The 460,262-nt window shown below is 51.7% G+C and overlaps 5 protein-coding genes across 16 annotated transcripts; 2 read left to right on the forward strand and 3 right to left on the reverse strand.

Moving 5' to 3' along the window:
• Window positions 1-36,138: 36,138 nt before the first annotated feature.
• CLEC16A (C-type lectin domain containing 16A) lies at window positions 36,139-234,452 on the reverse strand. 5 transcript variants are annotated; one of them, XM_069486922.1, is made up of 24 exons: window positions 234,222-234,411; window positions 224,776-224,904; window positions 220,827-220,960; window positions 214,348-214,496; window positions 212,955-213,060; window positions 211,114-211,237; window positions 207,854-208,028; window positions 206,738-206,791; window positions 203,086-203,199; window positions 187,834-188,065; window positions 173,934-174,066; window positions 170,066-170,166; window positions 156,071-156,193; window positions 152,538-152,647; window positions 151,741-151,785; window positions 148,592-148,642; window positions 145,044-145,172; window positions 139,939-139,974; window positions 135,763-135,883; window positions 87,206-87,357; window positions 84,396-84,600; window positions 82,500-82,667; window positions 47,055-47,219; window positions 36,139-37,566 (listed from the first exon to the last, which is right to left on the reverse strand). In XM_069486922.1, the coding sequence occupies exons 1-24, from the start codon at window positions 234,299-234,301 to the stop codon at window positions 37,211-37,213; spliced, it is 3,192 nt and encodes a 1,063-aa protein (XP_069343023.1). In that variant the 5' UTR covers window positions 234,302-234,411; the 3' UTR covers window positions 36,139-37,210. The 5 variants fall into 5 exon arrangements, with proteins under 5 accessions (XP_069343023.1, XP_069343025.1, XP_069343026.1 ...); XM_069486924.1 differs by lacking the exon at window positions 139,939-139,974 and adding an exon at window positions 211,599-211,604; XM_069486925.1 differs by lacking the exon at window positions 139,939-139,974 and having other exon boundaries at window positions 187,882-188,065.
• A 2,419-nt stretch (window positions 234,453-236,871) lies between these two features.
• Window positions 236,872-248,910, forward strand: DEXI (Dexi homolog). The gene is made up of 2 exons (XM_069486134.1): window positions 236,872-237,414; window positions 247,224-248,910. Exon 1 carries the CDS (start codon window positions 236,979-236,981, stop codon window positions 237,264-237,266), a length of 288 nt encoding a protein of 95 aa, XP_069342235.1. The 5' UTR covers window positions 236,872-236,978; the 3' UTR covers window positions 237,267-237,414; window positions 247,224-248,910.
• A 2,365-nt stretch (window positions 248,911-251,275) lies between these two features.
• On the reverse strand, window positions 251,276-290,100 carry CIITA (class II major histocompatibility complex transactivator). Its single transcript, XM_069486135.1, has 20 exons — window positions 290,013-290,100; window positions 274,818-274,964; window positions 274,535-274,630; window positions 271,018-271,080; window positions 270,744-270,821; window positions 269,355-269,399; window positions 268,050-268,202; window positions 267,449-267,586; window positions 266,117-266,281; window positions 265,518-265,586; window positions 263,044-264,685; window positions 262,015-262,173; window positions 261,272-261,343; window positions 257,984-258,064; window positions 257,346-257,438; window positions 256,035-256,121; window positions 253,682-253,765; window positions 253,440-253,523; window positions 252,608-252,705; window positions 251,276-252,093 (listed from the first exon to the last, which is right to left on the reverse strand). Exons 1-19 carry the CDS (start codon window positions 290,062-290,064, stop codon window positions 252,630-252,632), a joined length of 3,384 nt encoding a protein of 1,127 aa, XP_069342236.1. The 5' UTR covers window positions 290,065-290,100; the 3' UTR covers window positions 251,276-252,093; window positions 252,608-252,629.
• A 69,845-nt stretch (window positions 290,101-359,945) lies between these two features.
• On the reverse strand, window positions 359,946-376,222 carry NUBP1 (NUBP iron-sulfur cluster assembly factor 1, cytosolic). Of its 8 annotated transcripts, XR_011235313.1 has the most exons (12): window positions 376,155-376,222; window positions 375,974-376,078; window positions 373,719-373,852; window positions 371,530-371,598; window positions 369,021-369,053; window positions 368,329-368,419; window positions 367,511-367,665; window positions 364,920-365,030; window positions 364,329-364,431; window positions 363,246-363,329; window positions 362,386-362,523; window positions 359,946-360,022 (listed from the first exon to the last, which is right to left on the reverse strand). XR_011235313.1 is itself a non-coding variant. In XM_069486927.1 (11 exons), exons 1-11 carry the CDS (start codon window positions 376,171-376,173, stop codon window positions 362,465-362,467), a joined length of 963 nt encoding a protein of 320 aa, XP_069343028.1. In that variant the 5' UTR covers window positions 376,174-376,222; the 3' UTR covers window positions 362,338-362,464. The 8 variants fall into 8 exon arrangements, 7 of the variants coding, with proteins under 7 accessions (XP_069343028.1, XP_069343029.1, XP_069343031.1 ...); XM_069486927.1 differs by lacking the exon at window positions 359,946-360,022 and having other exon boundaries at window positions 362,338-362,523; XM_069486928.1 differs by lacking the exons at window positions 359,946-360,022; window positions 369,021-369,053 and having other exon boundaries at window positions 362,338-362,523.
• Window positions 376,223-388,171: 11,949 nt separating this feature from the next.
• Window positions 388,172-428,240, forward strand: TEKT5 (tektin 5). Its single transcript, XM_069486545.1, has 7 exons — window positions 388,172-388,795; window positions 391,866-391,949; window positions 392,546-392,616; window positions 396,070-396,213; window positions 400,182-400,404; window positions 423,906-424,060; window positions 427,932-428,240. Exons 1-7 carry the CDS (start codon window positions 388,229-388,231, stop codon window positions 428,146-428,148), a joined length of 1,461 nt encoding a protein of 486 aa, XP_069342646.1. The 5' UTR covers window positions 388,172-388,228; the 3' UTR covers window positions 428,149-428,240.
• The last annotated feature ends 32,022 nt before the right edge of the window (window positions 428,241-460,262 follow it).

The raw sequence follows: 460,262 nt of genomic DNA on the forward strand, positions 1-460,262 counted from the left end.
AGATGTGAAGGACACTGTCCTCCCCGGGGCTGGTCCTGCTGCTCAGGGCTCCCTCCTGTCACCTGCTTCCTCTCCAGAAAGGCCTTTGTCCACCTGGGTGTGCCCTGGTCCTGCTCCAAGCCTCTGGGGCTCTCCCAGTGACACGCCTCCAGCAGACGACCCGGGAGACTTTGCAGAGGTGCCAACAGGAAGGGCCCTTGGGGTCTGGCCCTGTGTCAGGCCTCACCTGCCACATCCAGAAAAATTTGTTATTTTAAGACATTAATGTAATGTCCTACATTTGAGTTAAAAAAAAAAAAAAATCAATTGCCCCAATGCAGGCTGACTTCTGACCTTAATGCTGCAGAAGGCTAGAAGCTCAAGATGAAGTGTGAGCGCGGCGCGGCCGCACACGCCAACCCAGGAGCAGGGCCTTCCCAGCAGGCATGCGCAGAGGGAGGAGTGACCCAGAAGGAGGCAGCGCTGGCTGCCGTCCTTTGTGCACGCGAATGCCGAACCCTAGCACCCTGCCTGAGCACGCTGTGCTCGTGGGCGACTGACTATTGATGACCGAGTGAAGAATGCTCGGCCTGTCCTGGGTGTGTGGTGCACACTCAGCAAATGCAGGGCTGGGACGGGGAGGGCGGGTGAAAGAACTAGTGATGCTTAGTGCCATTAGTAGCATTGGTGACATGGTACTAGACAGGAGATATAAAATATGTATTATAATATAACATAAGGGCCACTGTTTATCGAGCACTTATTATATGCAAGCACTGTGCTAAGAACATCACAGGATCTCATTTAATTCTTCAAACAATCTTCCAGGTAGATCATGTCAGGCTGACTCGTATGCAATTGCTGACTTTGTAGGTCAAAAACAAGAAGTAGTCTGAGCAACTCGGGAGGCTGAGGTGGGAAGATCCTTTGAGCCCAGGAGTTCAAGTCCAGCCTGGGCAACATAGTGAGACCCCGTCTCTTAAAAAAACAAACACGCAGACCAAGAGTATTAGCAACTTCATATGGTTCAATCTAATATCATCTTTATTTTCTAGATGAGGAAACGGAGGCCCAGGGAGACCACATGCCTGAGGGCCTTTCCTTCCAAAAAGCAGGCTAAGGAAACCCTACTGTCAGGGCCTGGAGGGATTCAGGTTTTGTCTTTGGTTCCTCCTCACTCACCACCTCACTCTGTCTACGCACGCGCCCACCGCCCCGCCCCGTTGCCGCTGGGTCTATATTTACAACTGGGTTTTCTGTGAACTGGGGAATAGAGGAAGTGACTTATTCCAGAGTCATCACAGCCACCCAGAGATGATGGCATCCAAGAATCTGGGTTTCTGAACCACCCCTCCTCCGCCAAGTGGGATTTTTCCCCCATCTGGATTTCCAGGGCCCAGCTAGACAGAAACAGAAACCATATGCCTGCCCAAGTGGCCCCTGTCTGGCAGGCCAGTTGAATGGGGTGGGAGATTTGTGTCCGTTTCTCTGAGAGTAACACTGAGGCACATCTGTGCCGAGCCTGGTTGCCAATTGCCCTGAATGGCTTGTTCACGGGCAGAGAGGAGAGGGGGTAGGTTTCTGGGAACCCAGGGGACCCAGCCTGGTCCAGTGTGGGCTGAGCATCCCGGAGGCCGGAGGAAGAAACTTCTGGACCAGCCCCTGCCCTGCGCTCCTGGGGATGCTGTTGGACTGGCAGCCGAGCCGCGCTGCGGGGTGCTGGGCTGGAGGGCAGAGCACTTCCAGGTAGTCAGACTGAGATAGCCCAGGCAGCGGGGGAGGACGGGGGCAGCCTGGTCCCCACTGAGCACAGCCTGCCCACCCGCCAGGCACAGCCGGTCTTCGGGGAAGTCGCCGAGTCGGAGTTCCAGGAAGCGATAACGCTTGTTGAAACCTCTTTCTTGTGGCCTGGTCTCGTCACATGGCTCGATGAGGACCAACATCAGGCAGGGCCACAGGTCTCGGCTGGCTCGCACCCCGGCAGCTGCTGCCACCCCCGGCTCCCCTCCGGAGGTTGAAGAGGGAGGCGGGGGTTGGGCAGGAAGGTGGACATTTGCGGCTCCCCCATCCCTGGCGCCCGGCGTGGGCTGAGAGCAGACAGGTCCCTGCCGGCTCTTCTCACCTCTGCGACAGCCCCTGGAAGCTGGCTCAGCCCCAGGTGCCCCATGCGGCCAGGGAGCCCGAGGCCACAGGGTGGCTGTGGAAGCAAAGAGCTTCCTGCTGCCCCAGCACACAGGAGCTGAGGGACTGGAGACCCTCGCTCCTTTCCTGTGAAGTCAGGCCATGTGTCTCGCGCCGTCTAGGGCAGGATTTTCCACCTGGGCATTCCTGACACTCAGGGCTGGGTAATCCTTTACTGGGGGGGCCGTCCTGGGTATTGTAGGACGTAAGCAGCATCCCCGGCCTCCACCCACCAGATGCTGGCAGCGCCCATCCCACTCCCCATCTGTGACTCCAAACACGTGTCCAGACATGGCCAATAGTTCCCTTGGTGGGGGCCGGGGGAGGCAAAACCCTGACTGAGAATCAGTGCCTGGTGCACAGTAGGTGCTCAGTAATTAGCAGGGCTTCAGCGTTCAAGGCCGAGCATGGCCAGTTCATCTTTATGCCCCACGACCTGGCATCACGCCGTCAGCACCATCTAAATAGCAACTGTGGCTGGGGGTGGCGTCTGTTATGCCAGCACTTTGGGAGGTCAAGCTGGGAGGATGGCTTGAGGCCAGGAGTTCAAAACCAGCCCAGGCACTATAGCAAGACCCTGACTCTAAAAAAAAATTTAAAAATTAGCTGGGCTTATGTTGGTGCGTGCCTGTAGTCCCAGCTACTTGGGAGGCTGAGGCAGGGGGATGGCTTGAGCCCAGGAGTGCAGTGAGCTATGATCAGCTACTGTACTATAGCCTGGGTGACAGAGTGAGTCCCCGTCTCTAACAAACAGATAAATAGAAACTGGGCTGGAGGCTTAGAACTTGAGGACAAAGCAGCGCATTGAAGGTGGGTCAGTCCCGAAATAAGGGGTGAAGGGAAAGACCACGTGCTCGTCAGTGAGACACCCCAGCCCGCTGCTTGTTCCCCAGGAAGCTGCCAGCCCGCGGTCCCTGCAGGTGTGAGAGGGCTACTCGGGAAGAGACACTTCAGATGCTGGCCTTGGGATCCGACAACGACAGCCAGATCCTGCCCAGTCATGTGGACGAGGCTCCCCTGTCCTGCCCGCAAGGACCCGCTCTGCAGTGTGAACCCGCAGCACAGAGTCACCGAGCACTCAGGGAAAGCGTGTCGTCTGAAAGCCAGAGACCACAATCAACAGAGGAAAAAAAACTGCCAGGGCAGGGAGCAGGAACAACCTTCAAGAAAACAAAGAATCCTTAGAGAGATACGACATGTTGCATCCATAACACGAGAACACGACGCGATGAAAAGAAACGTTCTGAGAGCAAAAAAGAACTAGACAGACGACAGCAGAAATAAACACGTCAACGTGAGTACTGGAAGAGCAGGTCGAGACTTTCTCGGGCTGGTGCCAGAAGAGGAAGGCAGAGATTTGAAGCAGAGGAAGGACTCGCTGCGCCACGGCTGTACCGAACGTGGAAGGAGTCACATGTCAAGACGTGTAGTGGCCACTAGAACAGACAGACGCTCTCAGCTGACGTCCAGCTGACGTCCAACCCAACCTCGGGCCTACAACCATAGGAACTGAATTTTGCCAAAATCAAGAATGAACTTGGAAATGGATTTCCCCCCAGAGCCACCAGTTGGGAACTGCGGCCCCAGCTGATCTCGTGGCTGCAGCCCGGCGAGACCCTGGGCAGAGAACCCAGCACGTGGTAGCAGACCTCTGACCCACAAAAACCGTGAGAGAATGCGGGTGTTGTTTTAAGCCGCTGAATTTGTGGTCAGTTGTCACACAGCAAGAGAAAACTAATATAGCAGCTTCAAACAATGAACACTGATCATCCCACACGGTTTCCGTGGGTTGGGAATCTGGGAGTGACACGGTTGCAGCCAAGATGTCAGCCGGGGCTGCCGTCATCTGACGGGTCGACTGGGCCTGGGGAACCCGCGTCCACGCCGGCTCACTCACGTGGCTGTTGGCTGGAGGTCTCGGCTCCCCGCCGTGAGGCCTCTCCACACTGCTGCTTGTGTGTCCTCACAACATGGCGGCTGGCTTCCCCAGAGCACCTGAACCGAGAGGGACAGGCAGAAGCCACATGTCTTGTTATGACCTGGTGTTGGGAGTCATGCTATTATCATCATCCTCATCCACCGCGACATATTCCTTCTCAGCCAAGTGACCTTGGGAAGGTCCCTTCACCTCTGAGCCTCCTCTCCATGTGTGAAGTGGGGAGATGCAGTCCACCGGAAGGATCAGAAGAGAGCTGGAAGGAAATAGAAACAGCACTCCTCGGGGGACCCAGCAAGCGTCTAATACGCGGGTCTGAATCTTCCCCGGGATCTTAGACCCGAGCAAGGGTGGCCCAGAGCAGGGGCTCAGGGAGACAGAGTTTGTGGGCTGGATTCAACCTGGAGCTGACGCTGTCCTCCCCGGGGCTGGTCCTGCTGCTCAGGGCTCCCTCCTGTCACCTGCTTCCTCTCCAGAAAGGCCTTTGTCCACCTGGGTGTGCCCTGGTCCTGCTCCAAGCCTCCGGGGCTCTCCCAGTGACACGCCTCCACAGACAACCCGGGACACTGCAGAGGTGCCAACAGGAAGGGCCCTTGGGGTCTGGCCCTGCGCAGGCCGCACCTGGCAGGTCTGGGAGCAGAGACCTTAAAGGAGCTGGAGGCCGATCAGAGGCAGGTGCCACGGAGAGTCCTGGCCCCACAGTGCAAGGCCTGGGACGCGCCAGCTCCACGTCGTCCTACCGTGGCTCTTTCCGGTGTGCAACTAGAACGAGTCCCCTTCCCTGAGCTCACGCGTCCCAGCAGAAACCGGGAATAGCAGCTCATCGGGACATCTGTTTGTCCATTCCCTCAACACCTACTGAGTGCCAGGCACTCTTCCTGGCAGCAAACAAAACAGACCAAGTTCCCTGCCCGCGAGGGGCTTACACACTAGCGGGGAGAGACAGAGACCATAACCAACAAGCGTGTTAAATAGCTCCCCCCGGCTCCCTCTGGCCCAGCCTGTGTCACTCTGCATTGTGACTATCTCATTTCCAATGTGGAAACTGAGGCCCAGAGAGGGGAAGTGACTTGCCCAAGGTCACCCAGCCCAGGGCTGTCTTGGCTGCTCTCTCTGCAGCTTTTGAGTGGGAGTCTGAATGCGGCAGTTCAACTCGGGGATAGGGGACCTGCGTCCCTACTGTGTGCTGAGTCCTGAGCAAGGATGGGATTCCTAGTGGGTCCCCGGGAGCCACCCACTCTCCCTGGCAGCCCAGCAGGGTGGGCACGAGCAGAAGACACGAGACTCGGAGGGAAGAGGCAGCCCAGGTCACGTGGCCAGGAAGGGCAGGGAGATTTGAACCCAGACCCCACCATGGCAGCATCCGGCCTCCTCCCCGGCTTTTGGGGGGAGCCAGGCCGGCCTGGGGAGACAGGCAGGGAGCAGGGAGCTGGGCTGGTGAGGGGAGTCTCAGTCTAGGGGTGAGGGGGTGGCGGGGAACCACCGAGGCAGGAAGAGGCAGAGCAGAAAGTGAAAGGGGACAGAGGCTGAGAATAGCTGCGGGTGACAGAGCTGGGGACTGCAGACGCTGCCAGAAAGAGAAACCTGGTGGCCCCACAGAAGAGCGGCGCCCACCCCCAGGGAGGCGGTCCCTGGCTGGGGAGCTGGCGGGGGCTCTGGCCGGGTCCCGCTCACCCGGCAGCCCCCACCTGGCTTGGCGGCTGGGTGGACGCCCCAAACTGTGGGAATGGAATTGGGGTGAAGGGTGGTCTGGGGGCAGAGGGGGTCTCACTTCTGACTTTACGTGGACCTCGGTAATCACAGGGATCTGCTCTGAGAGCTTAGGGGACCTGGGATCCGGGACCCCCAGACCCGTTAAACAAAGCAGCCTGTGCCACGAAGAGAAGCCCGGTGGTTAACATCTGTCTTCGCTGTCACTGTCGCCAGCGCCAGCTCCTTGCAGTGGTTACACACCCAGGCTCTGGAGCCGGGCGGGTGGCTGGGGTTCAATCCGGGCTCTGCTGCTCGCTGGCTGTGTGACCTTGGGCAAGTCACTTCACCTCTCTGGGCCTCTGTTTGTGAATAATATCTCCTACTTCATGGGGGTGTCCTCAGGAGTAACTGAATGAGTATGGGTGAAGCACACGGAATGACTCAGAGAAAGTGCTCAATAAACAGCTTGGCTTTTATTAATTAGCCACCATCTACACACACTGTATAGTCAGACACACACACACACACACACACACACACACACGGGAAAGTCCCCCTGGGATGTAAGCGGGGACACTTTTTGTTCACTAATGTGTCTCCAGGGCCTAGAGCAGTACCTGGCATCCAGCAGGTGCTCAATCAATGATTGTAGAACGGAGGGAGGAGGGGAGTGAGGAGGGGAGGGAGGAGAGAGGTTGGGAGGGAGGAGGGGAGGGAGGAGGGAGGAGGGGAGGGAGGAGGGAGGAGGGAGGAGGGGAGGGAGGAGGGAGGAGGGGAGGGAGGAGGGAGGAGGGGAGGGAGGAGGGAGGAGGGAGGAGAGGAGGGAGGAGGGGAGGGAGGAGGGAAGAGGGGAGGGAGGAGGGAGGAGGAACAGAGAGGCCTGGAACCCGCAGCTGTTTGCAAGTGTGGGCCGTTTATCCTGCTTCTCTGTATTTTATCCTCTCATGACGTTGCCACGCGCCACTCTGGGTAATCAAAAAAGAGTTGTTTTCAGGGAGACATGAGCAGGGAGGGGGCTTGTAAGCTGTGCGGGCCTTTTCAGCTCAGGGGGACCCCAAGACACCCCCACCCTGCCGCTGGGAGCCCAGGGCCGGGAGTGGCAGCGGCCATGCGGCCTGCGGGCAGCAGCAGCGAGAGAGGCGACAGGAAACTTGACAGGACAGGCTGTTCCCAGCCTACCGAGAACCGAGAGGCCAGAGGACATGCTGTTCAGGGCTGAGACCTGCCTGCCCCAGCCCCTCCCGCCCGGGGGAAGTGTCACCAGCGTCCAGGGCGGGGACCTCTGCCCTGGCCTGGGGATCGCTGGTGGCTTCTCTGATCTCTACGAGGAACTCGGCCTGCGTGCTTTCCAGGAACGCTTCCTGCCACCGGCAGGCAGAGGGTTCGCGCCCCGGTCTGGGTCTGGGGGGGTGAAGGGGCGGCCCAGCCCCGCTCTGCCCAGCGCCACCAGCTGCGCCACCAGCTGCGCCACCTCAGACGCACACTCACCTCTCTGCGCCTCAGCTTCCCTGCCTGCGAAACAGAGAAAACAGGGCGCCACGTGCAGGCGTATCGTGGGGCTTCCGGGCAAAGGCTGAGTTTTGTTTCACCATTAATTACTTCTTAAAACAAAAATTGTGGTAAAATACACAGAACAAGACTCACCACTGTACACGGGCAGTTCGGTGGATTTCGTGCATTCGTCATGTGAACCATCAATCCAGTTTCAGAACATCTTCATCAGCTAAAATAAACCCTGTCCCCACCCAGTCGCTCCCTATTGCCCCGCCCCGCCCCTGCTGAGGCCGCATCTACTCTCTGTGCCCGTGGATTTGTCTGTTGTGGAAGCAAACAACACGTGGCCTTTTGTGTCGGTGTCTCGCGCTCAATGCGACGTTTGCAAGCGTCATCTGTGTTGTGGCACGAGCCAGCACGTCCTTCCTACGATTCCACAGGCATCGGTTACCTTTAGAAAATGACTTCAGAAAGTGTCTATTGAAGTGGAACACAATTGTGCTCACCGGAATGTCCACCTCGATGAGTTCTGACACAGGCGTACAGCCGCGGAACCACCACCCAGAGTGAGATCGAGGGACCCCAGAAAGTTCCCGCAGATCCGCCCCGGCTCCTAGGCAGAGGTAGCCGCCGCTGTGACTTTTGTCACCGTTGACAACTTTGGCCGATTGCTCCAGGTAAGTGTGCTCGGACGCGGGTGATGTTTTACAGCTGACGCCTTTCGCTCAGCGCCACATCTGTGAGCGCCACCCGCGTGGCAGCAGCACGACTTGTCCTTGTCCTTGCTGAGTGGTACTTCGTTGTGTGGCTGTATCGAACCTTATCCATTATCCTGCGGGTGGACATCCGGGTTGTCCCCCACTCGGGGCTACCCTGAGCCGTGCCGCGGTGACCCTCGCTGTGTGTGCCAAGGCAGGGGTCTCTGGGTCACAGGGCAGGTGTATGGGCAGCTCTGGGGGACGCCACCTGTTTTCCAAAGGGGCTGAACGGTTTCCGTTCCCCCCAGTGGTGCCTGTACACTCGGTGTGGCTGGCCTCGCCCATTTTAGTCTTTCTCCTGAGGGGAGCTGCCACTCCGATTAAATAAATATAATAACGAGAGAAAATAAGATAAACACCTGCACACACAGCGAAGCAGACAGGTTAACTGTTTCCAAAGGTGACTTTACAGAGTTGACAATGCCAGCAGCGATGCCTTCCAGCAGTTTCCACGCCCCACACACTGGGCCAAGTACAAGTACTAACCTCTCGAATCCTCACGACCATCCTGTGAGGTCCAGTTATTATCCCCATTTTACAGATGTGGAAACTGAGGCACAGAAGACATCACATGGGCTGCTGAGGTCACAGAGCCAGCAGAAGCAGCCTAGTCACAAGAACCCCAGCCTTCTCCAGGCGTCCACTCTGCCCCAGCCCTGGCAGGCTGGGCTTGGGGAGTTGTCAAAAGGTCCCCTGGAGCTCTAGCGCAGAGGGGTGAATGGAGCCCAACTCTCACCCTGCAGCCGCCCTCACACGCCCACACACCCACGCACACTCATAGGGACACACACGCATCGCAGCCTCACACACTATACACACACCACATGCTCTTTCATCCCACATACTCTCACACACGCTTGCACACTTGCACACTCACGCATCACACACACTGCACACCCTGACACACACACACACACACACACACACGGCCTGGAGAGAGCAGAGACTAGGCTGCAACACTTTCATACAAAGGTGGTGGCAGGCAAGGGGACATTACTGCAAAGCTAATTCCCCATTCCTGCTCCCTCCTGTACTAAAATCTGAGAAGGGTTCTATGGAAAACGTCCCCCTGGGCAGTACTGGCAACTTCTGGAGGGGCCGGGGGGACAGCCCCAAGCTGCCATGCCCACTGCCCTGTGCCATGCTTGGGACCAGCAACCTTCCTTGGAGCATTTCTCTCGACCCTCATAACGGGCCCACGAGGTAGGATGTTATCCCCATCTTGCAGAGGAGGAAACTGAGGCCCAGAGCAGGAAGTCTCTCACTCAAGGCTGTGCCCAGCATTTGCCTGTGTGCTTTCAAATCCATCCTCCTGCTCAACTCTGCATGGTGAGGAACAACATTTCCCAGCTGGGTGTGGCCGGTGGGAGTCATGGCAGGAGGCTGGAGGGTGGGAGGGAGAAACCAGGGTGTTTCTCCCTCTCTCTGTCTCAAGTGGCATCTTTGTAGCAGCAGGGACTTCTCTGTGGCTCCAGGTCCCTGGCAAAGTCCCTCCTTCTGAACACTTCCACTGTCACTTCTGTATTCCAGATGGCCTCAGCTCCTGGGCTCTGGGAACACTGGCTCCTCCCTTGGAGGGGTATTGGCTTTCTGCTGATGCTAATCATGAAACCATTTCCCTCTGTTTGAAATACCTGGTATGGCCGGGTGCGGTGGCTCACGCCTGTAACCCTAGCACTGTGGGAGGCCGAGGCAGGAGGATCGCTCGAGCTCAGGAGTTTGAGACCAGCCTGAGCAAGAGTGAGACCCCATCTCTACCAAAATAGTAAAAATCAGCCAGGTGTGGTGGTGCACACTTGTAGTCCAGTCACTCAGGAGGCTGAGACAAGAGGATCCCTTGAGCCCAGGAGTTTGAGGTTGCTGTGAGCTAGGCTGACGCCACGGCACTGTAGTCCTGGTGACAAACTGTGACTCTGTCTCAAAATAAATAAATAAATAAAAATTTAAAAATTAAAAAAAAAAAAAAGAAATACGTGGTATGGTTTCTGTTTTCTTGACTGGCCTGTGACTAATATGTGGCGGGACAGAGATTTGAACTCAGATCATCTGACTCCTCAGACTGCAGGTTTAACCGTCACGCAACACGGCCTCTTAGCTGAGCCTTCCTTTGAAGTGTGTCTGCAGCGCCAGCGACTGCCCCATGTATAGGCTGCTCTCGCCTCTTTCTGTCTAATAGAGCTGAGTTGCAATACCACCCATCACCAGTAGGGGGAAGCCCCCAGCGGGAAGTGTTTCGACAGAATTCCGCGTTTAGAAAGCTTTCCTCCTACTAAAGGAAGTAATATAATAACTTCATTTGTTTGCTAATCAGCCAGGTAGTTAACTGTAAGACCCTCTGGCCAGTCGAGATTCTCAATGGACAGAATTCCTGGCAAGAGTGGAGAGCTTACACATTCCTCCCTGCCTACAGACCTTGGCAGGGAGAGTAGGTGTATAATTTCCAATTAGTTTTTGCCAAAAATAGCTCCCAGAGGCCCTAGGCATGGAACGTCTGATCCAACCCAGTGTGTTCACTAGGTCTAGAAACTTATGGTTGAGCCTGTAAGTTCAGCACAGCGAGTTGCGTCCCTCCTTTAGCAGACAGCCCAGGAGGAGAGTGGGTCTGCAGGCAGAAAGACCCAGATCTTCCAGTTACCTGCTGTGAGGCCTTGGGCAAGTTGCTGAACCTCTCTGGGCTTTAGTTTCCTTCTCTGTAAAAGGCGGGCCTCTTTGTGTGTCTTGGGCTTCCTCCCAGCATGGCAGCCTCCACAGGCGTCAGACTTCTTGCGTGGCAGGTCAGGGCTCCCAGAGCAAGTGTTCCTAGCAAACAAGGTGGAACCGCATGGCCTTTTATGACCCAGGCTTGGACAGCACACGGCCTCACTTCTGCAGTACTCTCCTGGTTGACTTCATCAAAATGCCACTCAAATTCACAGGGAGGAGATAGTCACAGCGCCGAACACTTTTGGGCTGTGTTTTCAAAGCACCACCCGCTTTGACTTAGCCATTCCACTCCTGAGTAATACTCTGCCCGATATTGGAAACGAACCCACACAAAGACAGTCATTGCAGCTGGGATTGTAGTAGCAATTGATCAGGAGTGACCCAAAGGTCTATCGATAGAGATCTGGGTAAAAAAATCGCGGTGCCCCTGCGCAGTGGAAAACTATGCAGTTAAAATAAATAAGGCCATTCTATGTATATTGATATAGAACTAGTCTGGAGACTGTGGTGCAGAGAAATAAGCAAGGTGTAGGACAGTCAGCGTGGAAAACAGCCTCCAGATGACACGCCATTCTCACCTCCTGGTGCTCGGGCCCTGCTGTGGTCCCCTCCCACGTCACCTGAGGCTGACCCACGCGATTAGGAGATGGTGGAAGTGCGTCTTCTGAGGCTAGATCATAAATGACACTGCGGCTCCCCTCTGCCGCCTCTTGGATCGCTTGCCCTGACGGAAGCCAGCCGCCACGTTGTGAGCACGTGCCAGCAGCCCTGTGGAGACATCCACGCGCCGAGGAACTGAGGCCTCCTGCCACGAGCCACGTGAACGAGCCACCCAGAAAGCGGAGCCTCCAGCCCCAGTCGAGCCTTATGATGGCGGCAGCCCTGGCCGACTACTTGACCGCCACCCAAACTCCTGCCCCTCAGAAACCGTGATAGGGATGTTTCCAGCCGATAGGTTTTGGGATAACTTGTTACGCAGTGATAGGTAGCCAACACAGTATGTTTGAGTAAACGCACTAACTCTCTCTGGAAGGAAACGTAAGGAACTGGTATCAGGGATGGGACTGCATGGCTAAGGGACAAGATAAAGAGAGAGAGAGAGAGAGCCTTTTTTCTCTGTTGCATTTTGAACCATTCTTTTAAAAAGACGAACTTAATGTCAAATAAAGAGATAAAAGTGCTTGCCGCAGCTGAGGCAGCCCTCAGTAAGCAGCAGCGGGATCATTCATTCTACAAACGCTCCTCGAGGTGCCAGGAGCTCCCGTGAGCGCGTGTTGGGGGGTCCACACAGGGGTCTGTGAAGACCAGGGAAGGCCAGGGGCTGAGAGTCACATAGAGCCCCACCGTGTACTGGCTGTGCACTTGGGGCAAGTCGCTTAACCTCTCTGGGCTTCGGTCTCCTCATCTGAAAACCAGGGCTCCTCCGCACAGCGATGGGGGCCAAGTGTTCAGCTGCAGGCCAGGCATGGGGCAGACACTGTAGGATTTGGCTGTCAGTACTAATAAGGGCCACAGAACCTGTCCTGGCCAAGGAGAAGGGAGACACCCAATGAGCGCCTTGTCGCCATCCCTGGAGGCTGGGCGAGGGGGTTATGAAGGCTGGAAGGGGGCACCAAAGAGAGAGACTCGCGCCCCAGGATCACCTGCCCACCCAGCACCCCAGCGCACCCTGCCCCTTGCAGGACACAGGGGGCAGCCCCGATGGCAGGGGGTCCGCGTCTGGCGGACAAGTGCAGAGCAGGGGTGGCTCTCGCTCCAGGAAGAAGAGGCGCGCCCTCTCCCAGCGCCCCGGGTGCCACACACCCCTGTGCTCTAGCCCCGCCCCGGGACCCACTGCTAGGAAGAGGGCAGGGCAGGGCCCCACCGACCGCGAGGCTTCACCTGGAGGAGTGTGAGGTCATGGGGTGCCCGGGGCACTTGGCTTTCTCACCGTGCTGTGCTAGGAAGGGCGCCTGCATGACTGGCACCCTCACACCGAGATGACTCCACAGGGTGCTGGGGCAGGGCGGTGGGGCAGGGCTGCCGGGGAATTCCCACCTAGGAAAGCTGGCATCAGCCCGGTGGGCAGGAGGGGTGTCAGGGAGCCGGGCTGAGGCTTGCTGTTGCTGAGCGACCTTGGCAAGTCGCTTCTCTTTCAGAGACCGGCCCTCCCCATGTGTTGCCTGAGGCATGTCCTCTGGGCCCTGAAGGGTTTACAAGCTGCTGGAGTCGAGGCAGGATGGGAGGAGGGGCTGCCGTGCCCGAGGATGCCTGGAGACTGCTCCCCTCTGGGGCAAGTCCCTGGAGGGGCCACCTCCTGCCTTGGCCAGGGAGGGGGCGCTTTGCTCATGACTCACACTTTCTGGGACCAGCCTTGTCCCCTGGGAGGCACTTGCCAGGAAGGCCCTGATCTGGCCCCTCTGCCCCGTGCAGATGTCTCCGCCTCAGCTGCACCCAGCCAAGGCCAGCCCCGCCGTGCAGCCGGGAGGGGACAGCGCCGGGCCGGGGGCCTTTGTCTGGATAGAGAACTGCATCTGTGCTCGGCCCAGTCGCTGCCCAGGTGCACTTTGGCAACATGAAACCAGGATAACGACCTGTCCCCAAGGAAACTGTCCCCCGCACACCCCCAGCGAGGGCTCCCTGTCTAGTACAGCCCAGACCAGCCATCCCTGCGCAAGCCAAAACCTTGTGCATCTCCTCCCGCCTTAGCCCCCAAATCTGAAGTCACTGTCCTTAGTGAGGGTTCCCTAGAAGGTGACCCTAGACGAGGGTTTGGTGACCGTGACGTGGTGGTGGGTCATCCCTTGTGGGTCCTGATCAGGGGCAAGTGAGCTGGAGGGTCACGGCCCCCACCCCCTTCGTGGCTGCCCCCAGGGTGGGGCAGGGATTCCCCAGCGCTCTGGCCGTCGGGGCGCCGGCGCAGCGGGCCCCAGCAGCGATGGGGGGGGGGCAATGGCAGAGGTGCGGGTGCCGCTGCTGGCAGGGAAGGCGCCCGGGAGGAGGAGGCAGAGGGAGGGGTGGACAGAGCTGCTACAGCTGCCAGATGCTCTCGGTTTGACCTCTGATTGTTTCTGGAAAACGTTTGCTTCCCTCCCTCCCCACGGCTGCCTTAGCTCTCACCGGGACACCCAGCAGCCTCCCAGCTGCACTCTCGATGGCCCCACGAGCCGCTGTCCTCGCAGCAGCAGCGGGGACTTCCCAAGTGCCAACCTGAGCCAGTCACCCCCGGCCCTCAGTGGCTGCAAAGTCAGCTGCCTCCAGGCGCAGGGGGGTGACACGAATGAACGGGTCGAGGGTGGCCGGCGCAAGCCCACAGTCCTCCCCAGATACCTGTTTGACGGAGACAGGGGTTGGCAAGGTGACAGCGTAAGTGTGACGATGGGTCTGTGCAGTGCAGCTCCCGGGGAGGGGAGGGCACAGGCCGGGCCCCAAAGGGGCAGCCCCTGCGCTCGTCCTCCAGCAAGCCCTGGCCAGCGTTGGGACCCGCCTGGGTCTCCCTTTACCCGTGTCCTGCAGGGCTTGGCTCCGGTTGTCAACGTGAATTGCTTCCTCCGTTGCTGATCCGTCTCCCCCGGCAGGCTGGGTGCCGCTGGGTGCCTGGCGCGGCCGCTTCGGGCAGCGAGAGAGGCAGGAACGCCAGGGGCTGCCCCGAGGAGCCACCTGCCGAGGCTGTGCGTGTTCCCCGCTTTGCAGAGAAGGAAACGCGGCACGGTGAGGTTGAGAAGCTGACACACAGAGAGCCCATTTGGGTCCCAGGGCCCCACTTAGCATTTAAATTGTATGATTTGGGGAAAGAAAAAAAAAATCAAGTGTCTTATGCGACTCTGTGTTCTAAGTTCTCATCCCTAGAATGGCCCCAGGATGACCCCAGGATATTCTTCCAAGGGATGGGACTCTCGGGACTCCCAGGGACGAGGCCAGTGCTGTTTGGGGTGAAGGGGTGAGCCCTGGAGTTGGCATCCACCCCACCCCCACTCCCTCTGGACAGCTCCCTGCCGAGGGGACTCTGGCTGGCAGGGGCGGCCAGGTGCCCCGTGCTCTGTGTCCCGTCCCCTCATTTTCCCAGCCTGATTCCCCTTCGTGTGTTCCCAGACCCCAACACCCCCCGCCAAGTCCCTCTTTCTGGACAGAAGTGGCCCTCAGGCTGTGCCCTTCCTCAAGAACCCGTGGCCAAGGGGCCTGGGCAGTGGTGGCATTCGGGGACCTGTTTCCCATTCTTAAATAGCTGCAGGTCTGTGTCAACTTGGCCGGGAGGCACCAGCACAAACTGAGCCCTGGCGCCGAGACCCGAGAAGCAATCAGAGCTGTCCAAGGGTGAGACACCCGGGACCCTCATGCAGGCAGCCAGGCAGGTCCAACCCCACTCTCCTGTGGTCCTGTCAGGCCACCCAAACCTTCGATGGCTCCCCGTGGCCGGCCAGCCACACTGAATCCCAGCTCTGCCGTGGTCCCCTGCCACAGCCTCCAGGACCACCTGCTGGAACGACTGCAGGAGTGGCTCGGCTGGTCTCTGGCTCTCCCAGCCTTGCCCCGCCTGGTCTGGCTTCCGCCAGCACCAGACTGAGCTTCCTGAAATGCAAATCAGATCAAGTCCCACCTCCAGTCAAAATATGTCACTGGGGCCCCACTGCCTGCAGGGTGGCAGCCAAGCTTGCTCCTGGCCTGGCATTCGGGATCTGCCGTCTTGGGTCTGCTCCCTGCCAGCTCCACCCTGAGCCCCACACTCGGACCCCAGTCAGCAGTCACCCCAACATTCCCTGGGCCGTCCCTGGACCCTGGCCTTGACCTGGTCAGCTGCTTCCTGCACCCAGGTGCACGTCCCGGCCTTCTTTCCACATTGATTCCAGTGGTATCCCCAAGAGGAGACTCCAGGGTTCTTAGTGACAAATGATAGAATCCAACTGTGCTCACTTAAACAGAAGAAGAACACAGTAAACAGATATTTGGGTGCTCGCAGAACCCCCAGGAAGGCAGGAGGCCCACAGGAAACAGAAAGCAGGAAGGGGAGGCCAGATCTCACCCCATTCCCACAACAGAGCCAGCCTGGGATGTTTTGCTTCTTCGCATCTGCCCTGGAGCTCCATGTGGCTTGGGCTCCCTCCAGAAGTTCTCTGTCCTCCTCTGCGGGCGGGACCCGCTGCCTGTTTAAACTCCAGAGCAGGAGCTTCTGATTGGCTGAGCCCAGTCACATGTCACACCCTAGCTGCAAGGGAGGCGGCAAAGGGGGTGTGGGCTGTCTGGGCTCCTCCCGTGGGAGGTGGGCTCTGCCTTGCCCGTAGTCCCGCATGGGGGGAGTTTCCTAAAAGTGGGAAGGGGGTTCGGACAGTGGGGGCTCACAGATGACCAAAGTTCTGTGCCTCCCCAGTCCCCAGCACCACCCACCTCTGGCACAGTCGAATGCCTAGTCATTCAGTCCTTGATATGTCCCTCTGCCTGGTCCCACGTCCAGCACTTCGTCAACCCTGTAGGCTGAATGTCCTACAGTGTCCGGCGCCTGTATGCATTTCCGCATCTCCCCTCCTCCTCTGCGCCAGCTCCTCATGGAGCACCCAGTCCTGTGGAGGAGAGAGGCACTGAAGGGATGAGGACAGCCCAGGGTGGTGCATGCTGTGAAGGGGACATGGAGGGGGGCTGGGGAAGCCAAAGGAGGCACCTGGTCCAGCTGGGGGCACCCAGGAAGGCTTCCTGGGGGTGGCAATGCTGAGTCTTGAGGGACAGTAGGAGTTATAGAAACAGGGTGCAGGAAACAGGCTGCACCCCAGGTGCATCCCAGGCTGGGGCCTGCTTGCTGCTGGTTACAGGGCCTGACTTTGAGCAAGGGCCGGGTGCCAGGGCAGTGGTGTGACACGGTCAGACGTGAGCTTGAGAATGCCCCTGCGGACAGCCTGAGGAGGGTCTGGAAGGATCCATCAGCTTCCAGCGGCAAGCGGAAGTTTGCCACTGCTGCTGGGGCACGTCCGGGCAGGAAGGAGAGAGGAGAGACCCGGGCAAGTCCCTGGCCCGGTCTGGTGTCCTCAGTTTCCTTATTTGTAAATAGAGGGGTTTAGGGATCTCTAGGACAAGATCTGAGACCAGCACGGCCACCCACTTCCTGCTCCTGTTGGACCCGCGCCCAGGATGTACCGGGACCGAGACAGAGGTGGGGACAGCCACGGCCCAGCTCTCCCAGGCGGCAGGTCCAGGCGGGATGGACACGGAAGGGTGGCCCAGCCCAGGCTGAAGAGGGCTTTCCCGGCAGCTCCCAGCGGGCTCGCAGGCTCCGCGTGGAGAGTGCGCCAGGGAAGAACGGGATCTTCGTCATTTGCAACAGTGCTCCCGTGTCAGCCCCGCTGGGAGTCACTGCCCTCATTCCGGGAAGGCTGCCCCAGGAAAGGCCCTGGCTTCCCCCATTTGCATGGCCCAGTACCAGGAAGCAGGACTCACGTTATCTCACCGGCACGGGCTGGGCCTGGCCAGGCCAGCTCAGCGCTCTGCTTGGATGTCCCAGCCTGGGCTGCCTCCCGGACAGCTGGCAGAAGCCCCAGCTGGCTGTCATCCGGTGGTGGCTGGACAGGTGGCCGGATACCCCCAAGGCTGTCGCCAGGCCCACCTGGATGTCAGACGTGGAGACTCCAAGCTGCCCAGCTGTGCCCCCGGGGGAGGAAGGGGGGCTGCCAGCAGCGACAGCTGGGCGCTCCGCTGGGGGCAAAGTGCACGGCGTTATTGCTGCGTTACCCCGGTTCCCAGAAGTGACGGGGAGACTTTCCGCCTGCAAGGAGTGTGCCTATCTGCTACCTGGTCCTCGTCCAGCTTCCCACAGCTCCTTCCCAGAAAGCCGGGCTTCCAGCAGGAAGCCTACTTCTCGGATGTCCCTCCCTCTCCAGGTGCTGGGTGGGACGCCACACGCCACGTGCTGAGCTGGGCTCGGAAACCAGGAGTTCAGGGGGCAACCAGCTTCGCCCTGCCAGAGCCAGGTGCCCTGGGAGCCCCGCGCCCCCCGGGCCTCAGTCGTCCCATGTGCACGACGAGGGCACTTGTGCCCACCTCTCGGGGTTGGCAGGAGGAGAAACTAGAAGGGGAGGAGCCGTAGAAATACCAGTGACAGTTGCCTTAGGTCGCGATGCTTCTGATGCTCTATGGCAGCTGTTGAAAGGGAGGCCGGATTTTAACACCACGTGAGGTCAGCCTGGGGGCGGAAGGTTCGCGCCCCCGAGACACCTGCAGACACAGCCCGACCGGCTTTGGGTGCCACCTCTGCCGCTTGCTGGCGTGGGACTAGGGTGGGCTCCTTAGCTTCCCACGTCTCCAGAATGGGAGTAAGGAGCAGCACCCAGCCCTCAGGGTGAGGACTAATGGGATCACAGGTGGAAGGGGCCCAGTAGGAGGAAAGGTGAGCGGGAGGTGACCGTGAGCTTAACCACAAGTTTAGCGCCGTGGCAGCTCCCGTGGGAGAGGCCCGGGGTTACAGAATAAGCCCCACGTGGCTGTAAAATAAACCCCTCAGAGAGGTCAGAGGAGGGGAGGAGGCCGGAAGCACTAAGCCCCAAAGAGGGATGCAGAGAAGGGCTGAGGAAAGTACCGGCCTGGCCCGGACATCTGGAAGGCTTCCTGGAGGAGGGGGTGCCTGAGCTGGTATCAGGGACAGACAGATTTGGCAACGGTATGGCAAGGGACGCATCCCAGGCACGGCAGTCAGCTGGGGCAAAGCAGGGCGAGCAAACGTTTCTCTGCAGCAGGGGAGGGATGTGCCACGCCCTCGACGTGGCACCCACCGCCTCCCCCCCGCCCCGTCCCGCCTCTCAGAGCCTGTGAGTGCCCCAGCCGGGGCGCTGCCATCCTCCCTGTCGCTCGGGTCTGTAGACCCCCATCGATGGGGACAGCCCCTGTCCCTGGACACGCAAACCACCATCAGAGACGGGGCAGGACAGCTCGGTGGTCCCAAGCCTGGTGGGCTGGACCCTGTCCTTCCCGGGGGACCCTGCTCTTCCTCCTCAGGGTCACCATTGCCAGAACTGTAACATGCCACTGTCTTCTGGTCACTTTTCTACACACAAATAATTTTTAAATGAACGAAAATGAGGTTGTGGTTTTCAGATGCTTACAACTCCCTTTTTCCTTTAAGGACCCACCAGGGGCATTTTCCCAGAGGAAGCGATACCTCAAATCACAGCGTCAGTGGCTGGGGGGGGGACGGCCCACAGTGTGAGTGGGCCGTGATGAATTTAACCAGGTGTGTCATTGCAGCAAACATTTCTCGAGGAAGCTGAGGTGTGTGCAGCCGAAAGAATAAGGGCCCAGAGTTCTGATTCTGACTCCACTTCCTAGAGCTGTGCGACTCTGGGCAAGTTACTCAACCTCTCTGTTTTTTCTTGGCTTCCTGAAAAGTGGGGAACAGGCCAGCCCTTGCTTACACCTTGAGGTGGGACTCCCTTGAGGCCTTGTATGTGAAGCCCTTCATCAAGCACAGCACCCGCAGACAGACAGAGATGCCATCCATGGGGTAACGGGCGGTGCTGTTCTTGCTACCTGAGCCAAGGTCACAGTCTGGGACTGAAGGGCGCATGCAAGTTGGCCATGAGCTTCCTGTGTCGGCAGCTTCCGTGTGGCCACGCTGTGTCTCCCCCTCCCAGCCCTGCCCTGCCCCCTTCCTTAGAAAGCATCTGAGTCCCTTCCAGGCTGGTCTCCACATTCCCAGGACCATCCGGGGCTGGTCACCCAGGCCCATCCCATGGGTGCCTCTGCCCCGGGAGTCATAACATTCTAGAAAGACACCCCCTGGGGAAAGACCGAACCCAGGTCTGCCTGAAATACCGCCATCACCCACCCCTTCCTGCGGGTCAGCTTTGCCATCACCCACCCCTTCCTGCGGGTCAGCTTCGCTGGCTCCAGGTTCCCGTTCGCATGTTAAATGAGCACCCCGGGAGGCTCTGCAGACTGCCTCGGGGAGGGTCACCACTGGGGACAGAGGGACTCCCTGATGGATGGACAGATGGATGGAACCACAGCCACCTCCTCCCCCAGGACCCCAGCAGGACGGCGAGAAAGTCCCACCCTCCCCTCCAACCGCTCAAAATCCCCAGCACCGAATTCCCCGGTGGGGATCGCCAGGCGGCAGCCCTGAGGCCATGTGCCTGCCCCACCGCCCTGCCCAGCTGCGCCCAGACCAGCTCCCTCCTGTGGGAGCCCCCAGGCCGTCTCCCCCTGCTGCTCAGCCGCCCTGAGCCTCCCTGTTCTGCCAGATTCCTGCAATGAGACTGTTAGACCGAGCGACACAGGGTATTGTCATTTCTGCAGGTCAAGTTCGGGCAGACGACCAGCAGATCCCGGGATTCCGGCAGACGGCTGCCACTGGTAGAGAGACGAGGCCAAATGAAGAAATGAGTGAGCAGCCCCTGGCCCAGCGAGCGTTTTGTGGTCGTGACTGTTATTCACCGTGGGGGGCAGAGCCACCCCCACCCCACCCCAGGGATCGCCAGGCCTGGCAGCCGTGGGCAAGGGGCCCTTTGAAGCCAGACAGGAGCCAGGGGACCCAGGCTGGACGCTCCTTGCTGAGTGTTTAATTCTCATTTCCCTCCGAAAAGCCCTGAGTCATTGCCTGCCAGGCTGGGGAGGAACCATGAGTGGCAGGGCCTGAAGGCCAGCCTGCAGGAAAGGTGACTCAGGGGACTCCTGCCAGGCTCCTTGGCATGACACAGGGGCATGATTAAGCAGGGTGTCACAGGTGCACGCCGTGCGCGGCGCGGCCAACCGTCACCCGACCTCTGGCCTTTTCCTGAGCTGGCTGCCGCTTCCCCGGGGCCGGGCCCGCTGTGGTGCTGGAGGCCGGCGCTGAGCCTTCACGCATCGACCCACTTCCCTCCCTTGTCCATTCACCGCGTCGGATCGATCCTCGTGGCTCGTCCGGGTGACTCCCCGGCGGTCCAGCCCTTCATTCATTCGTAATGAGCTCAGTGACATTCGCCTGGCCTGTCCTCTGGGCCAGCTGCCCTGCCTGGTGCATTTTCCAGTTCAATCCTCTCAGTGCCCAGGAGGAAGAGAGATTATTACCCCCATGATACGGAGGGGGAAACTGAGGCACGGGAAATCTCAGCACCTCTGTATGGAGGCAGGATTGGAATCCAGGCCTGCTGCACCTCGGGATGAGCAGCTTCCCGACAGGGCCCGCGTTGAGGCTGTTGTGGGTGATGCTCCCGGGGTTCCACCAGCCAGGGACCAGGTTCACACTGAGTCTTGGCGTGAGAGTGCCGCGAGCCAGGGTGGAATAAACCCAGGTCCTGGTGGCCCCTGCCGAGCCCCTGCCCACATGCTCCCAGGCGTGGACATCCAGTTTCTTCCGCTTCTTCCCGGCCAGGCTGGGGCGGTAGCCCCACTGGGAGCAGAGCGAAGTCCCCTTTTGGGGGGACGGCCCTTTGGGGTCCTGCCTTCACGCTGGGGTCTCCGTTCCTGCCCCGCTCCCTGTTGTGGCCCAAGGCCACGTCCCCTGCCAAGGGGGGGTGGAAAGTCGTGACTGAGGTTATGTCCGGTCTGATTCCCTCCCCAGTCCACCCTCCTGCCTCAGGTGGCATTTCCGATACTGACCCCCGCGACTGGCTCTTCTATCTTTTGAGCTTATCTGTGTATCTATCTATAGAGACAGATCTGATATATCATCTGTATCTATCTATATATAGATATGATATATACATTATCTAGTTAGTTCCTTTGTTTCTGTGTTGGCCCCCTAGAAACCTCCCCAGGGCTTGCCCCTGCCCTCAGGATAAACCCCGGGCTCCCTGGGACAGCCCTAAGGCTCCACATGTGACTTCGCTTAATTTGCACAAGTCCAGGAAGGAGCGATTGCTGTGTCCGTGGTGTAGCCGGGTGGTGTTGCCCAGGAGGGGCAGGAGGGGCCCTGTCTGGTGAGGGCGGGGGGTGGCAGGGGGAAAAGAGACCCCGGAGTCCAGGCCTCCTGCTTCGTCCACCCCGCTGGGTGCCAGTCCCCAAGCCTGGTGCTGCAGCCGCAGGGGCCCGGACTCCCAGCAGCCACTGCCCGAGGCTGCACGCCCTTTCCCCCCCCCCCCCCGTTCCCCTAGAAGCAGACACGTGGTGGGACCCATCTGGCCATGGGCACTGAGCCTGGCAAGTCACCAACGGGTGTGACCCTTTTGCTAGGAACAAGCTGCCTGGAGGTTTCCTTCGCAGAAGCGCGCAAGGCCCTGCCTATCAGGACCCAGCCCCAGGCAGGAAAAAGGACCCTGTGCCCTTGGCACTGCTCGAGCCCAAAGGTGACGCTGGTGGAGCCCTCTGCGTGCCAGGGCTGTGCAGGCGGCAGCACTGAGCTTCGTGGTTTTTGCCAGCGAGGACGTAGGGTCGTGGGCAAGAGCCTGGGCTGTGAGGTCTGAGGGACTGAGTCCTGGTCCCCACTCTGCCCTGAGCAGCTCTGGGACCTCAGGCAGGTCGCCTTCCCTCTCTGGCCCTCAGTTTCCCCATCTGTTCAATGGGCTGATGAGATGACAGCACCCACTCCACGGGGCACGGTGGGAGTGACGGATGGAAGTGCGTGCTGGGTGCCTTCTGTGCCAACCTCCCTGGGCCTCGGCGCCCTCCTCTGTGAGGTGGGAGATGGCAGAGCCTCCGCCGAGGGTCGCGAGGGCAGCGTGAAGCAGGACACTCTCTCCAGGTGGGCAGGGGACCTCCTCTCGTTACTTAAACACCTCACGCTTTCCGTGTAGCCTCTTTCACATCAGCTCTTGGATTCAGGACTCCCGTGTTTTGGCATCTCTCCGCCGCATCCCTTTTCCCAGGGGTGACATCCTGGTGGGAGACAGACCCCGGGGTCTTCTGAGCCTCGGGTTGTGCCCTGGGCACTGCCCAGCCTTGGGAGTCCTGGGTGGGATCTGTCCGGGTGTGGCTGGGCCCCCTGTGGCACGTGTTCTGGGCAGCCTCACGGGGTGTGGGGGACATTGCTGGGGCCCCTGAGATGTCCGGCTCTCCTCTCCTCCTGGGCGCGTGTCCCCTTGCAGGGCGGTGTGTTCCGGGCCTCGCTTTGCCGAGTGAGCTGCCAGCAGAAGTGACCGTCTCCTCCAGGCTGTCGCTGCAGAGCCGGGGGCCCCTCCAAGCTCTTTCCCCGCCGTGGAAGCCCCTGAGCCTCGCGCGGTGGTGGCAGCATCGCAAGAGCGTGGCGCCTCCCTCGACCTAGGAACCAGAGTGACTCTGGTGGGTGGAGCCCCTGTCACCCATGCTGGACACGTGGCAGGTCCAGAGCTACACCTGGCTGTGCTAAGCCACCGTCACTGCAGCATGCCCTGGGCCGTCCTGACCCATATGTCTGGACACACGGGGACTTCTGGATTCTTTTGCATGTCCCTCACAGAATGCGGTGCCAGGTGGGCGCAGTCTCAGGCCCACCCTCGGCTTGCGTGTGCACCACGGCCATGTCTCCCTCCAGGCCACCCGGCAGTCCCACCAAGAAGCAGCTGCACCCCCTCCATGCTCTCTGGGCTTCCACCGCCCACACCCACCCTCCCTGCTGGGCCGAGACAGAGCTATACTCTCTCCCTTCTTTCACCTCCTTGGAACGGACACTTCCTCTCACTCCCCGCCTCGTATTAAAGTTACCTGCAGGTCTGATCTCCTTTCTGGACTCAACATTCCTCCAGGGTTGCTGCTTACGCGCTGTGTGACCTTGGACAAGTTAATGAACCTCTCTTTGCCTCATTTTCTTCATCTGGAAAAACATAACCTTATTGGGAGGATTAAATGAGTTAATACACTTAAAACACTTAGTAGAACAGTGCCTTGTACTTGGATTACTTATCTACTGCTGTGTGACAAATGATCCCCAAATTTAGATCCTAAAACAACAAACACTCATTATTTTGCCCTGTTGCTGAGGGTTAAAGTCGGGGGGCGGCTTCTCTGGGTGGCTGTGGCTCAGGACCTCCCATGAGGCTGTGCGCGAGCTGTTGGCACAGGCTGCAGCCATCCAGAGGTTTGACGGGGGCGGAAGGTTGGCTTCCAAGGTGGCACCCTGACGTGGCTCTTGGCCGCAGCCTCCATTCCTTGTCACTCTGAGTGTCTCATGACAGCAGGTGACCTGAGAGAGCGCGCACAGAGGTGGGCAGCACCTTTGATTTCCCAACCTTGGGTGCTGCACATCGTCGCCGCCGCTGCTACTCACTGCAGGTGCGTCGCTAAGCGCCGTGCACACTGAGGGGAAGGAGAATCGGCCGCTACCTTTGCACAGCAGGAATGTCAAAGATTTATCTTATTTATTTTTTAATTAATTAAATTTTTTTTTTTTGAGACAGTCTCACTGTTGCCTGGGCGAGTGCAGTGGCGTCCTCATAGCTCACAGCAGCCTCCAACTCCTGGGCTCAAGCGATCCTCCTGCCTTGGCCTCCCGAGTAGCTGGGACTACAGGCACGTGCCATGACGCCTGGCTAATTTTTCTATTTTTTGTAGATGTTGGATCTTGCTCTTGCTCAGGCTGGTCTCGAACCCCTGAGCTCAAGCAATCCTCCTGCCTTGGCCTCCCAGAGTGCCGGGATTACAGGCATGAGCCACCGCGCCTGGTCGAAATGTCAAAGAATTTTAAACCCACCACAGTGCTCGATAATGTTGGTTGTTGTTTATTACTGCTACTCCTCTTGGTCTTTCAAAGGGGCTTGCACACAGTAGGTGCACAATGAGTGCTTGTTGAAAGTATGAATGTGTGAATAGAAGTGTGAGTGAAAGGAGGAGAGAGAAGAGGAAGGAAGGAGCCAGAAGAGAGGGGATAGTGATGGGGGAGGGGCAACACGCTGTGCCCTCTGTGCTTGAGGCCCTAGGTCCTGTCCATCCCTTGGTCCAGGGGCTGCCTACCCACTGCCCCTCTCCTAGCCTGACTCCCGGGCTCCTGATTCTCTGAGCCTCTGCCTTCCAGCTGAACCTTGACTTTGCTTTGGCATTAGACAGCCCTGATCTTGTGGCTTCTTTGCCTCATGGTCCTAACATAGCTGCCTCAGCACCGTAAATCACATCCTTAGGAGAAGAGGGACAGGGGAAAGATCTCTCTCCTCCAGGGTCTCTACTTTGTCAGGGAGGAAAATCTTTTCAGGAAGCTCTCCCTTCCCCCTCCCCCATTCTCCTTCCCCTTATATGTCATTGGCCAGAATAAGGTCACATGCCCACTGCCTGGACCAATCGCTGGCAGGAAAGCAGGATGGCTATGATTCCTGCCCTAGTGCTGGGCTCAGTGCCTGGTGTGTAGCATGGGGGCTTTGTGGACAGAGATGTGCACATGGTTCCTGGGCAACAAAGAAAATTAAAAATAGGAAAACTTTTTGAGGGTGATTACTGCCAAAAACCATGTACAAAGGACTACAAGGCGCAGCTGAGGTGCTCCCAACAACCCACAGAAGCCTCACCCTGCTGCCCCTAGGAGCTGATGCTTGAGCAGGGCTTTGAAGGATACATAGGAGTTCACCAGGCACAAGGAATGGCATATGCAAGGGCCCAGAAGCATGCAATAGCAAACGTCAGGGCAGAGATGGGAGTCTGGCGGGTAAGATAGTGGAGAAACCTGGAGGAGTAAACGAGTCGTCACGCCATTGGACCGCCAGGCTAAGGGACTGGGTCTAGCTCGTGGGTCACCTATTCTTGGAACTCAAGTCTTTCGCGTACCACCTCTGGGATTCAACTGAGCCCTGTTATGTGATTAACTTATTTTAAACCCAACACTTTATAAAAAGCTCATTTCAAGTTGAAGGGCCATTTCACAATACTGCCACCAGCAGAACACAGGTCTGACTTGCTATAAATAGCAGGTAACCCAACAAATACAACGAAAACAAAACAGTCAGTTACAGCTCCAGAGGTGGCAGGTTAAAGATCGGGGACTCTGTTTGCAGAGCAGAGATCAGTAAATGTTCCGGCGGCCAGTAAACAGAGTGGCAGCCAGCGGAGGCTGCTTCTTCGCCTTCACCCGAAAGGGCTGCAGAGGAGGGGAGAAAGAGAACGGCTTTCTCTCCTGTGACCGGGGGGCTTTGAGGTCACCGAGCAACTCTCTCACTTGGGGGGGCCCAGCTGGGGCGAGGAGAGCCCTGGGCGTGGTTTTGGAAGGTCGCTGGGCACTGGGTGCAGGGGGCCGTGCTCTGTGGATGACACTGTCCCCAAACCTCATGGGCTGCTCCCCTCATGAGCCCTCTGTGGCTGCGGTGTGGGAAGAGGACCTGGGTTCGAATCCTGCCCCTGCTGCCGGAGCAGGTCATGCCCCTTCCTGCCTCGGCTGCCCCTCTGGGAAACAGGGCTGCCCCCCTGGCCCAGGGAAAGGTGGGGTCCTTTGGGAGCGCGCAGAGGACGTGTGAGACCCGCCGCTGCGCTGAGGAGCAACAGTGCGAGGCGAGGCTGTCCCAGCCTGGGCAGGGCCTGCGTGCAGACTGCCCACTGGGCCCCGGCCATCGCCAGGGCCTTCCCGCTGGGCTGGGGCACGGCCCTCCTCTCCTCACAACCCCCTCAGAGGACAGTCCAAGTCCCCTGAGTGGCCTCCCAGGGCCCCCGTGTGCCCCACCCTTGCTCTGACACACATCCTGGCTCCTCTCCAGCTATAGCAGCCTCAGGATTCCTCCGGTTGTACCCCAGGACCTTTGCACTGCCCGGCGCCACACTCGTGCCCCAGACGTCCACGAGGCTCCCTCACCTGCTTCCTGCAATCTCTGCTCCAGGGTCCTTCCCTGCACTCCCAGTTTAAAACCGCGTCCCCTTCCTTCCCTTCACCAGCCTGCACAATCCCCCTGCCTCGCCTCTGTTTCTATTTTCTTGTGCACACATTACCTGGCTCTCCATAGAATTTTCCTATTGTTACTTTGCTCTGTTGCCTGTCTCCCCTGCTGCCAGGTGGGCTCTGTGGCCTGGGGTTTTGTCTGATTCACTCACTGCTGACTTGCTGGGGCCTGGTACACAGTGGGTGCTCAATCATTGTTTGTTGAATAAGTGTTGAAGTCGCGGGGAAGCCAACCCTTCCTTGCCCGCCCAGTGGGGCCTCTGAGGGTGGGACCGACGGCGGGGTCCACAGTCAGACAGACGCCACCAAGACCAAGGCAGATGGTGCCGTCTTTGCCAAGGTGTTTTGGTGGCGGCTGCCCCAAAAGGACTGATCCCGCCCAGCTGGATTGGCAGGGAGTTGATAAGTATGGGAGATAAGCGGGTTTGAAGCAAGACGCTGAGACTGGGCCTGCTCCAAGCAGTTCCTGCGAATTCGCGGGGCGAGCCAAGGGTGGGGGTGGGGCACAGCGTGGGTGGCGGCTCCTGTCCTTTGCCGCCACGGCCCTGCTGTCTGAGGGGCAAAGGATGCCAGGCCCAGGGCCTTGGACTGGCCGCACAGACTCCTGCTCGAGGCGCTACAGACCTTGGGCTTCAGGGCCCACGTCCCGTTGCTCCTGGGCTGGTGACCTGGAGTCAAGGTTCCCCATCTGTGAGATGGGCTAACAGCAGCACCCACATGGTAGGGGTGTGGGGGATGAACTGAGATCAGGCCTGTCAACTGCTTAGCTGAGCCTGGCTCGTGGGAGGGGTGGTTGTTGTTATCTTAGCCTCAGCAACACTACTTAGCAGCTGTGTGACCTGGGAAAAATCACTCAGCCTCTCTGGTCTGCATTTGCTCTTCTGTACAAGAGCATAATACTGGCCTCAAAGGTTGCTGGGGAGGCTCCTCTGTGTCTAGTAGAGGCTGAAAATATCACCTGTTCAGAGGAGGCTCCAGCCCAGGGCACGGCCAACCTGCAGCTGGGATGGACCAGGGGCCAGTGGAGGGAGGGGTGACTGTCCCTAGGAATGTCGAGGATAGAGAAGAGAAATCCGAGGAGGCTTCATGGAGGAGGTGAGCTTTAAGCTGGGCTGTAAATTGGGAAGGATTTAAAAACTGACAACATCTGGTGCGGGGGAGGCTGCGGTGAGATGGGCACGTGCGCGCATTGCCGGCGAGAGTCTCAGTGGCCCAATATTTTCAGAGAGCAATTTGGCGATTTGTATCCAGACCCTTGAAATGGTTTATATTTCTACAATCGGGTAATTCCCGCTCTCAGGACCTTTTCTGTGGAGATGATATAAAATGTGGACAGTTTGAGAGGGCTCGTAGCCAGCCCGAGGGACACCGCCCTGCAACGGAACTCGTAACGCTCTTTAGAAATGGCGTTTCCAGCAACACGGGGCAACGCTGAGCCTGGGAGCCGAGTGTCAAAAGCAGGACATGAAACGACATCCTCTGCATTATTTCAACTGCTAAAATGCAGACAGAAAAGACTGCAAGAAATCTGCTAGGGCGTCAACAAAGGTTGTCCCCGGATGGTGAGATTACAGGAAATACCATTCTGCTATACTTTGCCAAATCACCACCAGGGCTGTGCAGTCCTTTGGCAACAGATGGAAACAACAGAGCAAAAGAGAAAGACTAAACCCGTCAAGGGAAGAGGTGACGGGCCTCTCAGGGGAACACCAGGCACAGGGACGGCCCATCTGAACGCGCGCCAAGCCGTGGCCTGGCCGGAGACCAAGGGCTGTCCTTCACCTGCCCTCTGCCTCGTGCCAGTCCCACCACCCAAACCTGTCGATTTTTTCTCCTGAGTATGTCTCGGGCCACCCACTTTGGTCGTGACCTGTCCCCACTGCAGTGGCCCCTCCTGACCACTCACCCGCAGCTCCAGCCACCTTCTTGCCAGGAGTGTCCAGCTGTGGCATTCCTTTGCTTCAAACCCTTCAGCGCGTGCCATTGCCCCCGGCGTGAGGCCGAGCTCCTGGTGCAGGCCCGAAGGCCTCCAGGTGCTGCTCGGATGGGCCCCCCCGGGTACAGCCCTGTCACGCCGTGCCCTGCCTTTCAGCCCGTTTCCCTCCTTGTCATCATCCAGGCCACGGCCAGCCGGCCCAGGAGCCGGCACTGCCAGGGGCAGCCTGGCACAGGTATGTGCATGGAATGGGAGAGTGCGGGTCTCTACCCTCCCCTGCGGCGTGAGACGGGGAGAGGGAACCAGGGAACACAAGTGCACCCGGCCGCTCTCATCAGACCCATTTTCCAGATGAGGAAGTGGAGGCCTGAGAAGTTACTTGTGCCCCGTGTGCAAGTGGCAGAGCTGGGCAGTAACGTCTGTCTGTCTGTCTGTCGTTAGATCCTGGCCTTTGCGAGGGCAGTGACTGTCCAGATCACAGCTAGGTCCCAGAATGCAGCCCAGGCTGGCACACGCGTGTTCACAGCAGTATTACTCACAAGCACCGAAAGGTGAGCACAACCCGAACGCCCATCAGCGATGAATGGACGAGCAAGGGCGGTCTCCCCTACGGCGCAGCCATAGAAAGGAATGGAATTCCGATACACGCTGCAGCACGGATGAACCTCAAAACCATTCACTAAGAGGGAGAAGCCAGACGCAAAAGGCCACGCATTGTGCGACTCCAGTCTGTCCGGAGGAGGAGCTCACTCTGCAGCTCTTGGCCCCAGGCAGGGCAGCTGGGAGGAGGCAGGACATTCACCCCGGGGACAGCCCTTAACTGCCCGGGCTAAGCGCCTGACCTCCTGCGCTTCCCAGGGCCAGTCCCGAGGCTCATCCTACAGGGCCCTGCACAGGGTCCCCAGCAAGGCTGAGCGCCAGGTGCCCTCAGCATTGCCCAGCGGTGACCAGCCCAGTCGCGCCCTGGTGACCGGCTCCCTGACCTTCTCTCCAGCTCCCACTCCTGTTTCCCGGGGCCATCGCGTGAGTAAACTGGCCACACCCTGTCCTCCTCTCAGGTCCCGCTGTGACGGGTTCCCCAAACGAAAACCATGAGAACTGAATGTGGCAAACAAAGACACAGAAGTCCTTAGAGGTGCGACAAGTGCCAGGGAGGAACCAGGTGGCCGCCGTGACAGAGGAAAGCAGAGCCCGGTGTCAGGACAGCCTCTGGAAGGTGACACTGATGCTGCGGTCGGAGGATGAGGAGCGGCTGCAGGTGCAGAGGTGGGGGAGGGGCTGGAGGGGCAGAAGGGCAGGTGCCAAGGCCCGGGGGTGGGAACGAGCTGGGGGTCTGGGGTCTTCCAGGACAGGGCCAGGGCGTTTGTGCCGCAGCAAGGGTGGGGAGGGGCCAGGCCGGCTTCTCACCTCAGCTGCTGTGTCAGGCAGGATTCTTCAGAGACACGGAACCAACAGGACGTAGACAGATAGAGGGACAGAGGCTTATTATGGGAATTGGCCAAGAAGTCCTACGATCTGCTGTCTGCACCCTGGAACACCAGGAAAGCCGCAGTGTCGCTTCAGTCCCCGCCTGGAGGCCTGAGAAACAGGAGCAGGGATGTCTGAGTGCAGGAGAAGACGCATGTTCCGGATCACACAGAGGGAACAAGTTTGCCCTCCTCCCCCTCCTCCTCCCCCTCCCCCCTCCTCCTCCCCCGTGTTCCATTCAGGCCCTCCGTGGGGTGAGTGGTGGCCGCCCACACTGGGGAGGGTGATGTGCTCTACTCAGGCCCCTGATTCAGATGCCAGAAACACCCTCGCAGTCACACTTGGAAACAATGGTTTACCAGCTACCTGGGCATCCCTTAGCCCAGTCAAGCTGACACATGAAATGAACCATCACAGCTGCCCTTTAGCATCACTTGGGGACTTTAGAAAATTCCAGGGCTCGGCCACACCCCACAGACGCTGGCTCCGTGTATCTGAGGGTGCCTGGGCAGCAGGTGCTTTTTGAAGCCCCTCTGTGATTTCAGCTGGGCTGCCAGTGAGACCCCCACGCCCACCCCCCTGGCTGAGCGCTTGCTTTACCTGCCCCAGTTCATCTACGCAAGCAAGGACGCTGACAGGGAGGTTCCCGTTTTACAGATGAGGAAACGAGGCTGGTGAGGTTTTCACCACGTGCTCAAGGCCACCAGGATTGGGAACGTCAGTGCAGGCACCCGAACCCCATCAGCTGGCTGCGAAGCCTGCTCTGCCATCCACTCTGTCCTGCACGAGGTTTCGTTGGATGCTGAGACACCAGATGCAGCTCAGACACCTGGGGAGGCTCAAGGGACGCAGAATTTCCGGTGGCAAAGGAAAGCCCTCCAACAGTCCTGCCCTTGTGAACAGATATGGCGGGGCTAAAGGTCAGGGCCATGGGCGTGGAGACGCGCGTGGAACCTGCGCTGTGGGAGTTTGGGACCAAATCCAAGGAGTCCACTCACCCATCCGACAGACATGCACGGAGAGCCCCATCCGGCCCTGGGAGACTGGGCCAAATCAGACCCAATCACTGCTGGTGGCTGAGTCTGTTGGAGAAGGAGGACTGAAAAAAAAATCGCACAGTTCACAACACACCATGACCTGTGACCTGCGTGTGCCATGGCAGCATCTCCCCTCTGGCAGTCTCGAGATGACTTTCAGGGGTACAAGGACACAGACCTAACCTTGTCCCAGAGCGAGCTGGCTCATTTCTCTCAGTCCTTCCGACCTTCTGATCCCATTAGACAAAATCTTGGTTAGGTGCTAACGGGTCTTCCTTTAACAGAGAGGGGGCAGGCCTGGGCCCAGAGTCTGTGGCAGGTAACGGGACCTGGGCTAAAACTTAGTTTTATTTAGTGGGGTGTCGTGGCGCACGCCTGTAGCCCCACTTGGGAGGCTGAGGCAGGAGGATGGCTTGAGCTCAGGAGTTTGAGGTTGCAGTGAGCTATGACGATGCCACTGCACTCTAGCTTAGGCGACAGAGCGAGACCCTGTCTCAAAAAAAAAAAAAAAGGAAAAGAAAGGAAGAAAAGTGATATGGATTTGCTTTTAATGCATTTGTTTTTATGGTATCTTTAATTTCTGGCACGCATAATGGGTTGAATGGTGATTTCCCCCTAAAAAGATATGTCCATGTCCTAAGCCCTGGGACCTGGGAATGTGACCTGATTTGGAAATAGGGTCTTTGCAGGTGTAACGAAGGGTCCTGAGATAGGATCCCCCTTGACCAGGGTGGGCCCTAACTCTCGTGGCTGGTGTCCCTACGAGAGAAAGAGAGGCCGGTGTGACACAGAGACAGGAGAAGAGCACGTGGACGGAGGCAGAGGCCGGCGTGGGTGCTCCCAGGTGCGGGAGGCCGGGAGCTGCCAGCACCACCCGCAGCTGGGAGGGGCAGGAGCTGACCCTCCCCAGCCCTAGGGGGACCCGCCCTGCTGGCCCTTGATTTTTGGGATGGATGGATCACGACCCCTTGATTTTGGACTTGCGGCCTCCAGAGCTATGAAAGAGTAAATATCTGTTGTTTTAAGCTGCTCTGGTTTTCTCTCTCCAGAGTAGACTTCCTCTCGAATACACTGAATTTTAACGGGCAGGTCAAGAGTCAGGGAAGTGACAGTCGGGGAGTGAGGCATGTATGTCTGGGCACACACTGCTCTCAGGGGAAGCCAGGCCGGGCTGGGTGGCCGTGGCGTGGGGAAGAGAGACCCACAGCAGGCTGGGTGTGGACCGGGTGAGCATGCGGTGGCCGGTTCCCGGCGGGCGGTGCTGCCGTGGGCCGGGCGGTGGGTGCGCGGGCAGAGAAGGGGCTGCGGCCCCGTGGCCTGCGGAGGACAGAGGAGCTGCCCATTGGCCACCCTCGAGTGCGTGCCCGGAAGCCCGCGTGCCCGGTTTGGTGATTCAGAACAGACTCAGTTTAGAGAAAAGCACTTTAGACGCCGAGGGTTTTTTCCCTCCTCCCTGAAGAGTCGCAGAGAAGCAGGAGAGGAGGGGAAGGGGACTTCCAGCCGCCGCTGGCCGGGAACTGGTCTTCCCCTTGAGTGCCGGCCTAGGTCACCAGCAGGCAGGGAGCCGCCACCTGCCCTCACAGGCCCCTTCCTCCAGGCCTCGGCTCGTGGTTCCCCAGTGGGACCCTCAGTAGGCCCCGCGGAACCACTGACAGTGGTCACTCCTAGCCGCTGCGGGGAGAGGGGACACAAACACGCTCTGGAAGAACAGAGACCTGGTTCCGAGCTGACCTGGGGTGCAGGTGCAGCTGGCCCGGGCCCCCCCCAGCCCCGCCCGCAGGCCCCCTGCCCCGACCCTGTGCTACCCGGTGACCACCTCGGGGACAGGTGCCGGCTGTGCTGTCCTCACGTTACAGAGGAGCAAACCGAGTTCAGCGAGGGGACTCAGCCAAGGTGGCTCTAGACTCTGCCCCTGAAGAAAAGAGGAAAAGCCACTTCCACTGGGCACCTGCCGTGAGCCCGGGGCCATGCAACAGGACCCTCAGCCAGAATGGCCTCAGGTCTGACTGGCTAGGCCTGGGGTGGGGCGTGTTCCAGAGGATTCCAAGACCCCTTCACACCTGTTTTGCTTCCAGCCTCCTGCCAACAGCGCCAGGACGCTCGGGCCAGCAATCCGGGTTTCAGACGAGCACGAGGCAGAGTGCAGGCAGGCCCGGCTTCACGCGGGCTCCACGGGAAGGTGCTGAGCCCCTGGGCCTCAGTGTCCTCATCTGTGCGAAGGAGATGCCGCCCCACCCACCCCTCCTTCCCTGCACCTGTTTCCCCACCCCCAGGCCTGGCCCGTGGACACCTGGGACGGGGAGGGAGGTGGCTGAGCCCACAGCAGCTGCTGTCCCCTGGACCTGTCCACCTGAGGCCATCTTCCACCTCCTCCCTGGGCATCCTTCCAGCAAGTTCCTTCCTTCAGACTGCAGTGGAGATGTGTGAATGCCATGTGCCCACGAAGCAGGGCGGCTGTGGGGATGAGGGGGGCTGCAGGCCAGGCCCTGGTCCAGCGTCCAGCACCCAGTGGACGTGGCCTGCAGTCACCAGGCCACGGTGCACAGCGGGATCCAGCCTGGCCCAAGGGGCCCCAGAGCCTTCGCAGGCCCCGGTCCTCTGGTCAGACGTCCAAGGAACGGATCTGAGATGAACCCGGGCTGGTGGGGAGGTGGCCCTGCGGCCGCCAGTGTGAGGCTGGGGCGGGGGGACGGGGCTCCCCCCGGCCCTGGCATGCAGGGGCGCCCTGTTTGTTCTTTACACTCAACTCGGGTTTGCTTCAAGGCCCAGAAGTTCCCGGCTGTTTCTGGGCTGGGCTGAAGCTGGAGCGTCAGAAGCGTTTGAGAACCTGTGGTCCGGCTTCCAGAGCTTTCCTGGGCTCAGGCTGGCGCATGCTGGCATGTTTCCGAGTTCTGCCTGCCCTCCCACTCCACCTCACTCTGCCCCCCTCTGCCCAGTAACAGCACAGCCACTCCCTGAGCTTGTCCTGAGACGCAGGGCCGCGACTGGCCCATGCCACAGGTGCAGAGCTCGAGGCTTGGATGGGGAGCCACCTGCCCAACAGGTGAGGGGTGTAGAACACGGACAGAGCCTGGCAGGGGCGGGGGGCACCGCCGATGGGACGCGGAGGCCTCACACCCAGCCTTGGAGCCGTACTTGGAACCCGAGGGAGGAGAGGGGGGCAGGGCTGCGGAGGGAGGAGACCTGGGGAGCAGCGAGGGGCTCCAGCCACCATTCCCCACTCCCCGCGGCTGTGACAGGCCGAGGGGTCCGGCTGCTGAGAAGCTTCCCCTTTGCCGGGCCACAGCCTCCGGCCACGGCGCACAAGAGCAGCACGCGGCATTCCCGGTAACGTTTTTCTCTTTTATTGCCAAGTTCAAATTTACAAGGAAGTTCCAGTTTTCATTTCCACCCTTGTGTTCGGTATCCACGCAGCATGAGTCACGCTGGCGAAAGCAGGTACTTCCCTAGCACGGTCCCGAGGCTCAGAAGCATCGACCTCTCCTAACCCCGGCTCCTCCCCCTCCCCGGGACAAAACTTTACATACTTAGCTCAAAGGAACATAAGGAGCCATACGGTTTATGCCCACATCAACATGACTACATTAAATGTTCCATATTTATTGCGTCTAGACAGGATCAAAGTCAGTTCACCCCGTGCCTTTTTTTAAGAACAGTGCATCTCAGAGGGGCCCAGCGCGTGTCTCCTCACTCCGCCCCTGGGTTACTTGTGGACGCCAGTGTTTGGGTTGCGGGAGGCTGCCTGCTGCGCACGCCTCCAAACTGGAAAGGGCGTGCAGGTCTCCACGACAACTTTCAAAGCCAAGGTTTGGGGGTCCATGTGGCCAACCCGACACGCACACCCAGTGGGCCAGTGGTGGCCTTGGGGTGGGGGCAGGGTCCGGGCTGTAAGTGCTCTGCAGGGACTCAGAGGCGGTGGGCCGGAGGGTCTGCGGAGGCTCACCCCAGACATCTGTGGCCACGCCCCTGCTCTAGCGCCGGCCGCCCTGTGCCAGAGACCCAGTGTGCCCTGTCTGAGGGGGCCTGTCTGGGAGCCCCCCGGTTGTTAGGTTTGCGGGGTACTCCTGAAAATAACAGCGGTGCTCACTGCCACCAAGACGACCAAGACCTGGGCGAGGTGGGGCCCTTTAGAGCCAAAAAGGCTGGCTGCCTCCTGTAGGCTCCCAGACCTGCTGGCATAGGGTGTCCCCTCCTCACCAGAGTGTCAGGGAGGCCTGGGAAAGGGAACCCCCAGCCTGCACGTCTGTGGTGTCCCAGGGCAGGTGCCAGCCCCCAGCGGAAGGAGGGTCCTGGGAATGGCCTTGCAAGCCCTTCTGAGGGACAGGCCTGTCTTTGGCCAGGGCACAGTCCTTCCGGGGTGCTGTCCGCCCCCTGCCCGAGACCTCTCTCCTTTCGTGCTCGGAGTAACAAGGCGAGCCGGAGCCCCGGCATTCCCGACGGCAGGCTGCGGTCCACGTGGGCCTGGGCCCCCCGCGTGGTGTGGTCCGTGAGCTGCGGTCGCGCCGCTGGGTGGGGCAGTCACTCGCCTTCTCTCATTTCTGCCCAAAGACAGAGTCAGCTCAAAACCAGAAGTGCGTGGTGGCTCGGGGCGAGCCAGCCCAGAACAGGCTCCGCCCTCCAGCACAACAGTGACAGATCCTGACGCGGTCCTTTCTCCCCAGACCCTCTGTCCTTCTCCGCCCCGTCCTTCCCAGGGGCTCTGCCGATGGCCACGGCTGGTCCTTCCTTGGAATCTCTGCCCGCACGGCTCCTTGCGGAGCTGGGTTTTTTCTCTCTTGAAGCAAAGGTCCCTGTGCCTGTGAGTGTGCCAGCTGGTGGGCACCGATACCCAGAGGGCTTCTGAGGACTGGGCAGACCTGTCCCAGGGGCACCGCTGCTCTCCTTGGTGGCCCACTGTGTTTCCTTCATGAGGCTGAACACTGACCTTGGCAGGCCCTGCCGGGACAGCTGGTTTGGCAGAGGCGGTAAGGGCCGCGTTCCTCTCATAGGTCGATGGTGAGATCTCAGGGTACCTCCTGGGGCCACCCTAACGCCAGGCTCCAGTGGACACTGGCACCCCGGGTACTGACACTCCTCCTGGACACATCTGCGGGCGTGCTGGGAGGACAGCTGTGGAAGGTCTTGCCACTGACTGGAGAGGCAGGGGCCGCTCAGCTGCGTCCGGCGGCCAGGCGGAAAGGAGCACCTTGGGCGTCAGGTACACCTGTGTCCCGGCCCGTCCACACCCAGCCCGAGCGGAGACGGGCACCGCGGGGCAGACGCAGAGCTCTGGGTGGCAGCTGGCTCCGGGTGGCTCAGACGCCCACACGCAGTAGGGCAGAGGGTGGCTTTCTTTAACTTCCATCACGCCACTGGGTCTGGAGTCTTCGCGGCCCCACATGGTCCTTTCTTAGACAAACAGAGACGCCAACACTGAAGACGATGCTGGAGACCATCCGTGTTTGGTTTGAGGACAGAGAGGGGAGCACGCATCCCGAGTGGAGAGCCGGCTGCGTCCTCCCCTTCTGCGGGGACGTCCCCGGCAGGTGACACGGGCCTCTTGGCTGCTACAGGAGAGAAACTTTTGGCCCTCTCAGCTGTGTACCTGAGAATACATGTGTCTCCCTTAGTTTTGTTTAAAAAATAATCTAGACTTTCCAGGAAGGTACTTTATCATTCCACAGGCTCGCAGAGTTGCTGAGTAACAGAGAAATAAGAATCACTTAAATAAATGGAGACAGCCACACTGAGAACCCTAGAAGAAAACATTGGGAAGGTCAAGAGAAAGTGAAAATGAAAATGAACTCTTAACAGTATTATTAAACTTTTAACATGACATCAACACTTAGCGTTGAGGATGTTTTTGGACTCTTTGTTTAAATAGATGCTTTTAAAAGAAATGCTTTACATCTGCTGCCAAAAGCGGAAATAAATAGCCAAAGGAAATGGATCATCTAAGTTCAATTTTCTACAAATTTCTCCCTAAAGTGACCTGGTCCGATTCGTCGGTGCACGCTGGGGATGGTGACAGAGGGGTGGTCTGAAGGGAGAGGCGCCAGTGGGTCCTGCCACCCAGGCTCAGAGACAAGGAGCTCACCGTCCTCCCTGCGGCGGTCACTGCCGTCATCTGCACTCGCTGGGGTGTCTCCACCAGCCCCAGCCTGTTCCCGAAGAGGCGCTCAGTGAAGGAAGATTCAAACGGGGCCCCGTCTCCCTCCAACTCGAGGGGCGCAGGGCCAGGTGGCTGAGATGGCTGCTGGGGGCCGCTCCCGATGTGTCTCGCCAGGCAGCTGCGCTGGGGTCCCTGCCCGCGGGGCCGAACACACAAAGGGAGGCCCCGGCGTCAACTCAGTGCCCGGTGGGGCCTGCAGGCTCTGCACACGCGGTGTCTTCGCCCAGGGGCTCTGTGCACACTGGGGGTGGCGTGGGTGGCGGGGGGATGCTGGTGAGGGTGCGGAGGCTGTGGGGGTCGACGGGGGGGACGAGGGTCAGTGACTCGACGCTTAGTGTGTCGGCAGTGTCCTCGCAGAGCAGGGAGAGGGTGGGCTGCGGGGCGGGGACCAGGCTCGGGGACAGGCTGGCTGTCTCCAGGGCTGCGCCCCTGGCCACAGTCTTGCTGGGCTTGGAGTCTGCTTCTGTTTCGTTGACGATCACCAACTGGTCAGGAAGGTGAGGCTGAGGTTGTTCTGGAATCGTGGGGGCATCTGGGTTGGGGGAGAAAAAACAGAAGTACCTTGAGCCCTGGAGCTACTCTGCTCAAGCCGCACCCGCTGCTCCCTCCTGCCCCAAGGCCCAGGGCAAGCTAGGTGGGAGATGGCTGGCTGGGGGTGGGGGCACAGGGTGGCTCCACTGACTCCTTTTGGGGACACAGAGTTGCTAAATCCAGTCTTAGTAGGCCTGGGAAAAATGTGTCAGGGCCCAAGGTTACCCCGACTTACGACGCCAGGGAAAAATCGGGGCCTGCGCAAAATCACCGTGTGGATTACGAAGCGCAGCTCCTGGGTGCAGAGACCTGGCCCAGGCAGGCTTACGTGTGGGCGGATCTTGGACTATCTGCCTGATGACAAGTCCTTGGGCCTGGGTGTGCCCAAGTACTCAGGTGCTTATAACTTCAGGCCATTTCCACAGTCTACATTCGGTGACTTTTACCCAAGGGGAACTCATTGCAATACTTAAAAACAAAAAACAACAACAAAAAAAAGGAATTTTCAAACCAAAACAAAACCTCAGCTGCGATTCATCCTGATGCATCCCTTGCTGTAAGCACGGAGTTAGGACCCGCCGAGGGGCGTGACCGCTCCGGCCACTGCTACGCTGATCCAGGGGCCAGGGGGAGAAACCAGGTCAGGAGGAAGGCAGGTGAGGTTCCACCCGATGCAGTTATTTTTAGAGTGGCAATTTCTTTTCTTGGTGCTTCTCAAAATCCTACAACCAGATGATGGCCTATTTGCTTTCCAATGACACGTCTGCCTGGACAGAAACACCAGATGCACCTGGAGTTCACTGTGCAAAACGTCCTCCAGGACTTCAGACGCCAGTCATTGAAAAGCACGGGGCGGCGGCATGCGGCACGCTTGGAAAGCCAACTCCTGTCCGTGCCGGTCAGGGCTCCACCAGCCCGGGCAGAAGGCGCCGGCCGCGCTGTGCGGAGCGACCAGTTTTAGGGCGCCCTGCGTCCCAGGGAGGATGGCAGGCTTGTTCTGTTGGGTGTGCTTCCACTTATTTATTTATTTTCCTCTTTTAGATTAGGCCGAAATAAAACAGAACAGCAAACTGAACACAGAGTCAAAGAATGGAAAACTGAAGCGCAAAATAAAAGCAAACAGCACACAGAATGGGATGCAGGGCGGGAGGAGGGCCCCCGCCGGGGAGGGAGGGCACGAGCAACGGACAGACTCTCCCGGAGGACACTCGGCACTTCTCCCCACGGGACTCTGGGTAAAACGAGCTCTAAAGGTCCCAGCTAACTTCTTCCTGGGGCTTTTTTGAAGACAGAGAGAGAGGGAGAGAGAGAAAGTTCCAGAGGCAACCACTGCACGCTGCATGGGCTGCTGGGCTGTCCTCACTGTGGGAGGGGGCGAAGGCGCCCGTAGACACCAGTGGAAAAAGTGATTTGAGGTGTGATCTGAGCCCAGAAGTGCTGAGCAAACATTACATACGAATTCTGGTTTCTCTGAATTTCAACTCATTTGCTCCATTCAATGAGGACGCTTGGTGGCACTGGGCTGGTGTCAGCCCAGGCTTGCGGCCCGAGCTGGTTAGAGCCGTGGTTCTCTGACAGGCTCACCTGCCCAGGCGGGTGGGCGGGAGCGTCCCTGCGGGCTCACACACAGGTGGGTCCACATGTCAGTTTAGCTGCTCGGGAGGGGCTCAGAAATGACTAAGTCCCCAGTGGCACTGTCCGGCCATCTGGGGACAGGGAGGCAAAGCGTTTCCTGCACGTTTTCTCAGCTGTGCTACGGAAGCTTCCCGCCTTGCTCAAGCGTGCATTTGCATGCGGATAGTCAAAGAGGCTGGCACGCCTCACCCTGCTCCCTGACGGGGTTTTTGGGGATGAGGATATTCAAGGGTGTGGAGAAGCCGTAGTCAAATATATTAAAAGGAGCAAACCAACTAACAAACCAACCACACGCGCAAGACTGGTTTCCTCTTTAGGAAGAGAACCGACAATTTGTATTAAAAGGGTTGGCTTTTGCCTTAAAAGTAGCCTATTTTTTTAAAAAGGAAAAAAAGCAACCTCTCCTTAGCCACCACCTACCACATTATCTTGCTGTCACTGTGGCTGTTTCACCAAGAACTGCTTCCCGAATGGGATCTACACATTTATCCAAGCAAGGAAGAGGAAAAAAGGAGAACTGGCCAGGTTTTTACCCCGGGGGAAATTTCCCAGCGAGGAAACATTTTTGGGTCGAGGGCTGAGCGGCAAAGGTCACTGGGGAACCTTTGGCTGGGCCTGCTGGTGGCTTTCAGCTCTAGAGTCACAAGCTGGGACCAGGCCCAGGAAACGAGGGATTCGGAGAAAAGTCTGACTTCCTGGCCATGGGCCGGGGAGACAGACCTGAGGCCAGAGTGGGACACCTGGGACGGCCATGTTTCCGTGAGCGGTGGACGGGCCTCCCCGTGGCCCTGGCCTGCCAGGACACCGAGTCCGGGGCCCCCACGTGCCTGGCCGGCACCTCAGACCCTCATCTGCAGCTTTGGGGCTGGTCCTCCACGGACCCTTGTCAAGTGAGTGAGAGTTTCCAGTAAAAACCTGGGTTTGCTGTGCTGGGCCAGGAAAGGCAGGGCTGGGGGATGGCGGGAAGAAGGGACACCCACACGGCAAGCAGAGGGGACAGCTCAGAGGAAGCAGCTTTTAAACAGAAAAGAAGGCGAAAGGCTCCCAGCTGACAAGCGCAACTGCCGATGCAGGGGGAGCGTCAGAAGCCACAGGAGAGGTGTCACGGGGAGGGGCGGGAGGGGCCCGACAGCGAGCCAGGCTGCCGGGCAGCGGTCCCGGACCAGCCTCGGCCGTGTTTGGCAGCCTGGGCGCTACGGTGTACAAGGGGGATGAGGCGTTTATAAGGGAAATGACTTTTGCCACTTAACTTTGAGTGAAGCTGGGAGAAAAAGGAAAAGAAAAAAAGAAACTGGGTGACTTGGTTGTTTTCACACATTCTCCATTCGCCAGCCAACTGCCGCCCGACCCCCGTGGCCTAAACTGGGGGGTCTCGGCAGGAGGACGGAGCCCCCAGGCCGCGCAGGTCTGGCGTGGAAGGACTGACCCCAGGGTCGGTCGAGGGCCGGGGCGCTGGTCTCGGATGAGATGAGGCCACAAAGGGAGCAGGCAGGGCGGCTGGGGGGAAACTGAGGACACGCCAACTTGGCGCACAGCTCTCTGCGCGCAGGCGCAGCCCGCCTGGCCGGTGCAGACCCTACCGGCTGTGGAAACGCAGCGTGGAGTGGACGTCGCGGCCCAAGCGGCTAACAGAGGAGACCTGCCTGAATGGACTGTGCGTGAGGTGCCGTGGCAGCTGCCGTCGGAGCACTAAACCCAGTGGCCGCCGTGACTGTCGGCCTCCGACAGGCTGAACACTCGCCGGCGTCCTTTCCTGCCACTCCTGACTAGAGGGAAAACACAGCGACAGATCATAGAAAGCCTTTAACAACGGACAGCGCAGGCGACACAGAGCAGCAACGGACGCTGAGCACCGACGACAGGCAGGGGGGCGGCAGTGCCCGGCGTGGGCTCGTGGCCGCTGGTGCGCGGGGCGCCCGTCCCCCGTGCAGATCAAACGTCCCCGCCCCGCCACCAAGACGAGGCAAGGTTGGGACATCTGAGGGTCAGGGACAGAGAGGGTAGGTCCTGTTGGAAAGGAAAGACTTTAGGTCGTCAGCAACAGCTGGTCTCGGTCAGAAACCTCAGGGACAGAACAGAACTGCCTGTCAGTGTAGACGAGGACTCGGAGTTCGGACACGAAATCCCCGTGTCCCCAGGACGGTCTGAGGGGGGCAGGGTGCGGGGTGGCAGGATGGGAGCCAAACCAGCTAAGTGAACCGAGCAGATCTCTCAGGGGTCTCGGTGTCACGCCCTGGAGCCCTGAGTCCTGGAGTTCTCCACGGGCCCCCCCCCAGTCACAGAGCTACCCCTCCGGGTGGTGCCCTGGTGACCTGGTGCAGGTGGCCAAGCGGTGGGCTCTAATTGGCTGAAACAGAAATGTTAGGAGCACCGCACTGCGAAAGGAGGAGCACGATCCCGGAGGCGAAGCTCAGCAGTGACGCCGGGCAGCGCGGCAAGGCGGGTCACGCAAACGCCACGGGCTGCACGCTGGAAAACGGCGAAGGTAAAATTCCATGTTATGGGTATTTTACCACAATAACGAAAATGATGCCACGGAGAAAACCGGGGAGAAAAGACAACATCTCTTGCTCAGGGTTCTGTCCTTACAAGTCCTGTGGGACTGTGGGGACCGGGGCAACGACACGAGGGTGGGTCTCAGGCTGTCTGGGTCTCGGTTGGCCCCAACGGGAGGCGTGCTGGGGCGAGGTGGCCCTTGCAGACAAAGGCGCGGGAGCAACCGAGGACGGGGAGACAGTGGCCACCACCAGCAACCAGACCCTTCTTTCCTTCTGTGAAACCTCGGGGCAGGCGGCCACGGCTCGTAATCCAGCATGCTTTGAACATGGACACTGGAAAGAGCAAGCTGGCCTCCACCCCGAAAGTCTTCTGCCCTCCTCAAAGCAGCTCAGCAGAGCGTGTGAGACCCAGCCAACTCGGAACTTGGTGTAGGTCGCGGAGTTCTTGTCTGAGGAGATGGTTTTCTTACCACAGTCCCACTCAGAGACCGTATGTGAGTGTGATGGTGTGAGCATGTGCGTGTGTACGCGTATGTGTGACTGTGTGCAAGCGTGTGGGAGTACACGCATGTACACTGCGTGGGTGCACAGGGGTATCCCAGAAGATATTTCTAAACTATTCCTACTGGCCCCACTTCTGGCTCTAAAACTGGATCTATTTTCCTTTTTCTGCCATGTGTTCTTTGCAATTCCAGCTTCTCAAAACCATAAAATGTTTAAGGGGAAAAGAATGCTGATTCCAACCCTGCAATTTCCTCACTAGGGAGGGGGCTGAGGCCTTACCGGGCCAGCCGGGCGGGACGTGTGGGCGACAGGACGCCCGGCTCCTGGACACTTGGGCTGCACAGGGGCCCAGCTCTCCCCACAAAGCCCTGGGGACCCCACAGCACGTTAAAGCACAGCAGAAAACAGGCCAGAGCATCTGGGGCTAAAACCCACCATTCCAGTCCCCTCGGGCTCAGCTTTGTCAGGGAAACAACTGCCAGCCACCATGAGACCCCTCTGCTCCCTGGTTGGCTCCTCCGGTCACCAGGGATCCAGTGTGACCCTCCCTTCAGTCTGCAGCCAGCGCTGTGGCCAGCCACTCACGAGCACCCGCAGCTGCCTTGGTGTGCGACGCAGACGCAGACACAGGCGCTGCCGGCACAGGGGAGCCCCTGGGGGCTGGCAAACCAGGACCCCTCAGGGCTGTCCCCTTCCCCCTCCTGGCTGAGGGGCCCTCCCTGGCGCTGGGCCACAGGCCTTGGCTCTGACGGCCGTGGGGACTGTTTCTCAAAGGCAGCCTGTCCCCCGGTCTGTACTCAGAAAGGCAGACGGCACAGGCAGACCCCAGGGAGCGGGGGAAGGAATCCACTGTCTCCCGCAAGATAGTGGGTTTGGGCCTCAGCGGACCCGTGTGAGACCCAGGGGTGCCTTGCTCACGACCCCTGGCCTCACCAAGCCCTCGTTCTTCGGCTTTCAATTCCAGTGACACCTCCTGGGAGCCTCTGGGGCCGCCCAGGGCTGCCCTGCGCTGGCTGTCGGAGCCCCCTGCACGCCTCCTTCCCTGTGGTTTATAACGGCACGTGTCTGCGGGCACCTGACGGCCTCGCCGCCCTGCTCGCCTGTGAGATCCACGCTCTGCCGCCCTGACCCTCATGCCCGTGCGTAGCAGGGACTCGGCACAAACCTGTCTGGAAAACATTAATACAGTCGAGCAGGGCTGGGGTTCCCGAACCCTCAGGAGATGAGAGCTAGACAGAGGGGCCACTAAGAGGACTGAGAGGCCCAGCAGAGGCTGGGCAGGTGGGGACACCTCTCGATCAGGTCCCAAGTCCACAGAACCAAGAGGGACAGCCTGAGCCTAAATCCTGGAGCCAGACTGAAGGCCCAAAGGGAAGCTGAGAACATCTGGATTTGGGATGAACAGGGGCCTCTTTCAAACCCAGGCAGGAAGCCTAAGACTCCGGAGCGGGACAGAGCGTGGAGGCAGAAAACCCAACCGAGCATCAGTTGGTTTCACTCCCTTGTTTGGAGATGAACACACAGGGGCTGGCAGAAGAGACATGGCTGTCTGGGGTCGCCCACTTTGCTGCTGATTTTGGAGGACCACCAGGCCTTTCGGAGGGGGCCTGTGGCTTTTCCTGTGGGCCCTAGAGCAGCCGTGCACATTGGGGGCAGAGATGCAGGCCAGGCCCAGCTCTCTGGGACACCCCTTGGAGTGTCCTGAGACAGGCTTAGGAACCGTGTGGGATGTTCTGCTGGATGTTTCAGAGGGTGGAGCCCGGGCCTTGGAGCTGCCAGGGTTCAAACCTGGGCTCTCCCGCTTGCTGGCGGCATCATCTTGGACAAGTGACACGGCCTTTCTGAGCCCGCGTTTTCAGCTGCACAAGGTGAGGTGTGATGTGGCAGGATTCAATGAGGGGCGGCTGTGAAGTGCTAATGGGCACAGTGCTGGCACACAGCAGGCTCGTTTCAGGAGGAGGGTCGGCTGGAATGCCACTCGGCCGGTGTGCACGGAGAGGGCCGTGCAGTGGCTGTGGCAGGCACCCACGCCGTACCAACTGCCAAAACAGTGTGAAGGTCACCCCTAGCTTTTAACAGTACCGTTGAACAATTCAAGTTTTCAAAACTGTGGAGCAGAACCATGGAAAACAGGGCCTGTCCCGGTCACCTGGTGGATGGCATCTCTCGTGCACTTTCCCAACCTGACACCTGACAGTGCAGAACTCGGCTTCAATGGCAAAGAAGCCACTGGAGTTGGCCAGTTCCCATTTCAAAGGCCTGGCAGCCGCTCTCTGCAACGGGAGCTTCCCGGACCCTGGGAGGCTCAGTAAACCCAGGGACAGGAATGCTTCTGACTTAGCACCGCGCCCTCAAAAACCACTTTGAGGACAAGTGGCTCCCTGGTGGGGCTGAGCTGTCCTCTGCAGTCCAGGCTGAGGGCAGCGGGTGGTCAGGGCAGAGGGGGAGCGGCATCCTGCCGCCTGGCTGGCCCTCCGAGGATGCCGTCTCTGGCAGATTGTGGCCAGGCCCAGCGGATGGAAAAGTCTGGTGAGCAGGCGCAGAGGGCGGGTGTCCCAGATTAGGAGCCTGAACTCTGGGCCACACTCCAAGCTGGTGTCAAACCGGGCAACTGGCAGAAGGGCTCCCGTCCCAACAAGAGCTGCCTTCCTTCTGTCCTTGGCTTTCCTCCGGCGCGGCTTGGTAGGGTGCCAGGCAGATGTTAGAGCCACCCCTACAGGGAACATGGGAATGCCACATGCTTTGCTCTGGATGGACTGGGGCGGGGGGCTGAAGCTGGCCTGGAAGTCTGGCAGCGAGACAGGAGGAGCTCACGGGCCGACGCGCTCTCCTAGGGATCAATAGCTGCGTCCCAAGGCGTCCGTGTGAATGGGGCACGAGCGGCCGCCAGGCAGGTCCTTCATCAGGAGGTGAGTTATCTCGTATCTGCGGAGTCGGACAGGCAGGCTGGGCCTCAGGCTTTTACTGTCACGCGGCATAAAGAATGAGGCCCCGCGCACTCGCCTCCACCAGCCTGCCGGGACGCGCCACACGGGAGCGGGCACCTCGGAGGTCCTGACTATCACTTATCGGCTGCAGCCGCCTGGCCACCTGACAGCCAAGCTAATGGCCCCTGGATTTCCGAGATGAGAAGATACGTCATTGGCACTGTGCAGGGAACGGTGGGGACGGGGACGGAAGGGCTGAGGGAGGCCAGAAAAAAGTGCACCCTGCAGACACCAGCCTGCGGGAAGGCGCAGCGTCCAAGGCCCAGGTGTATTTTGGTGAGCATCTGTGCACAGAGGCCTGATTCTGATAATGTGGGTCCTGGCAGGTTTCGGATTTAGGCAAAGAAGCACACGGCTCATTTGTTCACTGAGCTGTCGGCTGTGGCTTCTTAAAAATCAAAGACAGGCATCCACGGCCACATCAGGAAGGGACCTTTTAGCCCAAATGCGAGGTAACTATGTGCGTGTGGGTGCACACGCAGATACAGAAATGCACACACGCAAGCAGGTGGACGCACACACGAGCACATGAACACACACCCCTGCGTGCCTGCCCCCGAGCGAGCAGGAGGGCAGGATGAAGAGGGACACTGAGGGCCGTTCTGCCTACACTTCCCAGCCACGAGCCTGGGAGCAGTGGTGGCAACTGCTTAGAGGTGCAGCCAACCTTAAATCGGGGTCAGAAACAGCTCAGAAGGGGCGGTCCCCTCCCCCCAGCCTGGGCCAGCCAGAGGGGCAGGTGCTGAGTGGAGGGCGGTCTCCCTGAGGGGGCGAGCGGTGACCTTCCTGCCTGGGCCTCGTGAATGTCAACAGGACATGGAGACAATGGATGCTACACTGTGGGGGAGTGGGCCCCCCAGTCTGGGGTGCCTGAGCCCCGGTCACAGGTGCCAGGAAGCTGAAAATGCTCGAGAGACGTACAGGTGCCCAGGGGGATCCTGGCTCCTGGGGCTGAGGGGACGGTGGCTGAGGGCCCCCAGTCTCCCCGGCGCTGCAGTGGCACAGCCCTGACACGTCTCCTCTGTCACGACCCAGCAATCCATGACCTAACAAGAATCAGGTCAGGTGCCTCTGAAATAGGCCGGCGAGGGCTCTGGACCGGATCTCTCGGGAACCATGAGGTCAGGCCCGAGTTGGGGGCCCCTCCAGGTCCATGCGGTGCGGCTGGGGCACAAGGCCTGCCCGGGTCTGGCTCCTCCAGCTGCATTCTGGGGCCTGTTGCTGAAGACACACGCCTGGTGTCTTCCCTGCCTGAGGTCTCTGGCAGTGCAGCGAGGTGCCCACGTATAAATGGCTCGCGGCAGCCAGGGACAAGGGTGGGGGCACGTTCCAACCTGCTCCAGGCTGACTCATGGTTTCCCTCCTGCCATGTTTGAAGCGGCGTAAGTTAAAGGACGGCAAGACGCAACTCCATCGCATCCTGCCAAACTCTCAAAAGGTGGCGAAGTGCACCTGCTCGGACAAGGGGACCACGCCAAACGTGGAAAGAGGAGACCGGTATGTCACGGAGGGGAAAAAATGAGCAGAGACACGATTCCCTCCCCCGAGTGAAAACCATTGCCTCAGAAAACCTCTCCCCGCGATGCCCAAGACTTCGGAGGTGACAGTGGGGAGGGGGGGTTCAGGCGTGGCCCACCTGCCACCCATCAGCTCTGCAGTCAGCGACGGCCTCGCAGTGGACCAGCCTGAAAAAGGAGCGAGTCCTCCCAGCCCGTGGGCAGCGTCATGCTAGACACGCAGAACACGCCTGGGCGGCAGTGTCCTCCAAACACCGTGACAAGGAGGGCCTGGGGGTCAGTGGCCATGGCGGCGAGGGTTCATGGGGTTCTCCAGTTGTCCCCCCCACCGAGTCACGTGACCCATACCTGCTGGGCTCTGGGCCACGGAGGGGGTGGAGGACGAGCTGGCGCCTCCCGAGTCGCAGTGGCTGGTGCTCCCGCTGTCGCTGGGGCTCCCGCTGGCAGAGGGCGGCGACTGCGAGGACAGGGTCGGGGAGCTGTGCTGATTTATGCACTGGGCCACGGCGAAGCCTGCAAGGCAAGGTGGTAGGTGACCAGGTGGAAGGAGCTGCGGGCCCAGCAGGGGCTGCCACCCCCACACCATGTCCGAGACACTGGGGCGAGCCCCCACCTCACAGGCAGGACTGGCGGCCTCCACGTCAAGGCCCCTTGGAACAACCCAGGCCCAGCTTCTGGCAAGGCGTGCTCTGCCCCGGAACGAGCTGACCTCGCTGGTCATGGGGCTGACTCGGGCACACTCTGAAGCTATTTCAAGGAAAAGGGTGCAACCAGCCACGAAGGCTGTGAGTCATAAAGCGGGCGCCTGGTTCTGGCTCAGCAGTGCGCCAGCTGTGCTCTTGAAGGGGGACACGCAGCCTCGGGATTCCAAGGCTCCTGGCACGTTTGCACAGGGATGCTGGACATCCTCGTGCGGAAGCTCAGGCCTCTGCCGACGCGCCCGTGCTCCGCCAGAGGAGCGGCACCAGGCGCAAGCTCTGAAGTCACGCCCTGGGGGGAGGGGAGCACCCTGGGGGTCTCCCTGACAGAGAACCCGCTCTGCCCTTGTGGTTCCCAGGAGGTCAGGTTCAGGGCAACGGGAGCTCTGGCGTAGAGCTCCTGACGACAGAGCTTCCCACAGCCCTGCGAGCAACACCAGGACCCGGAGGCAGGCGCTACGCGCATGTTTCTGCGGTCTGCAGCCAAGCCCGCATGCGGGTGGGTGAGCCCCACAATCCTGGGGACACTCAGGCCTGGGAGAGGCCCTGCTTCCCACATGGGCACCCCAGACAGGTGAACAGCCGTTGTGTTTCTCTGACTCTGTTTCCCAGCCACGACCTCAGCGTCATTACCTACTCCCATGACCCCAGTGCTGTGGGAATAAAAACGAGAGAACTTTCATCAGGCCCAGCACGGGATGTGCCAGGTGCCGAGAGTGCAGCAAACATGTTCTTTATGGCAAATCTAAGCCCTTCTGCGCAGCCCAGCAGCCCCTCTTCTGGCGGACGTGCGCTTTCCTGCAGACCGGGATCTCGGTGGGGTGGGGAGCCTGTGCCTTAAGGCCACATGTGGTCTTCTAGATCTTTAAATGCAGCCTTTTGACGGAATCCATAGAACATCTGTAAAATTCAGATTCAGTCAAAAGCCACACTTAAGGATCTAGAAGGCCACACGTAGCCTCAAGGCCGCAGGCTCCCCACTCCGGCAGGAACTGGGCCGGAGCCTCGGTGACGGTGCTCTGTGAATCACCCTGCTTTTTGTCCTGCGATTCAGAAGGGGCAAGTCATTCTAGCCGAGAGAGGGGACCGTGGCCCTCCTGGCCATTGCCCCAAGCCTTGCCACTTCCCCGAGTGAGCGGGCACCACAGCCGGCCCCAGACCTCGTTCATGCCGCCTGCGCTGCCTGAATCTCGCAAGGTCCGGCCCCTCTGACGTTTCTTCCAGAAGGTTCTCCGGCCCTGACCTCACCTTTCTCTGAACTCAGGAAGGCAGCGGGGTGTGGAGCAGGGGTCGGCAAACTGCGGCCGGCTGCCTGTTTGGTGAGTGAAGTCTTACTGGAACCCCGCCGTGGCCCTTTGTGTAGACAGACTGTGGCTGCCTTCACTCAGCGGCTGAGCTGAGCAGGTGGCTGCCTAACAGACCACGGGGCTGGCCAAGCGACCTGGCCTGTGCCAAGCGTGGTGGGTCACCTCTTTCTCAGAGGGCACTTCCCACCCTGCCCTGCGCAGAGGGCTGCTTGCGGAGGGAACGGCAGGGTGCACAGCCGTGTAGTTCTCAGGCAGAGGCACCGTGTGATACAGTGTGTGTGTGCGGGGAGGCGGCGGCGAGGGGGCACTCAGATGAACTGTGGCAAACATCCGGCAAATCCAAACACTGGTCAGGAAGATTCCTTGGGGACAATCCGCACAGCCTCACAGAACCAGTTTTATAGCTGCTTACTTCTTAATCACTTAAAGTGGTAAACCCCCAAGTTTACAAGCTATTTACTTGCCTTGAAAATGAATTACCCCATAACAAATCAAAATGTCAAGGTGGCTTTTCCCGAGCTGCCTGTTTATCAGAGCCATGACCAGGGGGCCAGGGAGTGTGGTGCCAGGGCTGGGATTAAGCCTTGTACGCTCTCGACGACGATGACTCCAGCCCGAATGGATGAGTGACCCGGCTCTTGCCAAGGTGGTCACACACACCCCTTTCCTCTGAACACACAGTCTTCTCTCTCGCTCTCTTTAAAGCTCCGGTGTATTATGGAACGGTATCTGGAGTGCGGCCTCTGGGCAGCAGATGAGATGCTGACCCTGAGCTCAGGAGTCCTCACGTTCTTTCATTTGGGGCATGGGGTGGGGTCAAACCACAGACTGGCAATGAAATTTGCAGGCGCTGAGAGTTGAACAGAAAAAACAATCACCAACCTCTGCTACCACCCACTTGTAGAGTCTGGCTGAGCAGAGGAAACCCCACTTCCCTCCTTTGCACTCTCTCCCCCCTCCACAATGGTGCTGGGACACAGAAAGGCACAGTGTTTTTTATTGTTTTTTTGCTGGGTGCCCAGCCCCGCCCCTGAAATTTCAAGGGGCTTTCTCGAAATCCAGGTGGCAACTGCTTTTAGAGTCGGTTTGACACAGCACAGAGTCAGCTGGACAGAATTTAAGACGAGTGCGTGGCCAGGGCGCCCTGTCCTCTGGTTCTTGCTTCATCCCAGCAAGGCTGTCCTTGACGAACTAGCTCCGGCGGAGGCCTCAGAGGCTTTCTGGGCATTAATCAAATGCACACGGGCTGCCAAGTGCTCGCAGACGCACAGACGAGCCAGAGACAGTGGGATGGGGCGCAGGCAGCCCGGCCTCCCCGAAATCCTCTCCAGCAGATAACACTCCCGGCCCTCCCTGTCTCAAGCACAGCCTGTGAAATGGGTGGCAAAGGCCGTTTGAACTTTCCCACCGCCTGACCAATTCCTCCTCCGGAAACTGAGGCTGCAGAAGTCCCTTTGGGACATTCAGAGCACTGGCGTGTAGACCAGGGAACTGAAGACAACCGGTATGTCCAAGAACTAGGGAAAGGCCGCGTGAAATCCAAGATGTCTAGATGTCGGAATCTGCTGGTGCCCACGACGACGCTGGGATGAAAGAAGATTAAGCACCGAAGGAAACACGCAAGATGCAGAAAATGAGAAAAGGTCGGGAAAAGCACGTGCCACGTGCTCCCCTTGTCGCGCCTCCTCCCTCGTCCAGAGCACAGAAAACAGGCGGGAGGGCCTGACGCTGCCGCAGTGAGAGCACGAGGTGGTTTTACCGCCGGGAGTTTTATTTATCGTGCTTGTCCGAATTTTCCAAGACTCCTACTATTAACATGAACGTTATTTTAAACCGGGGAACAAGGGAGGATGAAGGAAGGAACACAAGCTGCTGCGGAGCTGGACGGACTGGAGCTCGGGGGATCTCTCCCCGAGACTCAGCAGCGCCTCCCCGGAGCCGGGCTGGGCAGGCCGCGCCAGCAGCAGGTGGACCGACGCCAGCGGCGAAACACATCCCACACTTTCCACGAGCCCTGGGCTTTGTGGGGGCAGCCTGGGGTCTTCCTGTTGCCCTCTGGCCCTGTTCTGTCAGTTATTTTTGGAAGATGAACTAATGAACGACTCTCTGGCATTTGTCGAGCGCAGAAATACCACACATAGGCCGCCGGTCTTCTATTTCAGGCCCACTGATAGAGGAGCACTGGGCCTGGAATCAGAATACCAGGTTCGATCCAAGCTCTGCCCACACTGGCGTGGAGACCTCCTCCTCCTCCACGGGGGTCTGGGTGTTCGGGCTTTCCCCGCTGAGAACCAGGTCACCGTGTGATTCAGGATCCGGCAGCGGCCCTGGGTTTGCAGCAGGTTTTGCTTTGCTCACATCACGTTTGTGTTTGTCTGTTGTGGTACCACCATTCACATGTTGGGAGATTACAAATCTGGATTTCTGGCTTCTTAAATAATGAGAAGATCTGGCATTACCGAGCCCCATTCCCACGGGACAGCAGCTGGAGGGGGCGGAGCACAGCTGGTTCCCTCCCCTCCCAACTTGCCTGGCCTCGTGGGCATTTCCGACGATAATCTCTGCTTCTTAGCTTTACAGTCTTGGTCAAATCCATAGGACTCAGGGAAGTTCAAACCCCCAGAGACCTTTCAAGTCGAGTCCCTCCTCAAACCCTAGCATCACTGGGTGTCGGGGGCAGGAGCACTGGAAACAGGCCTCCCGTCTCCAGTGGCCTGAGTCCTTCCCCAGACCCATAACCAGAGCCACTCGCGCTCTGCCTTTGCTGGGCTGGTCCCCAGACTGGGATTCCCTGTTGCCTTTTTCTGTCTTCACAAATCCCTCCCCCATCCCTCATGGCTCACGCAGCTCAGGGCCAGCGTGGGCAGGAGTTTTTGCAGCAATTGGCGTTAACTGTTCTCTCCCCTGTGCTCCTGCAGCCTGCCCTGTCCAGCCTCAGGGCCTCATCAGCTGTGGAGGAGTCGCCCGGCCCAAGTAGAGCATAAGAAACTTGACCACAAAGTATTTAGGTATTTTGTGCAAGAACTATCATTACTTTAACCACCAACACCTAGAATCCTCTGGGTCAAGAGGGTTTTGGACAGCATTTCTGATGTTGCTAACTCTCTCTCAGTACCCATTCTCCCCTTCAGCTGCAGCTACAGAATGTGGCAGCTTGGCATGGCCATGACTAAGTTGTGGCCAATGAGATGGATGTGGCATGTGGGATTTCCAAGAAGGCTCTTTAAAAGGAAAGTGGGTGTATCTTCTTCCATTCTGCTTCCTGGAAAATGAATGTGATGGCTGGAACTCCAGCAGCCATTCTGAGCCATGAGGATGAATCACACATTAGAGATGGCAGATCTTTGACCAGGAAGGAGCCTGGGTTCCTGATGCCTTTGTGCAGCTCTTGGCCACCCCCACCCAGGCTTCCTTTAGCTGAGAGGGAAATGAACTCTCCTTTGGGATTATCTTTACTATGTAGGTGAGCTTAATCTTAACTGACACAGTTGGGGAAAAAGCTTTATTAACGCGGGGATGTGAGCTGAGTCCACTAGGGACAAGGGACTGGTCAGTGACCAGCGCTTTCCATATAGGGAAAGCTGCCCCATACCTGCTGGAGGAATCTAGGCGTGGTGGAGAGAAAGGGGAATGGGCCAGTGAGATGGGGATGTGAGTCTGCTCTTGGTCCCCCAAATCTTTAGGAAACACTCTCTCAATTCTTTCCTGTGTGGCACAGGTGGACTTTTTTGGTGAAAACCAGTGAAAGGACTGAGTTTTTGTCTGGGTTCATACCAGGCCACAGAGATTTCGCAAGGGGGCCAAGACCTGGAAACAGCAGAGACCATGAGAGACTAAACGGTGCAAGGGCTTGGATGACCAGAAGCCCCAGTTTCCTCGGGGGTTTGAGCTAAATCTCCAAGTGAGCAGGGAGGCCCCGGCTGACCTCTGCGGCCTGCCCAGAGAGCTGTGCTGTTTTGTACACTGTAATTACTCTGAGGATATTGGCTACGTGACTGAAGTGCAACTATTTCAGGCTAAAAATAAGTAAACAGATAAAAATCTACCCTTTGGAAGATAAGAAAACTAACTGAGAGAGCTGGAGTGGAAGGACCCCAGCCGGCTCAGAATTCGGGGGTTCACCATACTCTACTCAATGGCACTAACTTCACCCCACTGTCCCCTACACTTGTATCCGGGAAGGATCGGAGACGGCTTATATTTTAAAACTCAAACACAAATGCCATAGATTCTAAACGCTGAAAGCCACTAAAACAAAAACTAAACGAGAGTCCAACAATAACAGGTGAATGGGAAGTGAAAAGTTACACCCGAACGACTTCCAGCTACGGGAAGTTAATGTCACCATTCAGCTCTGGGAGCCAAGACCGCAGAGAGAATTGTACCAGGCGACCTGCATGAAACACCAATTCATCCACAAAGTCCCCGTCCCACTAAACCCTCCTGGGACGTGTCCTTGAAAGCAGCTTCACAGGAGACACAGCTGCCCGAAGGGACGGAGCCTCGAGCCGTGAAGATAACACCGTGTGACAGCCCTTTTCAAAGCTTTTTTTCCTAAACAGCGAAACTCCAACTTACACATGAGATGAAAATGGAACGGCTCTGGCTGCCACGGTGCCTTGCCAAGGAGGGGGTTCTCCTCCCCCTTCCGGACACATCTGTGGATCCTGCTTTTGAAAACCACACGCATGGCAAAGCTGGCCGGCTGGCAGGGAGGTGGATGAGGGGCGGGGGGTAAAAAGCTGGTGGTCCTTCCCCTTCATCCGTCTTCCCTTATTTGATAGGGACACGGGCACTGACAACTATGCTGTTACATTAGAAAACAGGAGCACAGGCGTGCCAGTACGCGTACGTGGGACACCGCCCTCCGGTGGGGACCGGTGGGGACCGGTGGGGACCGGGCAGACTAGAAAGGGCGGCTCCGGCTTCTCCCGACTGCTGCCTTGTGAGAACAGGGGCCTCAGCGCGGCTGCCGTTTCTGGTTCTTTAAGAGAAGCTGGATATCTGGATTTTCATGTAAAACTTCCTGATTTTTAAAAATACTGACACCTTAATTCACATTCTTCTTTTTTAAAAATAAGAGGTGGGCAACCGCAGTCAGGCCAAACCAAGCACACTGTCTCCTGTCCTCGTGAGCCATCAGCATGCAGTCTGCTCGGGGCAGAGACAGGGTCTCTAGCGTTTTTAGCTCTGGGGTCCACGTGTTGGGGACACCCTGCCCCAACTCCAGAGATGGGTGGCTTCCAAGCTATGTGATTGAGACATTTAAGTCTCAGATAGAGGTGCTATGAAGAAGTGCAGATGTCGACAGACCTGGTTTACGAAAAAGCTCTAAGATTCGGAGGGGAGAGCTGCCTGCCCTAGCAAAAGCCAACACTTATTTATGGTAGTTTCAGACTGACAAGCAGAATGTGAAACCCGCTGAGGGCTGCTTCAGAAGCAGCCCGTGCGTTTTCCAGTCTCGGAGGTGAATGGAGACCACGGGGCGGGCGGCCTGAGCTCGCCTTTCATTAGCAAATTTGTCCAGAGGCTGCAGCTCAGGTTTCTGGCGATGCAGTAACAGTGTTCATATTTTCTCACCGCCCATCGCGATGCTGGGAAACAGTAGAAAATCAATCGGCCTTGTGACCTCGTGCACAAACCGAAGACAGCAAGCGCGCCGTGGCCGTATTTCTCCCCTGGCTGGCTCTGTCCTCGGCTCTGCCCTTTCACCTCCCAGTGCAGCCTGCCAGGTCCCTGGGGCCAGAGAGGAGGGGCTGGGATGCGACAAAGTCTGGGACTGCAGCTGCCGGTGGCTGTGGACAGCTCACTAGATAGATCCACAGGAGACACCAGGCTTGCTCGTTCACGCGTCTCACTCAAGAGGCAGCTCTGGAACCAACCCTCTGGCAAGATGAGTGCAATACCGAGGGCAGGCAGGGGCTGGGAGCCACTGAGTGGGGGGCCAACCCCGGGAAGCCAACCAGGAAGATAGGGCACAGGGCCCAAGCTACCCACAGAGGTTCTAAGAGCATGTGTTGTGGGGCCGAGGAAGCAGGGTTCAGATCCAAGTTCAACAACGGGTGCGCCCAGGCTCGCCTGGGACTCCTAAGAGAAATGTGCTCAAAAACAAAGGAATCTACTGACACGTGGGTAGGATTCAGATGGCAGTGACCCTGTGGGCCAGCAGGCCCCTTGGTGTCCCCCACAAGTCCCCTCCCTTGCTGCTAGGACCCTGAGGTTTGGGTAAAGGCAGAAGTCTTAGGGACTTGCATAGAGACCCTCCTTTCTGCTTCCCTCTATTGAGCCTCAAATCAGTGACTGTTTCCAGCTATGTGCACAGAACTCTGTGCTTTCGGGGCAATCTAAGGGTATCCCCAACAACGGTGACTTCTGACTTTTTTCCTGTGCATTGGCGCCAAAGAAGCTACTTCCTGTCCAGCCCAGGGGGCAGATCTACAAATCAGGCCCCTGGGGAAGAGGTGTTTCTGTGGCCTTCCTGGGCCAAGCCTGAGCCACCAGCATGGGCTCCTTCCTGAAGCTCCCCATGGGCGGCCCCTACATCACTGACTGGCTGCACCTCAAAATGCTTAAAGACTTTATTTCTGGTTGCTTTTTCAAGGGATAACATGTCCAACATACAAAAATAGCTGGGAACATGCAGAATCTTTTAGCCTACGGCTCTTTATCCATGGATAAATCCTCTTGGATTCTAAGGACTATACTTGAAAACCTGCAGAAAAGAGAAAATGGTCTTTCAGTATCTTGCTTTCTCCTTGTGCCATCTCTGTCCTAACTGTGCCCTTAGAAATTCTCAGTGAAGGCTGGCCTGTGTCGTGTGGGCTGCCACCCGGGGGCGAGATCCAACGTGTAAGTGTCCCTTTTGCTACCGGGGGCATGTGGGCTGCGTGGATGTCAGGAATGCATACGTCTGCGTGTGCAGCTGGGCTGGCATTCCTGCGCTGCCTCGGCATGACATTTCTGCAGGACGTGGCGGGCGGGGACAAGAGGATGAGATCTCTGAGAATCTCTCACAGTGGTACAACCCAGCTTTGGATTTTTAGAACTGAGTGTTGCCAGGACTGGGCTTTGCTCCCAGGGACCGGGCCCCTGCCTCGCCCAGCCCCTGCCCTCTTCCGATGGCATTACCGTCTGTACATTAGTAACCAAAAAGCTCCACAACAGTCTCTCAGCCAAGGCATTAGAAAGCTCACCAGCGTCCATCTCGGCTGCCTCTCTACTGAGGCAGCGAACCGGGCTGAAAGAGCAGCAAGAGGGAGGCGGGTTACACAGTTACCAGGAACGCGTCCAGACACAGGGGCTCACGACCCCCCTGCTCTGGCCCAAGAGCCTAAGGGAGCCGAGCCAGGGACCCGCTGGGGTCGGCAGCCACAGCCCTGTTTGCAACGACGGCCTCTGAGGTTCTGGCGGGCCAGGGAGCGCTCCTGCCCGGCCCTGCTTTGTCCTCCCAGGCCACAAGCGGGGAGGCCGCGTGCTGTGTGTCTCACACTGACACGCAGTCATATGTCCTGCCCCGTGTTTTCAACAGGGTGGCAGTGTACAAAGGGGTCAGGGGTTCGTTTTGATTCTCTGTCAAACGGATGTGCAGGTGACACATACTGAGTGTGCTGCCAAGGCCGAGGGCCGTATGCCTACAGTTCCATTCCATGTGCCCGTGTTTGCCAGGACTCCAAAGTTGCACAGTGGGGTGGGCTGCCCCTGTCACCAAAGCGTCTCCTCCCAAGTGTTTTAACGGATTGGGGTTACGCCAGACTGACGGCTGATGACGTTCTATTACATTGTTCTGCCGTCACAAAAAGAGCTGGAGATACTACCTGGGACGGTGTGGGTCAGAGAGAATCAGGAAGTGTGCGCGAAGCCGCACAAAGACTGCGCCCACAACCGAGGCGGGTACGCGGGCAGGACTCTGTCCACTTCTGTCCTGGCAGACCTGTGGGACACAGACTTCTGTCCTCTGCAGGGGAGAAGCCCTGGGAACAGCAAAGTGTTAGCTCTGGGACTGTAGCTTCCGCTCTGGGTACAGGATGCAGTGGTGAAGACAGTGCCCAGGGCTCTGGCCTCTCCCCACGGGCATGTGACTTCAGGGGACCCACTTACCCCGAGAGCCTGTGTCCTCCCTCACACAAAGCGGGCTGAGAACACCATGGCTCACAGAGCTCGCGAGGACCGAAAGCACTGATGTAGTCTAAGGGCGCGGGTGGCGCTTGCTGTCTTAATCACTGCGCTGGAATTCACGGTGCCCGGGACTTGGGCCCAGTGAAGCGAGAACTGGAAATTTTCATTTTTATAAATGCCTTTAGACAAAGTGGTACGTAGCAAAAGAAATGGTCAGCTCTTTAGAGAAAACGAGAGTCAAAACAAAAATCATCCTCACGGTAGCCTTTACAATGGAATGTTTTAGGGGTTATTAAAGTGAGACATGAGAGAGCTTTTCTAAAGTAACTTCAGATATCTAAGTTTAGGGGATTTACATAAAAACAGCTTATGAGGAAATGGAGTTCTTGCGACTTTCATCTAGATTCTCCAAACTCAGGTGATGCTGCATTCAAGACACACAACTGTTTGTATGTCTCTGATAGACAGATGATGGGTTAGGTTGAAACGGATGAAATTGCCAATATTCAACCAAGTTGACCGACGAGAACAGCCATTTCTTATGGTTCTGCTTCCCACGAATATGTCCCTCTTAAAGATCTCGACTGGGACAAGTCACAGAGGACAGGGAGGGAGGAAGCAGCCGCTGTGTATTCAAACAGGCGGCTCTCCCGAATTCTCCACTTCTCTGCCCCGTCAGCATATCCGTGTGTGTGTGTGTGTGTGTGTGTGTGTGTGTCTGTGTGTGTGTGTGTGTGTGTGTGTAGCATGCACACCTTCACACGCTCTTATCTCCAACTTAGATTCATTCTCTCATTTTCAAAAGCCAGCAGCTTCAACAAAATACTTGGAAATAACCTTGGCACTTAACGAAAGGTGTGTTTTTTTGATAGAAAACCCATAAAAAGGGGGCTTACAAGGAAACAGAGGGGCTTCCCGAATAGGGTATGGTTTGCTCTGTTTTCCCTTTCTGCTTCCTTGCAAATGCTAAAGCCAGTGTCTTCAACATTAAAATCACCCTGGCTATTCTGCATTTGTAGTTTTGACTTATTTTTTTTTAGTATTATTAATATTTTATCATAAAAGTATTGATTTCCTTTAACTAAGAGACTTTAAAGTTTGCTGCATCCTTAAGCATGATTTTATTATGTCTTGGGGCCAAATGTTTTTCCTTCCCCCCACCCCCAAAGGAATGCTTTTCCTTTTATATAATGTGTGTCAAGAAGAAAAAAGAAATTGATTCACAGAATTCTGCATTACAGGCAACTTTTAAGGAACGAGTCTAGTATACACACTTGGATGGACATTTCTTAAACACAACCGTATGTTTTATTTCTAAGCCTTTTTAATCTATTAGAGGTAAGCACCAAAGCACAACACTTATATTAAAATACGGGATCACTCCAGGAGAAGCAGATCTGGGAAAATTAAGACAACTACGCACATGACCCCAAAGCTTAGAAACTCCCTCCAAGGCCCCAAATTCATAAAAACCTTCGTTTCTACATTGTCGTCCTTTTCCTTCTTTTAAGAAAGGCAACAAAAACAAGAACTCAAAAACAAGAAGAACTCCCGCTGGTCTGGGGCTGCCTAGAAAAGGCACTATTTCCTTTTCTGTCCAAACCCCCAGCATCACACGCCAGTTGCAGAGGGAGAGAGAGGACGCTGGCTGTACAGAACCCATCCAGGAAGCCGGCGGAGGGCAGTAACTGGCAAAACAAACTGAGCGCTCTGAAATGTTTAAATATTGAACATCCTTTCTCCTTCCTCCACATTTATTATTAACTTGGACCCGCATCACTGTGTGCACTGACTTCATTTCTTCCCAAGAATCTGAGACACAATGGACAACGCGCAGGGCCGAGGGGGGTGGGGTGGGCGGAGATCCGGGTTTCTTTCTCTCCGACCCTCGCCGGAGCTCCCTTACGGTCAGCCTCACGGTTTTAGAGCCACGAATTCCTGGAAACGTCTCAGCCTTTCAATGACCCCTGGCGCCCAAATGCAGATGGTTAGTGCCCCAAATATTGACAGCCTGGACTTTCTTCCCCTCGCAAACAAGGGAACAGTGTCAGAGGGAGGCCACATGAAAGATGCTGTCACTGCTGGATTAGTCATGAGGACAGGTGCTCTATTGTTTCGCTCTGTGCTGGTTCTCTCCGCTCTGCCCAGGTAGAAACAATGCTCAGGATGCCACGTGAAGGCCAGAAGGGCCCTGGTTTAAACAACAGAAAAATCTATCGACAGCTACCAGTCACCGATGTTCTTTGCGCAGTTTCTAGACAACTGGGAGGGCCGGCAGTGGCCCTGCTCTGACAGGTGAAGCCCATCAGGTGTCAGTGACCCCGGCCGGCAGCCAGGCAAACTCCAGGCCGAGGCCCTGCATCACTCCTTGTGCAGATGAACATGTGGGATGGGAAATATAAACCTAAAATCTTGCCAGAACACAAGGCAGCACCTTCTCTTGGGAACAGAAAAGGGGGGCGGGGGTGGACCATCCATCAGGCCCATGCAGAAACCAGCCGCCCTCCTGCCAAAAAACAAGATCCTGTGGGTTTGCTAGTGGGATGAGCTGGTTGTAAGTGTTCGTTTTTCCTGGGCTTTTATCTGTTCAAGTGAAATTGTCCCAAATGACCGGCCTAAGGCTTCCACTTTCCTTTAAAAGACAGCACTACATTTGAGATCGATGTTTTCCCCTGAAACGCAGGCTAAATTTATCCTTCCCTGCATCCTGCTCTCTGGTCTCTGCTAAGCTGGCCCTTGCCTTGCTGAGTTAGGTGTCTGCTGCCCCGTGCTGGTTCCCAGCCCGCAGCACTCCAGCACCTCGCTCTGCCTTCGCTCACTGCACACACAAGGCCCTCTGGTTCTCCGAGGGGACTCCTCTTCTGCCTCGTTCTCTGAAGTCCTCATTAATTAAGCTCTGGTTTCCCGGTTCTTTACCTATCCCCAGCTCTCAGGATCTACCCTAAGAAACCACCAGGCTGGGTGGCCTTGAGAACCCCTGCTCTGGCCAGCCCCCACGGCCCCCAAAGTGGCTGAGTGCTCATTATCTGATTGCCTTTTGCAGCAGGAGCTGATGCAGGTGGCCGTGGGCTTTCCAGACTGAACTAAATCAGAGAACTCACTTCTCCCTCCTGGTCTGGCTTGGCAAGCTGCCCTGGGAGTGAAATTTCACTGATTGATCTAATGCCTGATGCCCGGAGGGCCCCGTATTTCTGAAATCCCTATTCATCTCTATGGTTGCAAGAGAACATGCCCCAAAGAGACATTTTGAGCTATGGTTTCTAGTTTGCTATTAACCTGTAGACTCTCCCTCTTTTTGGCAGGAATGAGAAATAACGATGTGACTTGGTAGAAAGCACGCCCGTGCCCATGCTGGCAGGCGTGCACACCCACGTGCACAGGACCTTGCCTTGGAGCCCCGAGCAGGCTCCGACTCCGGGGAGCCCCGGGGAATAGGAACACAGGGCCTAGGTGAGGCCAGGGGAAGCCCCCAGTCTGCTTTCTGGAAAGCAACCTGGCGAGGTGCTAGCACGAGCCTTACATAGGACATTCCCTCTGACCCTTAGGAATGGTTTCTAGAGGAATAATTAGAAACATGGACCAAGGCTTCTGCATAAGGGTGTGCGTCATCACGTAAGTAGAAACAACTTAACCAGCCAGTATAAGCAGAATAAGTAAATTTTGGCTAATTCGGACTGTTTGGAGTTGAATTATGTCCCCTCCAAATTCTTATGTTGATGTCCTAACTGCTAATACCTCAGAATGTGACCTGATTTGGAAATAGGGTCATTTTGCAGATGCACTGATAATTAGTTAAGATGAGGTCATTAGAGTTGGGCCCTAATTCAATATTACTGCATCTTCTAAAAAGTTGAAATTTGGACACAGACACGCACACAGGGAGAACACTATGTGAAGATGAAGGCAGAGACTGGGGTGATGTTTCCACAAGCCATGAAGTAGCAAAGGGGGCCAGCAAACCACCGGAAGCCAAGGGAGAGGCCTGGATCAGACTCCTCCTGACACCCTCAGAAGGAACCAACCCTGCCCACACCTTGACTGTGGACTTCTGGCCTCTAGAACTAGGAGACAATAAACTTCTGTTGTTCATGCCACCAAGTTTGTGGCACTTTGTTACAGCTACCTCAGGAAACTAATATCCAGGTGATGGACTATTACGCAGCCATGAAGAATGAAGTTTGGGAAGAGGTATTTTACAGCGCAGGGCAACACTTCTGACATGACTGCAACATTGTTAAAACCAAAACCTTGGGACCCAGCAGTTCTGCTGCTTGTGCTACATGTGTGCACAGAGAGGTGTGTATGTGGGTGCCCACTGGAGCACTGTCTGGGACAGCAAAAGCCTGGAACAACTGAATTGCTCAGCCCAAGAGACACAAGCATCCACACTGCGGAATACTACGCAGCCGTGAAAAGGAACATGTGAGGTCTGTAAGCATAAACATAGATTCCTGATTCACGGTGGTGTCTGAAAAAAGCAAGCTGCAGCAGGGCATAAAGAATTATGATTCAAAAAGAAAAAAAGGATTATGATTCTGTTTAGGTGTTTTTTTTTTTTTTAAAGGCAGCCCAAACCATAAGACAATTACAGATCCATAACTCCTTGCCCTATATCCCTGTGGCCAGATGTGTCCTGGAATTTAGAATCTTTAGGAGTTAAAAGTCCGTGTGGCGCACACATATATATCATGTCACACCTTCAGCTGGGTCTCAAGAAGCTAAAACAAAATACCAAATTTTTGCAGAAAAAAATACATATACTTAAAATAACTGGCATCAGCAACTTGTATAAATGGCCCTTAAATAGTTCAGGGCCAGTCTTGCCACCAAGTGAGTTGGGAAAAATCTCTTTATTTTCAGAGCTGTTTGGACGTTAGAATTTCAGAGAAGGGGTCGTGGCCCTGTCCTGTCCCTCGGCCCTGGGCCCTGGGCACATGTATTTAACGCAACCACACAGAAGGGTCTGGGAAAAGATGAGGCAAACGGTGACTGTGGGGTGTCTGGGGATGGGTGGTAAGTGGGGAGGAAAAGCCAAAAGGGACTTAAGTCTCATTTGCAATGTTTTGATTTTTTTTAAATGAAGAAGCAAACCATGTACTTCTCGGGCAACTAAAAATTGTTTTAAAAAACGGAAGAGAAAAAACAGAGAAAATACAAATGGAAAAGAAACTGAAATATTAAAAATGCTTTCTTCTGGGCTGGTAAGATTGTGAGTGATTTCTTCTTCCTGTAGCTTTACAAAGCGCATTTATATTCTTCTGCGTTCATGTATCAATGCACAAAAATTAATTTGATGTTGCCTGCAATAACATCCAAACAGCTGACTGGTCCCACTCATTCGTGTCATCATCAGCTTGTCCCCAGGGCCTTTGCGACCGCGTGGGGTTGAGTCCTGCTGCCTCTCTGACTTGCCACCACGGGTGGCTCCCGCTCCAGCCACAGCAGCGCAGGCCCTGTGCCTCCACCCCTGCACCTCCACCGCCATGAAGCTCGCCCCTCCCTGGCCTCTGCCAACATGCTCACAGCTTTGATTCAGCATCTCTCTTCATCTTTCTGTCCTTTACTTTTCCGTCCTCTCTGGCCTTTGATTGCTTTTGGGAGTTTATCATATTGAACTTTTATCCCTTTCCAGGAAACCCTATTATTTTTTTCTTCCCTTTCACAATTAATAAGTAATCGTGAGAGCACTTCTTTGGACAGAAGTACATCCTGCCTCCTCAACAGAACTGCTGGAGCCTCTCTTTGGTGGCTCCTCCGGGCTGGTGCTGAAGGGCACGTCACCTGTCACACAGGGGAGAGCATCCCGGTATAGCACTGTGGGCGGGGGAAGGCGCCAACCGATTGCTCCTTCTCTGAGCTGCTCCGGGGCCTGCGAGACGGCTGCGCTTCCCCAGCCATCCTCCAGGCGCCGGCCTGGGAGTCTGAATGCTGGGGTACAGACGGGGAAATAAAGGCACAGCATATGAGTTTGTCTGGGGACAAAGAGATATGGGTTCAAATCCCAGCCTGATGCTGACTGTCTGTGTAACCAGGACTGTAGCCTCGAGCCTCAGTTTCTCATGGTGCGGATTAAGTGAAAAGAATCCATACACCTCGCTTAGCACAGTGGCTGACATATGGTAACTTCTCAGCACACAGCAGCTGTGCTATTAAGTCCTGGTGTCCGGACATCCTTCTCCAGATTCTAACTCGCAAAAAGAAGACAACTAGCCCTAATCACATCTAAGACATAACATATAGCATCTGGGATTATATTTTTTTAAAGTTATTGGCGTGAGCCAAATAAAGTTGCTGGCATATCAGCTACCAGCACCAGGAAGTAACTTCCAGAGCAACGAGCAGGCGCTGTTCACCTGAACTCTGCCTCAAATCCACAACGCAAACTGCTCGCCGCACTTCAGAGATTTCAACAAATGTTCACAGCAGTGATTCTCATACCTACTTTCTTTCCCAGAAATCATGATTCTGAGGTCAGACCACAATCAACTGAGATTTCTGTAAAGGTACGAAATGCAAACTTATCTCATAATTTACAGGAAAGAAAAGGGAACAGGAGGCTGTTTTACCAGTAAGAACACAGTTTTCTTCTTCAAAGTCAAAAGAAATGGGAGAAAGGCACGTTTTAGGGAAGAGGGAGGGTGCCAGGTGAGTCTGGACTGCATCAAGGTTTCCAAATTATTCCGGAATGTGTTGCGGGTTCCAATTTCTTTTTTCACATTTGGACTGCTTTAAGGAAAATGTTACATAAATTGGACAATTTTATGATCAAAATGGGACACAAATGAGATAATCTGGTCTTTATGTGCTGTCTGATGACAGCTCTGTGACAGTCTGAGAGTTTGGAACTGTATTTTTATACGACAGTTTTATTGAGATATAATTCACATATAGTACAGTCTACCCATTTAGAGAGTACAATTCACTGATTTTTAGTGTATTCATGGGGTTGTGCAACCATCGTTACAATCAATTTTAGAACATTTTCATCCTGCACATAACTAGTTTTGAGTACAGCTCGTAGCAGGGGATTGCGAACGCTCTACTCCTCACCTCAACGAGTGAGTCTGGAACCCGGCCTTGCAAACAACCCTCCCTTCTAGGTTCTGCTGTCTGTCCTCTCGCGTGTGGCACAAAACAGTGCATTCCTCAAATCAGGCCCAAGCCCAAGAATATTTCCTTCCATCATGGAAAAATGTCCCAGGTCGAATTTCTCCTTCTGCGCTAACGAGGGCGGAGGCCAGGGCCCAGGGTGCCATGCTGACACCTGCCTGGGAAACAGGACCAGGTCTCAGGCCCCACTTACCGGGCCAGGATGGAAATTGATGACCAAGGGGAATTCTGTGCCCGGCCAAACTGGTGGCGAGTGTCATGTGGGCAGCAGTGTTTTCATTCCTTAGGGATCAGGCAGCCTGTGGGCCAAGGCACCAAGCTCTCCTGTCCGTGGGGACCCCTGTCTGGGACACAATGCCCCCCAGCATCTCTCCTTTGTCTCCTCCTCCCAGGTCAGCATCCTTTCCTCAGAGTAGCCTTCTGGACTCCTTGTCTAGGTCAGACGCTGTTCCTGCACAGCACCCCCGGTGACAGTTCCTTCAGGGCACCGATCATGGTAGACAGTTCTGGACTATCTAGGTATGCACAGTGCCTGGGAACTCCAAAGGGACTGATCTGTTTGGGTCACCCTGAGCCCCCAGTGAACAATGTCCAGCACACAGAAGGGGGTGTTAAAGATTTGTTGGCTCCATCCCTCCATACCTCTAGTACTTACTGAGCAGCACCTATGTGCCCGACACAGCCCGGGAGCCGGGAATTCAGCAGGAAACCAAACACAGTGCCTGCCTTCCCAGCGCTCACAGTTTGGTAACAGGATGGGACAGGGCAGGGGCAGATAAGAAAGAAACAGAAAACATCAGGAGGGCTTGAGTGATATGCAGAGAATTAGCAGGGGAGGGACCCTGGAGCACTAGGAGTCGGGGGCAGGGGTGCTACTCCATTGAGGGCAGAGCCACACAGGTACCTGGGTGAGTGTTCCAAGCAGAGGCCACCAGTGCAGGGCCCACAAGGCAGGGGTGTGCCTGGCATGGCCCAGAGGTCAGTCTCAGGAGGAGCAGAGGGACCAGACTGCACGGGACCTGGGGACAGTGTGAGGGCTCGGCTTTCACTCTGAGCGAGAAGGGGTGATGGATTTGAGCAGAGGAGACACGTGATCTGACTTATACCTGGAAAGGATCTTTCCAGCCATGGAGCTGAGAACAGACGGTAGGGGGCAAGGAGAGAAGTGGTGGGGCTGATTTTTAAGCCACTGAAATAGCCCAGACTTGGCCAAGGCCAGGAGTCAGCAAACAATGTCCTGCAGGTCAAATCCAGCAACTCCCCTGTCCCACCAGTGAAGATTTCCTGGAGCGCGGCCACACCCCCTCGGTTACAGATCGTCTATGGCTGCTGTTGGCTGCAATGGGAGAGTCTAGTGACAGAGACCACATGGCCCTAAAAGCCTAAAATATTTACTCTCTGGTGCTTCAGAAAAGAGTTAGCTGGCCCCTTGCCCAGGAGATGGGTGTGGTGGCGAGAGTCCTGGCTTGTGACTGCATTTCACAGGTAGAGCCGACAGTCTGGGGACGGCATGAGTACAAGAGAGGCCATGGAAGACACCTGCTTTGGCCCTGGGCCGATGAGTAGATTTGGGCTTCAGTCACTCAACATGAGGTCATGTTATCAGCCACCCCTTCTTTCCAGCTAAGTGTGGTCATCAGGTCCCACGGGCAGCCCAGCCTGGGAATGACCCCTATGAGGGACAGTTTTCCTGCTCCTAGGGCTGTGTGGGGTTGATATGGAGTGGGAGTCTCAGCCCCCATCAGTGACCCCCAGAGCCCTCCAACGAAGTCAAACAGGTAACCAGGAGCAGGGCCAGCCCCACGTGGCTTCTCCTGCTGTCCCCCTCACCGCCCCAGGCAGCTTGCAGGAGCCCCCTGCACACAGCCCAGTCATGCCCCTGCCCGGGCACACCATGTGTAACCCGCCTGTCCTTTAAGACTCCTTTCCACGCTTGCCCTGGGCTTCCACATCGTCACGGTGCAGATCAGACTCCTGCTGCGACAGTGAATTGGCCGTCACCTTCCCTGCACACCGTGGGCTCCTTGAGGGCAGGGCCGAGCAGAACCTCCCACTCCTCAGCTCTCGGTACAGAGCAGGGTGCAGAGCCCCCCCATGCTGAAAGCATGACAAGCTTTGAGGAACCAGCCTCGCCTGAAACTGGGCCCAGGGCACCAAACGCATCCCACGGCCAGAACCCCCCACCCCAGACACAGGAGGGAGCAGCTTCGCCTACAGAGGACAGTGCCACCAACAGCCCTCCCCTCGCTCTGACTTAGCTGGGCTGGGCCTGGGCAGCGGGCTTTTCCAAAAGCTCTCGAGGCGATTCTAAGAATGCCCAGCTAGGGCCGAGGACCACAGGGGTAGGGTGGCTCAGGCCAGGGCCTCAAGCTGGGGAAGATCCTGCTGGCGCTGGGACTCCGTGCTTCCAAAAGAGCCAGGGCCCCAGCAGGGCAGGTCCTGTGGGCCTCTCTCAGCTGAGGGAAGGGTGGCTTTTCTTTGCTGCCTTAGGGTTCCAGTCGACGAACTTTCTGATCACCTAGTTGGCCGCCCCACAGAAGTCATGGAGGTACAGGACAGAGAAAGGACAAGTGTGCCTGCCTGGAGAAGCGAGGACCTGACCGGAGGGCTGTGCCGAGCTGAGCAGGCCTCCTCACCCCCGGCAGCAGGAGACGGAGGCCTTCTCCAGCCTGAGGCTGCAAGGACAGCACACGTGGCGCCTCGGCTCCTCTGAGACAGCTCAGCTGTGCTAACTCGCCTGCGGTTTCCGACGGAGTTTCCCAGATTCGCTTACTCTAAGGTGGCTGATGGAGGGTGGGAGTCCATCAACCCAGTGGTTTGCTGAGAAAGGCGGAGGGCCAGGGCCAGGAGACACTTTCAAGGCACGATTTGGGGTCAATCACTTAAAATTGTCCTCCAGTGGGCTTGACAGTTATGGGTTCTGATCCTCTGGCAGGCCTCTGGGCCGTGTCAGTAACAGCACCGGACAGGGAGTAAGAGTGAAAAAGGAGAACACAGAGCGGGAGGCTGGGTGGTGGCCGGAGCGCAGACCAGGGTCGGGCAGAGCTGGGAGAGCACACTGGCTTTGCTGCGCACCAGCTGTGCAGCGCCAGGCATGTCACTGCTCCACCGTGAGCCTTAGGGGCCCTCAGCCGCAACCCGAGCACGTGCCTACCCAGCCCGAGGGAGGGGCTGAAGAAGAGACAACGAAGGCATGGAACACGCCAGGCACGGAGCGTGAAGCCAGGTGAGCCCGCCCCTTCCTTCACTCTGTGCCCAGGTCCTTCCTGCTGCAGGGCCCGGCGCACGCCGTTCCCAGCCCATCTGCTCCAACGAATCCTTCCACAGTCCGCCCACTGGCCCGCTCGGGGAAACCTCCCCACCCCCACTGGACAAGGCCAGGTTCCCTATTATAAATAAATTAGTTGCTGGTGTGATTATTTGAATGCTGCCTGTCACTCTTACAAGACTGCAAGCTCCATGTGGCACACAGGAGATGCTCAAGGAATGTTTACTGACCAAAGCAATGGAGGAAAAGACAAGCCCTGCCGCGTTCCACCAAGCCCACCGCTGTAGACCCATGAAGGCAATGAGCTAAAGATGTTTCCGCACTCACACTGCTGAAGGGCTTAACTGCACTCTTGGCCAGCTCCAGAACCTTCCAGAAAGTCTTTAAATTTGTTCCTGACCAGGAGGCCCTAAATCTCCGCTGCAGAGGCTCCTGTGCCTCAGCCGGGGCGCCAGCATTTACCGCGGCGGGTCAGTGCCTTATTATTATTTTTAGAGAGCTCTGGCTGAGAGCCAGGCTGGGCTGCGAAAGGTAGGAGAGAAAGCTGTTGATACATCACGCCTACCGGGCAAATGTCAATTGGCTCACGAAGCCTAGACAACCACTTAGTGCTGCCGGCCAAGCACAGGCTTCTGGAGGCCTGATTTATCATCGAGCTCTGACAGGTGAGCTCAGGAACGACGTGTGTGGGGTGGCAGGTGAGATCACAGTGCCCTGGCTTCCAACTACACCTCCCCCAAGGCAAGGCCAAGAATTTCTTCTGGTCCCCAGGCCCTGAGGAGGATCCCTGGACACCAGACAGGGCAGACTGTGGGGGTCAGATGACCTACGAGTGGGTTTCAGCAACACCATGCACTACTGTGTGACTTTGGGCAAGCTGCTTCACCTCTCTGGGCCTCAGCCCTCTCACCTGTTAAGTGGGACGAGGAACAGTGCACCTTCCTACTCAGGCTGCTGTGACCCTGGATTGTGTAGACATTTAGCTCAATGCTGGCCACGTGCGGGGTGGTGAGTCTCACGAAATGCTCTTGTCAGGTAGTACCTGGGTCATTCAGATGGTTCAACCTCAGAACGGCTTAGAGGGCAGAGTACAAAGCACACTCCTGCCTCCTGGCAGTGTGAAACAGGTCACCTCACCTGTCGAGCCTCAGTTTCCCACCTCACTACCCTCATGGGGTTACTGAGATCTGAATGGGAAATGCTTTGCCAACCCTGAGGCGCTATATAATGTGTAGGGTCAGTGCCATGCCTTGGAGCAGACCTGCCACAACCAGGCAAGCTGTACCCAAACCCACCACTGACCACATTAGCCAAGGGTGCTCCCCTGCACCCAGGTGCTCTTAGCTGCTGGGGGGACCCCGATGGCCCCACACTGCCGTCTCCAATCCACTGCCCCCTGTATGCACCAGGAGGTCGGACAAACCTGAGCCAGGTTCAGCCACTTCCCCTGCTTAAATCCCCCCAGAGGCTGCCCAGAGCGCTCAGAATGAAATCCACACGCCTCATCATGGCCTTCCAAGCCCCTATGGGCCACCCCCCAATGACTCAGTGACCTTCTGCCCTATTCCCTGCGCTCTGACCACTTGGGTCCTCTGGGTGACTTGCTCGGTCCGTGCCCCTCACCCCCAGTTATCTCAGGCGCCACAGTCATCCATTTCCAGGTCCACCTCCCGCACGTGGGCTGCCATGAGCACGAAGGCCTAGGATGGGCTGCAGGAGGCGCTCAGTGTGCACCTGCTGGAAGAATGGACGCGGCCGGAGATGGCACCTTCTACGGTAGCTCTAACAGGGCAGGTGCTCAGGAGTCTGCCCAGCGCCATCCACATGGCTGGCAGAGCTCAAGGGCACTGGCTAGAACACGGGTGAGTACCCTGTGGAGCAGCCTGGAGGAGCGGGCAAGCTGCCTGCAAGGGGCTCGAGCCAGGCCCACGAGGCTGGGAGTGCTGGCCTGCCAGCCCCGAGCTCGCGACCCTGCGCAGGCTGCTCTACTGCTCTGAGCCTCGGCTCCCTCCTCCTCAACAGCGCTGACAGCTTTGATACTGTGAAGGTGTGACACACGGAGTGCTGGCCCAGCTAAGCTCCTGCCCCTGGGAGGCAGGTCCTCCCATCAGCCCCATTCTACAGAAGGGGACACTGAGGCTTAGGAGCTTCACAGAACTTCCTGACATCACACCGTTGTCTATGCGGAGGTGTGGACTCGAACCTGGATGGCCTAATGCCAGGGCGTCTGGCCCTAACCTCCTGTTGCGACGGCTCGCTCAGCAGGCATGTGCTGTCAGCAGCACGGTGGCACACACCTGGTGCACAGCAGGGATGGTAGCTTTTAAGCTTCCTGCGGGTGCTTTGTGCTGGTTGCATGGGGATGGGGGTGGGGTGGCCACCTGGCTGGACATGGCGGGGATGGGGACACAGGGTGGATCCTGCATTTGCTCTTTGCTGCTGGTGGAGTGTAGAGGTCAGAGAGAGTGCACAACAAGCAGGCCATGGTCCCCGCCAGGCTGGTCATTGCTTCGGGACACTAGAACGCTGCTCTTAGCCAATGGACACTTACTTCCCTTGGGCTTCAGGCTGGAAATCTGGCAAAAAAAGAGCATTTTTCCAAAATGTCCAAGATTGGGTAAATGTCAACTATTCCAGAATATTTTCCAGGTTACTAAGGGTGGTGGGGGGGTAGTTGGGGGAGGCTCGTTCCCTCAACACTGACTCTTCCTGCCACCCGGCCGTCCCTGAGGTTTAAGAGGACATCCTCGAGCCTAGAGGCTGGAGTGTGCCTGGAACCCAGCACCGGAGGCCCAACCGTCGGGCTGTGAGGTAACATGCTCAGAGAGCCACAATAAAAGGGTGCTTTGACCTCAGAAGCTCCGTGGAGGCTTCAAATCAACTTAGCAGGAAAGGGAAGAATGAAGAGGAGGTAACTTTTTTCTCAGGAAGCCGTAGAAGCATCAGAAGCAGCAGGCTCGCTCTGGTCGCTAGCTCTGAGACTCCGGGCAAAGGGCTTTGCTGTCTGAGTCTTGCGTGCCCCGGCTGTAAGAGTGGGACTAAGAACGCTGCAGTTTTTACATATTTATCTCTTTATTGCACGTAAAGCAAGCAGCCCAGCGCCTAGCACATAGTTGGCATTCAATAAATAGGGCTTTTATCCCGGGGCCTCAAACAAGTCTGCGAGGCTAGAAGTAGACCACGTATGCCATGCGCCTGAATTTTTACCAACTGGCAAATATTTTCGGAGGTGTCGCTAGAAATCACAGTTCAAACTTAGTAGTTCACGCAGTCGAAGCATCTGCTCCCCAAATCACACTATGGATTCCTCACACTCAGCACGGAAACTGAGGAAGTGGTTTCCGAGGACTTGAGCTCATGGCAATGGAGACAGTAAAACAATCCGTCAGCGCCAGCGGATGGGCTCGGGAATGTTTTTGCTGTTACTCTGAGGCTTCAGGAAGCAGGCTGTTTAAGTGTGAAAAGATGTCACAAAACAGCCATTCCCATCACACTGGGATAATATTGACTTTCGGCCCTTCGGGAACTCAGATGTTAAAAAAATAATACTGTGTGTGTTCTTGAAGAAAAAGCACATTTATACCAAATGCCATGGTTGGACAGCCACAAATAAAGGAAGCTGTATTTCAGTCAGGGAATTCTGGCTACAGAGAAAAGAAAGTAGAAAGTTGGAACCTCAGTAGAGGTGCCAGGAGGTACGTACAGAACCCGCTGGTGGCCCAACATGCCAAGCTCTGAGACTCTGTCTGGGATGACAAGCGGAGCCACAAATGGGCCACCCCCTGCAGACCCCCTAGTCCCAGAAGACCTTTCCAATCATCACAGTTCCTGAAGGCCTCCTAGACAGAATAATATCCAGAGATAACAAGGATTGTTGGGTCAGAAGTTGGGATCATCAAAGTGCCCTTGTGAGGCCGGACACGGTGGCTCACACCTGTAATCCCAGCACTTTGGAAGGCCAAGATGGGGGCATTGCTTGAGGCCAGGAGTTTGAGACCAGCCTGAGCAAGAGCAAGACCCCATGTCTAGTAAAAATAGAAAAATTAGCCGGGCGTGGTGGGGCGTGCCTGTAGTCCCACCTACTCGGGAGGCTGAGGCAGGAGGATCGCTTGAACCCAGGAGTTTGAGGTTGCAGTGAGCAATGATGATGTCTCTGCTCTCCAGCCCAAGCGACAGAGCGAGAGCCTGTCTCAAAAAAAACCAAACCAACCCCCCCCCAAAAAACAAACAAAAAACCCCCAACCAAACAAAAAAAATGCCCTTGCAAGCTAAATTCGTAGAGAACATTCAGAGGGAGAGAGACACTGAGGCTCTGTAATATTTTGCCTTAAATTAGCCCTGTGGCTTCCCATTTCCCCAGGCAAACTGGTCACCAGATCCTGTCAGTTCCACAGCCTAGCTATTTTAGATTCACTTCACCGTTTCTTAGCCTGGGGAAACCCTTGTGGAAGGGTGCTGGAGGTGCCTCTTAGGTGCTAAAGGACAAAACACTGGCCACCACCTGGACATCCATCAGCAGGGGATCGGCTGTAAAGAGTGGCTGACCAGACGACTGACGGCAGCAAACACACGAGGGTGCTCTTATGAACCAACGTGGGAAAGCCTCCAGCACATACTATTGAGTGAAAACAGCCGTCACCGAGGTTTGCCAAAAAGCGCTATAATCCTATAGCACAAGCACAGTGGCGAATGCTCAGGACAAGGCACGGAAAGATGGAAAGATGCACACCAACCTGAGGAAGGCGGTGGCCTTAAGGAGACTTTTCTCATCCATGAGATGGGCGCGGTGCCACCTGCTACACAGGTGGTGAGCGGGACGCGTGGGGTCTGTGTGTCCCTCCTGGCCACCCTTCCCAACTCCAGCCAATCACATCCTGAGTCCATTCTGCTGCCCATGTCCCCTGGCTCATCACTCCCCTACCTCAGGACCCTCAATGGCTTCCTGCTGTTTCCAGGATAAAATTCTAACCCCTTGGCAAGCCCGTGAAGCCCTTTGTCACCTGGCCCTGCCAGCTTCCAAGCCATCTCTCCTGGCTCCCCTCTCCCGCAGCCGTGCCTTTGCACGTGTGCCTCCCGGGTGCCAGGGAGCCCTGCAGAGCCAGAGCCTCGCCTGCCTGCCTCCTTGCTCTGTCGACCTGCTCCTAAGTCTGTCCAGGCTTCTCTGCACGCACAGCACAGTGTTTATTTGATTCACAAAGGACCTCAGCAACATCTGCCCAAGCAATCCCTTTCCTGCCCCTGACAAGTGTATTTGTCATGCGACTTCCTTGGAATTTTAAAAGTTCCTTTTAAAAATGCCAGCCCTCCCCCCCACTTCCCCACCTCCTTCTCCACCAGGTGGTCCCCTACTCTGGCCCCCAAGAGCTGCCATGCTTTGAAGAGGCCATCCAAGGCATAAAGGAAAGGGACACGCTGAGAACCCAATGACCCTGCACTGTTACTGTCACATCTCTGCCCTGATTTGGTTTCTCTCACTCTTAGGGGTGAGAAAACGAATGAACAAGTTTCTTTCCCACACTTGCTTGGCAGTTCAGTCCCTCAAATCCCAAAGGCACTGTGGCGAGCTCTGGGGAAGTGGGGAAGCAGGAGTTCCTAGAACTAGTCAGAAGCAAACAGTATACTTCAATATAACAAGCCTCGGAAAGTTTTATAATTTTATGGACCTTTCCTTTAGGGGCAAAGACTTGTCCCCATAGATATAAGTCACGCTCTCCACTGGCATCTGTGCTCCTGGCTCACATGACGGAGCACTCAGCCCTTAACTAACAACGAAAATTACAGAGAGCAGCTCACCTTTGTCACGCGCTTTATACGCGCTAGGCATCGTTCTAGGCATCTACATGACATGTGCACAGAGCCTAACGAGGTAGGTGACATTTTCATCCCTATTTTTTGTTTTTTCAATTGTAGTAAAAGACACATAACAAAATTTACTGTCCTAACCATTTTAATTGTGCATTTCAGTAGTGTGAAGTAGACTCATAATGTATCATTCCTGTTTTTTATATGAATAAACTGAGGCCCAGAGAGGTGAACTAAACTGGCCCAAGGCCACGTAACAAGTTTCTGTGGAGATGGGAAGCTGGGACTTGAACCCGCAGCCTCTGGCTCCAGGGCTGTGCTCGGTTACTGCATCCTGCTGACCCTCACCCAGGCAAACACTCTGCTGCCGGGAGCAGAAACCCCACAGTGAATGAACAGAAGACACCAGGGGAAGGAGCACGCGGGATACCGCAGGGCGGAAAGACTTAGTGAATCCTATCTTTTCTCGGTGCTTTTCTGTCTTTTCCAACTTGACAGCGTGCTTGACTTGTACTAAGAAGCCGGGTGATGAGGATGGGCAGGAGCCACACCTAAGTGCAAGGACAGACAGGTCTGCGCTGGTGTGCATGCAGGGCAAGCAGCCGCGCCACCCGCTCTGCCACTGACGCTGGCACGGGCCTGCCCGCGAGGCCGCCCTGCAGGGGGCCCGCCCGAGCCCACAGACATTCTGACTTGTAGCCATGGTCAAATGGCGGACTGCACGTGAGGTTTGTTCTCTTCCCACACCCCCTGCATGGGCTTTCTGCACCCCTCTCCTCAAGCAAGCAGGGAGTGTTCCCTGTTCTCTGACACACTGTCATGACCAGAAGGCTCCTGGGCACACAGTCATTTCGGCAGTCGGAGGTAGGGAATGAGCCTGAGGAGTGAAGCAACACTCAGTTCTTCGGAACTCTCTTCCCCTCCCTCCCTGCGGCTCCTAGGAAAAGCTTCTGGGCGAGACGGCGGCTCTGCCTGCTGTCTGTCCACATTTGGCAAGAGCTGGCTCCTCAGACAACAACTGCTATTGTGTCTAAGGGGAAAGTGTCTTTTGTGGGCATGTTGCAAGCAGGGAAACCTTGTGGGCTCTGATCTGAGAATGCGGTTCCTTCCTGGGCTGGGCTGCCCCGGGGGCCTCCCAAAGAGGCTTCACAAACAGGGGACCCCTTGGACATAGCTCAGAGCTGGTTTCTGAGTGGGATCTGGTCTGCAGACCCCTACCTACCTGACCACTTGGAGTCTGACCTCTTAGGAACAATTGCCAGAAAGCGTTGAAAGGAGCTCAAATCCTGCTGCTTTTGCTCAGGCAGGATTCTGAAGTCTTATTTCCGCTTTTTGCTCACGACAGGCCAGGGAAAAACTTGTATAAGAATGTGTCCTGCATTGCTAGCCTGGTCTGGAAGTGGCAGTCTCAAAAGAGGGTCTCTTTCTGGACAGCTGCTTTGCAGGTGTGTCCTTGACCCACGCGAGGCAGGTCTGGGAGCACGAGGACTTGGGAGTGTGTTAGTGTGGGGGACGGAAGAGGGCGATAGGGAGCATTCCTACTAGACCAGGGCCACTCCCCGAGGCCCCTCTCTAACGAGGGTCTATCCTGCCAACCTCTGAGACAGGTGGCAGAGCTGCCATATGCAGCAGCTCAGTCATTACAGGCTGAACGTTCCAAATCCAAAATGCTCCAAAATCTGAAACTTTTTGCGTGAGGCCATGACATTCAAAGGAAATGCTCATTGGATCACCTTGGATTTGGGATTTTCAGATTAGGGATGCTGAACTGATAAGTATAATGCAATATTCCAAAATCTGAAAAAAAAAAAAAAATCCAAAATCTGAAACACTTCTGGTCCCAAGGGATAAGGGATCTTTACCTGAAATGCCAGCCTTGAAGCAAGCGGGATTTCGAGGCAGGAAGTGGAGGTATGATCCCAGCCTGCCCTGCGTGAGCTCTGTGGTCTTGGTCTGAGCCTCGGTTTCCTATCGGCAAACCAGGGCCAGGGACACCGGCTTCCACAGTGGTCGGGAGGACAGAATTCATGCATAGAAAGTGCCTGACACAGTTAATTCTTCCAAACTATACCCCACACTTCCAGAAATAGATATGACTTTTTCTGCTCAAAACATGCTTAGAGTTGGAGCTGACCATGTGGTTTTGCCTGATACTAGTGAGGCCTCAGGGAGCCACAGTTAGGCTTTTACTTCTAAAATCAGAAAAGGGGAATTCGCTTCAGAATTGGTGAATGGTGGCGGGGGGCGTAGGACCTGCCGGGCAGACTGGGGTTCAAAGCCTCCCTGGGCTGGGGGAGGTGTTTGGTGACCTTGGGCAGGCTGCTCCCTCACAGGCAGAGAGGGAAAATGGTAACACCTTCCTTCTGAGGGTTCTTGGGAAGATCAGATGAGAAAAATACATAAAGTGCTTAGCAACTCAATAAATTTGGCTTAAAAAAAAAAAAAAAAAAAAAAAGCCTCAGGGTGGGAATTGAGTTTCCGAACCTTACTGACCCACTGGCCAGTCTCTGGCCGGAGCTGGAGGCTGGAAGGGTTAACCCGGGCTGGGGCCTGCAGGACGGTGGGTGGCGGGCCCTCCTTCCTGTGGGACTCCAGAAAGGGCATCTGTGCCTTGGGGAGCTGGCTCCAGTTTTATAATCGGAAACAAGAAAAACAACAGGCTTAAAAAATTAGTTTCTGGGAAACACCACCACGAGATGACATTAGCACCTGGTACGTTATCCTCAGGGGAGGAGAAGTCAGAACGATGTCTATGAATTAAACATCGATTTTTTTTTTTCTTTTCTCTTTTGGATGCCAGGCCAAGGCTCCGCGGTCTGCGCGCTGGCTCCCAGCACACTGTAATCTTGCACTCTTCCTTGGTTACTCAGCTGCCAAAGGCAGCTTTTCCGAAGAACTATTAAATGTTCTAGGTCAGACTACTGATAGTGCCGGTTTGTTTGCCTTTGATGACGATAACACCTGTGAAAGCTCAGCGCTCCCTGATATCCAGGGGATGCAGATGTTTGCGCCAAGACAGCCGGCTCCCCAGACTCAATAGGAAGCGGGGACAGGAAGTGAGCAGAGCAGAGCTTGGCCCATGCGGGATGAAGCCCAACTCCCCAGCGGCACCCAGACCACCACCAACTGGCGCCAGGTACCAGAACTGAGCAAGGCAGAGATGTCCCGGCCACAGGAGTTTACAGTCTGCTGGGAAAACGAGACTAAACAACTCATCCAGCCCCATCCTTCTGCCCCCGCCTACCCACTCAGGCGCTGGCATTTCCTGAGCACCTACTAAGTGTCAGCACCGTCGGGGACAAGACAAGCAAGGTCCGTTCCCCTGCCCAACTGCCTTCCATTCAAGTGCAGGACAGTGGTAGCAAACAACAAATCAAGGAGGCAATTTCAGCGAAAGGCACGGGCTATGAAGACATGGAGAACAATCTGGGAGTTCTTACAAGGTTAGATCGTCACATGATCCCACTTCTACTCCCAGGCATATGCCCCAAAGATTGAAAACAGGTGTCCAAACAAAGCCTGTACACACATGCTCACAGTGGCACTATTCACAGCCGCCGGAAGGTGCGACAGCCCAGTGCCCACCAGGGGCTGAACACAATGAGGTCTATGTAATGAACATGCCGGGCACAAAAGAGGATGAAGCACTAACACGTCACAACGTGGATGAACCCTGAAAACATTACGCCAAGTGAAGAAGCCAGGCACAGAAGGCCACGTGTTGCATGACCTACAGGAAACACCCCACGCGGGTAAACCCACAGGGATAGAAAGCGGACCAGAGGCCGCAGGGGCTGGGGCAGCCGGGAACGGAGTGACTGCCAGTGGCTGCAGCCTTTATTCTGGGGGGAGGAGAGCGCCCTGGCACCAGGAGAGGAGACAGTGGCACAACACTGTGGACGGACTACACGTCACTGAGTTGTTCATTTCACATGGTTCGTTTGACTTTATGTGAATTTCAACTCAATTAAAAAAAACACCAAAAACCAGAGAGGAACTGGAGTGGCCCGGGCACTCGGGAAAGGCACCTCTTTGAGGTATCTGAGCAGAGCCCTGAATGCCGAGACGGAGCCGGCCGTGCAGAGGGTTCTGGGCAGAGAGACGCATGAGGACAGAGGCCCTGAAGTGGGACATGTGTGGCTTTCCTGAGGCACAGCGAGAAAGGCAGCATGATGCAAGGGCTGGGCTGTGGCCCACGGACGGGGACTGGTGACAGCAAAGACTGGAGGTCTGAAGCCGGGGAGGCCGCAGCAGAAGCAGCAGCCCCTGTCCCCGTCCCGGAGTTAACAGGCTAGTGGGAGCAAGTGACGATACACAAGGTAGAGAGGGCATCACTCTGTAACATCACTAAGCCCCCATCAGTGGGGCCAGGGGACACCAACCTGCCGGATGCTCTGCTCAAAGCCCCGAACTCCTCTGGGCTGTGTTCTGCCAGCCCTTCCTGCCCCACCACACCTGCCAGGTGCACACCTGTACACAGCCTCTGGGCCAGGAGGAGCCAGGAGTGAGGGACAAGGCTGCCCTGGGAGGCCAGGAGCCTGGCCCTTCCAATGGAGACTGCTGACGGCTGACATCCCAGAGTCCCTTCTGCTGGTACAGTCAGAGTTTATGACAAGTGTGGCCTCGTGGGCTAGTTTTGGACACTCTGTACGCTGGGGCAGGTTCTGGAAACCAGCTGTTGCTGTGGGCCGCTGGGCCGGGCGGGTGAGGGCAGGGACCACGGAAGCCAAGCACCTCAAAGCCGCAGAGAGCTCAGGCCAGAGTCTAGACCCAGTTGAGCCTGCCACCCCCACATACTGGCCACCACTGACCCCTCCCTCCTGGCCAGGAGCGCACACAAGCCTCTGCCCTCGTGGAGCTGAACATTCTGTGGGGGCGACAGCCATAAACATAAAACTGGCCAATAAATAGAATTTGTGATTTTTTTTCCTAAGCCAAATGGAAGAAGAAAAATACACCGAAGTGGCTAGTCACCTATTAGCTCTGATTTATACTCTACTTTAATATCTCCTCCAAGGAAATGAAAGGTATATTTTCATCAAATATAATCGTTTATAGCTTCTAAAGGGGAGACAAACTGCTCTGTGACAATTACCTGGGCCCGCAGATAAAATCGGAAGATGTGTCTTAATAAAACAAACTTGTCTAGCAGCCACCCTCAGGCACGCGGCCAGAGCTGTTTTCTTCCTTGTGAATTATTCCCCAGGCAGAGGCAAGGATCCCACACGGTGTGGCCGACGGCCAGAGACACCACTGCAGAAGGCGGGAAGGGGTCACGCCGCACGGCCCGCGGGCCTGATGGCAGCTGTGGATGCCACAGCACGGGAGGCCCGGCCAGGCCCTGCCTCCTCCGGCAGCCTCCCACCACTGCCCGGCTCCCCTCCCGGCCCGCGCTCCGGCTCCTGCAAACAGCTGAAATCTCTCGTCTGGGTGCATCTCACTTCGCTGACAGAAACTAAGCAGAGGGATGCTGCTTGAGATCTCCTAGGGTCTCAGTCTCTTTGTGTTCCCTTGTCAAAGTGCCACGGACTAAACCACCAAGCGTCCAGGGCTCCAGATGGACCTTCTTTGTGTTTCTGGTGTCCAGAGGAGGGAGAAGGGCTTTGATGGGACCAGCTCCAAGGCTGTGCAGAGAACGAGTGTTGACTCATTCTTCACGCAGCAAACACTGAGTGAAGGCACGGTGCTGGGCACCGAGACACAGAGGTAAACAGGACACCCACGCAGGTGATCTTCTCCGTGGGGCAGAAAGACTACGGCCAGGTACGCAAGTATATCAGCCAGGTCAGGAACTTCCGTGCCACAGGAAAAATAAACAGGCCAATGTGATGGGGGGCAGCGCGGGGAGGACCTAGCCAGGGCAGTGATCAGGAAAGGCCTTTGAGGAGGCAGCACACAGACGAGGCCTGGGCAATGGGGGAGGCAGCCGCACCAGGTCCAGGGAACGCCACGGCCCTGAGGCAGGGAAGGGCTCCGTGGTCTAGAGCAGTGGCTCGCAAAGCACGGTCTGGGAATCCCTGTTTTCATAAAAATAAGACATTTTTCCTTTTATCATTTTCCCAGGGGTGCACAGAGGAGTTTTCCAGTTGTCACATAATGTGTGCTGTCACAACAGACTGAAAGTGGCCGCAAAGAAGAGAATCCAGATGTCTTCTATTAAGCCAGACATTAAAGAGATTTGCAAAAGTGTGAACCATTAATTTTTTTTTTTGTTTTGGAAAACAGTTATTCACAGAAAACCATATTGGTTATGCGTATATGCAATGGATGTATTCAGTAAATCAATAAATATTAAAAGCATTTCTTAGTTTTAATTTCTAATGTCATAAAAGTCTATAGATATAATCCATACAAACTAAAGCTCTTTAGGTTCCTCAATACTTTTAAAACACTTTTTAAGAGCATAAAAGGGTCCTGAGGCCGTAACTTTGAGAAGTGCTGGCTTAGAGGGGCAGCCAGGGCTGGCGTGGCCGGGGTGGGGGCTGGAGTCTGGAGGGACATGGGGGACTTCATCTGAGGGGCCGGGTTGCACAGCCACCACCCAAGATCCGAAGGAGAGATGTGGATTTTATTCCAAGTGCAATGGGAAGCTACCAGGATGTAGGCAGGAGTATGACACACTCTGATTTACATTCTAGAAAGATCCCACAGGCCAAATGGAAGGGAGGGCACGTGACTGGAAGCTGGGGAGCCCGAGGAGGCTGCTGCTCTCAGGTGATCTTGGGCGAGGGCTGCGAGGGGAGCAGAGGTGAGGTGTTTTTGGAGGTGGAGCAGGGTGGTGGGTATGGGAGGGGGAGAATTAAGGACTGCAGACGCTGAGTGGCTGCCTCTGTGGGGGCCCTGACTCCTGAGAAGGGGAAGGGGGCCGTCACTGCCCCTCCTCCCCTAACAGGACCCCCACCCCCCACCGAGGCTCTGGGATTTCAACTTGCTCTTCAGGCCACAGCTGCGGCACCAAGCCAAGGCAGAAGGGCAGTGAGGCCTCTCTCCCTGGGAGGGACATACATGAGAATGTCCCCATCCCACTGCCCACACCTGAGTGGCACTTCTAGGGGTAGTCAGGGGAGAGACACAGCCAAGGGTTGGATGCCGCCTTCAGTAGCTACCTTTGACTTGCTGTCATCCCAACTGTAAGAGCCTCATATTCCCTGACCTTGGGACCCACAACAGGACACTGGGCATCCCAGCTGTGCCAACCACCCCTGGCAGGCAGGCCTAGGCCACCAGAGCTGGGGCCACACCCCCAGCACTTAGTGATCTCACACCCCCCAGAAGCCCTGGCGGGTGCAAGAGATAAGTAGTAAGTCACAGAGAAATGACTGTGCAGACACTGAAGACCATGACACTTGCTCTAATTATTTATTTACACTCCGCCTTCTTCCAAAAAGGACTAGAGCCCAAATAAGGTCTAGACTTTTCTCCTTAACCAGTAAGTTCCTGAACTGAAAGAAGCCCTGATGACCCTAAAGAAATAATTTCTTCTTTTTTTTTTTTTTTTGAGACAGAGTCTCACTTTGTTGCCCGGGCTAGAGTGAGTGCCATGGCGTCAGCCTAGCTCACAGCAACCTCAAACTCCTGGGCTCAAGTGATCCTTCTGCCTCAGCCTCTCGAGTAGCTGGGACTACAGGCATGTGCCACCATGCCTGGCTAATTTTTTATATATATTTTTAGTTGTCCAGCTAATTTCTTTCTATTTTTAGTAGAGACGGGGTCTCGCTCTTGCTCAGGCTGGTCTGGAACTCCTGACCTCGAGCGATCCACCCGCCTCGGCCTCCCAGAGTGCTAGGATTACAGGCGTGAGCCACCGCGCCCGGCCAAGAAATAATTTCTTACCAGGCCCATCTGCGGTTCGTCAACCTGGACTCACAGTCATAGTTTATATTTACTTAGCAGCCATTGCTATAGAACAGGACACAACCTGCAGAGTTTTTTTTAACAAAGACTCCTCCAGAGCCTAGAACAGGCAGCATCATCTCACATGTCATAGCTGAAAAGAGAGGCGGCACGACAATCGATCTCGCAGCCCAAGATTGGTTTTAAGAATGAAAACAGTCACAAGCTACGGGTTGCAGGGTGAACTGGTGCACTCCTTCTAGAGTTCATGTTAGGACTATATGTTAATATACGAAGATTAAAAACCTTCCCCTTTGACTTGGCAGATCCACTGCTGGGAATTTATCCTACAGACAAGCAAGATTTACACAATTACACAAAGACACCCCAAGGATGTTCACTGTGACATTGTAAGAGCAAAACACTGGAAATGACCCAAGTATCCGTCAACACGCAACAGTTATAAAATTGTATTTGTCCATCCATGTGATAAAATACCATACAACAGTTAATGAGAATCAAGTCAATTTACATGTGTTAACATGTAACACTATTAAGTGAAAAGAGGAAGAGGTACAGAATCACATACATGTTATAACCCATGTGTAAAAGCAAACATTCATAAACATGTATATGACACGCAAATTAACATTTCTAGATGACTATACAACAAATTGCTAACATGAAATATAGCTATTTCTAGAGCAAGGTAGACTTATTTTTCATTTTATCATGTCCTGTATGGATTTAAAATCATATGCCTACAGCATATACATTTAAAAAATGAACTAATCAAATCAAAGAATAAAAATAGAATAAATCACTAAGGGGGGGCAGGGGAGCCAGGACCCAGATTTTAGGCGGGTTCTTACAGCTGTATTTTGTTCTTAAATCGATAACTGCTTTTGAATACGTTTTACAACACTTGGATTGTAAGTTTGAAATCCTCAATGTGGAAGGATTAGGCTGCAGGGGAGAGTGTGGCTGGTTTTGTCAAGTTCTGTAATCAGGAGAAAGTCTCTCTTTCGAGGGATCGGGGTACATATGGATTCACTTAAAGCAGCCGCATCAGGACAGGAAGGGGAGAGCTGGTCTTCTGCAGAAGCAGCTCTTGCTGCTCTGCCAAATCGACCTAAACTTTCCATTCGAGTTGCTCCTTTCGGGGAGGGGCGGAGGAGGGTTAGGGACGAGCCCTGGTGGAGTGGGCAGACATGCTACAAGGTGGCAGAAACGGGCAGCTGCCCTGTGGGTGGCAGGGTCTTCTCCCGAAGTCCCACTTCTTCAGGGGACTGTAACAGGAATCAAACACACTATCTCTTTCTAGTCATCTTACATGGAAGAGGAAATTACTCTCCCACAGCTCATTACTAATAATTTAAGTATTTCCAAGAAACTTCTTAAGTCAGTTCTGAGAAGTTCTTCCACATACCCAACAAATCTCTGGAAAACCAAACCATGGCGGTAAAACACCAGCGGGAAAGCCAAGATTTATTTTGGGGGCTTGTGTTTATCTTGTGCTGCGCTCTGACAAATTCTAAAAGCTGGTGCTCCCAGCTCACTGCATTTCTGAGAGAGGAACGGCAGCGCACACAGGCTCAACAGAGAGAAAGCCCTCGAACCCCCACCGCGGGCCGCGGCGCAGGACAAGGGGCTGGCTTACCTGGCACCTTGTCCACAGACGCGAACACAGAGCGCTGCACCGTGGGGTCACTGCTGCCCCGGCGGCCCTGGTCGTAGAAGCGGAAAGGCAGGTGCTGGGTGGAAGAGGAGGAGCCGAGTCCGAAGCCCAGGACTTCGGTCGTTGGCTGGATTGGGAGGTCCAGGAGGGCTGTAGTCAAACGATACCACGGATCATTAGCACGTGGCATGGGGGCAGATGGTGAGACTTTGAGGGGGATTGTAGGGGCTGTGGCCCTGCCAGGCACATCACTTGGGAGGAGCCAAGCAGGTGGCCTTGAGCTGGGGAGACTGGTGGGACACCAAAGAGCCCACCGAGGCTCAAAGCACAACCAGACATCTAGTGAGGGGTTCAGGCCAAGCTTGAGACCAAGGAGCAAGCGGTTTCAGGCCTGCCTCCTCGAATGGAACGGACGCTGGGCCAGTCTCTACCTGGGATTCTCAGCTTCCACGTATCAAGGTCCCTGGTCACAGCTTAGCCTCTGGTGCCCTTTCAGACCCCAAAGCAAGTGGGACCAATTCTGCCTGGAAAGTTGCTCTGTGTGTGTGTGTGTGTGTGTGTGTGTGTAGGTGCGTGGGAGGAGCATGTGAGCAAGAATCCACATGCGCACATACGTGTGTATTTATGAGTGGGTGCTTATCTGTCTCAGCTGCTATCCTTTCTTCCATAAACAAGTCTCATGATATAGCAATTCAGAGGGGCTTTTTAAAATCAATTTAAGAAATACCCAAGGTGTTAGTCCTAACAGCCACTTTACGGCATAATTCTCAATTTCCAAATGAAATATTTGGCCTTCACGCCGGCTGTGAGAAATTGCTTTCCACGGGGGGAAAGAAAACCCCTAGGCGAATAAATCTTAAGAGAAAGGGCTGAATGATTTAAGTCACTTTGCACATTACAAAATGCTTCTATAATGATTTTGTGGGCCAAGTTTCAGCGAAATGAGAAATGAGGCGGGGAGGACGCCGCAGGATGCAGCCCGTGCAAGTCACCAAGGCGCACGCAGCCGCGAACAGCTACATCCGCGGCGTCCAGGGAACCAGCCCTCCAAGGGTTTATTTTTAAGTTATCGCTTGGGAAAGCTCCCCGTCCCCCAGTGAGCGGGAAACCACACCAGCATGACCACGGGGACCTGAAATGAGCAGTGTTGAGTATCTTGAGAAAGACTTTATATTTTTAGGAGCCGACAGAATGCCTTTTCCCCCAAGGAGAACGTCTTGCCTTCCTCCCCGGTAAACAGAACACCCTCGTCTCAGTGCCTTTACTTCTAAGGAAGCCGGGGCCTTCCTGACGCTGGGCAGTGCTGGGCTTCCTCAAGTCACCACCGTCCCTGCGAAACGTAAAACAACTTCCTTCTGAATTCGGTGCCGGGTCCCGGCCCCTCACTAAGCAGGGCTGCCTCTCATGAGAGCTTTCGAGTGGGAAGTTCTGCATTTGGGTTCTGCCAACTTGCTGCCCGTGTGACTTTGGGCAAGCCACCGAGCCTGTTTCCTCCTCTGTGAAATGTGCAGAGCTGGCCCTACAGATCTCAAGGACTGTTTCAAGGATCAAAGGCAGGAGACAAATGTTGGAGCACTTCAGAAACACAAGCTCGAGAATTTCAGCGTGCAGGAGTGAGAACAGTTGTCCCACACTGACGCCGGCCTGCTCGTGGCCTCTTGCCTGCCAGGGAGGGTTCCCTTTCTTTTCCAGGCAGCCCTAGGAATTCTCCGAAACCAAAACTTAGGAAGTGGGGAACTCCGAGCAGATTCTCCTCTCTCGTCAATTAAGCAATCCATTCCTGAACCCTGTGTGTCATCTCCTAGAGAGGCTACGAGGGTTTTCAAGGTCAGAGTGAGAACCATGCCGAAAGCCCGGCCCGAGGGCCCAGCCACTCACCCGCTATCCTCTGCATCTTCATGCGCCTCGCCTGGATGCGGCCCTTGGCTAGGCGCTGCTTGGCGATGATGCAGCGGATGTGGTCTGAGAAGATGAAGGTGGCCTGGAGGATGGGGAAGGGCTTGGAGTGGGGGCTGGACGCAGGCTTGTGGATGGTGATGTTCAGGGCGCGGCTGTCATCATCCACACCGGTCACTTGCATGTCCTGCACAGTGAGGGGCAAAGGAAATGGTGTTTGTCGGGCTCGGGAGGAGGGCAGCTGCTCAGAGGCTGTGGGTCATGTCTCATCTAGACAGAGGCCTCCAAATTCAACTCTGCTTTTGCTCTGAAAGAGACCATCAGCCTCCCACGTCCAACAGTGTCAGTGGGCACAAAGCAGACCAGGCCCAGTGGGAGAGCCAGGCAGGGGGACACAGAGGGCCCCAAAGGAGCTGATACTGGCTGTGGTGGCTGGCCCCCATTTCCATAGGGACTTGAGTCATCTAATGAATAAACAAGTACCCCAGCCTCTTCAAGGGGCCACAGGTAATTCAACAGGCAAGTTCCAACAATTCTTACTTCTGAGAAACAGAGACAATGAGCTAAAATTCCTATCACTATCTGGCATGATCTTAGATATAGTCACTTATCTACTAATCAATTTCTTTCTTATTTCTCTTAAGAAGGAGGCATCATTGGTAACCATTTGTATGTCTTCGGTTCCTAAAGGAAAAAGGCTCACCCTGAGAAAGGGACAGGGAGGGCCACTTAGCAGAGATTTGAAGAAAGCTACATTTAAAGGCGGAGAAGAAAGGCCAGGCGTGGTGGCTCATGCCTGTAATCCTAGCACTCTGGGAGGCTGAGGCAGGAGGATTGCTTGAGGTCAGGAGCTTGAGACCAGCCTGAGCAACAGTGAGACCCCATCTCTACAAAAAATAGAAAAAATTAGCCAGGTGTGGTGGCACCAGCCTACAGTCCCAGCTTCTCAGGAGGCTGAGGCAGGAGGATCGCCTGAGCCCAGGAGTCTGAGGTTGCAGTCAGCTATGATCACACCATTGCACCCTAATCTGGGCCACAGAGCGAGACTCTGCCTCAAAAAAAAAAAAAAAGAAAAAAAGGTGGAGAAGAAACGAACATGTTGCAAGTATAATAAGGACAATTCCAATCTAAGACCTCAGAATGGACTCTTCATAGAAAATCCCATGAAAGTTTGGGGTGATTTGAGACAAAAGCATGAGACAGGAGGTAGACACAAAAGTCAGCAATGCCAGAGGAGGTGGAGAAAAACGTTGAAAAGCACTTGCAAAGTAAGATAGTCGCTGTTCTTAGGCATTGCACTTGGCACGAGCTCTTTGGTAATAATGCCCATATCAAAATGTGGCAGTAAGGATTAGGTGAGGTATTATGCATTTAAAGCAAGGAGCGTGGTATAGTAACGACCTGACAAATAGTAGCCATTGGAAGTCGGCCAAAAAAAAGGTTTATGTGGCTTTTATTGTATGATGGAGGACGTGTATTAATCCTTCAGGGGAGAAAAACACTCTCCTGACACTAAATTCTAAAGGAAATTGATCATAAGCCTAGATAAAGCCTAGATAAATAAGAAGGATAAGTCACCTAATGGACAATGTCTTCCATGGAAGTCTTTTTTTTTAAATGAAAGATTCTTTTCTAGTTGTTTCTCATATCACAGTCTGCAAAAGACATTTTTGGAACAGAAAGACCCTGAGAAAGAGGAGGTTGGGGAAGAGACTGCAATAGTGTCTTCAAACACATGGCTGGTTCTCGTCAAGGGAAGGACGCAGCCAGCAGCTCACGCTTCAGGGAGGAGGAGGCTGCGGGGCAGCCTGGCCAAGGCCCTTCCAGAAGCAGGGACCGCCCAGCTGGGAAACGGACTGCCTTGAAGTAGGGTGACGCTAAGGCCAGAAGCGTCCACTGGACACCCAGGGACTGGTGGCGTGGCAGAGGGGCACGCTGCAAGGCTGCTTTCAACCCTCAGGTTCTTTGTTTCCTTTGCTCAACAAGCTGGCATGAGTCGCCCATCACACTGACAAGCATCAGAAAAACCCCAAGCCCCAACTTGGTGCTTGGCAACTTAGAGCCTAGCTTTGCTGGAGAGAGGGTGAGGAGAAGAGAATTGGTATAAATTGCCAGTGGCAAAAGTCATTTCAGAGAGGAATTTGGCAATATCTATTAATACTTAAAATTGGCACACCCCAGCTTCTTGGTATCTGTCGAGGGAAATCTTGCCCAAGTGCATAAGGAAGTAAGAATGATTCCGGTCACAGCAGCACTGTTTGGAAGGGTAAAAAACTGGCAACAGCCAACAGGGTACTACTGGCTAAACATGCCTTGGTATAGTCCCACAGCAGTTAAAAAGAACACCAGTAGGTCTGCATATCCTAACACGGTTAGTTCTCTAAGACATGCTATTGAGTGAAAAAAGCAAAGGGTAGAATACGTGTGCTGTGACACCATAAAAATTACACACACACATACATACACACTGTCAAGTACATGTACCCAATTTTAAAAAATAGTACATGTCATCATTTTTAAATATGCATTTGGCAGAGAAGCAGATCTGGAAGGATCAGACTGATAACAGGCGTTATCTCCTGCTGGGGAGGGGAGGTGTAAGGATTGAGGGTTTTGGTCAAAGAGGACTCAGCCCTTATCTGTGCATCTGTGCAATGTTTCAGCACTTTTTCTGGTGATAATTTGTTCACATATTCCTTGAATCACTACTAAGTAACTGTAAAGATGGTAATTTTGTGTGTGTGTTTGTACAGCCAACCGAGAAGAGATTCCAGAGTTCCCGGCCACCTTACCTGCAGAAGGCCTGCAAACTTGACCACTCCCCAGCCAAGCCTGGACACATCGGGCTCCACCAAACTCATCTGGTAAATGTCGACAGCCAGGAATCGCTGGACCATGCCGCCATCCTTGGTGATCACCGTGCACGCGATCAAGTCGCTGTTATCTGGGAGAAGGGAGGTGGAGATCAGGATGAGGCCTGGCCTGGCTGCCCGGCCTAGTGGAGATACTCGACTAGCTCTCATTCTGCCAGGCAGCAGAGCCCAGGCCCAGAGTCACACAGACTCGGGTCTGAGTCCCTCCTCTGCCAGTTATGCTGGGCAAGCTTCTTTGCCTCTCAGGCCCTCAGACTTCTCATCTGCGCAAGGAGGATAATGCCCTCTCCTTCCAAGTGCTGTGCGTTAGGACTGATACAAAGTACATAAAGCATCGGTCCAATGTGCACCGTGTATCAGGTGGTCAAACCGTAGCTTAAAAATAACAACGCAAGAATCCCATTAACGTTTCGTGCTTTCTTAGAGACCAATGGCAGCTTACAGTTGTGATGGTTAAACTGGGTTCACCTAAATTAAGTGAAGAAAGGAAAGCAAGAGTCCCCAGCTCTGTTATAGAATCACCAAGCCTTGAACTTGGGGTCTGGCAATTTAGAGCCAAGCTCTGCACTAGATGGCGAATGATCCTGGGCAAGGCACTTGGCCCCTCGGAATCAGTCTTCTCATTTGTAAAATGGGAATAATGTCCCTTATCTCGAGATATTTGGTGTGTTAAATGAGAACAGACAGGAAAAGCGTTTAGCCTGGGGTCTTGTGCACAGGGGTCGTCAGCATATACTAGGGCCCTTCTCTTACTTGAAAGTAATCCCCAAATTCAATGTCTGCTTTAGTGCCTGTCCTTGAGACTCTGAAATCACCTGGGTGATAGAGGACCCTTAAATGTACAGTCTGAGTCCCCACCAGTGGATTCCTCTGCCACCTTTGTTTTAAACAAGACAGCCGAACCAGGAAACAACCTAAACATCCCCAGACAGGAGAACTATTCGAGTAGGCTTTTTTTCCCCACCAGATGGAAAATTGTAAACCCGTTTAAAAGTTATGTGTAACCAAACCGTGAACAGTGGTCACCTGTGGGGACGGAAGTGAGACTTGGGAGGTGGGAGTGTGTTGAGGGAAGTATCAATGGGAGAACTTTCATTTTTGTTCTACGTGCCGGTCTATTGCTTGAAATTATTTTAAAATGAGAAAGTATTCAAGATATATTTTTGAAATACATATAATAAACCCAAGTTTAAAATGTTTGCAAATAATTGCAACGACAGTGGAAAACATTATAATTTTAAATGAAAGGGGACAAAAATGTTATTACTATGAGTTTGATATGTTAAAAAGAAAAAGGTATCTCTACAAAGAACTACAAGTGCCGAGAAAGGTGCCAAAACATTAACAAAAGTCTCTGATTAGAGGAAGAATGGTAGGTGGGTCTTTTGATTTTCCTTAACAGCTTTATTGAGGTATAATTTATATACCATAAAATTCACTTATTTTAAGTGTACAGCTTGAGTTTTAGTAAATTTATAGTAGTGCATTACTACAGTCCGGTTGTGGAACATTTCCATCACCCCAATACGTTCTGTTGGGAGCACTTTAAGCAAATATTTGGCTTAACTTTATTGGGGGAAGAGGGAGATAACACAAGTGATAGTAATCCTGGCCCCAAACACACATGATAAAAAACTTGGGCTCAGGTATTCTCAACGGATCTCCCCCGCCCCTACCATTTTTACTTTTCATTTGGATCTAAAGATGACAGGTACATTTCTTCTCTCTCTCTCTCTTTCTCCCTCCTCAACACACACCTTGGTTCAATCCTCTTATAGTGTAACCTGCCTAGGATCCTGGCTTCGTGTGGACGTCGCCCGGTCTGTCCTCTCGGCTCTTACAGGCCTCGTGTGTCTCTCTATTCCGTCAAGCAGATGACCACTGAGGACAGCCAGATGCCCCCATGGCCAACACCAGCAGGCTGAGGTGCCTGCATTTGTACTTTCTTATCATCTATGGCAAGAGTCCTCTTCCCTTTCCCAACAGTCCAGTCAGGTGTTTGCAAATATTTTTTTAAAAATATATTTTATCCTGAATTTTTAGTTCCACACTGGATGACCCTCTCCAGATTTCTAGGCTTCTGTATTATCAAAAATGTAAGCCATCATATTCATTCTTATCAACATTTTCTTGGTGGTAGGTGGGGTTTATTTTCTTTACTCCATACTTTAAACATTTCCTCAATGGGAATTTTTTTAAAAATACTTTTTAAAAATAGAACAAAGACAATAAACATGTTCTTTCCTTTTTTGTTTCTCTTCTGTCCTCCTTCCTAGCCTCTCTTCTTTCCCTCTCTGAACTGGCCAGCCTCAACTTTCTTCTGTTCTCATGCGCACAGCAGCTGCCCATCTGGGGGCTTGCCTGGGAAGGCACAGTCCTGCCGGTCACGGTGGGGTCTGCCTGGCTGCCTGGGGGACTTCGAGGGGGAGAAAAGACCTGCCCCCTCCACCACAAAGAGCAAAAAAGGAAGGACAAACTCCAAAGCGGAACAGCTTTCAGAAATGTAATTGAGACATCAAAGCCCTGTGAGAACGCAGCGAGAGATTTCACAAGAAAACTAAAACCAACTAAAAACCAGCGAGACAGGAAGGCTCCCGCGGAGGGAGCCTCTTGCTTTTCAGAAGTTGTGGGGCAGTTCAGGAGAAAGGAAGCGGCAGCTACCGATTACAAGAGAATGCCGTCTTCAAGGGACATCAGGGAAATGCTGGTCTGGGATGACTTGTTCATGGGCCTCTCGGGTTCATTTGAGGGGACTCCTGCAGAGCCCCACCCCCAGCAGCTCCACATACTGGTCGTGGGGCCCTGGGGGCAGCGACAGTTCACCTTTGGATTGCCACCGTGTCTTGGGGAAAGGAGGAACCCAGGACAGTTGCTGAATGGAACCTAACTTTGTCCCCACACTAGGGCCTTCACCTGCAGCCTGCGTGCACCTGTGGGTTTTGCTGGGCGTCAGCACAGTCACACTGGCCTGTGGGAAGGACTCGGTGGCAGGGAGCCCTGTCGTGGTGTGTGGCAGCCTCAGGAGCCTCCCTGCCTGACACTCAGGAACAGCAGTGGCTATGAGAGGCCAGGGCAGGTGACAGGTGACATGAGGCTTCCTGGTCATCCATACTCTGTCACTGTCCAGATGTCACCGCCCATCTGAATCCCCTGCACTTCAAAATGGCTGGGGCCTGGGGCACCACTAAAAAATTGATCAGAAGGCAATACAGGAGGATGTCCATGTGGCATCCACGAGGCAACCAGTGAATAAACTAGTGAATGCGATGTAGTCCCTTAGGCCACGCACAGATGAGGGAATGGGGACAGCCAATAAACACACACAAAGGAGCTCATCCTCATGAGACATCAGCAAACAAATCAGAACAAGACACCAGCTTCTACACATAGGACTGTCAAGAATAAAAATGTCTGATAACATCAGGTGCTGTGAGGACACGGAGAAACTGGCATTCTCAAAAGCTGCTAGGAGGAGAATAAATTAACAGAGCCATTTTGAAGGGCAAATTAGCATCATTTATTAAAACTGAAAGTTTCACATCCTATGACCTAGCAACTGGTATGTTCCCAAGAAAAGCACTCACATGCGTGGGCCAAGAGACACACGCAAGGATGGTGAGAGAAGCTTTCAGATGAGGACCCAAGTGGTCCAGCACCAACGAATGCCTGAATGAAATGTGTTCCCTCATTCTGTGCAAAACTGCACGCCAATGACAAGGAATGAATCAACTCTCTAGATATCTCAACAGCGTCTCAAGAACATACTGTTGAGTGGAAAAAGCAAGTTGCAAGGTGATTTTAGTCTATGTGCAATGCTCTGATTTTCCAAAGGGAAAATAGATAGGTCATTTGCATACTTAAAATTGAATAAAGAGAAAAGCAAATCTCTTTCCACACCCTTACACAGGACCTGGGGCCCAGCCGGGGTTGGGGAAGCACCAGAGCCGGCCGGGCTCTGCCTGATGACAGAGACAGTGGACAGTCACCGAGTACTGGCTGATGGAGAGAACCCGAAAGCTCTCGGACAGCGCCCTCAGGGCACAGCTGTGGATGGACGCTTCCCGCTGGCCAGACCTGTGAGCTCAGGAGCTCTGGCGCCCAGCTAACCTTGCGTGTGCGTGTGTAATCTGAGTGAGAGAATACTGGTACTGAGAATGAGGCTTGGCCCCCACCTTGAGGAGCTCAGGGTCCAGCTGGGAGGCCTGGGTGCCCCTTGGCAGGCTGGGCTCGGAACCATACAGGGCCATGCAGACCAAGTCTCCACTCTGAGTAGGAACCAGACCCTGTGGGCAGAGCGCGGGTGGGAAGGCAGAAGTCTGTACGGCGCCCCCAGGACCCTACAGGTGTGGTGTGCCTCCCTGTGGAACCTCGCTCCAGGGAAAGGTGACATGGCCCTCCTGCTCCGAGGTACTGCCTTCTGTTTTATTTTTTAAGGAGGGAGTAAATTTGCCATTTCATTTTATTTGAAAATAATAAGCTTATCAATCTCTTTCACTGGATAACACATTCATATGTTCCCATTTTAAAAGGTATGAAACTTTTTTACAGTGGACAGTCGGTTTTCCCCCATCCCCTCTGCAGAGGCGACCACTGCACGGATTTCTTGGTATCCGCCCACCACGCGTTTCCAAGTGCTCGTGTAGCTATGGGCTCCCTATCTTTGCTTTCACAAATGGTGGCATGCCACACTGTGCTTCTGCCACTGCACTGGGGACAGACATATCAGCACAAAGACCCCCTTTGCACTTTTTCACAGCTGCATTCTCTCCCGTGATAGGGGTGACTCTAATTGATTTAACAGCTCCCCAACTGGTGGACATTCAGCTTGTTTATAAGCTCTTGCCAAGACAGTTGAAGGAATATTCTTACTCATATGCACATGTGAGAGCAAATCTCTAGCAGCAAAATAGAACTGAGGATTAACTTTTCTCTTTAAAGCACGGTGTTTTACTAAAATAAACTTATTTACAAAGAAAACTTTGTATCATTACCGTGAATGGAAAACTAGAATTACTTACAATCAGTAAGGTAAACATGAAACTTGATTAAAAAGGTCATTTTATTAAGTTATAGCATAATGCCTGCTCTTTTGATAAAAACGGAAATTCGAGAATTAGAGAGGTTCTAAGACAAACCAGTCCCAATCCAAGACTTTCTCTGGTGTCACAGAACGGACCAGAGGGGCATTGCTATGGATTTTCTCATGGCCTCTACTTTCCAAAGATGGCCACAGCAACATTTCCCACCCTACCCATTGTCCTTACAGTGCGACAACACCTGACTCTCCTCCCCTCAAGTGTTGGGGTCCTTTCTCCTTGAGCCTGAGTGGGCCTCTGTGATTGCCTAGATCAAAAGGGTACCAGCAGAAGTGATGCTATATAACTTCTGAGGCAAGGTCATAAAAGTTCTTAGAACTTATCCACCATGCTGTGAGGAAGCCCAAGTAGCCATGGAGACACCTGTAAAGAGAAACCAAAGCCCGGGACCCATGGCCAACCCCAATCCCTCCACCCCAGCTGATGCCACATGGGGCAGAGACCAGCTGTTCCCACTGAGTCCTGTGCAGATGACACATTGGCAAGCAAAATGAATGCCTATATTTGTTTTAAGCCACTAAGTTAATTTAAGGAGGTTTGTTATTCAGCAACAGATAATTGCAATGGTGATTTAATTTAGTGCTATATCCAGGCACACTTGGGATTTGAAAATTCTTTCAGCATCACCGAGAGGCTGCATACCACATCTCAGAAGACTAGCCTAGAGAAAGAGCTTGGGCTTGGCTATTTTGGGTGCTCAGAAGGTCCTGCAATTATTAAGCAGAACGAAGGGAAACAAGACAGCCACATCCCAACAGAATTTTAAGATGTTGGGAAAAAGGAGGAGAGAAGGAAAAAAGCATGAAAGAACCACCTTACCATGAAGTGCAAGTTGGCCCAGTAAAAGCAGGTTGGGCTTTGGAGCCAGGGAGACTGGGTTTAAATCCCAGCTCCGCCATTAACAACTGTGACCCTGGGCAGATAAGCTCCTTTCTCTGAGTCTTGGGTTTCTCACTTGTAAAAATAAGACTTAACCCCTTACAGGGCTGTCCAGGGTATCTGAGAGGAGGTTGGGGCCACAGATGCAAGCTGTGGGGTTGTTATTAGAAGTGGTCACAGTGAAACCATGCTTTATAAAATTAATAAAGGGCCACAAGGTGGGAACTGTGGTGGGGAAATAGATATATAGCCAGCCACTGTCCCCTAGCTTGCTTTCCTATAATTGCTCACTACTCAGGAGTCACGTAGCTGATGGTCATAAAGATTCTCAGCATTCTTCATTGCTCCCATGGATCACATCACCCTTGTGAAACCTAACGCTAGGTTTTGAGATACCTTCCAGGCCCTGCATTGACCCACCCAGACCAGTGGCCTATTATCAAGGAACTGACTCCACTGGTCTTGCAACCCCTACCCAAGAACCGATTCAGCAAAGAAGACAATTTCTATATCCCTATGGCTCCGCCCCAAACCCAGCCAATCAGCAGACCCCACTGCCTAGCCCTTTGCCCACCAAACTATCTTTAAAAACCCTTTCTCCCAAATTCTTGGGGAGATGGATTTGAGAACTTCCTCCTGTCTCCTTGCATGGTGCCTATGATATTAAACTCTTTCTCTGCTGTGACACCTGCTATTTCAGTGTGTTGGCTTCCTCTTGAGCAGTGGGCAATGATAAGGCTGTCCCAGTAGGATCCTCCCAGCACAAGCCACTACTGCTCTAGTCGGAACCCTTCTGCTTGAGGTCAAGTCATGCTTTCTGAGTGCAAGCTCTTGACCAAGCGAGTCCCTTCAGAGGGAGAAAATGAATCATGGTTTCTGACCATTTCTCGGAACTCCTGTGGGGTCATGGAGCAAGTAAGACACACAAGCCTGCTGGCCTCCCCAGAGGGGCCTCCCTGGACACCCTTACCCGAGCCTGCCCCACCCCAACGGCCTGCCATGCTTGAATTCTCCTGCATACCCTTCCTTGTTGAGGCTCGCCTCGCTGTCCAGACTGTGAGCCCCAAGGAGGTAGAGCCCCCAGTCTCACTCACTGCTATGCCCCGAGGAAGGCCTGGGCAATGGCTGGCACAGAATTAGTATTTGTGGATGGGACTGAGGGAAGCTGGTGCCTTTTGGGGCCCCCATTTTGAGGCCAAGGACATCTCAACCAAGTGATCTTGTTAGCTCCTGGCCGAAGCCTTCCTCCATAGCTCCCTGACAGGCTGGAGCTCGTTCCTGTGCAATAAATGGGGCTGATTGACTTTTGCTGTATTTAAAGGATTCCTTTATAATAAAATATGGATGCCAATACCATAATTTAATTCTTGGCGTTGGTGGCTCCAACTACATTTAGAATCAAAGTAGTCTTTATCCTTACAGCAGGACCTCTAGGCCAGCTGAATTCCAACGCTTTGAAATCCAATACGCTGGGTTTTAGGCCACAGCTGGAGTTTCGATTAGCAATTTAGTAAACGCCACTAAGTCTTTCAGGCACATGTTGCTAATCAGAGGTCAGGAGGAATGAGGAACAGGAACACGGATTCCAGGCAGGCACACCCTGGGATTCCAGGACAGCAGGGCTGCAGCGGCCTACAGCTGACCGGAGACCAGAAAGGCCCCCGGCTCCATTTGCAAGGGGCCTGCGGTCCTGGCCTCTCTGTGCGCCCGTCCCAGCTGACTTGGTCTCTATGCCGGGGCTTAGCGAGGAACAGTGCAGGGTGGGCAAAGACACGGAGGACCGTGGCATTTCACAGGGGTTGGGGAGGCAGTGCCACCCTGGGCTTTGGTTCTCCAAAGCCACATACTGACAGATTGTTGTGGCTGAGTTGCTGAAGCAAGGACACTTGCCCCGAGTAGTTTCATCATGACAACTGCTGCTGATACCACAGCCAATCTTCTCAAGTGCTTTTGTATGCCAGGCCCTGCGCTCCCACTTGACATGGTCCCGGGCTCCTCTGAGGACAGCGTGCTGACTCCAGAAGACACAAACTGCAGATCAGCCATGTCCCCAAAGACACACTCTGGTAAACAGACCCTCGTCTCCCTCAGAGCAGGCGCAAGCCCACCTGGGCCCGCTGTAGAGGGTGGGGATGCTGCTGGTTCTGGCAAGGGGCCAGTCAAAGGACGCGAGCTCTCAACAGGCAGGCTCTGGAGGTTGGACCCCATGGAGGCCGAGGACCTGAGGCCAACTCTTTGCTCCTGGGCTGCCCTTGGCAAGGTCCTCCCTTCACTGGGAACCTGGTGGCCCCTTCCAGTGACAGACCTAGGTCCTTCTCTGGCTCGGGACATACTGTCTCTCTTCCACCTTGGGAGTTTCTCTTCCTGGCATGCAGGGAGACTGGCGCTGGGTCTCTGCCCCTCGGGCTAGACGCGGGGACAGAGCAGAACAGGCTGCAGCCCTGCCCTCAGGGAGCCTCCAGACCAGCGGGAGGACGGCAGCCCTTCTGAGCTGTTGGGTGCTTGGGGGATTAGCCTCTGTGGGGTGGAGACGGCACTCTGTGGCACAGAATAATGCTGGTGACTTGAGGGACAATCAGCATGGCACGCCTCCCTGAGGACAGAAGGCGCTAGGGCAGAGGCTGTGGCCAGCCAGTACTGCACTGCTGGGGGGCGCCAGGTGAGTCACGGCTTGCGGGGGATGGCGGCACGAGGGGGGCTGTCAGCGGCCCAGCAGGAGAGGGCCATCCGTCTGTTCAGTGTTCCTGCTCCATCCAAGCCCACTACGAGATGAAAATGGTAGCCATTCTGTGCCGTAAAGAATTTGCTCACATCACGTTCCTTCAGGAACTAACTCGAGTGCTCTGCAAAGGAGCCTGTGCGGATTCAAATGCGACCCGCAGAGCTGGAGTGACGAGGAACCGGTAGACTGTAGACCCACCAAAGGAGGGAGAACTGTCTCGCATGGACAAAACCCAGACCTTCCCGAGCCTTGATTAACCCCAAGGGGGATTCCACACTCGGCCTGTGACACTCAGAAGCCAAAAGCAGAGAGAGCGCCGCGGCGGGTGTGAACCAGCACACTCAATTAGCTTGGCTGCTTCTCCTGACAGTCAAATCAATCCTTTGAAGAAAATTAAGTAACCATTTCTCCATCAACCCAGCAACAGCTTATGGGTTATTTGCTGCAAGTAGCAATCAATTACTGTGTCTTCTTTGTAGCTCCCTAAAGTATCCCTTCCCAGCATGGCAAGGGGCAGCCGCGAAGTGCGATATTTCCTGGATGGAGAGTGGGTCTTGGCACCTCTCTACCGCCAGGCCCGTGAGCCCCGTCCCTCTAAGAATAGAAGGCAATAAAACATCCTGGTGTCGAGGTTCACTCGGATTTGCAAAGGAGACCGGCAATTAGGCATGCAGATGCTGGGGAATTTACTGACATCCAAGGAAACTGTGACCTAGTGCTTGGTTCTAAGAGTGGACCGTGATTGCTGGGGCAGCCGTGACAGCTGCCACACTGGTGTCCTCCCCACCTACCTCTGCCCACAGCGCCGAGAGCAACCAGTGGAAGCACTGGCGAGAGAACTCTGCTTCCTAACACATTCCAACTGCTCTCTCCCCAGCCAGGGCACCGCAGCTGCGGGGAAGCCATGCAGAGGACAGCCCCGAGCTGGGCCTGGGGCCGACCACCTGGAGCTGAGTCCTACCTCTGCCACTTTCTAGTTGTGCTGACGCTGGGCACGTGACTTCACTTCAGTTGCCTCATCTGTGGGCCAGGAGCAACAGAATGACTTTAAAGCTCTACTTCAAGATATGTAAGCTGGAGTATTTAGGGAGAAGGGTACTGAGGCCTGCAATTTACTCTGAAAGGCATTAAAAAAAAAAAATAAGCTAGGCACCCTGGTGTGGGCCTGTAGTCCCAGCTACTCGGGAGGCTGAGGCTGGAGGATCACTTGAGCCCAGGAATTTGAGGCTGCAGTGAGCTATGACTGCACACCTGCACTCCTGCCTGGGTGACACAGTGAGACCCTGTCCCCTAAAAAAAAAAAAAAAAAAAAAAAAAGATCCACTGATAGATCGACAAGTCGACATGTGATAAGGCAAGTATGTGAAAGTCAGTGGTTGGGTGTAGGTGGCGGGTAAAAGGCTGTTCCTGTACAAGTCTCTCAACGTGGCTGTGTACTTGAAAGATTTCAAAGGCAAATGTTAGGGGAAAACTGACTTACTAGGGTTCTTGTGAAGTGACTTTCAGACAAGTTTCAACAGGTCTGACACAAGGTGGCTGATCCACACACAGTGCCTGCACTGTAATTATTATGAGTTTTCTGATCTCTGTATCACTTCTGTGTGACTGGTTACTACAGGATCTCCTCACTGGGACAATCCATTTGGTTCCCAAGTTTGAACAGCAGGGATTTGAGTAGGAAGAGATCCAATTAAAGGGGGTACCTGTAGGGCTCTTTCTAGAATCCCTTAACTCTGCAGAATCTTTCCATCTCCCAGGTGGTCCCAGGGCCACCAAGGCCACTCTGTCAATGCTCACTTGGCAGATACACATGGGTACATCTGTCTTTGGCTCAGCCAGCAGCTATTTGAGCAGTTACTAGGCGATGAGTCGGCTGTTTTGGTGACTAGTACATGGCCCAGGAGCAACAGCTACCTGGAGGGAGGGGTGCTGGGGCCAGTTTGAGACAGGAGCCCAAGGCTTGGGGAGACCGGGCACCTTGCCCCAGGTGCCCGCAGGGCGGGGGTGGTGCTCGCTTTGGGCTCAGCTCTCCACCTGCTTCCAAAGGTGGGGCTTTCCACAGCTACCGCCTTTCTCTCAGTTTGAAATGCACACGCCATGCCTGGTAAAATCAGGTGGCTGGTTTTCACAAAGTGGCCAGGAAAACCGGTCACATATCTTCATCTTTTTCCCTCAGAAAATTTCAAGAGACTGTGTTCTTGGGAGGAGAAAGGATGAGCATTTTGCCCTCGTGTTCCCACACGTCCAGAACGTGCGTGGGCAGCCCCTCTGCCTGCTCAGGTGTACGCAAGGACGGGCAGCTTGCAAAAGCTCTATTCCTTGTCCCCCTTCGTCACACTATACGGAGTTCACAGATAGACAGCACTGTGAAAACGTAATTACCAGAAATAGAATCCCAATCAACAGTAATTCCAAGTAGAGCATGGCATATCCCCTTATCGAGTGACACACTGCACGCCAGAGGCACAGATCTGATCTTACAATGCACTGGTGACCACACTTATCTCTACACTGCTCTCAGAAGGCCGCATTTGCATAGCACATTGCATAATTTCCTCTCTGAAAATGGCTCTGTTTAGCATGAGTAAATAAAGTTACCTAACTCGATGAGGCAGCCGAATGGAATACTTGAGATTTCCAAGAAAAGATTTGAATACCTAAGCCCTTCGCTGTGCAGCTCGAGATAGACTAACTCAGAATCGACTCTCCTGCGGCTCCTCCTTCCTGCTTCCCAGCAGCCGAGCAGCGGGGGAACCAGGACATCCAGGTCTTTTGGAGCCCCCCGCGATGTCTCTGCTCTGGGTCCCTCCACAGGATGTGGTCAGGGACTCTCCACCCGTGCTGCCGGGTGGCTCCCATGTGCCAGGCACCGGGCTGCAGGGACGGAGGAGGCAGATGATGTGTCCCTGCTCTGGGTGGCCTTTCAGAGGCTCAGTTTCCTTATCTGAAAAATGGGGACACTGTTACTTTACAGGAATGAAAGCAAATGGGCTAAGGTGCAGAGAGGGCTTGTGATTTCTCTCCATGTGCATGGAGTGGGCCCACCCCTCCTTCCTCCTTCTGGCTAGAAGGTTCTTGAAGACAGGAGCCACATCTTTTCTTCCCTTTGGGTTTCCCCTTTATGATACCTCATCTGAAAAGTGCACACGGATGTTCCAGAGAGCAGATCCTGGCCCAGGGGATTCTCCTTCCTTGGCGGGGGGGTGGTGGGGCCCCCAGGCAGAGAACATAGTCTGGAGAGAGTGTTGGAACCTCTGGGATTTTCATTGCTAATGTCGCCAGAGAAGGCATACGTGGGGGCCACACCTGTATCTGTGGGGGATCCTGGCACCCACAGAGGCTGGCCAGACTTCAGGGAGCTCTTCTGGTCCAATGGCTCTGATCCTGGCATTCTAGGCTCTTCTTGAGTCAGGAGACGTTCTCTCACGCCAACGTCCAACCCATACCCTCTCCTCGAGATCGATCACTAAGGGCAGAAAATGGCTTCACAGATGGAGCCGTGTGCACCCACTTTCCCTCTCACTGTCTCAGACTTTTCACGTTTCTGGGCTGCTTCCCTCCGGCTGGACCCTGGGCTTGTAGATAGGACCACAGAGATGGCAAGATTCACCCTTCAGGAGTTCTGTTTAGTAGGGGAGCCCAGACAAGTGACAGTTATATGCCATGTGACAAGAGTCATGGCAGGGCAAGACCAGGAGGCTGTAGGAGGCTGGAAAAGGGGAACCAACACAGCCCACAGGTCAGAGAAGTCTTCCTGTAGGAGGTGACATTTTAAATTGAATCCCAAAAGTAGCCCAGAAATCGGCCAAGCAGAGGAGGAGGAGGAGGGTGGCGCCACTGGACCTCTCTCATGTGTCCCTGCCTCTGAGCCTTGCTGGCTCGGCACCAGCACCCCCATTTTCCACTGGTCCTTTGGGGTTTCAGGCTCTTTGCCTCATTTCGGTCAGAACATCTGGGGCATCTGCTTGCCCATCCCCTGGGCTCTCCCTCTGCATCTGTCCCTTCTCTGAATCTCAGCCTCCAGGGGCAACTCTGCCTCGTGGGAAAGGGGCTGCTGAGGGCCAGACCGCCCGCAACTTTAGCCTGAGCTCTGCCACTTCCCAGTGTGGGACCTCAGCACGCTGCTGCCTCCCCTCGGGTCTGCAGGGACCTCATCCCGTGCACGAGCGTGATGATAACAGGATTTCCCTATAGGGTTGCTATGGAGACTCAATGATATTCACAAAGTGCCAGAATAGTGCCTGGCACTTAGGAATGACAGAAGCTCTCCGACGTCCATGCAGCAAGAACCAGCAAGGTTTGGTGAGAAGAAGTGAGCTAAGAGCGAGAAGACGCCAGGGTCTGGCTCCTTCTTGGGGCCACTTCCTAGACTGTGTGGCCTCAGTGGAGGCAACTGACCTTTCTGGGTGGGCCTCAGTTTCCTTGTATCTCAAATGAAGAGGCTGGGACTAAACCACATGCCTCTTTTCTGATGGGAAAGAACGTCTAAATTTCATACCAGGGGACACTTTTATAGCCGTTTGGCAGAAATTAGTTCACAGAGTGAATGCTTACCGGCATAGCAGTCTGATTTTTAATTAGCTTGTGGGAATTCAGTATACTTCAAACATTAACAGTAAAATATGGGAGACCTCTGGTGGAGACCAGCCATACCTTTAGACTTAAACAACAGCTGTTCGCTCCACAAACCAAATTCCCTGCTTTGTGTGTTTCGTCTCTGGTGTTCTGACTGATTACCAATAAACTTCTGGCACTAGAGCCACACTTGCAAAAAGCACGTGATTTAAAGTAATACGATTAATGTGAAACTAAATCTTATCAGCGTAACTCTGTACAATACTACACACCCAATCAGATGGCTTTCCTTAAATTATTAAACTATGTTTCAAACATGATAGAAACTGAGAATCTTAACTATTTTTCTGAGCTTTTTCTTCTTTTAAAAATGAACTGGTTTATGAGCTACCCCATTAATTCATGATGAGCAAAATAGGAAAGGGAGCGCCATTCGTTCATTTTACTTTAGTCATTCAAGAAACTTTTATGGAGTATCTTTTAGAATGTTAGTTCCACGAGGGCAAGGATTTTTGTCATTTTTGTTCACTGCTCATGGCCAGGCACATAGTAGGTGCTCATTAAACATTGGGCTACTTTGGGTAAGGTGTTGCTGAGACAGAGAGAAAAGGCTCAGTCCCTGCTCTCAAGGAGCTCAGACCAGGGGAGAAAACAATGAATGGTACACGCAAAGTGTGACAGGCATGAAAGCCAAGGATGTGCATGGGCTGAGGCTCCTAGGCCAGGGAGAAGGGGTAGGGAGGGGACTCTCCCAGACTTGTGTGGCTGGAATACGAGGATCAAGGCAGCAAAGGCTGGCAGGAGATGAGACTGCAGAGGCTGGTGACTTGTCAGTAAGGGAGGCTTTATTAAAGCCACGCCAAGGAGATTCCCAGGAACTGCGGATTACGGGAAGGTCATCATGGTAACTAGAAGTGTTTGCCTATGTTTATTCACTGAAATTTAATTCAGGACTTTAATTGGAAGCTCATAATTAAGACCTAGACTGGAAATTAAAATATACATGAACAAAGGGTTTATATATATACATATATATGTGTACATATATATATACACACATATATGTGTGTACATATATATATACACACACATATATATGCATATATGTGTGTATATATATACATATATATGTATATATATATCTTAAGAAAACCACACAAGACTTCCCATTCATTCCTTTATCAATTCATCAAATATTTACTGTGTATCTGCTATGGACCAAGCACAGTCCCAGGTCCTAGGTGGCAGTGGTGAAAATGAGGGTCTGCCCCTCATGCACAGTTTTCTGGGTGCAGACAGACCATAAACCAGTAAAGGAAATAAATCTGTTAGTATCAATTGTGCCAGCACAACGGGAAGGCAGCATTTACCTTGCTGATAGATTTTTTTATGAAAGTTCATTTGCAAATTCTGCAAACAGACTGTTTTCAAAAGTTCCATCCATTTGCAAATGCATAACTATGCTAATTTCAAATAATAACAGTTACCGTGTATTGAATATTTAAGGCGCACATAGCACTGTGCTAAGCACTCAAAACCATCCACCCTGGCAGGCACCGCTGTCTGTGCATTACACATGAGAGAACTGAGACCATGCCAAGGTCAGTAACTGGCCCGAGGTTGCGTTGCTAACTTTATGACCATCGGCAGGGTCAATTCCCAGGACCCCAGGCAGGAAACACCCACAGTGAGTCAGGTCCAAGTTCCTCTGTATTCTTGAAACCAAACCCCAATCCTGTAAAAAGATTCTACAGGCCACACTAAGTTAGGGGAATCTAGACCAGCCAAACAAAATGACATTTGGCTGCCTGTGCTAAGAGATCAGCTGCCTTCAGAGCAAGAGCAGGAGTGACTTCACTTTGGCCAGGCTGCATGCACATTGTCGCCTTCAGTTGCTCTTGCTAAATTCTTGGCAGAGGAAATCCACCAGCAGGCAGAGAAAGGGAAAGGTTAAAGAGAGACAGGAGATTTTGGCAGCATGGTAGGAGGGCAAAACATTATAGAGGGCGAGAAAGCCCAGACTCCGAGTTGCTGAGTGCCCCACAGACTAGCTCCTTGCTAAAGCATGGCCGGCTCTGAAACCCCTACGCCTCCTTGAACTTGATGCACAGAGGCAGGTTCACAGGGCTAGGAAGCCCTGTGATTCACATTTGTTAGACAAAAGTAGAGAAAAGAGCCAGTGAGGCTGTCCACTAGGAAATAAGCGTAAGTCACAGGCAGAGCTGCTTGGCAGGGTGCGGAGCCAGCGTGCCTCTCACCCCAAGGTGCAGCTCTGGCTAGATAAGAATCACCATCCCCACTGTTTCTGCTCCCTGCCCTGTGCTGGGCGCATAAACACGGTGCAGGCTCTGGGCATCCACTTTCCAATCTGTAGACCGGTGACAACAGCATTTGGCTCCCAGGCAGAGAGGAACTTCCAGAAGCAGAGAGCAAGCGCCTGGCCAACATCACGGTCACTGTTGTCACCCTCGCTTCATCACAACCACTGCCTCCAGGCCACAGATGCAGACAGCTGGGGCCCAGCATGTCGAAAACATGCCGTCACACTCCAGTAAGTGACGGGGCTGGGGTCTGAACCACTCCAAACCTGTGCTTTTCTCGTCTCTTGGTGTTGTCCCCACCTGCTACCCAATAGGACTTCCTGCGTTGACAGAAATGCCCTATAGCTGTGCCGCCTAATACAGAGCCGCCACACATGTGGCTACTTACATTTCAACGAATTAAAATTAAATTAAACAATCTGTTCCTCTGTCAAACCAACCACATTTCAAGTGCTCAGTAGTCACCTGTGACTACCAAGACAGTGGAACAGAATTTTTAGTTTTATTTAACCTTTATTGAATTTTCATTAATTTAAATCCAGATGGCCACCGGTGGCTTGTGGCTACCGTGCTGGGCAGTGAAGGGCTAGAGGAAGCCAGAGAGAAGGAAGAGACCCGGACCACCGTGTGGGGCCGCGGGAATCCGCCCAGCTTCGTTTCTGCCGACACTTGGAGTTCGAAAGACCCGTCCCAGGAAACCAGGGTCACACAAAAGCAGCCTGGCCCAGGGCCTCGGAGCTCCCTGACCTGGAAGGAACGGGAAGCTCCGGCCACACACGCTCTTGGCTCTTGGCTCACTCAGCGTGGGAGCTTTCGTTCTGTAGTCACCTTAGCCAGCACGCCCCCTGCAGAGCCCACAGAAGGCACATTCCCACAAAGCTCTCTTTGTGTCACAGAGCAAGCAGGTCCAAGTGACAGGCGCGGGGAAGCCAGGAGCACAAGAATAGCGAGGCTGACGCGCACTGAGCTGCCGTCTCACGGCTGGGCGGATTCCTCGAGGGCGTCTCCCTCCCTGCACTCCGGCCTCCCAGACAGCAAGGGTCTGCCACGCTCCCTGCCTGCGTCTCTCTCTGTCCTGGCGTCCATGTGGGCTGGCACAGCGGAGGGGCAGGAAGGGCTCCTTGAATGAAGGAGGTGAAAAGGGACTCCCAGCCGGCACTTGGGTGGGAATGTGCAGACGCCTGGGAAGGCTGAGGCTCACACACAGCGACTTGGGAGGGAGCCAGGGTTCCCTGAAGTGAGGGCCCCTGCCAGCCTCGGGCACCCGGCACGGGTTTAAAGCACAGACTTCCGGGCTCCAGCTCCCCCCGTCCCTTAGGGGGCACAGCCCTGGAGAGTCCACGGACATGTGGTTTGGAGACCTGTTAGATCTCAAATACCTTCACGGATGGTCACACTGTGACAGATGGTCTGACAGATGGTCACCAGCGTGCTCTGCTCTTAGTGAGGAAACTGTGGCCAGGACCTGGGCCTCCTTATTGAGGAGCATGACAATGTTTTCAAGAACGAGGGGACTCGGCCGTGACACTACGCAGGCCAGGTCACAGACATGCCTGGTGGCAGTTTAGAACAAAAGGCCAGCCACCATTCGGTCCCCTGTCCCCTCCCGAGTCCTCAGCACACACAGACACGCGTTCTCGGCACACAGGCTCACGTGTCCCTTCCGTGGAGACGGGGCTGAGCGCGCTCTGACTGCTGTCTCTCCGTCGCCTCCCCTAACTTGCTTTTTGCCAAGGCACTGCGCCAGAGGTGCTGCAGAGGCCTCAGCCCAAACTCAGAGCAGCGGTTCTCAATCTCTGTTGGACGTGGCGTGACCTAGGGATCTTTAAAAACACAGACACTGGCTCCTGCCCCCAGGCGGTCTGATTTAATTGCCGTGGGCTTCGCCTGGGCACTGGGAGTGACCCTAGGACACAGCTAGAGTACGCCAGCGCCACCTGGGGAGGCAGACCCTCCTACCCCGTCCCCAATGGGCCAGCGGAGGAGACAGACTTGCCCAAGGTCACACCCTGAGCCAACACTGAACTCAGCTGAGATGATCATAAGGCTTGTGCTCCTGCTGTTACGACACAAGGAACTTGCAGCCCATGGATAATTAAAAACAAAACACAAAATCCATTTTCTCATCTTACTCTGGGACGCTGGGGCAGGATGTCTCAGGCCATTCATAAAACGGAAGTCCAGCGGGGCCAAAAAGCTGCCGAGGTTCTCATGCACAGGGAAAACTCGCTGAAAAAACCCCAGTACAGACAGAGGCTGTAGTGCAGTCCCAGGCTGATGGATCGCTCCGGCATCCTCGGGAGTTAATTAGAACAGCCCCGAGCCCGGTCCTGTGTGTCAGCACTCTTTGCCATTAATGATTCAGGTAAGGAAGGACGCAAAATAATAGGGCAGGGAATGAAATTAATTGAGCTAAGCCTTTTAAAAATATTTCTGATACATCAAATTCTAATGAAAGATTAACACACACAATGGAAATATTAAAAGGCACTTACAGAGGCGCCCCAAACACAGGGAGAAACAGAAACCTGTCATGAGTGAGGGAGCTGATTAATCTCTCAGATAAGGGAATTGGTAAGTGATGCGAGGCCTTTACTCACATCTGTGAACTGAAGTCGGGAGAGCAGCCCCCGGTCACTCCCCCGGCTGCTCACACTGGCGCAGCCTTCCTGGAGGGCACCTTGGCACTAGGTAAAGCCTTCCAGCTGAGCTTGCCCTTGAACTCACAAGTCCACTGCTGGAATTTTAAGCCACAGCCATCTTTACGGATGGGTATAGAGATTCAGCTACAGGGAAGTTCAAGCTCAGGGGTGAAGGGGCTTCAAAAGGGAAAAACTCATGTTCGACCCTCTTGATGAAATGTCATATAGTCACTTTTTTAAAAACGCTGTCAAAATAGTGTTTCCTAAACTTTAATCGTTTCTTTACCACCCTAAGGATTTTACCATAGTTGTGCCATCTGCACCATTTACTTGGTATTTTCTTTAAATTATGTTCCCTCTTTTTGTACTTAATTTTAAAAGGAAACCTTGTATCATGATCATTTACATAGATGCAAAATTAGCATCATCTGTAGACAGAAGACATAACTGTTCACATGGACAAAATATTCCTGCGTGTGCCAGCAAAAAACTGTCTCAGGCACCACCTCCTACAAAGTCTGGCTGAGAAGAGCGACTTGGCTGGTGACGTGGCGAGGCACCCCACGGGCCTGGCGTGAAAAATGCAGGTGACCAAACAGCATGCACAGGGTGACCTCATTTGGTAAAACGAACTCATGTGGTTATCTTTGGGTTAGGGTATGGTTACCAGTTTTAGGAAATGCTTGTCTCTCTTTTCTCAGTTTTCTACAATGAACTGATAATACTTTTATAATCAAAAAATAAATTTAGAAAAATGTCAGTGGTCCTATATTTCTCCTATGGGTCCTCGTGGGCCTCTTGAGAGGCTGGTCTGGAAGGATACATACCCAGCTGTAACCCTGGTTACCTGGGGAAGTGGGAGGAAGGGGTAGGAACTACTTAGTTTTGTTTTCTGACAAAGACAAGGTATTTGCACCGTATTTGTGTAACTGAAAATTAATGGCCAGGCATGGTGATGTGCACCTGTAGTCCCAGCTACTCGGGAGGCTGAGGTGGGAGAAGCTTGAGCCCAGGAGTTCAAGGCCACCCTGGACAATATAGTGAGACCCTTATCTCTAAAAATAAAAAAAAATAAAAAAATTGGCCTCTGCTCCCCAGGGTGGTTCTGCCCAGCAGTTAGCTCAATCATTCTCCCAAGAACAGAGCTGGCCTGTAGACAGAAGGCCAGGACCGATCAGGGAGAGCCCAGGACCCCCGAGTCAGGACATGATGTCCCACGCTGGGACATTCAGCCTTGATCCCTACACGGGCTTTTTTCTCATTCATTCTCCACTCTCCTTTCTCGGGCTTGTTACCCTTCCTACCTTTCTTCTCTCTGGTTCTGGCTCTAAGCATGACCTAGAAAAGGCAGGCTTTCCACGTTCCATAACATTACCGCCCACTTTTTCCTGCTATTTACATCAAAGATCCCAAGCTCACACATTTGAAACAGAGTGTCATTTAAAAGACTACCCACTTAAAAAAAAAAAAAAAAAGATTAGCAACTGTTCAAAGAAGAAACAAGTCATGGAAAATGTGACTTTCATTCTGGTTCTGCTTGATCACACCTCCTAAGAAGACAGCAGAGACTTCAAAGGCATCCCGGGTGGTGAGGGGCCCAGCGCCTCAGAAGGTGAAGTGCTCCACCGCTGCCCGAGCCCTGGCGGACAACTGTTTCCATTATGTGCTTACGGGCCCAGGGCCCCTCTAAACAGCCCCCCCCCCACATCACAACGATAACTTGATTCATTCTACAGACTTTATTGATTTAAGTGTGATTCCTGTAAAATTCACGGCAGCCATGCAAAGCTAATTTTTCACATTTGAGTTCCATTATGAACTACAAGACAGAGGAGGTAGGGAAACGAGAGACGGCGTATTTGGGCAGTGGGGCCAAGGCAGGCACACAGGGCCCCAAAGGAAAGAAGGGAGGGATGTTTTTCTGAAGAACTCAGATGCAAAAGAGACACACAAGGTCAGTTCTTAAGAAGGGAACTGCCTGGGGTGGCCTGGAAAAAGTGATGTTGTGGGGTGGGGGGAGGTGGTGTTTGCAAATGCCTCAAACTTGCTCTCAGCTGTCCCCATCTGAGCAGCTGGAGCCAAGGGGGCCCGTTAAGCCACAGGAGCACTCCTGCCTCCTCCACAAACCGCACACCTGTAGATGAAGCTGGCTCTGGCCCCCAGAAGGTTTACTGGAATCACCGTAGGACTGGAAACTTACCAGGCACAGCCTGCCTAGGACTGGTGTGGGGTTTCTGGGTCAAGCCTCTGGAACCCCTGACTCATGTCACCTTTCAGTTTCCTTTTGAGACCCCAAAGCCTGCATCTTTTGTCACCTAAAAGTGACACAGCAAGATGGTTCCTTAGGACTGGCATGGGCTGGGAAGGGGCCCTGCAGAACTACCAAGTACCCTGGAAAAGACTGAGATCTGGCCTCATTTAGAAGAATAGAGTCAGTCCTGTTTCCCACGCTGCTGTTACAAAGGAGGGGGGAGGCAACCGCCACAACCCCCACAAGGGCACGATGACACCTGCCTGCCATTCAAAGGCCCCCATCACCCCCACCCCAATGGGTCAGGAGGCTGGTGGATCCCCTCTCCTAACCAATGCTGCCTCAGACACACTGCCCCATGCCCGAGGTGGCTTGGGTCAGAGTCCTCTCGCTCTGGGTCCGACGAGAGAAGTGCATTCCACCAGCTGCCACCTCGTCTTACCACCCCCAGCCCCTAACTGTGGCTGTGCAAGCGGCCTTTCTGGAGCTGCTCACAGCTCACCTGCCTTTCCTTCTCCTACTCCTGAGCTCATGCGGTTCTCCCGCCTCGGCCTCCCAGAGTGCTAGGATTCCAGCGTGAGACACCGCGCCCGGCCCCTTGCCTTTCCTTCTGAGGGGCCCTTTCTCTACGTGGCCAGGCCCTCTGTGCCCTGGCCCTCCCTTCCACCTCCACTCCGCTCCGTCCTCTTCGCCCGTGCTGTGCCCTTGGCCTGGCGTGCATCCGCCCACCCTGCGTGCTTGGCTGATGTTTACTTCTTCAAAAATAAGTTTGCTTTGTTTCAAGACATATTTATTTGGTAGCTCCTCAGTGGCAGGCGGCATGGATAGAGAAGGGTGACCTGTCACTTCCTGCCTTCCACCGAGGGAAGAGGGGGAGGAGACCACCCCGTCTGGAAACATCCCTGAGGATCCGGTGGGGGGCCGCAGCTGGCTGCCCTCCGCACTGGAACCTGCCATTCCTGCGCCCAGCACCACAGAAGTGTCGGCTGGTGTTTAGGAGGCCGTGACGCACTCAAAATAGACATTTTTGGGGCCCAGCCTCACACTCGCTGGGAGAGCATGGCCACGGCAAGTGGACGGGCTGCTCCCCCCACATCGGGCCTCTCTTCTCGCGCTGCTGTGCTGAGCAGGTCTGGCTGAACTCACAGGAGACAAAGGTATACTCCACGCAGTGCCCCCAAAAGCCCCAGGAAAGGGGGGCACAGGCTGTGAAAGGGCCGGCGGGGGAGCGGAGGTAGGCGGCGGGGGTGGGGGGAGGCTCCCGGATGGGTCCGCGGGGTCCCCTGCTCCATGGGACCTCAACACTCAGTGCCTGCTCCTGGCTGTCTCTCCCTGGCCTGGGGACTGTCGTGACGATAAGGATGATGATGATGGCCACCTACACTGAGGATACATTATGAGCCGAACACTTTTTGGAACATGTAATTCTCACAGCCACCATTTTACAGATAAGGAAACTGAGGCCCAAAGAGTGCCAGGAATTTGCCCCAGTCCTCAAACCCTGATAGCGTCTGACTGCAGAGCCCCGACTCGCACCACTGTGCCAAGGAAGGGAGGGAGGGAGGGAAAATTCGGGGGGATAAGTGAAATCAATTCTGTTCAAATCTGTATTTGCAAAATAACATTGAAGAAAACACCGGAAATGCCTGCAAGCCAGGGATGGTTCCATGGTGTTTTTAAGGAGCTTATGTCAATGGAGTGGTGGCGGGGGGCTCCTACAGTGACGCCTGGCGAAGCAACGCCCCGCACTGGGGGTGCTGTTGCTCAGAACCACCCAGGCGGTCAGCGCGGCCCTGCTCGGGACCTGCGACTTGCATGCCTTTCCTGCAAGGGAAAGTGGGGTGATCTAGAAGGGGGAGCTTGGGACTCAGTTCAGCTACAGCTGAGTTACCAGAAAGTCGAGCAGCTCACGGGTAGCCTCACTCAGAAGACCCTAGTTCACACCTACTGGAGGCAAAGCTTTCCTGACAACTTTCCTCATCTTCCAGATGAAGGAAACCTTGGCTCAGGTTAAATGATGTGTGGAAGTCACCCGGATGAAGTGGCAGAGTTGGCTTGAGTGCCGGCGCTCGGACTCCAAGGGCACCCACTTACCCGCTGCCTTCCCCATGCCGTGCCAGCCCCCCATGACAACCCTCTGGAGCGGGGGTGGCCCTGAGACTTGGTGGGTGCAGAAAGCTGCCGGGTACACAGCTCCAGCCGCCGGGTGGTGAATCACAGCCTTGGCACTTTCCTCGTCACCCTGCCGCCTCTCTCAGCCGCTGGGACCAGACCTGGAGCGACCACCACATCATGGGGCTCCTTCATCAAGTGGCTGCAAGTAAAAGCCCGTGAGCTTTTACTCAAGGCCACACACAACTTCCCTTTTCCCCTTTGAAAAAAGTGGTATCTTTCTCAACACCAGTTATCAATCTCCTGTTTCTTTTAATAGAAGCAGTTCACCGTGTGAGGTGGGGCAGGTACAAACACGGCAGGGAGAGCTGCTCACATCAGGTCTTTACCGAGAAAGGAGGTAGGAGCTTTAACACAAGATCCACGAGACACCCAAGACACCAGACTGTGGATTCTCTGGAGGTGGGGCAGGGTGGGCAGGTGGGTGGGGAGTTACTGGAAGACATGTCATAAGGAAATGGCTTACTGCGTAGACGGGGAGGCTCCAAGGCGGTATCTCAGATGCCCATCAACATCACACTCTGCTGCCTAAGGACATTGATCACGTAGGAACTGCGGCTGGGGTGCCCACAGTCACTTGTTTGGCCCCCAAAATCAGGCAATGAATCCAAAAATGCAAGAAAGGAATGAACCGTTCTTAAGGGTTTTGTTAAGCAAGAATTTCAAAGTGCAAAGCGAACACCGGTGGGTCACCCACATGACATGTGCAGCTTGGTTACAGGAGGCGGGTCTCCCTTCTGTGGTCCTTCTGAGGAACCGGAATGCAGGGGACGTTCTTTTATGCAATGGAGTGTTTGACAGAGAACTAAATAACTAAGCAAGCATATTTCTGGGACTATTTAAAATAAATAACTACCAAGTAGAGGGTTGGGAACGTCTAAACAGAGATTCCAAGTGTGAAAGATTGGTGGGGGTTCGAGAGAGCGCAGCTGCATGGCCTCCAGATACGCACGAAGAAGGCAGGAATCCCAAACTCAGGAAGTCTTTTCTGGCATCTCTTTGATGAGCAAAGACAGGAATGGAAAAAACGGAGCAGAACACAGGGCTGGTTGGTTTGGAGTGGTGCCTGGTGGCGGCTGGGTGGGCTAGCCTGTGCCGCACGCCGTGCCCAGCGCCACTCGGCCGGCTGCCCTGGTGTGCTTACCAACGCCATTCCCTGAGCCGGGCCCCTCCGTGGCCACCTGGGGTATGGAAGGCGAAATTCCTGCAGCCATCTCCGACCAGGTAACCAGGTGGACAACGCTTAGTCGATGGACGTGCTTTTGCCGACCACACCGACACAAATGACAAAGGCTGGCAGCGATCATCAGTGCAGGAGAGAGGTGAGGGAATGGGCAATTTGAGAAGAGCTGTAATCAATATCAAGAAACCCGACTCTGAACCCAGCCAGCCCACAGCTAGGAATCCCTCCTACCGAAGTCCTGCACTTGGGCACAGAGTTGCTTACGAGGCTGACGCTCCTGGTCCTCTGTGAGTGAACAACTGGACACAGCCCAGTGCCCATCAACAGGGTGGCCACACGAGGGACGGCCTTTCGGGCGCTCCCATGTAGTGCAATATTGTGCAGATAGGCTCCACCCTGATGTCCCGACACAGGGAAACCCCACTTTAAAGTGCCAAAACCAAGTCGCAGAATAAGATGTACGTGGTCCCATTTGTGTAAGAACTACAGCTATACTCATTCATCCAGTAAAGATTTACTGAGTACCTACCAAGTGCCAGGCCTGTGCCTGGGCTGGGGTGACAGTGGTGAACAAGGCAGGCCACTGCTCTCTGTGCGGATGGACGTGTGTGGGTGCAGGTGCAGAGCGTGGTCTGCAAGGACACTGCCGCAGGTGGAAGCTGGCAGGTGGGGAGGAGCTGCCGGGCGGCTGGGGAGAGGCACTTTCACTTGTTACTGTACACACCCTGCTCTGTCTGAGCCTTCACCATGTGAACGTGTTTCTCTATGACTTGGTGGCCTAACAAGTACACGTTTAAACAGCAAAAAGAAAACCTGAAACTACTGACCCAATGGTAGGACCCCAATCTGACTTGGCCCCATATGGCACCTACTCCATGGGGCGAGGAGCAAAGGTGACATCAAGTGTGGGCCAATTTTCTAACCAATGCCAAGGTTTTGCCTTGGCGTCATTTCCAGGCCCAGTGAAAGGAACAGGTTTGCAGAGCGTGGGCTCTAGCAGCCCATCACAGCCTCGGCTGGGGGCACGGCACACTTCAACCCGAGGCTGTGCATCAGAGGGCACAATATCTGACTCTCTGGGAGCACGGAGCTTCCTCAGCCTGCCAGCCCAGGGGTCACCATGGCCTTCTTCTTCAGCAGCTCTCTCTGGGTGAGAACGGCGCCCTCCCCCCCCAGGGTTTTTCCAGGCCCCTCCCCCTCCCCACCAAGCCTTTACCCACTCCCAGCTGAAAGTGGTACTCGGTGAACCCCCGTAAGCACCAGCACCCTGGAGCAGAAACATTGCAGACCCGCTGGCTACCGCAGCCTGACTCCCCCAGGCGAGGCTGAGGACACAGCCCAGGCCCTGCAGAAGAGCAAGGGGCCCCGGGAGCCAGGCAGCCTGGGCTCCGAGGCCGGTTCTGCCACTTCCTAGCTGCGCACCCTCGGGCTGATCATATGACCTCTCAGAGCCTCAGGTCTCAAAGGCATAAAATGAAGTTGCTGCCTGCTTCTAAGTGCAGGAGGATTCCACATTTAATATCTACAGGTGGCCATAAAAAAATAAGAAATAGTTTAGGTCTGTCTCACGCCCCCCTCCCCCTTGCCGAATGATGCAAATCACAGCTTGACCCCTGGGGAGGCAGAGCTTCCTCCGGGACCTCAGAGGGGGCCCTGCCCTCAGGACCAGGTGAGGCTCTGCGGCAGGTAGAGGTCTCAGAGGTACCCTAGCAAGTACACCTTGTGTACAGACTGCGGGGCGACAAGGGGTGGAAGTGGCCTGAGATAGTTTTAGATAGTATCTGAATGATTTTTAATTTCATTTTAGTCATTCTATATTTAGCTTCTCATGTTGTAGGAAAATATATATTTAGTTTATCGGTGCCCTGATTTCCTGGGTTCAGGTTAGGACTAGCTTTACCTACCCCACCTTGACCTGAGGGGGAGAAATTACTAATAGGTTCAAAGAAAAATATTACACAATGGATCATACAGTTGGTTCTCTGACACGGCAAACTTCTCAGAGGTGGTGCTCGCAGGCCTCTGTCTGGGGATTGCTGGTGCCAGGCACAGAACAGCCCCCGCCGAGCTGAGGTGGCGTGAACCGAATGGAAGGACACAGGGTAGCACTGACTTAAAAGAGGACACCAGGCCCTGGAAAGGTATAGACTGGGTCATCTCTTCTGGGCAATGGCATAAAATGTCTCAGCTCTCACCTCGACCATCTGAACTCAGTACATCTTGGCTATCTTAATAGGGAAATTATTTACCAGTAAGTTAACACTCCAAGCCTTCCTGCAGCAAAGCACTGTTAAAACAACATGGACCATCTTACTGAATCCTCGTAATAATCTCACGGTATAGGGACACAGTTAATAGCCGCATTTTACAGATGAGGTTAAGTAACTTGTCCAAGTCACAGAGACAGCAAGTGGGGATCTAGAGCCAGGTGGGGTGGTCTGTGCTGCTAACCACTACGCCCACAGCCTCCACCTACCAGGCCCAGGGACCCCTACCTGAGCTTATCCTTGGCTTTGGTGCTCGTGTGCATACCCCAGAAACCAAGGAAGCCAAGTTCCCTGGAAAGAATCGTCATCAAAAAGTAAGCACAACAACAATGGCAGTAATAGTAAACATTCGCTTTCCACAAATGGCAGCTCGTGCTTTACATACATTACTTTCTTCATCTTCACGGCCTCCCTGTTAAGCAGCCATTACTTATGACTCTGCCTACTTCACAGAGGAGGAACTAAAGACCCGAGAGGTAAATCACTTCCCACGGGCACATGGCCACCCAGTGGCAGAGCTGGGACCCAGGCCAGCCAGCCCCCAAAGTTCATGGACAGACCCACCACCCTCTGCAGCCTCCGCCATCCAAACCAGTTCTGAAGCCCTGCCAGGCAGCCGACCCAAGATGTGGTCACGCTCTCCCAAGCTCCCCTCCCTGCTGGTGTTGGGAGAGTGGGCTCTCAATTCCTGTAACCCAAGGGCCACTCTGGGGTTTTCCCAGTGCCTGATGGTCAGCCGGCAGCAGTGATGGTTTAGGGACATTTGCAAATCAACCACCTTCCCCCTAAAATGGGCCTGCCTCATCTCAGCCCAGCCCAGTATTTGCCTAATGTCTTAAAACTGGTCAAGGCCAAATGCATTGAGTCCCTCTCTTTTCCTTTCAGTTTCGGTCTTTGTTCCTCTGACTTCTTGTTAGTTCCTCAGATTTCCTCCTGCTTTGCGGTGGGTGCTGGGTGCTCTGATCCCCCAAATACCCAAGTGCCAGTTGTTGAACTAAGAGGTTCCCAAGAGACATGCAGGGGATGTGTGTTCAACAGCATAGCCAACACATTCACTGCTCCTCATGTAGTCACCTTGCCCCATTTTCCCACCCCCGACAGTTTGGTGAGGCCACTGGGGCAGTGAGCACCAAGTGCATCCTTTCTGGGCTGAAGCATGAAGCACTGGCGCGTGGCCCTCCGGCCCTTTCCCCTCCCCTGCCGCAGACCCGGGGAAGTGAGTGTGTGCCAGGCAGCAGGCACAGCCACGGGACAGTGGTGCCTCCATCAGCCTTGTCTCTGAGTGGCATGCCGCGCAAGGCTCTGCTGACCCACGTGGGACATTAGAGTGAGCAAGAAATCAATCTCTGTTATGTTAAGCCGTAGAGATTTCCAAGTTAATTTGTTACCGCAGCATGGCCTGGCCTGACCTGACTAATCTGGCACAGGAACACTTGGGACAAGGGTTCCAGACACAGTGAGACCCAAGACCACTGCAGGACAATAGCGCTTGCCAAGTGATTATAACACACGGCCCCACCCTAGACAATTTCACATGCATTTGCTCACCAATCCTTTATGCTACATTGTGGGGCCTCATCATCCCCATTTTACAGCTGAGGACACAGAAACTCGGAACACTGAAGACAGCAGCCGAGGCCTCGTGGCAAGTGACACAGCTGAGACTTGGCTGAGTCTGTGAGCGCCAGGGTGCTGCCCCCAGCACCTCCCCGGGCACTTGACCTGAAGCAAGCCTGCTTCCTCCTTCACTAAACCATCCCTGTTTGTTTCTCATAAGCCACCAATGTGTCCTCTGACCATCCAATTAAGGCCTCTGGGGTGAAGAGGGGCCTGTCACCTTACACTCGGACAGCCAGGCTAAAACCCCTCCCTCCCCATGATCCTACTGGAAACCAGGACGTGGGCTTCACGGCCCTGTCCATAAACAAGTGCAGCGCTCTTCCTGGCCAAGAAGGATGTCAGAGAGGTGTCTTTCGACCCTTCAGACGAGGACGAGGACGACACACTCCAGGGGAGGAGGGGCTTCTGGAGCCGGCGCCCTTCCCCCAGCCCTGACAAAGCCTCCCGTTCTCTCTCTGCAAAGAGGCCCCTGATTTATACCTGGGGCCAAGGAGAGGCTCCCCAAACCTAGGGCCCACACGGGCCGTGAGTTATTCCAGCCGCATGCGGCCATCTGGCTGCGGGCCCTTTCTGCCTGCAGGATTGATGGCACCGTATTAATTTTCCTCGAGGTAATCACCACCCAGCTGGCTGCTTCTCTCTCAGCAGCGTCTTCAGGGGAGCCGAACACGCTTTTCAAGGGATTGGAAGGTGGCACCAGGTGGACGATGTATGATTTACTAGATATTCTGATGTACTGACCGAGCTCTAGAGTTTAGAATTGCCTCCCTCCACGTGAGATGACTCATGTAGCCGGGCCAGTTCAGAAGATGAACGCTGGCCCTCGAATTAAGTCTTGATCTTATTCCAAATTCCCAGGGAAAAAAGAGACCAATCCCAAGTGAGGAACTACATGAGACGTCAGTCAGACGGGAGGTGCGCAGGCAGCGCTTAGGCCCCGGAATCACGGTCCGTTTTTGCAAAACATGGCCATGTCCTCATTTATGGGCTCGGACTCTAACTCGCTCTCCCATTTTCATTCCTTTGTATCTGGCAAATCTTCACTGAACACCTACTTACGCTGTCGGCTCTGGGATTCCACTGTGAACAAGAGTTCCTGCCCCCAAGCAGCTCGTTCCTCCACAAATCAAACAATCACACAAAAAGCGAAAACCACACACAGCGGGAAATGCTGTGAAAAGGGTGTGACCCCGTGGTCAGAAAAGGACTTGCTGGGAAGGGACCTGTCTGCAGAGGGGGAGGTGTCAGAGAGTTAGTCAGGCAAAGGGGACACAGTGGTGGGTACCTGGGTGTGAACCAGGCAGAGGCACCGGCTCGTGCTAAGGTCCAGGGGCAGAAGGGAGCACGTTCAGCACAGTCAGGGAACTGAAAGGGGGTGGCGTGGGTGGGTCTCCGAGTGGGGACACAGGCTGGAGCAGGGCTTGGGGTCAGACTGCATGGGCCCTGGGCTTGGGCCTTGACCCTGTCGGTGAAGAGAGAAAAGCAGCAAAGAAGGCCGAGGCTGGACGTGGCGGCCGACAGAGGCAGTGTCCTGTGTCCCCAGGCCCCCAACCTCCTCGACAAGGTGAAAAAGGCCCCCGCTGGTTTCCACCCCAGGCGGAACACACACAGACAAGGGCAGACCAGAGCCGTCACTTTTCCCTCCATGGGACAGACTCCTTGGCAGGCCCCCCTTGGCGGGCCTCCCTGCCCTCCCAGCTCGCGGGAGCACCACAAACAGGAGGGCATGGGCGGGGCAGGCTTGCCCTAGTTCAGAAGAGAGGGCCGGGGCTGAGGATTAGGGCAGTGTGTTTCTTCTGTGCCCCCAGCCCCAGCTTTAGCTCAAACCAGGGTTGAGGGAGGCTGGGAGATGTTACTATTATAAACATGCTAAGGAAAGATAAGGCTCTAGAGTGGAAAACAGTTGGGCAATGCCAGGATGGAATGAGAGGGGTGGGGTTTGGGGGAAGAGATGGGGGGCTCTGGAGCTAATGGGCCTGGAATCGGGGGCCACCTGGACCCCTCCTGGCTACGGGGCCTCGACATATAAATTCTCAGACAGTGCCTCACGTGATCAGCTGCCAATGAGGGAGGCTCTTATTACCCCACCCACCTGGCCAGCTTTGGGTCTGCAGGACTTCTCAGAGCCTTTGACTGGGCCCTACAGAATTCACTGCAGTTGCAGGGTCTAGGGCCAGGGGTAAACCCAACGATCTGCTGGAACAAGAGCTGCACACTTAGTCCCTGGCGGGGAGCTCCCACTCGCTCCCTAACTGGGTAGAGAAGCCATCGATGCACAGCTGGCTCTCCACCTCCCACGATTTCCAGCGCTAAATATAGCCCCACACCCACACACAACCAAGCAACAAAACCAGGATACAGATCTGCCAAATATGGAAGTTTCAAAACTTCATAACCAGGGCAGGAGGGACCTGCTACTCTGGACCCAGCTGTGCGCCTTAGGCCTCAGGAAGAAAGCGTCCCTTTCCACGAGCCAAGAGAAACCCAAGAGAGCCAGAGAAGGCGCAGGGCACACACAGTGCTGGCCCCAGGCTGGCCCCGCCTGGCACACAGCAGGGCCTCGGTCCGGCTGCTGAACAAAGGCGCAGCACAGCCGCTCTGGCCGCCTTCACACATGAACTTGTTCCAATTCACCAGTAAACCCACTGGGACTTAAGTCTCATCAGGTCTCACTTGCAATCCCTAAATTTTAAACCAAAGGAGTTCCTGTCTTTGGTGTCACCCAATATCACTTTACGGAGTGGGGCTGGCTCTTGTTTTCAAAAGAAACACTTTCTTCACAGCAGGAAGAGAAGTGAAAGACTGGACATGGGTCTTCTGGGGAGGGGCAGCCTTGACAGGGAAGTGATACCCACCCTGCAGCCTCAGTCCCTGGCCCTGCAGGGGAAAGGAACTGTCCAGGAGCAGACACCAAGTTACCGTGATTTCCCCCCTGCGTGCACATACACAGGCACAGTTTCTAAGGGTATGGTGGTTTTTGTTTTTTATGAGAGACAGGGTCTCACTCTGTCACCCAGGCTGGAGTGTAGCGGCACAATCATTGCTCACTGTAACCTTGAACTCCTAGGCTCAATCGATCCTCTTGCCTCGGCCTCCAGAGTAGCTGGGACCACAAGTGTATACCGCCATGCCCAGCTACTTTTTATAAAAAAAAAATTTTTATAGAGATGAGGTCTCACTATGTTGCTGAGGCTGGGTGCAAGCGATCCTCCTGCCTCAGCCTCCCAAAGTGCTGGGATTACAGGCGTGAGCCACTGTATGCAGCCGTGGGTTTGTTTTTTAACCAGAGGCATCAGAATCAAGGGAGGCATTTGTAGAACTTCACAGAACTTCAATTCTCATATATACACTTGAGGCCTGAATCAGAATGCTTTTCCATCATGGTCAACAATGTTCTCATTTCTTGAAAAAAAAAAAAATAATAACACATAACACATTTATTTCATTTTAAAATCCAACCACTTTAGTTGGGGACTCACATTCTGCAGCAGACCATTTAATGACTGGAACTCTCTAATCCTTTCCTGGAGAAAGTTCCCTTTCAAAACAACTTGGGCTTTTGGTTAAAATTGCTCCTGGCCAAAGTCGGCTGGAGAAAAGCCCCTACTCCCCTGGCTCAGAACTGCTGTCCTTCTGGACTAACGTGGATGCAGAGGAACAACAGGGCCCTGTGGCTTGAGGACCTGGGGGAGTGGCTGCCTCGTGATCGTGGCGTCGGAGGGCCGTGGAGAAAGATGACTGAGCCTTTTTGGGTTGAGAGGAAAGGAGAGTTCGGGGAGCCTGACCTGGGCTCCTGGACGAGCCCAGCCCAGGGGAGCCTCAGCAGCAGGGGCACGGGCAGATGGAGACGGGCGAGGATGGCAGGCGGAAGTGAGGTGCCCAGGGCTGGGGGAGGCAACATGGGGAACATCGGGGGCAGAGACCAAGGGCATCCTAGAGGCACAGAGTTGGTGAGAGACGAATTTTAACTTGGGCCAGGCACGGTGGCTCATGCCTGCAATTCTAGCATTTTGGGAGGCCAAAGTGGCCTTGTGACCGGGAGTTGGGGACCCCGTCTCCACTAAAAATAGAAAAATTAGCCACCTCTGGTGGCCCACGCCTGTAGTCGCAGCTATCTGTGAGGCTGAGGCAGGAGGATCACTGGAGCCCAGGAGTTTAAGGTTGCAGTAAGCTATGATCTCGCCATTGCACTCTAGCCTGGGCGACAGAGCGAGACCCTTCCCACCCTGCCCCCGCAAAAGAGCTTTAACTTGTACCAGCAAAGTGGGGCCCCGGTCCAGACAAAAGGAGCTTGCTGTTCCTGAGACCCAGGGGCCTGCTGGGTGCGTCTCAGCTCTGCACCGGGGCTGGAAGGGCAGAGGGATCTGCCAAGGTCAGGGTGGGACTCGGGGCCCAGGCCCCATAACCAAAGAGCTCCCGCAGGGTAGCTATGGAGGGGTAGCTGTCCGTCACCTGTCCACCTATTGCTGGTTCTTGGGGATCCCTCAATCAGAGCCTCCGCCTACCCCTCCAGCCCCATCTGCTGGCAGTTTCCACATCCCACCTGCCGTAGATAGTGTAATGGCCCCAAAGATGCCCACGCCCTAATCCTGGAACCTGTGAACACGTCACCTTACAAAAGGGATTTCACGAGTGTGATTAAATCAAAGACCCTGAGATGGGGGGATTATCTTGGCTTATTGGGGTGGGCCCAATCTAATCAGAAACGGTCCTTAAAAGTAGAAGAATGAGGCAGAAGAAGAGGTCAGAGTGATGCAACATGAGGACCTGGCTTGCAGTTGCATTGCTTGGCTTTGAAGATATGGGTGGGCCGTGAGCCAAAGAACACAGGTGACCTCTAAAATCCAGAAAAGGCAGGAGAACAGATTCTCCCCTAGAGCTTCCAGAAAGGAATAACACCTTGATCTTAGCCCAGTGAGACCCATGTCAGACTTCTGAACTCCAGATAATATAAATGTGCATATTTTAAGTCACTAAGTTTGAAGAAATTTGTCAGAGCAGCCACAGGAAAGTAATACACCATCCAATGTTCTAAACGTGGGCTATTGACCAGGGTTGCCAGAGGCACTTTGTGCGTTCACTTCAGACGCCCTCTCTGCCTGCAACATCCTCACCTGGCTCGTCTGCCTGCTCGACACCCGCTCAGAAAAACACCTGGCTGGACAACTCGGCTCTCTGAAGCAATTCTCACCCCCACGACACCCCACCCCCAGCAAAGGCCAAGTAGTCTCTGTGCTTCCTGTGGTGTCCTGCAGTTTCCAGCACAGCACCTGCCCCGTCTCACTCCAGCAGCACTCGGCCACTGCCTGAAGGAGGAGGGCTGTGCCTTATCCTTTTCTGTCCCTGGCGCCTAGCACAGTGCTCACCACACAGTAAATGATGGAAGGACAGACGCAGCAGTGGGCTAGTGAATGCACGGAGGAGCCCAAGCCTGGAGTCAAGTGCACAAATTCTGTCGTCTGAATCTTGCCTTTGTGTCCTGGCTCCCTCACCTCCCGGCAGGGCTGGACACTAGGCAGGTTACTTTGTCTCCCTGTGCTGCAGCTTCCTTGTCTGCAAAATGGGGATACGAACAGGACCTATGCTGCCAGCTGGTGAGGATAAATGAGTTCAGCTGTGTGAAATGTTTGCACCGGTGCCTGGCCGGGGAAATGGACCGCTAGATGGTATCTACGGTCGTTATGATGCTACACGGCAGAGGATGCCATGATAGGAAGGGAAGCGGCTGAAGCCTGGGGCCCTGGGAGACGTCAGGAAGTGGCGACAAGGGCTGCATACATCTAGCCTGGAACCTTCCGCTAGACACCGCTTGGGACTCAACCTTTCCACCTCCAGCTTCCTCTACAAGAGTCTGCGAGTGGGGCTGATCGAGTGCAGGCAGCAAAGGGAAGGGGCCCAGCAGGGAACAACGAAAGCTGTAGATCTTCATCAGTGTTGCTGCTCCGGAGGATGCAAACCAGAGCCGGGAGAGAGGCGAGTTTTATGAGAAACGAGTTAAAGGCTAAAGGTTAACTGGAGTCATTTAAATGACATGCATATTTCCTGGCTTCGCACAGCTCTGGAAAACCCCAGTTGCATTTAGAAAAATACAAAGCATATTATAAAATTTGGAGGCTTGGGTACAGGTAATAAAAAAAGACAAATGCAAAAGATAATCTGGATGTGTGGAGCTGAAAAACCATGGAGTTGCAAGGGGCTTTTCTGCATGAGAGTGTGGCAGGCAGAGGAAGGAAAGGTCCATCTCACCTTGAATCTTGGATGAAAAATGGTGGCCTGACGGTCCAAGGGGTGGAGGGGAAGATGGGATGAGAACTTTTAGCTCTTCCTTATAAGCAGAGTCATAAGGACTGGGAGAGGCCAGCTCGGCCCGTTGACTTCCGAGCCTCCGTGGTCCGGCTGTCGGACTCCAGCCTAGACAGACTCTGCTCTGGAAGCATTTTTACAACTGTGCCTGAAACAGAGCAGGCCACTTCCAGGCCTGGCACTGGCAATTGATTATAAACAAGGCCAAGCACAGGGCGGCTCATTTGCTGCCTGAGCACACATGGGGGCTGTGGGGCCCTGCAGGGGGCCCAACTTGTCACCCAGGCCCTTCCTCTCTCAGACCAGGAGCCCAAGGCTTGAGAGGTTAAGTAATCTCTCTTTAACCGGGGTAGAGGCACACTGTGTGCAAGGTTAACGTACATAAACTGAATTACACGCATTCAGGACGGGGGGGCAGGAGAGAAGGACAAGTGTAACAGCTGTAATACTGCAGGCCTCTCTGGCTGTCATATCCATCCGGAAGGAGCCACAGGGCAGATGGGAATTGGCCACCCTCAGGGGCCTGGCTCCTCTTGCTTCTCCCCTGACCCCCTCACAGGGCTCAGGTAAAGAAGTTGGCATTTTGATGTGGCCAACCTCTTCCCCAGCAGAATGCTCAAGGCCAGGGGCCACTGCAGCCCTAGAGTTAGGACCCACTGTGCTGGACTCCTCCTTGAGAAATCTCACTGTCCTACAAGGGGACGGGGGACTTGGATGACACCAACTTCAGAACCCGGAGAGAGATTCGACTGCTGTATCATGTCACCAAAGCCAGCCTCCCTGGTGACATCTGGCTGATTAGGAGGTGGGCAAGGAGAGTTCCTGGAGAGAACTAGCATTTGTGGACAGCAGCAAAGCAGAGACTAAATGCTGAGTTCCAGAACATTCCTCACTCTGTCTAACCCCATGGTTCTCAATACTGGCTATGCAATGGAATCGTCTAGGGAGCATTTAAAAATACAGATGCCGGTGCCTCACCCTGGAGCAGGTGCCACAGACCCTTCTGGAGTGTGGCCTGGGGACAGAAAGTTTTCAAAGCCCCTGAAGTGATTTTAAGGCACAACTCAGGTTGAGGTTCTGCACCGACACACTGCACTGTGTTTGCCTGACACAGAGGGCCCCAGGGAGGGGATCTCACGCCCTGCCCTGGCCTGGCCTGGGGACCACCTGGATGATGCTGGGGCAGTTCCTCTGCTGTGCAGCCACACGCAGGGCAGTGTGGCACACTGATTTTCACTTCTATCTTCAGGCAGGTCAAAGTGGAAATGACAATTCAAGCTTTTAGATGTCCCAAGCTCAGTATGCCATACATTTCTTAAAAGCTTAGAAGAGTGAACATTTGACATTCTTTCGAAAAATCAGTCCAGACCGCCTATGGTGCCATACATTGTGCCTGTCGCCAGGAATACGGTGATCCTCACACGGGAATTTTTAAGTCTTAAACCAGGATGTTTGCTCTTTGGTTTTATTTATTTATTTTTTTTAAGAGATAGGGTCTCATTCTGTCACCCAGGCTAGAGTGCAATGGCACAATCACCGCTCACTGCAACCTTGAACTCTGGGCTCATCAAGGGATCCTTCCACATCAGCCTCCTGGGACTATAGGCGCCTGCCACCACACCCAGCTAATTAAAAATTTTTTTTTTGTAGAGAGAGGGTCTTGCCATGTTGCTCGGGCTGGTCTCCAACTGTTGCCCTCAAGTGATCCTCCTGCCTCGGCCTCCCAAAACGCTGGGATTACAGGAGTGAGGCACTGCACATGGCCTGCTCTTTGTTTTTTAATAAAGAGATTCTAACGGTCATTCCAGATTATTGCAAGTGCTTCCTGTGCTTTGACTGTGATGTGTATTTAAGATTCTAGGTGACAACACTTTCCAGCACTTCTGCCTAAATAGAGCCCCTTTCCCTCCTCAGAGAGGGCCAGGAGGAAGGTGTTGGTCTATTCTCTTCCATTCCTGTTCCTCCCAGTGGGGCCTGGGATGGCTGGAGGGTGAGGACTGGCTGGAAGCAGAGCGGGGAGGCCAGGTGCTGGGGAAGCGGCAGGCCTCCCTGGACTGGGAGAGGCGTGCGGGGGCGGGGCAGCCTTCTCCTGACTTAGACCTTCTGTAAAGGTCACACCGTCTGCAGCTGGCTCAGTCTCCCCAGAGATTTGTTTTGGGTGTTCTGTGGTTGATCAGATATCAGGGCCAGAAGGCAACCCTCCCCTCCTGAGGCCTGAGCAGTCACCGGAGCCTGTGTCATCCCTAGAGGCTGGGTTGGGTGGTGGAGGTGGGCGTGTGGGGGGTGGGAAACCCGCAACTCGGTGAGGAGCCCTGCGTAGGCACAGCCCCAGACAGCTGAGTGGGCTCAGCGAGGGATGGCTTGAAACTCACCGTTAATCCTCAACCCCACCGCCCCACGAATTCCTGTTTCCTGTGGCGGCTCTCACTGCCCTCCTCCTCCTCCCCCGCAGCCAGATGTTGTAAAGGAGGCTGGCTTGGCAGCGCCGGGGCGGGGTGGTGGGCACTGTGAAGCCAGGGGCCCAGGGTGGAAATCTCCGGAGCTCCGTGTGACTGGGGTAGTACAATGAGGGACAAGCTGGGAGACGCAGGGCCCTGCAGGCGGCAGGCGGGACTTTGGATTTGACCCTGAGATGGGAAGTCTGGGCTGCCGAAGGGTCTGGTGTCTGTCTGAAAGGATGCTGCCAGCTGCTGGCGCAGTGGAGGCAGCTGGCCCCAGTCAAAGGGCTGTTTCCAGAGTCCTCACCAGGGTGGAGGAGCTGAAGGTGGTGAGAAGGGGCCGGGTTCTCCATCTATCTGATGCTTGAACTGGCAGGACTTGCTGAGAGCCTGGTTATAGGGATTCTAGGAAACGAGGAGGCAAGGACATTCCAAGGTTTGGGGCTTGAGTGACCAGAAACATAGAATTACTATTTCTTGATGGGAGAGGAATGGGGTTTGGAAACCCAAAGCCAGCTTTTCAGCTGCTCCCTTGCCAGCCGTCACTGCCTGGGCTTCACAGAGACGCACCAGGCACCTGCTCAGCCGGGACAGCCCCGTGAAGCACAGCCGGGGAGGTCTGGGGTCAGGGAGGTCAAGCCACGTGCCCCGCTCACAGTGCCCAGAGACTGGCCCCGACTTGACCGCTGGCAGGGCCCCCAACCCCGCCCCTGGCAGCCCTGGGATGCAGCTGCATCCAAAACCCGTCCCCACCCCCATTCCCCGGGCTGTGATGTACCTCAAAAGATGGTGCTCTTGGGGCAAATCTAAGCCACCAGGGCCCCTCCTATCTAAGGAATCAAAACCGTGGCCCCACTTTCAAATGTGCGAGAAGGACTGGGATTTGGAAAAAATATTTAAATTGCAGTGTGTCTTCAGCAGAAACAATAACTTTAACAGGCAAAGAAAGGAAAAGCTCAAAACAGTCTCTACTACTCAAATGCCTCATTTCCCCAATGCATAGAACGGAACCTAGAAATCCTGCTTTGTAGAGGAAAAAATAATAATTTTTCTTTTTGTCCTAGAGCCACTTCAATACATCACCAGCAAAAGAGGGCACAGTCATTAGGTGACCTTGTGATCTCAGCAGAACATGTCTCTCTAATGTAGCTCAATTATGATTGCAAGTTTATAAAACAGGGAAAGATTACAGGAATATACATTAAACCACATCAATGAATGCTACTAAGAAAAAAAGAGTAGGTCCAGCAGACAGGTACCAATCAAATAATCAATACGCAGGAAACAGCTACATCACCCTGCTTTAAAAGAACCAAATAATGCTGCAATTGGATTTACTTAAAAATTTTCCACTTGAACAAAACTGACAGCTGTATTATAATCACATTTCCAGTCAGTTTATAAGATATAAATTTCATTTCTCCGTATTTCTACTTCATTTCTGAAAAGTGGCCAGCAACATTATTCATCAAACACACAGAGAAGAAGTCTAATTCATAGAGAGAGGGGAAATGTTGTTAATTCCATGTTTTCCGTTTCCTTAGAGAATTGGTGTTTTAATTCAAACATGATTTTTTTCTCATCGGTCTAGTTCAGGGTCCCAGTTTCAAAACAGAGTAAGAAAAAAAAAAGGGAAAAACAAGAGAGGCATTTTAGCTGTTAGAGAGGTAAAATGATTTGGGGTAGCTCAAATGTTGAAACCAAGACAATCTACACTTTTTAGAAAATGCCAAGGTAGATTTAAGATTCATGGTATAAGAAGTAAAAAAAGGTCTGCAGTAGGAACCTGACTATTCAAATATATGCTAATGATAAACAAATACCACTCTTCTAACTCACAATCCAACTTCCTCAAATTACTCAAGAGGACATTTAGAAATTCCATTTACATGTTAATGAAAGTCCTTCAGGGTTTATGAATAATTAAAGTGACTGCTAAAACTTTAATCAGTGAAATCCAAGAAGCCTTTTTTGAGTGCCTACTATGTGCCAGGCACTGTGCCAGGCACCAAAGATATGCAAAGTGATAAGAGCATCTGAGATGTGCACGAGGAGAGTGGGGCAAGAGGAAGGGAGCTGGGAGGGCCATCCAGGCAGAGGCGACAGGGCAGGCAGGCTGTGTCCCGGAGCCTGCAAGCAGTGCTAGGCCAGGTGGGTGCAGATGCCACATGACACACAGCAGAGGAGGGGTGCTCGAGGCTGGCCTGGGGCCACTGTGTGGAGGGGCTCTGAAATTTACCAGCAGGGATGTGATGGTGGCTTAGGTGCACCTTTTAATTACTGGGCATTGGGAGGATGGACCAGTGTGGGGCAAGGCCATGGGCTGGGGTACCACGTAGGAGACGCTGGGTGGGGAAGAGGCATGGAGAAGCTGGACTGGGGAGGGGTCAGAGCTGCAGAGACCAGATGGTTGGTGACCCCCCGATCGAGGGGTTGGAGAGGGGTCAGGAATAGTTCCAAGTCTGGAGGTCAGGTGAAGGGTGGGTGAGTATGGCCACCAGGGTGCTCCACCAAGTGTCTGCGTATGGAGAGACGCCAAGTGCACTGTGCTCCTTTTAAAGACAAAATGTGGATTGGAGAGCGCAAGGCAAACAGCCACAAAACCACACTCCTCTCGCAATCTTCAAATGCCATGCGCATTCCTGCCCCTCTGGCTTCACCATAACGCCATCAGTCCACTTCGGAGTCAGCACTAAACAACCCACTTCTTCAGGGCCCCATGCCTGGATGCTTGAACTAAACTGCCCCCAAGGAGCCATCTGGGTTTGATTCAACCCCCAACTCTGTGGTTTCAGTTCTTCTCCAATCAACTGGCACCCACTTTCCTGAAAGTCATCTTTCCAAGAATCTTTTCATCTAAGTAACAAGCCTGTGTGACCTCCTCCACTTTTCAATACGTCCCCTGGACAGAAACAGTCATGAGGCTTTGCTTTTTCAGAACTCCCACAGAAAACCTTCTAGCAAGAAAACAAATATTTCGGTACCCAACGTGCAGTCAAGATGATGAATGCTAATGACTGGTTTTATTATGAAAGGCCTGTGTACACCAAATATGATGCTGAGCATTTCTGATGGATTCTATCTTTTAATTTACAGAATAGTTCCGAAGCAGGCACTACTAGCCCCATATTACAGATGAGGAAGAAAGGCTCAGATAGGTTAACTAATTTGCCCAAGGTCACACAGCTAGAATTCAAACTGAGGCTTTTCTGAATCTGGGCCTCGATTTCCTACATATTATACTCCTCATTTATTAAAAGTTGGATTTTCAAGGACTTGATCTCTCTCTTGACCCATCCTTAAGTTTTTATTTTGAAAAATTTCAAACATCCAGAAAAGTTTAAAGAATAGTAAACACACATAAGCCCTCCACCTCGGATCATCACTTGTTAATGTTTAGCCACATTTGTTTCCTCTCTCATTATACCCACATACTCACACGTTTTTATTTCTGAGTCAGTCCAACGTTGTGGGTGTCAGACACTTTACCCCTAAACACTTCATCCCTTACTTCTTAAGAACAAGGACACACTCCCACAGAACCACAATGCCATTATCACATTCAAAACATGCAGTATTGACCTCAATTATATCAACCAATCACAATCCACATGCAAATTTACCCAATTTGCAGAAAAATGTCCTTTAAAGTTACTTTTTCCCCTCAATCCAAGGCTCAATCTAGATTGACAGCTGTCATGTTTCTTCATTTCTATAATCTAAGAATAATACCCCTGTTCCCCTCCCTGTTTTTTGGTCTTCTAAAAATATTCACATTCTTGAAAAGCTCAGGTCAGCTGTCCCCTAGAATGTTCCACATTCTGAATTTATTCTTCATTGTCTTTACCATTTATGCCATTTTCTAATTTTCACCAGGATGAGGCACATGACAACGACTGGGCCATCAGCAAAATAAGCCACATAGAAAACTTTCCAGAACTGACAGGACCACAAAACGATCACTGGTTGCCAGAGAAACCAATCAATGAGCTCACATTTTCATGGACTTACAATCAAACCACATAACTTGCTAGGGGAGCTTCATAATACTTTTGCTGGAAACGGAATCTCTAGGCAATCAGATGAATACAGCCAGGGACTTCCACTTTGCCTAAAAGCTCTCGGCTGCAAGAGGGCTGGGGCAGAGCATGCAGAGTGCCAGGAATGGGGCGACGGGGAGGAATACTGCAGGGTCTTTCATTGTTGTTCTCATTCATACTCATCAGATAACAAAGGGTGATAAAGGCGGAGACTTGGTCAGGATTTCAAACACAGTCAAGAATTTTGCAAAGGCCCTGGGGTGGCAACATCCCAAGTATGTCTGAAAAGAGCAAGGAAGCAGAGGGAAGGAGGAGGTGCTAGATGACGTTCAGCCTCAGGGGTCACCTTAAAGGCCTCTGCTTTCCATTCAGAGTGGCATGGGAGCCCACTCTGAACAAGAAGATAGGATCTGACTCATACTGTAGGGAGGATACTGCACACTGTTGGGAATAAACTGGAGGGACAAGGCAGAAGCAAGTGACTGGCTAAGAGGCTACTGCAATAATCCAGGTGAAAGATGATGGCAGCTCAAGCAAGGTGCCAGGGTGGAGCTGGGAGAGATGGTCAGATACTGGATGTACAGTCGCCCCTTGGTATCTGAGAGGGACTGGTGCCAGGAGCCCCTGCCGATACCCAAGTCCTCAGATGCTCAAGTCCCTCATGTAATATGATGTATACAGTATTTGCATATGACCTATGCATATCCTCCTCTGTATTTTAAACCATCTCTAGGTTACTTATAATACCCATACAATGTAAATGCTATGTATATAATTGTTATACTGAATTGTTCATTTTTCAATTGTTTTTTTCCCCAAATATTTTCAATCCATGGCTGGCTGAAGGGCTTTGTCATCCAAGGACACGAAACCCACAGAGGTTTGAGGGCCGGTTGTACCTGGGGGGAAGCACTGAACAGGTGTGCTGGCCAACTGGAAGTGGAATTTGAGAGAAAGAGGAGTCAAGCCCAAGCCCAAGGTTTTTGCCACTGGGATGGAACTGCCACCAGCTGAGATGGGAGGGCTGCAGGGAGGCAGGTTTTGTGGGGAAGATCAAGTCCTGTTGTCTTCATGGTAAGCATGAGACGCTGAGCAGGAAGCTGGACACACAGGTCTGGAGTTATGCAGAAGCTCACGGGTGGAGACGGAGCAGGCTGGCGAGGAGGGCTCACCCCCATGACAAGGGGCAGCTGACTCCTGCCTGGGCAATGCAGATCCTACGTGCCAGATCATTTCATGTTCAAAGTGACAGATGACTAGATTTTTATAATAAAATATGTGACTTTAAAATGTTAGCAACTAACATAAAATTTGCTTGCAGATGTCCTACTGGCCATCAAACTCAAATCACACCTGTGGGCCTATCTATCTGAAGACCAGCAGTTGCAACCTCCACGTCCACCCTGCTGTCCTGTCTTACAATAATCCTGCCAAGGTGGGCACTGCTGCCCTCATTTTGTCAATAAGGGAACTGAAGCTCAGAGAGGTGGATCAATTTATCTAAGGTCACACAGTCAGGAAGAAGCAGAGCTGGGATTCAGGCTTCATTTTTCTGGGCCCCAAGGCTTCCCCCTACCCTCAGCTACCCCACTTAAACAGGTCCCGGGCTGGAAACAGCCAGAAGGAGAGCAAAGGGAAGGTCCACAGCAGCCTGTCCTGCTGGGAGGTGAACATATCCGAAATAGTATTATTGTTGCTAACAATTAGCTTCAAAAGCACGACGGTTTGGGCCCCAGAGAACAAGCTGTGCGATAAAGAGCCCCTGCACCCAAGCCACGCGGCAGAGTGGAGCAGCACTCAAGCCAGAGTGTGCGAGCCACGTGTGGACACCCCCTGCGGACAACACCTCTGCAGGACGGGCCTCTCGGGCTTGGCTTCCGAAAAAGGCTCCCTGAGCCAGGTGATGCTGCCCCAGCCCAGAAATCTACTCTTCACACTGAGGCCAGAGAGGGCCTTTTGAGATCCAAATATGATCGCATCAGCCAGTTAAAAACTCTTCTCACTGTTCTTAGGATACAACCCTGAATCCTGGATGTGCCCAGGGCCTGCAAGGCCTCTTCCCAGCCTCATCTCTCCAGTGCCTTCACTCACTGCCTGCCAGGCCCTCTGGCCACACTGTCACCGCTCCACATCCACACCCAGCCCTCAGGTGGGTCACTGCTCCCTCAGTGGCCTCCCTGACCTCTGGCCAGGTCAACCCCCTTCCCTGCTCTCAGAGCAGTAGCACAGCGGCCACCTGAGGGTTGCTGTTGACCGGCGTCTGCCTCCCCCATAAGACTGTGAGCTTGGAAAGACGGAGGGCTTTGCTCGGTCATTGGTCTGCACTTGCATTTTAAAAATAAACACTCCCCATTAAAACACAGTATGTGGGTATATAGTCGCCACTGCTGTTTCTTGGAAAAACTGGCCCTTGTTCTGAAATGATGCCTTCCCTACTTACCTGGTATTTCTTTTAGGAAATGATAATTCATAAATGCTTCATAAAAAAGATAGGACTACTTGGAAAAAAAAAAAAAAAAAAGGTGGAAATCTGTCTCCAGAAGCTTTGTTTTATTTTTATTGTGGTACTTTACCGGGCTGTGAAACCCTAAAGTCTGGGACCTACCGCTCTACGCTCTGATGGATACTTTCCTGGCGCCCCAGACCCTGGGAAGCATATCCAAGCCTGGCTGAGCGATCAGACCAGAGTAAAGAGGTCTGATTATCTGCAGACATTTCTCTGGAGGTTTTGGGCCCTCTCTCACACACCGCATGATGCAGGATTCCAACTAACTGCTGCAAGGATCTTTTGAGGAACAGCCATCTAGGTTAACCCAGGCAAAAATGGAAATGTCCAGTAATTGTGGAATGGTGATGTTAGGATGTTAGAAGTCTTAGTCGACGGAATATCATGCAGGCCACTAAACACAGCAGTTCTGAAATCTGTGGGCAAATGTGAAGACGCTTCCAACCTGCCCCCTCGACCCGCCCAGCTCCCTTACAGCACCTGTCACCTGGCCACCCAACTAACCTCAGCATCTTCTGCTTGCAGCCAGCTCCTCCTCCAGGACTGGCCCTCCTGGTTACGGACTCACCATCCTCCCAGCCCCTGCCACCGAGACTGTCCCCAAGTTCCAAACCCCAGAGTCAACCTGGATCTTCAGCAACGCCATGCAAGTCAGTCACAAAATGCTGTCCCCACACTGTCCCATCCCCCTTTGCCCACTGGCACTGGCCCCTGGACCTTGCCACAACCTCCTAAATGACCTCTCTGCAATTGTGCCAGGCACTGTTCTAGGTACTTCACATACATTAGCTCATCTACTCCTCCCAACAACTCCCATTTTACAGATCTGGGACCTGAAGCACCAGGAGGCTAAGTTACCTGTCTAAGGTGATACAGTTGGCAAGTGGCAAGGGGCAGAGCTGGGATTTCAATCCAGGCACAGTCTGGCTCCCGAGCCCACGCTCATACCCACGGTGCTACATGGCCTTCCTAGCCTCTCAGTGCAGCTCAAAAGCTGCTGCTGGGACTGTCTGACCTGGCAGTGCCCACTCTAGAAGTGTATGCTTGGGACAGATGTCCCCCAGGGAAACCCCGGAACTGAGACCTGGCTCTTCTGAGCCACTGACCCCCTTGCTGCTTAGGCGCTGCCACACTAGCCTGCATCGGGGTCTGGGACATGGCAAGCTCTCTCCCACCTCAGCCTCATTCTGCCATCCTCAAAGGGCGGCCGCATTTCTGCATTTTATGTCTGACACGGGACGCTGTTCGTCACCTCCACAGAGCCATCTCCATCAATCTGTGATCATGCATTTACGTACCTTAGCTGTTACTGGCCCACCCCTCTATCCTCTCCCTCCCCACAAACTGGAAGCCCCCCAAAACAGAGACCAAGTCTGGCTTGTGCTCACTATCACATCCCAGCTCCTAGCACTGTGCCTGGCATACAGCAGGGGCTCAACAAAGAGTTACATGAATGAATAGGTTTTCATCAAATAGATTTTTGTTGAATGGGTTTCAGGAATGGATTTAAAAATCAGAAGGTAAGATCAGATGCCCACAGCACGTGCTATGGCTACAATCTGAACGCCGAGTGCCCACGTACAGAAGGCTGGAAGGAAAGTGGAAACTGAACACACCTGGCTGTCTGGTATCTCTTTTTAAGGTGTATGGAGATAACAGGTACATTTCTTCCCTACTGTGATTGCCCATGGTATTTGGAAACAGTCAAGAATCCTTTCCCAATGCTCTGAGGCCAATCCCAGGCAGGAATCTGTGGTTTCTCCTTGCTCAGCAGACACACTGGAGTGAATGAGTCTCACAGCCTAGATGGGGTACAGCCCCCTTCCTCTGGCCAAAGCAGCCAGAGCTGGCTTTCTTACTTTAAAAAACAGTGCCATCATAGAAGTGATGAACTGCTTTGAATATTTCAGCATATACTCCTCAGAAGGTTGTTCCAGCAAGCCCACGGAGCCCGGCAGCATGAGTTAGAGCTCACGTATTCAGCGGCTACCAGCAGGGCCGACAGGCGGGTCTCATTCGCTGAGCACCCGCTACGCACCAAGCATGCGCTGTGTGCTGTGCATACGTGATCTCATTCGACCTTCTCAACAGCCCTCCTTGGAAAGTCTTTTAGGCCCATTTTAAAGGTAAAGCCACTGAGCCTCACAGGCATCACGACTCTGGGGAAGGTCACACAGCTGGTTACTTCCAACTTCACCAAGAGCTGCAAAATCAATGTCAGTCAACGAGGCCAGGCTGGCAGCACATGGGGGCACACAGGCCCCATCCACAGGGGCTGCCTCAGCCCCCCAACTCCAGCCCAAAGCAGCAGCCAGAGCTGGGGAGGCGCTCGGTTTGCAAACGGTGGCAACCAATTCAATTAAAAAGAGTAATGCAAAATCCTTATCTGTCAAAGAGAAGTATTTATAGATGCAATAATACGATGTCTTCCTTTCGCTTTAATACACTGTGTGGGTGAGTGGAGTATTTTTAAAAGTGAGACGGTGGGACAGATGAAATAAAACTTAGCAAAATGGTATTATAATAACTGTTGAAGCTGAGGGCTGGGTGTATGGGGATTCATGATTAGTCTCTCTAAAAATCTAATCTGTTTCATCTAGTCCTCCCTCCCTCCCTTTCTTCTTTCTTCCCTCCCTCCCCTCCTCCCCGCCCCCTCCCCAAAGACACAGCCCACAGGGGTGCCAGTTCGTGACTTCTACCCCTGCTACTCTCCTCTCCAGCACAAAACAAAACACGCTTTGCTTTAAGCATGGTCAGTTCACCTCTTTCCCAAGTGGCAACCACATTTTGATGCTCCTTGTCAGAAGCCCCTTTTGTGCCAGAGCTTGCCTGTCATACCCTGCCCTGCCCAGAGATCTACTACCGGGTAGCAAACACTTGAGATGTCTTCTGGGGAACACTCTTTATAGCTGTGGTTTCTTATCAGAGTGTGATGAGGTCAGTAAAAACATTTTATGTCATCTCTTGCACACGGCATTCCTTTAAGCCTATCAGACTTATCAAGTTAGATAACGGGAACCAATCCTAACCACTTCTCCCTGAGTCAGCTTCCTCAAGCTCAGCAGGGAGACAAAAACACGCCCAGCTTCAATCACTCAGCAGGTATATATTTTGGATACACAGAAGGCATTTTGTCCAATGCAGGGTATGGTAATTTTTCCCTCTCAATGACAGGTGAGAGGGTCCAGCATTTACAATTAAAAAAAAAAAAAAAAAAGCCAACCAACAACACATGCATATCTATTCTAGTACCATATGCTTTTAAAATCCCTAATTCCTAATATTTTCTGAATGTCACCCTCTTTAGCAAAAGACATAATTTGCAATCAGACTGGGTAAAGACAGACAGCCATTACTTTCTTAATGGCCAACTACCCAAAAGGGCTCAGTTAAGTGATCTCAACTAGCAATCTAATCAATTAAAATTGATAAGTGAAATACTTTTAACCTTTATTTCAGTGGGCCATTCCTAGGGGGAGGGGAATATGAATTCCCAGCATCAAATGTAATTCCATTTCACGGATGCAAACATTCTTGCTGTCCTGATGGAGTGGCCCCCTTTAAAGCCAGCTGTTTCCCTTTCTCTCCTTGAATCAAATCACAGAAAGACTGGTTTATGATTCTCTTCAGCCAGCTCGATCAATTTAAACCCTTATAGAAATCCCTGCAGCCATTTCTCAAGGGTGAAAGGGCTAAAAGAGATAGGCATGGAGCAGAGAGGGGACATAGCTCCTTGTGCTTCCAAGAAAGGGAAAGATGAAATAGCATAAACACGAAGGCGGCCACAGAAAGAAGGGAGACAATCAGGTAACACCCACGATACTCATTAACTGAGAACCATGTATGCGTCGGGCAGCGTGCTGTGCGCTTTTTACATGTCACCTTTCAATTAGCAGATGATACTGCCTGCAGCTTGCTGGGTACAGTTATATGCTAGGCATTGTGCTTGGTCACATGGTATCTCACACCATATTTCATTCAATCCTCACAACAACCCTGTAACACAAGAAAGACCATCCCATTTTACAGGCAAGGAAATGGAGGCTATGCAGGTTTCAGTCGCTGCTCAAGGGGAGACCAAGCAGGGCAGGGATGTCTGGCCCAAGACCAACACTCAGTGGTCTAGACCACAACTGAATAGTTTGTCAAAACTCACTGAATTATACACTAAAGCTTGGTGGACTTTATTACATGTACATTACACCTCAATAGAGCAGATTTAGAACAAGAACGACACTGCAGAGCGTGACCCGTGTTGTTTCTGCCTGCCCAGTCTTCACCTTTTCTTAGTGGTTTTGCTTCGAGGGCCGTCTCCTTCCTTTCTCTCAGGTGACTGGGGTTCAAAAGGCACTGGTCCTACTTCCCAGCTTCAGGGCTGGCCACGTGACCTTGGCTTAGCCAATCAGTGAACCACTTTCCTCTGACCCCTGGCTGGTTCAGGGATGGTCACATGGCCCGGCTAGGCCAATGAGAGCTCTACCCCAGATTTTTATATTAATTGAAGGAAGGAGCAGCTCTCTTTCTGTCAGGGCTGCTTAGCTGGGTCAGTAAACCCTGGGGCTCCTGATGGCCATCCTGCCTCATGAGAGTCCCTGGTGAGGGCCTTCCCTGGGTTGAAGCTGACACAGAGGAAAGCAGAGCTGAGAGAGGGAGAGGGCAGCTTCTTGATGGCACTGAGTACCCAGATCCAGCCATGCCTGAAGGCAGAACTACTCCCAGACTTTCCAGTGACATCAGCCAATTCCCTTTCCTTTTCCCTAAATGCTTTAAGTTGGGTTTTCTGTCTCTTATAAGAAAAGACTCCTAATATACCACAATGCCTTTAAGAAAGGCACATGCCCCATATAAAGGGAGGAAAGAAGAAGCTACACAAATACAAGAAGGGTTCTGGGAACATGATCAGGCTTTATACCCACTGTCTCCTTTAAATCTCAGTCTCGTGCTGCACATGAGAACACTGAGGCCTCGCGTGGTTGTGGTTAAACAGCTAACCCAAGGATATACTCTGAGCACACAGGTCTCTGGCCTCCAAAGCCCTCATCCTTACCTAAACACTGGTGATTTGGGTTTTTTTGCAAGTTTCTTTCTTTAGCAGCAGAATCCTCTTATTGGAATCACATAGAAAACCCTGAATACACAAAAACCAATCAAGCGGGTGCTGCTGTGATCACGTGGAGGGCAGGGACCCTAGAGCTGTGCCCACCCTTGCTGAGCCCCCAGTCACCCTCTGCAGACCTTTCAGCAAACCACCTGGTCTCCAGAAAGCAGAACCCTCAGACTGACTTGCAGGTGTCTAGAATCTGGGGCGCTTTTCATGGGACATGCACACTGTTAGCTCAGTCACAGATCAACGGTGACACAAAATGCACATCGAGTACCCACCCTCCTAGTGGCGTGTGAGTCAGCAGAGCACTGTCCCTTGTCCCCGGCCCCCTGCCCTGAGTCAGGGCAGCCAACTCACTCAGATCCAAGACATCATCGGTTTTGATCAGGTCCTCCTCCCGAGTGAGCGGCAGCTGGGTCTCGGGCTCCCCTCGCAGCTGCAGCGACAGGGAGCGCAACATGAAGAACACCCGGATGGCCTAGACCAACAGTTGGAGAGCAGAGAAGAGTGAAATTGCAGAGTCGTTCCAGTGAGATGCTCCATATCAAGAAATTACACGATGACTCTCGATTTCAAATAAAGACACAAACACAACGAAGCCACCTCTTCTGCAATTGTACGGTGGTTCCGGTGCTTTCAGAGCGAGACAACAAAAATCAAAGGGGAACAGCCTATTTTCAGTTATCCACAGGTTCAAGTTTGGGTCACTTTATCTGATCCGAGCACCTGTCACCTGCCAGGATCTTGCCCCCAAATATCAGGGGACCTTCATAACGCCCTTGCCCAGCCATCAGCCCCATTTCACCGACCGGGCAACAGAGACCCAAACAGGTGAAGTAACCTGCCCAAGGCCATGTTTCCAGGGAGGGCAAGAACCCAGGTCTGTTCCAACTAAACCAGCATGGACTTTGGAAATCCAAATCACTAGTTAGAGTGTTTCAAGGCCCTTGAATGTGGCGGTGGGGGAGGATAGACAGAAGAGGGTGCGATGCCTGTGGGCTTCAGAGCCAGAGAGACCCGATAAAAATCCTACCTCTGGGTGAATTTCTTCACCCCTCAGCCCCGTGGCCGTAGGACAGGGAGTGTGCTGCTGAGGGCGCAGAGGCCTGGCACCTGGCAGTAACCTCAGTTCCCTGAACAGCCCTTAGGCTTTCCCAGCCAGCAGACTGGGGACAGAGGTGGCTCTGTCAGCACAGGGGTTCCCGGCCCATGGAACAGGTGTCTGGTCAGAATCATGTGACCATCAGGCATTTGCAGAGAACAGAAAAAAAGCAGACTCCCCAGAAGCCAGAGAAGTGTGTGCAGAAAGCAGCCTTCAGCCCCGGAACAGGCTTGCCGACCACCCAGAGCAGGAAGCAGAGGGGCAGTTCCATGAGAGGGCACCTCCAGGCCTCCCTCCCTGCTGCGCAGCTGACGGCCTCACTGAGCAGGGAGTGCCCGGGGAAACGGGTCAGCTGGACACGGTCTGCACTGGAGTCGCAGCTCTACTGGGCTGGGCGAGCCCCTAACTCCCATGAGCTTCATTTTCCCCATCTGTGAAGTGGGCACGATGATGCCTAACTCTCAGGACAGCTAGGAGGTTCTGCGATAACGCTGGAGGGAAGCAGCCGGCACTGTGCTCCACGGAGGGACGGCCATCAGGCACTCGACAAGCACCGCTCCGAGCACAAACCGCCGTCACCACTGGTGAGCCAAGCGTGGGTGAATTCCAGTGCACTTTTGGCGCTTCTTGTTTACAGCTCTGAAGGCTCCAGACCAGGCCTACATCAGGGGAAGGACCCTTTATATAGCATGTGCCCCCCCCCAAACAGGAAAGGGGACAAATTACTGCCTGCAAAGAGCCGCTCCTCCCAAGCATGCCTGAGCCCTGACCCTGCCTTGGTCCCATCTCCTACTGTAGAACTGGAGGAGCAATCCCACCTCCCAGGCCTATACTGGGGTAATGGAGTCCTCTTTGTAAACTATAAAACACTAGAGAAAGACAAGCTTTTTATGTTATAATGATGGTGATGATAGGATGCCGGTGGTGGTGGTAGCAGCATTAGTATCTGATCTGATATTTTTTTTTTTTTTTAAGAGATACTCTGCCACCCAGGCTGGAGTGCAATGGCATCATAAAAGCTCACTGCAGCCTCCAATTCCTAGGCTCAACTGAGCCTCCCGCCTCAGCCTCCTGGGTAGCTGGGACTACAGGTGTGTACCACCACACCTGCCTAATTTTTTAATTTTTCGTAGAGATGGGGTCTCGATATGTTGCCCAGGCTGGTCTTGAACTCCTGGCCTTAAGTGATCCTCTCAAAGTGCTGGAATTACAGGTGTGAGCAACCCATACCTGGCTCTGACTGTTCTTAACAGTTTTTAAAAGTACAGTCTTCATAAAGACATCTGTAACAACAAGAAAAAGAGGTGTAGTTCCATTTAAAAAAGCCAAAAGAGCTTCTATTTATTAAGCACCTATTGTGTGCCAGGAACTGTGGGCACCTCATCGCAACTTTAAGCTTTTATGGGGGAAGAAACGGAGCTGAGAGGGGCAGAACAATCTCAGTCCACACAGCCGGTAAGTGGCTGAGCTGGGGTGTGAACTGATACTTGTGTCACGTAACCAAGTGCACCAGGAAATTTAAACACCTGTGCCAGCCCAAGTGCAGGAAGCCCAAAACGTGGGTGGGCACTTGAACTATTTGGCAGTTCGAGCTCTCAAATAAGGAGTCATGACCTCACGGGTGACGGAATTAAAGAAAAAGGCCCATCCTGGTCAGGTCCAAGTCGAAGGGATGCTTCATTTCTGTGTCAAAACCCCCATTCCTCTCGGGGCTCTGAAGGCAAAGAACTCAAGCAGGACCACAGCTGGTGGGTGAGAAAATAGAAACGTGTGTGGCTTTCTATGGCCCACCACTCCGAAAAGCTGAAACCTTCCAATAAATGAAAAAAGGAGTTCAGAACTGGGCCCCTAATATAGGCCTTTTTGGTAAAACATCTGCTTTTGCTCTGCAAACAATAAATGGATACAAAAAAATACAAACTATAAATATAAAACATAGACAGCCAGCACTCTGCAACCATGTGTTCCACATCCGTGGATTCAACCAACTACAGATTGAAAATACTTAAAAAAAAAAAAAAAAAAAAAAAGGATGTGGCTATGTCTGTATTAAACATGTACGGACTGTTTTTCTGGTCATTATTCCCTGAATGATACAGTATAACAACCACTCACGTAGTACTTGCAGTGTAGCAGGTATTAAAAGTAACCTAGGGAGGACTTAAGGTATAAGGGAGGATGCGTGTAGGTTGTATGTAAATACTACGTCACGTTACATAAGGGACTCAAATATCTGTTGATTTTGGTATTCTTGGGGGGGTTCTAGAACCAATCCCGCACAGATGTGGGGGGACGACTGTATAATAAAATCCTGCAAGACTTCTCCTGGCTCCTGCTCCAACTCCTAAGAGAAGGAAGACCACACGAGGGGCGCATGCCCGTGAGCGTGGGGAGAGCCGATTCCCCGTGGAGCAAGGTGCTCACTCCACTTGGGCGAAAGCTGGGCTCCCACAGGGGGCTGTGATGGTCTGCCAGGCACATTGACCAGCCCCACAACTCCATGAATCCACAAAAGAAAGCTAAAGTACAAGGGTAAGAGTCATAAAATTCATCCCACCACCTGCCAAAACACAGACCACTCCCTCTGATCACTCATGGCCTGCAGGGTACAGTGTCATTCAGGCTTCTCAATGACCCTGCCAGGTTCCCACTTTACGTATGGGGAAACAAAAGCCCTGGGAGACAGGCAGCCTGCCCAAGGTCATTCAATGAGTAACTGGATTCCAAACTGCTCTTCTAATCACATGCCTTGGCCTTTAAAAGATTTAAGGCTTGGGACCCAGGGTTTTATAAAGTGCTTTTCTTTTCTTTGCTAAATAAAGATGCAAATGTAAAAGTATTACTAAAAAGGAAAAAGAAATTATTATTCTTTCAGATTCTTCCATAGAACAGCAGGAGGACTGACCCTGGAAGAACAGATTAGATTTTGAACTGTGTGACAGCTGACCAAGCTCAAATATAAAGAGACTTCTCCAGTGTCTTTGCTTCGGTGCATCTGGGAGCAAACTCTGGCAAACTCTAATGTCCCTCGAGAATCAGTCCAATGAATAGGGCAGGAGGAGGGCTCTGCAGTCAGACAGACTGTGGCTCAGCTGGGGTGCAGGTGAGTACATGAATTCCTTGAGTCCAGGCTTATGCTCCGGAAACGGGGTGCCCACAAGGTACACACCATGCAGGTGCAATGAGATGGCACAGGTGATGCCCTGAGCCTTGGGCTGGCCCTGGGACAACCTTCTGCTTCCTTGCCATGTTTGCAAGCTCGGTTTAGGCAATAGTCACTCAGGTTAGAAGTCCACCAAGACCATGGAAATGGCTGTGAAAGTCAGTCATTCTTAAAAAGAGTGCTGAAGCAGATTATCATGGGCACAACCCACCGGGAAAGCGATTTGGCAATGAGCAGAGAGTCACACACACACAAAAAACGTTCATACCCTTTGAACCAGAAATTCCGCTTCTGGGAACTTATCCTAAAGAAATAATTCAAAAGAAAGAAAACACTGTATTCATGAAGCTGTTCATTATAGTTTAGTTGAAAATAATGTAATACTGCAAGCAACCAAAATGTCTACGAGCAGGAAAATGCCAGATAAACCTTTTTGCAGCCATAAGAAATCAGACTTATTAAAACTACATCACAACATGAAAAACTTCTTGTGCTACAATGAAAAGAGAAAAAAAGGAGGAGGGATGAAAGTAAGACCATGGTACACTCTTTGCAACCATCAAAAGATGTGTTTGCAAACCAGATAGGGAGCAGACACAAAAGATGTTTCAGTGTTGTTTGTTTAGAGTGATGAAATCATGGGAAATTCTTTTCCCTTTACTTCTGAAATTTTATGAGATGTTATTGTATTTTCTGTAATGTGTAATACACATTCAAAAAGTAAAGCAAAATATCCTATTTCCTCAAGGTCAACTGCAATAAACACAAAAACTGCTTGTGGTTTTACAAGGGAACAGGGAAACAGAGTGCAGGGACAAATAAAACCTCGTACAAATACACTTATTTCATAATGTCTTCCGAGATTACTATATAAAGATGGCTAGTGGCTTAAATTTGGATTTTGATATTTATCAAAAATCCTATCCCTAACTCTCTTTTCTCTAGCATTAAGCTTCAGTAGATTTAGATCATTAAAGACCCTATTTCTGGCCAGGCGAGGTGGCTCATGCCTGTAATCCTAGCACTCTTGGAGGAGGAGGTGGGCGGATTGCTTGAGGCCAGGAGTTTGAGACCAGCCTGAGCAAGAGTGAGACCCCATCACTACTAAAAATAGAAAAATGAGCCGGGCATGGTGGTGTGCGGCTGTAGTCCCAGCTACGTGGGAGGCTGAGGCAGGAGGATGACTTGAGCCCAGGAGTTTGAGGTGGCAGTGAGCTATGATGATGCCACTGCATGATAGCCGGGGCAACAGAGTGAGACCCTGTCAAAAAAAAAAAAAGACCCTATTTATTTCCCACTTAAGATGCTAGGATGCTCCGTCACTATTCAGCCAACACTTCCTGAGCATTTAACTATCATCACTGGGCTCGTCACTTCACAACTGCTCTCCCATCTACTTTGGGCAACAGCTGAGCGGCAGGACAAGGAACCTGAGGCTCAAGGAGGTTAAGTAACTTGCTCAAGGTCACACAACTAGGTTGGGATTTGGCCTGCGGTTGGTCCGACTCAGGAACCTGTGCTCTTTCTTTACCACTTCTCTCAACTGCACCTACACGAGGGGTGGGTCCAGCCCAAGTCCAAAGTTCTGCTTAAGGGTTCTCATTGGACCCCACAGCTCCAGTGACCTTCACTGCAACATGAACCTCCCTTCTCAGCTGGCATGGCTCAGCGGCACCCTCGATATTTTGGTCTCATTTTATGTTATTTGTTCACTATTCTGTCCGTCATCTTGCACAGTGCCTGGCACCTAGAAAATGCTCAACAAATATGTCAAAGGAAAGAACAAATGGTGTACTTTACACAATGCAAGAGGGGCAGTGACTTTACGTAGAGATGCCTCCCCACGGCCTGCAAAGCGCTGCCACCCTTCTCCCCTTCACTGGCTCTGCTCCATGAACACACTACACTCTGTGGCACCTTGGGGACTCGGCACATGCTGTTCCCTATCTGGAAAGTGCCTCCTTTAACTCTTTACCTTTTCTGGCTCCTTCTCATCCTCCAGGTTTCAGCTCAGATGTCCTCTGCAGAGTAGCTCTTACTGATCACTCGTCTATGGAAGGACCCTCTCTCCCCCACCCTGCCACCAAGCCCTGGCCACAGCACGTCATTTCTTTCTTGTAGAGTCTTGACTGCAGCCTGATTTCAAACCTGCTACTCGCTAACTTGTTAATAAACTTTACCTCTCAACAGGGGGGTGGGGGGGAGAGGGAGGTCCAGGGAGCAGGGACATGCACCCTGGTCACTTCTGCACCCCCAGGCTCAGCACGGCATTAGGCACAGAGCAGGGACCCAGCAGCTCCATGATGAACGTATGAACGAGTATGTTCTACGTTAGGAATGATTTACCAGGAAGGACTGTCTGAACTTCTTTGACAAGTCCTTAAGGAAACTAAAGGGTGGAATTTCTCAAAAGTACCAGCCCCCTAAAAGTTAAATAAAAAAGTCTACTTGGTGGTGGGGGGGAGGGAAGAAAAGAAAGAAAACCTTTGAATCCAAAGGGATAAAATGGAATGTTCTTTGGATACAAGCAAAAAACTTGAAACAAACCACATAAGCCTTCAATTGCTTGCTAAACCATTTAACTTCCTTTAGCTCAAATTCAAAGCACACTGCTGTGCTCTGATTTCTGAACTGGGCTTGAGAAGTGAAACTTCCGGATGATTCTAGGCAGTTGCCTTGCAAGAGGAACCAGCCTGGGGTGAATGGCCAAAACTCCCCTTCGAAAATCAATTCTTGAAGTCACAAAAGGAAGCTTTTGTAAAGTAGATGACTTTGTCTTGAGGTGGCCTGCCTTATTTTCTACCATTCTGCACAGGGACCCTGGAATTGGAGAGTTACTTTTATAAACGGGTCAGACAGCCAAAGGCCTAGTAAGAAACCCCAGGGAAGTCCAGATGTTCCAGGGGCTGTTTGTGCTGCAGTAGCCACTGGGCTGCACACGCAGCCGGGGCAAGTGAGGCGGGCAGCACAGCCCTGGGAACCCACCTGCGTGAGCTGTGAGGGGCAAAGGGAGGAAGAGACCACTGTCATTATCAGCCTTTTGTGGTCAGGCCTCCACTGAGTCCTTAGATAACTCTGGAAAAGTAAGAGTATTCCACTTGACAGATTAAGAGATGGTGGCTCAGAGTGACAAGTGCCACATGTCTGATAGCCTCACCCCTGCACTTCTCTCATTTCTCACCTGTGGATCAGGACCATCTCCCCTAACCCAGCAGGCATCATGTCACGAAACAGTGTTAAGAGTTAATGGCCAATGTCCTCACGGGGCTCCAAGGCCCCAGTGATCTGGCTCCTGCTAGCCTCTCCAGCCTCATCACAGCCCACTCTGGGTCCTAGCTGTGATTACCTCCTTGGAGGTGCCAGAATGTGCCACATCTCTCTGGGCCTGTGCCCCCCGCAGCTGCCCAGGCCACTCCCGCAGTCTCGGCTTAAGGACCACCCCCTCTGCTGCTTATCCCACCTCCCTTCCCAGGTGGGATTGGGAAACCTGACCTAACGCTGCTTGAGTGATGGCCTTGGCCGTGTGGCCCGCCTCTGCCTTTTCCCACCTTGCCCTCTAGACCCCGATTCCTTGAGGATTGGGGCTGTGTTTTTGATGTCGCCGTGTCCAGCCTGAGTAGGGCTGACAGATACGATGAAGGCAGCGGCGGGAAGCAGTGGTGTCAGGGTAGGGAAGCTGCAGCCTTCTGATTCCAAGACTGTTCTTTTTTAAGCATCAAAGGAGGCAAGAAAAGCTTCATCTTTCTCTGCCGCACCCCTTTTAATAAAAGGATTTGTTCTATAAAATTTGGATTCAGTCAAAAGGCCACGCTCAAGGATCCAGAAGGCCACATGTGACTCCAAGGCTGCAGGTTCCCCGCCTCTGTATGCTTGACCTCTTTGTGACTCAATTTCTTCCTCTATAAAATGGGGACAATGGTAGTGCCAACCTCCCAGGGTGGTTATAGAATTAAATGAGGAAATCCACTCAGAGAACTGATATGAATGACCCCCTTCATAACAAGGGCCACGTGTTCACAGAAGTAGTAAGAAAAACCCTGATGAACTGTGGACCCAAAGAAGGCAGAGTGCAGCCCGGAGCAACAGCGTCAGTGTTCAGGCCTCCGGCCCTTATGGCTCAGGGGCCAGGGGGACCTCTGAGGCAGGGCGCTCTTGGCATAGGGATGCTACGCCTTCTGCCTGGGGGACATTTCTTAGGCCAACCAAAGGCTAAGGGTGAACATGTCAGTGTCGCAGAGCTGCCGGCACGATACGTCTGTGTCAGAACCATTCCTCCAGTGGAAGCTGATGCCAAGGACACCCAGTGCCAACACCACCACCCACAAACACAACGGTGCGCCTGGCCAGCAGGGCTGCAGTGCTGGCCGGGAATAATGCAAGGAAGGCGTCAGTGGCTCGGACAGGGTGGGTCCTGTGGTGAGGGCTGTGGGTTTGGTCAGACAGCTGGCAATGTGATTGACTCGAGACACATGGCTCCCACTTCCTCTGCACCCCCAGGCCTCTGAGGCAAACTCGAGGGCTGCTGGAGGAAGGTCGCAGACTTCTCTTGCCTGAGGTGCACGCAGCAGGTCACCCCTGCTTTGCACAATCCAAAAGTCAAACACCTCTGCCGCTCTGGTCACACACGGATTAACTCAGAAGGCCGATAACACGAGCGTGCGATGAATTCCTCTAACTATCCACTAATGTTCTTGTCTCCAGGGAATGATTTTCTAGGAAAAGGTTATGATGCATTCTAAGAAAGAAACCGTGATCTTACGTGGGAGATAAAATACCATGAACAGCCCGGCTGAGACTGCTTCCTAGAGCGCCTGCTTCAGAAAAAAAGTGCTGATAACGGAAGCACACGCTCCAGCTGCTTCTGAGAACTAATCTGCTCCCCACACACTCTCTCCCGCAGCCCGGCGAGAATCACCTTTCACTCGCGTGTGCCTGGCCCCAAGATCAGCCAGATACCTTAACATCACACCATCTCTGGGGGTCCTGAGATCTCTGGGCTCAGATTTTGCCCCAGCCTCATCTGCACTGGATGTAGCACGCGCCCCCCGACCACGGATCATAGAAGCCCAGCCTCCTGCTTCCACTCCCTGAGCTCAGGGCTCCGGGCTGTGCTCTGCAGTGGGTTAGACGACCTGCCTGCAGCCGACACCCGGTGCCACATGTAATGGCATTCCAATCCTCATTGTTCAAAGGGCAACGTGTCTTGGAAAGTCACGCCCGGAAGCAGGTGTGCAGAGAGGTGCTCTCTACCTGCTAACTAAGCTGTGATCGAGGCGGGCTCTTGACTTTGACCCAGAGACCCTGTGCTCCCTGGCCTGGGAGTAGTTCTGGTGAAGGGCTGCTCAGGAGGGGACAGGTTCAGCGCTCACTCACCCGCCGGGTCTTCTCCACGTCGCCACACGGCAGCCGCTTCACGAAGTCAATGCCCGTTAGCGGCGTGCCTGTTGGAGGAAGCAGGATGGAGGCGTCCATCATGAGATATTCCACATTCATGGGCTTCATCTACAAGAGACATCACAGGAAACCTCAAAGCAGGTCCCTCACCTGGGGGGAGGAAGGGGCTGGGGCAGGTTACACAGGCCTCTGGCCTTCACTTGCGCTTAGTGAGCGGTGTCAACCCTGGATACAGACTGAGATAGAGCCTGAAGGCAGCCAGGGAGGGGAGCGACATGCCGTGTTTTCTAAGCTACACATTTTTCCTCTAACTGAAGCAACAGCCCAGACGCTCTTGAGCAGCTGCTTCCTTACTATGGAAACCTGCGCCCTGGGGCCCTGGCGCCCTCGCGCCCTCGCCCTCCCCTCCAGCCCAGCAGGACAGGGGTTCCCACGAAGGAGACAGGGCCCTCGAGGGTGGCTTATTCCCATGGGCGTGAGCCTCCTTCCCCTGGTCCTTCCAGGGATGATGACGACAGCTGCAGTGATGGCAGCTTCGGTCCAGTGAGAGCCGACCACGGGGCAGGCTGTGACCTGAAGGCTTTAGAGGGGATGTGTCCCACTGCGCTGATGAGAGAACGCAGTCTCAGAGAAGCGCAAGTGTGGGTCTGGGGCCACTCTGCTGACTGGAGCCCAGGCCTGCCTTGCTCCAGGGCCCTGGGACTCCCACCCCAGGACCAACGCTCCCCCTTCCTTCCCCCGTCCACTTCACACCTCACCTGGGACAACAGAACAGAGTCATTCATGGAGCATCTACCAAGTGCCAGGGCCCTGCTGGGCTCACCTCCTGCTGGGGCCCATATCACAGTGGGCCCACTGAGCTCAGAGGAGGAACAGGGGCAGAGCTATTGGCCTCCTTCCACACCACCTCCATGAAGCCTTCTTAGATTACTAAGACACAGGGTAACAGCAGCACCTCACTTCCCCTCCTGGAACTCTATTGCATCAGTACTGACCACTTAATGCCTGTGTGCTGTTGAGTGCTAACACTTTATTTACCTGGCATCATAAAGGAATGCCATGTCACAAAGTTAGATTTTCTACAGAATTAATTTTACTCTTTCACGCATCACAAGCTTTCTTTTTGTCTTCTCTTTTCAGAAGGTAGGCTTCCAACATGACATTCCTCCTCCCCTTTCTGCTGCACACAGCTGACTAAACAGGGCGAGGATGAGGCGAGGCCAGCTGTCCACTCAGTGCTGCGGTTTGAATGTGTCTCCCAAAGTGCATGTGTTGGAAACTCAATCCCCAGTGCAACAGTGTCAAGAGGTAGGGCCAACAAGAGGTGACGAGGTCCGGAGGGCTCTGCCTTCATGAACGGGAGAACGCTGCTAGAGCAGGAGTCGGCTCGTCATTTTCAACAGCAGGTTTGTGCGAGTTCGGCCCCTCTGAGCTCTCTTGCCCTTGCACCTTCCGCCATGGGCTGATGTAGCAAGAGGGCCCTCGCCAGATGCTGGTACCTTGATATTAGACTTCTCAGTCCCCAGAAGTATTAATGTAAGAACATTTTATTTTGTTTAAAGGTTACCTAGCCTGTGGTATTCTGTTAGAGCAGCACAAAATGGACTAAGACACACAGTGGACGGGCTGGGGGCCAAGGAGCCACTCAGTGCATGCTGCCTGCCTTTTCTCTGGGAAAGAAGCACTTTCTTCCAGAAGCCTGAGGTTCCCCACCCCGAATCCCTTTACCCCAGCTGGGCAGCAGAGCACGTTCTGCTGACAGCAGTGTCGGCAGCAACCCCCAGCCTGCCTCCTGCCCACTCCCAGTTCCTCTGGCTTTCTCTGCAGCTGACCGGCCAACCGCCCCGGGGAGCCCCCTTGAGCCTGCCGAGGGCAGAGCCAGCTCATTATTCCTTTTTCCTTAGAGCAGGGGCAGTGAGGGAAGCGGGGGAAGGACGGCAAGTCACAGCCTGCCTCTAGTGCAGTGGCCTCCGCGCGGCAGCACGCGGGGCCTGCCCCCACCTTGCTCCACTCAGGCCGGTTTCCTGAATGGAGGCTGAGCTGAGGACTGACTTTCAGATACAGGGCCAGCCAGGGGTGTGTCACGTCTGTCCTTCTCCAGCACGCCTGGCATTGTGCAGGATGCACAATAAACATCTGATTCAAACACAGACAAAACCCAGGAAGCTCCCTGGGGTGGGAGGCAGAGCAAGTGAATGTTTGTGGCACGTGGACTGTCCACGAGGCATCTCGCTGGGTATTTCACGTCCAGCTCAGGCAGCTCTGTGGTACAGGCCTCATCTTACAGGTGGGGAAAAAAAAAAAAAATCAAGGCTCAGAACTTGAGCAACCCTCCCAAGGCTGCCTAGTTGGCACAAAAGCACACACTGTGCAGGGGTTTAAGAGCCCAAGTTTTGCCACATCATCCAGTGACACAAGAGCCTTACATTTCCAAATAGGAAACCAAACTGTGGACAATTACATCGCACAAGGGGACAGCACGGGGATAAGATGGTAAATGACCACTGAATCCACTCCACTTTAATTAATGGTCAAAGAGTAGAAGACTGTGCCCCCTCTAAGGGGCAGGGGGGATGGATCTCAGCAGGAGCGAGGGGCAGGGCAGGCAGCCCACGTGTCGCACGCAGGCCTGGGCACGGGGCACTGCTGGGGCATTTCTGCAGAGCAGTTATGCCAATTTACACTTTCCCCGCGGAAAGCCTCCACAGGGGCCTGAGACACGCAGTGGTCGAGGATGTGGCGGGGGCCCAGCTGCCCAGATACCTCGGGAAAGGGTTAGGGAGCCGGAGGGCCACTTAGCGCACACTACCTGCCTTTTTCTTTTTGGCACTTTAAACACCCAGGTGCATTGTAAACACCCAGAATCACTTCACGCTTTGGTGGGTAATACCCATGGAAAGAGTCATTTGTCACCTATGTATGGAGCACCTAGTCACAGGCAGGCGCTGGGGATGTAGAGACAGAGCAAAGCCATGCCTCTGCCCGCAGGAGGGAGGGCAGAGCTCCTGTGCTGGGGCTGCGGATTTGAGGAAGAACTCTGTGCTGGAACATTCCGGTGAAGCGGCAAGGCAGGCGGCAGCAGCATGACATCTGGAGAAGCACAGGGGACTGCTCTGCTTTGGAAGCCTGGCTCTGCCACTCGCTGGCCAGGCAGATTTGGGGACATCACACGACCTCTCTGACTCTCAGTTTCCTCATTGGCAAAATGGGGACAATGACAGGAGCTTCGCCCATTGGCTGATGTGAGGATGAAGAGATTTCATGTATGCAACGTGCTGTACCCACCTGGCATGGAGTAAGTCCCTAATAAAAAAGACACCCTCCCCCTCCAATACTATTCGTGTCAAAGTGACTCTTTCTGACTCATGTTACTGATGTGGCTCAGTTTAGGGGGAGTGACTATAACCTCAAAATCAAAAGGCACATTTCAAATTTACTTCCCCATCAATCTTTGCCATCTGGTCAGAAAGCCCCAAGTCAGGGACACGGGCGCATGCCAGCTCCAGTGTGTCCTGACCCTCACTTACTGTCATGCTCCTGTACTCATCTTCAAACATGTCCAGAAAGATTTCTTCTCCCTAAAAAGAAAGGGAGGGAAGAGAAGACTATTCATATTTTTTCCATAAACAACAGAGTATTATAAACTGTAGTTCTCGGCTTTTGAGGCCATCTGTTTCTCATTAGCGAGTTCTCGTAAATCACCAGGAAGTAAAATACACATGTGAACATGAACACACACGCTCAAATGACAGACCAAATATCAAATTGCACTACTCAACACTTTCCTCCTCCTTTTTCAAGCATACGGAGTTAGAGTTTCTCTGTCAAAGCAGCTAATTAAAAAAACCACAAATAACACTATACATACTTAAAATATAGGAAAGGTTAATATTTCAAGTGTTTAGCATCATCTATTCACGGAGGATGGTTGGAGAAATGGAAAATCCTGGTTAAGTCACCATGTTAAAAAACATGAGGCTCCACACCTCTGAAAGGAAGAGTATAATTAAATAAACTTAACACTAAAATTCTATGGCTTGTTCCATTTGGGGTTTTTTTTTTTGGTGCATGTCACAGATGTATTATTCATGCCATGAAGCAAACCGTACTTATACAAGTGTGCAGTGACCTTCCACGCTCCCCTGTAACAGAGCTGGCTTACATTTACAGGCAGATGGATGTTTCCTCTCTTGCGTATCCAAGGAAGGCTACTTAGTGGTGAGCGTGAGCAGGCGCAGTAGGTTCAAAGTTTTACTTCTGTTATTGGCACTCCCGATTTTATAAACGATTGCGATCATCAACCCCATTCCTATCCAAATCTCTCGGTGACCCTGGTACAGCGGGGCTTCAGGGGGATCCACACATTTCTAACGATGCTTGGAAGCATCTCAGTGCAGGATCAATGGCTCAGGCTGTACCAGAGCCCCACAAGCCAAAAAATCAGAAACCATTTGTTTCTTGACGAGAGTCTCTGGGGTTCTGTAGTTCCTTAGGGCCTTGGCTGTACAGGAAGCCCCCTTCGCAACAGGGTGAGAACGTGGCTCTGAGACACATCAACCAGGAGCCAAATCCCAGCTTTCCCTCTCAAAGTCCCTTTGTTCTGCTGCAAGAATGGGAGGGCAGCCCCTGTCTGTGTGGGGCATTGTGGAGGTGACGTGAGTCTCAAGGCACATAAAATGCAGAGCACAGAGCCTGTCCCTGAGTCAGGCATCGTTAGCACAACAGTGTCTGTTGCAGCTGTCCTGTCTCTCTCGCGGGTCCTGCACCACACACACACACACACACACACACAGAGTGGGAGAGGGAATAGATCCTTTTTATGTTTTTCCAGTTGTCAGAACTACAGATAAACTTGAATGTACTTGCGTGGCGTTAGTACCCCCAAAAGGAATGGCAATCCCTGAACACATCCAAAAGCTTCTGAAACATTATATTTAATACTTAGGGCGTAAATGTTATAGGATAACAGCAGGAGAGAAAAATCTGGGTGGGGAGAAGGGAGCTGAAATTCAAATATAACTTTCCTTTTGTTAATAAAAAAGAATAATCCTCCGAGAAAATGCCTACTTATATATCTTTCTGTTTTTACAATCCAAAAGCTTTCTAGGGCCCCTAAAAGCTTTTTAGAGCAGTTATACTGGAATGGGATTCAAAGACGACTAATGGAACTGTTTCTGCCCTTTTCGGGCTTTGCTAGAGGGGCATATCCTCACTTAGAGGCCAAGCATGCTCTGCAATGTCTAAGGGGAAACTGGGATTTCCTCTTCAGTGTGTAGGGGCCACAGTGGTGCCACCCTTGTCTGGGCATGTTCACTGCTGCAGCTGGATGGGTCATCTGAGCCTGGAGAGGTGGATTTCTAGACTATATGACTTTGTTTTATCTCACCACACACTGACAATAATGGATAGCGGCTTAAAAAGATTCCTGCAAAGAAACAGCACTGTAAAGATAACGAAAGCACAAGTGAACAACAAGAAAATGGCAGTGCTGACACCTTTCCCCCTCCTAGGCAGATCCTCATTAGCCACATTGACAGGTGACACCATCACTAACAGGATCTGGAGAGATCTGATATGGAGGCCAAAAAATTAGAAAATTACAAAGACTATTTGACATATGGATTAATCCACCATAGTTAACAAGTGATGGGCCTTGCCTAAGGATATATTATGCTGGTCTGGTCAGAATGCTTGTATCTCCCCCAAATTCAAATGCTGAAATCCCACCCTCTAAGATGGTGGCATTAGGAGAAGGTACCTTTCAGAGGTGATTAGGTCATGAGGGTGGAGCCCTCGTGAATGGGATTAGTGGCCTTACAAAGAGGCCCCTGAGGGACAGCTTGCCTCTCCCACCACGTGAGGACACAGCGAGAAGGCACCATCTACAGGAAAGCAGGCCCTCGCTGGACACCAAACCTGCCTTGATCTTGAACTTCCCAAGCTCCAGAACTGTGAGCAACAAATCTCTGCTGTTCCCAAACTACCCAGTTTAAGATATTTTCTTACAGCAGCCCAAATGGACTAAAACATACGCCCTAAGAGGTAAACAAAGCCATCACAATTAGATATTCTAAAACTAATCATCTGGAACCCAAAGACAAAGCTCTACAAATGTTTCAGATATTCAAAGTCATGGCAGTACATTACAAAATCTCACTAAACTTAATAGAAGTTTTGAAGCCTGTATGAGGTTTCTTAGTATACATATATATAGATAAATAATATGCATGTATATGTCATAAATTCATAGGTAATTCACAAGTAATTTTATATGTATAAGGATATATAACTCACGAATATAAGTTCATCATGTATAATTTAGTCATACGCATACAATTCATATATGTATATAATTCATAATTTACATATAAATTCATAAATACACATTCATAAATAACTGCTAAACAAATTGTCATATACTAGGACTGAGTCACCAAAAATTTTACTGGTAAGAGAGCATGGGCAGAAAAATTCAGCAATCACCGCTCTGGAGACCATGAAATGAAGCATTTCTGTAAATTTTGAATTTGAAATTGAGCATTTTGAAATTGAGCATAATGGGTACAAAAAATAATGGAAGACACGTAACTATTATGTGTATAGGACCAGACACCACAACCCCGTTTCTACAAGACACACCACACTGCTGTCCACCCGCGCTCTGCCAACTAATTACCTTATAAAAATGTCGAACCAGGTGGACGCTTTCTTCTCTCGCGCCCTGTTAGAAGAGAAGGAAGGTGAGGAGGAGGCAGGAGTCCTGGAGGTGAGTGAGTTGGGCAAACTAAGGATTCCAGAGTCTGCATGTATATAACACAGACGCTGGGCTGATCTTCCTGTGTAAAATGGGCCTTAATGAGAGAGGGAGGGAAACAGCTCAAAACGGAGATGGGAAAAGGACAGGCACTGCAGTGTAACGACGTGGAAAACTGTTAACATACAGTTAAGTGTGGGGAAATGAGACATAAACTATGGCCATTATGACTCCATTTTTACAAAACAAAAAACTCATCTGTAAGCGTGTGTGCATATATATGTGAGTGTGAATGTGTCAGGTACAGTTGTTACTTTTTCCCTCTGTGCACTTTCTAAATTTTCTAAAATAAACATGGAAAATAAAGGGGATGACATAAAAGCTATTGAAAACCTGATGAACATATACTTTAGCATAAAAAACTATAAATAATTGCGTGTGTCTATGTTTGTATATATATAAAACTTTTGTAATACAAAGGGAAAAATTTAAAAATCCTGGGGACAAATACAGAAGCAAATAATTGTAACAGAAACTACTAAAATTCAGCAATTCAATGAGCTTTTCAGCAGGTCTTGGCTCAAGAAAAGTTTGTTGAAGCAGGGTCAACATCGGTGCCTAGGGACACTGTGGATGGGCCCCATCTGGATGCCCACAGCCCCCTCCCGACCTCCTCCCGCTCTCCTCAGCCACAGGGAGGAGGAGGGAAGGGGCCTCACCTCCAGGCAGGCCAGGTGCACGTCCTTGATGACGCAGCCGGCGCTGGTCAGGACTTGCTGCTTCAGGAGCAGGCAGCTCAGCTCCAGGGTCGCCAGCCGGATCTTCCCGTCTGCAGAGCACAGCAGCGTGAGCCCCGCACACCCACAGCAAAGCGCCCTTAGGCACAAGGCTCCTGCCTTACCTGCTTTGAGGTTAGCAGGTCAGCTGCTCAGCTGACTGCTCAGGGCCCCCAACATCCAGTGGGGACACAGAGGGAGACCCTACATGCCAACCCCATTCCCAATCAGGTACAATTCAACATTCCCCATCAAAACTGCCTATGCCAAATACTTCCCGAAGTCCCTTTATGGGCTGCGGGTGACTAAACATTATTGAAGGCTTAGGAAGTGGCCCTCTGTGGCTATTTTGCTTATCCAGCATCCTTTCCCTTTCTCAGGGACGAGCACTCACACTTTCCTTTGGAGGAACACCAGGGTCATGTGATTTGGGTGCAGCTGGTCCCCCTGCCCCCTTCCTGGGGTGGGCACATCACCCAGGCTGGTCAGGGTGTTCCATCCCCCTGGTCACAGTGATTGGGTAAGGGACAGGCAAGGGAGCCAGTCATAGCCACTAAGGCTCAATCCCACAGTCTGTTGGAACTGCTGGGTAGAGAAGCCTCCTTGTGCTCAGCTGTGGAGAGGACAGGAACAGTGGTGGGGCCCTGAGTGGCACAGGCATCATAACCCTCATCTGCCACCTCTCCACCCTCACCAGCATTTTCAACCTCTGTAAAGCATTCTGCAAATAGAGCGTCGAGATCTCCCTTCCGACTGGACTGCATAGACCTAAGCGTCTCCCTTATAGCAAGTCTAGAGCCCCAGGGTTAAACGGATGGCTGGAGGCGCTGGAAGTCATTTTGTCAACCCAGAAGGCAACAGAGTCCAAAGATAGTGAGTTGAGCTTGAAAACACTATTTGAGCCCCGGGATCCGGCTGTGCCTGAAGCCAGCCCCAAACAGACTTTACAAGCCAATATAGTTTTGTTTGTTTGTTCCTGTTGGTATTGTTTAAGCCAGCGTGAGTTGGGTTTCTGTAACTGCAACCAAGTTCTGACTAACACACCTTGCTATGCTGTCCTACTGTGAGCCAGGCACAGTGTCAGTCACTATATATTACATGTGCCCCCTGAAGGAATTTCTATAAAAATCTACTGCAATGGGTACTCTAAAGACCGAAGTTTAGCAAAGTGAAGTGACTTGTCCGGGGTCTCACGGCCGAGCAGTAGTGAACTCCGCGAGTTCTGAATGCCAAACCCACATCTGGCATCTCTCCTGGAAGCATCAGTAACTGACGGACGGAAGGACAACTGCTCTTATGCCAACTCCTTTGTGGGTCTTTAAGCTTATTTCTGGGAACAGAGCCAATGTGGAAGGAGGGCCCAGGAGAGGGGGAAGTCTCCAGGCCACGCCTCCAAGGCCTTGGGAACATCATGGACCAGGATGGGCCACTGGGAAAAAACTCCAGGCACACACACCCTTGCACGCACACTTCGCCCACCCCTTTATTGCTGCCCTGTAAGTCAGATGGAAACAGACGAGAAAAGGGAAATCTGTGTGCTTAAAAAATAAAAAGGCATATCACACAACATAGCTCTTCCGCAGCATGACACAGACCCCGGTGACCTCCGCAGAGAAGGGCGGGGTGGCCTCAGCGCCCCTGGTTCTTCCACCCCGCCACTAAGAAGACCTCTCCTCAGCTGCCTCTGCCCAGTCAGCGTCTCTTCACGGCAGTCTCACCCTGCCTGCCCCTCACCTACCCCTACTGTTGGCTGGTCACAAACTGCCTCCCACCCACTGTCCCCTCAAATGCTCCTGCTACCTCAAGGGAACTGGAACGTGACTTTCCACCCAAAAGCCTTCTACCTTGGCATGCTCCTGCCAAGGAGCTGAGCCCTGTCCCACCAGCCCAGCCAGCCCCTTCTTCCTCAAAGCAGCTTCCAGGCCGTGCCTCTGAGTCGCCTCTGCCTCTTCCCTTCAGAGGTCCAGGCTATCCTGTCCAGCAGCCCCAAGGGGCCCGCTGTCCCTCCTGAGCCTGGAGGTTCCTCTCCCAACACCCAGGCCACACTCTACCTGCCTCGCCCGCCCAGCCCCATCCAGCTCACACAGTTCCTGGCAACGGCCCCCGGTACCATCGGACATGCTCTGCCCCCCCGGATGGGACCTCTTGGCAGACACTGACTCTGTGGAGCACTGTCCCCCCCGTCCTGAGCCACACACGTCTCTCTCACCACCCAAGAGCCCACATCCTCCCACCCCTCTTCTCCCCCGTGGGTCCTGGCCTAGGCTCCTGCGCTGGCTCTTCCTCTTCCTCACCTCTGGATATGGGCAGCATCCCGGGCTCGGTCAACAGCCCTCCTTCCTCTCCTGGGGCCACCCATGAGCCACCCACGTGTCTGTGGGTCCCGCACTGCTGGCTCCAGCCCTGACCTCCACTCTGAGCTCTAGAGCCTTCTCCACAGGGAGCCCACGGGCTTCTGGGACTCCACAGACTGCCAGCCGCTTTGTCTGTCCCACACCACCTGTGCCCTCGTCACTCGCATGCCGTGGCCAGTACTCAGTGAACATCTGTTGAGTGAATAAACACTCCGATGCCTGCTGACACCTCTGAGGCCACTGACTGGGCGCTCCAAGACCCTCCACTCACCAGCACAGCCACACTCTGTTTCCAGCCACCACCTGGACGCCACCCTCCATGGCTTCCACAGCTCCTATCTGTAATCACAGTCCCCCCTCCCCGGCCCTGGCTCAGCCTGCTGGACGGCTCCAGATCTGCAGCCTGTGGCTCTCTCCCCACCAGGCCTACAGCTCCGCCGGGTCCCCACCCTGCACCACTCACCCTGGTGGCCCCTCTCCTTGCCTTTGCAGTCAGGGGTTCTCAACCTCAGCACTGCTGATATTTGGAGACAGATGATTCCGTGTGGTGGGGCTGTCCTGTGCCTTGCAGGACATTCAGCAGCACCTTTGGCCTTTACACACTAGGTGCCAGTAACATCCCCTCCCCTCAGTTGTGATGACCCAAAATGTCTCCAGACATTGTCAGTGGCCCCTGGTGGTGGGGGGGCGGGGGGCGGGCAGGCAAAATCACCCCACATTGAGAAGCACTGTGCTAGGTCACTGCACCTGCTATTTCTCGCCCTTTCCCTGGGTGCAGATTGGTGTTGGCCAAAACCTCAGACCTAGGCTGACCAGTGCAGACACTGGGCACATCACACATTATCAAGAACATCTGATCCAAACCTTCCAATCTTCCTCCCTTGCTCAGACTCTCAGCCTAGTTCATTCTCCCCACATAGCCTTGGGCCACCCAGACGAGGGAGAGAGAAGGAGACCCAGAGCTGAAGACCCAGCTGCAGCAGGCAGGAGGGTGCTGGTGGCCCAGGACACGGGGCTGGAGGGGCGAAGAGAGTGGCTGAGATTTGCCTGGATTCTCAGAAGGGCCAGATCCAGCACCCGGGGCCCTGTGACCCCAGCCGGGTGAGCAGACGCCCCGAGCACCTGGCTGGGCAGCGTTGTTCATGATCCTGATGAGCCTTTCGGCCAGGAGATGGTTGTAGGTGGTTTTCTCAGCCGCGTTTGGCACTGGGAGCTGGATTCGTTCTAATTTCTCAGGATCCATGCCTGGAACAGAGAAAGAGGCCACCCCTGTATTAGAAGCATTCCACACTTGGGGAATACAGAACTAGAGAAACACAGACCAGACATAAAGGAAACCACAGTCATCCCCAAGCATCGTACCTTCAAGCTCTTAACCACAAACTCAATGAGCTGGACCCGACGTTCAACACTCGGGCAGCAGGTTCTGAGCTGGGCAGGGCAGATGCCACTCTGCCCCTGATGGGGTGGCATTAGCAGACACAGACTAAGCTAAACCTTGATTACAGAAAGGTGCACGTACAACGAAACCAATACAGCAGATCTGACAGCAGGCAAAGGAATTATTTTTCCTTGGTGAAAACTCAGCAGTTCCCCATGTGAAAAGAAACAGCATTTAAAAGACAAAAGATGAGATGGGGGTGGGGAAGGTTCATGAGAAGAGGGAATGTGCCAAGTCTGTGACAAGCCACATTATCGTTTTTCCTAAGGAAACACCTAGGAGCCGGGGTGACGGGAGACCGTCAGGGCTGCTAGAACCATCCAGGCCCCGAACAAGAGGTCTTCAAACCGCTCACCAGCTCATCTAGCATGACTCTTGAAAATACACTTGTAGAAACAAACATTTGCTTGATCCAAGCACAGAGAACCAAATGGATTGTTTATGCCTGAAGCACGTCCTTTCCTGTTATTCTACAAAAGGGGGGAAGGTGGCATTTCTCGGAACTCTTGAAATACGGCCCCTTGAGTATCGGATGACGCGTCATTTAGAACCTTGACAAAATAGTGGAAGATAGCGCTGAAGAGCTGATCGTCTGGATTCTAAGTAACTCCTACTCCACGTTGACGTAATAAACCATAACAATATATCTTGCCTCGTTGAATTCCTTCCAGGTCCCAGCGAGAGGCCAAACCATACCAGAGACATGACGGGCGAGGGACAGCCCTCCTCTCTCTCATGCTCCACAAACGTGGCTTCGTCAAAACATTTGTTTGCAGTGAAAATTTAATTTGTGGATTTTGTACCCCATCTTGATGCTAAATGTCCAACTCTGAAGCGTTCTGGCTTATAAAATGGCAAGAAGAATGTCAACTGAATCTTTCTGGCATTTGTTTTTTCCTAGAGCTGTCAGCACGGTCCTAACATCTCGCTAGCCTCTAATTTCTGGCCCTTTGTGAACCGCCAGTCTGTGGTTCTGGTGGGAATCAGGCTCCTCTGCCTCCCGGGGCATCACCCACCTGTGGGACCCGACCATGCCCTGGCTCCACGGCACAGAGGGCAGCGGCAGGCCCAGCTGCTGGCTGCTCCGAACGTGGTGGTGGCCACAGAACCACAGAAAGGGGCAAACTGGTCTTGAATTTCCATAGAGAGGTCCATTTTGTCTCTTTCCTATTATTGCCATTCCCCCCCCCCATTAGAATTTCTGGAAAATGAGAAAATCTGTGGCAAAATCTTTTATTGACAGGAAGAAAAATGTTCTGAGATTCTCCTGACTGGTCCCCACCGGCAGCTCCACGCTCCGATGGGAGGGCCCCGGAGGACTGACTGCAACACTTCAGCGAGGAAATTAAGGCCCAGAGATGTTAAGCTGCTTCCCCAAGGTCACGGAGCAAGTCAGAGGCACAACGTGAACCGTCTTCAGATGATTTCAAGGGTGGGCTGGGTCCAGATGGGAAGGTGGTGGCACCACCCACACGGAGAGCCCAGGGTGCCTGCCCTCCCACGCTGACAACAGCTGCCACCTCGAAGGTGGCCTCCATGTCCCTGGGCTCACTCTCTCCAACGGAGAGAGTCGGTGTGGTAGGAATTTTGTTTTGATACTTGACCTATTTGAACCTCAGTCTCCTCACCTGTGAAATGGGAATAATTACGGTAACTACCCGCAGGGACCGTTGTCAGGATTGAAGGAGGAAAAGCACTCTGCCACAGAGTGCTGTTACTGCCTGTTATTATGCACAGACGGGAATTTTTAGTTTAAGCAACGATTAATATGTTTCCATATCATTCGTGTTACAAAAGGAAAGGAAGAATGAAAACCAAAGCTAAACCCGAGCTACAGAAAGCGGCCCAAAAAAGACATGCTGAGCTGTTTGGGGCCCCTCTCAGGGGATGAGCTACTCAGGTTGGGTTCTGAGGGATGAATAAGAGTTTGCCTTGAGTTGGACAGGGAGGACCAGGACTTGACAGGCCAAGGGGGGACTGTGGGGACTGGAGCAGAGCTGGGGAGGGGTCATGGGGTGGAGGATGGGAGGGACAGGCAAGGCTCGGTGCCAGGACCGCCGGAGGGTGAGTCGGTGGAGGAGGCCATGAGAGGCAGCCAGTGGCAGGTGACGTGATCTGGTTGTGCCACGGCTGACTGTGGGGTGGTCTCCTCGCTTCTGGCGCCTTTCCCAGTAGACCCACTGCTGCAATACATTCCATGCCAGGTGGACTTGACCGACCGTGGAAGACAGAACAGAGGCAATTCCACACAACATGTGGCAAAACTGTACAAAACAAACAAACAAACAAAAATATCCCTTTTTGAACATCTCCCTTCTTTCCCCAAAGTTCCTTCTGAGCCAGGTGGCTCATTTCCTCTCCGTGTCTCTCTTTCTCCCACCACAGATGGCTTCTAAAATCCCCTGTTGCTCTGAATCCGTCACGCTGGCCTGCGGTTTTCAAGGCCTGTGCAGCGAGTCAACGGCCCCAGACAGTCCTCTGGCTCCAGAAGCCTTAGGAAGCAGTTGGTGGCCACTGATGACCCAGTGTTTCTCAAGCAGGCCTCACCATTTGCCAAAATACTCAGTCGAAACAAACAAACAACAAAAACCCCAGGTCTCTGGGTAAAGCCAGCGTGCCTTTGGGAGGAAGGAAGGGAGGATTCTGCCAAGACAACAAGATTTCCTTCATAGGGAAGCACTGTAAAAATGGTGACCACGAGCGAGGCATGTTCCCTGCAATGCCCCATCTAATCCTTATGACATTCTATGAAGGAGGTAAAATTATTTCCATTTTATAGATGAGGAAACTGAGGCTCAAAGACGACAAGGAGCTTGCCTGAGGTCACACAGATAGTGGAAAAGCCCCGAGCTTAACGCGGTCCTGTGACTCCCGGGCCACCTTCCACCCTCTCTGCTGTGTCCCATGACACTTGTTAATTCTTCTCTGTCCCTCCGCCTGCCCAAGCTACATGTGACACAGTGTCTAGCAGTGTTCTTGGCACAAAGGCAACAGTCCATAAATGTTTGCTGAATTAATTTAATAAGTTTTAAAGGCATTAACTAATTTCGATCAAATTTAACCCACTACAAAACAGAGGGGCAGAGGATCAGACATATCTAAAACTTAGGGGAAAATGTACATAAAACAGAAGCTACAACATGACAGCTGAGCAGAACAGCCCAACTGTCACCCAGGCGCAAAAGAGACTAGAAAGAAATAAACAAAATTATTGGCAATTGGTTACTGTGAGGTAATCAATTATAACTAATCATAGGCAAGTGAAAAAAAATCTTATTCTCATTTTTGTCATTTTTGTTTTCTATAACAAACATTACATCATCATCACTATTCCTAGGACGGCATTTAATTTGTGGAAAAGCATTTGATTTCGGTTTAAACCACCTTCCTGAAACGAAATGATGGCTGACAATTCTGAATGAATAAGGTCAACGTCGAGGCATAACAGGGACATACATGTGCAAGGTAAGACAGCACACGTGTACGAGGACACACACACACACACACAGTTTTAGTCACAGAAAGGCAAGTTTTGCTGCAAACCCAATAGCGTTTCTTTGCTAGTCATTTCCCTCTGGAAATAAACTGAAATAAACACTGTGGGTAACGTATTTTCTTATCTGCTTCAACCCCTAAGTGCCTAGTGACAGAAAAATTCCAAAGAAACCCCGACGCACTTCACTGACCACTAGCTCGCCGACTTCCAGCAGACCGCGAGGGCCTGGCCCCTCCCTCAGCCCCGCCTCGGGGCCAGGCCTGCGCCAACCACATGAGTCAGGGTGGGCGTCCCCTTCTCTGCAGGGGTGGGCGTGGAACTCCCAACTCTCTCTTTCAAAGAATCCAAAACAGAAGGGAAGGGCGTGGCTCCGCAATGTGAGTTGTGCTTTCTGGATTCTTCCCCCTCAGGGACAGACCCCACTCGGGGAGGGGTGGAAAAGACCCAGACCAGAGCTGCCCTAAGACGAGTCAGACAGACAAACCTGGATAAAGAGACCATGAGAATACCAGGTAAATAATGTTCCCACTTTTAACATTTCTTTTGACCACGCAAGGTCTCCTTGGCTGCAGTCCCGCCAAGCACTGCCAGCTTTGGAAAACTATAAGCCAACGATTTCGAAAGCTAACCAGATGTTGGGTCGATTTCCAGTGTACTTCCAGTTGTGATTATGTGTCAGCCAAGATCCAAAGTGACGTTTTGCCAGCTCTCTGCATGGCGAATGCCTCCTTTTATCCTATTACCTTTCAACCTTTCCCACATCGCTCAGTGTGGCTACTTCTCAGCTAAACACAACACAACAAAAAAGACAAAAAGCCCACGACTCTTCCTGCGCAAACAATGAAAGGAGGGGCGGGAGCAGAGGGTGGTGGGTGGACAGGGAACCTTTAACACAAAGGCTGCAAAACTCGCCCCCTACCCCCGCCTGCCCTTGGACTTGACGGAAGAGCGAAGGCTGCATTTTCTGTTAAGAAACTAACCAGAATTCATTATGTGGCCCAACTGAATCACGACAAGCGCCTTCCGCCAGCCGGTCAACCCTTTCCACTGTGGGATATTCATTTCGGTGCAGCATCTAATCTATTATGATTTACTGGAAGGCCTGAGCTCACATTTGGTTTTTATTAACATTGCTTTTATGTTAGAATTGTCTATGAGGAAAAATTTATCAGAAAGAGACCATCTCATTCCGAGGCCTGCTTGGGGGTCAGGATCTGGAAAAGAGACTGAAGGTCAAAGCAGCGAACCACCCGCTACGTAACCAAAAACTGACCAACCAGCCAACAGCCACCAAAACCACCAGAGGCAGAGCCTGTGCCACAGGCCGGGACTGCGCATTCGCCAGCTGCCCGCGAGGCAGCTCCCCCGGGGCACCTGGGCCTCAGGGCACCAAACTTGAACTTTCTAGTTTCTTTTCCAAAACCGCTCCGTGGCCCATGCTCGCTGATTCTGGAAATGGCACCGCATGTCACATAGAGACAGGACTCAGGAACTTGGGCCTCACCCACACTCCCCCTTGGTGCCCCTCCCATTCACATCTGGCAGCTGTCCTGTCCCCAGCCCCGCGCCTCTCCTCGTCTCCCCATCTTAGTAAACGGCCCCCCACGGCTGACCAAGCCAAAGCGCAGGAGCCGTCCTCGACACGGCCCTCTCACGTCGCCGCGCCTCCCCACACCCGATCCGTCAGCGCGTCCTGGCTCTGGCTCCACAGCTGTCGTAAACCCTTCCGGTTTCCCCCGTCTCGACAGCCAGCACCCTGATCCAATCCACATTCTCTCTCGCCTGGACTGCTACAGCAGCTTCCTAAGAAGGCTCCCGGCTTTGCCCCCTCGAGACTCACTCCCCCACCCCCATTAATCCACTTTCCATCTAGTAGCCAGAAATTTCTTTTAAAAAAAACTCCCATCCGATCACATCACTATCCTACTTAAAAATCCTGTAGGGATTTCCTGCTGCAATTGGAATAATATTTAAATTCATTTCACAGCCTTCGAGGCCCTTCATGATCCGGTCCCTGCCTGCCTGGCCAGCCTCACCTTGGCCTGCTTTCTGCTCCTCAAATGTGTGAGCTCTCCCCCACCTTAGGGCCTTTGCACGTGCTGTTCCTGCTGCCTGGAGCACTCCTGTCCCAGATCTTCGCAGAGCTGGCTCCTTCTCACTCTTCGGGCATCGGCTCCGATGCTCCTTCTTCGGAGAAGCCTTCTCTGACCACCCTGGCTGGTAACCTAGTGACCGCTGTACCACGACTACCTGTTACTCCTCAACCTCCATTCTGCTCGTTTCCTTCTACCACTTGTCACAATCACAATTGATCTTGGTGTTCACTTGAACAAGACAAACAAGATTCGTTCCACTGCCTGCAACCATACCTTGCCCATTGCAAGCACTCAGCAAACATCTGTTGAATGACAAGAAAACCTTTCGGTTCCCCCTCAACTCCGCCCCCATCTCTCCATCCCTCCCATCTTCCCACTGAATCACTGTGAACCTGCCCTGAGGGGTGCAGAGTGGATCAGACCCCTTCCTGGCCCCACCGCCCTCCAGCAGCCCCCACACGCTTGTAGGAATGCGGTTCACGGTCATTGCCTGCACCGCGGCCTGTAGACCGGCTCCGGCCTGCCTGCCTCTCAGGGCACCCTGCTGTCAAGGACACGCTGCCGCTCAGCGTGAGGCCAGGGCAGCGATCCTACAGGTGTGTCACAGGCTCTCTGCCACCCCCCACCTTGCTCTGCCCTCTCCCTGTTACCCTTCCCACCCTCTGGCTGCTTCTTCCCAGTTCCCTGACCCCACAGCCCAGGTGTCCTTGGAAATCGGGGATTCACTCCTGCAGGTGGGGTCTACACCCACCACCAGGCATGTGACCCTGAGCTGGACAGTCTCCTCCCTCGTAGGACTTTCTGCCCAAGTGAGACAGCTGCTCTTTTGGGCAAGGGCCTCGGTCTGCCTGGAGCTTGTAGCCCGTGCTGAGCAAACGCCCAGCACACAGCTGGTACCCTGCACGCGTGATTCATCACAACCTACCTGATCACGGTCTTTTAGAACCAAAGGAGTTTTCAGACAAAACAGATGGTCACTTTCAGAAGAAGGCAAACACGCGTAACCATATAGATTATATGATGCTTGCCTGCTTGAAAACCCTTCAGAGCTTCCTGCCGCATCAGAGCACAATCTATTCCCTCTGCAGTCACCAGTTCTCACCGAGATGAGTCCCTGCCACGGTGCTGCCTCCCTCCGCCAGTCTGGTCAGCATGCCTACCTGTCTCTGGGGCACCAAGCTTGTTGTCACCTCAGAGCCTTTACTGGGGCCCCGTCTGGGTGCATTCTTCCCTCCGATCTTCACGAGGTAGCTACTTCTCCTCACTTAAGCCTCCAACAGACCTCTCCGATTTGCCCAGGTGGACACAGCACCCTGGGCCTTCAGCCTGCCCCAGATCCTCACCCAGTTTTACTTTCACCACTGCATGTGTCCCCACAGGGAATACCTTACTCACTTGCTTCCTAGTTTATCGTCTGTCTTGGCTGATAGGATGCAGACTCCATGAAAGCATTTGCTTGGTTCACTGCTGCATCCCCAGTATTAACCCCAGTGCCTGGCATCTAATAGGGCTTCCAAAATGTATGCGGGAAGGGTGAATGAATCAATAAATGAATAGCATTAGCAGAAAATGGAAGAAGGAAATAAATTCCCTCGAATACACAGTTCTATTCTTCTAAGAAGAAATCCCTAAGAAAGGGAGGTAAGGATGCCCAGGCGGGAAGTCGGGAGGGTGTCTCTCCAGGACACGTGACTACTGATTGAGGGCACGCTGCAGCACACACGGCAAGCCACGACGTCTCTACTCCCCCACAGGTGGGGGCTCCAGGGAGGACGTCCCTCGAGAAAACCAGCCACCCAGAGAACCAAGAGCTTTTGCCCACTGCACCTGGGAGTCTGGCAATCACCACCTCACAGACGGCACCTGCCCTGCTGAGGCCCTGAGCACAGGATACCAGGAAGAGAGCAGCCTTGGGGACCTGCCACACGGCGGAGAGGCAACCATCAGCAAACTTTGGCAGAGTGCTGATCGAGTGCCAGGCGTAGGCTGGGTACTGCAGGGGGCACCAGGACAGCCCTGGTTTCTGCCTTCCAAGGCCTGGCAGTCCAGACTGGCAGAGTGAACATGCAGAGAAAAAGAGGCATAAAAAAGTGCCATGGGAACTCCGTGGAAATTAAAAACGTCTACTCTTCCCAAGACACTGTCATGAAAATGAAAAGACATGCCACAGACTGGGAGGACATCTTTGCAAAATACATCTGATAAAGGACTTTACCCAGAATACATAAAGAACTCTCAAAACCCAATGATAAGAAAAAAGCCCAGTAAAAAATGGGCAAAGGATTTGAAAAGACTTTTCACCAAAGAAGATATCTATATGATAAATAAATGACATGCAAGATGTTCAACATCATTATTTATTAGGCAAATGCAAATTAAAATCACAATCAGATATCACTACACACCCATTAGAATGGCTAAAACTAAAAAGGTGACCATACCAAGTACTGGTGAGGATGTGAAGAAACTGAAACTTTCATACATTGATGATAGGATGTAAAATAATACGGGCACTTTGGAAAACAGTTTGGCAGTTTCTTTAAAAAAAAAAAAAAAAAACCCAAACGTACACCTCCCATATGATTCAGCCACTCCATTCCTAGGTATTTACCAAAGAGAAAAGAAAACACAGTTCATACAAAGACTTGTACACAAACACTTACAGCAGCTTTATTTGCAATGGTCAAAAACTGGAAACAACCCACAAGTCCATTAACAGATGAATGGATAAACAAATTGTGGTACGTTCATACAATGGAACACTCTCAACAAGAAGAAAAGAACCGATATGCACAATGTGGATGAATCTCGAAATCATTATGTGGATTGGAAGATGCCACACAAAGAAGAGTACACACTGTATGACTCTGTTTACAAAGAATTCTAGAAAATGCAAACTAACCTACAGTGACAGGAAGCAGATGGGCGTTACTGGGGAGCCAGGTATGGGAGGAGAGAGAGGGCATGAGGAAACTTTTGAGGCCATGGATATGTATATTGTCTCGATCTTGGGGATGGTTTCATGGGTGTTTATGTATGTCAAAGCTTGTCAACTGTATACTTTAAATATGTGCAATTTACCGTATACCAATAATACCTCAATAAAACTTACTTTAGTAAGTACATAAAAAGTACATACTTCTGGCCAAGATAGATTGGATTAACCTCCTGATTCAAGCAACTTAGAAAACAAGACCAAATATATAAAACAATGGTTATCAGACTCCAGGCAAATGGGCAGCATAGGAAGGTGACCCCTGAGAGAGAGAAGGAACAAAAGGGGTATCCCAGGGACTGCTCCAGGTCACTGTCTGGGGAGAGCACCCAGGCCTCAGCACAAGGAGAGAAAACCCAAACCCATAGGCTCTCTGAGATGCGAAGAAAGAGTTTGGAATCTGAGGAAGCCAAGTGGCTAAAATGTGTGGGAGACAGTACTGAAGAGGAGGGAGGTGCAGAGGGCTCCTTCCGAGCTTCAGCTGAGTTCTGATCTGTGCATGCACGTGAGGAAAGGGAAAGACCTACTGGAATGAAGCAGGTGGAGCAACCTCTGGAGCTCACACAGGGCTGGCCAGTGTGGAAGGTCCCCCTAACCGTGGGACACTACACTGCACAGAGTCTCAGAAGGGCACTGCCTCCCTAGCGGGGCCAAGTCAGCCCTAAACTGTAGGCTGCCTGGACTAGCTCTAAAAACGCTTAGAAGTAAGCCTCAAAAAGGATCAAACTGATTTCAACTGACTTAACCATAAGCCCCAAAATATTTTTAAAAAGAAAGAATCCACCATTCAATGATGTTAAATTCACAGTAACTGTCAATCAATCAAAAATTACCAGGCATAAAAAAAAAAAAAAAAAAGAGAGAGAGAGAGAGAGGTGAGATCCAAAAGCAGGAAAGAAATCAATGAGAGAAACTCAGCTGGAAATCACACAGATGACAGAATAGGAATAGAAGAAATCAGAAGGGAAATTATAAAATATTTTAAACTGAATGGAAACAAACTGCATATATCAGAATTTATTGGACACAGCCAAAGCAGTGCTTGGAGGGAAATTTATAGCATTAGATTCATATTATAAAAGAAGAAAGATTTAAAAATCAATGACTGGTGCAGAGAGGGTATGAGGGAAGCTTTCAAATAATGAAAGTGTAATATATCCTGATAGTGGTGGTATTCACACAAATTCATACATGTACCAAAATTCACAAAACTAAATATAAAAAAAAGAATTTTACTGTATGTTAATTTAAAAAATAAAATAAATTGAGTAGCTTTAAAAAAATCAATGATCTAAGCTTCCATCACAAGAAACTGTAAAACAAAGAATAAATTGGAAATAAGTTGATATAATCCTCTAGCCAAACTGATCAGGAAAAAAAAAATGAAGACCCAAAATATCAATATCATGAACTATAGAGGAAACATCACTACAGATTCTACAGACATTAAAAGGATAACAAAAGAATATTATGAACAAGTTCATGCCAATAAATATGACAGTTCAGACAAAATGACATGTTCCTTGAAAGACACAAATTACCAAAGCTGGCCGGGCGCGGTGGCTCACGCCTGTAATCCTAGCACTCTGGGAGGCCGAGGTGGGCGGATCGCTTGAGCTCAGGAGTTCGAGACCAGCCTGAGCAAGAGCGAGACCCCATCTCTACTAAAAATAGAAAGAAATTATATGGACAGCTAAAAATATATATAGAAAAAATTAGCCGGGCATGGTGGTGCATGTCTGTAGTCCCAGCTACTCGGGAGGCTGAGACAGGAGGATCGCTTGAGCTCAGGAGTTTGAGGTTGCTGTGAGCTAGGCTGACGCCACGGCACTCACTCTAGCCTGGGCAACAGAGTGAGACTCTGTCTCAAAAAAAAAAAAAAAAACAAAAAAAAAAACAAATTACCAAAGCTGACTCAAGAAGAAATAGACAATGTTGAAAAGTTCTAGACCTACCAAAGAAATTGAGTGGTTAAAAGCCTTCCCTCAAAGAAAACTCCAGGCCCAGATGGCTTCACTGGTTTAAGGAACATTTAAGGAAAAAACAACTCCAGTTCTACAAAAACTCTTCTAGAAAACTCAGGAGGAGGGAATATTTCCTAATTCATCCCACAAGGTAAACATAACCCTGATAGCAAAACCAGACAAGAGTACTGCAAGAAGACTACAGACCAGTATCATCCATGAACACGACGTAAAAATCCTTAACAGAATTTTAGCAAATCAAATCCAGCTATGTATATAAAGTGCCACACGAGGTGGTCCTACCCAGAGTGAACATCACCTGAAAGGATCAAAGAGAGCTTCCTGGAGAGGTGACTTCTGGGTGGAACCTTGAAAGACAGGCAGATTTCAATAGGTGGTGATGTTGGCGAAGAGACTATGGCAGGAAAAAACACAAACAAGAAGGTGGCAGACTGTCCAGTTGTAGGGGGAATGCCAGGCTTCCAAAGGAGCTCCTTTTCCTGGGAACAGTCCCAGACCCAGGGTTGAGCCCCCTGGGACCAAGTCTGTGCTGTGTGACCCTGTCACCCAACCATAACTGACTATTTCAGAGTTAGACACACCACCAAGTTCAAACAATCAGATTTCTTGCCCAAGAATGTGAAACTTGAATGGAGCCAGACTCCCAGCCTGGGATTTGCTGGGACCAACTCAGAGCCCTTGAGGGATGGTCCATGAACTTTTGCTGCTGAAATCCCGTTGGATGGTTGGTTCCTGTCCTTTCCTAGGCTTTTTAGCAATTTCTTGGATCCTGTGAACTTCCCCAGGGGCCTTCCTACAGACTTTCATTTTAGCTTAAGTTGATGAGAGGCAGTTTCTGCTGCTTGCAACTGAAAGAACATTAAAGAGTTCAGTGAGTACTATGACAGCAACTACCAGTTTACCTCTATGAAAAATTCTGTCATTGCATAAAAATTTGAAAAGCCCTGGGCCAGAGCCAAGGGTCGGTAAAGAGAAATCCTGAGACTCAGATCAAACCTACGTGACAGATAGGTGCAAGCTGGATACTCCAAATGACAGGTACGGGAGGGTGGAGTTTAAGGGAGCAAAGCAGGAGCTAAAGGTTTCTGAATGGGGAAAGGATACGATCAAAGCAGTCTTACTGTAAGAAGATTATCTGGCAGTGCTACAGAGGAAGGATTATAAAACGGCAAAGTGTCTGACCCCTCAGGGAGGCCGCTAATTCATTAGTGCAGGTATGAGACAGTGGCCGCTGGAGTGACCTGCCCAGACTTCTCTTGCTCCCGTGCCTTTCTCACCTCCAGCACCTAGCTTGAAGCCAGGAACTGAGCAGGCACTCAATTAAAGCCTGCTGATCAGATAGGCTGAAAAGGAAAAATTGACAAAACTTGATGACTAAATGCTGGGATCGAAGGAGGGAAAGAGCTAAATGTCATGGCAGTTTCAACCTTGGTTGGCAACTTCAACTGAAAGAGAAATGGCAGGAAGCGTGACCAGGTTGGGGTACATTTATGGGTAATGAGTGCAATGGTGGACGGACTATTTCAAGGTATTGCTGAAACACCTGGGTAGGAGGCGCCAGCATGTAACCAGTAGGAGTTAGGACTGCAGAGCCAGAACGAGGAGGGCATAGAGCACGGGGGCGGGGAGTGGTGGGCGTTCATGGGGAAGAGCCGGTCACAGCCTCATGGAGTTTGGTTTATCCTTAGTAACTGAGGCCCCTGTGTGCCAGGCGCCGAGCCAGGAGCTGGAGGGGACCACAGAAGCCATGGGAGTGAACAAGGCAGTGGAAGGAAATGTCAGTAGCAGGATTTGGAGCCTGACACCCTTCTTTTAAAAGTCTTAGGCTGGATTTACAGACTTACACCTGAATACAATGACTTACCCCTGAGTGCAGTCAGCATGGTTCGTCCTGTCTACATTAGGCAACGTCTGGAAAGTCTCAGTGCCGTTCAGGAGGGGACGGCAGAATAGGTGACGGCACAGACATGTGGTCAAAAAGAACAGGCAGTTCTGCATAGACATGAACCCACGTGCTGACACATGATGATGTGAGAAGAGAAGGTAAAAAACTGACATATGAACACCTCCATTTACGGTTAAGAGGGGGGCAGTCATAGAAATAAAATCACATACACTCCCACTTGGGTTTGCTTAGCTATCTTTAAAAGGACACACAAGAAACTGGTAGCATGAACTGCCTTTGAAGAGAAGAGCTGGGACTCAGGGTAGGGGGGATACTGTTTCCACTATATATTCTCCTGCCACCAATTGGCTTATTTATCATGATTAATGATTTAGGAATAGTTTGTTGCATGCACTTTAGTATCTCTAGCCATAGGCTGTCTTAGTAAAAATCAACTCCTCCTATTCCCCAACAAGCTCATGAACAACCTACTCAAACATCCCTTGATGTGATGTCTCTCTCATCTATGCCCTTGGCAGGGGCTAGAAGGAATATTCCTAAATTCTTTCAAGAGATTCTGACATGGAGGTTTCAGCACATGCCTGTGTCAAGCTGGGGCTGGGGGACATCAGTGATTATTCCCAGAAGTCGGCAGTGACAGCGTGAATGAAGGAATCCTAAGGCGACCTGACAGCGCGACAGGAGCTGGATCCTGGCCTCACAGCCCCAGCAGGGGAAGCCAGCGAACCACACCTTTCTTCAGAAAGGAAACCTACACTTCCACAAAATCCACCCAGGGTCTATTTTAGCTCTGAACCCAGAGCAAGAACATCAAGTATTATAAATAGCAAAACCAAGATTACAACTTGACTGATTTCAGTTCTGATGTTAGGAAAGAGGTCGGATGCTAAGTCAGTTGTAAATCAAGGGGTCGAAAGAAAACCACAGTGTGAACACAGTCATACAGGGTTAGGCACCCAACACTTTAACCTCCCCGCCTTCCCCCGTATTGCCTGAGTAACCAATTCCTGTGGCTTCAGTTGGTAGAAAATCACCTGAGAAATTCTAACGAGGCTGAGGAGTTTTGTGAGAATCCACCGGAGCCAGAAAAGAAACCCTGCGTGGAAAGCGCCTTTCCTTTCCCTCTGCACGGCGGAGGGCAAGGGTGCTACCGAGTACTCAAGGGCAGCCAGGAAGGCGGCGAGGTGCACAAGCTTACCTTTATTATGCGACATGGCGTAGAGGAGGCAGAGCACAAAGAGGGCATGGTAATCATCATCTGGGCTGTCCAGGGCGTGGTATACCATATCCAGGAAGGGTCTGGAAAAGAGGAGGGGCACATATGAGCCCTGTGGCGCACGTGGGTGAACACCTCCCCTCTCCCACCTGCTCATGGGGCAAAGCTGCCCTTGCCTCTCACAGGTGTGCACTCACTTAGGCCACCTGTGTGTAGAGTCCACTGTGTGCCCAGCTCAGCACTAGGCACCAAGGCCATAAAGACGAATGAGAGACAGGCTCTTCCCATGGAAAGCTGCTATGTGGAGGGAAAACTGACCAAGGAACAGATCACTCAGTCACTCAACAATCATCCATCAGGCATCCCAGACACCAGGGATAATTGATACAAAGTCCCTGCTCTTTGGTGCCTCCATGCCAGTTGGCAGAGACGGAGAACAGACAGACAGCACTCCAAAGTGATGTGTGTCACAAGAGAATGAAGAAAATGAGCAGTGTGATAGGCTAGCAAGACCAGACAAAGCATAAACAACAATCTGAACAAGTTCAAGAACATGGGCCCTGGAGCTAGACTGCCTGGGTTCAAATTCTGATTTTACCTCTTCTTAGCTGCAAACCTTTAGGCAAGTTACTTAAAACCTCTTCATTTCCCCACCTGTATGATGGGAATCAGAAACTTGTGGGGTTAATGGGAGGATTCAGGTGCAATGATGACTAAGAAGCATTTAGCACAAAGCCAGATACTACGGAAGATGCCAGCACCTGGGAGCTGCTATTTGATTTCTATTTTCAATATTCCAAGGGCACTTCTCCATGCTTTCATGTTGGCAGGGTCCTGGCCCAGCAATTTTTTGGACCGACTTTCCCTGACTGGTAAGAATCCATGGCAAGGTCTCTTGCCTCTGATGCTTTGTGGGCGAGATCTATAGAGTGGCTGCAAATACCGGAAACCGCACATCCCAAATGCTGCCCTCCCAGGTGAAAGGCCGGCCAGGAAGGTCCCCTCAACACAAAGATAATAGACCATGCACAGATCTGGCCATAGGCAGGAGGCTCGGATCCCAAGACCGTCTGCGGCCGCCCCCTCTGAATGCCAGGCTGAGGCCAAGAGAGCAGAGCACCTCAATCGGCGACGAAGGGCACATTTAATCCCAGAAGGACACAACAAGCTACTATCAACATCGGTTACCTAAGGGGAGTGAAACTGGGTGGGGTGGAGAAACAGGGAGGTTCTTCACTGTAGAACCTTTGATACTTTTTGGATTTTGAACTCTATAAATGTACCACCAATACAAAATATCAAATTGAAAAATGCAAAAGGAGTGAAAATGTACTTGTCTTAACATTGCAAATAAACATGAGACACAAAAAAATTTTTTTTAAAAAAAACTTAAAGGGGACATTTATGTTTGGCGCCTGTTCTCCAGAGCCCTAAATGGGTCAGCGCCTTACAGATGTGTTAATAGTTTTGCCATGTGTAGATCCGGGATTTTGAAAGCCTCCAGCAATAACACTTCCAAACTTAAGAGCAAGATAAAGTATAAAACGTTTTATTGTAAACCAGCGGCTTGAAACGTGGATTATATTTTCATTTGAGAATAATATTAACAACCAAATGCCAATAGCAGCGGGAGGGTTGGGCAGATATATCATCGTCATAAGACGAAGTGTTGTAAAGCCATTAAGCATTTTGCTTACTAAGAGTATAACAAAGTGAGAAAGATGCTCAGGGTTTGCTATTGATAGGAAAAAAAAAAAAAAAGGAATTAAAAAAGACAGACATGGAATGGTCCAAGCTACTGGGGGAAGGGAGGGCAGAATTCCCAGAAAGTTGACACTAAAGAAAAACTGGGAAGAAATAACTAAAATGGTAGTAAAAGTTGCCTTTGAATGCTGGTATCATGGAGACTTTTTTCCTCCTTCTTTATACTTTTCAAGATTTTTCATTTTGTAAATGGGTATTATTTTCATAATATTTAAAAAGTTCTTTTAAGAATAATTTTTTTAAAAAACACTATTTTGAATGTTTCTCATTTCTTAGGCTTATATTTAATGCCGAATGCAGATACAGCCCATAATATATGGGGACTATAAGAAGAGTCTACTTTTTACTATGCTGTTTTTTGGGGCAGGTAGACCAACGTGACAATCCAATTCACATCCTAGAGAAAATATGGCCACATTCCCTTATCCTCAGCACCCGCCCTGCCAGGAAATCAGGAGACAGAGGATGTAGCAGTTTCTCACAACCAGCAACTCTCCACCCCGGCCAGTCTCTTCCCTGGCCTTCAGCCTCAGAGAAGAGCAGAGATCAGGTCCCGAGGTTCCGGGGCCTGCACGTGGCCTAACTCAAGGCACCTGAATCAGCCTCCATTATAAGCCATGTGGTCGAAGATGTCCCAAGTTAAGAAACAATCCCAATCAAATCTAAGAAAACCCCTCTCTTCCCTAAAATTCAGAAAAAAAGAAGTTATCAACCCCAATCTTCAAACATAACACTTAGGTCTGTTTTTTTCCTTTTTGGGGAGGGTGAAGAAATACATGGGCGTTTCTCTTCCTTTAGCAAAGCTATAGTATTACCATACTATGCAAAATATGTGCTGTTTCCATTCATTAGATCCTAAGAACCCGTGACAGTATTCATCTAAAAGCAGCGCCTAATATTCTATTAAGCAGGTACACCGGCAGTTGCTTAAGCAACCTCTACGCTAGTCACTGGTGGCTTCTCCAATTATTCGTATTCTAACCAACGCTGTGCCAAGGTTGTCCCCAAACTTCTGTATTTAGAATGACTTCCTTAATTTTCAGAGCTTCAGGAGTGGCTACATTTTTTGCTGCCAAGCAAAATCAAAAAGTCCTTTATATAAGTTATAATAACTGATAGCTCACATCATACTCCAATGGTTTTTTACTTAACGAAAACTAAAAATGGCCCCCTTGCACATCTGTTAAAAATTAATCCCATCTGTTAGATAATTGAAATATTTGCCAAGCAAAGAGACAAACAGGATGTAGAAGGAAAAATCGGTGGGTTTCAACTCTTCACTTCAAGTTATATTAATAAATAGGATGGACCGTGTATTTCTACCACGCCACCCTAAGGGTTCAGGAAGTGAATGCCTCGCAGGCTGATGGAGAAACCCTATTGTGCATTCCTTAACTAACACCAAGGTAGTGTTAATAAGGAAGTTATTACAGGCATCTGTGCAGTGGGCCACCTGATAAGGAAATAACTGAGATGAGGACACCCTCCTAACGGTTCCCTGCACACTTTGGAAGTAGCCTTCCACCCAATGCCATTGTGGAGGGGTTGGTGCCACAGCAAGGCTCTGGGAATTGTGGAATTGCCAAGGTTTAAGATGCAGCCACAGCAGGGCGTCACTGATATGAACAAACAGCCACAAAGGCGACGGTGGACAGCAGCATTCAATCGTGCCAGCTGAGTCATGAGGGCAGGACCTAGGGACAGTGGGTTGCGTGGCAGTGAATGAACCAGGCAGGGCCATCCAAGCCCGGCTCCCGAGGGCGTCCTTTCTGGGAGCAGCAGAGCGTCTCCAGGAGTGGCCAGTGGGAAGTGTGGCCCAGCTCCAAAGTGCTCTGGTGTGGTGCTGCCCTATCCTGGCCAATCTCTTTCCAAGGTGTGAGCACTACAGTGTCGAGTGACGGCTCTGTCCACGTGCCTCTTGAGAGGAGCCATGCGTCTGGGTGGCCCGAGACTGCAGAAGCTGGGAAAGGCAAGGAGGCAGCACAACCTGGCTGGGAGACAGAAGAGGCCCTGGCCCAGGCACTCAACCTTCCCGATGAACCCGTCTCCTCTTCCCGAGACCCGCTGGGCAGGGCGGTGCAGCTACCTGCTCCACTGCGCACTCTCGTAGCTCGTGGCCGCAGCGCTCTTCTCCTCGTCCGTGGTGTTCTGCTCCTGCACAGAGGTGCTGGCGGCCAGCTCCGAGAGCTTGCTGCGTTCCATGATCACCATCTCGATCTCTGGAAGCCAACATGGAGACCCGGATGAGCCCAGACAGCTTTACAGACCTAGATTTATACACATGCTCGTATTCAAGAATAGTGTGTACAAATCACTCCTAACGCATCAAGCAAATGTCCAACAGTGGTGATCTGAACACCAGCAACACACTGGGGGAGAAACAAGACGGAGGCCAGAACCTCTCTTTCCACTCATCTCGGCAACACCAAGAAACTTTTGGGTAACAAAACACAAATTGCAATCACTTATTCTATTTCAAGATTTTAAAAAGATATCTATTTTACTCTACTGATAACACATTTCCTTCCCAAAGGATTTGAGGCAGCTGAGATAAGATTCGTGGTTAGTAAACACAACCAAACTCACTGATGATATTCTGAAGCTGCTAACATTTTAGAGAAGGCTCTGATGTGACTGAAGCCTTCCCCTTTCCACATGCAACTCCTGGAGGCAGAGAGAGGCTAGGAACCTCGGGGGGTTTTTTTCCCGCTGATTAAACAAGGGCAACTTGTAGCAACCAACCTAAGCATACTGTGCATTTTTACTTTTCAGAAAAAGTTATGAAGCACTAAAGAAAAACATCTTGAATTAAAGATGGATGGTGGTTGGGCTTCACTGTGTCCCTGTCACAGAGTTCTCTGCCATGTGGGTGTGGACTTTCAGTCAGTCAGTCCTTGGAACTCAGAGTTCAGGTCATTATTTAGGTCATTTGCCCCATCTTCAGGAGATAGAATGGGGGGAAAAAAGATGATGAAATGTGAACCTACATTTCTGTTTCTGGAAGGATGAGAATGCATAACTTGGGCTCAGACGTGGCCTCCACAGGTCCTCCCCCTGGGCTCGTGCCGGGGCCTCCTAACTGGCCTCTGCTTCCTTTCTTGCTCCACTAGCTTGTTCTCCACATGATCCCAACATGAGTAGAAGGAAATTAGCTCATGTCACATGTCACCCTTCTGTTCAAAACTCTCAATGCCTTCCCATCACACTCAGGATGGAATCCGAACGCCTTCCCAGAGTGCAGGCCTGGCCCCCCTCCACCTCTGACCTCAGCTCCGGGTCCTCTCTCCCTTGCTGCCCCACGCCATTCCCGCTGTGCTGGGCGTCTCACTGTCTCTTCAACACCCAAGACTGTTCCCACCCAGAAACTTCACACAGCAGTTTCCTCTGCCTGGAAGGCTCTCACCCAGGTCTCTCCTACCCAGGGTGACTCAAGTGCATCATTCAAGGCTCAGCTCAAATGTCACCTCCTTGGAGACACCTTAGATGCCCACTCCACCCATTTTTTTCTTTACCTCTTTTAAAATTATTCTTAATTAAAACTTCATACTTTGTTCATATTTCATTAATTTTCCCCCAATGTCCTTTTACTGTCCAAGAGCAATGGTTAAATTTAGTTGTCATGCTCAGGCTCCTCTGGGCGTGACAGTTTCTCAGACTTTCCTTGCTTTTGATGACCTGGACAATTTGAGGAGTACTGGTCAGGGATTTTAAAGAGTCCCTCAATCTGGCTTTGTCTGATGTTTTTCTGATAATCAGACCAGGGTTACGGGTTTTGGGGAGGAAGACCCCAGAGGGGAAGTGCTCTTCTCATCGCATCGTATCAAGGGAACATACTGCCAACATGACTTATGATTGCTCATGCTAATCTTTAATACTTCACCAAGCTAACGCCGAGCAGCTTTCTCCACTGGAAAGTTACTTCTCCTCCTCCTTCCATACCATATGCTGTGGAAGGACGTCAGTTAGCACAGGTCATATTAAAGAATGGAGAGTTGTGTTCTACCGTGAGTATCTTACACAAATTATTTGGATTCTTCTGTACGAGAGACTTGTCCTCCCTCCCCCTTTACCTTGATTTTATTTCATAGCATTTGTAACTACCTGGATTTTAAGTTCTCTATTGTGTTGCTTGTTTGCTGTCTTCCTTCCTCCACTAGAACAGGGGCATCGTAAGAGTAGCTGCCTTATCTGTCTTGTTCTCCACTGTGTCTCCAGTGCCTAACGCATGGCCTGGCACACAGGAGGTGCACGATAGGTATCTTTTTAACAGATAAATGGATGACTAGTCTAGCCCAATGCGGCAAGTTTTGGCAGTAGGCAGGGCTGGCAAGGATTTATGGTGGCTGCGATGTGAGGCAAGGGTGGGCCACAGCCCAGCAGCATCTGTCATCAACATGTACACGAAGTGTTCTCAGGGGAGACGTCCCATCCTCCCTGCCACTCTCCCCAGACTGTTAGGCATGACTGCACTTGCAGCCTCCCCCTGGCACAGAGGAATGCAACCCCCACGTCCACATGGGCCTGGCCCTCTGCAAGGCTCACTCTTCCCTTTCCCTCCCAATCTGATCTGAAGTCAGACGCCACAGATGGGCGTCTCCCACAGGGCGGGACCCCATCGTACAAGTGGGAGCCAACAGATGCCTTCTGGTGTGTGGACAGATGTTTTGTTTGCATAGTTGTGCATTTATTTCATTGTGTGTTAGAAGAAAATTGTAGCTGCACAGAAAACCTCTCATGGATATTACTGCATAGAATGAGGCTAAATTTCAGGAAAAAAACAAGTGAGTCAATTCAAAGACAGCTATTGAGTAAACGGCAGTACAAGTAGCACTCTGATACTGCAAAGAGCAGGAAGGTGGTGCGGACGCTGTCAGGAAACATCATTCCTGCCTTTCCTTGCACTGTCTCCTCCACCAGCCTCCTTCAGATGCCCATTTGCCTCCCAACTACCTTGGTTTTCCCCACAGTGGGTGCAGACACCTCAGTGGTATGCAAGAGCCAATGGGTCTTTTATTTTTAACTCATCTTTTAAAAATCTATTTTGTTTTATACTGTCCATAGCAGTAGCATAATACAAATACATATAGTTTATAATAGATGTGTTTGTATTGGGGAGATGCGTGCTTAGTCTGTATGTATTTGCCTGTTTGTGTTTCCTGAGGAGGCGTGCCAGCAAAGACCATGAAGCCAGCCTCCCCCTTGTCTCCCGGCCTCTGGCCTCCACCCTGTGACCACAGGTCCACCTCCCTTGCAGCTGCCGGTTCCCCTCTTCCAGGCACAGCTCTGTCCCTGCCTGGCTGACAGAGTGGGAACTCACCTCTGAGACCCCCTAAGGTTACAGGGTCAAGCCCTAGTGCCTCAGCCTGGAGGCCAAGTCTGCCCAGACATGGTTACCCCCTTTCTGGCTTCTGAATTTCCCTGGACACCATCAGAATTCTGGAGCAGAGGAGGAGTTAAAGATAATCCAGTCAAGCGCTCATCTAATGTTTTTAGCAGCTGATTTTTTTCTTTTTCTTTTCTTTTTTTTTTTTTTTTTTGAGACAGGGTCTTGCTCTGTTGCCCTGGGTAGAGTGCGGTGGTATCATCGTAGCTCACTACAGCCTCCAACTCCTGGGCTCAAGTGATCCTCCTGCCTCAGCCTCCCAAAGTGCTAGGATTACAGGTGTCAGCCACTGTGCCCAACCTGAATGTTAATTTTAAATGACAATTTTCCGGGGCACACCACCACAGTAAGCAGAGGAGAGCAGAGTGGCTCTAGATAAAGGGTGGTGGGTACCAAGCATCTCTCACTACTCCACAGGGGCTCCTTTCTGAAATTCTGGGGCTTTACACAAAACTGCCTGAAGGCAACTGGTTTGGCCCAACCCTAGAAACTGCATATGACAGAACAGAAACCCTGAAGTGTAGTGACTCTTAATACAGCTGGAAATGCAGCACTGAAACCAGGACAGTTCCTGGGGCAGGACCAGGCCCACGAAGGCCTCTCCACACAGAACGAGGATTCTGAACCTCGCTCATCCAGACAGCACAGTTGTGGAATGAGCTGTTCCACTTAGATTAATCTTCTAGATGAATACAGATCAGTTCCTCAAATGTCAAAACAGGTTTTCGCCCCCTTCTTTTTAACAATTTTATCCAAACAATCCTTTAAAGTACTGGTTCTTACCTAGAATCTGCCAACTCCCTGAACCTGTACGCAAAATGCTCCCTGGGTATGGGAGTAGTGGGTGGCAGGTTTTAGGGAGAAGCTCTGCCCAGGTTCTCACCGCTCTCGTGGATTCTACAGCCATCTCTCAAAGGGGATGCCAAAGAGGGTTTGACCTTGCCTGGTGATTCAGGGTCACAGTGAACCACACCAGGACTGTGCTGCTTGTGGGCCCCAGCTACCACTTGTCCCTGCTGACACTGTGCCTACCCAAGTGTGGCCTGGCTTCCCTGCCAGGGTGCCTGTGCCATGCTGCTGCCACCCAGGAAGGAAGCTCAGTGGGCACATATGGACACAGATTTCCACGGATAGTCACTGAGGCCGGGACTCAGGCTCTCAGGATGGATTCCCGGGGCCCCATCTGAACCCCAGTTGTTACACTACGAGCCATCTTCCCTCACCAACCAGGTTTCCATTTTGGAGTTCGAAGGAACTGCAGCAATAATTTAGCCTTGTTTTGCTCGAACTTCAGTTATTTGCTTGCCTTTATGATTCTTGTTATGTCTGTTGTTGCCTGTACTATCTGTTATGTATTTAATCATCTTATCTGAACACCTCACTTTTTTTCCCCACTTAAACACAGTTTAAAAGGAAACTTTAAATCACTATTATAGCCTTCGGCCTAGCCATCCACTTGGTATTTATTGGGAAGACACACCTCCAACGGCATGGAAAAGCACAGGCAGAGGGTATTCATTGCAGTGTTATCTGTAACTGCAAAGCTCTGGAAACTACCTAAATGTCCCGGCCCGAGAGCCTGGTGGAGTGAACTATGGTCTGTACACACAGTGTAGCTGCAAAAAGGAATGAGGAAGGCCTCTGATGACGGAGTAATTTCCGGTGATACTGCTAAGTGAAAGAGCAACATGCCAAACGACACATATAGTATGCCACCCTGTGTGTAAGAAAGAAAGGAAAAGAAAATACATGTAAATCTGCTTATTTTTACACAAAGAAACACAGGAAAGATACTCCAGAAGAAAATCAAGTTGGTTATCTACAACAGATGGTAGAAATGAGGTGGAAGGGATGCGGGGGGTGGGGGATGCTTCTTTGAACACACCTTTACACCTTTTTCCATAGTTTTAAGTTGGTTAATATTCTGTGTATTCTAAAAAGGAAATGAAATCAGTAAGAATGGGAAAGGAGAACCCCAAACTGAAAAAAAAAAAAAAAAGGACCCAAATTTATTTAAAGATGAATGCCACATTTACCCTGGAGGGAGAAAAGAACAGAAGGACGGACGGACTGATCCAAGGAGCTTATGAACACAACACAGCAGGTCTTCTAATAATGTCGTTTCATTCAATGTCATTTCATTATAACGTTGATGAGGAAAAAAACCCGATTCCTGGCTGGGGTCACTGTCTGTGTGGGGTTTGCACATTCTTCCTGTGTCTCCACGGGTTTACTCCCACGGCCCAGAGCTGTGCACGGCAGGCTAACTGGCGTGTCTACACAGTCCCAGTCTGAGTGTGGGTGCACTCTGTGATGGAATGGCATCCAGTCCAGAATGGACTCTGGCCGAGAGAGACCCTGAACTGGAATAAGTGGGTTGCAAAATGAATAAATAAATGAATACAAATGATTGCAAACAAAAATTCATAAAGTAGACAATCATCACACAAATGCATGACAATAAACGATGCAGCAGGAGCGCTCGGGAGCCCACCGTATCTGTGATTGCTTTTGAACTGCGCGGCGGTAGGAGAGGCTCCTGACAATTTCCCCTTTGTAAACATTTATGTGTTTATTTAACCCAGCATCACTACGACCGCTGTCACTCACGGGTTCACCAAAAACTGGATAAATAATTATCTTAACCTGTAGCTCACAGGTATTTCAATGTTTAATATTAGAAATGTTTTGGGTCTTTATTTACAAGTTTGGTGATGTTTTTGTGACCAGAAGTATGGCACAGAAACTTAACTTTTGTTTATATCAATGTAGTCTATGGGTAAAACTGGTTTCTTTATATGTCATTTCCCTTTAAGTTACAGTTTTCAAGAACTTACTGGTGACGTCAGAGGAGGACTTATTATACTTGACTATACACCCTCGGCTGTGGGATACAGTACTGGGGTGGACATGGCGGAGGAAGAAGAACTGCAATATCTTGAACTCTGTTTGCTAAATAATAAACAATTCTGAGTGGAACAATTCTGAAGCTCTTTTAGATGTATCATAGGACTGAGCAAATAATTGTGTTGACCCTGTTGGGAGCCAGGGCTCTTACTGCAGAAAAAGAGACATATACATCTGGAATCAGGGAGGACAAGGAAAAACCCTGTATAAATTGATTGGAATCGGAGGTACTAGCATGAACTTAGGATTTCTAAAATATGTATGTGTGTGCATGTATAAACATGCACTTTGTGTATATATACACACGTATTTCCTAGCTTTGTCCACTGAAAGGGCCAAATAGCAGACATCCCAGTAGCAATGAGCACATGCAGTGCCCAGATCTTGGCCTCTAATGCCATTGACCATGGAGAGGAACCATAGCTTTTCAGAGAAATGGCTGATTCCAGGGATGGGCCCAGTGGGTATGAGGTGAACATAGAATACCTTGTTATATCAGAAAGTGTAAGGGACTGCTCGAAACAATGGTGGGGGCTTATCACAAAGGACAGAGCAGCAGGCTTGAAAGGGTTCCCACAGGCCAACTCTAAGACAATTTGAGCACCAAAATAATTAAATACAGCAATGAAATATAAACCATTAAAAAACTGAAATCCATGAGTCCACGTCAGTAACGTAAATAAATAAATAAGAAGAAGGAAGGGATCTTGCTCAGAATGCTGGGGCTGACTTTTAACCACGAAGAGAATGCTGAAGTTGGAAAATCATCATTCCGTGACCATCATGGCAAAGATGGATCAGGCAAGCTCATCAATGAATGCCAAATCTAAGGAGGAATTTTAGGGGCACAGGGTATCTGCATGATCTCAAAGTGTCTTCCCATGGACTGCTTATTAGTTGTGAAGGAAACAAAAGTAGTTATACAGTGGAGAAACTTACACCTGGTCACTTAACCAGGTGACCAAATGAACATCACCCCGTAGGGACAGAAGGTCGTCATGTGCCTCCCAATGTGACACCCTGAAGAAGGACATGACATCATCCATGCCACATTCCAGCCAAGAATGCATAACCTCAGTCTAATCACGACACGTCAAAGATAAAATGGGGAACATTTTATTAGAACAAAGGTGAAGGAAGTTCCATGCTCTTCAAAAAAAAGTCAATGTTGTAAAAGAGAAAGAAAGGCTGTGGAAATGTTCCTAAGTAAAGGAGTCTAGAGACATGACAACTGAAGACACCACCCAACCCTGGATTGGATCTTGCTAGGAGAGAGAATATGCCAGAAAGGACATCATTAGGCCAACAAATACAAGTGGAACATGAACAGCAGGGAAGTACCATGAAGTTGACACAGTATCCTGTACCGTGGATGCTTTAGAAGGAAAGGGGTGCGATGGGTGTGACTTATCTTACTCCCCCAAAAAGTGTGTATGTGGGAGGGGTGTGTGCAGAGAGAGAAAACACAAATAGGAAAGCAAAAGGCATAAAGTGTTATAGGGTGGAAACAGGTAAAGGGTAAAGGTGTGTTCTTTATATTATACTATTTTTGGTTTTGCAACTATTTGTAAATTTGAAATTATTTCCAAATAAAAAATTCAAAAAATTACTATGATAAGCATAAAACTAGCACAAATAGAAAGCAACTGTAAAAAATATACATGATGACTAAACAAAAAGGTGCCAAAGCCTATAGTGTGCATTTAGAAAGGGAGATTCACAAACATCAGGGAGGTACTGAAGACCTGTCACACCAGTTTGCAGCCCCCCACACTCCCCTACGTGGAGATAATTGCTCAGAATTAGAGCTCTCTCACTATATTCTTTAAGGCCCTCTCTGCACCACCTAAAACCATCTCCATATCCTGCAGCGGGGGCAATGATGATCTACCCTAATCTCTGCATGTTACAGCAGGGGAAACCGAGGTACAGAGGGATTAGGTGGCGGGCCTCTGCCCCAGGCTGCTGTGGGCTCTTCTCCCTGCCCTGCCTGTTTGCTGCATCGTGGAAACAAGCACCCGCACAGTGTCAGTTCCCCTGCTGCGTGCCTTGACTCACAGTCTCCAACACTCCAGCACCTAGCCTGGACCCCACTAGGCCACTGAAGTCTCCAGCCTCTGGGAGTCAAGTAACGTGCTCACAACCCCGCAGACTGTGACGCTGCGAAACTGGGAGCAGGAACCCCCATCTCTGAATCTGACTTGGGTGGGCCCTGCCCAGACCCTCCATAGCTTCTATCATTTCTGCCAAAGCCTCGAAAGTGAGAAAGGATTTGTATACCCACATTCGTAGCAGCACTATTCACAATAGCCAAAAGCTGGAAGCAATCCAAGCACCCACCAACAGAGGAATGGATAAAAAATATGGTCTATCCATACAATGGAATCATCATTCCGCCTTGAAACGGAAGGAAAGTCTGGCTATACCATGGATGAACCCCAAAGACATTTTGCTAAGGTACGCGGGCCAGGCACAAAAGACAAATACTGTACGATTCCACTTAACTAAGCTCCCTAGAGTCAAATCCACAAAGACAGAAAGTAGAATGCGAGTTACAGAGGAGGGGGGGAATGGAGAGTTGTTTAATGGGCAGAGTTTCAGTTCTGCAAGATAAAAAGAGTTCTAGAGATGGATGGTAGTGATGGTTGGACCGCAATATGAAGTACTTAACACGACTGAACCGTGCACTTAAAAATGGTTCAGATGGTAAATTCTGTGTGATTTATATTTTACCACAATTTAAAATAAAAAGCGGGAAAGGCCACATCTCCCCACTTGTTGTCCAGGCAGCGGCCGGTGCAGGCCACGAGAGGCCTGAGGACCCTCAGGACCCAAAGACGTCAACTTCTGCCTCTTGACGTGGCAACTCTGGCCAAATCCTTGAGCTTCCCCAGTATTCTGATTTTTCAAATGACAGCAATAATTCATCAGCTCGCCTGGGATGATGTCCGTTCTAATCTGATTAATATTTGGAAAGTGAAGTGCTTTTCAGGGAAATGGCAGGCATGACCTCCCAGTAGTCTTTGACTTCACAAATTCAAGGATTTTCTCAACTGCCCTCTGTGCTCCATTTTCCAGCAATCAGCAAGGACAGATGAAAAAGAGGGGAAAGGGAGAATAAAAAGGCCTTCAAAGGAAGGCTAAGGGAAGGCGAAAGATGACTCCTTTGCTGGTTCCCTTGGAAACAAGGGAAGACCTACAGGCTACTGGCTGGCTTTGGAGCCAAATTACAAGAAATGAACTGCCCCTGGCAACGACAGAGAGTGTGTGTGCTAAGTATTGGGGGTGCCCCTTCCTTTGTTTTTCATTATCTTCTACTGCACAGCAGGAGATTGAATTCAGAAGGGTTTTCTGGGAAGTTGCTCTTCAGAGGATTTGTCCTAATTCACCTTCAATCTTCTTCCTTATCCTAGTTAAGCCCATTTGAAAAGCCGGCCGCCCCACATCTCTCTACAGCAGTGCCTGGGCCTGTCAGTCCTCCTCCTCCCTCTCTTTCCATGATTTCACACACTCACTCGCCTGCCTTACTAGTTACAGGAATTATAAGAGAAATGGGCCCCACAGAAACTCGCCAGGTACCCAAGCAGTCACCCAACCACACGCCTCACTCTACCCGCCACCTTGCCAGGGCTCCTATTCAGTGCTTCCATGTCGCATGCTGAATGCTGCAGCACTGATGTCCTTGTGACATCCTGAGGGCTGGGCATTAGGAAGCTCCCTCTACAGGTGGAGAAGCACAGAGAGGGCAATGACTTGCCCAGAGTCACACAGCTACGCAAGGGCAGGACTGGGATCAGACCCGACCTCCCAACAGGCGGTCCCTGGCTCGCCCCAATCAGAACACTGACAAGCCTGGGTCTGGCTTTGGTTTTGTAAGAGGAGCTGGAAATGAGGTCAGGTTTCATCTTGTTTCAGCAGAGATTTCAAAAAAAAAAAGGCAAAGCTGGGGCTCCAAACTCCCAGGTACCCCTCAAATCCCAGTTGACCTGGCAGGTTCAAAGTCAGTCCTGTTGCCTTCGCTCCATGCCCTTGCTGGGATTCCAAGAAATGAGCAGGCTTGTAAGTCGGCCTGTACAATTAATGCCTCCTTTTTCCATAGGCAAAAAACAATAATAGTCCAGCCCTTATTTTTCAAAGAGTTCAAACGATTCAATCTCTTGTCTCAGGTCTACTTATTAAGTTACTGCTCTAAGTAAATACAAAAAGAGCTGACTGTCCTTTCAATCTGAAGGGCAAACTAAGAAATGAGCACACACCCTAGGATGTTTGGCTTCCTGGGCAGAGCGAACACCTCTTTGGCTACAGGGACTATGGCATCCCTCTTCTTCCTTTTAGTATTTAATTTCTAAAAATTTAGGGGTCCTGTGATTTCTTGGTTTCAGAATGAGTCATTTATCACTTGAGACCTGAGGCAGAGCAAATTTCTCTGCAAACTGGGGATGGGAGTGGAGGGTCCGGGTGCACATTCATTTCACACAGCTTCCTTGTCTGGCCTTCGGTGTGGAGGAGGTGTGAATTCTGGGTGCATTTGTAAAAAAAAACACATTAATGCCACATTCAAATCAGGTCACAGCAAAACTGTGCCTTGTGACCGCATGCCGTTTTTACTCCTGTGTGTCACCCATCTTTTTCAGTAAAGATTTCACTACTAAAACGGGGGTGGCAGGGTATGCAGCGGGGAGCCAGTGCCAGTGTCTCTCCTGAAGAGTCACCTGTGTCTGCCTGTTACAAGGTGGCTGTCGACAAGCCTCTAGATCTGAGGCGCTTGCCAGAGAGGAAATAACGCGAAGGAGACAGCCACATGTCTACCTCTAAATAGGAAGGGAGAGGATGGCTCTGAGAGAGACGGGGAATACCCAGAAATAGTGTGGCTTTCTGGGGGAGAATTTGCTGTTTCTGCTGGCCCAGCATCCATGCCCCCGCTTCTGATAAACACACCTCGTATTTTACTGAGGAAGCCACCATGGGGTAGGTTCATCACTCGGGCCCGACCAATCGGCCCAGAGCACCTCTGGGGGGCGTGGACCCGAGCCAGGCCCACAGCGCCAGCTCCCATCAGACCCAGCCCGGCAGCTGCTGCAGCCGCTAGGAAGGACAGGACAGGCTTCCTTGCCACTCGGTGGTTACGCCGACAGCCTGGAGCTGCACCTGGTCCAGCCCCGCCCAAGCTTCTCAGGAACGTGAACAATAAGCACCCTTTTTGCTTAAGCCAGTCTGAGTTGGATTTCTAAATCCTGCATCCACAAGAATACCAATGTACCTTCATTAAAACAAAAACAAAAACAAAACAGGTTATCACGTGAAGTATATTTTCTATACTCATAGTTTCCAGATGGGGAAAATGAGGTCCAGAGCTTAAAAAGACCATCCAAGGCACACAATAAACCTAGATGCTGAGACATCCCCCATCTACACTGGTCTCTGGTTTGCAACGTGAATGAGAAAATGTGCCCGACACCCTTCCAAGTCACAGGAATTAACAGCTGTGTGGTTTTACCCAAACACAGACACAGTCTAGGAAGAAAACACCCACCAACCACACCTTCAAATCTGAGAATAACTAAGAGAGCAAATATTCAATTCATAAAGCTCCGGAATACAACTGCTGCTGCCTAGCAGGACTGGTCTGGGAAAGTCCTATTTCTCTTTGGTAAGCCGTGGGAAGATGACAGGACCATCATATCTGGAATGACTAATATGTTCAAGAAATTAGGAGGGCAGCAAAATTGCCAAGGGAGTCACTGAGAACCACACCTGATCAGGCAAGCTCTGAAGTCAGCACCAAATGTCCCAGCAAGGCCTCTGGGGAGACGCCTGGGTCCTGTCTGGCACGGTCAGGCTGAGCAACTGCCTGGGAACCATGTTTTGGAGGCAGGTACCCTGCACACGGCAGATGGGCTCAGCGTCCAGGAGCCACCACTCCAAGCAGCCCAAGCTGAAACGGCGGCTTCCTGAGCTGGCCTGAAGCCCCTGCGTTCTGGGACGCGGCCACTCCTCTGACTAATTTGATTGTGCTTTGGGGCCCAAGCCTGCCCTGTCCACACCACTGTTAGTCACGGCCGAGGCCTTGTTAGACAGCATCCCTTAAAAGGACTGGAACGAAAGAGGCAGCATCTTTCCAAAATAAAATTGACAAGAACACAGTGTACAAGATGAGGGAAAGATGTCCATTTTTCCCCCAGTGTGGCTATAGAACAGCTAGGCCTAAGGTTTAGGCAGACCATTTTCTTCTGCATTAACAAACAAACAAAATCAAAATGACCCAAACAAGCAAATAAGTATGGCTTACCTTGTGTTTGCCCCTCACTTCCCCCACCTAAGTGATATTTGTTGACAAAGGTTTCCCAGGCCAAAAAAGAATTCCTAAACCAAAATGCTTACTACACACTTTGAACAGAAATAAAAGCAGGCTGGAAAGATCTGAACCTTAAAAAGAGGACCAGTTGGCACCAGAGAGACACTGTGATTATACTTATCAAAGTGTGATTGTGGCATTCACTGATAACTGCCAAGAAAATCATGATGGGGCCAGAGGGGTTGGGGTGGAGGCATGTTCTGGCTGCAGAATTGCAGGCAACTCCCAAAAGCAAATGAGTTCCCAGTCACTGATCCAGTGAGTGGCTCTGTGTTACAGCTTCCGATGTCCCAGGCCGGGGGCCTCACACAGTCCCTGCTAACGGGGATTGGGGAGAGCTGGCTTCAAAGCAGCCACTGCGAGCCCAGGAGGACGGCTCACAGGAAGTGTTTCCCACTCCCATGGCAGACACAGCCAGGCTGCTGCAGAGAGGCTGTTTGCCCCAGGAGGTGTGGCTGGACCTTCCCTCCAGTGAGCAGAGCCCCTGCCCGACTTCTACCAAGTATCAAACTCCCCATGACCTCCCTCCATCCCGCCAGCCCCCATGCCAGGGCCATGGCCAGAGACCCCATCTGTGTAGCTGTGAGCCTGGCCCGTGACACATGCAACTGGACAGTTCAGGTTTGCTTAATCCCAGAGTAAATGCTCTCCAGCTCAAGGTTTTAGCATCTAAACAAGAGAGAGGTGAAAAATCAACCAGAATCATTCCCAAGGGCAAAAAGAGGAACACATGCACCACACACAAGTGCACCACATTATAAATGGGACTTTTAAAAAATCTTGATGTAAGAATCAAGGGGATTATATTTGATGATTTGATTCCAAAAACACATATTCCATTTCACTAACCACAAACCCCCTTTCTTCCCACAGTACGTTGGATACAAATCCTAATCCTGGGGCATCAGGAGTAATTACAACAGCAATAAGGATAAAGACGCTGACAATACTAATAATCATAGTAGTAGCAACAACAAATACGTATATGGCCTTTAACACGGGCCAGGCACTGTTCTGAACACGTTACACATATTCATTCATTTAACTCTGGTGATAACACTACAAAGTAGGTACTATTTGTTACCCTCTTTTACAGATGAGGAAACCGAGGCACAGGGTTACCACCCATGACTTGCACTGGATTTGCATGGGATGCACAGCCCACGGCTGTATCCGAATGGCTGGCTGTGTAGAATGAGGTGCACCAGTGTCAGGATGAACAGAGCGCCCACTGGACACACGTCGGGGGCAGAAGTTAGGGTGGGGAGGATACAGACAGCAGCCTCACTCTTGGGCAGGCCAGTGGCGCGGGCGCAGGGCAGTGTTCACGGGGACACTCACCTTCATTCTCCCCACTCGTCTTGATGCCTTTGGAACCACCCTCTGTACCTTTAGCCTTCTCAGCGTCTTCTTGGGCGTCCTCGGCGGGCCCTTTCTCCTCATCTTCTTCTTCCCCAACATTTTTGTAGTTAGGTCTCTTCTGCACCCGCCTCTTGCCCTTGTGCTTGTTCATCTCAAGGGACCGCTCAAGTGTCTCGGTGGGTTTAATGAAGCACCGAATGCTGGGCTTAGCCTAGGGAAGTCGAACAAAGGCAACAGGTGAATCTGAGCACTGCACTCTCAGGAGATGCTATCAAGCTGTCCTAAGAAATAATCTCGGCCGGGCGCGGTGGCTCACGCCTGTAATCCTAGCACTCTGGGAGGCCGAGGTGGGCGGATCGTTTGAGCTCAGGAGTTCGAGACCAGCCTGAGCAAGAGCGAGACCCCACCTCTACTAAAAATAGAAAGAAATTATATGGACAGCTAAAAATATATATAGAAAAAATTAGCCGGGCATGGTGGCGCATGCCTGTAGTCCCAGCTACTCGGGAGGCTGAGACAGGAGGATCGCTCGAGCTCAGGAGTTTGAGGTTGCTGTGAGCTAGGCTGACGCCACGGCACTCACTCTAGCCTGGGCAACAGAGTGAGACTCTGTCTCAAAAAAAAAAAAAAAAAAAAAGAAATAATCTCCAAAACAACAAATGCTACCTCCTGATCTATTATTATGCCTGCTGTTAACACCACCATTATTATCAAATAATCAAAACAACAGCACCAGCTACCATTTATTGCCCACAGTCCAAAGTCAGAGATGCTGCACCTTACCAGGACCAGCTCTATGCTCCCAAGTGTCAGTTGTTCGCATCAGAAAAACACCTCCCATTAACATTTCTATGGTACTACGTGCCAGACGCTGTTCTGAGCGCCCTGACTATATTATCTCACTTAAATTTTGCAGCAACCCCCTGAGATAGTACTGTGTCATCCTCATTGTACAGAGGAAGAAACTAAAGCTCAGAGATATTAAATGATCTGCCCGAGGTCACCCAGCCGCGAGGTAGCAGAGCTGGGATTCGAAACCACGTACCAGCCACACAATCTGTGCTTTAGCTACAGCACACTGATATTATTATTAATTTCAACTTAAATAAGAAACTATATATCACTACAGGAAGTGGAACACCAGTATGCCTTGCTTTTATAAAAATAAATAACCAAAAAGAAAAAGCAAGGTATACTGGGTGTAGTCAATGCTGGCTCTCTTTAGAAGAGGCTGGCAAGTATCAGCCATGAGTCAAAGATCTGCTCGCCCCAAAGGAAGAAGTTTTTCCCTGGAAAAGTCAGAGACTTCACAGAGAAATTTAAAAAGGCCTATGTCACCTGTGGTTCGTGTCCATACTGCTGTGTCTCAGTCCTCATAACAGCCATGATATATAGGAATTATGTCTCATTTTATAGTTGAGAAAACAGAGGCACAGAAGGGTTAAGTGACTTGCCTGATGTCACACAGCTACTGAGCTGCAGTCAGAATTTGAGTTGGAGCTTGCCCATCTCCAAAGCCCAAGCTCTTCCTAAAATTATAGAGTTTCCGGGGGAGCTCAAACTCAGCTGCATATTTAATACTCTTTCAAGAGTATACACATGCAAATGGACCAAGTCTAGAAGGGAGCCAAAGACAAATGAAAACTGATTTGTTTAGGGCAGGATTTTGATGAAAGTGTTTTCTCTTTCCAGAGTCTGGATAATGTTCAGACATCATTTTGTCATTTAAAAAAAAGTTTTAAAATAAACTTTTCCATTATCTTGATGTGGATTATCCATCTTATGAATTTACCCCAAACCACCACCAATTGCATTCTGGGGGCCACCGTACCTTGCCAGTAAGTGGAATGTGCTCAAGGAACACAGATTAATTTCAATAACGCTCAAAACAAAACTCAATTGAAAGCTAAATTAGCATCTAAATCCAAACATTAATTTTTATTTACCCACTTTGGATTATTCAACCACAAAAATGATAGATAAATTCAGACATGATTCTACTGTCCAGGAAACCCAGATTGTGTATTACAGACGTCAACAACCGAGAGCCCAGAGATAGGAGCCTTCCGAGCGAGCACTGTGTGACAGACGGCATCCATCAAAGCCCACTTGGGTGCTGTGTGCGCGAACGCAGCCCTGCACGCCCCCCTCATCTTCTCCTGGAGCACCTGAGCCCGGGAAGTTAGGGCCTCAAAAGGAAGTGACTCACTTCCTCCCATCATCACCTACTCCCCCAAAATTTTAGAGCATGCCACACAGCAATCGAAGCTTTCAGAAACAGAAAATCGAGACCAAACGCAGAGCAAACCCACTCTAGTTAGAGGTTATGAGCAGAAATTCACACAGATAGGTGGAAAAACCCCTCCCGAAGCTCTGTATGGCCTCAGATGTACAGAACAACTGGTAGAACTTTGGAAAGTGAAACAAAGTTCTTGGGGCCCAGAGCCAGTCGGAGTGGTCTGAACCCCAGCCCAGCTGGACCCTTCGCCAGCTGCAGGACCTCTCTGAGCCTCGGGTTCCTTGTCTAAAACAAAGGGAGAGTAATTCCGGTCCCTTAGAACCAAAAGAAAGTATGGATATAAATCTCCTTCAGAGCCTGGTGAAACAGTAAGCACTTAACATATGACAGTTGCCTTCTTTTCCCTGCCTGCCTCCAAAAAGAAAGAAAGAAAGAAAGAAGGAAAGAAACAGAAAGAAAGAAAGATCAACTGTAAGAATGAATTTAAAAACTTTCCAAAGGGATCTGCTTTTTCTGGATGATCAGGTGTTTAGGGGGAGGGAGGCCACACTTACTGGGGAAATTTCAAACCTTTAAAATGCAACCATCCAGTGAATAGCTGGAAATAACCTAAATGTCCATCGATAGGGGAGTGGTTAGATGATTATGGTCGGTCTGTCCACACAGTGGGACTCCACGTCGAGGTTAGAAAGACTTAGGTCTTTTTATTCCCAGATGTACTGATGTAGACATAGCACCAGGATGAAAAAGCAGAACAGAGCACACAGTAGGTCCCTTTCGGGAAGAGCTTTTCAAAGGCTACACACGATGGTGTAAACATTACTTTTCCTGGAACGATGCGTAAGAATGGATTGGCATTTCATCTTTGGGGAACTAAAACAAGCGGGGGCATCCGCACAGCACACGTGTGGTTTTCATTTCATTCCTTTCCATTTGGTTTGAAATTTCTAATCATGTACATCTACTGACTTTATTTTAAAAAATTCAAGGGGTCATTTGGACATTGGGGCTATGGACTACTTTTGCTTCCTTTTATTCTTTTATATTTAAAAAAATCTGATTTCTTTCGTTAATGCTAACAACATCAAGCACCATTGTTAGCATGGAGAAGCTGGTAGAACTTGGCTGGGAAGAGTGGGCAGGGATCTGTGACCATCCCTGCTGCTCCAGTCACGATCCTTCTGGCTGCCGGCCTCTCATGAGTCTTTCTATTACCCTGGACAGCCCAGGATGTTCCAGACTGAAGACCCCCCAGGAGAAGCGTCCCTGTCCCCTTTCTCCCCACTGTGCTGTCAACACTAACCATGGTGCCTGCAGCAAAGCTAGGGCTCAACAGGCTGCTGCCAAGTGAACTTGTGGCTGCAGGAGCAAGTGCCCGGATGAGACTGGATGCAAAGTGAAAGGCAGACTGGTAAAAAAGAAGAAAAGGAAGTGGGGAGGGAGGGAAGAAAAAAACCCAAACTGAACTCAACACAGTTAAAGAGCAAGCTCAATGAAACTAACCAGAAGTGGGAAAAGCCCACTTCAGAGTCAAAAATCAGAAGGCCTTTGGGTTTATCTTCTCATAAAGAAAGTACACAAGGCATGTCCCAGAGAAAAGTATTCTGCAAACAAGGTCTACATTTGCCAAATGCCACAGGTTCAGGTTTGGCTAAAGGCTAGGCTCCCAGGTGCCTGAGTCTGGGCTACAGGAGGAGTATGGTGGGAAAGGGTCTCCTTGCTGACTGCAGTGGTTCTACCAGGCACTAAACTAGGAAACACAGGGCCCTTGAGCTCTCGTGGCTGGATGTTTGAGCTGGTTTCTGGAGTCAAGGTCAGCTGAAGGCCAGCAATGGGATTCCAGGGGTGCCCCAGGGCCTAACTACTCCCTACAGTGTCTGCACCTGCCTGCTGGTTCATGAAGCCTCCCACCAACCTAGCACCCCTCCACCTAAGGCTTTGATTCTTGCTTTTTAAAAAGTCAAATGCTCTGGGGAAGGCGAACCCCCAGGGCTCAGCCATGACTAAGACCTTTCAGGGACGGGGGGATCTGAGAGCAGGTTTGGCCAGGGGGGCAGCAGGGGTCGGGAGAAAGGAGAGAAATAAGAAAGGGTCAGGTGCCTGAGTGAGGGGGCACATCACTGAGGGGACAGATGCCAAATAGGATGTCCTCCACTAGGTCGGGGTGCACCAGCTTTGAGAGACCCGGACACAGGACTGCATGTGAAAAAGCAAGCTGTAAGCAATGATTCAGTTTTTGATTTAAAAAAAACTCAAAACTATAGTGCTGAAATATGTACATCTACGTATAGCATGTAGTCCTGCGTTGATAGATATTTACATGAAGACACACAGAGAAAGGCCGGGAAGGATACACAAACTGAGAACAGTGGTTCCCTCTGAGGGAGACATGAGGTTGGGGACTTTCACTTTCTGCTCTATCTGCTTCTGTATCATTCAGTTGTTTTGCCCCAAGAAACTACTGCCAGTACCATTTAAATGTAAAAAAATACCTTTTAGGAATGTATTTAATGCCATTGAACTGCACACTTAGAAATAGTTAAGACAGTAAATGTTGTTTATTTCACCACAATTTAAAAAAAAAAGCTCCAAAACTTTAAAAAGGCCCCTTTCAAAGTCAGAATGGCGACTGCTTTGAGTGGGGTGGGATGGGGGAGCTGGCTATAGACTGGGGAGGGGCTGTGTGTGATGCTAGAAATGTTTTGTGTCTTGACCTGAATTATACACAAGTATAATCATGTCCAAAATCTTCAAGCACTACAACACCTAAGATGACTATACTTTTATGTTCTTTATGTTATTACTCAATTTTTTAAAAAAAGCGTACCCAGAGGATTTTCTATTAAGTCAGATTGTCGTAATGCCCTAAATACAAGGTCAGAGCGAATTAAACAAGTGGGGAGCTAGGTTCAGTGGAGCCGCCAGAGGACGGGACCTGCTCATCAGTGAGCAGTGAGGACGTGGGGGTAGAGCAGGAAGCCCAGCCACGCCCCTCCTGCCCTCAGTGCAGCCGGGATGGGAGTCCCACCGGTACTGTCGGGTACTGTCAGCCCACGCAGACGCCGGCAGAAAGAAAGTTCACACAGGAGTGATGGGGGCACAGAGGAAGGGTGGGAAGCTGTGCCAGCACTGGGAGGGATCGGGGGAGATGAGGAGGGCTTCACAGAGGAGGAGATGGCTGATTTGAGTCTTGAATGTCGACAGGAGTTCACAGGACACTCGGGAAGAAGAGGAGACTACTACGAAGCCAGCTCAGAGCCCCAGCAGGAACCTGTGTGCTCCATGTGCCCGGAAGAGGCTGTCTACGCTTCATTTCTGTTAAGGCCTGGGTCACCTGGAGCTGGTATGCTTGATGACAGCTGCGGTGCCCTCGGACACAACGTGCTTGGCCAGCTCCCCAGGTCGCAGCAGACACACAGCTGCTGGACTTCCCAGGAAGTCAGGGTGGTGGGACTGGGCCAGCTGCTGACACACCACACTCCCAAAGGAGTTCCTGCTGCTCAGGGTCTGGGAGGAAATGTCAGGGTGCCGTGGGTGGGTTTCTCAGCACCTACTCAGGGGTGCAGTGGGGAGGGGGAAAAGTAGTGGCCAGCAAGTGACCGGGAAAGGGGATGTGAGGGCACCAGGCAGACCAACCTGGGAAGAATCTTGGTTGGGAACGGAAGGAGGGAGGAGAGACCGGTGGCCAGAGGGGCAGGTGAGGGAAGGCGAGGTCACGCAGCCCCAGGATTCTGTCTGGATCTGTAGGAGCTGTCCTGACAATCAGGCTAAGACTTCCAAGCTCCCCCAGGCCTAGCCCAGCCACAAGCTGAGGATGCTTCCTCCAACAGCTCTGCTAAGGGATTGGGAAGTAGGAGAAAGGTTTTCTCCTAAGAAAGGAGGCAGGCCACGCTGACTAACAAAAACATGCTCAAAGTGCCCAGAGCAGACCTGGGCCCAAATCTCACACCCACTCACTAACTAAGCAACCCTCACCAAACAAGCTCCAGTTTCCTCATCTGTCAGAACAGAGCTGACAGCAGATGGCTCGCAGGCCTCGAATGAGATCCTGGAGGCAAAATGCCCGGCACCAAGGGGCACTGGAGAAATCTTTACTTACCTGCAAGGCCCTGGCAAACAGATCACTAGGGTGGAAGAGATGGCAGGGGAGGGGCTGACACTTAAAAAACAATCGAATTCTTTGTTTTAAACTTGACTTCCAAGCTCCTAGCAACTTGCCGTTTGCTGGTCTTCTGGTTTGGTACTGGGCTAGACTCAGCCTCCCTGAGATGCCACTGGGACCCTGGCCAACCTTCCCCATCTCTAGCCCTGGGGCTGGGATTGACAAGATGTAGAGCACAAGCCAGGGTGGGATCCACGGGCCCAGGGCCACCTCCCCAACCCCAGATCTACTGCTCCCTACCTTCCTGTCTACGGGCCTCAGTTTCCACACCCATCAGTGGACATCACATTAGCATCTCCTTCACAGGCTGCGGAGAGTGCAAGAGACGGCACACTCTCCTATTACTCTTTCCAGGTAGCAACAGCCATCCTTAATACTCAGCGAGTACTTGAAATGTGCCCAGCACTGCTCTGAGCACTTGGCATTGTCTCACTTTATCCTCCAGCTAACCGTATAGGGAAGCAGCTACACAGGCATGGCGCTTGCCCAAGGTCACCCATTAGTGAGAGGCAGAGCTAGGACTCGAACCCAGGAAGAGTCTGGCTCCAGTGCCCACATGCATAACCATTCTGCTAAACAGCCCAAATACCATTCTCTTCCCTAAGCACTTTCTGCATCTCCCAGTGTTGGGCCAGCTCCCTCAACGATTGATATAAAGACAAAGCCAGGTCCACGTCACACTAATCAAAGAAGCAGGCAGCTCTGTGATAAAAGCTCAGTGACAGTTTTCACACATCACTCATGAGGTGGCCCTCTGACCTGACAATGATATGGCCATCAACAACATGTAATCATTTCACATTTTTATCTCAGATACACAGAGATCAGAAATCACAGAGGCTGGGCTCACACCAACCATCACCAACGGCACTGCAGCATGTGGCTTTGCAACTGGCTGCCAAGGGGAAACAGTGGTAAGTGTAGCGGAGGGGCCTGCTCTCATCTCTGAACCGAGTGATCTGTAAGCAAACAGCAGATGGAATCGACTCCGGGGTGACGTACAGGTGCGCGTGTTACTTGCCAAACTGAGTCGCGTGGGGCTGCTGAAAGCAACGCCCAAACAAACACGCATCCAGAATGCACAACTGCAACCACATCAGTGAGGAGATCTGATAACGCTGCCAAATTTAATGCAGAAAATAAAAGCTATCGACTGGGGAACATGAAGAGAGGTAACAGGCCACTTCTGTTAACAAGAAAAACATGGCATTCTTCTCCACGAATTGCCAGTTACCAGGCAGCACTGCAGTTGCAGAGGCACAGACCAGGGAAACGCCCGTTCATCTGGAATCCGAATGGACTCAGGGCTCACAGGCTCCACCGTCACATGCTCAGACTTTGACGCTGAGACGAGCAGCTGGTACCATCATGATGGTCTCGCTAGGTCTGTGGGCCCCAGCCTCGTCTCCCTGGTCTTCTGCACCCCAAGTCATCTTCTCTGTCCCCTTCCATGCCTAGCACCGTGTCTGCCACTGTCTCTGGCATCCAGTCAAGAGCCAATAAATACTTGTGGGAAGAATTAATCGAAAGATCCTCGTGAGCATGGAACAGGCCTCTTCAATTCTACAAAATGAAGTATCTCCCTCATTAAACAACGACATACCAAGAACTTATTTGGTATTTCTTTAGGGAGAGCATTTTATTAAATTTTGTTCTCTCAAAAAAGATAATGAACTTGAACTATGAAATACTGGTGATTCTCAGTTACCCAAAACCGTCAGTCCAGAATGCTATACCCTTCGACATCTCATGCTAAACTGGAAGTGACCATCATTGCAGATGGTGACAAGAGGGCATGGAATAGGAACTCTCTAGGGAAACCCCTACCTGCCAGTCACCTCCTGGGATGAGAGCTGTAGTGTCCTCAGCATGAGTGACTCCCCCCACCACTACCATCCCCCACCACTACCACCATCACCGCCAGGGGGACAGTTTTTACTTTATAGAAGATGAACACAATTGCTTGTCTCATTTCATGGTCTTAACAACCCAGAGAGTGAGGTAGTGTTATCGTCACATGCTCCCCATGAGGAAGCCAAGGCTCCCAGATCATTCCACTGGGACTGCAGGTGTCCAGCCCCAAACCCCACACTGTTAAATCTGCTGGAGTGCCCAGAAAGGGCAGGGGTCCTCGAGAGTGAGTGGAGGGGCCCCCTGCTCCATGTGTGGCCCCCCAGCATCCCATCAGACAAAGCACCCCCGAGCAAAACCAGGTTTCCTGGTTCGAGGACTTTGACACGGACCAAGACTGGCTTTCCAAGGCTCATTGGAGATACAGAGCTTGCTTCCTGAATGAAGACTGCCTGGTGACAGAGCAAGACCTGGTCTCTTAAAAAAAAAAAAATCGCAAGTGCCCAAAGAAGCCAGTCTGGTCACGAAAACAACATGCCACACATGGACACCAGAAGTGGTGGGTATCTCAATTTGTCTGTCCCCATCCTCCATTTCCTGATTTTGGCTGAAACCTGGAAGAAGTCAGCAATGGCATGATGTAGCTAGGGGAGGTCCCCATCAGCATGAGAATGTCATTCCACCCTCACACTGCAGTGCCATCTCCAGCCTAGTGGCTGCCCAGAGCCCATTCTGTGTCAGGGCAGATACAGAAAAGCTAGCCAGGGTCTGAATCATGAACCTTCCACCCCCTCAACCCCCACCTCCATCTGCCCACTCTGCCCGCTCCATCTTGCCCTGTTGGCTCCTCCAGGATGTGGTGATGTGTAAGGCCTCTGGCCCCACTCTGGCTGGCCCAGTACCAGAACCCCTGGCCTGGGTCCTAGTTGCCTGCAGGCCTGGCAGAGGCTGCTTCCTCCTCGAGGCTCAACACTATGGGACCCCCTGAGCTCCCAGAGATGGGGAGAGGCAACTGTTTCTAAGACAATAATGCCCTCCATGATGCTAGAACGTGTTGCACCCTGGATTTAGATCCTGTCAAATCCTCTTAAACGTGAACCAGAGCTGCCACACTCAATACTTCTGCAGGTGAGAATGGTGCCTCAGAGCTGTGATTCCACTGAGGGACTGGGGGAGAGGCCACAGTGGCCACACCAAAAGGGAGAATACACACTCAGTTCTAATTCTCTTATGGAAATGTTTGCAACTGGGTCAATTAAAGCCCTTGTTTTATAGAAGTCTACTCACAATCAACGTTCTCCCAGAAGCCTATTGGCACTTTCAGGAAGAAGAACATATGAGCCTCAGAACCAGCACTGCCTAGCTGGGGGTCACAAGTACAGTCAGGGTCACTAAAAGACTGGGGAACTCTAACCCTGGCCCGAAGGGGTGCTATCCTGTCTGACGGGAGTCTCAGCACATGGGAGACTCAGCTGCCGTTGGCCGTACGCCCGGGTTGGAAAGAAAGCCCAGCAGCAGCGACAAGGGGACCCAAGCCAGTTATTAGTGCTCTGAATCTGCAAACACACAACTCAGAGAAGCAAGGCTGCTACTTTCTTAGCCGCTGGCTCCAGACACCACATCCTGGAGGAGTATTCTGCTAAGCAGAGGGTCCAACTGCTAGAAATGACAGGTGTCGTGTGGAGAACTGGTGGCTAGCATTGTAGATGTGCACTCACTCTTCTAGATCCCCAGAGAATCATCTGGAGACCATCCCAACTGCCTACACTGGTGCTGATAGAGAGATGGTCGATGTCCTTGTTTGGGGACAAACAAGCCTATTCTGCCCCAGAATCCTCAGACCCTGAATTCACAGCTAACTGACCATGTGAATGCACATTAGCAGTTAAGTATTTGCACTTTCCAGAGATTGAATCTGGGCCCAGCTGAGTGGAGAGCACAAACGCACACATGCTAGGCTAAGCCTGTCACTCAATGGCAATGGTTAATATCAGTGCTGTCTTCATCATCATTGTCATTGCCAACACTTCTCCCACCCAGGCCTTGGTGTCTGCTCAGAAGGCACCTCCAGAGGCTGCACAGTGTGTGCTTCCAGGTTCGTCCGTCCAGACACTGCTCCCCAGCCCAGGGAGGGAGGGAGGTCCCAGGTAGGAGGTGAGAGGCCATTGTGCAGCCTCAGGAACGAAGATTACTATAATGATAACATCTAATATTTACACACTCGATGTGTGCTGGGCTTTGGAATAAGCACTTTACACAGCATTTAATCCTTGCCACAAACCCATGTTTGTAATTCTCATGACAGAGGTGAGAAACTGAGGCACAGAGGGGTGGAATAACTTGCCCTGGGGACCCCCGTAAAATAAGGAGGATTCCGGGAGCGCCGGCAGTCTGGCTGCAGTGTCCACTCCACCGGGCTGCCTCTGGAGGTGGCACGCGGAGCAGCACGGAAAGCAGCCCGCTCCAAGGCCCCACACCCTGCCTCTGAGGCCAAGAGCGGGTGGCATGCCAGGGGCAGGCTCGCCAGCGATTTCTGCCCTGAGAGTCATCACGAGAACGTCACGAGAGCCCTGTGACTGCCCCCACTTCACCCACTGAGTCACTCTCTCCTTCACCGAGCACTTCCTGAGCATCTCTGGCAAGCCCCACGATGGCACAGGGCAGGCAGGCGTCCCTGAGACACGGTCCCCTGTCCTCACAGGGGTGGGAAGTGCCTGTGAGGGCAGGGTCACATGTTTCCTGTGCACCACCGTGTCTCTAATCTCTCAGCACGAGTACCTGACAGAGGTCTACTAAAGGAATGGATGAATGAATACAAAAACCAAGGAAACTATTCCACAGAAACCCAGGAGGGAAAAAACCCATTTTAGAAAAAGTACCTACAGGTAATGATGCACATCCCAAATTCTGACCTGTATGTTCATTCTGCAAAAACAATGGGATGTTGGTAGTTTCAGAATTAGCATTCTCCAACTCTATTTCCCCAGACAAGCAACGCTATCTGCTCTGCATTAGAATCATGGCAAGAATTATCCCTTAGCAGGAACCATATCATTTCAATGCACAGATGAATTTCAATCAGACATTCATCTAACCATGCTGATGTGTTTTCCATTTAACCCTAAATTATAGTCCTTTCAAATAACTGTGAGCTCCCCTCTGCTTCTTTCTCTTCAATTTTGGTTTGGTTTTGTGAAAGGTCTGCTGGTAAAAATGAAGCAATACCAGTAACGTATCTACAAATTACGGGAAGGAGAAAGTAGGTTAAAAAAGACCAAGAAACTTAAAACAAGTATGAACAAACCACATCCGAGTTGGGCAGGAAACAATAGGAGACTGTTCTCACTCACAGGGAAGGAAGGTAAATCTCACCAGGACTATTGTCAAACAAGTCGCAGACAAGATTCACCTCGAGCTCTTCCTGAATCTCAACTGTAGTCATCAAAATACAACTGACTTCGATTTGGCCCCCGGAGAAAGGCAATAACCAGAAGTCGAAAGCTCACACTTGCTCGTGGGCTGGCAATTCGCTCGCACTAGAGTCTCGTTTCCAATTCAGGCAGCCACTACAGTCAGCAGTGTGTTCCAAAGGCAGCATGTGTCTCTCACAATGGAGGTGGGACCTTTGTCCCAACAAGAGGCCATTGGAGGGAAGAACAGATCTCCTGAACACCCCCTCTGACTAGACAGTTCAACTAAAGTGGATATCTTAAGCTGAGAGGTCGCCAGTAACCTTCTGCAATTTGCTTTTGCTCAAACTGAAAACCCCAGGTATCTATGTCAATATCCTGCTTGTGATATTGTACCTAGAGTTTTGCAAAATGTTACCATTGGGGGGAACTGGGGAAGGTCTCTATTGTTTCTTACATCGGCATGCAAATCTATAACTTTTTCAGTAAAAAAATTCAATTAAAAAAAAACTGCATCTTGATGGATAAGTGGATAAAGAAAATGTGGTGTATACACACAACAGAATACCATTCAGCCTTAAAGGAGAGGGAAGTTTTTTTGTTTTGGTTTTGTTTTTTTGTTTTTTTTTTGAGACAGAGTCTTGCTCTCTTGCCCGGTCTAGAGTGCCGTGGCGTCAGCGCAGCTCACAGCAACCTCAAACTCCTGGGCTCAAGGGATCCTCCTGTCTCAGCCTTCTGAATAGCTGGGAATACAGGCATGCGCCACCATGCCCAGCTAATTTTTTCTATATAGATTTTTAGTTGTCCATATAATTTCTTTCTATTTTTAGTAGAGACGGGGTCTTGCTCTTACTCAGGCTGGTCTAGAACTCCTGACCTCGAGCAATCCTCCTGCCTTGGCCTCCCAGAGTGCTAGGATTACAGGAGTGAGCCACCGTGCCTGGCCGAGAGGGAAGTTTTGACATATGCCACAACATGGATGAGCCTTGAGGAAATTATGTTAATTGAAATGAACCAGTGACAGAAGGACAAATACCTTATCATTATACTTATATGAGGTATCTGAAACTGTTAAACTCATGCAGAGAGCAGAATGGTGATCGCAGAGACTGAGAGAGCGGGGTTGTTGTTCAAGGGGCAAAAAGTTTCAGTTACGCAAGTGGCTCCGTGGCACAGTGGATAGTGAATTGGAACTTCTAAAGTTTCAGTTACGCAAGATGCATGAGTTCTAGAGATCTGCTCGACAGCCCTGTGCCTACAACAACACACTACACAGGTAAAAATGTGTTGAGGGTAGATCTCCATTAGTGTACTCACCACAATTTAAAGAACGCTGCAAACCCCAGAACCCCAGCGATCTCTGCATCTATCTCTTAGGGCACCGAGTCTAACTTCAGCACTGCCCTGGGTGTCTTACAGGAAAAGAATCTGTGCTGAAGCCCTAGCAGTTGTCCTGGGGTCTGGAAATCATGTGGAAAAAAAAAAAAAAAAAAAGAGTTCAAAGGGACCCAGTACCTCTCAAATAGTTCTTAACATAAATGCCATGTCTGTCAGCGGTGCACTGGGTGGGGACAGGGCAAATTTAATGGTAAACATGTGCCTCAGATGGGGGCGGCCTCTGCAATGCACCCTGTAGAAATACATGCATAAAGCGGACCAGATCTTCTGACTGTTCAAGAGATTCCAGAAATCTGGACTTTACTTTCTAAATTTTAATGTTGGTAATTCATAAAATTGTCTTTTAAACACGGTGAAGAACAAACCAAACAGATCTAGCTAGGGCCAGTTTGTGACCTGCTGGGCACTTGAGATATATTTTCTCCCCATCCTCCCAGCAGCCCTCCAGTGGAAGGCCTGCCCTCCCTGTATTTTAAATGGGGAGAAACAACGCGCCCAAGGGCACCCAGCTGGTTCTGCTGACTCAGCATTCCGTTACTTAACATTCATTTAGCAAATGCTCAGTTAAGAAAGTTGCAGAGAAGTATCTCCAGCTCCATAAACACTGAGTCAGCTGCACATTTTCCAGACCATGTGTTGTCACGAGATGGACCACCAGGAGAGTCTTTGTGTTCAACAAGTCACCCCTGTCACCTCCAGGTTAAATCTCCTCAGCAAACACTTCTTCCCTTGAGAGCACTTGAGCTAGAACATTGATTTGCATATTTGATCCACGTCTGTCTCTCCACTGGTCTCTAAAGCTCCAACATGACAGAGACTATTTATGATTTTGTATATCCTCAGAACTAGCATGATGCCTGGCCCAAAGAAAAAGTTCAATATACACTTGGTTCAATGAAATCAAGAAAGGGATAGGCCAGACAGGGGCCATGAAAAGGGCCCATTCAATTCCACTGAACTAACGCCACCACCACCAAGGACAAAGTTTCTGGGAACCTTTTCAGAGGCTCTCATGCTCCCTTGAATAGCAAAATGGCCTAGCCAGACCACTGTACACCCAAAATCCAGAAGGGCAGGGCCTCTTGTGATTGTGCTCCCCAGGGTCACATCCCACCTGCTTGTCCAGGGATGGCAGCAGTGTCTACCGCACTAGGGTGAGCCGGCCCTTTTACCAGCGCGGCTACGGCCTGAGCACCCAGCTGCAGAGATGGCCCCTTCTGAAACAGCCTTTGCACAAGGCACACTGTGCTCATCTCTGACACGTATGCCAAGCCCATGCTGCAGCCAATACGATGACAGGCAAGATATAAGGAGCTTAGAGTGGGTAAGACCTCTGAAAGAGAACCAGCCACAAGGGCCTTCTGGGCTGTGGGTATGGTAAGGGCACAGGTGCGGAGGCAGAAACACAGGGCATGCTGGGGGAAAAGTGAGTTGCACCAGACCTAAGCAGCCTGGAGCTCAGGATGGCAGGAGGGATGACAGCAAAGACGTACAGGAGCAAGCTGGGAAAGCCTCGGGGGAAGGCACAGCACTGGCCATCAAGTGCTTTCCTTCAACAGTGTACAAAATGCAACTCCAAGGCTCCTACAGACCACAAACATGCTCCATTTAGTCCAAAGTTTGCCGATAATTTAAAACTAGAGAGATTATAGATAAAAATGCAGATTTCCAGCTTCTCTGGAAACATGAAAATATTTGGCGATACTACATCCATATGCCTAAATAATGACTGCAGGCTGGAGTGAAACAGCAACTGTTCACACAGGAAGAACACGATCCAAAATTTGCCGCAGTCCCCCACTCCCTCCTGCTCTCGCCCCGAACCTGCATCATTCATAGATGTTCACTGCCCAACCTCTGCAGAGATTGGTGCCTTGGACAAGGCATTCTCTCATTCTGTTCCAATAACACTGTCTCACAGACACGCAATCTGAGGCTCAGAGTGGTGCAATTCCATGCTTAATAACATACCACCAACCAAATTCACTGTTAGTACCTGACCCCAGATTTTCCCAGGTATGCATTTCAAGACTGTTTAGGTTCCTTGAATCTCAGACCAGCTGACGCATCATCATTCTGTATAGGTAGAATGTTAGTTTCTGATTTTAGAGAAACTCAAAGCAATGGCTTCTCATCAAGGTCGGAAAACAGTCTCAAAGCTAATGACTTACGGAACTTCTCTGAACATCCTGTTCAGTCTTAGCGTACATCTCAGACAGATCACCATTCAGAATGACTTCAGCTAACGAGTTCACCAGCGGTGCATGGTGTATAATTAGGAAGACCTGGTGAAAGAGAAGAAATGGGATTTGCATTCAAGGGTGCAGTCTTTCAACCTCTTCCTTTCCTGATCAGAAACAACCAGGCTGGGCTATATAAGGCCCACATTAAGCAGCAATTTCTGTGATGCAAAATGCAAAGAATGGGTCCTATTTAGCAGAAGTCAGTTACATTCTTCTTCTAAGACTGGCCTCCCCTTCAGACTGTTGCCTATTTGGCTGACTGCTCTTCCTCAGAAGGAAGTGCATTAATGCAAGACTGTCCCTTGTGGCTGGGTGAAGCCAAATCTGGCTGAAGTGGAGCAACGTGGGAAAGGAAAAGCCAAACCAGCACACTCTTTCCTTTCCACAGGCATTTTAGTGTCAAATTCGGTTACGATAAGACTAGAAGGCATTGCCCCAATACTTTAGCTATATAGGAAGAGGAGCTGGTGAGTTTTGTGCCAATCAAGGACTTGGCAAAGGATCAGCTATATAGAGATTCCATCATTGGGAGGAGCTCCGACCCAGGCAGTGGGCTTGAGCACAGTGGGATTCCATGGCAGCGTTGGTAAGTGTGGAAATTGGGGATGGGGCGGGGGAAGAAAAGCCACATGAGCCAAAAGCAGACCCGTCGTGCCAGGATGCAAAGTCAGGGCTCTGCGCTGTCCAAGCTGGCCCTGCCACCCCACCCTGTTGCCCAGTGTTCAGAGGAGCAGCTTTAAGAAGCAGGGTATTCAAACCTGCCTGGCAAAGCTGGCCTAGACACACCTGCTATTTTGTTTTAAAATGTAAAGGCAACGGGGTGTAGCACAGTGTGAGGTGTACCTACCATCTGTATATGAAAGGAGTATGTGTGCATGTATTTGTTTGTTTATATCTGCACAGAACAGGGTTTCTCAACCCTGGCACGACTGACGCTCGGGGCTATGAACCTGTGTTGCGGGAGGCTGTCCTGTACACTGCAGGCTGGCCAGCAGCATCCCTGACCCTCACCCACTAGATGCCAGCAGCACCCCCTCCCTCAGTCATGACGACTAAATACATCTCCGGACCTTGCCAGATATCCCCTGCGGTGGCGCGGAGAAGAATCACCCCCAGTTGGAAGCCCCTGGCAGAGATGTCTCTGGAAGGACATATGAGAACCTGTACCTCTGGGGATAGAAATCAGGAGACCAAACAAAACTAGAAAAGAAACCTAGTTGTTACCTGTGTGAACTGTTTAACTTTAAAAACTTTTTTTATTAAAAAATAAATATTGTTTAAAAAAAAAAAAGTACAGGCAGAAATTAACACGGGCTGCCTCAGGGGAATGAGGCTGGGTGCCCAGGGGAAGAAGGGTAAGAGAGAGACTTTTTCCCATGTCATGTTTTATACTGTTTGGACAGGGGTAATATACTATTCAAACAAATAAATACAATTCAAATTAAATGAAAGGTGCAGGCAGAATAGCCAAATATGGCACCTACCTGAAAAAAAAGTGCATCTGTTTTTAAAATACCAGGGAGACCTTTGCTATCATAGAGACTGTGTAGCATGATCCAATGAGTTAACCCACGTCCAGGATCGTGGCAGGCACCCAAATGTCAGCGATGATGATGAGGATGATGTTAATGATTTTTCTCACCTCATCATGCCCGAATCACTGCCACATTTCACCAAGCAAAACCCCAATCACTGAGTTCATTCATCCCGTAAATATCTACTATGCACCTTGTATGAACGCAGCCTTAACTGATCACTTATGCGTCCTTCACTCAGTCCACAAACTCTCACTGAGCACCTGTCGCCCTTGATAAAAGCCAACCAATTCCTGCCTGTGGACACACACAGTGCTCATTTTCCTGGCTCTGAACTGGGACAAGGGGGAGGGCGGGTCACTACAGGGCACGTGGAAGTGGGGACACCAGACTCAAAGAGCTGGGTCAGCTGCCCGCACCAGGCTCTCACTGTGAGCAACGCTAGTTTTAGGAGGACAGTACCCTCGGTTACACTAAATCAATGTCATCACTGTGAATTTTCACGGTTTGGGAGCTGGGCTTGTAAAATAACTTGAAAGACTGCGTTGATTTCATAGTGATGTAGGGACTTTCAGGACATGGGATTTATACCCGACTTTAGGTTTCACACATCTAGGTCACAATATAACTAAGTTAAGTGAAAATATGCAGGGGGAGGAAGGATTCAAGATTTTCTATCTTTAAAAGGGACCTTTACTCAAGTTTGAGGAATGCCAAATTATAAGCTATACTTTTTGTGAGATAGTGAAACAAGTAATTATGTGCCTGGGCTATTGGTCCTTCAAGACGAAAACAGGAGAAGAAGTTCTCAGAGAAAAGGCATAACCCCTCTCCATGAGAGCACCAGCCGTGAAGGTTTGGCAGCCGCGCCCCGCGGAGCGGACCCTGCCTGTGCAATGCTCCCACAGCTGAAGCGTCCTGAGGATGCTTTCTTTCCACGTGACTCCTGGGGCTGAGCAACTGGCCTGCTCAGGTCCTGCCAGACTCCCAGAATCCCAAGCAGGAGATGCTGGCAGACTCGTAAGGAGGCAGCAGAAAGCCGTGCCAGGAGAGGCTGGAGTTTGTACTGCGCCCCGCTGCACAGAGGGGCATTCAGAGTCGGCTCAGTGCACAACTCTGAGCAAACAAGAGCCCCCAGAACAAGACTCCAGGATGTGAACAGTGGTCAGGCCACGTCAGCCTCGGCCAACCCACTGGCAGGAGGCGGCCTCTGCATCTCTTCTCAGGCCAACGGGAGACAATCCTGCCCCAAACTTGAAGCAGCTGGGGATTAAGTCAGAAGGACAGTCTCTCATCAAAGCAAATAAATACCTGTGCCACTGCAGAAGTGGGAACAGAGCTCTGGTCAAATGCTTGACTACTTGACAGTCTAATGAGATGGCCTGAGAGTCTGGACTGCTTGTAATAAAAATATTTGTAAAGTTATGTAACTGGGTCACCATGGAGTTTTTCCCTTCTTGTAAATATTACATAATTATAAGAAGGAAACACACTTGTTTAAGGAGGAGAGGCAGACAAATCGGCTCAAGACACAAATCTGGGAGCTGTGGCAGCTATAAGAGATCTTCCAGAAGGTAATCTGGGAAACAGAACCACGACAAAATCCTTTAAAAATAGCCCCATTACAGGAAGTTTGTCAAACCAAGGATGCTGTGTGTATATACGCTACAGGCCCTGCATTTTGGGGGTTATTTCAAAGTACGGTGAATCAGAGCCGTGCAGCCCACATTTCCAGGGTATTCAGAGCCTTCTTCTGTTGTTTTGGAAAGGCCTCATGGTAAAAATCAACTCCACAAGTGCCAGGTTTAATTTATTTTACATTTCTCTTTAAATTTCCATCCCCTACCATAAAGAAGATATTAACATACACCACCTCTACTGAGTGTCTTCTCAAAAATAGAACACCCCTTTCTTTTCATTGTATCTCAAGATGGGGGACACAGAGAGAGAAGATGTGGCAATGGGGCCTAGGGAGTTTCTGTATGGCAGCAGCATTCCCAGGGACCCCAAATGTGATGGGGACACAGATGAATGACCAAACATACCTGTGACAGAAGATAGAGGGACACCGGCAGGCTGATTTTCGGTCGTTCTCCTCCCTAGTAAAGGTCGGGGGCAGGAGGAGAGAGAGGTCCAGGTCACACAAGTGAGCACCACAAAACATACGACGCCAAAAGCCATCTGTTTGAACAAGAGGCACCCTGTCCCTCTGACGTCCTCCATGGCCCTCAGGCTGCCCCTCCCTGGTGCTAGTCAAAAGTCTGAATCCCACTCAACACTGTTGCAATGCCTCTATGTTTTCCACCTGAGGAATCTTTCACCATTAGTCACAGATTACAGGGTAACTCAATAGAACGTGCTCCTCAAGTTACCAAGAACGTTCATTTCCCCCAGGTGGGGCAACAAAAGCCCCAGCAGGAGAGGCCCCCCAGGACTGTTCTCAGGAAGGCATTTTCAAAACACAGGGGAGGGGGACTCTGGGGCACTCTGGCCTTGAAAAAGCCCCTTGTTTGTACCGAGTTTCAAGATGCTCCACCTCACACCAACCCTACGAGGGAGGGATCTTCAGGACTCTCATTTTGCAGCCAACGAAACAGGCTCAGGGAGGTTAACCACCTTGTCCAAGGTCACAGGATTAGGAAAGGGAAGAGGCAGAATTTGAACCCCGGTCTGAAATCAACTCCCATGCTTTGTCAATGCCTCCCAGAGCCGCCTCTGCTTGAGCCAATGACAGTTGCAATCTTCTTTTATTCACTTATTTGTAGTGAGAATCGTCATGTTCCATCTCCCACAAGAAAACTACATCCCCTTGGGACACCTGTGCAGGGTGACCAGCTGGCTCTGTCCTGCCTCCTGCTGGGGCCTCTGCTATCCTTGTCTTGGCCTCTTAACTCCAGAGGGACTGGACAGAGCGAGTCCTCCCCTCCCTGAAGCAGGGCTGCCCTTCAAGATGCCCCTGCAGCTCAGAATCCTGAGGGGCAGGTCAAGCGTGCAGATCCCCGGTCCCGGCCCAGACCAGTGTCCTTTGAAAGGAATCTCCCTCAGGCTCAAAACCTTGGTCCCTTGCAAAGCTCAGCCCCATTCAAGGTGGCTGTTCTTTCCCACCTTTGAAGACAGCCTGCAGCCAGCAGGAGTAACGGGGCCAGGCCCCACGGACGCACCTTGTCCTGGTTCTCCAGTGAGTACACGTACAGGGGCAGGAAGAGCCTGTTAAGCAGGTGGTCCGTGAGCACATCGTTGAGGAACTCACAGTTGATGATCAGGATGTCATTGAGATAATGCAGGTGGTCCAGGTGCTCAGCCACCAGATCACTCAGTTTCCCCCGATTCCGGTGCCTGCCGAGAGAAACCACCACCTCAGCCTGGAGGTTGAAGCTTGGAGTCTTTGGGCCTAAAATCAGTGGCCTGAAACTTAGGTCACTGGGCATTCACTCATACAACCAATATTTGAGCTGGTCTCAAGAGACACCTATCCTGGCCCCTGCTGGGGAAATATACAAAGGGAAATGGACAGGTCTGCTGCAATCAATTTTAGGGGACTGCCAGGGTCCCCCCTGCCTGCTGGGGGTCTCAGTACCACCCCTCCCACCACCACAACCTCCCCAAAATGGGATAAACAAAGCAGAAATCAGCTAAGCTCTTACAGCAAACTACTGCACAAGAAGCCACTAGCCAGTGTGGCAAGATGCCCCTGGCTCCCCAGATAAGCAGTATTAATGGAGCAATAAATCCTTGATAATTAAAATGCTCCAGAGGAGTTCTGAAGAGAAAGGCAGGCCTCAGCAGCCATGTCCCCACAACAATATGCGGGACATAGAGCAAGGACACAACATCGCTCGCCAGGCCCCTGCCCTGGACATCTCTGTCTCCATGCAGTTAGCTACAGGCACGCTGGGTGGGTCTCTTGGGTGGACTCACACTTTCACCACCCCCAAAGCAGTATCTGTTGCAAAGAGCAATCTAGCTAGGGCAGGACATTTTGTTTGTATTGTTATTATTACCCAAGTAATAGACTGTCATTTTAGAAAACAGAAAATTAAAGAAAAAAATAAAATCAAAAAGAAACCAAAGTCTCCTATAATCCCACCACTAACAGATACTCACTACTAACATTTTGGGTCTTGGCCGGGCGCGGTGGCTCACACCTGTAATCCTAGCACTCTGGGAGGCCGAGGCGGGAGGATCGCTCCAGGTCAGGAGTTCGAGACCAGCCTGAGCAAGAGCGAGACCCCCGTCTCTACTAAAAATATAGAAAGAAATTATTTGGACAGCTAAAAATATATATAGAAAAAAATTAGCCGGGCATGGTGGCACATGCCTGTAGTCCCAGCTACTCGGGAGGCTGAGGCAGGAGGATTGCCTGAGCCTAGGAGTTTGAGGTTGCTGTGAGCTAGGCTGACGCCACGGCACTCTAGCCCAGGCAACAGAGTGAGACTCTGTCTCAAAAAAAAAAAAAAAAAACATTTTGGGTCTTATGACTCTACAGTCTGTTTTTTCCACATTTTTACCTCTTTCTATAGTCACCTCTAAAATACAAGTGTCACCTATCTAGACATCTAACCATATATGCTTTTAAATAAAAAGTAAAAACAGGATCAATTTTGCTTCTTTTACATAATTTTGGATAATTATTTCTTTTGTGCTTTAATAAGATATTTAGTATTTATAGCAAACACATGTTGTAACGCCTAACAGCATAATGAGCACCTATGAAACCACCATGCACCTGAGACCTAGAACATTTAGACACCATGTTTTGCACTTCTTCTCCACTTAAGGAGATACTTTGGAAAATTTTCTTTATTGGGATATTTCATGCACCTCATTTTTCAATACTTTAGATTTAAAAATATCAAAGTAATGCATGCAAATGGGTTCAAAACTCAAGATAGTATTGATAAGCTAATAATAAAAAGTAGCAGCTCCTGGCTCAGCTTTCTCTACTTCTATCCACTCTCCAGAGGAGGCAGATAACACTTTTAGTTGTTTCTGCAGATAATCCCTCCCCTATTTCTGTAAAATCTGCATGGACTTCTATTTTCCAATTGAGTCATTTTGGATATTATCTATTGAACTCCTGTTACAACAGAACTCTTTGAGTTCCCTCTGCCCCTTCCCCTCCATGGTAATTGGGATTGGTATTCTCATAACGTTTACTGCAGAGCCAAATAGAGGACTATGATTTGATTTCCTTCCTTGTATAACTTTGTTCTTTCTGGAGGGAAGTGCCTCCTTATGTCTCACGTCCATGACTCTTCATGCCCATAAGGGTTCTTATTTTCCCAAATGCTCAGTCAGATTTGCCATCAGTCTACCCTTGCTTCTTTCCCAATATCAGATCAAATATTCTATGTGTCTAGCTCCCCTCCCCCTAGGAGACCTCATTCCTGGATCTCTTTAGTGTCCTGACCTTATCAAAGTTTACCTCTCACCACGCCTCGGCAAAGTGCCACTCTGGGACAGTGGCTCTCAACTGAGGGTGATTTTGCCTTAAAGGGGAGATTTGGCAACATATGGAGACATTTATGGTTGTCACGACTGGGGAAGGGGTGCTACTGTCATCTAGTGGGCAGAGGACAGGGATACTGCTAAACAACCTACTGTGCACAGGACAGCGTCCACAACAACAGTACCCAGTTCAAAAAGTCAGTAGTGCCAAAGTAGAAAAATCCTGTTCTGGAACTTTCACTTACCACTCTAAGGACAAAAATCACCATCGCAATCTCTTTTTTTAAACAGACTTATTGAAATTTAAATTCATATACCATAAAATTCACCCTTTAAAATATGCGATTTAATGGTTTTTAGTATTCATAGCTACCTAACCATCACCACAGTAAATTTTGGAACATTTTTATACTCCCTGCAAAAAGCCCTACATTCACTTGCAGTCGCTTCTTATTTCCCCCACAACACTGCCCTCCTCCCCCAGGCCTAGGAAACCACTGACCTACTCTGTCTCCATAGGTTCGCCTATTCTGGGCATTTCACATGATACGTGGTCCTCATGCCTGGCTTCTTTCATCAAGTAAAACATGTTTGAGGTTCACCCACATCAGAGCACGTGACAGTGTTTCATTCCTTTTTATCGCCAAATACTATTCCATTGTACAAATACACCACATTTTAATTATTCACTCATCAGTTGGCGGAGCACCTTCATCTTGTGACCAGCTGCTGAGCAACCCCATCTCTGGGTACACTGAATTTATTGACCCTCTCCCCTCTGGGAGGCATTTGAGTTGTTTCCAACTTCCCACTGTTATAAACAGGTGGGTAGAACCTTTTATAGGATGGGAGTCCATGCTCTGCCTACACATAGTTAGGTAAGTGCTGTTCTTATGCCTATCTGTCCTCAGGGAAAACTGAAGTCCCCTCAACCACCTGCCTACCTACTGAGCAACCCAGGGGCATCACTTACTCCTCATCCGTCTGCACACAGTTATCAAGCTCGATCACGTGACTCCCGATGAACCAGACCAAATTGGAGAAGTAAGGGACAGCCGTTTTATCTCTGATATAGTGCAGCATGGCCTGATTATCCACTGAGAAAATTCACAAAAGAAAAGGAAAAAAAGTCAAGCTACCAAAAATAACTTGGAAGACATTTTAACAAAACAAAACAAAACAACCACAATGAAAAAGCCCTCTGCTATAATCTGAAATTGTCTTTCCTGGAAGTACTTGAAAATGTTTATCTTATTCATAAAACTAGACACATCAAGGCAGTTCTTATGTTATTTTTATAATTAATAAAATAAATTGCTTGGGCTAAACATTAACAGTGCGTTGGAGAGCCCACTTAGCAGCAGTAGATTGAACTAGACTACCACTCTCAAGCAAGTTTCCTGTATTTACATGTAAGGATAAGCTAAGAAAGCGGAAAACCAGAGGTTAATAACTTACATGACACTGGAATAAGGAACACAGGAATCGTCATTGAAGGAAAGGCAAAAAACAGACAACAGTTAACAGGTTAGGAACTGGGAAGGCGAGGCAGCTGCTCAGGGGACAGAGAGCGAGGGCCAGAGGCATCTAAACCGAAAGATACAGGTTACAAGAGAACAAGAGCAAACAGCGTGCAGGAGGCAGTGAAACCAACTGCGGCTTGGACCAGGGTCGCAAACTGAGAAGCCTGCCAGGTCAGCTGGTGGCCCAATGGGCGAAGCCGGCAGGTCCAGCGTGTGACCTGGGGCGCCTAGGCCTCAACCCCAATGGAGGTGGCTGCTTCTCTGTCAGCTGACCCTTGCCCTATAAGACTACAGGCCCAGAAGAGCCAAATTTACCTCTTCAAGTCAGAAATCCAGACTGTCAGGCAAAATCTCCCAGTTTTTAAATATTGGCAACCATATATTTTTTCAAAAACCATGTAACCCAATTAAAACGTGTGAGGGCTGGACCCAGCCCTTGGGCCCTCAGTTTGCGACCTCTGGATGGGTCCGATCGGGCTCTCGGCAAGGCTCCTTAATGTAAGCCCAGAACTAGGCTGGAGTGCCCGAGGAAACTGCCCCTTATCAGGGGTCATCTGAAGTAATAACATTTTGACTCATGAAGGTCAAAGCCCTTCAATCCCTGAGAAAAGGAGGTCCCAGTTCCAGTGTGGTGACTACAGGGGAAATAAGCCAGGCATCAGGCAGAGAAATTCCAAGGCATCCCCTTGGAGAGGCGAGTCCGGTTCAGGAAACCTGTGGCCGGCCAGCCTCAGTGACGGTGCAGGCGGAGAGCCCTGCACTTTCTCCTGGAGGCAATCGATGTTTTGGGCATCAAGTACGTGTTGCAAGAAAGGAGGAATTTGTTAGCGCTAGGCTCTGCCGCAGGTTGGGAATACAATATTGCCCCCTGCAGGTCACAACGTGACATGCTTTTACACATTATTTAAAGTTTAAGGATAAACTTACCCCCACGTATATTTAAGTATATTTTACAAGCCAAAACATAAAAATTTAAATCTAACATTTAAAAGACAACTTTGCTTTATCTAATTCTAACATGGCCACTTGGACTCTCATGCATGCTTCTCTTAAGGCATCCTACTTCTGTGCCGCAGCACCGAGCAAGACTTTATCATGCGTGGGGAAGGCAGTGCTACAAACACTTACGTGAGGGGCCGGCTAAACGGTCAATGGTTGCAAGTCATGCGTGGGACAGGCAGCCACGGCTTATAATAAACAAGCTCCCTAGTTGCTGTCAGAGAACTGTATGCACAGACACAGGCTGCCAAGTTAGAAATCGGCCAAGGCATGAGCTCACAAGGAAACTTACCTTTATAGACATTCAAAGTTATGGTTCTTACAGCAATTCTAACCATGCTTTCAGGGTGGTTGAAAAATTTGATGGCTTCTGTGTACAGGGCAAAGTCATTGGTGTGCTAAAACAAAAGAAGTACCAAAAATGCCTTACAAACCTGTAAGCTAGGCCCGTCCCCACCCCAGCTTTCTGAATTCCAGCAGAGACGTCAGTAAAAGAAAAAAAAAATGTTGCTAATGTGAACTTTAAGTCATTGGTTCCTTCCCAGTGGACAATGTGGAAAGGAGGGAAGCAAAGCCATGGAAGAAACAGAAAACAGTCCAGGAATGTCAGACCTAGGTTCATTTTCTGCTCCACCGCTTCTAAGCTGTGTGATGCAATATTTCTAAGCCTCCGATTTTTTCATCTAGAAAATGATGATAATAACATCCACTTCTAGTCCCGTGCTTACTGCAGCACCTGACACCTAAGAAGCACTCAATGTGACACAATTCTGACCAGTGAGATATGACAGGAAGTCTGGTGGGAGGCTTCTGGGAAAGTTTTTTGTTGGAAGTTAAAAGGGGACACAAAAAGGGAAGTTGGTCTCATCAGGCATTGCATCACTGGCATTTGAGTATGTGATGTTTGGAGCTGCTGCAGCCAACTTGTGACCATGAGGGGTTGAACCTGAGGACAATCCCAATTGTACGGTCAGCAGAACAGGAAGACGGAAAGGCCTGGGTCATTGCTGATGTGGTTGAGCCACCGGATGAACCAGCCCCAGCACAGCCAGTGTCTATACTTTTTGGTATGTGAGATAAATCAACTTCATTGTTCAAGTTTCTTTTAATTGTGAGAGCAATTGCAATTCATTTATTTAAGTTGCTAATAATTCTCCCAAGGAATGCCAGGGACATTAGCTTGTAAAGAATAGCAATATCTGTGATTTTAGGGAGCCAGGTACATACTAGGTGCTTTGAAAACATGATCTCATTTACTCTAACCCCTGAAAACCCTACAAGGTATATATTCTTATCCCCATTTCTCAGATGAGGAAACTGAGGCCCAGAGAGGAACTGGGACATCCCTACGGTCACACAGCAGGGAAGTGGCAAAGCCAGGCCTGACTGAAGTTCCTGTTTTTCCCACAGGGCAACACAACCGCAAGACAACTTCTAGGCACTTCTCCTCTCTGCCAAGTATGATGCTCTCAGCACAAATTGAATTTTACATTAAAAATAGAAAGGTAACTTGCTTAATTAAAAAAAAAATGTTTTTAAAGCATGCCAAAGTCAAACAGTGTCGCTGTGAAAGCTATGACAGTGGGCTTGTAAGTGCTTTCTAAACAGACACAAGACCACCCAGATGGAGCTGCTACGACTGGTTTAGTTTCACACCCAAATGTGCCCCTCTGGCCATTACTCACCTCATTATAAAAAAAATGGACAGTGTGGTTGTTGAGTTTTAATGAAAGCGTTTTCAGGAACGATATATAATATGCCATAATCTCCTCATCGGAAAAGTCAAATTTATGGACGATGATAGAATTTACATAGTTATTAGAGAGTAAGTAATCTAGAGGGAGGAAAAAACAAAGCAAAACAGACAGGTTAATTCATGCTGGAGGAAAGATAAACAAAGGATGTCAGGTAACAAGCAGATGACCACGTTCGTGTACTTGAATCAGTGAAGCTTCTGGGTTGCTGGGACTAAACAAACTAACAGGGAGCGGCTTAACCTTTAACCAGCAAAGAAATCATCTACTGTGCATAGTCACCAGAAAGTTCAAAGACATTGCCAGAGAAAAGCCCTTCCCCGCCCTCCCACGCCAAATAGAAAAAGATACTCAAACATGTTCTTTTCATTACTACCAAAGTTCAGCAGAGAGCCAGGGGTGGGGAAGATTAGTCAGTGCCTGGGCATTCTCACAAACCACCCATGGATGAGGGTAAAAGGCACTGTGTTTTATAAAAAGCCGCCCCATTTTGCCATCACAAAACACATCATCATCCCCGAATGCCACAAAGAGCTACGCATGTTTTTTTTTCTTCCTTAGATAGCAACATGATTTCATAAAGGTTACTTTATGCTGAACACCCCTATAACAGGGCTGGCACCGGGCTGAGCGCTCTACATTACAATCATCTTCCATTTTGCAGATGAGCAAAAACAGCTCAAGAGGTTAAGTTGCGGAAGGACACAGAGACAGTAAGTCACAGAGAAGGGATTCGAACTCAGGTCTGAACATCACAGCTTGTGTTTGTCATGCACTAATGGGGGCTGACAATGGAAACTGGGTCATGAGGGCCGGAGGGCCCTGGGTCCAACTGGAGAGCAGTCCCTCCTCCCCAGCCCCCAGCCCCTAGCCCTTCGGAAATGTAGGCCCAGCACAGTGAGAGCTTCTGACTGTGGAGGAGAGACTGGAAACCACAGATTTTCATGCTGCATCTCCAGATCTTGAAATGTTTGCCGCTGGATAAACTAGTTTTTAAAGCTGTGCTGACCAGCAAGAGCAAATCTATTGACAGCTGCAGCCTGTGGCCTGCAGTTGTTAGTCTTGGTGTTGACCCCTTGCTGGGCACGTTCCCCTCTGAGTTCTCGCCAGCCACCCTGCAGGCACTGCGGTCCCACTGTCTGTCCTTTGGGCTGCCAGTGTGCACCAGATCACCTGCCTCCCCACAGATGGTTAAAGGCAGAACATGATCGACACCTGCACTACAGGTGAGGCAGCAGAGTGGCATGTTCAGGGCTTCGCTACTCAAAGTCTGGCCCTCAGACTGGCAGCACAGCATTCCCTGGAGCTTGTCGGAATTACAGCATCTTGGGCTCCCACCCTGACCTAGGCAGGTCTGTGTGTAAGAAGCCTGCAGGGCTCCCCACGTGTGCTGGTGTCCGGGAGGCACTGGGTTCAAATGTGGGCTGGGACCCACCTGCCTGCGTCCACACCTCACCTCTGCCACTCCCAGCTGGGTGACCTTGGGCAAGCTGCTGACCCTGCCCACTCCCCAACTTCCTCATCTGGAAAACAGAATAACATTACCTTCCTCACAGGGCTGTGGTAAGGACTAAAGGAGATGATGCACAAAAAGCACTCAGGACAGTGCGGGGCACAAAGTAAGCACTCGGTAATGTTAGCCGCCATTATTCTTGTTACTATTACTGGACATTCAGAATCTCAACTACCATATTTTCCCAGCACTGAACACAGCTGCTCTTGGGTAAGTACGAAATTAACCATTAAGTTGTTTGGAGCCAACAAGGTCCCTAACTGAGGTCAAAGTATTTTTTTTTTTTTTGAGACAGAGTCTCACTCTACCCTGCGTAGAGAGCAGTGGCATCATCATAGCTCACTGCAACCTCAAACTCCTGGGCTCAAGTGATCCTCCTGCCTCAGCCTCCCAAGTAGCTGAGACTACAGGCATGCACCACCATGCCTGGCTAATTTTTTCTATTTTTAGTAGAGATGGGGTCACCCTCTTGCTCAGGCTGGTCTCAAACTCCTGACCTCAAGCGATCCTCCCACCTCAGCCTCCCAGAGTGCTAGGATTACAGGAGTGAGCCACCATACCCAGCCAATCAAAGTATTATTGAAGTACATTTGGAATCACCAAAAACAACACAAGGAGCCATCTAGGAGCTCAGGACAGTGACAAAGGCCATGGCATGGCCCCATGGAAGGGTCCTCCCTGAAGCCTGGTTCTCTGGGAAAGCCACTGTGCATGCCCTGAGTAGGCATGGCAGACAGGCATGTGGTCTGCGTCTTAGAAGAATGGTTTTCAAAATCTCCTGATTATAACAATTCCTGAGGCAGCTCCTGAGGCCTGTTTCAAGAGAGGGGTCAGTGGGTCTCAAATGGGGTCCTAGGAGTCTTAATGTTTTTTAAAATGAGGTTACATATATCACAAATCCTAAGTGTACAGTGTGATATATGTGGAAATATACATATATATGTACTTTGTACACGTACATATGGGTCTTTTCATATACATATGTACAACTCACAAAGCCAAGGTGTCCAGCTTGGAGTTTTTACATTTACACACACCGCATCAGCACCGCCCAGATCAGACACGTGGCCTTCCCAGCTCTCCAGAGGGCCCCTCACACCCCTGCCCAGTCAGTAGCCCCCGTGCCAAGGGCAACCCCTATTCTGACTTCTATCACCATAGACTCGTTTTGCCTGCTCTTCAACTTCACAGTGTGCCTGCGCCCTGGGTCTGGACTCTCACTCATCTCCCTATCTGAGGGTAATCCATGTTGCTCGTTCTCTAAATAGCCTACAATTTATTTATCCACCTAGAATCTAACTTGAAACATGCATTCCAGGTGATTCTGATACCAGGAGCACTTCTCATTTTGTGTCACTCTGGCTGTGGCTAGGGGCGAGAGGGGAGGGGTAGTGGGCTGACAGGAGAAGGGACTGTTGGGACGTCTTGGTGAGCCCTGTTGTGACTGGTTAGTGGCTTCCGGGCCACCAGCAGCACAGACGCCTGTGCTGGGTGCTTCAGATGTGCAACAGCGGGTCTCTCGGCTGCACTCGGGAGCTGGGACAGCCACAGGCTCCATCTACTCCCCAGCAGGGACTTTTCCAGGGCCTCCAAGAGATTACTCTGTGGGTGGCAGGGGACCACATGGGGGCAGTGGTGGTGCCTCTATTATTGGGCTGGGATTTTTCTGCTACCCCCTCACTGCGTGGCTGACTTTCTGTGGTGTCCTTTTCTAATAAACCCGGGAGTCTGTAAGTAATCTCAGTCTCTCGGGACGCTATCACTTAGGTCACCAAACCCAACAGGCAACAGGTGCATTTGTGAAATAGCTGCTTGTAATAGTGAAAAACTGGAAACCACCTAAATGCCCACGGTCAGGTTCAATAGATTATGGCATAGCAAGATACAGCCCTTGGGCCCGGTCAGGCAGGGTTACGTGAAGGGACAATGAGAAGATGGGAGGGTGGGGGGAAAAAAAAAAAAGCAAACAGCAAAATGATTTGTGTACAATGAACCATTTGGGCGAGATTCTATGGAAACTTGATTTTCTGTATTTTTCTAATGGTTGGTTTATTGTTGCTGTTTTACAATAAGGACATTTTCTTTCTATGATGAGAAAATAAAAATTAAAACAAAGGTCATCTATCCTCCTCAGCCCTTGCAAATCCAAGTTCTGTAAAGAAGCCATGCTTCCTGCTCTTTCTGCAGGGCTCACAAAGGCGCCCTGGTGAACTGTCCGTGAAGCAAGGGACATCTGCCCGGGTTTCTCACAGCGGGGAACTCTTTTTGGTTCCAGTACAAGAAAGGCCACGCGTGCTGCATGATCAGCCATGCAGGCTGCATGACCTCAGTTACATGTGGGATCTAAAATAGCCAAACTCACAGAAGCAGAGAGTAGTAGGTGGTCAGCAGGGGCTGGAGGGAGGGGAAACAAGGAGACGTTGGTCAAAGGGTACAAAGTCTTAGTTACGCAAGATGGGTACGTTCTGGAGATCTAACGTACAGCACGGTGACTACAGCCAACGACACTGTGTTATATACTTGAAATTGGCTAAGAAGGTAGAGCCCAAGTATTTCCACGCCACACACACACACACACACACACACACGCACACAAAAGGTAACTATGTGAGGTGATGGATATGTTAATTATTTGATTGTGGTGATTATTTCACCATGTATACGTATAACAAACCATCAAGTTGTACACCTTAAATATACACAGTAAAAGAGAAAAAAGCCATGTAAATGTCATTCAGAGAAACCCTCTAAAAGCCAGAATTCTGACTGCCCCAACCCTCATCTTTAGTCCAGCAGCCCTGTGCCCAGCTAGGGAAAAGGTCACCAAAGAAGAGCCACGGAGGGGCTGCAGTAAGTGACAGCACCGACACCATGGGCGCGTCCCACCTGCCAGGCTCCGTGCTAAGCTCTGCACACCTGCTCTCACAGCTACTCCTCAAGCCCTCTACTCCCCAGCTTCCACTATCTCCGCCTGACACAAGCAGGGAGCGTGGACCTGCTTTGGTCTGAGCCCAGGGCCTGTGGCCCTGAGCTGGAGCGTCCCCTCTCAGAGTTTCCAGAAACCGCACTTCTTTCAGACCCAGCGAAACAGGGGCTAGTACCAAGGGAAACCACTTAGGGAGACGGGAGTCAGCCCGCATTGCTCAATTTGCGGTCTGTGAGGCGTCTCCAAGGCAGCAGCACCACCTGGTGGCCACTGCCGAGAGCCACCACTCAGCAGCTCCTTCCCCTCCCCCTCCTCACTGGGAGGGATGCCCCCATCTCTACCTCCTTCACGAGCTGAACACATTTTTCCACCCTGTCCTGGAGACCGAGAGCCTGCCTCTGATACAGACATTTGGCCGCCTTCTCTCCCCTACTTCCTGTGGGGAGGGCCAGAGGCTTAGTATAGTCATCGTGGAATAATAAAGCTAGTGGTTAAGCACGAAGGATTAGGATCTAAACCAGAGCTTCCCAACTTCGGTGCTGTTGACATTTGGGGCTGGATAACTCTTTGTTGTGGGGTCCTGTCCTGTGCACTGTGGAATGTGTAGTAGCACCCCTAGCCTCTATCCCCTAGATGCCAGTAGCACCCCCAAGGATGTCCCTAGACGTTGTCAAATGTCCTCTGGGGGCACATGCACCCCCAGTTGAGAACCCCTGAGCTAACTCACTTGGAATGAAACTCCTTCTCTATTCTGGCCTTGTCACCTTGGGCCAGTGACCCAAACTTTCTTGGTGTTAAAATGAGGACACTTCTTAGCACTCTGGGAGGCTGAGGCAGGAGGATTGCTTGAGCTCAGGAGTTCAAGACCACCCTGAGCAAGAGTGAGATCCCGTCTCTACTAAAAATAGAAAGAAATTAGCCAAACCACTACAAATAGAAAAAATTAGCTGGCCAACTAAAAATAGAAACAAAAAATTAGCCAGGCATGGTTGCTCACGCCTGTAGTGCCAGCTACTTGGGAGGCTGAGGCAGGAGCATTGCCTGAACCCAGGAGTTTGAGGTTGCTGTGAGCTAGGCTGATGCCACTGCACTCTAGCCTGGGCAGCAGAGCGAGACTCTGTCTCAAAAAAAAAAAAAAATGAGGACACCAACAGCACCTGCCTCTCAGGGCTGCTCGTTACAGATAAAGAGAAACCAGGGCTTAGTGAGGGCAGGTATTATAATAAGCTCAGGGTCACACACTACTAGTCGTGCAGCAGGACTGGAGCAAGAGAGGCAGGTGCCAAAGCCTACACCCTTGCATGCTCTTTGGTCAAGTTCTTCCTCACCCTGCTTCTTCTAATACTTATTCCATGGGCTGATTATTCAGCAACCCCAACTCTTTAATATCAAATCGGAAAGAAGAAATGCAAACATCTCAGCATCATTCAGTGGAGGGGAACCCTCTCTTAGCTCTCACAGTGACCCACCACACAGAGATAAACGCAGTGTTAGGGACTGAGTTGTATCTGCCCCAAAGTCACATGTTGAAGTCCTAACCCTCATTGTGATTACATTTGGAGAAAGGATATTTAGGGAGGCAATTACGGGTAAACAAGGTCATAAGGGTAGGGGCCCTTATCTGATAGGATTGGTGTCCCTATAAGGAGAGGAGACACGAGGTATCTCTCTGTCTCTTTCCACTCATGCACAGAAGAAAGGTCACACACAGCAAGAAGGCGGCCATCTGCAAGCCAGGAAGAGCCCTCGCCAGAAACCAACCCTAGTTTGTTTTGCTTGATCTTGGACTTCTACCCTCCAGAACTATGAGAAAACAAATTTCTCTTGTTTAAGCCACCTAGTATGTGGTATTTGCTAAGGCGGCCCAAGCAAACTAAAACGCACAGTAAGCACAGACATACAAAAATCGCGCCAAACTACACCCCGCTGATGTCCAGCGGTACAGAGGCAAACGTCAAGGAATGTCCTTACAAAGTGAGGTCTCGTGACTGATGTTCTCAAAGAGGATGTTCAAGGTCTGCAGCAGCTGAACACACACATAACGGCCCGATTTCTGCCGCAGGATGTTCAAGAAGAAAACAAACATATTCTTCTCCAGGAAGAAGCTGGGGAGAGAATGGGAAAGGGTCAACAGTTTGCTTCCACATGTGGAAATCGAAATCAGCCTCTATTTACGTGCATACACCCGCCTCCGACCAAAGGCATCCGCGGATGCCGGATCACACCACCCACGCGGCCTCAGCTTCCACGCCATCCAGTTCCCAAAAGGCCATCTTCCCTCATGGCTAACACACAGCCCCTCAACTCTCTTCCCGGAATGTGAGAGCAGCGCTGATTCCGCGAAGCAGTGAACCAGATTTCTGACCGCACGGGAAAGACCGTTACAGACTAAATGATCACACAGTAATCTATGCTTGTAAACCCCACAAGCTGCATTTTCCACCAGATATTTGTATCCTTAGTTTCCCTTACTAATAAGCCTCTTTCCTTTGCTCTTCACATCTTTGGGTGTTAAGAAAAACAATTGGAATTCTCTGAAAAAGGGATAAGATAATGCTGAATATGAATAGTTTGGGTCCCCAAACTGTCAAGTTTGTAGTTTTCCTATCTAGGGGGAAAGAACTGGAAAGAAGTACACAGTACTGATGTGGTGGGGAAACCCTAGTCAGTCCCCAAGTCTGCTTCTGCCTATCTTGTTTTGGACAACACAGTTGTCTGCACGCAGCCTGGGGGCGCTGGCTTTTGGGGATATACATTAGCTCTTTTAGTCTTGAAAAGGAAGGAAATAGAACTCCCTAATGTCTTTCTTTAAAGGAAGAAAATGATGTTTCTAGTTATTTGTTCTCTGCATTCAAGCTAAGATGAGATAATCTCTCATTTGGGATACTCAGAAGAAATCCCTGGGGCCGAGCATGGTGGCTCACACCGGTAATCCTAGCACTCTGGGAGGCCCAGGTGGGAGGATGGCTTGAAGTCAGGAGTTCAAGACAAGCCTGAACAAGAGTGAGACCCCATTGCTACCAAAAATAGAAAAAAAATTAGCCATGCACTGTGGCATGTGCCTATAATCCCAACTACTTGGGAGGCTGAAGCAGGAGGATCACTTGAGCCCAGGAGCTTGAGGTTGCAGTGAGCTATGATGAGGCCATTACACTCTGGTCAGGGCAACAGAGCAAGACTCTGTCTCAAAAAAAAGAAGATGAAGAAATCCCCGAAGTCGCGGGTACCTGCTGGTTGACTTGGTTTTGGGTGCCTCATCTATCATCACCACTGTGGTGGGATCACGGGCCTGGCACTTGCTCAGTGCTGCATAATTCCTCTTTGAATCTACAAAAGGGTAAATGAATATGACCTAAAAAAGACCCCTAAAATCTTTTCTGACTCTGAGAGCCTGTCTGCCTGTGAACACCATTCGCACTGACCTCCGGAGTATTGCTGTCATTTGACCTATTTTGTCCACCTTCACTTCAGCTTGTATAAGTCAGTGACTCCCAAGTGCCACCAACAAACTCACTGCTGCACAGCGACCAACTTGAGAACTTGTTAAATTGTCTATACCTAGGAGCTTGCCCCAGGGATTGATTCAGTAGGTCTAGCGTGAAATCCACAAGCCTCAATCTTTAAAAACTCCCTAGGGGAGTGGAGCAAGAAAAACTTAGAAAAAAGGTTGATTCTAGGGCTGGGCAGGGAAAATATAAGAAGAACCTGGAGCATCTTATAATACTAAGAAGTAAGGAAGTGCTCAAAAAGGACCAAATTTTGGCAAAGGGACACAGTAATCAAACTGAAAGAGTTTCCCCAATAGCCAAAGCTAAAACGATTTGAGCATCAAAATAAATAGCACAGTATTGGATTATAACCCAAAGTGTAAAATAAATATCCATGAGTCCATATCAATATAGATAAATGATTGCATAAATAAAATAAATAGGAGAAATGAGATAAATCTTGCATGTAGAAGAATTTCAAATAATAATATATGTACTCCTGGCTTCTGGAAGGTAGAACCTAATTCCCATCCCCTCATCTTGAAAAAGTGGGCTAGACTTAGTGACTATCTTCTAAGGAACAGCATAGGGAAGGGGGAAAGAGTAACTTTATAGTAGAGAAACCTGGCAGGTATCACCTTTACCAGGTGATAAAGGTTAACAGCACCCAGGGATGTCACACGGACATCAAGCGTGCTCTGCCAATGATGGCACGAGAGGGGTACTTCACCTCTCCAGCAATCTCCCCTGTAGCCCCCAATTCAGTCAGGAGAAAAACATCAGACAAACCCAGATTGGGGGACTGGAGAACTGGCTAGTATTCCTGAACACTGTCAAGGTCATAAAAACAAGAGAAGACTAAGAAAATGTCACAGACCAAAGAAGACTGGAGAGATGTGATGGCTAAATGCACTGGGGGAGCTTGGATGTGATCCTGGGGCAGAAAGAGGATATTAATGAAAAAACTGGCAAAATCCAAACCAAGGCTGGAGTTTACTTAATAGTAACGTGCCAATGTCAGTTTCTTATTTTTGACAAATGCACGCCAGCAATGTAAGATATTAATATTTACAACAGGGGAAACCAGGCGATGGGCACATGGGAACTTTCTGTACTATCTTTGCAACTTTTCTGTAATCTAAAATTATTCCAAAATTATAAGATTTATTAAAAACAAGATTTTCTTGGGGATTCTGTCAGGCAGCTGTTTAAGAATCATGGGGACTCTAAGAGCTCAGTAGTTTTCTCTAAGATTACAGATGGACTAAGTCCATTCTAACCCAAGCGTCTTTCGCATTTCCAAAAAGATTCGAACATACAAATAAATAAATTCCTCATGGATCCTTAAAGGAAGCTAGTTCCATTAATAAGCAACACCTTCCTTCACTACTCACTTAGTTTCCTTTGGGGATCATAGCCAGTGTTCACAGGTTTGCATTTTAAGGAGTTTGTATTTTCCACAAGTAGTTTATTAGATAATCTAACTGATGAAAACATAGAGCTACCATGAAAATCAGTTCAGGATATCTAATAAGAAGCCAGGCTGGAAATGGAACACCATTACGTTTTAAAAATGGGTTTTAAAAGTGGCCTCAATATTTATAATTGAGAATACAGACACATATAAAATCTGTGTTTGTGGTTGTTATAACCCAATCCCGGATCCTCCTGCACTGAGATGCCGACACAGGTCTATAAGAGAGGTAGCCCAGGCTTTATAGCCTTTGCTTTTCAATCGTCCAGCAGACACACCCCCGTCTTATCACTTGCTATCATTTATTGAGTTGCCTACTCTATCAGGCACCAGCCAGGGAACTTTTTCTCTCTCCTCTGAAGATAAGGAAACTGAGGCTCAGGGAGATAAACCTGGCCTGAGACTGCTCATCTAGGAAGTACAAGAATGCGAGGAAACCACTCACGGACTTCGGGTGTGGGTCACTGTTTCACTGCTTACCAGCCTTGTGGCCTTGAGTAAAAATGCCAACAGGGCTTGCCCCCTGGGTAGGTGGGAGCCTTAACTGGATTGCCTCATCAAGAGCTCAGCACTGTGCCTGGCCATCAGCAAACACAGTAACTGGGGACCCTCAGTGACTCCCCCAGGGCAGGGTCCTATCTGTTCACAGAGAATCTAACCACCTAGGACATTTTCTCCTTCCTTTGGGGAAATAATCAGACACTACTCGGAGGAAAATTATCCATGACATTTTCAGGTTTTCTGGAGAAACTCATTTCCATAACTTCCCCATTTTTGGCTTACATTTCTACAGTGTCTCAAGGACATTTTTTACAGATAGATAGAGAGAGACAGATATCTGGGCAAGACCAAATTAGCGTCAAATCCTGACATCATCAGGAATGACTCATGGTATATGTTTAGAAAAACATTCAAAGGAAGAAGAAACAAAAAACAAAGAATCATTAGAAACCCTTACTCAAATACAGAGCTGTCATTTTGATCCCCCCAAATCAAGATCTCGGTGATGGAGCGGATGGTCTCCACTAGCAGGTTCCGGTTCTGTTCTGTGACTGTGGTGTTTTTGGTCAAAACGTGGTACAGATACCTGAGAGGAAGGAGAGAAAAAGAAATTAAAGATGACCAATTGAAATGAAAGTCAAGCTCAATGACCATTAGCAACATTTTGGGGACAACATAGTAGCACTTTTTCAGTTAGCGTGATTTCCCATTCAGAGTAGACATAACTCGCCACCCAAGAGAAGTGGCAGACAATGCTTTGGAGCATTAAACAACCAGGGACACACCAACCCAAACTGAGACAAGAGAATCATCAAACCCTCGAAGAGGGCTACTCTCAAACGTTAGTGTGCAAGGGAATCGCCTGCAGAGCTGGATAAAGTTGGGGCTACCGGAGCCCCTCAGACATTCAGATTCAGTAGGACTGAGGGAAGAGCAGGCGTCAGCCTGTTTCACGTGCTCCCCGGGGATTCTGACGCCAGTGAAATGAGTGGAGACATATGGCTCAGGGCCAAACGCCTACCCAGGACCCACTGCCGAGATTTAGAGATGGAGCCACAGCTTAGGGAGGGTGGGTCCCAAAGCCAGTGGCTGGGACAAAAATCATGTGCCATCCAGATTCCCCTTGGAATGCCCATAATTACCCCCCACCCACTGAAGTGCCATATGCCCAGCAGAACGTATGGCTCAAATGAAGTGGGTGGTTGGCGGCCAAGGGCAACTGTCTTATTTGCTGAGAACAGATTGTTAAATTCAGAGTTAAATGGGCTAGCGAGGCTATGATACCATACTTCACCCATCCAAAGGCCTGGAAGCCAGCCATTGGGGTAGAGACAGGAAGATACAGTCCAGTCCTCAAAACCTCTGCTGGTGGTGGGGGAGACCAAAAGTATCACCGGAAGCCAGTCCTGAACAGGGCAGAGACCAGCAGCCTGGCTGGATGCCCTGAGAGTGCCGCCTGACACAGCTTTTAAGACACTCCTCCAGGGCCCACAGATCCAGGTAACTTCTCCTGCCAAGGGAGCCTCAGGCTTGGAAAGGAAAAGACGACACCCAGAGGAAGTGACTAAGGAAAAGTCACCTCCTGATTTTGTTTATGGCCATCTTCAGTTTTGCGGGGGGTTGGGGGGGGGAGGGTTGGTGAGAGCAAGGCAGGGGAAGATGAGATGGGATCATTCCATCTACGATCTCTACAAGCAGGTGAGATACAAAGAGGTAGAACCATGCAGAGGGAACAGGAAGGAGCAATCTGCTGCTTTAGGGGGCTGGGGTTTAGCTAATACTGTCTATTTTAAAGACAATATAATCAAGCATTTAATTAATTTAACTCATCAGAGATGGCATGTGATTTTTAACATGCAATAACTAGAATATCCCTCCAAAAACATAAATCCTCTGCCATTTGCGCCCAAAGCTATGGACAGGGCTGCACGTAGGAGCACGAGGCCAACTGCCCTCTGTGATACGGTAACTCTACAGCACTTGAGTCACGCTGGGATGAATTGCAGGGGGACCCACTCAAATCTGTGTGTCTTCATCTTGCCTCCAGTGCATCTTCCCCAAAATACTCAAGGGCAGAGTTTTTCAAATTGAGGTTCACAAGCCTCCTGCATCGGAATCACCTGTTTAAGTTGCTCCCTACCCCAGACCCTGACTTTTAGGTGCAGGGCCCCAATCCCACTGAAGTTTGACAGTCACTGCACCATGCCAGCTGTGGCTATCACTGACATTCTCCATGCAGTCCACAGGATGCCTGACAGCCTGCCAGGGACAAGGCATTGCTGGCAGTGTCGGGGAGGGGCAGATGCTCCCTCATTCTGGAATTTTCTTCTGTGTAGAGGATGACATCCATTAGCATTACACTCCTGGCCCAACGGGAGGCATTGGCCTGGGTGAGTGGGTCTGTTCTGGAGACCTCCAACAAGGATAGGAGAGTTAAAATCTTTAGGACCAAGTCTGACTTCAATTGTCTGGGCTTTCTGCCTAGAATGCCCTTGCTGCCCTCATCAAATAGTAAACTCTTACTCATATTTCAAAACCCAGCTCAGGCATCTCTTGGTAAAGCCTTCCTTAGAGAAGGCTTCTCCTCCCTCATCCCCCACCTTGGGGCTGCAGAGACCACCCTGATTTGCAATGACCTGCCTCCCTTACTAGACCTGAGTTCTTCAAGGTCAGCACCATCATCTTATTGCTGTTGGTGACCCCAATACATTAATCCTCCAAATGTCTGGTACACAGCAGGTGCTCAACACATGCTGGATAGGGCAGGGGATGGCCTTCATGAACACTGTTAGATCAGAGCATCACAGACTGAACACAGCCAAGGGTCCAAGCGCCACACACACAAGTGACAGCACAGAGCTGTGGTGAAGGGTGCAGGCTCTGGAGTCTGACAGACTTGGGCTTGATCCCTGGTGCTGCCACTTCCTCACTGTAGCGTTGGACAAGCCGGGCGTGGTGGCGCACGCCTGTAGTCCCAGCTACTCGGGAGGCTGAGGCAGTGGGATTGCTTGAGCCCAAGAGTTTGAGGTTGCTGTGAGCTAGGCTGATGCCACAGCACTCTAGCCTGGGTCTCGAATTCCTGACCTTGAGCGATCCTCCCGCCTCAGCCTCCCAGAGTGCTAGGATTACTCCCAGAGTGCTAGGATTACAGGCGTGAGCAACCGCACCAGGCCCCTTTTAATTTTCATATACATTTAAAAATCACTTTGTCAATTTCCACAAAAATACCTGTTAAGATTTCCTTTGAAGCTGCCCTAAATCTATAGCTAAATTTGGAAAGAACTGCATCCATCTTTACAATAGTGAAACATTATATTTACAGCATTTCTCTCCATGTTTACTGAATAGGGATCCTGCATGTTTTTTATTACTCCTGGGCACTGATGTTTTTAAATGCTATTATAAATGATATCATTTGCAATAGTTACCTTCTAAATGTCCGTTGCTGATACATAGAAATATCCACTAGATTTCAAGCTCTAAGGTGGTTACACCTGCACCTTGCTTGTCCTTTTGTCCCAAAATGCCTTAGCACACTGTTTTAGGTAATGTTTTAGGAAGAGATCCTCAATATACATTTGCCTGAATGTAACAGGGGAAAAAAAGCTGAATGGATTAAAATTTAATATTTTAATACTGCATCTAGTTCTAGAGCTTTGGAAGATCAAGTAATTCAACCACTTCAGAGATATAAACATTTTAATAACTTTCTGATTATAAATGTAACATTCATTTTAGAGAGCTTGGAAACTTTGACAACAAAAAAAGAGAAATGGCAATTGTTGACCATGCTACTGCCCAGAGATGACCACAGCTGAAGCTGTGAGCTATGTGTTTCCTTGGTCCTTTACCTTCGTTATGGATATTTACATAGTGTAGCTCAAGCTGCATATCTATTTGCATGCCCATCTTTTTTCCCACCTCAACTAAACTAATAGCATTTTTGTAATTGACAACTGTTTGCAAATATCTCTAATGGTTATGTCATTGAAATGACAAGCACAAGCAGCTAGTCTTCTGAAGGGCATGAAGATTGCTAATTGTTCGGATGATAACAATGTTGCAGATGACCGTCTTTGTGTGCAAAGCTAGTCCTTATCTCAGAAAAGTTTCCAAGGACAGAACGATTACTATGGATATTCAACTACAGCAAATTAAGATTTTTTTTCTCTTAACAATGATAAGGACTGTTACAATGATAACATTTTCTCTCAAACTCTGTGTGCGTACATTTTAATCATCATCAAGACAGCTGAAGCTAACTAAAGCCAGGCTCTATTCCAAATGCTTCAGCTGTATTCGTTCACTTAACCCCAACAACAACCCTGCCGGGTCGATGCCCCGGAGAGCTGAGGCACCTGCCCAGGGCTCCATGCAGCACAGGTGGAGACAGGATTAGAACCAGGCAGTCTGATTCCAGACCTGAGGATTATAACCATTCTAGTACTACAGAAATGCAAACAATGAAGTAAACAACATTTTTATTGGCCAAACATTTACATGAAATCATGAATGCCTAACATACAAGAAAACTAAATAAACAACAAACCAAAAAGGTATGAAAATATGTTTCTGATCTTAAGGGAAGTCCTTACAACTGATCCTTACTCTATTTCTTTAGCAAACAGCCAGTAATATCCTAGCCCCAAAAGCAGCTCTGCAGATGTAGAGGCCCGTATCAGACCCTTGCACATTAGCTAACCCCAGCCTAACAGACAAGCTTGAGTTTCCAATGCTTGGAGATGGAAAAATTCCAACCAACACACTAGAGGTTCATCACCAAGGACAATGGATATAAACAAATCCTGCCCCAACAGACCCTGCTTTCTCAAGAGAGTCACTAATTTCACAAGTTAAACCACTACAGTTAATAAAGTCCCACACCTCTCGGAAATCAATACTTATGTCCAATTCACAGACAGAAATACTGTCCAAGTTCAACTTCAATGACAGCATTTTTTGAAGATAACTTCAAGGTTTATGCCTCGTACCATAATATTCCTCTGAGGATGCTCCCATTTGAAGGTCCTGAAAATAATGCCCAGGCTGGAGCTTGAGAAAGGATAAGTTAGAGCAGTAGGAGGCCTGGGGATTAGCAATTTACCCCTAATGCACACACACACCTCCAACTAACAACGTGCCAGGTGTTGGATGGAGGTGGGGGCCACAGAGTCTGTGTCTGTTTGGCCTTTTCAGCTCCTGGGCAGAGGCCCTCTAGACGTTCTCCAGTGTGTCCCACTCTGTGTCCCATCTGGTCAGCGTCCAGTCTTCTGGCCAGCAAGATAATGAGAAGCTACACTCGGGGTGGGGTGGGAGAACAGATTAGAGGAGCAGAGAAAGGTGTTCACAGGCGGCCCTTCTCCTGGTGAATCATCCCCTAAAGACGTCAAACCGGGCCAGTGAGTGAGACTGGGCCCGGGATACGTGGTGAGGGTGTAGGCAGAGCTTTCGGCCCCATACGAAAGTCACAGCTCCAGCACAGGCACTGTGACCACACTGGTGAGAGCAAACAGTTGTTAAGAAGAGGCTGGCCAGAACTTGCCTCTTTCATTCACCCTGCGACAAGTGTTTGTTGATTGCTTACTATCTGCAAGGTCCTGTGCTGGCATCTGAATATACGCAGCTGAACAAGTCACACAGGCCTTCGTGAAGCTTACGTTCAAATTGAGAGAGAAAGACAAAAAGATGTACAACAAAGTAAGACAATTTCTGATGGCAAAAGGACATGTCTGAGGAACCCTGGCAAGCTTCCTGGGGATCTAATTCAAGGCTGAGATGAAGCTTGAAGAACCCACAGGACCGAACAGCTAGTCCACTCCTTGGTGATGAGAAGACAGTGTATGATAATGTGATAACTGAGTGGGACAATGAGAACAAGCACAACAGAACTTAGAGAGGACAGTAAAACTCTTGTCAGCTGAAGTCACCCATGCAATCTTTAGGGAAGAATTGGCATTTGAATGGGCAGGAAGAGCACGGGGGCTCAGGTGTGTGCCTCCGACAGAGAGGAGGAGTGTCCAAGGGAATGCACGTGAATGATAGCAGGCTGCTCCCGTAACTCACCAGAAGATGGCAGTGGCCCCTGAGCAGATGCCCACCTTCAGTCTGGCCCTTTTCCAATCCATTCTGCAAACTTCAGCCAGACCACAGCACTCCTCTGGTTAAAAACTTTCAATGGCTCCCCATTGTTTGTACTCTAACGTCCAAATTCTTAACGTGATTTACAAGGTCCAGAGGGACCTGGCCTCTGGTGACCTCTCCCACCCCATGGCTCTGCACTGGGGTCCTGCAATTGCCCCTCACCCCATGTACACTCCCTTACTGCACCACTTGAGTTCTGCCAACGTGCACTGCTCCCCCTGCCCTGTCCCCCGCCCAGCTTTCTCCAGTGCCATTTCTCTGCCTGAAACGCCCTTCCTTCCTCTCTGTCCCCCTAATGCTTGGTAACAATGACTCATCCTTTAGGTCTCCATTTACATGGGTGTCTGCCAACCAAGAATGTTCCTGACCCCCTGTGCTCCAAACTGGATGGGTGGGAAAAGAGTCTAGAGCACTCTGAAAGCCTGAAAGAAGAATTTAGACTTCACATAGTGAGTGCCTAGGACCCATTATGTGTCATATGGTGAACATGATATTTTAAGAAAATCAACATGGCAATATTGTACCCCCAGCTCTAAAACTGTCAGTACCATCTTGGCCAAAAGTTGAATATACCAAGAGTAGGTGAGCATCTACCTGCTGGGCATACATTCCCTGCCTTCTTTGGGTAATAACCCCAATTTTCCCACAGGGAACCACTCCTTTCTCTCAGTCTTTGTCTACTAGCTGGGGTGAAGCTGATCCCACCCTGGCTCCAGGGAAGGGTATATGAATGAGGCTTGACCAATTAGAGCACCATATATCCCTGGCCACAGTGACAGCTCGGGGATGGCATGAGAACTCTGGTTGGTCCAACAATACTGAATTCTGGACTTTTGCTGGCAATATTAAGAAAGGACGCTCTCTTTCCCCCAGGGATTACTAAACTGATATGATGCATGCCTAGAGCCTGTCTGAGAATGACACTAACATGGAAGGAGGCAGAGCTGAAAGATGGGAAGAGGCAGATTCCTGACGGCATTGTCTAAATACCTGGATTCAGCCACGGTTTAGCCAGGACAGATCATTTAGTGACAGGAGCTATCCAGTTCCATTTGGAGCTTAAGACAATTTGAGCTGGGTTTCTGTCATTTGCAACCAAGAATCTTGGCCCACACACAAAGGTGACCAGAACTAAGGCAACAGCACAACGCAACCGACACCAAGTCCTACCAGCTGTGGACTTGCAGGGCCTGGTAAAGATGATATTTCAGTAACAATCACACGACTCCATCAGTAAAGCTTTTCTACTTAGTGGTGGGCATTTGTCCATATCCCAGGCAAACCAGGATGGTTGGTCACCCTAAATGTCAGATAAATCCCAACCTCCTTCCTACCTTTAGCCTTGTTTCCCACAACTACCACCACCATCCCCGCCCCTAGCAGGCCACAAACCCCAGGCTCCTGATTATGGTGTTCTCCCTCCTTGCACCCCACTATCCCACAGGGTGGCTCCTACCTGTCCAAGGAGAGTTCCCACAGACCCCTGGGCCTACAGTGATCCCAGCACTTGTCACACTGCACAGCCACTGGCTCTATGACTGTCTCCCCCACCAGCCTACAAACTCTCAGGGAACGAGCTGTTCTGCACCCGAGGCCCAAGATGTTTACTAGCAGAGTCAAATGAAGAGCAGTGCAGGCACTCGTGTGGGCACTGGCTTTTACGGCACTCTTTTCCATGTCACCTGGGAACCTTCTAAGCCCCCCCACCAATGCACGAATCACAGGTTCTTCTGGCTGTAATATGGATTAAGCTGATCTCCCTGATCCAGGGCAGGCAGCTCCGGTTTCCAAAGAAGCACCTGACAGACACACGACCTAAACAATGAACCTGGGCAGTTCCCAGGATACTGCAAAGGAACCTGAGAACCTTTACCATTCCTTGGCTGGCCAGGTGGCAAAGATGCCCCATTGGTGATGAGGCTCAGCTGAGTCAAAAGTGTTCCCAACTGACCTATCAGGAAGTTTTACTCCGAAAGACAGTATAACAAGTACAAGCTCTACAAACACTCTTTAGCTGTTGTTATCTGGAGGCAAGTGACTTAAGCACCTTGAACCTTAGTTTGCACTTCTATAAAATGGAAACAATAATAGTTCCTATTAACTCAGAGATGTCTGAGGACTAATGGAAATAATACACAGGAAGTCCTTAGCAAGTACCCTGCACAGAATAAAACATTCAATAACTATTAAAGTAATTCAAAAGGGTTAGAGTCAGGCAGAGTTAGGTGAGAGCCTGCAGGTACCTAGGTGCTGGCAGGAGGCCCAGCCTCCTCTGGATAACCATCCTCCCCTCCTTGCCACATCCGCCCACTCATAAATTCCTGAAATCCTTAAGTCTCTCCCTTTCCCTGCCAGCTGCCCTCCCATTCAAGATTCCTGCTTCCCCACCCAAGCCCAACCTTATCATGGGCCTCTTCCCTCTCCTTGTCTTCTCTTACCACCTCCCCCCAAAACCATCCCTCACCACATAATGAACCCTCCAGCCCCCCACTCTTTGAGACTCACCAACATTTATTAAATGCCACTTCTCCCTGAAGTCATTTCCTCCTCAAAGGTCTCTATTTTTTGTCACCCTCCCCACCTGCCCCCAAAACCTGAGTCACAGCCTGCACACTCTGAACCTCTCCCCAATTCATTGATTCACTTTTTCATTGTTTAAGTATCCACTGAGCTCCTACTGTGTGCCAGGCACAGTGCTAGATGCTGGGAATACAGCTGTGAACGAACCATGCAGTCCCTATCCCCCTGGAAGTACCAGTTTAATAGGAGACAGAAAAGAAGTAGAAATGAACAGGATAATCGCACATAGTGGAGATGCACTGAATGAAATCAACAGAAAGATCTAGCAGAAAGGAATTGGGATGAGAGGAGCACTTTAGGTAGGGTGGTCTGGGAAGGCCTTGCCGAAGTGATAAACGCAGCATGACATTACTGAATCCTGTACCATGTTCATCATCCCCACTTGCAGATGGGGAACTGGAGGCTCAGAGAGGTGAAGTAATTTGTCCAAGGTCACACAGCCACTAAGTAGTGGAGTTAGGGTTTGAAGGCAGGTCTGACTGCAAAGCCAGTCGCAATTTCTGTGCACTCCTGCTTCCCAAGGGCCCTGTTTGGCATTTGTCCTCCCGGAGAGCTCTATTTCTAATTATTCCCTGCTTAGACTTCCCCCAGAAAATACCTTGTTCTTTTAAATAATTGCTCCTTATTGAGCACTGATACATGTTCTGAGCTTTATGCTCATTCTCTTATCCAATCAACCCTCAAAACACCTGCAGGAAGCAGGTGCTGTCACACTACCCATTTTACAAGTGAGAAAACTGAGGCCTAAATTCACACACCTAGATTCAAACCAGGATCTGCTCAACTCTGGGACTGAGGCCTTTCACCCCTAAACCGTCCAGTCTAAGAAGTACCACCCCGGGAAGCTTGGTGGCCACCGTCGGTCCCCAGCAAGAACAAAGTCCGCGTTCATAAACTGAAATCGCAGCCCCTTACTTTACGAGTGGGAATATTGAGACTCTGAGAAACTAAGCGACTTGTCCAAGGTCACACAGCCAGCAGCGACGGGGTCAGGGTTCGAACCCAGGCGCTCTGACTCCAGAGCCCTCGCTCGTAACCACCCTACAGCCTTCCTTTCCCGCGAGCCCCTCTCCGCCCCCCCACCTTCACTCTCCACCTCCCAAGGGCCCCAGCCTGGGGCTATGCACCCTCTTCCCCATGCCCAGCCCCGCGGCCTCCCCCCTTTGCCCCCAACACACTCACTTGAGGTGGTCCAAAGAGTGGATGTTGCGGGAGGACTTGCCATGGCCCCCGCCCACCCAGCTCCGCGAGCGGCCAAACATGTCGGCGGCCCCGATCCCTCCGCCTCACGGTCTCATGCCCGACTGGCCGAGCGGCCCAGCGCCCGCGGCGGCAACACAAGCCGAGGAGGCAGCGGCGGAGGTGGTGGAGGGACCGCCAGCCACCTTCCTCCCCGGCCCACAGCTCCGCACTGACATTCAGCCGGAACCGGCCGTTCGACCGCCGCGCTTTACGGCCGCCGCCTCGAGGAACGCTGGGAGATGCAGTTCATGCGCGAGGCCCCCGGCGAAGGGACTCTGCGAATGGACTACAAGACCCGGCGTGCACCACGCACCGCGGGCCTGCGGCCTTCAAAAAGAGGCGGAGCGAGAGGAGGGGCGGCCGCAGACTCGTCCGGGTGGGCGGGACTGGGAAGCCTGTGGGCGGAGACCTGGAGAGGGAACCGGTGAAGATGGGTGAAATCACCACAATATTATTAATAATAATTATTAGCTTTATGATAAGATTAGAATAGCTATTGCATGGCATATACTATATACCACTGTCGTAAGCGCTTTACATATGTTAAGGTATTTAATTCTCACAACAACCCTACTATTGGTAGGGTACTATTATTGTCCCCATTTTATTGTCCAGGAAACTTGAGTCACAGAGAGGTTGACTTACTCAAGGTCATGCAGTTAATAAATGGCATAACCAGGGTTCATGCCCTTGCACCCTTATTTTTATCTCTTCCCGATAAACAAAAACTGCACCAAATGGGTAACTGTCTTGTTTGTCCTCACAGCCTTTTTCTTTTTCCATGTCAATTGAGAGAGAGAGAGTTTGTGTGTGTGTGTATTGGAAAGGCCTGCAAGCAACAATGTACCAAACTGAACATCTTGTACTTTCAGAGGATTTCTCTGGTCTTCAGCCAAAATCTATGCCATTTCCCAAACTACCACACTAAAAAGAAAAAGGAAACATTCATCTTTCTACAGGAGCCAAGATTTATCTAAATTTCTCTTCTGGATTAGAAATGGGAAGCTCAGTGCGGGCAAGACTTCCCGATTCACTACCCATTTGTTCATTCATTTCTCTGCCTTAAAATGTGTCCCCATTACGCTCAAGAAAGAATTGAGTCAGGGCCAATGTTCTCCCCAATGCCTAGCACAAGGTTTGGCACATAATAGGTGTTCAACAATTATCGGCAAAGTGAATGAATGAGTAAAGGTTTGTTTCACCTTCAGCAGTTGGAGCAATGGAGACCTGCGGGGGGCTTAATGGTTTGCCCTGTAATTCATATACACGGGGTAAGAGAAAATTATGGGGAATAAAGGGCAGGTTCTGGCCTTCTAAGAAACACACCCAGGCCCAGCAGCTTCCAAGGTCCCTCCATTTATCTGGGCTCGGTTTCCTCATCTGTAAAAAGGGGTAACATACTACACTGCCTTTTCTGCCTCCAATTAAGCAACGCATGTATGTCACCCAGCTCAGCGTGGCCTGAGATTTAAAGGTTCGTTGAACGGCATTGGAAGGCGCTTTACGCAAGATCAGTTTCCTGAAGGATGTACAACGGTTGCCCAAGACCAGGGGAATCACTGGTGGGAAAGGCTCACTTTTCCGTGCACTTCTCGGTAGTTTGAATTGTTTAGCCACGTGCATTATTATTGTGTTCAAACATGATTTACAAAACAAAAGAAACAAGCAAAAAGCAAAATTACAGCTGAAGGTCTGAACTACCTCGGAATTTCTTTATTCAGGTGTTCCCAGACACGATGCAGATCAGCCAACAGGCACAACTTCCAAAAGCCAGAATTTGGGGAGGCGAAGGGGACAGTGATTGATCTCCACCATAAATATCGGCGCTTTGGGAATGTCCAAGGAACTGTCCGCCGCCCCTCCCCCACCCGCCTCCTTTTAAACAGGAAACTGAGTCCCAGAGAGGCGTGGCGCCATCCCAAAGTCCAGCAAGGTGCAGAAGAAGCCCGCGGTTTCCTCTGGCTTTTGTAGTTCTAGGATAAGCAGAGGTTTGAATTGTGTTCAGTCTCTTTTCCTTCCCCCTACTCCCTGGCCCCGCAGAGTGAATCCGAGTTGAGATTCGAGCGCAGACCAGGACGCGGAAAGCAAGTCAGAGGCCGGCGCCCCGAGGGGCGGAGCGAAGCGAAGCGGTACCCGCCTCCTGGCGGCTCGGGCCAATGAGCGCGGGTTTTGAGCCGGCCAATGAGCGCGGGCAGGGGGCAGCTGGCCAATGAGCGCGGGGCCGCTCGGGAGGCGGTGCTCGGTTCGGGACAGGAGGGCGACGCTGCGGCCGCAGCCATGGGCGCTGGGCCTGCGGGGGCGCGCAGAGGGCGCGAGGAACTGCAGGACCCGGCGGGAGAGACCGCTGTTGGGACTGGCCCTCGACGCTGAGCCGCCGTGGGGTCCCCGCTGGCGCTGCGAGGGCCTGTGAGCGCGAGCGGGGCAGCCGGGCAGCCGCCGGCCACTTCAGAAGAGCCCGGTCGCCGCCTGGCGGGACGAGGGGACCTTGTGGGAACATCTGCGGGTGCGGTGACCCCGCCCGGCACATTTCGGGGGTCGGGGCGCGGTCGCAGAGGGGCGCCTGGGGCCCAGCGCCGCCTCCGTCCATCCCCGGGGCGCCCCTGGATGGCTGAGCTGTCTCCTCGCCGGCCGCCCGGGCGCCTTAGCGGCTGAGCTCGCTAGGACCGCCGGGCCGCCGCAGCCCTCGCCGCCCGCTGCATGCCCGGCGCCCGGGTCGCGGCCCACCTGGACGCACTGGGCCCCCTGGTCCCCTACGTGCCGCCACCGCTGCTGCCCTCTATGTTCTTCGTGGGCCTGTTTTTCGTCAATGTGCTGATCCTGTACTACGCCTTCCTCATGGAGTACATCGTCCTCAACGTGGGCCTCGTCTTCCTGCCCGAGGACATGGACCAGGCGCTCGTGGACCTCGGCGTGCTCTCCGACCCCGGCTCCGGCCTCTACGATGCTGACTCGGAGCTCGACGTCTTCGATGGGTACTTGGAGTAGGTCTTGACTGCCGTTCCCCCCTCCCGTCTACGATCCGCAACCCTCGGGCTGGACCAGCCGCCCAGATCATGCCGCCGCTTCTGGTTGAGGGCACCGTCTGGACGGGGATGGGACCCCAGGACGAGGCCCTCCCCCGCCTCCAAGGCCTGTAAGTGCCCTCTCTGCGTGGGACAAGGGCGGCTTGGGACACTGGTGAGGGAGAGGGAGGCATCCCCAGGCTGGACACACACCCCTCTCCTAGGCTTATGTCTTCTCCGTGCGCCTCCCCCAGGTCTAACTGGATGTCAGGAAAGGCCGGACCCCTCTTAGGCCCTTAGCTGGGGCTAGAAAGCTTTTCCCAGCAAAGGGGACAACTGCTGAAGCGGCAGAGGACCCAGGGCCTAAGTTATGCTTGGGTAGTCATGGGACTTACCCCCACAGCTTGTGGAAAAAGCCTTTGCATCCAAATCCACCCAGCAGAGCTGTGAGCTCCTCCCCCATCCTCATCCTGGCTTGATGGTGACCTTGGTTTTTTGGGGATTCTCCCTAGTCCCGGAAGAATAAAGGCTTGGGGCTGTAAGAAGAGGTAGGGAACCAGGCACTAATCCCCTTTGTCTGTGGCCCCTTCGGGGACTAGGTGGGGATTGAGTGCAGAGGCCTCGGCAAAGAACCCTGTACTTCCTTTTGGCCTTGGATTTGCTGCTGTTTTGGAGTCAGGTTTCAGGGTGCCCCAGCTCGCCAGTTCCGCAGCTCAAATCTGCAGGGGCTGCCAGTTTTGCAAGCTGCCTTCACAGAACAGGCAAGCAGGGGGGTTGGTGCTGGGTCTGGCTTTGTCTGCAGTGTTTGCAAGGCCCCAAGGGGCTCTTAGGTCAGCAGAAGGGACCATAGGATCATTGCACTGAGGTATTAAAGTCCTGTCTCTGGGCTGTGACCAGGGAGCTTGCCTCTAGCCCCCCTTGTGTGTTAGAGGTAGGGAAATGAAGGTCCAGGGAGGAGTAAGACTTGGCCAAAGTCACTCAGCAAGGAAGAGAGGCAGCTGGACTAGATGAGAGAGAACATGCATACCAGGCAGGCTGTTGGGCAGCTGTTAGGTCCGGGATCACAGGGCAGGCAGGAACTCCTTGGCTCAGCCCCTGAGGCTAGATGGTGCTGGAGTATCACTGGGCCTGCATGGCAATTAAGGGGGGTTGTGAGGAGGTGGGCAGGGGCTCCTTTTGGAAAATGAACGCTAATGCCATTCACCCCAAGCAGGCTGAGTTTACTCCTCTCCTGTGTTGCCTGTCTTTGCCAAGATGACCATAGTCAGAGGGTGTCTTAGTTCAATATGCTGTAACAGAATACTATAGACTGGGTGGCTTAAACAACAATTTCTTACAGTTCTTATAATCCCATTCACAAGGGCTCCACCCTGATGACCTAATCAACTCCTAAAGGCCCCACCTCCTAATACCATCACATTGGAATTAGGGTTTCAACATATGAATTTAGAGGGGACATAAACAGTCTGTTGCAGAGGGTGATGCAGGGTGGGACAGGACATGCTGGTAGCAGAGCTGGGGGCAGAGGGCTCCCCCAAGGCTTCGGTCCCCAAACTCCAGTACTGGTCTGGGGTGGGGGGCACAGCAGAAATTAAGCTTCATCTGTATTTACAGCCGCTCCCCATTGCTTGCATCACCGCCTGAGCTCCGCCTCCACCCCCACCCAACCCCCCGCCCATCCGTGGAAAAATTGTCTTCCATGAAACCAGTACCTGGTGCCAAAAAAGTTGGAGACTGCTGCCCTAGGGGGTCAACAGTGAGATTTCTTTGAAGAAAACTTCAGTTAAGCTCAGTAAGATCTTTGCAAGAACCGAGTGCCCGGGGGGCATGTGCCAGCTACTCTGCGTACCTACCCAGCCTGCTTGCCTGCCTTCCATCCATTCTTTCACTGAACAAATGCTTATTTGCCTGGTGAGTGAACACGGTGAGCAAGACAGACTCAGCCCTGGCCCTCCCAGCACTTGGTGAGGAAGACTAGTAGGTACCCAAAGAAGATAATCAGATGTTTTAAGAGCTATGAAGGCATATAAGAAAGACATGAGCTTCCTCTATAGTGTCCTCGGCACTTAGAACAGCACCTGGCATCTGGTAGATGCTCTATGGGGGTATAGATGTTGAGCAGGTGAAACAGAAGAATAGAGATGGGCTGCTTTAGCTAGGGGGTCAGAGAAGGAGATGACACATTTGAGCTGGCCCTAATTTGATAGAAGGAGGCAGACATGAAGATCAAGAGAAAAGCAATCCAAGCAGAGGGAACCGCTACAGCCAAGGCCCTTGGGGTAAGCTCTTCCAGTTGGCTCTTTCAGCAACTGAGAGGGGGCCGGCATGGCTAGAGAGCAGCCCCAAGAGAGGTCAACAGGGTTGTGGGGGGCACCATGAGGGACAGGGGAGGCCATGGCCAAGAGCAGTGGAAAGCCACTGGAAGGATTTAGGCAGAGGATGACACAATCCAATTCTCATTTTGCAAAGATGACTGTAATGGTTGTGGACAGAAGGGGCCGAAGGGGCAAGAGTGGCAGCAGGGAAGCCAGCTAGGAGGCTGTTAGCTGTCCAGGTCAGAGGTGACAGAGGCTTGGACGAGGCAAGGTTGGTGAAGACAGAGAAACACGAACATACCCAGAACTATTATCAGAGGTAGAACCTATGGGATCCATTCAAAATCTGTACTGAGTATTGATCATATACCACTCCCAGTTCTAGGCCCTTTTTATATTCCCTCCTTCAGTCATTCAACAAATGTTGGTCCTGTCTGCTCTTCTGCCAAGCCATGTGCTGGGCCCCGGCAATCCCAAGATAAATCCCTGTCTCCAAGCCAAGCGTTTGACTTTCAAGCAGTGTAACTTTGGTGAAGAACGTCTTATTTTATCTCTTTACCACATCAACAGAAACACTTCCCCTTCCAAATGAAAACATTGGCATATTATGAACTGAAAACTGAAGCCCAAATGCTTCGACATATTTTGCAGCAAACGCTGTTTGAGCAGAAACACTGGAAAGTATCTCTCAAGGACACCCTTTTAAAGCTCTCGGAGCGACAGGGCCTGACCCTGGGAGAGGGGTGGGGTTGGCAAGGTGCGGGTCGTGGTGTTGCCTGGGGCTGTGGGACAGACTTGGGCCAGGAGAAGTGGTGGCAGCATGCACAGCATTCCCTCCTCCCCACCCCCAAATCCAAGCCAAGGAGGCCTTGCCCCATGTGCCTGGGAAGCCCAGACCCTGGGGTTGTGGGAGGGGTGGCCAGTGGCAGGAAAGCCTGTGGGAAAGATGTAGGTGACCTGACTGGACCTCACCTCTGGGCCCTGTCCCACAATGCCAGTAGTCCAATCTTGCTCCTTTTCACTGGTCCTCGTGTGGTCACACGTATTCCACACAAGTCAATCAGGAAACAGTGACTACTGGCATAGGACATGCCAGGCAGAGGGGCCTGGGGTGGATCTCAGGGTGCAAAGGTGCACCCACATTTGCTGAGCACCTCTTTGAGGAGGTAGTATTAGGGTCGTGGTTAGGAGCCAGGACCCGAGGTTCAGATTACCTGGGTTCAGATCCCAGGTTAGCTGTGACCCTGGGCATGCTACCTAACCTCTCTCTGCTTTAGTTTCCACTTCTGTAAAATAGGGGGATAATGATCTTCTTGTGGTGATTAAATGAGATACACATTATGCACTTAGACCTTCTTATATATAGCAAAAGGTATATTAATATTAACTGCTATTAATAGTCAGATGTAATGGAAACTGTGTATTCACAGGCCCTTGTGAATGCTGCACCTACACGCACGCATGAATATTTACATCCCATGATGAGCGAAAGAGGACTGGCTGCCTGAGTGCCAGGGAGATCCAGGTCTGGCCTAGCTGAGGACGTTTCCCACTCTCTAGCCCTAGGACCCTCAGGAGACCTTCCCCTGCCCTGTGGTCCTCAGGGCACCAGATCCGGAACCCTGGAGAGCTGGCTCTTTGGATTTCCCGGACTGTTCATTATTGCCTGGAAGCAGGGATTGTGTATTGGGAGAAAGGGCTGCTGTGGCTGGCCTGGGAGCCAGGGAGAGTCCTCAAGTCCCAGCAGTTCCGGTGCAGAGGCAGCTTGGCTGGGTTGGTTTGTCCCGGTTCCTGACGAAAGCGACTGGTGGCTGCCAGCCCTTTCTTGGCACACAGTGGGGGTTGTGGGAGACAAGCCATCTTGGGGTTAGAAACATAGACAACTGGAGGCAGCAACTGGAGACTGTTGCTACTAGAGTCAGTGTGACCTGGCCTGGTGCAGCTCAGATATGAAGCTAGGGGTCACCAGACTTAGTGGTCTATCTTATTACAGGGTTTCCCAGGCCTCAGTTATCTCCCAGCTGGGTGCCACAACTGTTCCTTCCCATCTACCTGCCCTCGTCCCTCCTCGCCAATCTGCGGCCTGTGCTATCAGCAGAACGCTCGCTGGGCATGTTGCTGCCCAGCTCAGAAACCCAGACCCTCTACAGGGACACGATCAGATTTGAGCCATGGGAGATCCCACAGGCAGTGGTCAGGGCCGATGCAGGGATGCAGGCCAGGAGGCTGTGGCTGTCATCCAGATGAGAGACAATGGTGGCATGGGGAGGCAGGTGAACCCCTAGGCCTCACCAACTCTCCAGCTCTGTTCCTGACATGAAGCCCACCAGGAAGGGCCTGGCCACAGGGTGCATTGGTGCTAGCTGCCACTTTGGACAGGAGAAGACCCTAACATGTGTCTCAAGACAGTGAGGTGTCAGGGGCCTCACTCCCTTGGCCCTGAGTTATACAAACTAGAGATTTCAGCCGAGGAACAGGCAAACCCCACATCACACCCTCATAGCCCTGTTGCGCATTTTGCTGAACTAAGAATGTGAGGCCTCCTATCGAATTTCATATTTCTGGTTTATCTGCTGTCTTTCCCCCCAGAGCTTCTGAAAGCATAATCTGCTTTTTTAAAACCTAAGATCACAAGAGGGGCAGACATCTTTATCCCATCTCACAAATAAGGAAACTGAGGCCCAGAATGGGGAAGGGAGGGGTCAAGGGACCAAACCCAAGTAGGACTCCCAGCACAGTGCTCTTGCCGCAGCACTAGGGTTTGACGGGGCCTCTAGTGAGGGTCTCCCAATCCTTGACGTTGGAATACCAGCTCACAGTTTGTGCCAGGCCAGTCTCATATGCACTCTTGCTCCTTATTGCTGAATTTTTTAAAAAATGATATGATGAAATGATTTCACACTTACAGAAAAGTTGCAAGAAGAGTACAAAGAATTCCCATGTACCCTTCTCCCAATTCACCGATTACACCTACTAATGTTTTGCGCATGCACAGAATGCCTGCTTGCTCTTTTGTTTGTATGTAAATATATGCATGTACCTATATGTACACAGTGCGTATGTGTATAATTATTCTTCTGAACCATTTGAAAGTGGGTTACAGACATTATGCTCCTTTACTCCTAAATATTTGCCCCTAAATATCAAGAGGCATGTGTTTGTTTCCTTAGAGCAGGAACATATTTACATAATGACAGTACAGTTGTCAAAATCAGCAAATTTAACTTGATACAATGCTATGACGAATGTAATCTACAACTTTATTCAAGTTTTATCAGTTGTCCCATGGTGTCCTTTAACAATCAAGAACAAAGGGAGTTGAGGTCCAGGATCCAATCTCAGATCACCCTTCGTATTAATCTTGAGCGTTCTTCAATTTGGAACTGTTCCTCAGTCTGTCTTTTTACCTTTCATGACATTGACATCTCAGAGGGGTACAAGTCTGGTATTTTGTAGACTGCCTCTCAGTTTGGGTTTGCCTGACATTTACTCTCAAGGTCAGGTTCAGATGGTGCGTTCTTGGCAGGAATACCACAGCAGCAAGTGTGTGTACCCCGTGCATCTTATCAACAGGCATGTGCTGTCTGTCCCGTTCCTGGTGATGTTAACTTTGATCACTTGGCTTAGGTGGTGTCTGCCGAGTCTGTCCACTGTCAGGTTATTATTTTTACCTTTATAATTTATAATTTAAGATGAAATATACTACTCTTCGTGTTTCATTTGTAAAAAAAAATCTACTTCTTGAAAAAACTTTCTTAACAATAAGTGATGGGGTCTTACTATTAAACATGTTGCCCAGGCTGGCCTCGAACTCCTGGGCTCAAGTGATCCTCCCACTTTAGCCTCCCAAGTAGCTGAGAGTAAAACGGGCGATTGCCTCAATTTTGCAGGCCAGGGGAATTGAGCTCGGATTAATGATTTCATTTTCGTTGTATTTTTAGCATTGCCTTCTGTTTGCAACAAACTGATTTTTTTTTTATTCGTGAGAGTGATGTAAAGGTTCCTTTTAAATATTTGGAGTTTTAAAAAGTGCATTAATTTAAAATACTGAGTAAATAATAGTCCAAGTGGTTCTTGGGTGTGGCCAGCCTTGGATGAAGGTGTTGGGCAATTGCCGCCCTCCGAAAGGCCTCACGGCGTCTTGGAGGTATGTGCCACCCTGCCCGACTTCTCCTTTTTTACGTGAATTTATTTTTAAAAGAACGTTTATGTCACTGTAAAGAGAAAACCATCATCACTTGGCATGGATAAGAATAATAAGTGCCAAAGTCATTAACTTTTGGGCAAATACTAAAGCCAGCTAAGGGCGTCGGGCCTGTCGCCTGCTTCCTGTTTATTAAAGAGGGAGATTAGCAGCTGCCAGGTGGTAAAGCTATACCAGCACCAAACTGGAACTTTCTCTTGTAAGTAATCATAAGGATCCACCAAAAACCAAAAAGTGAATCTCTCGCTCGTTATGTATGTGTGATTCAATGTTACTTATGGCCACCTCCTTGTACCCCCTAAAATTGTTGCTAAGAGGCTTTGCAGTCAGACACATTTCAGTTTAAATCTTAGCTCCACCAACACCTCGGACCAGTGACTTCACCTCCCAAGCCTGTCTCCTTCTCTGTAAAACAGGGAGAACAGCAGTTCCTGCCTAAGAGCTTGTGCAGGTTTGATGGAATGGGATGGTGAATGACCTACGGTCACCGCTTCATAAATGATGTGGTCGTGGTGTGGCAGGCCCAGAGGGGCTCCAGCCCAGGAAGGCTTCCCCCTTACCACAGGCACCCTTACTCTTCTTGTGGGCCAGTCACCAAGGAGGGTGTGTCTGTGTGGGCGGCCTTTGAAACAGCCTCAGGGGGATAATTGGTACCCAGGGAGTCCTGAGTAATGCTGGTGGCCTCACAGCTGTCATCCCAGGTCAAGCCTGGGGTGGCTGGGAGCTCCCCAGCCTGTAAGACTTCATTCCTGGGATTCCTTCCTGGCAGGGGGCTTGGCCGGGTGGATAAAAATATCTGCCTCTCCCACATCTCACATCCCCATGGCTTCCCCTGAGCGTTACCCCGTGAGCCGACTGGGCAGGGTTCCATTAGACAAGGAGGGAGACTGAGGCTTGGGGAGGTTCCATGACACTCACCCCAGATACCCAGCTATGAGGTGGCAGTGTCGGGCCTCCTGGCCACACTGTCCCAGCGCTCTGCAGGGCCTGTGCAGTGGCTGCAGCAGGGGGAGATGGGGCGGGGAGTCAGGCTTTCCGGGCCCCTGAGGCTTCCTGAATGTTTGCTACTTTCCCCTTTTTTCAGGCTGCTGGCTCAATTTTGCAGGCCAAGAGTATCAAGCTAGGATTGATGGTTTCATCTTCATTGTGTTTTTGGCATTGCCTTCTGTTTATGACAAATGATGTTGGATTTTTTATTCATGCTAGTGACGTCAAGTTTCCTTTTAAAAATTTGGAATTTAAAAGAGTACATTAATGAAAAATACTAAATACATAATAGTCCAGGTGGCTCTTGGGTGTGGCCAGACTGGGATGAAGGTGTTGGGCAAATGCTGCCCTCTGGAAGGCCTCACGGGGTCTTGGTCTCTCAAACCTTATACAACATTGTCAGCATTTTTTGCTGTATCTGCCTAGCACCTGAACTAGTATCGACATAGTTGTTTTCTTTAAATTGGCTCTATTAATTAATCAACTATAGAGACAGGGTCTCAACTCTGCACCCCGGCTACAGTACAGTGGCCAATTATAGCTCAATGGAACCTGGAATCCCTGGGCTCAAGTGATCCTCCTGCCTCGGCCTCCCAAAGTGCTGGGATTATAGGTGTGAGCCATCGCACCTGGCTCAGCTCTTTTTAAAGTGAAATCAACGTTTTGAAAAGAGAGAAACTTTATATTACTACCAGAAACGGAAACCTGGCATCACTTGCCATAAATAGGTGGCCCTACAGATAAACACAATGAAAACAGAAGATGTACATAAGTTCCAGCTGGAGGCTGGTCAGACTGGAGTTAGAACATGTGGGAGGGAGCTCCAGGCGCACCAGCACCTGGCTGGGACGTTGTCTGGGCCGCCATTTGTAGTCAGAGGAATTGGGAGTGGATGAGGTCCTCACTGGATGATACTCCATGTTCTCTAACACCCTGTGCACACGAGTCTGAGATGGGCTCAAGGACGCCCCCAGGCCTTGGAGATGTCTACAGTGAGCACCGTGAGGATGGCTCTGAACAAATAATTCTGCTCCAGGTCTCGGGACCCCAGGCATCTCAAGAGCAGCCCTGTGGGAAGACATAGCTCTGTCTGCACTTACAGCCCGGGACCAAGTAGGCCAGGGCAGGTCTCTGCAGGCAGAAGGTGCCAGGTCCGCGTGCCCAAAGTCAGTGGAGGGGAACGGTGAGGCTGCTCTGATTGTGATCATTCCCATTGTTATTACTAATCTAGGGCCAGCTTTGCCTCTCACAGTGGTGCGACTTTACGCAGGTCACTTGGCTTCTCTGAACCTCACTGTCTTCACCTATGAAATGGAGAGACGCACAGTTCTCAATGGAAGCAGTTCTGCGCCCTTAGGTGGTCCTTGGAGATGGGGAAGGGGACACTTTAGTTGTCATAGTGACTGGGGGTGCTACTGACATTCAGTGGTGAGGGGTCAGGGATGCTGTTAAATACGCAGTGCCCAGGCCAGTCCCCCATATCCAAGAATTGTCCTCACCCAAATGTCAGTAATACCCTGTTAGAAGCTGGGCACAGTGGCATCTGCCTGTAGTCAGTCCCAGCTGGTCTGAGACTCTCAACTATGCGGAGGCTGAAGCAGGAGGACCGGTTGAGCCCAGGAGTTCAAGTCCAGCCTGGGCAACATAGTGAGACCTTGTCTCTTAAAAAAAATAAAATAAAATAAAGCGCCCTGTTAAACAATATACGTTACACATTTAACCTGTAAGTTCTATTTGATGCTCAATCAAGTTTGCAGAAGGAATAGCCCGAGCTGGCAAAGACAGGCTCAGAAGTGGGTGGGGGCTGTGAGGAGGGTGGGTGTGCGGAGACACGGGCACCAAGGTGGACACAGAGAGAAGGGAACGGGGAATGAGGACCCACTAAGGGGCCAGGCCACAGAGACTGCTGTGTCCTGGGAGGAGGAGCTGAGTGTGGCTGCTGAGTAGCTTGGCCACGGCCAGAGCCTTCCTGTAGGTGGCAGAGCCTTTTCCCGGCAAGGTGGGAGGTGCTGCCAAGCTCTGCCCACCACCCGGCGCTCGCTCAGCTTCCTTGGAGCCTCACGTCAGCCAGCAGACCTGGGGACCCCTGCGCAGGCCGCCCTGCTTCCCTGGGCACCGGCCACCCCTCCTCCCCCACCCCCCGATATGCAGACAATCCTTCCTCCCCCGTGTGACACTGCACCAGTTCTCCGGGCCAGGGTCTCTCAGAAATTAGGCAAATTCACTAAAAAGAGTTTGTAATAAAAACTGTAGAAAAACATTCCGAGCCTGAATCTGGGGCTTCCAGTGGTTTACTGAACTCAGGAGGTGGGAGAAGAGTTCCCTGCCTCCCCCCGAGCCTCCTGAGGCCTGGTGGCTTGTGCCATGTCCCTGGTCAGCCTGGCAGCAGGGTGGGGCTTCCACACTGGTAACTCTGCTTTGTCCTTCTCATCAGGCCTGCTCCCCTCCAAAGCTTCATGCCAACAGAGAGGTTCCCGTCTGGACCCCGGAGGGTGGAAGGAGAGATTGGGACCGAGCGCCTGTCCCCGGAGAGCGGGGAAGGCAAGGGGAACCGGAAGACCTCGTCTGCCTGCAGCGTCCCACAGACGGGCCAGCCTTGGCTTGTGACTCCGCAAGCCCGGTGGATGTTTACAGGAACCCAGCCAAAGTTTGCCTCCCTGCACTTCACCCCCAACTGCGCCTGCTTCCCCCACTTCGCCTTCGGAGAGGACGCTTCTAACAGCGGACACGCACACAAGCGACTTCCGTTAGGATGCCAGTTGAGCCTTAAGCCCGGCTGGGTTGAGCCTGAGGCTGGTCTTACATGCAGGGACTGTTTCAGGGAGTGACTGAGAAGAAGAAGCCGAGGACGCTGTCGGGGCTAAGGGTAGGGTTTTGACTTCTTCGTTTCCAGCTGCTCATTCTTCATCAAGTTGGCAAAAGCGAGGAGTGCCGTGTGGCCCCCCTGGCTGGAAGTCCTTTTCTGAAAACGTGAGTGCTGTGAATACTTGATTTCGATAAACCTGTAAAAGCAATACTTAGGAGGCTGACTTCTTTTGATTAAAAAGTGTATGCAACTCCAAGCCCTGGGGGCCCTGCCTTATGTTTTTTCTCTTTGACATTTGGGGAATGGGTCCTTATGCAGAACCTCATGGTTGACAAAGAGAAGAAGAGTCAGGGTCTTCCAAGTTGGAGGGCCGGCGGGGTTTGGAGTGTACCCCAGCGAGGCTGGCCCCCTCCCAACTTCCACAAGCTCAACAAGCCTGGGGGACGGCCTTTGGGGTGCGGTGGGAAAAGCCTGGTGGCCAAGCTGGAAATGTGGCCTGAATCCCACAGAGGTGGAAGCGTGTGTCCCCCCCGCCAGGTACATGGTGGACCTTTGTTATAGACGAGGGGAGTAAGGGAGCGAGGGGGAAGGAATAAATGAGTAAGTGAAATGGGGTCAACTTGCAGTTTCGTGGGGACAGCAGTAAAGCTCTCCAGTGTACAGGGCACCTTCCCGCACACGCTGGGTTAAGCAAGGTGTGTATGATTGACCCCGTCCTACAGGTGAGACAGGCGTGGGCGAGTGCAGGCGCAGCAGAACTCTGGGGGGAAGACGGTGGCGCACCTCTCGTCTTCATGCGAGCCTAAGGGAGTGCATGCTAAGAACTCTGGAAAGAAGGCTTGTGAGAGGCCCGGGGGACACGGTGCACATGACAAGGGCGACATTCGTCGGGAGAGAGGCCTGAGGGGACAGGTGAGGGCTTAGGGCTTAGAAGGTGCACGGACTTGAGACCCGCTGGACGTGGAGCCAGCGGTCGTGCTCCTCTGAGCACCCCTTCACCACCTAACAGGCAGGGCTCAGGGAGCATGCCCAGCGCTCTGCCCAGGCCTGCACAGAGAGTCTCCAAAGAAGGCAGTGTTCTAGTTAACGTCTTGGTTCCTTCTTTTATGGGGGTACGACCTATAAATGTCACTTAGATCTGTAACATGGGGACAGTACTTTCTCCACCTCTTATGACTCTGTGTTCACTGTAAAAGGTGCCCCCCTGGACTGACGAGGCTCCACACCAGGACTCACAGCTTGGTAAGCAGAGCCCAGACGAGTTTGCAGCCTGCAGTTAGCCCCGTTTGCAGGTGCCTTTGTACAGTACACAGACCACCCAACCATACCTGGCAGCCCTATCCAGAGAGGTTTTTTTTTTTTTAATTTGCTAAAATGCAAGACTCATCAGGGCAGGACATCTTATTGACCACAGTGTACTCACTATGTGATTGTAGAATGAATAAAGCAAAGTTATAGTGAGATTATCTGTTCATTCCACATTTATTATTGAGCACCTGCTATGCACAGGCACCTTGCTGGGTGCTGAGGGCACAGCAGTGAGCAAAGCAAAGTTCCTGCCCTTCTATAGCTCACATCCTAGGCCAAGAGCAGACAATGCTTAAATAAGTGTGGAAAAGATAAAATAGTGAAGGGTTGGAGAGTGGGGGCAGAGGGGAGTCTATGTTTAGCAGGGTGGTCAGGTAGACCTTCATGGAGCTGTCCTCTAAACTGAGTCCTGAAGGATGAAAAGAAGTCAGCTGTATGAAGTGCTGGGAAGAACATTCCAGGCAGAGGCAAGAATAAAATGCATGAACGTATGTAATGATCCAGCTAACACGTATGGACCTCTGTGCCAGGCTCTTTTTCTCAATGTATTAGTTCACTGAATCTTCACATAACCCTATGAAGAAGGTACTGTGATTGTGCCCATTTTACAGATGAGGAGACTGAGGCACAGAGAAGTAACTTACGTAAGTGGTGAGCTGGACACTGAGCGTAGGCAACCTGCCCTAGAGCCTGTGCTGCTGACTCTAGACCCTCATTCCTCTCGGGCAGGAGGAGCTTAGCGTGGTGCCTGGCACGTGCTAATCATAATTGCTATTATTTATTGAGCACTTAGCAGTTCCCTTGCACTGTGACAAGTGCTTTACATGTATCAGCTCATTAAATAAGTGGTAGCTGTCACTAAAAAAATCATTATTGGCCAGGCACAGTGGCTCATGCCTGTAATCTTAGCATTCTGGGGGGCAGAGGAGGGAGGATTGCTTGAGCTCAGGAGTTCTAGACCAGCCTGAGCAAGAACAAGATCCTATCCCTACTAAAAATAGAAAAATTGGGCATTGTAACATGAGCCTGTAGTCCCAGCTACTTGGGAGGCTGAGGCAAGAGGATCACTTGAGCCCAGGAGTTTGAGGTTGCTGTGAGCTATAATGATGCCACTACTGCACTGTACCTGGGGTGATTGAGCGAGACAGTCTCAAAAAAATAAAAAATAAAATAAAAATCACTGTAGCCTCTAGCCTCATTTCATCATCTCCAAACAGACCAAACGCAGGGTGCCCCCCCCTGCACCCATAAGCCATAGTACCCACCTGGAGATGCCTGCATTGGAGAGTGGCCAGGTGCTCATCCCTGTGGCCACACAAACGGGAGTCCCATGGACTCCGCAGAGTCTGTGAATGCAGGGACACCCAGGAAGGTGATGCCCAAGTGATTTACGACAGAACCCAGGTGGCAACACCTGGTACCCTTTGCAGCCAGGCCAAGGCAGAAGGTGCCTGCCTCCCCCCAGGGGCTGCCAACTGGGCAGCCGGGTCTGAATCCTTCAGCCCCTCCCGACTCTCAGCTCTCACTTGCTGGGAAAAGGGGCAGAGTTCGGGAACCAGGCTGATCTGTGGGCATCAGGGCTGGCATGCCAAGGCTGACAAGCCGCTCCCGCTGCCAGCAGGCGAAAGCCAAAGTGCCTCACGCTGGGGCCTCTGGCTGAGCAGGCCACACTCAAGTGGAGACCCACAGCCTAGCTGGCAGCTGGCTGGGTAGACAGCCGAGCTGCCAAGTCCCTTTCGGGCTTACTGCAGCTGGGCAGGGCTCCAGCGTGGCCAAGAAGTGCTCCCAGGACAGAGCCGTGTGTCAGAGGCAAAAGAAAACAATCCCTTTGGCACAGCCATTGCGCTTAAACCTTTCTGACCCCCAAGTAATGAATTTTCCACTGAATCTTAGGAAGTCACAGAGAAAATCCTTTCAGAAAAGATAGGTCTTGGGCCCAAGCGGACTCTGTCGCGCGTGTGTGTGTGTGTGTGTGTGTACACACACGTATGTGTGGCGATGGGGGGTGGGTAGGAGAGCGGCAGCCCGGTCACACTGGCCAACAGAATATGGCAGAGGTGGTACTGTGTGACTTCTAACGCAGGTCATGAAGACGATTCTACTTCTCTCTTGTGGTCTCTCTCCCCTGCTCCCTTTTTCTTTCCTTTTCTCTCTCTCTCTCTGTCTCTCTCTTTTTGGGTGATCACCCTTCTGCCCAAGCCACCCTCATGGAGAGGTCCCCAGCCAACTGCTCCTTAGAGGGACTGAGGTCCCCAGCCGGCAGCCAGCATCCCGTGCCAGCTGGACAGGTGAGCGAGTCTTCAGACGATCCAAGTCTGGCCCTCAAGCTGCCGCAGCTGACGCTGAGTGGGACAGAGGTGAGATGTCCCCACCAAGCCCTGCCCAAATGACAGGTGTGTGAGCAGAGGAAGTGTGTGTTATTTTAAGCCACTCTGGGGGTGGTTTTTACACATTTAGACAGAACAGTGGGTACCCCAAAATGATAATCGTGGTATAAATTGAAACCCTGGACCTGCCCGAGAGGTGAAATGAGACATTTGTAATGTAGTGAAAAAAGACCCAGGCAACGAAGCCGGGGCTCCTGTCTGTCCCGCTCCCCCACCCGTTAGTGTACAATTACCTGTTCCTCTGCTAAGGTCCAGTGCGTCTGGCCAGGCCTGGCTTTGGCCTTGGCCAACAAAGTTACCACCCAGCGAGTCCCACAGACGAAAGCCGCTGCCACAGTGCCCCCGCCCGTCGTGGGCTGGGGAATTAGCCGGCCGGGGGTTGCCCACCAGCGTCTTCACAGCGCTGAGTGCCCTGTCCGGGAGTGTGGTCGGACAGCAGCGTGCAGAAGTGCTTTCTCAGCAGGCTGGCAGGGGCCTGGCAGGCCGAGATGTGGCTGCCTCGTCTCCTCACTCTGGACTGGCCGTGGCTGTCTGGAGTGTCCTGCAGGGGAGGCCTCAGGGCTCCCAGGTGGACCGCAGCGCCACCAGGCGCCCACCCATCTGGGCCCTGAGGAGGCCTGGAGCCGGCCGGTGACTGTTGGCACAGCAAGACGCCGTTGGCTGTGCAGCGGGCGGGGGCCGGCCCTGAGCACGCAGGCCCTGGGTGCCGGGATGCTGACGCGCATGGGATACCCCCAGAGAAGAGCTGTGTCCACAGGTACCCAGTTCAAGGTGCAGCACGCTCAGCGTCTCCAGAGAATGTGCTGTGGGGGAGGAGTCGGAGAGGGAGGTGAGCCAGGACACGTAGGAGGGGACTAGACACCTATAAGGTGGGGGATGGGAGGGACAGTGGAATGAGGGGGTCTGAGCCTGACGGACAGCACAGTGTGGGGCACACAGGGCTGAGGGACAGTCATCTTCACGGTGAAAGATGAATCCAGGGCCATCAAGGCAGTCAACAGGCTGAACAGCAGCAAGAAGGGCTTGGAAGTCCATGAAGGAAGATCTTCCCAGAGCTAAGGACGTGGATGGCGGACTCACCGGGTCCTTGCCCTGGTCGCTAAGCCTGACCACAGGGAGGACCCTCAGGGACCAAGTCCCCAAACCCTGGAGGACACCTCCACTAGCCCTGTGTGGAGACAGGGGGACATCCCAGATGATACCTGAGTCCAGAGTGGTCACCCAGCCCACCTGGCCCCGCTTCTCTATGGCTACTTCCCAGGAACATTGTCCCCAGGGGCCCCTGTGGTTCTCCCCTCCAGAGCCCACCTGGGTTACCTTGTCCAGAGCACAGCTGGGATCATCTCAGGCAGATCCGTGAGTCCAGCTGTTTCAGGTGCTCCTGGACACCAAATGGGATGGTGGGTGTCCACATCCTGCAAGGGGGGATGGGACACAAAGCCCAGGTTGGAGGAGAGAGGTGGCCTGGAGGCCCAACGAAAGCTGCCCCCAAGTCCCTCCTCCCACCCAGCCTAGAACCTTAGGGACTTCCCACCTGGCAGGGTGCAGACTGGTGTGGGGTCCTGGGGAAGGCAGAGGCCCAGGAGCCCGGACACCCCTTTCTGGTTCTGCTGTTGACTTGCTGTGTGACCTCAAAAAGCTTAGTTAACTACTCTGTGCTTTATTTGCCACATCTGTAAAATGGATCCTATAAGACCCACCCCCATCCATCTTAGAAGACACGAGTGATTATGTAGGTCAAAGTGCTTTGCAAGCGTATAAAGTGTTACGGCTGGACAGTAGACATTGTATTGACTTAATAACAAATGAGTTTGAGCCACCTGAAATTGCCAATTTTTATAGGTCAGAAATGGCTAGATATAGGCAATTTCATATGGTTCACCCTAGTGTAGCATTTGCTGGGCATTTTTCTGTTCTAAGAGGTTTATATGCCCTTGACTCATTTAAGCCTCATGAAACTTCTTGGGGTATATATTATTATGCCCCCATTTTATAGATAATGAAAGTGAGTCCAGAAGGGTGACGTGTGTGCTCGCTCAAGGTCGCACCTTGGTGAGGGGGAGAGCAGGATTTGAGCCCCGGGGTCACAGGCTGAACCACATGCCTGGAGAGCTGGGACTGCCCACCCACTAGCACTGCCGAGACTTACGCCAGCGTCTCCACGTGAGGACACTTCCGCAGGCTGGCGGCAAGCTGCTGGGCCCCGGCGGCCGTGAACTTGTTGTACTGGACACTAAAGGAGAGAAAGCCGTCCTGGGGCCTGGCCCTCGGGACCACCCAGTTCCCCTCCAAGACCTCCAGCACACCCAGCCCCTCCCATGATGCCAGGGGAGACCCGCGGTCTCTGCCAGCCCTGGGCCCAGCCTCCCAGCGCCCAAACCCCACACTCACTCCATCACCCGGAGGGACACCATGTCCGGAAGTGCCCGAGCCAGGCTCTCGGCCCCCGCATCGCAGATGCAGTTATTGTACAAGCTGCCAGAAACAGAAGCCAGGGGAAGGGCTTGGGGTTGCTGGAGGGTCAGGGCACAGTGGGATTCACACCCAACTGGGCTCACTGCCCCATTTTACAGAGGGGCAAACCGAGGCCCAGAGAGTTGAGGCTGCTTCTCTGTGGTCACACAGTGAGTCCAGGGGGAGCAGTAGGACTAAAAGGATGTCGTGTTCTGGCTGACAGCGTGGAAACCCTGGGGAGAATGACTTCCCGAGTTCAAATCCCACCTATGCCTCTTACTGCCTGTGTGATCTTGGGCAAGGTACTCAACTCCTCTGAGACTCAGTTGGCTCGTCTGTAAAATGGGCACAATCAAGGAATTGTAAGGAGGAGTAAATGAGTTAATGCTGGTAAAATACTCAAAATGCACCCCGGCACCTGGAATGGACCGTGTGTTACCTCTGGCTATGACTACCTCACAGAAGCATTCGCGAGGGTTACGTGAGTTACCAAAGAGGGTGTGACAGCGTTGGGGTAGGAAGAGAAAAACCCAGAGTCCCTGTGTGCTGAACTCACAGCCACCATCAGCAGCAGTGGGCAGAGCAAGACAACTGGCGTCGGTGCCGACTTACGCACACGCTCATTCCCAAGCCTCCTCCCCCCGGGCCAGATGCCACCGCGGCTCTGATTCAGGGCCATGACTGTGCCGTGACTCAGCCTCGGAGCGAACTGCAGGGCTGCTGTGAGAGCAGCAGGTCTCAGCTGCTGCTAAGTGGATTCGTGCTGGACTCCAGCATCCCCGGATATCACAGGTCGCCGGTATCGGGGCAGAAACCAGGGGTGGCTTGACAGTCTCTTCCTGGGACAGGTCTCCGACCCAGGGGGCCCCTCCTCCCCGCCGCAGGCAGGGTGCTCTGACTGTATTTCATTGATGCCAGGACACAACGCGTCCTCATTTGACTATCACTGAGATCAGGATGTGTCTTATAACTAACAGGGAGTCATAGTCTTACTGGCAGCATTTTGTCCTCTTAATAGAGTCTTACAGTGAGCGGACTCTTGGATTCCATGAGATATATTTCTTAGAGTGTAAATCAAACCAAGTCTCACCTCCACATGCCCCACCTGCCCCACCTGCTTCTCCATTCACGCTGAACAAACTACAGACACCCCCCTGTGTGATCTAGACCTGCTGACCTCTCCCTCCTTCTGGCCCCATTCACCGCAGACAGCTCTTTCCCTGCTCAGAGGCTTTGCACCTGCTGTTGCCTCCTGCTAGAGCGCTTTCCCCCTAGAGCTTCCCACAGAGGAATCACCTCCCCAGAGGCTCCCTGATCTCGCTCTTGAATTTGATACTCTCCGTCATACTGTCCTGGGCCTTGTTAGTGTACTTCCTGGCATGAACCAGTATTTTAAAATATTTTATTTATGCATGTGTTCACTTATTCAAGAGACTTGAAAGCAAGAACCACATCTATCTTGCTCGTAGCTGTATCTCTGGTCCTAGCACAAGTTCTGGCCCACGGTTCGTGTTAGAGAATATTGGATGCCTTGCACAGCTCTGGGGGAGGGAGTGTCACCAATCACATAGCCTACCAATTGTACAGTACACAACCTGCACAGCTGCGCAAGGTGGTCCTGGCTGGAAGGATACATGAACTGATGCATCAACAGAGATGGACAAGACGCCACCTTTCCTGGGGATCTGACTCTGGCTGTGAAGAGGGCTGGCATAAGGGAGGGCGGTGCCCCCCCACCTGGAGAGTGAGGACAGCTGGTGACTCTGAGTTGAGCGACTGGGGCTCTGGTCCCAGGTCATAGTCTCTGGTTCCACATCAGGGTCCAGCTAGAAAAACTCAAAAGTGAGAGGTGCAATGCCAAGGCCCACCAGAAGGTGGCAGTGTAAGCACTGACTGGAGTGCGAGAACAAGACCAGCCGAGGTGGCCGGTGCATGCTCAACCTTCCAGAAGCCGCCACCCTGGACTGGGAAAAAGCTTGGTCTCACCTTTCCCTGGGGGAAGAGGACCAAAATGTGTTGTCCACCAGGGGCCAGCATTGTGCCAAGCACCTCACATGGGCCACTGGGATGGTGCCCGTTTTCCAGATGAGCAAACAGAGGCTAAGAATGAATAAGTCACTCGCCCAGAGTTCCTTCCCTGGGTCCCAGTAATCCTCTTGTTCAGGGCCAGGGCGATTGCTTCTAGGGTCCCCGTGTCTAACCCACAGCCAGCACCAGGCTGCTCCCTGTCCTCCCCCAGCCAGCCAGCTCTGCACCTGACCTGTGACCATGACCGGGGGCCCCTGCTCACCTCAGCCTGAGCAGGGACACAGCGAGCGAGGGCAGGGCCTCAGCGAGCTTGCAGGCACCCACGTCGGTGATGCTGTTCTGGGACAGGCTGCAGGGACACAGCGGGGGAGGGCTCAGGACCCAGCCTGTCTGCCCCCTCCCCCACCAGCATCTATCCATCCATCCATCCGCCCATCCCAGTCAAAGCCGGAAAACCCTCCTTCCCCACAGGGTGGCCCAGAGCAGCAAACACGTGACAATCGACCTCAGGGAGAGTCCTGGGTGATAAATCGTGAATGGCGCTGTCGATAGACTGCTAACTCTTAATAAATACAAGGATACTGTTCCATCCTGTGGCCACATGGGATGATGGGAGTGAGGATGTTTTATGATTTTATAGCATTCCCTCTTTTCCCCCGGACCACTTTTCAGCACTATAATTAAGCGTTTGTGTTATTTGTTTAAGGGCTGTCCTTTCTGCCAGGCTGTGGGCTCCACAAGGAGAGGGGCTGTGTCTGCTCCATTCTTTACCGTATCCTTGTGCCTAGAGCAGTGCCAAGCACATAGTAGGTGCTCAGTAAACTTGGGGGTGGGGAGAACAGGTGGGAAAGAGGAGAAGGCAGGCAGGACTAAGAGGGGGAATCTAGCTCCCTGCGTTGTCTCCTAGAACACTAGAAATTACTGGAGAAGTCTCAGGGTCCTACAATCAAGGAAGTTGCTAAATGAATTCTAGTGAATTCTCTGGCCATCCTGACCTCCGTTACTAGGGGGAGTGTGGGAAGTTTTGACACCCTCCAGGTTCAGTAAAACATCGTGTTGACCCTCCTACATCTTATCCATCTCCAGCTTCCCAAAGCCCAGAAGAGTTAAAGAAAAATTTACTGTTCTGATAAAAATGTTTTACTGATAAATCCTAACCTGCCTCTCCTATTTCACCCTCATTATAATTTTTCTGTCACTAAATTTTATTTTCATAACTGTACACTTTATAATTATGGGCTTGTTTATGTGTTTGATTGGTTGTTGTGTCTCCTCACTAGAATTTAAGATCCCTGAGGTCAGCGGATTTGTTTGTTTTGTTTAAAGCTGGGCCTCCAGGGCCTAGGATGGTGCCTGCACATAGTAGGTGCTCCTTAAGTATTTCTTGGGCTGAGTGGATAATTAAATACAGGAATGATGGAGTGAGTGGCTGGATGAAGGGATGAGTGAGTGAATGAATAATTAAATGGAAGGATGAATGGTGGATTGAACGGACGAGTGAATGGGAGAATACAAAAGCCAGCTGGCCTTTGGGGGACAGATGCGGAGGGAGGGGCAGGCCCAGCCCACTCACTTGAGGGTTTCCAGGGCCTTCAGCTGAGGGAAGGTGGCTGAGAGCTGCGCGACGCCCTCGTCCCCAATCTTGTTCTCGCTCAGCGAGTCCAGGCTGCCGGTGGGATCAGATGGAGACCGTCAGCCAGCGCCTGGGAGGCCACCTGCCCCTCCCACCCCCCCAGCCCTGGACACAGCACAGGCAGACGGCCCACTCCCGAGCCCTGGAGACCAGGACTTTGTCACCTGAGGTTGCCAACTGGGGGCAATGCCTGGTTGGCTTCTCAGCCCTGCCCCCCTCACCCCACCGAGCTTGGGCAGCTTCCTTAACCTCTTGGAACCTGCACTGTGAAGTGGGATCGTGCTCCCCCCTGGCGCCCCCTGCCGCCTCCCCAGCAGCAAATGAAGCTGTGAGGGAAAGGGTTTCAAAGGTCACAAAAGGATCCCACACTTTTCTAGTTATTGGGGATCCCCATCTGCTGTCCGTTCCCTGCAGTGGAGTCATCTGGTTACTCCCCCAGCCACGCAGAGGAAGCGGGGGGGGGGGGGGGGGGAGAGCGAGAGAAAGAGAGGGCTCTGCTCTTCCCACGAGCCTCAGGGCAGGGCTTGGGGCTGTCAGAACCCAGAGGTGGAGGGGACAGACGCCAGGGCCATACTCACTCCAGATGCTGGAGGGAGGAGAAGGCTGGGAGGATCCTCACCAGTTTGGGGAAGGCCTGGGGGCCTGCGATGGGGCCCAACCTAGGAGGCAAAGAGCAGGGTAAGACCCCAGAACAGTTGCAGCCCTGGATTCAGCCCCAGGGTGGGGCAGAGACGGGCACAGCCCTATCTGAACCCCTCCCCTTCCCTGCCTTTCGCCCCTTACCTCCCCCCAACCCTCCCCCGTGGGACCCCAGTCCCTTTTGCTTGGGGCAGATTTCACAAAGCTCCCTGGAGCCAGTTCTCTGTCCACATCCACAGACACCCTCTCCCCCAGCCTGGTGAAGGGGCCCCCAAATGCCAGCTGAGGACCACCGCAAGTGGTAAACCAGACGGTTTACTTGTTGCATTTTAATAACAAAAAGAGCTATTCCTTGAGCGCTTATCATACACCAGGCACATGCAGAGCCCTTCACTCAGCTTAGATCTCATTTAATTCTCACAACTCTGAGCTAAAGGCTCTTCTTCCCCCCATTTTACATATGGGGAAACCAAGGCATGGATCGGTTAAATAGCTTATACGAGGTCATCCAGACCAGACTTTGAGGGAATGAGAGAAATAAGGACAATGAAGGGCTGTTTTGTTTTGTTTCAAAAATATGGTTAAATGTATTCACTATAAAGATCTGTCTTATATTCTAAAATTATGTCTTTTGAACTATTTTGATATTAAAATGATCATTCTTTAATAAAATTATAGGGCCAGCAGTGGTTACTGTATTGTTTGTTTGTCTGAATAAATATACTCAATAAAAATTAAAAGATGGCAACTGCGTGGTTACTCAAATTCATTCTGAAATGTTCTCGGTCTCTGAAATCCCAAAGCCCGGGAACCACAGGCCACAGTAAAAGACCACAGGGTCGGAGCTGGACTCTGGGGTCTCCCGTGTGGCTCCCACGCCAAGGGCCTCTGGGTCTCGGCAGCCCCGACCTTGTAAGATTGTTGGAAGGATGAAGAAATTCATCCTCACGTGTTTACCCCTCGCCTACCATGCCAGGCCCAGGGGAGAGAGCCACGAACGAAACAGACAAAACCCCTGACGTGGCGGAGCTGACGTGCTGGTGGGAAGAGATCTGGTGTCTGAGTCAGTGAGTCACCCAGAAAAAGTACAGTGGCGAGGGGGCGAGATTTCATTTTTAAATAGGAAGGTCAGAAAAGGCCTTACTGAGAAAGACCACGGGAGATGCAGGTGTGGGCCGGGCAGGTATCAGGGGAAGAGCATTCTAGGCACAGGGCACAGCCTGTGCAAAGGCCCGGAGGCAGGACTTTGCCCGGGGTGGCTGAAAACCAGCAAGGAGGCCCACGTGGCTGGAGTCGGAGTGAGTAAGGGAGAGAGTTCAGGGTGAACAGGGAAGGGGGGCTTCAGGGGAAGGATGCTGTGTGAGTGGGGTCCCTGCAGGGTTTCGAGTGGCCCAGAGGCAGCTCAGGGCTACAGGGGGCCCGGCACAGTGGCTGCCAGAACAGATGCCCGAAATAGTCTTTTGCTTCCTTCTTTCCTTCCTCAGAACTTTCTTGGGGCTTCCGGCCTCCAGGTGGCTGGTCACTGGCCCTAGGCTGTTCTACCCCATTGTCGCTGCTCGCCAGAGCACAGTTCCGACCTCAAACTAGGGGCTTTTTAAGCTGAAAATAATTCAAGGCCAGAAAGGGCCCTTCGCGATTGTTTTCATACATTTCCTCTTTTCAGCGACATTTTTACCTCTGCACAAATTTGGCCCTTTGTCTCTGTTCAAAACAAGAGACGCTTGGCTTTTTCCTGGGCACAAGGGAAGCGTGTGGGTGATCAGCCGGGGAGGCGGGCAGCGGGGCACGGGCAAGTCACCTAACCTGGCCGGGCCTTAGTTTCCTCATCTGTAAAATGGGGAAGGTAATGTCTGTCTCCCACGGTAGCTCTTGAGATTAATGAGATTATGTGTAAAATGCACTGAATACACTAGGTGCTTAATAATGCCTTCCTAATCAAGAGATGACCTTAGCTCTTTGACAAGAACCAAACACAAAATTAGCTTTTTCCTTGGTTGGCGCTTGGAGCCAGGCTGACCTGACTTTTATGACTTTGGACAAACAATGCAAACTCTCCGGGCCTCGGTATTGCCATGTGTACAACGGGCGGTGACAGTAATAGCCCCAGAGGAGGATCAGCTCAGATGACAGAAGTGAAGGTGCCTTGTACATTGACAAGCTACATTCTGACAGCTCTAAGTAACTGATGACAACGACTGCACTCTCGGGGACCATGTGCAGTGGCCTGCCCTTCCAGAGTGACCCAGGCACAGCTGGGTTCTCTAGAGCCCGCCGAGGTCTCCATTGCTGTCACTGTGGCAGCACCACCTAGGATATCGGCTCCCAGCCCTGGCCTTGCATAGGGTGACCAACTGTCCTGGCTTCCCTGGGACTGAGGGGTTTCTTGGGATACGAGAGTTTCAGTGCTAAAACCAGTCCCAGGCTAGCTGGGGTGCTTGTTCACCCCACCTGCACAGCAAAAGCTCTCGAGAATCCTTCAAACTGGGGGAAGATTCCCCAGTCTGAGTCGCTGGGTTGGGGTGGGGTTTGAGCACTAGAATGATTGGAACCACCAATGGTTCTGCTATGTGGCCAGGGCGAAGAACCAGTGCCTGGAGGCTGGGCAGGCACCTGGGCTTTAGGGGGTGGCCTTGGCTAGGGGGGGTTGGTTCCTTCCCCCGGGGAGCCCAACCCTTGGTCGTGGACATCAGCAAGCTCAGGCACGAGGGGCGTGTGTAGTCCCTGGCCACAGCGGGCAAAAGGACTCAAGCGGTGGTCACACCAGCATCCTCCTACGGAAGGTCACAGGCTGGGGGACACATTGGGCCCTTCTCCCAACCCTGCCTGAATTACAATTCCTGGAAGGCCTTTCTCCCTCCCCTCTCCCAACTTGGCTCATTCCTTCTCCTTGGTCAAGCTTTGATGAAGATAGCACCTCCTCCAGGAAGTCCCCCTGAGCCCTTCCAGACGGGTGCTGACTAGACTTCAAGCTCACTGAGGACAGCAGCCTTGGTCATTCAGTAGGTGCTTGAACGGGAGCGGGCACGCAAACCAGCAAACGGCCCTGCGAGCCTGGAATCGGAGCATCTCCGCACTTGCCCAGACGGCCACGTTCCAGTGCTGGTTTCCAAAGCGGTGCGTGAGAGGTAAGAACGGCCCTGGAGACCCATCTCTACTCTGGTGGCACAAGCCCAGCAAACGCAGGAGAAACCGCGTGGCGACCCGAGATGACCGACCCCTTTGCTTACGCAAACTCCAGTTTCTTTAAGTCCCGAACAGCGGGGAGCTCCCCAGCTGTGTCTTCCGAGGAACTTCTCGTCCTAGAGAGAACAGGCAGCGTTGATGCGGGGGGAGGCCCTTCTGTCACTGAGCCCTTACCCGTGGGTTCCATGGTGGCTGCCCAGTCCCCAAAACGCCCCGGGAGGATTGCCTGCCTTGGGGCCATCGTTGTGCCCCACTGAGAAGAAAAATCTCAGGACTGCGTGTTTCACGGAAAAGAGCCTCAGAGCAGGCATTTATCAGCACCCACCCAGACAGCACTTAACAGTGTGTAATGAAGGAAGGAGTGACAGTTAACTCCTTCTGTGGCCAAGTGTCCTCTCCCCTCTGGATCTTATCTCTGCTGTCTATAAAATGGGAATGAAACTGGTCCTAAATGCCTCAAAGGGTGGCAGCGGGTGTCACTTCTGTTACCAGAGACACAAGCCATCCTTGTTAACTCCCAGAAGGGGAGAGTATCTCCTTGGCTTTAGCTGAAAAAGAATTGGGCATATGATGGCGAGTTTTAAATGGAGCAGTGTGCTCGATCCAGCAGGCTTTGCCTGGGCGGCGACTGCAGTGAGATATTCGGAGGAGCCATTGCCCAGAAGGAGGACACGGGGTGTCCCAGAGGAGACGAGGCACTGGAAATGCCCATGACAATCTTGATAATGGGTCCTTCATGTCCTCGACATGCATGGCCTGAACCAACCCCCATCCCCTCTCCCCTCACCTCTGGGTCTGCACGAGGTTGCCCAGGTCTTCCACATCCTTCGGGGACTTGGCTTTGAAAGGCTCGATGGTGAACTTCTCCTCCGCCGCCTGGAGGAGCTTGGTCTCCCCACGCTGCTGTAGGGACTCCCACAGCCCCACGGTGTCGCTCAAGGCAGCCCTGTGGAGGGAGGGCCTCAGACCCAGGCACAGTGCCTGGGCTAGACCATAATGGAGGGGCAGCTCCATGAAGGGACCTCCTACCTATTCAGATACTCTCCTTTCTTAGCTTAACCTCCTTTAGAAAGCCTTCCATGACCACTCCAGCCCTTATGAGTCCTCCTTTCTGGCAACTCTCATAGTGGTTTTGTTTCCCTTTTGCTTTGGCTACCAGGGAGCTCGGTGCTAAATTCTTGGCACAATTGTATAGGACTTTACAGCTTGGGTAAAGTATGTTTAGGGAGACTGTGGGAGCAATTCTCTGGAAGATTAAGCTGAATTGCTCAAGCAGACTGCAGAAAGACTTAAATGTACCAAATGAAGGAATTTAGACTCCATCCTGAGGGTGGTAGAATGCCCCTGAAGGGTGGTCAGCAGGGGTGGGATACGATCAGATTTAAGTTCTGGGAAGATTACACTGGTGGCTGATATAAAATGCAGAGAAAGAGGAGAGAATGGAGGCAGGGAGGCCATGGCTTTAATCTAAGCCTGAGAACACAGTGCCTTGATCAGTAGGTGAAGAGAAGAAAACAAATTTGAACCCAGGTCAGTCTTGGATTCTAGATACGGACCGGTGCCTGGCACATGGTGGGCCTTCAAATATTGGTTGGAAGAACAATTCTGCCCCTCACTGCTGCATGGCTTTGGGCAAGCAGCTGCCCCTCTCTGAGCCTCAGCATTGTCATCTTGAACAGGGGGTGGATCCATTCTGCCCCACCTGGCTGCTGTGCACACAAAATAGGACCCCACAGAGTGAGTACCAGGCCCAGCACCAAGACCACAGTCGGTGCCCAGCACAAGGGAGCCCTTTTTCCCCGTCTCCTGCCCCCACCTGAAACGGGTGACACAGCTGAGTCCCACGAGGTTCCCCAGTCCAGAGGGGTCAATGCCAGTGCTGCGAAGGTCCAGGGAGAAGTCTCGGCCCGCCGCCTCCAAGGCCCTGCCCAGCACATGTGCATCGGGAGGCGTGAGCCGGGTGCCCAGGAAGGACAGGCGGCTGGGGAGCTCCTGCACCACGTGCTGCCAAATCCCAGCCTCCTGGGCCTCGTGGGCGCAGTGCAGCAGCTCCAGCAGCCGCCTGGCCCGCAGCGTCCCCGGCTGCAGCTGCTTCAGGTACCTGGTGAGCACCTTCCGCTTCCGGTCTGCCAAGGCGGCCTCCGCTGGCCCGACCAAGGCTCCCAGGCAGCGGGCGCGAGGCTGGAAGATCAGCCCGGCCAGGAAGCGCGGCGTGCCCTCCAGCCAGTTGTCATAGGGCCTCTTCTTCCTCGGGGTCAGTGCCAAATACTGCGGCAGCTCCTTGTTCTTGATTTCGCTGCTCAGAGCCAACCACACGGCCCCCAGGAAGCACTGCAGGAGGAAGCTGGAGAATGCCAGCTCGGCCACTGCGGCCCCCGGGGCGGGTCGCACTAAGCCCTTGGCCACAGCCCAGGTCCTCACCTCCACGGAGGGGAACTGGTCCTCCCGCAGGGCACCTTGGCGTCTGCGGCCGAGCTCCCAGGCCAGCTTGGCCAGCTCCGCCAGGGCCCCCGGGGGGCCGTCGCGCACTGCTGGGCCCAGCAGGCCCACATAGAGTCCCGTGAGCGTGGCGGGCAGCTTGGCCCCTTCCCCCTGCTCCAGCAGGGCCTCCAAGAGCTGGCACACTGCCCGGCACACAGTAGGGCTGTGGCCGTGACTGAGAAGAAATGGCTGGTCCCGGAGGAGCGCCAGGGCTCTATCTCGGTGCTCGCTCGCCCCTGAGCACTCAAAGTAACGCGACACGTAGGCCCGGGCCTGCTCAGCGGAGAAGCCGGCCATCTCAAACAGGGCGTCGGCCTTGCTCAGGCTCTGGGCCAGGCGGCCGCGGGGCCGGGCGGTGAGGAGCAGGGTGCAGCCCCGCAGCAGCTTCCGCTGCAGGAGCCCGGCCAGCAGCGCCCGGAGGGAGCAGGGCTCTGTGGACGCCGGACCGTGCAGAAAGCCCTCTTGGGCCTCCAGCTCCTCGAAGGCGTCCAGGATGAGCAGGACGCGGTCGGGCCTTCTCAAGATGTAGCTGAGGACCTCGTCGTCCGCCTCGAGTGGCTGTGGCCCCAGGGAGAGCAGCAGGTCCCGCAGGCAGTAGGCATCCCCCGGACGGTCCAAGGCGCGGCAGGGGACATGGAAGACGAAGTCGTACTGCGGCAGCTGCCCACGGGCCCAGGCCCGGCTCACGGTGCGAGCCCAGCAGCTCTTCCCCTGCCCGGCCTTGCCCAGCACAGCAACCACCCGCGTCTCACGCGGCCGCCGGCGCTCCCGGGCCGCCAGCAGCACCTCGGCCAGGCCCCCCTGGGCCAGCTGCCGCTCCGCCCAGTCCGGGGTGGCCAGCGCCCACTCCTGGCTCTTGTTGCTGGTCCTCTCCAGCCCGGCCCTTACAAGGTCCACCTGAACCAGGATGCCGTCGGGGCCCGCGGGCTCCGCCCGATACTCGTCCTGCAGCAAGCGACAGAACTGCTCCACCGGCCCTGCAAAGGCCAGGGGGTGTGTCGGCGGGGACGATAAAGGCAGGTCAGCCACCACGAGGCCAACATTGCCACCCTCACTGCGTCTTCATCCATTCGCTGCACAGTCTTCATCGACTGCCTCATGCGGCTCATCCCCGAGTCACTCGTTACCACCCATTCATTCGCGCTCTTCTCCCCCGTGTCTCTGCCCACTCCCTTTATGTCTCATCTCATTCCCTCGTGTCCTCACCAAGCTCCTTCTTCACTTGGTCCCTCCCTCACTCACCGTGGGGAGGCCACAGGAGAGGGTGTTAAGAGTTAGGACAGTGGAGCCCTGGTGTCTAGGTTCAAATCCTACCTCCGCCACTTATCAGTGTAATCTTGAGCATGTTATATACTGCGCTATGCCTCAGTATTCTCATCTGTAAAATGGGGATAATATTAGCGTCGTTTGAGACTCTGATGATTTAACATATCTAATGCGCTTAGATGAGTACATGGAAGTCAGCGTCTGTAATTTAGCCATTTTCTTACTCACTCGTTCATTCTCACCTCCCGTCACTCCCATTCTCATCCACTCGCCCCTCGTTCGCTCTCTCAGCCTCACCAATGAGATGTCCACACCCAGCGTGAGCTTATCGAGGGGCAGGTTCTTGATAGATACTGCATGAGTGAGTGGTGGAATGAATGCTGAAATGAGGGCCTAACCAAGTGAGTGAGCGAAGGCATAAACGAATGGATGTGTGAGCCAACAAACAAGGGATTGAATAAACGTTGAGCGGATGAGTCAAGTGAAGCCAGATTTGGGCTTCCACCTCCGGCACCCAGGGCAGAGGGACCCTGCGTCACTCACCAGGCCATTTGGGAAGCTTGTTGGAGACCTCCTCGTCTGCCTGGCATTGGGTGGGGGACATTTCGCCCTCTGGAGATGGAGAAGCTGGTGTCAGAGTTAGGGTGAGGGGCACCCCCGGGGACTTCCCTCCCTCTGGGCCATTCAGTGCTCAGAGCATCCGGAGGGCACAGCCCACAATGGCTGAGTCTGCCAGGACGGGAGTAACAGGATAGGGGCCCGAGGCTACATCTCACTCAAAGACATCTTTCTTTGGCCATCTGTACTTTTAAAAATTTCACCCATGTTTTAAAATCACAGTATCTATGTAAAAATTGGGATTTTTCAGCTTTAAAAGATCTGGCCACACTGGACCTGCTTTCCTGCTGGATAACAAGCAGCTGAAGGCTGGTTGCTCCGTTTAGGTGGGACATGGATTCTCCAGCTGTCCCCTCCCAGCCATGCCCTCCACTCCCTGGAGACCCTCCCTGTCCCGTCTGACCCATGAACATGACCTTCTGTCCCTACAGGCAGGCTCTGTGCATGAACCTTGTCTGAGGCAATTCCCTCCCCAGGGCCTCACTTCTGCTGCCAGGGCCTCCTGTGCCCCCAAGGGTCCTTACCTGTCACATCTGCATGGGAGGTCAGGGCTGGCTCAGGCATGCTGGGCAGATCAGCTGCGGAGGGAGCGAAGGGGCTGGTGGAGCCGGGCCGGTCTGGGGACTTGGGGAGGCTGTGGATGGCTGGGCCGCTGGAAGGGGGTGCTTGTCTGGCCTGGGGCATCTCACCTGCATTGTGGGTAGAGAAGGGTGTAAGAATAACCAGGTACCCAGCCCGGAACTCACTTGGGTTACTCCTGCCCCAAATCAGTCTGTGAAGGTTGGGAAGTCTGGGGTGAGGAGAGGGAAACTTCCAAAGGAAGACATTTGAGGATGGAACGGAGGAGAGAGCTCTGGAGTTCGATCTAGCTCCCAGAGCCTTTGTTTCCCCACCTGTGAAATGGACACAATCAGCTCAGAAGGAGCTTAGGGGCAGGTGCCACAATAGCATCATTCTCATTGTGTGGTTAGTGCTCATCTTTCTAGAACTGCCAGGAACCGCTCCTTTGCTTCTGGGGCACCAGTGCCTCATACAGAAACTGGCATGCAGCCACGAAAGGACGCTCTCAACTTGAGTGGAAGGAAGCGCCCTCCTGGCCTCATTTCTGAGAGCCCACACTTGACTTTCTTCAAAGAATTTGCCACCCCTCAGTGTGGCAGGTCAGCAGGACCATTTTACTGATCAGGAAACAAGACAAATCTGAGAAAGCTGTGCAAGGATGCACACCAAACTGCTCACATCGGTATGCTGTGGGAGCAGTATGAGGGAGATCCTCAGTCAACTCTTGTAAGCATCTCTTATCATTTGGCTTGTTAATGAGCGTGTATTGATGTTGCAACTTAAAAATAAAATAAAATTTTTTAAAAAGAAGGAAAAACTGACCAGCCTGAGCAAGAGCGAGACCATGTCTCTACTAAAAATAGAAAAAATGAGCTGGGAGTGGTGGTGCACGCCTATAGTCCCAGCTACTCGGGAGGCTGAGGCAGGAGGATCGCTTGAGCCCGTAAGTTTGAGGTTGCTGTGAGCTAGGCTGACACCACGGCACTCTAGCCCAGGCAACACAGCAAGACTGTTTCAAAAAGAAAAAAGAAGAAGGAAAGACTAAGGGTCAGAGGGGGAAAGTACACATGGAAGGCCACATAGCCACTCTCGGTCATGCACCCAGACCACCCCAAGGAGCTCTCCTCCTCTGCTTTGATTTTTGGGACATTGGGAGTGGGAAAGGTGTGCCAGAGAGGGAGGATCATGAGAAGACACTGGGGCCCTACTGCCAAATGCCTGGGGTAGCGGAGGTCGGGGTTGGGGAGAAGCCAGGTAGGCGGGAGAGGTGGCCGGGGGCCAGGTTTCTCACTCACCCTGGTAGATGAAGACACTGGACACCCCAACCCCTGAGATTTGCCAAAGCCCCTGGGGCAGAGCGGGGAGAGTGGAGATCAACTGGATGGGTCCGGAAGGAAGGTTCAAGTAGCTCACCGAGGACCAGGAAGGGGCCACTGCGAGAGACAAAGGCAGTGAGGTGGCATCTCCTGCAGCGTCTGTGTTTGTAATTCTGCTTTGTGACTTTTCCATCAACATCTGACTGCCTTTAAGGGTCTCATTTCCCCATGAGCAGCAGCTGTGTCCATCTTGCCCACAGGGCATCCCTAGCGCCCAGCAGCGTGGCTGCACAGACAAGGTTCTCCACAAAGAGCCGATGGATGTGTAGGGCTGGCGGGTGAATTCCCTGACGGGTGGAGACTCCCTCCTAGGCCGCCCCTGGATGTGTTTCCTTCTGAGGCGTGTTCTGTGGCAGGGACTGAGCTGATGGGGACCCTGAGGATGACGCTGGCTGGGACAGAGGTGAGTGACATCAACAGGGGGTGGGGTTCCTGTTCCTGGTCGTCCCTGCCTTCGTGCCAGCTCCTCAGCCACCTCCTGGGAGGGGGAAAGCCCACCCTCTCCAAGCCCCTAACATACTGGGCGTCTGGACGGTTTCCTCCAGGTGGGTCTGGCCGCACGCTGGCTCCTGGCTGAACAGAGCAGGTGGGGGCAGGAAGGGCAGGGCAGAGGAGTCGCTCACTGGCCCCACCAGGAAACTGCCAGTCACCATGGGCATAGCAGGGGCCTCGGCTGTGAGGAAGGGGCCGTGTTAGAGGCTGGGAGAGACCTGGCTGGGAGCCTAGAGGGGCCTCCCTGGGGTGGGAGGGCGCTCCGGGATCTCTCTCCTGGCAGTTAGAGGAAATGCCCGTCCTCTCTCAGCCCTGCTGAGCCGGGCTGATTAGCAACTGCTGTGTGTCAGGTGGCTCTAGCCTTCTCCTTGTGAACAGGCCCTGAGCTTCCCTGAGGCCCCACACGCACAGCTGGGGCGAACAGAACCTGCAAACAGGCTGCTGGCTCCAGGTGCCACCACCTTCCTGGGCCAGTCACTGAGCCTTGCAGGGGACCCTAAGAAGCCCCAAGCACTTGGGCTGTGCCCAGTGAAAGGCAGGGGTTGCACCAGGCACGCCCCTCCGCCCCCGCCATCAGACTAAGGGCAGGGGTTCAATCTCCTGCATTTAACGGGGAGGTCTAAGCTGGGGAGGATTTGTTGCCCCGTCAGATTGGGAGCCCTGTCTGTCCCATCAGATTAGGAGCTCCCTGAGAACAGGGACCACTTCTCCATCACCCTGGAGAGGGTCTTCACGGCAGGCCCCGTCTCCGTGATCAGACTGGAACTTTCTGAGGGCAGGGACTAGGCTTCCTCCCTCAGACTATGAGCCTGTCATTCCTCTGTCTCTCGTCCACACAGGGGCTGGTCGTCCCACCTTTGTGATCACAACTGGGTAGGAGGAAAAGGGAGCGAAGTGGGGGGAGGGAGAGGAGGGAGTGGAGGCAGCCTCTGGTGGGAGGAGCTTGGGGGAGGGTCTCACTCAGCAGGGGGCCGCTGAGCAGGGCAGGAGGCCGCTAGGTGCCTGGCCCTCCCCGTGACTCTGCACTCTGAAAGGAGAAGTGTGGTGTGGGGGAAGGGGGCAGTGGAACGAGGCTGGGGGCCGGTGTCAGAAATGACTCAGTGAAGGGGAAGGGGTGTCCGGGACAGGCTTCCTAAGAGAAGCTGAATCTCCCAGCGGCCCTCAAACCTCAGGGCGTGGGCTAAGGAATCCTGACCTTGGACTGACTCCCACCTCCCCTCTCATTAGCTGTGTGATTCTGGACGAATGACTCCCCCTCTCTGAGACTCGGCTTCCAATGCCAGTTTATATGGGTACCTGCAGAGGCCCCTCCCTGGCCCCCCGCGCTGCTCACCCAGCTTCCGGTGCTTCGGGTCTGCAGGAAGCTCCTCTGGGAAGGCTGCAGAGGGAATGCCATGGTCAGCCACCCAGGGTAGGGATGTCCCAAGCCACGAGGGGCTCCTGACCCCAGCAGACCATAATGACTTACCTCCAAGGGCTGGGAGGTGGCCTTGGGGGCCCCATCCTCTCCCCGCCCTCCCTCCCCTTCCTCCGGCTTGAACCCAAACCCACCTCGAAGCACCCCAGGCAGTGAGGGCAGCAGAAGAAGCTGAGCCACAAAGGGGGGACACAACATGAGTTTGAGTCACAAAACAAAACAACCTGCTTTTGAACCCCTTCCTAGCTGTGTGCTTTTGCAATGAGCACATGTTCTGGCACACAGTAAGCACCTCAGTGAGCTGTTACGCCCATTTTACAGATATTTTCATTTAGCAGGTATTTGTTGAGGTGCAGCTGCATACCAGGCACTGTGCTGCTTGCTAGAGATGCAGCGATGAGCAGGGAGACAAGGTCCCTGTCCTCACAGTGGGAGAACCTGGCAACAGGAAATAAATAAATATGTCCAGATTGCAACAAGTGCTAAGGGGCTAGGAGAGGCACAAACAAGGTGAGAATAGGTGAACTAATCTATGTGGAAGGGGAGTCAGGGAAGACTTCCAGGAGGAGGTGACATTTTAGCCAAGTCCTAAAAGATTAGAAGGAACCAGCCAAGGGAAGAACTGGGGGAAGGGCATTTCAGGTAGAGAGAACAGCAAGTGCAAAGGCCCTGGGGCTGGAAAGGACACGTGGGTTGCAGGAGTGGAAAGAGGCAGTGGTGGCTGGAGTGTAGTGACTCACGGGGGGAAAGGCCAGATCATGCCCTGTGGTGTGTGTATTTTGTAGCCAGGAGGGTTAGCAGGGCCATGAAATGATCCTACTTGCATTTAAAATATCCTGTTGGCCACCACGTGAGGACAGACTAAGGAAGGGAGACTGGGTAGGAGGCTCAGAGAGGTACAGGTACTTGGTCAGGGTCACACAGACCATAAATTGCAGGTCCAAGATTCAAACCCAGCTCTTGCTGATGCCAGAACCTGTGCTTGAAGAGGCCTCCCTCAAATACAGGGGTGACCACTAAGGATGAAAGAGAAGCCAGAACCCAAGGGAACTTTTGGGAATGACAATCAAAACAGCCAGGGACAGAAACCCACCAGGAGAGTGGGCATTTGCACCTGGGCCGTCTGCGTCCTCCCTGGGTCACCAGCAAGCGGAAGTGAGGGGTGAGGCAGTGGGGGCCCCAAAACCCAGGCAAGGCAGACGGGACTTAACGAGGAAAGCAACTGGGAGCCACAGCAGGCTTTGGAGCCAAGGAAGGGCCAGGTCTCAAGCAAGGTGAGGTTGGGTCAGGGAGGGGCTCACTCACGTCTTTTCTGACTTTTCTGTCCCACTTCTGCTGGCACCTCCACACTGTCACTGATCACTTCATCTGATCCTATGTGCTCTACTTTGGAGAAAAACCAGAGACCAACTTGCACAATAAGTGGAGGCCCAAGGCGAGCCTCTATTGTTTCCACACTGGGGAGAGGGGTCTGACTGCCCAGGGAGGGGTGGTCATCAGGTATTAGGGTGCTCCCTGAGGAACAAGGACAGACATTCAGGGCAAGCCAAGATTCACCACCCTCCACCCCACAACTTACTGAAAATGTCTTTGCTCAGCCCCTCCAGCTGGGAGTCTTGGAACACGTACTGGTCCAGTTCCGCTGCCCAGACGAGGAAGAGCTCAGTCAATCAACAAGGTCTCACTGAAGGCCTACTGTGTGCCATACCTTGGTGAGTTACCAAGGAGCTCTGACCCTCTGGGCCCAGCATACAGTGGGGGCTCAATAAATGTTTATTGAATGAATGATCAAATCAATAATAGCCCTTCCTTCATGGGCTCTCTCTTTTTTTTCTTTTCTTTTTTTTCTTTTTTTTGAGACAGAGTCTCACTCTGTTGCCCGGGCTAGAGTGCCATGGGATCAGCCTAGCTCACAGCAACCTCAAACTCCTGGGCTTAAGCAATCCTTCTGTCTCAGCCTCCCAAGTAGCTGGGACTATAGGCATGCGCCACCATGCCTGGCTAATTTTTTCTATATATATTTTTAGCTGTCCAAATCATTTCTTTCTATTTTTAGTAGAGACGGGGTCTCACCCTTGCTCAGGCTGGCCTCGAACTCCTGACCTCAAGTGATCCACCCGCCTTGGCCTCCCAGAGTGCTAGGATTACAGGTGTGAGCCACTGCGCCCGGCCTCCTTTCTTTTTTTTTTTTTTTTTGAGACAGAGTCTCGCTCTGTCACCCTGGGTAGACTGTGGTGGTGTCATCGTAGTTCACTGCAACCTCAAACACTTGAGCCCAAGTGAACCTCCTGCCTCAGACTCCTGAGTAGCCGGGACTACAGGTGCGTGCCACCACACTCGACTAATTTTTTCTATTTTGGGTAGAGGTGGGGTCTCGATTTTGCTCAGGCTGGTCTCAAACTACTAACCTCAAGCGATCCTCCCACCTCAGCCTCACAGAGTGCTAGGATTACAGGCATGAGCCACCCTGCCTGGCCCTTTCATGGGCTCCTAATCTCATTGAAAGGGTGAGGTATGTATCTATAAAAACTTATCTGCTGCTATAAAGTAGTGCAAGGCAGACTGATAGAGTTGGCATGAGGTTTGAGTTCAAATTCCACCTCCACTCTCCACATGCCCTACTAGCTGTGCAACCATGGACCAGTTCCTTAACCTCTCTGAACTCCATTTCTTCATCTGTGTAAGGAGAAGAAATAATACCTACTACACAGGGATAGATGGTGATGATTAGAGGCTCTGCATTTAAAGCATACAAAATAGTACACAGTAGGCACTCAATAAGTGGTGGTTAATTATATGAAGTAGTACATGGCTTAGAGCCCCTGGGAGAGAGTTATCATGGCAGGAGGTCAGAGAAAAGAGTGTATAAGGTGATGGAGCAATCAGGGAAGCTTCCTGGAGGAAGGGATACTGGAGCCAGGTCTTGAAAGATGGGACAGAGACTGAGAGAAGGACAATGGATGGCTTTCTGGGTCATGGTGACAGAGTGAGGAAAGATGTTCAGGGTGTGTTTGGGAAACTCTGAGAGATAGGTGACTATGGTAGAAGTTTCACATCGGGGAAAGTTAGGACTTGATTTTATAGGCAATGGGGAGCCGTGGGGGTCAGGGCTGAGGACTGGAAGGAGGGCAGCGATGATGGTGACATCAGTGGTGGTGATGTCGCGCGGTGGTACCCAACACCCCTTGGATGCTTACTCTGTGCAAATTCCTTTCCTAAATGCTTTACACATAGTGACTTTTCAATCTTACAGCCGTCTCATGACGTAGATGTGATTATTATCCCCACTTTACACATCCGAAAGCCAAGGTAATGTTTCAGGATGCCTCAAATGAACATCTGCCCGGGCCCGGGCTTGGCCTTCTAGGAGCAAAGAGAAAACCCTAGGGCAAAGTACCTGCTGTGGCTTGAATATTTGTCCCCTCCAAAACGCACACTGAAATTCAGTCCCTACTGTGGCAGTATGGCGAGGTGGGGCCTATCAGATGTGACTGGAGGCTTTACGAGGCCTCATGAGTGGGTTCGTCCACTTATGGGTTAATCGGTTCGCGGGTTATGGGATCAATGGTTGTGATGGGAGTGGGACTGGTGGCTTTGTAAGAAGAGGAAGAGAGACCTGAGCTAGCACACACGCAGCCCTTGTCATGTGATGCCCTGCTCTGCCTTGGGACTCTGCAGAGTCCTCACCAGCAAGAAGGTCCTCACCAGGTGCAGCCCCACAACCTTGGACTTCTCAGCCTCCGTAACTGTGAGAAACAAATCCTCTTCTTTGTAAATTACTCAGTTTCAGGTATTCTGTTATAAGCAACAGAAAACAGACCAAGACACTGCCCCGCCTACTTGCTTAGGTAGCTTCCTCACCTATGGAGATGCCCCTAAGGGGGGGGGAAACCCCAAATCCTAAAAGATGCCCAAATACTTAATTACTGCATCCAGTTTTGAGGAAATGTGAATGCCCTCATCCCCAAACACTTCTGCTTCCCCTAAGTGAATTCCCAGGAAGGGAAGGAAGCAGGCAAGCTCTCAGTTCTGTAATTTCGGAGACAGGCACCGTTACTACTTCTCTCCATATTCTGCCTCTGTGTGATGTTCAATTCACTGTGCTCGGGGGAAAAATTGGCCACATTTGGGCCAAGCACAAACCTGCTGAGTAATGTGGTTTCTGGGTTGCCAGGAAAAGAGCCACTAAAAACAGTCATGCAGGTTGTCCACTGCACAAGGGTACCCCAGCCAAGGGGGCAAATGGGAGCAGGAGTCCAGCTTGGGCTTTGCTAGCCAAGCTGTTACTGCCTGGCAGAGAGTCTAGAAGAAGGGGCACCTTTTTCTATTTTGACGAAAGCTCTGTGTGAGGCAGTGGTGATGCTGGAGAGGAGGGGTCCTCTACCCTACCCACACCCCCACAAAACTCCCCAGTAGCAGCAGCAGCAAAACCTCCCTCCAGAGAGTTCTGTCCCTGTCTGAAAGCTGCAAACCAGCTTTGCAGCTTAAGCCTTGGCAAACCTCCCAACTCCAGACGCTTTCCTTTTTGTAGTTGAAAATGGGGACTTTGAAATGAAAAAGACCTAGGCTAGAATTTCAGACCTGCGCATTCCCATGGCTAATGCAGCCTCGGGCAGGTCGGTTCACCTATCTGCACCTCAGCTTCCTCATCTGTAAAGGGGGGGACTGGCAGCAGCTACTTCCTTTGCTGTAAGGATTCCGGGCGATGACGCACGTGCAGCAGTGAACGTGCAGTGAGTGCCCAGTAAATGGCAGTCATCGCGAATACTGGAGCAGTTTGGCTTAGGGTGGGAAGGGAAAGGGAAAGAGGTGTATGGCGTAGGCTTTATGGGAAAGACAGAAAGAAGAGCAAGAAACAGAAATGGAGGCAGAGGAAGTCAACGTGAGATTCTGGTTGCCTGGTGGTCGTTAGTGGCGGGACCTGTTTCCTGCACTGGCCGGCATCTCCCCTCTTCCCTGGGGTCTCTGTTCTCCCAGCCCCTGCTCAGTGTCCCCCTTCCCATGATTTCTGGGGGAGAAACCTGCTGAGGCTCAAGGTGAAGGGTGAGATTAACAAAGATGGACAAAGAACACTTCCCCTCCGGGGCCTTCCTCACCAATATTGGCATAAGTCTCCCTGGTCTCTTCGTCACCTTCCATGTCACACAGCAGGCTGCTGAACTGGTCGCAGTTGATGGTGTCTGTGTCGGGTTCTGGAACGAAAAGCCCCTTGGGTGAAGCAGGAAAGATCTGGGAAGAGGGCTGGCTGGGAAGGAGGCAGAGGCCGGCATGGCGAGGACGGGGAGCTGTCCGTGGTGCTGACCGGAGCTCCCTGGTTGCTGTCTCCGTCAGCTGGGGGCGGGGGGCGAGGAGGGAGAGGCCAGAGGGAGGGGAGCCCACCTGAAAAGAGCTCAATCTCTTCTTCTGCAGCCAGGTCTATCCAGTCATAGCGGTGGTATAGGTGCCAGGGGTCAGCATCGCTGTTGAGAAGCTCCAGGTACCCGCCTTCTAGAGCCCCCAACTCCATGCTGGAGCGCTGTGCACTGCCTGCGAGAGAAGCCATGTTTGGTCATCTCATGGGGTGCTGGAGGGAGGCAGAGAATGGGCACCCACAATAGTTCCCAGCTGGTGAGGGCTGGCATTGGGGGCAATGAGCAAGAGTAATCATTCAGCACCTCTCATATGCTCCGGGCGGTGGAGAGAGGAAGCCACATTCCCTTCTTTCAGGGAACTTTCAGCCGCATTAGGAAGATGCCCATGAGACAGGAAAGGGAACTGGGGAAGTGTAGATTCAAGGGATCTCACACCAGGGAGTCAAGAGACCTGGGTTGCATGTTTGGCACCGCCACGAAAAATACCAGCTAAGATTACAGAGCACTTACTATGTGCCAGGCACGGGAGCTGGCACACTTAATCATCACATCAACAACCATGTGAGGCAGGTACCATCACTGTCTTCATGTTACGTGTGAGAAAAGCGAGGCTCAGAGAGGTGAAGTGATTTATATAAGGACAGCCAGGTCTAAGTGGAGCTAGAATTCGAACCCAGGCAGTCTGACGCGAGCAACTGCATTTAAGTGCAATGCTGTGCTGCCTTGGATGATTTTAAGCAAGACTCTTCTCCTCTATTGTGCCTCAGTTTCCTAAATATGTAAATTAAAAGAGCCTGGGAAGGGTCTCTCTAAGATTCCTTCATTATCATTTGTTGAAGGGCATATCAAATACTTTGAATGCTGCCTCATTTAATCTTTAAAGCAATCCCAGGCACGCCACACTAAAACTTATACACAAGTGTTCATAGAAGCATAACTCGTAATAGCCAAAATATGGAAACAACCCAAATGTCCATCAACAGATGAATGGACAGATAAACAAAATGTGATCCATCTGCACAAGAGAATATTATTCAGCCATAGAGAGGAAGAGTACTGGCACGTGCTGCAACGTGGATGGACCTTGAAAACATTACGCTGAGTGAAAGAAGTCAGATACAAAGGAACACATATTGTATGATCCCATTTATACGAAATATCCAGAATAGGCAAATCTGTAGAGATAGAAAGTAGATTTAGTGGTTGTCTGGGGCTGGGAGAGGGGAAGTGGGGAGCAACTGCTGTTGGCTATGGAGTTTCTTGGGGGAGGTGATGAAAAAGTTCTAAAATTGACTATGGGGATGGTTACACAACTCTGTGCCTATTCTAAAAAGACCATTGAATTGTACATATTAAATGGGTGAATTGTGTGATGTGTGAACTATAGCTCAATAAAGCTTTTAAAACAAAATAAAACCTGGAAGGCAGGCAGTATTGGCTCCATTTTGCAGATGAGGAACTGGAGGCTCAGAGAGGCTAAGCAGCTTCTGCGAGATTACGCAGAGATTGGCCAGGGAAAGCCAACGTGTAGCATCATCTGTGTGGCTCCAAGGCCCCTGCCCTGATCCCTGGTTTGGGTAGCCTATGCTCCCATGGTGTATTCCTTTCCTCGGGCTGTTGTAACAAACTACCACCAGCCAGGTAGCTTACAACAGCAGAATTTTCCTCTCTCACAGTTCTGGAGGCTAGAAGTTAAATCGAGGTGTCAGCAGGGCCACCAGCAGCCTTCCAGAGGCTGTAGGGGAGATTCCTTCCTTGTCTCTCCCAGCTCCTGGGAGCCATTGGGAACCCTTGACTTGTGAGCTTGTGGCTACATCACCCTGATCTCGGCCTCGGCGGTCACGTCCCTCCTCTCCGTGTCTCAATTCTCCTCTGCCTTTCTCTTATAAGGACACTTGGCATTGGATTTAGGACCCACCTGGATAACCCAGGATGATCTCATTGCAAGATCCTTAACTTAATTGTATCTACAAAGACCCTTTTTCCAAATAAGGTCGCCTTGACAGGTTCCAGAGATTTGGTGTAGGTACATTTTTTGGGGGACCCCCATTCAGCCCACCACACGTGCAATGCGAATACAGGCTGGAAGGAAACAGGAAGCTTCTTGAAGGAGGTGAGAAGAGAGCTGGCCCTGAAGCCAGAGGATCTGAGGGACTTTCTGAGTACCCCATCCCGGGCCCAGAAGACAATGGAGCTGAAATGGGGCGTGACATTGGGAGGGTGATGTCATGAGGAAAACGCACACCCACTCGGGATCCCCGACCAGAGCTCCTTTTCTTTCAATCATCAACAGCTCTCACTACCCATGGAGGGTCTTGGCACAGGCCCCAGGCAGCACAGAGAATGAGCTTCCCAGTCCAACCTTGGCCCGTGGCTGAGGCTGCCTGTTTATAACGGGTTGAGGCGGGGCTGCAGGAACCCAAACATAACCGGCCTGCAGCCAGGGCCCTGCCAGCCATGACCACAGGAAGCAGAACTGAAAGTTGGGGGCACCACCCTTTCCTTGGAGCGGGGCCAAGGCTGGGAGGTGAGGGAGGAGGGCTCCACCTCTGCCAGTACCTTGGCCTGGGACTCAGGTCGGCAATCTCCTATCTTCTCCAGGATGGTAAGAGAAGCCTCCCTGCCCTGCATCCTGTCTGCTGTCTGCCTCCCGTCCCATCTGGGGTAGCCACTGAGGGCCCACAGCGTAGCAGTCTGCTTCTTTTTGGAGGCAGTGTGATCTGGTGACAACAGCTCCAGACGGACCCCAGCAATTCCATGAACGAGTTGTGTGGCTTTGGGCAAGTTACCCAAACTCTTGGTTTTCTCACAGAGCATCGGGTCTGCCAGGCACCCTCGAGCTCAACCTCTTTCATTCTAAAGACGAGAAAACTGAGAGCCCAAGAAGGGACATGACTTGCAAGAGACTCCACAGCTTGTCGGCGGCTGAGCCTGCACCTGATGCCCCAGCAGGAGGCTCCCCATCCAGTGCTCTTTCCTCCCATCAAGATCCTTCCATTCAGATGATCACCCCCATCACATCTAGGCACAAGCACAGGGACCAGGTCCTATCACCAATGGGAGATGGTGGGAGGAACAGCAGGAGGAGCCTGAAGAAGTTGCGCACAGCCTCACTTATTCACGGGCTCAGCTCCAAACTTGGGACGACATTGCCCGATGTGGTTAAGCACGCAGTCAGAGACACACACTGACAGGAGGGAAAGAAGGCAGCTCACGTGAGCTTCGGAGTCAAATTGCCTGACTCTGAGACCACGCTTTGCTACCAACTCACTGCAGTCGGACGAGTTCGTCTTTTAAACTCCTTGGAGCCCCAGTTTCCTCATTTGTGAAGTGGGAATAATAATAATTGGTAACTCATGAGGACTGGGTGAGTCGATCCCCCCGGAGCCTGGAGATCAGTAAGTGCTCATTGAATGGCGGCTTAAAGCAGCACCCGACACACATGTGGAGCAGGATATGCGTGGTGGCCATTATGATTATTAGTTTGCCCCTCACCTCTGTGAGGGTGACACAGGGACCATTTCTCTTCCATTCCCTCCTGCGTCACCACATGGTGATGCCGAGCTTTCTGTTCATTTGCATAAGGAGACCCCCCAGACCCCACAGCAACAAGAAAGCCCCCCCCCCAGCCAGCAGGGCAGCTGGGATGGTCTGGGCCACGCCCCCATCGTGACCGCTGAGTAGCTGTCTGGGAGTTAAGTTACCCCAGGACCCAAGTTCTATGTCATGGGCTCAACCTGGAGAAGCCCCCAACACAACCCACCCCTCAGCACCTCCCATCCTGCTTCCCTAAGACCACCGAAGCCTGCGCCCGAAGCACTTCCTCTCGGGCAGGCAGGGATTTGCGGGTCTCAGTGAACCTCTGCCTCCAGCCCCCACCCCGCGTGAGTTCCCACGGAGCTCTCGGGACAGGGCAGGGTGGAGTACTATGCCCATCTGACAGAGGGGGAGGCTCAGACAAGCCTCGGCAAAATGTCTTGACCAAGGTCACGTGGTTTGGGAACTGGTGTCTTTGATCTTGGCTGTGACGCCTTAGGCAAATCACTGCACTTCTCTGAGCATCAGTTTTCCCACCATTAGATGCAAAAAATAAAGACTGCCTTGCAGGACCCTCAAAAGGCCCAGAGGGGCTTCGCATGGGGTGCCAGCCGCCCAGGAAGCCCACGGGCCAGGGAAGCTCTTCATGTTAAGGGGTGTCAGAGCTGGGACTCAGCTCTGAGACTCTAGGCTCCCAAAATGCCACAGCTGCCTCCCAGTCATGCCAAGATCTACTTGGATCTTGGCCTGGGATGTCCCTCTGTCCCCAGAGCCATGTGTCTTGTGTCTACAGATGCTTAGGAAGTGCTTCAAAGGGCCCTTCAATGGACCCTTTCCCCCACTTGCAATTCCAGAGGGGGCTGGGGACAGAGATGGCCCTGATCAGCCCACTACAGAGGAGAGAGTCCCCTTCCGCTGCCCGGGCACAGGGCAGATCAGACAAGCCAGAGCCCTGTGAGGGCAGGGACCCCGCCCGGCTAGCTTATCTGCCCCCAGCCTCTAGCATCTCTCCGTACATGGCAGGCTCCCCCCAGCTGCCGGGACGTTACAGAACCAGAATTCACAGTGCCTACTGAGTGCCAGGCACCAAATGACATGACGCATAGACAGCCACTTGGTCTAACTTGCACACTAGCTATCTGTGTTCCTGTTTTTCAGATGAAGAAACAGGCTCAGAGAGATGAGTGGTGAGCGGGGATTGGAATGCACTTCCTGGCTCCAAAGCCTCCCTTATCCCACAGCTTTCTGGAGTCCTTCTTCCCTCCCCCACACCCTGCTCTGCCACCCTGAGGAGATGCCCTCGCCCAGGGAGGGAAGGTGTGGGTGGCAGGACAATTTCTCCTTTTGAGGAGGCGTCTGGGGTAGAGCAGAGGCGGGGCTGTGTCTTTTTGGTAAACGGGCAGTATTTTTAGAAGGTCCTCTTCGAAACTGCCCTTCCCCCAGCCCCCCACCTCCAACTTGAGAAAACGTTCTTAATCTTTTTGCCACCAAAAGTCCTCTCTGGGGTTCATTTCCATCCCCACTTCACACTACACACAGTTTTGTAGGTACTAAACAGGCTTCTGAAATAAAAATTCATTTCTCTCTTCCCTGGGGGAGATAGAGTGTTGCCAGAATGTTCTCGTTCAGACCTAAGCAACTTGAGGATCAGGCTACGCAGCTCCTCTGTGTGCTGACATAATGCTCCATCTCACCTGGGGACATTCTTTCCTGTCTGGGGCTGTGCTGGTGCCTTATACTTACTAATTAGTTGCAATCACCCCTTTGTTTCAACTCTGGGTGATTGGTATTAGTATTAATATATGCCCATTTTACAGAGGGTGACACTGAGGTTTGGCTCAGTTTATCAGATGCGTTCCTCCCAGAAAAGGGGAGTATATCCTTGAGGGTTCACAGGAGCACTGCTAGGGAGAAAGGGGCTCTTTTTACCCAAAAAGCCTCCAGCACTGCCTTGCACTGTGGTAAAAGAGTGTAAGGAGTACTTCCCTACTCTTGACCATGAACTTCTCCTGAGGAATGGAAAAACTCTGAGCTGTGCGTCTAGACATGGTTTGAGTTCCCGCTCTGCCTTGATCTTGAGTACATGTCTTTACTCCTCTGAGCCTCCGTTTCCCCCACTGGGTGTGGGAGCCCATCCAGCCAAGGCATTTTGGGATTCCCATTCCGCATTGCCGGTCAGCTCTCCCCTCCGCCCTTCCCCCAAGGCCCTCCCAACCCCACCTGCTCCCCAACCTCATGACTAGCTGTTTCCAGAGGCTGGACGACAGCGGGAGCTGGGAGCCCAGGGACACTTATCTACCAGGAGCAGCCCCCAAGCAGCATCTGCGTGGGGATAATAGTTCAGACAAGGTCCCCTTTTCCTCTTGCACCCCGCAGTCCCCCACATAAGCTCTAGGAGACATCTTTCACTTTTCCCCTCCAAATCTGTAAGACAATGATTTACGGAGCATCTCCTATGATAAAGTCACTGGGCTCAGTTCTCCAGGGGCCCCAGAGAGGTTTAAAGCACAATTCGTGCCAAGGAGCTTGCCATGTAGACCCAGGTGATATTTTAGAAGAGAGACAAAACATGATAATAACAGTATCGCGGTTAAGGTGCAGATTCTGTCTTCAAATCCCAGTTCTGCTGTGTGGCCTTGTGAAAATTACTCAGCCTCTCTGAGTTGTAGAATCTACTGCATGTGGTTGGCATAGTGCCTACCTCATTGGGTTGCTGTGACTAGCCTAAAGTGACATATCCAGTAAGTGGTATTAGCACGTAAGCTCCTTGGCTGGGCTTGGTGGCTTGCACCTGTAATCCTAGCACTCTGGGAGGCTGAGGCGGGAGGATAGCTTGAGGTCAGGAGTTCGAGACCAGCCCAAGCAAGAGTGAGACCCCATCTTTACAAAAAATAAATAAATAAAAAAAAATAAAAATTAGCCAGGCGTCATGGCACATACCTGCAGTCCCAGCTACTTGGGAGGCTGAGGCAGGAGGATTGCTTGAGCCTAGGAGGTTGCAGTGAGCTGTGATGATGCCACTGCACTCTAGCTGGGGTGACAGAGGAAAGCCTCTGTCTCAAAAAAAAAAAAAAAAAAAAAGATGTAAACTCCAAAATTTAAACAGCAAAGGGTCCCTTGACATTGCACAACTGGCAAAAATTAGAGAGCTGGGAAACAACAAGTGTTGGCCACACAGGGTTAGTGGGACATAGACTGGTGCGGCCGCTCTGGAGAACAAAAACCTGGCATCACTTAGAATACACAGGGATCATAGAGCCTACAACCCACTTCAGTTCAACCCAATTCAGCTCTCGGGTCTATACATCCTAAAGAAAAGCTCCCACACTCCACAAGGGGCCCCATCTGAAGATGCTCGCTGCCGTGTTGTCTGCGGTGACAGGGAGTTGGAGGTCATCGGGGTGCCCAGCGCTGGGGGTGTGGACAGGTGAGAAGCAGCCACTGCACTCCATGCAGGATGACGCAGTGATTAGAAGCAAATACCAAATGCATAAGAAGCAATGCAGGGAGATCTCAGTAACATAATAGTATGTTATGAAAGAAAAAGAAACAGGATAAGGTCTTATTGCCCAATTCCAGATGTGCAGGGTGACACACGTGCACATAAAAAAGCAACACATGTTTTATAAGAACACATCCAAGGAGGAGGATGCACCATAAATGCATAGAATTCGTGCCCAGAGGGTGACAGAGGAAGGGAGACAGGGAAATTAATTAATGAGGACAGATGCCTCTTGTGCTCCAAAGACCATAGTGCACTATTAACTGAGCGGGCCATTACCCATGGTTTAAGGTCCTGAAGTTTAAAAGAAAAACCAAAGACAAAAGCAAAAGGAAAGAGGTGAGTTGGGGTAGGTATCTCTGCAGCTCACCAACAGGTTCTGCACAGAGCCTGGCATCTATAGATGCTCTAAAGGGACAAATGTGTGCCCTTGACACCCCACAGGCTGTCGGGGGATGGGTCGATCGTGCCCAAGAGCCCACGGTCCTGGGGAGGAGATGAGAACATGCCGGACGTGGGGATGGATGGGGAGGTGGGAGCCATCTGCAGAGGAGGAAGCCCCCAGCCCTCTGGCCTGCCACTTGCTTGCCCAGTGTGGGTGACCCAGGAGGATGAGACAGAGAGGACTTAGAGGAACTAATGGTCTCACTCAAGACTTTCACTTCCCAGAAGGGCTTGAAGAAGTCACAACAGAGTGCAAACTAAGGCATGTAGCAATGCAGAGGGACTTACGGCCCTGGAAGGCAGCTGGAGGTTCCAGTCATTTCTCCCCAAGGCAGGGAGACGGAAAGATGTGTGTGTGCATGAGCATACGTGTAATCAAGGCCAGGGGGCCAGACAAGCTTCATGTCAGCACAGGTCTGGACATACTGCTTGCTATTGGTTGGCTCTGGAATCCCACTCTGAACTGCAGGCTCTTCATCTGTGCCACAGGGGCTGGCTTTAAGCAGGGTTTCAAAACCGAAGATTGAATCAGGCCTATAGGCCTAGTTGTTTTGTTTCCCTAGCCAATCAATATAAGTGTGTGTGTATGTGTATGTGTGTGTGTGTGTTTTAGTTGCCATTACAATGTCTCTATTTAGAGTACACAATTAATAGTTGCCAGAGGCCCTATTGCCTTCTGCCAGGCCACATTTCACAATTATGGCCTCTCGGGCACTTGGGTTTGCAACCTTGGCTAGGAGGCCCTCTGAGGTCCCTTCCTGCTCTGGAAAGATGGTGGCTCGGGATGGGTGGGTGATTGGGGCAGCGAGAGGCAGGATTAAATTCTGTCCTGCAGTGGAACTGAGACACACAGTTCCCTGAGCACCTAAATGGGCCAGTGCCACAAAGGGAAGGAGCAGGTGGCACTGGAGTCGCAGCACCTGGGTGCTGGGCGTGCTTTCCCAGCTCCAGTGAAGCTCAGATGGAGAGGGCATCACGAGATAAACTGGGAGCTGTGGGATGGAAGTGTTGCCCTCCGTGGTTCCAGCATCCTCAAGGATCTTGGCATTTTCATCCCAGCTCCCAGCCCTTCCAGGCTTGAGCCAACCAGCCAGTGGCAGGACAAGGAGACCTCAGAGCAGGAAAGCTCGGTGTGAAGCAAGACTGGCTCCAATCTCTGGCCATGGAGCGTCTCCGCAGTTGGAGGTGGGGCAAAGGAAGAAGGACGGGCCCAGCCTTGCAGTCTCCAACCCCACAAGTCCCCAGCAGCCTGGTGGGACGGGACCAACTCCAGCAGTCATGAGTCCTGACATCTGGGCACTTGCTCTGCTTCTGACAGGCTGTGTGACCCTGGGCAAGCCCACTCCCCTCTCTGGTCCCCAGGGCCCTCATCTGTTAAATAAGAGGATCATACAAGAGCAGTGGCTTTCCAATAACATTTCACAAGGATCCCAAATCCCTGAACAGGTAAAGATAGAGCTGTTAGGTTCAATGGGATCGAGGGGCCCAGAACCTGTCTTCCCCGAAAGGGGCCGCACAGAATACAGTCTAAAAACACGACTCCACTCAGTGAAATGAGGCACCTGAGGAGGCGACGCGCTGTATGATTCCGACTATGAATCTGGCAAAGGCGAAAGCAGGGAGACAATTAAAAGGTCAGTGGTTGCCCGAGGTTAGCGGGGAGACAGGGAGGGAGGAACAGGCAGAGCACAGACGCTTTAAGGCAGTGAAACTATTCGATGTGACACTCTAAAGGTGGATACGTGACATTATACGCTTGTCCAAACCCATAGAATACACAACAGCAGGAGTGGACCCTAACATAAACCATGGACGGTGCGTAATAACGGTGCGGCAGTGTAGGTTCATCAATCGTGACAGATGCGTCATTCTGCTGGGGGTCGCTGACAGTGGGGGTGTCTGCGCACGTGTGGGGGCAGGAAGTAGATCGGGAATCTCTGTTCCTTTGGCTCAATTTTTTCTGTGAACTTAAAAATGTTCTAAAAAAATAGAGTCTTTGAAAGAAAAACCCATACACAACCCCAGGTAACAGTTTAGGTCCCTTCCTCCACCTCTGATCTGACAGTTTAGACTTGCGTAGCGGATGCTGCAATGCGCTGCCCAGATCAGCCCCTCTAGGACAGCCAGCCCTTCCTCCAGCTGCTGGGGGGCTAGTGGCCCAGAGCTGGCAGCTCAGCCTCCCTGGGAACAGCCCAGAGTCCTACCCTTTCCCTGGGGTAGCCCATATCCAATGACTGGCCCATGTGTGGTGTGAAGGTCTGGTCTCCTTGACTCGCTTTGGGACAACCCCGAAGTCCATCCCAGCTTCCCTGTGGGATTGTCGGAGACCGCTGTCGTGACTGCATTGCACCCCAACTCTTACCTCTACCCAATCCTGCTTTCTTCCCTTTTCTCTCTGAACACCCCCCAGTAAACCTCCTGTGTGCAAATCTCCACCTCCTAGTTGGGTTTCCAGGGAATCTGACCTAAGACCACTCGGGTCTGTTTTTCTCTAAGAGGGGCCTAGAAGTCACACAGAACCCCACAAAAGATACCATAGAGGCCACCTCTGAAACTCAGGCAAGCCACCTACCTTCTCTGGACCTCGACTGAGGACATCCACCTCATAGCAACTTGGGAAATCATGCAACTCAAATGAGACGACTCTAGTTTGTGCGTGTGCCGGTAAAATGGCCAAGTTATGGGGGGTGAGGGGCCTGGGGGTTCCCAGGACAAGAAGGGAAAAGACAAGCTGTAAGGGCTGCAGCCCTTGTCCGGATTGAAGGCGGGCTTGCCCGGCCTCTCGGGCTCCGGCGTCCCTTCCCCCTGCGTGCCCCGACACTCCTAGCCACAGTCAATGACCTGGAAAGGAATCCAACAAGTTTTTCCTGGAAGAGAACCTGACCCAAGTGCTGGGGTTGGGCGGTGGAGGGAGATGAGGATTTTGTGACTGCAGTTAGCAAAAACAGGCCCCAAGCTCCAGCCCCAACCCCTCCAGCTCAATTTAACATAGTGCCAGCCCTCTGCTGGGTGCTAGGGACCCCGCCACGAGCCATGAGCCGGCCCTGGCTGCCAGGATCTGACCAGAGTCCAGCAGTCAACAGGTGGTGTGAATGAGCATGACCTGGAGGTTAAACGCACAGCAGCTCCCCCCCCCCGCCCCCCGCCCAGTGGCTCTATTCGGGGAGGCTAGAGCTGGGCCCAGGAATCTGCATTTTTCAATGAGCGCATGTGTGTACACACACACAATCCCCTCATGTCCCCACCACCACCACACACTTGCCCTGTAGTGACTCTGAGAAATAAGATAGGCTTTACTTCCAAGGTAGTGTGGGTTTCCACTTGCCAAGATGACATCACCTCTTAACACAAGGAAGTCAACAATTCTGCATCCTCCCCCCAACCTTCCAGACCCTCCATTTCTGCAACCCTTCCCGTTCTCTGCAGCTGGAAACCCCACAACCAGATTGGACACTTCCTCAATTCTTAATTTTTCCTTCCTAAAGTCTCTTAGCTGCCCTCTGCTACCAAGCCCTTGATCTAGTAGTCCTCAGACCCTCAGCCTAGACTTGACAACAGCTTCCAGATCTTTCCTCGAATCCAGAGTCTCCCAAACTTACTCATCTGCTACTTTTATGATTTTTTTTTGCCATCTCTGCACACCACCTGTTCTATGTATGATTCCACTTATATGAAATATGCAGAATAGGTAAGTCTATAGAGACAGAAAGTAGAATAGAAGTTTCTAGGGGCTGGGAGGAGGGGATAACGGGGGAGTTATTGCTTAACAAGTATAAAGTTTCAATCTGGGATGACGAAAGAGTCGTGGAGAAGGACGGTGGTGGTGGTTGCCCAGCATTTTCAATGGCCCTTAATCCCACTGAGTTTACTCTTGAAAGGGGTTAAAATGGTAACATTGATGTTATATATATTTTACCATGATTTTACAAAAAGAAAACTTTTTCCCCCGTGGGAAAAACCTGAACAGTATCACTTACCATTGAAAACAAAAACAATGTTACCAAAATAGTGCCAACTTCCCTACTGCTTGTTAAAAAGAAAGATTAGCAAGCTTAGAGCACTGTTAAAGATGCCTACCTACAAAACCAGAGATTTTTCTCCTTAAGGAAAGAAGGACTGAAAGAATCTCCAAAGTATCCATGTCTTCCCCATGAGAACCAGTGTCAACTAATGCTTCTTTATGAACTGTCCTTGGACCACCAGTCCCTTGTGTCCCAGCCTTTGGAAACACCCCTTCTGCCCACGATTGCCTCTCAGATCCTTCTAAACAATCCCTTTGGAATCTCTAATAACCACTCCCGAGGTGTGCATTTTCTTCCAAAATGCTTCTGTGGGTGGTAATCAGGAAGACAGCTCTCATCTTTTACCCATTTTACAGAGGAGCCTCAGAGACGGGAAGTCACTTGTCAGTCGAGGTGACTGAAGACCAGTCTGAAGCCCAAGGAGAGAAGCTTCCCCCCTCCCTCTGGTGACTTCTCTGATTGCCCGGGACGGACCCAGGGCCATGGGAGAGCATCCTTGTGTTCATTTCCTGACTCTACTCTTCACAAGGTACCAGGTGCTGAGGTCTCAAACATGAAACCAAGCCGCAGCCACCAGACAGACAGGTCTCCCTGTGACCACCCAGGACCTGCCCTGCACGTGCGGAGGCTCACACCCGCTCTCCCCCAGACGCTGGACTGAGCTCTCCGGAGACCCAGGTTCCAGCCTGACTCTGCCAGCTGCTTGCTATGTGGCCTCGGGCAAAACCAAACCAAACCACAAAACCTCTCTGGGACTCAGTTTCCATGGAGGTTTTGTAACACACACACACAGAGTGAAGGGATTAGACTCCATCAGCCTCTCAAAGCCTTAGTGCCTTGCAGGGACTTTGGAGCACTAACACCGGAGTCACCTGGGACAGAGAGGTGATTTACCCTGTAGGTTCCGAGCCCTGCCCCAGCCCTTGTTAATGGAGCCTGGGGGTGGGGCCTGGAAAGCTGTACATTGGCCCGTCTCCCGGCTCAGCCCAACGTGCAGGAAGCCAGAGACCTCCTGGCTCCGTCATTTCTGAGGACCTTTCACCTCACATTCTGAGACCCTTGGAGACCAGGTCCTCGCCTAAGACAGCCTGGGGTTTGGCAGGTGATGATTCATGGGGTCCTCTTCCCACCACCCTTTGGCTCCACCCAGCTCAATTGGAGGAAGCACCAATTTCCTTAATCTGATTGGGGAGGAGTATTTGTTTATTTTTTTCCTTTGTTATGGGTAGCCTAGATGAAATACTTCCTGCCAAATTTAGGAACTCCTGGCTATGACTGGGGGTGGGGAACTGTGGACTCTTAGGCTGTGCCACCCCTCCCGTGTCACCTGGGGTGGAAAGAGGGGCTATGGGACTCAGGGGGATTGCAGGCTTTAAGAATTCCAGACAAAGCTAGGCATGGTGGCTCCTATTCTGTCTTGAACCCCAGGGAGACACCCCCCCCACACACTTTAGGGGCCCTTTAGTGTCTCTCCTTAGAGGGCGTGGCTCACGACCCCAAAGCCAGGTAGAGATGCCAGATCAAGGACAGTCCTGTCCAGAGGACCCACCCCCAACCCACGATGGCCAAAGAGAGGTGAGGATTCCTCCAGTCTCGCGCAGGGACCCCACCTGGAGAGCCCAGTACCCAGACTCCAGAGTCGCAGCGAGAATATGACCCAACAGAGAAACTGAGGCTCAGAGAAGGGCGGCCGTGGTCCCAGGTCCCCCGTACAGGAAGGTCCCGTGTTCCCCTCCTGGCGCCGCTGCACACCTCTGCCAAATCCAGCGCGCGCGCGGCGTCTGCCAAGGGCTGGCCCCGGGAGTGCGCCGGCTCCGCGCGCTCCTGGCCGCGTCCCAGACTGCCCCAGCCTCTCCGCAGACGCTCCCGCCGGCTTTCCCCGCCGCCTCCGCCCCCTAGCCCCGGCGCTCTGGGCGCAGCAAGCCGAGCTCCCAGTTCCCGGCTCGTGGGTCCTGCGTGGAGTCGTTCCAGGAATGCTGGAAACGAGAAGTTTCCCAGATCTACATTGTGCACATTCCTTTCCCTCTCCTCCCAGCCTTGCTGTGTGACCTAGGGCAAATAGCTGCCAGTCTCTGAGCCTTGATTCCCAGCCTGACTTTAGGGGCTGCAAAGGGCACTTTGGTTACCTACTGCTGTTCCTCGGGCTCCTGCGCGCCGCCGGTGGCCTCTCCCTCCGCAGCTCTTGAGGCCCCAGTGAGCCTGGGGCAGCCGTCCCCTGGCCATCCCACCTCTCCCGCCCCACCCCGCCCCCGCCGCTCTTTTTCCCTTTCACTTTCACTCTGCACCACTGGGCTTGGCCCAAGCGGGGGAGCAAGCTAGCAGCTACTGTGTCCACCACGTGCTTTCCCAGAAGTATCCCTGTGACACCCAACACCTCTAGGTCCTCCAGGAGGTCTCTTTTTTAGCCAGCTCCTCACAATGGCCAGCCCTGCTTCTGGGGAGGGTTTTAGGGCAGGAACCCAGGGGACCTGGGGAAGCTCATGCCCCGCTCCCTGGGTGGCCCTCTGTTTTTCTACAGCTCAGCCAACCTCAAACGTTGCAAACCACCGGGGCAGGACACTTGGCCCCCAGACGAGCTAGCTGAGCCCTTCACTCCCCTGATGCAAGCCCTTGGGAGGCAGAGAGACTCCCTCAGGACCTTCACTGAATGGAAAGCCAGCCTTGGTAAGCCGGGGTGCCCCTCACCACACCCCCAGGTGGCAACAGTCCCTCCCTTTCTTCGCAGAGGTCCTGGTCCCTGCTCTGCCCAGGGCATGAGACTTTGAGAAAGTCATTTCCCCTTTCCAAGCCTGGATTTCCTCATCTGGAATTGAGGAAATCAATTGCAGATGGGCCAAAGTGACCTCTGACCTCTCTCTCCCCCCTCAAACATGCCCCTCAACAACCTATGACGGCAACCAGCAGAACTGGCAAACCTGTCTTCAGTCCCTGGGCTCAGAGCAAGCCAGACATTGCAGGGGAGTGTGAGAAAACGGTTCTCACCTTTTTAACCGCACAGTAACAGCAACACCCATAATAGTAGGCTCCTATGATAATATTCGGTTGCTACAGTGTACCAGGCACCGTCCTAGACAAGGGCATACCACGCACGGCCAGCAGTCAGCTGGGAGTCAAACCTGCCATGCTGCCTTCAGAGCTGGGGCTATGTGTCTGTGCTATGCTCTTCGCACCAGCTGTCCCCTGTCCCCTGCCCCACTTCTCAAACAACACCATTTGGAAACTGAGGACAGGGCAGCGTCTGCCCAGGTGACCAGTTATCGCCAGCTGCTTGGGCTCAACCCCTACACCCGGGGCTGACTCCAGTTCTGGGTTCCCTGCTTCCCCCCTGGATGCGGTGGGGTCTGGCAGAGGTCCCATCCTGTGTAAGCCCCTCTCAATATTTACCCAAAACCGAACCTGACAGTGAGAGGACCTTGTGGTTTGCGGAGCAGGGCCAGCAGGCTGAGAGCTAATGCCACGCCCCCTGAAAGTTTGACTTCTAGAACTCTTCAGCGCTGATAAAACCCTCTCACATTCCAGGCACCTGGCTGACCTGAATTTTCCTCCAGTGGAAGGAAATAAACAACTGCTTCACGTCTTCCGACAGCCTGCCCCAGAAGGACACAGACCTCTCTTCCCACCCCAGCCCCCCAATTCAGAGCGGTGTCTCTGTTTTTCTGAGACAGCAGGGCCAGCCAAGACCTCACTCTAAATGAAGATGTATTTTCGGCCCTTTTACCTTGGGGCTCTGACAGGTAGGACCCAGCAGGGCGTGGAACCAGGCAACGCATGGTGTAGGAAGTCCAGCCAGGCCAGCAGCTCCTGGAGTCCGCAGCCCTTCCTCGGGCCCTCAGCCTTCCCAAGGATGCCGTCCAGTCTCGTCGGATGCTCAGCTCAGAAGCAGGCAGCCTCATCACTGGCCTCCCTCCACCGTGGGGAGCCCGCCAATCAAAGCCAGCATGCAAAGGAAGCAAGCAAGGGACTGGCAGAAAACTCTCCCTGCAAGATGGCCCCAAGCTGTCAGAGACGTCTTACGTCTGAACACCCTCTAATTTGCCCACACTCCCTTAAACCGCTTCCAGTGCCTCTGATGTTAATTTCAGTTCCTTACTGTGGACCACATGTGGCCAGCACAGAAAGTTTCAAGTTGTCTGTTGGGGGGACCTTCAACACTCTGACATTCTGAGATGACAGCTGCAATGGAACCACACAGGTGGCAGCTGCAAATATCTGCTGTCCTCTGCAGGATGGGGCCAGTAGCAGAGCCCCACAAATGCCTCAAGACAAACTGAGGGCCTCTGCTGGGAGACTCCCTGGACTCCCCTCCCCTTCCCATCTCTACCCTCACACAAAACTGCCCCAAATATTCCTGGAGATCATGAGTGGTCCGCCCATCATTTTTACTCCAAGACATTGGATGAAAACAGAAACTACACATAAAAGAATGTTACCCCCAATATGGTACATTTCCAGCCAGATGATCTGGGTTGACCCACAGATGTGGTGCTAAGGATCTCGCAGTGAGAAAGTTAGTATCTTTTCAAGTCTCCGCCCATCCTCCTGAAGAGAAAGTCTCAGTTTGCTGCTAATATATCTTCAACGCCTCTTCTAATGCAAGATGTTCCCATTTCACTGAGAGCAGCCGTCTAGCCTCAGAGCCTTCAGTGGTCAGCTATTCTGGCTAGAATCTAATAACATTGCTCTGCCTTCCTGTTTAATAGCTACCTGCTGTTTCTGGCATACTTTTTCCTATTTGGTAGGATGTAAAGTTTTCTCTGAAGATAAAGGTGAGTAAAAAAAAAAAATGTGAGTGATTTGAAAGTAAATAACTAAAGGCAGTACTCAGAAAAGGCAAAAATGATGAGGGTGGTACTCGAATGAAGTTTTGGAAACAAGAACTTACATGCCTTATGCATTTTTACTGAAAGAGCACTGGGCTGGGAGATTGAAGAGCTGGCTGTTACTAGCAGGTGTGTGACCTTGGCCCCCTTCCTTCCCTTCTGCGGGCCTCAGTTTCCCCACGTGTGAAATGAGGATGATGCCTGTCTTTGTAGGGCGATTATTTTGAAGCAATCGTTATTTTTAGAAGTCCCAGGGGGAAGTAGACAGACAAATAAGAAATGCTAAGAGTCAATCTGAAACAGAGCCTTGCTTCATTGAGCTAAAGTAACAGACATATGAACGTTAGACATTCTAAGAAGTGTCATTCTCCCGTGACCTGGTGTCAAGGAAGAGGCACCCTTGGCTGCTTAGCTGTCCTGAGACTACATATGGGGGTCCCTTCCTGTTCTCAGTCAGCTGACTCTGATGCCCCCAGCCCCAGCCCCATGGCCAAGGCCGCTTCGCGTCAGGGCAGAGCTTAGGATGGGTCAGCCAGGCCTACCATCTCTCACCTGGGTGAGAGCACCTGCCTGGCACCTGGTCTCTCTACGTCTTCCCTGATGCCCTTCAGACCCACACTCCACAATCTGACCATGCCCGTGTCAACACGAAGGGTTTCTGAGCAGGGCAGTGACACGTGTCAGCCTGTGTGTCCAGCCGATGGCAGAGATTGCACCTTGGCACCTGGAGGGAGGGACGAGGGCAGAGGGCTGGGCAGCTGTGGCCCCCAGCCAGGAACCAAGGGGCGCCTGAATTCGAGCAAGGCAAGTGAGGATGCAGAGATAGGGAAGGAGGGTGCAGGATGGCTCAGAGGTAGAGTGACAACCTCCGGGACTGAGGGGACAGGGACAAGGTGCCGGGAGGGAGGGTTAAGTCGACTCCAGGCCACTCCAGGGTTGTCTGAGTGGATGGATGGAGTTCTGCATTTGAATGATCGAGGCAGCCTCAAGTTCCGAAAGGACAAAGAGTCCTCCCCTATGAGGTTGTAAGTGCTCCATCTTATGCTTTCTGGTGGCCACCATAATTCCTAGCAGGTGCCAAATAAATGGGGAAGGAGGAGGGAAGGAAGGAGGTGAGAAAGGAAGGAAAAGAGATTAGTAAACAGAGAGGTAGATGAATACATAGAATCAACTCGGGTTGTATCCAAACGAGGTAGGTAGGCAGGAGGGTGTATGCGAATGTAGGCCTATTAATGGGGGTTATTTGGTAGGAAGGCAGGTAAATAAGTTGATATATAAATATATGGGTGATTAGGCAGGTCGGAAAATTGATAAATGGATGAGTAGACATGAGTAGATACGTATATACAATACACGGGTTGGAGACACACATGGATAAATTGAGAAGCAGATATGAGTGGGTGGGCAGACAGACCCGGCAAGTTTGAGGGCAGGCAGGTCGGAGGAGGGGCAGCAGCTGGAGAGACAGGTAGACAGTAAGTAAGGACGCAGGTGAGCCACTCAAGGTCACAGCAACAGAGAACAGAAACCGCCGCTGCTTGGGTCGAGTGCCAGGCTGGGAGGCAAGCTGCTTAAGGAACAGGCCGGCCCGGGAAAACCCGTGGGGAAGTGCCAGCTTCCGGGCACAGGTGCCTCTCCTGCGGCTCCTGCGGCTCCTGCGGTGAGGATGCAATGGGTCTGGGTGGCTGGGAACCAGCCCAAGGGGAAGGGACAGGGTCCCTGTCGCCAGCGCATCGCCTCCCAGGGGGCTTGGGAGACTCCTGGAGCAGTGCAGGGGCTGGGTCTCGGGAAAGGAAGGCTGGAGCGCGGGGGGTGCAGCCTCTCCCCTCTCCCGTCAGCCACAGCTCTGATTTCTCTCGCCCTGAAGGCCAAACGGGGGAGGAAGCTGGAGGGAGAGGGCTGGCAGCCTGTGTTGCCTTCCAGCAAATCAGGCAACATCCTAGAAGGATACTTTGTTCTTTGGGAAGTTCCTGGAAAAGAGACCTCGTGGACAAAAACACCACATAATGAAAACATAAAACACGAAAACAACAAAATAGAACCAACAAAAACAATAAAATATAAAACCCTGGCAGAGAAAAGGCCCCCTGTGTGTCCTGTGCCGTTGGCACACTCAAGGCCGGCCTGCGCTCACTTGCTGCTGTCCTCCTATTCACCCTGGGCTTGTGGTTGTCTCGAACGCCAGCCCCGGGGGTGTTGAGTCAGAACCAGCTTTCTCTTGCCGGGAATGGATGTGCCTCGCGTTGGATGGTATCGCTGAACCCTTAGAACAGTGACTCTGAGGACTATGATATTATCACCTCCATTTTACAGATGGGAAAACTGAGGCCCACAGGGGGGCCCCTGGGAAGTGTTCAAAGTCATCCCTCTTGGAATCAGGGATCCAGGACTGGCATTCGGGCCATCTGAGGGCACAGCCCATGTGCTTATTCAATGTACCAACCCCACAATGGGGGCCACAGGGACTCATTTCTTGTATGTCTTGTATGTGCAGAGCACTCAAGCATTCAGCAACTCAGCACTGTGTTTTGCATGGAGTAGGCGTCTAGATATTATTTGGAGCCCCCAATGAGACTGCAGAAATGATTGTTTTCTTGGCACTTCAAACCCCTGGCTTATTTTCCCCCTGCTCAATTCTGCTTGTGGGGTGTGTGTTCAGTGCTACCTCACACCAGGTACTGCCTTGGATGGTTTTCCAGTTACTATCTCATTTAATGCTCACTATAGTACTGGGAGATTTACATCATCACTACTATCTTAGAGATGAAGACACTGAGGTTCAGAGTGGCCCACGGTTTGTAAGTTGCAGAGCATGGCCTGAGATCCAGAGCTGCCCAGTTTCCAGCCTGGCTCTTGTTCTATCATCACCCAGCCTAGATTCCCCCATCTCTGGCTTCTGGTTATCCTTCCAGGTGTTTGATTTCCCACTGAGGCTAAGAGTTCCTTCAGAGCAAGGAGCTTGACTTTCAGGCCCCACCAACCTTTCCTGGGGCTGGATGCACACACGCTGCTGTGTGTGGCACAGAGCCAACCCCCCAAGGTCACATCCCAGCAGTGGGCTCTCTGCACCCTTGCAGCTAAGGCACTGCAGTGTCTGAAGGCGTCTTCTGAATCATCAGGCCAGTTTCAGTTTGAAGGCTGCCCACTTATTTCTGATAGATTTACGGTATCCTCTTGGGTTGTTTAGAAGAGGAAGCCAAGCAGAAAGTATACAATAGGCCTGGACCCACGAGACCCGGAAGCCCCCTTCCCTAGGCCATGACCTGAGGCAAAGCACTGATCTTCTTTGTGCCTCAGGTTACTCATTTGTAAAGTAGAAATAATGGCAGTATGTGAACTATCCATCCATCCCTCCACCCACCCATCCATCCATTCAACATTCCACAAATACATATGGTACTCGGTGCTCAGGCCCTGTGCCAGGCATTTGGGGTACATCGCAACCAAAACACAGATCCTTGTCCACATGGGGCTTATTTCCCAGTGGGAGAGTCAAACAACAAACGCCACACACAATCCAAAACTAAAATACATAGAAGGTGAAAAAAATTTCAATCCAGGGAGGGGGCTCAGGGGTGGGAGGGGAGCTGCAATTCCAAATGGGAGGCTCCGGGTAGGTCTCATCGATAAGGCGACATGTGAGCAAAGGGTTGAAGGATGTTAGGAGTTGGCCAAGAGGGTACCTGGAGAAGAGTGTGCCAGGTGGCGGGAACAGCACGTGCAAAGGTCCGGAGGCAGAGAGCGTGCCGGCATGTCTGAGGGACAGCACGGGGGGCGAGCAGGGCAGAGAGAAGTAGTGGATGAGAGCAGAGAGGGGATGAAGGCCAGCTTGTGAAGGGCCTTGTGGCCCAATGTCCGGATTTAGCTTTTCCTCTGCGTGACAATAGGGGCCAACGCAGCATTGAGAGCAGCAGAGCCAGGGTCATTGTAGGGTGGCTGAGAGGGAGGGTCACAAACACCCCATGCGGGTGATTCCCTTTTCTGAGCCCCCATGGAAACTAAAGGCAGTGGCCTTTATTTCCAAACCGTGAGATTCTCTTTCCCTGTCCCCCTCTGCCCCGCCAAAGGCTGCCTGTGAGACACCTGTCTGCTGTCCCAAGCCAAGGCAGCCCAGGAGAGAGCCCTGGGGGGCAGGAAGGGCGAGCCGGGGGAGGGAAAGCCGTTTGTCCCGCTCTGTCTCCCAGCTCCGTGAAGACCACACCACCGTGAGCACAGTTCCACTTTCTGGAGTCACGTGAGATCAGAAATACAAATATTTCATCCCCAGGGAGGAAACAGAGTTAAATAACAGGAACCAGAAAGCAGGGAGGGAGGGGCCGAGGTGTCGGCCGCAGCCCTGCAAAGGCCGTGCAGAGAGGAGGCCCTGACTCCTCCCCCAGGTGGTATCTGCACCCCCATCAAGACCACACCGGATGCTCACAGCCCCATCGAGAAGCCAAGGAAGATGATTCCGGTAGCAAAGATGCCACCCCGCTCCCCGCGTCTGCTAGGGTGCGGAGGGAGAGAGTGCAGGATGCACCTAGGGACGATGGAAAACACCTAGGCGAGAATTTAGCCACAAGAAAAGCCAACCCCATAGAACTGACGTCTTGGCAGAAGAGTTGGAGAATACCAGCATTGTCCTGGTGCCTGAGGCCAGGCCACCAAAAGGCATTTTAGTCCCTCAAGGACAGGTTGAGTATAAAAAGTTTCTCTGTCTTAGCTCCAGCCTTCACCGCTTCCCATCCGTGGACCTGGGGCAAGTTGCATCACCTCTGGGCAGTCCTGTCTTCTTCAAATGCTAAATAAGGATGGAGAGCACTGAAGGGAGAACTAAGAGAGTGCCAGGCTGTGCTCAGGCTGTGCCCGGCACACCAGATACACAGTGTTAATATCTCTGTCACCATCTCAAGGTTTGCTTTGAGAAGGAGGTAGAACAAGCACTGTCTTTAGAAAGTTGCAACATTGCAATGAAGTGAAAACTTCTTTGGAACTGGGCAGCACCGTCTAAACTGTCGGAGGAGCTAGGGATGTGAGCAGGAACGCCAAGGTGCAGGCTCGTCTTTGTGGTTTAAGAGGCGTGAGTGTCTCCATACTCTTTTAAAAAGTAAGACACTCATTCTCTCTCTCCCTATGAGCTGTTCTTATTCCCTCTTTCCCTCCCTCCTTCACCCCAGATTCTCCCTCTTTCTCTTCCTCTGTCCGTCTCTCCCTTCCTTCCTCTCCCCCTCGCGTCTTCTCCCGGTCTCTGTCTCTCTGTCTCTTTCCATGTCTGTCTCTCCCTTCCTTTCTCTCTCTCCCTGTCTGTCTCTCTCTGTCACACAGACACCGCCACACACGTGCACAGGCAAATACACGCACATGCACACGCATGCACACCTGGTGTCCTCTGCTCCCCAGCTCTTTGACTCTCCCTCTCTGCGCACCCCATTTCTCTATTTTTGACCCACACTGATTAAGCCTGCATCCGCCTTCCCCACTAGACTGGGAGCTGCGTGAAGGCAGGGGCCGGTCTGTCCATCTGGGCACCCTCAGTGCTGCTGGCATGTCGTCGGGGATCAGGGAGTGAACCCTGCAGGTGTGGTGACGTTCCCGGGATGGGAAGCAGGCTGTGTGCCTCCAGCACACCCAGCAAGGCGGACTGAGTTTCCCAAGTCCTCGCCGCTCCTGCCAGCTCGCTGGACACCCCATTCCTGTCCATTCTGCCTTCCCAGCGACTTCCCTTTCAGACAGGAGGGAAGGTGCTTGAGCTGCCTACGGCCAGTCATTGCTCCTTGAGCGAAAGGGGTGCCAACTTACCGCCATGGTCCCTATGGACAGGGCTCCTCTTGGCCGTGGGGGCCTGCAGCCCGTTCCAGGCCCACCCCAGGAGGGCCACGTCCAGGTCTCCCTTCTCCATCAGGGTCAAGGAGATCTTCCTGGCCAGAGCCTCCCTGTCAGGCTCGTGGAGCAGGGCACAGTGGTATTCCCTGGAGAGCAGCTCCTCCTTCAGCAGGCTGTCCAGGAAGGTCTGCACCTGGCTGGGACGGTAGCTGGACAGCAGCCTTCGGACCTGAGTCAGGATGGCCTGGAAGTGATTCATGGCAGCGCCGGAGGCAGGGCAGCTGTCTGGGCCGGAGCCCGGGATCTCCGCTCACCCGACCTACAGCATCCAAAACATGAAGTGAAAATCAGGACGAGGGAACCTCTGCAGCTTATTGCAGCTTATTCCTGCTTAGGAAGATTTCCTCATTTGCGTTGCAGGCTGGGGCGCCTGATAAATGGACGGAAATGGGCTCTCGGGTTGATTCAGACCCCACAGATATTGGCTGGGTACCACCCACCTGCGTGTGCCCGAAAAGCCCACAGCCTTGGGGATTCCGTTTGATTCAATCTAGTATTGACTAAGAGGAAGGGAACCTGCCTCTGTAGAGGACCTATAAGGTGATAGGTCTTTTCAGATGCTTTATTGCAGTAAGAAGGCATTGTGGCAGAGAGGTTAAGGCGGTATGGGTTTGGAGGTTGATCTACTTGGGTTCAAGTCCCAGGTCTACCACTTGCTAGTTATGTGACCTTTGGCAAATTACTTAGCTTTTTTCTTAGCCTCCATTTCATCTGGAAACGTGGAGTGATACTAACAATACTTACCTCATAGCGTTTGGGGGAGGATTAAATGAGATAACATACATGTTAACATATAGATCACTTAGTGCATTATCTACAACACGACAATAGTTCAATAATATCAGCCATTGTTATTTATTACTAATTATGCAAACAACTGTCACCTGAAGTTTAACCTCACTAAACCTCAATCTCTTCCTCTGTGAAATTTCCCAATAAAAACAATCCAATCCCATCGAATTGTCTTGAGGATTCAAACAGATGATGCATTTAAGGAATTTAGCACGAGGCCCCCTAATCACTTAATGAACATGGACTCTTTGCTAAGATTATTCCCAATAAAAATATTAGTATTGTTTTGCACAATATTTCTAATGCACAAAACAAAGGATTTGCATAGGAGACAGTCTGTTTTGCGGTTCTAAAAATCCCCAACCCGGTTTTTTAAAACCATAGCTGTTTGATCTCCCTGCCCATTCTGCAACACACCATGACCTTGTTTCCTCTCCCGGCCTCAGCTTTACCATCTCTCAGGTGGAACCATTTGCATTGTTCATTTAAGTGAGACAAAGAAGGATTCCCACTTCCAGGATGGCTGAGTAGCTCCTATGTGACCAACTCTACCACAGGTGACAGCTATAAACCCTGGGGAAAATATCAAAAACAACTATCTGAAGGCACTGGAGAGTGATAGAACAGGCAGCTACTGGAAGGGAATCAACACATGGAAAACGAGAATACCACTGGCGAATTTCCCAGCTCGTGAGTTTAGTCTGAAGGCAGGTCCCAGTCAGCGCTGTCCTAAATAACCAAAGGACAAAATTTGGGGCAAAAATGACTGCTGGAAAGTAGAAATCCCAAAGGGGAGAGAAACAGAGGAACAGCCGCAAATTCTGTGTATAAACTGCCCAAATATTAATATCTGGCTGACCTCTGGGCCATGTGTGTACTCACAGGGCAGACTCCAAGCAGCTCAGCTACGGCTGAAGGAGCTGAACTGAGATTTGAGTTGCAGGACACTATACGGGTGGGGGTAAGAGATTTTGCATTTGATTCCAGCCAAGTTGTGTCCCTACTGAAAAAAAAAAAACAAAAAAACCAGAAATATTAATACTGTTCAGATTATAACAGAATCCAGAGTGTTTATAACATATTCCTAATGTCCCAGATAGAATCCAAAACTACTTGACATATGAAAAACTAAGTAACCCATTCTCAAGAGAAAAAGGCAATTAATGGAAACTTACCCCAAGACAACCCAGATGTTGAAATTAGTAGACAAAGATTTTTAAAGTAGTGACTGTAACCATGGATGAAGAACATAAAAGATGTAAAGGAAAAGGTGCCCATAAAAATGAGAAGACAGGAAATGTGGCATAAAAATAGAAATCAATAAAAAATAACCAAATGGAAATTATGAAAGTGAAAATACCATATATGAAATTCTATAAGTCACTGAATGGGGGCTGGGTGTGGTGGCTCACACCTGTAATCCTAGCAATTTTGGGAGGCTGAGGTGGCAGGATCACTTGAAGCCAGGAGTTCAAGACCAGCCTAGGCAATAACTAGACCCCCATCTCTACAAAAAATAGAAAAATTAGCCAGGCATGGTGGCATGCACCTGTAGTCCCAGCTACTTGGGAGGCTGAGGCAGGAGGATCTGCTTGAGCCCAGGAGTCTGAGGTTGCAGGGAGCTATGATGATGCCACTGCACTCTAGCCCAGGAGACAGAGTGACACCCTGTCTCAAAAAAAAGAAGAAAAAAAAAAAAAGTCACTGGATGGGATTAACAGCAAAATGAGACAGAAGAAGAAAAAGAAATTTTAAGATGGGGCAATAGAGATTATTAAATTTGAATGACAGAAAGAAAAAGATTTTAAGAAATGAGCCTCAAGTATCTGTGGGACAATATGAAAAGGTTCAACATAAGGATAAAAGAGAGAATGGGTCAGAAAAAATATTTGAAGATATAATATCCATAAATTTTTGCTGGAAGGAATACAGATTTGAGAAGCTCAGCACAACAAAGCAGGATAAATACAAGAAAACCACACCAAGGCACATGAGAGCCAAACTGTTGAAAACCAAAGCTCAGAAGAAACTTGCAAAACCAACCACATCAAAACAGCACATTAAATACAGGAGAGCATTTGAAGGATCACCGACCCCTCATTAGAAACCGTAAAGGCCAGGAAATAGTAGAACAATATCTTGGAAGAGCTAAGAAGTAAAAAAAATTGTCAACACAGATTTCTACATTCAGGGAGGATATCCTTCAAAAATGCAGACAGAAATAGACATTTTCAGATAAACAACACTGAAATAATGTGTTGCAGCAGGCCTGCGTTACAAGATGGTGAAACAGCAAACATCAGGTGCACAGAACCGGGGTGAGTCGATGCTGATCACTTGTTCCCATCAATCTAGCCACCACCCATCATGTGCTTAGGCAGGAAAACCTAGGTGCCACCCTCCTCGGGACCACTGACTCACTGTGCCACCACAGCCAAGACACTTCCACTCTCTGGACCACAATTTCGTCATTCGTAAAACACGTAGGTCGGATGACATGATCCCTAGGATTTCTTTCACTTCTGAAATACTACGGTTTTCAGGGAGGTGGTACCCAGTTGCAGAACCCCGTGATCTCAGGGCTCAGCGACATTCCCCTGCAAGTAATCACATGTGCGGTGTTTCTCCCATCTTCTGTTATTCAGTTTCCCTGTATGATATTTTCTCCTCAAAATCACATGCACACTTTACCTAATATTTTGCTTTAAGCTGACTCCATTTAATTTATTTTAAAAGGAAATTTTATGCCTTTACCACAATTGGAAAGGCAGTGTGCTTTGTGCAAGGATAGTAATGTAAGATGAGGAATGTAAGATGAGGAAAGTTTAGGGTTCTGTTCTTCAAGGTACTGATCCCGAGGTACAATCTCTTCTTAGTGACAAAGGGTGATTAGCAAGTGTTACGAAGGTGTTAAAGATAGAGTGGCACCATGCTGACACTCTCTTGCCGTTGAGATGGAAAAATGTTAAGGGTATAGAGGATGTAGAAAAATGGGGACTCTCCTGTCCGCTGGCGAGCATGTAGAATGCTGCAATCAGTTGCTTAGGGTAGCAATGTGGCAATACCTACTAATAATTAAATAATACCCAGGGTTTCCACTCTTCATTACGTATGCCAGGGATAGTCTCACACATACGCCTTATGGCACATGAAACAGCTTTGTTTGTGACAGCAAGAAAAGTCAGAAATAAAAAATCAGCACGAGAATAGATATGAATGTCTTTTGTAAACATTCTGGAGTACATACGGCTTTAATGACTTAAACTGAGTGGACCCAATCAAAGTGAAGGAAGTCGATGTCTGTTAAAATGAAGTATTCAAATAAATTACACGCTGGGATAGAGAGCAAGTCTGAAAGATTTAATCATTGAGTCTCATAATTTCCTCTCCTTCTGGTTCATAATAGTAAATTGTTACACGTAAAAGTAAATCCATAAGCTGTGACCTGACACTGTTTCATTTCTAAGGAGATAGAACCAACTTTGGCTTTTTAGAGAAAAAAAAAAAAGAGAGAGATTCTTAAAACAGGTTGTTAAAGGTTTGTAATTCAGATACAGGTATTCTGGAATCTTCTCATGAGCTCGGCTGCTAGTATAATCGCCACACCGTTGGTGACACTGGCCATTTGTGGATGCCCACCTGTAAGTCCTTCCAGAATCATCATAAATTATGCGCCATCAGGGCTCTCTTGGACCGCCCTTCCACAGAAAACTGATAATTTTAAAAAAAATGCTGTTTGTCTTTATGCGTATTGAAGGATAGTGTCTTTAAATTGTTTCTGTCTGTCAATTCCACGGGGTAAAATGACAAAATTAAACCTGCCTCAAGGGCAGTAACTATTTGGACCATGGAAAGGTGTTGGAGGGTTTGAATTGCATTTCCAGTTCTAGTTGTGTTCTACATTTCTTAAAATTATTGGATTATCAAGCTGGGCACAGTGGCTCGTGCCTATAGTCTCAGCTACTCAGGAGGCTGAGGCAGGAGGATCATTTGAACCCAGGAGTTCGAGGTTGCTGTGAGCTATGATCATCACTGCACTCTAGCCTGGGCGACAGAGCAAGACCCCAACTTTAAAAAGAAATTATTTGATTACTGTTACACAGTTGGATGGTTTTGATGCTAGTGGCAAATTTCTATATATTGTGTCTAAGGCTTCAGGTTGTCTATCTCTGAGAGGAAAGCTTTATATTTAATGATATTTATAAATAGTGACAAATTACACTGTGCATGTCTGTAATTTCATCTTTGAATCACATGACTTGATTAGGTCCTTCCTCCTGTTCCCAGGTATAGTCAGGTAAGCCCTGGGGTTGTTTCATATGGCTGTAGATTTGGCAACATGAAAATAATGTGTAAAGTAAGATTTTATGATTGCAGAGTTAAAGTTACTGAGTTATATTAGTGAAAGTTGAAAGTTGATATGTATGAACAAAAACCAATAAAACATAATCATTTCATCATCTATTAAAAAAATCTGCACAAGATCGTAGAAACAACGTAAATGCCCTTGAAAAGTAGAATAAGCATACTGCAGTGTATTCCTACAATGGAATTCTATATGACAGTTAAAATACATGAACTTGGGCTACATATATTAACGTACAAAGCTCAAAAACTTCGTGAGTGGAAAACCAACTGTGGGCTGAAAAGTATTACCTAGGGATGGTACATGCGAGGTGAGAGTGTGCATGAGAAGGCTCAGGGCAGGAGAGGGGGTATTTGCAGAGCAAAGGGCTGTCAGAGGGACAAAGGGGAGTGACATTAGCGAGGAGCTCACAGGGGCTTTCGATAGAACCTTCATGTTTGATTTCCTGAGCTGTGTTGGATTATACAGCTATTCATATTATTGTCCTTTATAACTTCCTGTATGCCTAGAATATCCTATTAGGTGCAGCCATATGAAATTGCTGCTATTTGTTTTAGATTCACAAAAAAGCCATTTCACATAGTGTGACTTATTATAATGATGACAGTGAAGAATTGAAAGGGGACTCTTTCGTTATGTGATTGGTTGTTATTTAGTGCCTGTAAGTGAACCCCTTTCCCCCCATTACCCAGCTACCAGGGGGTGGCACAGGAACCACATTTTGGGAAACACTGATCTAGTGCTTGTTGTCATGATTCTGTCACAACCCAGACCTGGGTCTTGATTCTCAGCACACTAGGGCGGGAGGAAGGGGGGTGTCAGGGGTGGGTGGGAGGGAACCTGTGGCCTTAAGTCCACATGTGGTTGTCTAGGTCCTTAAGTGTGGCGTTTTGACTGAATCCAAATTTTACAGAACAAATCCTTTTATTTTTATTCATACTTTTTGTTCGTCTTTTATATTTTTTTTTTTTTTTTTTTTGAGACAGAGTCTCACTCTGTTGCCCAGGCTAGAGTGAGTGCCGTGGCGTCAGCCTAGCTCACAGCAACCTCAAACTCCTGAGCTCAAGCGATCCTACTGCCTCAGCCTCCCGAGTAGCTGGGACTACAGGCATGCACCACCATGCCCGGCTAATTTTTTCTATATGTATTTTTAGCTGTCCATATAATTTCTTTCTATTTTTAGTAGAGATGGGGTCTCGCTCTTGCTCAGGCTGGTCGCGAACTCCTGAGCTCAAACGATCCGCCCACCTCGGCCTCCCAGAGTGCTAGGATTACAGGCGTGAGCCACCGCGCCCGGCCATATATTTTTATTTTATTTTTAAAAATGAATATATTTAAAATACCAAAGAACAAAACACAGGAAATAGATATCTTCAACAACTTTCAGGATAACGTGAAGGGTTTATTGCATAGATTTAAAAAAAAGTACTAACAGATCCAGATGCTCTCATTTCTTTTCATTGTATCTTCCATCAGCAAAATCTCTGCGCTAACACTTCTCTTTTAAGTGACACTTTGCAACACATTATAAGTATTGTTAACTATATTCCTGCAAATGCAGCACAGCACTATCAGTTTCATAACATGCTAAAGTTGAACAATGAGGTACTCAGTGTGGATTTGCCATATCATTCTAAAGTGCGTTGGCTATCGCAGGGAGAGGTGTTAGCCAAAATTTTATCTCTGTGAGAACAGATAGTTAAATTTTATGAAGAACAGAATCAGTAATGTGAATTATTAAAAGATTTCTACAGGAATGCAGCATTTCTGTGTAATATTATGTCAAATCAAAACTACTTGAATATTTCTTTGCAAAGTAAAACTAAGTCTATATAAGACATGTGGCAAAAAAATCCAAGCATTTTCAGAAAAGCTATTTTTTTTTCGAAACACTTCTTCTTCAAAAGGAAATTTCAGATGAACATTTTCCCCTGGTAAGCAAAGGTCATTGATGAGCAGGATGATATATGCGAATCATTTGAAGAACACAGAACTGTTATAGACCTATCAGTTGGAGAATACAATGAAAGGTTCACTGACTTTGAGAATCATGACATCACACTCAAATTAGCATTTCAGCCTCGCCTAATTGGTATCACCAAGGCACCTAAAGAACTACAGATGGAATTGATTGAGCTCTCAGTAGATGACATTTTAAAGTCATTGTTTGATGCTAAGAACGATGCAATTGAAATATGGAAAAATGTAATAGAATACCCACGCCTTCGGCAACATGCCCAAAAAATGCTTTCTTGCTTTTCAGCCGCTTATTGCTGCAAATCTACCTTTTCCTGCCTAACCCAGATCAAGATGCCCTCAAGGTCACAAATGACTGATGCCCATCTAGAGGATCAACTGAAACTGCGGACTTCCATGCTGCAACCAAATATTCAAATGCTTTCCAACAAAAAGCAGACACAACAAAGACATTAAAAGATTAATTTTAAAATTAACAAACAGTTTTCAATTTTTTAAATGATTAAGTACATAGTAGTTAGATTTTTACAAAATAATGTACATTTTTAAGTATATCTAATTGAAGTTCCTTGAATTCAGCCTTATTTGATTACAGCTAAATGAATGCAGCCTTCCAACATGAAAAGTTCCCCCAAACCTACACTGGGGGCTTTGGGGATGAGAAACCTGTGACCTGAGGCTAGAAGGAGGGGAAAGAGAGGGTGCTGAGGGGTCCACTGAGGGGGCCGTGCAGCCGGTCACATACAAAGTGCCTATCTCTGTCTCCCCAGTTGAAGGCTCGGGGCTCAGGCGGTCCTGGCGGGCACCTACCTGCTGAGCAAGGAGCGATCGCCTTCTCTCTAGCTCCTGTTCCCCCGGCTGGAGATCGATGATGAAAGTCATGCTATAATAAAAAACTTCAGACACCATTTCTTGAGTGAGAAGAATGGGGAGCTAGGCACTTTCTACATACACTCTCACCGTCACCAAAAGCAATTCAAAATCGGCATTAATCATCTCACTCTACGGATGCGGCCCCGAGGTGTAGAGTCGCAGATCCTGGACAGGAACCTGGAGGAATGCCAGGCTGTGGGTCTGGAAAAGGAGAAGAGCGCTGGGAGCACAGCTCCTGCCAGCGTGGCTACTTCCCCCTGAGTGGCCGAGAAGACCAGCTCCCTGGGTCCATGGGCACGGCCGGGCTGGTCCCTGTGGCCACGGTGTGTCTGCCCGCAGACCAGGGCAACGGTCTGCCGCAAGTCAGTTTGAGTCACCTTGGCCACTGCTCAGGGCTGTGGACTGCTACCTTTGCTTCTTGGGTTTCCCCTCTTGGTTTGTGACCGTGGGGTCAGCGGGGAAAGTAGGCAGGGACTGGCACGTCATATTGCAGCAGTCCCCAGCCTTTTTGGCACCAGGGACCGTTTTCATGGAAGACAATTTTTCCCACAGACCAGGGGTGGCGGGGTGGGGTGTCGTAGGGGGTGGTGCGGAGCTCAGGTGGTGATGCAGGCCACAGACCGGGACCAGGCCGCAGCCCGGGGGCTGGGGACAGCAGATCTATAGGATGTGGCTCGTGTGGGTCAGAAACAGGAGTCAGGAGACCTGGGCCCAGTGGGGTGCTGGAGTCGCCTTCACCATCTCCCCCTCCACCGCCCCCATCATCACCACTGCCATCGTCACCACCACCAATGTCGCCACCACCATCATCATCGCCGCCATCGTCATAACCACCGTCATCACCACCATCTCCCTCGCCACTCCATCATGGCCACCACCATGTCCCCCACACCACTTCCGCATTGCCCCCACTGCTTCCACAATCACCGTCCCTTCCACCACCTCCGTCGTCACTACCACCCTTCCTCCCTCCTCTGTCGTTTCTACCACCCCCCCCCCACCGCCAGCACCACCACCTGCGTGATCGCCATCCCGTCCGCCAGCTCCGTCATAAACACCACCCCGCCTGCACCCCCGCGCACCCTCCACTTCAACTCAGCAATCTCTACAGCAGCCTGCAAAGGTAGGGATGCTTCTTGTCACCATGATTTATAGAGCTTGAAGAAGATTCAAAACCAGAATCATGACATGTCCACGTGATTCCTCTTGACACACTTAACAAGGGGGTGCTGGGACTGCCTGTTGACATGGAATTTTTTTTTTTTTTTTTTTTTTTGAGACAGAGTCCAGGCAAGTGCTGTGGCGTCAGTCTAGCTCACAGCAACCTCAAACTCCTGGGCTCAAGCGATCCTCCTGCCTCAGCCTCCCGAGTAGCTGGGACTACAAATGCACAGCACCACGCCTGGCTAATTTTTCTATTTTTTGTAGAGATGGGGTCTTGCTCTTGCTTAGGCTGGTCTTGAACTCCTGGTTTCAAGCGATCCTCCTGCCTCAGCCTCCTAGAGTGCTAGGATTATGGGTGTGATTGACATGGAATTTGACCCAAAGTGGAAATACCACTGGTTTCTCCTAGGGGTTTGATTCTGGAGACATAGAGAGGATTGATCAGTTAATGAGAGGTTAACACTTAACAAAAGGAGTTTGGGAGCTACAGGAACCTGAGGCTCAGAGACACAGGCAAAAGGAGCTCAAGGAGACATGAAGACTAAATGTTTGAGAATGAAACTAACAAATGACCAGATACCTTATTACATTTTCTAGTAATGGTGACTTTTGCTTTCCCAGGAAATTTCATTATAGCCGAGGGGCGGGGGCCAGATAATGAATACTTGGGTTTTCACTAAGTCCTTCTATAGAATTATAATTCCTTATTTAACTACCTACCTTCCCCCATTGGACTGTGAGTTCCCTGATGGGTGAGAATGGGTCTTATTAACCCTTCTGTTCCCAATGCCCATCATAGGGCCTGGCATTAGATTTAAGGCCCTGGTAAGAAATGAATGAATGACATTAGGACTCTAATTTGGTCCTGACATAGCCAAGCCCTGGGAAGAACAGTGCCCGTGGTCCCTCCTCTAAAGGTGGCTATGGTTTGAGTTTCCTTTGGAACAGCAGTTGCCACAGGTTATGGGAAGTCTGCTCAAAGGGTTTACTTGCCAGGAGATAATTCTGATTTCTCTTAGCAGAAGGTGTTTGCTCACATATCTCTCCTGACCCCCTGATCGATGAGGAGGGCTTGGGGGATTTCAGGGGTAGTATGTTTGGGAAAACCCAGTTTTCGGTGAAGACACCTCCAAGGACCCCTGGAAGGTGACCTGTAGGTAAGAATCAGCCCTTCCCACGCTGCTCAGCCTCAGGTTCAATGAGGGGGTTTCAGAGTTGGCCTCGTTCCCCTGGAAACTAACAGCTCCATCTGCAAAGTGGGGATATTGATCTCTAAACTGTCCTTGTCTCCTTTTTTCTCCCTGAAATTGATTAAAAAAATAAATCCTGCTATCCACACTTGGTCTCTGTCCCATTGAGGGAAATCTTTGAACACCATTCTATACATACCAGTCTGCAACTTGACTTTTAAATGTTTCACATAATGTGTCTTGCACCTCTTTCTGTGTTAGTGCATGCAAATCTCCTTCATTTCTTTTAATAGCTCCACAGTGTTACCCACAATGAGCACATTGTTGTTGATTTAACCAAGTCCTCTTAATGATGGGTATTGATGGTGACATGGTTTGTTACAAACAACGCCACAATGGTCATACACACCCAATTTCCTAGATGTTGATGGTCATTGCCAATCTGCCCACTACTGTGGTTTGGATACGGTTTGTCCCCACCCAAACTCATGTTGAAATCTGATCCCCAGTGTGGCTGCGCTGGGAGGTGGAGCCCAGCAGGAGGTGTTTGGGTCGTGGGGGTCCATCCCTCATGAATGGCTTGGTGAGTTCTTGCTCTCTGGAGACTGGATTTGTTCTTGCAGGAGGGGATTGGTTTTGGAGAGAGTCGCTCATTATAAAGCTGGATGCCCCTCAGGTTTCACCTCTTCACACATGTCCCCTTCCCCGTTGACCTTGTCCTCTATGTTTGATGCAGCACAAAGGCCCTTGCCAGAAGCCAGAGCCATTCCCTTGGACTTCCCAGCCTGCGGAACGATAAGCTAAATAAATCTCTTTTCTTTGTAAATTATCCCACCTCAGATATTCTGTTAGAGAAACACAAAGTGGACTAAGACAACCCATCCGAAAGGTTGTACCTGCTTTCACACTCCCAACTGCATGTGAACAGGAAGCCAAGTCTCTTGAAAGAAAAAAGAAATCACGTTACTGATGATGATCAAGGGATGAACGAGCCTCACTTGACAAGGTGCTTTCTTAGCTATTTTTATTTTACTTTCAGTCTCCTAACAACCTTTGTGGGGACTATGGGACTGATGACTGGTGTGGCTGCCATAATCACTCTTTATTCCAAGGTGGGAGGTGGGCCGGGGAGCTAAATATGGCAGCAGGCAAAGGCAGCTCTCTGGGGGCTCCACTTGCTGCGTGTCTTCCTCCAGCCCAGCTCCACTTCCTAGCTCCCTCGAGAGCCAAGCTCCTTGGAAGTGTTATCTACACTCCTCTGTCTTGGATTCCTCTTCTCCCATCCTTCCTGCACCTCCTCCAATCAGACTGTTACTCCTACCATCCACCCAAATTGCTCTCAGCAAGGTCACTGTGGCCTCCATGTCGTTAAAACCAATGGCTGCCTTGAACTTGAACAATCCTCAGCATTTGACACAGTCTGTCACTCTCTCCTTGAAGCACTTTCCCCACTTGGGGTTGCTTCTCCTCCTGTTCGTGCTCCTCATTGCGCAGCCTCTCAAGTTAGAGCACCCCAAGGCTCTGTGCTGGACCTCTTCTCTGTTCTAGACCTCTTCTCTGTTCTAGCCACACTTACTCCCTGGGCAATCTCATCCTGTCCCTTAAATATGCCCTTGACTCTCACATTGACGTCATCATCCCAGACCTGCACCACAGACTCAATTATCCTAATTCACTTCACAACCTGACTTCACATCTGCTTCCTCCAAGAAGTCTCAGATTAACCCGCCCACTGGTCACCAGTTCCCTGTTCTCCTCATCCCCAGCATCTGCAATCGCTGACCACATTGAAGCTTGGCTCAAGCTTGACATCCTGCAAAAGTTTATCACAGATCAGATAGCACATGTTGTGGAGCCCAGCAAACCTTTTGAAAGTTGTGTGATTTTAGGCAAATTAGTTGACTTCTCTGAGCCTGTGAAATGGAAGCAGAAATAAATCCCTACCTGTGGGTGAGACACAGTCTATGAAACACCTGAGCCCAGCACCTAGTAAGTGTCCACTACACATTAGTATTTATCATTATAATTATAGTGAATTGATGCTGCAAGGTAGATATTTTGATCTCCATTTTATTGATGAGGAGCCCATAGAGCACAGGATAGAGGGATTTGCCCAGCTCATAGCAGTAACCTGGAACTCAGACCCACTTTCCTGCCTTTGTGCTCTGCTTCCCCATGTCTTTTGGGGATTCCGTGTCTGATATTTCATTTCACACTCACTGGCATTTATCTCAAGTGTGAATGTTGAATGAGTGTCAGATTTTCGGTTTCACTCAACCATCATGACAACCCCCTGTGCTTCCTAGGCCTTGGTGAGTTCGGAAAGCACACTCGCGTGGGCTTTCACACTAGAACTGCCCAGCAGCACCGCCGTGTGAGTTAGACACGTCCTCCTTCCGCAGACGGGAAAACTGACACTTAGAGCCGTAAATTCACTTGTTCGTGATCTCACGGCACAAAATGGCAAGAACCATCATGAGAGCTCAAGGGCTAGCCCAGAGTTCGCCCTCCACAAACCCACATGCCTTCTCTTTTCCCCTCTTCTCTGCCACCAAAAGGCTCTGCATTCAGCAGGCACTCAACGAGTGCTTATAGGAAGCCGCCACCTTCAGAGAGGATGATGAGAAGCGTGCGTGATGACCATTACGGAGACCCCGAGGAAGAGCCAAGGACGGCAGGGGGGGTGAGCTGCTGCCTCGGGCTGACTCAGCCCTGACAATTCTGTCCCCAGCCCTGGCTCCGCCTTCGTGCATCATCTAGGGGGTAATTCTAAGTATTCAAAATATTTTGGGAGAGAGCATTTCAAAAAACAAGTTAGCCGTTTTTCTTTTTTTTCATGGGACTTCCTCCCAAGATGGAGAAACCACAGGGGTAAGTTCTCTTTTCCAAATAAATGCATCAATCTGCTTCTCCAAATTTGCACCGTGCAGAGGACAAAGATCCCCCGAACTCCTGCAAAGCCAGACTCCGCCCGCCTAGGAGCCAGCTTCATCTACTGCCTCCCGTTTCTCAGCCAACAAATGCGTTCCTGCGGAGTCTGCAAACCGGCATTCTTCCGGGGCATGTGGTCGGCATGCAAAATGAATCATTTTTAACGTGAAGGGCAACGTTGTCCTAGAAGGCTTAGGGGTTGAGTTGAGTTTCCTGTGCCCCAAATTCACAAGACAAAGTTCTAACCTCCAGTACCTGAGCACACAAGTGTATTTGGAGAGAGCGTCTTTCAAGAGGTTAAAATGAGGTCATTAGGGTGGGCCCCAATCCAAAGTGACTGATCAGAGGAGGAGATTAGAACACAGATGTACACAGAGGAAAGACCGAGTGAGGACACAGGAGAAGACGGTTGTTTGCAAGCCAAGGAGAGAGGCCTCGGTAGAAACCAACCCTGCTGACACCTTGATCTCAGGCTTCTGGCCTCCAGGCTGGTGAGAAGATCGATTTCGGTTGTTTAGGACACCCAGTGTTTGTTACGGCAGCCTGAGCAGACTGATGCAGAGGGTACGTCCTCCTCAGTTGGACACAGTCTCCACTCCTCCCTATCGCCTGGCATGTGCCTGCTTTACTTATTCACACTGCCTGTCTTCTCCCGACGGTGTCTGAATCTATACCTACTATAATAAAAGGCCACTTGTGCAGGACCTAAGAATTACTTTTACTCCACCCCACGTGACTGCCAAACCCATTATCATCAGGGTGCCTTCCCACTTCATTCATCAGAATAAGATGTTTTAAGAAGCACCATTCATCCCCTGCTTGGCAGTCCTCAGTTCCAGGAAAATCCCTTTGATACCCTCTTCCCTTCTGTCTTCTCACTTCCCTTTTCCTGGAGCCCTTGTTAGTCAGATGCCCGGATACCCGTACACAGATCCCACCTGTCATGGTACCTGCCCAGGTATTCTGCCCCAGCCTCTCCTTTGGCCTGTGTAGGAAGCAGAATGATGGGGGGAAATAAATGAAGGCAGGTAGAGTGTTGCGAGTTGAATTGTGTCCCTAAAACGAATCTGTCGGAGTCCTAACCGCCAGCACCTGAGACTGCGAGCTTAATTGGAAATAGGATCTTTGCAGCCTTCGCTAAGTTAAGGATCTCAAGATGAGATCATCCTGGAGGTGGGTTAGACTGTTGTCCCCACAAGAGAAAGGAGGGGACATTTGAGACACAGAGACACAGGAGACAGACATCGGGGAGGCCGTGTGAAGATGGAGGCAGAGACTGATGCGTCTACGGGCTGAGAAGCGCCAAGGACGTGCGCAGACACCAGACCCGCCAGGAGAGGTGGGAAGGCTTCTCCCCTCGAGCCTTCAGAGGCAGCGTGGCCTTGCCCACACCTCGATATTGGACTTCTGGCCTCCAGAACTGTGAGAGAATGAATTTCTGGCGTCACCCACCCATCCTGTGGCGATCTGTAGTCACAACAGCCCTGGGAAACTAACACATCGATCCAGGTTCAAATTTGCGTGACCTGGAGCAACGCACTCCGTGACACCTCAATCCCCACCTGCGGGAAATAGAGGCCGCATTAAGAGCATCTGTCTCACGGGGTTATTGTCCTTTAACGTGCCCCCACTGGGGACCCCGACACCAGCCTTTCTTCATCGGAAGGCCCAGATGAGAGCTGAGAACCTGCATTTTTGGCAAGTTTCCAGGTTACGCTGATGCTACTGGTCCTGGGAACACACTTTGAGAACCACTGCTGTAGCGGATCCAAGAAAAATAAACCCTAGAGAAGCTAAAATGAACTAAGAGAGAAGCGGGAGAGGGAACAAGCAGGAAAGTCATCGGATTTTGCGCTGGGGGGTGGTGTTCAGTGGAGAATTTAGGACAGTGGTTACCAATCGGGCCGACTCTGTGCCCCAAGGGACACTGGCAATGTCCCGAGACATTTTTAGTTAACACAACTGGGGCCGAGGGTGCTACGGGCACCTAGTGAGTGGAGCTGCTGAAGAACCATGGTGCACGGGACAGGCCCTACCACGAAGGATTATTTGGTCCCAAATGTTGAGAAACACAACTTAGACCGATGGTTCTTACATCTGGCTGCATATTCGAATCACCTGGGAAGTTTTTAAAGGCCCCATGCCCGAGTGGCACCTTGTACCACTGCATCAGACACTCTGTGGGTGGGACCCAGGCATCTGGGTGATTCCATTGAACAGCCAAGGTAAGACCCACTGATTCAGAGAGCTGGGAGCAGTGTTGTCACCCAGGGACCTTGTTAAAATGCAGGTTCTAAGTCAGTAGGTCTGGGGCAGAGACTGGGATTCTGCATTTGTCACAAGCTCCCAGGTGATACCAATGGTGCATCAGGGATGACTGTTGAGAGACGTGGACTGTTAACTGGATCTCCCTGGATGCCCTCCGAGAGCCACAAGGAGAGACTAGAGTTATGTTCATTGTTGATTGCTCAACTGTGCTTCTTTGATCGCAGTGCTTGGGTGAGACTGGACCACTTAGAGCTCCTGTTTTCATTTGGGGACATGCATAAGCCAAGTCGACAGAAATAATTAAATCACAATCTTGGGTGTTAGGGAGGCATCCACATATTTTTATTTTTTAAAAAGTCTTCAAGTGATTTCCATGTGCAACCAGGGTTAGAGCCACTGGCCCAAGTGGAGTGATTTTAAGAGAGAGCAAGCTCATAGGAAAAGTTCTCTTCCTGGGCTTCCACCCTGGGAGCCTTCCCTGTTAAACCGACACATTGTCTCTGGCAGGGTAACACATCAGCCTTTTGGCTGAGGGCACTGGTTTCTCAGAGACCGGGGTAGGGGGGAAAGATAGGTGGAAAACGTGCTAAGTGCAAACTTTGTTATTCCACTCCGGCCCACGCTGGGCCCTGCTGCCATGCGTGTCTGCAGAATGTGGCTGGAGGAGCAGGGAGAGGCCTGCACCAGGATACAGGAGGCCGCAGTAGGGACACACACCAATAAATAGTCCATGCAGGTTTCCTGGCAGGCAGGGACACCACAAGCATTAGTTAGGGTAAGTAACACCAGCTGCTGCAACAAACAGCCCCTGGGGTCTCGGTTACCGTGAGAGCAGCTGATTCCTCCTGCATGGAAAGTTGAATCAGGCCACCTGCGTGCTCTGAATCCAGGGCCCAGGCTCCCACCTTCTTGTGCCTCCACCACTTGGGGGGCCCAGAGCCCTTCACTTCCGACTGTGATGATAAGGAATAGAGAGGCTGCCTGGGGATGAAGCTTGTAGCAGCCTCAGGGAGGCGAAGCCTGCAGAACTCCCGGCATCTCATGACTTTGTCCCAACCTCTGCACTAAGAGATTGACCAGACTCTAGCGTGGCTTCTAGCAGCTTAAGACTGTGTTGCTAAGAGGACCCCAGCCCCACCTAGAATGCCTGCCCGAGAGAGCTCATGCCACCAGGAGAGTTTATTGCTGGTTCCAGGGAAAACCTGGTGATGAGCAGACGGGCCCCTAACCCCCAGCTGAGAGCGGGTACTTTAGAAAGCTTGCAACTCTGTACCCTTCTCCACCCCCTGAGATGTAAATCTGACCCTCCAAGCAGTTTCCTCACCGAATCTCTGAAATGCAAGCATCCAGGGAGGTGAGTCTGGCTCCAATTCCCGGTCCCTGTGGGAGGGCGAGGGCCTGACTTTGGCCGGTGGGTGCCCTGTGCAGCCTGTTTGTGCCTGCGGTCACAGAGACGGGGAAGTTTGCTTCCCCTCCAGATAAACGCCAATTAGCAAACGCAGGTGGCCTAGGCACACGGATGAAGGGGTCAGGTGGATCCGTTGACGCACCTTACTCCCTCGCCCGTAGCACACCCCAGCCTTCAAAAAAGTCCCCAGCCTTTTATTTCGAGGAAGTAGAGCTTGGTTCATGCTGGACACTCTTCTCTACTGCAATAGCTTTACTGAATGACAGCGTCGTCAGCGCTTTATAGTGTGGGGCTTTGTTTATCTTTGATGGGCGCAGCAGAAGCAGAGAAACTGCACGCTCACTCTCTTCCAGCCTGCAGTCTCCTGCCTGCCCCCCGCCCCGCCCCCGCCCCATGGTACCAGGCCTGCCGGCCCGCTGTGGTTCCTGCGGTGAACCCCTGGAACCCCTGTGCAGACAGCCGGTGGGGAAGGACAGAGGAGGGAGCGGAGCACCCCAGAAGCTGGCCAGCCCACTCTGCTTTCTCAGGGGCCTCGTGCTGCACAAACAGCAGTGGTGACATCGGAGCGCTTTAAGGCATTCCTGAGAAGGCCACACTCCCCACTCCCACCCTGCCGTGTCAGGCCACACCTAAGACGCCTGGCTCTTCAGGTGAGTTCTGACGTCGGACCAAGACGTGCACAGCCAGGCCGCACGGCCCTCGTCACAGTGTTGAAGATCTGATGTGTGTCTGGCCTGTGCCCAAATCCCAGCCAAGAGAAGCAGTCCCAACCAAGGCCAAGCCTTCGGTTTCAGGCTGCGTGTGGTCACGCTGAAATCAGGGACTCTAGAAAATGCCTCCCTGGTTCTGCAACCTCCAGAAACCCCCTAAAACTCCCAGCAGGTGGGAAGGCTGCAGGGGTTATGGGGAGGAAGCACCACACCCTCCCCAGCCCACCCTGCGCTGGATGCCTGCCCCGTTCTGGGACCTGGGAGGGGGGCTCCTCTTCCGGCCAGTCCTCAGCCTGAGGCTGTCCCTCTCCCCCCACTGGCCTTCCTGCCGCCTCCCGTGGGGCACAGAAAGAGGAAAGGGCTTCCTGGGGGTGATGGGGAGGGCTGCCTCCTCGTTGAAGTCTGCCTGGTTAGGCCCACTTTTGACAGATGGAGAGAAATGGAGAAAAGACAGGAGCAGCCCTGGGGGAAAGTGTCCTCTGAGCCTTGAGGGCTGAGGGGACCCCTGTACTGGAGCGTGGGGTCACCTGTGAACGATGGGCTGCCAGCCCTCTCCAGGAGCATATTTAAAATCCAGAAAGGAAATGGAAAGTGTGCTACTATTAACAGAAGGCAGGACAATGGCTGCCTTTGAGGGGTGTGGCAAGGAGAGGACTGGCACCCACGGGGGCTTCTGAGGACTGTTTCTTGGTCTGGGTGCTGTTTCCATGCTACTGCTCCGTTTGTGAAAAGGCATTAAGCTGTACATTTATAATTTTGTACTTCCCCATATGGATGTTATGCTTCTGTAAAGAAAACATTTTTTTACATTTAGTAAGGCTTTGGAAAACAGTCTGGCAGGTCCTCAAAAGGTACACAAGGTACGCAGAGTAAACACAGGATCCAGGAGTTCTACTCCTAGATAAACACCTGTCAATGAAAAAAAGCCAAACTCTGTAAAATAATTTAAAAAGGTTTATTCTGAGCCAGATTTGAGGGCCATGACCCGGAGCCACGCCCAAGAAGCCTTGAGCAAGTGGACTCGCTGTGGCTGTGTTACAGTTTGATTTTATAGATTTCAGGGAGATGGGAATTACAGGTAAAGTCATAAATCAATACATGGAAGGCGTACACTGGTTTGGCCTGAAAAGGCAGGACGTCTCGAAGCTGGGGCTTGCAGGTTACAGGTGGGTTTAAAGGCTCTTTGATTTGCTATTGGTTAATGAAGCTTTGTCTAAAGGCTTGGAATGTTTTAAGTTAAGATAATCAGAGACAAGCTACTGGCCATATATTTGTTGTGTAAATTGAGGACCTGCAGGTGTGTCTTGCTCAGCCTCAGGCCTGTCAGTGGGTTACAAAGGATGTCCCCAAGAAGGGAGAGGGGCATGATGAGGCATGTCTGACCTCCTTCCTCATGGCTAGCAACTCAGTTTTAGGGTCTCTGTTGGCCAAGAGGGTGTCCATTTAGTCAGCTGGCTGGAGGGGATTGAGATTTTGTTTTAGTTCACACATCCAAGAGAACTGAAGAAAATCTGTTCGAACAAAACTTGTACACAAATGCCCATAACAACATCATTCACAAGACCCAAAAAAGTGGCAACAAGCCAATGTCCATGAGCAGATGAATGGATAACTAGGGTGTGGTCTGTCCATGCAACAGAAATAGCAGTTGGCAATAAAAAGTGAAGTACTCATTCATGCTATCAGATGAATGCACCTTGAAAAATTATGCTAAGTGAAAGAAGGCAGGCACAAAAGGTCACATATTATATAATTCCATTTATAAGAAATTTCCAGAATAGGCAAATCCACAGGGATAGAAAGCAGATTAGTGGTTGCCTGGGGCTGGGGGTGGGGCTGAGAGGCTTGGGGAATAATAGCTAAGCAGTAGGAGGTATCTTTGACCAATACCAATGAAAATGCTCTGAAATTGATTGTGGTGAAGGTTGGACCACTCTGTTTATATACTGAAAGCCATTGACTTGTATACTTTAAATGGATGAGTCGTATGTTATGGGAATTATATCTCAATAAAGCTGTTTTTAGAGATTCAGCCGGGCATCAGCTGTAGAAAGGGTACCAGACCAATCAGAATGAATGCCGGTGGAGGATCACAACCTGCAGGGACGCACCGGTGCCCACCAAGTGAGCCCAGCCACTGGGCAAATGTGGACAGTCTGTCGGCTTCTCAGGCCCAGGGAGACTCAGAATTGCGAGCTTATGTGGAGAGTACTGCAGGCAGGAGATACAGGCGAGGTGGAGCCCAACCCTTGGGTTCCCTAAAAACAGATCCTGAGAGCAGGCTGCGGGTGGGAATAGTTTATTTGGGAAGGATCTGTTAGCGAGACGGTGAGGGGTTCCGGGTCTCCTCGGGACGAAAGTGGGTGCCTTGCCTTGGTGCTGCCTCGAGCAATTGCCCCACCTGGGAAGAAGGACAAGGGTGGGCCCCAGGCCCCCCGTCTTGATGTTGCCCCACCTTAATCCTGTCCCAAGTGACTGCCATACCTGGGGGAGGAGCCCCAGGCAATGATTGGGCCATGAGCCCCTTAAAAATTGTCTTTCAATGTAAGATGACATTAGAGTCAGATAGTAGTTTTTGCCATATATAACAGGAGAACAGAGAAAAGTTTAATTTTATTCATGTGGTTGATGAACACTCAGGCCACGTGGCGTGAGAGGAATTCCCCCCAAATGCCAACAGGGTAATGGACAAGAGGCTGGAGTGAGAAAGAAGCCCTTTTGGAAAAGCTGTCTATGTTTTCTTTTGTGCAATCAACAAACATGTCTTGAGCATCTCCTTTGTGTCTGACACTGTGGCAGGCACTGGGTGTGTGGAGCTGGGGAGTGGGGAGAAAAGCTTGGCTGTTCCCAGCTGAGATGATTATCAATTTCTTGCACGCCTTTTTCATTCCACCTCTGTTTACTGAGCACCTACTATGTGCCACGCCCAGGTTGGGGATACTGAGGCGGAAACAAATCCAGCCTGACCCCAAAAGACTCTTGCAATGAGTAGGCAGTGCCCACAACCCACGTGGGGAAATCCAACTCCCTTGGCTAGAACCGTGCCTGCCTGCCGGGGGGGGGGGGGCGGAGGGGGAGGAGGAAGGGCTGATTACTCTTCGTCAGCAGCAGCTGTCTGAGCCCTGGGCCCCCACCCCCACCCCCACACTGTCCGTCTGTGACTCTTCCCCTCTATTCTGACGTTCAAGGTCTGGAGCAGCTGTTCACAGGTTACTCCTCAAGGCAGCAGGGATCCCAAGGGACTTGGCCTCTAGAGGTGGCCAGGGCAGGGGCAGTGGCTGGCTGGCTGGCTGGCTTGTCATCCAGGGGGCTTGAGAACTCTTAGGGTGACCCGCTCATCCTGGTTTGCCCAGAACTGTCCTGATTTTATCACTGCAAGTCCTGCATCCCAGATGTCCGGGCACACTGGGATGGTGGGTCACCCTAGAACTTGGGTCCTAGGCAGCTTTTCAGGGTGCTGCTGCCTGGGTCCCGCCTCAGACCAATTCACTTGGTGTCTCGGGGTTGGGGCTGGACGTGGATCTTGTTGGGGGGGACTTTCCAGGGGATTCTCATGTGCAGCCCGGGCTGAGGGCTCCTCCTTGGTGAGGGTGAGGCCGGGCCCAGGGCCAGTTGGGGGAAGATCTTCCTCTGCGAGCTCCTGCGGGAGCTGAGCTGAGCAGCGGAGAAGGACCACGGGGACCCGGCTCATTCACTCATCAGTTACGCATAGGGGCCCACTATGGGTCAGGTGCCGTCCCGGGGCTGGGGACATGGGGAGGGGCACAGGGCACAGTCAAGGAACTTACATTCGAGTGGGGGAAACAGACAGTAAACAAAGAGGCCATCTGGATACGTCCGGATGACGGACGAGGAAGGAACTCGACGGGATGATTATGACTGGGGCGCGTGGGTGTGGGGCGACTTGGACACGGTGCTCACCCCCAGGCTGCTGCCGGGAATCGCCAGCAACTGGGAGGCTTAGAACGGTGGAAATTTATTCTCTCACAGCTCTGGTGGGCAGAGTCCAAAATCAGGGCGTTGGCAAGGTTGGTTCCACGTCTGTCTCCTGGCTTCCGGTGGCTTCTAGATACCCTTGGTGGTCCTTGGCTTGTGGCAGTGTCACCCCTGTCATTGCACGGCCTTTTCCTCTGTGTCTCTTTGTGTCTCCATGTGGCTTTGTCCCCTCTCTCTGCAAGAACCTTCTAAGAACACCAGCGCCCGTTGGCCTATTAAAAAATCAGGGTGATCCCACCCCAATATCCGTAATTATATCTGCAAAGATTCTTTTTCCAAATAAGGTCAAATTCCCAGGTTCCAGGGTTTAGCGTGTGTACATACCTATTTGGGGGCCACAGTTCCACCCACTACAGGGCAGGGAAGGCCTCCGAGGTTGTGTTTGGTGTGAATCGTCCCAGAATCGGGTAGGGATGTAGGGCAGTGGTCCCCAACCTTTTTGGCACCAGGGACAGGTTTCATGGAAGACAATTTTTCCACGGATGGTGGTGGGGGAGGCCGAGTCAGGTGATGCGAGCGATGGGGGGTGGCTGTAAACACAGATGAAGCTTCACTCTCTCGCCCAATGCTCACCTCCTAAGTTTCATGGAAGACAACTTTTCCATGGAACCGGGTAGGGGTGGGGTTGTGGGGGTAGGGAGAGGGCCAGTTCCTAGCAGGCCATGGACTGGGGTTTGGGGACCGCAGATGTAGGGGGTGCAGGAGGTGCTGGCGGAACGGGCTGTGAGGCAGTGCAGGGAAGGGCCAATACGGAGGCGTGACTGAGCCTCTGTGGGCATCTGGGCTCAGTCTTGCCAGGACCCCTGGAGACTGTGTAGAACACGAGCCTCAGAGTCACCCACCTGAGGGCGAGGGGACTGCGTGTTCAGACGTCAAGTCCTGAAAGTCATTGATTGGGGGAAGCTTCCGGGAGCTTTACCACCCCGGCCCCTTTGGACTCTGCAGCTGGGCCCAGCGGCTTCTGGAGGATGGAAAAAGTTCCCAGGCAAAGAGAGCAAGGTGTTGGCAGGTACCAGAATGGTCCTGGTGGGGCCCTGACTGTTGGTGCTCCGGGAAATGACATCTGAGCTGCCGCCTGAAGGACACAAAAGAGCTGGCCACGTGACAAGCGTGCCAGGGCACGCCAAGCAAAGGAGATGCCAAGGGCAAAGTCCCCAAGGCAACAGCGAGCTTGGTGCGTTCCAAGTACAGCCACCAAGAGCAATGGGCAGTGTGGCCAGAGCTGGAGAGAGTGGGGGAGGTGGCAGGAGCTGAGACGGGACCAGTCTCCAGGGCCATGCCACGTAGAGCTGAGATCCGATTGTGCGGGCAGGGCTAAGCCTTCGGACGGTTTTGAGCAGGAGCTCCCAGGATCCAGTTGCTGTCGGACAACAATCTCACTTCGTGTGCGTCTGGAGGACAGATTACTGTAGGGAGGGGCACAAGAGGACAGAGGAGAGAGGGTGTCACCCAGCTGGGTGGCCTTGCCAGTCCCTTCCCTTCTCTGGGCTCCAGCTTCCCATCTGGAGAATGAGGCCTCGTGTCCTTCAGAAGGGTGTTGGCGACTCCCATTAACTGGGTCGTGGAGGACACACAGGGAGGGTCTTGACACAGCCCCTCCGGCAGACGTGGCCGTGCTCGGACCCATCCAATGCAGGGAGGGGCCTTTCTCAAGGTCTCCACTGTCTGGTTGGGTTTTTCCAAAAGTGAACTGAGCTAAAACTATGAATTATGAATGCCCTGTCTTAGAGGTCTGAAGACCAAGTGAGTGTGAGCAATGACAATTCAGTCTTCGAGGTGCCTTGGCAACGTCCACACAGCCCCCGGCCGGCTGGTCATCTCACTCCAGCTCTAGGAAGCAGGAACTGACGGGCAGTTTTCTGCGGCCGGCAGCATAGCGCCGACTCAGCATCCATGTTGAGCGTGGAGAAGGCCGGACCGAATTCTGAGAAAGTTGCATAACTGCAGAGGCCTGGGTTTCCCCAGATGGAATCCAAGCGTGGCCACATCTCAGCACCCCAAACATCCGTGTACCCAGACCCCATCTGTTTGGCTGCCAGGAAGTCCAGCCTTTTTCATGGTTTTCCTCCCCAAATAAATCCAAGAACTCCAAGGGGGGCACTGGGTACCAGCGTATCAAGGGTGTTACCATCGGCCAGGCACGGTGCTGACACTTTATACGAGGAAGGACTGTTGTTCCCATTTTAGAGCAGAGGAGACGGAACCTCAGAGATGTGAATTCACCTGCGGAAGATGCTCATAGGTAGCCACTGAAATCCGTTTTCTCCATCCTCTGTAAAAGTAGGACAGGAGTCAAGCACGTAACTGGATGATATTTCTCAGCGTCCCTGCATTTGTGTGGTCGTGTGACTGGGTTTTCTCCAGTGGCACCTGTGGGTCTAGCTCCTCGGTACTCTCCTTCCTCTTCCACCTGCTGGATGTGGAAGTCAGCAGGCCCTAGGGTACAGGGGGGCCTCCAGATAGAAAGCGCCGGGGTTCTCCTAAGTGGAGACAACCGCCCTGCCACCTGCAACGCCAACCGGTACTATTACATCAATTTCTAGGAAATGCAACGTGTAGTTAATACAGCAGCCTCGCCTAGATTACTTCATGATGCCCAAAGTTGTGGCAGAGCCAGGATTTGAACCCAGGTTGTCAGACTCCAAGGGTCTCAGCGCTTGACTGTCATGGTGTATGGCCGTGGGGCTGCGTGCCTTCAGGGGACCCGGAAGCGTAAGTGCCCCATGAGATTGTCCCACAAGGCCTGACTCTGCCAGCACATTCGCTCCGCTACTTCTGCTGGCCTCGGCCACCCTAAACCGCTAGTGGGTTTGGAGTCAAGTGGTCGGAACCGCCGTGGCTGCTGCACAGGGTGCAGCCAAGGCCATTCCACTGCTGCCACCGTCTGCGGAGCTGGACAGGGCACAGATGTCCCTGCCGTTGTGGCTAGCCATGCTGGGACTTCCAGCTCAAGCCCGATGCTCTTGCAGGACGAGGCTGTCATCACTGCTGGGGAAGAGGTCTGCGTGGTCTCCCAGACAGCACGGCTGCCTCTCTCTTCGTGTCACGCTACTAGCAGGTGCCACCGGCAAGGCTGCCCGGGCCCTCGGGCGCACTGCACACAAGCACTTCAGTGCCAAGGTGGCCGGCTCAGGGACTGCGCGCGCGCCCGGAGCCCTCACCCCTCTCTGACCCCGGCTTCTGTGCTGAGTCTAAGCTACCACTCGAGGGCCCCCGTCCCCTCCCAGGGGGCCTCGTTTCTGGCAGCCCTCGCTGCACACAGATGCCACATCGCATGAGCTGTGTTCGGGCATCCCGAGTGCCAGCAGGGAGAGGCACCCGAGCTGGGGGTCCCATTTCTCCTCAGCCCCCCTGCCTGTGAGTTGAGACTGGCAGGGGCGAGGGCCCTGCTGCTTACCTGGTGACAGGCCCTGAGCACCAGCCGGGTCAGGGTGCACGCGGGCACGGAGGGCAGGTGGCGGCCACTCTCCTCGGCAGCTCCAGTCCTAGCTGCGGGGCCTGTATATGGAAAAAGGAAGGCAGAGAGGCCAGTGACTCATTTAGGGCCACCCTGCTAGTAAATCCCCGCCAAGTAAGTGGGTGGCAGAAGCGGAGTGGAGACGCTGTCCCCAGTGTCTCCATGGTGGTGGTTGGCCGGTGCCCACTGTGTTCATGCCCGTGAGGTCTCAGTGAACCTTCACTCCCAACAGCAGTCCCTGCACCCGTAGCTAGAGGACAACCCTCACCATTCCTTTTTTTTTTTTTTTCTTGAGACAGAGTCTCACTCTGTCACCCGGGCTAGAGTGCCGTGGCGTCAGCCTAGCTCACAGCAACCTCCAACTCCCGGGCTCAAGTGATCCTCCTGCCTCAGCCTCCCGAGTAGCTGGACCACAGTCACACGCATCACCACACCTGGCTAAGTTTTTCTCTGTTTAGTGGAGACGGGCTCTCGCTCTTGCTCGGGCAGGTCTTGAGCTCCTGAGCTCAAGCGATCCTCCCGCCTCGGCCTCCCAGAGTGCTAGGATCACAGGCGTCACCACCGCGTCCGGCCAACGACCCTCACCATTCTGGGACCAGTTCTGCCTGCGTGTACCCAGAGCCAGTGGCCAGGGCCAGACACGGGGAGGAGGATAAATACTCTAGCTCCCTCCTGCCGATTGGAGACTTGGAGGTGTCTCCAGAGTCCCCTGTGGGGTGAGTCACATTTACCCCTTGTACGGGCTGAATTGGGTCCCCCTAAACCCCTGCCTCAAAATTCACATGTTGAAGTCCTAACCCCTGTACGTATTTGGGGACAGGTCATTGCAGATGTTAATTATTAATGGTTAAGATGAGCTCACACTGGAGTAGGGTAAGTCCCTGATCCAATGTGACTGGTGTCCTTATGAAAAGGGGAATTTGGACACACACGGGGAAGGCGTCATGTGAAGACTGGATTGCGCCACCACAAGCCTAGGACCTGCCAGAAGCTAGGAGGGGGCCTGGGACAGACCCTTCCCCAGAGCCTTCGGAAGGAGTGTGGCCCTACAGACTCCTTGACCTTGGACTTTTGGCCTCCAGAACTGTGAGACAAGGAATTTCTGATTTTTCAGCCACTCGGTTGGTGGTGCTTTGTCATGGCGGCCCTGGGAAGTGACTACATCTTCCGTGGGCCTTTGCCTGATGCCACACCCCTGCGTGGCCCACCTCCTCCCTCCTGGGGGACACTGCCTACTCGCTGACGATCACGTGCACCCTCGTCACAGGGTAGGGTCTGTGTCTGGGGACTCCCGCCTAAGGCAGCAGGTCGTGAGGAACCGTGGCAAACTGGCCAGGGGCAGACAGAGAGCGGAAATGGTGAGCTAGAGTCTGCAGCCACATCCAAAGGATGACAGCACTGCTTGGCTCCCGCCACGGGGGACGCAGCAGGCTCAGTGTCACCTGAGCTTCCGGTTTCTCTTGAGAAATGTGGATCAAAAATAAATGTGACCTCTGGTTTTTAAATGTTGGCAGTCAACTCCATGCACTCTGTTTCTTGTTTGTGGTTTTAGACTACGCAGGTCCAACCCAAAGATGTCTGGAGAGTAGACTTGGCCTTTGGGGTGGCGATTTGCAACCTCGAGTTAAGGGCTTGGCAGGGTCCACACTCCCCAGCTTTGTGTGGCGGGAAGAGCCGTGAGCAGGAGGCAGGAGGACTCCTGAGATCTGCTCATGATTCTACCACTGGTTAGCTGTGTGCACCTGCTTACAAACCTCTCTGAGCCTCAGTCTCCTGATCTATAAAATGGGTACCAGCTCATACACCTTTGCTGCCTCCTGGGGTGGCAACGAAGGCAGATTGATGTAACTTATTTAGCAGACACTTAGCAAGGCGTGTGCTGAGCACGTGATACAATGCTAACACCTGTTTCCCCCTCAACAGCCATCAGTAGCAGGAACCACGGCGCTCATTTCACACATGAGGGAACTGAGGCTCAGGAAAGTTTAGTAACTTGTCCAACTTACTTACATCTTATCTCCCAGCTGATAAGCAAACCCAGGCAAGCTGACTTGAGTGTCTGCTTTTAGCACTTGGCTAAGAGCACTTGGCGAATGCCTCTCAATGCATTAAAATACTTCACAAACTGCTGTTTTGGGTGTTTTGTATTTTGGGCAAATGGGGAAGAGGGAGAGGAGTGGATGCCCGTGGCTCTCTGGTCAAGCTGCTTGCAGGGTGGATGCGCGTGGGCTGGCCTGGTCTGGACGGTGGCCAGGCCTGGGCTCAACCACCCGCCACCCTTTCTTCTCAGCAGAGCGTTTCCCGTAAGTGGTGGCTCCCTGCCTGCTGGCTCGCAGACCAGGATGGCAGCCAGCCATAGCCTGGGCTCCTCCTCTGTGACATCAGGCAGGTCTGGGCAACTCGTTGCCCGCTGCCCTCCCCAGCCCAGCCTCCCTGCGGTGGAGGGCCAGGGCATGCCACAGCAGCTGCTGTGAGCTCGGAGCCTCATGGCTTAAATGTGTCCTCGGTGTTGACATGCAGGGCAGGGTGTTTGGGGGCTGATCTGGGAGGTGACTGTGTGTGTGCACATGTGCATGGGTGGGTCTGAGAGAGCCCCGCATTGAGACCAGACCCCCCAGGTGGGAATCCAGGCCTCTGTTTCCCCTGAGCTGTGAGGTCCTTGTCTGCGGACTGGGCAGAGGTTCGCTGCTGGGCACATTTCCCGGGGGCGCCCATCTCTTCATTCGCCCACTCACTGAATGCTACTCGAATGCCGCCAGTGTGTCCGGCACTGTGCTTCGTGGACAGGAGAGGCACCTGCTCTTATGGAGATAGTACCCTCGTGGGGGCATGGGGAAGAGAAAGTTCGACAAACTAGTAAGAAAACAAGAGAATTAGAGATCATGGAAAGTGCTAGAAAGGGAACAGACATGTTGGGCTGTGGCCTAGATCCCGGACCCTCGAGAGGGATGGGGCGACCGGGTAGGACATGAGGTGGGTTTCAGGGAAGACCCTTTGGAGGGAGACTTCATATTTTCGGCGCGAGAAAATCAAGAGAAAAAGGGCACCCCAGCAGGGGAGACAGCAAGTGCAAAGGCCCTGAGGTAGGAAGGGGCTTGAGTGATCACAGCATGGGTGGTGGGGAGTGAAGTGGGAGAGGCCAGCAGGTCCCAACTCAGCAGGGCCTGGTGAGGGTACCTTTTCTGGTAGGGAGAGCCCACTGGACCTCCAGCTTCTGGGGGAGAGACCAGCATCACAATCTTCCCAGCACTGGGCCCGTGGGAAGGACTTGCCAAGCTCCGGCTGCTCCAAGAGGAGACCCGAGGTTCAAGGAGCCTCTTGCCCGTAGGGTAACAGCCACTGCCCACCCTTCCGGCTGCCTGCGAAGGCCCTTTTGGCCTGACATTTCTGCCTTGTGTCCTAACCCTTGAGCAATGAGAGGCTTTCTCTGGCCTGTTTGCCAACTCCTCCACGGCCCGGTGAGAGGCCAGGCAGGCCAAATCAAAGCTCGGCTGTCCCTTTTGTCCTCTGGTCTGGAATTTCCCCTCTCGGGGGAGTGCCCATCTGGCCTAGAGAAGACCTTCCCACCCAGGGAAAGGCAGACCCAAGGCGGGAACAGCTTCCAGCACAGATGAGAAGCAGCACAGAGCCTCAGAGAGGACGACCTCAGAAAGGCCACATGGAGGGGACAGCAATGACATTCAGTGCGCACCTCCCCCGTGGCTGGCACTGTGCTGATCACTTTGCACCAATCCAGTGTTGAGCCTTACGCCACCCTCGAGGGAGGGGCTGGCATCATTAGGCCATTAAAGGTGTGGAAACAGAGCCACAGGGCACAGAAGCAACTTGCAAGCCACGCCCAGCCCCCCGAGTCACGAGTCACGCAGAGGTTCTTTGTCCTGCAGGCAAAGGGCAGTTGGCACAAGAGGGTTCAGTAGCCGGGTGGGGGTGGGGTGGGTGGAGATCAGACCTGGGACTGGAACCCCACCTCCCACCAGGCGGTGTGGGAGCAGCAGCCCCCACCTGCCCTGCCAGGGCCAGCAGCCCTCCTCACCCTCAGCTCCCTCGGGTGGCACTGCCCCAGGTCCCGCCGGCCCCGGCGACCGCCCTCCCTTTCCTCCCCAGCAGGGTCACCAGGCCTAGCAAATAAGGGGCCCAGCTACATTAAACTTTATTTTCATACGAGGTCCTACCCTCGCTGAGCTGATATGCCAGTTAAGAGAGAATCAGAGTGCCCAAACATGGGGGAAAACAGAAAAGAGGTAAGAGAGATGCGACAAGTCTCGAGCTAAAGTGTAAAGATAGTAGTTGGTGGCATGTTAGGGAGCAGGTCACAAAGGGCCACTCGGAGCCTCAGCACGTGCTGTGGGGCAGCGTCAATGCAGAGGAAATGGCACGTGCAAAGGCCCCGGGCAGGGAAAGGCCCCGCTGTGTTCCGAGAACCGGCTGCGTCTGGCCGGTGTTGCAGGATCAGAGAGGCGGGAGCCACCAGAGGGCGGCCGGTTCTGCCACACAGTCCTACGGCCCGGGAGGGGAGATTGGCATCCACCCGCCAGAGGGTGCAGGTGGAAACCACCTGGCAGAGGACAGAGCCCAGAGTTTCCGTGTCTTTATCCCAGGGCTGGGGACAGCCCTGCTGTCTGTGCTAAGCAGTCAGTTAGGAATGCCTAGGGGAAGGCCCCTGTTTGTTGGGGAATCTTTTGATCTCTGAGTCAACCACCACCATTTATCCAGCAAACGGTTTGCAGATAAGGCCCAGGCCTGTGTTCACCTCGCTCCCTGGCTCCGGCCCCGCCTCCACTTGCAGCGGCATTTCTTTGGCAAGCCACCTGCCATCTTGACAACTACCCCCTGGTAGGGAAGGGTAGCGTAGGACGGGTTTCTCAGGATGCCAGGCAGGACACACCTGTTCCAGGCAGGCTGCAAATGTGCGGTCTTCCATCTCAGGGAGGCCGCCACCAGAACACAGGCCGTGGGACGAAGAGGCAAAGGACAGAGGGCCCTGGGTCCTCCCGCAAACACGTGGCAAAAAACGAGCACGGGAGAGAAGCCTCCTGGTTTAAGAGATTTACTCATGTATTATTTTTATTCACATACTTATTTGTGTATGATTGTTTCATGTGACGTGTGCCCTTATTAGGGTGCAATTAAAAAAACTGGAGGAGCTACGAATATTTATGAGCAATCAGGGTTTGCACCCCGATGGGATGCTGGGTAAGATCTCTGCTACCAACGATAACTGTTCATTTTTTAGGCATCATGATGACATGGTGGCTTTTTACAATTGAGATATAATTCATACATCATAAAATTCACCCTCTTAAAGTGTAACATTCAATGATTTTTAGTATAGTCATAAAGTTGTACAATTGTCACCACTAATTCCAGAATATTTTCATCACCCCAAAAAGAAACTCTGTACTGATTAGCAAGTACTCTCTACTCCCTTCTCTCCCAGCCGCAGGCTCTGGTAACCCCCTAGTCTACTTTCTGACACTAGCTTTGCCTATTCTGGGCCCGTCATATACATGGAATCATACAACATGTGGCCTTTGGTGTCTGGCTTCTTTCCCTCAGCACAATGTCGTCAAGATCCATCCACGTTGTAGTACATGTCAGTGCTTCGTTCCTGGGATGCATAAAGAATATTCCGCCATGTGGACAGACCACATTCTGTTCATCCATTCTCCCACCGATGGACATGTTGGCAGCGATGAATGATGCTACTGTGAACATTCACGTTCAAGGTCGTGGGTGAACATGTTTCCGATTCTCTCGGGTACAGCCCCAGGAGTGGAACTGCTTGTGGCTTTGTTTCTCGAGTCCATGTTCAGAGCCACATACTGAAATGTTAAGACGAAATGATAAGATGTTGGAGTTTGCTTCAAAATCAACGGATAGGGGAGAAGGAAACACATCCAAGCACAAACAGAGACTGTCTGTAGAAATTTTAAATCAGTGATGGGTACCCCGGGAATTTATTATGCTGCTTTTATGTTTGTTTAAATTTGTGCATAAAATATTTTTGAATGTTGAGGCTCAGTTCAGAAAGGACTTCGCTGCCCCCTTAGAGAAACATAAGGGGAGCCACATAAGTAATTTTAGATTTTCTAAGAGCCACATTTAAAAAGTAAAAAGAAAAATGTAAAATTAGTTTTAATAATACATTTTCTTTAACCTAATATATCCATGTGGTAATATATTATTACAACGTGAAAGCAATTAAAAATTATTAGATATTATTATTTTCATTATTTTATTCCTACTAAGTCTTCGAACTCTGGCATGCGTTTTGCACGACAGCTGGTCTCCATTCAGGCTCACCCATCTCAAGGGCTCAGTAGTGACTTGTGGCTTCCAGATTGGACACAGCAGCTTTGTTTTGGGGCATTTAGCACAGTTTTCACAAGCTCTGGTTTCTTCTTTTTTCACTTGGCTTTATTTATCTGCCACAGCCAGAATATCGGCCCAAGCACCTTATGTTTTTGTGTGTCTAAGTGCTGTGTCCCTGCGCCCACACTGGGCACAGCTGGGGCCATGCACCCGGGTCTGCCCGGTCAAAATCCAAGGCTGACTTCCCACGTCCCACCGCCTGCCCCACAAGGTCGATGAGCCCAGGAGGCAGCCCACGGGAGGGAGCCTCCTTCTTCCTTGGACCTCGCTGTGCCTTCCTGCATGCCCCGCCTTGGCTGAAGTGAAGTCCCTTGCCCAAGGCCACCCTGTCATGTTTCTAGCCAGGCCTGCCGACTCCAGATGTTCACCTCCAGGGGTCACCCAGAGGCCGGTGGCTGTCGGGGCCTGGAACCCCTTCCCTACAGGGATCAGAGCGGGGCCAAGACCGGCAGAGAGCGGTTGTGGGGAGAAGGTCATTGCTTCTCAAAAGTCCAGCCCCCAAGCAATCCCCCCAGGTTCTTATTAAAAGCAGATTCCCAAGCCCGGCCCTGCATATTCAGGAGGCCTAGAGTGGGGCCTTAAAATCCACCTTTTAACAGGTGACTCTGCCACAGTCAGCTTTAGAACCGACGATGAATTCCTTGCACGACCCTCGGGCTCTCTGCCCACCCTCCAGGTTCGGTAAGCTGACCCCGTCCAGGTGTGTGTGGACGGAGGGTGCTTTCTCCTGGGGAGCGAATAACAGGGCCTCATGGTGGCCCCTGCATCTGCAGCCTCAGCCCTCTGTCCCCACGCAGACAGGTCAGCAGAGGGGAGTGACCTCCAGATGGCAGGAACTGTGGCTATATCTGGAGGCATCCCCAAGTCAATGGCTGAGAATGACAGTTGGCCCCCAGTGGGGATCCCAAGGGGGCTTTCCCACCTCCCACCCCTGTGGGGGATTCTTTGAGCCCCAACTCAGCAGACACAACAGCTGCTGATTCTCAGGGTCACCAGAAAAACCCCTTAGTGTTCTGCAACGGCTTCTGGCCTCCAGCTGCCCTCCACCGGGCCCTCCTCCGCATACCCCTCCCAGGCCTCTGGGGCCCAGCGGGGAGTGTGCCTCTCGGTTTGACACCTCTGCACCCCGGAGCCTCCTTAGGGCAGGAAGAGCCAGCAGGCCTTGGTGGTTTAGAGCCTTACAGTGTAAAGGGTGGTCCAGAGATTAGCAACGTCAGCCTCTCCTGGGAGCTGTCAGAAATGCACAGTCTCAGGCCCCAGTCAGCATCTGCTTTCTCACCAGAGCCCAGGTGATTGCACAGTAAAAGGTGATTCATTTGCACGTTGAGGCGTGAGACACACCAGTTTGCTATAAAACACGGGTTTTCCATCTTGGTGCCCAACACCTGGGAGCTTTGACAAACCCCGTGCCAGGTTCCACCTGTGAGAGCCTGATTTAACTGGTCTTTGGCGGGACCTGGGCAGTGGGGCTTTTAGAAGCTACTCGAATTGCAGCAGTTTGGCAAATACTTTTTTTAAGTCTTGGCTTCTGAAGATGGCATTCTGTGCCCAGGAGAAAGCACCCTCCCTCCACACACAGTGGTCTGGTCCTTTGTGGGGTCAGCTTAAGGAATTGGGGTGGGGGTGGGGGTGGGGGCGGGGGACAGAAAGCCCCTGGTGGCCCAGGGATTGGAAGAGAAGGCACTCTATCTCCACCCCTACTCGTGGGGTCCAGCAGTGGGTAAACTGAGTCAGGAGCTTGTGGCTCAGCTGCCTGTTCTGGGGTCACCAGGGGTGAGGAAGAGGCACCTATTGCCTCCGGCAAGAAGACTGAAGGGCAGGACCAGCGGCCCTGGCACCTTCGTGCTCAGCCCTCTGCCCCTGTTGGGGGTCGGCAGGGAGGAGAGGGGAGAGACCGTGTCCTGGGCCAGGAAACACTCCCAGGTGAGAGGCTTTCTTTCCCGGGAGGTAGCCAGGAAGACCGTCACATGGAGAAACACTGCAATGACTGCCGACAACAATGACAACACTCTGCTCAGTGTGCCTGGCACCCCACGCACGCGACCTCCCCGCGGTTCGCAACTGGCTGCAGCAGCGTCACCGTTAAAGGGCAGATGCCAGGGCCCCGGTCCCGGCCTCCGAAATCCCGGGCTCCGGGCCTGGGAATCTGTTTTGCACAGGGCCCGGGGGCGTTCTGGGCGTAGAGACTGCCGGGAAGCACCGACCCGCCCCCAACCTGGAATGTGGCTGCCCCACGACGTTCATTCATTCCCGCGTCACTCGCTCCCTGGACATCCACGGAGCATCCGCACACTCACAACCCCCCACCCCCACTACTCTCCAGGACCGCCCTCCACCCTGCACCCGCGGCCTCAGCCCTCGGTCCTGGCGCCTTCCCCCGCGCCCCCCTCGCCGGGACCCTCTCCGGCCCCGGCCCCGCCCCCGCCAGGAGCCCCCTCCCCCGCCCACGGCCCGCGACTGCGCTCTAGGCCCGCGCGCCCCGCCCCCACCCGCGACCTGCGCGGAGGCAACCCCGAGGGGCGCGGGAGCCAGACCCTCTGCGCCCGCCCTGCACCCGCGCCCTTCGGCGGCGACCAGCGCGGAGCGAGAGCCTGGGGCGTGGGCGCCAGGTGGGCTTCCGGGAGGATGAAGCAGGTAGGCGGCGGGAATGCTGGCGCTGGGAGGAGACGGGAGCAGCAGGGATGCGCCGAGCCTGGGGCCTGGGGCCTGGGGCTGGGCTGGAGCCCGGTGGTCGGGAGGGTGGACAAGGCCTCGCCTTACGCCCCCGCCAGCTCTGAGGGGCCACTTGGGAACCCAGCAAGATGCATAGTGGAGACCAGCCCAGGAGTGCAGGGCGGGCCTGCCACCTCCCCTTGTGTCCCCCCAGGCCCTGGTGGACGATACGGAGGATGTGTCCCTGGACTTCGGCAACGAAGAGGAGCTCGCCTTCAGGAAAGCCAAGATCAGGTACGTTGGGACTGAGCTTTGGGTACGCATTCCCTAAAGCTGCAGAGTCATTCAAAATATATTGAGCACCGACTGTGTGCCAGGCGTGGGGTTTAGGGACACACCTGTGGACACGTCAGACAAGGTCCTTGCCCTCGTGTAGCCTGCAGTGCGGTGGGGGGGAGGGAAGGGGCGGAGCTAACATTGAACAGGAGAACAAAGAGATTAGTAAGATAATTACTGAGTGTAAGAAGGAAATCAGCTGGGTGATGAAACAGAAAGTAGCCGGAAAAGGCCTTAGTGCAACCTAGGAGGGCCTCTCTGAGGAGGTGATGTTTGAGGTGAGCTCTGAGTCATGAGAAGCAGCCAGCCATGGGAGACTCCAGAGGAAAAGTGTTCTAAGCTAAGGAACTGCAAGTGCAAAGGCCCTGAGGCTGTGTTGGAAGGTCAGGGAAAGGCCACTGTGGCTGGATGAGTGGGAAAGGGCTTGATTTTTATTCTAATCCCTGTGCAACTCCAGCCAGCCAGACTTGCCCTGGGTCAAGTCACTTGCCTGCCTGAAACCTTCAGCATCTCGGAAGGTGGCAGGACCAAGACAATGAGGACTGACCCGTGAACACGTTTGTGGAGGGCCCAGGCAGCTGCCCCGTCTAGAAACACCCGCAGCTCAGCTGCACTCACTCACCTGGGCTCCCCCCCCCCCCCCCCCCCCCCCCCGCCCCCAGCAGTCAGAGCCCGCAGGTGTGCGGCCCTGGCACCTGAATGCCATTCCTTTTAAAGTCTCCGTTTTTGAATTCTGTGATTCAACTCCAATAAACCCCAGAATGGAATAGACTATTAGATGCCTACGGCCACTGTAACAAATTACCATAAACGTGTTAGTCTAAGACAAGAAGTTTATGCTCCTACAGTGGAGGAGGCCAGAAGTCCAAAATCAGTTTTACTGGAATGAAACCAAGGTGTCAGTGGCGCCCACTCCCTTCGGAGACACTGAGGGGCAGAGTCTGTCTGTTCCCTGCCTTTTTCAGCTCCGGGTGGCATTCCTTGGCTTGTGGTCCCTTCCTCCATCTTCAAGGCCAGCAGTGTAGCATCTTCAAATCTCTGCCCCACCTTCGTGTGACCCTGTGTGTGTGCATGAAGTCTCCCTGTGCCTGTGTTACAAGGACAGTGGTGATGACAAGTAGGGCCCCTCCGGCTAATCTGGGTAACCCCGCATCTCAGGATCCTTACCTGCATCACTTCTGCAGGGCCCCTTTGCCGTGTAAGTTACCATTGGCAGCTGGTGGGCATTAGGACCTGGATGTTTTTGGGGGGCCGTGATTCACCCTACTGTTATGAAGACACCGTAGGAGAACTGGAATCCCGGATAATGAATTTTATGGAACATCCGAACCCATGAAGTGATCAGTCTCTGTTGAGCGTTTCCCGTGTGCTGACACTGGGCTGGTGGCTGGGGACGTGCAGTGTATAGGACACAGCCGCTGCCTTGACGGAGCTGCCCAGTCTAGGGCTGGGTTGCTTCATCTTGATGCTTCTGACATTTGAGGCCACATGCTGCTTTGTTGTGGGCACGGCCCAGTGCGTTGTAGGATGTCCTGGCCTCTGCTCTCCAGATGCCGGCAGCAGCTCACCAGCACAGTCTCAGACATTGCCAGATGGCCTCCGGCGGGGTCAGTGAACTCGCCCCTGGTGCAAAACCATTGGTTTGGGGGAAGGGAGTCGGCGTGTCACTAGCTGCTACCACTCATTGTTTTAAATGCTGTAATAGGCAGCAGCTTGGGCCCTTATCTTGGTCAGAGGAGGCAGTGGCAGCTGGGCTGGACCTGAAGCTCCGGTAGGAGTTGACGAGGCAGGGAGGGGTCGATACCCCATGCAGAGGCTTGGAGGGGAGGTCATGAGTTTAGGGTGCTGAGCGTGGTTTGTGTGGCCCCAGGCCAGGGGTACTGGGGAGAGGCTGGGGCTAGACCCTGGAGGGGTCATAGGTTGAGTTCTAGAGCTGCACTGTCCACTAGAACTTTCTACAAGGGGGGGATGTGCTGTATCTCTGGTGTCCCATACGGTGGCCCCTGTGGCTACTGAACATTTGAAATGTGGCCATTGTGACTGAGGAGCAGACATTTTGATATTATTTATTTAATTTTAATTAAATGTAAATAGCCCCATGTGGCTATGGCTTTGGACGTTGCAGTTCTAGGGTTCGGTCACCACTGAGGGACTTTGTGCAGGGCAGTGATGCCATCAAGATTGCAGGGTGACCTGGGACCAGGACATCGGCAGGGGTGGCGGAGAGAAGGAACCAGAGGCTCACAAGAGGTAGAGCCAGCCTGCCTTGAGGGTGGTCAAGCTGTGGGGTGGGGACAGGCCTAAGGATGACACTCAGGCTTCTGATCTGGTGACCCAGCCAAAGGGGCATTTATGGGGGAAAGATGTTGAGCTCACAGTGGTCCTTGTTAGGTTGCAGTGGAACGTTCTAGTAGCCAGGTTCAGTGAGCAGCTGGAAGGAGGGCCCAGTAGCTCTCAGAGTCACGAGGGCTGCAGTCAAAGATCTGGGAGGCAGCCACTCGGATGTGTGTGTGTGTGACAGCCACCTATCCCGGAATCCTCTGGTGTGCCTGTCGCAGATTCCTGGGTGTGGCCCAGGCTGACCGGGTTCACAGGGGATGGGCCTAGGAACATGCATTTACAATAGCACCCTCATTCGTTCCTGACGGGTAGGAATGCAGAGGGGGTTCTAAAATCCCGAGAATAAATGAACTCACCTGGCTAGCAGTGTGGAGGGGGATTCTTAACTGAGGGCTGAGGATGGGCTTTGGTCCGAAGTTTATTTGGGTTATCAAATGGGTCCATGATACAAAAAAGTTAAGAATTACTAGTTTAGGCCAAAAATTATTATTCATAAATTCCTTGTAGAAATGGATTCCAGGTAGACTTTGAAGGGAGGCGGCATTATGCAAGGGGTCCCATAACAGGAGCCTGGTATATTGGGTCCACTTCCTTTACCCGCTTGCTGGCTTTGTGGTTTGGGACCACGTATCCGTCCCAAGGGCTTAGCCCAGCGCCTGGCGCCCAGCAGGTGTTGGATAAATATTTACTGAATACGTTGTATAGCACCCACGTGGTGAAGTCAGGCTGGTGCAATTGTCCCCATTTGCAGACAAGTCGATGGAGGGTCAGCAAGGCAAGGTGACCTGTCCCTGGTTCCAGGTCAGTGAGGTGCAGTGTGGTGATGCGGGGGGCCCGAGGGGAGGGCGTCTTACGGGGTCAGCGGAAGATGTGATTCCATGGCACACTCAGGGCGGGTGGTGGCGATGTTGGCTGTGATGATGTGTGTTTTCCCCCGATGACCTAACATTTCATTTCTTTTTACTTTTTCTATAGTGAAAAAACACAACATAAAACTTACCATCACTTAGTCACTTTTAATTATACAGCTCAGGAGTGTTAAGTTTGGCCACGTTGTTGTGAAACAGAACTTTTTCATCTAGTAAAAGTGAAACTCGGTTCCGTTGAGCAGCTCTCCTTTCTCTGGCGCCTGGTAACCACCATCCCACTTTCTGTCTCTCTACGAATTTGACTGCTCGAGTCACCTCGTCAGTAGAATCATACGTATTTGTCCATCGTGCTCATTTCACTTCGCACAATGTCCTCAAGGTTCATGCACGTTGTAGCATGTGTGTGTGGATTTTCTTCCTTTTTGAGGCTGAAGAATACTCCATTGCAGGAATGTACCACATTTTGTCCACTTGTGTATCCACAGATGCTGGGTTGCTCCCACCACTTGGCTGTTGTGACCAGTACTGCAGTGGGCATGGGGTGCAAATATCCCTCTGAGATCCTACCTTCAGTTTTTTTGAATACGTACCCGGAAGTGGGATTGCTGGACCACATGGTAGTTCTATTTTTAATTTTTGGAGAAACCTCTGTATTGTGTTCCTGTAGCAGCCACACCATTGTACAATCCCACCAATAGTGTCCAAAGGTTTTGGTTTCTCCACATTCTTGCCAGCGTGTTCTGTGTGTTTCACGTTAGCCACCTTAAGGGGTGCGAGGTGGTGTCTCATTGTAGTGTGGGTTGGCATTTCCCTAATGATTAGTGACACTGAACATCTTTTCATGTGGTCAGTGCTCATTTGTGTATCATCTTTGGAGAAACGTCTATTCCAGTGTTTTGCCCAGTTTTTAATCAGTTTGATTTTTTGTTGTGGAGTTCTTTATATATTCTGGATATTAACTTCTTATCAGATATGTGATTTGCGAATATTTTCTCCCATTCCATAGGATTGCCTCTTCACTCTCCTGATTGCATCCTTTGATGCATGCAAATTTTTAAGTTGGTTGTAGTTCCATTTTGTCTATTTTTATTTTTGTTGTGTTTGCTTTAAGTGTAGTATTGTGTGTATGTGTTCTTTTTTGTTTTGTTTTTTTGAGACAAAGGCTCACTCTGTCACCCCGGGTAGAGTACAGTGACTTCCTCATAGCTCACAGCAACCTCCAACTCCTGGGCTCCGGCGATCCTCCTGCCTCAGCCTCCTGAGTAGCTGGGGCTACAGGCGTGTGCCACCACACCCAGCTAATTTTTTCTATTTTCAGCAGAAACTGGGTCTTGCTCTTGCTCAGGTTTTCTCGAATCCTGACCTCAAGCGATCTTCCTACCTCAGCCTCTCATAGTGCTGGGATTACAGGCATGAGCCGCCGCGTCCAGCCTGTATGAGTTTTTAATTGAAATATAATTCACATACCATGAATTCACCCTTTTAAAGTGTACGGTTCAATGTGGTTTTAAGTATATTTGCAAGGTTGTGCAACCATCACCACTCTCTAGTTCCAGAATTTTTCATCACCCTACATGGAAACCCTGAAGCAGTCACTTCTCATTTTTCCCTTCTCCAAGCCGCTGGCAGCCACTGACCTTTCTGTCTCTCTGAATTTGCCTATTATGGACATTTTATATAAAAGAGATCTGTGTGAGTTAGGGTTCTCCAGAGAAACAGAACCAGTAGGACATATATAATACAAATATATAGAAAGAGATTTATTTTGAGGGATTGGTTCACATGATTATGGAGGCCAAGAAGTCCCACCGTCTGCCCCCACAAGCTGGGGGCGCAGGGGAGCTGGTGGCATGCCACCCATCCAAGCCCAAAGGTCTGAGGACCACGGAGCCGATGGTGTCAGTCTCAGTCTCAGTACAAAAGCCCCCAGACAGAGGGGCTGACATGTAAGTCCTGGTGTGCGTCCAAAGGCCCCCAGACCAGGAGCTCTGGTGTCTGAGAGCAGGAGAAGATGGGTATCACAGCTCGAGCAGAGAGCAAATTCCCTTTCCTTTTGCATTTTTGTTCTGTTCAGGCAGTCGAAGGATTGGGTCATGCCTGCCCCCATTGGTGGGGGTAGCTCTTCTTTTTTCAGTCTACTGAATCAAATGCTGATTTTTTTCTGGAAACGTCCTCATAGACACACCCAGAAAATAATATTTTACCAGCTATCTGGGCATCCCTTCGCCCAGTCTAGTTGACACATAAAATTGTACAATATGTGGCCTTTTGTCTGGCTTCTTTCACTTAGCATAATGTTTTCTAGGTCTGTCCGTGTTTTCGTATTTTATCTGTATTTATTCTTTTTGATGGCCAAATAATAGTCCATTGTACAGAGATAGCACAGTTTGTTTATCCCTTCATAAGCTGATGGGCATTTGATTTTGTTTTTGTTTTTGGTTGTTACGAATATGTTGCTATAAACATCTGTGGACGTGTCAGTTCTCTTGGGCGCGTACCCCGGAGTAGAATTGCCAGGTGACATGATAGCTCTGTTTCAGCCACGCTGTGTTGCAGACCAACTTTTAGTGAGTATTACGGGCTTCCAGCTGCCTTGGGGAGCAGGAGGAACCTGGGCCTAGGTTTGGACCTCAGGTGCACCGTTCCTTAGCCAGATAGCTGTGCTCCCACAGTGCGGTTGCAGGCTTGAGTTGGCAGATGCCTCAGGAGGCATAGCTAAGCTTTCACATAAAACTTTGTTTCCTCGGCACACGGGAAGGATGCGAGGCAGGGGCACGGCATCTTCAGCTCATCGGGAGATCCAGCCACTACCCTCACCCCAGCTCAGCTCCTTCTGCTCTGCTCATACATGGGCCGTGTTTGGCTGCCGTGGGCAAGAGCCAAAGTGCTGTGGGTCACCTTGAATCCTAGAAGCTACAGCCTTTCTTTCCCACCAACCTTGTCTATGATTCCGTTCGCCCAGGTCCAAGGCTCACGGTCCCTGCCAGCTCATGGTCCCTCCACCCTAGGCACAGGGAGCAGGCAGATGCAACAGTCCCGTGAATTCTCAGTGCTCTGGCAGACACAGGTCATTCCTGGGTGGGCCTGCATCAGCCAAGGTCTGATATTAGCCCTTTACTCACAGTGACCTTGAACTTGAACAATGACCATGGCACCTTCCAGATCCTCAGTTTTCTCATCTGTAAAATAGGGATAATGTCAGCTGTATCACAAGGTCACATAAAGAGAACTATAATAAATAAGACAGCGGACATATTCAAGGAGTCCAGCAGGGCCCCTGGCTCCCTGAATAGGTTTCATAAATGGCACCAATTTTTCTCACCTGAAGCGGGACTTCCATGTCCTGGGCTGGAGTGGAGGCAAGTCCTCAGCTGGAACAGGGGGTGACACTGGAGTTGGAAACCGTCCCTCCTGTGGAAGGTCATGTTTATGCTTTCAAGGCACTGTCTTCACAAGAGTCCTCTGAATGCAGAGGATCCCGAGGTAGGTCAGTCTCCTCCCACTCTGGACAGATTTCTTGGATCTGATTTTGGTCTGAACTCTCAGAGCTCGTTGGTTGGCCGGCTTTGGTCAGCATTTCTCGGTTGGTCCTTGTTCGGCCTCGTGGGCGTCAAATTGAGAAGAACACTGTCGTCTTGTCTCGGCCGCTGCAGGAAGTCACATTAGTGGGGCCAGATCTTAAGGCAAACATCACTTGAAATAGGAACTACCCTGCAGGTCCCCAACTGGCCTGTCCAGTGATGTTTTGCCTTTCAGCAAGTCTTCCCCAATGAGTTTACCTTCCTTGTTGGGTACAAAACTGTCCCCCAAATAAGCCCCAAATGAAATTATTGGTAGCTTTTAGGGGAAGTTATAGTGGATGAGAAATAGTAGACACTCATAATAATAGAAGTAGACACTTATCTGGCACTTACTAAATGCAGGCGCTATTCCAGGTGTTTTACTTAGGTTAATACATTTCATCCGCGTTACACACCTGTGCGGTGGGTACTATTATTTCGTCAGAGTCAAAGGCAAAGAAACTGAGGCAGAGAGAGAGCTGGGTGACTTGCCCAAAGTCGCATTTGGGCACTCCATGGAGGGAATTTGAGGTGGGAGTGGTGGAGCACGCCTTTAGCCCCAGCTACTTGGGAGGGTGACATGGGAGGATCTCTTGAGGCCGGAGTTCAAGGCCAGCCTGGGCAACATAGTGAGATCCCATCTCTAAAAATAAATTAAAAAAATGGGAGAGGATTTGAACCCTTGGGATCTGGCTCTGGAATCCATATCTTATATTACATTGTGCTTAGAGGGGTCAGATACTTACACAGGGCAAGACCCTTGGGGACAAGCTTTGCTGTGGGACCGCAGGCTCAGGGCTTCCATCTGATGCTGACTCGGGGGAGTAGATGAGAACGCAGAGTTGCCCCCGCACCTAGGAGCATTCTCCCCGCTGCAGCACTGTTGATATTTTGGGTGGGATCTTTGTTGGCAGCCCTCTAAAATCTGCCTTGCAAAGATAGGACACGTAAGCAGGTCCCACCAAGAGCTGATTGTTTAATTTTAAGGAAGGTCCATGATTACCAAGGAAAAGAACCCACAGAATCAGGGAACTAGACAAATTTCAGTTCTCTTTGATTAGGGCACGGCATTACATATTTTGAAATTAACTCCTCACATCCCAGATGGCTTGACTTCCCCTTCTTTGTATTGTTCCCATGAAATTATTGCACAAGCTGTGTGCACGACAGAACCACTGAAGGGTGCTTTCTGCTGACCTGTGACCCACACAATCTGGGAAGGCCATTCAGGAACAGGAAAGGGACTTGGGTCAGGTTTCTTGATGCTTCATTTTGGACAGCAGCGTGGCTGCACGGACCTGGAGCATTTAATTCACTCATTCATTTATTCCAGGGTTGGCACTGGTGACATCTGGGGCCAGATCGTTCTATATGGCGGGTGTCATCCTGTGCTTTGTAAGGTACTCGGCAGTGTCCCTGGCCTTGCCAGTAGCAGACCCCCAGCTGGGACAACCAAAATTTTTATGTCTCCAGATATTGCTGGGGGGCACCCAAATCACCTCCCCCTTTGAGAACCACTGGTTTATTCTTTCACTCATTCATTTATTCATTAAACCAACAAAAGTTTTCAAGGGCCTTTGTGTGTCAAGCACTGTTCTAGGGGACACAGAGAAAACCAGACAAGGCCTGGTTCCTGCTTTCGTGGGGCTGACATTTTACTTAGGGAGAAGACGGTACACATATAAGCAAATATCTAAACAAAGTAACTTCCGAGAGTGGTAAGTGCTATGAGGGGGAATTTGATAAAAAAGGACTGAGGACCAGGGGCATCCTTAGGTCAGGGAGGACTCAGAGGAGCCCTTTGCAAAGAGAGGCCTGTAGACTGAGACCTGCAGGAGGAGCTGGGTGTGGAGAGATCAATGGGAAGAGCATTTTGGCAAAAGAAACAGCATGTGCAAAGGTCCTGAGGTTGGGGTGGGGGGTTAGTGTTTTCTGGGGATTGTCAGAACTGGGTCAGGGTATAGAAAGGCGGACAGTGGGATGAGAAGACAGTTGGAGATTCAGTCGGGGAGGGATCATGTAGGGCTTTGAAGAGCCCAATGGAGAATTTGGAATTTTCTCTGCGTTTGATGGGCAGTCTTTGGAGAGGTTTGAGCAGAGGAGAGGAGGAATCTGATTGACACATGGGACAGCTGCCTATGACTGCTGTGCGGCCTGTAGGGTGGGAATGGAAGCCGTGAGATCTGTTAGGAGGCCCATGAAGGGGACCCGAGTGGGAGATGCTGGTAGCCTGAAGTAGCTGAAGTCCAGGGACTCACTCAGGAACGCCCGGCTTGTGTTGACCTTTGCCCCGGTGTGTGCCGGCTACACACCAGGGGGTTGGGCCAGGCTGCGGGGAACGGGGAACGCACTCCCAGGGGAGCTCACCTTCCTCTGCGTCCCCAGGGAGCTCCAGTGAACCACAGGCCAAAACCGCAGGCTCTTGGGCTCAATCCCTAAAGATGCTGACCCAGTGCGTGTCAAAATGGGTGTCAGAGGCTCCTGCAACGTGACCTTGATATGCCCTGAGCGACTGGGCATATTTTTCTAGGTTGTCCGTTTCTGGATAAGTGGGAATGCTTGCATGGGGTGTGTGTGTGTGTGTGTGTGTGTGTGTCCGCCTTCATTGGGGAGGGGAGGGTTGATACATCGATACCAGGCTTAGCTGCATATTCTGGGGAGACGTTGCCTTAGTAAAGACCAACTTGATAACGTGGGGTTGGAATGCAAGGGCAAAAGCCCCCGGGCCGAGGCCCTCCTGTTCACGTGGGTGCTCAGCCCTGGGGGTTCCGTGGCAGCCGCTCACCCCTCGTGCGTTACAGGAACAAGGAGGCTTCCAGGATGACTCAGAGACAGCCACAAATCGTGGATCCTTGCGTTTTCCCCCAATTCAAATGCAGATGTCTTTCTCCCCTGGACTTTAAAATACTTCAGAACAGAAATTGCAAAGTGACAGTCAGCCGACCAACTCCAAGCCTCAAACATGTTCTCTTAGGCCAGGGTGGTATTTTAAATGAATTTGAATTTAAATTTAAAAATTAGAAAAGATCACATTGAAAATCTGGGTTCCTCAGAGTAGTTGAAGGCGCTGAGACAAGGCAGGTTGGTGGCTGCTGGGGCCGGGAGGAGGGGCGTGGGGAGAAGCTGCCCACCAGGTCCTGGGCTTTGGAACAGCAGTATGAATAGTTCACTTTGTGCCACTGCCTGGTTCACTTAAAACGCTTAATTTTATGTGGTGTGAAGTTCACCTCAATAAGTTAATGGTTTTTAGAATCTGCATTGCTGTCTGATTTGAAAAGCTGCTGGAGTTCAGCTGGGTGACCTGCCCGCTCTGGGCGAGCCTCAGCCCTGACCCAGCCAGCTGGTTTATTCACCAGCCTGGCCCTGTGAGCACCCGGGTTTGCAACCCTCTACCCCACCCCTGACTACAGCGGGCAGAAAACATCACCCCGACGACAGCATTTCTACCATTTTCCACGGGAGCGAGAGGCCTTGAGTTTCAATTCTGCTTTGATTCTGTGGTTTTCTCCCTAAACCTCTTGAAGTCACCGCTGGGTGACCGAGGGGCCTGTTTGTGATAGGCCATCCCCGCAGGTCAGGCTGTGCGTGTGGACGTCCAAGGCCATTCGGGGCCACGTACCCTGAGCCTCCGTGTTCCTGCTCTTTCCAGCCTTTGTATACACTGACTTCTCAGTCTGTGACCTAAATTTGTCCTTAGATCTTTAAAAAAATTTTTGAAACGACATTTTTAAATACCATAAAATTCACATCTTTAGTGTACAGTTTAGTGGTTTTTAGTATGTTCACAAGGTTGTGTAACCATCACCACTGTTTAATTCCAGAACACGTTTGTCACCCCCAGAAGAAGTCCTGTGTCCCTTAGATCTTAATCCTGATCACTGAGAAGCAGCCTTCCCTACTCTGAGGGAGGAGCCTCTCCTCTTAGTCCCCAGGGCCCTGGTGTCTACCCCAGGCCTTATGGCCAGCTGTCGTGTCCATCTCTTGGGTCCCTATCTCTGTTAAAATGTCAGTAAATAACCAGGAGCCTCACAGATGCCCCGCCCTGGGACGAGCCCCTGCAACTTAAGGGTTAGCTCCGGGGACAGCAAGGCCAGCTGGTGGGACCCGGCACCACTGTGCATTCTGATTGGACAGTGATCTTGCTGTATGAGTTATGTGACTCTACCTACCCCATTAATGACACTTTTCACAGTGTGCTGAAATAGCTCCTTGACTTCTTTGCCTCCCTGAAGGAGACTAGTAACGTCTAGGAAGGTGGGACCTGGTCCATTTCGTTCACTCCCCTCTGATTGAGCGCTATGCCCGGTAAATAATAGGTGCTCAGTAAATGCGTTGTTGCTCTAAGCTCAATTTATTAAACTTAATATTTCTTAAACAATGTTAAAATCAATTGAAAACATTTATGTGTTGATTATAAACTGAATTCTATATCTTTGGGCAATTTCAATGAAAATTTCCCATTTAGCATCTGTGATTATTTGGAGCACCAGATAAACCCGTAAACAAAAATACACACACACACAGCAATTACAAAACTTACTGCTTTCAATGTGGTGGGGTGTTTTAGTAGTCGATGAAACCCCAAATGAAAGAACCATAAAATACAGCAACAATATATGTTAAATTGGAAAATAATATTTTGAATCAATATCCTTAAAAGGACTTAATTTTTTTTTTTTTTTTTTTACTTTGAAATAACATCAGACTTGTGGGAATGTAGCAAGAACAGTACAGAGACCAGATGCATTCCGTTTGCCAAGAGTCACCTGTTGTTAACATTTTGCTGTGTGAGTGTGGTGTGTGTGTATTTGTTTTCTAAGTGTTTGAGAGTAAGTTGAACACGTGCCTCCTTACCCCTCAGGACTGCAGTGTGGTACTTTGGCAACGGGACATTCTGTTATGTAAGCAGAGTCTAATGATCGAAACTACGAGGTTTGTTCATATTCCAGTGTCCTTTATAGCATTTTTTCCCCAGTTCAAGATACAATCTGGCTTGCCACTGCATTTAGCTATTCTGGAACAGTTCATAACCTTTCTTGATTTCTCAAGACATGGAAATTTTTGAAGAGTAAAGGCCAGCTGTTTTGAGGAATGTACCTTAACTTGGGTCTGTCTGATGTTTCTCATGATTAGATTCAGATTATGAATTCTTGGAAGAGATACTGCAGAAATGATGTTGTCTCCTAAAAGGACTTTTTTTGGGGGGCAGGGGACAGAGTCTCTCGCTCTGTCACCCAGGCTAGAGTGCAGTGGTGTCATCATAGCTCACAGCAACCTCAAACTCCTGGGTTCAAGTGATCCTCCTGCCTCAGCCTTCTGAGTAGCTGGGACTACAGGCATGTGCCACCACGTCCAGCTGATTTTTTTCCCCTATTTTTGATAGAATCAGTGTCTCGCTTTTGCTCAGGCTGGTCTTGAACTCCTGAGCTCAAGCAATCACCCCACCTTGGCCTCCCAGAGTGCTGGGATTACAGGTGTGAAGCCACCACGCCCAGCCAGGATGTTTTCTGTTTTTGAGCTCTGTCACTACTCACAGTGGCCCAGAAATGGCATGCTCTTGCCTTCCACCGCCCCCTGCCTATAATCCCAGCCCCCAAATTTTGGTCTTTAATTCTCTTCTACCCTCAGAGAACCCAGGACTCCTTACAGAGGAGCTGATTCCAAGTCTTGAGGTAGAAACCAGTCAAAGTGGATCTGGAACTTCCTTTAGTTGCCAAAAAGCAAGAATACTTCAAAAAATGTGATAGGCTGTTCTAAAAAAAAAAAAAAAAAAACCAGTTTAATGAGACTCCCACAGGCAGGTTGAGGTAGTGGTTCAGTATTTGCTGAATGAATGAATGTGACTTCACACAGTTCTCCCATTAAATAACCTCTAAGTTAGGTTTCCGCACTGATGGCCACTGATGTTTCTAAAATGCCGTACGTTTTAAAGTCCGCCGGTTCTATTACAGCTTTGGGAGGTAGGGGTGGGAAATAAACACTACATTAAGTATTTGCAACCATTAGTGGACACATCCTCCTTCCAGAAACATTAAAATGGTCAAGAATAAAAATGTAAAGAAAGACAGGATTCTCTCCATTTTGCAGATGAGGAAACCGAACTCCCAAGAGCCAGGTAATAGACCCAAGTTAATCACACGATGCCGTCAGATTCTGCCCACTTTCTAGCAGAATCTAGTAGCTCTTCAGGAAAAAAAGGACTTAAATGGGTGAATTCTACTCTCTATTTCCAGTGCAAAAACAAGCTCACCCCACTCAGAGCGAGGGTGAAAGCAAACAAGAATAAAGGTCCCCTGATTTCTTCAACCTCGGTGAACTGCCACCTGGTTTTAGTGGCTTCCTGCTGGCTGGCTGCTGTTCCAGTCCTCTGGAAAGCCAGTGCGGGGCCTCTCCGCGCTCCCCTGCCCCTCAGGTCCTAGCTCCCGGTCTCCTGTTGACAAGAAGTGAGCCCAAGTGCAGCTGCCTTCATGGCCTCATCCCTCGGCCGGGACCCCACAGCTCACCTCCTGTTGCTTCGAGGAACCTGCTCGCCTTGTCCTTCCTGCCCTTTGAAACCACCTGACGAAACATCACGTGCCTCATGCAGAGTTGAACTCTTCCACATTAGAGCCCGTGTGACGTGGCTCTAGTGAGCTACTGCTGCAAGGCAGATTTCCCCCAACTTAGCAGCTTCAGACAACACACATTTATTATCTCACGCTGTGTCTGAAGGTCAGGAGTCAGAGCGGCGTAGCTGGTGGCGCTGGCTCAGGGTGTCAGGAGGTTGTGGTCATCTGAAGGCTCGACTGGGGCGGGAGGAGCTGCTTCCAAGACGGTGCCGTCACGTGGCTGTTGGCTGGAGGCCTCAGTTCCTGCCACGTGGGCCTCCCAACATGGGGCTGCTCTCAGCGTGGCAGCTGGCTTGCCCCAGGGAGGGCGAGGGACAGAGCAAGAATGATCAGGACAGAAGCTGCCAGCCTGCGGCTGTCACCACGCAGGTGGCCCCAGGTAAGCGTTGCTGGTGTGCCAGTGGCGCCCCTCCAGCCTTGGAGGGGGAGGGAGCAGGTGTGTGAGGGCAGTGGCGTCAGACACGATGGCAGCATCAGGCGGGCAGGTGCCGGCAGCGGGGGCCTCCTGCCTCCGTCTTGGCACCTTGGGCGGACCCGGGGTGGGTGCTCACAGTGCCACAGTGGGCTGGAGTTCTTGCGGCCTCGAGGGGAACTGCGTCAGTATAGACCGACCAGCTGGTGGGAACCAGTGTCAGTTCAGAGACTGGCTGGTGGGAGCCACCATCAGTGCAGACCTGCTAGTGGGAACCAGGATCAGTATAGACCCACTGGTGGGAGTCAGGATCAGTATAGGCCTGTGGTGGGATCCAGTGTCACTGTATATATTGGTGGGGACCAGTGTCAGTGGAGAGACCAGCTGGTGGGAACCGGTATCAGTATAGGCCTGCTGGTGGGAACCAGGATCAGTGTATAGACTGATTGGTGGGAATGGTATCAGTATAGACCCATTGCTGGCAACCAAGATCAGTATGTAGACCCACTGGTGGGAACCATATCCCCATACAGACCTGCTGGTGGGAACAGGGTCAGCATATAGACCCACTGGTGGGAACCATGTTGAAGTGAACCCATCTATAGGAACTGAATTGGTGTGGCCCGGTTGGTGGGCATTATATTAATGTGGATCCATTAGTGGGAACCACAGCAATATGGGCCCGTTGTGAGTAATGATTTGTTACATACTTGCTTACCTTTATAATTCATTTAGTTGCCTGATTTCTCTCTTGAACCAAAGTTCTCTTTGCTGACACTTCAAATACAACAGTTTCAATTACATCACCTTATTAAAAGCAAAACCAAATGGCTTAAATAAAGCCCAAATATAACAGAAAAAAAAAAAGAAGCTGCCATGTCTTTGATAACCTAATCACAGAAATGACAAATAATCTCTTCTGATTTATCCTGTTGGCCACTCTGGTGACCAGCCCTGGTTCATGGTGGGAGGTGACGACATGGTATGAACACCAGGCAGTCAGGATCACCGAGGGTCATCTCTGAGGCTGGCTCCCACGGAGCCTAACCCGAAGTAGGAACAAAGACATGGGTGTCTGCAGAGTGCCCACTGTGCTGCAGGCTTTGAGATGAGGTAGCTGTGATTACCTCCATTTTGCAGCTGGGACACTGGCCCAGCAAGGTTGACTCACTTGTCCAAGGTCACACAGTAAGTGGCAGAGCTGGGATTTGAAAGGCAGTTAGTCTGCTTCCCTGATCACTTAAGGAAAAAAGAGAATTACATGGAGAATTCCAAACATTTACCAAAAAGAATACTGTGACAAAGCCCGTGTCCCCGTCACCCTGCTGCCACAATTGTCAACTCGTGGCCGACCTTGTTTCATTTCTCCCCCACCGCTTCTCGCTCGATCATTCTGAAGCAAAGACTAGATATCACATCACATCACATCACATCACATGTAAGTATTCTCATGTTACCTCTAAAAGACAGGCATCATTTTTAAAAACAAAACCACAATAGAATTTTCTCAACGTTCAATTTTTAAAATTTTAAAATAATCAATGATACCCAAATGTCACGAAATATCCAACCAGCGTCCAAGTATTGTTGATTGTCTCGTAGCTTTTTACTACTCATTTGTTTGAACCACAGTTGAAATAACGTCCACGCGTTGCGGTCGGTTGCTGTATGGGATCCTTTTACTCTGTAGGTTTCCAAGCCCTCTCCTCCCTCTTTTCCCTCGCTCCCTCCCTACCCCTCCTCTTATTTAAAAAAAAAAAAAATTGATTTTTTGCTTTGTAGCTGATCTTTTGTTCTCTAGAGCTTGCTGATTGCATCCCTGTGGCGTCCTTTAATATTTTCTTTGGTCCCCTGTATTTGTTGTAAATGAGCAGTGAGAACTAGAGGCTTGATGTGATTCGGTGTGATTTTTCAGGGTTGGGGGCATTCCGGCTTCTAAGACTGGGTGTGCTCTTCCATCAGGAGGCTCCTAATGTCTGGTGTGCTGGTCTCAGTAGCTGCTGGTGCTTCATGTCCCCATCTTTGAATTGTTTAGGGATCGTGACATGGTGGCATTCTGATTCCATCATACTGTCCTTGTTTGTGAGCCAGGGTGATCTAGAAAGGGAAACTCCCCTTATCAAATTCTTAGTCATCGCAAGCTGCACTTCGTAGCAAAAAGCACAATGCATGCTTGATTCATTCCCTGCGTTACTAAGTTTTGAAGTAGTGAGTTATTAATAGTTCCTCCCACATTCCCCAGGAGGTGACCAATGAGGGCTTTTTTTTTTTTTTTTTTTTTTAAGTATCACACGAACTCGTGGATGAAGACATATTGTCAGAGCCACTCAAATTGTCCCATCTTTGGCCACTGAGAACCTCTTCCAGTTGGCTTCTGAGTCTTGGGGTGTCTCTGACAGCCTCCCTGCGAGCTGGGCTGTTCCTATGTCCCAGTCTCATCGCGCGCATTTGTACCTGGAGTCCGCCATTTCTCCAGGGAGACCTGGCTCCTTCGAGTGGAGAATGGAGTTCAGAGGCCGAAGTCTGGGGTCACCTGTTGCATTAGCTGTCAGGGTCTGTGGTTAAGCCCCATGATCCGGGGTTCTGGGGGCAGCCTCGGAATTCTGGGCTGAGAGTGAGCAGGGACCTCGGACCTCGTGCTGACTCTGCCGGAGCAGCTGCTAGCCCACAGGGCACCGTCGTGCAAACCAGGAAAGGCAGCCCCTCCTGGGGCAGACACACCCTGCTGGGGCACGCAGCCGGGGAGGGGAGCAGGGCGGATTTCAGTGCTCACAGCCCCACCCTGGCCCCAGCCGAGTGCCCTCGCATGGCGCGGCACTGCCTGCGTCACGGCCTCTTTGCTCTGACTCTGGGCAGTCCTTGTCCCCTCTCTGAGCACCAGTGTCCTCTATAAAATAGCTCAGTGTCCCCTTCCCACCTCGCTTATTTTCTTTGGGCTCATTTGTCCCAAGACAGATGTTATGGGTTGAACTGTGTCTTCCCAAAAAGATATGTCGAAGTCCTAATCCTCTCAAAAATTGACTTGACTTGGAAACAGGTCTCTGCAGGTGTAATCAGTTAACAGAAGGTCATGGTGGAGTAGGGTGGGCCCCTACCCCAGTATGACTGGGATCCTTAGAACGCGTGGAGACAGAGGCACAGGACCATGTGACAACGAGGCAGGGATTGGAATGATGCGGCTACAGGCCAACAATGCCAAGGATCGCCAGCTGCCATGGTTTGAATGTCTGTCCTTTCCAAAACTCATGTTGAAGTTTGATTGCCATTGCAGCAGTATTAAGAGGTGGGATCTTTACGTGGTGATTCAGCTGTGAGGGCTCTGCCCTTAGGTTAGGGGTGGCTTTAATGCCTTTGCAAAGGGGCTTGTGGGAGTGAGCTCTTTCTGTTGGCTCTTCTGCCACGTGAGGAACAGTGTTCCTCTGGAGAATGCAGCGTTCATGGCGCCATTTGGGAGTGCAGACCAAATGTGCTGGCGCCTTGATCTTGGAATTTCCAGCTCCCCGGAACTGTGAGAAATAACTTTCTGTTGTCTATAAATTACCCAGTCTATGGGATTCTGTTATAGCAACACGAAACGGACCAAGACAGAAATTGGTACCAGAGAAATGGACTGTTGCTGCAGTACTTGGAAATGTGGCAGAGATTGGAATGATGGGGCCACATGCCCAGCAGCACCAGGGATTGCTGGCCGTTGTCAGAAGCTGGGAGAGAGGCCCGGGATGGTTTCTTCCTTGGACCCCCCAGAAGGAACCAGCCCTGCTGACACCTTGACTTCCGACGTCTGGCCTCTAGAACTGAGAGAGAAAACATTTCTATTGTTTCAAGTCACCCAGGGACGAGTAGCTTCAGGGCTCTGTGTCGCAGCAGCCCCGGGAAACAAACGCAGCAGGGGACTGTATTTCTCCATGCCCGCCTCTGAGTGTGGTCCCTGGGCCAGCAGCTCAGCCCCCCTGGGAGCTGTTAGAAATACAGACCCCCAGCCCCCACTTGAGACCTGCTGAATCAGAATCTTCATTTTCACTCAACCCCCCCAGTGATTCCCACGTGGAAAAGCCCCAAGATCTACAAAGGGGAGGTGGTGGAGTGGCTACACCCCAGACAAATGCATCGTGATGTCACTGAACGCTGGCTGCCCACCAGCCGGGGTCCTGAGCTGTCACCGTGCGTTGTTACTCTCTTGTGATTCCCCAGGAGCGCCATGAGGTTGGCGTGCTGTGCACAGCAATTCACATGGACTGCCGTTGAACGGCGCCCCCTGGGGTTGTGCAGCACAGCAGCGCCGACTCGGATCATTCCACTTTACAGATGAGGAAACTGGGCCACAGAGAGGCTAAATCACTTGCCCAGGGTCACACGGGTCCTCGGTGGTGTAGCTGGGTCTGAACTTGTCCCTTGGGCCCTCTACTCACTGTCACCTGCCCTACTGCCTTCCCCTTAAGGAAAGCAAGGAAGTCTGGGCCTTTCCTTCTCCCATTGCTCTCTTCCCTTCTTTGTAAAAACTGTAAATATATGTGACATAAAATCAACCGTTTTAATAAGTGCACAGTTCAGTGGCATTTAGGATATTCACAGTGTCGTGCAACCTTCACCACTGTCTAATTCCAGAACATTTTCGTCACCCCCAAAGGAAGCCCTGCACCCACTAAGCAGTCACTCTCCATTCTCCCCCAGCCCTGAGCGGCCACTAACCTGCTCTCTGTCTCCATAGATTTGCCCATTCTGGACGTTTCATAGAAATGGGATCACATGACATTTGCCCTCCGTGTCCGGCCTTTTTCACGTAGCTTCAAGGCGCGTCCACGCTGTAGTATGTATCAGTGCTTCGTGCCTTTGTGTTTTTATTGTGGCCAAATATGCATAACATAAAATTTACCATTTTCACCATTTTCAAGTGGACAGTTCAGGGGCATTAAGTACATTCATATTGTTGTGCCACCGTCACCACCGTCACCACCGTCACCACCGTCCGTCTCCAGAACTTTTTTATCTTGTCCATCTGAAACTCTGTTGTCTGTCCCCATGAAACACTAACTCCCCGCGATCCCCTCCCCCAGTCCTTGGTGATCTGTCTTCTACTTTCTGTGACTTTGGCTACTCCAGGAACCTCATGTAAATGGAACCGTATGATAGCCATCCTTCTGTGCCTGGATTCTGGCACAAAGCTTCATGATTTTCAGGTTTGTCCAATCATAGCGCGTGTCAGAATGTCATCTTTTTATAGATGAATGAATACTCTGTTGTAGGGACAGACCATGTCGTGTTTCTCCACCCACCGGTTGATAGACATTTGGAGTTTTTCCACCTTTTGGCAATCGTGACGAATGCTGCTGTGAGCACTGTGTACGAGTTTTTGTTTGAATACCGGTTTTCAATCCTTTTGGGTCCCCCTTTCTTTGGGAAACTCTGGAGCTTTTGCTAAAAGGATGTGGTCCACGAGTCCAGCGGCGTCAGGGAGTGGATGAGAGGCTGTAGCTGGGCTGTGCTGGTGCCAGGCGGGTCTGCCTGGGTGCTGGTTCCTCTGCAGCCCCCGGGGTGGGGCGTGGGGGCGAGGATCGGCACACGGCTGGCCTGGGCCGAGCAGCCAGGGGCCCTGACTTGTCCCCGCGGGCTCATGCTTCCCTTCTGATGCTCAGCACACCCAGCCTCTAAAGTCGGGAGGTCTCTTTAAAAAGAAATAAAGAACAGAAACAAGAGGGAAAAACTGTGGCGACCAGAGGGAAGTCTGTTCTTTTATTCACTTCCACACGCCAACCTCTTGATGTGCTGACCTTTGAGTGGAATGTACGAGCACCTGGGCATCAGCCTCGACCCAGACACCCCAGCAGTCCGAAAACCTCGTCCCACGCCCCGCCGTCAGGGGCGTTAGGAGGATGTTGCTGCTGTTGGACACGAGAAGCCAGAATCGGGAAGGGAAATGGAGCTGATGTTGCGTCTGGGTCATTTTAGGGAAGAAAAAAAACATTCAGCACAGACCGTTCGCCCCCTGGGTTCGTGCGGACCCCTCAGGGCTCCTGAACCGTTTCTAGGGACCTTTGCTCTTCCGGGCTTGGCTTCCTGAAGTCCTTTCTGCTCTGGTCCTCAAACTGAGTTCATCCTGAGAATGGAATAGGGGAGGCTCTTCAGTTGTCACAGATCACCTGGGGGTCTTGTTAAAATGGTCTGGGGTGGAGCCGGGGGTCCTGCTAACAAGCGCCCAGGATACGTGGTGGAGACAGTGGATAAAGTGACAGGATGTATTCCTTCCGGGCAAATGCCATCTTAGCTGTCTCCCCCAGCACTTGGGGGTCCCCTTGCACCCAGCACCTTCGTAGTGGTGCACCACTGTCAGCAGAGAAGCCACCTGAGCGTACGTGGGTGTCAGGGCTGAAGACATAAATAGCAACACAGTACTTGTTTTTAACAATGGGGGAAAAACGCCCGTCTAACAGAGGACATCCAAAAAGAGCATCCCTGGTCAAGGGCTTTTCTCTTTCTTCTGTTCTCAAAAGTCTTGATGACTAATGAGGCAAGTAATCAGTAGAGTGACATTAGCCACAGTCACTTGAGGTCTCCCCCTGACCTGGCACGGTGGGAATTTTATCAGCAGCCTCAGGCGTCCGAGGTGAATGGTTTCTCCCGTTTTACACGTGTGGCTCAGCGTGGTGGTTTAGCACCTTGCCCAGGGTTGTGTGCTCGGCAAGGATGGGGCCGGCACGTGGATCTGGACTCGCTGGACAACACTGGCCCGGCGGGGGAGGGTTGGGCATGTGTACTCCACCGAGGGTGCCCCCTCACTTTTTTTTTTTGGCAGAGGAGCTGGCAAGCCCAGAAGAAAGGAAACTGCTTTCTGGAATTTTCCTCGTGCATCCAGTTGTGATGGCCAATTACTCAATTGGGGATTTTTAGGTCTGAATTTTTTTGTTTTTTGTTTTTTGTTTTAGCACAGATGGGCCACCTAGCACCCAGAATACCAACCGTGGGCTCAGTTTATTCTGAAAGGCGTCCTGTCTCCATGCAAAGTCGAGGCTGCTTCTGCTGATTGCTTTCTTTTTCTACTTTTTGATTCAAATTTACATAAAAGTACAGAGAACCATGAACCTGACTTTTCTGTTGTTCCAGTCAGCACCAGCCCACGCCGGCCCGTGGCATCTTTGCCCCCCGTCCATCCACTCCCCACCCCCGGATTATTCTGAAGCAAATTCTAGATGTCATCTCAGATGCTCGCTTTTTAGCAGCAAAGAAAACCAAAAGGGAAGAATAATCAGTGGTCTCCAACCTTTTGGCACCACGGACCGGTGTCATGGAAGACAATTTTTCCACTGACTGGGGGTGGGGGATGGATAGGGTGTCGTGGATGTGCTAGGGCTGGCGGTGATGGGCGGCCCGTTTCCTAACAGGCCACGGACTGGTACCCGGCCACGGCCCCAGGGGTTGGGGACCACAGGTAATGCCTTTCCTCAGACCTTTGCCATACTGACAGGAAGCTTCCAGAATGTGTGAAAGATGACAGGAAATTTAAAATGTGATGTTTGAATTCAAGCTGGACATGGTCCTAAAAACCACAGTGCAGTTTTCAAAGTAATTTAAACAATTAAATAAAAGGCAATTTTTAAAAATGTTGCTAGATCCCTGCTGAATTTAGGATAAATCAAGTCCCCCTCCCCCGCCAAGAGAAACCTGCTTTAGCAGTCGTGGAAAGGTGACGAATGTGCCTCTGGACGCCGCGCCCTCCCTGGCTGACTGTCTAGGCGGACACCCCCTGCCTGTGTCCGTCCACCTTGGTAACTTGGGACCTATTTTTTTAGAGCAGTTTGAAGTTTACAGATAAATTGAGGAGACAGTACGGAGGATTCCCATATATTCCCCTTCTCTCCCTCGGTTCCCCTTGGCATCTTGCATTAGTGTGGTCTGTTTGTTGCAACCGAAGAGCCAAAGCCCACAGTTTACATGAGGGCTCACTCTTGGTGGTGTATATTCTATGAGTTTTGACCGACGCATGGTAACACGCATCCGCCACAACAGTATCGCATAGAGCAGTTTCACTGCCCGAAAAGTCCCCTGGACCCCACCTGTTCATCCCTCCCTGCACCACTCTGCAGCCCCTGGCAACCACTGATCTTTGTACTGTCCCTGTGCTTTGGCCTTTTCCAGAAGGTTGGATAGCTGGAGTCGGCCAGTAGGCAGCCTTTTCAGACTGGCTTCTCTCACTAAGCGATACGCGTTTAGGGTTCCTCCAGGCCTCCGTGTGGCTTGATAGCTCATTCCTTTGTAGCGCTGAATGACGGTCTCCAGTCTGGAGCTGCCACAGTTTGTCTGCTCCCCTATCGAAGGACATCTTAGTTGCTTCTGAGGTTTGGTGATTATGAGTAAAGCTGCTGTAAACATTTGTGTGTTGCTTTTTGTGCAGACAGTTTTCTTTTCTTTTCTTTTTGAGACAGGGTCTCGCTCTGTTGCCTGGGTAGAGTGCAGTGGCATCATCACAGCTCACTGCAACCTCAGACTCCTGGGCTCAAGCGATCCTCCTGCCTCAGCCTCCCAGAATGCTGGGATTACAGGCATGCGCCACTGCTCCTGGCTGTGGACCTGAGTTTTCATCTCATTTGGGTAGATACGGAGGAGTGTGATTGCTGGATTGTGTCCCATGTAAGATTTTGAGAGTGACTTGCAAAGATTTGTCTTTGGTAAGTAGCTTTGAACAGGAAAAATTTAATTAAGATGTAGTGTATATCAAGTAAAGCTCACTTGTCATAGTGCACCGTCCCGACTTCCAGCACCATCCTTTGGTTCTGCCGGGCAGGCAGCAACCACCCCTCAGCTTTTGAAAGTAGATTTTGGGGGGGGGGGGGATGAGAGCAGGTAGGGGGAGTTTGTTTCATTTGGGTTTTGAAGGACTGGTGCCTAATTTCATCACCAGATCATTCTGGCGAGTCTGGAGCGGGAGTTGGCATGCTCGCTGGGTAAATATTTTCGGCTTTGCAGGCCAGTGAGTGGGTGTGGCCGTGTCCACTGAAGCTGTATTTACAGAAACAGGCCACAGGCTGGATTTGGCCCTCGGGTTGTAGTTTGCTGGGCCGGGTGTAGAGCCGCGCTTTTCCTTTGTGCGGTTCATGTCCGGGTCCCACCCCAATCTGTAATCCTTGTGTCCCGTGCACAGCCTAAGACGTCCCCAGGTGACTTTCACGCACGTTGCAGGCTGAGAACTTACTGTGCTTCCCTCCAGGGAGGAAGACAGTGGGTGTTCTGGGCTCCAGAACTGTGCAAATGGATACACAGAGGAAAGCTGAACAAAAGCCCATTGAGAGTCTCCCCATCTTGACACTTGGAGTGATTCCATGTGCCCCTTTCAACGTCGTGTCATTTTCTCTCCCTTCTCCTGGCTGGCGGGGTGGGGTGGGCGTGGGGGCGGGCACTGGGCACTGAGCAGGGGACGCCACCTGTTAAAGTGGAGCATGGCCAAGGGTCGTTCTGGGGAATACGGGGGGGATCAGGAGTCTTGGGGGATCCCCGCAAGATGAAAAATAGGCCCCTCAGGAGTGAAAGAGAGAAAGTTGTGGTTGTAGGGGGAATTTTACAGTTTGGCTCTTAGTGGTGGGACTGTTTGGCACCACACTGAGGGCTGAGATGGTGACAGCTGTCGCCCACGACTGAGCACGGCACGTGTTTCTGGCGCTTTACACATGCCACCTTCACGCCATCTTTTCAGTGTCCTAGGAAGTGGCTCCTGTTGTTATCCCATTTTGCAGAAGAGGAGACTGAGGCATCGCAGGGTTGTATAGCTGAGGGAAGGCCACAGAGCTACTCAGAGCTTGGAGCCCGGACTGGAAGCCTGGTGGTCCAGCACCCAGGCTCACGCAGCCCGTGGCCGTGACCACTGTGCCGTTTGCCTCTCACGGGGCAGCCTCCCAGGCGGGGGCTGGGGTTCGGAAGCCGGTGGTGCTGAGCAGCGAAGGCACTGGTGGGTGCGGCTGTGTGCTCTGCGCTGCCAAGGTGGCTGGATGGGCTCGAACCATGGCCTTCAAAACTCTCAAAAGGAGAAAACTGCTCTGAGACCATGTTAGCATGAGCTGGGCCCAGGCTGGCAAGCTCCAGATGTGGACCAGGTGGGGACTCGGAAGGAGCCGAAAGCAACCTGCGTGAGACAGGACTGAGGCAACATTTTAAAGTGCGACAGGCATCCTACCCAAATTGGGCTTTGTTTGAAGAATAATAATGATAATACCTTCCGTTCAGTCAATCAGGACTCAGCTAAGTAGAGGTGTCCAATAATTGGAATTTTTTTCTGCATTTTATTTCAGGAAAACCAGACAAAAATAGAAAAGAAGTAGGTGGGCAGGGAATTTATTTGAACACATTTGCTTCCAGGTTTTACCTGGATCAGCGCACACTTACATCATGCTCTGACCTCTTTTAAAAGCTGTGTATGTATTTTTTACATCAGTGTTGTTCTACAGAGAGGACAGATGTTTCCAGTGATCCTAACTGAACCGATTACAAGATTCAACACAATAAATGTATCTGCTGAGAATCTGAAATGCCAGGTGCTATTGGGGATACAAAAAGTATCTTAAACAGGGGCTGAGCCCTTGAAGAATATTCACTTACCTTCAGGGGTAAGGGGCAAAATTATATTCAGTTAGTTGACAAATTCTCAATGAAGTTTAAGGGGAAAAAGGTATAAGAGACTCTCAAGAGTCTTATCTTCTGGAACATTCCAGGCTATTTTGAAGTTCTGCATGCCCATGTCTGATTATTAAATGTGGGATGCACTTCCTGGGCTGGTTTTCACCCAGGCCACCAGGAGGCCCTTGTCTGAAATGCACAGGTGAGAACTGTTGTGGTGAAAACTCTTCCTTTGGAACACCAGGAGTAAGTGCAAAAGTCACTATGAATTCCGCTTCTGAATCTTAGTTAATGTTCCCTTGGGCGGCAGAAACCCCACCATTTTATAGGTGCTATGGTTTGCTTATTCGGACCCTGTTTCTTCTTGGGGAGAGCACGCAGGTTCTTTCTCCGGCAGCTCCATCCTGGGCCCCTCTGACCACCCCATCCTGCCTCTCATTTGAAGAAGCCCACAATATTTTGTAACTCTAACCCAGGGGTTGCAAGCTGACAGCACGCAGGCCAGTGAGAAACAACAGCCTGTGATATTTTATTAAAATAATTAGTTGCCATCATCTAAAAATCAAGACTTCCCATTGCGAGTCTGGATTTCTGGCTTCTTGTGAAGATCTGGGACCCGGCAGTGCTGGGTCTGGTTTGCACAGTTGCCTGGTCTGACGAGAGTCGCCTCCCCAGCACTGAGCTGCTGTTATCACCGCCGACCACCACGGGGCTGACGCTGTTGTTTGCTTGACTGTAGTTGAGTATTGCTCTCTCCTCGTGTGCACTATCAAATTGGGATACCACAGCCAGAAACAGCCCTGGGTGTCTTCTGTCTGGCCTACGTGCCCCCTGCCCGACCCCTGTAAGCATTTATCTGCTCTGGAGAATTCAGTGACCCTTTAAATGAAAAGGGTCCTAGCTCTTCTCTCAGACTCACTAAAGAAACAAAAAAAGCGTCTGAGGTAGGATGAGCACGTTCCCCTTGGCGGGCTGTCTTCCTTCTGAAAGGCACAGTGAACAGGAGCCGTCTGCCCCCAGGTTAGATGTCAGCAGCCAAGTGCACCACTGATTCACGAGTCACAGTCATTTCCCTCTGTCCAGGAACACCCGTTCCCCGACGACATGGGACGGCTGCCCCGTGGGCAGCACATGAGCTCGCTGCTCAGGGACCAGTGGGAAAACCCAGCCTTTACCTTTAGGGAACTGGTCCCTGTCGCTGCCAGGAGGGAAGGCAACGATCACTGTCACATTTCACTTCAAATGTGACTGTGTTTCGAAGAGGGGGCGTGATATTAGGAGTCTCGTTAGGGGAAAGTACTGGATTCTTCGAGGGGGAGAAAAAGGTTTCAGCTTGAAATGCATGGGGAGAACATTCTGTCGAGCAATGCTGACAACCCCAGGCAGGTCTGAAAGGCGGGTGACGTTCAGTGACTGTCCTGTTAGCACTCGGAGTGAGGGCACTGTCTGGGTTCTTTCCTAGGCACCCCTTGGCCACGTTTTTCCACCTGTTTTTCCGGGTGAGCGCCATCGTCACCTACGTGTGCTGCGACTGGTTCAGCAGGAGCTTTGTGGGCTGCTTTGTCACTGTGCTTCTCCTCCTGTCCTTGGACTTCTGGTCTGTGAAGGTGAGGCCCCCTCCCAGGATGTCACCGCTCCCGAAACGCCTGCGTCCGGAGGGGGATGTTCCCAGTGCGTGTGGGACCAAGAGGTCCTTGGGTTCAGAATGCTGAGACATGCTTCCGGGTGCTAACCAGTGTCCCTTCCAATGCGAGGGGAAAGAAATACATTGTGTGGGGTTGAATAAATGCTTCCAGGTGTCAACTGCCACCATTGCACATGTGGATATGATGAAGGAGATAACCCCATACGGCTTTGGATCTTTTGGTAAAATTTACGTATAATACATACATAATGTATTGAAAACATATAATATGAATATAAAAATACATATATTTGGGGGGAGGAGAGTCTGTCACGTTGTAAAGTAAGCTTAGTTAAAAAAGAAGCCCTGAAAACTAACTGGAGAAACCGCCGCAGCTCAAGGCCCTTTTCTTCCTGCTCCCAGTACAAATGTGACATGAATTGGTGACTTCTACTTCACTTGTCAACACAGTGATGACACTCTTTGCCCAGGGCCCGCCTGTATCACCCTGTCCGTTGTCCCTAGAACGTGACGGGCAGACTCATGGTGGGCCTCCGGTGGTGGAACCAGATAGATGAAGATGGGAAGAGCCACTGGGTGTTTGAAGCGAGGAAGGTAATCTCCTCTCGGTCTCGTGCACGGCGATTGCTGCCCCAAACCCCCTGCCCCTGGAGCTCCGCTGAAATTCGCGTGCCAGGCAGGTGACGATGGGAGCGTGGTCGCGGGCAGCCGCTCCTGCTCGTTTTGAAAATGCAATGGCTTTCCCGCCACAGGTCTCTCCAAATGCCATCGTGGCCACAGAAGCTGAGGCGCGGATCTTCTGGCTCGGCCTCATCATCTGCCCCGTGATCTGGATCGTCTTCTTCTTCAGCACCCTGTTCTCCCTGAAGCTGAAGTGGCTGGTAAGGTGGGAGGGGCTGTGGCCGTTATGTATTAGTGATTGATGGGTCAGCTGTAACGGCTTTATCGAGATGAGCTGGCATCCCGTAGGATCTGTCCACTGAATGTGTGCAATTCAGTGGCTTCTCGTGCAGTCACAGGTGTGCACCCATCACCATAGCCAATTTGGGGTATGTTCATCACCCATGAAAGTCAGTCTGCACCCTTTAGCTGTCATCCCTGTCCCTGTTCCCCATCCCCAACACGTGGCACTCACTAATCTTTATGGCTCTACAGATATAAGGGGAATCATGTCCTCTGTGGTCTCTGCGACTGGCTTCTCTCGCTCAGCACGTTTCGAGGTGCATCCGTGTTGGGGCACGAATCAGCCCCTCACTCCTTTTCACGCTCTGCTGAGTAACGTCTGTTCTGTGAAGAGGCCACATTTTATTCATCCATCGTCAGCTGATGGTCATTGGGTTGTTTCTCCCTTTTGGTTCTTATGAGTAATGCTAAGAGTTTAGAAAAGAATACGACATTCTACCTTGGACAGGAAGCTCCTCCAGGTAGGAATAAGTTAGCCTCTGAGTTCTGAAATTTTATTCCGGAGGTATCAATTCATCGCCTTGCTCCAGTCCACTTGCTGAGAACACAAAACATCCCTAGAGAGTCGAACGACACTGTGATCAGGAGCGGGGGCTCTGGAGCTTGGATCCTGGCTCTAGCACACTCCCGCTCTGGGTCCTGGGGCAGCTTTTGTTTTTCTGCGCTTTGGTTTCCCCCTGTAAAATGGGATGACAATGGCAGCTGCCTCCTGGGTTGCTGATGGCTCAGCGGTGTCCACAAGCATTTGTAAGTGCCCAGCAAAGGTCGGCGGTTACCGTCATTAGGCGTAGGCCAGAGCCAGTCTTTTGGTTTGGGAGGAACATTTCTGTAAACGCTCTTGAAAGTGACCTTCTTTGTCTGAGCGCAGGCGCTGGTGATCGCCGGGATTTCTCTCCAAGCTGCGAACCTCTATGGCTACATCCTCTGTAAGATGGGAGGAGAGAGTGACCTCAGCAAAGTCACGGCCAGTTTCCTGTCCCAGACGGTATTCCAGACGGTGAGTCACTGAGGTCCAGCTCTGGGACCACTCCCCTCCAGATGCTCCAAGTGTTGGCAACTGCAGTTTGTAATGTTTTTACATTACAGGCTGCCGTGGTTTTGTCCTTTTAATTTTAGTAAAAGATATATAAAATTTACCACTTTAACCATTTTAAAGTATATCGTTCATAGCATTTAGTACATTCACATTGTCATGCAACCATCACCATCATCCATGTCCAGAACTTTTCTGTCTTCCCAAATTGAAGCTCTGTACCCATTAAACATTAACTCCCTGTTCTCCCCTCCCCCAGCCCCTGGCAACCTCCATTCTATTAGGTCGCTAAATATGAAATGTCCGATTTCCAATCAGAAGGTTAGTTTATTATATCTCAAACAAGAAACAGTACAGTTAATCAAAATGCACCCGAACTGTAGACACAGTTTTGCTATCTTAACGGTAGCTTGTTTATGCCAGCAGCAAAGAAGCCTGGAGAGTGAGTGGCGGTGAAATCATAAAAGGTGTTTCCACAGCTTGTTGAGAATTGACTATTTTTCCTTGCAAGAAGTGGTCCAAAGCCTGGAAGAAGTGGAAGTCAGTTAGTGCAAGGTCTGGTGAACAGGGTGGATGACAGAGAGTTTCCAAGTCCAGCCTCTATACTTTGAGCAGCGTTTTTTGCAACATGTGGTCTTACAAGAGGATTGGCCTGTCTCTATTGACCAATCTTGGCTGCTTAATCACAAGCATCCTCATCATTTTATCCAACCGGTTGCAGCAGACATCTGCTGTAACGGATTTACCAGGTTTCATGAAGCTGTAGTGGATAATACCAGCTCTGGACCACCAAAAAGACACCATTAGATTTTTTAAAATGAATATTCAGTTTTAGACTGTGTTTTGGCACCTCATTTTTATCCAACCACTGTGCTGAATGCTTGCCATTGGCAAAAAGAATCCATTTTTCATCACATGTAACAATACAAAATGGTTTGCCTTTATGTTGTGACAGCGAAGAAAGGCAAGCTTTGAGATGATTTCTCTTCTGACGCTCATTTAATTCATGCGGAACCATCTATCCAGCTTCTTTACCTTGCCCATTTGTTTCAAATGGTCCAATATTGTTGGAATAGTAACGTCAAACCTCGCAGCTAATTCATGCGTAGGTTGAGATGGATTCGCTTCCTCGATAGCTTTCAGCTCATCATCATCCACCTGGGTCTCAGGTCACCCACGTGGCTCATTTTCAAGATTAAAATCACCAGAATGGAACTTCTCAAACTATTGACATTACTATGCCTTCATTAGCCTTATCCTTCTTAAACTCTTTGTTGATATTTTGAGTTGTCTGCACTGCACTGGTTCCACAATGAAACTCATATTCAAAACTAACACAAATTTTTGACTTATCCGTTCTTTCACAAAAATTGCTCTAAAAAAAAACTTGAAAGATAATCATAAGCCAAACCGTGCGTTTGAAAAAATAAGGATATACCTTCAAAATAAAAACAAACAAACAAACAAAAAAACACAAAAAAGCCCAAGAAGTGTCAAAGTGAAATGTTAAAGATATCAACTGTCACACTTAATACTTAAGGAAATCGGACATTCCATACTTAATAACCTAATACTTTGTGTCTACGGGTTTGACTACTCTAGGAACCTCCTATAAGTGCAGAAAGTATTTGTCCTTTGTGACTGCCATTGTTAGTTTTGAGTGATTTTTTTTTTTTAAACTATAGAATTAAGGAAAGAATCAAGTGCTTTGTTTTTAAACTTAGCTATTTCTAGAAGTTAGAACTAGATGACTTTTAAATTTGACCAGGCTCATCCTGAAATGATCTTACATTGGAACAGTGCCGCTTTATGCCACGACATCAAGCGACCAGGTCTGCAGGTTTTGTCTGGCCTCGAGTCAGCAGGGTCAGCCCACTCCTGTGTCAGGTCAGAAAGCCACGGGTGACTTTTCCCCTGCAGGTTTGCCCAGGTGACTTCGAGAAGCCTGGCCTTGAGGAGATTCACCAGCGTTAGGTGAGTCTGGAGAGCCGGGGGGCTTGTGGGAAGTGCAGCTCTCAGGGCACAGTGGGCTGAGGTCTGGGTGGGCTTTCCCCGTCCCCTGAGGTGGCCAGGGACCCAGCCAGGCAGGAACCAGACTGGGTGCTGGGCCTGCCCTGGGGCTTTGCAGCCTCATGGCTCTCTAGAGGGGACTCCACCTTCCTCACATGCAGGGGCAGGAGGGGAAGAGCAGGGGGACCTGCCCACCCTTCCACTTTTATGCCCCAGTGTGGATGGAAAACAGGAGTTTACTCTCCCCTAAGCTGGCCTGAGTCCTGTGTTTCTCAGACACAGAGTGAGTATCTCATGGCAATGAGGATGATTCTAGAGTTTATATCTCTTATGTAATTAAAAAAAACCTGAAAATTACTAGAATATACTATACACATAGTACTGCACTGGGTATACACGCAGATCACAAAATTGTCTTAGGTGGGTGATTTAAGGGCTTTTCAAGGGTTTTTTAACTACACCCGGCTGTATCATAGGCACTGATCTCAGAACACACCCCACGTGCTCTGTCCCTGTCCAGATTTCTCCATCTGAAGGACTGGCTGGACTGTGCCATTTGAGCACGTGACCGTGTGTCCTGAGGGAAGCCACGCATTCATTCCTTTGGTTCTTTTCTTAGCAGAAATGGCTCAAATGGGACTTTCTGTGATGGAGCGAGCTTCCGCCAGAGCAGAGTGCCACGGTCCCGCAGCTGTTTGTTTCTACGTGAAACAAGCCTTGGAGGAAAGGTTCCAGGAGGCATTTTTATTTTTAAAATGGCACATTTGTAAAAAAAAAGCCCTTTACATATGTTCTAAGGAAAAGTGTACAAACATTAGATGATTAAAGTGTCTTCAAACCACACCAGCGTCTGGACCCTTGCTGCCTGCGTCCCCTACCTGTCCCCAAGGTGGCCAGGCCTGCGCACTGCCACCCGCCAGCTCAGGAACTGCTGGGGCTCCCAGCAACCCTCTTGTTTCAGGAATTGATGAGGTTCTCTTCTTTTGACTGATGGAGGTTACAAAACTCTTGGATTCCTGGAAAACAAGACGAGAGGCACAGAGCACAGGTGGCTCGTCCGGCCCTGGGGCAGCCCTGCCGTGTGCCGAGGTCGGCTGCCTCTTGACTGGGGTGGGCTCCCCTGACGGCCTAATTCCATAAAAAGCCCTGTTTCTGTGATGCCCCGAGTCTTCCACAGTGACCCAAACACCTCACTCTGCCCCTCGAGGTTACAAGAAACGGCCAGATGCCTAACATCGGCCCCGTCTACAGATGGAGGATTTGGGCAATGCTGTTACTTGCCCTTAACTCCATTTTTCTAGGCAATTAAAAACCCACACACAAACTAAGAGGCTGAAGCTTTAACTACCAACACCTCTGCCTTAAATCTAAGGCCCCCACGCCTGTCAGCTGAATCTGACCTGCGTGTGGGTTTGGTTTGGCTCACTGTGGCTTCTGTTTTTTAAATCAATTTTTTAATAACTTTGAGATATATTTCCAATGCCATAAATTTCACCCTCGCCATGTTTTTCAAACCATGAATTAGTTCACAACACTGACACAAGGGGTGATTTCTCTCAGACTCCTGGCTTTGTGGCAGGCCCCACCGCCCTGCTGTCCCCACCCGAGGCTGGTGGCAGTGGCCATTCCTGATTCTAAACGGAAGACCGTCCTTCCCACACCAGGCCCACTTAACTCCTTTCGGCTCCTTCCCAGCCCCGCAGGCGTCTGCGCTCGCCTGACTCGCTCTCACACTTACTCTGAATTATGCTTCTGTAGGCGACGGTGGCCGGTGAGTCTGGGGCTTCAACCAGAAAGGACTGGCCTTTGTCACAGCTCTTCCCTTAAAGAAATGAAAGACAATTTGGTCCCTGAGGACAGCACAGTGGCAACATGGCCCCGGGACTCGGTCTGAGCAGGGGACGGTCTTGGCATCATGATGTGCCTCACTCACGATGAAGAACACAGCTCGGGGAGAACACCGGGTCCCCAGGAGGCCCCCTGGCTACGCTGCGGTGCAGCTGAATGTGGGGGGTGGGGGCAGGTTCCAGGGCCCCACAGAGGACGGATTTGGCAGCTCGGGTGGGCCCGGGAGTCTGCACTTTAAGAGATTAACTAGTTCTTTGGGTAAAAAAATAATGAATGCACAAGGTTACAGAAAAAGTATGGATACAGAAGGCGGTCTGGGAAAAGCAAAGCCACAAAGGGCTACTAGTGTTCAGGTGTCTTTCCAGAAATACTACACACAAACGTCGCACACGCACGCACACTTAAAATGCCAGTGGGAACATATGATACACACGCTCTGCCTTTTGCTTTCTCCACGTGTCATTTTAACCTCCAGGTCATCCCCACGGGCCTCAGTTGGTCTGCTGGCCTTCACCGGCCACGTACAAATGTTACTTGATTAATGCGGCAGCCCTGTCCCATGCACACAGCCGTCCTAGGGCCACTTAACTGTTCTCACTTTTTCCTATCTGCTCTGCCGGCCCCAGTCACTTGCTCCACCTGCCCCCCAGCCCCTGAGCACTGTCCACAGCCGCTCGCCCACCTCGAGTGGACCCCAGGAGGCCACCCTGTCCTGACCGTTCCCTCAACTTCCCTATCGTGTTGCCCCATGGGATGGGGAAACAGAGGGAAGGAGCCTGTGGGGAGAGGCCACCTCTCCTCTGAGGCTCGTGTGCTCCCACGGCCACCTGCCTGCATGGCTCACGGCTTCTCCCCACGCTGGAGGTGGGGATCTGGCTGCAATGCCCCGTCGTCCCTCTGTGCCCGGCCCTCGTGGTGCCCGTGGGGCTGGTCAGGGAGTAAAGGCCCCGCTCAGCAACGGGGGGTCACCCACCTATGTGAGGGTCCAGGGGCACTCTGCCCAGGAGAGGCAACTTCAGGTCCTGGCACATGGCTGCCGCGCCGCCGGTCGTGGGAGGGAATATCTGAGATTCTTTCTGCGAGACAAGAGGGGAGGAAGTGTGATTTTGTTGCGGAATCACAAGGATGGTCCACGTCTTAAAGCAGAGGTTCCCAACCTACGGTGAGTTGTGTGATTATTTCATTATATATAACAATGTAATAACAGAAATAAAGTGCACGATAAACATGATACACTTGAATCATCCTGAAACCATCCCCCCCCCCCCCCCCCCCCCCCCCCCGGTCTGTGGAAAAATTGTCTCCCATCTAAATGGTCCCTGGTGCCAAAAAGGCTGGGGACTGCTGTCATAAAGAACCTAAAAAAAAGTCCCATTTTGAATGTAAAACATTAAACACCAAAAGCATTTTCCTGCAGTCAGCAGTAGAGGACTGTAATTGTGATTCCACTTCCTGAAATGCCAGGGAAAGCAGAAACAGTCGCGCAGAGAACTGTTCCTATTGTTTCCTCAACCACTAAGGCAGGGCGTCGAGTTAGACCATCTGGTGGCTGATGAGCTGTCACCTTGCAGTTGGGACAGATGAAGCCGCTCATGTTCTCCACCACCCCGATGATGGGCAGCTTCACCTTGCGGCAGAAGTTGATTTCTTTCCGCACATCCTGCAGCGATACCTCCTGTCAAGGTTAAGAGAGACCAGTTATTCCAAAGTCAGAGCATAAGAAACAGAATGTCCATGTGGCCGAGGGGTGGCTGCAGCGCGGCGGACTGTCACAGGGCCACAGAGCCGTGTACCCTCCGCTCAGGAATCGCTCAGTGCCCTGAGCAGACACTCAGGCCTGCCCGAGGCACTATTTATCTCCCACAAAACCCTGGAGGAAAAACTCCAACAGCCAAACAGCAAGCAGTGTATCTAGAGAGACGTGACCTTTTAACGTGTCTCCACGCCCCGCCTTCCTGTAACGTGCTGCATGGAGCCACAGCGCACAGGACTTTGCACATCAGGGACGGGCAAGGACCGGCCCGCGGTGCACACCGGGCCGGCTGGTCTTACAAATAAAGCTCTGCTGGAACCAGCTGTGCCGATCCCTCCGGGTAGAGTCCGTGGCTGCTTCACCACGACAGCAGCTGCGTAGCCAGGACAGAGACTGGGGTCCACAGAGCCTAAAATACCTACTATCTGGCGTTTTACAGAAAAGGTTTGCTGACCCCCGATCTAGATTATTAGGAACACAAACAACTTCATGGGCTAAAAGGGACTGAGGAATATTACCCGACTTCAGTGACTTCAAGTTCCCTTCTAAACTCCGAGTGCTCCCTTGACAGCGTGGTTGCCACGCGAACCTGCTCAGTACGCCCGGGATTTTCCCGCTGTACGTCATCGCAGTTCCGTGTGCCCAGGCTCTGCTACGGCTTGTGACTGCCAAGTACGGCGACGCCGCAGCACCTGCGGCTTCGCCATTCCTGGGCTCCCGAAAGGCTCGCAGCTTCCAGCCTGTGCTTTTCCTGCGGCGCACACCTGGCGCTCGGCCCTTGCGGGCCGGGGTGCAGCGAGGGGTTTCGCTAGAAAGCAGGCTGGCTGCCACCCGCCTCCCACCTCCTCGCGTCTCTGGGTCTCTGCCTGGCGTCCTGCAAATAAATCCTGCTGCTTTGTCAAGAACGACCCCCAAAGCCACCGCCTGTGTCGGTGCTGGACATGAGGGACTCTGAGACAGCAGGTGTCCCAGCCTGAAGCCCTTTTCCAGGGAAGCTGTGTGCAAAGACTGCACCAAGCAGACAGCTCTCCGTGCCTCCCACAGACGGGCGGCCCGAGCTTGGTCCCCAGCCTTGAACCCCAGGGGGACTCCACTTTCTCTCCCAATAAACTTGGAGATGCCATTGTGCCAATTAGATTGTTGTTGGTGTTGGTGGTGGTGGTTTTTAATAGATTTCACTTTGTAAAAGAGTCTGAAGTCCCCGGTAACACTGAGCAGCAAGTGCAGGGCTCCCACATGCCCCGGCCCCAGAGGGGCGCACTCCAACCAGACTTTCCTCCTTTTAGGTGATGTCCTGGGTCTAAGGGTGCCCCTAACGGCTTCTTAAAAACACACCAGAACACCAGAACACATCCCTAAGGACAAAACCTTCTCTCCACTGCCACTGCCCGGACCAGGCCACCTTCCCTCCCATCCAGCGCCCAACTGGTGTCCTGCTCCTCTGTGTGCCCCACGACCTGTCTCTGCAGGGCATCAGAGTGCTCTGGTGGACACGAGTCACAGCACTCCCCCACCAGACCCTTCCTGTGGCCGCTGTGCCTGTCACTTGTTGGCTGCATCACGGTGTGTTTGTCCAGCATCCGTGTTCCTCAGTGAAACGCAGGGGCCACCAGGGAGGGCCAGGCCCTGTAACTGCCCTGGTGCCCACCTGGCGAGTGCTGGATGGGGAGGACTGTGGGTCATCCTGACCGATTCAGGCCGATGAAAGCAAACCCCCTTCCCTGGGCTTTCTCGGGCGTGGAGGAGAACACCCAGAGGGGAAGCCAAGTATAATTGAAGAGGACGGTCCCTCTGCTTCCCAGGCCCCTCTGCGACCCACAGCAATCGCAGCCCTGACCTGAGACGGTCCCTCTCTCTCCCCTCATTGTGGGCTCACCACCACCGGGTGGCACAGCCGCTCTGTCACTGTGCAGAGGGGGGCTGGACAGCACCAGGGGGCCAAGAGGCCCATGCAGCTTATCCCGAGGTCTCCGTCTACACCCAGGCTGGTTCTGCTGAAAACTGGGGAGATTTCCTAAACCATTCTGGGACGTGAATGGAACAGCACGGCAGGCTGGGGGACCTCACTCGCAAGTGCAGCAGGGAGGATGTCACCACGCAGGGCGACCTCAATTCTAACAGCACCGGTTCTTTCCCTGGTTTTCTGAGGGAAAGTTTAAAAGGCAATTTTGACCCAGTATTGTTTAATCTGTAGATGACCCAAAAAAAAAAATTGTGGAATGTCTGTCGACTGCAAATGCCTGGACCAACGTTTTAACAAGAGGTTTCTACAGATGCGAGTGGGTGCAGCCATGGAACACACTCTGCGGGGCCACCGTGAGACCAGGCTCTCGGAGCCACACCAGAAGGACACCGGTGGCGCAGAGCACAGCTGGACCAGCTCCACCTGGGGAGCCGCTCACCTGAGGCGTGGTGATGAGCACGGCGCCGTCGATGCGAGCCGCGGTCAGGTACTGGACGACCGAGAGGTGCTCGTCCGACGTCCCGGGCGGGGTGTCCACGATGAGGTAGTCGACCTCTCCCCAGTCCACGTCGCGGAGGAACTGCTTGATCATGCCTAGAAAGAGGGATCTGCAGGTGACGCTTGCTTTTCCTTCCTTTCCTGTACTTGACTCTCCACAGAAGCAGTTTGTGAGCTTTATGTGCGTTTGGTTTATGCGCTAAACCAGTGGTTCTCAACTGGGGGCGATATAGCCACATCTGGAGACATTCTGGGTAAGGACTAGGCTAGGGCGTGCTACTGGCATCTAGCGGGTAGAGGGCAGAGATGCTGTAACACCCAACTGTGCGGGGCACAGGCCACGCCTGCCCCAGCAAAGACCATCTGGCCCGAATGTCCATGCTGCCGAGACTGAGAAGCCGGCCCTCAGGGACATGGTCACATTAGGACCTTTGGTCTCAGTACCGGGTCAGGCTGGTATTGATGTCACCTCACACAAATAACCACTATAAAACCACAGTCAAAACAACTTCAGGGTTCTATAACTTTTAAGGAGAGAAAGCCTCACAGCAGATACCCAAAATTACATGATGGAAACTGCGATTTCTATTAGATCTCTCCAGCCAGTGAAGAAAGGAGCAACCACATGCTTAAAAATAATACACTACAAAGCCCGGCAGGGCGACACCACTGCCGTCCTGAAGGGCCGGGACACAGATGAACCCAGAGCCGTCGTGCTCTGGCAGAACGTGAGAGAAGAGGAGCAGCAGAGTGGCAAACCGTTTTTCTTCGGTCCCCTCCAGATAACGGCGTCATCGGGGCTGCTGAGCAGGAAGCCTACGGACATCACGCCCAGGTTTTCGTCCACGTACTGGAGAGGGAACGGGAAGGGCGCGTCACGCTTACCCAGAACCACACAGCGAGGCACTTCCCCACGTCTTTTGCCTGAGCTCAGGCTGAAAAACCATTTTGGGACAGGACTACCATGTGACCGCCGAGTACATTCATTATTTGCATCCTCAAATCATTTTTTTTTTAAAAAAGGTACCATTATTAGGGGGATCTGAAAGAGGTGCTGTGTGGCCATGTGCTGCAATGACAGTGAACTTAGCTGAAATAAATAAATGTCATTTCCTCAACTGTCTGAACCACGGGCTGGCAAACTACGGCCCCTGGGGCACTGTGTGTTTTTGTAAATAAAGTTTTCTTAGGACACGGTTGTGGTCCTTCAGTTACATATTACTACTTTTGAGCTACGAGCTGAAAATATTTACTGTCCTACCCTTTTCAGAAACAGTTTGGCAACCCCTGGTCTAACTGCATCCCCTGTGCCTTGACAGGTGCCTCGATAAACATTTGTGAAGTGACAAACAGGTGGGCTGAGAAAAACGTCACCAACCCACCACCAATCCATCACACACGCACGACCCACGCACGCTACCTCGACACGCGGCAGAGAGGTGAAAACTCACCACTGGGGACCAGCCGGAGCCGCTCTGGTGAACCTGCGGGACAAGAGCATCAATGCCATTTGTGGACGTTACGCACCCTGTGCACACCTGATGCACACGCTGTATGAAGGGGGAAGACAGCTTCATAAAATGCAGCCGTGGTCTTACGCGGTAACACCGTGTGAGCAGCTGGGGGTGTGGGCAACGGAACATACGACGCAATTCCCTTTGCTCCCCGAGCTGGGTGACTTTGAAACTCTGCCTGTGTATCTAGTCAGGGAACTGAACTTACCTTAGTCCAAATGTAACTTTGGGTCTGAGGTATTTTAAAAGAGTGACAGAAATCGGTTGGGGGTTAATGAGAACGTGCAGGTGACTGTGGAGCTACGAGGGTGCTTTTGTAGGAGCCGGGAGTAAAGGATTTGCCTTTAGTGAGAGCTGACTGAGAGCCTGGCCGTCCACGGCCTGAGCTTCAGCTCTGGCTGCTGCCCCCAAGGGGCAGGGGATGCTCCCTGGGGCCAGGTGAAGACACAGACCCCTCCCTCCAGGTGTCCATCAGCATCCCAGGCCCAGCTCTGCACTGCCTCTTTGTTATGAAACTAGGACCTGAACAACTAGTTACACCTCAGCCTCAGAAATGACACTTCTTTAGAGCAAACATATGGGAGCTAAAATTGAAAGTATTTTTCTTAATGAACTCTTCCTTTTCTCAACAGCTTTACTGAGATAAGATTGATAGACACACAGACCTTACAAGTCACTCGCTGGAGGCGTTCAACTCAATGGCTTTCTGCACGTTCAGAGGTGTGCAGCCATCCCCACAGTCATCTTAGAACATGTCTAGGACTCCAGGAGGAAACCCTGCATCCTGAGCCAGCACCCCCAAACCCCCTTACCCCCCACCCCAGCCTCAGGTGACCCCTAACCCACTCTCTGTCTCTGTGGATTTGCCCACTCTGCACATTTCACATAAGTGGAATCACATAACACGCGGTCCTTTGGGACCCTGAAGTTCTACTTTTAAAAAACAAACAAACAATTCATTCCTAGTTATACTTGTTTGCTAAGTCCACTTGTCTAAAAGAGGGGTAAACATGATGTTCCAACAGTACAGGAGAAGAAAATAGTGGAACTTTGCTTTTAATTTTATCTTATCATTTAAAATTTTCTTCTTCTGTAAAATACTGTATGTATGATCAAAGTAACGGACTTATGCCCACACTGGGGGCACGCGTAACCAAACGTGTTCCTGATCGGGTAAGCGATCGAGTATGTGGATCCCACTGCTGGGTCTCAACCGTGGGGGATGCCACACCCCTTCCCTGAGCCCTCAGAAGCAAAGCCCAAGGCCTTGGCAGCGCCTGCAAGGCCTGGCCCCATCCGCCTTGGGCCACCCTCCAGTGCCACTGGCCACCCCACCGAGGACACGAGGACGCCCCACGTCAGGCCCTGGCACTTGCCCCCTCAGCCCAGAATGCTCTTCCCCGCTCTCTGCACAGTGGGCCCCTCCCACATAGCAGCCCCCCTGCCCTGGTCCGCCTGGCCCTTACTCTGGGTTAGTTTTATGTTATCCATCATCTGCCCTCTCCCACAAGGGCAGGGGGCTTAGAATGGGCCGACACTAGTTAAAGAATAAGCCAGTCTTGAAACCGCCCCGCTTCCACGCGCTGCCCTGGGGGAATCCTTTCCTGCAGCCTTTGGGCCAACCTGCAGCGAGGGACCAGCGACTGCACACACTGCTGGGCCCTGCCCCCGGCCCACGTCACTCACCCACCCTGCAGTCTCAGTTCCCCAGGGGAGACCACAAGGGCAGAAATATTCCTTTGTTTCCAGGGTAGAGACCCGTAGCAAACCCTGGGGTAGTGTTCCCGGCCAGAGCTAAGTTTCCGTGTCTTACTTCTGCATTTCACTCGCTGTTTCCCTTCCCCTCTACGAAGGCATCGAAACCAACGCTTCTCGAATGGTATGGACGGACTTTATATATAATCCCACCCCCCAAAATCCACAGCTGCTGTAGTCAGATGGACTATTGAACATTTAGTTGGGCTCATCAAGTCCACATACAAACTTACGGGCTCTGCTTAGCTCTTTGTTCAGGGTTAGCAGCTCAGTGCTATTCAGTTTGCCTTAAGAGAATGACTTCAGCCGGGCGCGGTGGCTCACACCTGTAATCCTAGCACTCTGGCAGTCCGAGGTGGGAGGATTGCTCAAGGTCAGGAGTTCGAGACCAGCCTGAGGAAGAGCGAGACCCCCCGTCTCTACTAAAAATAAAAAGAAATGATCTGGACAGCTAAAAATATATATAGAAAAAGTAAGCTGGGCCTGGTGGCACATGCCTGTAGTCCCAGCTACTCGGGAGGCTGAGGCAGGAGGATTGCTTGAGCCCAGGAGTTTGAGGTTGCTGTGAGCTAGGATGACACCACGGCACTCTAGCCAGGGTGACAGAGCAAGACTCTGCCACAAAAAAGAAAAATAATAAAATAAAAAAAAAAAGAGAATGATTTCAAGAGTGTTGTAACATAGCTATTACCTGTTCGCCTTCCAATCCCATTATCTTGGGAATTGACGGCCCACATATGTCAATGTCCAGGAGAGCAACCTGGGAACGAGAAGAGACCAGAGCAGTTCACAGCTGAATGCACAGGCTCTAGAGATGCATGACCGGGAGGGGAACAGGGTAGAGGAACAGGATGGGGGAGTAGACAGAAAGAAACTAGGTCAGACCTGGAGCAACTGCACTCTCATGAGGTAGAGTAGTAACAATGATCTCAAAGTCCATCAACACTGATGCCCTTCCGAGTCTGGCCAAGGCCATCTTGTGTGACCTTATGGGCCTGGGTGTCAGGTCACTCGGAGACTCAGGGTCAGCCACTGTTTACTCAGCCCTTACCATCTGCCTAGGAGGTGGGTATCATTATCTCTACTTTATAGAAGAGGAAACTGAGGTTCAGAGGGGGCCAGTGACTTGTTCAATGAGGGAGGAACAGAGCTGGGACGTCAGCGAAGGTCTTCCTACTTCAACACCAGCTCTTTGCACGAGGAGGACCAGAGCAGAATGTCTGGCTGAGCTCTGACCAAGCCCCGTTTTCCTGGTCCTCGAGGTTAACAATGGCTTAGGCTAAACTTTCAAAACAGAAACTTAAGAAGGAAATCCAGAAAAGCTCTTTGCTGGTGACTTAGGTGTAGCCTCAGATGATTCCTTCCACCCCCAAACACCCAGCTTTCCCCCTCTGATAAAAGGAGGGCTGAGATGGCACTCCAGAACCTTCTGAAGAACAGGGCACGTGTTCATCTTGAAAGCTGTAATGTCTCAGATCCAAAGTGCTGCACCTCCGAGTAACTTATTACCTTGACCCAAATTTGTTTCTTGCTTCCCTCTTCAATCCTCGCAACAAACCCAACCTCCCACTTCCTGGGCACCATCTCCAACCTGCGGGAGACGGTTGAAACTGCCAAGGCATAAACAAATGCAGCTTATCCAGCCACGTTTCCACACGAGCGGTGTGCTTTCCTTCCCTATATCGCAAAGTCTAGACATGGGCGCAGCAAGGACTTCAGAACATAATCACATGGAAGTGAAAGATGTAAACAGCTGTCCACTCACAAGTGGTTACTTGCAACTGGCTGGATTACAGCCTGTCTCCAGAGCTGCTTAAGAATATTCCTGACAGCTTCCAAAAGCAAAGATCATTCTGGATCATATGGACAATCTGATAGGACAGATGTCTTGGCAAGCCCATGAGCCAATACAAATTTGACCCTCGAATGCCAAGAGACTGTTGACTAACAGAACAATGAATTGGCAAGTCTATTTTGAACCTGCTCAGCACTGTACTTTGAGGAGGTGACAAACTCATCTCCAAAGTAGAAACCATCATCGTCCCTTCACGTTCCAGTTAGTAGAATAAAGTATTAACAAGAATAATGATTGCTGTCATGGACATTTACTGAGCACGCACTTAGCTAAGTGCTTCACACGCATCGTCTCACTCAGTTCTCTGCATCCCATTTTACAGATGAGAAAACTGAGGCAGAGTGAGCTTGGTAACCTGCCCACGGTCACAGCAGTGGTGGTGTGGACGGAGCTGGGACGTGAACCTGGGCTGTCTGGCTCCAGAGCCTCTGTTCTTAGCTGCCCACAACACTTTTCATTAAAGATGAGATCTAGAGAGCAACACTGGGTCATCTGAATGTTCCTCTGTGTACTTGGGTAGAAACGAATGGCCCAGTGTTAAGGGCCAGCAAACGTTTTATCAATATGTAAGTGCCAAATATTAAATATCTGAGGCTTTGAGGGCAAAATCAAGGATAATACGTAGATACTTCTGTAACAATTTAAAAGTCACCATTTAAAAATGTGAGGACCATTCTTAGCTCCCAGACCATAAAAAGATAGCAGATGGGCTGGACTTGGCCCCCTGGCTATAGTCTGCAGGCCCCTAGCTTAGAGAAATGCGGAAAGGGGTTAATAAAGAGGAAAAAGTCACCTGAACTTAATGTAACAAATTATCAGCATGCAACGAGACACATACACCTGCTATCTATTTTCTTGGCTAGAGAAGCCAAAGAAATGCTTCTCTGACTGCTAGGCAGTTCTTCATTCTCTGCAAGGATCGAGATTCTAAAGAGGCCAATTCAACTCTGTCTAAGGAATCAATTGTCTAAAGGCATCGTGCACCTGAGACAGAAGGAGCATCCCTGTTTTTCCCCGTGTCCCACCTGCGTGTTTTCATCCTCTGCGAGGCCATGGGCCAGGTGGGCGCTGAATGTGCTTTTCCCGACACCACCTTTTCCAGACAACACCAAGATCTTGTGTTTCACCGTCTTCATTTTCTCTTTGATTTCCTCTATGGCTACAAAGAAAGCCAAAGGTCAGGTGATCAAATCCCTGATTAAATTGTGAACATTACTCTTCTGAGGAGCTAGAGGGAGCTAAATCCTTGGGGTAGTTTCAGAGGATCCTTGAAATACCTCTTAGTCAATGGTAGTAATAAGTGTTAAGAAGAAAATAAGGCTATTACACCTGAAATCCTCTTATTTATTGGTTCACACATTTGTCTCCCCTACTAGAACTAAGCTCCACAAGGGTGGGGTATTCCCAGCTCCAGAAGAGAACTTTGCATACAGTAGTGGTTCTCAACCTGGGGCAAAAGCCCCCAGGGACACCGGTCAACTGTCAATGTCTGGAGACATTTTTGGTTGTCACAGGAAGGAATGCTACTGGCATCTAGTGGGTAGAGGCCAGAAATGCTGCTAAATGTCCTACAATGCCAGGACAGCCCTCCACAACAGTGATGAGACCCCAAATGTCACTAGTGCCGAGGTTGAAAAACTGTCAAATAGCATGCATGTAATAAGTATCTGTCGATTAAAACTCTCATCTATTACACATAGACTGTGCTTTCAATAGTACATCTTATTTCAAATCCTTAAAACACCACTGTAAGGTGTAAAAGAAAATAGAAAGTCTCAGGCCCACTCAAACTCGTTATGCCAAAAGGAAAGTTAAGCCTGGATGCAACACCGTCATCTTTTTCCTGTTAGCCGTTACTTTGCAACCTTGTGTCAAATGTTATACATTTGCCAGAGCCCTACAAAAGGCCTCACAAATTGCTCATAAGTAAATTCTTTGCTTGCCTCTAACATTTCAAGATGTATTTCTTTCCATAAACAAAGATATCTCAACTGTAACTTTAGGTCTATAACCTAAGCCTAACTCCTTGCCCAGGAAACTAAGTTCTGTTAAATTTCACACTGACAATGTCAATTACAAGCTTATCTGGATGAGATCAATCATCCCTTGCCTACCCTGGGACATCTGCATAATTAATTCTTCCTTTACTCCCTTTTTTGAATGTTGACCATACGTGCAACATAGCTTTACTGGGTGCTAACTAAAAATCTCATGAGAACGTAACCATTTGCCTGACCACCTTACTCTCCCCCGCCCCGGTGCTTTTTCCCGGTTTAAAGAAATGTATAAATATTGAGCCTCCTGAAACCTCTCCAGAGCACAGGCCCTGTGACTTGTGTTTCCCTGGTGCACCCTCAAGCTCTGGCACAATAACCTTGATTGATCCAGATTCTTGCCTCAGTCTCTCATTTGGGTTGACAGAGGTAACTATTTTTCTTTCCATTTTTGATGAAAAACCAACGGCTCAGAGAGGTCAAGACGCTTGCTCAAGATCACACTGTTTGCAGTGGACCCGAGCAACAAACCCAAGTCTCTCTGAACCCCTTAAAGATTTTTCCACCAGCCCCCTGCTTTTCAAGATCCTTCCAAGTAGGTTCTCAGAGTCCTCCCCGCCCTCGAATGTGTCTCATTTCTGTCCCCCTATTCAATAAGCTCCGCTAGGGCAGTGACCACCGCTCTCAGTCACAGCTGTGGCCCCAGCACAGGGCACTGTGCCTACGACGGCATTCACACAAACTTCTGTTGAATGAATGGGAGAATTGCTCCTCAAAAGGAAGAAAATTTTGTCCTAAGTAGCAGGCAGAGCCAGGATTTAAGCCGGAGGGTAAGCCCGCGGGCTCCCTGACGTCAAAGCTTATCCCCTGTTCTCTCCGCGGTCGGCCTCTCCGGACGGCTGCCTGTTACTGTCACTCAAACCTCTGGCCCCGCCCCTCACCCTGGCAGACTTCTTTCGCCCACCCTGTCGTCTTCGCCCCGCGGTCGTCTTCTCTTAAGGTCCCTTGGACTCAGCGCCAGTCACTGATCCTTCAGTCTCCATCCTCCATCCCTGTCCCGGTCCTTCCCGCTCTCCAGGCCTTTTATAGGCCTCGCCCCTGTCACTCATGGCTCAAGCCCCGCCCTCACCCGCCTACTTCGCCCCGCCCCGCCTTCTCCAAGCCTCGCCCCTCTTGGTAGCCCGTCCTGTCATTCATCCTTCAGGTTGCGTCCCCTTTCTCCCCACGCCCCGCCCCTTCCGGGCTTGCGCCTTTCACTTCCCGTTCAGGCCTTGCCCTTTTCTCACCCGGGTCCGGAGTGGCGCCCGCTCCAGAAGCACACAGCCGCTGGTTGGGGCATCCCTGACATGAGGCCCCTCGGCCCGCCTGGGCGCTGTCGACCCCTGGACAGTCTGCGCAGAGACAAAAGTACAGTTAGAGCAGCTAGCGTGCCTTCAGCCCCGCCACCCACGCCCTCCGCGAGCTCACCGTGAGGCACCTCCTCCATTCCGCCGCCTGTGCCGCCGACGCGGTAGCCGGAACCCGCTGCCGTGCATTTCCGCCTCGCGGGCGCGATCTGATTCTCCAGCCGCGCGAAATAAGTCTGGCGAATAGAGGGCTGTGCGCACGCGCAAACCGTGTCCCGATGGGCGGGACTCATTTGTGTTGCCTTTAAAACCCAGCTTCAGAAGTTTATGTTAAATACCCTTCACGTGTCTCTTAAGGACAGAGGCTTTGTTCTCCATGACCTCACTACCATTTTCATGCCCAAGATATGTAATAATGATGCAATACTATTAACTAATAGTTTATATTAAAATTTCCTAACTGATCCCAAATAAGATCCACCCCTTCAAATCCTGGATCCAATCAAGAGTCGCTCACTGCGCTGTTGTGACTGTTCAGTCTCCTTTAATTCAGACCTGTCCTTCCCTCCGTTTATGGGAGGTCTTTCATCACAGTGGTAACTTTGATGAGTCCAGACCAGTGTCTTATAGAATATCCCATAATCTTGATTCCTCTGATCCTCCCTCAACCCCATGATTAGATTCAGGCTAAATTTTTTTGGCAGAGCACACTTCGATGATGTACACTTGCCATCATACCTCAGCAGGAGATTTGTCGGTTTGTCCCGTTATTGGTGTTGTGAAGCTTGAACATTTGGTAAAGGCGGTGTCTACCCCATTTCTCTAGTGAAATCCATTGATGATTAGTAAGTGCTACCTAGGGTGATCCATTGAGAGCATGTGAATATTCCCTCCTCTGTCAACCTTTTCCTCAGTGGTTTTAGCATCATTGCCTGAATCGGATATATTGGTATTTACAAAGTTGTGATTTTTTTTCAACCCCGTCTATTAGCTCTACATTTATTAACAGGCATACTCTGTAAAGAACTTTCTTTTCTTTCCCTGCTGTCCCTGTTTTTATGGGACTCACTATGCACTCCTGGATTCTTTTAATTCTGTGTTTTATAATCATTATTTTTTCTAGTCAATTTCCCCCCACATTTGGCCAGTGAAGCCTCTTCAGGCCAGCTCCTGTGTTCTTTGGATACTAATGCAACTTCTTTGAGCATTTTCTTGGTTTCTGACACAGTGAGATATTTCGGGCTCCCCTTCTACTTCCTGCTGCTGCCGTTTCTCTAGTGAGCCCTGTTGCTTTTAGCAGAAAATAGTGTTTAGAAACCAATATCTGGATGCTAAATGTGCTCATTGTCACTGAAGTATCGTTGCTTACAGGTTTGGCACAAATTTTAATGACTGAACAAACTTTACCTGGCCATAGGCACTAAGGATATAGAAACTCGTTTGTTAAACAGCAATGTATCGGTTGCCTGTCGCCACCACTAGTATTTTGTTGAACACTTGCTGTTTGACAGTATCGTCTGCATGCTTTTACATGAATTACCAAATTTGTGCCCTTCAACAGTTCTATCCTCTGCATCCTACTATCTTCATTTTCAGATGAGGAAGCTGAGGTTTAAAATAGTTAAATTTAGCACTCTGGGAGGCTAAATAAATAAACATAAATAAAATAAATAAATAAATAAACATAAATAAAATAGTTAAACTACTTTCTTAAGGTCACATGACTAGTAGCAGGGGACCCAGGGCGGTGAGCCCGGTCTGTCTGGCTCCAGCGGCTGCACTCTTCCTCCGGAACACACAGCACCAGGCGGCACCGGGTCAGGTGCTAGTGATTCCAGACTGATCCGGCCCCAGCCATCCTGGAGCCCAGTTTGATTGTGACCACAGATAATTAAACATGTAATTACAGTGTGATAAATGCTATGACAGAAGAGGACCAGGGTGATGGGGCAGGGAAAAATTCCTGGAGGAAGCGATGTCTAAGTCAGAGCCTGAAGGCTGAGCAGGAGACACCCAGAACGAGAGGGGGTTGCGGTGGGGTGGGGTGATGTGGCAAGTAGTGTTTCAAGGGGAACAAACAGGCAGCATCAGCACAGGCCTGGAGGGCGGAGAGGGATGTACCTATCAGGCACTGTTGTCATTTCATGGCGACATCTCCCACAGTTTCCCACAGTTTCTAAGCTACAAGTCTTACCATCCAGTCCCCACACAGATCAGATCAAGTCACTCTGCTACTCATGAACCTTCAATGGCTCCTTATTGCCCCAGGATAAGGCCCAATTTTCACATGGTGTTCAATGGCCTCCGTGGCTCTTCTGCCAGAAATGGCCATCCCCTGGCCCTCGGCTGTCCAGCCACTAACTGGTCCTCCATGACCTGCCAGGTGTCGGTAGTTATCTCCCCACGGAAGCCGTTCCCGGCCTGTGAAACTGGCCGCTTTCTCCTTTTCTGAATACAGTGCGTTCCAAGAGTCTGAGCACAGTTTTCTGTTCTGACAACTTCCAAAGTATGAATGCTATAAAGTTAACAAAAATTAGCATTTGAAATTTTGTGTCAATTTCCTTTGTACTTACTTAGTTCCGTGAGTTTGAAAGAACAGATTTTAAATTTAAATTTTTTATTTCCATCCTTCTGATCAAAGATGGCTAATGATGACTAAGACAAAATTAAAGTTAAAACTTTGTTGTTTTAAATTTACAAAACTAAGTGCCAAAGATTTAAATAATTAAATTTAAAAATAAGTTTGCAAAACGACAGAGACAGGAGGAGGAAGAGGGGTTGCCAGGAGTTCGGTGGGAGGGGTGAGTGGGGCGCACCGGGGACTTTTAGGGCAGTGAAACTGCTCTTTGTGGCACTGCAGTGGTGGGCACGTATCGTTCAGTGTTAGTCGGGTCCCATAGAATGTACAACACCGGGAGTGAACCCTAATGTAAACTGTGGGCTTTAGTTAATAATGCGTCAATATTGGTTCATCACGTGTACCCAATTTACCACACTAATACAAGATGTTGGTAAGGAGGGAAACTGAGGCAGAAAAAGGGAGTATATGGAAATTCTCTGAACTTTCTGCTTAAAATTTCTGTTCACCTAAAACTTCTCAAAAAGCAAAGTCTATTATTTTTTTAAAGTGTGTTTATGCTTCAAACTGAGATGCACTTTGACTTTGGGACACCTGTGTATACCTCCCACAGCTGGGCTTCCCAGCCCAGCCACACACTATAATCACCTGGGACCTCACCCCAGTTATAGCAGAATCTTGGAGGTGGGGTCTGGGCACCTTTTTAAAACTCTTTAAGGTTTTTAGTGATGGCACCATGGACTTCCACGGTGAGGAGGGGCGAGATTGACGAGGGCAGATTACACGGGGGTTTACAGCTCGTGCTCTGAAGTCAGTCACACGTGCAAATCCTCACTCTAACTCTTATAGGCTGAGTAACACTGAGCAAGTCACTGCATGTCTCTGAGCCTCAGTCTGTTCATCTGTAAAATAAGGATAATAAAGGCAATTTCCCCAGGAGGTTGCTGTGGGGATAAAGCAATTTAATGCACATGAGGCATCAAGCATGGGGCTTCCAGAGAGCCACGAGCCAATCAACAGTAGCATTTGAGTAAAATTAGGGTCGTAGATTGTGCATACTTATTTACAGATGGGGGAACTGAGGCTTAAACAGGGAAAGTTGCCCCAAATCACACAGTAGATTAGTGAACTAAACAAGACTAAAACCTGGGTCAAACTAGTTTAAAAGTTTCAGCAGGAGGGGGGCACTTTAAACGTTTCAACAGGTGAGCGAGCACCCTTTGAAAATACGACTCTTGGAAATGCCGAGGAGGTGCCTGCAGTTCCTCCATTGCACCACGAGATGGCGATCTTCCCCCATCTATGAGCAAGGTAATCAAAAAATTGGAAACAAAGTTTGGGTGTAGAGAATTTTCTACCTCTTCCCTTGGCTCCAGCAAAAATATCTAACAAGGGGATATATACACAGCAGATACTTATCATATAATTGAGTCAAAAAATAAGGTTCAGATGCGTTATATATACTGAAAACAGAAAGAACGTGGATTCATGGATGCCAGGTGTCTGTGGTCACAGCTCAGCTCCCCATTTACTGGCTCTCACCTCATTTCTTTTTGCCTCAGTTTCCTTCTCCGGAAATGCCAATAATAACATTAACTACTTCAAAGGGTTATTGTTGGGAGAATTAAACAAGTTGATACGCGTAAAAACAGCTTTTAAAAAGTGCCCGGCACATTTAAGTCCTCCATAGGCGTTAGCAAGGATCAGTTTGTTTCTTAAACAGTTCTGTCGAGGTGTGGCTGATACACAATAAACTGCACCCATTGGAAGTGCACAGCTGGTAAGTTTTGACCTATGTATATACACCCAAAACTTCCCTCATGGTTTTGTTCTCAGGCAACCACTGATCTGTGTTCTGTCACTATAAATGAGTTTGAATTTTCTAGAATTTTCTATAAATAAAATCACAGAGTATGCACGCTTTTTAAATCTGGCTTCTTTCACTCAGCGTATTTATTTTAGTTTCATCTACTGCGGCACGTATGAAGTTCACGTCTTCTGGTTGCTGTGTAGTATTCCGTTGTATGATTATAGCACAGTTTATTTATCCATTCATCTGTTGATAGACATTGGGATTATTTCCAGTTTGGGGATGTTATAGATAAAGCTGCTATGCACATTTCTGTGCAAGTCTTCCTAGTGACATATACCTTCATTTCCCTTGGGTGAATACCTAGGAGTAGAACGGTAGGTGTGCATTTAACTTTTAAGAAAATACTATTTTCCAAGATGGTCGTACATTTCCACCTGCCGTATGTGAGAGGTTTAATTGCTCTATACTCTTGCCGACAGTGAGTATGGCCAGTCTTTTGGATTTTAAATATTTTAATAGGTGCATAGAAGTATATTATTGTGGTTTTAATTTGCATTAATTATCCTAATGACTAATTATGTTGAGCAGAAAGTATCTGTTCAAATCTTCAAGCTCACTTAAAAAGCTTTGGTTGGTTGTTTTCTTACTGAGTTTTGAGAATACTATATACATATATTTTCTGGATATAAATCCTTTGTCAATTATGTGTTTGGCAAATATTTTTTCCTAGCCCATGGCTTGTCATTTCTGTCTCTTAAAAATGTCTTTTGAAGAGTCGTTCTTAAATTTTGATGAGGTCCAGGTTATCAAGGTTTTTCTTTTATGTATTATGTTTTTTTGATATCATATCTAAGAAATATTTGCCTAATGCAATGTCACAAAGATTTTCTCCTGTGTTTCCTTCTTAAAGTGGTATAGTGTTAGACTTTATATTTAGGTCTATGGTCCATTTGGAGTTGATTTTTGTATGTAAATTTTTGTATATGACGTGAGATATGGGTTGACATTCATTTTTATATGTGGCTATTCAGTTGTTCTGGAACATTTGTTGAAAAGGGTATCCTTTGTCCACAGAATTAACTTTGCACCGTTGTTGAAAATCAGTTGACTGTTTCTGGATTCTTCATTCTGCTCTATTGATCTATTTGTCTATCTTTGTGTCAATAACATACTGTAGCCTTATACAAACTCTTGAAGTCAGAGAGTTTAATTCCTCCAACTTTGGTTTTCTTTTCAAAGTTGTTTTTGGCTATTCTAGGTCCTTGAATTTTCATATGAATTTTAGAATCAGTTTCTTAATTTCTACAAGAAAAGCCTGCTGGGATTTTTGACTGGGCCTGTGTTGAATCTATCCATTAATTTGGGAAGAAGTGACATAATAACATTGTGGAGCCTTCTGGTCCACACATATGCTATATCTATTTAGGTACTTTTAAATTTGTCCCGGCAATATTTTGTAGTTTTTTTCTCCCCAGACTTTTGTTTCCCTCTCTGTTTCATTTTGGATACTTTTGATTGCTATGTCTTCAATCTCACTAATATTTTCTTCTACAATGTCTACTTTGCCTTGTTGTGGACTAAACTGTGTCCCCCTAAAATGCACGTGTTGAAGCTCCAACCCCCAATGGGATAGTATTTGGAAATGGGGCTACAGAGTGCGCGCGCTCTCTCTCTCTTTCTCTCTCACATGCACACACCAAGGAAAGGCCCTGTAAGGACACGGTGAAAAGGCAGCTGTCTGCAATTTAGGAAGAAGGTCCTCACCAGAACCCAACCATACTGGCACTCTGATCTTGAACTTCCAGCCTCCAGAACTGTGAAAAAATAAATGTCTGTTGTTTAAGCCTGATGTAAGATATGCTTTTAATCCCATCTTGTGTATTTTTCATCTCAGACATTGTAGTTTTCATCTCTAGAAATTCAAGTTTTCTTTTTTTGAATATCTTCCATGTCTCTACTACATGTGTTGAATCTTTCCTCTAGCTTCTTGAACACATAATATAGTTATACTAACTTTTAAAATATCCTTGTTTACTGATTATATTATCTGTGTTGTTTCTGGTTTGGTTTCAGTGGTTTTCACCCCCATTATGTTGTTTTTTTCCTGCTTGTTTGCATGCCTGCTAATTTTTTATTGGATGCCAGAGATAGTGAATTTTACCTTATTGAGCACTAAAAATGTTTGTATTTTGACAAATATCTTTGATCTTTTTTCTAAGACGCAGCTCATTTACTTGGAAACATTTTTTTCTTTTTGGGACTTGCTTTTAAGCTTTGTTAGGTGAGACCAGAGTGGTATAAGTCTAGAGCTAATTTTTCCCTAATACTGGGGCAAAACCCTTCTTAGAATTTGGCTTGATGCTACACAAACTATGAAATTTCCTACTAGTGGTTGGTGGGATCAGCAACTAGTCCCATCCTTGCGTGAGCTCTGGGTGTGGTTCCCTTTAATCCTTTCAGGTGATTCTTTCCCCAGCCTGGGTGAAGTTTGCTCACGTGCGCGTGCTGATCAGTACTCAGATGAAGACCGAGGGTGTCCTCTGCAAGTCCCAGGGCTCTCCGCACAGCCCTCTGCTCCAGCCACACCGGTGTCCCTCCTTCCCAGCTCTGCCTCCCGAACTTGAACAGGTAACTGCACTCTCTTTGCTCAACTCTTCCTGTGCCGTGGCCTGGAAACTTTCTCCGGCAGTCAGCTGGGCAATTGTGGGACTCACTCATCTCTTTCCCACCTCATGGGGACCACTGTCCTTCACGACCTGATGCCCAACGTCTGGGGATTCCTAAAGGAGTCCTTTAGGTTTTTATTCATACACACATGTGTGTGTTTATGTGTGTGTCTATAGAAACACAATGATACAGGAATATTTTTTATATATGAACATACATATTATACATGCAAGGCTTTGATTGAAAAGTACATGTCTCCCACTGTGTCCCGTCCATCCACTCCGTGCCTGCCCAGCCCCAGAGCTGATCAGTCCGGCACGGTTTCCTGTGTATCTCCCCAGATACGGTTTCCTGTGTATCTCCCCAGAAGTGTTAGTGCACACACAACCCTACGTATGTCTACAAGTGGCATCACACTGTTCCCACTGTTCTATACCTTGGTCTCGTCACTTAACGTATCTTGGAAAGCTTTTCTTGTCAGCAACACATGTCTGACTTACTGGGTTTTTCTGTTTTTGTTTTTGTTTTGTTTTGAGACAGGATCTCTGTGTCACCTGTGCTAGAGTGCAGTGGCATCATCATAGCTCACAGCAACCTCAAATGCCTGGGCTCAAGTGACTGTTCTGCCTCAGCCTCCCAAGTAGCTGGGACTACAGGTGTGTCCCACCACGCCCGGCTAATTTTTCCATTTTGTTGTGCTCAGGCTGGTCTCAAACTCCTGGCCTCAAGCAATTCTCCCACCTTGGCCTCATGCTGGGATTATAGGTGTGAGCCACGGTGCCCCGCCCTGACTTACTCTTTCTATGCTGGAGAGTAGTCCGCAGAATGAGTGTTCTATGTTATATTTAGCTGTCCCTCGCTCAGGGTATTTCATTAGTTGCACTTTCTTCACTGCCACAATCAACACAGCAACGAACACACTTCTGCGTGCATTTTAGTACACACGTGTGCACGTACCTGCAGGGAGATTTCCAGAAAAATTACTGGGCCACTGGACACCAGCCAAGGGCAGTGCTCTAAGCACCAGGATTCCTTCTGAAAATCAAAGTGGAAAGGGCAAAGGTGACACGAGTCCTGTCTGCCACCAGGGGTGCCACAGCAATGCTGCTGGCTTGAGTGGATCTGATGATGCTGAGATTCTCTCTTCCTGTCCTCCCCTACTCCTCCTTTCTTCACTGGTTTATCATAGTTTACCTGGTGCTCTCAGGGACCTGGGCTGGCGGCTGCCCGTGGTCTGGTTAGAGGATGCTGAGCGCCCTGCGGGCAGCGCTGAGCACAGGGCGGGGGCTCCCCTCTGTCTCGGGACTCAAAACGCAGGAGATGCGGTTGCTGTAGCTGTTGCCACGCACCTTCCCTCCAGGCTCCCAGGAAATGTTTCTCCAAGCACAGACCAGTCCCCAGAGCCAAACGCCAGCAGATTCAATGTCCATCATCTCATGACACGATGCTCGGCGAGTGGTTTCCCGTCTGTCCCCAGCCCGGGCCGTGAGCTCCCCAAGGTCAGGGATTGTGTCTCGTTGTCTTTTCATTCCTTAATTCCTGGCTGTGCTCGTACCTCATCTCACACGCAGCATGCGAACGAGCGCACACATGCAATCTCACGCCTTCACACACCTCTGCTCTCACGCTCGCACACCCATGGCTCGTTCACACGCTCACACGCTTACACGCTCACATCCGCTTATCCTCACACTTACCCGAATTCTCTCATTCTTCCACGAACTCACACACTCACACGCACGCGTGCCCTCACCCACACACTCACACGCACTCGCGTTCCTCCCGCAAACCCACACACTCACTCGTCCACACGTGCAGTCACACCCCTTCTCTCTTTCACACACACGCACACACACACTTGCTGCCGGCACATCCCCTGGCCCACGGTGAGGGCTCAGCGAAGGCCAGTTACGTTGAGAAAACCACACTAACACCCCGCAGTTCTCCACTTTGTCCCTGCAGCCGCTTAGCAATACCTTCAAGCAGATCAGCGTTTGGGGTCAGTCATACGTCCTCACGGTTCTAAATACAAAGTGCACACAGCGCGCACCTGGACAGTCTCCCTCGCGTCCTGTGCCAGCGCCGCCCTTCTGTGTGCCCAGCACTGTGTGTGCCTCTGCAAGCAAAGGGACAGTGTGTTGGGACGCTTGTCTCTCCCTGCACGGGCTTGTGCTCAGCCCTCTGTCTGCACAGTTGATACACATCTGCGGTTTTCCAGCCCTGGGCTGCCGGATACAGTAGTCACCGGCCCCACGTGGCTATTTAAATGAACTAAAATTAAATAAAGTTCAAAATTCCGTGACTCCGTTGGCGAACCACGTTTCAAGCACTCAGGAGCCACACGGGGCCGGTGGCTACCGTGTCGCACCGTGCAGATCAGCACGCTTCCCTCGCTGCCGAGAGCTCTGTTGGACAGCACCGTGCCGGCATCACCGAAGACATCTCAGTGCTTTCCCCCTGCAGACAGGTGGGCTTCGCAGCAGATTCACAGGTGTGGAGTGGTCGCTTTGGAAAGGGCTGGAGCCTGCAGAGCTCAGGCAGCCGGCTCAAAACAGGTTGTGCAGGTTCCTGGTGGAGATGGCAGTAAAATAGGGCCTGGGCAACCTTGAACCTGGAGTGTCCGGAGTGCAGGAAGCCAAGTGGGGGCAGAAGATCGGGAACCCCACTCGTGGGGCCAGGGAGGTCTCCCCTCTCCCTCTCATCAACCCTCCTCCTCCACTGTCCACAGAGGGTTGGATTCTGCCAGCCATCCGGCATTTCAGAAAGAGAATTCGTTTTCCATTAACTTGGTTTAGGAGCATTTGAAAACAATCTTTTCGCAAGGGATGAGGGGTCTCTAGGCAGTGGCAGACCTAGTGTGTCTGACACCTGGAGATCATTTTCATAAACACCTTCCTCCTCTATACAACATTTTCAGTAATAGTTGCCTTTTTGGTTAGTTTTTTAGTTTTGATACAATCAAATAAAAGGAGGATACGTTTCCATTTTCAAGACATTGTTTGAATTCAGTAAAAGATTTCATGTAAGAACTAAAATTTTCACTTTCTAGACAAAAATGTTATACTATGCAGGTTGCATCTGCCTCACTGTTTGACCCCTGACATAGATTGCTGTTTTTCTTTACAGCAGGAAAAAGTGCACACAGGTTACACACACACACACACACACACACATACATGTAAGTACATGTAATATTTTGTCAAAATGTAAGTGTATTAATATGCAAAGTCAAATATCAGGAATTTGAGATTAATTCTTTCCTTGCAGGAGCCCAGCTTGCTTAAGAAAATCCAGCCAGAGCCTGGCCAGTCAGACAGGTTAGTGTCTGTGGTGACAGCTTCGCTTTGCGGGTGGCAGACCTTTGGTGGGGTTTGTCCTCACACAGCTCCCCACAGCATTCAAGCCAGTGGCCTGGAGCCCAGGTGAGTGAGGCAGGCTCTGGACACTCCCCACCTGCAGAGAGCTGCCCACCCTGGAAGCCACCAAGGGACATTTATTTGGGTCCCTCTTCATGCCTTTCTTATAGGTTGGCCATGAAAATAAAATTAAGCATATGAAAAGCACAAGTATACAGAAGGTGGTTAATAAAAGTTTTTCTCTTCACCCTCTCCACCTTGGTCCTCTCATTCCCACCCCTAGTTTTAGGGAACTGGGGAGAAAAGTGTCAGGGAACATCATTTGTCCCTGACAAGGACCTCTGGGAGTTAGAGTCTTCTCTTTCCCCTGTAAGCACTGGGCGGTCCCCTGGTCCAAGACCTCACTGTTTTGTTGCCACCCGCACAGCCAAAGGAGGGGAGAGTTTCTTGGTGTAATAAAAATATTGTTACAGAATACAGAATTGAATGATTTTTCTAGGAGAGTAATAAAGCTCTCAGTTTAGATACCTGTTCGTTCATTTATTCATCTGGGTGCTGGACGCCAGGGATTTTGCGGTGAGCAAAGTAGACGCGGTCTCCCCCTCCGGGGCTCCAGATCCCTCCCTCTGTCTTTTTAAAGTCGGGTTTATTGAAGTATAATTTATGTACAGTAAAATGCACTGTTTTTAGTGGAAAGTTCTACAGGTTTTGACAAATATGTACAGTTGTGTAGCCCCCACCACGGGACAGTGCCGTCATCCCCGCTCCGGTTTTCTCGTGCCCCTTTGTAGACAACCCTGCCCACCTCCAGCCCTGGCAACCACGGCTCTGTCGTCTGTCCACGGGGACTTGCCTTTCCCAGAGTGTCCTGTAAGTGGAATCACACGGGATGTCATCTTTGGGCCTAGCCGCTGCCACGTAGCTTAACACATGTGGGATTCACTCGTGTGTTGTGAGTGGTATTACTGAGCCTTGTTTCGTGGTACGAATGGACCATTTTAGGTCACCTTGGGGACAAAGAAAGAAAGAAAACTACCGACCTTGACCAAATGGGCCCAAGCTAATTCCGTCTCCTGGATGAACTACATTAGTGTTTCTCCCCTAGGACCCAGTTCGGTCCAGCGAGGCAACTCGGCTGTCATAGGAAGACAAAGTGCCACTTCCCGCATCCCGAGTCTGTGGATTGTGAAACTGGTATTCCTTTGCTGATTTTTGCTTCTGTACTTTTTTTTTTTTTTTTTTTTTTTTTTGAGACAGAGTCTCACTCTGTTGCCCAGGCTAGAGTGAGTGCCGTGGCGTCAGCCTAGCTCACAGTAACCTCAAACTCCTGAGCTCAAGGGATCCTCCTGTCTCAGCCTCCCGAGTAGCTGGACTACAGGCATGCGCCACCATGCCCGGCTAATTTTTTCTATGTATATTTTTAGCTGTCCATATAATTTCTTTCTATTTTTAGTAGAGATGGGGTCTCGCTCTTGCTCAGGCTGGTCTCGAACTCCTGAGCTCAAACGATCCGCCCGCCTCAGCCTCCCAGAGTGCTAGGATTACAGGTATGAGCCACCGCGCCCGGCCTGTACTTTTTTTTAATTTGGACAATATGGCCCCAGCTGGCCTGTAAGTCAACAAAGGCCCTGCTAAAAGTCCCTCTCTCTCCCCAGGCTTTGTGACACCAGTGCTGAGTCATAGAGGTCCTGCTGGTCCCCCAGAGAAGCCCTTTCCCCCTTCCTGGTGATGCCTTTGCCCCCTTGGGTAGAGTTTTCCCCAAGTGGGGCCGATTGGGGAGGATGGAGTTTCTTGGGACCAGTCAGACCGCCAGTTACTGTGGCCCAAAGAAAACCTGTGGCTTGAACAAGCCGCCCCGGACTGCGCAGGGCCCTGGAATCCACGAGTGCTACCAGCCCTATAACCTGCCCGGGTGCCGCTACGCCAACTCATGGAGGCCCAGCCTCTTCTACAGGGTCTCCGATACCCAGACCTGCCCGGAGGAGTGTCCCAGCAGCCTGCGGCCATCCACCATCCTGCCTGCCCTCCGCTCTGCGCTCTTCTGCCGCTACACCCCCAAAGACTGGGACCGGTCCAACCAGCTGCAGCTGCTCGGGGCTGAGGCCTCCCGGCTGTGGGCTGGCCGGCTGGGGGGCGACTCCATGAGGCTCATGCAGGACAAGGACCAGCTGACACGCCAGATGCAGGAGGGCACCTCCCGGAACCTAGGCCAGAGGCTGTCGGACATTGGCTTCTGGAAGTCAGAGCTGAGCTACGAGCTGGAGAGGCTTGTGACCGAGAACCACAGCATGGACACGATGAAGAAGCGGATGGAGTGCGCGGCAGACCAGATAGACTGCCCGCTCCAGGTGAGCACCAGAGTGGGGACGGGGCTGTGGCCGCTGCCGCAGTGTGGGTGCAGTGCTCACGCTCCCCTGCTCTTGGCTTGAGGTCAAGGTGACAGGCACCTTGCAAGTCAGTTTGAGCTGCATCATCTTATATGAGCAGTTTCTAGGGTAAAAATTTAATCTTAGTCAATTCGGGATAATCCCACAAATCAGGTTGAATTTTACTCTCTACTTGGGGTTACATCAGAGTTGCAGGGGTCTCATCAAGACATCATGTGCATGCTTGTGCACATACGAGCATGCATGTGCATGTATGAGCATGTGTGTGCACGTATGAGCATGCATGTATGTGTGTTCTGGACCTTAGAACACATAAAATAACTGCTTTATTTTGCTTTATACTTATCCACTAACGTACTCTATTATTGATTGATTGATTGATTGGATTTTTTTTTCCCCCACTAGAATATGGGCTCTATCGGGGCAGAGATTTTTGTCCACTCTGTCACCAACGTATCCAAGACCAGTACTCAGCTGCAGGGCACCCCTGTGTCTGTGTAGGTGTTCAGTGACCAATGTCTGTGCTGATGACTATTGTCTAGACCGTTTTGAATGTATTCCCAGCCTGGGACAGGGCAAGGCACATAGTAGGCATTCAATAAGTATTTGTTGAATAATAAATGAATAACTCTCTAAATGTGGATATTCCAGACACTTCCTTGGTCTCCAAGCCTCCAGGCATACCCCAGATCAGTTGGGATTGCTGTGGCTGCAGGTGATAGATGATCGATGACAGTGGCTCAGCCAAATGGGAGCTTATTTTTCTGCCAAAGAAAATTCGAGAGGGAGACAGATCAGGCTGCTGCAGCCTCCACTCCATGCCAGGAGGAGCCCGAGCTCTTCTCTGTCTGCTCTGCCACCCACAGCGTGTGGCTTTTGTCCTATGGTTTGGGCTTACGAGGAGGTTTCGTATTTCGCAGTGCACATGCCTGTGTGCATGGGGCCTTTTCTCATTCCAGGCAGGAAGATGGGGGCAGGGCAGAGAGCAACATGTTAGCTGGGTCTGTCCCTTTTCATCAGGGAATATCTGTTTTTCCAGAAGGTGCACCACGTGTTTCTGTTTTTAGCCCCTTTGCCGGGACTCGCGTTTCCCATGGAAGGGGTTGAGCGGACACTGTGTGAGGAGCCAGCAGCATCTTTGCGAACTAATCTTGGCCACACAGGGCGACGTGCTGCTGCTCCCTGGAGTGTGCAGGGGACCGGGGACCTCCTGCAGCCGTCTCTGCCCCATGCTGGGGCCGGGGCTTCTGTAGGAGAGGTCCTGCCTCCAGATGCCCCTGGGAGACGTGGCATAGGTTCCCGCCACTCTGGGACTTCCAGACCCATGTGGGGGAGGAGGGGTGCGCTGTTTCCTTCCGCCCCACCCCTGGATTTTCCCTTGGGAGGAGGGAGGGCGGGGCTGCATCCAAATCCATCGCTCTCCCCTCGCACTCTCTTCCCGCTCCCTGGCCTGTCTGGAAAGCCCAGCTCTGCCTGGTTATCTGAGGCCTCCTCCGATCTGCCATGTGGTGGCTCAGGGACGAGAGACATCTCAGTTTTGTCTCCTGGGCTGCCCCCTCAGTCCAGGCAGCTTCTCCCGGGACAATGGTGACCACCTTCTTCCTGGTCTCCCAATTCCTACTCCTGCTGACCCGTCCTCAACACAGCAGCCGGAGGGGTGATTTTAAGTATTAAACTCTCCCACTGGTTCCCTCGATGGCCTCCCAGAAATTAACATCTTAATTCCTGAATTCCTCTGCCTCTCCCCAACCCTGTCCCTGCTACTGTTCCAGCCTCACCTTCTCCACCCAGCCCGTGGCTTCCTGTCTGTTACTGTCGGCCTCAGGGCCTTTGCACCTGCTGTTCTCTCTTCTTGGTGCACTATTCCCGCTCACCTCTGCATCTCTGCTTCTCATGATTCAGGCCTCAGCCTGTCTCCTCCCTGGCCACCCTGCAGGTCACTCCCCACCCACCCACTCACATCTCCCTGATTATTTTCCTTGTGGCCCTTGTCACAGTCAGGGTGATCAAGTTTCTTTTTGTGTGTTCTGTCCCCTTTGTTGGAACGCAGGCTGCATGGAAGCAGGGGCCCTGTCTGTCTAGTTCACTGTGCTGCCTCCAGCACCTCGATGGAGCGTGCTTCAGAGAAGGAGCCCTGTACTCCTTCTCCTTTCTGAGTCCCCAGATGCATTTGCACCCTGGCATCCAGACCTCGGTGCTCCCACTTCCTTCGCACTCCTGCTGCCCTTTGTGATGTCACAGGCTGGTGGCCAATCACCATTCTTCTTCAGTCTCCCATTGCAGAGAGCCCCTGAGCAGCGCCTTCTCCTTTCTTCTCCTCTGCTCTGCTCAGGTCTCTATGACAGGTGGGAGGCCCAAGGCTGTGTGGCAGGGTCGCCTGGTCTCACATGGCCCTGACCACCTCCCAAAGCTGTCCCCTCACTGGGAGATCTCCAAAGAGGCTTTTGCATATATGTTCACAGAGCATATTTATGCGCAGAATTCTGAGTGCTTTACACTTGTCAAGCTGACTTCACCTGCACGATAAACCTATGGGGTGTGCACCAGTATTGCACCCATCTGCAGATGAAGAAACAGAGGGTCAGGGAGGCTAAGTGATTCACCTAAGTGCACACAATAGGAAGCGGCTGAGCCTGGGTTTGAACTCAAGAGAGAGGCACAGACAAGATGGCGGCCCATTCTGTCCTTTCTGAAATGATAATGGAGTTTTATTCTATTTATCACTATAGTTCAGGGAGGCTTGGGGGCCACTGATGGAGGTTATGGGGATCACAGTTGGTTCCCAGGACACTGCTTTATCTTGCTTTCTCTGCATGGGCCTGGCATCTCCTAACGCATCAGCCAAGGCATCCCACAGTCCCCGCTGGGGGACAAGGGGAGGCAGAAGCCCACCTAGTGCACGGTGACGAGGTCCCATGGAGCACCCGGGTTTCTCAGAGAAAAGAACAGATTGTGGCAAAAGCAGACGTGCGTCATCCCCTCTCAGTGTCTACACACAGGCGGACACGCTCTTTCCCGCTGTTCCCTTCAGGTGGCCCTGGAGTGTCTGTATCTCCGAGAAAATAGGATTGGGATTGATCTGGTCCATGACAACGTGGAGAAAAACCTTATTCGGGTAAGGCGCCTGGCGGGTCTGCCCAGCCCCCTGAGCGAGGCGGGTGGGCCAGCTGGTTTCTGAGTTTCCTGTTGGGAGCAGAAGCCACACGTGTCGCCCCGTGACAAGTCAGGGCTCAGAACGCATGGGTGTGGGCCTAGGTTGCAGTTTAGGAATAGGGAGACTTGGAGTCATTCGACCCTCAGTCTTTTCACCTCCAAAATGGGCACAATAGTGCTAATACAACAACAATAATAATAAAAGCTAGTATCTGTTAAGCACCTGCTGTATGTCTTATGTGGTACCACTTCGTATACGTCATTTAATTTAATGAAAAATAATCTAGAAGTGAGCACTTGGCACATAGTAGGTGCTAAATTTTCTTTTAATCTGGAGGGCTATAAAAAGAAAGTAGGGCAAAGAGTGTGAAGCCTCCATGATCGACCCTTAGTTGTCTGGCCCTGGAGTCACGTGGATTGAGGCAGGAACCCCACCATGACATTTCACCTTGTGAGGTCAAGGGTGGGCGTGAGAGGTGAAGGGTGAGGGCTCCGGGCTGGGAGACAGGACAGTAAGTTTCTAAGGGGCTGTACTCTTTCTGACATTTTTCATTTCAGGAAGTAGATTTGCTAAAATGTTGCCAAGATCGGATGAGAAAATTAGCTCAAAGAATCGATATGCAGATGCGGTAAGGGCTTCTTTCCCTCCCCTCTCCTTGGGTTTGTTTTGGGACTCCCAGGTTTCTGGCTGCAAGCCAGGTGGGCTCACTTGTTTCTGGATGGTTCTTTTGGTCAGTGATATGCTGGTAAATGCGTAACAACCAGCTCTCGGGGGGGGGGGGGGGGGTGCGGCGGGAAATAAAGTCCTGATTTGTAGGATTTGCCCATTCCTGTGGTATAAATGCTACCACAATGGCTGATTTCAAACTACTAAGATGATGTTACTGAGATGTGCACCATTGACTCGCATGAGCCAGGGCATCACTGGTTGCTCTTATTTGTAACAAGGGCTCTGGCAAAAGAGGATTGGCCTCCCTGGGACCCCTCTTAGCCTGTGGGTCCCCATGTGAGTTCTGAACCTTGGGAGATGGCATTAGGCAGCAAGGCCAGGGGCTGGGACGTCTTGGGAAGGGAGTTGGTGGATGCCTTGAGCCAGGAGTCTTCAAAAGAAATCAGCTTTTTGTTCTTAGGTTATGCAACCTCGTGACAAGCCAGGAGGGCCCTCTCATAATTAAAGGGAGGCTCGAGTTTTACGGGGCTTGAGGCTGATAGCTAAACCCTTGGCAGCAGCTCCCCAGGAGGCAGCTTCCCCACCTCAACCTGCAGCTCTCCTTTAACTCTCCCAGGGCACGCTGCCCTGCTGGTTTCCCTCTTCTTTGACTCTTGCCACACAGACAGCCTAGGAGGGGCTGGCAGCTGGGCAGGGGCTGCCCTTCCTGCTGTGCGGTGGATGTGGGCAGCTTCTTGGTTGCGAAGGGCTCAGGCAGCTTCCAGATCGGCTCTGGGAGCTCGTGTCCTGGTTTGCTGTGCCCCAGAATTGGCGGTCACCTCCCCCTCCAGGAGCCCTTGGACTCCCCTGAGGCTTCGACCTCGGTGTCAGGGATGAGAAAGAATCAGCCAGGATGAAAAGGGGGAAGACAGGGCAGAAAAGCTGCCTGGACAGCAAAGGGCTCAATCGGGCAGACAAGCTGGGGAGCCCCAGGGAGTCATTGGAGCTGGAGGTGTGCAAAGGAGGTGCACATGCAGCGGAGGTGACAGCCGAAAGGACAAAAGCCGTCATTCGTGTGCCTCTGTCCCAATTTCTCGCCATTCCACCTACCCTTGGACTATTGTTACCTGCAGTTTGGCTATAAATTAATTCACTTGAAAAACCCTTAAATACTTGCATTTAAACAGGCAAATTTTAACACAGGGCCAATGCTGTCCAAACAGCATGCTTTTGTTTTATTGTATTTTTCTTGCACTTATTTTTTTAAATTTATTTATTCATTTTTAAGTGATTAATAAAAATAGTATATACTGTATATATCATGTACAACGTGATATTTTGAAATATGCATACATTGTGGAATGGCTAAATCAAACTAATTAATGTATGCATTACCCCACATCCGTCTCATTTTTTTGCAGTGAGAACACTTAAAATCTCTCTTAGTGATTTTCAAGAATGTAATAAACTGTTACTAACTATAGTCACCATGTTGTGCTTGAACTTATTCCTCTTGTCTAAATGAAATTTTGTATCCTTTGATTAACATCTCCCCAACCCCTCCACGCCCAGCTTCTGCTAACCACCATTGCACCGTCTGCTCGTGTGAGTTCAATTGTTTTAGATTTCACATGTAAGTGAGAGCATGAGCTATTTGTCTTTCCATGCCTGGCTTATTTCACTTCACACAATGTCCTCCAGGTTCATCCATGTTGTCGCAAATGACAGGATTTCCTTCTTTTTTAAGGCTGACTAATATTCCATCGTGTATATATACCACATTTTCTTTATTCATCTGTTTTTGGACACTTGGGTTGATTCCATATCTCAGCTATTATAAAAAATGCTACAATCACTTTGCCCATTTTTTAATTGGGTCGTTTGTTTTCTTGCTATTCAGGTGTTTGAGTTTCTTACATATTATAGTTTGGATATTAACTCCTTATCAGATGTATGGTTTGCAAATATTTTCTCCCATTTCTTAGGTTGTCTCTTCATTCTGTTGATTGTTTCTTTTGCTGTGCGAAGGCTTTGTAGTCTGATGTCCCATTTGTCTATTTTTGCTTTTGTTGCCTGTGCTGTTGGGGTCATATGCAAAAATTCACTGCCCGGACCAATGTCCTGGAGCTCTTCCACTCTTTCCTTCTAGTAGGTCTACGGTTTCAGGTCTTACACTTAAGTCTTTAATCTATTTTGAGTTGGTTTTTGTACATGGTGAGCGATAAGCTTCTAAGTTCACCCTTCTGCATGTGGATTTCCAGTTGTCCCAACACCATCTGCTGAGGAAGCTGTCCTTTCCCCATTGTGTGTTCCTGGCATCTTGTTGAAAATCGATTGACTGTAAATGCGTGGATTTGTTCCTGGCTCTCTATTCTGCACCTTCCTCCACTTATGTTTGTGATCTCCTATTTATGTCAACAGAGAATGGTTTTCCACTTGTGACTGACCTGTGGATGTGGCAAGACATGGCATTGGGGAGGGCGGGGAGGCTGACGCTTGGGAAATGGGACAGCTGGCGGTGGCAGAGTGAACAGATTCAGACTTGAAACGGGACGCTGGATCCTAGAGGGGAGAGCCTGAGCCCAGGGCAGGGAGGCTGCTTGCGCAGTCCCGGATGATGAAACCAGACGCAGGGGGAGCTGCAGAACCGGAGAGACTGAGGCAGACGGAGGCAGTTCCAGAGACTGAGAGACACACAGGGAAACAGAACGAGCACTGATATCAAGAGATATCAGTGACATGAAGAGAGACATGAAGAGATAAACAGAGACAGGGATGGGGAGAGGGAGACAAAGGGACAGAGAGAGTCAGATACGTCAGATAGGGAAATCAAGAGGTGAGACCGAGACAGAGAAAAGCAAAGGGATGGAGGCAGACACAGAGAAAGAGGAAAAGGCAGAGGGAGATGCTAAGTTAGAGACTGAGAGGGAAATCACTGAGGCAGAGAGAGAGAGAGAACACAGGCAGGGTGGGGGAGGATGCCAGCAGGTGAGGGTGGCCTTGCCCTTTGCAGGGACTGGAGGTGGAGCCGCCCTGGAAGAGGCTGTCTGTCCCTGGGCAGTGGCCCCTTTGTCAGAGGACTCTTGTCCTCTCATGGGGAGGCAGCTCGTGCTGCTGGAGCTTTCGAGCCGGAACCTCATGTGCCGGGCAGCCCTTGCTGCGTCCTCACCCCTCGAGGAAGCTCCGCCGCTGACCTGCTCAGGTGGCCGCCCTGCCACGTGGTTGTCTGTGAGGTCTGAGGCCCACGTCTGGGCAAGGCAGTGTCCTCACTGCACCAGGCGCCCCGGCCAGGCAGAAAAGGCAGGTGTGGACGGTGGACAGAGCCCCCTCCTGGGAGTCCAGGGACCTGGCTGGCAGCACCCACCTGCTGTGTGACCTCAGGTGAGGGACTCTGGGTGTGCACAATCCAGGGACGAATCCTTCCCCTCTGCAGGGATAACCGCAATGCTCAGCACGAGCTGGAGAAGGACCTTAAGGACAAAAGCTCAGCCCAGTTTATCGATGAGAAGTGCTTTAACCTGAGAAACACATCAGACTGCATCAGCTTCTTCCATGGCGTGGAGAAAGTCGACGGCACGTGAGTATCGGGCTCTCTGTCCCCCTCCCTGGCTGCGTCCCCCTGGAGTGAGGGTTTCTGCTCCTACCAAGGAACGATGAGGAGGTATCGAGCGCCAGTCAGGTGAGAGGCAGGTGGCTGAATGAGGATCCTCTGTTGCAAGCAAGTGTAGAAGCCGAGTCTAACTTAAGATAAGATGGAATTTACCGGAAGGCTGTGAGGGGAGCACAAACTCAAGGAGAAGCCCAGAGGGGAAGGTTCTGGCAGTTTGAGCGAGCTTGGGTGTGGACGCTAATCAGCTATAGTGTCTCCATCTTTCCGTGCTGGCCCCACTTTGCTCAAGATCCAAATTTCAGGAGGGAGCGTGTGATTGGCTTTGGGAGGGCCACACGGCCACAGTGCTCAGCAATTCCATCAAACAAATTCCGAAACAGACTGGGCGCGGTGGCTCACGCCCGTAATCCTAGCACTCTGGGAGGCCGAGGCGGGAGGATTGCTTGAGCTCAGGAGTTTGAGGCCAGCCTGAGCAAGAGTGAGACCCCCATTTCTACTAAAAATAGAAAAATCAGACGGGTGTGGTGGCGCGTGCCTGTGGTCCCAGCTGCTCAGGAGGCTGAGGCAGGAGGATTGCTTGAACCCAGGAGTTTGAGGTTGCTGTGAGCTAGGCTGACGCCACAGCACTCTAGCCAGGGCAACAGAGCAAGACTCCGTCTCAAAAAAAAAAAAAAAAAATTCTGAAACAAAGTGACAAGCTCGGCTAGGGGGGCCGACTGACACCCTCCGGCACTAGTGGCTTAAGAGAGTGGATTCTGGAGCCAGGCTTCCTGGCTTCCAATCCCAGCCTCTGCACTAACGCTGAGCAGGTTACGTCGTCTCTTTGGGCCCTTTTCTGTGTCTCTACGACTGGAAAAAAATACTACCCCGTTCCCAGGGCTGCTGTGAGGGTGAAAAGGTGGGCGTGTAAAGTTGTAAGCACAGGGCTTGGCGTGGAATGGTAACAGTCGACACTTATTGAGTGCTTGCTGTGTGACATCATTTTCTTTGCATGGCTGCTACAGGGTAGGCACCTTCTGTATGCCTGGCCCTTGTGTGGGCATGTCACAGCATTGTGGCATTTCATGCAGAACTAAGACATGCTTTCCCAAGTGGCAGCCTGAGGTCTGTCTGTCTTGGTACTCCCCCGGACCCCTTTTAAATCTCTTGCACATAGAACTATGCTTGGCAGGCAGAGATAAGCAATACATCATTACTGAATCTGCATCTTAGCAAATCTCAAAGTGTTGAGATGACCCTTGGGATTTCTGGCAATGACAGCTCCTGGGGACGCTCTTCCTCTTCCTGACAAGGTGGACTCTCCCACGGCCCTGGCAAGGTGAGCAGGACTTTGGGGCTTGGCCCTCCTCATCTGTACAGGGAGTCCAGAGGGTCTCTCTTCCCAGACAGACGCCTCCCCCAAAACCTGGCGCCCAGGCCGGCTGGCAGACTCTGATTTCCACGTGCAGGAGGTGCCTCTATTTAAAGTCCCTCATCCGTGACTCCAACTGGAATGAGGGAGCTGCTGTTTGCGGTGACTAATTACTCCCCAGATGTGCTAGCTCAGGGCTCTATACTTGGGGTTTTCTTAAAGCAGGGCCTTGTGTGGGCAGATTAAAAGGGGACGTTCGGTGACTGTCTGAATTGCAGTAGCTCTATCCGCTGCCATTCTCGTCGCTATGGATTGACTGATGATGGCGATGATGATGATGATGACGGCAGCACATACCTGTCACCTGATCTTTGCTGTGTGCTAGACATGTGCTGAGAGGGTCACGGGCAGCGTCTCATGAATAATAAACGTTCATCAGGTGCTTACTATGTGTCCGGTGCCGTGATAAGGGCTTCACATTTAGTCACTCAGCAACCCTGGGGGTGGGTGCAATTCTTATTCCCATTTTACCATGAGGAAACTAAGGCTCAAAGAGGTGAAACGACGGCTCAAGCTCACACAGCAAATGTCAGAGCCGCAATCTGCACCTACATTGGATACTGAGCTTGTGTGTTTTACCGGTGGTGGCTTCCTGCCTCCCCAGCAAAGCCTGCTGTCCTTAGATGTGTCCTCTGTCTTTAGAGGACACGGGCTCCAGAAAGCACATCCTCCCTACCGAGACACTCTGCCTGCTGAGTGGACAGGCTGTCTTTGGCAAACTCCCCCCAGGGACAGTGTGATTAAGGTGGTTATTTTCTCTGGGGAGCTCGGCTGTCTGCTCCAGGGGAGGGCAAGGGCTTAGAGGTTGCCATTCTTGACGTTGACAGTGCCCCGTTCAGCACCAACAGACATGCTCAGAGTAAATCTGCAGGCTCCTGTCCGCTGTCCTTGGCCTCTCCTCCTTCCACGGTGTCCTGGGCTGTGAGCAGTCGTGCAGCCTTGGACAGGATGCTTCACCTCTCTGAGCCTCGGGTCTTGGTTGGATGAAAGCTCTGAACCAGACTCAATGCCCTCTCCCATCTTCAGTCAGATAGCTGAATTCCTTTTTTCCTCCTGCCTCAGAATAAAAATCTGTGTTATTTAGTAACTGGTGACTTCTAGGACAAAAAAAAAAAAAAAAAAAAAAAAAAGACCTTGAGAAGTTATCTAGTCTGGTTTCACCAGGACCTGAAGCCAGCGCAAAGAAATGCGTCCCTTTCCTTAAAGGCTTCCCAGAGGAGAAAACACCATATGATCCACCGGTTGCTTGTTGCAGGGGTTTATGTGCTCTGCCAGGAAGAGCTCTGTGTTGTCTAGACTGAGGAGTTCCTTCCATGTCACCACCTCTGAGAAGCCTTCCCTGCCTACCCTTGCTAAGTGGCATGTGTCCATCTCTACTGCTCCCGCAGATCCACTCTCCAGCTGCCCTGCTGCGGGTCTGCAGAGGAGGCTGTCCTCTGTAGGTGGCCTCTCCTAGGCTCTCTTTGCTTTCCTGATGGGTTCAGCCAGAAGGGGCACCGGCAGAAGACAGAGGGTGATGGGGGGTGATGTCGGTGATTTATTCTCCGTCCCTTGCTTCCAGGGACAGTGGTCCACCGTGGCTCCTCCTCTCCCGGGGCTCCTGTAACACACACTGTTCCCTTTCTTCTTGCCTTTCGCAGCTGGAGTGGGACAGCGTCCTGTATTTCCCAATCCCTGATTTCTGCAACATTTGCCCGAGTATTCCGTCTGGTCCCTTTCACCACTCTGCCTGACACACGGTAACCCCACTCCACTGGTCTCACTCTCATCCTCCTGCCTCTACCTCCCTTCCTTGCACATGGCGCCATGTGTAAATATCTCCTTTGTTTGTTGTGGATCTCCCTCTAGAAATCCATCACCATGAGGACAGGGTGTTCTTGTTCGTGGCTCTATCCCAATGGCCCAGAACAATGCTTGGCATGTGGCAGGTGTTCAAAAACCACTTGATGAATAAGTCAGCAAAAGTAGCATGGCCATGTGCTCAGCACCGAGTTGGAGGGACACTGAGCCACCATTGCGCCCAATGCCTGCTTCTCGGCCTGTCTGTGTTTTTGGTGGTGGGGGGCGTGTTAGGGGGAAGAGCTTTCAGAGGGGATGGAACCCTCTTCTCCTACCAACACACTGAGCGCCCTGGTGAAAACCAGCTGCTGTCTGTAGGCTGCTCTTGCCGCCCCTGTGAAATGAGGAGTTTGGATCAGGACAGTGGTTCTTAACAGGGAGAGACTGTGCCCCCTCGCCCGGGGACAATCGCCAATGTCTGGAGGCATTTTTGGGTGTCACAACTGGTGGGAGCTGCCACTGGCATCTAGTGGGTGGAGGCCAGGGATGTGGCTCAACATCCTACAGTGCACAGAACAACCTCCTCCCCCCACAACAGAGAATTTTCCCAGCCCAAATGCCAAGACTGCCAAGGCTGAAAAACCCCGGATTTGGACGTCTCTAAGACTTGCCAACGTCCCCACCCCCACCCCCACCCCGCCCGCCATTCCTCCCCTGCGTTAAATTTGCTCTTGTGCCTCTGCAGGATCTCGGTGCCTGAGACCTGGGCCAAGTTCACTAACGACAACATCAGGCACTCTCAGAACATGCGGGCCAACTCCATCCGGCTGCGGGAGGAGGCGGAGCACCTCTTTGAGACCTTGTCGGATCAGATGTGGAAGCAATTCACGGACACCAATCTGGCCTTCAACGCCCGCATCTCGGAGGTGATGGACGTGAAGAATAAGCTGCAGACACAGCTGGCGAAGGTGAGCAGATGTGTCCGGGGACCTTTGTCTCCTGTGCTAAACCCGCGCCTCCCTCCCGAGAGCCTTAGCAGCATCTGGGCCAAGCTGCCCCCACTCCTGCTACCAAAATGGTCCCATCCATCCTGAGGTCTACAATTCTGTCCACTCCAGAATGGGGAGGGGCCTGTGAGCTTCTTGCAGGGGGAGGGGGTGGTTCGAGCATCTGGGGTCGGTCCTCCCTTGCTCACTGGAGGATGGAGCTTGGAGCTCAGTCTGCCTGTTGCCAAGGCCCCCAAGAGGCTGCTAGTGCTCCCAGGGCACCTCATTCTCCATGTGAGGCCCACGTGGCAGAGCATGACAGGTGTAGATAGAGGAACTCCCGGAAACCATCATCTCTGCACATCCCCACCCACATCAGCACCTTTGGAAGTGTAACCTTTGACTTCCGAAGGCCTCAACAGTATAATGATCCCCTGCTGAGGGCTGGGGTGCTTTTGGAACTTGAGGTGTTGGCAGGACTCCCCTGGCAGTTCTGTCATCTGTCTGCTAGTCCCACACCAACATGCCCTCTGGGCTACTCTCTTATCCCACTGGCCGTGCCTCTGGGTTCCTCCCTGCTCATGTTAATGTGGATGCCTCCTGGGTGCCACACGCTGTGCCAGGCACGAGGAACAAAACGAGGAGCCACGCAAACATGGTCCCCATCCTCTGGGGACTTACATTCTGCTTGGGGGACAGTGGTGCCTGCAAAATTTATACCCAGGAAGGACTTAGGGATGGCGGTCCAGGTGGGGGTGGTGGGTGGTGGGCAGGGGACTAGCTTTGCGTCTGTATTTGCGGAGTCCTCCTTGTATTGTATGCATATTTGGGGGAGGGGACTGCAGGCAGGTTGATGGAAATTACAGGGGCAGCTTCAGCCCACCCACCCCTGATACCCTTTGGCCTGGTCCCCCAAAACAGATGAAATGGGTTTCTATGAAATCACTGCAGCGTTACTACGGGAGAAGCAAGGGGGTGAGCCAGAAGATTTTTGGGGTGCCAACGCTGGGTGGAGTAGATGGGCAGGGGACACTTCCACCCAGAACAGGTGGATAGGGAGCTGGGAGAGGGGAAGGCTGCCGGCGCTGAGGCAGGATTATCAGATGGGAGAGGGAAGAGGGGAAGTGAGATGCCCAGAGAAGGCCGAGTTGGCTTGTGCACCTTCCATCCATCCTTCACTTGCCTATTAACCCTTTAGAACAGGGTTGGCAAAATTTTTCTGTAAAGGGCCAGGTGATAAATGATTTCCCCTTTGCAGGCCATATGGTTTCTGCCCATGTATTGCAAAAGCAGCTGTGGACAGTATGTACACAAATGAGCATGGCTGTGTTCCAATAAAACTTTATTTACAAGACTAGGCAGGGGGCCGTATTTGGCCCACAGGTTGTAGTTTTGCCGACCCCTGCTCTGGAACTTAGGGTGAAAGTCACTTCCTCCAGGAAGCCTCTTGACGCCCATAGTTTATTTGTGCTCATTACCTCTGGGTGGCCACTGCATCCCGGACTGTGTTTGTCATCGCTTCTTCCACCCTACACCTTGTGGTTAGAAGCACAGACTCTGAGCCTGACTGCGTGAGTGGGAATCCTCTGTGACCCTGGGTAACTTTCTTAACCTCTCTGTGCCTTGGTCCCCTTGTTTGTAGAATGGGGACATGAGGATTATTTGAGCTAATGTAGGCACGCTCCCTGAACAAGCGCCTGGCATGCGGTAGGCACTGTGCCTGTGCTAGGGGCTGTGATTTTACTGTATCCGTTGATCGACTTGTCTGCATCTCTTCAGAGCACCCCTCCTGACTCAGCCCTGCACCCCACTGCCCAGTAGACTGCCTGGCCCTCCTTAAACCTTTGTGCTGTGAGTGAAAGGAGTCCACAGGATTGAGGTTTATACTGGTGGTTTAAAAAAAAAATGATACATAATTGAGTGCATGCTTTTAATGGTGTTTGTTTCTTTCTCTTTTTCTTTCTTTTTTGTGCAAAAACCCATTTTTTTATTGTGGTAAAATATGCATAACGTAAAGTTACCGTTTTAGCCATTTGTAAGTGTGCAGTTCGGTGGCATCAAGTACACATTGTTGCACAGCCATCGCCACCGCCCATCTCCAGGACTTTTTCTTCCCAAGTTGAAACTCTGTCCCCATTAAACACTAACTCCCCATTCCCTTCTCTCTAGCCCGTGGCAACCACAATTCTACTTTCTGTCTTCATGAATCTGATGACTCTAGGTACCTCATATAAGAAGAATCATACAGTATTTGTCCTTTTGTGACTGGTTTAGTTCATTTAGCATAATGTCTTCAAAGTTCATCCATACTGAAACATGTGTCAGAATCTCCTTACTTTTTAAGGCAGAATAATACTTCATTGTCTGTATAGACCACATTTTCTTTGTCCATTCATTCTTCTATGGACACTTGAGTTGCTTCCGCCTTTTGCCTATTATGCAAGCATTTCCTTTTAATGAGGCATTTCTTACGGTGGATCAAATGTAATTCGTTGGCTGGGCACGGTGGCTCACGCCTGTAATCCTACCACTCTGGGAGGCCGAGCTGGGAGGATCACCTGAGGTCAAGAGTTCCAGACCAGCCTGAGTAAGACCGAGACCCCGTCTCTACTAGAAATAGAAAAAAATTAGCTGGGCAACTAAAAATAGAAAAAAAAAATTAGCCAGGTATGATGATGTATGCCTGTAGTCCCAGCTACTCGGGAGGCTGAGGCAGGAGGATTGCCTGAGCCCAGAAGTTTGAGGTTGCTGTGAGGTATGATGACTCCACAGCACCCCAGCCCAGGCAACATAGTGAGACTCTGTCTCAAAAAAAAAAAAATAATAATAATAATAATTCATTGTCATGTTCCATTGCATGAAGCTTTCTACCTGGCAGTGACTTGGGAAGGCTCCTTTTGTTGGCTGTTGGTTTCTCATCTGTGAAATAGGGAGCAAGAATTCCTACTTGGTAACATTACTGTGATTATTAATGAGTTAATCTCTGTGGAGCTCTTAGAACAGCACTCTGTGCGTGATAACCACTAAGTAAAAGGTAACTGTAAGTATTAATGTTATTACTGATGGAAAGGATTTTTTTTTTTTGGTTGGAGTGAGGGACCAAAACCTTTTTCAAAATTCCTCCAGGGAAGTTTTGAATTATTACTAACAGCCTCACATTGCTGATCAGAGTTTTTGCAACCTCATGCATTTTTATTAATAGACATAATTTAATCACCAGCTGCTTTGCAAATAAGCTATCACCCATATGAAATACACCAACTCCCCACCAGACACTACTGACATTTGCCTGCACAAAGATTTGTTTTCTGGTTGGTGACGATCTCACGGGGTGTTTTTCTAAGATAATAAAAGAAGTTGATGCAATGAAGATAAACATATAGAAACCAATTTCACCTTTCAACAGTTTGCTCTGGCTAGAGGATTTGAAACACTCCCTTTAAATATTTAACTGTTATTAGTTGAGCTCAGCCTGATTCCCCTTGGCAAGAGGCATTTCTGGAAAATTCCATGCCCCCATCCTCACGTGTGCTGCAAGGCAATTATTTCTTTAGTGGTCATAGGAATCCACTCTGTAAGGCCAGGTCTACGTGGCTCCCCGTGCAGACAGTGGCTTGGGGCTGTGTAGACAGTCTCATCTGTTCACTCTGATCCTAGACTTCCATGCCCAAGGTCGCACCCCAAACCTTGTAACTTGCCCTGGGGCTTGTCCCTGCAGGAGCAGGGTTTGTAGAGACTCTAGGGTATCTCCTGGTCATATTGAGCACTGCCAGCAGCAGGGCTGGTGACTTCTCCGGACAGAAGTGGGTGACCACAGAGTGGTTTGCTAATTTTGAGGGCTGATTCCTCTGAAAGCCAGGGTCCTGGGAACCTCCAGGTAAACAACCCCCCAACTACACCCAATTACCCAGTTGAATTTTAGAGGGAAACTCTTAATGCAGGGTGGGGGTGGGGGAAATGCACAAACATGCTTTTGGGGGGCAGGCTGTATGGGGGCAGGGACATTGCTATAGAAAGTGCTTATTCTGAGGTTGTGGGAACTGGAGCCTGGCAGGTGAAATGACAGTAGACGTGTTACATAAACGTAGCACGAATGTCATTGACTCATGCAACGAGAAAGTCATTCCCTCTTCATTCCTGGTGACGCTCGCAAGGGTGCTGGAATGCCTGCCTCACCTCTCTAACACCTGCCAATCTCCCTTTTAAACAGGAGAGAGCCGGCCTCAGGCTAAGAACTTTGGGCAGGCAACAGTATCCGGCCAGAGTTTAAATAATGTGATTTTTCCTTTTGTCTTGTTCCATGCATTTTTTTTTTTTTTGCATTTATGTCAAGTGATGCTGATTTTCCACTGATAATAGTGATGTAAAGTTTCATTTTTAAAATAAATGCACTTGAGTTTTTTGTTGTTTTTTTTTTTAAGTGAATTGATTTACAGAAAAGCTTAAGCCAATTACGTTAGGAGTGGTGTGGCGATCTGGCAAAAATGCTGAGGGCAGGAGGGAAGTCTGACTCGTGAGAAACTGCGGCAGAGCCCTGTGTGTTTCAGATGTTACTGTGTGTGCAGTGATCACCAGGTCACCCGGACAGTTTGTTGAAAAGCAGCTTCTGGTCGAGCAAGTCTGGGGTGAGCCTGTGAGATGCCCGTGCTGCCGGCAGGGAGTGGCGGGGGCATAGGACGTAGGGAGTGTTGGCTTTGACGAATATCTGGGTAAGCTGTTGTCTCCTTCCTCTCTCTCCCTCCCTCTCTCCTTCTTTCTTCCAGATGCATAAAATTGGGGGAACAAAATCCTTCCAAAAGGCAAGGCTTAGTCATTTAAATTCTAATCAGATTTTCTTTAATTGCATTTTACTTCCAATCTCACAAGGCAAGCAGAATCATTTTTCCCTTAGGGATTAAGCCAGGTCATCCCATCCCATAAATTGTGCCCAATCAATCTGTGCTGATGCAAATGTCCCTCTGGGGTTTCTGCCACCCCAGGGCAGACAGCTCAGTGGGAAAATGGGGGCAGATCCATGATATCAGGTGCTCGGGGGTCTTGATGAGCCAGGCATGCCAGAAACACAGCCTTGATCCGGGTGTCCAAGACAAGTCCATTTCTCTGCTTCCTGCTAACGGCTCCCGCCCCACGTGCTGTAAGGTTTCTTATGGTCACCAGCGGAAATGGAGGGAGGAGACATGAAACAGGTGGGGTAGGTGACTGCCACCGAGAGGAGCAATGTGGTGGCCAGGGAAGGGACTGGATGGTCACTTTCTATGCTGGACTCTCCAAAAGCCCTGGCCGATCACCTCAGCCGCCTCCTAACTGGCAGTCACTGTCCCCAGCCAGACCTTTGTCCTGAACTTGCCTCTGCTCTCCAGCTGCACACGCCACGTCTCCACCTGCATTCTCAGAGGCGTCTTAACGTGCTCAAAGCCCAGCTCCAGAACTGTCACTCTCCTGCCTGCTCCCACCGGAGCCCTCCCCATCTCAGTCAGTGGCTCCAGCTTCCCAGTGCTTCCAGATGCTTCCAGGTGCTTCTAGGGGCTCCTACTTCTAGGTGCTCGGTCCTGAACCTTGGAGTCCCCCTGGACACCTCTCTATCTGTCCCACCCATGTCCACTCCACTGGCAAATCCGGTTGGTTCTACCTTCATAAACTCATCACTGCTCACCGCCTCCTCTGCTTCCCCCTGCACCTGCTCCGTCTGCTTTGCCTACTGCCCCTCTGGGGTCTTTCCCACTTTAAGGCCACCTGATGCACTGGCAGCTGGTGTGGAGGGCATTCAATCCTTGAGCAGGCCAACAAGATTTACAGAGAAAAAGGTTCAATTGCTTTAGAGTATTCAGAAAACCTTGGGAGTTTAGCTGGGGAGTTTAGCACATGACAGGCTCTGTTTGGGGATCGCCAGCCAGTACCCAAGGGTCCGGGGGTCACTGTCGTCCCCTTGGCTGGGCTGGGTGTGTCCTGTTGCTCTCACGAGAATTTATCAGTACCCCTCACCTCTGTCACCCTAGCACCTCACATGACGCGTGGTGCATGGTGAGTTCTAAGTAAATGCAGGTTTAAATCACAGGGTGTTGAACTTGGCCCACATATTATTTGGCTTTCACATTTTTCTTTGAGCAGCTTTATTTATATTTGATGCATAACTACCATAGTTATATGTAGTTGGGCTGTAGTTGGAGGGTACAATTTGAGAAGTTTTGACACATATATATCATGAAGCCATCTCGTCACTCAAGGTAGTGACCGTGTGTCACCCCCAAAATTCCTTGTGCCCTTTTGTCATCTCTCCTGCCAACCCCCCATTCCCATATAATCACTGATATGCTGTCTGTCACTATAGATTGCTTTGCATTTTCTAGAATTTTATATAAATGGAGACATACTGTAGGTTCTCTTTTTTAAATTTGGCTTCTTTTCCTCAGCATAACTATTTGGAGAGTCATAGTTTCCTTCTCCTTACGGCCGGGCAATATGTATTGCACGGATATACCACGCTGTACCGACTATGTAAATAAGTCACTACTCATCCGTTCACCTGACGACAAAGATTTGGGTTGTTTCCAGTTTGGGGCTGTTACAAATAAAGCTGATATGAACATTGGTGAACACACATTTTTAAAACCCTATGTGCATTCTCATAGTTTAAAAAAAAATTGGTTAAAGAAAATGGAGATTTCGCATAACAGTTCAGATTTCTGGCATCTCTTGAACAATTGGTAGCTCTAGCAATGCAGAGCCCACATTCTACCTGGGAACAGCCAAGGCGCTGGGCGGCTGCTGCCAGTCTTTGGACTGGGTTGGGGGCTGCAATCTGCCCTGCTCCCCACTGCCCCCTATTACTGCCCATTTCACCTGCTGGCCTTGTCACTTGGTTCCTATAGGCCTGTGTGTTTGTACGTTCTGCTTCCTGTGTCAGAGGAAATTCAAGGAAGCAGATGTGAAAACAGCCAGACGTAGGAAGAGTTTAACCCGAACATAGAGGGGCTATGAATTTTAACCTTGAAAAGCTTTGCTTTTATTCTGAAGTTTCTTTGGGGTTTTGACTTCCAAGCAGCCATCAGCATCAGCAAACCCACCCCTTCCCGGGAAGAACTGGGCAGCATCTGAGGGGTGAGGGCTCCTGCTGGTGACCCGAGGCCCCGAGTGCCTGCCGCCAACCCCTCTGTCTGTCCAGGGAGGGCTGGAACCCATTGTGGAGTGGGAAATGCTTCTGTGCTTTGCAAGCCGCCAATCCCTGCCAGCGCCGGGGCCTGCAGCCAAGCTACTGGCGGCTGGTTTCTAAAACTGGCCCAGCCCTGGGGAAGTGGAGCCGGCGGCCTGGCCGGGTGCTGCCCTTCCTCACTAGCTTGCACACTGCACACCACGAAGTCCTGGGAGAAAGCTCCTCTCTTTTCAAGTTCTCTCCATCAATCCTTCTGATGGTGTCAGGGAGCAAGACTCCCCGTGATGCTAACCTGGCTTTAACACCTCTCTGTCAACTCCCGGCCCCTTTCTAACAAAGGCATCAAGCCTTGGGCTTAGAACCTTGGGAAGGCAACAGATTCTAGTTAGAATTAGTAACTTCTTTTTCCCGTTTTCTCCCCTGTTATGGTGCTCTCTATTCATGGAAAAGGATACTGGTTTTCCACTTGTGGCAATAATAGAACGATTTCATTTCAAATACGTATGTTAAAGGCTGCAACGGGGGTTGATTTGAAGAAAAATATGAAAATAATTGTAGAGATGATGTGGGGATGGGAAATATGTTGACGTGCTGCCCAGTGACCCAAATTTGGGAACGTCAAAAGAAAAACTGAAGACACATTAAATTTAACAGAGTTTGATTGAGCAAAGAATGATTCGAGAATTGGGCAGCTCCCTGAACCAGTGTAGGTTCAGGACGACTCACGGGATGGCCACGTGGCTGGGGAATATTTATGGAGAGAAAAAGGAAAGTGAGTAGAGAAAACCGAAGTGAAGAGCAGAAGAGCTGGGTTGGTCACAGCTCGGCACTTGCCGTATTTGAAATGGTTTGGACAGTTGGCCGCCTGCGATCGGCCGAAACTCTGTGGTTGGTCCTAGAGCAGGTTGTAGTCTGTGTGCACATTCAGTGAATTTCCAGGTCACTGTGTATAAGGAGAATCCTTTAGGTTGAACTTAAAACATGTAAGGAGGCAGCTTTAGGCTCGGCTGCGTGGAACCGGGATCGCTGGCGGAACCGTCACCCTGTGTCAGTACAGGTAGCTCATGATGGGCAACTGTGGCACGAGAGTGACAGCCGCGCTTTAGGAGAACGCACCACACTGTTGTAAAATGCAACTAAGGGGACGGGCACGTGTCCGGATGCAGCGGTGACCAGGTTTCAAGGGCAATTTGGACCAGACACAAACTTCACCCCCTGCACTGACTCTAGGACAACACCCCCACCCCCCTGCAGGCACCCAGCAACCCAGGGCTGCTGTTCCTCCCTGCTCTGGTGCCTCTCCGCAATCCGCATTTTCACAGAGGCGGAAGCCCGAGTAGTTCTTCAGTTGTCAACTGAAGGCGACTCTGTCCCCCTGGGGACGTTTGGCAATGTCGGGGCAGTTTCGGTTGCTACTGCTGGGTGATGGGGTACTCCTGGCCAGGGAGGCTGCCAAACATCCCACACCGCACAGGACAGCCCCCCACAACGCAGTGATTTGGCCCAAGTCAAGGGTGGGAGCTGAGAAATCTTGCTTTAAAGGAGTTTCAGGCACCAGCAAGAAACAGGAGGGGACTGTTCTAAGGGGCAGAGGACCTCCAGAACTCTCCAGATCTGGACTGGCAGACTGTTGCCTGAAGGGGCCGATTTACTTATAAACTGCAAGTTTTCGAAGGGGAGGAAGACCATGGGAGCAGAAAAACAGGACCTTCTCCTGTGGCTTGGTGAACTGGGTGGTTCTTCAAGGCATCCACACCCCTAAATGCCATCCCCGGACCTGTTTAAGGCAACCGTCCTATAGGCTGGGCTGAGTGTTACTGTGCTTTCTGAGGCTCCGTGTCTGTGGGTTTCCGGCTGTTTCAGGCTCAGGGCCACGTGCGTCGGTGCGTCTCTGCCTGATGCTCACTTCAGTGCGGAGAGGAATCAAAGGCCCTTCCAGGGTCACGGGGGCTCAGGTCTCAGCATGGTACCTGGGTGGTGCGGGCCTGGACCGACCAGCATGGGGGGGTCCAGGTGAGCTCAGATTTGGGTGCTCGCTTCTGAGAGCAGTGTCAGAAGGCGGAGCTCCAGGGAGAAGGACGGGGGTGCTGTGTCACTAGCTATCGGTCCCTGGCGACACTGGGAGAGGGGCCATTGGAATTAGAAAAATGGAGTAAGGTCGAGAGCTGAGGAGGTAGCTGGCAAATGCAGGAAGCTGGAGGACCAGGCAGGACAGGGAGAGAATGAACAGGGTCAGCACAGGAGGGGCCGTACAAAGGAGGCTGTTTTGAGCTCATTTTGTGAGCACCACCTGTACTCGGGGACATTGTTATAATACTTCCTTCCTCTCACGGCTGGCATCAGTTGGTGATAGCCAATCGTATGCCTTGTCCAGAAGCCCTGGGCGGGGCAATCACTGGGATTGGTTCCTGCTGAGGCGAGAAGACCATAACATGCAGCCTGGCTGGAGCAGAGGGTTGCTGCCACGTCTCCTGGGTACAGGTGTGTCCTGCCAGTTTCCTAATTTCTTCTGAGTTATGACCTGTCTGCCTCTGGGTCCTTGTCCCCTGGACGGCTTGGGACCTGCTGCCCAGCCTCAGCTGTGCTCCCAGCTTTCACAACTGCTTGCCTCTCCTGGTCTGCATCCCTCTCCTGGTCTGCATCCACAGTGCAGGGGAGGGGCTGGGTTCGGTTCTGGCTCTAGCACTTCCTGGCTATGTGATCGAGGTCAGGTCGCCCCACCTCTCTGTGCCTCAGTTTCTTCCTCTGTCAAATGGGAGCAGTGGTGGTTGGCAAGTAGCTGTTTTGGGAAAAGAGCAGCGGTGCCCATCACTTAGCAAGTGACCGTTGTATATTAGCTGTGAAAATGGTGCGAAGCCGTGGTCTGCTTTCTGGCCTGCTAAAGTGCATGAAAGAACCTTGCATCTGGGTTGAGTCTTGGTACAGCTCAGGGGTCTTGGGAAAGTCACTCACCCTTCTGAATCACAGTTTCCTAATCTAGAAGAGAGGAATAATCCTACAGCTGTGAGGAACAATGAAACGGTGAGCAGTTCTCAGCCTCAGCGCCACGTTGTGATCTGGATGCCTGGGTCCCGCCTGTAGAAATTCTGATTTAATTGGCTGGGGTGTGGCCTGTAACAGCTTGTAAAAGCTGGGGGGGGGGGGGAGGGCGGTGATTCTAATGGGCCGCCCAGGATTGAGAACCAAAGGTCAGGAGTTCAGACCAGGGTTCTCCATCCGCATCGTCTGGGAATTTGTTAGAAATGCACATTTTCAGGCTCGACCTGGGGCCCACTGAATCCAACTGCAGTGGAGCCCAGTGATCTGGGCTTTAACAAGCCCTCGAGGGGTATCTCCCAGGTGTAGGCAGTAACATGTTTCATTCCCTCTTCCCTCTCTCCCCACAGCAGGTGTGTCCTTAGCCCGTCCTCTGTGCTGGACTCTGAGTTAGGAGCTGGGGATACCACAGTGAATGAGAGACGAGATCCCCGCCCTCAGGGGGCTGAGGTTCCAATGGGGGAGATAGATTAAAAAAATAAGCAAAGACATAATTAATTAAAAATGTAATGAGTGTTAAGAAGGGGATCCTCGAGGGCCTGAGACGGTGGATTGCTATGAATGTTCACAAGTGCACGCCAGCCTCTCCGTCGGGGGCCTCTACCCTCTTCCAAACCACTCCAGAACTTTCAGGACCCCTGACCTCAAACAGCCTCTCAGCAGCTGACACTTGTACTGGCCTGGCCTGGCCTGCAGGCAGCTGGGCCACCACTTGACAGAAACAGCTGTGGGCCGGGCTTGCTCAACTTCTATCTTCTGGAGTAGTATTAGCAGTTCTCAACCAGGAGGAATTTGCTCCCTACTGGCATTTGGCAAGGTCTGGGAGACATTTTTGTTTGTCACAATTGTTGCAAGGCGGTGCTACTGACATACAGTGGGTGGAGACCAGGGATGCTGCTAACCCCCGCCCCCTCCCCCACCCAGTGCACAGGACAGTCTACACAACCACGAAGTGTCCAGCCCAAAATGTCAACAGTGACGAAGTTGAAAGTCCCAGCTCTGGAGCATTCATGACCTGAATTCCTGGCTGGGTCCCTTTGGAGTGCTCCTCTCCTCGCTCCTAGGCTTAGCTGCGCTTGAAAATCTTCCACCATTTGACCAGAAAAACGATTCCAAGCTGCCTTTCCGCTTCTCGAGCTGGGGAATCTGAACCGAGCCAGGCATCTCCTTGGAAACTCCTTGGCTTTGTGCAGTTTGGAAAACAATAAATTTGCAAGGTTGCACAAAGCATCCCGAAGCCCAAAGCCCGCTGGAACTGCTAAATCCATTTTTTCCCTCCACATCAAAAATAATTTCCTGGCCTTAGAGGCCGTCTCCACTGTCACAAGACGAGATGCAGGCAGATAGTTTTACATGGCAAACAACCCTGCCAAACATGCCCCCCCTCAAAGCCATGGGGTGGATTTCTATTCCAGACAGGAATATCGGCGCGCTTTTCCGCTGAGCCGAGATTGATTTCATCCAAGGCAGACCCGGCGATTGCCTTTTGCACCCCGTGCGTGGCCAGAGACCATTCCTGGCGCTAACCCAACTCTTTCCGCACTCTGGGTGCTGGGCCGGGATGCGGTGGGTGAGGTTTGCCTCCCGCTGCTCCCTCCAAGGGACGACAGTGGATGACTGTGGCTGAGTTTGCTGTTCTGCTGCAAACGGGAGAAAGAAGAAAGAATTTATCACAATGACAAAAGACACATTAGCCTTACCGCGTGCAGCCAGTGTCATAGGGGCTTTACTCAGGTTAGCTAATCTTCCCCTCTGAACAATGAAGAAGGGACTATTAGCCCTGTTCTACAGATGAGGAAACTAAAGGCCCTGCCAGGATATAGCTCACCCCAGCCAGTAAAAGGCAGAGCCAGGATTTTAACTGAAGTCTTGCTGTGGATTCTGGGCTTTGGATTAAAACGGATGTCTACCCCGCCTCCAAAGCCTAGTAATAGTAGGTCAACATCTACAGGTGGTTCTCAAACAAGGTGGTTCCTCCCCCTGCCCTGGACATTTGGCAATGTCTGGAGACATTTGTTTGTCACAATTGGAGAGAAGTGCTACTGGCTGTGGGCATCCGGTGCGTAGAGCCCAGGGATGCTGCTAAATCCCCTGCAGTGCGCAGGCCAGCCCTCTACAGTGGAGAATTACCCAGCCCCAAATGTCAACAGTGCCAAGGTTGAGCAACCCTGGTCTCCAGGCATGAAGTTTAATTTAAAAAGAGAGAAAAGAAAAAGGTAGTAAACAGGTGGATGGTTAGGTAGACGGATGACTGGATAGAGAGTATAGGGTGGAGAAACCCGGAGCTGTGGAGTGCTTGCTGGGTGCTAGCCACCACGCTGAACCATGACACAGGTGACCTAAATCAGTCCTTGCAGTCACCAGTGGGTTTTGTTATCATCTCCTTTACACAGACCGGGAAACAGAGGCACAGAGAGGTTCCAAATGCTCAGCAGCGGTGGTGCTGGCGTTTGGACGGAGGTTGATGGCTCTCAAGCCTCTTTCTAGGAGGTTCTTCCTGATTTTAGTGGGGTGGGCAGGCTGGAATCTGAACACTCCCGGCCTCTCATCATTCTGCACATTCCGTAAGTCATCGAGTCCTCCCCACTTTGTCTTGGGGACACTCTCGGGCCATTCTTTCTGTGCTGCTCCACACAAAGGTGTGGTCCGCCTGTCTCTCAGCTTCCCTGGTTTCCTCCCCTGTCCCTTCTCCAAAGGGCAGCCAGCAAGTTCTGCCTAAAACTACAAACCCAACCATGTCTTTCTCCCGCCTTAAAACTTAAATATGCACGTGAATCACCCGAGGGGTTTGTTAAAATGTAGATTCTGTTCGTGGGTCTGAGACTCCACATTTCTTACAAGCTCTCAGAGTCCAATGATGCTGGTCCACGGACCACACTTTGAGTAGCAAGGTGCTGGAGAAGTTATTCTCCTCTCTGAACACCCGAGACCCAGAGGAGCAGCAGACTTGTACGAGATGGGCAGCTTTGAGGGATCATGATTTCCTCTGGGGTGGTTTATAGCAGACTAAGGCCCCCCCCATCTGTTTTTATAAATAAAGTTTTATTGGAACACAGCCACACCCATACGTTTCCATGTTGTCTGTGGCTGCTTTTGTGCTATCGTGGCCAAGTTGAATAGGCTGCGTATTGGGACTTCCTGCCATCTAAGTGGGGTGGACTTGATGAATTAAAAACAACACACACAAAGCCGTTCATACTTGCTGGTAACAGTCTCAGGTTGAATCTTGGAGGAAGTGGCTCTGCGCACAAATGGAGCATGTCACCTGGCCCAGGAGCACCCGCAGCACCCTAACTAGTGGGGGGGGGGCACAGGCTTCAGGTCCCCATTTCCTGGATAAGGAAGTTGGGGCCCAGAGCACTCGGTGGCTCTGAGTTGGGTATGGGTGTCACAGTTGGTTTGTGTTAGGGCTGGGACAGGAACCCGGTCTCCTTTCGTCCTACCCAGGGCTTCTGCTTCCAGGACACCCCGCACAGAGGCCTCGTGGCTGGGAGTTCTGTCTGGGGCAGGGGCGGGTGTTGGTGACCAAAAAGAACTTTGGTTCTGCCAAAGGTAGGGAGAAGTGGCCAGAGAGCCTCCCCCCCTCTGCCTTGGGCCGGCTCCCTCTCAGAGCCACGTCCCGAAGGCTGAGGAAGGGGACAACCCTCCTCCGTCTCTCAGGCAACCCCTGCCTTGATCCATTATTGCCCGAATAAGTGAGTTGATGCAGGCTGTGGTGCGGGAGGTTAAAGCCGAGCTCTGTGCTGGCGGTCGGGGTCTGCCTCTCTCCAGCCATGTGACAACATCGTGTTGCTTAATGTCCCCGACTGTTACCTGTGATATAGGGGATTGGATTAAATGATTCTAAAGGCAGATTCCTTTCGTATAAAAAAAATAGTACAGATTTTGGGGTGGTAGAGGCAAAAGTGGGTTTCTTTATTAAGGTGAAATTCACGTAACATAAAATGAACTATTTTAAGGCAAACAATTCAGGGCCGTTTAGTGCACACACAGTGTTGTGCAGCCGTCACCTCTGTCTGGTTCCAAAACAGTCTCATCATCCCCGAGGGAGTCCTGGGCCCACGGAAGTGCGCGTTCCCCAGACTTCACCCATTCATCGTTCACCTTTACGTTACAGTAACGCTTGTAACCAGCACACAAGCATTTATTTATTAATAATAGTTTTCTTATTTTGAACCTAAATGCATGGATTTGTTTTCTCCACAGTTGGTTTATTAAAACTTTTTTTAAAAAAACTGGCCAGGTGCAGTGGCTCACACCTGTAATCCCAGCACTTTGGGAGGCTGAGGCGGGGGAGATCTCTTGAGGCCAGGAGTTCAAGACCAGCCTGGACAACACAGCCAGACCCTGTCTCTCAAAAAAAAAAAAAAAAATCAGCCAGATATGGTGGCCTGTGCCTGTAGTCCCAGCTACTCCAGAGGCTGAGGCAAGAGAACCGCTAGAGCCCAGGAGTTCGAGGCTGCAGTGAGCTATGATCGTGGCTGCACTCTAGCCTGGCCAAACAGAGTGAGACTCTGTCTCAAAAAAAAAATAAAACCCACCCCCCCAAAACAAAAAACCTTTTTTAAAAAATTGAAGTATTAGCATAACATAACACAGTAAAGGACATGACTCCATTAGTCTTTTTCTAAAATTTTTTATTTTTAGTTATGGATGCATAATGCCTGTGCATGTTTATGGAGCATATGTGATATCTTACCACATTGATCTTGTGTATAGCTTGAATTTGATTTTCACATATGTTGCGTGTGTGTAACCACTGCCTAGCTCAGGGGCTCTCAGTCAGGGCAGTTTTGGCCCTCAGGGGACATTTAGCAATGCGGTTGTCATGCCTGGAGGGATGAGGACAACCCCCACCACACAGAAATTTCTGGTCCCAAATGTCACTAGATGCCGAGGTGGGGAAACCCTGTCCCACATCAAAGTCCAGGACACTTCCAGGTCTGGGAGCCTTCCTCATCTTACCCTTGCTTTGCCTTTTTGTTCTGTTTGAGCCCTCGGTGTGTTGGATGTTGCCGTCCACTCAGTCCAGCAACTCAAATGCTCACCTCTTCCAGAAACACCCTCACAGACACATGGAGAAATAATGTTTTACCAGCTATCTGGTAAAATATCCCTTAGCCTAAACAAGCTGCCATGTAAAATTAACCATCACACATACACTATCTCATTTAGTCTTCACAACAACACTGTGGGCAAGTTATTATTATTATGCTAATTTTACTGACAAAAGAACAAGTGCCCTGCAGTGTCCGGCAGGTGGAAGGGGCTCAATAGATGCTGGGTACAGATTGCATGAGGCCCAGAGAGGTTGTGATCCATGCAAGGTCACACAGCAGGCAAGAGCAGAGGCTGGAATTTGAACCTATGGCTGTGTGACTGTGGAGAGGCCCAGGGAGATGAAGTGACCTGTTCCCGGATGCGTCATCAGCGTGTGGGAGGCCTAGGATTTCCCCTCGCCAGTCTCGACTGGCAGGCAGCCTGCGTGTGCAGAGCACTGAGCTAGGGGCTGGGAAAGGGAGCGAGGTGAGGCCTCCTCTCTCACCACCCACTTCCTAACAGAGCTCCTGCTCCAGGGCAGGGCTGGGCGGGAGGCAGGGCTGGGTGCCAGTTGCAGGGTGCCAAGACTCCTCCCATGGGGTGACCCCCTGAGCCAATCCCAGCGGCCCTGCCCAGCTACTAGGATGAGCCAGGCTGTGCCCCACAAGCCTCTTTCTCCTATTTCTCAGGCTTTGTGTGAACAGAAAGGTTAACATGCTGAGGAGGAGGCCTATGGTGGGAGCTCTGGGACCCAGGGAAGCCCCTGAGAGCTTGGGGACCCAGCAGAGAGATGCCAGCTCTGCGTGCATGTGTGTGCGTCTCTGTCCCTGTCTATATGAGAGATCACTCTACTGGCCTGGGAGGTGGGGGACAGGTCATGACTGCTTGTGGCACGTTCCAGGATGTGTTTATGGGAGAAATGCATGCACTGTGGGAAGAGCTGGGCACGCCACCATTGCTCTGAGTGTGACCATAAAGGTGTCTGCATCTTGCCAACTCTGTACGCCGGGGCAGTGAAGGGTGTTACACACCTGCCCAGGTTTGCAAGAGCTCCGTCTCCCAGGCCCTGTGCTCATCACGCTGCTGGGTTGCCTCACCAAGCCTCCCTTCCACCCGTGGACTGGGAACGATTATGATCCCTGCTATACTGGAAAGGCTCAGAGAGTGGAGGACACTTGCCCAAGGTCGCCCAGCCTGGAACTGCTGGAGCTGCGCTTCGGATAGACCCAGGCGTCTGGCGCCAATGTCTGTACTCTTGTCTTAAACACCCCATGGTGTGTATTCGTCAGGGAGCGAGTGTTCAGTGAGCACCTACTAACATCGATATATGCAAAGCCTTAGAAAAGTGCCTGGCACACAGCACTATTTTAAGTGGTACATGTTATCATTATGATCATTATGGTTATTACTTTCTACGTTCCAGGCATTGATTTGGTGTGGGCATTGGGGATTCAGAAGTGAGCAAAACAGACCAAAACCTGACCCGGAAGGAAGGTTTACTTCCTGGTGGGGGAGATGAACAATGAAATTAACGAGTCGAACACAGCATGTCAGGTGCAAGGAGGTTGGAGGAAGGAACAGGGATGCAGGTCATTGGCAATGCTCGCTGGTTTGGGGGCTGCAATCAAAGTGGGACGGGCAGGGAAGGCCTCCTTGGCATTTGTGCCACAGCCTGAGGGAGGCGAGGGAACGAGCCATGTGGCTATCTGGGGAGGCGCATCCCAGGCAGAGGAGACAGCTTATGCAAAGGCCCTGTGGTTGGAGCATACTGGGATTGAGCTCTGGGAGTAGGGAGGGAGCGGGTGGGGGGAGTGACTGCAAAGGGAGGTGGGAGGTGTTTGAGATGCTCACTCGTGTGTGCGTGTGTGTGTGTGCACGCCTCTGAAGGTCTTCTACGCCCTGAGTTCCCTCTTTGCCTGGGTGGGGGTCTGGAGGGCCTACTCCATGGTGGGAGAGGGCACAGCTCTGGGCCAGGGCACTGAAGTTCCAGGTCTTCAAAGTTTATTGATCATCACGGGAGTTTTGACCTGCTCCATTTCTGACCTGGGCCTGTTCACCCCCTCTTAGGCAACCTGGTGGTTCTCCGCTCCCAGGAAGTCACCGTATTGATGCCAAAATTAGTGTGGACACCTGATCAATATAGTGCACAACAGCCCAGAATTCCTGGGCTCAAGTGATCCTCCTGCCTCAGCCTCCCGAGTAGCTGGGACTACAGGCATGTGCCACCATGCCTGGCTAATTTTTCTGTTTTCATTAGAGAAGGGTTTCACTCTTGCTCAGGCTCGTCTTGAACTCCTGGCCTCAAGCGATCCTCCCATCTAGGCCTCCCAAAGTGCTAGGATTACAGGCACGAGCCCTGGCTGCACTTTCTAACTCACCCATGCAGCTTCTGAAAAAGCCACATGCCCAGGCTGCACCCCAGAACTGGAACCTCTGGAGGGTGGGACTCAGGCATCAGGATTTTTAAAAACTCTCCAGGTGATCCCAATGTACTGCCAAGTTTCAGAATCAACCTTTACTATTAGTATTTTTTCTTTAATTAAATTTCTCCCTTTATAAAATGCTAAAAACGTTATTTTAAAAGGAAACTTTAAATCTCTTAGGGCTGTGGGAATTCTTGGCGTGTTTGCGCAAAGCCCCTCCGCTTTGGCTCTTATCCTCACACCTCGTTCTTTCTCTCTTTCTCCCATGACAACCGTTTTAATGGTTGCATATTGATATTTTGAGTTCAATGTGTTCTTACAGAATGTATGTGGCTGTTTTGTGTGCATGGATTTTTAATTTTCTCAAAATCGATGGTGCAATGGAGCTTTGTTCTGTTTCCTGCTTTCCTCACCTGGCACAGTTTGCAAGACCCACCCTTGTGGCTGTGTGTGGCTGGTCCTCTGCAGTCGGCACTGCGCTGGTCACTTCCACCTTTCACTCGTCCATCTCCATGGCCATGGCACCCAGGTGGCTGACAGGGATGTGCCCACTATAAGTGATACTGCATTGAATGCCCTGGACGTGCATGTTCCCTGGTGGCCCTGGGTGACGGTTTCCTACAAAACACACCCAGGAGTGGACTCGCTGGGCCATGGGGCTCCTGGATTCGATCTTGTGGCCTTGGATTGCTCGCTGGAAAGCTGCATCACTGTTCTCTTCCTCCAGCTCGGGACGAAGGTCCCCTTTACTCCTCCTCCGTGTGAAAGTCCAGGCTGCTCTGTCCCAGCCCCTGTCTTGGCCAGCCCACGCAGGGGTCTGCCTCCCGGCCCTTGGGGGTGGCGTTCCTTAAACTTCTAGAAGCTGAGTCATTGCACCCTGGGATTTCTGGAGGTGCACAGGAATTCAGGACCCGGGTGGACGGCAGGGGCTGTCCCTCCAATCTGAGTGTGTGTGGCTTGTTTTTTCTCCCTCCTAATGAAAATGACCTTGGCCACAAGTGACGGAGGCTGGGCAAGAGGTCCCAGGGAACATTTTTTCGGCAGAGTGCACACCTGCCTAGGCAGATTTGCCTTGAGTATGAGTCATTAGTCAGGTGTAGGGTGGCCAATGCTGGAGAACCCCTACCTTTCTGGAAAACGCACAGGCAGCCCCGCTCCAGTAATGCCAGCAGAGCGAGGGGAGACAGGAAGAGGAGTGGAGAAACAGGCAGCCCTGGGTTCCAGCCTTGGGCCTGAGAAGGCACCTGGGGAGGGCGCAGGCTCCACAGTGGCCTCTGCCCCTCAGCGTCCTCCTTCCAGGGCCACCTCGATTCTCTCTCACCTGCGTTGTGGACGCCCCTGGGACACACACAGCGTGACACGGGGTTTCCCGAATGCAGTCACTCCTGGGCTACCTTCCTGCTTTTGCCCTATCCACGTGCTACCTGGTTAGTTCTTTACTTTGTATTTCTGTTTAAATCAAATCACTTTAAAACTTTAAAAAATACATTTGTTTAAAAGAGACACTTTATGTCTCTTTGATGAGTGGAAAACCAGCCTCACGTGCCGTAAGCAGAGGGGGCTGGGAGGTGACCGTGAGAGCTAACCACTCGGAGCCGCTCCTTGTCAACCTCGCGAGAGAGAGGAACAAGTGACGAGCTGGCCCCACGCGGGGCCTGGCTCCTGGAGCAGTCGGCTGGCTTGAAAAAGGATCGACGAGGAGGTGACCGTCTCAGTGTACTCACCTAACGTCATGGTATAGGATAGGGTCGGTCCTAGAACGAGATGATCACGTGAGCGGCTTGGCGCAGTGTCCGGCCCGGAGTAAGCGCTTGATAAATGGTCGTGGTGTGGCTGTGTCCTTGTCCCTCTGCTTGCCCGGGAGTTCCAGGAGTGCTGAAGCGGTGACACCATCTCCCCACCACATGCCGCACACCAAAGGCGTCCAGTCAGTGTTGGTGACAGGAGGTGGAAGGGACCAGAGCCTCTGTGATGCTGAAAGAAAGCATTTGTCGCGCTCGTAGCGAGTGCTTGTAGGTGCTGAACAAATGTTTGTTGCGTGAAGGAGCAAACAAGAGTGAAAAGCCCGGCAGCGTGTAAACTCCAGGAAAAGGGGGTTTTCCTTCTATTCTGCGCACTGCTGGGGCTTCTGCCTGGAACAGTGCTTGGCGCTGAGCAGGTGCTCAGTGAACGTTTGTGGGGTGGATGCCTGTGTCGGTGGCTCTGTAAATTAATGGGCGAATGAATGAAGAAATGATTGAGCACATGAGTCAGTCTTTCTCCAGACCCAGGAGACAGGACTTTCGTAGAGTTTCAGGCCCCCGGTGCAGGCTGGCCAAGCCCTGAGCAGGGGGACCAAGTGAACTAGAGAGAGGCTCAGGCCGCTGGTCTCAGGCATCTCTGGTTTCCCCTAGCAACACCCTGGTTGCTAGGGGAGAGGAGCATCCCGGGAGCTGCCGTGGATGGGCTCGGGGTGGGCAGGGCTGGGGGGTACCACTGGCAGCTTCTTACCACCAGCTGAACCCTCAGCAATGTCCCCCCAACCGCGGCAGTAGGCTCCCCAAGTAGGGACACCTAGATGGTAGGGGCTGCTTTCCTCGACGGGACGAACACCGCGCCGTGTGGCACCGAGAAGCATTGTTCATCTACAGAGGGCTTCATTTTCTTCTAGACCAGGCTGGGGTGGTGCTTTCTGGGCTTCGTACATCCCACCCACTGCCCCACGAAGGGCAGGTTTCTGAGGAAAATCCCCAGGGCTTCTAAGACAGGTGTCCCCTGCTTTAGTGTTCACATGCCATTCACATGCCAGGCGTAGAACATTCTCACGGGATCATGTATAACCAGCACGTGGTCTGAGTCGCCCTGGGGCTGGGTGGCCTGTGAGGGGCCAGCCTTCCTCCAGGTGGGCTACGAGGGAGGCTGGGCCGCCTCCCTTCCCTCCTGTAATCCCGCATATCTTGACTCCGCAAGTGGGAAACTGAGTCTTGACACCCATGAAACTATTGCCACAACCAACATAACGAATGAATCTTTCACCCCGAAAGGCTTCCTTGTGCTTCTTTATAACCCTCCCTCCTGCCTCTCCTGCCCCTCGTCCCCCAGGCAACCACTGATCACAGAAAACTCCTTCTGTCGCCATAGAGCAGTTTGCCTTTCTAGAATTGGGATCATGCAGTATGTATTTTTGGAGGGTTGGGTCTGGCCCACCCTGTACCTCGAATGTGTCTCAGCCTGTAATTAGGCAAAGCCTTCGAGACTTCCAGCACAAGCCCAGCTGCAAAGGACAGTCTCGCAGAGCAACTGGCTCTGGAGGAGCCAGCTTGGACCACGCCTGGGAATCCCTTTTCCCAGACACAGCTAAGGGGCTGGCGGGGGGCGACAGGACTGAGAATGACAACAGCTACTGTTGTTCACCCGGACCGATCATGGGTGTAAACTATTTGTGAAAAAGTCCAGTACAAAGGGACAGGCACAAGCTTTGTGGGTGGTCTGGTGGGGGATCAGGTGGGGACCTGGGCGCAGCTGCTTGGAGGCAGAGGGGGAAAAGAGGGGGACAGATAGGCCAGGACCCTCCCCAGGAGCGGCACACACTCTGGGGGACACAACCTACCCCGCTGTAAACCGGTTTGTGCGAGGTGTCTTCATGGAGACACAAACCTTAGCTCACGCCAGAGAGGTGACTTATCTCAATTGGGAGGATCAGCTGAGGCTTCTTGGAAACGGTGCTGTTTGAAAGTACTGGTCTTTGAAAAACAGAGTGTGATCATTCCAATAGCTAATCTCTAATGAGCACTTAGTATGTGCCAGGCGCTCTTGGAGGGCTACGCGTGCATTATTCCATTTTATTCTTGTAACACCCCTACTGGGTGGGTGCTTTACAAGCAAGGGTGTGGGTGTGTAACTTGCCCCAGGTCTTACAGGTAATAAGCGGCGATGCCAAGACTTGGCCCCGGGTGGTCTAATTCCTGACTTAGTACTGCTGTTCCCAGCCTGCCTCTGGGGGGGGGGGGGGGCTGTGCAAACAGGGAATATACCACCGTTTGAGTATGATTTGAGGGTCCCTTCAGGACCCTCTGTTGAAAATTATTGTCATTTACCACTAGGCTAAAATGGAAAAGGTAGACAGTGTTGAACCAACGTAGAATAAATGATTCCACATCACATGCAGGTAATACTTTTTGCTTTTACAGTGTGGTCTTCTGTCTACCTGTCACTCTCTCTTTAGACTTCCATGGTTTTGATGATGGAACTTTCCAAGTAGGGTTTCACTAGCAGTTTCTTTGAACTGTACTCCTCATTCGTGACGTTAACAGGTAGCAATGGCAAAGACGTCGTCCTGGCGGGCAGGCACCCAAAGCAAACGCCCTTTCACAGAAGAGCAGGTGTATCTCAGCAGCGGCCCCGTTGAGAAGTTAGTGGTGGAGCTGGTGCGTGGGCTTTCCGAGCTGTATTGACTCTCTGGGCAAATGACACAGCTCTCTTCCTGGCCATCGATCACACCAGCACATGCTCGTGGACGTTGGGGGCATGTGGTGGGGGCGGACTTCTAGGCTCCACAGAGCACATGCAGCCTCACCACTGGGCCCTGCAAGTCTGGGAGGGGCTGTCAGCACAGCCTGTCCCTAAAGGGTCTTCTTATAGGCGAGGGACAGCTTGACAACCAGAACTGCTCACAGACTGAGGGCCACTAGGTAACAGTAGCTCTGGGTGTTTCAGTCACAGTGAGGTGACATCCATTCCGTACCCCATTATCTCAATTCTGTGTGTATTTATGGTCAGCTAAGTGCAAGATCAGATTCCTTCTGGTAATAAACTATGCTGGCATGCCCGTTCTTTATTCATTCTTTTGTTTTGTTTTGGTTTTTGAGACAAGGTCTTGCTCTGTCACCCAGGCTAGAGTGCAGTGGCATCATCATAGCTCACTGCAACCTCAGACCTCCTGGGCTTGAGCGATCCTCCCACCCCAGCCTCCCAGAGTGCTGGGATTACAGGCATGAGCCACTGCGCCTGGCCCATCATTCTTTTATTTTTTATTATGAAAAATGTCAAACACACAGAAGTAGAGAGAGTCGTGTAAAAGACTCCCACATGCCCAACACAAATGCCAGCATCTTGCTAATCTTGTCTTCTGATTGACCTTTTTCTGATTTTCATTTTATTTTCTGTAGAAGTACAACAGCCTCACAGTAAAGTGCACAGCGTGGCGTATTTCGATGATGAATTTTTATCTATGTTTAAAAACCTATGAAACCATCAGATGAAGACATAGAACGTTCCCAGACCGCTGCCCCTTCCGGGATCTGCACTTTCATAAAGCATAGGGCACAATGGCAACGATATATTGGGGAAAATGTTCCTAAAGATAAATAGAAAATTTTGTATTTCTCCCTCCTTCCTTCCTTCCTTCCTTATTTACCGACCCAGTTACTAGGAAGGCAAAGCCTGGATTGGAGAGAGATAGAGAACAACCCAGATTAATTTAGGGGAAAATGGCTTTAGAGATTGGCTATTGTTTCGAATTATCTGTGTTAAGCTTAAACGCCTCCCTCCCTCCCTCCCTTCTTTGCCTTCTTCCCACTGAACACTGATTGCCTGACTCCAGGGGACGTTAGAGATCCAGCCTGGTACTGGCCCGTCCCCAGGTTCACAGTGCGATGGTGACCAGAGGTGCCTGAAGCTGCTCCTCAGGGTCTCCTAGGAGAGGGAGGTCCCTGCCCAGGTGTCCAAGGCTGGGGAAGGAGCAGCTTAGGCACCTGACCGGAGGCTGACCTAGTTGGCCTCTGCTCCCTGCACACCCCAAGTGGGAGGAGGCCAGAAGGGCTGGTGGGTGGTGACACCCCGTGTGTCCCCTGCAGACGCTGCAGGAGATCTTCCAGGCGGAGAACACCATGATGCTGCTCGAGAGGGCCATCATGGCCAAAGAGTGCCCGCTGAAGGTGGCACAGACGAGGCTGGAGTGCCGGACCCGGCGCCCCAACGTGGAGCTGTGCAGGGACATCCCGCAGTTCAAGTGAGTGGTGGGGAGCCAGGGGCAGGCGGAAGGGGGAGGGGAGGGTCTCCGTCAGGACATCTAGTTCCACAACTCACCAGCGTGTCGGGTCGGTGGGTGGGGGGTGCTGAGGTCCAGCCCGGGCTGTCCCCCTGCATAGCCTCCCTGTCGCCGGGAGGCCCACCCTGTGCATGCATCTTCTCACCTGCCTGAACTGGGGACGGTTCCGTAGCTCCACTGTGCTCTGGAAACGCTCCTGCTTCCCTCGACAGCCAGGGCGTGTGGCTTCACTTTCTCGTCTCCAGCCTCCCGTGAAAGGGGCGCCTGGCTCACGCCTCACTCACGTTCCTGCCGCCCTCCTGGCAACCTTCTTGCCCGTGAGCCCTCGGGATGGCCTAACCGGGGCCACACCGGGTGGATCCCGTGCGTCCTGCTGAGCTAAGGAGGCTTCTCACCGCAGAGGGAGTGTAAAGCGCACGCTGGCCCAAGCGGGGGGTGTGGTTGTGGGGCGGGGGTTGCAGTGGGATGACGCCAGGGAAAGCAGCAGCAGGTCATCAGACACGGGGGTTATTTCCCCATGAACGTGCTGTGTGACCTGGGGCAGATCACTTGGCCACTCTGTTCCCTGCATGCGAGGGACACTGTAACAAATTACCCCCAAAAACGTAGCAGCTGGAATGAACCACATCTGTTATCTCAGTTCCTGCGGGTTGGGAATTGGGCAGGTTCCTCGCTGGGTTCTGTGTCCCAGGGGCTGTCACAGGTTGTAGTCAAGGTGTTGGCCAGGGCTGTGGTCTCATCTCAAGGCTGGACCGGGGTAGGACCCATCTCTGAGCTCACTCACATTGCTGTTGGCGGAACTCAGTTCCTTGCCACGTGGGTCCCTCCAGCCTGGCAGCTTCCTTCAGCAGAGCAAGCAGGCCAGAAAGACAAGGACACCACCCAGAGGAAGGACGTCACTGTCTCTTGTAGCCTAACCATGGGAGTGACAGCCCATCACTTTTCCCATGTGTTCTTTTTAGAAGCAAGTCACTAGGTCCAGCCCACACTCAAAGAGGGACACCCTTGACACTTCCTCCCACGGGCACCCACGGGCACACTGGTAGAGTGGCAAGAGCCTGGGTCCAGCCCCCATCTCAGCCGCTCATTCACTTTATAAACCTTATCATGCATTGATTATGCCCAGCACTCTGCGTACCTGGCTTGCCGGCAGTACTTCTCTTTCAACAAGATACTGATTTGATACCTGCCCCCCACTGAAAAGATGGAAAGGACCATCCTTGGGCTTCCTTGGGTACTTTATTTCAGCCCTGGCCCACAGCAAGGGAAGTTCACCCTGATGTCTAACTGTAATCCCTTAAGCTGCTTTTGAGTTCCATCCCCTTTAGTCCTATACCTAGGGTAGCTGGAGAGTCAGTTGCCCCTATTATTGTTGAATGGGAAGAGAAATTGAGGGCCAGAGTGGTTGAGGGAGCTGTCCGAGTCACACAGCACTAAGCTAGGGCTTAACTGGGCAGAGAGTGCAGGTCTTGGTCCAGGGATGGACCCACTCCCTCCATCCTGAGGTGGAGACCCCACGAGTAGATGCAGAGATGCTGAGAAGAGAGCTGTGCATTGAGAGGAGGATAGATATTTAAGAGAAAATGCTAAGTGGTTCCTAGAAGATGCTATTTGCACAGCCTCAGTTACTGCCTAAGACAGTCACTTAGGCAATGGGAAAGCAGGGTGTGTGTTGGGGCAGGGGTGGGAGGCAGGCGAAGGGACCCCAGCTTTGAACTTGAGGGCCTGGCTACCTGCTCCTCAGCCTGCTATTGGCTTGAGAGGTCTTTGTCCCTGGACGAGGGTGCAGCATGGGCGGCTGGGCTGGAAGCGGCCCAGGTCCTGGGTGCGGGGCGTGGGGGCTGGGCCCTCCTGCGACCTCCTTCCCCCACCCTTTTCCTTGGATGCTCAGGTTGGGCTCCAGCACCTCCTGGGCAGAGGGCTTTGGTGACCCATTTGTTTACACCCCAGGGGGCTTCTACAGAACAGGACTTTTGGGAGCGTCACCAGGTGTTGTCCTGGAGGACCTACTACTGTGGGACAAGCTCCCTGCCGTCCCCTCCCACAGTCATCCCACTGAGGGGACAGACGGAGAGCAAAGGGACAGAGCAAGCTTGGCTCAGGAGCGCTGGGCAGTGCGTGTGTGTCCATGTGCGTCTGTGCATGTCGTGTGTTGCGGTGTTTGTGCACAGATGTGTCGGGAACGAGCAGATAACAGGACTCAGGCTGTCTCCCTTCTCCAGTGGCTAAAATGTCCCGTCTGTGCAGTATCTTGCCTGCCCCCATCCCCTCTGTTCCCACCGTTGAGCCATCTTTTTCTTCTTCCTCCTACCGGTGGCCTTTCTTCTCCTGACCTCTAATCACTGAGGTCCCATCTATGCCAATCCCCAGAATGAAACTCCATTTACATTTGAATTTAAATTAATTAAAACTAACCACATTTCAAGTGCTCAGTGGCCACACGTGGGTAGGGGCTACCATATCACACAGCACAGAACAGATACGTGCATGGCTGTCGAAAGTTCTGTTGGACGGCGCTGGTAGACATTTCTAGGCTGCTTCTGTAGCTTCTCTTTGCTTGTCTCTCTCCCAGACTATGTGGGAAGTTCACTCTGAGTCTAACTCCATTCCTCCCAGCTTCATTTCCCCCAGTGCTGAGCACAGTTTCACTGTCCCTGCTCCCCAGAGGTGGGACCCACAGCACAGCCCCACAACCAAGCCACCGTCACAGCTCACCTGCTGTGTTCATTTCCTAGGGCGGCTCTGTAGCAAATGACTACAATGTGGGTGGCTTCAAACAACAGAAATTTATTCTCTCACAGCCCTGGAGACCAGAAGCCTGACGTCAAAGTGTCACCAAGGTCGCTCCTCCTGCAGGCTCTGGGAGAGACTCAGTTCCAGGCCTCTTTCCCAGCGTCTGGGGGCTGCCAGCGATCCGTGGTGCTTCCCGGCTTGTAGCTGCCTCACTCCGATCCCTGCCTCCGTCTGCACACGGCTGCTGCCTCTCCTCTCCTCTCCTCTCTCTTACGTGGAGATCAGCCATGGGATTTAGGGCCTGCATCCAGGATGATCTCATCTGGAGAGTCTTAATTACGCTTGCAAAGACTCTATTTCCAAATAACGTCACGTTCACAGGCACCGGGGCTTTGGACTTGGGCATATCTTTTTAGGGAACGTATCCAACCCACTATACCTGGATATCGCAACAACCTCCTAACCTCTCTCCCGCCTCTGCTCTTGCCTCCTTCCGATCTAATCTCACACGGCAGCCTGGAGGTTGTCCCAGAGCTTGAATCAGGGCGTCACTCCCCTGTTTCAACCTCCTCCCGCCACCCACCAGCTTCCCACTGCACTGGGAACAGAATTCAGGCTCCTTAATGTGCGCGTGCTCATTTCTGTAGAAAGACACTCACTGTCCAGTTCAGTAGCCACATGCGGCTATGTCGCTTAAACTTAATATTATCTATAACTAAATTAAATTTTAAATTAATTTAATTCAATTAAAAATTCAGTTTCTCAATTGCGTAGCTACAGGTCAAGTGCTCGTTGGCCCCATGCGGCCAGCAGGGACCACACTGCAGATCAAGAGCACTTCCGTCATCGCAGAAATTTCTGGAATACATTCCCTCTCTGTCTTCACGTGGCCGGCTCATTCGTCTGACTCACTGAGGAACTGTCAGAGTGTCTTCCTGTCCTCTGTGTCACTATCCTGTCGATTTCCCCTTTGGAGCTCAGCCTTGTCTGTCTTGCTCCCCGGGGTCTCCCAGCGCCGGGCACGGTTTCCGGGGCAGAGTGGGTGCTTGTGTGTTGAACGGCTGAATAACCTGTGCCTTCTCATCTGCCCTCGCCCCAGGCTCATGAACGAGGTGTGCACCATCGACGACACCCTGCAGACACTCAAGATGAGGCTGCAGGAGACGCAGGACACGCTGCAGCTGCTGGTCATGACCAAGTCCCGGCTGGAGCACGAGCTGGCCATCAAGGCCAACACCCTGTGCATTGACAAGGAGAAGTGCATGGGCATGCGCAAGGCCTTCCCCTGCACCCCGCGCCTGGTGGGCTACACCTGAGCAGCCCCCGCCGGCCCTCGGCACCCTGCTCCATGTGGGTTTCTTACGTGGCGTGAAATTTGAAAAGGCCAAAAGACAAAATAAAGGAAAGTGTACTATTCTCCCTTTCCTCCCATCATGAAAAAGGTGTATGTTTAGAGCCAAAATAAACGTGCCTGAACCAAAGATCCTGGAGCTCATTCCTTGCTGGAACTGGCTTCGTGGCAGGCCCTGGGGAGAGGCAGGCTGTGGTCAGCACTCCCAGGAATGGAAGTGGCTGCATGTCACTCTCTCTCTCTTTTAATCTGTTTATCCATTTAGGAGCACAGTGTAGACTGTGGTGTCCCCCACGATTGGGCACCAGAGCTCAATTCTGTCCCTCAGGAGCTATGTGGCCCTGACAAACTTCTAACCTCGGTGTCCTCATCTATGAAATAAGGTCAGCTAAAGGTGCAGGTGATTGTCAGCAGCATGAGGCAGTGCAGAAAAGTAGGATTTGGAGACAGAAGCTCCGGGTTTGCATCCCAGCTTTGACAGGCGGAGTGTGTTAGACATTGCTAGGGGAGAAAAAGGAGGCCAAATCAATTAAGTGTGGAGCAGGAGGAGGCCAGTGAGAGTTAAGGGAAAGATCTATCAAAAAGTGACCTTGCCTCAAAAACTTAAACATAAAACTACCCTGTGGCCCAACAAGTCCACTCCTGGGTATATACTCACAGAAATGAAAACAGGGCCAGGCGTTGTAGCTCACACCTGTAATCCCAGCACTCTGGGTGGCCAAGGTGGGAGGATCGCTTGAGGCCAGGAGTTCAAGACCAGCCTGAGCAAGAGCGAGACCCCATCTCTACAAAAGATGGAACAAGTAGTTGGGCATGGTGACGAACACCTTTAGTCTCAGCTACTCTGGAGGCTGGGGCAGGAGGATCAGTTGAGCCCAGAAGTTTGAGGTTGCAGTGAGCTACGATGACGCCATTGCACTCTACCTGGGGCGACAGAATGAGACTCTGTCTCAATAAAAAAAAGAAAGAAAAAAGAATTCAAATAACACCTCTACAAGTTTTACCATAGCCAAGAACCACCTATACTATTATTTATTCAATCTTTTCTTTTAGATTGTGACATTTAAAAAATTTATTTTAAAGACAAATTATATAGCATCACTGCAGATATGAAACCTGCTTGGCCCAATGTTGAAAACAAAATACTGCTAATGACGTCTGGTTAGATAATATTGTCTGCCCAAGACCTTAGATCTGGGGCCTTCTCTCTTTTTGTTCCAAGGGAGATCAGCGAGTCTTCAGGTGTTAGAGATAACTCAGCACCTAATGGAGACTCTGTCCTTGAGGTAAGTTTGATTGAAGAAGAATAGAAAAGTCTGTTTCCTTACAAACCTGTTTCAATGCTATTTAGGGCCTTGAATGCACGTTCCTAAGGGGTCACACCTGCAGGCAGCAGGGAGCCCAAAGGATCATTAAAGTGGGGATGTGAGGCGCCCAGATTAGTGTTCTAGAAATAATCCCTCCATGAGGAGGGGAGGGAGGGAGACCAGGCTGTTATTAATACAATTTCAGGCATGAGATTCGGAGGTCCTGGATTCGCACAGGCATGATAGGGACATTGGTGAAGCTGGGGCCAAACCCTTGGCGTGTGGGCTGTAAGGGGCGAGTGGGAGACCAGGATGGGGCGAGAGGCCAGGCTCGGGCAGCTGGTGCTCGGGGATGCTCTAGCCCCAAGGAGCGGAGTGGGTGTTGCGGGGGGAGACAGAGAAGTGGACAACTTCCCCTTCATGCTTGGAGCCTTGGCGTGGTCACGAGAGGGTCCAGTGAGCACCAACGCACGGATAGAAAAAAATAAGTAATACATCTCAAATAATTCTTAAGCTATTATTTAAATGTTTGTGGATGTCTCTGTGTTCAACCAGTGCATTATTGATTGATACTGGCCATCTGTCGTTACAGATTTTCCTTGACAGATCCTGCAGATATGGAGAGGGCGGCCTCCTAATCTCACTCTGGGAAAGGGTCCGGCTCATCTGCCAATATTTAAAAGAGGTAGCGGGATAATGCCATGGTCAAGAGCAGGACTTTCTAACTAGACCTGGGTTCTAATTTGGGCTGCACTAGCTCTCTCCTTGGGAGAGCCGCTTAAGCATTCTGAACCTCAGTTTCCTCATCTGTCAAAGGAGGCCAAAAATACTCCGTTCACAGGTTAATTGTTAAGACTAAGTATGATTGTATCTAAAGGGGTATTCGGTAATATTTCAAGAACAGTACCTCGCATTTATTGAGGACTTGCTCTGCGCTAGGCAATTTAAAAAGTACCATCTCATTTTACTCATCGTTCAGCCCTGGGATGTGGAGATGGAAGGCAAGGCACAGAGAGGTTAAGAACTTGCCCATAGTCACACAGTAAATCAATGACTGAGACAGGATTTAAGTCCAGCTATGTGAATCCAGGGCCTGAACTGCCGACCACAACTTCCCAAATAAAGGAAAAGCTATTGCTTAGAGTGGACCCACAGTCCAAAAGGGATCTGGCAAGGCCAGCGGCAAATGTCAGCCCCACAGGGGTGTCTGAAGAAACAGAGGACCCCACAACCTTGCTCATGGCTGATGTGCAAATTTCTCCATTCTCTGGGGCAGAGAGTGATGACAACTGGCAGTAACAACCTGAACGCTTGGGAGATGCAGAATTCTTTGCTGTCTCGGGAACACCCACACCCATCCTGAGAAGTAGGGACTGTGCCCATCCCCTCTTTACAGATGAGGACACTGAGGCACAGAGAGGCAAGGTCACTTGCCCATAGTGACACAGCCAAGATGAGCTGGCGTCACGGCCCTCCGTGCTCACACACCCACCACCCAGGTGGTGCCTCACTGGCGTCCCCACTCCCCCAGCCCCCACTCCCAGCCAGCGTCAGTGACAAGGCGCTGGGAGGGAGGCGGCTGCATTTTTTTGCCTTGCTCAGAAATGTCAGTGCGTCACCGTCACACAAAGTCCTGGCTGTTTGCTCCCGCGATTCCCAAGGCGCTCTTGACAAGTGTCCCCGCACACAGGCCGGGGCTGGGGGGAGGGGCAGGAATGGGAGGCAGGTTCAAAGCACACAATTAAAATTCCTAAGGGACGGTATGGAGTGCTTCTCCTCCTCCCTTGAAAGCATACAGAACATTCTTGGTCTCAATATGGGACTGGGGGGTAGGCTTGGAGCCTCTTGCCGCACCTTCTTCAGTCCCGTGTGACCCCAGACATGCTCTCGGGTAGAATTCTCTGTGTCCCCAAGGCGGCCACCCTCCTTCCTCCCCACCCAACCGCGCAGCTTAGGATTCCTGGCGCTCCTCTGGAGGCAGGCCCGGCAGTGGGCACCACGGGCAGCAGAGCCCAGCAGTGCTGGAGCAGGGGGCATCCGAGGTGCTGCTGGCCAGTACCCTCCTGTGCCACATGCCTGGCGGGTTTGGGCCTGGTGGTGTGTGCGTGTCCTGGGAACGGGTGTCCGCAGCTGCCCACGCTTGGCCCCAGCTTGTTGGCGGTCTCAGAAGATGAGGGCTACCCATCAACTGAGGATGAGTCAGAGAGAACTGGCCTTCCCCAGGGGTGTGGCCTCCTCTCCCATAAGGGCTTGTCCCTATCTGGGAACCGTGAAGCAGATAAAGGCAGGACCAGGGTGAGGCAGGCAGGACGCTGCGGGCTCAAGTGGAAGAAGGGGTTGGCTCTCCGTTCACCTCTCTCTTAAGGGTCCAGGGGAAGGGGGAGGGGAGCAACTGCATCATGGTTGGGGTCTCCTGCGGGTGACGAAGAGGTTTTGGAACTAGATAGACTGACGGTCCACAACACTGGGAATTCCTTGAGATTACCCCTGAATGGTACACTTTAAAAGGGCTAATTTTATGGTACATGAATTCCACCCCAATTAAAAAAAAAGAGAGGCCAGGCACCATGGTTCATGCCTGTAATCCCAGCACTTTGGGAGGCCGAGGCAGGAGGATCGCATGAGCCGAGGAGTTTGAGACCAGCCTGGACAACATAGTGAGACCCCGTTTCTACAAAAAATTTAAAACTTAGCTGGGTGTGGTGGTACACATCTGTAGTCCCAGCTACTTAGGAGGCTGAGCCAGGAGGATCACTTGAGCCTAGAAGTTTGAGGCTGCAGTGAGCTATGATCACCTCACCATACTCTAGCCTAGGGGACAGAGCGAGACCCTGTCTCTAAAAAACAAACAAGAGAGGGAGGATCAGCCATGGCTGGTGCAGCCCAAGCCTTCCTCCAACCATATTCTCATACCTTTCTAAGTAAATTTCTGGGTGGACTCTGGAATATTTCTATTAGATAAAAGAAAACATAATGATTAAAAATTTGGAAAGTATCTTGAAAATGTATATAATAAATCCCTACGCACACGTAAGGTGGCCCTGCTCTTACGGGCTGCGAATGTGGGGTCTATATCAGCACAGACCCAAGGACGTCCTAACGTTGGGTGCTCTGGGCTTTTGTGTCCTAGCACCCCATCCCCCTCCCAGCACAGGTGCTGACTGTCACCTTCTCTGTGGGTAGCCATGAGAGCTTAAAGCACCCACTGCATGAAGCCCGAAGCCCCTCTGCCTGGATTCAAATCCAGACTCTCTAGCTCACCCTAGGGGTGGCGGTGCAACTCCCTGAAACGCTCTGTGCCTGGCGCTCTCCTGTGTAAGATGGGGACAGTGAGGATAGTCTCTACTCACAGGGGCTTAGCAAAGGTTATCTGGGTTAGAGTACGTGAAGTCCGGGCCACAGACACTGGCACAGCAGAGGCTCACTCGCTGGCCTTGCGTGCCCAGGAGCTGTTAGCGACACCCCTGCCTCAACACAGAGCTCCGTGGCAGGCAGGAGACCCTCATGTGCCAACCCAGGACTCGCTGATCCGCAGGCAGACGGTGCTGGGTGGTGGAGCGCGCTAGGCGAAGGGCCCCTCACTGCAGCCCTGGAATAAGAGGAGGGGTGAGAGTTTGAGGACCCCAGGCAGGTAACGAAGGGGGCAGATCACCCTCCAATGGAAGCATGCAGACCACGCCGGTGGGATGTGGCCCTCCCCCTGCCCCACCTCCCCTCCTGGTTTCTCATAAACCCCAGTGGACTTGCTTGTCCCCGAAATGGTCCCTGGAGCATTCTCTGCAGTTCTCAGGGCGAGGGATGGGGTGTGTGTGTGTGTGTGTGTGTGTGTGATTCTCCTCCCCTCCCCCATCCATCCTCCCTGGATTCCAGGAACCGGGTTCCGGAGCTTTAACTCTGGTCAAAGAGGAGATAATGAGGCCGGGTGGGCGGCGGGCTGGGCGGGGAGCCCTGCTGCGGCGGAGGTGGGGAGATGACAGACCAGCGATTAGGACAGCGGCCGGGCCCCGCCCACACGATTGTATGCAAACGAGACACCCGTCCTGTGGCCACGCCCCTTGGCCCGCGCCCTGTCTGGGCTCCGGGCCAGCTCCGCGCCTGCTGAGCCCAGCCCCCCGCGCTCTGCCCACCTGTTCCCCCACCCACACCGGCCTCCTCCTACCTGCCAGCCTCGGCGCCACTGGGAGGGGCCGAGGACCTCCTGCCCCCCGTTTGCTCCGCCAGACTTCGGGGCCTGCGAGGTGGGGGCAGCGCGGGTCTCGGGCACAGGGAGGGGGCCCGAGTCCACCCCAGGGACTGCGGGCCTCACCTGTTAACGTCTTGGCAGGTGACCCCCTTCTGGGCCGAGGAGGTGGGTGGAATGTGTGTGGGGGGTCCTGGCACTGTTTTGAGAAGGGCGAGGAAGGGGGCGTCTTGGCAGTCGGGCCAGACGCAGATTCCCTCCGGGCCGCGCAGGCTGTGTGTGAGGGGTCGCTCAGGTGGACACAGCGGTGGGAGCCCAAAGCCTAGGGGACCTCTCTGCCAAGGCAGGGAGAGGAGCAGAGCCCAGGTCTCCGGGCCACCTGGGCTCCCCCTCCTCCCTCTGCCAGGGCCTGCAGGGGCAGAAGCCGCGCTAGCCAGGGCCGGGCAGGAAGAGTCAACTTGGGAGAGAAGCTTGATTCTGCCATAACCTGGCATGGGGCCCTTAAGGCTCAGTGCAGGCATCTGCTGCGTGAGAAACCTTTTCAAAACACCCATCACAGCAGCCCTCGTGCACAAACCCTCCAGGGCTCCCCTGTGCACCTAGGGAACCCCCTCCCCCTTTAACTCTGATCCATCTCTCCAGCCCCACTTCCTCCTGAACTCGACTTTCCCACCGCAGGACCTTTGCACATGCTGTTCCCTCCTCCAGGAACACTGGCCCCTGTCCCTGCCTTCCTTCCCCTGCCCCTGTCCTTCCCGTTCACAGCCTTGTGCTTGAACTCGCAGCTCTCAGCCAGTCCCCCAGGAAAGCCTTGTCTGATGTCGCTGCTGGGTCCTGCCAGCTCCCTTTTTCCCCCGGTGTAGATCAGTGTCATTCCCTTCCTTAGGACGCAGTTTCCCAAACTGCCTTGACAATAGAGTCATGCGAAGTATTTTTGAAAAAATACAGATTCCTTGACCTTTTCGCAGCTCTACAGAATCAGGAACTCCAGGAGAGGGAGCTGGGTGCTGTTTAACCACCACGATGGGTGGGAGGGCGGATGGATGTTCCCCACCTCGGGTCTGAGCCCCAGGAGGCGGGAAGCATTTTCTTCTTTATCATTGCAACCCTACCTCCAGCACGGTGTCTGACATGGGATCAGGCTCAAGAAATATTTATTAAGCGCATGGATGGACGGCTATAGAACGAATGGAATTCATTGCAGTGACTGACTGTTACCAGTTCCGGGTGCGCTGCACTCACTACCTGCTACACAAGACTAGTGCACTAGGAGAACCCTAGGGTGGGTGACGTGGTCCCTGTGAGTTGGAGCTGAGAGAGAGTGAACAAGATATTAAAAAAACCCAGGCTGAGGTCCGGGACAGAGGTGAGTATCTGAAGAGGACTCTGCCTGTGCCGTGAGCCCCAAGCAGAGGACAGAGGTGCCCTGGAGGTCACACTGAGGTAGCTGAGCCCACCTCCTTCTGGAAAGGCTTCTCTCCCCCAAGTCAGGTGCAGAGAAACTGTTTGCATCTGTGGGGAACTGAGGACACAGAACAGGGTAATGACAACATGACATGCATGTTTGGCATCCCTGTCATGCTAAGCACTGTTCTGAGCAATCTAGTAGCTGCCCTCTCTTACTCCCCCTCTGAAGTTCCTGCCATGCGTCCCTTCCCTCCCCCTCAAGTCCCTCCAAGTGTTAAGTTGGAACTGGAACAGTGCCTTCCACCCAGCCACTTTCTCCATGAAAGCACCTCACACCGGTACTCCTCGATTCCAGAGTGCAGGGGTGAGGGAAGGAGGACTGGCGGCAGCAGAGGAGCCAGCTCCCCTCCCTCTTGGCTTCCCACCCTGCAGCCTGTGGCTCGCGTTTCAGGAGTTTGAGCTTGTGCCAGCGAGGTTCATTCTGAGGGGGCGGGGAATGGTGAGAGAGGGCGGGAGGGGCCTGAGGCTTTCCCGAAGTCCTGCCCAGCTGAGATGGACTGTATCTTTGACATCAAAACGCAACTGGCCCACACCCTGCGGAGCCAGCCTAATCCCTCCCCCTTGATGGGAGTGGAGATGTGGGTATGCAAAACAGGGGTGCGGTGGGAGGTGGAGGCCTGGGGGCCAGCAACCCATGCAGTCACTGGGCCCCAGGGGTTACTGTCAGGCCCCACCCCCAGGAGCCAGAAAAGGGGTGTTTCAGAGCCGGGTGGGCTGTGCTGACACTGAACGCTTGTTTTCCTGCCGCCCACACTCCCCACACTCGCTGGCTGGGAATCTCCAGTGTGGCGGTGCACCCCGGGGGCTGCTGCTTACACCATGCCTGTGCGTGTTGTCTCGCCGTCCCTGGGGGGAGCTCTGAACGTGCCCCGAAGGAAGGGCAAGAGCCACTGGGTGGTGACCTTTGGGGCAGGGTAGGGAGGGACCAGGGTGAGCCAGAGCCCCTGGACTTTGCCAAGCCTTGTAAACAGAGCACCCAAGAGGTTAAAAAAAGGCTCTGAATCTTCGCCAGCCCCCACCCCCCTGGAGAGCGAAGCCAACTGGGTGACTTGAGGGTGAAGCGGGAGTGGGTGAGTGTGTTGGACGGGCTGGGACCTGCTGTGGGCCCCCTGGAGCATCTTCTCAGTCCGCTCCTGAGCATGGTTCCCAGAAACTGTCTTAGTTCTGGCCCTCCCCTTTCCAAACCTGGCCCCCAGCTCACCTGGGGCCCAGAAAGGATTTCGAAAGAAAACAAGTAGCAGAGCTCCACACTGAGCATGTTGCTTAAGCATTTTTTCTGTGAGAGGTGCGTCTGGGCTGGGGTTCCACGGGGCCAGAGGGGTGAGGTGTGTTCCTGACACAGGTGGGATGGAACAGACTAGGGCAGGGAGAGGAAGGATCTGGGTAGTTGGCATCCTGGATTCCAACTCTGCCCTCTTAGTCTATGGTCTTGAAAGCAGGGCCAGCTTCACAGACATTCAATCTGCCCAGTCACACAGAGCCCCGTGTCCAGAAGAGCCTTGAACTCTATTTAATACTCTGCTGGCACCATTTTGAAATTCTTCATAATCTTGAACAGGGGGTTCTGCCTTTTCATTTTGCACCTGGCCCTGAAAATTATGTAGCTGATCCTGGTCTTTAAACTCAAGGAAAAATTAGTGGTGCTAGAATTTCTATTTAGGGAAAGATTTGAAATAAAAAGTGTGTTGGAAGTGAGGGCTAGGCAATTTATTCTGAAGCTGCATTTGGATAATAATAATAACAACAAAAACAGCCTATACTTACAGCACTTATGTGCCAATCACTATTCTTAGTGCTTTATGTGCGTTAGCTTATTTAATCCTCTTTTTGATGGGAACTATTACTATGCCCATTATACAGAATAGGAAACTGAGGCTTATCGAAGAAAAGAAGTGGCCCAATAAATCCTGGGCAATTTGGCTCCACTGTTAGTGCTCCCACTTGTTTATATTTAAAGTGGGTTTCTTGCAGGCAACATATAGTTAGGTCTTATTTTTTTTAATTCATTCTAACATCTCTGTCTTTTAATTGGTGTATTTAGACCATTCACATTGAAAGTGATTGTTGACATCGTTGGCTTAATATCTACTGTGTTTGTAACTGCTGTGTATTTAGTGTTCTTGTTCTTCCTTTAAAAAAGTCTCCTCTTTTTCTGTTGCCTCTGGATTTGAGTGTTTTATGTGACCCCATATTCTCTCCTTTCTTAGCATATCAGTTATACTTCTTTTTAAATTTTTTTTTAGTGGTTGCTGTAGAGGTTTTGCAGTATACGTTTACGACTAATCTGAGTTCACTTTTACATAACACTATAGAGCTTCAGTGAGTGTTCCCACCGACTCCCTCCCCTCCCGGGTAACGCTGCTGCCGTTCACTTCCTGTATCCATATGCTATGATCGCTAGTGGTCACCCAGCACCCTGTTGCTCTTATTGTTGGTTTATTGCAGTTATTCATTTGTCAAGTCTTCACAGCAGTCTTATGAGATGGGGACCATCTTCAGCCTTATGTTACAAGGGAGTCTACGAAGGCACAGGTGTCGCACAGCCAGCGAAGGGCAGAGCCGAGCGTTGAGCTCAGGCATCCCTCACACCGTGAGCAAGCAGCCTGCTTTTGTTAGTTGCTACGTTAGGCGGCATCCAACACAGCAAAGCTTACTAAAGAGTTTTATTCTCATTTTATATTGTGTTTTCATTTACTATTGTTTTGCTCAGCATGCTACTATTATGTGGGGCTTTGTAGGGGCTGATGGACATGGGGGCAACCAAGAAAGAATCAGGGTTCTGACCTCATCCACTGACTCCTCCCCAAATCACATTCTGCTCCCCTGAAGGCTGAGAGGGAGAGGGAGGGGCTTGCAGTGCCCACCTCATGGTATGAGATGCCAGGGGCTGGGGCATCCCTGTGTGGAAACACAGGCCAACACCACTCTGGGGTCTACAGCCTGGCCTGTGTCGGAAAACCTTTCTCCATGTGAGCCTGATCTGGATTCTCAGGCTGTTCCCTGGTGGTCCAGGGGTTGGCTGTGGGTCTTTGGCGGGAGGCCAGAAGGGGCATTCTGGGGCACCTCCCTGCAGCACCACCATGGGGGCAGGCAGGAAGGAGCCGCTTTCTGTTTGTAAACGGTGTCCACATCCTACTAACATCCTTCCTTCCTCCTGCCCTTGCCGAACTCTGCCCTCTTTGGCAGAGAGAAGCAACTTAGACAGAGTCCTAGGGTAGGAGTGGGCAGGACTGTCCTCTCCAAGCTTTCTGGGCTGATTTTCTAGGCCAGTGCGGGGCGGGGGGGGGTCCCCCTGAAAAGGCATCTGGACTCAGATCTGAATCTCTGGGGTAGATATAACTCTAGCTGATCTTTGAGGAGGACGCTAAGATAGAGCAGAGGGGACTTGGGATCCCCCCGCCCCCCGACCAGATGCCTATAGCGCCAGGACTATGGGGCACCCAGTGTCAGGCTAAGAGGGTACACACTGCAGTAGGCATCATCGCGGCTGGCCAGCAACTGTTCTTCCTTCTATCAGCAGCCAGCGTCCTAACTTCCCTTTGACGATAACACCCTTCCTCCTTTCCCAAGTGGTCCTTCCCCTCTGCTCCTCAGGGAGACAGGTGAATCAGACTTGGCCAATCAGCAGATTCCATTCCCCAATGATTCCGTGTTGGATCAAGCTGTCCAATGGGAACAGCCCGGGGACTATTTTACTGGGACTGTTACAGAAAAGGAAACCTCTTTTAGCTGCGCTTGTTGAGGTGGTGAGATGCAAACCCAGAGCTTCTGGTGGCTGACTTCCCTGCCAACAAAGAGAAAGCAGAGTCCAAGGATGATTGTTTAAAATGGCATTTCAAATTAGCGGGGTAAGAATGAGTTATTCGCCAAATGGGACAATGGGCTACACATGTGTCGGGTGGGGGGAATCAGGTCCTCTCCCTTCCTCATATCACAAAAAGAAATATATTCCAGTGAGATAAAAGAAATAAGTATTGAAAAGTGAATGTCATGAAGGAAAATGCAGAATTAGACTTTTTCGTAAATTTGAGAGTGGGCAAAACCTTCCTTTGCAAGACACAAAATCAAGAAGATGCAAAAGGAAAATATTTGTACATTGACTGCATGAAAACAGAAACCTATATAGCCAGAGACACCCCAGAAAAAGTCGCAAGGCCAACAACAGCTGGAGAAAATATTTGCAAATTGCCCTAATTACAAAAAGGTTTGATTGTCAATAGGACAAAAGGGAAAACCACTTAAGCCCAAATTGGGCAAAGGATGTGAGCAAGCAAAGCGCAGAAGAATAGTCATCGAGATTATTGTTCACTCCTGGAAATGCTGATCAAAAGAGGTACCCGGGGGAAGGGATTAGAAGAGATGTCATGCGTGGAACTGTTGAAGCAATGGAGAATATTTAGCCCGGAAGGAAACAGGTTAGAGAAGCACAGTCCAATAAAAATAGGATGCCAGCCACATACGGAATTTTACATTTTCTAGTACCACTTTTTTAAAAAAGCAAAAAGAAACAGGTGAAATTAATTTTAGTAATATATATTATGTAACCAAAAGAATGTTAGTTGAACATGCAACCCACGTAAAAATCACTCATGATTGTTTTGCAGGACCACGTCTTCGGAATCCAGTGTATGTTTTATGCTTACGGCGCATCTCAGTTCGGGCCAGACGCATTCCAAGGGCTGGATGGTCACAAATGGTGAGTGGTGACCTTACTGGGCAGCACAGCGTTAGAGGCTAAGCCGATGGGTCACCAACCCAGCGCCATGTCCTGGCTTTTCCGTTTGCTAACTGTGTGGCCTTTTTGATTTTCCACTTCTTCGTTTGAAGAGTGGCACTCGATGGCTGTTGTGGGTTTTTAATGGAATCCGAATGAAGCATTCAGTGCACCGGCTGGCACAGGGTTAGGAGAACACGGCGCTTGTTTATTTGTAGCTACTGATTATTACCAAATAGCTGATGTGTGGAAGAGGCCTTAAGCTTCCCAGCTGTGAGCAGAGCGGACAAAACAAAGACCCACAGATAAAAATGGCAGGGAGTTAGATTTTAATTCAGCATAAGAAAAAGCTTTACAATTTAGAGCTGTGCTTCCCAACACACTAGCCACCAGCCCCATGTGACCACTGAGCTCTGATACAGCTAGTCCAATTGAGACATGCTAGAGTGTAAAATACACACCAGATTTCCAAGATTTGGTGCAATAAATCCAATGGAAAACATTTCATTGAATTTCAGAGTATTGATTACATGTTGAAATGATCCCATTTTAGATATATTGGGTAAAAGAGAATATTAAAATTAATTTGATGTACTTTTTAAATGTACTTTTTAAAATAACGTTAACAAGTTCACATTATATTTCCGTTGGGTAGCACTGATTTAGACCTTTGCTACGATGGGATAGAATGCTTTATGGGGTCGTGGTAGTGAGTCCCCTGTCCTGAGAGTATTTCAAGCCGAGGGTGGATGATTGGGAAGTCGGGGTGACACAAGATGGCTTCAGAGTTGGGCACTTGTGGGTTTCTTCAGCTCCTGGGTCTCCCAGCCGTGCAGGGGCTTCTGGGGCCGCAGCTAAGTGCATGGCTGGAAGGCGGCTGACCATCTGCCTGCCCGTGGCCTGGAGAGCAGCTCTCGTCCCACACATCAGGGCTCATCTCTCCCAAACAGGAGTCCAGCAGATGTACTGTTGGCTCAGGGGACATCGACTGGCAGAGGGGGAACCAGGCCTTGCCTGCCTTCTGTGCCCCTGTGGCTTAGACCAACTCAAGGGTCAGCCCCATGAGGTCCCCACTCTCTCTTGCTCTCCGTGTCTGGGGAAGGGCCCCTCAATCACTTTCTGCTCGGCCCCAGGTCCTGGGCAAAACTCCCACGAGAGGCAAGCTCTTGGCTGCCTGGGTGTGCTGAGCCCCATAGAGTAAGTGACATAGCAGATGCAAAGCGGGAAGCAGCCGATTCCCCGACCCCAGTGGCTGGACTGCTTTCTCCTTGCAGCCTGTGTCTGATCGAGCAAGGATCCACCCAGCACGCTGACATGGCTGGGCCGGCTCTGATGCAAGCCGGACAACCAAGAACCGGTGTGTATTTCCATTAGTAATTGAACCCACACCCAGCAGGAGGGTGTGGCCAGGGCTCAGAGCCTGGTGGCTCTGTTCTGGCCCTGCTGTTCCCCTGTTTACAATGAGACCTCAGGCAAGTCCCTTCTCCTCTCTGGGCCTCAGTTTCCTCGTTCATCAAAGGAGGGGGATGTCACGTGGCCTTTCCAGCTCCGAACTGCAAGAATCGTTCTATTCATCAACATCAGCTCCTCATAGCTCCTGTCTGTTGCTTCCTCTTAATTCCCGACGCTAAGTCTTGTCTGTCCCAACTGGATGAAGACGGTGACAGCAATAACAACATAGCAGCGTCAGCAGCGAGCATCTGTTGATTGCTGCTGTGTTTTACGTTGCATTTAACGTGTTCAATCCTCCCAACCTCCTTATGAGGTAGGGACTGTCATTATCTCTGCTTTATGAAGGCAGAAACAGTGAACTGTAAGCGGCTTGTGTTAGTTTGCTGGGGCAGCCGTGACCAGGTGCCACAGACTGGGCGGCTTAAACAACAGAACTCTACTTTCTCACAGTTCTTGAGGCTGGAAGTCCAAGATCAAGGTGTCAGTAGGGCTGGTTCCTTCTCTCCTTGGGTAGCAGATGGGCATCTTCTCTGCATGTCTACATGTCGCCTTCCGTCTGTGCAGCCCTGGGTCCAGTTTCGTCTTCTCATAAAGACGCTTGTCATATTGGATGACAGCCCATCCTAATGAACCTCATTTTAACTTAAGAACCTCTGTAAAGACCCTACCTCCAAATACAGTCACACTCTGAGGGACTAAGAGTTAGGACTTCAACATATGAAATTTAGGGGGACACAATTCAGCCTGTGACACCCCTCAAAAGTGGAGGAGAACCTCCTCCTGCCCCTGCTCCCTTTGCAGGGCTGGAGCAAGAGGATGGCTGGTAGGCCTGAGAGCGTGTCTTGTGAAGGGGGCTCCAGCAGTGTCAAGTTCAAAGCCAGGGTGAGGAGGGGCAACCGAGCCGGTCTTGAATGCTAAGGAAAGTGGACTTTCGCCTGATAGCCTGGGGGGCTGGTGAATGGTGTCGAGCGCAGGGCAGGGAGCCCTGAGATTCAGCATGAGGAAGAGCTCCCTGACACAGCATGGGGCCAGCTGGGAACCCCAGCTGTCTCCCAGCTGGCTCTCCCTCCCTGGCATGCCTCTAACTCACTCACAGCCCTCTCATCCCCTTCCTTAGGGAAGCCAGGGGCCACCTCTCATCTATTGTTCAGCTGGGACCCCGAACCATTCAGCCTCCCAACCATTAGTCTTGAACAATCACTTTGCAAACACAGTTTTGGGGCACAGTGTCCGGGAAGGCTACGTCCCAACTGCACCAAAACCAGGATATGATCTCTGTCTTCACAGGGACCGTGTATGCCTTGCTGGGCTCCCCACTTACCGGTGCGGGTGAGTCAGGCTGCAGGGTCTCCCTGGCTGAGCCTCCAGAGGAAGAACCCGGGGGCACAGGGGCCTGCAGCAGACTCAGAGTGGGGGCACCGAGAGCATCCTGTGACACGGACCGTCCCCCTTCAAGCTGAGATGGCCAATAATCATCACAGCAGAGCTAGTACTTACTAAGCACGCACCCTGGGCACACTTTAAAAAATTAATTCATTTAATCTTCACAGCAACGCTATGAGGTGGGAACTATTATTATCTCTATTTTACAGGAGAGGAAACTGAGGCACAAAGCAGCTAAGCCACTTGCCCAAGGTCACTGGTTGAACTACTAGAAGAAGAGAGAAGGGGAGTCTTCTGCTGAGTGTAGAAAGACACTGTACCTACAGCTTGGAGAGAGGTACCCCATCGTTTTTGGCCTATCATTCCATAAAATTAGAGGGTGCAATCTAGCACCTCCAGTTTTTCCATGTGAAGTTTTAAAAATTAAAAATTTGATGCCATTTTTTTTGAAGAGAGGGAGTCTTGCTCTGTCACCCAGGCTGGAGTGCAGTGGTACGATCATAGCTCACCGCAGTGCCCTAAACTCTTGGGCTCAAGCGATCCTGCAGCCTCAGTCTCCCTCCCGAGTAGCTGGGACTACAAGGATGAGCCACTGCACCCGGATGCTAATGTTTAAATTGAGAGATTTGATATAAAAATCTGGCTCTTGGGCTTCCTCTGGGAAAACCAAAAGTAAGATATAAAGGACATTGAAACCAAGAAGGGCGGGACTTGGGGGATACAAACTTACCTGTTGGGTACAGTGAACACTATTCTGGTGACAGACACACCAAAGCCCTGACTTGAGCATTATACAAGGTGTCTATGCAACAAAAACATTTGTATCCCCTTAATATTTTGAAAATTTTAAGAATCACTAAAAAAAAAAAAAAAAGGAAGTGCTGGTGTCTAGAGCCCACGGTCCCCCATGGTGGCAGGTGTCTGAGGGGAACAGCAGCTGCCCCCTTGGGTGGATGAGTACATCCACCTCTGCTGGCTACACACCACCCGGGTCCCATACTCATGGTGGCTGCCTGCCCTGGGGCCACAGAGCTTTGCCCCCCTGGATGAACACTAGCCATAGAAAGTAGGGATAGAAAGCCCTTTAGAAATTGACTTTGACACCGAGAGACACTGTTCTCGCATACACCTTTATTAATTGAGTCTTGAGAAGGTGACTGCCCGTGGCCACACATCGAATTTGCAGGCAGAAAATCTATGTATTTTCGTATGTGAAATGTCAGTGTGTCTAAAGATCACTTGGGAAATTATTTAAAATGCAGCTTCCCAGGCCCCAGCCCCAGAGGTTCTGACTCCGCAGGTCTCCCCTGCGGCTCAGGAATCTGTTCCAACAAGTATTCTCCCCGCCCTGCCCTCTGCCCCCCAGCGAGGGGATTCTCTCCCTGGGGATCCTCGGGCCGTACTTTGAGAAACATTACGTTAGTGCCTGGACTCGGAGAACAGCTGTCTGGAACACAAGCAAGCAGCCCTGGGCTGGGACTGCAAAGACTCAGGTTTGATCCTCGGTTTGATGTGACCGGAGCCCAGTCTGTCTTCAACTTACTCAACTTAAACATCGTCCTGCACCAAGACCGTACCTGGGGCTTTTGTTCCGACAGCACTTAGCCAAGGCTCCTGCGTCTGGATTTCTGGGCCTGAAAGCTTGGAGGACTCCTCAGCCCCTCCCTCCAGCTGCAGGGGCCAGGTCGCCTGGAACCTGTTTCCCTGCCTGTCACACAGGTTTGGATGAAACAGACTGCAGGCTGGATGGGTTTTAGAGGAGGGAACTTGGCCTCCACTTCTCCTGGGAGCCCAGCTGGGCACAGCCCACACCGACCCTCCACTGTCCCCTCACGCCCCACAGGGCTGGTTTGTGATCACGTACAAAGGTTTGCAGATGAAAGCAAATTGTCCATGTTCACTGCCGGACAAAACACACCGTGTTCACTGTGGGGAATCAAATCGGGTGTGTGAGTGGAGATATCCTGAGTGCAGGCTCCTTAGGTGGTGGGGGGGGGACACTCCCTCTCAGCCATAGGTGCCCACACTTTATTACCATTTGTCACCATTTGTCCCCAGGTGCAAAGTCTCGAGAGAGGAGGAGCTGCTTGCCTGGGGACGGGATTTGGCTACCAAATGGAGAAGGGAGCTGAGGATGCCCTGGGGCCACCTCTCCTAGCCCTTCTCTTGTTCTGGTCTCTGTTTGTTTAGCCCTAAATCCTACCACAAAGAAGTTCGATTTGTTTGGCCCTTTAGTGGTCACGTGTGCAAGTTGTGCTGCCCGGCACAAAGCACCCTGAGGGACAGCCCACAATTAGCCCACCTCCTGGATGAGGAAACGGAGGCTTAGAACTCATTAGGGGTCCTTCAAAGGGTGGCTGCTAGATTTTTCATTAAGAGACCCTTTTATGTCCCCATGAGTTTTATTTTATTAATAGGAGACTCGGGGTCCAAGCCAGTGTTGGTGAACCCACTCTGTAGATCCCAGGAGGTTTGGGTAGTTTTGACCCTTAGAGAGAAGGACTTAGCTGTCTAATACGGTAGCTGTGCTGTCCGATCCAGGAGCCACAAGCCACATGTGGCCACTGAGCACCCGAAATGTGGCTAGTTCAAAGTGAGATGTGCACTGAGTAAAACCAGGGCGTGCAAGGGCTGATCTAGTCATCTAGTCACTAACCAGTCCCACCCAGCTCTACTCCAGTTAGCTGTTTCTGGGGCTGCAGACGCGCCCCTGGGTTGGGAGCCTCAGTGCCTCTCCGTCTCCACCGAACTTCCCACGGAGACGGGGCTGCTCCCAGCTGCAGGAGCCCCCGCCGCCGTAGCACCTCTTGCAGACAGATCTCGTTTCAGATGCTTGATCAGCAAACAGGGCCCTTGGCGAGTGGGCCAGAAGTCCTGGTTTATCTCTGGCAGGTGAGTATAGCTAAGACTGACCCTGGGACCCAGCGTGCTCCTGGAGTTCTTGGGCTTCCTAACGGAGCCCAGAGGCTCAGAAGAGGAAAAGCAACCTGCCTGCAAGGGAGGCTGTGTTCTGGGATACAGGCAGAGGACACTGTCCCCAAACTATGAAGGAAGATACTCAAAGAGCTGGGCTGTCTTCTTCCTCTTGATTTCCTGCCGAGCATGTAGGGCTGTCTGATCTTCACAACAACCCCGAGACATAGATGTTATTATTGTCCCAGTCCCATGATTTCATTAAGGGTCTTAGTTGCAAGTCACAGAATCCACTCTGGCTAATATAAGCTGAAAGGGCTTTTCTTTAAAAATATTGGGTGGGTTTCTGAGTTCGGGGTGGGGAGACAGAAAACTGGGTTTGTATGGTAGATAGCTCGATATAACACCCAGTCATTCTACAGGGGGTGCTTTAGCAAATGTGCAGCTGCTCTGCGGACATACAAGGCTGTCCCCCAAAATCCAGCTGCCTCTGCCACCACATGCACCAAAAGACAAGACAGTGTTGCAGTTGACGATCTCTCATGCGGCTGATTTACGATCAAGTGGGGGCTGGGAAATTGAATTCTGACCTCCACGTTAACGTGCACGGGCTCACACCGTGGGCACACGGGGAAATCTCCAGGTACAGAAAGGTGATTCCATGATGATGCGCAGCCACAAATATGAGAAAAGCCCCCAACGCTCCATGTCACAAGTGAGAAAAGAGAGGCACAGAGAGGTTGAGTAACTTGCCCAAGGCGACACAGCTAGAAATGGTGAAGGTAAGATTCAAATCCACGCTGTCTAGATCCAGAGGTGACATCTGTGGGTCGGAGAGGGTTCAGACAGGCGGAGATGGCTGGTGGAGATATCACATGAGGCAGAGGGACCCGTGTGATCAAAGGCACAGGAGGAAGGGCAGCTTCTTGCAGCAGGAGCCATTGCTCCCCACATCCTGCCAAAGAAAGGGGCAAGGAGGGAGGGGCTGAGGCCCAGGCAGAGAGGGACGAGGCCCCACAAAGCTCCCACTGGCCGACACCCATCGGGTTGTGCAATTCCAGGGCCCAGAGTGGCCACGTGCCCGAGTTAGGGTCTCCAACACAGTGGACCCTGAAGGGCACTGGGGTCCCATGAGTGGCCTGCTCCCATCTTTCAGCCTTGTGTCCCCTGCCAGACCCCAGCAGGCCTCTGGGAACTGGACGTTCTCCCAGGCAGGTTGACATTGACGGTAAACAGAGACATTCCAAACCTGGAGGAATTGGAGCAATGCAGCCACGGGCTGAGGGCTCCTGAGGTGACACGGGAGGGGCAGGGCTTCCTGTGGCCCAGCTGCGGACTGTGCATGTCCTGAGCAAACACTCTGAGCGCCTACTGTGTGCGAGACATAGGGGTGAGGCATTCCTGAGCTCCCGCCCAGAAACCCGTGGCAGCCAGCCCAAGGGGGCCGGCTCGGCCCACTCGAAGGAGCAGAGAAAGTTTCGATCTCACTCTCCCCTCTGGCTCCTCCAGGGCTGGGGAGGGACAGCTGCCAGCCAGAACGGTATCACCACCCCACCCCTGTCATCGGGCCCAACGCCTGGCAGACTGAAGCCAGCTGTCCCTGGGCTGGGTGTAGGGACAGGAGGCCCTGGGACCCTGCCGTCCTGCCCTGAGCAGCATTCCTCTCGGACTGGAATCTCCACTAGGAAGTGCAAGACAACATCTCGAGAGCAGTTTAATGACTCTGGGCCAAAGTGGCACGGTGGTGGCAAGCATGGCGTGAGCAAAACTGCTTCCTCCCCCAGAGGAGGTTCCCCGAATAGTGGGAGGGACGAGGAGTCCCCTACCCCTGCCAGCCTGTCTCCTGCAGTTTGGGACAGGAGGCGGTTCCTTCTCCTAGTTCCCAGCCCTGGCTGTTTGCTGTTGGGGACAGAGCCTTGTAGGTCAGGCCCCTGCCTTGCTGCCCTCCCCATCGCTCCGCCTCACCGCCGGGAAGGTGTCTGGGCCCCTGTAGCTGCCGAGGCCCACCCACCCAACCTGGGCGCTGGCATATCCAGAGCTGTCCCACTCAGTGTGGCCTGCAAGCTGTCACAAACTGCTGTCTGTCCATGCAGAGCCAAGTACAGCATCCAGAGCAAGGGCTCGGAAACCTCCCTGGCGATGAGCCGTGGCCGCGACACGCAGGCACCTGATGGTTTTTATTGTGATTTATAAACGTATCGGTTTGTGGCGAATTGGCAATTGAACACAAACACGCAGACTGGCCCTTCACCACGTGTGGTTTGACAAACACCGAGCCAGGGGACCGCAGAAGAAAGGTCTCCCCTGGGGGCTCCCGGGACCCCCAGCCTCGCCCCCTTCCCTTTGTCTCTCTGAGCTCAGACCCTGGAGAAGCAGCCAGGGGACCTGCCGGAGCTTGTGCAGGGGTAGGGAGTGGCGTGGCCAGGCTGCAGCTGGGGGACCCAGGCAGCCCTCAGCGGACACCGGAGCCTGGGGTGGGACGCGCAGGGGACTTCCAGGAGGCAGCTGGCTCAAGGTCTCCTCTTTCCCCAGGGCCACTCCCCTCCCTCCCAAGCCTCCTGGGGCCCTCCCTGCTACCCCCTGACTCGGTCCCACAGATCTGGCTCCTGAGCTTAGGTTCTCACGGCTGGAGGGACGGGCTGGCCACAGACCACGGACAAATGAGTACTTGAACCGGGTGGTTTCGGGTGGTGGCAGGTGCTGTGGGGAAATGCAGCGGGACCACGCCGTGGGCAGCAAGGGGGCGGGCTTGGGGGGGCGCAGCCTATGGAGTGGGGGTCGGGTCAGAGAGAGGCTCTGGGATCTTTGAATAAAGAAAAGGAGTGAGTGGACAAAGCTGTCTTTTTGACAAAAAGCCTCAGAAGGTGGGTCACACCTTCCCTGGGGAGTCCTGGGACATTAACCTTGTTCCTTTGCCTATACTTGCAGGGCCACAGGAGGGGGACAATGTAGGAAAGGATTGTGAACAGCATAACGGGACCCAGGGAGCCATCTCCGAAACCCTCAAGGAAAGAAGGACAAAGAGGAGAAGAGACTGCAGGGGCCTCTGCCCTGCCCAAGGTCGCAGTGGGCCTCACCTCTGTGCTGCGCACACCCTGGGGGCCCAGCCCCCGCTGTGAGGGGCTCAGCAGGGAGGAGCTCCCATTCCCAGCGGCTGCCTAGATCTTGCCCTGGTGCACGGTGGGGTCTACAGAACGGGCCTGGTTCATCTCAGGTGTCCCAAACCCTGCCCTCGCCGTCCCCTGCTGCCTGCAGAACTCAGTGCTGGAGACCAGGCCCCAGCCCTATTTTAAGCTTGGTCTGCTCATTCTGTACCATTTCCTTCCAAACAAACGGCTTCCCCTTTGGAGAGGTTATCGGTGTACAGTCCAGGGTGGGCAGGGCCGGATTTCTGCCCTGGGCACTCCCCGGAGGTGGGAAGGTGGCCAGAGATGAGGCCCTGGCAGGGCCGACTGAACAAGACTGACCCTGCACCCGCTACCAAGCAGGGCGGCTTCCCCAGCTTTCTGCCCGGCACCCAGGTTGTGGGCGTTTGTTCTCCACTTTCATTCCTGGAACAACGCATCCTTGCAAACTGGACCAGCCTGCCGGCCAGCGAGCTCTGCTCTTGCATGAGGTTGCCCGGGTGCTTCCTGCTGAAATGCTCTATAGGGACACAAGGATATTTCTCGCCGTTTCTCAAGAGCCTCACAACTCTTCTCTCCCCTTTTATTCTGTCCCCTCTGACCCATTTCCCCACAGCAGCCGGAAAACATGAGTTGGCATACTCACTCCACTGCTTCGACTGTTCATCGGCTTCCTGTTGTCCTTAAGATCAAATTCAAACTCCCACCATGGCCTGTGAGAGCCCCTGCCTGCCTCTCTGATTTCTCCTCCCACTTCCCTCATTCTAGTCACAACTGCCTCCTCTATCCGTCAAGCACACGTGACTCTTCCCTACCCCAGGGCCTTTGCACTTGCTATTTACATCCTCTGCATGAAATCCTTTCTCCATGGCTGGCTATTCTTCTAGTCTAACTGTCACCCTTCAGCGAGCCCTTCCTGGATCACTCTGGCTAAAATGACCTCTCCCCATCTGTCACTCTCTGTCACCCTGTTTCATTTCTTCCCTGCACTTATCACTATTGAAAGTGTCTTGTTTATTGACTTATTTATATTTTTCCTCGAGGTCTATCTCTACTCCTAGAAAGTAAACTCCTTGACGGTAGGGACCTTGTCTGACCTGTTCACTGTGAGTGCCGGGGCCTGGCAAATGCTCCCTAAGTGTTGGGAATGGACAAAAGAAATTGACAAAAAGCTTCAAAGCAAGAAGTGTGTGCAGATGATGCAGAGCTTTAGGAATCATGCGTCACCACTCTGGACGTGACACATGCCAAGAATTGTTATAAGTGCCTTGTGTGTGCGAACTCAATCTTCCAGCATCCCAGGAAGTAGGTGGCAGTATTCCCATTTTACAGATGGGAACATGAAGGCACAGAGAGGTTAAATGACCAGCACAAGAGCACACAGCCAGTCAGCTCCCGATGCTGCGTGTCTGGGGGGAAATATGCAGGGTCCAGCCACGCAAACGTCTTAGCTGTGTCGCACAAGGAATAGAAAATCCGTTTCTTTACGTTGTGGCCACACCCACCTGGGTATAATAAGATCCCAGAGAGAGGGGTTGGGGGACAAGAGATGATGTCAGGAGTCTAACAGAAGCAGCAGAATCCCACGGTGGGGCAAATTAGAAATTCAAAGTTCTAGGACCTGCTGCCTCTCGCCACCTCAGCCTCAGTTTCCCCATCTCCAAAGTGCAGCAGGGAGGGAATGATCCTGGGCATCTCCCCCTGTTTTATGATTCTATTCAGTAATAAATGAGGGCCACCATGAGTGTCACAGAAACTCCCAGGGTGGGAGGCGGGTGGCAGTGCCTGGGAAAGGCATCAGAACCTAAAGGAGGGCAGAGGGCACAGCTGCGGCTTCTGCCTGCTCCACGTGCAGCCCTCCTTTCTCTGCCACCTGCCATCCTGCGCGGATCTTAGCCAGGGAGGGGAGCTGTCCCACAGGGAGCCCGGCCTCCCCCGGGCCATGGGGTGGGCACCTGTTCCAGTCTGAGCTGACCTGACGCCCTCTCCAAACAGGACCCCCAGACTCAGGAAACCAGGAGCAAACGAGGAAGGCAAGGCCACTCCTGGGCTCCTGCCGAGTCGTGCAAGACCCTGTGGCTCCCTGCCTGGCAAGGCCCCTGCTGCACTCACGAGCCTCGGGGGCCACCCCTGTGACCTCATTCCTGCCACTTTCCCCACTGCTCACCACGTTTCAGCAACACTGTCACTTTTATTGCTCAGGTCAAATGCCTCATCACCCCAGGGCATTTGCACCTGCTGTTCCCTCTGCTGAGAACATTTTGCTCCAGACCTTCCTTCCTTCTGGTCATTTTAGCCTCTGTCAGAGGTGTCTTCAGAGAGGTCTTGCTCCACCCCGCCCATCAGTGCCCACCGCATCCTCCAGTTGTACTTTCTCCAGGGCGACTGTTGCCAGCTGAGGTTATTTTGCTGCCGTATTAGTTGACTTATTTTTATCTGCCTTCTTTGTCTGACATAAGCCCCACTCCTCCAGGTGTCTTGGTTTCCACTGCCTCCCCAAGCCCTTTAAGCACTTGGCTGCTGCTTAAAAAAGTGATGTTCGAATAGATAAATGAATTAATGGGACAATGGAGTGAGTCTAAGTCCATGTAATCCTCCAAGGGAACACTTGAAAGAGTTACAGTGGAGGGAATTCTTTGTCCTGTTTTCAAACGGGGAAACTGAGGTCTGGAGAGAGACAAGGAGGCCATATCAGAACCCCAACCTGGACTTCCTTCCCCGTGGGGCAGAACTTCTCCAAGTCCCCTCCGCACAGGAGGACACGGGCTTTGGGATCACTTCCTGAAGTGGGAGCCGAGGTGCCCCAGGGCAGGGAATCCCGCGGGGGCACCTCCCTCTGTGTTCTCCCCACGCTCCTCTTCCCCGAGAGAAACACACACGCTGTCATGGAGGAGGAGCATGCTTACATGTGGACGGAGGGGCCTTTGAACACCTGGACCCGGAGCACCTGGGAGGTGGGAGGATGGGAGGGACCTAGCCTCGAGGACGGGTGGCTGACGGACAAGCTGGGTCATGCCGTGCGCCCGTCCACACAGATCCGCCTGGCATGTGGGTGGTGTGGTCCGACTGGTTGGGTGAGTGCAGGGTGCAGGCTGGCGAGGGTGCCACCCAGCAAACTGTGACACTCCCACCCTGGAGACGGGGAGCCGCCCGGTCTCCCACTCTCTCTCCAGCCCTAGTGGGCACGGATGCTGGGTTTGGGGCCACCAACTCAAGAGATCCAGTGCTTCCCTGGCATCCTTCCAGGATCCAGAGATGTGCTGGGCACAAGGGCCCTTGGGTAGGGCTTCCCGAGAGCGTCTCGCCTCGGGATGGAGGGCAAGCGGGGAGCCCGCGGGGCCAGCAGCGCAGAGATTGGGTCCAGATACGTGGACGAAGAGGCCAGTGAGGAGCGAAGCCTCCGTGGTGCCGGGAGAGCTGGGTGTGGGCATCAAGAATCGGAAGCTCCGTGGATATTCCAATCACCCTGATTTGATTACAGGAATGTCTCCAATGAGCACATGTACCCCGAAAATATGTACATCTAATATGTTTCAATAAAACTTAATGCATTAATTAAAAAAAGACTTTGGAGCTCCCTTGAGTCCTGGCCCTTGCCACTTACTTAACCCGTCCGAGCCTCTGTTGCCTCATCTGGAAAATGGGGATCACAGACCTACTTCCTAGTGGGGTCATGAGGATCAGAGGAGCCAGGGTGGTAAGTGCTCAGCCCTTGGTAGGTGCCCAATACTCACCAAGGTGTAGAAAGGAGGCGCTTGGGGCAATGCTGGGGACCGTCTTGTGCCCAGTTTCACTTTCATTTCCTAGAAAATGCAGGGCTGGACCCCACCCCTGGGGACCTTTCCAGTGCCATATTCTACTCTGTCACTGTGGACAGCTAGATGCTAGTGGCTCTAGCTAAGGTGCTGACGGCTGATTTGTAGCTAATGGGGTAATGACTGATAATGGCTTAATAAGGTTCCTCCATCTAAGAACCTTCACCTTTTAACCAGTGGCCACCGAGAGAAGACAAAGGAACATTCTGCGGAGCCTGGCATGGGGGTGGGGATATGAGAGGGGACTTTGGTGGAAGGGGACTTCGGGCCCTCCTGTGTGTGCTGAGGGCCCCCATGTCCAGCCCTGGGTTGTCAGGTGCACCCACGCTGCACACAGCTGGACCGAGGAGAGCCAGGAATCAGAGCCCTTGACAGCTTTCCCTGGGGAGCCCCTGACTTCCTGTTCCGGGGTTGCAAAGGGGCAGGACCAACGGGTGTGCCAGGAAGAGGTCTGGGGGCTACACGTGGGAAGAGGCCCCTCTGTGTCATTATTCTTGATCTCCTAGATTTACCCTAGAACAGGTTTCCTGAATTTGGTCATCTCAGCACCACCTGCACAGTTACGATTATTTCAGAGGTTGTTCAACCATGGCCTGCAGCCCAAATTTGATCCCAAGTCGGCTTTTGTAAATAAAGTTTTATTGGCACACAGCCACGCCCACTGGCTCACGGATTGTCTGTGATGGGGACCGCATGCATGGCCCGCAAAGTTAAAAAGTATTTGCTGTCTGGCCCTTGACAGGAAAAGTTTGCTGACCTTTTATTTTACTTCATTTTTAAGAATCATCTTTTGACTTAGATTTATTGTGAAATGGAACTTTTTACCAGCGCCGTGAATAGAAAACCAGAATCTCTAGCCTGAATGGAAGGAAATTGGAAAAATAAATATAGCCAAAGAAAAACAATGTTTTTCAATTCTACCTGGAGGCTGTTGCCTAACCGAACTTCTGAGCTGGGGCCTGCGTGCTCTTTCTTGAGAAGGGACGTTATTCTTTCGTTCATTTGGCAGAGATTTGTTGAGAACCTACTGTGTGCCAGGCATGCTTCCTTAGGTCTCACCGATACATTCTGTTCTCCACAACATTTATTTCAAAATTAAAAAAAAAGAAAAAGATTCTGCTGATTAAAAAAGGTTACAACCAACTAGGATAAGAGAAAATCCACTGGGCCAGGAGCAAAACTACTTACTTGGTTCTGGTCCTGTGTTGGCTCCTGACCTGCTGTGTGACCTTGGGCAGGTCCGGTTCCCTCTCTGGGCCTGCTCCTTCCACATCAGTGTCTTTCCAACTTACCTAGTCGTAGAATTACCTGGTATTCCACCCCTTACTTCTAAAAATGATAATTCCCAGGCCCCTCCCCTGGAGATTCTGGTGCAGTAGGTTTGGGAGGTGGGCCCAGGAATGTGAGTTTTGAACAAGCCCCTCCCTCCCTCCTGCCCCAGGGGGACACCTGCTTTGTATAAGGTTGGGAAAAACAGGTCTCCACAGTTTCTTCTCTCATCTCTCCAGCTCCCTGAATTTCTCCAGCTCTGAGCACCCCTCCCACCTGACACCTCCCTGATCTGGTAGGGGAGTCTGGGGTGTTGGCACAGGAGGGGGCAGCCCAGGAGCTAGGCTCACGCAACACGTCCGTCCGCCACGCCTTTGGAACGGGGTGGGGGGGGGTTGGAGAGGTGATTAGTACCCTTGGGAGGCAGAACGTTTAGAAGCCATTCAGGAAAAACAAAACTAGACAAAACATCTCCTTCCTTAATCGTTAGCCAAAGACTCATTTGCCAGTTTTATGGACACAAAATCTGGGATCCACCGTGAGCAAGGCCTCGGGAGAGCCCTAGGACTTGTGTCTAATAGGCTTTTACCATCCAGGAGCAAGGAGTGAGGCTGGGGAGACGCAGCCTTCGTTCTTCGGTGCTGTGCTGGGCCGGGTGGGTGAAAGGAGAGCCACAGGTGCAGGTGGAAGGGAGGAACTAATACGGTTGAACGGTGGGGTCGGTGCCCTCTCCTTCTCCAGGAGTCTTAAAATCTGAGCTCTGCCATTTCAGGTTCTAGTTCACTGCATGATCCCGGACATGACTTGGGTGTCCATTCTAGAATCTTCCAACTCCTTCTTCAAGGACCACCCACCTTCCAAGTTTAAAAGATACACCTTCAAAGAGGCTTTCCCTGGCTGTGCTAAGTCTCTTTTTTCCTGCTTTTAATCTTGGGACTACTTTGCTACAAACCCCTCTCCCAATCTGTTGTTGGTTTTATACCTTTTTTATACCTTTTTTATACCTTTATCACTAATCTTTTTTTGCTTCCTGAATAGCAATTGCCACAACTTGTAATCGTGTGTGTGTGTTTGTTTGTTTGTTTACTTATCTTATGACTCCATCACCAGATTGTCCCCTCCACTGGATGAGAGACTATGCCATTTTCATTCGTCACTGTGCCCGCTGCTGCACTCAGCCTTAGGAAGCCCTTGATAAATAGTTGTTGGGGCCAGGCGTGGTGGCTCATGCCTGTAATCCTAGCACTCTGGGAGGCTGAGGCGGGAGGATCACTTGAGGTCAGGAGTTCGAGATCAGCCTGAGCAAGAGTGAGACCCCCATCTCTACTAAAAATAGAAAAATTAGCCAGGTGTGGTGGTGCACACCTGTAGTCCCAGCTACTAGGGAGGCTGAGGCAGGAGGATCGCTTGAGCCCAGGAGTTTGAGGTTGCTGTGAGCTAGGCTGACGCCACGGCACTCTAGTCCAGGTTACAGAGTGAGACTCTGTCTCAAAAAATATATAAATAAGTAAATCCATAGTTGTTGTATAAAGGAATAAGTAAAGCAGCACTTCTCAAACTTTAATGTGCATGTGATTCCCCTGGAGATTTTGTTAAAATGCAGATTCTGATCCAGTAAGTCCGGGGTGGGGGAGGCCTGAGAGTCTGCATTTTTCACAAGTTCCTGGGGTGCTAATGTTGGTGGTCTGTGGACGACACTTTAGGTAGCCATGACCTAGACAAAGTCTGCCTAATCAGTCACCCACCCCGCTGGCTCCTTCCCATTGCTCGATGCCTGAGGAGAGGTTTCAAGCTTTTCAGAAGCAAGGAAGGGGCTACTGAAACTCAAGAAAGGATTAACAAAGAAGTAGGAGGAACTGCAAGGAGCACAGAATCTAAGATGCTCCAGAAGCTTCGCTGAGCACAGCACACCTGACTTGCAAAGGTATCACATCTTTTCATGGCCCAGTTTGTCTGGTCCTGAGGGCTGAGCAAGATGACCGTACCCTGTTTGCCCAGATCTTTCCCAGGAGGGAGAGGGGCTGTCCCAGGGCTGGAAATGTTAACACGTAACTTTACCAGCACATCTTCACTCTCAATGCCAAGTTCACCACGCACATCCCAGCAGTTTATACACATAGCCTGGTTATAACGGTGGTGTGTGATTCACACTGCCTTGGTGACAACCTCTGTCCCCCTCCCACCCTTGGACTCACACAAAGCCCTCTCCAGCAGCAGAGAGATGCAGCTGAAGGTCAAGGTGGCTCAGCTGAGCTGATGATGCTCTCCTGTGGGCCACCTCTGTGGGAACATAAGGTGGCCCTCCACCAGCCAAGAAAACCTTTCTCAATAGGATGTCAATTCACCGTCGTGCGTAGGGTGTCAGGAAATCCAATGTTAAATCTGATGCTCAATTGCTACGACCACATTTGCTTAAAGATCTAAACGGTGTTTCTCAGAATGTGGTCCCTTCACTACCCACATGAAAATCATTTTGCAACAGGCGGCGTGTGTGGAGGGTGGGGTTTGTTAAATACGCAGATTCCTGGGCTCCACCCAGATCTCTTGTAGCGGCACCTTTGGAAGTGGGGCCTGGAGATTTGCATAGTCGGTAGGTTCCCCAGGTGATGCACAGGTAGGTGCATTTACCTTTCCAAATCTCTGAGCTCATATTTTTGCTTCCTGCTCCATCTATGCGTTTTATTTCCTTTTGTGTCAGCTGTATTGTGTCTGTGTCTTTGATTGTAAACTGCCTTAAGCTTTCCTTTGGAAGTCAGGTAAATACATGAGGCTTCATATGTGACCAGGTGTCCCAGGGAGCCAGCCCTGCACCCTTGATCCTCTTCTAGCCAAATAATCTGTCATCAAAGTGCAGCTCCTGTAGAAGCTGCCTGCAAATCCCTCCTTGTTACCCGAATCAACCCAACTCGCCTCCGGAGTCCAGCCTGTCCTCAGCACCTTAAGAAAATTCTGCAACCTTGGGTACTCCAATGGACCAAGCCAAGGCCTTCACATGTGGCCTCAAAGGAACGCCCATTTCACCCGACCCCTAGATCTCCAGCCCTCTAAATAATGTGATGTTCTCTAGACATCTCCCCAAAGGCCCTCTGAGCCCCCTCTGGGTCACCCTCCTCCCAGATCCAATGTCATTCCAAAGTGTGAGTGGCATCTGGGATTCCATGTTACCACCTTTCTCATCTCCTATTTAGGTTACCGTTTTCTACACCATTGGCTCAGGAGAGGCACCTCTTCCCGATTTCACAAAGGCACCATGGAGACCAATAGGAACCCGATTGCTCACCTGCTACCTGTCAGACGTAGATGAGTAAGGTAGATAAGACCTCTGCTCTGGGAAGCTTCTGTTGAATTGCGGAATGAAGGCAGTAAGAAAGCACATACATAACAAAATAATTAAAAATATAATAATTACAGATTGTAAATAATAGTGTTATGGAAGAAAAGTCCCTCAATGGAACACCTGCGCTGTGCTGGTTGCTGGAGGCCGAGGCTGCCTTATCCAGAACTTCCCACCTCTCGGGGGACACCAGATGGGGGGAGGAACAGACACAAGCTGTGTCCCAGAGGATTTTAATCCCACACTGGGAGGGAATTCCAGACTGTCAAGGCAGAAGACATTTAAGATCAAGAATCTCATTTGTCCAGAGGGGTTTAAATACCTTTCTGCCCAGAAGCCAAGGAAGGATCGAGAATTGCTAGGTCTCCTCCTGCTGTGTCATTCTTTGAATTTTGAAGTGTGGGAGTGTGAGTGGGGTGGGAGGGTGGAAACGGAAGTCACCCTCACTTCTCCAGCCCCACAGATTCCTCAGGATGTGTGAGTCTGGCCGGAGTCCTGAGGCTGGAGTTGCCTGGCAAGGCCAGAGGTCACTCAGATTAGGAAGCTATTTCTGTGGTCTCACAGCCTAAGAGACAGCTCACGTATACACCACGATATCCAGCAGTCTTGGAAAGAAAAACAAAACGCATGTCAGTGTCAAGCAAGACAGTGAGCGCAATGGACCAGCATTGGGTGGCAAGTTCCATGAGATCAAGCGATGTTGGGGACAGCTTTCTTCACTCACTGTTGTATCCCCACTGCTTCGAGCAGTGTCTGGCACACAGGAGATTCCCATTAAGTACATGTTAAGTGAATTAGTGGAAAAATCTTATTTCTCTGGGCAATTGTTTGTCTCAAAGGAAAGAAGGGGAGAATTTTTTTTTTGAAAAATTAAAAATATTTAGAAAAGTGCAAAGGATGCTTTTATAGATGGAAGGAATAGTATTTATATTGTGCTTCAGATCCCAGGAATATGAGAGCTCGCCCCTGGAACGTTAATAACAACAGGGACTTTTTCTTCTTTTCACAGCTTTTCAGTGCCAAACTGTACTCTGTTCTTCTCAGAAGATGGGCCAAGAGAGCTGGCCTCCATCCTCCCTGCCATGCTGGGGACACCCGGGGACTTTCTTCCGGGGCTTGCTAAGAACATCCTACGAGTCATCCTGGGCTCCAGATGTTTGGGTGGTGACGACTCTGATGGTGGCAAATCAGCCCTGTCCCGGCTTCTGTTTCCCTTTCTGCCTGCATTTCAGGGAAATTGAAATCTGGAAGAGCTCTGAAGTTCTACCCCTGTGCCAAACCTCCCGATGAAAACGGAACCAAAGTCAAGCAGCCAGATGTCCGGGTCCACCAATGCCAAACATTTCTAGAACGGGAAAAACCCAGACACAACCACACGCGTTTGTTCTACTCCCAGACTTTCGTATTCATTACGTGTGACAGCTTTAGAAGACATGCAACAGCCCAAGACAGCATGATCTGGGCTGTTTCTCCAGAGGTTTGGAAACTCTGTGGTCGTCGTCCTTGGCGAATCATCAAACCTCTCTGTCATGAGTCAAGTGGACAATATTTGTACCGTTAATTCTTGTTGTGTTTGCAGAATGTTGCAGGTATTTCTGCAACAGAAATCAGAGACAAAGGAGGCAGGAAAAAGACCCTGAAGTTATGGCTCCAACCCCGACCCACAGGGAGAAACTGTGAGACCCCAAGCTCCGAGCTTTAAGTCCGAAGATACCAGGGTTTGTTTCTCGTCCGGAAACTATTGTCTCCCTCCTGCCCTCAACCCAGCCTGCGGAGGTGGGCGACAGGGAGGAAATGGCCTCAAGAGAGCATGTTTCTCAGATCCCACTCTTAAGGAATTCCGATTTCCTGACTCTTCACGCAGCAAGGACTAGCGGGCTGCCCAGCTGGCTCTCTCATGGCAACATGGCAGCCAGAAGAGCCGTGATTAGAACCGTGGATGGCAGGGCCTTTAGTTGGTGGATGGAGAGTTTAGACCCAATGCTAGTTTTCCTGGAACTTTCACATTTAGGATTTTCCTGGGTAGTCCTTGTCTGAGGATCCTATTCCGTCTCTGGAAGAGTAGCCAAGAGCAAATATCACTCGGGGGGCCTTTGAAGGTGTTTGCTATATTCCTACATCCAGAAGCTTCCAGAGCTACAAGCCAAATTCAGACAGTGTTGGCTCCTGAGAGGTGAAGCCACTGGCCACGGTAGCATGGCTAGTGGGGGACTTTTTGCTGTTTGGCCTCATGACTTGCTTCGCCAATGAAATGTGAGAATGGAAAGCTTTTAATAGCCAGTGTGTGGTGGTCATCTCATCTTCCCTCTTCCCTGAGACCAGCAGTGTTCCAGATAGAGCTTGCTCCGTCAACCTCTGAGTGCGTATATTAGTTATCTATTGCTGCATAACAAATTGCCTCAAAGTTTAGCAACATAAAGCAACATGCATTCATTATCTCACAGTTTCTGTGGGTCGGGAGTCTGGTGTGGCTTAGGGGTCCAGGGCTTCCATCAAGGTGCGGGCCAGGGCCGGGGTCTCCTCTGAGGCTCAGCTGGGGGAGGACCCACGTCCAAGCTCTCGTGGAGTTGGCAGCACCCTGGTCCTCACAGGCTGTTGGACTGACAGCCTCAGTTCCTGGCTTTTCCACGTGGGCTTCTCGACCACGGCAGCTTACTCCACGACAGCACACAGCCTGGAAGGCAGTAGAGTGTCTGCTGGTGACACAGAAGTCACAGTGTTTTGTAACCTAATCATAAAAGTGACATCTCATCACTTTCACCTTAGTCCATTCGTTAGAAGCAAGTCACTGGGAGCAGCCCACTCTCCAGAGGGGACAATTACACAAAGGCGTGAACACCAGGAGGCAGAGGTGCTGGGGGACCCTCAGGAGCCTATGGGCCAGTTTGTTTTCAAAGGAAACGGCCACTAAATGGGAGTTAGTAAGACCCCTGGCATCTGCCAAGATTCAACTAACCCCCAACCCGAAGTGGGTGTGGTGGCTGCACCCCATTCATATTTGATCCATCCCCATCGCACGATCCCATGGCTTTGTGGACTTAAATCACATATTTTTTAAAAGTCTCCATCCTTCTTGTCAAGAGTCCACATCGTTTTCTCCATGACTTATTCTGCCACAAC

This window comes from Eulemur rufifrons, chromosome 14 (genome assembly GCF_041146395.1).
Source record: "Eulemur rufifrons isolate Redbay chromosome 14, OSU_ERuf_1, whole genome shotgun sequence".
In the NCBI taxonomy this organism is placed as follows: domain Eukaryota; kingdom Metazoa; phylum Chordata; class Mammalia; order Primates; family Lemuridae; genus Eulemur; species Eulemur rufifrons.

What these genes read in the sequence shown, in the direction of transcription:
- CLEC16A (XM_069486922.1), bottom strand. Translation starts at nt 234,301, where the DNA reads ATGTTTGGCCGCTCGCGGAGCTGGGTGGGCGGGGGCCATGGCAAGTCC. An exon ending in AATGACAGCTCTGTATTTGA is followed by an intron (nt 220,961 to 224,775) that starts GTAAGGGTTTCT and finishes TTCTCTCCCCAG; the next exon opens with CTTCTTCCTGGAGAAGAATA. An exon ending in CAGTCACGAGACCTCACTTT is followed by an intron (nt 214,497 to 220,826) that starts GTAAGGACATTC and finishes TCCTCCCTCTAG; the next exon opens with ATTACTTACTCTCTAATAAC.
- DEXI (XM_069486134.1), top strand. Translation starts at nt 236,979, where the DNA reads ATGCCCGGCGCCCGGGTCGCGGCCCACCTGGACGCACTGGGCCCCCTG.
- CIITA (XM_069486135.1), bottom strand. Translation starts at nt 290,064, where the DNA reads ATGCGTTGCCTGGTTCCACGCCCTGCTGGGTCCTACCTGTCAGAGCCC. An exon ending in CCCGAAGCACCGGAAGCTGG is followed by an intron (nt 268,203 to 269,354) that starts GTGAGCAGCGCG and finishes CCTTCCTCACAG; the next exon opens with CCGAGGCCCCTGCTATGCCC. An exon ending in GGAAACCGTCCAGACGCCCA is followed by an intron (nt 267,587 to 268,049) that starts GTATGTTAGGGG and finishes TGTCTCTCGCAG; the next exon opens with TGGCCCCTTCCTGGTCCTCG.
- NUBP1 (XM_069486927.1), bottom strand. An exon ending in CAGAGGATGAAAACACGCAG is followed by an intron (nt 371,599 to 373,718) that starts GTGGGACACGGG and finishes TCTCGTTCCCAG; the next exon opens with GTTGCTCTCCTGGACATTGA. An exon ending in TGGGATTGGAAGGCGAACAG is followed by an intron (nt 369,054 to 371,529) that starts GTAATAGCTATG and finishes CTTGTCCCGCAG; the next exon opens with GTTCACCAGAGCGGCTCCGG.
- TEKT5 (XM_069486545.1), top strand. Translation starts at nt 388,229, where the DNA reads ATGGAGTTTCTTGGGACCAGTCAGACCGCCAGTTACTGTGGCCCAAAG. An exon ending in GTGGAGAAAGTCGACGGCAC is followed by an intron (nt 396,214 to 400,181) that starts GTGAGTATCGGG and finishes GTGCCTCTGCAG; the next exon opens with GATCTCGGTGCCTGAGACCT. An exon ending in TGCAGACACAGCTGGCGAAG is followed by an intron (nt 400,405 to 423,905) that starts GTGAGCAGATGT and finishes TGTCCCCTGCAG; the next exon opens with ACGCTGCAGGAGATCTTCCA.